General features: G+C 48.6%; 7 protein-coding genes and 20 non-coding genes across 46 annotated transcripts; 13 read left to right on the top strand and 14 right to left on the bottom strand.

The window, feature by feature from the left end:
- Positions 1-24,713: 24,713 nt before the first annotated feature.
- On the bottom strand, positions 24,714-164,211 carry CFDP1 (chromatin remodeling protein CFDP1). The gene is made up of 7 exons (XM_090063217.1): positions 163,983-164,211; positions 156,648-156,756; positions 154,501-154,729; positions 151,516-151,631; positions 95,952-96,062; positions 37,132-37,290; positions 24,714-27,738 (listed from the first exon to the last, which is right to left on the bottom strand). Exons 1-7 carry the CDS (start codon positions 164,035-164,037, stop codon positions 27,648-27,650), a joined length of 870 nt encoding a protein of 289 aa, XP_089919343.1. The 5' UTR covers positions 164,038-164,211; the 3' UTR covers positions 24,714-27,647.
- Positions 164,212-164,473: 262 nt separating this feature from the next.
- TMEM170A (transmembrane protein 170A) lies at positions 164,474-176,336 on the top strand. 3 transcript variants are annotated; one of them, XM_090063179.1, is made up of 3 exons: positions 164,474-164,600; positions 169,158-169,332; positions 171,904-176,336. In XM_090063179.1, the coding sequence occupies exons 1-3, from the start codon at positions 164,492-164,494 to the stop codon at positions 172,064-172,066; spliced, it is 447 nt and encodes a 148-aa protein (XP_089919305.1). In that variant the 5' UTR covers positions 164,474-164,491; the 3' UTR covers positions 172,067-176,336. The 3 variants fall into 3 exon arrangements, with proteins under 3 accessions (XP_089919305.1, XP_089919302.1, XP_089919304.1); XM_090063176.1 differs by having other exon boundaries at positions 169,158-169,328; positions 171,936-176,336; XM_090063178.1 differs by having other exon boundaries at positions 169,158-169,259; positions 171,936-176,336.
- Positions 176,337-185,788: 9,452 nt separating this feature from the next.
- Positions 185,789-185,861, top strand: TRNAF-GAA (transfer RNA phenylalanine (anticodon GAA)). The gene has a single exon. It is a non-coding gene; the product is annotated as a tRNA-Phe (tRNA).
- Positions 185,862-186,129: 268 nt separating this feature from the next.
- On the bottom strand, positions 186,130-186,217 carry TRNAY-GUA (transfer RNA tyrosine (anticodon GUA)). Its single transcript is given in 2 exon segments — positions 186,130-186,165; positions 186,181-186,217. It is a non-coding gene; the product is annotated as a tRNA-Tyr (tRNA).
- Positions 186,218-187,790: 1,573 nt separating this feature from the next.
- TRNAF-GAA (transfer RNA phenylalanine (anticodon GAA)) lies at positions 187,791-187,863 on the top strand. Its single transcript has one exon. It is a non-coding gene; the product is annotated as a tRNA-Phe (tRNA).
- Positions 187,864-188,131: 268 nt separating this feature from the next.
- On the bottom strand, positions 188,132-188,219 carry TRNAY-GUA (transfer RNA tyrosine (anticodon GUA)). Its single transcript is given in 2 exon segments — positions 188,132-188,167; positions 188,183-188,219. It is a non-coding gene; the product is annotated as a tRNA-Tyr (tRNA).
- Positions 188,220-189,792: 1,573 nt separating this feature from the next.
- Positions 189,793-189,865, top strand: TRNAF-GAA (transfer RNA phenylalanine (anticodon GAA)). Its single transcript has one exon. It is a non-coding gene; the product is annotated as a tRNA-Phe (tRNA).
- A 268-nt stretch (positions 189,866-190,133) lies between these two features.
- On the bottom strand, positions 190,134-190,221 carry TRNAY-GUA (transfer RNA tyrosine (anticodon GUA)). The gene is given in 2 exon segments: positions 190,134-190,169; positions 190,185-190,221. It is a non-coding gene; the product is annotated as a tRNA-Tyr (tRNA).
- Positions 190,222-191,794: 1,573 nt separating this feature from the next.
- TRNAF-GAA (transfer RNA phenylalanine (anticodon GAA)) lies at positions 191,795-191,867 on the top strand. The gene has a single exon. It is a non-coding gene; the product is annotated as a tRNA-Phe (tRNA).
- A 268-nt stretch (positions 191,868-192,135) lies between these two features.
- TRNAY-GUA (transfer RNA tyrosine (anticodon GUA)) lies at positions 192,136-192,223 on the bottom strand. Its single transcript is given in 2 exon segments — positions 192,136-192,171; positions 192,187-192,223. It is a non-coding gene; the product is annotated as a tRNA-Tyr (tRNA).
- A 1,573-nt stretch (positions 192,224-193,796) lies between these two features.
- On the top strand, positions 193,797-193,869 carry TRNAF-GAA (transfer RNA phenylalanine (anticodon GAA)). Its single transcript has one exon. It is a non-coding gene; the product is annotated as a tRNA-Phe (tRNA).
- Positions 193,870-194,137: 268 nt separating this feature from the next.
- Positions 194,138-194,225, bottom strand: TRNAY-GUA (transfer RNA tyrosine (anticodon GUA)). The gene is given in 2 exon segments: positions 194,138-194,173; positions 194,189-194,225. It is a non-coding gene; the product is annotated as a tRNA-Tyr (tRNA).
- A 1,573-nt stretch (positions 194,226-195,798) lies between these two features.
- TRNAF-GAA (transfer RNA phenylalanine (anticodon GAA)) lies at positions 195,799-195,871 on the top strand. Its single transcript has one exon. It is a non-coding gene; the product is annotated as a tRNA-Phe (tRNA).
- Positions 195,872-196,139: 268 nt separating this feature from the next.
- On the bottom strand, positions 196,140-196,227 carry TRNAY-GUA (transfer RNA tyrosine (anticodon GUA)). The gene is given in 2 exon segments: positions 196,140-196,175; positions 196,191-196,227. It is a non-coding gene; the product is annotated as a tRNA-Tyr (tRNA).
- A 1,573-nt stretch (positions 196,228-197,800) lies between these two features.
- Positions 197,801-197,873, top strand: TRNAF-GAA (transfer RNA phenylalanine (anticodon GAA)). Its single transcript has one exon. It is a non-coding gene; the product is annotated as a tRNA-Phe (tRNA).
- Positions 197,874-198,141: 268 nt separating this feature from the next.
- On the bottom strand, positions 198,142-198,229 carry TRNAY-GUA (transfer RNA tyrosine (anticodon GUA)). The gene is given in 2 exon segments: positions 198,142-198,177; positions 198,193-198,229. It is a non-coding gene; the product is annotated as a tRNA-Tyr (tRNA).
- A 1,573-nt stretch (positions 198,230-199,802) lies between these two features.
- TRNAF-GAA (transfer RNA phenylalanine (anticodon GAA)) lies at positions 199,803-199,875 on the top strand. The gene has a single exon. It is a non-coding gene; the product is annotated as a tRNA-Phe (tRNA).
- A 268-nt stretch (positions 199,876-200,143) lies between these two features.
- Positions 200,144-200,231, bottom strand: TRNAY-GUA (transfer RNA tyrosine (anticodon GUA)). The gene is given in 2 exon segments: positions 200,144-200,179; positions 200,195-200,231. It is a non-coding gene; the product is annotated as a tRNA-Tyr (tRNA).
- A 3,709-nt stretch (positions 200,232-203,940) lies between these two features.
- On the bottom strand, positions 203,941-204,011 carry TRNAG-GCC (transfer RNA glycine (anticodon GCC)). Its single transcript has one exon. It is a non-coding gene; the product is annotated as a tRNA-Gly (tRNA).
- A 583-nt stretch (positions 204,012-204,594) lies between these two features.
- On the top strand, positions 204,595-204,665 carry TRNAG-GCC (transfer RNA glycine (anticodon GCC)). The gene has a single exon. It is a non-coding gene; the product is annotated as a tRNA-Gly (tRNA).
- Positions 204,666-207,335: 2,670 nt separating this feature from the next.
- IL34 (interleukin 34) lies at positions 207,336-227,701 on the bottom strand. The gene is made up of 7 exons (XM_090062467.1): positions 227,567-227,701; positions 220,948-221,416; positions 220,089-220,192; positions 219,521-219,598; positions 218,478-218,651; positions 214,820-214,958; positions 207,336-214,463 (listed from the first exon to the last, which is right to left on the bottom strand). Exons 2-7 carry the CDS (start codon positions 221,006-221,008, stop codon positions 214,444-214,446), a joined length of 576 nt encoding a protein of 191 aa, XP_089918593.1. The 5' UTR covers positions 221,009-221,416; positions 227,567-227,701; the 3' UTR covers positions 207,336-214,443.
- A 9,141-nt stretch (positions 227,702-236,842) lies between these two features.
- On the bottom strand, positions 236,843-288,377 carry SF3B3 (splicing factor 3b subunit 3). Of its 2 annotated transcripts, none has more exons than XM_090062901.1 (26): positions 288,239-288,377; positions 286,488-286,610; positions 285,746-286,072; positions 284,606-284,778; positions 283,654-283,795; positions 282,120-282,232; positions 280,806-280,943; positions 279,830-279,933; positions 273,695-273,860; positions 273,062-273,157; positions 271,910-271,982; positions 264,759-264,910; positions 264,186-264,341; positions 262,240-262,395; positions 259,914-260,057; positions 258,873-258,995; positions 257,408-257,562; positions 251,673-251,847; positions 250,324-250,529; positions 249,251-249,407; positions 247,419-247,544; positions 246,136-246,348; positions 244,606-244,704; positions 244,044-244,187; positions 243,187-243,291; positions 236,843-241,836 (listed from the first exon to the last, which is right to left on the bottom strand). In XM_090062901.1, exons 2-26 carry the CDS (start codon positions 286,555-286,557, stop codon positions 241,696-241,698), a joined length of 3,654 nt encoding a protein of 1,217 aa, XP_089919027.1. In that variant the 5' UTR covers positions 286,558-286,610; positions 288,239-288,377; the 3' UTR covers positions 236,843-241,695. The 2 variants fall into 2 exon arrangements, with proteins under 2 accessions (XP_089919027.1, XP_089919026.1); XM_090062900.1 differs by lacking the exon at positions 288,239-288,377 and adding an exon at positions 288,072-288,223.
- Positions 285,294-285,375, bottom strand: LOC149857421 (small nucleolar RNA SNORD111). The gene has a single exon (XR_016444369.1). It is a non-coding gene; the product is annotated as a small nucleolar RNA SNORD111 (small nucleolar RNA).
- A 42-nt stretch (positions 288,378-288,419) lies between the features above and the next one.
- Positions 288,420-317,754, top strand: COG4 (component of oligomeric golgi complex 4). Of its 2 annotated transcripts, none has more exons than XM_090062916.1 (19): positions 288,420-288,574; positions 290,517-290,599; positions 291,740-291,854; positions 292,227-292,401; positions 297,080-297,273; positions 298,014-298,119; positions 299,693-299,850; positions 300,553-300,611; positions 303,957-304,090; positions 306,725-306,843; positions 307,600-307,766; positions 308,635-308,800; positions 310,860-310,922; positions 312,790-312,906; positions 314,615-314,707; positions 315,744-315,827; positions 316,306-316,407; positions 316,937-317,065; positions 317,349-317,754. In XM_090062916.1, the coding sequence occupies exons 1-19, from the start codon at positions 288,437-288,439 to the stop codon at positions 317,481-317,483; spliced, it is 2,337 nt and encodes a 778-aa protein (XP_089919042.1). In that variant the 5' UTR covers positions 288,420-288,436; the 3' UTR covers positions 317,484-317,754. The 2 variants fall into 2 exon arrangements, with proteins under 2 accessions (XP_089919042.1, XP_089919043.1); XM_090062917.1 differs by having other exon boundaries at positions 288,437-288,561.
- Positions 317,755-317,902: 148 nt separating this feature from the next.
- On the bottom strand, positions 317,903-363,978 carry FCSK (fucose kinase). 13 transcript variants are annotated; one of them, XM_090062904.1, is made up of 25 exons: positions 362,966-363,102; positions 349,173-349,341; positions 348,984-349,101; positions 346,449-346,600; positions 345,352-345,402; positions 343,705-343,830; positions 343,079-343,151; positions 341,980-342,077; positions 340,232-340,312; positions 336,759-336,878; positions 336,045-336,216; positions 335,306-335,433; positions 334,569-334,670; positions 333,655-333,825; positions 332,839-332,909; positions 332,091-332,455; positions 331,024-331,234; positions 330,136-330,302; positions 329,252-329,479; positions 328,618-328,761; positions 327,829-327,948; positions 327,059-327,246; positions 325,259-325,358; positions 322,185-322,408; positions 317,903-321,611 (listed from the first exon to the last, which is right to left on the bottom strand). In XM_090062904.1, exons 3-25 carry the CDS (start codon positions 349,060-349,062, stop codon positions 321,486-321,488), a joined length of 3,297 nt encoding a protein of 1,098 aa, XP_089919030.1. In that variant the 5' UTR covers positions 349,063-349,101; positions 349,173-349,341; positions 362,966-363,102; the 3' UTR covers positions 317,903-321,485. The 13 variants fall into 13 exon arrangements, with proteins under 13 accessions (XP_089919030.1, XP_089919031.1, XP_089919034.1 ...); XM_090062905.1 differs by lacking the exon at positions 362,966-363,102 and adding an exon at positions 360,614-360,664; XM_090062908.1 differs by lacking the exons at positions 349,173-349,341; positions 362,966-363,102 and adding an exon at positions 363,566-363,978.
- Positions 363,979-364,147: 169 nt separating this feature from the next.
- ST3GAL2 (ST3 beta-galactoside alpha-2,3-sialyltransferase 2) lies at positions 364,148-477,883 on the top strand. Of its 4 annotated transcripts, none has more exons than XM_090061979.1 (8): positions 364,148-364,342; positions 430,263-430,347; positions 445,184-446,560; positions 456,538-456,731; positions 467,309-467,488; positions 469,718-469,763; positions 470,479-470,598; positions 471,304-477,883. In XM_090061979.1, exons 3-8 carry the CDS (start codon positions 446,231-446,233, stop codon positions 471,475-471,477), a joined length of 1,044 nt encoding a protein of 347 aa, XP_089918105.1. In that variant the 5' UTR covers positions 364,148-364,342; positions 430,263-430,347; positions 445,184-446,230; the 3' UTR covers positions 471,478-477,883. The 4 variants fall into 4 exon arrangements, with proteins under 4 accessions (XP_089918105.1, XP_089918108.1, XP_089918106.1 ...); XM_090061982.1 differs by having other exon boundaries at positions 364,148-364,327; XM_090061980.1 differs by lacking the exon at positions 430,263-430,347.
- Positions 477,884-489,827: 11,944 nt separating this feature from the next.
- Positions 489,828-489,898, top strand: TRNAG-GCC (transfer RNA glycine (anticodon GCC)). Its single transcript has one exon. It is a non-coding gene; the product is annotated as a tRNA-Gly (tRNA).
- Positions 489,899-526,089: the final 36,191 nt, after the last annotated feature.

Raw genomic sequence — 526,089 nt, forward strand, 5'->3', positions numbered from 1 at the left:
AAGTGTTCAGGATAGGGAATGAAGTTAGTGGTAGAGATTACAGTGGGCGGTTTAGGATGGATGCACTTCAGATGGATGCGTTCCTGGAGGGACAGAACATTGTGCTTTCAGTTTATATTCTATGGCAGACACACCCAAGATGCAAATCAAGAGAGCCCCCTTAGCTTGGTGCTGGTAGGCACAGTTGGCAAAGAATAGTTTCCAGCAACTCCTAAATGTGTTGCTCACATGGGGTTGATGAAAGTTGCAGGAGAAACTTGTTCCCCGGGATGTGAAGGCAGGACAGAAAAGTTTCAGGTTTTCCAAGGGATCTTCCCAAGTTAAACAATATGTTGGCAAGGGCGCTAGAATAATTTTTCCAGGGCAGCCGGCAGTATAATCCAGCATACAGCCAAGCAAATTTAAAACCTCCACTTGGAGGGACAGGCTGCCAAGCACTGCTGCTCCTCACATAGAAGGAAAAGCTCCAGGAAGGCCTCCAGCTGCAGGGGGAGGAAGGAAAGCACTGCAGTTTCTCAGCAACACTTATTCCAGAGCATACCAGCAAGACTGTAGACAGTTTAAAGTCTCATGCAGAAGGATGAAACTTCTGTTCCCTATGCCTGCACCTTTCCATTTGCCTGACAAACTCTGTGCCTCAAACCCCACTATGACACCTTTGTCCCCACAAGTGCAGGCCAGAGCTTCAGGATACTGGCCAAAGACAATAATGGGCCTTTTGGGGGTAAGAGGAAAGGATAGGAGATACAGAGCTCTTAACATCCAGCAACTGGGGCAGCTGGCAAAGGGTCCCACAGCTACAGGGGCAGACAGATATTGAGAATCCAGCATGATGCATCCCACTAGCAGGACAGTTTTGGGATATAAGGACAGACATATAGATAAACATTAGGACACCAGCTGGCTCAGTCTGGCCACCTAGGCACCTCAAGCATATGATGGTCTATCCAGGTTCAGACGGTTCTCTATTAGGGGTCAGAATGATGGTCTATCTTGACTGTGAGGGGAGGGGATTTCTAGGTCCCCAGTACTAGTTTGCTGTACATTTTTGCTGGCCATTTAATGGGGGCCCCACAGTATACCCTGGCTCAAGGACCAATATGGCTACACATAATCCTTCACCCTTTGTCACTTCTGTCTATTGAACATCCCCACCTCTGGGAGGATGCATCCCTTTCCCTGGTGCAGTGATGCTACCATTTGTCACAGTCGCACCCTGGCAACATCATTAATTCCTACTGCTAGGATACTAATAAAGTGATAGTTTAATAATAACAGCACTTGTAGAATGCACTACACATACAAGCTGTGCATGCTAGAACTGCAGTGGCCACCAGCTCCTTGGAGACATAATTTTATAGGTCTGCCCTGGACCCAGAAAGGAGTTGTGTGATGCAGGAGGGGTGTGTGGGAAACACAGGGTGTGTCTATACTGGTGCATTTATTGTGCAGTAACTGAAATTACTGTGCAGTATGGGTGCATGTCTGCACATGCATGCCCATACTGTGCAGTAAATATGGGGACTTATGCCAACTTGAGCATAAATTTGATACCAGCAATATGCCTGCATTATACCTGCATTATGCCCAATTAGTTCCTGCACAGTAATACACATGTAGATGCCTTACTGCGCAGTAACACTGTGCGTGTGGACTGATTTGGAACTAACTTTAGTCCCAAGTCAGTCCACATACAGTGTTAATGCACTGTAATGCCTGCACGGGTAGATGCTGGCCTATTCCCATAAATTTAGGCTAACATAAAGGCATACATAGGCACTCCCAAAGATTATAAACATCAGTGCTATAGGATATCGGAGGCAGTGGTCTCTGATCCTCTCCATACTGGTAACCTATATTACAAGAGATAAGTTTGGAGATCTAGATCCACCTAGCAGTACAGAAAGGGCAATGGGGTTGTAATCCACTGTAATCCATTCATAATGCCTAGTTGTGAGCCCATGCTCTAAAGCAATGGTCTGAAACTCATGGCTCATGGGCAGTGCTGCCTGTAAGATCCCCTAGTGTTGCTTGTGGCTGCATGAAAGTCTCTCTTCAGGTTAACAGGCAGAGCAAAGCATAATGCTGACCAACTCTTGGAGCCCTTTCAAAACAGCATCAGGTGGAACCTTCTAATTGCTGCATGTGAACAATTCAAATATAGCAAAACTCCAACTTTAACGCTCCTTGATCTAGGGTTATAATTGGAACAGTGGGTTTCCTACATTTGAATGGTTCTCAGCTCAGTCACACATAACAATTAGAAGGTACTAGCAGCTGCTCCTTTTGAAACCTTGCCCTTTTGAAAGGGCTCCAAGACTTTGTGTATCCACACCCAATATGTGACTTGCTCAATATTGCTGCTCATGGACCAGCAGAGTTCAGAACCACTTTTCTAAAGCCAATAGTGCTGATGTGCTAATGCCTAATTTCGTCTATTCCTCAAGCCCTGATTTTAATGTTGCCAGTACCACCAGGAAGACTCTGCCTAGGGCCAGTTCTTTAGACCTAACAACTTCAGCACTCTACTTTTAATCAAGTTGTTGTTATGCATTTTCTGTGCATTGGATACTACCCAGTAGGGTCATTCACAAGACAACACACAGATTTTGGGGGATGATAGAGACACAGTTAGCTACGTTAGTCTGAAATCAAGCAAAAGGGAGGGTACAGTGGCATGTTAAGGCATTTATGCATGTGCTTCGGGGGTGGGGGGAGGAAGGCTCTGAGAGCCACTTTAATTAAGATGTCTGGAGCATCTTGTCTATCAGTGTCCCTGTGCTTAAAAATGGTGGTGGGGGCCCTTATCTAAAGCTTGTTTAACAAGCTTTAGCTAAAGCGTCCCCTGCTGCCATTTTTAAGCGCAGGGATGCTGATACATGAGACACTGGAGTCTGCTGGAGCGCGGTAATTACCATGCTCCAGAAGACTCAATTAATTGAGTCTGCTCCAAGTCTTTGTGTATAGGCACCCTTAGAGACTAACTCTCTGAACCGGTTTGTTTCTAAAGGGTCATCCTGCCCTACCTTTTACTTGAGGGCAGTGGAGAAGACAACATGGATGATGTTCAGCTCATTTGGGTTTGCTCTATGCCTTTGCTGAGGTTTCTGCCATTAATTTATTTATTGTAGGGGCTGAACATGGAACAAACTTGCTGGGGTTCGTATTGCTGTATTCCTAAAATCAAGCTACTTTCCTGCAAAGGAGCTCTTCAAACCATCTGAGTTGGGAAAAGGATGGCCATCCCAACAGAACTGACAGACCATCCCTTAAACTGGAGGCAACTTGCTCAGGCAGGATGCATCCAGGGGTACAGATTTGTCAGGCTGTTGAAGGCTGGGTCCAGATAGAGAATGTCTAATTGAGACTGACATGATTATGAAGGTAACTACCCACACCAGCCCTACAGGAAAAGGAAGAGAGGGGTCATGGGTCTAGAAAAAATCAATCTCAGGCACTGAAGACATAACAACAGCATTGCTCAGAGGAACAGTGATGCAGAGTGGGAGGGAGAGTGCAGAGACCAAGGCATGGAGCCTGAAACTCAGACTCTGTCCGTGTGTTGGAATTCAGAAGAAACAGGTTGCTTTTCCCCAGGGGGACTGGGTTCCTGGCATTAATTTTTGCATGAAGCGTCCCCTTGCTGAGCACTCCTGGGGTTCCTGCCCTGCATGACCATCACTGGCCAGATCCATGCCAGGACTTGGTGCACCCTGCAGAAGCCAGAGCCCAGCACGCTATTTGAACAAGGCACACGATGCTGCATGGATTCAAATGTTTCAGTCCTGGCATAAGCACAGACCTGCATGCTATAGCTTCCCAGACTTGAGCGTGACAGGCCAGTGAGCCTTCATGTGACACACGCCTCTTAACTCAATCAGCCCCAGCCACTTTTTATTTCAAAATAAGAGTGCAGGGACCAGGGTGGGATAGATGCAATAAGGCAGACGCTGCCTTATGTGCGTGGTCATAGGGGCAAGGGGCTGGGAGCAGGCTGGTACAATTTCTTCTATACAGGTCTGCCACATGACTAGTCTCCAGCCCAAAGGGCAAAGCCTTCTGAAACTGGCCTCTTCCAGTCAGCCCTTCACCTCTTCCCAGCAGAGCTTCAGCCCCGGGCTGGGTCAAGCCCTGTTGGGTTTGGTTCAGTTTCTTATCCTGGAGTGTGTACTCCCTAAGGAGGCAGGTGCCTTTACAGGCCCAGCCATAGAAGTTTCTTTCACATCCCCAGTGAGTGCAGACACTTCTCACTTGCATTTTCAAAGTTATAGATTTAACCCTTCCCTTGAACCCTGGGCAGGTTGTGCCTGGTCCAGCCATGCTGTTTGGGGTTACTTTGAAATCCCCCATGGATACTCCTTCTTGCCAGCACCTCAATATCCACTTCCCTTGTCTTACTATATAGCACAGTGTTTGATCGTGAATCCAGGGAGAATGGGGGCAATGTGACACCTACCCCATGGACACCATTTTTTTCCCAAGGACTTCATCATAACTAGATTGAGCTACAGGAGTTAAAAATCTAGTCCTGATGGCTACCAAGCTGAGGATCAGTGCCTGATGCGAGGCTAAGACACTAGTCTTCGATTACAGCTTTCTGGTATGATGCCAGCTGTAGCCCAAATGGAGATTAATAAGCAGTATAAAATAAAAAGAACAGCCCGGGAATCCTGGGAAAGGAAAGAATCCAATAGAAAATGTAGCCTAAGAAGCTGCTCAGATGCAATGGGGTTTTCAAGGTGTGGAGAGAGCTGTGAACATTTACAGGCCTGAAAGTTTGTATTCCACAGGGGATCAAAGCTGCTCTATGGTGTAAAATAATCTACTCTAGTGGGGGCAAGAAGGTGCACATGTGTGCATGTCTGCGCACATGTGTGCATGCCTGTACACACGCATACACAAACACACGTGCACACATACACCCACTTGAAGAAGAAGATGCTTAAGCTTCAAAAAGAATGCAGAAATTAAATCATTTTTGCTGCTAGTTTAAAGCAATGCAAAGTGGCTTTAGGCTGTGGATTAGTACAGTTGAAGAAAGTGTCCGTAGCAAGAGATGCAGAAGGATGTAGTAAGAACATAGAAATTACTGTAGTGAACTTCAGGGCAGGTCCCTGAGGCAGGGGGAAGAACAACATTGTCACCCTGCTTCGCCTCTTTATGCTGTGGAGGACAGAGGGTCTTCATCTCCTCCATCATACAGACACAGCAGCCCTGTTGCCTGTATGTACCCCAGATAAATCACAGGCCTGCTCTGCAAGGAACCTGTAATATGGTTCTGCCTTGCCCAGCCAACTGGCTCGTCCCGTGCCTCATAGTCAGAGTGAATTAGCATGCTGACAGTGATCCATTTTTCCTTATTCCCATGGACCCTGCAAGGCCAACCCAGCTGCTTCTTCCTCACACATCAGTAGCAGCAGGGTTAGGTTCTGTTTACAGCTTCCTTATCGCCTGAGAACTGCAAAGCCAATTTGCTCCTCTCATTTCCCTGATCCCAGCTGGGCCTTCAGGGTTAGCAGGAAAAGCAGGTGACTTCCTGTGTGTAAAGGAAAGCCCTTTCCATTGGAGCCTCTGGGAAACAATCTGCCCATCCATGTCCCTTCAAGGCCCTCTCCAGAGAAGAGCTGCACTGTGGAGATTTGCTCCTGCTGAGCACTCTGGCCTGGGTTCACATTGCCCTTACTGAACTGCACCTACTCATGGGCTTCAAGTTCATCAGCTGCTGAGGCACTGGCTGGGTGGGTTGGGCTCCTAGGAGCAAGTCCCCGAGTGTTAGCTGCTGTGCCGCCATCGCGAGGCTCCCCCTGCCCACCTGGCAACAGCAGGGAGCACAACTCTGTGCTGTTGCCCCTGCTGCTGCCAAGCGGGCTGGGGGCACTGCTCTCCACTGCTGCTTGGGGCAGTATTCCCGGCCATGTGCATGTGTGTCCATGCACATATGCACATGGTGCACCCCGCGTCCTGCTCCCTGTAGTCTGTGAGGAACTGTGCCAGCCTGCAAGAGGAAACCTGCTATTCATGTTTCCTGTGTTTTTCTTCAGTGAATGGAAAACCTGGATCCCTGCACGATTCTGGGAATCTGGGACAAATGCTCTCCTAGAGTCATGCAGTTGGGGACTGGGACTTGTTTTTCCTATTTTTAGACTGTCTCTTCCTGAGGGGGGGGCCAGGGCCCTTGGGCCCCCATGTACTCAATGCCTATGGTTGATGGTGACTAGAACCAATGATTAGCTAACTTCTTACTACAACAGCATGCAACTCCACATACTGCTACAGGTCGCAGTCCTGCAGAACTACTAATGAACCGCCAGCTGAAAATATGTTTGAATCGGCCCCACCCAGATATGGTAGCCATTAAATACCAGACAAGGCAAGAAATGCAATTTTCTAAGAAACAGAATATTTCACCTGTAAGAAGCCTTGACCCATATGAACCTGTGTACATTTGAAACCACACGACTGGACCACAGTGGGTGCCTGCATCTATCCTTGGAGTTACAGTGCTAATGTTGTATAAGATCCAGACTCCAGACAGAAAGTCACTTAGCAGACACACTGACCAGATATGGGCTGAATCTCAGATAACGTGACCTCTGCAACACAATGTGCTTGCACTGCTAGTGGAACCAGTTCTAATGAGTCCGTCAGCTGCTGTTTAAACATTTCAGCACTTCCAGAAGCAAAAGGAGCCTACTGCTGTTGCCAGTGAAAAGCCTGTTACCACTGTCCAGCCCAAATACTTACAGGACTACATTACCTGGGGGGGTGTCTTATGCATTGAATGTCTGTATACATAGATTCATAGATGTTAGGGTTGGAAGAAACCTCAATAGATCATCGAGTCCAACCCCCTGCATAGTCAGGAAAGAGTGCTGGGTTCAGATGACCCCCAGCCAGATGCCTATCTAACCTCCTCTTGAAGACCCCCAGGGTAGGTGAGAGCAGTACCCCCCTTGAGAGCCCATTCCAGATTTTGGCCACTCTAACTGTGAAGAAGTTCTTCCTAATGTCCGGTCTAAATCTGCTCTCTGCTAGCTTATGGCTATTATTTCTTGTGACCCCCAGGGGTGCCTTGGTGAGTAGAGCCTCACCAATTCCCTTCTGTGCTCCCACGATAAATTTATAGGCAGCCACAAGGTCACCTCTCAACTTTCTCTTGCGGAGGCTGAAGAGGTCCAGGTGCCCTAGTCTCACCTTGTAGGGCTTGGCCTGCAAGCCCTTAACCGTATGAGTGGACCTTCTCTGGACCCTCTCCAGGTTATCCACATCCCTCTTGAAGTGTGGTGCCCAAAACTGGATGCAGTACTCCAACTGTAGTCTGGCCAGCGCCCGATAGAGGGGAAGTATCACCTCCTCGGTTCTGTCTGTCATGCATCTGCTGATGCCTGATAAAGTGGTGTTAGCTTTGCTGATGACTTCATCACACTGACGACTCGTGTTCATCTTGGAGTCTACTAGGAATCCAAGATCCCTTTCTGCTTCTGTGCTGCCGAGCAGGTCATTTCCTAGGCAGTAGGGGTGCTGGACATTTTTCCTCCCTAGGTGCAGCACTTTGCATTGCTCCTTCTTGAATCGCATTCTATTGCTTTCTGCCCATTTGTCCAACCTGTGCAGGTCTACCTGTAGTTGTTCCCTGCCTTCCAGTGTGTCTACTTCTCCCCACAGTTTTGTATCATCCACAAACTTGGACAGAGTACACTTCACTCCCTTGTCCAAGTCACTGATGAAGACATTGAAGAGTACTGGTCCAAAGACCGAGCCCTGTGGGACCCCACTGCCCACGTCCTTCCAGGTTGATACCGACCCATCCACCACCACTCTCTGGGTATGACCCTCTAGCCAATTTGCCACTGTGTAATCATTCAAGTCCCAGCCTCTTAACTTGTTCACCAGTATGGGGTGGGATACCGTATCAAAGGCCTTCCTGAAGTCTAAGTAAACAATATCTACCCCTACTCCTGTGTCGAGGTGTTTTGTAACCTGGTCATAAAAAGAGACTAGATTAGTTAGGCATGATCTACCTGCTACGAACCCGTGCTGATTTCCCCTCAGCATAATTTTTCCTGCTGGGCTCTCACATATATGAGCCTTAATAATCTTTTCAAAGACTTTACCAAGGATGGCGGTGAGACTGACTGGCCTGTAGTTGCTTGGATCCTCCTTCCTCCCTTTCTTGAAAATAGGGATGACACTGGCCTGTTTCCAGTCCTCTGGGACCTGTCCCGTGTGCCACAAGTGCTCAAATATTCTTGCCAGTGGCTGTGCAATGACATCAGCCAGTGCCTTCAGTACCCTCAGATGGAGCTCGTCTGGGCCTGCTGACTTAAACCCATTCAGTCCTTCCAAGTGACTGCACCATCTCAGGGTCAATGCTTGGTAGTCTGGCGCCCAGCTGTTGCCTCTCTACAATCCCATTGTGAGACTTTTCTTGTCCCTCATTTAGGAAGACTGAGGCAAAGAACTCATTGAGGAGTTCAGCCTTGTCCCCCCTGTCTGTCACCAATTTTTTTGTTATCCTTAACTTGGGATGCCATCCTCAGCTCCATGGTAACTTTGGCCTTTCTAACTGCCTCCCTACAACTGTGAGCTTGTTCTGTACATGTACAGTACATGTTTTGTACTCCATCAGCAAAGGGTGCTGCCTGAACTGCATTATCTTATGTTGATGTTTCCTGTTCTGCTTTAGTGTTCCCTGATTCTTCCCTGTGTGATCTCTCTGAGACAAGAACCCCACAGATACACAATGGGCATGGTCTCCCCACTCTATGCTCACCACCCACGCAGCATCCAGCATAACAAGGCTGTGATCTTGACTGGGCATCTCAGTGTTAACCTAACACAAGTAAAATAGTAACAGCATCAGGGCTCTCTCTCTCTGTGGTGTCTCCTGCTGAAACTACCTACATCCGTGTTGTTAACACAGCCACGAACCCCTGGGTCAGTCTGGCCTATGGCAAAAATCATGGTATGTATAAAAACAGAAGAATAACACTGAACCATGAGGAGCTCCATCAACAGCTGCTCCAGGCAACACAGATACTTGCGCACCCTCCCTGGGCCTCTGACACACAGAGGGGCAGGAGTCTAACCTTGGTGCAGAAGAAGAGGTGGCAGATCCAGCAGAAATGGGGAGCCACTAGATCTTGAACATGACACTTGCCTTCCTGGATCCATGAGCCTCTTCACCTGACAAATCTTCTGTTTCTTGGTTTCCTACCTTGTCTTGGTCCACTGCAATGAATCCAGGGAGATGAATCCCTCTGTGCAGCACTGGTCAGGCTGCAGTTGGAGTACTCATCCAGTGTTGGGCACTGCATTTCAAAAGGGATGTGGATAACCTTGAGAGGGTCCAGAGGAGGGCCACTCATAAGGTCAGAGGCCTACAGGGAAGGCCCTACAAGGAGAGACTGAGGGACCTAGATCTCTTCAGCCTTTGCAAGAGAAGGCTGAGAGGTGATCTTGTGACTGCCTATAAATTCATCAGGGGAGGGCAGCAGGGAATAGGAAATGCTCTAGTTACTAGGGCACCCTCTGGAGTAGCTAGAATCATTGGCCACAAATTGATGGAGAGCAGATTTAAGTTGGACATTGGAAAGAACTTCTTCACAGTAAGGGGTGCCAGAATCTGGAATGGGCTTCCAAGGGAGGTGGTGCTCTCCCCTACCCTGGGGGTCTTCAAGAGGAGGCTGGACAAGCACCTAGCTGTGGTCATCTGACCCCAACTCTCTTTCCTGCCCAGGGCAGGGGGTCAGACTTGATGACTTACTGAGGTCCCTTCTGACCCTAACATCTATAAATCTATGAATGAATTCCCACTTTTGTGATCATCTTACAAGAGTTATTAGAACATCTGTCATTTGTTTCAGTGGGTGCAGGTCTGGGAGATATGACTGTCCTAAGCTCTCAGCTACTCAGACTGTCCTAAAATCTCAGCCCTGAGTCTCCCTTCCTTGGACTTGTCCAGAAGTGTTTGCACCTCTCTCTCCATCGCTGTTTCAAAGGGAACTGCAGACTCGTTCTCCCTAACAATCACCCTCTAAAAACTTCAGTTGCACTCAGCTACCTGGCTTTATGAAAGATCCTGCCCCATCTGCTCCCACGCAGAGAGCCTGATAGTCATACTACATAGAAAAGGTTGCACCAACCACTGAGAGAAACTATTGTGTGCATGATGATGTAGCTCATTACTAGGGCTGTGCAAAATTTTGCTGGCTGTTTCATTATGACACTGTTTCGACTCACTTCAAGGTCGAAACAGCAAAATCGAAATTAAACAAAGGACTTTGAAACAGGATCAAAACAAAATGAAGCTAGTCAAAACATTTTGAAAGCTGAAATGTTTTGACCATAGTACTGGAGATGGGAAGTCAGTCCAGCTGAACTGAGTTTCTATCCCCAGCGCAACCCTTGGGCTGGGGATGGGAAGTCAGCCCACCTGGGCTGAGTTCCCATCCCCAGCGCTAGATCAGGCAGGGCACAGAGAGTCAGCCCAGCTGAACTGACTTCCCATCCCTGGCACAAGATCAGGCCAGGGCCAGGGAGTCAGCCCAGCTGGGCTCACTTCCCACCCCTGGCGCTAGATCCGACCGGGAACAGGGAATGAGGCTGTTTCGACTCTGTTTCAACACTAGGTCAGCTGGGGATGGGGAGTCAGCACTGGGGGTGGAATCTTGCGCTGGTGATGGGAAGTCAGACCAACTGGGCTAGCAAGCTGACTGGGCTGACTTCCCATCCCTGGCCAATCTAGCAAAACATCGAAACAGAGTCAAAACAGCCTCACTGTTTCGAAGAAGCAAAACAGAACAGCTGTTTCAAATCGAAATGAAACTCGATACGAAATGCTGTTCCGTTGAAACTTCAAAACTCAAGGTGAAACAGAACAGTGTCGTTTCACACAGCCCTACTCATTACTACAGGCATGTAGCATCGGTGGGCACAAACCATGATGCTGACATTACTGTGCAGTAGCTCATTGCTACTGTGAAGTAGCGTTGGAAACAACCTGTGAGTTGCCAGGACTGTGCAGTAACAGGAGTTACTGCACAGTCATTTAGTACTAACTAAAGTAAGTACTAAATGACTGCACAATAACAACTGTGCAGGAAGAGCAGGAGGAGGAGGAGCCTACAAATGTGAGAGTTGCCATATTGGACAAAAACACTGAATCCAGGACCCTACCTCCCTCAGCCACCAACACCTGCAGTGGAGGAAGCGCTGCAGAGCTGTGAAGCACTCCTTGCTTAGCTTCTGAAGCAATCAAATAATACAGTAAGTCCTGGTCGTTTCTTACCAGTGTCTTGTCCACTACTCAACCAAAGCTTTTCCCTCAGCAGCCCCAGATCTCCTGCCTGCTACACCACTGCCAGGTCCAGCATGGATCTCTCCATATTGAACTGGGAGCAAGTTGTCTTTGGTCCAATGGAAGTGGGGGCAGGAGGAGAAGTGATGTTCCCCAAAGGTTCCTATGGCTCATGAGCTCTGTGGAGGGGTCCTGCTGCCATGAGCGACAGGTGCCTCCTGAATCTGGGGGGGCACCTGCAGCAGCCTCCGCCAGTGGTGGTCCTGTCGGGGGGGAACCAGCCCTGCCAACAGCATCGGTGTCAGCTGTCGGGGGGGGGGCACTGGCCCCATCGGGGGGGCACATGCACCCTCATGCACCCCGACCAGTTGCCTATGCTGCCTGTCCAGAGGGAAGTTTAGGGTTGCAAGGCACATCTGCCTTTCTAGGCAGCCCTGTGCTCAGAGGCCTGTTGCCCCACACTCAGATAAATTGGGCCCACAAACAAGGAGTCCCCAGGGCCCATGACTCACAGGACTCTAGTCACTTGCCTGGCTCAGCAGGATGGGCTACAGCAGACACCACCATTTTTGGCTCTAGTCTGTAGTGTTTGTAGGACAGAGGGAGGGGGTGGCTTAGAATCAGGGAAGCCAAGCCCTGTGAGTCTTATTAAAGGTTTTGATCCAACGACAGCAACAGTCGAGCAGCGTCTGCCTGTAAAGGCCTCCAAGTCTGGCTCCATTTATTGAACGCGCCAAGCCTGGGATGATGGGAGCTGCAGATGGTTCCTAGAGCCGTCTGTTTCCTGGGCAGTGAGCACAGTGCCAAGCACAGGCCCAAACTGCCAAGTTCAAACTTTGTTTTTCCAGCAGGTCAAGTTGCTTTCAATATTTAAAAAAATTCCACATTTGCTCACAAGCTCTTATGGAAAACAGAGCAGGAGCGGCAGCACAACAGCTGCTTCTCAGAGCAGGACCCAGCTCCTCCCACCAGGCAGGGTCTATGCTGTTTTGCTAAGGGACATGGTGGGTTCTCCAGCATGTGGAATCTGAAGCCAGGGGAAGGGACCTGCTCTGGTCCAAGCACAGGCTTTTTGGGCTCAGGGTAGGAATCCTTGTTTGAGGGTCTTCAGCTTTGTGATAAAGGTACTCAGACTAGATGGTCACAGTGGGTCAAAATGTGACTGTGCATAGCAGTAACATACAAGTCTCCTAACTGCAGCCAGATCCCAAAGGAGGAGCCCCAGGGGTCTGAAAAAGCCCTCTCCCCTCCCTTCACCCAAAGAGATGGACACCATGGTCCGTGGTGACTGAACATGCTTAGCAATGGAATAAGCATGGTTATATGAGCAAGAATCTCATATAGCCCCTTGCCCCAGCACAGAAAAGAAACAGCTCTGCAGGGGGATTCTGCAGGCTTTACCCTGATCTCACTGGCCAGTGATGTCCTCACCTCACATAGATGGGAAAGCCAATAAGGTCCTACTTGCTTTCACAGCCTGCTGAAAGACCACTAGGTTTTGCGGGGGGGGCTTTCTTGAGGTGTTTGAAAGCAGGGGGAGGTAGGACCCAAAAGACTCAGCTTCCTCTTGTGTAGAAAAGGCACTGGGCTGGAACCAGGATATCTAGCTTCCATTCCCAGTGTTGGCATTACCCCCACTGGTGACCCCAGGGGAAGTCACATAGTCTCTGTGCCTCACTTTTCCCAAGAGATGCTGACCTCGTGAAGGAACACCTTGAGAGGCTGGATACCTTCAAGTCAGCCGGCCCTGACAATCTGCACCCCAGGGTACTCAAGGAGCTGGCGAGCGTCATAGCCCAGCCCCTGGCACGGATCTTTGAAAACTCCTGGTGTAGTGCCTGAGGACTGGAAGAAGGCCAGTGTGGTGCCTGTCTTCAAGAAAGAGAGGAGAGTGGATCTGGCAAACTATAGCCCCATCAGCCTGACTTCTATCCTGGGGAAGATCTTAGAAAAGTTTATTAAGGAGGCCATCCTTGAGGGACTGGCCCAGGCTAACATCCTAAGGGACAGCCAGCACGGGTTTGTTGCGAGTGGGTCTTGTTTGACCAATCTCATTTCCTTCTATGACCAGGTGACCTATCATCTGGACAAGGGAGATGAGATTGATGTCATATATCTTGACTTCAAAAAAGCTTTTGATCTGGTATCCCATGATCACCTCTTGGCCAAACTGGCCAGTTGTGGCCTTGGCTCCACCACGATCCGCTGGCTGGGAAATTGGCTCCGTGGTCAGACCCAGAGGGTTGTGATTGATGGCAGTCACTCATCGTGGTGCCCTGTGACAAGTGGGGTCCCTCAAGGCTCTGTCCTGGGACCCATACTGTTCAACATCTTCATTAACGATGTGGACACTGGAGTCAGGAGTGGACTGGCCAAGTTCGCCGATGACACCAAACTTTGGGGCAAAGCATCCACGCCAGAAGATAGGCGGGTGATCCAGGCTGACCTGGACAAGCTCAGCAAATGGGCAGATGAGAACCTCATGGTGTTTAACACCGAAAAATGCAAGGTTCTCCACCTTGGGAGGAAAAACCTGCAGCACCCTTATAGGCTCGGCAGTGCTACGTTGGATAGCACTACAGAAGAAAGAGACTTGGGGGTCATCATTGACCACAAGATGAACATGAGCCTCCAATGCGATGCTGCAGCTAATAAAGCGACCAAAACGCTGGCTTGCATCCATAGATGCTTCTTGAGCAAATCCCGGGACGTCATTCTCCCCTTGTACTCGGCCTTGGTGAGGCCGCAGCTGGAGTACTGCGTCCAGTTTTGGGCTCCACAATTCAAAAAGGATGTGGAGAAGCTTGAGAGAGTCCAGAGGAGAGCCACGTGCATGATCAGAGGTCAGGAAAACAGATCTTACGATGACAGGCTGAGAGACATGGGACTCTTTAGCCTGGAAAAGTGTAGGCTCAGGGGTGATCTGATGGCCACCTATAAGTTTCTCAGGGGTGACCACCAGGATCTGGGGGAATGTTTGTTCACCAGAGCGCCCCAAGGGATGACGAGGTCGAACGGTCACAAACTCCTGCAAGACCGTTTTTAGGCTGGACATAAGGAAGAATTTCTTTACTGTCTGAGCCCCCAAGGGCTGGAACAGTCTGCCAGCAGAGGTGGTTCAAGCACCTACATTGAACACTTTCAAGAGTAAACTGGATGCTTACTGGGATCCTATGACCCCAGCTGACTTCCTGCCCTTTGGGCAGGGGGCTGGACTCGATGATCTCCCGAGGTCCCTTCCAGCCCTAATGTCTATGAAATCTATGAAAGAAGAACAGCATTGTCCTGCCCCACTGTCTGGTGGCTCTGATAGACGGACAATAGCTGAAACAACTGGGAATAGGCTTATATAGGAAAGAACTGTAACCCAAAATTACAGCCTAGTCCCAGCACTTCCCCCCGCCCCCATTTGCAAGACAGTCCATGACCCAAAGTACTTACAGTCCAAGGTAGGAGAGGCATACAAGGTCATACAAGGGCAGTGGCAGAGTCAGGTATCCTCATTGCAGGTCTCTTGCCTTCCTCATTAGATCACATAGCCTTCCAGTGGGCCCAGCTCCATGACCTGTACTCACATTCACTAGTAAAGAGTAACACATACGCTCCCTGGGCTCACCCATCCCAGAAAGTGGTAGTTAGAGCTGCAAGTCAGGCCACTAATTAGCATCCTTCCCAGAATGCACTGGGATAGGACAGCTGAGCAAGTAGAAAGTGCCAAGATGGAATGTGTGTGTTGGACCTAGATGTGTTTCTTGAAACGTTCATTGTTCCCCATCTGTGCTTAGCCAGATTGCTGGTGAGTGTCCTAGAGAGTGGAAAAAATTATTTATGGATAAACTATTCACTGATTGATTGAAAAAACCAAGACTAATTTATGTGATAAATATTATTCAAGCAGCCAATGACCTGGCTAAGCCAGGGGGGCTTGTATTCCAGCATAGTTATGTGATGACATTTTGCTGCTCTGCGGTTCAGCTAGCTCCCCCGCAGGGATGGATTCCTGGCTCTCTAGATGCCACAGGTTCTCCTCCAGCTTGTGGCTCCTCCAGCAGTCTCCAAACCGACTGACTTCCCTGCAACCCTGTGCCCATGTTGGAGGGGCAAGTTTCTGGGATGGTTTTCAAATGTCAGGGGACATAGGGCTGTGGTACAACAGCAGGTAAAATTCCTGGACTGACCCACCATGAGTGTAGAAGGGCAGGGAGTAGGCATTCCCATCCCAGACTGCTCCATCACGCCCTGCTTTTAGACCATTGAGATAAGAGGGAGCTGAACAAGAATCTGGGCTGCTGGCTGAAGCTTTGAGCTCTGGAGACCTACGTTCTGTTCCTGGCTGTGCCACGCATCTGCCCTGTAAGCTTGGGTGACTCACTTTTCTGCTCTGTGCCTGAAACTTCCCCATTGCGCTTTGCCTGCCTTTCCCTTTAGATGTAAACACCTCATGGTAGAGCCCCTCTCTGTACCGTGCCTGGATTCAGAAGCCCAGCCCATCACTCCTCAGTGCTCTTGTAATACAACTAACAGTGACAGTTAAGACATGACATGACTTTTCAGCAGCTCCCTCACAGTTACTGTCTCAATAACTGCTCAGATCCTCACATGATCAGCTGAGGCTCTGGGATATGATCTTAGCAAGTTCTTCTTTCATTTCTGTACCAACTTCCATCCCAAAGTGATGCCTGGCTGGCAGAGTACAACTCCAGCACCCAGCTGGCTCTGACATCCAGCTTAGCACACAGCAGCAGCACACTGGTGCAGGAGGGGAAGAAACCCTAGTGAGCTGAAACCACAGTGAAGATTTAGATGGCAGTCAGCACTTCCCAAACTGGAACTCAGCCCAGTCACTGGGGTTGGCTGTGTCAGCCCTGCAGAAAGTGCTGGGGGATGTCTGGAGACTACTGCAAGTAGTAAAGGCCTGGGTTTCCTCAGAAAAGTGGCACTCCCTTCACCACAGCCCTCTGGACACCAGGTCTATGCTGATGCCCCACCAGCACTCCCTGCATCAGCAGGGCTCAACCTGCCCATGCCAGCTTGGTTTGAGAGGCCAGTGCTGGCTGAGAGCAGGGCATGGCACAACAAGCCAAAGGCAAGGTGCAGGCTAAAGAGATGCTTTCCAGAGCAGCAACTCATCTTCCCCAAAGCATCACACAGTAAGCGCTGACCATGACTGAACACATGCCCCAGGCATAGGAAACAGGACAGAATGAATGCAAAGTCTTTTCCTTTATAGATCTCACAGAGGTTGCTAAAGGAATGGGCAGAGTCCTACCATAGTTTGCTGGGCTTCTGAGATACAAAACCAGGTTATAATATAGGTAACAAACCGTGACACGCTGGGTTATTATTGTTGGCTAAAGGTCTTGTTACTTTAACCCAATTGTTCTCAACCTTTTTAGACTTAAGGCATGCCTTTGAAAAATGCCTGCTCTTAGCTGCCTCTCAAAAATAATCCAGCAATTTTCTGTAGCAAAGAACTCAGAAAACCACAACAGGCTTGGTAAGAGTGAAGTATCTGGGTTTGCCTCATGAATCATGTGTAGGTGTTTGCTTTCAGGTGCTATTGATGTGTGGCACCCCAACACTCTTAAAAGGATCTCATGGTACTTGAGCTGTTGTGCTTCCTGGTGGAGAGTCGCTGCTTTAACCACTTGCTCGTGTGTGTGTGCATGCTGAAGAAGAGAAAGAGCAAGAATATGTGCTGGCTGGGTTACAGTGAACTGTGCTTCTGTCCAGAGGTGATTTGTTACAGCCACACTGCATGTCTGGGTTTGTCCAATTTGCAGATGACCTGGCCCACCCACACCATCGGGGTTTCTTGTCCATTTACTTCCTTACTGGGAAACCCTTCACTTGCTCCCTGAGTGCTGGCTGCTGGCCGGGCATGGCCAGAGAGCAACACAGTGCATCACAGTGAGACTCCTCATGCCCAGCCAGCAGCCCCTTTCTTACAGTAAAAGCAGAGGTAGGTCTCTAGCCCAGCCAGAGACCACATGGTGCAGGTGTGCCCAGCTTAGTGGAGCTCTGAGCTCAGCTACTTATCCCTACTGCCAGTGCTCTAGCAAAGGACTGCAGTGTTTGCTTCCTTTTAGCCTGAACTGAATGCATGGGCATGCACAAGAGGAAGAGGTTGACAGTGTGTAGGGTTTGTCTTGGCTTAATGCCCAGTTGGTCTCAGCTCCCTGACTGTATGAGTCCAGGGGAGTGAATGACCCTCCTGGCCAAGCCAGGCAGGGCTGTGTTTGAGGAACCCTCATTGCCAATGCCCGTAAGGACCTGCTTTGCAAATGGAGAGGACTCCCAGCCACTGCTGTAAGTCCAGCCTGACACTACAATCTTCTCAATGCCCATGACAGCTGCCCCCACATCTCCCCAGCCTCCCATGGGGTCCTATACCATTTGTGGAGACTGGCTTTGGAAAGCAGGAGAGATCACTGTTCACTGGCATTTCAGGGGGCTGCCATGCACAAAGCCAACATGTCACTGGCAGAGGCTGCCAGTTGCACAGTCCAAAGGTGAGCATACACAGTTGCTTTTTTCCAGAGCAGTAAGGAGCCTGGCTCAGAAGCATTTGAGGATAAAACATTTTATTCTGCTACTTTGTTTTGCTTCTGTCAAATTTCAGGCTCATTTAAGCAGGTCAATAATTGTTTATTCTGTACATAACCAGCCCACAACTGCTGCGACTCCCATTAGCACACAGCATGTTACGCTAACCCCCCTGGCAAACTATGCCTGCATGGTAGGGGCTGACTCAGCACGTTCCTTTTCATCCTTGATTCTTGTGGGACTTCAGTTTGGAGACATGGGCGAGGGGCCAGAGGTAGCTGCATGCTACTAGTGCCACACCCAGCAGAAGTGACACAGAGGGGGTGCACACAGGTGTTTGTGCACCCCCTGTGCGTGGTGGTGCACCCCCTGCAAAAATCCACCCCCCCTTCCTGCTGCCAGTGGCACAGCTGTCCCTCCCAGCTGCTGAGGGCACACACCGTTCATGACAACCACCAAAGAAAAGCAGAAAGGGTAGGGTCTTTCTAACACACCTCTCTCTGGGCACATCTGCACATGCAGGAGCGTATGTTTGCAGTGGCAAAAAAAGCAGTGGCACAAATTTATGCTGCTACTTTTTGCTACGGCGCACACCCTTGTACATGCACTTTGGTGCAGGGCAAAATGCCCCACTTCGAGCAAACTGCCCTTTCCCCACTCAGCTCTGAGTGTGCTGGAAGAGCCAGGGCAGAACTAGAGGAGAGACACTCTGGCCAGCAGCCAGTGTCTCCCTGGAGGACCAAGCCTCTGTGTCTGCCATCACACACCCCTGTGGTATGTGCTGCGCTGCCTTTTTTCACAGCAGTTTTATTTTTTGCTAGCGGAATTTCCTGGTAGCAAATTTTGTTCCTGCACTGCAAATTTGCAGTGTGGAGCACATTTTAATGTTCCGGGCATGCGGTTTGTGGTGCTACAAAAACATTTGTGGTACAACAAACTCCACATACTTGCATGTCTGGATCCAGCCTCTTTGATCACCGTCCCTCACCCTAACAACTCTATGAAAAAGCAGGGAGAGTCATCCAGGGGTAGCACTGTCCAGTCACTCTGGTTAGATGGCAACCTGGAGAAAGGGCAAGGGGCTTCTGTTGAGCATTCCATGTTGAGAACCACTTGCATGGACACGTCAAAGGCAGCTCATTACTTCTGAGCTATGGAAGCCAGAAGGGGCCATTGTGATCATATGCCCCTGCATAGTGAGGAGGAAAGAATTCCAGGAAACTACCCAGACTCAAGATTTCTGTTGGAGCTGTTGTATAATCTTCTGGAAGGACATCCAGGCTGGATTTACAGATCCTAAGTGATAGGGACATGTATGGTCTGATGGAAAACTGGCCTGCCTTTGCAAACTGTACCTTTTTAGTCTGAATTTGTGGAATTTCAACTGCCAGCCACAGGCACCTCCTGCCACGCTGTGGTCTCTCAGGGCCCAGGGGACAGCCCCCATCTCATATTTGTGCACTAGATTCATGACTTGCATGTACCTCCATCCAAAGGCATATTGTTTAGAAGAGTCCACAATTCCAGCCATCTAGTTTGCTTGATATAACTGATCTGGCTATCTCATTACTTCCTTCTCTCCCTACCATGCAGGACTGCAGTTTACTGGCAGTGATTTCCACCCCCCCCAGATAATTGAAAAAAGATTCTGATAGCGCTGGGCTGAGAGCAGATCCTTGCACAGTACCACAAGTCCCCCCGCCAGGAGGACAGTTTCCTCTTTACCTTTCCAGTCCTGTCAGTTGTCCCACCTTTAATCTGTTTAAGATGGGACCCACATCATGCTGCATTGCTTCATACAGGATGTTTCCTAAATCATCAGCAGTATAACCATGCTGGTACATGGCTTTGGATGTGCAAATTAGCACTGCTGAGCACTAGTGCCAATTAGCTCACCTGTGGTGCCATGTGGATAAGGCTGCACTGCTTCCAGTTTAGAAGGCAGCCAGAGGCAGCATATGTTTACTATGTGGACACGGCCACAATTACTTGTATTGACCAAACTGTGATCTTACAAAAACCTAATAGCATTAATTTGACAGAGACTTATTTTCCATAAAGCTGTGCTGGTTGGCATTCATTGTGTGATCATCCCTTAATTCTTACCTTTGCCAACCATGCCTACCTTTCCATAGTTTGATCTGGGACTGGTATCAGGCTAACCAAGTTACAGTTACCTAAGGTCTCAGGATTACTCTTTTTAAATATTGGTGCCTTAGCTCTGGACCGTCCAGTGTTCCAACATTTCTTAAAACAGTCGTGGGTCAGAGAGCTCTCCAGCTCATTCTTTCAATAGCCATGGCTGCAAGTTATCTAGTCGTGCTGATTTAAAAACGTTTCCTTTAATATCTGTTGTTTAACATCCTACCTAGTTACTGATGGGACAGAAAATATTTCCTCATCACAGTGATATGAATCCATCATACTGCTGCTTTTCAAATAGACAACAGAAATATTTATTGAGTACTTCTGGCTTTTCTAAATTTACCATCTTTCTCTCAGACAGGGTCTATAATATAGCTAGGTTTTTGTTTTTTCATAGAAATCAAAGAGGCATAGGAAAGTAGGGCTAGAAGGGACCTCACGAGGTCATCTAGTTCAACTTCTTGCTCAAAGCAGAATCATCCCTGACTAAACCATCCCAGCTAGTGTCTTGTTTAATCTGTTCTTGAAAACTTCTGAGGATAGAGGTTCCACAACTTTTCTAGGTAGCCTGTTCCAATGCTTGACCACCCTCAGCCCAAAATTTCCAATCTGAATTTCCCTTCCCTTAAGGCCATACTTCTAGTTCTGTCCTCTACGGTCATAGAGAAAAGACCATCTCTATTCTCTCTGTAATTGCCCTTCAGGTATTTCAAGATTGTTATCAAATCCCCCTCAGTACTTTCTTTTCTAAACTAACCTGAGCTCAGGGGGTCTGCTCAATCTCTGGCTTACATGTCAGATCCAGCCCTCAGGGCCATGTTACTGGGCCTGCAGGGATCCCCACATTGGGAAATTTGGCATCATGGAGCAATGGAAGCTCCATACAGACAGATCCAGCCTTGCCTGGGTCATTGCTGTGCAGTGGGATCAGAGCCACACCAGCCCCCTGCACGGCTGGACTGGGCCAGGCTGTCGCCCTCCCCCCCACCCGAGGACAGATCAGGGTCAGGCTGTGTAGCTCCCCACAGCTCAATTAGGCCCCTGTCGCACCTACCCCACATACCAGATTGAGCACACTGGTCAGATCTGGCATGCAGACAGATGTGGCACTATCCATCCAGCCTGAGGGGCAAAAAGGTTGGGCACAAGTGTCTTAGCTCTTTCATCCTTTCCTTATAATTATGTCTTACCCCTGAGGCCCTAATCATTTTTGTTGCTCTGCACTGGTTTCTTTCCAGACTGTCCACATCCTTCTTGAAGTGTGGAGCCCAGAACTGGACACAGCACTCCAGGTGAGGCCTCACCAGTGCTGAATAGAGAGGAAGAATCACTTCCCTCAATTTCCAAGCAACACTCTTGTTAACACAACACTGTATACTCTTGGTCTTTTTTGCAACAAGAACACAGTTGGCTCATATTCAGCTTATGGTCCCCTGTAATGCCCGGGTCATTCTCTATAGTACTGCAGCCTAGCCAGTCATTTCCAAGTCTGTAGTTGTACGTGTTATTATTACATCCCAAGTGTAGGACTCTGCACTTGTTTTTGCTGAATCTCATCTTGGTTAATTGTGGCCCACTTCTCCAGTCTACCCAAGTCATTCCAGATCCTAGCCCTACCTCATCCTTCTGGAGTATCTGCAACTCAACCCAACTTGGTGACATCCACAGATTTGCTAAGCATGCACTCAAGCCCAGCATCTAAATCATTAATGAAGATATTGAACAATACTGGACCCAGGACAGATCCCTGTGGAACCCTACTTGATACCTCCTCTCAGCTAGACATGGAGCCACTGATGACTATTCTTTCAGTACAACATTCCAACCAGTTATGTGTCCATCTTACAGGACTTTTGTCTAGTCTGTATTTCCTTAGCTTGTTAATAGGAATGTTGAGGGAGATAGTGTCAAAAGCCTTGCTAAAGTCAAGGTATATCACATCCACTGCTCTCCCCACATCCACAGAGCCTGTCACCTTATCATAGAAGGAGTCAGATTGATCAGGCATGATTTTCTCTTGGTGAATCCATGCTGACTGTTCCTGTTCTCCTCTAGGTACTTCACAGTAGATTCCTTGAGGACCTGCTCTATGATCCTTCCAGGTATCTAGGTTAGGCTGACTGGTCTGTAGTTCTACAAATCCTCCTTCTTCCCTTTCCTAAAGATGGCTACTATATTTGCCCTTTTCCAGTCATCCAGGACCTCATCCGACCTCCATCGGTTCCTAAAGAGGACAGGCAATGGCTCTGATATTACCTCAACCAATTCCTTCAGTACCTTTGGGTGCATCCCATCTGGCCCTGCTGACTTGAAAGAATTTAGCTGCTGTAAGTTATCCCTAACCTATCCTGCCATTACAGTAGGGATGATAGGTATAAGCTGTTCAATGTGTCAGTTAGAAGGGTTGTGAACTCTCCCACACATTTGTGTTTGCAGAGGTTGGTATTTCCTAAGACCTCTTCAGAAAGCAAGAGAGAGAGAGGGACAGGTTTCTCTGGAGGAATATCATTCTGGTCAGAGTGAAATATCTGGTCTGTAAGACGAGGGACAGTTAAAGGATGGGTTTTTAGAACTGCAGTTAATATCTGCAGACCCTCTATGAGTCTGAAATGTCCAGCTGCTGGCATGAAGTGACATGTTCACAAGACCCTGCACGTGTTGCACCCTGTGCAGCCCTGCCTGCCTTGATCAACGGTGCAGAAGTCACAAGTGACAAATCTCACCAGGATCAAAGCTCTGGAAGAGCTGCAAGTGAGGATCAAAATGTCCAGAGCATAAGTGACAGTGAAGATGCCAGTTGATGGCAGCCTCCCTGGGACCAACTATGGGGACAGACACAGGACACACAGCGTCCATGTTAGGATCCAACATTAGCAAGTCACAAGTGTGCTAAGTCTTCTGGAAATGAGACCCTGCAAGATGAGTGACAGTTAAAGGATGGGACTTCTCTGTCAACTTGTGACCAGACTAACACGCAGCTCTGGGCTTGGCCACTCAGAGGGGCACAGACCAGTCTAAAACTTTACCCTTTAGAAACAATTCTAGACACAGTGCAGGGAGAAGGGACTGGGATGGCAAGCACAGGCTGGAAGGAGCTGGCAGTGACATGGGGCTACTTTGGATGATTTGCTCAAGTACATTGTGCTTCAGCTTTCCTGTTGGACATTGGGCTAATACTGCTTACTGCTCTGTCTCATGGGACAGGAGATGGTTAAAGCCATAAGACTCACAAACATGTACCAGGCAGGGTGATGTGGGGAGGTCAGCCTGCCAAAGGCATGACTTGGCATACAACAGACCTGTGCATGTGTGAACTGCAGGGGTCCTGTCAGATGCTGACCAAGCCTAGGTATCTTCCTTGCTGCTTCCAGTGTCACAGATTCTTAGGCTCAGCCAAGGAGCAGGGCAGGGACAATCGTCCTTAGTGCACACAAGGCTTAGGGTTTGGGTGGGGGAATGTCTCTGTCCCAGTCCCACCAGAAACTCACTCTCTAGTTGGCAGGTGAAAATTAAAGAATCCTGCAGCTGCTACATGCTCACAGCACAGAAGCCAGCCCTGTACTATAGACACAGGAAAGACACACCTGTGATATAGACATAGCAATGTGGCTCACACATACAATACCCAGGTGGCAAACTGCAGGCATAGGATAAACTGTCAGATACCTACAATCCCCTTGACTGCCCCCACATGTGCTAGACCCTAGTCCAATATCCCAGATCACTGAACAGCAAGCAAAATAAAGACCCTTGCCACAAATGTCTCCTCCTCCTCCATCCTTCCAAATTCTCCATCTCTAATATCCCAAACTTCCAGTGGTCACAGGATGCATCTCAGTCTTGGGCTAATGCCAGCTTTCCCAGCCATCAAAATGTCACAGCTTTCAAGTCTATTGATTTTTTTTCCTCACAAGTCTAGACCTAGAGGTGCTCCCGTTTGGGAAGTGTTGATGGTAGAGAACGACTCTAGAATGTGCAGTGGGTTTCAGTAGTCACTTTTAGCGTTGCAGGGACCAGAGAACAGGCTTTAAAGCCATCTCATTTTTAGACAGAGGCAAGGAAGCAGTGAGTATTTTTAGGTTTCACAGCTCCCTTTGTACTCTTCTAATGGAGGCGTCAAGCATTACAGGTGGAGGGATACAAAAAATAGTCCTCCAACAAGCATGACAGCTTCCTATGCACATTAGTTTTTCTGTTGGGTATACGCATTAGGCTCTTCGATGACTTTCCCTGAACTCAATGACTCACCTCTTTTCACAGTCTCTATACTTGCTGGTGCAGTAGATAGGATAAGATGTCAAAAACAGGTCCTCTTCTCCTGTCTTCCCATCCAAAATGATGCTGGGTTGAAGTGTGTGGCAGGCCACAACCACCTTTGTGCTAGGAACAGTTTTATCTCGGCAATGAGCAGGTCTACAAAGGAATGTTTTACACCACTGCCAAAGGGCTACCGTTCTATTCTCTCTTTCAGTAGTACAAGGCGTCTGTCAGGACACCAGTAGACTGGGACCCTTACAGCATAGTTACCTGTGAAGAACAGTTTTTAGCTGTTTCTAAATGTATTTGATTTCTTCTTTCTCTCTTGACCATCACAGAGTTAATCTTCTGGGGTCAAGGCAATTGGGTTCCCTGGTAGAGTGAAAAAATAGTAGCCCAAAGTCTCTAGCCCAGGTCTACAATATCTGACAGGAAAACGATAAGGCACAAACAAAATACACTATGATGCAGGGAGTTACAGAGTTTTTACTGACATGAATCTGGGGCAAATATGGGAGTAAAACCAGACAGGTCATTCCAAACCAACGCCAATATAACAATTCACAATTGGCACAATTCACAGCATGGACTTACAAGTGCCTGCATCTTTTCAAACACACTCGTTCTTTTCAGCACTATTGCTACTGATCGGAGCTGTCTTTTCACACAACAGCACTTTACCAGGATGCAGGAGACCCAGGCTCAAGTTCCTCCTTGCCCATCGTACTATAGGCGACTCTGAGGATGGAGATGAGGAAGCACTCCTGCTTCCTCCTGCTGAAACGGTGCCACTTGGCAGAAAATAATTCAAGATTCAATGGGCCACAGACAGCATGAGGGAGCATGGCTCTCTAGTTTTGTTAGGAGGGCACCCACCTGGGAGAGGGAAGACCTGGCTCCTGGGCCCTGTTTCCAAGACAATTTCTGTTTCACAGTGACCATCCTTTCAAATAGTGCTGAATGCCAGAAGAGGACCTTAAGTACTAGTTTAACGCCTCATGCTCCCTGTGGCACTTTCTCTCTGGCCTGATGAAACCTGAATTCTTTTGTGTTGAAGTTTTGACAGTGCAGGACTGGTGGAGCGTGTCCCCAACCTCTCTCCTGCGCAGAGCCCAGCCCCCCTCTCCCCTCCACAGCATGACCAGAGCAGAGCCTGTGGGGAGAAAGGATGCAGGCTGCCCGCTGTGGGCTTGGGGCTCCCTGCTCTGCTGTGCTCCCTCCAGGGGCTCCGCGGCCCAGTGAGTGGGACCTGGCACAGAAGAGAGCACTGCGCAGCCATGGTTGCCAAGATGAGGTGCCCCCTGCCCACAGTACAGGACAGAACTCCATGCTGCTGCTACCATACCACACCTTGGCAGCCATGGTATGTTGGGCAGGGGGTATATGTGGGGAGGGCATGGGGGCAGGGTGTGGGGTGGGAGGGAGGGTGGGGGGAATGTAGGTACCCCTCACACACTCCTCCCCATGGTGCACAGCCCCTGCTGCCAGGAGCAGAAGCAGCAGTAGGCAGCGGGCACTCGTGGCCTACTTGACACTGCTGCTTGGAGGTGTGCAGCTTAAGCCAGCACTGCATGTGGTGGCAAGGAGCACAGTCTGGCTGGCCCAACTTGACTGTGTGGGACTCCATGCAGCGTACATGCAGCTCCTAGCACTCGCGCAGAACTGGGGGAAGCCTTGCATAATGAAGCTGGCTGCAGCTGGCTCCATTGCATGGGGCTTCCTTCGGTGGCACGTGAGTGCTGGGATCTGCATGTGCGCTGCACAGAGCTTCACACGATAGAGGCTGGCCAGCCTGGCTGTGCTCCTTGCCACCATGTAAGCACCTGTCACCTACTGCTGCTGTCACCAGCAGGGAGGGAGTCCCCACATCCTCTCACCCTCCCTCAGACCTACACCCTGCCCACCAGAGAGCTGCTGTCCTGCTGCTCCCCTAGGCATGGGCTCCATGCAGCTACCAGCCCCAGCCTTATGCTTCCTGCCCCCACCCAGCTGGAGCTCCCCCTCTGCCTGCCCCCACTGCTTCCCTACCTGGTGTCTGGAGAGAGCGGGACACCTGGGAAGCCAAGCAGGTCCCCCAGCAGCTGTAGCAGTAGCAGCAGCCACCTTGCCCATAAGCTGCATGCTGGCTGGGCTAGGCCCGTCTATGCACGAGGGCAGAAGCGAGGCACGTGGGCTTAGTTGGTGGGTGCCTGCGGGTCAAATGAAATTGCCTGGTGGGCTAGATCTAGCCCACAGGCTGTATTTTGCCCATCCCTGGATTAAAGTGATTTTATTTCTCGTGACCCCATCTGCTGTTTCTGTGACCCACAGTTTGGGAATTGCTATCTTAGTCCCACCATAGGCACCTACATCCTTCATAGGGTCTGGCCCTTAATTTGTCCTCCCCATCTGTAAAATGGTGCCTGTCTAGCCTTGCCTGGATAGGTTGTAAACAGTTTTGGGTAGAAGCTGTCTATTACTGTGTGGAAATCCAGTGCCCAGTCTGATGGGTGCTATTGCATAATGCATAATAAACCTCCCTCAAACACAAAAGCATCCATATATAATACTTTATTAGTCTGAATGGTTGGACACCAGCCCCCCATACCTGCCTGCTGCTGCTGCTGCTCTCCTCTTCATGGGAAATTGAATAGGAACAAAACAGAGGAAGGATTTATTAATTTTCTTGGTGAAGAAATAGACACTCAAACAGACACAGTTCAGACTCTTCGGGAGGAAAGTTGAGTGCTGGGAGGTCTGAGAATCAAACCCAGCTGTCTCTGCTGGAGAAGTGGAGGAGGAAAGGATGAAACCTAGAATTCCACAGGCCTGAATGACACACAATTACCAAGCAGTCTTGAAAAACAAAGACTGGAACAGGAAACCTTTCCATGGTGACCCCAGGAAGCTACTTTGTATTCAAGCATGTTGCAAGCCTTGATTCATCTTCCCTTCTGTAGGCTCTTGGGCACTGCTGTACTGTAGAGACATCCCCTCCTCCCTTGTGTGCAGTGCTACACCTTGCCTGTTTAAGCAGAAATGTGCCAACTCCTGCAGCCTGTGCCAGCGCTGCAGTGTGAAGTCTGCCTGACCCATCTCACTGCCAGAAGTGTACAGAGATGGCACAGGATACCTGCCAAGGGCTTTCAGCTTTTGGATACTGCGCACCAGAATCATACCAGTCACTCCTGCAGAGAGAACTATATGCTGCTGTCATCTGCTGAGCAATTTAACCCCTGAAGTGCCCCCACCCATTGACAAACATCTCCTAACTATGACAGGAAAAAGAAAAACCTGCTTGGACAGAGGGGTCAAGCCTTGGGTAGAAAAACTGTTCTTGCATTTTGTTCTCAGTAGATGGCTGCCAGCCACCTGCAGACCCTCCAGCATGTCCACAGGGGAGTGGACTCCCACATCCACATTATGGCTTCATCCTGCTCAGTCTTATGTCGCGCTCGATTTCAAACTGTCTGTGGTCCACCCGATCCAGAAACGCCTTCCTCTCAATGTACCTGCAGGGGAGAAAGAGCCAGAGAGTAGTGGCGGGGTCAGCACAGACACCATGCCCCGGGCCTGCAGCATGGGACACTGCTTTGAGGGAAAGCTCCTGAGAGCTTCTCAAAGCAACTCATATGTGCTCTCAGTCATGGGGTGAGTAGCAAGGGGGAGCCAGTGACTCCCAGCTCATCTCAGAACCATGTTGAGGATCGTTCCATGTTGAGGATGGAGCAGCTGCCCTTGGGGACAGCAACAAAATCCAGTGGAATTTACCCTCTAAAATCCCAATTAATGGACTCAAAACAGAGGTCTGGAGACTTGTCTGCAAGAAAACATCCCTGCTGCTATACTTACCATACATTATTTTTCCCTGACCCCCATTCATGAGCCTATGTATATCCTATTCTTTAGTACATTTATCCAAACAATTCTCTATGGGTATCAGGGTGAACTGGGGCACAGAGAGGCTAAGGGGATGATCCAAGGTCACACAGGAAGTCTGTGGCAGAGCTGGGAAGTGTACCTGCATCTTCTGTGTCCTCCTCCTTTAGTGCTCTAATCAGTGGGAAAGCCTTCCCCTGAATATTTATTTCCCCCCATGTCTCAGAGAAGTGTCTAAAATACTGCAAGGGACAAAGTGTGTGTGAAAAGCACCTTGTCATTAGTTAATGAGCTGCAGCTGCATTTTAATGTACTTTGCCGCAAACCGTACCACAGATAGCCTGGGGGCTGTGCTACTAATTAACCTACAGAGGGAGTGACATTGCAATTCAAAGTGGAGCTGTAATTGAATCATCACACTCATTTTTCTTTTGTTCCACCGTGGAAAACATTCAACTGTCATCACAAGGTCATTGCACTCAGCATTGGGAGTCCATGACATACACAAGCCACCGTTCCACAGATAACTGCCTGCCTGCCTGCTCTGCCCTGTGAAGGCTGGTCACATAGCATGGCCAGTGACTGCTAAACTGGAGAAACCGCTTCTCCAAAACAGGAGTGAAGGTTACAGACTTACCAGCCAGCTGGACAGTGAGAGGACAGATATTCCAAGGCTCTGCGTGCACAGAAGCTCTTGGCTGTCTGACCCGGCTCTGCTACCTTTGTTTCAAAGGAAGATAGGAGCATGGCAGCCAAACTGCCCTTCTGGACAGCGGTGAAGACAAAGACTGACAGGCTACAAAGGCAGAAGTATCCTCCTACCTCTACAGATTCCTCTTCTCACCCAGTGCCCCAGATTATGGTGGCTCACACTCAGGCCCTGGGTGGGAAAGCCTGCCACTGTGCTAACCCAGTCAAGGCCAATGACATTAGCCCTTTACTTCTGCCAAGAGACCCCAAATTCCTGAGGGCCCTGCCAGAGGATTCAAAATGAAAAGAAAACGGAGGAGTGGGGCACCCCCCAAGAGAGCCTTATACCTTACAGAGCTAATGCACTGCCTGCTACCCTGGGGTCAGGCTGTAGCTGGACCGTGATTTTTCACTCGCCCCTCCTTCTCTCTCCCCCACTAATGATTGAGGTTAGAGAAGCTTGGGGATAAGCTGCCTCCAAACGCCCCATTAGGCACGAAGAACGGTACTGCAGAGGCTGCAAGAAGTTCTGCTGAGTCAGGCTGACCCTGGGAAACAAGGAGCATGAAATGTTCCCGCTGAGGGGGTGAGCTGGCAAAGAATAAGCAGAGCCAAGTGATCAAAGAGCGCTTGCCAGCCACCCCCTGCCTGCCAAGGGCTGTGTTGGAGGGTATCAGACAGCAGCGGGCATGTGTGTGCAGGACAGGTTGAATTAACTAAAGCCCTTTTAAAAGAAAAAGATGTCAGTGGAAGAGGAAACTAACCAATGGGAGTGGACTGCATCAAGGTGGGGACACAGATTCTGGGATCCTGGGGGCTGGTCTGACTGTCACTTGGCACTGCCACATGCCCTGGCCTGTGGTGCTTCACCTGACAGTCGAGGTCTGAACAGCAGAGGCCTGTACAGAGTCAGCCAGGCCTGGTATGCAAGTGATCTCAGTGGAGCACAGGAGTTAGCTCGAGTCTCAACAGAGATGGAAAGGGATTTCACTAATAACTGCCATTGGCACAGGCAGGCCTCCCACAGCTGAACTCACAGCCAGCCATAGTTGTGCCCCTAGCAAGACCTTGTGCCTCTAGAGCCACTGACTCCAGTAGAGAGGTCTTCTAGGTCTTCTCTCATCCTGACTGCCTGGCCATACAACAGGGATGATATTTCCTTTCTCCATTTTGATTGCAAGGGATAAACCGCCATAGTACTTATGAGGCCTATAGTATCTGAGCTCCTCAAAATCAATGACTCTTATTCTCATTACACCCTGTGAGATAGGGCAGGCCTAGTCCAGTCTACAGATAGGCAAGAAGAAGAAAGTCTATGTGGCTTAACCCCACGTCCCAAGATGTGTTTGGAGTCGAACTTGGAAAAGAACCTGATGTCCCCAGTGCTAGTCCAGTGCTCTGCCCACTAAACTCCCCTTCCCCACCTTTACTACCTGTTTAGATAGTATCTTGTACAATGGGGCCAGCGTAAGGTGGAGACATGGCATAGAGATAACCATGGAGGCTTTTTATGTCCATCAGCAAAAGGCATGAAAAATCCTGGAGGTTATCTGCCAGCTTTACCATTACTGTCCCTGTGGACATGGAGACGCTCACTTTTACTAACTACTGACGCTGGAGGGGGGGCGGGAGGGGGCACTGCAGAAAAGACCACAGGGCCATAGCAGCATGTGTTTATATGAAAAGTATCTGGCAGCCGAGCAAGCCACAGAAATGAGGGTCAAGTGGCTGCATATGTCACTAGAAGCTCTTAAAGAGTCTGGGAGTACTTCGAAATGCTTATGATACTGGAATAGTGATAAACCTCCCACTATGGAAACATTGGGACAGGCATCCACTGAATTTAACTGAAATGCCAGATTGGTCATATCCCAGTTTCACTCTATGTGGCAACAGAGGGGACCAGAGAGGTACAGCGTCCAGCCAAGAGAACCTCTAAGGAAAGAGACTGACCCCTGCTGGGAGAGAAGGGATCCGTGTTGTTCAACCTCTCTGCCCCGCCCTACCCAGCAAGGAAACAGGGCTGTAAAGCATGTGTTCAAATTCAGGGAAGTCATGAAAAGCAATGCAAAACACATCAGATGCCCCTGGGTCAAGAAAAGGGAGCAGACACTAATGCCACCTGTACCAAGAAAGGTGGAAGCTCTTGTGTTTTATGTACTGCTTGGCACAAAGGAGTCACAAACTCAATTCCTATGGGATCTGGGCTAGCTGCTTACTCTCTCCGAGTCACTTTGGGTCGCTGTCTCTGAGTCTTAGTCCCCTCTGTAAACAGGGGGATAATAACACTGCTCTGGTGCACAGGAAAGCCATGAGATGCTTGTGAGTGGCTCAGATACTTCCGTGATCAGGGGGATGCCAAAGTGCCTGGATAGAAAGGATCTAGCATACAAATGGTAATCAGACAAGGGAACCTCAGAAAAGGGTGCAAGAGAGCTGGGATGTGGCTTAATCAGCCCACCTGCTGCTTTTCTTCAGGGTTTGTCCTGAACACTAGCAGCTTTGAATCTCACCGTATTGGGGGAGGGAGTATTATTATACTGGGGTAGCGCAAGCAGAAACCCTCATAGATTAGGGAACCATTGTGTTAGTGCTTCACAGACACAGGAAAAAAACAGACTTCCTTCCAAAGAGCGTATAGTAAAACAGAAAGGCCCTGCATTGTGGGAATTGCCCTTCTTGCTGGGGAGGGATGGCCAGGACTTGTTTTAGAGCCAGCCAGCATTGCTCCCCTCCATGGAGAGAGGTTCAGAATGGAAACAGGACCAAGGTGTACAACCTGACCCAGTTCCTGTACAGGCTCCAGTTGGAGGACTTCAATCTCACCTTGCACTGCCATCTTTTCATTAAACCCATGCATCTCTCACTAAACTATGGCTTGATGGTAGCAGAGGCAGCCATGAGGCCTAAGCACTGCTGTGAAGAAGTTCAGGGCTGGCTATCTTCTCCAAACAGTGGAGGGGAAGGGATGCATGACAGTTCCATAATCATTTGAGCCGGTAATGGATGATAATTCTAGCTGAGGCTGTAATCCGTTGCCCTATTTCCCGTTCCCAGAGTCCAGGCACAAAGGACAGAGCATGCCATCCCTCCCAAACAGCACAGCCCCAATCTTCTCACGTCCTTGCTGGATGTACCCTGAACAGCCTTGTGAACAGAAAGATTCCTCACATGCACTATGATGAAGATGCACTGTTTTGTGCCACAAAGTGAGAATTTTTCTAGGTGTCTCTATGGGATAATGTGGAATTAAGTCACAGCTCTGTCCTGGCCCAGGGAAAGCCAGAAGAGACTAAGCTAGTGCCTTTCATAGAATCACAGAATCACAGAAAATTAGAGTTAGAAGGGACCTCAGGAGGTTATCTAGTCCAACCCCCTGCTCAATGCAGGACCATCCCCAACTAGATCATCTCAGGCAAAGCTCTATCTAGCTGGGTCTTAAAAGCCTCCAAGTATGGAGCTTCCACCACCTCTCTGGGTAACCTGTTCCAGTGCTTCCCTGCCCTCCTAGTGAAAAAATTCTTCCTAATATCTAACCTAAACTTCCCTTGCTGCCACTTGAGACCATTGCTCCTTGTTCTGTCATCTGCCACCACTGAGAACAGTTTACCTCCATCTTTGAAACCCCCCTTCAGGAAGTTGAAGGCTGCTATTAAACCCTGCCTTCAGTCTTCTCTTCTCTAGACTAAACAAACCCAGGTCCCTCTGCCTCTCCTCAGAAGTCATGTGCCCCAGCCCCCTCACCATTTTTGCTGCCCTCCACTGGACTCTCTTCAACTTGTCCACATCTCTTCTGTAGTGGGGGGCCCCAAAACTGAACACAATACTCCAGATGTGGCCTCACCAGTGCTGAATAGAGGAGAATAATAGAGGGGAATAATTGCATCCCTTGACCTGCTTGCAACACACCAGCACAGCCCAGTATGCTGTTAGCCTTATTGGCAAAAAAGGCACGCTGTTGGCTCATGTTTAGTTTATGGTCCACTGTCACTCCCAGGTCATTTTCTATTGAGCTGCTGCCCAGCCAGTCAGTCCCCAGTCTGTACATGCGATTCTTCCCTCCTAAGTACAGGTCTTTGAACTTGTCTTTGTTGAACCTCATGAGATTTCTTTTGGCCCAATCCTCCAATTTGTCTAGGTCACTCTGAATCCTAGCCCTACCCTCCAGCATATCTACTATTCCCTCCAGCTTGGTGTCATCTGCAAACTTGTTGAGAATGCACTCTATGCCATTTTCCAGGTCGTTGATGAAGACATTAAAGAAAACCCGCCCCAGGACCAAGCCTTGGGGCACTCCACTTGATACCAGCTACAGACTAGACATGGAGCCATTGATTATTACCCTCTAAGCCCAACAATCCAGCCAGTTTTCTATCCACCTCACAGTCCATTCATCCAGCCCATACCTCCTTTTTGGGTGCCAATTCTTGCTATTGGTAACCCCTGTGCACACATCCTAAAAGCAACAGGGCCACACATGCATTACTGAGGGCAGTGGTTTGCCTGCAGAATAGTTTATTGCTGGGGGTGATGGGCAAAGAGTCACCCCAACCTGACTCACAGATTCTCCCTGGCTGGACTGCATGCACAGCCAGGCAGCTAGCAACAAACCCCCACATTTGAATTGTAAAGTGATCACAGTGGATTGGGAATCACTGAGACACAAACAGGTAAGCTCAGGGGGCTGAATTGTAAAGCCACCTTTCAGAACAGACAGGCAGAAAACAAAACCTAATGGGAATAAGAGCTCCCCTGTTGATGTCCAGCTCCCAAACTGCTGTGATGTGATGGGCAGAGACCTCAGAGTGGGGCCATGAAGTGAAATAGCAATGGAAGCTTCAACTGTTATTCAAATACTTATTCTAAGTAAGTTAAGCTTTTCATTAATCAATTTAACTGCTATAAACAGCCCAGGATAACAGAAATGGGAAAATTATGATCTATGTTGTGTTAAGGTAAACCTGGTGGTGTAACCAGTGGCTGTATTTGCTACTGAGGACAGAAGAGACTTAAGTATGTTGAGATTTTGTTGACACTTCACATCCCCTGCAGTGGCTTGTAATTACATAGCTTGATAGCACCAGTCCTGCCTGGGAGAGGCTCCCAGCTGGGGCTGCTCTACAAACATGGCACAGTTTAACAAGCTGCTACATGAGTTCAAGTTTATAAAGCATATTAGAATGACACATCTAGAGAAAAAGGGATTTCTGCTCCCTCCCTTTGCCCTCTCCTTGTTTCTCCGTCTCCTTCCAAAAGCAGGACAGGCCCTCAGGATTTGACATAATTTGGGCTTCACAAACCCAGATTCCACAACTGATGAAAAATAAACCCACGGCCGAGAATTCATGACACAAGGAGAGGGAAGTGAGAGCTCAGGGCAGGGTAGACATAGCTACAGGGTGACACTTATCGTCCTTAGCAAGTCATGCCATGACTGACAGAACGGACTGTGTTAGCAGAGGAAGGAGGCTGCAGTTCTGTGGTATGACTATGACCATGCACAAATGTGCTGATGAGGCACTTCCAGCAGCTGAGAAAGCAAGGTGAGGTCTAAGGAGTCATTTGTAGGAGATGCCCTGTGACTGGAACAGCGATTTTTGCAAGGACATTTAAAAAAAAAGAAAAACGCCCTCCCTTCCTTCGTAAGACATAAGAATTACTATTTCCATCGTCTCAGGTGATGATTACCAGACAATCTGAGCCTTGGCTTTCTCTGGGCGAGTTGCTGCTTGCTTTATCTGGCAGACACCATCTTTAATTACACAGCAAGACCCAGGGAACTTCAGTGTAAGAAAAATGGCTAGGTTTGTTAAGAAAAAGGCAATTCTGCTTCATTGGCACCAGGGAGGCACCAGGTAAAGGCATGCCTTTATCCTGCATTATAGCTATTCTAATACCTGCAGTTGTGATTTTTATATATGGCATTACAGATTATTACTGCCAAATAGTTAAGGGAAGAAGAGCATATTAAAGGGAAAAGAGGTTGTTGGCAATGACAGCTATGGTTGTGTGATCTTACCTCCAACAGCTAGCTAATCTGTAAATGTTCAACATGCTGTACATCACACATTCCCATTAGCAGCTTCTGATCACTAGTGTGGGTGGACTTACAGTATTTCAGTTTTCCTTTCTGCTTTTTATGTCAAAGGTGGGTATGGTTAAAGGTGATTCCCTGATGTTATATACTTGACTAGATTAGACATGTATTTTAGAGGAGTTTGATGTTTTCATGGCACCATATTTCTCTTCTGTTTAATAACATAACCACTTGCCAATGTTCCAGTGGACTTTGACCTGAGATTTGACAGGGCAGAAAAAGCTAATGCTACTGAAGCTCGCAAATGCTTTTAAAATCCTAGTGTGATTTGCTCATCTTCTCTAAGTACTGATCTCTTCTCCAGTCCTCAGGGAGTGGGTCATTAGTTCCACTGGAGAAGGCTGCCAGCAATGAGTGAAGTATGGATATTCGGAATGACTGAAGTATTTTTGAATGTGGGTCAGGGCAAGGACTCAGCCTCTTCCAAGACAGCTGGGCATTTCAGCTCATAACCCAAGTGTAAATATAACTGAATAGAACAGGGTAGTGAAAGAGGCTGCGGAATCTCTGTGACTTTCTGTAAAGTCAAGCAGCCCCATCTGGTTCAGCTTATACAGCCAGAGCAATTAGACTAATACAGCAGGGCTCCAACAGAGTGCAGGTACAGTTTGCTGAAGTCAACAGAGTTGCACCCACATCTACTATGGATGAAGTTTCAGGGAAGAAGAATCACCACCTCATGACTGGTAGAAGGTCACAGAACTTTTCATTTGATATCATGAGTTTGAATCCAGCCTAGATATGTAGTGGCCTAAAGCGACTGGCAGACCTAATGGCTGCTCACTCTGTAAGAACTCAGCTGGGTTTTTATCTGACCCCTCTCCTGGGCCCCACTACTACAGACAAATGGGGGAAACAACAAGGAGGCCAAAAGCCAGTGGACATGGACAGAAAACCTCAAGCCAAAGCTTATGCAGTTTGGTGGGTCTTGTATGGATGAAACTTGCACTGACATAGCTCATCCTCCACCCATTCTGGGGACTTTCATTGGAGAGGCAATGGTGTTTGGCACACTTTTATTTGCAGCCTCCCAATGGTACTGGTAACTGGCACAAGCTATATGGGAACCTTGCTAGGAATGGCTCTGCCCTAGAGAAGTCTAGCTCTTTTCACTAACAGAAATATTATCCTGCTGGGCTGGAGACACGAATTGTATTTGTGGTGATTTGTCAGTTCCCACAGAGGCCACTTCCTCATTCTAGGCTAAAGTGGTCAGAGTCTGATCAAAGAGCATCATAACAAAGAGAACTAGATCTGCAGTGGGAGCAACTCCTTTGACTTCAATAAGGCTATGCTGATTTACAACAACAGAAGCCCTAGCCCTGAAAACCCGGTCTCAAACTCCTCATCACACTGCACTGTTCATCAGATGTCTTCCCCTACACCTTGAGTGTCAAAAGGTGGCAATGCAGATCTAATGGGGAAGACTAATGACAAGATACAGGGTGAACAGTGAAAATACAGGGGTAATAAAATATCTATTTGAAATGAAAATCAAATTTGAGGAACATAGAGGCTGTCAGTTTCTGCAGGCAGAATGAAAGAACAGCTTAGAAGAAAGTTACATTTTATAAGCTGTCTGCTAACCTGGTTATCTTTTCTTATAGCACAGAGAAGCACCCAGTGGAGATGCCACTCCTGATCTGATTTCCCTTTCCCATGGCGCATGTTATTAACTCCCTACTTTAGATACAGCATCACTACTTATTTTAATACCTATATTAACTTCACTGGAGAGAACATTACTTGGCATGCACAATCAATACACAATGCTGTCATAAACTGCAATGCACTCTGACAGCTGTTCTCTATTTGTCTGCATCTGTACCGAGCAGCAGGAAAGACTGAGGAGGCTGTAAGACATCACCATAGGATGGAAAAATATGGATCAATTTGGGATTTGGAAACAAAAGCAGGGTCAGGACCACCATAACCCTTTATTAGATAGGACATAGTCAAATGGCATTTGCTCCTTGATCTGGAGGGCTGCTAGAGCAGTCATAGTCATTTCAGGTGGCCATGAAAATTCTGCTGACCATCTGAACAGACTGTGGAAGATTTCGGCCTGATCAGGGCTGCTGCAGACTGTACCACTCCTCATCTGTACTGTAACAGATCTCTGGCATGCACCCACACTAGACCCTCAATAGCCTCCCAGCATGTTGGGGGTTGGGATTTCCTGGGTGCCTGGCAAGGAGTGTAAAATACTGGACTGTTGTTACATAAAACCCAAACTCACCCTTCTTTCCCTCTGTTGTGGATAGCCAACTCCTCCCCGATCCCCTGCTCCTCCTTGAAATTCTCCCAGTCCAGTCTGGATTTCTCCAGGGTGTTCATCTTCTGCTTTTTGGAGCCAATCTTCCCCAGGAGACTGTTCATGCCACTTGGCCTTTTCACCCTGATGGAGACAAAGACAACAACATTGTTATCAACCAAAATCAAAGTGGAGATGAGAAATGTCATGTGTAAACCTGGAGGCCTCAGTTGAGAAGGGTTTCCTTCACACAGGCCAACTCTAACCAATATGCCACATTTCCTTAGAGCCCAATATATCAGGTAGGTCCTATTCAGTCATATCTGCAGGCTAGAACTGTCATTACCTGCAGATCTGTGGGTTATATTTTTAAGAGTCTGGACTTCCACCTTTGCCCTGAAAGTTCATAAGCAGATGCATTACTTTGAGGAGCTTAGGCTAATACTACTAACCACTGCTTCTGAAGAAACACACAACTGTGAACTCAGCCCTGGGAGATACAAAGCCCAAGATTTACCTTCACATATGAGATGAAATGAGAAATCACAATTTCTGATGAGAAGTGGGGGAGAAACAGATGGCAAATGGAAAGCCCCTTGGAGCTTCTACAGCAGCACACTTAGAGCTGGCATGAACCATGTCAGCCACAGGTACCAATCTGAGAAGGGTGCTGCCACATCAGAAGTAAAGACTATTAGAAGCATGGTGACATCACTACTACCACCGTGAAAGTGACCAATTTGCAGAGAGAAAATCCTGGTGCAGTCTCAGACACCGCCCAGACCTCTGAAACCAGAAGCAGTTCATAGCACTACTGATTCTAATTAGCGTAGCTGTTACAGTGTGGTGGTACAGACAGGCCAATTCACTAGAAGGAGCAGCACAGTTGCATTCATGCATTGCTCTGAATATGCTAATTAGCTCTGCCTCTCAGCCAAGCTAATCAGTCCAGTTGTTGCTATGTAGTAGTGAGGGGCAGAGCTAATGAGATCACCTGGGCTCAGCACTGCACAAATCTAGCTGTACAGCTTCCCCTTCAGGAGGCACCCCATGGCTTCTCAACCCAGAAGCAGCACAGCTGCATTCTCATGATGCCATGTGCAGCAGATGCAGTAGTGCCAAGGACAGGGTTTTGTCTTTGTGGCCAGTACTGGGCCCCTTCTTTCTAGACACCCATACTAACAGCAGCCACGAACTTGATGGCTAGTCAGTTTCAGGGATGTTAATGCAGCCTGCCCAACTAGCTCAGGGCCCTGTGCAGTTTGTGGATGCTGGCCCTGACTGGGATACTGCCTGCTGCTGATCCTGGACCATTTTTCCAAACTTGACACAGAAGTCCTATTCCAGGAAGTTTTCAGGGACACAGGGACACAGGCCTGGGACAGTAGTGGAACATTTCAATGATTTAGTCACCATCCAAACACAGCATGCCAGACTATCCCATTAAAGCTCCAGAGTAGTCTGGACTCAGGATTACTTTCTCACACCATAACATTTGTATCATATGGAAGCAGAAAAAAATCCCAGTCAGATGAACAATTTCTACCCTTCTACTCATACTCTGACTTATCTCCATATTTCTCTTTCTGCCTACCAGGTTTCTGGCTCATGCCTTGCCTCTGATTGGTATCTGGGATTTTAGAGGTATCAGATGAGGTTATATTTGGATACGAGCTGAGCATGCATTCCCACATGTACCAAATCAGATTATGATATGAAATGCTTAATCAGTCATAGGTGATATCCTACACCTGTAGAGAACTATCTGTTAGGGCTCCCAGGGACTAATCAAGAGGGTACGTGGGGCTGTAGCTTTCTCTTTAAAAATTCCACAAAACCTCCTGGTTGGATCAATCCTGGTGCATTCTTATGAATGCGACCCATTCATGATATTTTTGCAAGGTGACATGCACTGTCCCCCTACATCTCATTCCTTCTGGCACTCCTTTCCCCCAACATATCCCAAGAGAAGCAAGTCTTCTGAAGAGCACAGCAAAGCCCAGCACATTTGTCACAGTGTTCTTTAAGCAGGAAAGAAAAGGAAAAAATATAACTGTGGTTCTTGGGAGAAACTATTAACTTCACTGACAAGCATCATCTCTCTTGAGTAGGTAGAAAAACTGAAGCACTGAAAGGGGAAGTGAGTTGTCCAGTATCACCATGCCAGTACAAATCAGGCCATCTGACTCCCATTCTCCTGCTCTGTACCTTTAGCCCTCATTATCTCCTTTGGTAGTTTCCAAGAGTTTCAGGATGGAAGAAACCATAGGTCATCTAAGTCTGACCTTTGAAGAGCACAGGCAATTATAATTTAATCTACTCACTTTTGTAGTAAGCCCTCAAACCTGGGTTAGCTAAAACACATCTTCCAGAAAGGCATCCAATCTGGATCTGAAGATATCAAGAGATGGAAATACCAATACTTGGTGGCTGGTTCCAATGGCTATTTATTTGATAATATTTGAGCCTTATTTCTAATTTGAATTAGCTTTTTTTCCCAGTCTCCAGCCACTACTGTTTGTTTGATCTCTGCTAAAGGCCCCTTCTTACTTGGTATTTTCTTGCTAAGCAGGTATTTATACATCAGAATCAAGTGAACGTTTAATCTTCTTTTTGATCAACACTTTAGTTTCTCACTGGGCACGTCTACACATTCATTAATGTACAGTAGTTACTGTGCATTTAGTTTAGTACTTGGTTCATGAAGTACTAACTCAATGCACAGTAACTACAGTTACTGCGCAGTAGCACCGGCGCATGTTTTTTGTGACACTTACTGTGCAATAGCTTAATAACACTGCACAGTAGTGTATTAGCAGGGTTTGACTGGCACACTACTATGCAGTGTTATTAGGCCATCTGTGCAGTAAATGTCTCATGCAGATGCACCTACTGTGATGTATACTGTACAATCCATAATTCATTTTTGTGGTGCTCTACTGCTCCATCTCTAATCTACCATTATCCCCTTTAGAATGTGAACACCAGAATGGTACACACTGTTCTAGCAATGGCCTCACCAATGGCACAGATGGTGGTAAAATTAATCCCCTCTCCTACTTACTACCCTTCTGGATTAGCAGACTGCATCAGTTTTATTTGCCACGTTGGCACCCTGGAAGCTCACCTTCAGTTGTTTGCCTAACATGATCACTATACCTTTTTCAGCTACTGCTTTTCAGGATAGTCTCCCGTTCCATAGGCTTAACCTGCACTGCTTGTCCAAAATGTACAACTTTGTAGTTGGATGTCTTAAAGCACATTTTATTCAAAAGGACCAGAGTAATCCTGATCACTTCGCAGGACAGCCCACTCCTCATTGCTATTTACTATAATGAAAGATCAGGACTGCTTATCATTACATCATAACTCTGACAGCTGGGAGCTGTCAGGCATGTAGCATGTGATGATACTGTAACATGCACCAAGGAGCACTTCCACCTGTTCCCTGCCACAGGGAGCTGAAATTCTATCCACACAGAACACCCCCCAAACTCCAGTTTATGCTGGGAAAAGCATACATTGTGTAAATGAACCAGGTCATCAGGGACAGGGTCTGAGGAAATCAATTCCTAAAACAAGGAAAGGCAATGCAAACTTAAAGGAACTACCAATGGGAGGAAAGGGAAACTCCCCTCCCCCCCGCACACTGAGCTCCTTGTTTGCATCCATTCCCAGGATAACTTAATATCTGCAAAGCCTTTGCCACTGCAGTGAGCTTGAGAGGAAATGATTTTCAGTCCAGAAGGACATAGAGATTTGGGTTGGGGGTGTGAGAAAGAAGAAAGTCAAATGAATGCAACAAATTGATCTGGTTTCCACTGCATCACCCAAAACCAGGCAAGTGCTTTATGCACATTGTTGCTTCTTGGGAAAACATCCAAACGTGTCTTTGTCGGGTCATTAGCATAGTTTATGCTTCCGTAATTTGCAAGTCTCTAAAGAAAAATAGCTGCAGTTTATATGGGACTAAATCAAGGAAGATGACATCTTTATAGGCTTCAGCTCTAAGATTCTCAATGCAACTATGGCATGCCATGTAAACACACACAGCTTCTTGACTGGGTATCAGCTTGTTGACTGCCCCTCACTAGCATAATATGCTGGTAGCAGGAACTTTTCAGTTTGCCTGGGCACAGCTCAATCAAGGACCCTTACACATCTCATTTTCCTTCTTTCTTTGGTCCCAAGTCTCAGTGATAACTGAAGTCATCATGACATCACTAGGCAACCACACCTGCACCTTCATGGAAGTTTTTGGCTCTCTTCCTCTCTCTCTCCCTAGGCTTCACATTGCTGTGATTCCCTCTCACTGTGGACCACAGAAAAGATTAACACTGGCTGCTGGAGCACAGTAGAACAGATGGTTCTGTAATACATTAATCTTCAGGTGGCATATGGACCCTGCTTAGACTGGCTGATAGGTCAAGTCTAAGGCTAGCAGAAATCAAGTACCTGAACATGAAAGTTTCAGTCACTGGAAAGATTCCTGAGCAGAGCTATGCTATTTTCCTCCCATGTCTGTAAGGTTTATTTGCACCTTTATGGACTTCTCTCAAATGAAGGAAAAACCTTGCCACTGCAGAGACTTGGACAAAGAAAACAGCTATGGGCACTTTGCTTCCATCAGAGGATGCCCAACACTTAGGGGTACACTGACAAAGATTTTCTCGACTGATACCAATAGCTGATTATACACCAGGCATATTGGCCAATACCAATCTTATAACCAATTTACAGGAATACAGCTAGGCAGCATAGAGAGCAGCACCCTGCAGGTAGGTTTGTGGAGGGGAAGGGTCATGAGGTGGGGGACAAATTGAGGCCCACCTGGTAAGGGAGGGAGCTGGGCAGGGGCAGGGCAAATGGGTCAAGGATGAATGGGACCCTGGGGCTGGGCTTTAGTTCAAGCATGAGCTTTAGTTCAAGCATTGCCACCACCATTTTTAAGCCCTGAGACACTTTTACCCAGAGCCAAGCCAAGCAGGATGAGGGCAAAAGCTAGCTGGCCTGCTGTGGGCTTGGAGCTCTTTGCCCTGCTGCCTTTGCCCCAGGAGCTGCATGCTGGCTGTGCTTCATCCCCTGGTTGTCCAGTGGCAGTGACGAGCTGTGCCTCCTGCCGCTGGATGGGCAGGGAATGTGTGGCCAGAGCATGGCTCCCAGGGCAAGGGAAACAAGGCGAAGAGCCCCAAGCTCATAGTGGGCAGCCCACCTCCATCCTCGCCCTGCTTGGTTCCAGCTAAAAGCATCTCAGTGCTTAAAAATGGGGGCAATGCCACTTGAACTAGAGCTCATTTGATGAGCTTTAGTTCAAGCACCCCCACTGCCATTTTTAAGTGCTAGGACACTGATGCCCTGGACAAACCGCCCATGGCTCCATCCTGCTCCCCACCTCAGCGTCCCATTCACCGCCCTGTCCTAGTCCGAGCCCCAGCCCCAGCCCCACTCCCTCCCTCACCATGGGGGCCTCCATTCGTGCTCCCCCATGCCGCTTCCTCCCCACAGACTTACCTGCAGGGCGCTACTCTCCATGCTGCTCAGCTGCATTCCTGGCTGCATGCAGCTGCGCATATGCACACAGTATCTGGGGGCCCCAGCCAGAAAGCATATTATATTTATCAGTACATTAATGGCTGCACTGGCCAAAAATAGCCAACAGCCAATCATTTTCCTTTTATTGGTGCTGATCTGATATGGCACCGATATATCGGTGCACCTCTACCAACTCTACCCAACTGTGTGCTTGCTTTGCAGAAATGCCAATTCTAGTATCAGTTGTCTGTTTGAATTCTTAAAAGAAAGGATGACAAATAAGAACAGAAGCAAAAACAAACATATATTGGTGAGTGTCCCCCCCACAGCATTCCCTGCTGGCAACAGCTGAACCAAACATAAATGACTGGAATGAACAGCCTAGTATTCACATGCAGTGGCTTGTTTTGTTGCCCTGGGAGAATGCTCTGCATCCTCTGCTCTAGCAGAGAATATTTTGCAAACCTTGCCTCCTGGGTGAGGGGCTGAAGGGACAACAAATACATACATACACTAGTTGGAAAAATTCCAACTTAAGAATATGTAGATGCACTCCAATACCAAGGACGTATACATGATCTAAAGAACATACACAAAAAGCTATTTCCAATCTCCTTATGTTGATTATTTAATTCAGTTAATTTGTGCAATGCTGAGCACTAGGTAGAGTTAGTTAAATACCAAGATGCAAGACAGACAGGTGGCAAGTGTCAGAGACCTTTAGGTCCTATTATTTGCTGAATGCTAGGGTCCTGTGAAGGACACCAGTGAAGACCTTCATTGCCTCAGGCACTCATAAACTAAGGAGAGTTCTGGAGATGACAAAATGTACTAGCAGACCTGGATTAGTTTAAGTCTCCTTTGCTAAAGGGTCCAGAAGATGTGTGAAAATCATGTGCTAAGGAGACCTCATATATTGTGCTTAACAATACTGCACTTATCTGCCTTTGAAATGGGGCTTGCAGAGAAGTGGGTAAATGAACAAACAGGTTATCTGTAAATTCTTCCACCCTCTGCTAAACTGCTTTATACAGTATCTTCTGCAGCATGCAACAGGTATCCCCTCTGCCTCTATGAGCAATCACATATCTATATTTCCTGTTTCACTAAGTATTAAGTTGGTGGACGTTCACAACTGCTTCTTGACATGGCTACATTGTGGATGTTTAAAAAACACAGACAATCATAGAAAAGTAGAGCAGGGAAGGACCTCACAACATATCCATCTAGTCCACCAATCCACCAGTGGGTTGCTCATCTAGTTCAACCCACTGCCTGAAGCAGGATCATCCCTATCTACATCATCTCATACAAATCCCTGACTAAACGATTACTAAAACTACACCATCAAACCAGTTGCACAGCCACAAGGCATAGCATCCTAACCTGCCACAGATAAAGCAGGGGGACAACTGTGGCCAATATCCTGCTGCTGCAAGGGTTGTTAAAATAAACTTGAGAGATCCAAAGACAAGGCCGTGTCCCCTATTACAGAGGAAAGAAAAAAACCCCATAGCCCATACCAATCTAACCCCAAGGTAACACTCCTTCCTGATTCCAAATGTGGGGATTGGTCTTACCCTGAGCAGAGGGGTAAGGCCTTCTAGCCAGGAACCTCTGGGTTTTAGTCCCAGCAGGTTTATACCCCAGACAAAATCTCAGCAGTACGTTTCAGATGTGGAAGCCATTCAATACAGTCTGGGATATGGCCCTCTTGAAACACCAAATGCCATTCCCAAAAAGCCTCTAAGAAATGGAAACAGGAGATGGAAACTGCTGGTTCCAGAGCAAAGATCATCCAGCTCTGCAGGCTTAAAGGGCAGTTTTTGGGGAAAGCACCTTTCCATTGCACTACTGCCACACGGAATTTCTGGTGCGATCAATAAGTACCAACTTACGCTGCTTCCCCTACCATGGTATGCAGTCCTCTCCCTGGTGATGGTTGGGACAGGCAGGTGAGGAGCCAGGAGGACACCATGTCAACCATGGGGTTGACAGGACCTGGGAGACTGCACAAAGGATGAAGGTTTGTGCAGATTGCCCTGTTCTTATAGAAACTGGGAATAAACCATCATTTGTTCCATAGTGTTTAAGAAAAGCAACAGATACAACAGTTGGGCAGTCATCATCTTATGTACTCAGCAACTCTTCTGGATCCCAGGGATATCTACAGTAATAGAAAAGGATTAGGGATTTGGAAGAGATTATCATGGCGGATAGCTTATGGGGTTGATTGCGTCTTCCGTTACATGTCTGGTACTCGCCACTATTGCAAACAGGCCACCAAGCCTGCTGGACTGCAGCTGTGATCCAGTATGGCAATTCCTATCACCCTGTCAACAGTGTTGAGGAGGAACAGAGAGAATCAGTCTCCATTCTGAAGAATGCATTCAAGAGTGCTGCTCACTGTTCACATCGTGGACTGGATCTCTAAACCAAATAAATCCTACAGCAAACATCAAGTTGTAGACAGGAGTTACTAAGCTTACGCCAAAATGGAGTAAATGAGAGGCATTAAAGTCCAATTAGAGAGTTGTTCAGCAGTACATGCCTTGTCTGTTTGAATAGCAAGTAAAAGGGACAGATTAACTGCATTTAGTGCCAACAACAGGAATTATTACCCTTTCTGTAGTCACTAAGCATTTCTGCTGCAGCATCTTTAATCATGCATGTATTCAAAGTAGAGAAGGCAACTTGATTAGGCACAAAATGACCATCCCATGTATGCAGTAGATGCTAGAGACCAGAATCATGATAGCAGAAGGATGAGCAGCTACTGAGGAGAAAACAAAAAAACATACAAGTTTAAACTTTTCTTTTACAAAAACAGGCCTCGCTCCAGCAATCAGATCTATATAGGGAACAACCCTTGTTGACTCTGCATGGGCAATGGGATCCTCATAAATGAAACCAAAGTCTTCAGATCAGAGACTGCGTTCACCCACACGTTTTCAGTGATCAATACAACAGGACATAAGGACACAGGACCAGAGGGGACTTCCTTGAGCTGTCAAGTCCAAGCCTCTGTTACTGCAGGCACCACACATCATATAAACCTTTCACAAACTAATTAAATTCTATTTTAAACCTAGTTAGGCTTTTACTGTCAAGACAGCCCCTGACCCTGACTGGGATCTATGGACACCATTACTCTACAAAACAATCAACAATACTGTCACAGTAATCATCACTTTTGTCTAAGACTGACAGTCTTCAATATAACTGTTCACAGTTGTTCAAAAATCATGAGTCATCTCCCCTCAAATCACTGGATTTGCTTTAAAAAAAACCCTGGAAATTAAAAAAATAAGCATGGGCTCTTTGGTATGGTTCCTTGATTACAGAATCTAAGAACTGTTGTTTATGGTGTCAGATGAAAGGAAGGGATCTACTTAATTCATGATTTGGCGATTTTCGTGGAAACTGAAAAGGCAGTTTCCGTGAAAACTGATGTTCCCCACGTTTTGCATGGAATCACTAGAATATAGATATATTTTTTTTTTACTAAAAATAAAATGCTGGCTCCCCAGTGAGGGGCAGCAGCCACAGGAAGAGCACCACCTCTTCACCAATCAGTGGCAAGCGGGGAATGGGGGGGACTCACTACAAAAAGTCCATGAAAATGGCGCTAAGCATCATGAGGAGCCCATGATTTTTACTTCGCCTCCGTGTACCGTAACAATAGGTCCATCTAGTCTTGTCCCCACCTCGCACAGTGGCAGAGTATGGATGCCGAGGGGATGGGTGAATAGGGAATGTCCAGAATGTTTTACCCCTACTCCTCTCCCACTGCAGTTTCGAGCATTCAGAACTGCAGGATGTTCTGATTTAGGGCCCTATGTGCCACGTTCAGTATCTACTGATGGCACTTTCTTCCCAGAATTTGTCCGATCCCCTTTTTACTGGGTTAAATCATCAACCTCCACAACATCTTAAATACTTAAATGACTTCCCAAGGACCTTGGTTTACAGATAAGTTCCTTTCCCATCCTCAAATGCAGGACACCCCCATGGCTGTTACACAGGGAACTCACCTAGAACAGTAACCTCAGAAGAGCACTTAATGTGCTTTTTAAACTGTCTTTAAGACAATTTAGCAGCTGAAAATGAGCGGGAATCAGAAGTGTGCAGCCAGCAAACTCCCTGCTGACCCACCAGCCAGTGAGCCAAAGACTCAAGGCAAGGTTCAATAGGAAGCTAGACTGGCAAAGTCATCTGCTTATTGTCCTTGGGACAGATTCCATGGTGAAGAGGGAAAGTAAAGTGCACTTTGGCTTGAAAAGACTTCAGAGAATTTAGAGTGGAGGGAGCTTGACAGAAGACTGGATAAGCCCAGAGGAAATCAGGAAGATCCACAACCCTGGTCCTCATTCCCAAGCCCCCTTCCTGCAATTTAATTTCTTATCAGGTCTGCACTGCATGCCACGTATGGGGACTGAAAGCTGTACTACAATCTATTCCCAGTCCCTGCCCTGTTTCTAGTTGCTCTACAGAAGCAGGAAGAACTTCTGTCCTGAGCTGTCTCTGATCAGCCCTTCTAACACTCTCCACTTCGTGCAAAACATGGTGGGCTATGCTTCCACGGCCAGAAGGAAGCGTCTCTGGCTTGCAGCAATGCAATTTATGAAGGGATTACTGGCCCCTTGCTTCAGAAGCAGCAAACAATGAATGTAAAATATGATGACATCAAAGCTCAGCATGGGTTGCCAACCAACATCTCCCAAGCCCTCATATCAAACGTTGATAAGTGGGGCTTTGAAGAAACAATGTGATGAACCACCTGACATTTCACAAGCAAAGATTCAGTCCCTATTCCTTTTAAAAAAGGACTACTAAACACAGCTGCTAATAACCCATTTATAACAATATTTTTGCTAATAGAATCTGGCTTATTTTAAAGGCAACGTCTATCAAATGCTGCTGCTAAGCAATGGAGAAGTCACTGCTATGAAGCTAGATAATCACAGTGTTGCTCTGACCCAAACTGGGATGGTAAGGAGGGAGTGCATGGACAGCAAAAGTAGGGAGTCTATGATAGTTAGGAAATGCACCTGTGCCTCCAGGTTCTCAGCCCCCTCCTTTTCCCACATAAGCAACAGGAAATAAGCTGGCCTGTAGATTTATCATTAAATAAGGGAGGGGGTTGTATCAGCAGCCTAAAAATGGAAAGTGTCCAGGGAAAGCTGAGAACCCCAGGTTCAGGCCAAAGTCTTGGTTTCGTTCTTAAAATTTGGCAAGTTGGGGCAGAAATGTTGTAACATCCCAGGCAGTGGGACAGCACATGGAGTGGGAGGGTTGCATTGCCTGAACAACAGCATGAACTGGGGGCACTTTCCACTTAGCTCTCAGTTGCTGGGCTAGGCTGTATGCACTGTCCTGTAGGGCTGCAGGTAACACACTTCATGCTGCATGGAAAAAGACTGGCCTTTGCAAAATTTTAAGCTTAAAAGACACACCCAAACTCCAAGTGTCAGGTTAACCCTTTTCCTGCTGGTTCCCTGAAGGGGTGGGGGATGGGAAATGGATGTTAAATTGGGGCATTAGCCATTAAAAGCAAACAGTTAGCATTTTGTTCTGCACCTCAGATCAGACAGCGTTAGAGGGTTTGTGCTTATTACTAAACCTTGCATCTCCTGTTGCTCCTCTTCTGCCCAGCCCTCTTTCCTCCTAAAGCCTGCAGTATTAGTTACTTGTAAATTAGTCTTGGAAGCTGTGCTCTAGCCTCCATGCTGCATAGTCCTTGCCAGCGGCTCAGGAGTGCAATCACTTGCTAAAGGGCAATCACTTGTTTCCTCCCATTCCCGACCTTGACAGATCAGGCTTGCCCCACAGATTGTTACAGATTCCTCTCAGCCAGGGATAGTAGAGTTGCTCCTCTCTTCCCGGAGGACTCTTCAGGTGCAGGTGCAATGCATGGGAAGAGGCTGGGGGGCAGAATGGTTTGAACAAGAACATCTCTAAATGATGGGATAAGACGGGGGAGAGGGACAAGAGATGACATCATTTTGCAACAAGAAGAACGTGAAGGGTTTAATAAATAGAAATATTTGTTCCTAGCATAAACTGTTGTAAAGCTGAATAGCTTCTTTAACTGCAGGAAATGGTTCTCATACAAGCTAACCGCAGCTGGGCAATGCGTGCAGCCAGTAAATACTTTCTCTGTAATAAGTACAAGATTCCTACCCAATGCACTGCAGTCACCAACCTCATGCATGCCCTTCCCTTCAAATAAAAACTGTATGAGTGAGAGAGGCAAGAGGGGCACATGTGCACGCACAAAGTCAGGCTCATAAGCACCATAAAAATAATTTGTACAGAACCCATGAATTCTGGCTCACAGCCTAGATGCCAACTCTTGTTCTCATTTAGTATCCACTCTGAAATGTGTTCTTTCACAGAGGCAGGCGGCCACAGCTGCCATCCTGGAGAAAGTACCAGTGCTGAAGCGAACATGAGAGGGGCATGAATCAAAGTGGGACAGGTAGAATTTTTGTTCAGGGGATCATTCCATCCCCAGGCCAACTCTCAGCTAGGAGAGATCTGGGAAGGCCATTTCACTGTCTTCAGCACTGGTTTTCCAGTTGTGGGCCAGCAGATGGATATTTGCCGATATGAACCAGTCTGGCATTACAACAGCCTGGGCAGCAACTTTAATAATAAAACAGTGCGGCAACAGCTATGTACTGTAGGTGCTCCTAGATTTCTTCTCACTGTGGGTCACAGCTTAACAGTATCTCATTAATGCTTCTTTTTCCAGGTGTGATACCATTCATGATCATGACACACACCAGTGGTAACTGGAGAGACTGTTGATATACATCGGTGACAGGAGGCAAGCATTTGGGGATTATTTTTATTATATTTAATGCAATACACTCTCAAAGTCCATCCTCCTGACTATTCCGCACTTCTCTTTCCCCTTCCTGCCTCACCTCTGCTTGCCTGACCCCCATTTTCACTCCCTGTCTCCTATACATGCCTGTCTGCTGCCTGGTCTCCTGTTCTCTTAGACATTCTTCTGGATTATGGGGTCAGAACTACCAGCAGGTCCAGCTTCCTTCCCTTTGGTGGGGGCCAGCACCTCCAGTCCCAAAAGTGGCCTGCAGATTCAACACCGGAGGGAAGCTCCTGCCCCCTTTCCACATACGCTTAGCAGAGGGCATGGCAGGGATTCTATATTAACACTCAAGAGTTTGCCCCAGTCTATAATAAATGCGTGAGTTCCATTATTTGAAGCAACCAATGTCTCTCCCACCAGCAGGGGGTTTGTTCCCCTACCCAACTCATATAAATATGCTGGTTTTGCATGCAAGTGAGAGCACCTCATTGTGGCTTGCATTAGAGATCAAAGGAGAGGCAAAGGAGATCTCTATTAGCTTGAGTAGAACAGGTCTGTCTTTTTAGAGCTGAAGACCACATTTTGTGTATAGGTTGGGGTTGTCCACTGAGGGTAGGCATACTTCTAGGGGTACCTTCTTAGAAAGGTCATAGGGGGTATGCATGGGCAGGTGGGGACGGAGTGTGCCTCGGGGCATAGTGGCAGCGTCTCCCCTGGCACGTTTCCATAGGTCGCCTCTTACCCAGGGGTGGGGAAGAGAGGGGTGGGCCAGGTACCGCCGGCGCCATGTGGCACATGCCAGCACCTCCCTGCCCCCCCCTCACCCCAGCTTGCTCTCCTGATTGGTCACTGTGCTGCCACCCTTGGCCAACAGCCAATGGTTAGGAAGCACTGCAGCCACCCCCTGACTGCAGAGCCATGAGGTCAATGAGGTGCAAAGGGTCTGAATAGTGGGAGGGGTGGGGGGAGTGTGTTTCTGTGCCCGCCCCCAGGAGCAGGGTGGGGGGCGACTGTGGGCAGCAGCGCCCCTCTGCAGACAGACATGGGGCGGGGGGGGCTTGCACACGGCAGATGTTGCTGCCACTCACCACCCCACACTGCTGCTGTGCGCCGCTTTCCCACGGCTGGTCGCACACACAGCTCTGTGGGCTGGTGACAAGTGGTGCGTAACTGGCTGGGCATGAGGCCTGTCAGCAGCCTGTGGAGCCTCACATGTGACTGGCCATGGAAAAGCAAGGCATGGTGGCACAGGGCAGTGGGTGGGGGCAGTGGTGACCGTTTGCAAGTCTCCCCCCACCCCACCACATCTGCCTGCCACCACCAGAAGGAGTACACTTGTTAAAAAAGGTTGAAAACCCCTGGTATAGGTGATTTATACAGTGGCCATGCCTATTAATAGCAATGCATAGATTTGGTCGTACAAGCAGACTTAGATAAACATAGTGTCTCTGTCAGATGATTAGAGGAGAGAAAAATGGTCCCAACTAAGCCAGTCAACTAGTTGAATATTGCTCTGCAAATGCACAGGCTTTTAGTGGCTAATACAGAAGCATTATATTGATTTTCTAAAAGAAAGTAACCACTGTAATACAAGCCAGGAGCTGCTCCATCCAGCCAAGGAACAGAAGAAATACGAATGGATGCAATCAGTGTAAGCTAGCAGCATTCTGTGATTCTTGCAACAGCTTGTCAGGAAGTATAACGTGCCAAAGCAATTTCATCAGGTGCACAGAGCACGGACATGACAGCATTATGCAGCAGGAAGGCAGCCACAGCTACCTCTGTCTGAGGCAGGGGTGGGGATATCACACGTCAGACATTCACTATGTTTCTCTAGTCCATATCCAACCAGGCAGCTCAGTAAAGGGGAGCAAATGAACCAGTCAAGAGACTGCATCACTTCTGTAGGGTTGTTGCCTACCAACTTTTGTTCTCAGTTTGTTTTCCTGTGACTACTTTTCAGGTCTTCCTGAAACAGTGCCAAACTACCATCATCTCCGTCACACAGAGGGTACGGTTTCTGATAAGTCTCAATTCTCTGACAGACAGTACAAGCACAGAGGAATGACAGTGTACCAGATATGGCTCTCACCAGCCCTGGTTCCACTACTACCTGCAGGAAACCAGAACATCTTCCCGTTCATTCACTAGGCACACAAAGCAAAAACTACAAACTTTAGAGAGTTGTTACAGCATCCATGCCTCCTGTCTCCTGTAGCAGTGCCCTGCATCTTTAGCAGTGCCTCCCACCAGAGCCAGCCCCTGTAATTCTCCCTTCATCTCACTCTATGCAAAACTGCACTACACCCAAATGCTTTAGCACCCCTTTTCTACTGTCACACAAGCACACCACACTCAGGCCCTCCCGACCAATCCAGCACCTTCCTGTACCAACTGCCTTCCTCTAGCAATGTCACAGTACACACTTTGGATCAAATCTGTTGCTAGGTAAGACTGATGTCACTTCAGTGAAGTCAAGTGAGGTTAATGGCCCTGTGTCATTTTAAACCAATTCACACTGGCTGATCTCAATCAAATACTGCTTTACTCAATGCAAGCATGTTTGGAAAAGAAAGCTCTCCTTTGTTTTTCCAAGGTCACTCCAAGCACTGAAGTACCCCTCAGTGACAGAGGATGTAGGAAAATGGTGTCAACCTGGTGAAGAAAAATGTTGCCTTTTCACCGTCTGAGAAATGCCCTGTAGAAAGGCACCCCAATATGGTACGGAGCCCTCCTTTGCAAGGGTGGAAAATCCCTAACCAGTTTTGTTCCACACACAGCCCCGATGCCTGACTGAGCCAGGCAGGGGCAGCTCAGGGATGAGTCTGCTTTTCCATTCTGATACAATAAGCTTACAGGGATATACAAATCTTCCAGACACACTCCACTGCATTTCTTTCCTTGCTTGGCACAGTTTCCTAAACTGGCACTGAGATGGGGGCGGGAAGATGGGCTAGCATTTTCACAGACCTGCCTGTCACAGCAGGTGCTTAAAAAGCCAAACAACATGCACTTAAACTGTGGGTGGAAATGAAACAATTAAAGGGAAATTGAGATAAAAGGGAAGGGGTGGATGGAGTTAGATAGTTGGCAAATCTGCAAGGCTCTGTTTGGAATGCAGACTTCAGGATCAAGGGAACACAGGCACAGCCTGGAAGCAAAGAAAGGGCTTTCTAAGTCTTGCTGTATCTGATCAAGGCAGGGGACTGTGAGGAGAATGGTGCCAAATTTGATATCTCTGCTTGCTCACACGCCCTGCTTGCCCAGGAGGGAGGAAGTAAGGAACCTTGAGAGCAAACCTAGATAGACTCAAATACATTGCTGGAAACAATACACTTAAAATGCTAAGGGTGTTTCTGAGATGTGGTACATAACAAATTATAATCCTAATATCCCCCAACTCATCATTTCCAAAACAAACTTAAATACACTAACTGCATGATCAATTGTAATATGGCACATGGTCAAGCAAATTATCACAAGATAAAAATGGCAAATCACCCACAAAAATGGTGAACAGGCTCAAAGACATTACTCATTAAATGGGAAACATCTTAATGAGCAAAATCTTTGCAGCTAGTTTATACTGCACTTTCTAATTTGAACGTGACAGGGCTTGGTCAAGTCCCAGGCATTCCAGGGTGCACTGCTCTGCAGAGGCACAGTAGGGGGCAATACTATGCAGAGCCACCTGCCGCACTGTGCCAGGCCCAAAGCCATGCTTCAGGAGTCTCCCTCAGAGAGTCTACAGCTGGCCATCCCCCTTCCCCAAGAATACCCACAAGCCTGGGGTAAGGCTGCCACCACTCGGGCACTGGTCTCAGGTCAGGTGACCTGGCCAGATAACATTTCTAGGGACAGGGGGACTTTGTTTTCTTGACCCATCCCGGGACTCCCTCGTTCCCCTGCCCCTTGCACAGAAATTCTAAACCTTTGGGGACAAATCAGTTGAATTCAGAGGAGCAACACAAGCTAAGGATCTGGCCCTTGGACAAATCATTCCAGTGTAAAAGAAATGCCATTGCTTTAAACAAAAGCACTTTTGCACAAGCAATCACCTCTTGTCTTGACTACAGCAACCTCCCATCTGATGCCAAAACAGTCATACTGCTCCCCAAACAAAGTACAGCTGGCACAGCCATTTTCCTTGCTTGCCTGATGCCAACCCTTTTGAATGCCTTCATTGGCTTTTCCTTACTTTGCTGTATCAAATTCGAGCCTCCTGTCCTTGCACACCAGGCACCCACGATCTCAATTCTCAAGGCCTTATTCAGCATCAGGGAAGTCACTGGGTGAAACCCTACCTCGTGAAATCAATGGCAAAGCTCCGATTGAATTCAATAGTGCCAGGATTTAACCTCATGAGCGTTTTGCTACTTTCTTCAATGGGAACGAGATCTGCCCCTTAGCGAGCTGCCCTCTGTGTCCACCCCTTCTCTTAACGATACCAGCTTCAATGTGTTCTACACAATCTTCCCCCTGTACATGAAATATTCCCTCCTCCCCACATCAGATCCACCTACAACTGCCAGGATACTCCTTGAATGGGAACTGGCCAAGACATCTTCTTTATAGGACATTTATATTATAGGTCTGCTTAGTTTGTTTTTAAACAGGAGAGATTCCCAGAGGTATACAGGGCAGCCCACAGACCCCACTAAGAGACACGCCTCTCCCCCTGTGTGCCTCTGAATGCCTCCTCTTGTATCCATTATGCTTTGTACACACCTCTGAGTATTTGTATAATCTTGCTGCTGTACCCATGCCTATCAGCCATTTATTACTCCCTTCCATCAAACAATTTACTATACTGAAAACTCTGAGGCAGGGGTCTATTTTAAGCATCTGCATGGTGCCAAACATTTAATTTATATTACAGTAGCCAAAATGTTCTCAACCCCATGCAGACACATGGGAAACCAGAGCCTCTGCCTCACAGAGCAGTGACAATTAATAAAGAAGATAAAAATAGAAGAACAAGAGGAATATATGCAAAACCACTAGGGGAATAAGAGGTATGTGGCTTGGCAATGCCACAGGAGATGGAATATACATAATCTGATTTTCAAGACATGTCCTTCCTTGCACATGGGTCATAACCTGGGGAAGTCAATAGGTGCCACTAAAGAATGTTAAATCATAATAGCACCTACACATAGTGCTCCCTTCCCTCCTCCCCCATATCCCCTTCCCTACACCAAACTCTCTGGCTGAATGCTCTTTTTAACAGATTGATAATGATAACAAAAATGAATGTGTAGTGCTAACCTTACCCCTCCAGCAGGTTACCACAGTTGGAGAGAGGAATGTTTGCATAACCATCAAAATCACATAGGATTTTTTTCTCTTGAGAATTAACTCCCTAGGGACCCTGAAACAAATATAATGGTAAAGTCTAACCAGTGATTAAGGCAAGGGACTGGTCTTTCCCACCCCTCCTTTCCACAGCCTTGAACAAGCTGGTCCTGTGAAGAAGAGAGTCAGCTTTTCACCATGGCTAAAATAAATGGGCTGCCAGGAAGGGGACAGTTAGCTTGCTATGTGCCAACAGCACAGCAATTGGGCTCTGGATGAGCTGACACATGAGCTCCATCAGCACAAAGAGGCAAAGGGAGACACGATAGGCTATGCACAAGCTTGTCACTGCCTCAGTCAGGACTGCTGCAGGCAGTGGCTGAACTTGCCACCAGCACAGTTAAGGTTGCATGTATTTTTGTCTAAATACAGTCAGCGGGGAATAAAGATTTGTCATAGGGGAAAACATGTCATTCCGACCTCACAGCAGCGATGAATAATGGAATATTAGGGAGCACAGAAGTTCTAATCTTTGAATTTCTACTTCATGCTATTTTTATCATGTTTATTGTTGACCAGGTGCAATGAATTTACATGATGTTTTATAAGATACACAATTAAATTTAGCTATTATATAGGGCCTGACACCTATGCTCTCAAAATAACATGACCCCAATGAGAAGTAGAGAAATCAAGGGACCAAGAGATAAAACAATTTGCCTGAGTCACACAATATTGAGTCAAAGATGGAGATTTCAGATCTCAAGTCATAGTCTGGATGCCCATATGGGAACAGAGGAGCATCGAAGTTTTACACTACTATGTCCCATCCTTAAAGCACCTCTCTATTTCCAACTCAGTAATCAAGCCCCATCTGATTTTCCTATATAAGGCCCTAGAAAGCATGGATGGACCTGCAGATGAGGCAAAAGTGGCACCTCCTACTTCCACAGTTCGATGGGATTATCCTGCAGAATCAGGCCATCATACAGAATATTGTCACTCAGGGCATCAGCTTCCCTATTTGTAAAATGGAGAAAAGGATTTTACTCCCCATGCTATTCTTTGTGCAGGAATTGTGCTGGTACAAGGTCATCCTAGAGCAGTAAGTATTTCATGAGCTTTCCTCGAGTAGTGCAGGTTCTGCATGCACATAAAAGCTTCCCTTGCCCCTGTTATTTCTTAGTTGGGCTTGACCCAAGTGCAAGAGAAATAAGGAGATGGCTGGAGCTCCCAATATGGTTTCACAAGTGCCAAAAGCTTTGGAAGAAAGACTCATCCAGGAGCAGATTCTTGGCAAGCTCATTTGTGGAGACAGAACCCCTGACCTGCTGGCTCCTTTATCAGCAGGAACGCCTCATTAGGGAATGGACAGGCGTTTCCTGCTCAGCTCTGAATCCTTTGTGAAGAGACTGCTGCCACAGAGAACCTATTTCCTACAGGCAGAAGGAAGGAAAATATTTTCCTGGGGCCGTTTAAAGATAGTTGCTAAGGGCTTGTCTACAAAATACAGTTTTACCAGTATAATTAAAGCAGTACAACCCCCTCACATGGGCACAGTTTTGAAGGATGAATGAGTACCCAGGAACACAGCTCAATCTTAAAAGGAAAGAGGTTTAAGCTATATCAGCATAAGGCCTCTTTTCCTCCAAAAATGCAATTACTTTACAAGCCATAGTTATATTTATAGAAAAATATTATCCACTGTCTGGTACTACAGTGTGTCAACCACATCATACTCCAACATCTTTTCAGGCTAGTATAGTAGAGACTAAACCTGTTTTAATGATACAGATTTCCCCTACATTTACAGCCAGCCAATGAATTACATTATAATGTCTGCTCATGAGCCCAAGTTTAACTGGAACAACTCTCTCTGGCTTTCAAATAACTTCTGATGCTAATGATTCCAGTGCAGCACCAATCATCCATGCTGGAAGGTTCATACGCTTTACTGATAAGCGCGGTATAAGAATCTTTAAGGGTAAGATCTCTGTTCTTAGACCTCATCTCAGGCTTTCAGGCCCCCCTATCTAAACCTGCACTTCTTTAAACTAACTTTATGTAAAGTCACTCTTTTAGTTAAACCGATGTAGCTTCTGCAACTAGCCCAGTCCTTGACAAATTCATGTTATTTTTAAAACAGAAATAACACCACTCTAATTAATTGTTTTACACACAAATGAGTGATGCCAGGCATAAGGTCAAACCAAGATCTTTATATTTCTTGAGGTGTTTTAAAACATTTACAGATAAAGTGGTAAAAACTCATCTTAAATTTAAAAAACCTCATACACATTGAGCTGTGCCAAGGCACTGTTGGTGCCTGCCACTTTAAGGGCTGAGCCAAGCAGGTAGCAGGTGATTGATTGCTGGATTGATTTTAGATCTCTGGCTGCCTATATAAACAGGGCAGTTCACAGCTGGCAGGCCAGGCAGCATGTGGTACCCTGGAGGTAAGGGCAGGAGCTGTAGGGGATGGTTTGGAGGCTCCTGGGCATGACCTAAAACTGCACCCTGCTGAGAGTGGGTGGCCTGGTGAGGCTCTTAGTGGCATGGGAGCCCCCAGGAAATGCCAGACCAGTTACCACCCTGGTGAAAGGCAGGTAGGGGCACCTTAACCCCAGCCCTCACCTTTGGGTGGGTCATATACCATCAGAGCAGAGTAGGCCAGGTAAGCTTCAGGGAATGCCTGAGCCTGCTGGGGGACTGACCCCACAGAGCCAGGCATGCTTCCAGAAGCACCTGAGCCGGGAATGGGGGACCCCAATCCCTACGTGCAGGCAGGAGGCGTAAACCCAACCACGGGACTTGACTGGTTAATGCTGGGGCCAGGACCGGAAGGGTCAAAAGGGCCAGGGGCCCCACCATAAGGGATGCCTATGATGATCAAAGCAGCTCGGGGTCCTGACTGGCCTGAGACAGGGCCAGAGCTTATACAAAAGCTGAAGATCCCATGAATGGGGCCACAGCTAATGGGCAAAGGGGATGGTTGAGCCAACTGCCTGCGATGCCATCTGCAAGGCATGGGCTGCAGTGCAGGGCTGGAATGGAGCTGTGGATAGCTCCCCCCGCACTACTGGGATGTAAAATGGGCAGCCTCCTGCCTTAATTAACAACCTATTCATTACAACAAGGCATGGCAGGTGACACGGGTGGAGGACATGCCCAGAGGCAGGTGAGAAACTAGCTCTGTGGCTAGTCAGGGACCCCACTTTGCCACATTGACCAATTTATTTGCTTTATGTGGAATATCATCACTAACAAACAACCAATTGTATTTTTTTTTTTATAGTGTGCACTCTTTTGGCTAGGGACAGAAGTTACACATAAATCAGTTTAAGTGATCAGAAACTGGTTTAAACCTGTAATGGAACAGAAGCTCAGTGCACATAAACCAGTTTCAAAATGGCTGAAACTGGTTTAAGATAAACCTGGTTGAATGTAGTATCAGATAACAATTTCTTTGCCTCCATTTTTCTGAGCAGGGACCAGGTCATCCCCTACCCCCACCAGGATCCCTGATGGTCCCAGGGGAGGCACAGCCAGGCCCAGGGTCAGAGAGGACCTACTCGGGGAACTTCTGGTGGAACTGGACATGTTCAAATCAGCAGGTCCTCACGATCTCCACCCCAGAGTGCCAAGGGAATTAGCAGAGGTCACTGTGGGACCCCTGGCATAGCTTTACGAGCACTCATGGTACTCTGGTGAGGTGCCAGAAGACTGGAAAAGGGCCAATGTGGTCCTCATTTGCAAAAAAGGGAGGAAGAAGGACCCAGGAAATTATAGGTCTGTTAGTCTTACCTCGGTCCTGGGGAAGCTCTTTGAGAAAATTATCCAGGTGCACATCTGCATAGGGGCAACCAACATGGGTTCATTAGAGGCAGGTCCTGTCAGACCAACCTGGTGGCCTTCTATGACCAGGTCAAAAAATCCTTGGACGCAGGTGTTGCGATGGACATAGTCTTTCTGGACTTTAGGAACACCTTCAACACCGTCTCTCACCCCATTCTCATTAAAAAATTAGGAGATTGTGGTGTCGATGCCTACACAGTCAGATGGGTCACCAGTTGGCTGGAGGGCCACACCCAGAGTGGTGGTGGACGGGTCTTTTTCGACCTGGAGGGATGTAAGCAGTGGGGTCCCACAGGGCTTGGTCCTCAGGCACGCACTGTTCAACATAGTTTCATAGTTAGTAGGGTCAGAAGGGACCTGAGGATATCATCACGTCCAACCCCCTGCCATGGCAGGAAAGAGTACTGAGGTCAAACGACCCCAGCAAGGTGATTGTCTAGCCTTGTCTTAAAGACCCCCAGGGTAGGAGCCATCTTCATCAGTGACTTGGACAAGGGGGTGAAAAGCACCTTGTTCAAATTCACAGATGACACTAATATGTGGGGAGAAGTGGGCACGCTAGAAGTGAGGGACAGGCTGCAATTGGGTGGGCGGATGAGAATAAGATTGGATTCAATACTGACAAGTGCAGGGTACTGCACCTAGAAAGAAAGAACCAGCAGCATACCTACAGGCTGGGGAACTCCCTTCTTATCAGCACAGAGGCAGAAAAGGATCTTGGAGTCATTGTAGACTCTAAGACGAACGTGGGTCGCCAATGTGGGGATGCAGTCAGGCAGGCTAACTGGACCATGTCATGCATCCACAGATGCATCACGAACAGATCCAAGGAGGTGATCCTCCCCCTCTATGTGACACTGGTCAGGCTGCAGTCAGAATACTGTGTCCAGTTCTGGGCACCACACTTCAGGAGGGATGTGGACAACATGGAGAGGGTCCAGAGGAGGGCCACTCACATGATCACGAGGCAGCAGGGCAGGCCCTACGAAGAGAGGCTATAAGACCTGGACCTGTTCAGACTCCACAAGAGAAGGCTGAGACTGGATCTGGTGGCCATCTATAAACTTGCCAAGGGAGACCAGCAGGCAATGGGAGAGTCCCTGTTCCCCTGAGCACTACTGGGAGTAACCAGGAATAACGGCCATAAGTTGATGGAGAGTATATTCAGGCTAGATATCAGGAGGCACTACTTCACAGTCAGGGCAGCTAGGATCTGGAACCAACTTCCAAGAGAAGTGGTACTTGCTCCTACCTTGGGGTTTTTTAAAAGGAGGCTAGATAGACACCTTGCCGGGGTTGTTTGACCCCAGCATTCTTTCCTGCCCACAGCAGGGGGTCGGACTTGATGATCTGCTCAGGTCCCTTCTGACCCTACCAACTATGAAACTATTTATCTGATTTGGGTCAAACCAGTTTATGAAACTTCTGTCCCAGACCCCTTCCTGGTTCTAGTTAAATAACAGCCCCTCCAGCATGCTTTCCAGCGCTGGCCTGTGCTGTGCTATCTGGGCTGGCCCTGCCTTTCTGATCACTAGCTGGAGCAGTGAGAGCTGGCTGACAAGGGGCTGGCGGAAGGGGTGGGGAGGAGACTACCAGCACAGCTGGGGATACAGCCCAGTCGGGGGGGTTATGATGACTGCCCCCCACCAGGCAAACCCTGGCTAGGGTCTGAGGCCAGGGAGGGGGAGCTAAACACCCTTTCCCCCACTCAAATTTACTACTGGCTGCAACTGTGGACTACAAATCCCAGAGGCACCTGGAATCTGGAAGAAGTGATGAGCAAACTTGCAGAGTCCTGTTACTGTGACTGTGGACTGCAAATCCCATAGACCTTGGGGGCAGCAGAAAGTGGAAGCATACACACAGACAATGCTGGCTATGTGCCAGAGAACGATGCTCTAGCGCCCCCCAGCTTCTGGCCTGAGCCACTGTAGGTATGTGGCTGCATTTCCAGAAACAAAGGTAAAATGTCTGTTCACTTTTGTTTCAATTTAATCTCTGCAGTTAAAACTAACCTGCAAAGACTGAATCAATTCAGCCTCAGGCTTTTTGACCGTCTGTACTTAGTTTGGTCAATACAAACACTTTTGTACTGATTTAGAAAACTGATATAATCAAACCACCTTCCTATAGTACATGCCAAAAATTGGTATATACAGGCTTACACTGACGCATCATGAGAATAATCAATATAGATATACACACCTTTATGAAGGTATATCTGTGAAGTGGCATCCCATTTTAACTATTTGTAAACTAACGCAGTTCAATCAGTATAAAATCTGGGTTCAGACTAGCACCGTTGACCAGAGAACTTGTATTGAACCCAAGGGGAAACAGAAAGAAAGGACAGAGACAGTAGTGCTTTTATTATGAGGATTAAAATTGTCATACAAACCAAAAAGATGCCACCAGGCCTATGACAGTCACTTATAAACTGTACAAGTTTTGGACTAAGTTCTGGTCAATAATGGTGGGGACAATTGGGAGTAATGGCTTCCAATCTAAGCCCATATCTAGGCATGAAAGTAAACATGACTCATTTTTCAAAGAAGCCAAGCATTTACACCTCCTGTTGATTTCACTAGGTTTTACTAGGACATTTCAAATAAAGCCACCAAAAAACTCCAGGCTGAGACCAAACACAGATTTTTTTTTAAAATCTTAAAAGGAATTTATTTAAAAAACTTAAACTGCTATAATTAACAACTCTGCTGTACTACCTTCAAAAAATCTCTGTTCTTTCCTGCCAAGCTATATGCATTTTAATTGGTAATTGAGTTTTTAAAAAATTGCTGGCAAACAGAAAAGAAATTCTTCTCTTTTCATGGAGCTTACTCTCTCCTTCTTTGTTTAATAGCAGACCCTTTGTTTAGAATTCCAGTTCTAAGCAGCCTAGAAATATGCTGGGAATGTCTTGGTTATGATGATCCCTTCAGACTGATGCATGGACTCAATTTTAACCAGCAGAGAAACTGCTCCAAATCATGTATAAAAAGTAACGCTTAATGGAATTGTTCCAAGACTAAAGGGATTTCAAAGTGAATGAGTGTGGATGGTAGAGCAGCTGGTGTAATTCCCACACTGCTTTTTATAGTGCTATATGCTGTGCAGCACAAGAGCTGCTCAGGGGTTGCTACATTTTAATCCGCCTAGCCTAAGAAAGCAATGTGTGATCAGCTACCAAACACTGGGTATAGGACATTCATTACTGGTGTGCCAGTGTAAACTGAATTTCTGTCACTGGTGCATGCTCTAGTTTCCATTCTGATCAAACTTCCTTTTGGATTAATGCCATCCTTTGATCAAAACAAGGCAAGATAGCCACGGTGTGGGGGAAGGTATGAAAGAACCAAAAAAGCAATTAATTTGACAAGTTTAAGAAGGAATTGGATTAAAACAAACACACACGGACAGATGTTTGCAAAAGCTAAGGGGAAAAAAAATTAAAAAACCCTAAAACCCTAGGATGGGGAAAAGTCCCACAAAATTAAATCATAATGAAGAAGTTCCAGGGTTTCTAGCCCTCACAAGTGTATTTTGACAATGGATAATAACAATTACCTGAAACCCAATAGACCAACTGTTTATTCTGTGTAACTAAATAAATAGTGGTGGTTGCACACAATAAACTGTCAGTCAATGGAAACTTCCCACCAGAAGCATGCAGGACTTTGGGGGCAATAAATATTTGTGCATTGCTACAGATGGATATAAGCATGGAATTAAAGAGTTAAACATGTAATTGGGGAAGTAATACATCACCACTGTACACAGCAAAATGTAATTTTTTTTAAACAAAAGTTTTGTTAAAAGATGAAGACACTCCCAACCGGCCCATCCCATAACACTTGAGGGCAAGGTATTTGGAAGGGATGAGTCAAAGGGAAAAGACCAAAAGCATCAAAAGTATTGACAGTACAAAACAAATTATAGGAAGATATCAGGGTTGACTATTGACAGTGTCATGTGAGAGACAGGCCAGGGACTACAGCTGGGCAGAACTGCTGAACTTTCCTAGCCCCATACTCAGTTGTCACCTTACAACCGGGTCAGGGAAGGAACAGCACGGCTTCCCCCTTCCTCTACTTTCCAACAGTCAGGAAGCTCTGGAATGAGACTCTTGGAGGGGCACAAAGAAGGGGCTTTCTCCCTTCCAGCAACACGTGAGGCTTCACAGTTGTCAAATATGTTGATATGGGAAATGGAGCCACAAACATAATGCATGACAGCAACCTGGTAAAACCCCCACCAAGCTCTAACTCCCACACAGGGAAATGTCTAGGACCTGAATATCACATAGGTTGTTTCCTCTAGAATTTACTGGTTATGGCTTGGGAACATTTTTCAAACCCTCACCAGCAAGTGATAACTAAAAATGACCACTATCTGAACACTATCTGGTATAGTTATGTAAAAGAACTTGTATCGAAGGAAAAAAATTCTAATGGTGACAATAGTTAACCATAAAAACAGCTTCCTAAGTAAGTTATTCCGGGCAACATAATCTACTATGTTAATGCACCTGTCCTTTCACAACAAGCCTGCCATTTCCCTAACACTGGTTTTTCTGAAACGTTCTTTTATATCAAGATCTTGGGGCTTTGCAGAGTGGAGAGAAATGGACAGATGGTTTCACTTGACTAGTCTTATCCTAAGGTGCTCTACTTATGACCCTAGAGCCTCTAGCAGATGGTATCTGAATCACACCAGTACCTCAAGGGAAGCAGTCGTTTTGTACTAGATGTTATAAATTAATTAGTTATCTCCTCCTTCCTGTTCCTAGCCTTTGAATTCCAACCTTCCTCACTGTCTTCAGGATCTGAACGCATGAGCTATTCCACTGAGTGTTCAACTAATAAAGAAGAACAGCCCACCACAAAGTTCTGCTTCTGGCATTCCCTTCTCCATATTAAACTTCTATTTTTTTCTTTCCATTCTAATCCCAAAATATAAGGAAAAAAATATTATGAAGAATTGTAGGACCTTGCAACATGAGAAGGCCACCACCATTATTAGCAAAATAGAAAACAGCACAAAACTACAACTATGAATGGTAGGCAGCACCATGACCACAGAAAAGGGCTGGACTTGCACTAAATTTTAGTCTAAGGCATACCAGAGAACTGGGAGAAAAAAGGGGATGCATCAGAGCCTTCTGTTTCCTCACTACATCCCTTGGGGAGGATCTGTTCAGTCTTCCATGACAAGGGGCAAAGGTTTGTGCACAATTCCGTGCATGGGCACTCTCAGTTGACAGTGTCATGCCATGGCTGAATTAAAAGAATCCACTAATATCCTACCCCAGGATTGGGACAGGAAGGGATTATCTTTGTCCCTCTCATTCTCAGTCATCTCCAAATTCTGTCCAACTACCCACAGCCCTAGAACTACAATTACCCAGACTTGTTCCTCAGTACACTTAATTAGGGCTCCCTCGAGTCAGTCTGTGCTGTTCCTTGAAATGGCAAACAAGAGCAACACGAGGCAAACGCACCTCCTCCTTCACGAGTTGAGTATGCCAACTGCAAAAGTCTGCCAACTGCAACTGGGAACAGTATCTCTGCAAGACGGTGCAAAATGCACACTGGGGTGGCTTGAAACTCTGCTTAGGCAGTTTTAAAACACAGAAGAAAATCAGCTGCAATACAGCCTCAGATTTTCAGAACTGCATAAATACAATACTACACACATAATTTTCATGGACAGTTATTATGACTGCAAATTAAAATGGACAGTTAAGTGTCTAAACTGGTAACTTAAATGTGCAATTGTGTGTACAGTTCTGGAAATCTCGAATTAAATGGGGCATATTTTTACAACTGTGGGCTGAATTCATCCTGCTTTTAGAACTCATTTAGCAATGGTCCTTTGTTTGGAACATTACTGTTTTAGAAGCACCATAGTTTTCCTCATGCTTTGTTTTGCAATTGAAACTATAGGCCCCTTAATACCAGCAAGCCAAGCCTTCCAAATCATTAGGCAGATTATATTTAAGAGCCACGTGTACAGCTTATCACAGACAGCTATTCCTTAAAGGATTCAAATTGCAAGATAGTGCACCGCAGCAAGCAATCCCATTTAATAGTCAATTAGCAAAGATGTGCCCCTCAGAGCTAACGATCGCTACAGAGAAAAATGCGAAGACATCAGCTTTCCTTCTCTTCTGTTATTAAATCAAGACAGCTGATCCACTCTTCTAGCCCATCACTAATTGGAGAGACTGGGAGATTGGGGATAGCAAATTATCCAGCAGTTTTATCCCAATCCACTGTATAAAAAACTGAACAATATTCCCAGTAACGCACAAGACTGCTAACAATAGAAAAGAATTGGTTAAATTAAGGAATCAAAAGAAAAAAGCAACTTTTAAAATATGAAGTGCACTTGCCTTATAAGACACCTGAACATTAAATTAAGATAGGGCCAATTAATTTTTCCTAACAGCAATTCCCCAAGGAAATACCCAATACTTAAAATCTATAGGTACTGTCTGGTATACGTGACAAGGAAACAAGTAATTAATGGCAGATTAGCATAGTGTTGGTTTGTTCATCTCAGCAAAGTTACAGAATTGGGAGGAGAGGCTGTCTACATGCATCCATGTTTGTGGCAAACAACAGTACAGTGCAAAAAGGAGCAAGCTTTATAGCAGGGATGGGCAAAATGTGGCTTGCCAAGCCGTTCTATCTGGCCTGCGGGGCCCCTAAAAAATTTAGAAAACTAATATCAATCTGTCCTGGGCTGCCTGTCACATGGCCCTCGATGGCTTGCTGAAACTCAGTAAGCAGCCCTCTGCCCAAAATAATTGCCCGCCCGTGTTTTACAGGCACATAATGCTACCGTAACCAACAGAATATGGGCATTGTATTCTAGAGCAATACCAACCACAACTGTTCAAAAACGGTAAGTCAGCCGCAACCCCCCAAAATCTTAAGATCGGCTTAAAAGCCAGAAGACCTGCTTAAAAATAATACATATGAGATTCTTTAAATATGCCATCTGGCTTCTAAAATTTAGGTCAAATTTTAAAATGTTTTTGCACACAATAAGAACTAGATTTCTGCCCCCAGTAGAAGTTGAGGTTCTCCCTTGAACACCTGCTTCCAGGAACAGCGACTTTAAGAAAAAACTTCCCCAAATATTGTGAGACTTGGCAGCAACGCTGCTACTATATTTACTGACATGCCTCTCCTGAAATTAAATAGGACACTGGATGGCTCAGGGAATTCGTAATGTGGAACAGAATCTTTTAACTCTAGCTAGATCCAGCTATTAATTTCTGACTGCTGTTTGGAGTGCGAATGCTGAAAAGCTTGATGGAAACATGTTAATGTCACTGAACTCATGCTCATAATTGGTACCTTCCTAGCAGCCTCAACTAGGAGGCCATGGAGTCAAAATTACCTTCCTGTGTCAATAGGCAGATCCCTCTAAGTCAGGAGTGGAATACACTGGGGATGAGGGGTAGAAGATGCAGATACTATGGATACAGATGGAAGAGTCTAGGGATGTCACAGTGGCACCTGTAATCCAAACCAAAGACACAGGATGAAAGCCAAGTCAAGAACAGACACAGGGATGAAGAGAAAATTCCAGACAACTGTAAAATAGTCATCTGATATAACAAAGCTGATTAATATAGCAGAGAAGCAGCAAGCATAAAACCTTAGTAATGAGAATGAAACTGGACTCTTCCTGAGAGTTACCACAATTATAGCTGCAAAGGAACGCACGCTTCTCAGAGGTTCTTGAGGACAGATGAGTGCAGAAGAGAGCTCGCTGCCTGTCTGCCATGCTCTGGCCCCTCCCTCCACAATGCAGCAAGGAGGGGGCAAGATGGCTAGAGTACTGTGCCAGAGGACCCAGCAACCCCCTGTCCACCTCTGTTGGAGGAAGGGCTCTACTGAAGCACTTAAAAATGGCCCTACTTTTTCAAAGATCGTTTCTGAAGTCAAATATTGAAAGTTTGCAGCACCTGAAAGGAATTTAGAGATCTTCAAACAGCACATCTGTCCATGGCTGCAGAACCTGGTTAAAAATCCTGTTGAGGACATTGATATAAAAATATAGAAACCAGCTCTCTGCTCCAGAAGTGTACTGGGTCTGCTGTGCTAATATATAACTAGGAAACAAGAGAGTAAAACACTGATTTTAGGCACTAAAGTACGTGACTGAACAGTGAACACAGCAATGAATTGTGGAGTGAGACTGTGACCCCTAGACAGTCACTTTTCAGAGTGCAACCCCACTTTAATGAAACAACTGAAAGAATTAGTTTGACAGAAGTTAAACTGACAGCCCTTTCTATCTAAAATTATGCCCAAAGGCAGCACTTAGAAGCGAGATTCTTGCATTAATGGATGGAAAACCAGACTTCAGCTTCCTTCTTCTCCCCATAGGAATGCGGTGGGAGCATTTCCTGGGTGGTCCTAACTTGAGCTGGCAGATGTTACCACACTGAACTCCTCTGAGGTACACAACAGGTAATACAGGCTTTGCCAGTTTGATTTTAATTACCAGTTAGGTAAAACTCCTGGGGTTTTTTTTCTTTGACCAGACCTATGAAAAGAAATAGAGGCAGAGAATTTCTCTATCTGGCACCTGCTAGCTTCCTGAAGCTGCATATCTGATCAATCAAAAGGCTGTATATCTTGAAAGACTTAAAAAAAAGCAATCTAAAATTTAGGAAAGACTGGAGATGGCAAGAGGATAAAAGCACAGCTAGGGAGAGGATGATAAATAGCAGGGCTCCTCTTGCCATGGTAGCAGGTTAGCTGGTTAGCTGCTAAGCCAAATTCTAGGCATTCATTTCAGTACCATTACAGGCAGTAGTTTTATAACTGGTACTCTCAGATTTTCTGTATGTTAAATACTGAGTTGTGATAGGCCTTGCTTGGCACTGTCTCTTTCCTGTTCATTCAAAGACTGACCCTGGCCTGTTCCACTCCTGTCTGAGTCCTGTGGGATGTAGTGAAGGTTAAAGCAATTAGGGAACCAGAGTGGGCAGTGGTTGGTACATAGAGGAAAACTGACCACAAAGTTGCAATCCTCTGGGCTAAATCACTGCAATGATTCAGAGGAGGCCCACCCACATGATTAGGGACTTGCATGGCAAGCCATATGAGAGGCTGAGGGATCTTGGACTCTTCAGCCTAAAGAAAAGAAGGCTGAGAGGGGACCTGATTGCAGCTTACCGCTGTATCAGAGACGTACATCAGGGGCTCAGTGAACAACTGTTCACCAGGGCACCCTGGGGGAAAACTAGAAACAACAGCCACAAACTCCTGGAAGACAGTGTCAGGCTAAACATTGGGAAAAACTTTTTTACAACTAGGGTGTCCAGACTATGGAACAAGTTCCCCCCAGAGGTGGTGCAATCATCTACCCTAGAGGTCTTCAAGAGAAGACTGGACAGTCACCTTACTGGGGTTGTCTGACCCCTGATGTCTTTTCTGCTCATGCAGGGGGCTAGACCCAGTGATCCTTCAGGGTCCTTCCAGCCCTATGATCTTGCAAAAAGGTTTGAATAATTAACACAAGTAATGCACTCCCTTTCTGTTGCACTTTTTGTCAAAGGAACTTAAATGTTCTACCAGCCGGAAAGAACTAAGCCTCCCCACAACCTTGTGAGACAGGCAACCCCCCGGGGCAGGTGGGAAATAAAAATCAAGGTACAGAGACAAGACAGATCAGACAGCCAAGTCATTAGCAGAGTGGGAAATGGAACCTATGGGAACCGGCTCCCAGTTGAGATCATCTCCCTTTCTCTGTTGCACTGCTTCTGTTTGGGGAACTCAAGCTGCAATTAAGGGATGAGACTAGGAAATAAAAAGAAGAGGACAGGTTGTCCTGGTACGTTCAAAAAGAGGCTCCAAGAGGTCCCATTGGACTTCTCTGCTGATCCTCCTTGTCTGGTAGTTGACAATTTCCAAATCTAGGCATCATACATGTGAAAAATGAGTGAAAACCAGTGGAGAAGCCCCTCTACTCAGAGACTGAAGTAGAGGACTGAATGGAATTTGACAGGGAACTGATGTTTGGGCTACAGGGCTTCTCAATGTATGATTACTGAAAAGCAAGTTTGAACTAAAGCTTCTTGCTGTTCCTATTCAGCAGTTTGCACTCCAGATTACACAAAGGTGACATGGGCATCCAGGCCTGAAGTCAGATATGAAATACCACAAGTGACTTATTTCCACAACCTACTGGTCACGCAACCTGAATCCTTCCATCTGGTGACAGTCAAATCAGTGATCTCTTCAATAACTAGCAAACAAACCAAGCATTCTGGAAACAAGATTTAACACTGTTATGCCACATATAAAACCATCTTACAATACAATTTCCTCCCAGCAAGCTCATTAACCTGCCAACACAGAGATGAATGACTGGCATGAGGATGGTAAATATTGTTCCACACTCCCCTGTAGAAGGCCATTTGGAAACTACTCACAGCCTTCTCTTCAGCACACATGAGTATGAATGCAATCTCCATTCCATTCCTTGTCACTGCCACGACAACCACGGCAAGGAGAGCATCTTTGTGTGCCTTGATTATAGCAGCCATGCAAAGGACATTTATTTTTCTTTTTTAATGGGGGGGGTATGTCTTGTTTATGGATACAGGAACTTGAAATGAATTCCTTCCACCCTTGCCACCCCCAAATCTTCCATCCCTCTCTGGGCTGCTCATCTCTAGAGGTCTAAGGTGTTATCACCTTATACTGAAAGGTTGTTGTATTGAATCATTAACAAAGATGAATGCTTTAGAGAAAGAACATTACTCATTAAAGATAACTAGCAAAATCAAATGACAGAAGAAACCTTTCAGAATTATTTTATGTAAAAGCAGTCAGAGCAAAAGCCTCATCTACCTAATAAGTCTCCTCTAAAGTGCATAGAAGTCCCATATTTTGAGCTCACACAGGTCTAGGTTTGCTTTCTTACATGGCAACTTAACATTTCATTTATCAAAAGAAGAGCAGTAGTGGAAATTCTTGTCCTAGTCATTTTAAGACATCAAGGGGGCAGGAGCGTGGGAAAAACAAACTACAAGATAGAAGAAGCTTTTAACAAAGCGTAGATATTTGATGCTTGTTTTAGGTCTTTTGAATGTCCCTTGAATATGGTTTCCTAAGAAAAACAAAACCCTTACATTCCTGAAAAAGTTTAAGCAAGCTATGGAGCTGTGTTCCCTGCATTACTTGAGTAGGAGTGAGAACACTCCTCTAATACATACAGGCAGGAGCTGGCTGTGACCAAGAATTGTGTTATTTATTTTTTTAAATAACATGAATAGAGGTTAATTACTTTGCATAGGACTCATCTGCCTTGAAATGAAAATTAAAGCAAGTGAATAATGTGACAGAATATCTAGCTGCACTGCAGTTTCTATCATTTAAATTTATTTTCCTCTGGTTTTATAGTAAGAGTCTGAACTAGAAGAAATTTATTTAGCCAAAGATTTTTCTAAAGACTAGTGATTTTTGGCGTCTCCATTTTGGGAGGCTGAATCTGAGATACCTGAAGGACCTGATATTCATTTGTCTCTGAGAAAACTGGCTTCTGGAATTTTTCTTAGTTGAATGCCCCAAATCAATCACTTTTGAAAATCTTGAGTTAAAATGCCCTTTACAGTTGTGCCCAGAGTTCCCAGTCAAAACTGGGAATCCTATAGTATAAAAAGTGCTGTATATACAAACCCAAAAACTCAGAGAGCAGATGAGCTGGGAAGCACTGCCAGATTTTCCAGAGTTGATAAAGGTGCTCTTTATCTTTTCCATACCCAAGATTTCTTCTCTTTCAAGTAACTAAGTAGATGGTATAGGAGATTGGAGATCTTTCATGTGCTCAAACAGCTGTGGTAACTACAGTTTCTGCTCACAATGATACCAGATGGTCCCTTGAAGAGATGAAATGAAATTTTCTAATATTACAGCACTTTTTTTTTTTTAAAGGAGGTTGTTAAAAGCTGCTAAATGGTTCCCATTGAACAAGCAATTGTTAAACCAAGAGCATAAGACTGAACAAACAACCTAGGAAAATGCTTTCTTGATTTAAAAACGGCAGGGAAAATTCACCACATCCTGTGCTAAATTATTCCAATGGCAATTACCATCACTTAACATTTGCCCCTTATTTCTAGCCTGAGTTCATTTTGCTTCAGCTTCCAGTCACTGGATACTGTTACAACTTTGTCAGGTAGCTTGAGGAGAGCCCCACTACTCTCAGAAGTCTCCTCCCTATGTAGGCTATGATCTGATCACCTCCTTCATACTCCTTTATAATCAGAAAGCTCCACTCAGGCTCTCAAGCAAATTACAACTTGTAAAGTCAGGAATCTAATGACAAGACTAAATTGGCAGACTAGCTGAAGCCACGGGGCACAACTTCACTGCAGAGTCAGCATGGGCTCTAACTTGGCAGTTGCCCCTTACCCTTTTACTATCACACCCAAATTCCCACCAAAGTTTGTTGGTGTTTTCAACCCAGGCTGTGTGTAAGGTCTATAGCTATAAACCAAAAGCTAAGTGAGGTGATCATTTGGACTGGTAGGTTACTACTCACTTAACAGTGAGGACACAGGCTAACTTACTTCAGTTCTGGTGGTCCTGCATTACCATCCTACAAATCCCTCATAAGCCAGAGGAAGAATAGTTTCTGCAATTCACAGCAAGAAAGTCACCGTGGCTGGCTTAACTTCCTGCAGTGCTCAGAATCACAGATAAATCACCAGGAGTCCCAGCAACATGCAGATGTGAGTGCAGCAGCAGTAAGAAGACAGTAACCCAGGTCTAGCTTTACAGTGGGAGTGCTCACACCCAAGCTAGGATTCCCTCAGAGACTGATCACCTGGAATAGTTCTCCTCAATGCAGACATGCTCATAGTCCAGTTATGGGAACACAGTTAGGTATAATCTTTTCCACCAACCCTCAATCACCTCATGGAACAACCGAGGTTTCAGCTGATGGAGACACCTGTTTCTTAAATACCAAAGGATGCTGCAGGTTCTGACAGCTGTTTCATGCCTTTCTGCATGCATCTCAAGACGTTGGTGTGCTTGAAAAAGTGCAGGATGGGGTAGAACACTATTATTTAGACAGCTGCCTCTTCTCCTATACTCTACCTGATCCTCTGATTAAAACCAGCAGAAATGCTCCTGCTTCCAGGCACTGATAAGAAGTTCTAGGATTGGCAGCAGAAGACCCTCTCCTGGAGAGCATATTCCCACTATCTCATCAAAAGCAGAGGGAAGATTTAGGGTGCAATACAAAGCTGGATTCTTTGTAGTATTGACACGCTCTCTGCATGAAAGTAATCAGGCATTTGCCTGATAAAAGGAGTGTCTGGCCACCTTGCTTGTAGGGTATTGTTTAATTGTGCATTTTTAAAAATGGCAAGAAACACAGTAACAGCAGCAATGTGCAGAACAAACAAGTCTGGTATACATAATGGATATTGTTAGGTATCTGAATGGATCACAAATGTAAAGGAAAGTTCAACTACACAATCTAGGACTTTGGTGCTATGCCTTCTTTAAATATCATGCAGAAAACACCCATGCACATTCACACCACATGTACTTTACTGTGTCTGGATCCCTTTGCATCTCTTGTTCTCTACTTCCTCCTCTGCTTTTCTGGCTTCCTTTCATTTGTATTATGGCCCTTTAATATTTTTTGCCCTCTTCCTTCTCCTATTTTGAAGACTGCAGATGGGCAAGGGGGGTGGAGGGGGGTAAGGGGCATACGACAGAATCATAACTTAATACAAAAACAAGCTTTAGAGCTGTATTCAGATAAAGTAAATATATAATAAACAATATAATAGGTTCAGTATCAACTAGGGAAGAAATATGGCTCCTCCACCACAAGAGGTAGAACTTTGCAGAAATTTAAATACATGATATCATCAAGTCATTATCTATTACCATGAAGTTGACATATTCTAAAGTGGGGGGGGGGGACTTTTATGGCAGGTGTGACACAAATTAGCCCTGCACCCTCCCTAATGCTACTCCAATTGCCTTCCACTGCCCAATCCGCTGCTCTGCTTTCTGCCCTATCTCCCACTATGTTGCCTATGCCCTCCTCAATCTGCTGCATACCAGACACAGAAGCTATCTGTGCCACTTGTGGCATGCATGCCACAGATTGGCCACCCATGTTCTAAAGGATCTTGGTTTGAGGTCTTACAGCATGGAATACCCCGATTCTGGAGTCAACATATGGCCTTTAGATATATAAACCTGTGTTGGACCCACAACATCAGTCACTCAACCTCTATGCTCCAGGTTTACTGTAATTAAACACGTACAAGCAGAGACATTCAGTGCAATCTGCCCAAGAGTTATTCTTATCCTCTGGAAGACAGCAGTAAGTCAAGAACACTGGCAGCCTCTGAGTGTGAGTCGGATGCGGACAGACTTCCCCTTTGATCTTCAACAATTCAGTTGCCCTGCTACACTTTGATCCTCCCTCAATTTTGTGAGGTGTTGGGAAAAGAACTCAAGGTCCCTTTCTCACAGCCCCATACTTGCTACTCTACTGTGAGAAGGCATTTGCAGTAGAGAATGCCCTGCTCATTCCCAGGAATGAACAGGGAATAGGGCAGAATTTCATTTCAAATATGAAAAGTTAGAAAGAAGCAAGGAACAGGACAGGGCAAGTGAAGACACTCTACAACTGAGGTTTCTTGGGAGCACTTACTTGGGGGTTGGCCTTACTTTGTTCCCACTGAAGTGACTGGCTTCAGTGACCAACTTTGAGCAGTTCTAAAAACCATACCCTACAACCTTTTGTCCTATTGTAAAGAGGGGCGCTCATACCAAAATGAAACTTGAATTGATAAGTGGACTTCAACACGTCAACAAATTTCACATTCCTAGAGTTTTTCATGGCCTGCTTTTCAAACTGTTACAAAAAATCTGTGTTCATTACGACCTAACTTCTGGATCCCCCAAAAAGTCATAAAACTGATATCTCCTGTCACTGAAATGTCAGAGCTCAGTGTAAAACCAGGATCAGGCAGAAGGAGAAATAGGGATTACCGAAACAGAAAAAGGGGGAAAAGTGTTTATACCTACATTACAGCATCTCAAAAAACAGACAAGGAGATCCAGAAAACTAAATTCAATTGTTTTAGTAAGTACCTTTTAATGAAAAAATGTTTTTGCTGTAACACTAGAGCCCTGCTTATTGAAACTGCCCTGTGCCTTTGGCTTTAAGTACAGGAAAAAAGCGTAAGTGCATACACAAAATGGGAGGAGAAAAAGAGGATTTCAGATTACAACAAAAACAGGTTTTGTCATTTGCTCTATATGGGGTGAGAGGCAGTTTCCACAGCTTTTGGATTCCAGATGACTATTTTCTGTTCCATTCCTGATGTGCTCAGCTGCACCATGCCAAAACCTGTTTTAAATCCATTCAAGAAACTACGCTGAATCCACATAACTTGTTAATTCCCCCATGAAAAAGGTTCAGTTTTGCATATTTCCGGGAATGAACCAAACCCACAGTTCCCACCATTGTCATGTGGAACAGTGCTCTATACCAGCCTCCCCTCCTCAGCTTTCTCTTCCTCCTCTGAAGCTATACTTGCCCAGGAATACTAGTACCAGACTGAATCAAAGAATGTTATTTGGGAGAAGATTAGTGTTGGATGTAATTTCTTTCTTTTTGCTTGTGTTCAGAGCACTTTACTAAGGAAGGCTGTATACAGTGTTATTAACAGGTACACATACATACAATTTAATGTAAATGAACAACTTCGCATAGATGAGGTAGGAGCGCTCTTGTTCTCATATTTCCCAGTGTGGACAAGGTAGGTGATAAACAAGGGGAAGGTTATTTATTCCTATACTGTATGGTCAATGAGACCCATGAGCAGCACTGGGAGATGGTTGATACGCCTTTGTGGACCAAATTCAACCTGCAATTTGCTCTTATAAGAATATGATCCTACAAAAACTTAGGCATATGCTTATATTTATTTAATGCAATTATGCAACCACTCACAGGGCTTGAATTTACACCTGTGCAAGTCTTAGGATAGGGATTTGGGTTAATACTAAAACCAGCTGTGTCTGGGACAGACCTGTTTCCAGCTGCAAGGAAGATCAGACACTACTTCAAGGAAAACCACATCATGCAGCAAAAGATATTTTCACAGAACACTGTTAACGGCTTTACATAAGAGTCTCTAAAAAAATAATGTTAAAGAACAGAGGAGTGGTAGCTACTAAAACGGACACTGCTTTTTGTTAGAGGAGTAAAATTTCAAATCTAATATCATAATCCATGAACTGCAATAGTAGACTGACGGGAAAGAATGGCTGAGTAAGCTTTTGTTTTGGGTTTCACAATGTGCTCTGTGTTTTCCAGCAAGCTACAGACTACCAGGAGGAGGTAGAAAGGAGAAAGAAAACTAGCAACCCTGTATAAATCAGAAAAGAACATTGTCAAGACCAGGCTAGAGCTGGAAAAAAATTCTGGTTTAATGGAAACTTGGAAAAAGCAGTCACAATATATGTTTGAATGTGCAACCACCACAAACATTACCAGGAGCAGGAGCTATGAAGAAATACATGACTCCAGAAATATTTTACTGAAATGTACATGCAGAACATTTATTGAGTGCAACTGTCTTTGCAAATTTTACAGTGGAATTATGATCTAAGTTTTCATAACACATATGTACGGTGACTCCCATACTGATTGGATTGGATCACACTCATGTGCATGTACTACAGAAACTTCAGCTGAGAAATGCAGGTCATCCTCAGGCTATTCTGGTAATGGTATCTTTCTGCGGAATCTCATTAAAGGCCTTTATTTTTAAATAAAGGATGCAGGAGACAAAACTGCTTCCCCAAAAAGTGATCCATCAAACTTTGAAGTCCTCTGAATCCCATTTTGAAAAGCTCTAGCTGTCTTTATCATTTTATTTTTGGCAGACTATAATATCTATGTTTAAAAAAAAAAGTTCGGTTTTTCAGGTTCAACTCTGGTTTGATTTTCTTTGTTACATCAATAGATGTAAATCAGTTCAGCCTAAAGTCTGCATGCTTGGTGCTCTTTCTTTGTTAATCTTATTAATGTGCTCGATATTGCATACGGCAACACAAATAATTAGGGCAAACACATTTTGTGTTTATCTCAGAACAGCACTCTCGTATAGGTGCACATTACTACTGGTGATTTGGATGCTGTTCATGTTCACCATCAGTAAAGGAATCCACCATAAAATTTCTACCATGCAATTTTATTAGGCACAAACGCTGTATTTCTGAATTCTGGGCCTCCCATGCATCAAAATATACTGTATGTTGCATTTTGAACATGTACAATGCTAGAACTACACCATAAATTGACACTACAAAAAACAAATGCTGATTATTTTTTATAATTCTCAAACTAGAATTACCTTGGCTGGATGGCATGAACATTTCACTATTGTGACACGGGAAACAGACCGCATACCAAAGACCTGACCTACTGTCACTATATATATAGATCTGAAAATGATTCAACCCATTAAATGGGTTATATAAAGATGCAACAACATTGTTATGAAATTAAGAGAAAGCAATAAAAAGAAAAATAAAAGAAATAAATATAAATAAGAGAACTAAAGCTCTGCAGTGTTTGTCATCAGGAAAGAACAAGCTGGTTGATTAATAAGGGCATCTACAGTGAAGATACCCATTGTGCCATTATAGTTATTGAAGATAAGAGACTACTATAAGGTTTTATCAAGACAAGCATCCCTTTGTCATTTCCAAGTGACATCTCTTAACTCAGGGGTGGGCAAAATGCAGCCCGGGGTCTGGATGCAGCCCGCCAGGCCATACTATCCAGCCCACGGGGCCCCTAAAAAGTTTGGAAAATTAACATTACTCTGCCCTGGGCTTCCTGTCTGTCATGCGGCCCTCGATGGCTTGCCGAAACTCAGTAAGCGGCCCTCTGCCCAAAATAATTGCCCACCCCGTCTTAACCCATATCCTCTCTTTTTTCATGCAATGGAATCTACATTGCATCCTTAAAGGAACCGTTCCTCATCTTGAATACCTCATCTTGGAGAGTTGATTTCCTTTTGGCTGTTACAAATCACAGTAACTAAATAAATACAACCCTTGACAGGAGACTTATTTTATCAGGGGCCTTAATCCTCCTTTTCTCAGTCTCATGTCTGCATAATTACACTTATTTGATGCTTCCCATCTTACTCCCCTACCCTTAAAAATACCCCATAATTTTTGCCCTTCTAGATCCTTACCCTCTGCTACACTGCTAGGTAGATACACCTGCATATCCACAGGACTCAGCAAGACCCAGTCCATTGTTTCTATATTTCAAATATGTTACTACTTTTCTATAATTGTTTATTGCAGTCTGCTATGGAATAACTGCACCTAGTTTAACTGGCTTTATCAATATGTAATGCTTAGGGCCCTTTAATTCCTACATATCCCATACCTCCAGAACTGCACATAACATTGTGCTTGTACATGCATACACCTGTATTTATCTCATGCATACAGAGGACAGATTTACATACAACACCATGGTTGATCTCTATTATGACATTTATCTTCATATACTGGGGGAGGAAGGAATGGAAATAAATTCATCACATAAAGCTATGCACACAGGAATTTACCCCTTCTCATTCAAGTCAATAAATGTCAGAGTAGATCAGCCCCCATGCATCCTCTAATACAGGGAAGCATTTTAGAGACAGCAAGCTAGAAAAGCAAATAATGAAGTGAAAGACTATTGTGAACTGTCCACTTATAAATACAAGAGGTTTTTATAACATCTTAATAAAAACCACAATGCTCAAACTATCTGCAAAGACCTGAAAAACTACATAATATTCATATCCTCTGTTTCAAATAATGTCCTTCCTTTCTTTCCAGCTCCTTTTAGATGTAAATGATTCTAGTTTTGACAAGAGACATTGACAGGGCCAATGACTGAAAGTTAAGGACAAATCTGAGAATTAGGTTCAAATGTTACAGCTGAACAGTGAAGGGGTAGGAGTTGATCAAGCACATCCTGGAATAAAATAGACTACCAAGGAAAAACAATGGACTCCCCATGTCTTGTCCCCAAATCAGAACGAGTTGCCTTCCTAGAGGATGTGCTTTTGCCACGAACAAGTTACCAGAATGGTAACTGGGTTAAATTGTGCTATGAGCTAATGCTCCTTTTTTGCTTTAATATTTTAAGGTAGTTGTTGATTTTCATTTGAGGTGTTTAAGAAAGAAGCAATGCTGTGAACCTGCTACGTTTTGAGGCTGGTCCACTTCTTTCTCTGGGATAAAAGCCCTGTACCTCAAAGCAGCAGCATTAAACCTATCAAATACAAAAAACAGATGATTCGGTCAGTAAGGACACAGCCTAGGGCTTGGTAAACTCTGTTTTATAAACATCAGGGCTAGGGACACAAGTTACACACAAACTGGTTTAAGTGATCAGAAACTAGTTTAAACTTGTAACGGAACAGAAGTTCAGTGCACATAAACCAGTTTCAAAATGGTGCTGAAACTGGTTTAAGATGAACTTGGTTGAATGTAGTATCAGAGTTCACTGACTGAGGTCAAACCAGTTTACGGAACTTCTGTCCCAGACCCCTTCCTGGTTTAAGTTAAATCAGAGTCCCCCAGCACCCCCTGCAGCCCTGGGCTGGGCTGTGCTGTCTACTGCAGTGGAGCAGGGCTGGCTCTGCCCCTCCACTTTCTAGTCAGAACAGGAGCACGGGCATGGCCAGACGCCAGCCCAGCATGGCCCCCCAGGGTGAAGGCCCCCTAAGGTGAACAGCCTGTCAGGAATTCCCCCCCAGCACCCCACTTCCACCCCCCATGGAAGCTAACCTGAGTTGATCTGTACGCTGCCCAGTATGCATGTGGCTCAAACCACATGAATGCTATGTCTACACTTAGCTCTGTCTGTCCGTAGAATCTCAAATGACAGCCAGCAGCTGCCTGTCCAAGCTGCCGTAGTACCTGCATACTGATGTGCTTCAGATAGATGTGTATGAGTCCACTGCATCATTTATGCCACCAGAGTGCAACATATATTATTTATTTATTTACTTATGTCAGGGCTGTCCAACTTGAGTGGCCCAGGGCTGCATGCCACACTGTGCACTACCTCCCCTGCTGCACTGCACCATGCCATGTGGCCTCCCCCTGTTGTGCTGCGTCTCTGTATCTGCCCAAGCCTCCCACAGGGGACCCCAGAGACTCCAGTAACAGCATTGGGAGGAGAGAGAGGAAACCAGGAATTAACTATTTGGGGGCTAGATACAACCTTCAGATAGCATAAATAAGGGCTGTCCAACTGGCAATGGGAAGGTACCAGCTACTGAATCGATCATGGCAGCCAGATGAAGGCACTCCCTGTAGAAGCTTGACACTATTCAGCAGAGATGGAGAAACTCTGCCAGCAGAAAGAAGGCTCTGTCCTCAAGGGAGGGATGTGGGCAAGTATTGAGTATGTACTGCGTTTTCTTGGCAGAATTGAAGTTCTGGCAAAATTTTCTGGAGTGGTCTATACCTCAAACTGTGTTTGAAGCTGTCACTGCCTAGTCTATGAGGGTTTTGAATAGTGATTTAGACAGTTTTTCTCTGTATGTTCTGATTGGCTAAACTGTGTTTAAAACTTAGCCTGAAGTGGCCTTAAATGGCATGTAAAGATTCATGGAGAAATTCAGACGTATTGCAAACACAAGTCCCTTGGGTGTTAGCCCTCTTTATTATTGCTCCAAAATGCTCCTAGAGGAAAAAAAAAAAGTTGTTCCCGTCTTTAAAATAATTAGGACTTCTGGCCATTGTTTCTCCCACAAACAGCTGTCTCCTTGCAAAAAACCCGAAGGGGCACACTCCAGAACTATCATTTGTAGTTCATGTGATAGAGCTGTGGGAGATTTGTTTCAAATACTGATTTTAGGGCTGTGCGAAATTTCGCCACCAGTTCTGTTTTGACTCGTTTCAAGGTCAAAACAGCAAAATTTAACAGATATGGTCGAAACAACCTTGAAACAAAATGAGGCAGGTTGAAACGTTTTGCCGTTTTGCCCATAGGCTATAATGGGAAAGGTCAAAACAGCCTATAATGTTGTCATTTCTGGCTTGATTTGGGTGAAACTTGTAGGAGTGGTAGCCCCTTCTGAGGGCATAAAGCTTGCCAAATTTCATGGAGATAGGTGCAGGGGGTTCGGGGAAACTGCACCCCAAGTTCTTGAAAGCAAAACTCATGTCGTGTATGTGTTAAGTCACAGCGGGGTCAAAACTGTAGGCCTGCTAGCCCCTGCGGCCATGAAGCCTGCCAGCTGCCCTGGGGATTGGTGCAGGGGGGTTCTGGGGCCCTGTACTCCTAGCTGCTGACAGGCAAAACTTGTGACATGGGTGCTTGTGCAACTGCTACCTTGTCCGACTGCTGTGCACTGCCGGCTCATGTTCATACTGTGGTCAATTGTTACCCTCAGGTCTGTGGTAGCAAGTGATGGGGGATCTTCAGTCTTGCTGCCTGGTGAGAGGCAGCAGTTCCACAAGTGCCCATGTCATGAGTTTTGCCTGTCAGCAGCTAGGGGTGCAGGGGTTCTGGAGCCTATCTCCTTGAAAGCTGGCAGGCTTCATGGCCTCAGCAGGGGCTAGCAGGCCTGCAGCTTTCACCGTGCTGCGCCTTAACACATACACATGACATGAGTTTTGCTTTCATGAATTTGGGGTGCAGTTTCCCCAAACCTCCTGCACCTATCTCCATGAAGCTTGGCAAGCTTCATACCCTCAGAAGGGGCTACTATTCCTGCAAGTTTCATCCAAATCAAGCCAGAAACAACAACGTTATAGGCTGTTTTAATCTTCCCCATTATAGCCTATGGGTGAAACGGCAAAACAGTGAAACTGTTTTGATGGAATAGACTGGACCATCTGTCTTGACTCTCAACAGAATTTGAAATGAAACGATGTTCTGTCGAAAGAGAAAGCTGCCGTTTCGCACAGCCTTACTGTCTGTGACACTTAGTGCTGCTGGACCTGTGCTAATAGGCTTGCTTTTTCTGCACCAATAACAGTTTTCTGGTCCCTATCACTCTGGCATCTGAACATAACTCAGTTTTTAATGCACTTATATTCTCCACTGACCACTAGTCAGTAGGAAAGAACAGGTATCCCGACTGAACAGGTACAAGGTGACTGATTTGCCCGAGACTGAGCAATGCAAGGCTGGTATACAGGCCCCCACATATAATATGTACCTTATTTTTCAAAGGCAACATGAAGAAAGAAAATGTAACTGAGGAGTAGTAGCTGGGGAGTGGAGTCTGTTTCTGAGCCTGCTGCCAACCCTGTGCTCTGGATGAGGACCCCGTACACTAGATCTGGGACAGAGTACCAGGTCTGATCTAGCAAGGGGGGCCCCATCATGAAGCTGGGGGAGTTCCCCATGGGTCCTGAAATTTGGCAGGAAGGGAACAGTGACAGCATTAATGGTCATTACTCCCCAGTGTGGCCCTCTGCCTTGGATCTTTTGAACATACTTTGACCACCCTTGTAGCAGCAGGACACTGACTATCCTCATCCCACTTTTTTACCTGTGGCAGATTAGGGTGCTATATTTTGTAGTTGTATGATGGGATTGAGTAGTTTTAGTAATATGTTAGACAACAGTTTGTATTGGATGGCTTGGATAGGGATGATCCTGCCTCAGGCAGGGGATTGGATTAGCTAACTTATGGAGGTCCCATGCAGGCCTGCTTTTCTATAATTCTGTGAATTAATGCTGCCACCACTGTCCCACCACCAAATTTCCAGACCCATGGGGATTCATATTTCTTGCATATAATGTGCATCCCAATTTCCACCACGTTGTTTTGCTGGGAAAGGTGCCAGCTACATGTGAGAAAATAGGATAGCTGGGTTAGGCTGGGCATCAGAGACCGTGCAGTTATAAAACCCTGCTGAGAAGCTAGCTCAGGTATCTCCACAGAACTACATTGTGCAGTTTAGGTAGACTTGGGCTAAGTACAGACATTCAAGAAGCCCAAGCCTTAATCAGTTCAATATCTACAAGTTAATTTAACTTGCATAGATTGAACAGGCAAGCAAATGAAAAGACATTCGCTTCTGATTCCAGAAATGCAGCCACATGCCTGTAGTGGCCCAGGCCATATGCTGGGGGGCACTAGAGCAAGCCCTAGGCTAGAAGGAAGCTAGCTGAGGGTGTGGCCAGGCCCTGGCAGGCTGAGTATGATGGGGGATGGGTTTAAACCCCCACCCTACCCTGTATGGTCCCTAGTCCGGGTATGCCTGGAGGGGGATGGGAAAAGCAGACCCTGCATTTCCCACTCTTCCCCCTTGCGGTTCAAGTGGAAGGGAGCATGGCCAGCCCCAGCAGCAGCTGGAAGTGCATGGGGAGCGGAGGGGGTTTAATTCCCTCCTCCTGTCCCACCAGTACCCAGTACTCCAGATGTGGCCTCACCAAGTGCTGAATAGAGAAGAATCACTTCCCTCTATCTTCTGGCAATGCTCCTACCAATGCAGCCCAGTATGCTGTTATCCTTCTTTGCAACAAGGGCATACTGTTGACTCATATTCAGTTTATTGTCCACTGTAACCTGCAGGTCCTTTTCTGCAAGTCTACATGCAACAGTGTAAAAGATATCTTAGCTGGCAATTACTGTTACAATATAACAAGGAACGAGAGGCGCTCTGCAGGGGGATGAGAGCAGCAAAGTCCCATAGCACAGGGTTTTTTTTTCTTTTCTTCCCTTCTCTTTAAAGCCTGCATATGAGATGGGAGTTCCTGAGTCCTCTCTCAGACACCTTTGTTATGCAAGTTCTTAAAAAGGAAATTCAGGACACTGCATGCTTGCAAGGGCTGATATCCAACTGCTTCTTTCTCTTGGTTGTCATACATTTAATATAGCAAAGTCACTGGAGGAGCAGTAAACACAGGAATACTCACATACTTCTCTTTCAACTTTTACACCCAATAATACTACACTCTAATGGCAGTTCTGCAGTCTGATGCAATATGGATTTCAGACCATTCTCCCATTGAACAGTCCAGAGAACAATCTCAGGTCCCAGAGGAACATCCAGAATGTATTTGTTTATAGACATTTCTATGGTACTGTCCACACAAGGATATTCTCTAATGAGAAACAGGCAATAGTCTACAACCACCAACAAATTGCTATACCGCTAGAATATGATAAACAGTGGCTAGATGAAAAGCCTAGTCTCAGAGCCAAACAGAATATCCTTGTGCAGTGTCCAGGGGCCTTCTGCTCTGGATCTTCTTCAGTCAAGTCTTTGGAACAATCAAAGAAGAGAAGCCAGCCCATCCTGAACAGTGAGTTGTATATAAGTCAGCACAAACCTTCCAGGAGTTAAAGACTGAACTGGATGAATCACTGCAGGGTAGACGTGACCCAAAAGCTCATAGAGTAGTAGCACAGTACTAGAACTCAGGTAACAAACACCCAGTAATGCAGGAAACAAGTCTAACTTGGAAATCAGAAAAAACCCACTGCTTTAAAAAAGCAGAATACTGCTTAAAATAGCAGTATGGTGCAGCTCCCATCTCAAGCTTGGCTAGTGCTCAGAGATATGGCAAAAAGACTAAAGGATGATGATACATTTTTACAGGAGTGATAACAGATGTTTGTTTGCATTGAAAGAAAAGGTTGAGCAGTCAGCTCCAAAGCATCACTTGTAGGCTGAGACCAAGAACTTCCTTTTAATATTCTGCCACATATCTGCACCTCCCTGCAGTGTCAGGGACAGGCAGTTACATAAACGTTTCTTATTCTTCCAGGAGCAGCCCAAACTCTTTCTAGAAGACATTCAACTTCATGCCCTGCAATCCAGCAAAAATTAGTATAAAATTACTATATATGCCAATCTTTCTGGCATTACAACTAGCCATGTTTGACTTACCCTTTAAAGAAATCTCAAGCGTCATCTTCAACTGTGAAAACTATGACTTCAGAAAGGGGAAATAGTAAATCGGTACTGTGTGGCTGTTCTGTCTTCAGAAGATACCCAAAATTTATGACCTATTTTTGCTCAACTGTTTGTAGAGTCCACATAATTCTTTAGAAACAGCTTTGTTTCCAAAACAAGTGCTCCAGCCTTCTTGTTGACTGGAGAAAGTGGGGGGGAAAAAAAATCTACAATGCAACTGGCAAAGCTCTTACAGCAAGTCTCTCCAACTAAGCACAGCACACATGCAAGGGGGGAGAGGAAATGGGGCTCTCATCCAACTTTCCAAAGGGTTATTGTGAACAGTGTGGAAGGAGAAAGGATTTTACATATTACAGGAAAGGAAACTTTTGAGCTGTCTTTAAGCAACTGCATCTCTGACTAGTGGGCCTTGAAATGTATTATCCACTTATCACAGTGGACCTGACTCCCAGCTTAATGCATCAGGCAGTATATAAAACCAGACACAATGATGCTGATTTGGATCACCTACAGTGTCTAGCAGGAAGGGAGCCCCATCGTGTAAGGTACTAAATAGACCCTGATGAGAAATCATTACTGCTCAAAACAGCTTGTACTAAGTAGACAAGGCAGACAGTATGGGGCAATACAGTATTATTCATGTTTATTGGTGAAGAGATGAGGCCACATGCCCATGGTCATATAGGGAAGCCTGGGACAGAGCCAAGAACTGACCCATGGTTCCTGGATTATCATTCAGTGCCCAGCTACTGAAGAGTTAGAGAGATGCCTTGCACACAGGAATCGGATGACCTTTACAAGCTCTTCCAAGCTGCTGCAGTGATGATGTTGCATGTGACAGCTGAAGATAGGCATCCTGTGTACCAACCAGTGTGTGGGAAAACAACATGCTCAGTTCAGAAACCACTTTTTTCAACACTCTTCCAAAGAAGTTTAATCATCTCATTTTTCAAACACTCACACCTCTGCTCCTTCATAAAGCTTCCATGACTTACAGAACTGTGTTCTGCCAGTACAGTTAAGTGTTGGAAAGGTTAGCCAGCCTCTAGCAAAGGAGGGAAAAACTAAAGCTTTCAATGGAATTCCCAATGGCCCTGCATTATGAAAGCCAGGAGCTAAAATCTAAGGCAGCCTTTTTAACCCATTTGTTACTGCCAAATACAATTCATTGACTTACAAAATGTCACAGATCTTTGCTGGCTCCCACAGCAGAGGTTTCATGGGATGAACAGGTTATGGAGACTCATTTCCCTGCTCCCCAGGTCAGGGTTGAGGTGAGCTAACAAGGGCAGGCTTGTTGCACAGTTGCTGCCCATGCTGGGTATTACTTGCTTAGCCAGAAGAAAATCTGTCAACATGGCAACTGTCATCAGCACTCAATTCCCTATAAAAAGCAGAGTGTCAGTGGCTCTAGGAGTCCTGTAATGATGCTGACTGGACTCTGTCTTGAAGAATTAGAAACAAGTTGAAGCGGCTTGTTGGGCTGGATGGGGAACAAAGTGCTCTGATTGGCAGAACTAATTAAAGCAGTCCAGGGAGCTGGATATGGTCCATGCAGCGTATTTCTGACATCCATTCTCTCATAATTCTAGAACATGAACTTGGACAACTATGGAAGGCCAGTGTGATGGTTCTGATTTTGGGTGGGGAGTGAAAGGCCTGGAAACTATGGCAACACTAAAATTCCTGTTCACCCTAAAGCCAGACTGATGAGAACTCCAACAAAACCCTCAGCCATGCTAACTAACCTCATAACAATGGACAAGAAGAGGAAATTCCCATTATTTAAGGCAAAGATACATGCCTGGTCATTCTTAGGCATCTTCTAAAAGGAGATATGGGTTAACCATAACACATAGCAACAGAGTATTTATTTTTCCAAGATGCAAACCAGTCTCTATAATAAAGCCCTAACAAGATTTCTACCAGAATCTGGAGCCGCTTTTTAGATATACTTATCCCAGAAAGGAGGAATCTGCACTTTAGGCAGCAAGTTGTTCAGTAACATTAATAAGTGGCTTCCATTCAAAATGCCAAACAAGACAACTTGGTGGTACCCAGCAGCAGACAGTAAAACTGGTATGCAAACTAAGCTCAGAGAACAAATGGACTTCACAGCGACATCTTGCCTATTTCCTCTGAGCAAGGCCATTAATATCCTAGTTGGGAAGAGAAAGAATTCAAAGGAAGCAATCTGGTGGAGCTTGACAGTAGGCATGACTCCCTGGAAGAAAAAAAAAGAAGTCACTTTCCTCTGCTGACCTTGCCTCATCTTTTGACAAGGAAGATTCAACTGAAGTGATTTTATACTGCCACAAGAGGGAAGTACAGGAAAACAGAACATATAAAGTATAACGTGGGTGTTCAGGAGGGGAAAGTGGGTATTATGTACATGATGGAACTAAGAAAGGAGATGGTACAAAAGCAAAACGGACTGCACTGGAAACGACATTCTCGATGGAGACATCCCAGGCTGTGTCTGCAGGAAATAATGGTATTAACAGCTAATTACTAAACCTGGGCTTTAACCACTAGAAAATGCTTCCTCTTGCCCTCTATTCCAAAAATATGATGGGAGGAAGGAGAAGGGAGGGGGAGAAGTCTTCTTCCACATTTGAAAAGGTCCAGAAAAAAGTACAGCTGGCTTCAATTTCCCATGAGCAATTAATTTCTGCAGTTAGCTATTCTCAAAAGCAGAGATATGCACATGGTACAAGAGATGAAAATAAATGAAAGCAGGCTTCATGAAACCTGTGCTGCCTAGAGGGAAAACAGGCCCATAACTTTCATCAAAGAATTATGAAAGACCCCAGTTTGAAGTGATTGGTTGTAGTTTATAGGAGAAATGCTTTAGAGAGTTTAAGTCCTCAAATAGTTAAGATTCCATTCTACTCAAGTCTGGCAAGACTAGAAAAAGAAACAGCTGATCCCAGTTAGTCCAGTCAACAGATTCTGCTCAGCCACATCAAGGCAAAGAAATAAAACAAGGCAGAGAGTGGTCCAGGCACCACTTAAGCCAAGAACTCCTTTCTAGTACAATACCAACACCCAACAGCAGTTAGCCCACTTGCTAAAACAGCTGTGAGACAACAAAAAGGGAATAAGAGCCTCCTCTTGCACTGCTATAATCAAGAGTCCAGCTAGTGGAGACTCACTAACTTTGCACAGGGGCAGGTAAGAGGCAAATCAAATCTATAATTCGTATTTTTTTTTCTGAACAAAAGTGTTTGCAATTGATTGAAGTGGTGGACTAGCAGCACTTAGACTCAGATCCTCTCTTCACTCTGCATGACCACTGGTGAATGATTAATGGAAAACTCGAAGTGAGAATTAAGTAGGGACGGTGTAGTGGTACCCAAGGCCAGTTAGCAAAGTCTCAATCAAAACCCAGCCAACCTAATTATGAGCCTAACCCTGTATGCTGTTGGACAACCTAGGATATCTCACTGACTTCAAAAAAAGAGAAGTCTGTCTGAAGTGCAAGTTATTTGGGATGCCTTGTATACAGCTATAAAACATCTGCATCTTATTCCCTAAAGCTAAGGAAAACTTCTTTTTGGCTCTGAAACAGCCATTGTTTTTCTCATTGAAACTTTCACATTGCCCCCAATTCCCATACCCTCTGCACACACAAGGCCGTTAAATGCTTTCCTGGAGTGGTCATTAATCTCAATTTAACAAAACAAAGAAAAACAAGAAACAAACAAGCAAAAAGCTATACCCATGCTGGATCAAAGAGTAGTTAATGCAAAACTCAACAGTCAGCAGAAGCTAACAAGGAATAATTAAGAAGGTGCCTAAAGAAACGCAAAGAAATAAGAATAAATCAGAGACCTGTAAAGAGCTTACTCACTTGGAACAGTCAATGCCACATTTAAAATATTTAATCTTCTGAAACCAAGGCACATTCATAGCAAGTAGATCAAACTAGCTGTGGGGCACACAGATATCACCCTGGCTGGGTCAGCTCATTACACAAAGGAAAATATGTCGCATCCAGACATTTGGCAATGATGCAAGAAGCTGAGGTTTTCCATCCTGCACGAGAATGCACTGCTCTCTAGAGTGGACCAGGGTAACTGCAGGGCAGCGAGATCTGAACGGAGAAGCTGCAAAAACTGTGCTATTAAAAGAAACATCTCCAAGCAGGTGTGAACTCTATATCCTTTGCAGTGCTGTAATGTTTAAATGCAGAGCTTTGTTTTCACTCCACACAGGTGACATTTATCACTGATACAAACATTTTTGGCATCAACTACAAGCAAACAGAAATATGTATTCAAATTCTCAGGAGAAAAGAGGCAAATCAAACTGCTTTTTGTGAAATAAGCAAATTGTTCCTGGCAGTTGCTGAGTAATGATGAGGGACAGCTTCTTCTGAGTATCTCTGCCGCCAAGGTTTAGAGCAGTGGTTCTCAAATGTTTTAGACTCAAGGCACCTGTGCATAACTTTTGTGAACTTAGCAGCACCCCATTTTAAAAACCAGTGCATTTATACAATGTTTTCCTCCTGGCAAAGGGGCCAGGCAGTGGGGACGGAGGAGCAGCCAGGCAGGCAGAGCCTGCACCTGCTCTTATCTGATTATTTTCTCACAGTTCCTACCACCCTTCAAAGGATATTGTAGCAGTCCAGGGTGCCTAAGTACTCCTGGTCTAGAAACACTGGTGTATGGCATCATAAATTGTACGATGGACTGGTCTGCCTTAGCCAGTGTTCCCTCTAAAATAGATGCTCTTCAGCCCTCAGCTACCAGGTCTAAGACTCTGGAGGGTACATGGATACTCTGCTGACTCACTGCTAAGCTTAGGTGTTAAAATGCAGCATTAAGATCCACAGTAACTACTCTCGGACACAACAGCAGATAGGAGGTCGGATTATTCCTTTAGATAGAAGGTCTCAATAAGAAAATGTGAGGAGCAGCCAACTTTGGGAAAGAGAACTTTAGGTTGCAATATCTTCCTGAGTTATCAGTAAAGCTAGAGATCAGGTAGGAGTGACTTGGACAATAAAATTAGCTACTGACAGTGGCTGTTGGGAACAGGCCCGTTTGCATCCCCCCATGAAACTTGTTGTAATTCTTCTCTCCATCACTTTTAAGGCTGTTCTTCTACCCTTGTGCTAGAAAACTGGAAGACCAGTGTTAACATCAAGAAAGCAACATAGCCTAATGACTTGAGTAAGTCATTAAGTCATGCATGATCCCTTCACACCTTCCACTGTTACAACTTTGCTCCTTTGGACAGTTGAGAGACTCCTTTCCCCCCACCCCCACCGCATGCCTTCAAAAACAAAAAGCCAGAATTTTTCTCATCTGGCTTATTACCAGGTTTTCCGTTTTCCATGGAAGAATGGGAAAAGCTGTGGGTTTTCTCTTTTACTGGACAAAAATGTAGATTTTTAATTTTAACAGAGAAACACATAGATGTTGCTTTTTCATAAAGAGTTCCAACCTGGAAGGGGCTGGGGGGGCGGGAGGGGGGAAAGGCAGGGGAAGTGGGAGAAGAGCAGTTCAAGTACAGGCACATGGCCTCCTGGCAGCTTGGAAAGCAGCTCACAAGGATAAATCTGGCAGGGTGGGGGAACTGAGGCCCCCATAGGGAGGGAGTTGGGAAGAGCTGGGGCTGCTGCTCAGCTAGATAGTGCATAGGCATTGGGGCCTGGAGCTGCAATGTGCAGCTGCAGGACCCCAGTGGGGAGAGGGATGGGGCCATGGGTGGCTTATCTGGGGGACAGCTCCTTGCTACTGCACATGGTCCCGAGGGGCAGGGGGGAACCAGTATCCCCCAGATCTCTGCATGGGGCAGGTGCAGGCTGCCCACTGTGAGCTCAGGCTCCCCGTCACGCTGCCTTTCCCCCCCATGGCCTCTGCAGTCTAGCGGATGGGACCTAGCATGCCAGGGCAAAGAGAGGCTCGGTGGGGAACCTTGTTGCGGTCGCTGAGAGCCCTACACTACCCTGCCGACACATCCCCTGCCTGGCCGGCAGCAGCAAGAGGCACAACCCTGAGCCATCATTCTCACTGCTCCAAGGCAGGTAGGGGACGCAACGCCAGGGCAGTGCGGGGCTCGCAGTCCCCCACTCCCTGCCATGCTCAAGCTGCGGGGGGCGGGGGGGCGCAGCCCAACTCACCACCGCCAGCTGCGCTCAAGCCAATCCCACCGAGGCTCGCCACCACCATGACATCAGCCTAAAGACTCTGCATAGCCCGCACCCATCCCTCATGTTTGTAAAAACTTATATAGCCCACGCACTATATGCGCGAAAATACATTACTTAGAATTTATTTTAGTGTAGTGACTGAGTCACTGGTAGGCGTCCAAATTGCTTTAAAATTTTAAATATATCAATAAAACATTGTGTTCAATTGATACCGGTATATAATGGCCTTTCATTTTAATCACAGATTTTAGGGTTTTTAATCAGAGAATCTGCAATTTTTTTTTAATCAGAGAAAACCAGGATCCCTGGTTATTACTGGACTTAAATGAATAGGTACATCAAAGCCTGCAGGAGAAAAGTATCTGTACTGAAAGGTATTTACTGGTTATTATATTCCTTGCCACTGCATCTGGGCCAGAGCTCTTTCAAATTGCCTCTTGCTGCAAAATCTTGCAGTGAAATAAAAACCTTCAGGGATGAAATTCAGCCCTGGAGCTAGTGCGTACCACACCTTCTGAAGTCAATGAGAGTGGTGCCTGCTTACTTCAAAGGTGAATTTTACCCTGTATTTATACCGGCTTGTTATGCATGAAAAAAGGCCTTGGAGGTCACAAATTCAGTACTGTAATTTCAGGCAGGATCAAACAGAGGCACAGCTGGACTGAGTGCGCAGGTTCTGGTTTAATTACAAATAACTTTGCTAATATGCAAACATAAGAGTAGTGTTAGTGGAAAACCCCTTTCCGTTTTCTCCCTGCTAATGTTCAGTTTACATACAAACAACCTCCTTAGCCTTTTAAACGAAAATTGATTATACCATTTTCAGAGCAGACGCAGGAACTTCACTCCTTACACAGTACCAGTGTTTTGACAAAGCAGCATGAAAGGCACAGAAGATCAGACCCTGCCCACATGGGGGATACAAAAAAGTGTGGAGGCATAAGCATTAGGGGATGATCTTTCTCAACCTTAAACTGGACTCTCTTGGTTTGAAGTCACATACACAGTGTTACTGCAGCAGACTGCAGGGAAGTTTCCTTAAGCATTTTTTTACTGCAGGAAAGTTTCCTTAAGTATTTTTGTCCTCATTAATTACTGAATGGCCTTTTCAGAGCATGGATTACTCATGTTTTAAACCAGGATGGCTCTATTGTGTCAATGAGGACTAGCAGGCACTGGTTAATTGTACAGATAATTGCAGACAGAGTGTAATAGCTACCCCAGTATGTGCACAGATCCAGAGAGGTAGGAAAATACTGCTGGAACAATAAGGTGGCTTTTTGGTGTGCTGTTTTATCACTGAGAGTCTTCATCCAATTTTTCTGAAGGCAAACAAATGTGACCACTGGGACCTCTCATTACAAGCTGAAGCCTGTGGCAGTGACCATGCATTCTAATAATGCAGAGGGATGAAATGCAGCCAGGTGTCAGGTAAAGTGTCTTCCTGAAACCCTTCCACCCAATTCCCACTGAATAACAGCAGAGGTGTCCAGGTGAGTGTCTGTAATTATAGATCAGAGTTGAGAGCCATTGTGGGGACATCTAGGACACTTGACAAGTAAGAGACCAGGATGCCTCAGATCTGTGGGAACTAAAGAATAAACTCAGATTCTGAACTTTTCTACAAATCCTGCTGAGGAATAACAGTTGGTAGTTTTTTAGTCCTGGTTTTAATTATAGCCAAGTATTTAGTTTACTTTCCTCCAACAACCTTCACCCTCAACTTAAACCACTGCTTTTTATAGTGTGTATGAATGTTAACTATATTCAACAAATATACTTAAGTTGCAAACATCCCATCCCCATGACCAATTAGTTACCCGAGCTTGTTACCATGCAGATGAGGAACCGGATGTTTGATTTGCCTGGATTACTTCTATCTGTTTAGTTAAAGAAAAACAAATAAATATAGGGTAGGCCAGCTGCATCCAGAACCAAACAAGCTGCTTGAAGGGTGAAGGAGGAAAAGCCAGCACAGGATACACTCGGGCATCTAAATTAGTTCCTTGCATTGACCAGCGGACCACTAAGCTCATTAAGAGCAGGATGTCAAACATCTGGTACAGACAAGAAGCTATGTGCTGTTCTTCTGGATCTGAGTGGCTCACAGAATACTTTCTGAATCTGCAAAGGCCCTATAGGCAGCACAGCTAATTAACTTTGTGCAGTGCACCTTTGGTGCCTGTCACTTTAAGGGCTGGAATGGGTAGCCAGCAGGTAACTATTGAACGTGGCCATTTTCAAACAAAGGCAAGCCGGGTAGAGACAGCAGCATGTTTCTTGCAGCCAAGGCAGCAGCATCACCCGGCTGAGCTGCTGCTTGCAACATCTTGGAGGTAAGGGCAGGAGCGATGGGGAAGGTTGGAGGGTCCTGGGCATGACTTGAAACTGAACCCTGCTGGGGAAGAGAGGCCTGGTGGCACTGTCTGTGGCAGGACAGGCCCCATGAAATACCAGGACCATTCACCTCCCCAGTGAAATGCAGGTAGGGGTGCCTCAATACCCCAGCCTCAACAATACTGTGGGTTAGAAGGCCAGGCACAGCTATGGCCACCTGATCCCCAAGGGGCGTAACACCCTGGTGACCCTAGAGAAGGGGCAGTCATGTGGCCCCAGAGAGGGGGCAATGGTGTGGCCTGCACAGAGTAGGGTGTGCAGCGGTGGCCTGAAGGCCTGTGCGGTTCTGGTGCTGAGTAGGGCTGAAGGGACGGTCTGAAGGGCAGCACAGGGGGCATGATGAGTAGGGCTGAAGACAGCCTGAAGGGCAGCACATGGGCCAGCCCCCACAACAGGTTGTATGTGTTTTGTGTGAAGGGCCAGGGGAGGCGTTGGCCCCCTGTTAGAAGACTTGCCTGACCAGATGTAGATGAGGGTTGCATGAGAGGTTCAAAACGCTGCACACTGGTCAGCCATGGAGTGGAAGTAGTTAATCAGGCAAGGTTCTTTGGTTAGATGTGATATTTTTTATTAGACAAACTAAGTAGTTTGAAAAATGTTCTTAGCCAGCTTTCGGGTGCAATCCCCCTTCTTCAGGCATAGGGAGTCTCTGCTGTTCTGAAACTCCAAGGAATGAGAGAAGCTAAAAAAAAGTGTAGTAGGATCTCAGTGTAAATGTAAATAGGCAGAGATAAGCAAGACAAAAGGAAAAGCAGGGGAGAGGAAAGGGTAGAGAGCAGGGGGAAAGAGGTGGGGGGAAAAAGGTTAGAGGGAGACAACAGTGCTAAAATACAAGGTGGAAAGGAGGCTGTCTGTGAAAAAGGAAAGAGTTGGAGATCAGGAAAGCAGGAATGAGAGAAGCTAAAAAGGTGACAATGTCAGTAAAAATATAAAAGGTTAGAAATTAGAAAAATAAAAGGTAAAGCAAGGGAAGGGAGGGCGAAGAAAAACGGGGGACAAAAAAGGCCAAAGGGAAAACACTAGCTTCTCTCATTCCTGCTTTCCTGATCTTCAGCTATTCCCTTTTCCACAGATGGCCTTCTTCCACCTTGCATTTTAGCACTGTTGTCTCCCTCTGACCATTTTTTCCCTCCTTTCCCCTGCTCTCTTCCCCCTCCCCTCCCCTGTTTTACCTTTTGTCTTGTTTATCTCTACCTATTTACATTTACACTGACATCCTACCACACTTTTAGCTTCTCTCATTCCTTGGAGTTTCAGAACAGCAGAGACTCCCTATGCCTGAAGAAGGGGGATTGCACCCAAAAGTTGGCTAAAAACTTTTTTGCAACTACTTAGTTGGTCTAATAAAAGATAACACATCTAACCAAAGAACCTTGCCTGCCAAGTTTCTACATATTCATCCACAGTAGCAGATTCCTCTAAGGATCACCACAAGTCCACATTGTGTTATGTTTACCTTGCACTTTAGTTAAGGTAGAAATATTTAACCTGGTTGACAATCCAGCTGTAGACTGTGAATAATTTAAGCTCCCTCAGCCAACAGCAGCCAACAGCAGCCTTAAGTCACAAAGGAATTGTTCCTTCAAAGCTCCCTCAGGCTGATATAATTTGATTTAGAGGTTTTCAAGTTCTGCTATTTCTGAACAAACCATACTCTCTGTAGGCCTCTCTGAACACAAGTGAAGATGACTTTGATAGAGGAAAAATATGCCATTTGGAACATGAAAACATTTCAGTTTTTCCAGAACTTGGCAAGGAGGTCAGCATAGTTTCTTCAAGACAAGTGTAAAGATGAGTGTTAAAAGATAATATCAGACTTTTGACAAACATTAGGATCATCTCAGTTAGCCATGAGAGTTTAAGCAGTTTAACAGCTGGAGCCCTGCAAGCAACATCACCAGTGCAATGACCCTGAAAATAAGTCAGAAACTCTTTTCATCTGAACATTTCACATGAAGTGTTGTGTCAGTAGGTAGGAGATCCTGACAGACCTCTCAGAGGGTCTTTCACTCAACAAGGAGAGCTGGATTGCACCTCTGAAAGAGCCACCCAGATACCATGTGAAGAATTGCTGCAGTACAAAAAGAAAATCCCCACGAATTGCACACCATTAGTTATGACATGCCATCCTTCCCTGGAAAATCCGTAAAATCCTCAAACAAACAACTGCAACCCATACAAGACGACGACCCAGTTCTTAAGAGATCTTTCCAGAACCACTTACCTCTGCCAGCCTGTCCCAGCGACTCCCATGTTCTAAGTGGGCCCCCACTTCTTCTTGCCCCCACTTCTTCTTGCCAGTGCCGACTTGGCTGGACCTGCTGCATGCCAAGCAGCATGCAGGGAAGCAGCAGCTGGGCCAGCTTTGCTGTATGCCACTCAGGACGGGATGGGCCCAGCTGAGTCAGCACTGGCAAAGAGACATGTCGGCTAAGCTGTGTGTCACTTCCTTGTGTGCTGCTCGGCACAGACTCAGCCACAGCTTTACCTCTCTGGTGCCAGCCCAGCTGGGCCCAGCCCGGTCTGTTCTGAGCAGTTGTGGGGAAGCTGCGTGTGGTTCAGCTGGCTCAGCCACCACTTCTTGCTGGTGCTGGCCTGGTCAGGCCTGTCCCATCCTGAGTGGCATGCAGTAAAGCCATCCCAAATGCTGCTTCCCTGCGTGCCGCTGAGAATGCGATGGCTCTGGCCAAGTCAGCATGGGCAAGGAGAAGCGGTGGCTGAGCCATGTGCCACTTGGGACTGGATGGGCCAGCTGTTCCCAGAGCCCCAGAGGCTCCTGCCATGCCTTGGGGGACTCCACCCCACTTGCACTGTGCCCAGTGGGCACAGGGGCTGAGCTGGAAGCCCCCCCAAGCCTGGTGTCCTGCCCTCACCAGGCAGCACCCTCTCGCGGGCAGGCCAGTTGCGCCCCATCCCATGCAGCTGTGTGGGCCAGGCTCCACCTTGGGTGCCACTGAGGGCCCAGCTGCGGCCTGAGTCTGTGGAGCTCTGGGGCAGCCTCCGCTTCCCTCCCAGCCCTGCCTGTCCTCAAGCTGCCACCTTCCCCAGGGCCAACCTACCTGCAGTGCTTCTCCCTGCGCCTGCCTCTCGCCCTCTAAGTTTTATTTATTGTCACCAGGCTTAGAATTTTTAGAAAACCTGATATTTACCACAAAAAGAAATGTTTATAATTAACTATATTAATAATGCAGTGCATTCTGCCATATACCTACCCCCGCCCCCAGTTTTGCTTTTTTTTGGCACGGCAGCGCTCCAGTACAAGGTAGACATTGTGGTTTTTTCGGCACTGGCCAAAAAACGTTGCCTATCCCTGACAGACCATGTGACAGGGTGTAACTTTCAGTTCCAAGGCCACACCACCCCCTCCCAAAAGGAGTACCCTTCTAGGGGCAAGGGGAGGGACTTCTGGTGGCAAAGGGCAGGGAGGGGTTAGGAGGCAGGACTTCTGGACACAAGATGGCAACCAGGGGGCGGGGCAACTGTCAAGTGGCAGAGCTACCCATGCAGCCCTTGACAGCTCACCAAAATTCATGAAGCAGCTCTCCAGCCAAAATAATTGCCCGCCCCTGGTCTAGGCACCTCAGAGAATCAGGCCTTTACATCTCAGTTCTGTTCCCACTGAAATCAAGGCAAACCTTCCACTGCCTCAAATGGTGCAGAACTGACTTCTGCTTACCAAGTGGGACTCCCTACAAACAAAACTATAGCACCTTGTGGGGAGGGAGAGGGTGGCAATGCATGTACTCACCCAGAGACTGTAGGAAGAGAAGTTGGAGTTGCTGTCTGAATTTTCTCTTTCTCTTGCTGTTTCAGAAAGGATTTGGCTTCTTTTGAGGCAGCATCTACTTCTTTAGTCACTCTGTTGTAGGGGACAAGAGAGAGAGTGCCACCTGTTAAAGGAGATGTATGGATGGAGTGATAATCAAAGACCTAGCAGGGGAGCACAGAAAATACTTGGCACTTGCAGGCAATGTTCACTGTACTAATTCCCCTTCCATCAACTATTCTGTGCTGAATGGCTATGTGGATTCCATTCCGATTACAAACCTTCCAAATCCATTTCATAAAGAAAAAGATACAGTTAAAGGGATTTATACAACAAATAGAAATGTTTATACATTTAAGCAGACCTGTGCTACTTGAAGTCACTGAGCACCCCAGCTACTAATGAGGTTACCCTGCTTACTCAAGCTAGAAATCTCAGTCCTTAAAAAAGTAAACCCTAAAGCAGGGCTGGGCAAAAATGGCCCAAGGGCCAGATCTGGCCTGCAGTGGATCCCTTAGGTCTGCCTGGCCCTGTGGTACATGCAACAGGTCCCACCGCCCCCAGGCATGCAGTTGGGCTGGGGCAGTGAGGCAGCCAGACCTTGTTTCCTGGCAGCCCCAGCAGTGCCTACTTCTGGCTGTTGCTTTTGTATCCAGCCCCACTGCCCAGGAGCAGTGGGAAGTGCTGGACCCATGTGGACAGGGCACACAGCTGGGCAGCTGGAATGGGGCTGTGGGGGGCTGGGGAGTCGGGGCTGGGCGAACCATGATCTGCTGCCTGCACATTCCTGCGATGGCTGCTCATTCTGCAGGCAGAGACATGAGGGGAACAGATAATAACTCTGCCCTGGGCCTAGCATAGGGCCCTGGGCCTAGCATAGGGCCCTAGCCCTATACTGTCACTGGCCCAAAATCTCAGTACTGGCTTCAACCCCCAACTTGTCCCACTCCCAGAGGCAGCTCCCTACCCGCAGCCCATCCAGTCCTCCTAGGCACGAGCCCTGCCCATGCAGGTCCCAGCTCATCTCCATGGAGACCCCAAGATCTCTGGGCAGTGACAGCACAAGGATGGAGCATAGCCGCAATCTGCTTCCTGCATGCCCCTGCCTGTGGAATTGGCACCTATCGCAGGGTCGTGAGGAGAGTGGATTGTGGCTCTACCCCTAGCCCTGTACTGTCATCAACGTGATCCCAATCCCAGCCCCAGCCCTGGCCACATCCCAGATTCTGCTCCCTCCCACCCACCCACAACTCTAGCCCAGCTGCCTGGCTGCATGCAGAAGCCTCTTAGGATGTTTTGGTGAGATGCTGTGGGGGGGATGGGGCAGGAGGTGCTGACCCAGTCCTGACAGCTCACTAAAACTCCTTAAGTGGCCCTCCAGCCAAACTAATTGCCATCCCCTTGCCCTAAAGCCTAGCCACGTCCACAAACTGATATACCCAGAGAACAGCTGCCTGCTCCAAATGACATATGCAGCCAAGCTATGCTTATCTTTGCCATGTCTGGCCACAGACAAGAAAGAGGAGCATTCAATTCCTACTTACATGTCTTCACTATCACTGACTCCTTTGCCTGCATCTGCATACTTGAAAAGTTGGAAGAATCATTTTCAGGTTGATGCAAATGTTAGTACTACTCAAAAGTAAACTTTAAAAATGTTCTCTTAATCCTAGGGCCTGCTTCCCTGTAAGAATTCAGACTCACAACCACTGACTTCTTAGCCCTCATAGCTCTGCTATGCCAACACACAGCAATAGCAAAGGAGCTGGATTTCACTCTTTGTAGTCTGCAGTTGTTAGCTAAATTCCAACCACTTACATTAGATCACACTGATGGAAAGCTAAGGTACATGTGACAGGGGGAAGAATCTGGCCTGTAGAAACATTTATTACAGCTGACATACAAGAGGAAACTGAGCTGGACTCTCAGATCCTTAGTTTGCAAGGCTGACAATGAGAAAAATACTTTCTACTTGCTAATAAAACACCGAGACAAAATTAGGGGTGCACCGATAAAGATTTTTTTGACCGATGCCGTTGGCCAATTATTAACCAGCTATAAATTGGCTGATATCTATCTGATAGCCGACATGCAGGCCGGCAGCTTGGAAAGCAGCATCTAGTGGTAAGCCGGGGGGGGGCGGGCAGATCAAGGCTTCCATGGTGAGGAAGGGAATGGGGCTGGGGCAGAGGTAGACACTGCCCAGCTACGGTGGGGTGGGGTGTGGGACAAAGCCAAAAGGTGGCTTGTCTGCAGGTGGGGGGAGGGGGAGCAGGGGAACTCCCCGCCACTGTGCACATCCCCAGGAGAGGCATAGGGGGCATGTGCCCCCCAGATGTGTGTGGGAGGTGACAGCAAGCTATGAGCTTGGGGCAGGGGCTATGCCAGCCTCTTCCCAGCAAGGGGGCTGGGCTGAGCTGGGGCTGTGCTCAGGAGGGTGGGGGTAGGTTGGGCACCAGTGCTGAGAGAGGTGGCTATGGGGTGGCCATATCCCACCCCATAGCCCTCGCTACCAGCACTGTCTTTTCTGCCCCGCCCCACCTCAAGCACTGCCCCAGCCCAGCTACCCTGCTGGGAAAAGACCGACACAGCCCCTGGCACCAAGTGGGCAGCCCACCCTTGCCCCACACACAAATATGGTGTGGCAGGCTCGTAAGGGTTGCTCCTACAATGATCCACCCACCTCACTGCTCCCGACCACCTTCCAGGCTCCAAGTGCCTCACACCTGACCAACCCCCCTCCTGGAGTACACCCACTAGCCTGGGGCTAACGCAACTACCACCCAGCATCTGGACTGATCCCGGCCCTGTGCCCCCTGGGAAACACAGGCCTAGTAGTCCTTAAGGGTACTTGACCCACTGCAAGAACTTGGGATGCTTCCCTTAGTCTGAAGCACAAATAGTGGTCTCCCTTAGTCAGCTGAACGAAGGGGATCCCAAGGCATAATCTAGCCCCTCTCCCATTAAGTCTCCCACGCTAGGTACAAAGGAGAACTTTATTGGTTACAAGGAGTAGGTTTGGAATAGGGTACAGCAATATCAGAGAAAACCCACAGAGCAAACAGAATGGCTGGGTAGCCTTTGATCGCACATCTGAGTTACTGCAAGCTATACATCTAGTGAGATCTCAGGTAGCTTACTCATAAGTATCACCCAGAGGCACATGGAGATTCCCACTGGAGGCAGGCAGTTCACTGATCTTGTGTTTCCAGAGAGAAAGCAAGTTTCAGATGGTCCAGCTTCTAAGTTTTTCATCATGGCTACCACCCCTCCTCCTGGACAGTCCTTAACCTCATTTACCTGGTCCAGTGTAGGTCCATACCTGTTGGCTGCCAGCCAACCAATTTGAAATGCATCACTGGTTGCCGGGTAGACTGGCAGAGTCCTTAGCCCCCTCCCAGTCAGATTGGCATTGCTTAGAACAATAGGAAGCTTAAGCCCCCACCCAAGTATGTGATGCCAGTCATGTAGGCAGAGGGAGCAGGTTTCCCCCCTCCCACAGGAATGTATCCAATTAAGGTTACAACTCAGGGTTACATGAAGAGATGGGGCAGCGAAGTCTGCCCTTTGCAGTGACCGTGTTAACCAAATTGTCACATAGCAGAGTTTTCTAGGAGAGAAAGAGCTGGCATTCTGCCACACATGCCCCCATGCATCCTCCAGGGGTGCAAACAGGACGCAGTGCCCCCCCTTCCCGACCCTCCTGCGCCCCCTGGATGAACCACCCACGGCTCTATCCCATGCCTCATTCCACCCTGTCTGGGCAGCACCTGCCCCTGTCCCACTCTCTCCCTCACTGTGTGGGCCTCAATCTGCCCACCCTGTGCCCTGTTCCCCCCTACAGATTTACCGGCCAGATGCTGTTCTGTATACTGCCTGGCTGCACTCCTGGCTGCATGCATGCTGCAGCTGTGCTCATACATATGGCATTTATCAGTGACATAACTGACTATACCAGCCAAAAGAAACCGATTGTCAATAATGTAAATTTTCACTCCATTGGTGCCGATCCTATATCCATTAGTGCACCTCTAGACAAAATAGGTACAGGATCCCTCATTACCACTGACTGAGTCATTGTGCTGAGTACAACCACACCAAGTCCAAGAGAAAGCAAAGAGGTAGTGGAGAGGAAGGAGGGAAGCATACAGATTTTTAAGATTCTCTCTGAAAGGCAGACAGTGGAAAAAGAATGATCAAAGAAAACTAAAGTTAAATGCCTCTTCTTCAGCCGTGCGCTTTAAATTCATAACATGAGATTATCTCTATTTTCATTTCAGTTTAATCGCTTGTCTTTCAAAGCAGTGGCTGCCATGCAGAGTGAAGTCAATTTCAAGCTACTTGAAAGTGCTTGCTGATTAGATTGAAGAGGGAAAAATATTTTGGAAGGAACACCAGCTTTGACACGAGCATTACTATGCCAAACATCCAGAACATGCAGGCCAATGTGGCCCTCAGAAACAATGCTCATACCATGCAGTAATTATATACCAACAGTTATTGTACCTTCATAAATGTCATTAGAATAAACTTGTTGCCTTTCTGCAGCAATTAGCTGGAATTCCCTGAGGAGCCCCACCAGCAGCAAATGTCAGGCACAGATCAATACAGGGGCAGGCAATTATTTTGGGTGGAGGGCCACTTACCCAGTTTTGGCAAGCTGTCGAGGGCCAAATCGGTAGCCCTGCCCCTTGACAGGTGCCCCACCCCCTGGTTACCATCTTGGGACCAATGTCCCAGGGCAAGCACCAGTGGTGTCCAAAGCAGGGCACAGGATGGCAGGGGTCTGTGAAGCTGGACTGCACTGCACCAGCAGGGAGAGGGGGGAGCTGCCCAGCTCCAGAGCCCCTGCCAGCTGGGACCCCATACCCCTGCCACCCTGCTCTGAGCCCCACCAGTGCTGGTCCCAGGGCAACAGTGTGGGCCCCGTGTTCCTGCTGGCTTCCGCACCTGCTCACTCCCAGTGCCCCCAGCTCCACAGTATAGGCGGGGGGCAGCGCACAGCCCCAACCCCCTGCTCACTGGCAGAGGAAGAGCTGGTGTTGAGTGCAGGGAAAAGTGGCCCCACACCTGCCTCATGGCCAGTGCTCCCTGCTGCAGCCGGTCACAGCCCATGCGGGGCTGTCCTGAGCAGGCACAGGCAGCCCCACAGGGGCTACAAGTGGCTACAGCGTGGGGCGCCGGCCATGGGGTGGGCAAGGGGCCGGTTTTCCCTGCACTCAGAACCAGCTTGTAACCCACCCCCGCTGCCAGCCTGGGCCCCGCACAGGCTCTGGGCTGCCCAGCGTGCAAGCTCCGAGCGGGCAGCAGCAGCAAACACCACCAGGTGCGGCAAAGCGGGGGGCCGCAGCCACGACTAGCAAGCCCAGAGCCAGCGCAGGGCTGGGTTACAAGCTGGTGCTGAGCACGGGGAAAAGTGGCCCCTCTCCCGCCCCATGCCCGGCACTCCCTGCTGCAGCCACTCACAGCCCATGTGGGGCTGCCTGTGCCTGCTCTGGACAGCCCCATGCAGGCTGCAAGAGGCTGCAGCAGGGAGCACAGGCCACAAGGCACCCTCCCCCCTTACCTGAGGCTCCTGCACCGGGGCAGCCACCTGGTCCTGCTGTTGCGGGAGCCCTCTGGGCTTCCCCTGGGACCTACTGCCCTTGTCTCCTATCATTTTTGACAGGAACCAAGGACAGATAATTCTTAAATTTTCTGAATATTTTAGGGGCCCCACAGGCTACATAGAATGGCCTTGCCATATTTTGCCCACCCCTAAATTAATACCACCATCACAGGCTCCATTTTTAAACATATGGACATTAACAACAGTTGAATTTCCTGTCTCAGCTGAGAAGCAGAATAGGTCTCAGCATATTTTGTGCAAGGACCATGGCCCATGGAGATGTTCTTGCTAATATGACCTACACACACACACTTTCACCTAGTTCTGAGATTCACCCACAACATAGAAAAAAAAAAACACAAACAACAGCAGTGCAGACAGCCATGAGAAACATCAGCATCAAAGTGCAAAAAATTTGAGCGAGACAGCATGGTAATGAAGCATGGAAGTAAAGATTTGTGTGCTGTCCCTCACCTTCAAGTTCAGCCAAGTAGCCTTACACCAGGGGTTCACATGGAGGGGTGCGAGAGCCACCCTGGCTCCGCTCTTTATCACCATGTGCAGTTCCTGGAATTGGCTGGTGCTGTATGCCACAGGGAGGCAGCAACTGCATGGGTTATGAGCACCCCAAGGGCCTGCTGACATTGCTGGCAGAAGTTGAGAGCCATGGGGGGGATAGGGAGTCCCCACACCACTTCACCCTCACACCCTGCCTACCCGAGCTCCGCATTCCCACTGCCCCACTGGGCGCAGACCCTGGGCTCTGCCAGATTCCTGCTAGCCCCCGCCCTATGTTGCTGTCCACCTGCAGCTTCCCCCAACCCACTTCCCTACCTGCTGCAGGGACATGAGGAGGAGCTGCTGGAGACTGGGGAAGCTGAGCAGGTCCCTCAGCAACCGCAGCAGTAGCCCTGCCTAGAAGCTGTGGTTGCTGGCCAGGGCCCTCGCCTGTACAAGAGTGGGGATGAAGCACATGGGCTGGGTGAGGTACAGTTAATTGGAGGGCACCCACAGCTAGATGAAACTGCCTGGTGGGACAGGTCCAGCCTGCAGGCTGTAGTTTGCTCGCCCCTGATCTAGAGACAAACCCCAGGAATCCTGGCTCCCCCTTGCTTGCTCTAACCCAGATACAATGTTGCCTCAATTATTAGAAAAAAATCCTCTAAGAAAATGACAAAGTAAAGATCCCCATGAAAAATACACAAGTAAACAATAAAAAAGCAGCAATGACTATGTATTAAGACTCCTGACAGTTGTAAGTCAAAAATCCTTGAAAGCAAAAAAAGGCAAGACTTGTCCCTGGAAAGGTCAGCAAAGAGATAGATAACATCACTTTCACACCCTAACACTCCTAGGGCTCAGCAGAGCTGTAGCCAAGTCTCTTCAGCCTGATAGCAGGATTAGTGGTAAAGAGGCCTCTTCGCTCTTCAGAGGCAGGAGACAGACTGCTGGCGAGAGATTACCAGTGCTTAATGGTTGCTTCTCGTGTTGTCTCAACAGCACTGGTGGAAGGATGCTGAACTGAAGCGCTTTGTATGCAATTATTTTCTGTTCCCCTTGGCCTATCAACAGCTGCTTGGAATTCATTTTTTTTAAGGTCATTAACCATCACAAAGCAAAAATGCAGCTGCAGCATGCAACCTGTTTCACCAACACTGCACACCTGGGAACAAAGGGATCAGAAAACTAATTAAAATTGATCTTTTAAGAGGATTCCATCACAAAAAATACTGATTGTTTCATAAAATGAAATAAATACAGCTTGCTCTAGCTGGTGTTGAGCCAATGCTAGCAGTGACTTTGCATCATTCCAATGACTGACAAATGAGAGACTATTAAAACAGGTACTAGCTCAGAACATGTACATTTTCACTCTTCCTCAGATCCCAGGCCAGGAAAAAGAAACAACAGGTCAACACTATTACAGGAGACAATAACTCACTGTCCACAAACCTAAACACTACCTGTTCTGCACTGACCAGAGCTGGGAGCTGCTAATCCAGCTGGAAGAAATCACAGTTATTACTAAGGAAAATTATAAGACCTTTCACTTTTAAATACTTGATAAGTAACGATTTGCCTGGCTGTTTACTGGGATCCTATTCACAAGTTCTAATCCAGGAATAAACAAGAAAATAAATATGTTGTCAGCAATAATATAAGTACAGTTAGTGTCACGCCCACTTCCACACCCTGTAATTCACAACACAAAACTGCTGTCTCTCCTCATTTCCTTCTAAAGATTTAATAGCAGAGTGTTTTAAATGAAATCTTGTTATATAAAGAGACTTGCACAAAATATTATGCAGAACATTTTATGGTGGGTAGGGAAGGGACCTGAGTAGATCATCTAGTCCAACCCCCTGCCATGGCAGGAAAGAGTACTGGGGTCAAACAACCCTGGCAAGGTGTTCATCTAGCCTCCTCTTAAAGACCCCCAGGGTAGGAGCCAGCACCACTTCGCTTTGAAGTTGATTCCAGATCCTAGCTACCCTGATCGTGAAGTAGCACCTCCTGATGTCTAATCTGAGTCTACCCTCTGCCAGCTTGTGACCGTTATTTCTTGTCACTCCTGGCAGTGCTCGGGGGAAGAACAGGGACTCCCCCAATGCCTGGTGGTCCCCCCTGACTAGTTTGTAAACGGCCACTAGATCCCCCCTCAGCCTTCTCTTGTGGAGGCTGAACAGGTTCAGGTCCCGTAGCTTCTCCTCATAGGGCCTGTCCTGCTGCCCCCGATCATGCAGGTATCCCTCCTCTGGATCCTCTCCATGTTGTCTACATCCCTCCTGAAGTGCGGCGCCCACAACTGGACGCAGTACCCCAACTGCGGCCTGACCAGTGTTGTAGAGGTGGAGGATCACCTCCTTGGACCTGCTTGAGATGCATCTGTGGATGCATGACAAAGTGTGGTTGGCCTTCCTGACCATGTCCCCACACTGTTGGCCCATGTTCATCTTGGCATCAATAATGACTCCAAGATCCTTTTCTGCCTCTGCACTGCCCAGAAGGGAGGTCCCCAACCTGTAGGTATGGTGCTGGTTCTTCCTCCCCAGGTGCAGCCCCTTGCACTTCTCAGTGTTGAATCCCATCCTGTTCTCATCCGCCCACCCCTGTAACTTGTCTAGGTCCAATTGTAGCCTATTCCTTCCTTCTAGCATGCCCACTTCTCCCCACATCTAATATTAATTAATATTATTTGCATTTTGTTAGTTTCTGGGAGCCCTGGACTCTGGTGCTAGGCACTGCATAATCACAAAAGAGAAAGCTTGTGAACTTCTTCGAGCATGTAATATTTAAGTACTTAACTAACACCAAGTGGATCCAACTTTTGTTATTCCCTCTAGCTCAAAGGGCACTAAGTAAAAACTAAGCTACATTTGTCTAACAAATGAAATTAATTTATTTCATGATTGCCAAGAGAACAAACTGATGAAGTTCTAAATACAGGGCTTGAAACACTGTGAGGAAAACTACCAGCCATATGTGAGAATTTTCTGATACAGCTTTCCAAAAATTAGAAATTTTCATTTATAGATCTCACAGCAGTTTAGAAAACAAGCTAATGCTATTATCTCTGTTTTAGGCATAGGAAAAACAAATGCAATAAGATAGGTAGTGACTTGCCCAAAAACCATAGGACAGAAAAGTGGCAAGAGCTAGGAGTAGGACCCAGTTTTCCCAGAGTAGTACTCCATCTAGGAAACCAGACTGCCTCAAGCTACTAATCAGCGGATAGACAGAAATGATTGCTTTTTAACATATTACTTCCTACTCTTGCGACCGACAGACAGACAGACAGACAGACCTGTGTTTTGTTTTAGTTTAATGCTAGTTACACACAGGTAGGCCTGGCCTACATACAGATTTTGTGTTAGTGTAGGCAAAGCAGTTGGGGTGCAATGTTTTTCCTGCACACTACTATATTGATACTACCCCTAACACACAGGCAGTTACATGGGTATAAATGTACTGACAGCAGCAGGTCTTAATCCCCTGTGTCTATACTATGGGCCTGCTGTTAGCTTTAGATCAACATAGGTAAAGTGCTGTAAGCTGCATCTGGTGACAAAGGCCTTAAAGTTAAACATTTACACTGAGCAGAAAGCAGGGTGTTGCCTTAGAAACTAACTGATTCAGAGGCAGAGCTTTCATAGGCAACAGCCTACTTTGATAGATGCTATGAATGGAAAGTTACACTGAGTGTCTTATCAGGCAGCTATATAGCAGAGAGAGACCCATGTGGGCTATGTCCATCAATGGGCATTTCACATGGCAAGCAGACATGAACTGGGCAAATTTAAAATACTTTTAAGTGCCATAAGGGGATGTTTACACAGGTATTTACTCAGGACTGCAACTTTCTTGAAACACTAGTAGTTTAGGAGGAAAGGCCAATAGAGTTTAATTTTACTATTGTTTTTTATAGTGCCAAAGGTGCTTTGACAAATAGTTAACGTTGTATTAAACACTGATATTCTGTATAATATTTAGTGACAGAGTGGAGCTAACGCATCAGCTCCTTTCTAAAAGTGCTGATTCTAATTTAGACCTCAGCTGTAAGAGAACGGTCTTTTGTGTTCTCAGGCTGGGGCTTCAGAGAGATTCTGAGTTCAGATCACAACTACAGGCAACACAGTGTAGCATAGTGTAGGACGGTGGTTTTCAAACGGCTCCATGGAACCCTGGGTTTGCAGAAAGTCATCAGCAGGGATCTGAGTTTCCAATTAGCCATAGAAAATGTGGTAAACCCTGGATTTTCTCCTTTAAAAGAGAAAAATGTGGGAAACAGTGGGTTTCCCCTCGTAAGCTGGAAGAGTTCCAGCCTGCAAGGGGCTCAGGGGAGTGGGAGGACAGTGGTCAGGCAGAGGCATCCAGCCTGCAAGGGGCTCGGGGGAGTGGGAGGACGGTGGTCAGGCAGGGGCACCATGCGCATGTGTGCAAATACACATGCACACTGCCACTAGGCAACCTGAGGGAGCTGCACTCCAGGCAAGTCTGGGGAAGGGGGAGAGGACTGAGGCCCCCATAGTGAGAAAGGGAGGGAGTTGGGCAGGCCTGGGGCTGCTTCCCAGCTGGGACAGTGCTTCCAAATTGCTTTAAAATTGTAACTGTATCTCAGTGAAACGTTGTATTCAACTAATACCTAGATATATAGTGGTGTTTCGTTCTAATCATGGAAAAATGCAGATTTGGGGGTTTTTTAAATCAGAGAATTTGTGATTCTCTTCCCCCTGCCCAGCCCTTTAAAATCAGAGATTTTTGCCATTTTTAAACTGGGAAAACCATGATCCCTGGTCATCAGGGACTCCACAGAGACTGGGGGCAGAGATGGAGCAGGCTGGAAGGTGGCATGTTGTCATTACTGGGCCTGGTCACCTAGCCTCATGAATATGGGTAGGGCTGCCATAGCAGAAATGATCTGAGGGTTCCATGAATTTAAGAAGTTTGAAAACAATTGGTGTAGGTCGGGACAGTCACAAGCTGGCAGAGCTGTACAAAGCTCCAGAATGGAGCAAACGGCATGGTATATCCTTAGGTGCACCAGCAATGCTGCATACTGTCAGGAGGAAGAAGGACAAAGAATCATCTCTAGGGCACCAGGAAGGAGATATTATTAAGGCCAGAAGATCACGCATGGTCAAAGCTACGTCAAGGAAGTTTGGAGAGCACTGCTCCACACTCTATTACTGTTATAAACAGCCCTCATACAATGTTCCCAACACAGCTCAACACAACTATATTTGCAACATGGGTCAATTCACATTTTTCAAACCAGTTAGTGACAACGGAAGAGGGGTGGCCAAGGAATGTGCCAACATTCTGCCATACTAGCAACACAGATCCTTAACTGCAGCAGCAGAAACCCTCCTGCCTCCTCTGAATTTTTGTGCACAGAAGACAAGGCTGGCTGATCTGGAAAAGGCCAAATTTCTTGCCTATCAACATCTTGGAACAGGCAGTCCTCACTTACAGAGCCTGCTCCAGTTTCACAAACCATTATAAAACTTTCCACCTGAATTAATTTTAATTTACACTGGGGAATTGTGGATGGGGAAAAGGAGGCTAATTACCTTTTCTTTTTCTCTCAGTATTCCCAGTTTGAGCCTGCCCTCATTTCATAGCCTTTCAGCTTTCTGTAACCATTGCATGTGAAGAGCAGACACAGTTTTGGTTTTTTTAAGACTTTTTGCAATTTACTTTACGCTTCTTTTGGCTAAAAAGAAGCAAAACAGTTTCTCTTTTGTTTCCATCAGCTCGCTGTGCATCTCACTTGCTTGAACCCAGAGTCAGAGGCCCTTTCTGAAAGTTACAGGGCTCTATCCTGTCAGGTCTTGAGTACATGATACAAGCCAAATAAAGTAGTGTAGTGGGTATCATTTTATACTAGTTCTGCTAGTGTAAAGAGACCAAAGACCAATGCAATAGGCCCTAAAGGCTCCCTAAGCACAGGGAGAGCATCCGACTGTTGCAGAGTAGTCCAGGACACTTGTGCACAGTGCTCTACACAGCTCCTGCATTCCTAAGGAGAGAAAGGGCATGGCTTGGGTATTCCCGGTTGCCAAAGCAATTTATAGGGCCTACTGCAGTTGACCTTGAAGTTGCTTTTACTTGGGACAGAGCTGAACCAGTCCCAGCAGCCCAAGAATAGGAGTGGCATGTAGATCCTTTACCTCCCCTCTAACCAGTGTTTCCTCAAATTAGAGTGCTGCAGCACCCTGAGGTGCCCCGAGATCATTAAGGGTGCTACAGGGTACCACATTATATTTGTCTTTTTTAGGTGTGTAAACACTTACAAATGTGGGTGATCAAGTATGGGGACAAGTTACGAGGGCTGTGCAAAGCTTTGGGTGGTGATTCGATTCGGAAGAGATATGGCCCAATTTGGTGGCCAAATCTCTGAATCAAATCAGGGGACCAATTAAAAAGGTCCGTATCAATTTGAAGCTCTCCGAATCTTCGGCAAAGATTCGGAGAGCTCTGATGATTTGAACAGGCCCCGCTGGCTGCAGCAGGGAGCTGCAGCCATGCCAAGCTGGTAAAGTACTAGGGATGGGGAACACCTGCCAGCCCCCGCCCCATGTCCCCACATGGCTGCCCCCACCTGCCCAAGCTCCCAGTACTTTAAAAAAAGCCTCAGTGCTCACCAGATGCTGCTGGGCGGGGGGGTGGGGGTGGGGGGGGGTGTCATCCCCGCTGCCCCACACTGTATGAGGGGCTCTGCCATGAGCCCCCCACAGCTGCCCCGCCTGCCAGGACTCTGGGCCTTCAAGAAAAAAACAAATAAATGAGAAAAGTCCCAGAACTCACCACTCCTGGCACAGCCTTGGGGGTTCAGGGGGCTCATGCAAATTTTCTAGCTCCCTGGGGCAGACAGGCAGGTGCAGCCATTACCGGGCTAGGAGAGAGGCAGGGGATGGGCCTGGCCTGGCTGCCTCGGAGATTCTGCTGCTGCCAATTTGGCCGAATCAAATCAGGCCAGCGATTTGAATCGCCGAAACTGAATCACTGTCACCCAAACTGGCCGAATCCAAAGCGAATACTAGCTTCTTTGCACAGGCCTACAAGCTACCTAAAGAAGTTGTGGAATGTCTATCCCTGGACATTTTTCAGAGCAAGTTGGACAGACATTTGGCTGGATGGTTTAGTCAGGGATGCTTCTGCCTTGAACAGAGGGCTGGACTTCTTCTTTCATTTGGCATCAGATATCGACTTCCAAATCCATGAGCCACTGTCTGGTATCATCGCTCAATGTACAGATTCCATCTACCCTGCCTGGGCATTTGTAAAGACTGGAGCTTTCAATTAAAAGCTGTGCTGTTTGCTGGATACCACAGTCACACAGGAAATTACAATAGATTACCCTGTAAGGCCCCTTCTAGCCCTAGTTCCCTATGATTCACAAGATAAACCCAGAGGTTTCAAACAGGAATCCAGTATATCAAAAACAATTTTGGTTTGTTGTGGTCTTTCTTCTGAATTCTGCGCAACACAAAAATTGCAATGTTATTTTTCTGCAGTCAGAACAAACAGTGGAATTATCATCATTTTTAAATGGGGTGCTGTAATTCAGAGAAGTTATGGAAAGATGCCTTGAGTCTAAGAAGGTTGAAAATCCCTGCTCTATTTAAGGCTGATTTCTCTCTTACACATGACACCCAGGATTGCTTCAGGTTTAATATTATTCCTCTGCCCACAAAATATAATACAACCACACCAGAGAAAGAGCTCAAAGGACAGGACAGGACAACCAAACTTCTTAGCAAAGAAGCCCAGGCAGGGCCAGGGCTGAGGAATACGAGACTGACCCACAAATCACAGGCTCCAGAACAAAACCCTCCTCATTTCCAAACACTGCTTTTCTTTCTAAATGTATTCATCCTACTTGCCTTTAATTTCCTCACACCCCAGCCATCTTCCTGCTACCTCCTTTCCTCCTCAATCTTGACTGAAGCAGCTCTACAAAGGGATCTCTGCGGTCACAGATTGTAAGAGCTTTGTGTAGACTGCTGCTGTGTTGTCTTAACTAAGGGAGCAATGACACCACACTCAGAGCCTAGTTCACCCCCTTCTCAGGGCTTCAGCTTTCTCTTTCATGTAAACCTAGTACAGCACATCAGTCATCCCAGCCCTGACCCAGGTTCCTTTACAGCAGCCTGTTTGCTAGCCACTCCACCAGCCACTATCTGGGAAGCCATCTGCAAATATATACTTCCACTCACCTTGATTTAGGCATGTCCTGCCACAGCCTCCCAACTCTTGCAGCTCTATTATAGTTTCCCTGCTCAAGGATGCTCTCCAGGAGCCATCTCGCACAGCTGGGAAAAGAGCTGCAAGAAATTTACTTTATTATGCTTACCTGGTTCCTCAGCTGAGCAGTCTCAGCAACTATTAAATCACAGATGAGGCCCAACTTCCCTGAAAGGGTCAGCCACCCTGTGACATTCCCTTACCATGCAACAGACTTCCTGACCCTTCCTGGGACATTATGAATAAGGCCCCTTGCTAACAAAGCAGTATAAATATATCCTACTGAGTCACTAGGGAGCAGATTTTCAAAAGAGATTGGCACACTGGGCCTTAGCTGTTTGGAAAATCTGAATGTAAATGGGAGCTAGAAAAATCAATCCTAGTTCTTCCTGTAACTTAGATACTGTCCCCAGTCTGTGCCTGATGCACTGTAACCTTTAGAGCTAGTTTATATTTACATACAAAGGGTCTGCAATGAACCAAATAGAGTCTTTTGTACCAACCACTCTATATAAAAACAAGTAGTACTGAATGGTGTTTTGATGCAAGTAATACATGAATGGTCAAAAACAAGTACCCCCTTGTAAGCCTTTAAAAACAAAACAACCCCCACCTCAAAACCAGTCATCTTGAGGCTTGCTTTTCATCATTCCATTGTCTTCCGAACTAGGGATGTGCGAAAATGGGCCGTATTCAATTCAGATTTGGCCCAAAGTGGGGGCAGTGATTCAATTTGGTGATTCAGATCACTGTCCCCAATTTGATTTGGCCGAATCTTGATCTGAAGATTCAATGCTGATTCAGAGATTCAGTCATAGACACAGCTTTAAATGTTTTTTCTACATACCTTGAAGTACCAGGCATGACTCATGAATGCTGCGATGTTGGGATAGATGGAGCATCCCACAGGAGTGCGGGGAAACCCCCTGCCCACCCCCACATGTGTTTCACAGTGAACCTGGAAGTGGACCAGAAGTACTTCTGGGTCTGCTGGGGGGCACGCAGGGCCCCCCACTGTACTCCCCCCAGCTCAGGGATTGGCCACAGGAGAACTCTGGGTGTCCCCCTAGACCCAGGAGGCACCAGTCGCTGAGCCAGAGGGGTGCTGGGGGGCTCCCCAGTGCGCTCCCCGGCAGCCCTGGAAGTGCATCTGATCCACTTCTGTGTCTGCTGCTGAGTGCGCTGGGGAGCTCCCCATGCTCCTGTAGGACACTCCATCTGCCCCAGCATCACAGCATTCATGAGCCCTTGCTACATAGAGGTATGTAGAAAAAACATTTAAAGCTATGTTTATGTCCGAATCTCCCCAAATCAATTCGGAGGGTTCGATTTGATTCGGAGAGATTCGGATTTGGAGATCTGACTGCCAAATCGGGCTGAATCTCCACCAGATCGAATCAGGGACCAAAGCTTCATACAGGCCTATTCCGAACAAGCAAGATCAAATTGATGAGGCAAATGAAATGTGAGGGCTATATTATTTACCCATTTTACAAGATCTCTGACTGTGTTATAAGAGATGAGCCTCTGGGTAGAATTTGCTTTTTTTCTGTTTTTTGTTTGTTTCTTTGCTTTTTGAAGGTTCAACTCCTACCAAAAACTGGTCAATTCATGAGTCACCATCAGGATCACTGACGAATCTCACCAAGAATTTCTAGAGCACTTGGCTTCCCAGCCACTGCAAGATTCTTCTCTGCATGTTTTCTAGGGCTTTGTCCACCCTAGTTTTAAGTGTCCTAAGTTACAAGACTTCTTCCACTTCTCTTAGGACAATACTTCACAATGCAAGAAAAATTTACAGTGAGGAAGCCTCCAGATAGTCAGGCTACACAGGATCAGGGGAAAGTAGGGCTGGAAGGCACCTCATGAAGTCATCTGATCCAGCCCCCCACTCAAGCCAAAATCATCCTTAACTACCGTAAATCATCCCAAGTGTCTGTCTATCCTACTTATTAAAATTTCCAGGGAAAAAGGTTCCACAACTTTTCTATGTAGTATGTTCCAATGTTTGACCACCCTCATACTTATTCCTAATCTCCAAACTAAATTTTCTCTACTGCAGTTTGAACAATACAGAGGAAAATCAGAATACCATATGAGAAGAAAAAGTGGATGACCTCAAGGACTGCAGTAATATAAAAGGGATGAAATTTAACAGTGCAGGACACAAGGTCATTCACTTGGATTACAGAATTTCTGCTGTAAAATGGAAATTGGAAACAACAGAAGAGGAGAGAAACTTGAAGTCACCACTGACGTGGCTGGGAAAGAGACAAAAGCAATTGTAGGATGCATCAAGTAAAGTATTTGCAGCAGAGACAGGAAAGTATTAATCCCACACAGGGCTGGGACTGGGCCTGCTTCCTGCCTCCCCCCCACCGCTTCCTCTCTGGCCCTTCAGTCCCCATTGTCATAGTGGTGCTCTACTGTCTGTCCTTGTCTTTGTAGGGCACTCTGATTGGCTGCCAAGATAGCCAGTCAGAGCGCAAATAAAGCATTATCGACAGACAGACAGACTTAGATTTTTATAACAACAATTAGCCAATTGCCCATCAAAAATGACCGGGGTGGGGACGAAGCCGCAGCTCCTGCCCCCCCCCCCCAAAATCTGGGCCTCTTTCCCCTTCCCTCCTACTTGGGGTCCTGGTCTTCCCCCCCCACCTGGCGCAGTGGTGGGGGGAAGGAAGGAGTGGGCCTGAGCCCCGTGGGGGGAGGAGGCTTGCTCTTCTCCCCCCACAGCTGTCATGTTGGGCTGAGCCAGGCTGTGTTGGGATGGCTTTTCCCCTGGCTCACTCCCCCACCGCGTTGGCCCAGGCCCAGTCATCCCCTGGCCCCATCATCACTGCTGATGCCACGGCATGCTCTCCCCCCACTCCCCGCCAGGCCCACTCAGGGATGGCAGAAGCAGGCTTGGGGCTGACACGGGGAGGAGGGCAGGAGTAGGCTCAGGGCCAAGCGGGGAAGGAGGCCTGCTCCTTCCTCCATCAGCTGGTGCTGCAGCCACATCAGGCCAGGCCTGCTGTCCCCCCCCGCCCCCCCCCCCCAGCAGAATGACTTCCCCCCAGCTCAGGCCCACTCTCCGCCCCCCCCCCCAACATTAACTGCAGGGAGCAGGGTGGGGGCAGAGGCCAGCCCTTCTGCCCCCCCCATCCCCTTCCATCCCCTCTGTTGCTGCTGCCTCCAGGGAGCAGGGCAGGACTGGCCTCACTCCCCCCACTTCATCCCCTGTGTCCGATGACAGGCTGAGAGCCATGGGACTCTTTAGCCTGGAAAAGCGTAGGCTCAGGGGTGATCTGATGGCCACCTATAAGTTTATCAGGGGTGACCACCAGGATCTGGGGGAACGTCTGTTCACCAGAGCGCTCCAAGGGATGATGAGGTCAAACGGTCACAAACTCCTGCAAGACCATTTCAGGCTGGACATAAGGAAGAATTTCTTTACTGTCCGAGCCCCCAAGGTCTGGAACAGCCTGCCAGCGGAGGTGGTTCAAGCACCTACATTGAACACCTTCAAGAGTAAATTGGATGCTTATCTTGCTGGGATCCTATGACCCCAGCTGACTTCCTGCCCTTTGGGCAGGGGGCTGGACTCGATGATCTCCCGAGGTCCCTTCCAACCCTAATGTCTATGAAATCTATGAAGCAGCAGGGGGGAGGAGGGGGAATGGCCCAGGCCCTGGCCCCAGCCCAAAGCAGTGGGGTGGGGAGGTGGGGAGTGGGCCTGACCCCAGCCCAAAGCAGCAAGGGGAAGCAAGGAACAGCCCAGGCCCCAGCCCTGGCCTGAGGCAGGGAGGGAAGGGATGGAGGCCTCCCCCCCACCCCAAATCAAATCAAATCAAATCAAATCAAATCAAATCAAATCAAATCATTCTCGACGGGCAATTGACTAGTAATTTTATAAACACTTCCAAGTTGCAAGGGCTCCTTTGCAAGTTATGTGGGTATACACAGATACCGGCATTTTCCCTTTAAGGCAGTGCAGAACAGGGGCTTGTAAAAGAGTGCAGTAGAACCTGGTCTAATTAAGGAAGAGATGCTGCAGCTAACCACTGAAGATTTTACTTCAAAACTGCTGCATCTTTGGCAGGGTGGGTAAAAAAAGCAAATGATTTTTTTAAATTGGTTTTTTTATTTAAAATCAGATTTTTATTTATTTATTACCTAATTGTATTTTAAATTTGTTATGATTTTTTTTTAAACCTATATAAAGATGGTTTCAATGTAAGGTATGTTAAAGCTCAAAGATATCATTATGGAATAGGGATTATAACTTCTACTTGTATACTATAGGAGACAATTTTGCTAGATAAACTATGAGAAAAATTGAACAGTGTGCAAAACATCTAGAGGGGAAAATTGTTAACTTGAGTCTTGATGGGTGGTGCAATGTCCACAATGATCCAGTAATATGTGCTTGTGTGACAACTGAAGAAGGGACTGTCTACCTTATAGAAACAATTGATACAATCAGGAAATGCACACACAGCAGAACACTTACAAGTAGCAGCAGTAAAAGCTAGAAAAAATTGTGAAAATAAATTTAAATATCTAGTACACAGTTTTGTCACAGACAACGCTGCAAATGTATCAAAATAAGAAGAAATTCAGAAGAAAAAGTGAGGAAAGCCCAAAGCTAACAACATATGGCTGCAAAATTAATTTGATGCACCTCTTAGCCAAAGACTTCAGTGTTCCAGAAATAAAGGCTAATGTTGTTGAAATTTCTAAATACTTCCATAACAACCACTTTGCACCAGCTGCTCTGAAGAAAGCAGGAGGAACTAAACTAAGTCCCCCAACAAGAGGTGACAGAACTCAGTAGTGGATTGTTTTGAGCAATATTTTGAAAAATTGGCCAAATCTGACAACAATTTACGAACCAAATCGTGACAAAATAGATGGAACTGTCATAGCCAAAGTTCTCAGCATCAGGCTAAAGAGAAATGTAGAACGTATACCAATTACCCTGAAGCCCATTTCCATAGCCTTGAACAAAGTTCAGGAAAAATCAGCGTTTTATTCCCAATGGTGTTGAAATTTGGAAAAAACTGTGAGACCCTGAATAGAGAAATACAGTGACAGAGTTAAATTACATGCATTAAAAAAAATATGGGTCAAGCACCATTTCCAGCTCATTTTCTTGCCAATAGTCTCAATACTTGGTACCAGGAACAATCCTTAACTGCTGAAGAAGCAATTTAAATCAAATCCACCCTACAGCCCACAGGCCATATCAGCCTGCCAACTGATCCTATCCAGGTTGCCGGCTGCTGCCAGAAGCCCAAGGAAGGAGGGCTGTGCCCTGTGCCACTCCTGGGCCAGGCAACATTCAAAGTCCTCCACTGCTTGCTGCACCCTCCCCTCCTCCCCCTGGCTTCCTGTTGGCACTGCAGCTGTGCAGTCCTGGCACCATGGGCGCTGGCAGCCAGGCCCACACAACAGGACACAAAGCCCTCATGTCTCCCCTCAAGCATCTCTTTTCTAAACATGAAGCCCCTACATATCATGAATCATTCTTGCTGCTCTTCTCTGTTCCTTCTCTAGTTGTTGTCTTCTATATCCTTTCTGAGGTGCGAGGACCAGAACTGGGCACAGTATTCAAGGTGTGGATCCATCATGGATTTATAAAGGGGCATAGTGATATCTGCCATTTGGTTTACAAGTCCCTTAATAATCCCTAACATTGTTTGCCTTTTTGATGACAGCTGGCCACTGAGCTCTAATGCTTGACATGTTTTGAGATCTAATACTTAACAACAACATTCAGGCGAAGTACTCTAGGTGCTTTGCCAACATTAAATTTTCACAAGCCACCACAAGGCATGCAGCATGGTCTCAGTTTTGTACATGGGAAAACTGTCATGCAGAAGACCTGAAACTGCACCATGCCTACTGAAGAGTTCTTACACATCCCTTTGAACCATTTGGTTCTGGCCACTAGAGTCCCAGGGGCGGGCAATTATTTTGGGCAGAGGGCTGCTTACTGAGTTTTGGCAAGGCATCAAGGGCCACATGACAGGCAGCCCAGGGCAGATTAATATTAATTTTTTAAATTTTTTTTTAGGAGTCCTGCAGGCTGGATAGAACGGCCTGGCAGGCCGCATCTGGCCCCTGGGCCACATTTTGCCCACCCCTGCACTGGATGGTACTAGCACTGAGCTACATGGAACCTGATATGATCTAGTCTGATCACACAGGTCACACAGCAAGTCAGAAGCACAAAGGGAACAGACCTCAGATTTCCTACTGATGTGGTAGTGAACTACACATAAATACCAACAAAGTCAAAGAATCACAATCTTTCTCTTTTATGTGTTTGGGGGGGGGGGGGGGGGGGGAAGGAGGGAAAGGATGCATTTCAAAAAGTTTTACGACAAATATTTCCACACTAACTGAAGACCAGCATCAAAAAACCAGCCGAAAAAAGAACTGGGCATGGGAGAGACAAAGGCAGTGTCAACCATCAATTCATTGCACTTAATGTTTGTAATATACAGATGCTGAGGTATTGGAAGCCCTAGAAATACCCAACACAAATTTTAATGATAAGTTGCTGATTCTGAATATGAGCAGATATTCTTTTCCTGAAGTTTGCAAAGATGAGAACTTTCTTTTTTCAACCGCTTTTTAATTACAGGTGTTATGGCAAAGTATGGCATCCTATGGGGAAGCTTTCAATAGTTGTGAAGTGACTAAGGTGCAAAAGTTGATTTGCAGCTGCACTTGTGCTCCTTAGTCATTTTGGGAATTTCAAAAGCTTCACTTTGAAGCTTGACATTGAGAAAGAAACCAGGAGATTGTATGACCCAGAGGACACCACTAAGATGGAAATAAACCCAGGTTTCTTAGTCCCAGGATTCTGTCACTGACCACTCGGTGACTGACTGTGCATAAGTCTCTGCCCCGCTGTATCTCCACCTAAACAGAGACCTTCTTTATAAAGCGTTTTGCAAGCTATTGCTAAAACGAACCATATAGGAGTTGTGTCTTACTCTTAAGCTCTTTCAAATTCTAGAAATACTATATGAACTGTAATCAGCTTACAAAAGGCTTTATTTCTCCAGGTATCTTTGGCCCAGAAGTTATACTGTAAACACCTACACTATGAATCCCATCCATAATGCATAGGTATGTAATTTAAGCCTGCACTTAATGACCTCATCTTTGATCAACAGTTCTGTCAGTCATTCTTAGCTAAAAATCAGATCCCCCAGGGAAATTTCTGTGTGTTCCTGTATTTCCTGGTGCTATGAGAATGTTATTGAAGCTTGCCCAGGAGTTTAATAGATCTTAGAGGTATCATATTTTCACTTACTGGGTTCCAAAAAAATCAATAGTTGCTTTTGAACTTGGTAAAAACCAATATAAACTGTACAAAGTGAAGGTAGCCTCTGACCTTTAAGAGCAACATCATTACAAGGACAGAAACAGAGTGGTGACTGCTGCTGCTTACACTTCATTAAGCCAAGATCAACAAAAGAAGTTCACATGCAGCAAAGTTGCCTGTTGCTTTTTTTTTTTGCTTTTTGGAGCGCAACACCAGACCAAAAGCCATCCATGCCTGGGCTCTGCTGACTTTTGGATGACTTTGTTCTCTTGCAGTGGCAGGACACTATCAGTGCCCTCAGCTTCTTGCTCTACCTGTGGGGCAAGTTAGGTTGTTTTGGGCATTATGCCTGGTAGTTGTATGAGAAGTTTTTAAGAGCAGGTTAGACAAACACTTGTCTAGGATGATTTAGATAGGAATGATCCTGTCCTGAGCAGGGGACTAGACTAGACCTCCTGAGGTCCCTTCCAGCCCTTATTTTCTAGGATAAGTCTATGAAAATCAGAAATAATAGGCAAAAGTCAGTTTATTTCTGGTCTCACCTGATCTAAAGCCAAGTGCCTGGAACTGCTAAAAACAGGCAAAAAGTCCTGCCCCTTAATGAATCATATGAAGTTAAGTTAGGACCGAATCCAAAGAGAAACCTGTCTGGCTTCCCTCTGCTGAATGGTAGGACCAGCTGTATTGACAAGATTGAGCTTGGGTGTATTAAAGTAGTGGGACCCTCAGAGCTCAGGGATGAAAATAAAGAGGATCTGCAAACAACTTGCATTAAGAAAGTGACTAGAACAGGATTTTCCAGACCCTGTCACCATGTCAGAGGGTTTGGAATTAAAAAGCTGATATAAGACAGAAACTTCTGCCATCACAATAAAGCAGTCTCAAACAGCCTGGTGCCCCTCAAAGCTTACCCTACACAGAGACTGGCAAAACACATAAGTGTTGGACTTCCATTCCAACAGAAGTCTGCCAAAGGTTTGCAATTTTGCTTTTGATAACATTGTTTTGTTTATGTGCTTAGTGGCACAGTGAAGAATACAGTATAAACACTTGTATAGGTGGCTTTCCTCTCCCTTCACCCCAACAACTATTCTCAATTCAAAGTGTCTGCTCGTAGCAGTATAGCTGTGCATGTCTTTTTTGGCATCCACCTGGAGAGAATCACTGAAGACCAATGAATGCCACTCCAAATAATGCAAAGTACTCAATCTCCAGACTCAGATCTCTGGCCTAGCCATACACTGTGCTGCCACTACCCCAACTCTGAACAGCCCCTGCAGAGTCAGTTTAAACAGTTCATTCTGCAGCAAGACTTTGTAGAGTCCCGACACGTGCAATCCTTCCCTCAGGCAGCACTTGGGGTAACACTTCAGGACAGGAAGAAAAATTCTACTAACATTCAACTGCCACATGATCCACCAATGCTACAAAAGCTTTTCATTCAAAATAGTCTTCATGGAGACTGGTACACATCAACCTTGAACTGGGGTATCTGCATCTTCATTTACCTCACTAGCAACTGACAGAGACAAAAACCCCTGATCTTCTGCTCTGAATTACTTCATCCCTGAACCATGTCCTATGAATACACAACTGTACGATCCAGACAAACACCAACATCCCTAACAATAATTACAAAGGTTGTCAATTTCTTAGAAATAATAGTCTGGATTTCCTGACAAGTACCATAACATCATGACCAGCCTGGTAAGAGGGTTAAGAGAATCTTATGATCCCTTCTCAGTTTCACCTGAAAGTTTAGCATAACATCTGGCTGAGATGTGCTGAGACCAATGAGCTGGGGGAGAGGGGGAAGCAGGTAGGTAGATGGAATTACAGGAGTTTAACACTGCTCTCCCCATAAACTCTGAGGCCTAAACATCATTACTCTATAAACATTTTTTATAAACAGCTTAATTAAAAATTGTATTGAGGATTTTCCACGTCTTGACAGGATTTTCTGGTAGGAGATCAGGACTGAGGTTGCTCCTGTTTTTTGTCACAGACTTCATCAAATCAAGACCAAGGATACTTGAGACTGACTCATTCCTCACCAAGCTGTCTAGACTGGATTGCACAGGGTGAGGCCACCCTGCCTTCTAGGAGCCCCAGCTGCTATGCTGAGAACAGGGGAGAAGTTGCAACACTGGGAAGGGAGGCAGTGCTCAGCAGGGGTTTAGGGTACTGCACGGTACCAACAAGAGAACTGTAAGTCTAAGGAAGGGTACATCCTCTGAAGCAGCTCCCAGAGGTCAAATAAACCACCTTGCTTCTCTCATAATAGCAGGGGAAGGAATGAGAAAAGGAAGAATGGAGAGTATAGGACAAAACCCCAATGACAGCAGCTGTAGCCCCAAAGGAAGGAGATGCTGAGTGGACTTGGCTAGAGAGCCAACAGAAGTGGGAAGAGATGGTGATGAGCTACTTATCCAATAAGTTCAAAGTAGGTGTAGATTAAAAATCCATCTCCACAAACTGTCAAAAAGGCACGAAAGAAATGAGCCATTTGTAAGGATCACAGCATCCTAAATCAGAACTCTGGCTCCACTGTTGTAGAGATCAGTGCCTCCTCCCATCAAGGGAAATAAATCAGCTCTGAAGTAGCTGGGCCCAGCTCTCCTGAACAGGCTAGGCAGATACAGAGTTAACAGCAGCTTCAACAGCACAATCTAGTGACACAAGAAAGAAGTAACACACTCCTGGTTTTGCTGGTACCTTGTTGCCTTCTTTATTACTATTAGTCAGTTTTTAGCTCCAAGCCCTTGCGCTTAATAACATGGCTTGTTCCCGTTTCAAATAAAATAGGCATACTGCCTGCACAACTTGAAGGGATCAAAGGTCAAAGCATCATGTTCAGCGTATGATTTTATTAGAGAAGGCAAAGTCTTTGCAGCATGTTCAGAGAAGTGCCCAATGGGTCAGGTCCTCAGGCCCCACTTCTCCACTTTGCTTCTACTGCCCTTCGCGTAGGGGTGGCCAACTTCCAGCATGTGCGCCATAAGTAGCACAGGCAGCTTGTGGGGTGTGCAGATCAGGAACAGGGCAGCACTACAGGGCAGGGAGCAGAACATGGGGCAGTAGATTGCACAGGGAAAGGGGATCAGAGAGGCACTTAAGGAAGGCATGGGGCTTAATTGGGGCACACCTGTCAAAAACGTCAGCTTCTACTGTTTGAGTGGAAAACTCAACCCAAGTCTCTTGACTCCACAAAAAAATTGATCCATTTCTAACAGAATAACTGCCCCAGAGTGATCATGGCTCCGTTTCCTTAAGATGGACTGGAAATTTATTGAAGCAGTACTTTGCATTAACTAACACCTAAATTAAGCTGTAAATCACAAATGTTAAGACATTTATGAACAGTACCAGCTGGAAGTCAGTTTCTTACAGTTCACTTACTGTATACAATGTTAGGGGCTTGACAGTTCTTCTGCTAGAAGTGACAATGCCAAAACCAGTACAAATATCTACTTTAAAGATTTAAATTTAGAGATATATTTGGTACTGCCCAGAAATCTCAGATAGCTTTTTAAAAATAAATAAATAATGCTTTGCATTTCACTTTTGAGAGATATCAGCTACCAACTAACACTTCTTCCACCCATTGCCTACCTTAAATAAAAATTCCACTTAGTCCCATAGGGATCCAGTGCCCCTCTCTACTCTTTATAGCAATAAAGCAATCAAAAAAACAATCATGCCCCATCACATACAGTACAGAGGAAAGGCACCAGATAGATCAGGAGATTAGGGTGCTGACATTCATATCACATAATCACAGAAACGTAGGGCTGGAACAGACCTCAGGAGGTCATCTTGTCAAACCCTCTGCCAGAGGCAGCATCATCCCTATACAAACCATCCCATACAAAATCCCTGCCTAACCCATTATTAAAACTATAATCAACCCTGTCACAACCATAACTGATAGCACCCCTGCCATAGGTAAAGTAGAGGGACCACAGGGCCAGTGTTCTACTGCTGCAAGGGCTGTTAAAATATGCTTCAGTGTACGTGCTTTCTACAGCTGTTTATAGCATAGCTGTTTGGTTAAAGCCAAGCCCAGGGAGCACGTCCAATATTTAGCAGGCATTCTAACAAGGCTTCAGAACAGGACAATTTAGTGAACAGCCCTGAAAAATACTGAGCTCTGAATTGATCAGCAAATAGTCTTTTAAGAAGGATCTAAAAAAAATAAAAAAAGATTACCAAGCCCAACATAAAGGATGATTGAGTCAATACTGCTCCATAGCATGAGCTCACACTTCAAACAAACAACTTATTTATCTGAAATAATGGAGACTAATACCACCTCAACCAAAGGCTGCCCCAGCTGTTCACCTGGAATCCCACATGTGTTGGGAATACAGAACCCAGAATCCTGGACAAGTCTGAATAATGCCTCCAACACAGACCTCAACTATTAAGCTGAAGAAACAAAGGAAAGACAAGCTGTATGAGCTCTTTGCACAAGCATTCCCACCTGAAGTAGATAAGAACAAATCAGTAGTTTTGGAGAAAACAAAAGAAAGATTTTATATTCAAATAGAAGTGGAAACTTGGAGGAAAAGTTGAAAAAAAAAAAAAAAAGCAGAATAAGTTTTTCCAAAGTGTTTCTGCTTCTTTGATGGAGCCATCTGCCAGAGAGAACAAGACAACTTGGAGACGAGACAGGGCAGCTGTAATGGAACCATTTTGTTTCAAGCAGAATATTAGGGTGCACTGCTGCCAAAAGGAAGAAACTATATTGCACAACACTTGCCTGGCCTGTTCAGATTACTGCTGGATCAAGAAACCATCATTGCTTGTGGATACTATTTCAGGACTTATGACTGTTGCTGTTAAATACACCTGCATAGCCTTGCCCACCATGAGGCACAATGAGGGTGTTGATAGCCCCCTACTCCTGCCCAGCCAGGGGAAACTAAAGTGGAAAAGTGTTTTAATGGCTTTACTGCATATTCACTATTTTATCAAGGGTGAGAGTAGGGAAGTGGGGTGGTAGTGGAGCTATGGAGAGAAAAACAGTATAGAAAAATGAAGACTGTCTGACTGAAACTAGTACAGGGTGAGGAAGGGTCTAGGAGGCTGGTCTCCAAAGCTAGGTGGGTTTGTTCTCTGGAAGGGTGTATATCTACATACATCTCTTTGGTATTTATGCAGTTTCCACCACTACAGATTCAAAGCATCTTTCCGTTGCAAGATGCTTACTGTTAACTGGCTTATAGGTACATTGGTAGGTTGGTAACTGAAAGAAGACACAAGACAGGTCTGCAGCCTCACCTTGTGCTATTTACATGCCCAAGTTTATATAATCGCTACCAGTATGGTCTCCAAGATCTGACCATTATAGATTCATAGATTGTAGAGTAGGAAGGGACCACAAAGGATCATCACATCTGACCCCCTGCCCCTGGCAGGAAAGAGGACCAAGGTTAGACAAGCCCAGCCAGGTGACCATCAAGCCTCCTCTTGAAGACCTCCAAGTTAGGTGATAGCACCACCTCTCTTGGAAGCCCATTCCAGATTCTGGCCACCTTTACTGTAAAAAATGTCTTCCTAATGTCTAACCTGAATCTACTCTCCACTAGTTTGCACCCATTATTTCTAGTTACTCCTAGGGGCGCTCTGGTAAATAGCACATCTCCAATTCCCTGTTGTCTTCCCTTGATAAACTTATAGGAGGCTACAAGGTCGCCCCTCAGCTGTCTCTTGTGAAGGCTGAAGAGATCTAGATCCCTCAACCCCCTCTCATAGGGTCTTTCACAGAGGCCACTAATCATGAGAGCAACCCTCCTCTGAACCCTCTCCAGATTCTCCATGTCCCTCTTGAAGTGTGGCGCCCAAAACTGGACACAGTACTCCAATTGCAGCCTGACCAATGCCGCATAGAGGGGGAGCATCATCTCTCCATCTGTTGGTCATGCATCTGCTAATGCACAAGGTGCAATGGGCCTTGTTGATGGCTTCATTATACTGCCGGCTCATGTTCATCTTGGAGTCAACTATGACTCCAAGATCCCTCTCAGTCGCTGAGCTGCTGAGGAAGTCATCCCCTAACATATAGGTGTGCTGGGATGTCCAAGGTGAAGTACCTTTCATTTATCTTTGTTGAATTGCATCCTATTTCATCCTGTCCATTGATCCAACCTGTCCAGATCGGCCTGTATCTGCTCCCTGCCCTCCAGTGTGTTAATTTTGCCCCATAACTTGGTATCATCTACGAACTTGGAGAGGATGCTCTCCACACCCTCATCCAAAATTGCTGATGAAGATATTAAATAACACCAGCCCAAGGACCGAACCCTGCGGGACCCCACTGCCCACCTCCTTCCAGGCTGAGAACGACCTGGCCACCACCACTCTCTGGGTGCAGTCCCTAAGCCAGTTGGTCACCCACCTGACTGTATAAGCATCCACTCCAGAGCCTGCTAGCTTCCCTATGAGAACAGGATGTGAAACTGTGTTGAAGACCTTCTTAAAATCCAGGTAGATGACATCAGCCTCAGCTCTTGTGTCAAGGCAGTGTGTGACCTGGTCATAAAAGGCTATAAGGTTCGTCAGGCAGGATCTACCTGTGACGAACCCATGCTGGTTTCCTTTCAGCATCATCTCCCCTGCTGGGCCTTCAAAAATGCGCTCTTGGATGGTTTTTTCCAGTATTTTCCTCAACGATAGAAGTAAGACTGACTGGCCTAAAGTTACCCAGCTCATCTCTGCTCCCCTTCTTAAAAATGGGTACCACATTGGCTCTTTTCCAGTCCTCAGGGACCTGCCAGAGCACCATGAGTACTCGAACAGCCATACCAGCAGCTCAGCTATGACACTGGTGAATTCCTTCAGCACCCGTGGATGGAGGTCATTGGGGTCAGCTGACTTGTACCCATCCAGCCCTTCCAAGTGCTCCTTAACTAAGTCAGCTCTAATCTTTGGCGGTGTGGTGCCTTTTGGACATCTGTCTATGCTCAAGGTGGGGGAACTGGTCAGTACTCAGGAATACTGAAGCGAAGAACTCATTGAAGAGCTCTGCCTTTTTCCTTGCATCAACCACCAACTGTTCTGATTTGTCCTGCAGGGGCCCTATGTTACTCTGCGCCTTCCTTCTGCTCATTTTCAAGGCTTTGTAGAGTAACCATAAAACTAACTAGCTCCTGCCATTTTCAGGGCTTCCCTAGTGACCCAGCCATTATCAGGAGCAGTGAAAATGTAGGGAGCTAGTTAACTGTAAGGCTGCTAGTGCCACAGCATTCTCAGTGCCATATATGTAACGAGCATGGCTTGCATTAATTCTGGAAAAGAGCATAGTTTTTTCCAAGCCCTGACCTGGACTCTTAAAGCACACTGCAGAGCACAGCAGTACTGCTACACCAGAAAAAACACTCATCATGTAAATGATTTCTTGTATGGCCTTGGGCTAGGACTTAAGCTCAAGCCTCCAATTCTTTGGCTAATGCCTGAACCGGAGTCAGGCCACAAATTTTCAGATCAAACTTATTTAATTTTCTATTATTCTGTGATTCTATTTAAAAATAGGGTTAGAAGGGACCTCAGGATGTCATCTAGTTACAACCCCCTGCTCAAAGAAGGACCATCCCCAATTAGATCAATGCAGCCAAGGCTTTGTTGAGTCAAGTCTTAAAAACCTCCAGGGATGGAGATTCCACCGCTGCTCTGGGTAACCTGTTCCAGTGCTTTACTACTTGGACAGGGACGACTTGGTGGGTGGGGATCTTCAGCTGCAAGGCAACCTAGGGGATAGCGACCACCTATTGATAGGGTTCATTATCTAGAGAAAGGTGGGGAAGATAACTAGTAGGGTGGAAGCACTAGACTTTAGGAAGGCCAACTTCAACAAGCTCAGGAGATTAGTTAGGGAGGAACTAATTGGTAAAAGCCTCGGAGAGATGCGAGTCCAGGAAGGGTAGGCATTTTTTAAGGGACTAATCCTGCAGGCACAGAAAAGAACCATCCCAGTACACATAAAAGGGGGCAAAAAAAAGCAAAGAAACCCTTTTGGTGGAGCAGAGAAATGCAGGTGAGCCTAGAAGGGGTGGGGGGAAAGAGACCTACAGGCTGTGGAAGAAGGGGGCTGCCACCAAGGCAGAGTATACTTGCTTGGCTTAAGCTTACAGGGAAACAGCGAGGAGAGCCAAACCAGAAATGGAGTTTAGGCTGGCAGCAGAAGTTAAGGATAACAAAAAGTCATTCTTTAAGTATACAGAAAGCAAAAAGAAGGTGCAGGGTAACTTAGGGCCCCTTCATAATGAACTAGGGCAACTGGTAACAGATAGGATGGCCAAAGTGGAGCTTCTAAATGATTTCTTTGTATCTGTGTTCCTGGACATGAATATAAATACGCATCCCATTGGGACCTTAGGTAAGCCCAGTATAGATGCCAACCCATCAACTGTTCATGCTGACCAATTAAAGGGGCACCTGGAGGGGTTGAATGTATTTAAGGCAACAGGTCCTGATGATCTTCATCCTAGGGTACTTAGGGAATTAGCTGGAGTCATAGTGGAGCTGCTGGCACTGTTTGAATGCTCATGGTGCTCAGGACAGCTCCCAGAGGACTGAAAAAGGCCAGTGCAATACCTATTTTCAAGAAGGGGTGGAGGGAGGAACTGGGTAACTATAGGCCAGTTAGTCTCACCTCTATCCTTGGCAAGACCTTTGAGAAAATTGTTAAGAATCACATTTGTGGAGGACCAGTGGGTAAAATGATGCTAAGGGGCAATCAGCATGGGTTCATAGCAGGCAGATCCAGCCTGACTATTCCTTCATCCAAGCATTTTATGACCCGGTCATAAAATTAAACCAGGTTAGAGGTAGATGTTATTTACTTAAGATTTTGAAAAGGCCTTTGACAGTGTTACACCCAATTCTTATAAATAAACTAAGTAGTTGCAATGTAGATTATTACACAGGCCAGTAGGTTGAAAATTGGCTTATGGGACACAGCCAGAGAGTGGTGGTGGACAGGTCGGTTTCTACCTGGAGGAACGTGGGCAGCGGAGTCCCCCAAGGTTTGTTCTGGGACCAATACTATTCAATATCTGCATTAGTGACTTGGATGAGGGAATAGAAAGCACCCTGTCCAAGTTTGCTGGCAACACCAAACTATGTGGGGAGGTACACTAACTAGACTGCAGGGAGTGAATCCAGGCTAATTTGGACAGGCTGAGGATATGGGCCAAACAGAATAGGATGCAGTTTAACAAGGATAAGTGTCATGTGTTCCACCTGGGGAGGAAGAATCATCAATACTCCTATAGCCTAGGAAGGACCACTCTAAGTAGCACAACTGCAGAAAGGGATCTCGGAGTCATAGTCCACTCCAAAAAGAACAAGAGTCACCAGTGTGATAAGGTAACAAGTAAAGCTAACCATACCCTTTCTTGCATAAGTAGGTGCACCATGAACAAGTCTAGGGAGATGATACTTCTCTTCTGTGCAGCACTGGTCAGGCCGCAGCTAGAATACTGCATCCAGTTTTGGAAACCATACTTCAGGAGGAATGTGGATGGCCTAGATAGGGTTCAGAGGAGGGCCACTCATGAGGTTAAAGGCCTACAGAAAAAATCCTATGTGGACTAATTGGGAGACCTGAACCTCTTCAGCCTCCACCTCTCAGCCTCCGCTTATGATCTCGTGGCCACCTACAAACTCATCGGTGGTGGGGGGGAGCCAGCAAGAAGTAGGGGATACAATGTTTACCAGGGCACTTGTCAGGGTGAACTAGAAATAATGGCCACAAACTGGAAGAGAGCAAATTCAGACTGGACATCAGGATAAAATTCTTTACAGTGAGGGTTGCCAAAAGATGGAATAAACTTCCAAGGGAGGTGGTGCTCTCCCCTCCCTTAGAGATATTTAAAAGGAGATTGGACAGACACCTGGCTGGGGTCATCTGACCCGGGAACTCTTTTCTGCCCAGGGCAGGGGGGCGGACTTGATGATACAATGGGTCCCTTCTGACCCTAACACCTATGAAACTACCTTCCTCAAGAGAAAGTTTTTCCTAATATCTAACTCAGAAGTTCCCAACCACTGGGCTCCAGCCTGGTACTGGGTCACAAAGGGGTGGCTGCTGGGTCATGGCACAAGCCCCCTGCTCAGACCACTGTCTATCCACCCAGCTGAGCTGTTTCCGCTGCCAGCAATCATGTGCGGAGTTGAAGCTAGGCAGTGGGGCAGCCCCAGGAGGGAGGCAGCTGGCTCCATGAGCCATTCTGCTCCCGTGCCGGTCTACAGTATAAAAAAAGGATGGAAACCACTGATCTAAACTCAACTACCCTTTGCTGCAACTTGACACCATTGCTTCTTGTTCCATCATCTGCCACCACAGAACAGATTAGCCCCATCCTCTTAGGAACCACCCTTCAGGTAGCTGAAGGCTGCTACTGAACCAAAACAGAGCCAGACTGCTAGCACTAAAAGTTAAAAAGGCCACAGACCAAGTTTTAAACTAAACAACAACAAATGCATCTCTGACAGTGGCAGGACAGGATGCTTCAGAGGGAGAACATATTTCATAAACATTTGGGCTGTAAGGGAACCCCAGAGGATCAGAGTCCAGCCCCCTGCCCCAAGGGCAGGAAGTCAGCAGGGATCATAGGATCCCAGGAAGACAAGCATCCAAATGTGTCTTGAAGGCATTCAAAGTGGATGCTTGAACTGCCTCCGGCTATTCCAAACCTTGGGGGCTTGGACAGTAAAGAAGTTCTTCCTTATGTCCAGCCTGAATTGGTCGCGGCAGAGTTTGTGACCATTCGATCTGGTCATCCCTTGGGGTGCTCTGGTGAACAGATGTTCCCCCAGATCCTGATAAGCATCCCAATAAACTTATAGGTGGCCACCAGATCACCCCTGAGCCTGTGCTTTTCCAGGCTGAAGAGCCCCATGGCTCTCAGCCTGTCTTCATAAGGTCTGTTTTCCTGACCTCTGATCATGCGCGTGGCTCTCCTCTGCACTCAAGCTTCTCCACATCCTTTTTGAATTGTGGAGCCCAAAACTGGATGCAGTACTCCAGCTGAGTACAACAGGAGAATGACATCCTGGGATCTGCTTAAGAAGCATCTATGTAGTGCTAACCAGCATAGCACTGCCGAGCCTATAAGGATGCTGCAGGTTTTTCCTCCCACGGTGGAGGACCTTGCATTTTTCAGCGTTAAACACCATCAGGTTCTCGTCTGCACATTTCATGAGCCTGTCAAGATCTGCCTGAATCATCCTCCTGTCCTCAGGTGTGGATGCTTTACCCCAGAGTTTGGTGTCATCGGCAAACTTGGTCAATCCACTTCCGACATGAATGTGCACATCACTAATGAAGATGTTAAACAGTATAGGCCCTAGGACAGAGCTTTGAGGACCCCACTGGTGACCATGCACCAAGATGATTGGCTCCCATCAACCACCACCCTCTGGGTCCTACTGTGAAGCCAATTCCCCACCTGGCAGATCATGGTGAGGCCAAGGCTGCAGTTAGCCAGTTTTGCCAAGAGGTGATCATGGGATACCAGATCGAAGGCTTTTTTAAAAATCAAGATATATGACATCAATCTCTTTCCCCTTGTCCAGGTGATAGGTCACCTGGTCGTAAATGGAAATCAGATTAGTCAAGCAAGACCTACCTGCAACAAGCCCATGCTGGGTATCCCTCAGAAGTGTGCAGTGCTGCTGAGCTGGTGCGTGTATAGAAAACACATACACACACCAAAATATCTATAATCACTACACTACATATAGAGGTAAGGGGTCAAATGAAAAAAAGTAAAGTGACCTAATCCCTGTCATACCTGCCCTGGCATCCACCATCATTGGGGAGAATACATCCTGGCTGCTCTTTTTAAATAGTTATTATTAGTTTATCATCTATGATTTTGTCTTGTCCCTTTCTGAACCTGGTGATACTATCTGCCTCTACAACCTCCTCTAGTATCACATTATACAAGTTAACTATGTGCTGCATAAAAAGTATTTTATCTTGTTAGTTTTAAACCTGTCTTGTGCCAATTTCAATGGGTGCCCCCTCATAAGTGAATAATAGTTCTCTACTCATTTTGTCCACACCTTTCACGATTTTATAGGCTTCTATTGCATCCTGCCCACCTGGCCTTCTTATTCTCTCTTGGTGTGGCAACTGCTCCATCCCCCTGATAATTTTGGGTGCCCTTTTGCATTCCTTTTACTAATTCTACTACACCTTTTTTGAGATGTGGAGATCAGAATTGCACACAATATTCAAGATGTGGGAAAACCATGGATTTTTATCATGTCTTGATGATATTTTCCCTTTTGTTTTCAATTCCCTTCGTAATGATTCCCACCATTTTATTAGCTCTTTTGGTCACTGCTGCAAATTTAGTTGATGTTTTTAGAGAACTATCTACAACAACTTCAAGGTCTCTTTTCCAAGTCATAATAGGTAGTTCAGAACCCAGCTTTGTGCATGTATGATTGAGGTCTCTCCTCTCCCCACGCCCCCATGTGCAATACCTTGTACTTGTCAATGCTGAAGTTCATCTGACATTTTCTGACCACTCATTTAACTTTGTGAGACTTCCCTGTAGCTCCTCTCCATCAGCTTGGTATTTGACAACCTAGAATAATTTAGCATTATCTGCAAGTTTGGAGATTTCTGCACACTTCTAGAGTATTGAAAACGTTGCACAAAATGAAGTCTAGCAAAAGATCCATGCAGGACCCCACCTTTGACCTCCCTCCATCCTGAAAATTGACTGTTTAGCCTTACCCTTTGCTTCCTATCTTAACCAGCTCTCAATCTACAAAAGAACCTTTCTTCCAATCCTGTGGCAAGGACGGAAGTTAAACTCACTGGTCTATAGTTCCCTAGAATCACCTCTGAAGCCCCTTTTGAAGATGGGTGTTATGTTGGCAACCTGCCCATCTTCTAGCATAAGCAGCTGTTTGTAACAATAAGATATAAACAACTGCCATCACTTCTGCAATTTCACATTTCATTCACGTGTGATGGTTTTCACTACAACACTGTAGTTCCAGCAGCGGAGGGAGACTAGACATCAGTTCCTCAGGTTGCAAGGGGCAATCTTTTTGGGCAGCAGAGTCAGCATCAGCCTCCTGCACGAAGGAGATACTACGTCCTGCGTCCCCTTGAGATACTATGCAGACTGCAGAGAGGTCTAGGATGAGGACATGCCAGAAGGCACAAAACACCCATGGTTAGCCTACGGGTGCCTGAAGACTTGTTTGTGGGCATCAGGTGGAAGGTTTCAAAGAACTAGGCCAGGGTGAAAGGACCCTTTTGAGGCTTTTGATATCATCTCCCACAACATCCTCACTAACAAGCTAAGGAAATACAAAAACTTAAAGTAATGCAAAGCGGATATGTAACTGGTTGAAGCTTCAAGTTCAGTTCTCCAGGGTTCTGTCCTGGATCCAGTATTAACAACTTCATTAATGATTTGGACAATAGGACTGACTGCATGCTTAGGAAATTTGTATATGATAACAAGCTGGGCAGAGTTGCAGATACTCTGGAGGGTAAGGCCAAGATCCAAAATGACTTGGATTGACTGCAGAAATATTGTCTGCAAATCAATGACATGAGAATTAACAAAGACAAGTGCAAAGTCCTGCACTTGGGATGGAATAATACAAATACAGATTGGGGGGGGTGACTGGCTAGGCCGTAGTATTGCAAAGAAGAATTTGGGGGGTTACAATAGACCATAAATGGAATACAAAAAAAAACAGTATGCTCTTTTAAAAAAAAGCCAGTAGCATACTGAGTTGTATTAATAGGAGTGTCACCTGCAAAATCAAGGGAAGTGATTCTTTCCTTCTATTCAGCACTGATGAGGCCTCACTTGGTGTTGTGTGTTCATGTTTGGGACCCACACTTCAAGAGGAATGTGGGCAAATTAGAAGAACACGTTGGGGATCCAGGGGTTCAGGAGGACACTTCAACAAGCCAGGTGATGAGCAGGAACAACCCAGGTAAGTGGCAAGGGCCCAGGCAAGCTTGGGAACAAGAGGGCAGCACAAACACCCATAGGAGGGTCTCAAATGCTCGAAGCATGGGGAATAAGCAGGAGGAACTCGCCCTCCTGCTAGCTAGCAAAAATCCAGACCTGTTTGGGTTTACAGAAACCTAGTGGGATTTCTACCCATGACTGGGCTGTAGACATCAAAGGCTATAGGTTGTATAGACAGGATAAAGTAGGGGGAAAAAAAGGTGGGGTGGGGTGGGGTGTAGTGCTCTATGTTAAAGAGCAGTACATGTCCTCACTGATCAGGATGAGTTCAGAAGAGGGGCAAACTGAGGTGCTCTAGGTAAGAATGCAAGGGGGTCATGGGGAAAGGGGCTTGATAGTGGGTGTCTACTCCAGACCGCCTCACCAGGGGGATGGGATGAACCTGGAATTTTCAGGTCAACTCACGGAGGCTGCAAGGACAAGGGATGTGGTTGTCATGGGTGACCTAAACTACCCAGACATCTGCTGGAAGAATCAGTCAGGAGGGTCTGAACACTGGCATAGTATTTTAGTCTGTATACAGGACCTCCACCTAACCCAGGAGGTATACAATCCCACCAAAGGAAAAGCCTTGCTGGACTTGGTCCTTGCCACAGGCAATGACCTGGTGAAGGATCTGTGGGTGCTTGACTACTTAGGCATTAGTGACCATCGTCTGCTGGAATTTACGATCTGGCGCAGGGAGGTGAAAGCAAGCAGTAAGGCAGAAGTCCTTGACTTCACATGGGCTGACTTCAATGAGCTAAGGAGATTAGTAAGAGAGACACTGGGGACTCAGAACCTCAATGAGATGGGAGTCCAGGATGGGTGGTTGTTCCCTAAGGAGACGATCCTCCGAGCTCAGATGGAGTCAATCCAAATGTGAAACAAAGGGGGCAAGAGTGCTAAAAATTCCCCTTGGCCCAGTAAAGGAAGCAAGAGGCTAATCACCACAGAAGATTACACTTCTGCTGCTTGGGACTGCATGAAGACGGTTAGGAGGCTAAGGCAAAGACGGAGTTAGGGCTGGCAACCAGAATTAAGGATAACAAAAAGTCCTTTTTCAAATACGTAGGAAGTAAGAAGGTACCAGGTAACATACAGCCCCTACACGACAGGCCTGGCAATCTGGTGACTGCAGCAAAGGAAAAAGCTGATCTCTTCAATGAGTTCTTTGCCTCCATATTTCTAAACAGGGAAGGGGACAACTCCTCCACTAGGATTATGGACAGGCTCAGGGGACATAACACTATGCTTAGGGTCAGGGACGATTTAGTTCGGGAACTTCTGGAGGGGCTGGACATGTTTAAAAATCAGCAGGTCCAGATGCACTTCATCCAAGGGTACTGAGGGAATTGGCGGAGGTCACAGCAGGGCACCTGGCATGGCTGTGTGAGCGCTTGTGGTGCTCTGGCCAGGTCCCAGAGGACTTGAAAAGGGCCAATGTGGTCCCCATTTACAAGAAGGGGAGAAAGGAGGACCCAAGTAACTATAGGCCAATTAGTCTCACCTCGGTCTTTGGGAAGACCTTTGAGAAAATTATCAAGGAGAACATCTGTGGGGGCCCAACATGGGAGGTAATGCTCAGGGGCAACCAACATGGGTTCATTGTGGGCAGATCCTGCCTGACTAACCTTGTTTCCTTTTACGACCACGTCACAAAGTCCTTGGATGCGGGTGTTGAGGTGGATGTAGTCTACCTGGGACTTCAAGAAGGCCTTTGACATGCTCATAAAAAAAAAAACCAACTAGGTGACTGAGGCATTGATACCTACAGTCAGATGGGTGGCAAATTGGCTCAATGGTCGCACCCAGAGAGTGGTGGTGGATGCGTCGTTTTCAACCTGGAGGGATGTGGGCAGTGGAGTTCCCCAGGGCTCAGTCCTGTGCTATTCAACATCTTTATCAGTGACTTGGAGGTGGGCATGGAAAGCACACTGTCCAAATTCACTGATGACAAAGATGTGGGGAGAAGTGGGCACACTGGAGGGGAGAGACAGAATCCAACTAGATCTAGACAGGTTACAGAGGTGATCAGATGAGACTAGGATGGAATTCAATGCAGACAAGTGCAAGGTGCTGCATCTAGGGAGGAGGAACCTACAACATACCTATAGGCTGGGGAACTCCCTTCTCAACAACAGTAGCTGAAAGAGATCTTGGAGCCACTGTTGACTCCAGAATGGACGTGAACCGCAAATGTGAGGAAGTGGTCAGTAAGGCTAACTGCACCTTGTTGTGCATCTACAGATGCATCACAAGCAGGTGCAGGGAGGTGATCCTTCCCCACTACGTGGTGCTGGTCAGGCCACAGTGGAGTACTGCATTCAGTTCTGGGCACCTCACTTCAAGAGGGATGTGGCTAGTATTGAGAGGGTCCAGAGGAGGGCCACTCGCATGGTCAGGGGGCAGCATACCAGGCCCTACGAAGATAGGCTAAAGGGCCTGAATCTATTCAGCCTCCACAACAGAAGACAGAGAGGGGATCTGGAATCTATAAACTCACCGGGGGGACCAGCGGAAAATAGGTGAGGCTCTGTTCCCCCAGGCACCACCTGAGATAACAAGGAATAATGGCCACAAATTGACTGAGAGTAGGTTCAGGCTTGATATCAGGAGGCATTACTTTACAGTTAGGGCTGCCAGGCTCTGGAATGGGCTCCCAAGGGAGGTGGTACTCTCCCCTACCTTGTGGGTCTTCAAGAGGAGGTTGGATAGATTTCTGGCTGGGGTATTATAATCCCAGCATTCGTTGCTGCCCAGGGCAGGGGGTCAGACCTGATGATCTCTTCAGGTCCCTTCCAACCCTAGAAACTATGAAACTCCAGCACAGAGCAAAAAAAATATATTAGGGGCTTGGGAGGTAAGACTTATAAAGAAAGGCTGAAAGACCTAGGATTTAGTCTGGAGAAAAGAAGACAGAATGGGGATTTGATGATAACCCCTGGAAGCAGGGAGGGGTAGGCAAAGTGGGTGGCATGACCAGAGACAGGACAGTCTATGCAGAGTTCTCCCCTTAAGGTTTGTTTGACTATTGAGCAACTTTGCTTCTCTCACCTCATCAGTTAAACTGGGTGGGAGGGGCTTCAGGACTTCAGCTACGATGGTGTTCATGGGGTCTGGAGGAGACACTGTGGGCATCTCGGTGGTAGTGGTAATGCCTGCCCCAGAGCCTTGAGAAAGGTGGACTTCCTTATTGGGGCTCACCAGTGTGAGCCACAGGGCTCCTATCCCCTTAAGGTGGTCAGAGGGGGAAGATTCCACTGCCATATCCACCCCCAGGGTAGCTGGGGTCTAGTCTTTGACCTTGGCACCTACAGCAAGTAGAGGTAAATCATAGTTAGTAGAGTTGGTCTCCTCCACCCCAAAAACAGCCTCACTGTCTGTCCTCAGTCCTCCATTGGCTGCTCCTCCCCCAGGACCTGACTCATGCTCAGTCCACCCCTGCTGAGCAGGTACCGGTTCAAAAAAGGGCAGCAATCAGCCACCAATGTCAAATGAAAGGCCCAAGTACAGCTCATTCCCTCCAACATGGAGGAGGTCCCTCTCATACCACCAAAGGGTTAGCCAATTTAGAGGTGAACCCCAGCATCTCGCAAGCTGAACTAGAAAACCCAACTCTTGGGAAAGTCAAGAGGGGGTTCTTGTCCCACCACCATAATCTGGAAGAGGAGGGAGAGCATTAGGCTCTCCCTTCTGTATACGCAAGGGAGGGTGACTGGTTGTGCATGTCATTCTGGAACGCCACCTCTGGCTACACTGTGAGAGACACAGTAGGATGGGGGCAAGTGCTGTGAAAAGTGCTGATGGGGCTGGCACTTGTTAAGGGGGGGGGGCGGCATCTGTCTGACCAAACGAGAGGGGGTGGGGGGCGAGAGCTAGGGAATAAAATCACAGAAACAGACAAATGCAGACTCACACAAGGCAGTGGGGGAAGCATGCTGCTGGCTTGATCAGGCAAACCACAAATACCAGGGAGCAGAGAGGAAAGGAGCACAGGACTTAACACACAAGGGTAGACACAGAAGTGCTGCAGCAGTAGATGATGGTGGAAGGGCCCCCACTAGCAGGGCTGGGGTGCCCTCTAGCTGGAGTGGCAGAGGAAGGAGAGCTCTCGCTCCTGTTCCCTGGCCCAGCCAGCCATCAGTGCCTGCAGGGGGAAGTGATGGCACATGACTTTGGCCTAGATGGACCATTGGTACGGCACTTATGTTCTTACAGTGTTCCAGGCATCTCCCTGGGAAAGGCAATTAGACATAAACACCCTTTACATAAACTTTTATGCACAGATAGCTTCCTGATACTTTACAGAAAAATATCCTCAGTCCACTGCTCTTCATATGGATGTCAACAGCAGTAGATGAGATGCTGCACTTAAGTCTTTCCAGGTGGTCAGTCATGTGACATTTTGAAATGCAAATAAGGAGGAGGAAGAAGGCATGAATTGGATCAGAAAGGTTCAAGCTTGAGGCATGCTCTGCAATTATCAGGAAAAGATCTTTTCATACTAAAATTGAGGAGCTAAGGAACAGCAGCATGTCAGAATTATGGTGTCATCAGACTACTGCCATAAGCTACACATGGCATTGCCCTCTTGAACTCACTTTACTGTTTGGTTGCTGGCTTTGAAAACTTGTTGATACAAGAGGTTGCTTTCAGCAATATAAAGTAACATACTCTTCACAACTTGTAGAATTATACGAAAACTGCTTCCTCAGTCCCCAATTTTCGTTTCTTAAAGAATTTCATTTCTCTTGCAGCCTGCTTAGACACCCCCATGCTGAGTTGCTTTTTTTATGCTTCCCTGGCCAAAACGACTTGCTGTAGGATGTATAGTGTAGAGCTCTTGTCCTTCAGTGGCTCCTTCTCTGCAGAGAAGGGCAAATCTCCCAAGCTATCACATATTTCTCTTTATAACTGTATTTACAGGGACATGGGGAGATAAGTACTGCCATAGATGGATAACTTGTTCAGGAAGGGTCAGCAGCAGGAAAAAAAAAAAAAGAGGTGTTGACCTTTATGTAAAAGGTGATGTACACATGTATGACACTTTGTAGGCCTGTTGAAAGCCTCTGGGTAAGTCAGAAGGAGAGCAGCAGAGGGGCGGGATGTCATGATGGGCATCTGCTACAAGGGACCAAACAAGGAGGAAGTGGTGGACAAGACCTTCTTTAAACACTTGACAGAAGCTTCCAAATCACAGGATTTGGTTCTTGCAGGGGACTTTAAATTTTCAGGATATCTGCTGGGAGGAGAACACAGCAGCGCACAAGCAGTTCAGCAAATTTCTGAAGGGTGTGGGGATAACGTTTTGATACAGACGGCAGAGGCGCCAACCAGAGGGAAGTACTTCTAGACTTACTGCTTACAAACAATACAGAATTTGAGAATATGGAGAAGGTGGAAGGTAACTTGAATGAAAGTGACCACAAAATGATAGAAGTTCAAGATCTCAAAGGGGAGGAAGGAAGAAGAGCAACAGGGTAAGGACAATGGGCTTCAGAGAAGCAAACTTTAAAAACTGAGGGACATGGTAGGCAGGATCCCCTGGGAGGAAACTGAGTGGACAAGGAGTCCAGAAGAGCTGGATGTAGTTTAAGGAAGCTTCTTAAGGGCACAAGGGAAAGCTATCCCTATGTGACAGATAAATGGGAAATGCAACAGGAGACCAGCCAGGCTAAACAGAAATCCCTTCAATGAGTTGAAACTTAAAAAGGAAGCCTACACAAAAAAGGAAACTTGGTCATACTACTAAAGAAGAGCACAAGAGTACTGCACAGGCAAGTAGAGAGAAAATTAGGTAGGCTAATTATGAGATGAATCTGGCAAGGGCCATTAAAAGGCAATAAAATGGATTCTACACCAATGTCAAAAGTAAGAACAGGAGCAGAGAAACTATGGGTCCCTTACAGAATGTGGAAGGCAATCTAGTTATAGATGATGCAAAGGAGGCTTACATATTTAATATCCTCTTTACTCTGGTTTTCACAAATAGGAACAGTTACCAGACAACAAGTGCAGTTGGTAGCAAAGATAGGAAAGATGACAAACAGCCAAGAATAATGGCAGAATAGATTAGGGATTACTTAGAGAAGGAAGATGCTCTCAAGTCAGCAGGGCTGGATGGGATGCACCCTAGGGTACTGAAGGAAATCGGCTAAAGGTAATTTTGGAGCCATTATCTACCCCTCTTTCTGGGAACTCCTGGAGGTCAGGTGAGGGCCTGGATGCCTGGAAAAAGGACAAATACAGTACCCATCATTCATTATGAAAGGGAAGGAGGAGGAACTTGGGAACTACAGATCCATCAGCCTGACCTTAATACCTGGAGAGATCATGGAGTACATCCACAAAGAATCTACTGTGAAGAGCAAGAACAAGAACAAGTTGATCAAGAACAGCCAGCAAGGATTCACCAATAGCAAGTCATGCCTAACCAATTTCATTTCCTTCAGCGATACGATTTCAACTGCATCCATTCCTGTGGATGGGGGGAAAAAAAGCAGTGGATGTTGATATACTTTGATATACCAAGAATTCTGACAGGGTCTCTCATAACATTTTCATTAACAAACCAAGAAATACAGAGTAGATGAAAGTACTGCAAGATGGATAAAAACCTGGTTAGGGATCATTATGCTCAATAAGTAGCCATTAATAGCTTAGTGTCTAGTTGAGAGGAGGTAACCAAATGGGGTTCCCCAGGGGTCTGTCCTAAGTTCAATATTGTTCTTAGGCAGCAAGACTTATGAGGAAAGGCTGAAAGAGTTAGGGTTAGTCTGGAGAAGAGAATACTGAGGGAGGATTTGATAACAGTCTTCAAATACCTGAAGAGCAGTTACAGAGAGGATGGAGATGGGCTTTTCTCTGTGGCCATACAGGACAGAACTACGAGCAATGGCCTCAAGCTGTAGCAGGGAAAGTTTAGGTTGGAGATTAGGAGGAACCTTCTGACTAAAAGGGTGGTTGAGCATTAGAACAGGCTACCTAGAGAAGTTGTGTAATTTCTATCCCTGGAGTGCAAGTTTGAAGGCAACAAACTAGGGGGAGTAGTAGATACGCTGCAGGGTAGGGCTATGACTCAGAGTGACTTAGACAAACTGGAGGATTGGACCAAGAAAAAAAAAAAAAAATCTCATGAGGTTCAACAAAGAGAAGTGCAAAGTCCTGCACTTAGGACACAATAGTACAGGCTGGGGGGTCACTGGCTGGGCAACAGCTCTGCAGAAAAGGACCTGAGGAATACAGTGGACAATAAACTGAACATAAGCCAGCAATGTGCCATTGTTGCCAAGAAAGCAATGTCATACTGGCTGCAATGATAGGTGTGTTGCCTGTAGGTCAAGGGAAGTGACTGTTGAGGTTACATCTGGAGAACTGTGTTCAGTTTTGGGCAAATGGGAGACAGTCCAGCAGAGGGCAACAAAAAATGATGAGAGGGCTGAAGGTCGAGTCATGACTTATGAAGAAAGAGTGGGGGAACTGAACATATTTAGTCTACAGAAGAGGAGACTGAGAGGGGACTTAATAGCAGCCTTCAACTACCTGAAGGTGGGGTTTGAAAGAGGATGGAGCTAGACTGCTCAGTGGTGGCAGATGACAGAACAAAGAGCAAGGGTCTCAAGCTGCAGCAAGGGATGTTTAGGTTAGATATTAGGAAGAATTTTCTCACTAGGAGGGCAGTAAGATGCTGGAACAGGTTATCCAGAGAGGTAGTAAAAACTCCATCTTTGGAAGATCTCAAAACCCAGCTAGACAAAGCTTTGGCTGGGTTGATCTAGTTGGGGATGGTCCTGCTTTGAGCAGGGGTTGGACTAGATGATCTCCTAAGGTCTCTTCCAACCCTAATTTTCTGTGATTCTATGAAGCCAGGAAAGGAGAAAGTGTTCAGGCTACAGTTTTGCTAGCTTTGCTAGATGACTTTAAAAAAAATCTGTTCAAACACTCTTCCACACATGAAATATTGGTGCTCATAACTAAACTGACATGGGAAGTTTGTCTATTAATCAAAATCCTTCTTTAAACTATTCAAGTATTAAGCCTAGACCTCAGTGCATGGTATGTACATCTGCAATGTTGTTGCAGATGCACACCCCTCGGATTTCTGAGGCATGCGGCACTAGCTTCTCATCGCTCTAGTTGGGCAGTATGCTGAAAACCAGAATCATGTATAATATCAGGGAATAAAGATTCCTTCTGTAAAGAAGTAGGAATGTGATTCTGCGTTGTTGCATTTGACTCCAATATTGAAGGTGTCAGCATGTGCTTCATATTAGCATCCTGCAGCACTACTGATTAAACTATTCTTATCCAATTGGCCAGTAGGATTTCAACTGCATTGTGTGTGGGTGTGATATATGTACAAATACCAAGATTTCAAGCATGATATAAACACCTTAGCACCCTGAAAAATTAGAAACAAGTAGTATGACCAAACAGAGCACAGACTGAGTGTCTGGACCACCACATTCTATCTGTGATTCTGTTGTAAAAGTTTATATGAACCTGGGAAAGCATTCTTCTCTTCCCAGAAGGTAGACAATATCACCAAGTGAGCGAACAGGGGCAAGAAACAGGAAGAAGTTTGCAAGCAATTTGCAGGTCAGTTTGTTGCCCCTCTCTTTGAAAGGGAGCCTTTAAGCTTGGTGAGAAGAAGCAGGGGAAAAAAAAACATTTCAGCATCAAGAAACAGTAAACAGGCCAGCTTACAGGTGAATTTGCTAGGAAAGGTCTGCTTGGAAGAAGTCCAGCAAGAGAGAAGTAGTGGATTAAGAGACCAAGGGAAATGGCTGAAGGACAGCACAAGGCCACAACTACTTCCACTACCTCTTCTTGCACCTGTGAGCTATCTGTCCAGGCAGGACCACTCACCACTGAAGCTTCCATCCAGATCCTGCTTTGGCACTGTGGAGACTATGGCTTTCAGGTTCCTTCCAACAATAGCATGCCTGCGATGTGACCAGTGCCTCCTGGTGGTGTCCTTCAGGCAGCAGGCAAGAGCTACAGGAGGAAGTGGCAAGGCTCCAAAGTATCCTCCAGCACGGGGACTTCATCAATTCATGCTTCATAGACATTAGGGCTGGAAGGGACCTTGTAAGATCAGGGGCATGAAGTCAGCTGGGGTCAAAGGATCCCAGCAAGATATACATCCAAATGTTTCTTGAAAGTATCCAGAGTAGGTGCTTGCACCACTTCTGGGGGGAGTTTGTTCCAGGCCTTGGGGGCTTGAACAATAAAGAAGTTTTTCCTTATGTCCAGCCTAAAACAGTCTTGCAGGAGTTTGTGACCATTGGACCCTGTGAACAGGTGTTCCTCCAGATTCTGATGTACACCCCGTATGTATTTATTAGGCTGCCACCAAGTCATCCAAGCCTGCCCTTCTCCAGGCTGAAGAGTCCCATGGCTTGCAGCCTCTCTTCATAAGAGTGTGGAGGAAGGATGGTCAAACGCAGCGCTACAGAAGGGAGAGGACATGGACTCCCAGGAAGGTGGAAGCTTGTGACCTCTGGCAGCAAACTAAGGCATCTGCACCTGCAGCAGTCTGCCTGGAGAACAGATATGGAGCCCTAGCAACATTGTACTGGGGGAGGAGAACAAGCCAGGACTCCCTAAGGCAGGAAAGATCGAGACCGCTCCCACCAAGAAGTGACAGGTGGTGGTGGTTGGAGACTCCCTTCTGCGGCAGACAGAGGCATCCATCTGCCAACCTGACAGGTTGTCTCAGGAGGTCTGCTGCTTGCCCAGAGCCTGCATCCGTGATGTCACATTAGGATTAACGAGACTCAAACAGCTCTGACTACTACCCCAAGCTGCTGCTCACCCATGTGGGCACAATGAAACTGCCAGGGGAGACCCTGACCAGATCAAATGACTAAAGGACATGGGATGCAAGGGTGAAGGTGGTATTCTCCTCGATCCTTCTGGTCAAGGAGAAGGGCTGGACAGGAGCAGGTGTATTCTGTAGATGGCTGCATGGCTACACAGATGGTGTTGCCAGCAGGGCTTTGGCTTCTTTGACCACGGAATGACGTTCCAAGGAGTATTGCTAAAAAGAGACAGGATCCACCAGATGTGAAGATGCTATTCCCTCAGATAAACTCACTAACCTAGTGAGATGGCTTTAAGCTAGATTTGCTGGGAGACAGCAGGACCTAACAGGGAACTCTTCATTAAACTAAATCACAAAAGAGAAGCTTATACATGGAAACTTGGGCAAGCAAATAGCAAGGTGTGCAAGAGTATTGCCCGGGCATTCAGGGATGAAGTCAGGACAGCCAAAGTGCAATTGGAGTTGCAGCTAGCAAGGGATGCAAAGGGTAACAAGAAGGGTTCCTACAAGTGTGTCAGTAACAAGAGGAAGGTAAGGGGAAGTGCGGGTCCCTTACTGAATGGGGGATGCAACCTAGTCAAGGATGCAGAAAAGGCTGAAGTACTTAATGCCTTTTTCACCTCAGTCTTTACAGGCAAGGTCAGCTCTCAGTACTGCACCAGGCAGCACAATCTGGGGAGAAAGAGAGCAGCCAAAAGCGGCAAAAGAACAGATTAGGGACTATTTAGAAAAGTAGAACATATACAAGTCCATGGGGCTGGATGGGATGCACCAGAGGGTGCTGAGGGAGCTGACTGATGTGACTGCAGAGCCACTGGCCATCATCTTTGAAAACTCATGGCAATTGGGAGAGGTCCCAGATGACTGGAGAAGGGCAAACATAGTGCCCATGTTTAAGAAAGAGAAAAAGGAGGATCCAGGAAACTACAGATGGGTCAGCCTCACCTCAGTCCCTGAAGAAATTATGAAGCACATCCTCAAGGAATCCATTTCTAAGCACTTGGAGAAGAAAAAGGTGATTAGGAACAGTCAGCATGGATTTACCAGGGGCAAGTCATGCCTGACCAATCTGATTGCCTTCTATGATGAGATGACTGGCTCTGTGGATGCAGGGAGAATGGCAGATGTGATATACCTTGACTTTGGCAAAGCTTTTGATCTGGTTTCCCACAATATTCTCACAGGCAAGCTAAGAAAGTATGGACTGGATGAATGAACAGCAAGGTGGAGAGGGAAAAAAAAAAAAATGGCTAGAGCATTGGGCTCAGAGGGTAGCAATTAATGGGTTGATGTCTGGTTGGCAGCTGGTATCAAATAGAGTGCCCCTGGGTTTGGTCCTGGGGCCAGTTTTGTTCAGCATCTTCATCTACAGTCTGGAAGATGGCACAGAGAGCGCACCCTCAGCAAGTCTGCAGATGACACAAAGGTGGGGGGAGCAGTAGATACACTGGAGGGCAGGGCTAGGATTCAGAGTGACCTAGACAAACTACAGGATAGGGCCAAAAAAGAATGTCATGTGGTTCAACAAGGAAGTGCTAAGTCCTGCACTTAGAACAGAACAATAACATGCATTGGTACAGGCTGGAGGCTGATGGGCTGTCCAGCAGCTCTACAGAAAAAGGGCCAGGGGATTACAGTGGACATTAAAAGGTAAATGAGCCAACAGTGCGCTGCTGTTGCCAAGAAGGCTAATGGCATACTGGGCTGCATTGGTAGGAGTATTGCCAGCAGATTGAGGGAAGTGATCTTTCCCCCGTATTAGCATTGATGAGGCCACATCTGGAGTACTGTGCTCAGTTTTGGGCCCCCCACTACAATTTGGGTCAAATTGGAGAGTCCAGTCGAGGGCAACCAAAACTGGTGAGAGGGCTGAAAGATGCAAGTCATGACTTATGAAGAAAAACTAAGGGAACTAGCCTTATTTAGTCTAGAGAAGAGAAGACTGACGGGATTCAATAGCAGCTTTCAGCTACCCAAAGGGGGGTTCAAAAGACAAAGGAGAGAGACTGTTCTCAGTGGTGGCAGATGATGCAACAAGGAACAATGGTCTCAAGCTGCAAGGGAAGTTAGATTAGGTTTGATTTTAATAAAAAACTCTCTTACCAGTAGGGTAGTAAAACACTCGAACAGGTTACCCAGAGAGGTTGTGGAATCTCCATCCTCAGAGGTTTAAGACCTGGGTAGACAAAGTCTTGGCTGGGATGATTTAGTTGGGGATGGTCCTGCTTTGGGCACAGGGTTGGATTAGATGACTTCCTGAGGTCCCTTCCAACCCTAATTTTCTATGATGCTGTGCTATATATATAAAAAAAGCACAGAGTTATTGTAAAGCTGACGCATTACCATCTGTAAAGACAGAAGCTTTTCACAATACATACAAGATTTCTACTAGTCCAAAATTCCAGCCCTATTGAGAAAAAGGGACAAGTAACTTGACTGGTTTATTGTCCTTTCATTCTTTCCTCATACAATGACATCTCCAGTAGCTAATCTCTTTCCCTCTCCTTGGTTAGATGAGACTGTTGCTGAGTTGCTGTAGCCTGCCTGCCCCCTGCTGGGGAACTAAAAACCACATATTTTATATTTAATTTGCAACAACTAATCCATTTTTAAGGGGCAGAGACTTTTCGTTTGCGCACACACACTGGTTTTTGCATCCTGACATAATTATTTTAACAAGTTCATAATGTAGCCAGGGGTCATGCAAGCTTCACCAACATGAGAGCTGCTCCAAAGCTCCTCAGTACCAACTTAATACATTTCTAATATGTCAATTTCTGTGATATTTAAGGATTCTTATAGCTGTAAAAACACCAAAACCAACCGACCAAACCAAAAAAGTACTTCAGTCCCCATGTGCCCCTGCACTGAGCCCAGTGAATGTCCAGAAGAGTCATCTCAGTAGTTTGACCTGGCTCCCCCAACATTCGTATAAGTCAGGCACATCAGCAGCACTTTTTTAGAGCTTTTATCTAAAAGCTGATTAAATCAGCTTTTAGATAAAAGCACCAAAATCCCCAATGAAGCATGCATGCCATCTATATAGAAGCTGTGGAGCCAGGCTGAACTAATGCGCTGCCTCTTTCTGTAAAGCGTAGTTTTGGTTTTTTGGGGGGGGGGGGGGGAGGGGGGGAGGAGGGGAGTGGGGTTTCACATCTGTCAGCAGCCTAAATGCTTAAAATATGGAGGAAAAGGCCTTCTAATTGTCCTGCTAGATGCTTTGCTATATCTTTTTTGCAAAGCAACTAAATGTTACAGGATGGGGGGAAGGCAACAGTTCTTAATTGAGGAAGTCCCATACAAAGATAAGAGTTGATTCTTTGACGGCTGGTATTTGGGCAGGTATCATATAGAAATGGTCCAAAGCCAACAGACTCACTAAGGAAGTTGAAGTATTTACTACACTAAGAAGTATTTACTACATTCTAAGATGTGGTTTCCCCTCCCCATTTAACATGGTGGGGAGGAGCCCCTGGTCTTAAAATCAAGTACAACGGCAGTGGTGGGGAGGGGAGCAGACAGGGAGAAGCAGGTGGCTGCTGTGGTTTGGGCTCCAACCTCTATACCCCACCGTATCCCAGTCCCCCATGCAGCCTCTGTTCCCCCACTTGTCCCTCTCACCCCACATTTACCCTTGCTTTGTGCTGGCAGGCTCTGCTCACACTGTAACCCTAGGCACCGAGAATAGCCCCAGCTTGGTCTGGGGCACCCGTGCACAGGGGCTGGGCTGGGGCCATGCTCTGTGCCGCAGCCTAGAATGGGGAAAGAGCTTACCAGTGCAAAGCAAAGGTGGGTTGGAAGTGGGGGAGCAGAGGTGGGGGAGTGGGGAGGAGACCCAAGGTTGGGGTGGGGGTTAGGGGCAGGCACAAGTTGCTTCACCTCCTCATACCATCTGTCCTCCACTCTCTACTTCTCTGCAGCAGTAGGGACAATGAATTAAAGACAACTCCCTGGCTATTAGATTCTATACATGAAAAATTATAACAAATGTATAAGCCTTCCATGGAAAGAATCTAATTGGGGGGGGGAGGAGAAGAGTAGTTATGTTTAATTCAGGGTCAGCTTAGATTTGAGTAAGCACAATACTTACCATATTAGCTCAGTTTACAAAATCTGTGGAAAGGCTGTTTGTGTACAACTAACGTAGCATTCCAGAGGCACAGGGTGGCACAGAGTCACTCTGTTAAAGGCAATATTTTGGCAGCTTTACTCCAAGACATGGATAAGAAGTATGCATTAAAACGCACAGTCCCTGTCATCCCCACCTCCTGCAGGGGATCTGGCAGGACACAGAGCTGGCAGGGATCTGTCCACCTGATTCTCCCCAAAGACACACAGCACTCTGTCAAGTAAGATCTTAGCCCAGGGGCAGGCAATTATTTTGGCTGGAGGGCCACTTCACAAATTTTGGTGAGCCATTTGGTAACTCCACCCCTTGACAGCTGCCCCACCCTCCAGTCACTATCTTGTGGCCAGAAGTCCTGCTCCCTAAACCCTACCCCTTGGCCACCAGAAGTCCCTCCCTTTACCCCTGGAAATACTCCTTTTGTGAGGGGGTAGTATGGCTTTGGAACTGGAAGTTGCACTCTGTCACATGGTCTATGTCAGGAGTAGGCAACTTTTCTGGCTGGAGTGCCAAAATCCCCACAACGTCTACCTTGTAAGGCACTGGAGTGCTGGCATGGCAAAAAACGGGGGCAGGGGGTACATGGCAGGATGCATTGAATATTAATACAGTTCATAATCATAAACATTTGTTTTATGGTAAATATCAGGTTTTCTAAAAATTCTAAACTTGATGACCATGAATAAAACTTCAGAGAGGCAGACAGGCAGGCAGGCAGGCAGGCAGGCAGGCAGGCAGGCAGGCAGGCAGGCAGGCAGGCAGGCAGGCAGGCAGGCAGGCAGGCAGGCAGGCAGGCAGGCAGGCAGGCAGGCAGGCAGGCAGGCAGGCAGACAGACAGACAGACAGACAGACAGACAGACAGACAGACAGACAGACAGACAGACAGACAGACAGACAGACAGACAGACAGGCAGGCAGGCAGGCAGGCAGGCAGGCAGGCAGGCAGGCAGGCAGGCAGGCAGGCAGGCAGGCAGACAGACAGACATGGGGAGAAACAAGCATAGGGGGAAGCACCGCAGGTAGACTGGCCTGCCCAGGCCCTTGGGAAGGTGGCAGCTGAAGGAGTGGTGGGGGCAGGAGGGGAGTGGGGGCTGTCTCAGAGCTTTGCAGATTGGGCCACAGCTGGGCCCCCAGTGGCACCCAAAGCTGAGCCTGGCTTGGCCCACACAGCTGTGGGGGATGGGGCACAACTGCCCTGCCTATGAGAGGATGCTGCCTGACAAGGGAAAGATACTGGGCCTGGGGGGCTCCCGGCTCAGCCTCTGTGCACACTGGGCACAGCGCAAGTGGGGCGGGAGTCCCCCAGGCTACAGCCCCCCAGGCTACAGCAGGAGCCCACAGGGCTCTGGGAACAGCTGTGGAAAGCTGCACACTTACCTCTGCCAGCCCAGCCCATTCGGTCCCAAGCAGTACACAGCTCAGCCACTGCCTCTCCTCACTGGTGCCGACTCGGCAGGGCCTGCTGCATTCCAAGCAGCACACAGGGAAGCAGCAACTGGGCCGGCTTTGCTGCATGCCGCTCAGGACAGGACGGGATGAGACAGGCCCAGCCAGCTCAGCACCAGCGAGGAGCAGCAGCTGAGCCATGTGCCACTTCCTAACATGCTGCATGGCACAGGCTCAGCTACAGCTTTGCCTCTCTGGTGCCAGCCTGTTCCAAATGGTACAGGGAAGCGGAACACGGCTGCTTTTCCTCGCTAGTGCTGACCTGGCTGGGCCCATTCTGACCTGAGCGGCAGGCAGCAAAGCCTCTGCTTCCCTGCGTGATGCTCAGAATGCGACAGGCCCGGCTGAGTTGGCACTGGAGAGCAGAAGCAGCGGCTGAGCCGCATGCCACTTGGGACCGGCCAGCAGAGGTAAAATAGAAGCTGCAGCTTTGCTGCATGCCTCTCAGGCCCGGCCAGGCAGGCACTGGGGAAGGGAAGCCACAGCCAAGCTGGTCCCGAGCAGCATGTGACTCAGCTGCTGCTTCTTGCCGGTGCCAACCCAGCTGGGCCTGTCTCCTCCTGAGCAGCACGCAGCAAAGCCAGCCCAGCCACTGCTTTGCCGCACGCCATTCAGGACACCATGGGCCAGGTTGGCATTGGCCAGAAGCAGCAGCCGAGTGGCACATGTCCCCCCTCCACCCCCCAGGCCACAGACCCCCTCCCCACTACTCCAGGGGCAGTAAAAGCTGCTACAGGTTTTCCAAGGAACCTGGCATTCCATCAGGGACCAACAATCCTCCTCTATTTGTTCAAGGGAGAAGGGGGCAGGGGAGTTGTGGGGGAAAGTAGACTAGGTATCTCTGACCAGCAAGATTGCTAATACTGTAGCAAAACCCCCAGTTTCTTTTTTTCTCCTCTCCTTTTAAAATGCATTCCCTCCCCTTCCCCAACCATTTCTGACTTTTTCTCTCCCTCTCTGTTCCCTATTAGATAAGTATGAGTGAGCTAAGACATAGGAGAAGCTTCAGCATTTTATTTTGGTAGCGAGTTGTTTTGGGTTTTTTCCTCCTCCTTTATATTGTATAATGATGTTTATCTTGATTTTTACTGTTCTATGTTACTGTCTTACTGATACTACATGATTTAGGCCTACATATGTAAGTCAGCATAAGTCATGTCAAGTTTCCATTTTATTCATCAAGTCTCCATCTTTTCCCCAAGCCCTGTTGTGTAACCCATGACTCACCCCTACCCCTCCTATGTAACTTGGTTCCCGGATGAATGGGGATGAATGAGGGTGCTTGAGAGTCAATGACAGTAGGTCTAAAAATGGCTCCCTCTGAATGACCATCAACACCAATACCTGGACCAACAACCCCACCCTTGGACCCACCCTCAGCATTCAAGAAACAAAAGATGAAGTAACCTACCATTGTGCTAAGGCTGCACATGCTCAGTAAGAACACCTGGAGCCCTCTGGAACAGGACTGATATTGCCTGGACAGGCCCTCCCTATAGGAGATCATAGGTAGTCTGCCCCATAAAAAGGGGTAGTGAAAATTAACTCCTGAAGATGCCCTCTCCATCTGGACCAGTACCATGCCACACCACCTATCCACCCAGAGGCCCTGCCAGCAACCCCCCTCTGGACAACACCTGCTGACAAGAACCGCTTTGCATCTTGGATAGGTAGCTATCACCCCCGACCCCCTCTTCAACCAAGGACTTGGACTTTGTTTCTCTTCCCTACCTGGACTCCAACACTTCCACTGAGTCTCTTTCTCCTGCTGCCATCACGCGTGCGTACCAATAACTCGGAATGGGGCTGTGTAATGTGTTGTCTGTTCAATAAAACTGTTATTTGGACCCCTGAGTTGTGTTTTGCTTTACTACGGTTCCAGCCCTGCGCCAATCTCTGCTCCTCACCCCCCAGCTTCTCTTATGTCTCCCTCTCCTGCTTCTGGCTCACCGCCACCTCTGACACTTGTCCTGAGCTCCTCTCTACCTGCAAACCCCGTTTCTTCACCACTGTCTTATCCCCACTGCCTTTTCGCCAGATCTCTGCCACTGTTATTGCCTTGTCCCCACTGCCTTTTCCCCTGAGCTTCCAGGTTTCTGCCTCAGTTTCTTTCCTGGCTGTCTCCTCCTTGTCATGGGGCTTTTCCCCTTGCACTAGTGACCTCTAGTAACCCTGGGACCACTTGACCTTAAGTAACCCCAAGCCTCAGCCCAGCTTCTCTAGTCCTCCAGTTCTAATCCTGGTTCTGGCAACTTTCACTCCCTACACTTTATCTCTCTCACCTTAACCTGTCCCCAAGTATCCCAGGTACCCCAAGCGCACACATACATATCATACCATCCAAGTTAGGAATGTGTGCGTGTCCATGCACATGCATGCATACACACATAAACAATGAGATAGAGAGAGAGATCTATATCATTGTGTGCATGATGTACAAATTAGCGATCTGTGTATGTATACTAACTGTACAGGTATGGACAACTGATTTTTGTCCAACTTTTGGGATGTACAGTGTGTGTGACTGAATTGGTTATGGGTATGCATGTGCCTAGGCTGGTTTGGGTGTGTGTGCGCATGCAATTGTGTCACACCCTCCTAACAGCACAATATTAAGATCCTGAGAGTTGGCCTGGCCCCCACAAGGCAACAATGCCACAGATAAAAGAAGTCGAAGAGGTTGCACAGTAGAGTGGGAGCCTATGTGCCCATCACCCCATTCTCACATCCCCATGACTGCAATAGCAGTATTTCCCCCTACATAAAATACCTTTTCCTGCTTTGTCCCCCACAACAGCACAGGATTCAGGGCTGGGTACAGCCAAAAAAAAAAAAAAAAAAAAAAATCTGCGTGGATTCCAAGGAGACACTGGCAAGAGCCCAGGATGGGGCATCTACCTTTCCCTGGTTCAAAAACCAGCACACCCCCATAGGAGCCTGCCTTTCCCTGCCTGCAGCACTATGTTCCCCTTGCCTGACTCCTACCAAGCCAGCTTGCCCAGGACTCTCTCAGGCACTTTCTTGTGACATTTCCAAAGTACAGCCCACCTTGCTTCCCCCAGCAGCTTAGGCCCAGCCCAGCAGCGGGGCACACTTAAAAGGATCTTGCAGCTCTGATTTACTTATAAACCTAATATCAACTTTCCTCTCTCAAAAGATAATTCTAATCCATCACATTTCATTTAAAAAAAAAAAAAATCATGCCTCTCACTCACTCAGTTTGTGTCTGGTATGTATTCCAAGACTTGCTGACAAGACGACTATATATCTGCTCCTTTCCCAGACCTAAAAAAGGGCACTTCGTGCCTAAAGAATTTTCTAACATCTCCAAATTATTCAATTTGTCCAATAAAAGGTATCCCCCACACTCAAAATACCATTTGCTTCTGGGATGTGAAGGAGTCCAAGCAATAGGCCACTCCTTGCTAACTAAAGGCTTTTAAGACATGAGTGCTCAGTGCCTCAGATCACACAGTCAATTCAACACTGACTTGCAAATACCCCAGCCCAAGGTCTCATGTCAGTTTTCATAGAATCATAGAAGTTGGGTCGGAAGGGACCTTGTAGATCTTCAAGTCCGACCCCCTGCCTGGGCGGGAGAAAAGACTGGACTCAGATGAGTCCAGCCAGGTAGTCATCAAGCCTCTTCTTAAAGATCCCCAGGGTAGGAGCCAGCACTACTTCCCTAGGAAGTTGGTTCCAACTCCTAGCCACCCTAACTGTGAAGTAGTTCTTGCGGATGTCTAATCTAAACCTACTCTCTAATAATCTGTGTCTATTGTTCCTTGTCATTTCAGGGGGCGCTAGGGGAAACAGTGTCTCCCCCACACCCTTCTGGTCCCCCCTAGTGAGTTTATAGACAGTCACTATGTCCCCCCTCAGCCTTCTCTTGTGAAGGCTGAACAGGTTTAGGTCCCACAGTCTTTTATTGTAGGGGTCTGCCCTGTTGTCCCCAGATCATGCGGGTGGCCCTCCTCTGGACCCTTTCAATGATGTCCACAACCCTCCTGAAATGGGGCGCACAGAACTGGACACAGTACTCCAGCTGTGGCCTGACCAGTGACACAGAGGGGGAGGATCACCTCCCTAGCTTTACTTGAGATGCATCTGTGGATGCACGACAAGGTCCGGTTAGCCCTGCCAACTGTGACCTCGCATTGTCGGCCCAATTTCATCCTGGAGTCAATAAAGACAGCTTTGAGCTGAAATAGGATGCTATTAACCCACTGTTTCCCCTCTGAAGGACTCACAAGGTCCCATACCCCATATGAATTACAAGAGAACTGCAGTAGAATTTGCATTCAAAGAGTTGATTATGTTGAATACCAGAACTGTAATGATATGCTGAAACATGCACATCTGGCTTGGCTTTGCTCTGTGCTAAAGATCCGGCCTTTCAGCACAAAATGTTAGGGGTTCTATCAACTCCAGGTATGACTATCTGGAGCTCAGGGCAAGCACTCACCTGACCTCTTCACCTGCAAAATCAAACACTTCGGTGATTGTCACTTTTTCAATATCTTTCTGCTCCTCTGGCTCTCCTACTTCTTTTAGGGACTTGTTCAAATTCTTCTCTACAGTCTGAGAAACAAAGAAATCAAAGATGGTTAATCAGGACGAGAGACCAAATACTTATCTCAAGTGGCTAATGGACAGTTACATACATCAAGTACATCTGAAATGTATGGCTCAGATCCTGGCTTGTCATGATCCAAAACAAGTCACACTCAACAACAAAACACCGTGCCTCAACTATTAGATTCAAACTCTCCATATAGCTTCCAACCCCTCTTTGCAAAACAAAGATCAGAACGTTAGACCTGTCTGCTCATATGAAACAAGTGGAATTCAAGTGCTTTTATTGAAAGACTGAGTGTAAAAACTAGCACTAACACTGCACTCAGGTTCAGAATTTAAGCAAGCAGGAGTCTGGAAATTCCAAGTCTTTTACCCCCAAATTAGGCTCAGCTGCCCTATAAATCTGACTGTACAGATTAAGCAGGACTATAACGTTACTAGTTTTTAACCAGTAAAATAAGATGGTTAGCCTAATTTTTTTTTAATACAACCATTAAGAAGTTAAATACTCATCAGGAAAGTCCCAGTCTTATGTTAATCCTAGTTTTAACATTTGATTTCCTTAGTTTTCATACTATTGCTTTTCTTTTAAGAAAAAACAAAATCTCCAATTTGCTAGTGAATAGGCACATGAAGTCAGTTTTTGGTCAAGCTGCTGTTCTTCTAAGTTGTTGTTGCTCTTGATGGATTGTGGTAAGCATGAATGAAGACTGCAAAATTAATTATGCATATATGTTTCAAAGCAGAAACTTAAACTTGCTTGCAATTTATTCTACATGTTCCACACACTTTCAAACAAACATATCTACAAAATCCAAAGCTAATGCTTTCCAAAGACACTACAACTCATTAAAGATAAACTCCATGTAAAGTCTGAACTGTTGAAGTCAGGTTTTTGTTTTTTTTGTTTTTTGTTTTTTTTATAGTAACATGCCTGTATTTCTTTAACCGCTTAAAAAAATTCTAGATATAAATAGATTTATTCCATAGTAAAAATGAATGGACCAATAGAAGTCACTCTACTCTGGGGAAAGCTACTCCTCAAAGCAAGTAACTACACAAGAAAAGGTATTGGTGGTACATTTGCTCTCCTAATCTATTTTAATTTTAACCCAGGTATTTATTTAATTCAGTGATACTCAACCATGGTTCCATGACACCTTAGGGTGCTATATGATCTTATAAAGCAGTGGAGGCCAACCTTGTTGACAACCATGCCACAAATAAGCCCCATACCCTCCTCAAGTGCCACTACAACCCCCTTTCCCTACCTGATCTGCTGCTCTGCTTCCTGCTCAGTGCAGAAAGCAGAGCAGCAAATTGGGTAGGGAGCACAATCTGCCAGCGTGCTGCCTGTCCCCTCCCCAAATTGCTGTGCGCACCACAGAGGCTGCCCATGCCACTTGCAGCACCTGTATCCCAGGTTGACCACTCCTGCTTTAAAGGGTGCCATGGGGTGCTGCTCAATACTAGCACTGTTAGATGTGCAAACATCTACACAATTCACAAAAATAAACCCAGAGCTTTCAAACTGTGAAATCCATAGTGTCAAAAACATTATGACCTGCAGTGCTCTGAGTTCTTTGAACACACAACTCGCTTGCTCTATTATTTTTCCCTGGTCAAAATAAATAAATGAAAGCTAAGAGCTGGCATTTTCTGAGGGGTTCCTCGTGTTTAAAAATGCTGAGAACCGCTAATTTAAGCCAAACCAGCTCCCTCCCATCTAGTGGCCAGATGTTATAATAGCATGCACTTTGTGCAGGCAGCTTGAGAAAAGCTGGCCTTCTGTTTGCTTCTTACCACTTAGAAAGTTTATTATGGAGTAAAACCTGAAGTATAATAGTCCACAGTAATTGCACCACATTCACATCTGACTGACCAAGTACAAAAGACACAAGACCAATGACCTAAATATATTCCATCACGTATGCAGATAAAGTTGGTTGGGTCTAAGACTACCAAACAGATCTGCAGCTACAAAGTAGAATACATTAAAAAGACAATACAGTGAAGACAGTCAGCAGAGAAAGGAGAGAAATTAAATTCCATCATTATGTGACAGTCTAAACATAGGGTCTCTTTAGGACACCTGGAAGTAAAGCACGAGGTGAGCAAGTTACAAAGGACAAACAAACAATATTCCTTTTTATAAAATGTTTGTGACAAAGTGGAACAAATACTGTAAAAGAGGGACTTAGGTAAGTTACATCTGCCACCAACAAGTGGAGAGAAAGTCATCGTCCATAGCATTTACCCAGAAGCAGACTAGCCACTGTAGCTTGCAATTCCACCATATCCCTCCTTTCCAAATTGGAAAAGATCTTCCCATCCTGCCACCATAATTGGCCAGGACCTTGCCACCCTTTGCCAGTACAAGATGATAAAAGCATCAGTTATGCCAAAGCCAGCGAGGAGAGGAGGCATGATGTCACCAGAGCTCAAGAAACAGGTCTTGTACCTTCTATACCCTTTAGGGGTAAGTGTCTAATTGCATAACTTAGAAATGTCAAATAGAGCTGCTTCTTATATAGTACAAATGCCAAATAAAAAAGGGGCTAATAAGGCATCACAAGACATTGCTTCTAGTTCCTGCTGAACAGGTTAGAAAAACACAATGATAGACCATGGTCACCTTTACACACAAGTGTCACGACTTTCCAGATAGAAGGGTCTGGCTTTACATTGGGGCTGGCACCAGGGCTCTTTCCCATATCTGGGATATGAAGGGTAGAAGGAATCCATTGTTTACTGTTTGAGTCACCACTCAATAGTAGCTGAACTAGTCATTCTTGTATCTGTATTTTTACTCTCTGGATTCTTTGCCACACTCCATCAATAAAGAGCTGCCCAGACCAGGTGTCTTCATTACCTTGCAAGTCTGTGGACTGGTCACCTGAGAAGCAGCCAGGGTTTTAGGTTTCTGTCCCACATCACTGAGGAAACTGGCCCAAAGAGCATCCTCTTTCTTCTTCTCTTCCTCTTCTGATCTGTCTCCTTCCACCTGCCTTAGACTATCCACCTCTTCCTTCTCACCTTGTTGAGCCTTTGCCTCCTCAGAGTCCCCTGGCTCTAACAAGAGGCCTCCTTTCTTCCTTTTCCTGGGAACAGATGCCAACAGAAATGCTGAGATGCAGTAAAGCCCCAGCCATTAAATCACGAATGTGGGTGAAGTTATAAAATATTTTATATTTATCAACTGTAAGATTTGAACTGGAAGGCTTCAACTAACCTTAAAACTGAACCATTTGGCTGGAATCAACTACGCCACTAGAAAGTGTAGGGGTAATATTCTGACAATCTATTTAAATGACCACTGCAAGAGGTAGTGCAGATGGACAATTTTGGTGAAGTAGCTGGTAAAGTTCTACAGCAAGGGTGTCAAACATCCAGAATGCACGTGGCTTGCACAGCCAGGTTTCCTGGGCTGTGGGGCTTGTACAAGGGCCAAGATGAGCGCGGGCAGGGCTCACTGACAAAAATCAGGGACAGAGCCCCACTGGGATGCACACTGGCAACAGTTGCAGTAACTCCCATCACTGCAACCACATCCAGCCCACAAGGTGACCCATAGTCTAGATCTGGCCCATGGGGTAGGATGAGTTTGACACCTTTAAATCAAGAGACTGAAGCTGCAAGGATAGATTAGTTTAACTACAAATTATTTAAATTGCCAAGTGTAACGATAGTTCAAAGAGGCAAGCAGTAAAGTGATTAAAACTAATTTCATGACCTTGTTTTGACCTTGTCTTTTTTACATGTCTTTAAAAGATAAATTTTCATTAGTTGCTAACCATTCAAAATGCTAATTTGCAACTACATATATGGCCATCATACTAACCTGGGTGTTTCTCTCTGCTAAACAGGATACATATTATATAAATACATGCATCTCAGCAAATATGTAGCTTGAAGGTTTTTTCCTCTCAGATTCTTAATTTTTGCATTTATGTTCCAAATGCATCAATAACATGTTTCCTATTTAAAAGTTTGGGTTTTTTTACTTATAAGTTGCATCATGCTGCATTTGGCTAGAAACAGGAATGCAATTAAAAAAAAAGAGACATTAAAAACACCATTTTAAAAAATTATTTTATTAGTTAAATGAAGCTACCTCAAAACAAGCTAGATACACATGGAAAAAGAGTTTATCTGCATAATGATTTGAGCTTAAAACTAACTGATTTATTAAACAAAGGAAGTATGCTCTCCATTTAGCTAAGTAAACTAATTGTTTTTGGCCACTGCGTCCGTCAGGATGTTAGCATTAATAGACTCCTCCTCGCACCAGGTTCTCACTCCTACGTTGGAAGAGAAAGGGAAAAAAAAAAAATAAAGCGCTTCCCTGACTTTTCAGCTTTAATCACTGACCTCAACTAGCTGAATAAACTGAAGTGAAGAAAAGGTTCTCTGCACTTGCACAAAAGGGTGCGCTGTCAAAAGCTGGTTAGGCACTTCACTAGACTATGGGTCCAGCTGATTAGACAGTGACCGACAGCCACCTGTTCAGTTAGTTGGATTTACTTGAAAAACCTTGGCAGCATACATACACCTTGATTTTCTCTCATTTAATGTAATGATCCCAACAGATTATTATTTTTTTAGCATTAAACACAGGTGGCCCTACCTTTAATTTTAACATACCAAGATTATTTTTTTTAAAAGAAAACCTATTTTAAAACTTTTGTTTTCTTGTGCCCCACTTGAAAGTCAGCAACTTATTGGTTTTTATACCTGGCTACAACACCAATACTCAGCAGGCCCCTGGGAAGGCTAGTTGGACAGTCTCAAAGCTCTGTTAGCAGAATGAAACTAGTTTTCTCTTTCACGCTATTCTTGTAAGTTTTTCACTTTTCATAATACCATTATAATACAGAAATAAAAGTTAACTTCTGTTGTTTTTGTATAACTGGGCCAAGAAGGCAGGCTTATTGCAGCTGGACACACTGGTTTCTCAGACAAGCCACCTATATTCCCTGTAGGATACCCCAAACAAAGGAGGGCTGATTCAGCATTTACCTGCATGCAATACTTTTGGAACCTTTTTTCCTTTTCCTTTTGTTCAAATTTTCTTCATCTTCATCTTCCTTTACCAATTCACTCACATCATCTTCACTGTACTCGTCACCTGAAACCAAACACCATAGGACACTATGACGGCACCCAGGAAACAAGGGGGAAAAAGTTAAATTCTACACTTTCCAAGGAAAAAAAAATGGTTTCAAAAGATTCAGGAGAACCACTAGCACCTGGAACATCCAACTCTTCCACTGGAACATTTCCTCAAACCTACCCGCAAAAAGCCTGCTGTTAAAATAAGCTGTTGGTATTGTATTCAAAAGCTACAAGCAAGTTTTATTAGCAGTCGAACTTCAAATGGAAGAACTGGTTTCCATCATCCCACCTGGCTGAGATGCACATCAACTACATCTTGGAAACCGTGGGTTTTCCCTTGCAACCTGTCAGAATTCCAGCCTGCAAGGGGCTGCTTGCCCCTCACCCCCCACCACACCCTTCCCCACACACTGCGGGACCTGAGGCAGGGGTCAGGAGGGAGGAGCACTGGTTCAGGACTGGCCATTGATGTTTACAAATGGGTCCTGGTATAAAAAAGGTTGAGAACCAGTGGCTAAGAAGGTGCTGCCATAATAGACACCAATTTGCTGATGCACAGGGACTCTGGCACACCTTGCAGTTTCCCCACATGCCTTCATTTTCTGCAGAATCCAAGCTTGCAATTTTCAGAAGAGCACAGCTTCTAGCCTCTTAAGGTTTCCACAGATCTTTCCAGACATGAACCAAATGTAACAAATGCCTGAGACTTCTGAGCCTCAGCTGAGGCCATCTCTCTGCACTTTGTCAAAAGCAGTGGGAAGTGCAAGACTTAAGGCTGACAGTCCAAGTTCACAATATTAAAGCCATTCAAGTTACTGTAAACAAGCTGCTGCTGTAGAACAGAACTGAAGAGACTATTACCAGTTTTCACTACTGTGGGCATGGGCAACAATGACAACTGACTAGAAACAAGGCAATTTCATTCTTCCACTACTTTCCAAAGCCAAGAACAGCAACAACAGCAAACTAGGGATGCACTGATAAAGATTTTGTTGGCTGATACCGATAGCCGATTATTAACCAACCATAGACTAATGCTGATCCGATAACTAATTTCCTGACATACACAAAAAAAGGTTTATTTGTGTGTGCTCCAGCAGTCTCCTGTGTCATTTATCAGCGTCCTGGTGCTTAAACTAAAGCTCATAAAATGTGCATTAGTTCAAGTGCTGCCACAACCATTTAAGCGCAGGGATACTTTTAAGTGGAACAGAGCTGAGCAGGCCAAGGGCAGATGTAGGCTGCCAGCTGTTGCCTTGGGGCTCTCTGCTCTGCTGCTTTTGCCCCTAGAGCCCCATGCTAGCCATGCTCCCCCTTCCCACCCAGCAGCGGGAGGTACAACTCACCACCCCCCCCACTGCTGCCAGATGGGCAGGGAGCACGCAGCTGGCACGGGGCTCCTGAGGGTAAGGTAGTAGACCAGAAAGCCCCAAGCCTGCAGTGAGCATCCCATATCTACCCTGTGCACAAGTCTGGAGGGGCACATCCCCCCAACATGCCTCTCCTGGGGGGGGGGGAGGTGCAGTACTGGGGAGCCAGCCCCTCCCCACTCCCCCTGGACAAGCTGCCCGTGGCTCCGTCCCACTCCCCGCCCTGGTCCCACGAGCCATACACCACCCTGGCTAGGCAGAGCCCCCAGCCCCTGCTCCTCTCCCACCCTCACCATGGGGGCCTCAATCTGCCACCCCCATGCCCCCAACACAGCCCCTTTCCCTCCATAGATTTACCTGTAGGGAGCTGCTCTCCACACAGCCTAGTTGTACTCCTGGCCATGCGCATACGTGCAGCTGCACACATGTATGCAAGCGCCCCCTGCATCTTGCTCCCAGCAGCCCCAAGCAGGACCTATTGAAGGCTAGAAAGCTGCCCACCTACCAGGGGAAAATTGCCACTTCCCAAAGGAACCCAGGCATCCGGGGGCCCTGGCTCCACAGGGGACAGGGAACCCAGGCATCCAAGGCCCTGGCTAGAAGGCATAATTATCAGTAAGCATTATTGGCTACAATGGCCAAAAAAAGTCAATAGCTGATAATGTCATTTCCCCTTTTATCTGTGCAGATCCAATAGGCAATCAATATACCAGTGCATCTCCACAGCAAAAAGCGCTAGAGTCAGTTTCTCTAGAGAAGAAATCATATGAGGGAGGCTGGCAGGCAGAGAATCTCAGTCATAGTCTCACCATAACCAGAAAGATGGAAGAACAGAGTAGCTCACATATACCAACAGCAGCTGGGTAAAAGGAACTATAGTCATGAGCCATATCTGAGGTCCACCTAGTTTAATATACTATCCCCAACAGTGGCCAATACCAGATACTTCAATGCAGCAGGCCTATTTGATGTGTAGGATTAACGTAAGCTTGACTGCCATCGAACAATCGTTATCCCCCCATTATTGGGGGGAGGGGTATTAGATATTCGCTAATTGATTTCAGGGGACAGCTAAAGGGAAAACAGGGATGGGAGTAGTCATAAGCTCAAAATGAGTCCACCAAGGAGGGACAGAGCAGAAAATACTGGACCAGAGCTGGGATCCAAGATGTCACAAAAGGATTACCGAGACACATCTAGCCCTGGCTACTAGCTCATGCTGCACATCCATGTAAGTGCTAGTGATACTACAGGGGATGACCCGCAGCAGCTCAAAAGTGACTACAAGGCTCTGGGTGCAAGGGTGAAGCGAACAGGAGCTCAGGTGGTGTTCTCAATGATCCTTCCAGTCAAGAGGAAGGGCCTGGGCAGGAACAGACATCCTACAGATCAATGCATGGCTGCGCAGATGGTGTTGTCAGCAGAACTTTGGCTTCTTTAACCACAGGAAATTGTTCCGAGAAGAAATGTTGCTAGGAAGAAATGGGTTTCACCTGACAAAGAGAGGGAAAAGCATGTTTGCAGACAGGCTCGCTAATGTAGTGAAGAGGGTTTAAACTAGGTTCACTGGGGGATGAGGACACAAGCCCTGAGGTAAGTGGATAACCTGGAAGAAGAACAAGCAAGGGGCAATGGGGAGGTCTTCTCAATCTTCCTGAGAAGATACAGCAATGAGCTAATTACCTGAGGTGTCTGTACACAAATGCACAGAGCCTGGGAAACAAGCAAGAAGAACTGAAAGTCTTCATACAGTCACAGAACTATGATGTGATTCAAATAACAGACATGGTGGGATAGCTTGCATGACTGATATACTATCATAGATGAGTATAAACTGTTTAGGGAGGACAGTCAGGGGAGAAGAGTTGTGCCTTATGAAAGAGCAGTATTATTGCTCAGAGCTCCAGTATGAAACTGGAAATAGGCCTGTAGAAAGTCTCTGGGTTAGGGTTAGAGGGGAGAGCAAAAAGGGTGATGTTGTGGGGTGGGGGTCTGCTATAGACCACCAGGCCAGGGGAATGAGGTAGATAAAACTTTCTTCAGACACCTCCTGGAACTTTCCTGATCACAGGACCTGGTTTTCATGGGGGACTTCAATCACATACAGCAGTGCACAGGCAATCCAGGAAGATTTTGGAAAGTGCTGGGGACAAAACTTCCTAGTGCAAGTGTTGAAGAGACCAACTAGGGGCTGCACTCTTCTTGACCTGTTGCTCACAAACAGAGAAGAATTGGTGGGAGAAATAGTAGCGGATGCCAACTTGGGCAGCAATGACCATGAGATGATAGAGTTCAGGTTCCTGAAGAAAGGAAGGATGAAAAGCAGCACAGTAAGGACCCTAGATTTCAGGAAAGGAGGTTTTGACTCTATCAGAGAACACATGAGCAGGATCCCCTAGGAAACCAGTCTGAGGGAGAGAGGAGTCCCAGAGAGCTGGCTGCACCTGAAAGAAAACTTACTGAGAGTGCAGGAACGAACCATCCTGGCGTGCAAAAAGACTAGCAAGTACGGCAGAAGACCAGCTTGGCTTAGCATGGAGCTCTTCAATGAACTAACACAGAAAGGAAGCTTACAAGAAGTGGAAACACAAACAAATGAGGGAGAACTATAAATGTATTGCTCAGGCATACAGGGCTGAAGTGAAGAAGGGCAGAGCACAGTTGGAGTTGCAAATAACAAGGGATTTTAAAGGTAACTATAAGGGTTTCTACAAGTATGTTCAGCACCAAGAGGAAGGTCAGGGAAACCATGGGTCCCTTACTGAATGGGGGAGGCAACCTAGTGAAAAGAGGATGCGGAAAAGGCTGAAGTGCTCAATGCCTTATTACTTCAGTCTTCAAGGCAAGTTCAGCTGCCAGATTACTGTACCTGGTTGCAGTTTGAGGAGGAGGTGAGCAGCCAACATTGGTAAAAGAATAGCTTAGGGACTATTCAGAAAAGCTGAATGAGTATAAGTCCACGGGGCTGGATGTGATGTACCCGAGAGCACTAAGGAAGTTAACCACTATACTTGCAGAGCTTCTGGCCATCATCTTTGAAAACCTGTAGCAACTGGGAGAGGTCCCAGACAACTGGAAAAGGGCAAATATAGCACCCATCTTTAAGAAAAGGAAGAAGGAGGATCCAGGGAACTACAGACTAGTCAGCCTCAACTCAGTACCTGGAAAAGCCATGGAGCAGGTCCTCAATGAATCCATTTCTATGCACTTGGAGAAGAAGGTGATTAGGAACAGTCAGCAGGGATTCACCACAGGCAAGTCATGCCTGACCAACCTGATTGCCTTCTATGATGAGATGACTGGCCCTGTGGATGCAAGGAGACCAGTGGATGTCTACCTTGACTTTAGCAAGGCTCTTGATATGGTCTCCCACAACATTCTCCCAGACAAGCTAAGGAAGTATGGGCTGAACGAATGGACTTTCAAGTAGACAGAAAACAGGATGTATTGCTAGACTCAAAGGGTATTCATCATTGGCTCACTGTCTAGTTGGCAGTTGGTATCAAGTAAAGAGTGCCCAGCAGTCAGTCCTGGGGCCAGTTTTGTTCAATCCTATGCACTGTGGCAGGCCAACAGGGGGCACTCCTGCACTGAGCCACCCACTTTACTGCACCAGCCAAAAACAAAGTCAAGCTTTGGATGCCTCCCCAAGGGTGCCCACTGAGGGCCAACCCCCTATTTGGAGCACACCCACAAGCCTGGGGTATCGCAGCCACCACCCGGACTCATGTCTTTGTCTGGGCTCTGCGCCACCCGGGATACACAGACCCTGTAAACCTAGGGGTTCCTTAACCTCAGCAGGATATTCATAGATTCATAGATGCTAGGGTCGGAAGGGACCTCAATAGATCATCGAGTCCGACCCCCTGCATAAGCAGGAAAGAGTGCTGGGCCTACATTACCCCAGCTAGATACACATCCAACCTTCTCTTGAATACCCCCAGGGTAGGGGAGAGCACCACCTCCCTTGGGAGCCCGTTCCAGACCTTGGCCACTCGAACTGATATATCTGAGCGTTTCTTATAGCATGAAGCATAGAAAGTAGTCTCCCTTAGTCAGCCACGTAAAGGGAGCAAGAAGGCCTGCCCAATCCATCTCAAGCATGTACTACAAGGCTGGCTATATCAGATAGCTTTATAAGGTAGAGAGGGTAGGCAAAGGGAGGGATACAAATCAGACAAGTAGCAAAAGAATAACCCTGAGCAAACAGAAACAGCTTGGTAGCCTCTTGATACGTGATTAGAGTACTGTACATTAAAATAAATTCCTAGTTAAGTTTCGGGTAGGTTACTCACTTCCACATCCAGCAAATGAAGGAGAAATGCAGAGGTCCCTGTTTCTGTATGTGTGTTTTAAAATGTCTGCCTGTATTCTTCCTGCAGCGACCCTCTTAAAAAGCCCTCCTGACCTCACCACCTGGACCCAGTCAAGGACAGATGTTAACTGATGCCAGTCAATGAATTTGAAAAACAGCAGAGTTACCTAGAGGAGTGACATGGGCTTAACCCCATGCCCCCATGTTGTGAGGTCAGAGCTCATAACAAGAGAGAGGTTAAATTCACACCCTCTTACCTGAGGCCAGTCATGTAGGGAGTAACCCAGGACAACCAGGTTGACAGACATGCGTGGGGGAGAGGGAAACAGACAACACAAAAAAGTGAGGAAGCTGGGATGAGGCTCTTTCACATGTACCGCTACAGACTGGGGGCTGACTGGCTGGGAAGCAGCTCTGCAGAAAAGGACCCAGGGGTTACAGTGGACAATAAGCTGAATATGAATTGGCTGGGTGCACTTGTTGCCAAAAAGGATAAGGACATACTGGGCTGCACTGGTAGGTGTGTTGCCAGCAGGTCAAAGGAAGTGATTATTCCCTCTGTTCAGCACTGGTGAAGCACATCTGGAGTACTGTGTTCAGTTTTGGGCCCCTCACTACAGAAAAGCTGTGGACAAATTGGAGAGTCTAGCGGAGGGCAAGAAAATGGTTCAGGGGCTGGGGGACACGACTTGTGAGGAGAGGCTGAGAGAACTGGGCTCGTTTAGTCTGGAGAAGAGAAAACTGAGGGGGGGATTTAACTGTAATCTTCAACTACCTGAAGGGGGTTCGAAAGAAGATGGAGCTAAACTGTTTGCAGAGATGACAGAACAAGGAGCAATAGACTCAAGTTGCAGCAAGGAAAGTTTAGGTTAGGTATGAGGAAGAATTTTCTCTCTAGGAGGGTAGTAAAACACTGGAACAGGTTACCCAGAGGTAGTGGAAGCTCCATCCTTGGAGGCTTTTTAAGGCCCAGCTTGACAAAGCCCTGTCTGGAATGATCTCATTGGGGATGGTCCTGCTTTGACCTCCTGAGGTCCCTTCCAACCATAACTCTCTACAATTGTATAACAGTGATCGTTGGCCCTTGAGCAAGTCCAAGGAGCCAATGGACAGTGTTGTGACACTGCCTGGAGATATGAATGGGCTGGAGACAGGAAGACAGCCCCACAGCACCCAGGGTCCTCCTGGCAAGGACCTCCTTCATGGTCCAAAAGGCATCCAAGGCAGCAGGAAGCTGCAGAATCACCGGTCTCTGCGGCACCGAACAGGCAGAGACTGTCTCAAGTTGTAAAGCAAGATCACAGGCAGGACGATCTCATTCATTGTCCCGCCGAGACACCCGCCTCCTCCCCGAGCCCCGGTGGGTCCCGACTGCAGTGTCTCAAAGCAGCGACGCAGGCAGGGCCGACCCCTACAAGCGCCGCCGCCCTGCCCGGCCCGGGCTCCCGCCCGCGGCCGCTGTTGCCGCGCTGCTCCGGGGCAGCGGAGGTCTCGGCTGCGGCCCTGCAGCGGCAGCTCGGGCCCCGCCATCGCCCGGCCCCGCGCCGCGCTCACCCGAGGGCACGTAGTCCTCATCCTCCGCTGAGCTGTAGTCCTCCGAGCCCGACATGCCGCTCCGCTCCGCGCCGGGACCACAGAGACTCGGAAGGCCAGGCTAGCGCAGCCTCCGCCCCAGAGGAGAACACTGCGGACGCAAGCAACCGCTCTGGTACCGCTGAACCATAGAGAAAAGGATGGAGTCCACGAAATCTGGAAGAAAGAGGCGGGACATCCGGAGGTAAGAAGAGGACTTACCGCAGCTGAAAGGCTCGGGTGGGGGCTTCCAGCATACCGCGCGGCGCCCACGTGACTTTTACCAGCACCGCCCCCCGGCGACGCACCACCCCCGCCCTCCGGCAGCGCCGGCTCCGAGGGGGCGTGGCCCGCGTGGCCGGCGGAGACAGCTGATTGGAGGCGCGTCATGCCTGTCGGGGCGGGGGGGGCGGGCTCGAGGAGACGCCGCGCGATGCGATTGGCACAAGCGCGCGGCGGCTTCTGGGGGCGGTGGCAGGGTTGGAGCTGAGATGGAGGGTGGCGAACCGGGCTGGCTCCTGCAGGAGATCCTGAGTCTGCGTCTCGTGCTCCGCGTAGGCAACGGCACCCTGTACTCCGGGCCGCTCGCCAGCTTCCCAGGTGCGCCCGTCCCCCTTTGGCCGTGCCGGGCGGAGCCGCCGGGAGCCTCGTGTGGCGGCCGTGGCTCCGCGCGCCGATGTCGAGACCTGCGCTCCCCGGACTCCTGTGGGGCCGCCTGGCGGGCTCTGCTCCTGCTCGCCCTCAGCCCCCGCCAGCAGCATCTGGGAGCGCAGCCCCCGATGGGCATCGGGCGGCGGCTCGCGGGGTGGGAGCCAGCAGGGGCAGGCTTGGGCTGCCCTCAGTCTGTGATAGGGACCTGCAAGCTGGAGCAGGCGCGGGCCAGCGAGCGTGGGGGTAGGGCTGGGGTTAGGAGGGGTGCGGCTGGGAGTTGAGCTCTGTCCTGGCTCTGGTAGGCCTAGGAGAGGCGCAGCCTGGGAGCTGGAGGACTGCAAATTGTCTGTTTTCATCTCAGTGGGGTGGACTGAACACAAGCAAGGTACTGTGGCCCTCGCCTAAAGCGGCTTAACTTTGAGATGTGCGGAGGGCAGTTAGTATGAGGTAATGAACTTGATTGTGTGGACGCCGGTATTTCACATGCCTTTAGTGTGGTTTAGGTGTCACGTGTGACTTCGCCCTTCCTGGAGGAGCTGTGTTGCATGCTCAAGATAAGCCTGTGTGAGCGTACCCTGGCGTTTTCTCTTGTCACTTCACAACCCAGAATTGTTGAAAGCACTTCTGGACTTTAGTCTCCGCTTCAGAGTGGCCTGTAGCCTCAGGAGCCGGGGGCTGTGTCCCTGCACACTTTAGATTCTGGGTTCCAGTTACAGCTTGTTGGTTAGCATAGCTGTTCTCAGCCTTTTTTGACTCAAGGAGCCCAAATGGCAACTCTTAGCTTTCACTTGCCTCGTGACTATGGAAAAATAATAGAGCAGTTCCTTTGTTGCAGGGAACTCGTGGCAGGTCAGAGTGTTATTGACACTGGATTACTGTTTGAACTCTCTAGGCTTATCTTGTGAATTGCATGTAGGTGTTTGCACATCTAGTAGTGCTAATATTGCACTGCAACATTAAAAAGGACCTTGTGGCACCCTGGCTGAGGTTCACTGGCTTATTGTTTCCTTTTTTTTTTTTTTCAATGCTTTGTCTTGTGCTGCTGCCTGTGGAGCCTTAGTGTATCCAGCTGTTGTCTTTGCATTCAAGAGTTGCACATGCAACCCAAAATCTGGTAATCCTTAACATTTTGATTGCTTGACTTCACAACTTAATTTTTTTATTTTAACATGGCTTTTTTACACGTAACAGTCATAATAGAATAGCAAAGTAGGACTGGAAGAGACCTCCAGTGGTCATCTATTCCAGCCACCTGCCAGAGGCAGGATCATCCCTATACAAATCATCATATACAAATCTATTGTCTAACTAGTAACACTACAAAGTCACCCTGATGCAACCACAAGGCATAACACCATAACCTGCCACAGGTAGGACAGGGGGACCACAGCAGTCGAGGGTTTTTATAATATGCTCTAGAGAGCCAAGGAAGAAACGCCACCCCCCTCACAGAGAAAGGCAAAACCTCCTACAGTCTCAAGAGGTAAATTTCTTTCCTGATACCAAATATGGCAATTGATCTGATCCTGATCCTGAACAGGGGGCAAGATGCTATCCAGGAACCTCTGGGTTAAAGTGTCAGCATATGCACACCCCAGGCAAAATCCCTAGCCTTGGCTGCAGCAGCAACCAGTACTTCTGGGAAAGGCAAAATCCCTGCCTCCTGACATGCGTAGCGAGTGCAGGGGAAAAATTCCTTTCCAGCCCCATCTGGTAACCAGCAAACCCAGAAGTATGGGAAATACCCATATAGATACTAGACATGTCTACTACTAGTTCAGGAGTGGGCAAGTATTTTGGCTGGAGGGCGGTGTAACAAGTTTTGGTGAGCTGTCAAGAGCTGCAAAGGTAGCTCCACCCCTTGACAGGTGCCATGTCCCTGGTTGCCATTTTGGAAGCAGAAATCCTGTCCCTAAGCCCTGACTTTTGCCATCTAAAGTCCCTCCCCTTGTCCCAGAAGTACGCCTTTTTGGAGGGGGAGGAGTTGCCATCTTGGAACAAGAAAAAAAAAATATATACTGAAAGAACAAATCTCTACTATAAGATTTTTATTTTATTCCAAAAAAAAATGTCCTGATCTTTGTGTGTTTGGATAGTGCAGGAGTTGTGCTAGGGGTAGTGCATAGTGGTAGGGGTACTTGGATCAGTCCTAGGGGGTACACATGGGCAGGGACTGAGTGCCGCTGCCTCTCAGAAGCTGGGGCGGGGCAAGGGCAGTGGCACTCCTGTGAGAGGCAGGGAAGCTTGCACACAGCGGCCACCATCGCCGCACACCAGCCTGGTGAGCTTCCCTGCCCTGCCCTGGCCCTGCTGCTATGTGGTGGCAGTGCTCCATCCCAGCCTCCCCATTCAGCATTTGGCCACGCGCTACCCCCTCCACTTGTCGTCCGGCCATGTGTTGCTGCTTACCACCCTCAGCGTTCAGCCATGCACTCCTCCTTCCTCCCCTCAACCTCCCCCCTGCTCGGCATCCAGCCACCAGGGGCACTTAAGCTAAAAAAGACTGAAAAACCCTGGCATAGTGTATCTAGAGGCAATTGCGTAATAGCTCAAAATGGGTGCTTGTGTGTGGGAGATGTTTTTGTTGCAGGGGGAGGAGGGATGGTCCTCGGAGTCCCCAGAGCATGAGAGTCCCTGGAGCTGCGTGCGGTGGCAAAGAGTAGGGCCAACTCCACCAGGCTTCATATCGTGCAGCTCTTGCACTCCCAACTGAGTCCCTGGCCTCACGTGGCTGCAGCATGTGGGGTAGCCTTACCCAGCCCCATAATGTACAGCTCCTGCCCAAGTCCTTGGCTGCACTTGGTAGCAGTGTGCGGGGCCAGCCTTGCCCAGCCCCATGACACAACTCCTGGCCAAGACCCCAGCCACACACGATGGCAGCTTTTGGGGCCAGCCCCATAGCGTGCAGCTTGTGCACTCCCACCTGAGACCCCTGCCTCATGTGGTAGCAGTGTGCAGGGCCAGTGCCCCCACAGCCTCATAGCACGCAGCTCAGGTGCTCCTGTAGTGTGTGGGGCCAGCCCAGCCTGGCCTGGCCCAGCCCCATAACATGCGACTCCCCATGCTCCTGGCCCTGGGCCAATGGGGCCCTTACCTGAATTTCCCCTCTGACAAAGAAGGAGGGGTAGGCAAGCAAAAGCAAAAGCTCTGCCAGGCAGAAGCTTCTCACCTCTAGCACTCCGTGGCTTGGGGCTGCGGTAAGGGTGTTTCCCTAGCTACCACAGCTGTTCCTCCTGCATAGAGGGGCAGCAAGAGCCAGGCCCTGTACCAAGTCTTTCCACTTATGTAGGGACTCTGCAGGCTGGATGGAATTGCCTGGTGGACTGGATCTGGCCATAGCTCATATTTTGCCCATCCCTGTTCTCCCGCAGGGAGCGGGGAGTGGGGTGGGCTCAGCTGTGTCGGGCAGGTGGTAGAAGCACTGGGAGGGCAGCTATAAGGGGGCTACAAGGAATTTCAGGGTGGCTATAGGCCCCCTTTCCCCCCTTGCTCTGGGCACTCCGTTCTGCTGCCTTTCCCTCTGGAGCCCTGCGCTGGCCGGGCATCCCCTACCTGCCCCGTGACATGGGGCTACTGAGGGAAAGGCCTTGATCTGTTTTGTCTTTCCGTCCTCACAGACTTACCAGCAGGATGCTGTTCTCCAAGCTGCCCAGCTGCATTTCTGTAAATTGGCTATCAGCTTGGTATTGGCTGGTATGCCTGGTTAATAACTGGCTATTGGTATCAGCCAAGAAAGTCTTTATCAGTGCACCCCTAATGCTTTTTCAAGTACTAGGCCTGTACTTCTGTGTCATCACTTTTCCTCCCCTTTGACTGAATTGAGGCTTGTCTTTACACTCTTAATGATGAGAACCTTGTCTCCATATGTAGTTTTGCAGTACAGGCAGTCCTCGGACTTGCAACACAATTGGTCCCTGAAAACTGTATCTTAATTTAAAGCGTTGCAACTCAGAACCAATTTTCTCATAAGAAACAATGTTATAAATGGGGGATTGGTTCCTGAAGGAAGGCCTGATACCTATTTTCACCAAAAATACCCCAGAATTTTGTACTTGAATAATAATAGATGAGTAATATAGCTACATTATTGTATTTATATTGTAAATAGCAATTATACTGATTTAGAAGGACTTCTTTGAGGTGACTTGGTTGGACTTTTTGAAGGGTTTTTGGCTGCAGGTTTTTCTGAAGTCTTGTCTGCTTTCTTAAAGAAAGTGTCCAAGGAAGTTTGGACAAATGTTCTCCAAGGAGATGAGCAATGCAGCGAACTTGTTCGCTGGTGTGGCACCGCATTGGATCAAGCACTGTAAAGTCGAAACTCATGTCATAAGGTTGAAACGGTGTCAATTTACAATGTTTCGCACTTACAACATTTATAAGTCGAGGACTGCCTGTATTTAGGACAATCAGAACAGTGTTTCTGATGGTAGCCTATAAGCTGTTATATTAAGAGTGGGAATGAAAAGCCTTATCTAAGTCTCAACGCACTGTCTTCTTCCCTTGCAGAAATGTGGTATGGTGTATTCCTGTGGGCACTGGTGTCCTCTCTCTCTTTCCATGTACCTGCAGGATTACTTGCACTCTTCACCCTCAGACATCACAAATATGGTAGGTTTATGTCTGTAAGCATCCTGTTGATGGGCATCGTGGGACCAATTACTGCTGGCATCTTAACAAGTATGTTAGACCTTCAAAAATACTAGTTTGACTAGTCAGGGTGTCTTCATTATTTCAGAAGTTTGCTAAATTGAAACATTCTTCATGATGGAAATATGGGCTAAGGTCTCAGAATAATGTCTCAGTCCCAGGAGCCTGAAAATATTAATCCTTTTCGTACAGTTCTTAAATACTTTGTCTTTAGTGCCACCTATTGCAGATTTCAAAACTAAGTGTATTTACTTTGGAACCAAACTATACCACTTAGCCATTTTCAAAGTTGAAACACAGTTAAAATATTTGTCCAGTTCTGGGTGCGTCCCTCCTTGGGTGGAGGGCCGCACCCAGAAAGTGGTGGTGGATGGGTCGTTTTCGACCTGGAGGGATGAGGGCAGTGGGTTCCCCAGGGCTCAGTTCTAGGGCCTGCACTGTTCAATATCTTCATCGGCGATTTGGACAAGGGGGTGAAAAGCACCCTGTTCAAATTTGCAGACGACACTAAGATGTGGGGAGAAGTGAGCACGTTAGAAGAGAGGGACAGGCTACAACTAGATCTGGAGAGGTTACAGGGGTGGGCAACTGAGAGTAGGATGGGTTTCAATACAGACAAGTGCAAGGTGTACACCTGAGGAGGAAGAACTAGCACCATACCTACAGGCTGGGGAACTCCCTTCTTGTCAGTGCAGAGGGAGAAAAGGTTCTTAGTGTCACTATTGATTCCAAGATGAACATGGGCCGACATTGTGGGGACACAGGCAGGAGGGCCAACCTTACCTCGTCATGCATCCACAGATGCATCGCGAGCAGGTCCAAGGCGGTGATCCTCCCCCTCTGTGCGATACTGGTCAGGCCGCAGCTGGAGTACTGTATCCAGTCGTGGGTGCCGCATTTCAGGAGGGATGTGGATAGCATTGAGAGGGTCCAAAGAAGGGGCCCCTCACATGATCAGGAGGCAGCAGGGCAGGCCCTATGTGGAGAGGCTATGGGACATGAACCTGTTCAGCCTTCACAAGAGAAGGCTGAGAGGGGATCTGGTGGCTGCCTATAAACTTGCCAAGGGGGACCAGCAGGCAATGAGAGGGTCCATGTTCCCCCAAGTACTACCAAGGGTAACAAGGAACAATGGCCATAAGTTGACTGAGAGTAGATTCAGGCTAGATATCAGGAGGAACTACTTCACTCTCAGGACAGCTAGGAGCTGGAACCAACTTCCAAGGGAAGTGGTGCTCGCCTCTGCTCTGGGGGTCTTCAAAAAGAGGCTAGACAGTCACCTAGCTGGGGTCATTTGACTCCAGCATCCTTTCCTGCCAGGGGGTCAGACTCGATGATCTGCTTGGGTCCCTTCTGACCCTACCAACTATGAAACTATGAAAGTAGACCTAATACAGGAAAAGGGGTCTTGGTTAGGTATGTAAGTTCCTGATATGCAGGTGTCTCTGATGTATTGAATAAGTAGAGTTTATCTGAACAAGTTGCAAACAGCCAGTTCAACAAGACCTTAGCAAAGTTCTGTAGTGAGGAATTTTATCTTAATTATTTTTTGTACCGTGGACATTTTCACCCTGGCACACATGAAATGGGCTGTAGTGCTTCCCTCCTGAAGATCCTATATGCTGGTCTGGCAAGTTAAAGCCTCGCCTAAGCCTAACAGCCCATTGGGCTAGCGTGAGTAAGGCTTTGTAGTTTCTAGTCAGTGGCATGACTAGCATTGTATCCAGCCACCTTTGACTCCCTAGCCTGAATGTCCAAATGCCTTTTTACAGTTGAATCAACTGCGGGGTGGCCTCCAAAAAACAAGGGAGAGCAGCTGGCTCCCTGCCACCACTGCTGTGAGAGGCCAAGGGAAGAGCTACCACTGTTGCAGGAACACCAGAAAAGACCCATTTCTGTGAGGCAGGCAGCAATAGGAAGGCCCAAACTCACAGGAACCTCAGAAAGAGCTTCTCTTCCCACTGTCAGAGCTCCTGCAAGAGCCTCTGTTCTTGCAGCAGCAAAGCTGGCACTGCCATCCTGGAAACATGGGGAAGAGCTGTGGATCATAGAGCCTGCCAGAGAGGTTCCTCCCTGGCTGGTGAGAGCACCTTTCAAGCAACTTGGTGGCTCTCCAGCCATGGAGCTGGAGCATTTGTACGCTCCCATAGTGCTATATTTTTCTACAAATGAACTGCTCTTCACAACTCTAGTCTTAACCAGCAGTACAAATCCATCTTTGAAAAAACACTGGCATGTCTCACTAAGTAGAGTCTGCTGTTCTACGCATTGATGAAGTGAACAGTTGGAGGGCAAAAAGATATCAGGAAGAGGGCAAAAAGATATCAGGAAGATTCGGGTCTAGCCAACTGATTTTTAAGATGTACTTGAAATGTTTGATTTAAATATTAATAACTGAAAGAATGACATAGCCAGGGCATTGTTTTTGATGCTACTTTTTATACGCACGATTATATGCAGTTTACTTAGAGGTTGGTGGGGGGCGGGTGTGAATCACTGTATGGGCAGTGGCATAGATCTCAAATCATAAATAATCAGATTGCAAGCTTGGCCCTTTAGGCCCATGCCCATAGTACAGTTATGTTTCTATCCCAAATTTGTCTAGCATGTTAATACCTTTTCTTTCTTCCAAACCAGGTGCTGCTATTGCTGGAGTTTACAGAGCTGCAGGAAAAAAAATGATCCCCTTTGAGGCCCTCATTTTAGGTGTGGGGCAGACATTCTGTGTGGTGGTGGTTTCATTTTTACGGATTTTAGCAACTCTGTAGCATTCCACGAGAGATCAAAGGACGAATAGGAAGAAGAGAATCTTGGTTACATGGCAGAGATAGTTGATGATTATTGCAACTTCTTGGTGTCTCAGGAGATAGCAGGGAGGTGTGATTCTAGATGTATCCAGGACACGTTTGCTTTTTCTCCAGCTAGTTCAGTCACTAGGAAGGTTTGTTCCTGCTTCCAGTTTGGAAAGAGAAGCTAGACCTTGCTGACTCCAATCTGAAAAGCTGAAAAACAAATTGTTGCATTGAGGAACTTGTTTAAACTTTGTTGCTTTTGTACCTCATGCAAACCAGCACAGCAAAAACTCAATTTGATTGTCTGGTGGCACTGCTACATACATACTTCCTAAGGAAACAAGGAAGGCACTTCCGCCGATACTACTGCAAAGTCTGGATATCTTCAAACCGGAATATGCTGTTTTGTCAGTCTTCAGTCTGTTTGACTGGATTGAAATAGAAATCAACATGTTAACTGTTTATTTTGTTACATTTTGGTAATGCCAAGTGCCATGTTCTGTTTTTTGGAGAGGGGGGGAGAGAGGGTGCACTTGTTAGATTTCATTACAACTCTTGAAAGCAGCAAACTACAGTAACGGAGAGTAGCCAAAATGTAACAGAGTGGTTCTGCAGTTAAAATATTTGCAGCTGAATAATGTGACATTTTCGAAGTCCAGCAAGCACTTTCTACGTATTGTAACAAACCTTAAAAACACTCCATCTTTTTTTTTTTTTTAAATGTGAAAAAGCTTTTTATGATAAGGCTACTAACTTTTCTCTGTCCCCCTTTTTTCAACTATTAGATGTTATTTTTAGCAGCAAAGCAACAACATGAGAAATCATTGTGGATGCCTATGACTGAATAGCTGTGAATGTGAACAATGATGCAAGGGGCTCATTTGGATAAAGGGGCACTACTTAAATTTCTCTGTATAACCGCCTTTATGTATCTGCTGTTAAAGGTACAAGTGGTGGCTGAATAGAAGTTGCCCCAGCAATCAGTAGTTGGAAATTCCTGGTGTCTGTATATATTGTTCTAGATCTGCAGCCCTTTGGGCAGGGAGAGGAAGCCTGTTTTTACTGAGCTGTTCTCTGTCCAAGTACTTGGGTTCTTAAATGTTTACATTCATATAACAATTTGTAAAAGTGTATTTTGTAAAGCTCCAAGGCCTGTACATTTAGAACTTTGCACACAGCTTCCCTGGCTGTCTGCAGAATTGCCATTAAATCATATGCAAGCATCAGTCGTGTCCCAGCTGGCTACTTGCCTGTGATTATTGCAGAATGTACAAATCCTGCCTGTACACTATTCTAAAGATCTGGCCTTGAAGTCTCTGAAATGTCATGGTAGTTTGGATGCCTGCTTGGTGAGCCAGAAAATTCCCAGGTGATTTGCCTTTCCTCATAGAAATATATTCAAAGCATTGCCTGAGCTACTGCTAGGAAATGTGACCTCTCTTCTGTATTTCTCTTTTCTAGATTATTTTAGAGTATCTCTTTGGTCTCTCCTCTGATGACAGAATGTGCTGTGTGCATTAAGGATGTCTGTCCCTTCTGGCAGGCTTGTTTATCCCCAATCCCGTAGAAACTAAGGATTAATGCCAAGGATTACTTTAAGACGTAGTCAGCTCTGACTTTGCCACAGTTTTTCATGGTGCTGTGATCCTTATTTACATTATTGATCCCCCTGATGGCATCTGTCAGAGGTATCCTTGAGCAGAACATCCAGTCCCCAGGAAACGTTTTTAAATGTTTGTGTTTTTCTGTACTTGTTTTGTTACCAAACCAGATTGCCTTTTGCACTGAATTCCTACTTCATTTTATAATAACCTTTTGAACCCAGTGTCATCTAGGATTAAAGCACCACAAAGGGGGACAGGGATACGTTTGTCACATGAAAGTAAATATTCTGGTGGGATTTAACTGTTAATGATTGACTTGAGACAAGTAAAGCAAACTGTTTCTCAGGAGTTAGTGAGAGCTAGAGTCTGTCTGAACTACAATAGTTAGTTTTAATCAAATAAAAACTTGTGCAATTTGATAAAGCCTTTATGTGTATATATATATTTTTAGCTACCCAGTATTAAAACTGTATATAGCTGCTGTTCTAGCACTGCACACCAAGTAACTTGTACACTGGAGCATCTAACTAGATCTTATGCGAACTAATCTATATAGGTCTACCACCGTTACTCTTGTGTTCACTCCTGTGGGGAGGTAGAGTGGGAGAAGGATACTTAAGTGTGGACTAACTTGACCACAACAGACTCCTTATAATAGATAAGAGCAGGAGTTAGAGACAGCTGTTTACTCTTTGCATGGACATCTTTTCCTTTCCCCACTCCTCATCTCAGATTGTTGCAGGGCACAGCCCATGTCCAAAATGCCTGGCTGTTTGCTTGGCTTACCATGGATTTTACTAAGTGCCCAATTCATTTATCTATAAAAGGCCTTGTGTTTCTTGCCATGACAGGTTGGGTAGATGTCATATCTTACTACCTTTTCTTATGGCTGTTACTAGAAACTGGTGGTCTGGGGCATTTGTTGTGCTCCACAGGTTTGTGTTTCACTTCTTGCTGTGTGAAATCCCTCAGTTGCATGGATCATGTACCAACCGGAAAGCCCAGACAGCAAAGGCGTAATTGTTGTGATGTTGAAGAGCAGAAGGTCTTGAGTGAGGGCAGACCAGGGCTTTAGGTGGAGCTAACTGTCTTCATCTCTTGTTGAATTAACAGTCTGAAATTGAGCGGGTTTGGTGGGGAACCTGTGATTGGCACCAAAAAGGAGCTTGCTGTCATAAGCCTCAGAGAACTTTTTGGCATCTTTTTTCCCTGCTGTGTGTTTTTTCACTTTCCTAAGGGACAGATTTCATTATGGTTTTGACTGTTAATGCATGCTATGGTTTAGACCTAAATAAAACCATTTTTTAAAGAGCTAGAAAAAACAGCATGACTCAGTAAGTGGAAGACCTAAAATGTGTCTGGTTTCCTGCTTATTTAAGCTAAGTACCTTCTTTGGTCTATTTAGCTTGAAGACTTTGAATATGCATTTTGAAATGGCTTGTGTTAAATCATATGTAGAGTACAATGGTCATTCATCTGAATTTGCCCAGGTCCCGTGAAGTTTTTGGGGACCTTGTAAAGGTGAATAATCAGACACTCACCAGTCATATCAACTGTGCAGACATTTGGGTATGACTCCTCACTTTGTAGGTAATAGCCAAACATTTGTGTGGCTTTCTATAGTCTTTAGTGTTGGACATTCTTTACCTAATATTGAACTGTAGAGATCCACCGTGAGAAATCCTTCTTAGCCCTTCTTTTTGATTAAATCAGTCCAAGCTTACTGGGAGAGTAATTCTAATTTTGTAGTTTTATGTTCTCCCATTAGATCTGTTCATTCAATTTTTTAATGTCCCTTAAAATTTAATTTTCAGCAAGTATTAGAATCCTGGGGTTGGTTCTATAGCTGATATAGCTCCCTTGCAAGGAACGGGACTGCTGACTTTCACTAACTGATAATCTGGCCCTCAGCCTATACAAAAAGACAGTTGTTGGTGGGAGAGGTAGAGGACTGTAGAAGTTAATAGATAATATCAACATGTGATGAATCTGGCCAGCCTCAACTGTCAGCTTCTTGCTGAATCAGACTTTGTTTGCAAAGGCTCCTAAAGTCCCACTGCCTTCCCCTATGTAGCTGCTGTTTATTTTTTTAAAAACAAGACACTGGTGATGGATAGAACAATTCATGCCTAGGAGAGAGTAGCCCTTCATCAGCCTGTTAAATGCCTGAAACTGTTGTGTTGGGCTCTTAAAATAAAATAAGGTTGTCTTGGTGCATTGCAGTTCTATCATGTCATGATCCAAAAATTAACACCTCCCCCCTCGGCTCCCCTCCCCAAAAAAAATGTTATTAAAGGGCTGGTAGAAAAATGTGAAAGTGTAAGTGCCACTGACTCACCACTGCAGGTGAGATGCATCATATCAGGAGGGTCTGATTAAGGTCTTAATTGGAACAAAAAGCCTTGTAAGAGGCTACCTTCACTGAAGTTGTTTCCTAGAGTTGGAATCCGTGGCCCTGCTTTTCCTGAATGTGCACAAACTGTGTGCTGGCTTGATTTAACTTTGTATCTCACTACTACAGCTAATGTGAACAAATCTTTGTATAATAGAATACAATGTAAAGCTAAATTTTATTTTTGTACTGACACTTCTAATTCTGGTGTTGACATTTACCAATAAATTATTTAACTATCTATATGAAATGATGCCGTATATATTCTGCTTGGTTGTGGGGGTGGGAGAATAGTAGAGCAGAAGTCAGCAACCCCCAGCACGCATGCCAAGCATGGCATATGAGGCCATTTTGCTCAGCATACCACGGCTAACCCTGGCTCTGGATAGCTGCTGCCAGTGACGGAGCCCAGGCTGCTCCCAGCAGGCAGCAGGGAAGCTGCAAGCCCTGCTGGGAGCAGCTTGGGCTCCATGACTGGCAGCAGCTAAAGAGAGCCAGGGTTGGCTGCAGCTGGGAGGCTACAAACAGCTGCACCGGGCTCTGGAGCCCAGGCATCAGCTCTGTACTGGCACGCGTATGCACGTCTCGGAGCGGGCAGTGGAGGAGGGACCTGAGGCAGCACAGCCCGTCTCTCCCCCACTGCTGGCACAGAGCTGGTGACTGGACTCCGGAGCCCAGCGCAGCTGTTCATAGGCAGCCTGGGCTCTGGGCAGCTGCAGCAAGCAGTGGGCAGGCTGCAAACAGCTGTGCTGGGCTCCACAGCTCTGGCATCAGCAGACAGCAAGGCAGCATAGCCCGCTCCGAGGTGCACGTGCAGTCGCTGCCAGCATAAAGCTGATGCTGGAGCTGTGGAGGAAGTGTGGCAGGGCACAGATAGTTGAAGGCTGCTAGCAAATCCCCACTCAGTCTTCTCTTCTCCAAACTAAACAAGACCAGTTCCCTCAGACTCTCTCAGAAGTCATGCACTCCAGCCTCCTAACCATTTTTGTTGCCTTCTGCTGGACTCTCTTCAACTTGTCCACATCCTTTCTATAGCGGGGGGCCCAAAACTGGACACAGTACTCCAGATGTGGCTTCACTAATTTCAATAGAGGGGAAGAATTACTTCCCTCAATCTGCTGGCAACACTCCTACCAATGCAGCCCAGTATGCTGTTAGCCTTCTTGGTAACAAGAGCATACTGTTGGCTCATGTTCAGCTTCTTGTCCACTTTAACCCTCAGGTCCTTCTCTGCAGAGCTGCTGCCCAGCCAGTCAGCCCCCAGTCTATACCAATGCATGGGATTCTTCTGTCCTAAGTGCAGGGCTTTGTACTTCTTATTGAACCTCATGAGATTTCTTTTGGTCCAATCCTCCAATTTGTAGAGGTCTGTCTGAATCCTAACCCAACCCTCCAGCATATCTACTACTCCCCCCCAGCTTTGTCATCTGCAAACTTGCTGAGGGTGCTGCACTCTATGCCATCTCCCAGGTTGTTGATGAAGACATTGAACAAAACTGACTCCAGAACAGACCCCTGGGCACTCTACTTCATACCAGGTGTCAACTAGACAATGAGCCAGTGATGACTGCCCTTTGAGTCTGGTGATCCAGCCTGTTTTCTATCCACCTTACAGTCCATTTTTCCATCCCATACTTTCTTAGCTTGCCTGCAAGAATGTTGTGGGAGACCGTAGCAAAAGCCTGCTAAACTCAAGGTATACCACATCCACTAGTCTTCCCATATCCCCAGAACCAGTCATTTCATCATAGAAGGCAATCAGGTTGGTCAGGCATGACTTGCCCTTGGTGAATCCATGCTGACTGTTCCTAATCACCTTCTTCTCCAAGTGCTTAGGAATGGATTCCTTGAGGACCTGCTCCATGATTCTTCCAGGGACTGAGACTGACTGGTCTACAGTTCCCTGGATCCTCCTTTTTCCCTTTCTTAAATATGGGCACTATACTTGCCCTTTTCCAATCCTGTGTGACCTCTCCCGATTGCCACAAGCTTTCAAAGATGATGGCCAGCGGCTCTGTGGTCACATCAGCCAAATCCCTCAGCACCCTTAGGTGTATCCCATATGGCCCCATGGACTTGTATGTCCAGCTTTTCTAAATGGTCCCTGTAGCAGGACAGTAGGGTGCACTCCTGTGCTGATCCACCTGCTTCATTGTGCCTGGCCACCTACCAAGCTCTGAGTGTCTCCTCTGGGGTGCCTATAACTGGCCAACCCCCTTCCTGGAGCACACCCACAAGCCTGGGTTAACCAATGCCACCACCTGAGATCTGGTCATTTCTCAGGCCCTGTGCCTCACAGGCCTTCCTTTAACCTGAAGCACAGAAAGCAGCCTCCCTTAGTCAGCTGAGTCAAAGGTATGCCCAATCCTTCTCAAGCATGTACCACAATGCTTGTTATAGTGGATATCTTTATTGGGTAGAGAGGGTAGGTTTGGGGAGGGGTAGGAGAGAAGTATCAAACAAATACCCTGAGCAAAAAGAACTGGCCTGATAGCCATTTAATACACTTCTAAATTACTGTAAGCTACCTTTCTAGTTACACTTCTTGTAATTTACTCACTTCAGCATCCTGGAAGAGAGTAAGAGTTGTAGAGGTTCGGGTTGCTGTGTAAAACCCCCAACATGGGACCTGGAGAGCCTCTCCCTTAAATAGCCCTCCTGACCTTGCCTTCTAGACGCAATCAGGGGCAGGTGTTGTTCGATGCTGACCAACCAATCTGAAAAGCAACACACCTTGATGGGGATTCAAGCCCCTGCCCCCCAGGTCATGAGGCCAGAGCTCAAAACAATAGAGGCTAGGTCTCCATCCTCCTACCTGAGATCACATATGCCATAACCCAGGGCAACCAGATTGACGGACAGGTGAGAAGACTGAGACAAAGAGGCAAAAACAAACCCTAAGACAGGATGCTGGGATGGAATTCCTTTAGAGTCTCTAACCTGTTCTTCTGCCACTGTTGGCTGTTCACCTCCTCCTCAAGCTGTGCTGCCTGATGCAATAGTCTGGGAGTTCACCTTGCCTTTGAAGACTGAGGTGAAAAAGGCATTGAGTACTTCAGTCTTTTATGCATCCTCTCTCACTAGTTTGCCTCCCAAATTTAGTAATGGACCCACACTTCCCCTGATCCTCCTCTTGCTACTGACATATGTGTAGAAACCCTTGTTACCCTTCATGTACCTTGCTAGCTGCAACTCCAGTTGTGCTTTGGCCTTCCTGACCTCATTTCTGCATGCCTGAGCAATACTTCTATACTCCTCCCTAGTAGCTTGTACAAGTTTCCACTTCTTATAAGATCCTTTTTGTGCCATATTTGCTAGTCTACCTGTGCATTGGGATGGTTTGCTCCTGCACTCCTGATAATGTTTCCTTAAAGTACAGCCAGCTCTCCTGGACTCCTCTTCCCTTCAGGCTGACCTCCCAGGTAGGGTTACCACATTTCCAGTTTCAAAAATTAGGATGCCTATCGGGGGGGGGGAGGGGGGGATGACACACCTCACTCCCCACCTACAACCCCCTGGCCCTGCTAGTGTCCCTCACTCTCAACCTGCAGGCCCCCCCGTCCCTACTGCTGCTCCTCACTCCTGACCCACAGACCCCTGGCCTTTCTGGTGCCCTAGTGCCCAGTGCAGCCATGGAGCTCCCTGCTGCCCTCAAGGGTCCCCCATCCCCTTTCCCACACTGGAGAAGGAAGGGGCCTGCCCTGCCGCATCCCTAGCACCCAGGCAGTTTCTCCAAGTGCTAGCAGGTACCTGCCCCCCTTGCATACCCATCCACTCCACACACCCCTGCCACACACCCATCCACCACAGCCTCCTAGGCAGTCCCCAGACCCTAGCCCTCCGACTCCTGGCCTCCCTCAGACTTATCTGCATCAAGCTGCTGAAGCTGTTTCCACCACAAGAGCACTAGGTACCTGGTAACCTTGGGGTGAGGGAAATGGTTCTGATCTCCAGGTGGTCCCAACCCTGTTCCCACCACCCTGCCTGGATGCATGATGGCAATGTGCATGTGCGTGCACAGATACACGTGCTCCTGCTGCCTCCAATTGCCCTCCTCCTGCTCCGGCCAGCATAGCAGAGCAAAATCCTGGCCATTGGTTCAGATTATAAAAAACTGCCTGGATAGAGATTGAAGGGTCCAAAAAGACATGTCTGGGAACACCCAGATGTATGGTAACCCTACTCCAGGGGATCCTGCCAATGAGTTCCCTGAGGCAGTCAAAATCTGCTTTTCTGAAGACCAGGGTCCTTACTCTGCTGCTCTCCTTCCTTCCTTTCCTCAGGATCCTGAACTCAATCGTCGTGTGGTCACTGCTGCCCAAGTTGCCATCTACTAACTAGTACCTTCTTCACCAATTCTTCCCAGCTTGTGAGCAGCAGGTCAAGATGAGCACAGCCCCTAGTTTGTTTGGACTGAGCACAATAGTTTGTCTTCATTCAGTACATCAGTGGGGGGCAGCCATTTTTGGATGTATGTTACAAAGTAAGGCCTGCACCCTCCCCACATGCCACTCCCTTCTGTCCAATTTGCAGAACTCCTTTCTGCTCCCTATCTCCCTGCTGTGTTCCCTGCCCACTTTTTGATCTGCTGCGTGCTCCACACTGGCTGTCCATGCCACTTGTGGCACATGTGCTGCAGATTGGCTATAGTTGAAGTAAAACGTTGCTCTGGGGTAAGCTATGGGCACACAGGCTGCTGACAGATGTGAACCTCCCCACATCACCACCACACCCCAAAAAAATGCTTTACTGCCAGAATAAGTCCATTTGTTTCACCTGGCTCCCCAGCATGTGTATAGATCAGGGTTTCTCAACCTGTGTGATGCAAAGGTCCTCTAGGTGGGACTCGGGTCACAGCAGCAAAACCAGAAGCACCAAGGTGGGACTTCCAGTTTCGCTTTTGCATACTTCGATCGGCTGCTGGCCTCCGCCCCCTCACCAACCAGTGGAACCAGGATTTTTTAATCTTACATAGTTGGGGCGTAAGGTGCAAAAGGTTGACAACCGCTGGTACAGATCAGGTGCTTCTGTGGGACTTTTCAGTGCTTTTATCTAAAGCTGATTCTATTTGCTATTGAAAGCACTGTTGAAGCATGCCATCTATACAGACATTGGGCAAGCTGGGTCTAATGTGACACCTCTTCTGGGTGTGTGGTGTACTCAGTGCAGGGGCCCATCAAGCTGAAAGTAAAGCACTGTTTTGTTTGATTTTGTTTTCACGTCTGTAAGCAGTCACAGTGCCTAGATTAGTTCTAGTTAAAGAAAGTCCTGTATCAAAACATTCAGAAGAGGCCATTACAGAACTGAGTGGATGGGAGAATCTTTGTTGAAGCTGTTAGACAGTGATACAAGTTAATGATACAGGTGCAGGTAGACCTGTAGGTCTTTCTAGGATTGCTTCTTGTTCTTGCCTGCTGGGCTCTGACTAATGTATAGTTTTTTTGTTTTGATTTTTCCCCCTTTCCAGTCCAGTAAATAACCTTGGCACTTCCTTGTTTTTGGTGGCATGTTTGTTTTCAGGAGGGTGGCAAACACCTCCAAAACCCCTGTCATGCTCATGTGTATGTTGTAGGCTGAGCTCCCCCAGAGGGAAAACTCCACTTCCCTCCCCTGAATACTCTCAAGAGCTGGACTCCTCACTTTATGGCAGCTAGTCCACACTGGGTGTGGCTACACATTCATTAACACACCGTAATTATGGCACATAAAGTTTAGTACCTTTAATGAAATGTACTAACTTAATTGCCATAATAGGCACTACTGTGCATTAGTGGAGATGAATGGTTTTTCATAGATGTTTGGGTCAGAAGGGACCTCAGCAGATCAGAGTCCAGCCCCCTGTCCTGGGCAGAAAAGAGGGGCCAGACAACCCCAGCCAGGTGCATGTCTAGCCTCCTGTTAAAGACCCCCAAGGTAGAGGAGAGCACCACTTCCCTTGGAAGCCCAGTCCAGATTCTGGCAACCCTCACTGTAAAGAAGTTCTTCCAGATGTCTAATCTAAATCTGCTCTCTGTCAGTTTGTGGCCACTGTTCCTAGTTACTTCAAGGGGTGCCCTGGTAAACAGCACATCTCTTATTCCTTGCTGCCCCCTCCACTAATCTGTAGGCAGCCACAAGATCACCTCTCAGCCTTCTCTTCTGGAAGCTGAAGAGATCCAGGGGCCTCAATCTCTCCTCATAGGGCTTTGCCTGCAGGCCCCTAACCATACAAGTGGCCCTCCTCTGGACCCCTCTCAAGGTTGTCCACATCCCTCTTGAAGTGCGGCACCCAAACCTGGATTCAGTACTCCAACGGCAGCCTGACCAATGCTGCATAGAGTGGAAGTATTACCTTTCTGGACCTGTTTGTCATGCACTTGCTAATGCACGATAAAGTGTGGTTAGCTTTACTGATCACTTCATCACATTGATGACTCCTGTTCATCTTGGTGTTCATCTTTGTAATACTACTGTGTATTAATGCATTAGCACAGGCTTTACCCACCATGCTAATGCACGGTTGAATTAGACTTGTGTGCATTAAGGATCTTGTGTAGGCATGCCAACTTTGTGCTTGCTGCTTCTGTCCTATTTCTACTTCTACAGGAGCAATGACTGTTTTTCTGTCAGGATGCAAATAGTGTCAAACTGTGTGTGAGAAGCAGCAGTTGATCCTCAGTTTGGAAGCAGAATAGGTTCACAGGCCCAGGTGGAGGCACAAATAAAAGAGTAAGACATGCCTATATAGCTCTAGGGGAAGGCCACAAAGCAGGCATGCAGCTTCATAGATTTCATAGACATTAGGGCTGGAAGGGACCTTGGAAGATCATCAAGTCCAACTCCCTGCCCCCCAGGGTTTGAAGTCATCTAGGGTCAAAGGATCCCAGCAAGATAGATGTCCAAATGTTTCTTAAAAGAGTTCAGAGTAGGTGCTTGCTGTCTGTCTCTCAGGATGTTGCCATCGGCCAGTTTGTCAAGAATGGTCTCTTTGATAATTTTTTCCAAGATTTTCCCCAGGATAGAGGTCAGGCTGATAGGCCTGTAGTTTCCCAGATCTACTTTCCTCTCTTTCTTGAAGATAGGCACCACATTGGCCTTCTTCCAATCTTTGGAAACTTCACCTGGGTGCCAGGAGTTCTCGAAGATCCATGCCAGCGGCTGAGCTTTGATGCCTGCCAGTACCCTGGGATGTAAACTGTCCAAGCCAGCTAACTTGAAGGTATCCAGCCTTTCAAGGTGTTCCTCTACATGGTCTACAGTGATGTAGGGTAACAATTCTCCCTCTCTCTGGCCGTCCCGTACCATATTCAGTAGGGCGGTCCCTTGGGGATGGTGAAAAAACAACACAAAATACCCATTAAGCAGGTTGGCTTTTTTCTGGGTGTTGCTTGTCAGCTGTCCCATTTGGTTTAGCAGGCATTCAATGTTACTCTTGCTTTTCTTCCAGCTCCCAGCAAATTGAAAAAAGGACTTTTTATTGTCTTTGATACATGTAGTCAGTTGGAGTTTGGTCACAGCCTTGGCTTTTCTGGTTTGTTCCCTACAGGTCCAGACCAGTGCAGAGTACTGCTCCATTGAGGTGATTCCAGTCTTCCATCCTTTATAGGTCTTTCTTTTTAGATGCAGGAGGCTCACAAATTCCCTGCATAGCCAAGGGGGCTGCTGTGCCCTTTTCCTACCTTTTCTCTGAGATGGGATAGAAATTGCTTGTCCTTTCAGGATTGCTCCCTTGAGGAGCAACCACCCATTCTGAACTCCCTTCCCCTTCAAGTTGTGGTCCCTTAGGGCCTCGCCAACAAGCCTCCTGAGCTGTCAGTCAGCTTTCCTGAAGTCAAGGACTTCTGCATTGCTGAATGACGTGTCAGCTTTGCGGTGGATAGTAAAAGTGATCAGCTTGTGGTCACTGTCGCCCAGCTTCCCTTTGACCATTATGTCACTGACTAGATCATCCCCCTTTTGCCAGTACCAGGTCAAGCAGCATCTTGCCTCTTGTCAGTCCGTAGACTTGTTGAGTCAGATAGAGCTCGTCCACGCATGTAAAGAAGCTTTGCAACCATTCAGATTTGGCTGAGTGCTCTTCCCATGAGACGTCTGGGTAGTTGAAGTCTCCCATGACAACCATGCATTGGGAGCTTGCAACCTCAGCCAGTTCCTTAGCAAATTCCTGGTTGAGCTCTTGTTCCTGATTAGGAGGTCCAAAAGCGCCTGGCCCACCCACCCGGGACCCAGCACTCCACCCACCATCACCGCCCCCTCCCGCTCGGCCCCCCGCTCCGCGCCCTGCCTCCCGGCGAGCCCCCGCCTCGCTTTGCCACTCACACCTCCCACCCCTCACCTGCTCTCGCCCAACCCGGGATTTGCTTGACAAGCACCTGTGCGTGCAAGCCAGCCTTTTGCTGCGGCTACTAACGCCACCAAAACGCTGGCTTGCAGCCATACATGCTTCTCGAGCAAATCCCGGGACGTCCTTCTCCCCTTCTGCTCGGCCTTGCTGCGGCCGCAACTGGAGTCCTGCCTCCGCTTTTGGGCTCCGCAATTCAAAGAGCACGTGGAGAAGCTTGAGAGGCTCCAGAGAAGAGCCACGCGCATCAGCACAGGTCAGGAAAACAGACCTGACGACGACAGGCTGAGAGCCACGGGGCTCTCTAGCCTGCAAAGGCGCAGGCTCGGGCCTGAGCTCATGCCCACCTATAAGTTTCTCACGGCTGGCCACCAGGAACTGGGAGAACCTTTCTTCACCACAGCGCCCCAAGGGACGACGAGGTCGAACGGTCAGAAACTACCGCGAGACCGTTTCAGGCTGGACATAAGGAGGAACTTCTTTACTGTCCGAGCCCCCAAGGGCTGGAACAGCCTGCCATCGGAGGTGGTTCAAGCACCTACACCGAACACCTTCAGCAGCAAACTGCATGCTTCTCTTGCTGGGATCCCATCGCCCCAGCTGACTTCCTGCCCCACGGGCGGCGGGCTCGACTCGAGGATCTTCCCAGGTCCCTTCCAGCCCAAATGTCCAGGAAAACTATGAAAAACCACCAGCCCCACCAAGGTCAGGCGCAGGGCCCACCACGTCGCACACCTCCACCAGCCGGCCGCCCCACCCTCCCGCCTCTGCCCTTCCACGCCCCGCTCGCCTTTCCCCGCAGGCCCCACTCACCGCCAGGCCCACACGCCTGTCCCGCTGGGCCAGGCCTCCTCACTTGCCACATGCCTTGCCTTCCACAGCCTACCAGACGCTGGCCCCGCTCCAGAAACGCCCGTCTCAAAAAGCAGACGCGCCGGCTGCAGCGTCCCACGCGCTCCGCGCGCAGGGAGCACGCTCGCTGCCCACCCCAAACGGCCCTCGCCCGCAGCCCACCCGGCCAGCCTTTGGCTCGCCTTAGCCCTCCAGGCTGGCTTTTGCTTGCCTGGCACGGCTCCAGGGCCTCCAGCCCTGGCCACACAAGGCCAGTGACCTCACAAAGGAGGCCACAGGTAGGTCCTGGCCCTCAAGCCCAGCCCCTGCCAAGTAGGCCGGCCTGGAGCCTGGCAGCTGCAGGCTCCCCAGCCCACGCCACTTCTTGGGCCTCCTTTGTCGAGCACGGGCGCTGGCCGAGCAACCGCAGGTCCGGGAGCCAGGCAGGAGGCCCACACGCCTCCAGCCCACAGCCCCACGCCCAGCCTTCCACCTCGGGCTGCGCCCCTCCGGACAAAGGCCCCAGCCAGAGGCGCCCGCTCGCCCCGCCCGCCGAAGTAGCTCAGTTGGGAGAGCGTTAGACTGAAGATCTAAAGGTCCCTGGATCAATCCCGGGCTTCGGCAGCCCTCTGGCCTTCCTTTGGCTCCCGCCTGCTATGCCTGCCTGCCTGCCTGGCCACCCGTGGGCCAGCCACACCCCTGCCGCCTAGCCCACCTCCGCTCCCACACAGACACGCAGACGGAGACACCTTTTGGCAGGGGCAGCGCCAGCCTGCCACCAGGCCCTTTTGCTGTCCCCTTGCACAACTGACCTGTGCTCACCTTCCACGCAGGCTGTCCCTGCCACCCCCAGGCGCACAGCTTTCCTATGCAAGCCCCAAAAGGGGGGCGCTCCTTCGAGCCGGACTCGAACCAGCCACCTAAGGATGTCTTGCCCAACGCCCTACAGTCCTCCGCTCTACCAGCTGAGCTACCGAAGGAAACCCACCTCCCCGCCCCCTCGGCCAGCTTCACGTGACCCCCGCCCAAAAGCGCCTGGCCCACCCACCCGGGACCCAGCACTCCACCCACCATCACCGCCCCCTCCCGCTCGGCCCCCCGCTCCGCGCCCTGCCTCCCGGCGAGCCCCCGCCTCGCTTTGCCACTCACACCTCCCACCCCTCACCTGCTCTCGCCCAACCCGGGATTTGCTTGACAAGCACCTGTGCGTGCAAGCCAGCCTTTTGCTGCGGCTACTAACGCCACCAAAACGCTGGCTTGCAGCCATACATGCTTCTCGAGCAAATCCCGGGACGTCCTTCTCCCCTTCTGCTCGGCCTTGCTGCGGCCGCAACTGGAGTCCTGCCTCCGCTTTTGGGCTCCGCAATTCAAAGAGCACGTGGAGAAGCTTGAGAGGCTCCAGAGAAGAGCCACGCGCATCAGCACAGGTCAGGAAAACAGACCTGACGACGACAGGCTGAGAGCCACGGGGCTCTCTAGCCTGCAAAGGCGCAGGCTCGGGCCTGAGCTCATGCCCACCTATAAGTTTCTCACGGCTGGCCACCAGGAACTGGGAGAACCTTTCTTCACCACAGCGCCCCAAGGGACGACGAGGTCGAACGGTCAGAAACTACCGCGAGACCGTTTCAGGCTGGACATAAGGAGGAACTTCTTTACTGTCCGAGCCCCCAAGGGCTGGAACAGCCTGCCATCGGAGGTGGTTCAAGCACCTACACCGAACACCTTCAGCAGCAAACTGCATGCTTCTCTTGCTGGGATCCCATCGCCCCAGCTGACTTCCTGCCCCACGGGCGGCGGGCTCGACTCGAGGATCTTCCCAGGTCCCTTCCAGCCCAACTGTCCAGGAAAACTATGAAAAACCACCAGCCCCACCAAGGTCAGGCGCAGGGCCCACCACGTCGCACACCTCCACCAGCCGGCCGCCCCACCCTCCCGCCTCTGCCCTTCCACGCCCCGCTCGCCTTTCCCCGCAGGCCCCACTCACCGCCAGGCCCACACGCCTGTCCCGCTGGGCCAGGCCTCCTCACTTGCCACATGCCTTGCCTTCCACAGCCTACCAGACGCTGGCCCCGCTCCAGAAACGCCCGTCTCAAAAAGCAGACGCGCCGGCTGCAGCGTCCCACGCGCTCCGCGCGCAGGGAGCACGCTCGCTGCCCACCCCAAACGGCCCTCGCCCGCAGCCCACCCGGCCAGCCTTTGGCTCGCCTTAGCCCTCCAGGCTGGCTTTTGCTTGCCTGGCACGGCTCCAGGGCCTCCAGCCCTGGCCACACAAGGCCAGTGACCTCACAAAGGAGGCCACAGGTAGGTCCTGGCCCTCAAGCCCAGCCCCTGCCAAGTAGGCCGGCCTGGAGCCTGGCAGCTGCAGGCTCCCCAGCCCACGCCACTTCTTGGGCCTCCTTTGTCGAGCACGGGCGCTGGCCGAGCAACCGCAGGTCCGGGAGCCAGGCAGGAGGCCCACACGCCTCCAGCCCACAGCCCCACGCCCAGCCTTCCACCTCGGGCTGCGCCCCTCCGGACAAAGGCCCCAGCCAGAGGCGCCCGCTCGCCCCGCCCGCCGAAGTAGCTCAGTTGGGAGAGCGTTAGACTGAAGATCTAAAGGTCCCTGGATCAATCCCGGGCTTCGGCAGCCCTCTGGCCTTCCTTTGGCTCCCGCCTGCTATGCCTGCCTGCCTGCCTGGCCACCCGTGGGCCAGCCACACCCCTGCCGCCTAGCCCACCTCCGCTCCCACACAGACACGCAGACGGAGACACCTTTTGGCAGGGGCAGCGCCAGCCTGCCACCAGGCCCTTTTGCTGTCCCCTTGCACAACTGACCTGTGCTCACCTTCCACGCAGGCTGTCCCTGCCACCCCCAGGCGCACAGCTTTCCTATGCAAGCCCCAAAAGGGGGGCGCTCCTTCGAGCCGGACTCGAACCAGCCACCTAAGGATGTCTTGCCCAACGCCCTACAGTCCTCCGCTCTACCAGCTGAGCTACCGAAGGAAACCCACCTCCCCGCCCCCTCGGCCAGCTTCACGTGACCCCCGCCCAAAAGCGCCTGGCCCACCCACCCGGGACCCAGCACTCCACCCACCATCACCGCCCCCTCCCGCTCGGCCCCCCGCTCCGCGCCCTGCCTCCCGGCGAGCCCCCGCCTCGCTTTGCCACTCACACCTCCCACCCCTCACCTGCTCTCGCCCAACCCGGGATTTGCTTGACAAGCACCTGTGCGTGCAAGCCAGCCTTTTGCTGCGGCTACTAACGCCACCAAAACGCTGGCTTGCAGCCATACATGCTTCTCGAGCAAATCCCGGGACGTCCTTCTCCCCTTCTGCTCGGCCTTGCTGCGGCCGCAACTGGAGTCCTGCCTCCGCTTTTGGGCTCCGCAATTCAAAGAGCACGTGGAGAAGCTTGAGAGGCTCCAGAGAAGAGCCACGCGCATCAGCACAGGTCAGGAAAACAGACCTGACGACGACAGGCTGAGAGCCACGGGGCTCTCTAGCCTGCAAAGGCGCAGGCTCGGGCCTGAGCTCATGCCCACCTATAAGTTTCTCACGGCTGGCCACCAGGAACTGGGAGAACCTTTCTTCACCACAGCGCCCCAAGGGACGACGAGGTCGAACGGTCAGAAACTACCGCGAGACCGTTTCAGGCTGGACATAAGGAGGAACTTCTTTACTGTCCGAGCCCCCAAGGGCTGGAACAGCCTGCCATCGGAGGTGGTTCAAGCACCTACACCGAACACCTTCAGCAGCAAACTGCATGCTTCTCTTGCTGGGATCCCATCGCCCCAGCTGACTTCCTGCCCCACGGGCGGCGGGCTCGACTCGAGGATCTTCCCAGGTCCCTTCCAGCCCAAATGTCCAGGAAAACTATGAAAAACCACCAGCCCCACCAAGGTCAGGCGCAGGGCCCACCACGTCGCACACCTCCACCAGCCGGCCGCCCCACCCTCCCGCCTCTGCCCTTCCACGCCCCGCTCGCCTTTCCCCGCAGGCCCCACTCACCGCCAGGCCCACACGCCTGTCCCGCTGGGCCAGGCCTCCTCACTTGCCACATGCCTTGCCTTCCACAGCCTACCAGACGCTGGCCCCGCTCCAGAAACGCCCGTCTCAAAAAGCAGACGCGCCGGCTGCAGCGTCCCACGCGCTCCGCGCGCAGGGAGCACGCTCGCTGCCCACCCCAAACGGCCCTCGCCCGCAGCCCACCCGGCCAGCCTTTGGCTCGCCTTAGCCCTCCAGGCTGGCTTTTGCTTGCCTGGCACGGCTCCAGGGCCTCCAGCCCTGGCCACACAAGGCCAGTGACCTCACAAAGGAGGCCACAGGTAGGTCCTGGCCCTCAAGCCCAGCCCCTGCCAAGTAGGCCGGCCTGGAGCCTGGCAGCTGCAGGCTCCCCAGCCCACGCCACTTCTTGGGCCTCCTTTGTCGAGCACGGGCGCTGGCCGAGCAACCGCAGGTCCGGGAGCCAGGCAGGAGGCCCACACGCCTCCAGCCCACAGCCCCACGCCCAGCCTTCCACCTCGGGCTGCGCCCCTCCGGACAAAGGCCCCAGCCAGAGGCGCCCGCTCGCCCCGCCCGCCGAAGTAGCTCAGTTGGGAGAGCGTTAGACTGAAGATCTAAAGGTCCCTGGATCAATCCCGGGCTTCGGCAGCCCTCTGGCCTTCCTTTGGCTCCCGCCTGCTATGCCTGCCTGCCTGCCTGGCCACCCGTGGGCCAGCCACACCCCTGCCGCCTAGCCCACCTCCGCTCCCACACAGACACGCAGACGGAGACACCTTTTGGCAGGGGCAGCGCCAGCCTGCCACCAGGCCCTTTTGCTGTCCCCTTGCACAACTGACCTGTGCTCACCTTCCACGCAGGCTGTCCCTGCCACCCCCAGGCGCACAGCTTTCCTATGCAAGCCCCAAAAGGGGGGCGCTCCTTCGAGCCGGACTCGAACCAGCCACCTAAGGATGTCTTGCCCAACGCCCTACAGTCCTCCGCTCTACCAGCTGAGCTACCGAAGGAAACCCACCTCCCCGCCCCCTCGGCCAGCTTCACGTGACCCCCGCCCAAAAGCGCCTGGCCCACCCACCCGGGACCCAGCACTCCACCCACCATCACCGCCCCCTCCCGCTCGGCCCCCCGCTCCGCGCCCTGCCTCCCGGCGAGCCCCCGCCTCGCTTTGCCACTCACACCTCCCACCCCTCACCTGCTCTCGCCCAACCCGGGATTTGCTTGACAAGCACCTGTGCGTGCAAGCCAGCCTTTTGCTGCGGCTACTAACGCCACCAAAACGCTGGCTTGCAGCCATACATGCTTCTCGAGCAAATCCCGGGACGTCCTTCTCCCCTTCTGCTCGGCCTTGCTGCGGCCGCAACTGGAGTCCTGCCTCCGCTTTTGGGCTCCGCAATTCAAAGAGCACGTGGAGAAGCTTGAGAGGCTCCAGAGAAGAGCCACGCGCATCAGCACAGGTCAGGAAAACAGACCTGACGACGACAGGCTGAGAGCCACGGGGCTCTCTAGCCTGCAAAGGCGCAGGCTCGGGCCTGAGCTCATGCCCACCTATAAGTTTCTCACGGCTGGCCACCAGGAACTGGGAGAACCTTTCTTCACCACAGCGCCCCAAGGGACGACGAGGTCGAACGGTCAGAAACTACCGCGAGACCGTTTCAGGCTGGACATAAGGAGGAACTTCTTTACTGTCCGAGCCCCCAAGGGCTGGAACAGCCTGCCATCGGAGGTGGTTCAAGCACCTACACCGAACACCTTCAGCAGCAAACTGCATGCTTCTCTTGCTGGGATCCCATCGCCCCAGCTGACTTCCTGCCCCACGGGCGGCGGGCTCGACTCGAGGATCTTCCCAGGTCCCTTCCAGCCCAACTGTCCAGGAAAACTATGAAAAACCACCAGCCCCACCAAGGTCAGGCGCAGGGCCCACCACGTCGCACACCTCCACCAGCCGGCCGCCCCACCCTCCCGCCTCTGCCCTTCCACGCCCCGCTCGCCTTTCCCCGCAGGCCCCACTCACCGCCAGGCCCACACGCCTGTCCCGCTGGGCCAGGCCTCCTCACTTGCCACATGCCTTGCCTTCCACAGCCTACCAGACGCTGGCCCCGCTCCAGAAACGCCCGTCTCAAAAAGCAGACGCGCCGGCTGCAGCGTCCCACGCGCTCCGCGCGCAGGGAGCACGCTCGCTGCCCACCCCAAACGGCCCTCGCCCGCAGCCCACCCGGCCAGCCTTTGGCTCGCCTTAGCCCTCCAGGCTGGCTTTTGCTTGCCTGGCACGGCTCCAGGGCCTCCAGCCCTGGCCACACAAGGCCAGTGACCTCACAAAGGAGGCCACAGGTAGGTCCTGGCCCTCAAGCCCAGCCCCTGCCAAGTAGGCCGGCCTGGAGCCTGGCAGCTGCAGGCTCCCCAGCCCACGCCACTTCTTGGGCCTCCTTTGTCGAGCACGGGCGCTGGCCGAGCAACCGCAGGTCCGGGAGCCAGGCAGGAGGCCCACACGCCTCCAGCCCACAGCCCCACGCCCAGCCTTCCACCTCGGGCTGCGCCCCTCCGGACAAAGGCCCCAGCCAGAGGCGCCCGCTCGCCCCGCCCGCCGAAGTAGCTCAGTTGGGAGAGCGTTAGACTGAAGATCTAAAGGTCCCTGGATCAATCCCGGGCTTCGGCAGCCCTCTGGCCTTCCTTTGGCTCCCGCCTGCTATGCCTGCCTGCCTGCCTGGCCACCCGTGGGCCAGCCACACCCCTGCCGCCTAGCCCACCTCCGCTCCCACACAGACACGCAGACGGAGACACCTTTTGGCAGGGGCAGCGCCAGCCTGCCACCAGGCCCTTTTGCTGTCCCCTTGCACAACTGACCTGTGCTCACCTTCCACGCAGGCTGTCCCTGCCACCCCCAGGCGCACAGCTTTCCTATGCAAGCCCCAAAAGGGGGGCGCTCCTTCGAGCCGGACTCGAACCAGCCACCTAAGGATGTCTTGCCCAACGCCCTACAGTCCTCCGCTCTACCAGCTGAGCTACCGAAGGAAACCCACCTCCCCGCCCCCTCGGCCAGCTTCACGTGACCCCCGCCCAAAAGCGCCTGGCCCACCCACCCGGGACCCAGCACTCCACCCACCATCACCGCCCCCTCCCGCTCGGCCCCCCGCTCCGCGCCCTGCCTCCCGGCGAGCCCCCGCCTCGCTTTGCCACTCACACCTCCCACCCCTCACCTGCTCTCGCCCAACCCGGGATTTGCTTGACAAGCACCTGTGCGTGCAAGCCAGCCTTTTGCTGCGGCTACTAACGCCACCAAAACGCTGGCTTGCAGCCATACATGCTTCTCGAGCAAATCCCGGGACGTCCTTCTCCCCTTCTGCTCGGCCTTGCTGCGGCCGCAACTGGAGTCCTGCCTCCGCTTTTGGGCTCCGCAATTCAAAGAGCACGTGGAGAAGCTTGAGAGGCTCCAGAGAAGAGCCACGCGCATCAGCACAGGTCAGGAAAACAGACCTGACGACGACAGGCTGAGAGCCACGGGGCTCTCTAGCCTGCAAAGGCGCAGGCTCGGGCCTGAGCTCATGCCCACCTATAAGTTTCTCACGGCTGGCCACCAGGAACTGGGAGAACCTTTCTTCACCACAGCGCCCCAAGGGACGACGAGGTCGAACGGTCAGAAACTACCGCGAGACCGTTTCAGGCTGGACATAAGGAGGAACTTCTTTACTGTCCGAGCCCCCAAGGGCTGGAACAGCCTGCCATCGGAGGTGGTTCAAGCACCTACACCGAACACCTTCAGCAGCAAACTGCATGCTTCTCTTGCTGGGATCCCATCGCCCCAGCTGACTTCCTGCCCCACGGGCGGCGGGCTCGACTCGAGGATCTTCCCAGGTCCCTTCCAGCCCAAATGTCCAGGAAAACTATGAAAAACCACCAGCCCCACCAAGGTCAGGCGCAGGGCCCACCACGTCGCACACCTCCACCAGCCGGCCGCCCCACCCTCCCGCCTCTGCCCTTCCACGCCCCGCTCGCCTTTCCCCGCAGGCCCCACTCACCGCCAGGCCCACACGCCTGTCCCGCTGGGCCAGGCCTCCTCACTTGCCACATGCCTTGCCTTCCACAGCCTACCAGACGCTGGCCCCGCTCCAGAAACGCCCGTCTCAAAAAGCAGACGCGCCGGCTGCAGCGTCCCACGCGCTCCGCGCGCAGGGAGCACGCTCGCTGCCCACCCCAAACGGCCCTCGCCCGCAGCCCACCCGGCCAGCCTTTGGCTCGCCTTAGCCCTCCAGGCTGGCTTTTGCTTGCCTGGCACGGCTCCAGGGCCTCCAGCCCTGGCCACACAAGGCCAGTGACCTCACAAAGGAGGCCACAGGTAGGTCCTGGCCCTCAAGCCCAGCCCCTGCCAAGTAGGCCGGCCTGGAGCCTGGCAGCTGCAGGCTCCCCAGCCCACGCCACTTCTTGGGCCTCCTTTGTCGAGCACGGGCGCTGGCCGAGCAACCGCAGGTCCGGGAGCCAGGCAGGAGGCCCACACGCCTCCAGCCCACAGCCCCACGCCCAGCCTTCCACCTCGGGCTGCGCCCCTCCGGACAAAGGCCCCAGCCAGAGGCGCCCGCTCGCCCCGCCCGCCGAAGTAGCTCAGTTGGGAGAGCGTTAGACTGAAGATCTAAAGGTCCCTGGATCAATCCCGGGCTTCGGCAGCCCTCTGGCCTTCCTTTGGCTCCCGCCTGCTATGCCTGCCTGCCTGCCTGGCCACCCGTGGGCCAGCCACACCCCTGCCGCCTAGCCCACCTCCGCTCCCACACAGACACGCAGACGGAGACACCTTTTGGCAGGGGCAGCGCCAGCCTGCCACCAGGCCCTTTTGCTGTCCCCTTGCACAACTGACCTGTGCTCACCTTCCACGCAGGCTGTCCCTGCCACCCCCAGGCGCACAGCTTTCCTATGCAAGCCCCAAAAGGGGGGCGCTCCTTCGAGCCGGACTCGAACCAGCCACCTAAGGATGTCTTGCCCAACGCCCTACAGTCCTCCGCTCTACCAGCTGAGCTACCGAAGGAAACCCACCTCCCCGCCCCCTCGGCCAGCTTCACGTGACCCCCGCCCAAAAGCGCCTGGCCCACCCACCCGGGACCCAGCACTCCACCCACCATCACCGCCCCCTCCCGCTCGGCCCCCCGCTCCGCGCCCTGCCTCCCGGCGAGCCCCCGCCTCGCTTTGCCACTCACACCTCCCACCCCTCACCTGCTCTCGCCCAACCCGGGATTTGCTTGACAAGCACCTGTGCGTGCAAGCCAGCCTTTTGCTGCGGCTACTAACGCCACCAAAACGCTGGCTTGCAGCCATACATGCTTCTCGAGCAAATCCCGGGACGTCCTTCTCCCCTTCTGCTCGGCCTTGCTGCGGCCGCAACTGGAGTCCTGCCTCCGCTTTTGGGCTCCGCAATTCAAAGAGCACGTGGAGAAGCTTGAGAGGCTCCAGAGAAGAGCCACGCGCATCAGCACAGGTCAGGAAAACAGACCTGACGACGACAGGCTGAGAGCCACGGGGCTCTCTAGCCTGCAAAGGCGCAGGCTCGGGCCTGAGCTCATGCCCACCTATAAGTTTCTCACGGCTGGCCACCAGGAACTGGGAGAACCTTTCTTCACCACAGCGCCCCAAGGGACGACGAGGTCGAACGGTCAGAAACTACCGCGAGACCGTTTCAGGCTGGACATAAGGAGGAACTTCTTTACTGTCCGAGCCCCCAAGGGCTGGAACAGCCTGCCATCGGAGGTGGTTCAAGCACCTACACCGAACACCTTCAGCAGCAAACTGCATGCTTCTCTTGCTGGGATCCCATCGCCCCAGCTGACTTCCTGCCCCACGGGCGGCGGGCTCGACTCGAGGATCTTCCCAGGTCCCTTCCAGCCCAAATGTCCAGGAAAACTATGAAAAACCACCAGCCCCACCAAGGTCAGGCGCAGGGCCCACCACGTCGCACACCTCCACCAGCCGGCCGCCCCACCCTCCCGCCTCTGCCCTTCCACGCCCCGCTCGCCTTTCCCCGCAGGCCCCACTCACCGCCAGGCCCACACGCCTGTCCCGCTGGGCCAGGCCTCCTCACTTGCCACATGCCTTGCCTTCCACAGCCTACCAGACGCTGGCCCCGCTCCAGAAACGCCCGTCTCAAAAAGCAGACGCGCCGGCTGCAGCGTCCCACGCGCTCCGCGCGCAGGGAGCACGCTCGCTGCCCACCCCAAACGGCCCTCGCCCGCAGCCCACCCGGCCAGCCTTTGGCTCGCCTTAGCCCTCCAGGCTGGCTTTTGCTTGCCTGGCACGGCTCCAGGGCCTCCAGCCCTGGCCACACAAGGCCAGTGACCTCACAAAGGAGGCCACAGGTAGGTCCTGGCCCTCAAGCCCAGCCCCTGCCAAGTAGGCCGGCCTGGAGCCTGGCAGCTGCAGGCTCCCCAGCCCACGCCACTTCTTGGGCCTCCTTTGTCGAGCACGGGCGCTGGCCGAGCAACCGCAGGTCCGGGAGCCAGGCAGGAGGCCCACACGCCTCCAGCCCACAGCCCCACGCCCAGCCTTCCACCTCGGGCTGCGCCCCTCCGGACAAAGGCCCCAGCCAGAGGCGCCCGCTCGCCCCGCCCGCCGAAGTAGCTCAGTTGGGAGAGCGTTAGACTGAAGATCTAAAGGTCCCTGGATCAATCCCGGGCTTCGGCAGCCCTCTGGCCTTCCTTTGGCTCCCGCCTGCTATGCCTGCCTGCCTGCCTGGCCACCCGTGGGCCAGCCACACCCCTGCCGCCTAGCCCACCTCCGCTCCCACACAGACACGCAGACGGAGACACCTTTTGGCAGGGGCAGCGCCAGCCTGCCACCAGGCCCTTTTGCTGTCCCCTTGCACAACTGACCTGTGCTCACCTTCCACGCAGGCTGTCCCTGCCACCCCCAGGCGCACAGCTTTCCTATGCAAGCCCCAAAAGGGGGGCGCTCCTTCGAGCCGGACTCGAACCAGCCACCTAAGGATGTCTTGCCCAACGCCCTACAGTCCTCCGCTCTACCAGCTGAGCTACCGAAGGAAACCCACCTCCCCGCCCCCTCGGCCAGCTTCACGTGACCCCCGCCCAAAAGCGCCTGGCCCACCCACCCGGGACCCAGCACTCCACCCACCATCACCGCCCCCTCCCGCTCGGCCCCCCGCTCCGCGCCCTGCCTCCCGGCGAGCCCCCGCCTCGCTTTGCCACTCACACCTCCCACCCCTCACCTGCTCTCGCCCAACCCGGGATTTGCTTGACAAGCACCTGTGCGTGCAAGCCAGCCTTTTGCTGCGGCTACTAACGCCACCAAAACGCTGGCTTGCAGCCATACATGCTTCTCGAGCAAATCCCGGGACGTCCTTCTCCCCTTCTGCTCGGCCTTGCTGCGGCCGCAACTGGAGTCCTGCCTCCGCTTTTGGGCTCCGCAATTCAAAGAGCACGTGGAGAAGCTTGAGAGGCTCCAGAGAAGAGCCACGCGCATCAGCACAGGTCAGGAAAACAGACCTGACGACGACAGGCTGAGAGCCACGGGGCTCTCTAGCCTGCAAAGGCGCAGGCTCGGGCCTGAGCTCATGCCCACCTATAAGTTTCTCACGGCTGGCCACCAGGAACTGGGAGAACCTTTCTTCACCACAGCGCCCCAAGGGACGACGAGGTCGAACGGTCAGAAACTACCGCGAGACCGTTTCAGGCTGGACATAAGGAGGAACTTCTTTACTGTCCGAGCCCCCAAGGGCTGGAACAGCCTGCCATCGGAGGTGGTTCAAGCACCTACACCGAACACCTTCAGCAGCAAACTGCATGCTTCTCTTGCTGGGATCCCATCGCCCCAGCTGACTTCCTGCCCCACGGGCGGCGGGCTCGACTCGAGGATCTTCCCAGGTCCCTTCCAGCCCAAATGTCCAGGAAAACTATGAAAAACCACCAGCCCCACCAAGGTCAGGCGCAGGGCCCACCACGTCGCACACCTCCACCAGCCGGCCGCCCCACCCTCCCGCCTCTGCCCTTCCACGCCCCGCTCGCCTTTCCCCGCAGGCCCCACTCACCGCCAGGCCCACACGCCTGTCCCGCTGGGCCAGGCCTCCTCACTTGCCACATGCCTTGCCTTCCACAGCCTACCAGACGCTGGCCCCGCTCCAGAAACGCCCGTCTCAAAAAGCAGACGCGCCGGCTGCAGCGTCCCACGCGCTCCGCGCGCAGGGAGCACGCTCGCTGCCCACCCCAAACGGCCCTCGCCCGCAGCCCACCCGGCCAGCCTTTGGCTCGCCTTAGCCCTCCAGGCTGGCTTTTGCTTGCCTGGCACGGCTCCAGGGCCTCCAGCCCTGGCCACACAAGGCCAGTGACCTCACAAAGGAGGCCACAGGTAGGTCCTGGCCCTCAAGCCCAGCCCCTGCCAAGTAGGCCGGCCTGGAGCCTGGCAGCTGCAGGCTCCCCAGCCCACGCCACTTCTTGGGCCTCCTTTGTCGAGCACGGGCGCTGGCCGAGCAACCGCAGGTCCGGGAGCCAGGCAGGAGGCCCACACGCCTCCAGCCCACAGCCCCACGCCCAGCCTTCCACCTCGGGCTGCGCCCCTCCGGACAAAGGCCCCAGCCAGAGGCGCCCGCTCGCCCCGCCCGCCGAAGTAGCTCAGTTGGGAGAGCGTTAGACTGAAGATCTAAAGGTCCCTGGATCAATCCCGGGCTTCGGCAGCCCTCTGGCCTTCCTTTGGCTCCCGCCTGCTATGCCTGCCTGCCTGCCTGGCCACCCGTGGGCCAGCCACACCCCTGCCGCCTAGCCCACCTCCGCTCCCACACAGACACGCAGACGGAGACACCTTTTGGCAGGGGCAGCGCCAGCCTGCCACCAGGCCCTTTTGCTGTCCCCTTGCACAACTGACCTGTGCTCACCTTCCACGCAGGCTGTCCCTGCCACCCCCAGGCGCACAGCTTTCCTATGCAAGCCCCAAAAGGGGGGCGCTCCTTCGAGCCGGACTCGAACCAGCCACCTAAGGATGTCTTGCCCAACGCCCTACAGTCCTCCGCTCTACCAGCTGAGCTACCGAAGGAAACCCACCTCCCCGCCCCCTCGGCCAGCTTCACGTGACCCCCGCCCAAAAGCGCCTGGCCCACCCACCCGGGACCCAGCACTCCACCCACCATCACCGCCCCCTCCCGCTCGGCCCCCCGCTCCGCGCCCTGCCTCCCGGCGAGCCCCCGCCTCGCTTTGCCACTCACACCTCCCACCCCTCACCTGCTCTCGCCCAACCCGGGATTTGCTTGACAAGCACCTGTGCGTGCAAGCCAGCCTTTTGCTGCGGCTACTAACGCCACCAAAACGCTGGCTTGCAGCCATACATGCTTCTCGAGCAAATCCCGGGACGTCCTTCTCCCCTTCTGCTCGGCCTTGCTGCGGCCGCAACTGGAGTCCTGCCTCCGCTTTTGGGCTCCGCAATTCAAAGAGCACGTGGAGAAGCTTGAGAGGCTCCAGAGAAGAGCCACGCGCATCAGCACAGGTCAGGAAAACAGACCTGACGACGACAGGCTGAGAGCCACGGGGCTCTCTAGCCTGCAAAGGCGCAGGCTCGGGCCTGAGCTCATGCCCACCTATAAGTTTCTCACGGCTGGCCACCAGGAACTGGGAGAACCTTTCTTCACCACAGCGCCCCAAGGGACGACGAGGTCGAACGGTCAGAAACTACCGCGAGACCGTTTCAGGCTGGACATAAGGAGGAACTTCTTTACTGTCCGAGCCCCCAAGGGCTGGAACAGCCTGCCATCGGAGGTGGTTCAAGCACCTACACCGAACACCTTCAGCAGCAAACTGCATGCTTCTCTTGCTGGGATCCCATCGCCCCAGCCGACTTCCTGCCCCACGGGCGGCGGGCTCGACTCGAGGATCTTCCCAGGTCCCTTCCAGCCCAAATGTCCAGGAAAACTATGAAAAACCACCAGCCCCACCAAGGTCAGGCGCAGGGCCCACCACGTCGCACACCTCCACCAGCCGGCCGCCCCACCCTCCCGCCTCTGCCCTTCCACGCCCCGCTCGCCTTTCCCCGCAGGCCCCACTCACCGCCAGGCCCACACGCCTGTCCCGCTGGGCCAGGCCTCCTCACTTGCCACATGCCTTGCCTTCCACAGCCTACCAGACGCTGGCCCCGCTCCAGAAACGCCCGTCTCAAAAAGCAGACGCGCCGGCTGCAGCGTCCCACGCGCTCCGCGCGCAGGGAGCACGCTCGCTGCCCACCCCAAACGGCCCTCGCCCGCAGCCCACCCGGCCAGCCTTTGGCTCGCCTTAGCCCTCCAGGCTGGCTTTTGCTTGCCTGGCACGGCTCCAGGGCCTCCAGCCCTGGCCACACAAGGCCAGTGACCTCACAAAGGAGGCCACAGGTAGGTCCTGGCCCTCAAGCCCAGCCCCTGCCAAGTAGGCCGGCCTGGAGCCTGGCAGCTGCAGGCTCCCCAGCCCACGCCACTTCTTGGGCCTCCTTTGTCGAGCACGGGCGCTGGCCGAGCAACCGCAGGTCCGGGAGCCAGGCAGGAGGCCCACACGCCTCCAGCCCACAGCCCCACGCCCAGCCTTCCACCTCGGGCTGCGCCCCTCCGGACAAAGGCCCCAGCCAGAGGCGCCCGCTCGCCCCGCCCGCCGAAGTAGCTCAGTTGGGAGAGCGTTAGACTGAAGATCTAAAGGTCCCTGGATCAATCCCGGGCTTCGGCAGCCCTCTGGCCTTCCTTTGGCTCCCGCCTGCTATGCCTGCCTGCCTGCCTGGCCACCCGTGGGCCAGCCACACCCCTGCCGCCTAGCCCACCTCCGCTCCCACACAGACACGCAGACGGAGACACCTTTTGGCAGGGGCAGCGCCAGCCTGCCACCAGGCCCTTTTGCTGTCCCCTTGCACAACTGACCTGTGCTCACCTTCCACGCAGGCTGTCCCTGCCACCCCCAGGCGCACAGCTTTCCTATGCAAGCCCCAAAAGGGGGGCGCTCCTTCGAGCCGGACTCGAACCAGCCACCTAAGGATGTCTTGCCCAACGCCCTACAGTCCTCCGCTCTACCAGCTGAGCTACCGAAGGAAACCCACCTCCCCGCCCCCTCGGCCAGCTTCACGTGACCCCCGCCCAAAAGCGCCTGGCCCACCCACCCGGGACCCAGCACTCCACCCACCATCACCGCCCCCTCCCGCTCGGCCCCCCGCTCCGCGCCCTGCCTCCCGGCGAGCCCCCGCCTCGCTTTGCCACTCACACCTCCCACCCCTCACCTGCTCTCGCCCAACCCCATTGGCTTAAGTTCCCATGCCTCTGGAGTTTCAATACTTGCTCCTTTATACACCTCAGGCCTTACTGTGAACCTAGGTACTGCTTCAGGTCCCTGTACCTGTCCTGGGCCCTGTGTCAGGCCTCACTCTGAGCCTGGGCTCTTCTGTGTGGGCTCCTTTAGTCTTTTCCTTTCCATGGGGTCAGACACAAAGCAGAGGCTTTCCAGCACCCCATACTCACCCTTCACTAGGGAGGTGTAAGTGTTGGGTTTCCTGGAGACTGCCGCACCACTGGCAGTCACACTAGAGCCTCCAGCCCCAGCAGCATGTAGTTTTACGTTATGCCTCAGGACCAGAAACCTCCAGCCATCCGCACAGTTCCTGCCCTGTGCCTCCAAGATGTTATGAGCAACACCTCTAGCCAGGTGATGGTCTCTCCTTGGCTGCTTGCAGCGAACTGCTGGCTTCAGTGCTCAGAGTCCTGTTCTTATAATAAACAGCTGGGCCCAGCATGAGAGACGGGAGGCTTTTGTTACTGACATGCAAAACAGGCAACTCAAAGCTCTCAGGCTGGGTCACCAGCTCTTCTCAAGTTCTGAGTAACCCCAGTTTCTATATGTTTCTTCTGCACAGCTCACAGAGCAATGAACACAATGTCACAGGCAGCCTTTAATGTACAAAAGCCCCTTCAGACCTCTCAGATATGCTCCCCTGGGTGACCTTCACTGTGCAAGTAATGCTTGCTCTCCAAAGCTCCCAGCCAGAATTACCCATCTCTACCTCACCCCCTTACCCTGTTACCCAGCAGACTAGGAGCCATCTCTGCTCCTTCCAAGTTTTTGTTCTTGGTCACTACTTACATGGAGTGCTGTATAGCATCCTCATGACCTTGATGCAGTTATCCAGCAGCGCTTTGGGTCTCACAGGCTTCCTGTTGCTCCCTGCCTCAGCATCATGAATCCTCTTCACCAGGTCAGCAACAACTACATCCATATCCCCCTGCAGAAACAATAGTCTAGGGGGTTAACCAGCAGCCACCAGCACCTGACAGACCCTCACTCCATGCTCTGCTCTGACTTGCTTTCTACTCACCCATAACCTGAATAATGCGGCTCTCCACCCCAGTCCCAGACGTCTTGTCTAGAGCAGGCTGTAAAGATGTAGTTGTGAACTGAGCAGTCAGGCTGGGCAGTTGAAAGAGAACCCCCACAATTAAAGCAGAAATAACACCTGCCGTAAAAAGCATCAAGAATAAAAATGCTCCAGGTCTGGCTGATGTAGCCAGAGAGCATCTCAAGCTGGGTGGAGAAGTACAAGTAGACATGATGCAGTCTGTTCAGAACCTGGGGAGTGGCCTGATTAATTAACAAGATTATATTCCAGTGTTGAAGAAAGGTGCCTGCCAGGGATGTATAAACTCCAAGATAATGTCTTTGGTATCACATGTGAGCATGGTCTTGTTAAAGACCATTCTGGAAAGGATTCCAAGAAAAACAGACCAAAAACTATCACTGAGCAAGCAGGGTTTGGACCCAGAAAGGACACAAGGGATCATCATGATGAGAAAAGACTGAGAATGGGAACCACTGTTATAGCTCTGCTTTGTCGACTTCACTAAGGCTTCTGATTTGCTGAGGCATGATAAGTCATGGCTAACGATGCTTGAGAAAGATGTCCCGCTACTCTTAGTTGACCTGCTGTGGGAGCTCTGTCTGAATCAGAAATCAGCTATAAAAGTGGCAGGAGTAAGATCAGAGTGGCTTGTATCCACGGGAGGTGGAGGGCAAGGATGCCTAGTATTGTCTTACCTATGCAACAATCAAGCTGAGGTGGCAATAAGGAAAGTACAGAAAGGTCTTAGAGGAGGCCTTAAGATAGCTGGAAGATTAATAAATAATTTGAGGTATACAGGTAATGAAGTCTAGGATTGCCTTATTATCTGAGGAACTACAGGATTTGGTTAGCAGATTGCATACATTCGGACAAATGTATGGACTGTCTATTAATATCTTGAAGACAATGGCCATAAGAAAAGAAGAACAAAACCTAAGGATTCTGGTGAATAGGAAAGAGCTAGAGCAAGTTAACTTGTTTGTGTATCTGGGCTCAGTCATTAGTCAAAATGGTGCATGTTAACAGGATATACAAAGAATATTAGGCTTAGCAAGAACAGCCCTGGAAAACTTACCAGGATCAGGGAGAAAAGATGGATTGGCTTGATTTTGCAGGCTATTGTATGGACAACAGCTATATATGGCTGTTGGGCCTTTAAAGATGGAGAAATTAAAAGTTTCACTGAAAAGTACTGAGAATAGCATAGGCACCAAATAATGTAATGACAATGAGAAGTTTGGTATGGCAAGATATCTCACCAACACCACGGAGAGAGAGAAGTTGAAATTCTTTGGGCAAGTGATTAGAATGGGACTGCTCAGAGAAGACAATCATATACATAGGTGTGGAAGGCAAGGGAAGAAAACCAAGAACCTGGAAAAAGGAAGTAGAGAGGATGGAATAGGGGATCAATCAGACAGCAAGGTTAGAAAGGACTACACAAGTGTAGTCCTTTATTGTGTCACCAACTCTCAAATCAAGGAAGATTCAATAACAATAATAATTCAGACAAACCCAGGGGAAGTGGAATTTGTTCAGGCTTCTTGTCCAGGCTCTGAACTTTAGGTAGGATGTGGAGAATCCTGAGAGAGTCCAGAGGAAAGCTATGCACATGATCAGAGGATGAGACAACAGGCCTTATGAGGAGAGGCTGAGAGGCATGGGAGTCTTCAGCCTGGAAAAGCTTAGGCTCAGGGGAGACTTGATGGTGGCCTATGTTAGGGGTGTGCACCAGGAACTGTGAAAATATGTGTTCACCGGGGCACCCCAAAGGAAGACTATGTCTGATGGTCACAAATTCCGGGAAGACCGTTTTAAGTTGGACATTTAAAGCTTCTTTACTGTACGACTCACCAGAGTCTGGAATAGACTATCTGCAGAAGTGGTGCAAGCACCTACTCTGGACACCTTTAAAACACACTTGGATGCTTATTTTGCTGGGATCAAATGATTCCAGCAGACCTCCTGCCCCTTGGTCAGGGCCTGGACCTGACGATTTTGCAAGTTCCATTCCAGCCCTAATGTCTATGAAATCTATGAAAAATTCACTAACTCTCATGGAAAGTCTCCAGAATTTTACATGATAGGGAGTGATCAAGACTCATTTAGCTGAAAGAGCAAGTTGATTCATTGGGAGAAAGATTGGCACCTACCCAGTCATTAGTCCTACAGGCTGCCACATCCCCAACTTCCCTTTAGCCCCAACCCCAGTGTGGTGAACTCAGCCCAAGTTGGGACAAAGGCAAGCTGCTGAGGTCCTGACAGCTGGTAAAGCTCCTGTAAGGTTTGTACACGGAAAAGGAGTCAAGTTTGCAGTCTGCCAGTTCCTAGTGCTCTTTGCTCCTCCCACACAGTTTATAGGTAGCCCAAGAATGCGTGGGGGGGGGAGGGGCGGGAAAAAAAATATTTCAACCTGCATTGGCCGGGAATCGAACCCGGGCCTCCCGCGTGGCAGGCGAGAATTCTACCACTGAACCACCAATGCTCCAGCTGTTTAAAAGGTCTCACAACATCTGGCTAAGTGCTGCACAAAGCTCTTCTTGCTTTTTCTGCATGCATCTGCAGCACATACTGGGGGCTGCCAGCAGGCTTCAGAGAGGTCGAGTGGCTGGAGGCGCTGCCCTGGGGCAGGTGATGTGGTTTTGGCATCAGAGGCCGGCTGCTTGGCCCCTCTGCCTGGGTGCTTGGCCTGTGCCAGGGGAGACAAAGCGCAGGCAGTGACTCCTGGCAGGGCAAGATGGGTTCCCATCAGGTCCTGGTCAGGGCAGGAGGGAAGCAGGCTCCCAGGGGGTGGCAGGGCCCGGGGCCACCGGGCAGGAGGCAGCGGCAGGTGGGGGCAGAGCTGCCAGTGCGTGGCGTGGGTGCTGCTGCCCTCTGCTGCCCTGCCAGCAGCTGGATCCCCTCCCGTGGGTGCCTCACCCCAGAGCTGGCCCGGCCCCTTGTGCTGTTTCCCTTCCAAGAAGTTGGGAAAGGGAGAAGGATCCAAGCTGGCAGATGCATGCAGAAAAAGCAAGAAGAGCTTTGTGAAGCACTTAGCCAGATGTTATGAGACCATCTAAACAGCTGGAGCATTGGTGGTTCAGTGGTAGAATTCTCGCCTGCCACGCGGGAGGCCCGGGTTCGATTCCCGGCCAATGCAGTTTGAAATGTTTTTCCCGCCCCCAGCCCCCGCATTTTTGGGCTACCTATAAACTGTGTGGGAGGAGTAAAGAGCACTAAGAACTGGCAGACTGCAAACTTGACACTTCTTCCATGTATAAACCTCACAGGAGCTTTACCAGCTGTCAGGACCTCAGCAGCTTGCCTTTGTCCCACCTTGGGCTGAGGCCTTTTAGCACCAAATGAGAGTTCAGGATGTGGCAGCTTCTAGCACTAATGACTGGGTAAATACCAATCTTCTTCCTAATGCCCCAACTTGCTTTTCAAAGGCACCTCTCATCCCCATGCTCAGCTTTGGCAGCTGGCTCCCGGTGTGAAATAAGGACAGCCAGCCCCCAGATTACAGAACTCCAGAGATCAGGGCTAGTAAACAGTTGTTCATTCCCCACCCAGATGCAGTGAGAACCCACAGAAGAGCTGGTTTAAAAAATACCCAATGCAGAGCCCAAGCGCACAGCCCCCCTACCCCCGTGGAAGAATTCCATCCCAGTCTCTCCTATTAGTTTTTTTTCTTTTGTCATTGTCTCCTCACCTGGCTGTCAAGCTGGTTGCCCCAAGTTAAGGGTGTGTGACCTGAAGCAGGTACAGTGGGAGTGAACCTAGTCTCTATTGTTTTAAGCATTAGCATGGGGGCATGAACTTGAGCCATGTCACACCCTTGGAGATGATCACCCTGCTTTTTAAATTTATTGGTCAGCATCAATCAACACCTGCCTTTGATTGGGCCTGGAAGGTGAGGTCATAAAGGTTATTTAAGGGTCCCTCCAGCTTGGGAAAGGCATTTGGAAACTCATGATACAACAAACTGTCTATTTCCAGAGGAAGCTCAATCAGCCTCTGAATAATACTTGTGAGTAACTTACCTGAAATTTATCTAGAAATATAGCTTACATAACAAAAGGCTACCAAGCTGTACTGTTTGCTCTGGGTTATTTGACATTTCTCTAACCTGTACCTTTCCCCAAGCCTACCCTCTTTAACCAATAAAGCTCTCCACTATAACAAGTTCAGTGGTACTTACTGGAAGAGGCATGCCTTTATGCTCCCTATACTTGGCTGACTGAGGGAGGCTACCTTCCATGCTTCACACTTAAGGAACCATACCAAGTTCTCACAGTGGGTCAAGCACCTTCAAGGTCTAGAAGGCCTGTGTACCCCAGGAGGCACAGGACCCAAATACCGACCAGACCCCTGGGTGGTGGCATCAGTTACCCCAGGCTTGTGGATGTGCTCCAGGAAGGGGGTGGGCCAGATGTGAGGTGCCCTAGGGGAGACACTCAGAGCTTGGTTTTTGGTCAGGCACAGTGAGGCAGGTGGCTCAGGGCAGAAGCGCCCCTTACTGGGCTGCCACAACCCCTACCCACAGACTTTCTTGACATTTGTGGGAGCTCTACCTGCCCAGGTCTGGCATGGGCAGATCTACCAACCATGACCATGTGGTGCAGGCCTGGAATACACAGCCTCTGGGACTGACAAAATGGGTCTTCCCCAGGCAAGAGTCGTTAAAAAGAGCCCAAAGCTGGCATTAGTGCTGCACCCAGGGAGGTGTTGGTACTTAATGACAAACAACACCAAGACAGGAAAGGCATCTTGAAAGCAGCAGCCAACTTCTCACCAGCCCAGTCGCAATGCATAGAGGGTGCATGGGGACCCCCTGAGAGCACTGGTGCACCTCCTGACAGCAGCGTTTCCCACTTAGGTGACAGGCAAGGAGGCAAGCAAGCGTGCTTTTCCACGTGCACACACATGCCCTCACTCTTGCCCTGTCTGTAGTATTACTAGGGGTGGTAAAGGGGGCACCAGCTGATTTAGAGAGGACACAGCTCCTGGGGAGTGCATGACCCAACTGCCTCAGCCAGGCACAGCTGGTCCCAGACCCAAGCAAGCAAGGTACAGAGAGTCAGCCCTGACAGCAGCAGCCACATACCTGTGCACATACACACACACATACCTTCCACCCCACCCCATCTCTGCCCAGGGCACAAGAATTGCTAGTCATGCCTCTGCCTCCCACCCCCAAACTCCCTGTCCCACCAAACTGATGCCTCTCAAAAGTTTATATTGTTTGAGGCCTGCAATACACTTCAAATTTAGTTACCATCTCAGAAGTGACTTGCCTCTTGCACTTAGTGTAAAACTATTGAATAAAGTTACTGCTGCCTTTAAAGCAGCAGTAAAGTTCCCTGTCATATTAAAAAAGGCCTACTTCATGTTCCTCAATTTTTGTAGCTCCACTTGCTCTCAAGAATAATTCAAATATTGCCTGACTCCCTTTTAGTCTTCTGCTGCATTTCTGGAGTGGTTTGGCTGTATAAGGACTGTTAGCTGGTCCATTATTTTCCAAACCACCAGAGCTTGCTCTCAAGCCAAGTCTGATATAACGTGTTTATTTGTGGGTTCAGCAGAAGAACCTTAGTCTTCTGACAGAAACTTTATTAAGACAATAAACTAAAGAAGAGAGAGGTAACAACATACACCTGCTCAGAGCTCCTTCTCCTAAGCAACTGCCCACAACCAGGTCTCCCCAACCAGCATGGTTACTTTGTACAAGCCTCTTAAAGGGAAGCCAAACCCCTTTGGGACAGGTGCCAGGCAGGTTTCCTCTGTAGTGATGATCACCAGGTTCAATAAACACACATATATGCAAATGAGAAGAAGAATACATTTTAATCTGTGAAGTAGTAAACAACATCTGCAGACCCTGGGTCTATCTCTTACCAACTGACTAACTAGCTGGTCTGTCCCAGTTCTAACTTCCTCTGTCTCCAGTCTCCAAAAAACCCCAGGGAAAGCAAGCCCAGCTAGACTCAAACTCAAGGGGAGGAAGGCAGGCAGAAGGCTGTGACAAAAAAATTGTAGGGCCAGTGGCTCTGCTCACTCACTTAGGGTTTGGGGTTTTTTTTCCCTTTCTCTTTCTTTGTCTTTTCCCATGTCTGCCGACCTGGTTACCTAGGCAACCAACTTGCTGCATAGACCTGGCTCAGGTGTGGGGTGATCTAGCCTCTCCATTGTTCTGAGTTCTGACCACATGACATGGGGGCTAGGTTTAAGCCAATGTCACTCCAATAGGTAATGCTGATGTTTTTCAAATTGATTGGTCAGCATCTCTAATCATAGCAAGCCTGGCAGTAACTGTTTGAGAGGGATTGGGCAAGCCTTTTTGCTCCCTTTGCTCGACTAGCTAAGGGAGGCTACTTTCTATGCTTCAGGCTATAGGAAGCACATAGATATATCCTGCTGGGGCTAAGCAACCCCTAGGACTACAAGGCCTGTGTACCCCAAGTGGCACAGAGCCCTAACAAAGACTGGAGCTCAGGTGGTGGCAGCCGGTGTGCTCCAGAAAGGGAGTTGGCCAAAAGTTGGAGTCCCTGAGAAGGCATCCAAAGCTTGGTTTTGGTCAGGCACAGTGAGGTGGTCAGCTCAGTGCCAAAGCACCCCCTATTGGCCCACCACAAAGGCCATCTCACTCTGGGAACTTGACTAAAAGCTCTCCCTTCTGGGCAATGCCTGAGGAAACAAGCTCACAAAGCCTGGCCCAGCAAAATCAGCAGCTGTCTTTGCAGCTTGCCAAAATAGCTCAATTGGGAGGATGAGACCAAAAGGGTTGAAGTGCCTCATTCAGTTTCAGGCTCTGGGGGGACCTCTCAACTTACTTTATTCAAGAGAATGTTGCAGTCCCCTGCTTTACTAGCTGAGCTATCAAAGGCACTGCTCTCATGGGGTTCTGCTGATTTTAATATTTTTCCAAGATGCAGGCTTTTCTCCAATGGATAAACCACATCACTTTAGCCTCACTACAGCTCATCCCTACTCAGTAGAGCCCCTTCCTCAGGACTCAGAACCCCGCTCTTATCCCAGAACCACTCCATCCTTCCAGAGAGTTTGAGTTCTCTCTACGCCTTCCTCTGTCCCTGCCCATTCTCTATCAAACTGGCTTGGAGGCCAAAGAACCAGTACAAACAAGAGGAGATCCCCAACCTGTCTTGACACACAATTGTAGTTATCTGAACACCACTCCACTGCTGCAGTACTTGGATGTGTCTAGAGCTGGACCTTGGCATCCCTACTTTGCCATTATTGTCCACCTTTCCCCAGCAGCCAGGGCAAAACCACTGGACAGGGCTTCCTCTGGACTCCTTAAGAAGAATTGGAGGATTCTTAAGGACAGAGAAGAAACCTCAGGAACAGTGAATCATAGAAAATTAGGGTTGAAAGGGACTTCAGGAGGTCATCTAGTCCAAACCCCTGCTCAAAGCAGGACCATCTCCAATTATACCATCCCAACTGAGACTTTGTCTAGCTGGATCTTAAAAACTTCTAAGGATGGAGATTCCTCTTTGGAACCACCATTCAGGTAGTTGAAGGCTGTTATTAAATTGCCCTCAGTCTTTTCTTCTTCAGATTAAATAAGCCCACTTTCCTCAGCCTCTCCTCAGAAGTCATGTGCTCCAACCCTCTAACGATTTTCACTACCCTCTCCTGGACTCTCCAATTTGCCCACATCCTTTCTGTAGTAGGGACCCAAAACAGGACACAGTACTCCAGATGTGGCTTCACCAATGCCAAATAGAAGGAAAGAGTCACTTCCCTCGATCTGCTGGCAATACACCTCAGTATGTCATTAGCCTTCTTCATGACAAAAGGTACATTGTTGGCACATATTCAGCTAATTGTCTACTATAATTCATGAGTCCTTTTCTGTAGAGCTGCTACCCAGCCACTCAGTCCCCAGGATTCTTCCCTCCTAAGTGCAGGACTTCATATTTGTCCTTATTGAAATTCATGAGATTTCTTTTGGTCCAATCCTCCAATTTGTCTAAGTCACTCTGAATCCCAGTCCTTCCCTCCAGCATATCTACTACTCCTGCCAGCTTGGTGTCATCTGCAAACTTACTGAGGGTGCACTCTATGCTATCTTTCAGGTCGTTGATGAAGATATTGAACAAAACCGGCCCCAGGACTGACCCCTGGGCACTCCACTTGACACTGGCTGCCAACTAGAGAGCCAACCATTGATTACTACCCTCTGAGCCTGATGCTCCAGCCATTTTTCTATCCACCTTACAGTCCATTCATTCAGCCTGTACTTCCTTAGCTTGCTTGCAAGAATGTTGCAGGAGACCATATCAAAAGCCTTTCTGAAGTCAGGGTATAGGTACATCCACTGCTTTCCCTGAATCCAGAGACAGTCATCTCATCATATAGAAGGCAATCAGGTTGGTCAGGCATGACTTGCCCTTGGTGAATCCATGCTGACTGGTCCTAATCACCTTCTTCTCCTTCAGGTGCTTAGAAATGGATTCCTTGTGGACTTGCTCCATTTTTCCAGGGACTGAGGTGAGACTGACCAGTCTGCAGTTCCCCAGATCCTCCTTCCTTTTCTTAAAGATAGGCACTACTTTTGCCCTTTTCCAATCACTGGGGACTTCTCATGAGCACCGCACGTTTTCAGAGATGGTCAATGGCTCTTCAATCACATCAGCCAACTCTCTCATTGCCCTCAGGTGCATTGCATCCAGCCCCATGGACTTGTGTATGTCCAGCTTTTTAAATAGTTCCTAACCCATTTCTTTGGTACTATTGGATCCTCACTTCCTTCCCAAACTGCTGCCAGATGCAGTAGTCTGGGAGCTGACCTGGCCTGTGAAGACTGAGGTAAAAAAGGCATTGAGTACTCCAGCCTTTTCCACATCATCTATCACTAGGTTGCCTCCCCCATTCAGTAAGAGGCCACAATTTCCCTGATCCTCCTCTTGTTACTGACATACTTGTAGAAACCCTTCTTGTTACCTTTCACGTCCTTCGCTAGCTGCAACTCCAGTTGCGCTTTGGCCTTCCTCAATTAATCACTGTATGCCTGAGCAATATTCTTATAGTCCTCCTTAGTCATTTATCCAAGTTTCCATTTCTTGTAGGCTTCCTTTATGTGTCTTAGCTTACTGAAAAGTTCCCTGATAAGCCAAGCTGGTCTTCTGCCATACTTGCTGGTCTTCCTGCACATTGGGATGGTTCATTCCTGTGCCATCAGTAAGGTTTCTTTAAAATACAACCAGCTCTCCTGGACTCCTTTCCCCCTCAGTTTGGCTTCCCAGGGGATCCTGACCATCAGTTCCCTGAGCGAGTCGGAGTCTGCTTTTCTGAAGCCCAGGGTCTTAACTCTACTGCTCTTCTTCCTTCCTTTCCTCAGGATCCTGAACTCAATCATCTTGTGGTTGCCATGCACTTGGGCATTGATAGTCCCCATCAATTCCTAGCTGTTTGTGAGTACCAGGTCAAAAGAACACAGCCTCTAGTTGATGTCTCCAACACTTGCACCAGGAAAGTGTCCTCAGTACTCTCCCTGTCCAAAAACTTCTTGGATTGCCTGTGCACTGCTGTATTGCCCTTCCAGCAGATGTCAGGATGATTGACGTCCCCTAGGAGAACCAGGGCCCATGATCTGAAAATTCTGCAAGCTGTCTGAAGAAAGCTTCATCCACCTTACCCTCCTGGTCTTGTGGTCTCTAGAAGATACCCACCGCAACATCACCCTTGTTGCTCTCTTCCTTGACCCAAACCCAGAGACTTTCTACTGGCCTGTCTCATTTCATACTGGAGCTGTACAGCTTTTACATTAAATTTTACATTAAATTCCTCCCCCTCTTCTCCCCTGCCTGTCTTTCCTGAACAGTTTATGCATGCCAGTTTATCCATGACTGCTCCAGTCGTGCGAGCTATCCCACCTATGCTGTTGTTCCAGTCATGCTCCATGCATTCATGCACAAAGACCTGAGCTATTGCCCTACTTTCTTAGGAAGAATGAGAAGGCCTCCCCTGTTTCCCCCTCCTGCTTGGGCATCCTCCAGGCCACCCACTTCCCTTCTTTGCTCAAGGGTTTGGTTTCTGCCAGGGGAATTTCCAGCCTCCTGTCCTCCCTTTACTATCCTCACCTGCGGCTTCTTTGCTTACTGGGCCTTCTGCTGCCCTTACATCTTTCTTTCCTCAGCCTCCTGCCTCATCTGAGCATCATCTTCTCCCTGCCCCCCATTTTCCTTCCTAAATGTTCCCACTCATGTTCCCCTGCAATTCCTACATCCACCTCTTTCCCCCTAATGCCTGTCTCATTCCCCTTGTGAGATATGGCAGCCATCTTTCTGGCTTCAATCCAATTGACAATAACTGGGGAGTCATTTTGATCCAGGGCAAACTCAGGCTTGAGGAATCACATGTTCCTGAGGAAGGTAAAAGACATCCAGAGTCATGACAATGGTTACACCACTGCTTTTGTCCTCTCTCACTGCCAAACTGTTTCTGCACCTACTTTTGTACAGCACCCTTGCTCAGCACCCATGGCCCTGATGCCCACCAGTTTTGCAAGTTTGCAGTAAGCCAGGGACCAGAGACAAACCCCTGCACCCGCGTGTGTCTTAACTGGAAACCAGTACCAGAGCAGTGTCCAACCTTGGCCTAAAAGAAGAAACCCCACCATCTGGGACCCCAAAGGGGGTACGGCCTGTAGGATAGTGGCTTCATTCTTACTCCACTGGCTGATTGGGGTTGACTGAGAATTAATGGGCAGCAGTGCATGTGCCCATAAAGGTTCCCTCAGGGGAATAATATCAATTGCAGCTCTGCCTCTGTGTGCTGTCTGTGGTAAGAGGATCTGGACATGCAGAGAGCAATGCCCTGCACATGGGTCCTCATTCTGGCTTGAACTCCTCTATGAAGCAGGAAAAGGTGAGGTTCAGAGCCTGGACAGCTGTGAGGACACAGAGCTCCCCGGCTGTAAACAGCCAGCCTGGAGAAGAGCTCAACACTGAATGGATGTTATTGAAAATCTGAAGCCTGGTGATCCCAGCAGCGTGGAGGAGTTTGGTGGAAGACCTGGAGAATGCAGCATGTCAGACAGGTAAAAGAGGCACAGCCCTCACTGGCTTTATTATTGCTGCGGCTGACTAAAAACTGGAATTTCTGCCCCAACCCATGGAAACTTCTGATCATTTTCCAGTGGGGTTTTTGTGCAGATGTGTGGTGAGAGGGCTCCCTCATCTAAATGATTTCTCTTAGGAAAGTACTTCACTGTCTATGAAGATACAGCAACTGGTCACAGGGGAGGACTGGGGATGTCTCTTGCTATTCAGTCTGTACAGTCTTCTACTGGACATTTTGTCCCAGCTCAAAAACTGTCCACCCTGTGACAGAGAACAGAAAAACAGCCCCTGGGTTGCCAATCCAGGGGAAGAGAGGAGGAGATAGAGCATCAGAGCGTTTTCCAGGCCCCCCAGGTTATGAGATACTCCAGCTGCATCAATCTGGCAATCTCAGTGCTCTGTATTGGCTTTTTATTGATTTTTAGTATTTTTTGAGCCTTTAGCAGGCAGCTTTTCAACTGTATCTGCAACCACAAGTGTAGGAAACGTACATTTTAATGAAAGCTGAGACCCCTGGTGTTGGAGCTTTAGGGAAAAGGCAAAATATCACAAGACTCGCGATATATCAGAGCAGTTGGCAACACTGAAAAAAGAACAACAGAGTGATATCACTGAGGATGGAAACGAGACAATTCGCCCAGGGAGACATACATCCTGCTGTCTAAGCTCAACCTGAAACCAAGTCAGAGAACAGACAGGACAGCCCCAGACCTTGGCCTCAGCTTAAGGTGCTTAGTTACAACAGTGACAGGCACTTCAGAAATCAGGTTAGACAGAGGAACGGGCAACACGCATGATGCTTGCTGGAGGTTTATGGTTCCTGCACCAACTGGCTCACTCCAAAGTGGAGTGCAACAGAACAAGCTGTAGGAAAAGTCACTGTTGGTCACTGCTGCCACTGCCAGTTGCACTTACCATCACAGGCCTTTGCCCAGCCACACGCCCCAGCACTAGGGAGGAATGGGAGGCATTGCTGTGCATGGTCCCTCACATAAGATGTCCAAGACAACATGTTTTATTCCTGCCTTGGATTGATAACACCTTTTTCAAGGACAGTGCCAAGTCATTTTCTCCTTCCTTGGTGGGATAAGGCTGACCAGTGACATTTGAAATACAGTGGCTCTATGTGAAGTGTGTGGATCTTGGCATATTCCTGATACAACCCAGTCACCAGCATTCTCCAGGGTGCATCCAGTAGGGGTTCAGCATCCCTTAGCAGCTCTCTCTGCTGTTGCAGCCCTAACCAAATACGTGTTCTGGAGGTGTGATGCAGCTGGCCTTCCTTATTCAAGATGGGGAAGAGAGTGTGCACACACATCACTGCCAGGCCATGTCAGACCCTCTTCTCAGAACCATGGAGCCTCACATGGATGACTAACTCACTTCTGGGACAAGCCTTAAAAATGAAACAAGTTGCCATTGCTATTGTAGAGCTGTTCCTCAGGGACCTATTGTGGCAAATATAAAGAGGGGTTGCCATTAGCTGCTCACAAGAGAAAGAAGAGATGGATTTGCTTTAGTCATGTCAGGAGAAGCTGCTCCCTTCCCAGACTTCTCAGGACCAGTGAAATGTCCCACGCCCTTCATGTGGCACTAGTGGATAAAGTTCTTCACACCTCTCCTTCACTCTCAATTTTTGTTGAGATGGCAAATCAATGCTCTGACTGTAACACATCTTGGATTGAGCTTTGGAACATGCTGGCTTCATCAGGGTCCTGGGGACATACAAGAGTCACAGCACTACATAGAAGCTGGGACCGTGGAGCATGAAAGAGAGGGCCAGAGATGCTATGGAAACCAAAGAAGGCACAGAGAGGTAAAGGAGATGGTAATGCTCCCACTGCGATGTTAGGCAGAATCCCATTTACCTGCAGCATGAGAGACAGGAGGTATTTGTTACCGATATACAAAACAGGCAACTCAAAGCTCTCAGGCTGGGTCACCAGCTCTTCTCAAGTTCTGAGTAACCCCAGTTTCTATATGTTTCTTCTGCACAGCTCACAGAGCAATGAACACAATGTCACAGGCAGCCTTTAATGTACAAAAGCCCCTTCAGACCTCTCAGATATGCTCCCCTGGGTGACCTTCACTGTGCAAGTAATGCTTGCTCTCCAAAGCTCCCAGCCAGAATTACCCATCTCTACCTCACCCCCTTACCCTGTTACCCAGCAGACTAGGAGCCATCTCTGCTCCTTCCAAGTTTTTGTTCTTGGTCACTACTTACATGGAGTGCTGTATAGCATCCTCATGACCTTGATGCAGTTATCCAGCAGCGCTTTGGGTCTCACAGGCTTCCTGTTGCTCCCTGCCTCAGCATCATGAATCCTCTTCACCAGGTCAGCAACAACTACATCCATATCCCCCTGCAGAAACAATAGTCTAGGGGGTTAACCAGCAGCCACCAGCACCTGACAGACCCTCACTCCATGCTCTGCTCTGACTTGCTTTCTACTCACCCATAACCTGAATAATGCGGCTCTCCACCCCAGTCCCAGACGTCTTGTCTAGAGCAGGCTGTAAAGATGTAGTTGTGAACTGAGCAGTCAGGCTGGGCAGTTGAAAGAGAACCCCCACAATTAAAGCAGAAATAACACCTGCCGTAAAAAGCATCAAGAATAAAAATGCTCCAGGTCTGGCTGATGTAGCCAGAGAGCATCTCAAGCTGGGTGGAGAAGTACAAGTAGACATGATGCAGTCTGTTCAGAACCTGGGGAGTGGCCTGATTAATTAACAAGATTATATTCCAGTGTTGAAGAAAGGTGCCTGCCAGGGATGTATAAACTCCAAGATAATGTCTGGATGTCTTTTACCTTCCTCAGGAACATGTGATTCCTCAAGCCTGAGTTTGCCCTGGATCAAAATGACTCCCCAGTTATTGTCAATTGGATTGAAGCCAGAAAGATGGCTGCCATATCTCACAAGGGGAATGAGACAGGCATTAGGGGGAAAGAGGTGGATGTAGGAATTGCAGGGGAACATGAGTGGGAACATTTAGGAAGGAAAATGGGGGGCAGGGAGAAGATGATGCTCAGATGAGGCAGGAGGCTGAGGAAAGAAAGATGTAAGGGCAGCAGAAGGCCCAGTAAGCAAAGAAGCCGCAGGTGAGGATAGTAAAGGGAGGACAGGAGGCTGGAAATTCCCCTGGCAGAAACCAGGTATCACATGTGAGCATGGTCTTGTTAAAGACCATTCTGGAAAGGATTCCAAGAAAAACAGACCAAAAACTATCACTGAGCAAGCAGGGTTTGGACCCAGAAAGGACACAAGGGATCATCATGATGAGAAAAGACTGAGAATGGGAACCACTGTTATAGCTCTGCTTTGTCGACTTCACTAAGGCTTCTGATTTGCTGAGGCATGATAAGTCATGGCTAATGATGCTTGAGAAAGATGTCCCGCTACTCTTAGTTGACCTGCTGTGGGAGCTCTGTCTGAATCAGAAATCAGCTATAAAAGTGGCAGGAGTAAGATCAGAGTGGCTTGTATCCACGGGAGGTGGAGGGCAAGGATGCCTAGTATTGTCTTACCTATGCAACAATCAAGCTGAGGTGGCAATAAGGAAAGTACAGAAAGGTCTTAGAGGAGGCCTTAAGATAGCTGGAAGATTAATAAATAATTTGAGGTATACAGGTAATGAAGTCTAGGATTGCCTTATTATCTGAGGAACTACAGGATTTGGTTAGCAGATTGCATACATTCGGACAAATGTATGGACTGTCTATTAATATCTTGAAGACAATGGCCATAAGAAAAGAAGAACAAAACCTAAGGATTCTGGTGAATAGGAAAGAGCTAGAGCAAGTTAACTTGTTTGTGTATCTGGGCTCAGTCATTAGTCAAAATGGTGCATGTTAACAGGATATACAAAGAATATTAGGCTTAGCAAGAACAGCCCTGGAAAACTTACCAAGGATCAGGAAGAAAAGAGGGGCTGTCTTCAAAACAAAAGGCAGATTTTGTATGGTCAGCAGTCATAAGTGGCTGTGAATGTTGGATCCTTAAAAATGGAGAAATTAAGAGTTCAACTGAAAACTATTGAGAATTGCACGGATACCAAATAATGTAATGACAATGAGAAGTTTGGTATGACAGGGTATCACATCAACACCATGAAGAGAGAGAAGTTAAAATTCTTTGGACAAGCGATCAGAGAAGAATGAGACTGCCCAGAAAAAACAATTGTGTGTGTGGGTGTGGAAGAAAGGAAAGGAAAACAAAGAACATGAATAAAGGAAGTAGAGTAGATGGAATAGGGGATCAATCAGACAGCACGGTTAGAAAGGACTACACAAGTACGGGGAGAGCTGATTTACTGTGTCACCAACTCTCAAATCAAGGAAAGTTCAACAACAATAATAATTTGAACAAAATCCAGAAGCATAAAAGTGGAATTTGTCCAGGCCCCTGAGAGAAATTCCCTAACTCTCATGGAAAGTCTCAAGAATTGTATATGATAGTAAGTGATCAAAACTTTCATTTAGCTGAAAGAGCAAGTTGTTTCACTGGGAGGAAGATTGGCACCTACCCAGTCATTAGGCTGCCACAACCCCGACTTCTCTTTGGCCCCAACCCCAGTGCGGTTAATTCAGTCGAAGGTGGGGGAAAGGCAAGCTGTTGAGGTCCTGACAGCTGGTAAAGCTCCTGTAAGGCTTGCACATGAAAGAGTCAAGTTTTCAGTCTCCCAGCCCCTACTGCCCTCCCTACACTGTTTGTAAGACAGCCTAGAAAAGAAAAAAAACCTAGCAAGCTGCACTGGCCAGGAATCAAACACAGGCCTCCCATATGGCAGGAAAGAATTCTATCATTGACCCACCAATGCTCCAGCTCTTCACTGTACTCTTCTCCATTCATCTCCCTGTTCAGATCCCTCTCCCTTTCCCATCCAGCTAGAAAGAGAACATCTGTGCAACCACATCAGCACAAGGGGCCAGGCCAGCTCTGGGGTGAGGCACCCACAGGAGGGAAAGTAGCTGCTGGCAGGGCAGCAGCAGCACCTATGCACTGGCAGCTCTGCCCACATCTGCAGCTGCCTGCTGCCCTGTGGCCCCAAGCCCCATCACCCCTGGGAGCCTACTGCACTCCCGCCCTAAGCAGAACCTGATGAAAACCCACCCTGCAATGTCGCAGGTGACACAGGCCGAGCACCCTGGCAGAGGGGGCCAAGCAGCCAGCATCTTCTGCCAGGGTCATATCACTGGCACTGGGCAGTGTCTCCAGGCACTCAGCCTCTTGGGAGGGCGCTGGCAGCTGCCTGCCTACCTCTCTTGCCTCCAATTCAGTAGCTGGCTGCCTGGGTAGGGCTGCACTGTACTGCATCTGCCAGGCAGCACAGGGACAGGCCTCCTCAACACCATATGGCCATTGAAAGGCACCCTGGCTTGGTGCATCGCAGAGGAGCCCCATGTTGCTAGGTAAGGTTGGACCTTGGGCCTCGGCTCCCGATGAAACCAGAGCCCTTGCTCTGAGCCTGCTAGGCTGCGCACTACATCCTTATGTCTGTTGCTCTTTGTCACTGATTTCCCAGCTGCCGCTCCCCACCCCTAACTCTCCCATCACTCCACCAATGCTGTCTTCCCGGCCAGGTACACAGCACCCAACATCCCATCCCCTGGGCCCGCTGCACAGACCCACTCAGTAGAGCCAAGGGGGGCATCACTCACCCGCTGCATGGCTGCCTGGCATCAGGACCCCCCTGGCAGCTCATCCACAGCACAGTGCCTGCCAGAGTCAGCTCTGCTCTCACTTTGCTTCCCTGGCACCGAGGCCTCTCATGATGGGCATTTGGAAAGTAGCAGTGACACAGAGCTGTGTGAGATAAGGGACCACTCCTAGGGGCTGTGTGTGTGTGTGTATGAGTGCCTGCTAGCGGTCAGCATCCCCACCTGCTTGTACTTCTCGTACTCCGCACCCAGGCCCTCAAGAAGGTCACAGAGCTCCTGTGTGTAGCTCCAGGACGGGTGTTGCTCTGGCAGCACGTCACGGATCTTCAGCACCACTTGGGAGCTCACATGGAACCACAGGTACCGCAGTGATGGCTCTGTGATGGCCTCATCTCGCTGGGGAGCAAAGAGTCAGCCTGGCAAGGGAGTGTGAGCATGGCCGCCTGGGAGAAGCTGCTTGGACTCCACCAGCCCCTGGAGAGCCCAGCACCCAATGTGCCTCCCAGCCACAGACAAGGCCATGCCTCTTCCATTGCACCTGCTACCAGCTGTTCTCCCAGCCAACACCCCAGGGCCACCAGTCCAGACCACAGCACTCCCTGGGATCAGTGCCCTGCTTTCCAGCTTGTCTACCTGACTCATGCTTAGCCCCCTCAACTCCAGGAGAACCCAGTTCCAGCTTTTGCACCTGCCCCCTGCTCACTGCCTGCAAGCACATTGGGAAAATCAGAACTGGATCATACAATCCCTGCAATTTACTTAATGCATGATCAAATTTTTCCTAACCCAGATCTGGTATTTCCAAGGTACCTCTCATCCCTATGTACAGCTTTGGCAGCTGGCTCTGCTGTGTGAAATAAGGACAACCAGCCCCCTGATTACACAACTCTAGAGATTGGGGCTAGTAAACAGTTGTTCATTCCCCACCCAGATGCAGTGAGAATCAGGTAGAACAGCTAGTTTCAGAAATACCCAATGCAGAGCCTAGGAGTGCACAGCATGCCTACACCAGGGTGGCCTGGCATCTCACAGACTTTCTTGACACTTGTGCGAGCTCTGCTTGCCCAGGTCTGGCATGGGTAGATCTACCAGCCATGATCATGTAATGCAGCCCGGACTATGCCTGGAATGGGCTTCCCCCAGGTCAGAGGCTTTAAAAAAGCCCAAAGGTGGCAGCAGTGCTGCACCCAGGGAGGTGTTGATACTCAATGACAAACAGCACAAAGACAGAAAAGGCATCTGGGAAGCAGTAGCTGACTTCTCACCAGCCTGCTGACATTGGATGTCCTGAGCACCTCTTCATATTGCACAGTCACGGTGTAGTTGAGGGGGAAATAGTACTTCTGGAAAGGCAAACAAAGACATGACTGTAGTGGCAGAGAGTACTGCTCTCCCCTCCCTGCCTCCCTGGGTTGGGGCAGTTGACCTAGTGATGATCCTCCCTGAATCCAAATCTGCAGCCATGAAATCATGTGCCAGGTGTCCCTGTGCTGCATGTGGTGCTCAGGAGGGTAAGCACTGACTGGTGGGTGGGCATCAGGGGAACTACTGGGTGCTGAGCACCTCGGAAAGCAAGGCACATACTCAAGAGCCAGGCCATGGATTTCTGAGGCGAGTGCCGGGCTGCAGGTTCTAATACTCGTGGCTGCTGCATTTACTAGAATGCAAGACACCCAGTAACAGCTCTAGCGACAGGCCAGGCTCCCTGGCAGCCAGCAAGGGTTCAGGCACAAGCAGGACCAGGGGCCGTCCCCAGCAGGAGAGGCAGGAGCAAGGTGACAAAAGCACACACCAAGTACCCCACTGCAGCGTGACCCTGAGGGAAAGACTGACCATGTAGTAGAGCCGTTCCTTGTACTTCAGCTTGTCCTGCAGAATCCCTACGATCTCACACTCCTTCTGCATTACAGCCTCCAGCCCCAAGACAGCCAGGACATCTGCCAAGCAGCCCCCAAGGGGAAACAAGAGGCGTCACTCTCTGTGCTGGCCCAGCCCAGGGCATTCCCTCGCACAGTCTAGTGCAGGAAAGGCTGAACAGAGCTGGCAATGCAGTGAGGGGGTTTGCAGCAGGGGGCATGTGAGGAAGATGAGGACAAGGAAGAGGCTGTTTTTTGGTGCTGAGAGGCAGCTCTTCCTTTGCATGCAGGTGTGGGTGTTGGGGAGCAAGATATAGGGAATGTTAGGTTTAGAACAGGGAATCAGCAGCCTCCTAGTGGTAGTAAACGGGCGCTTTCTGTAGGAATTGCTGTGATTGGAAGTGTCCGGCAGAGAGCGCTCATGTACCCCAACCCACATGAAGGCCTCATCAAGTCCCTGTGTAGAACACAGCTGCTGGCCCTGGTGCCTGTGGCTGTTATTTCTTCCGCGCTTCAGACCTGACCTCCATCCCACCCCTAACGCTCCACAAGTGGGGTCGGCAGTGGCTCCACAGTCTCCCTATCTGTTTGTGAGCCCTTGAGCCCAGCACAGCCTCTGCTCCCTGGATGGAGGCTAGACCTGGGTCAGGGAGCTCCCACTGACCCGGAGGCCACAGGGATCAGCTGAAGCATGAGGGTCTACCTGTACAAGGGACTCCAACCACGTTGTAGGGAGGTCATTGGACCTAGTTCAAGCTGCACCAAACCTTGGCAGAAACCATGAATGAGCCCCTCCTTGTTCAGAGAGGAGCACACAGGTGACCCCTTTTACTTACAGATTAAGGATGCGCACAGCGGTCTCATGGCGAAGCTTGTATCCAGTAGTGAGCAGAGCATGTCCAGGCCTACATGGCTACAACTGCACTTTGTTGTGGGGGGGAAGGGGCAGCCCCCAAAACACAAGGAACTCTCCTGTCTCCTCTGCAGGTGACTAAGTTGGGGGAGGCCAGTGCGGGTTCTGGGGATGCCAAGGACTCCCCTGCTTCCTCACTGGAAGCCTGGAAAGCCAATTTCAGAAGCTATTTCTCCTTGCGGCTTAGATTTTTGTGCACACTCACTGCAGCAGAAAACACAAAGGTGGCAGCAGCTTGTTTCATCTCAACTGGCCAAGAGGACAGGCCCAGGCCACAGCACTATGTCTGGGGCTGCACTGGAAGGAAGGAGGCTCTGAAGGTTGAAGGATGTGCCTGGAGTTTGTTGCTATTGTTACCGTCCCTCCGCACTGCGTTTGATTTAACCTGGGATCTGTAACAAGAGATGCAGAGAAAAGCTGCATAGACCCAATGTTACCTAAGAGACAGGAGCAAGGGGACATGAGGGAAAGCAGCTCAGATCAGCGCAAGGTCAGAGGCATGAGGATAAGATCTAAATTCTTAACACCAGTAGATAAGTCTCCCCCACCATGCTCACTCAACACCCCAGCACTGGCTGGATTTCAAAGCCATTGTCAGTTTCCAGGACAGCTTCTTCGACCTGAATTTAAAGACTTTAAAGACTTTAATTTACTGATTAAACTTTTTGCAAATCTCCCAGGTGACTTAAACCAGGTTTCAGTGGGAGCATTTACACATCATTTTAATGCACAGTAGACTATTATACTGCACATTAAAACATCATGTACAAAACTGCAATTATGCTAATGTTCAGTAAAATAGGTTACTGAGCATTAAGGATCACTTAAAAATCATGCACATTCGTTACTCTGCATTAAGGCAGTCTAGTGCACATTTTTTTTGTACATCACATTGAAGGTACTAAATTTAAAGCACCTTAATGCATGTGTAGTTGCACCCAGTGCGTATCAAAGAAGACCCAAAGGGAAGCTCACATTACACGTACACACATAGACACAGTATCACAGAATGACAGCTTGAAACCACTGCTGTGGTCTGCAGTTGCCTGATCATTTCTGGAACATGCAATCTATATTTCACAGGTCTCCTAACATCTACATTAGGGATGAAATTCCTTTCTTCAATGAGCCTGTGGCTTTCCAGAGTGAATTCTTCATTAACACCTGCAGTAAGAGCAGTTCACAATGAGATTAACCACCCTGGCTCCACTGACAATCCCAGCTGGAAATCCCAAAGCAAGTGAACCTCTCCTGTCGGACTGTGCCCATCCCAGTTGGGAGGGCAGAGCATCCCAGGGTCCATCTTCACATCAGTAAGTTAAAATCACTTGCACAAAAGCTAGCACCGCCTGAGTGAGCCTGGCTGGAGGGAGAACAGTACAAAGTACTGACAGACCCACAGTATTATGAGCTCCAGCACATCAGTGCTCTGGTTTTGACCCTCAAGAGACCAGTGAGCACAGAGGGATGTCACCAGGAGCCACTCCAGCACATGGTGACCAGGCTTAGGCCACAGGCCAGATTAGAAAAAGGCTTCAAAAGGTGGGAGCAACAACAGGGATAGAAACCACTTCACTGGCTGCTGCAGAGCCGGTGCGCACACAGCTCTTCTCATTACCCAGGCCCAATTCTGAAGCTTTCAGCAGGAAGGGGGACAACACTTGCTGACCCTGCAGTCAGAAAGGAAGGCACATCGTTGGGGAACTTGCTCTTGGTGGGAAGTGTAAAAATGAAGGGCCAGTTCCCCTAGGGGTATAAATCAACAGGTCACTGATCTTGACCTGGGCACTTCCAGTTTACACCAGCTAAAGATCTGGCCCCAATAGCAAACTCCCTTGTGGGCACCACCTCCAACAGACACGGCCCACAGCTTTAGCTCCAGCCTACTAGCATCAGGCATGTAAGGGGAAAATGGCTCAAACAACAGTGATGCGATCAGGGTGTAAGGGACCAGGCAGAGGTACTACCTCCCTACCCCCCTCCTGGCATTCTGTGAATGTGCAAAAGGGGCGTGACTTACACGCATGGCCAGAAATGCAGCTCACTGGAGGGCGTGACTTGACTCAGAGGAGACGAAGTACATTCTGCAGCCTCCTCCAAGTCACTTCCCTGCTGCCTCACCTGGGCTCTCAGCCCAGCTCTGACATCAGGTAAGCGCTTCCCCCTGAGAGCAGTTCCCCCTTACTGCAGAAGCACCACTAGCCCTAGGGTGCCCACCCCAGGAGAAGGGCTCCAGTCACACCCCAAATGAGTAGTCTACACAGCAACCGGAACGCCCCAAAATAAGGCCTCTCTCACTCAATAGCTGTAACTGAATCCCACATGCATAGGCGCCAACTTTTATTTTTTCTGGGGGTAGGGAGGAGCCTAAGATGATGCCCCCCCCCACAACCTCTCCCATGGCACAGCTGGAGCAGAGCCATGCAGAGTCTGTGGCAAGGACGGGGGCGGATGCAGGCTGCCTGCTGCAGGCTCGGGGCTCTCTCCACCTTGCCACCCTCCCCCTAGGGAGCTGCGCACTAGTGACATCGCCTTGGCAAGGCAGCAGCGGGGGGCACAACGCCACACCCCCACTCCTGCTGCTGCTGAGCAAGCAGGGGGCACTGTAACATGGTGGTGGGGCTGGCGCAAGGCTCCCAGGGGAAGGGTAGCAGGGCAGGGAGCCCCGAGCCCACAGCAGGCACACTGCATCCACCCCTGCACTGTGCACAAATCTGGGGGATATACACTCCTCACATTCCTCCTTCCCAGAAGTCCATACAGCAGCAGGGAGCCACCCCCCTCCCCCTTCCCCCACCTCCTGGACAAGTTGTCTGTAGCTCTGTCCTGCTCCCTGCCCCAGCCCATGGCCCCAGGTAGTGCCCTAGCTGGGCAGCACCCCCAGGCCCAGCCTCTGCCCCACTTCTTCTCTCACCATGGGGGCCTCAATCTGCCCTGCTCCGCATAGACCTCGCCAATGCCTGGGGCTGTATTCTTGGACACATGCATGTGTGCGCTCCCTGTCTCACTCTCTGCAGTCCCTTTCAGGCTGAAACTCTGCCAGCCTACAAGGGGAAACCTGCCGTTTCCTGTGTTTTCCCACAGACTTCTCAATTGTCTAGTCAGTCCCTAGCCAAGGTGGAGTCTTTGTCCAAACCATCCCAAACAAACACCAGTGTAGCTTGTGCTTGAAAATTTCCACTGCTGGAGATACTACAGGCCCTCTCAGGGATTGTGGCTCTCTGCCACTTTAAAGGAGAAGCAGCCCAAGGAGAGCCCTGGGGGACAGGCAGGGTGCAGCTGGGACTGGGCTGCCAGAGAGATGAACCAAGGCAATTAATTAGCAGGTACCTGCAAGCAACCCAAGGGAGTCACCTGACTGGAAGGGGGCAGTGCGCTGGGAGAGAGATATAAGGCAGGACCAGAGATAGGGCAGGCAGCCTGACCATGGAGGCTGGGCAGGGACAGAGGATTTTGGAGGTGCCTGTAACTGGGAAGCAAACTATGAGTGTGCCAGGCCCTGAGAGCTGGGGAAGCTGAGGTCTAGCAGCTGATTAGGACCCAGGTTGGGTAGTAGTTTTGTTACAGCCAGAACAGCTTGTGTTTGGCTTCAGCTTTGTCTGGCCCCAGGGGAGGACCAGCAGGGTCTAGTGCCTGTGGTTTGGGAGGACTGTTAGGGGTGGCTTGGAGGTCCCAGAGTGCATAGTGGGGTGCAGCAATCACACAGTGCCTGTGTGGGGACAGCTAGCATGCCCAGAGGGGCAATCTTATACAGCCTGTGAGAGGTGATCCCATAGCACCCAGGAGGGATGAAGCAGGCCTCAGAATAGATTGGCCTGGGGACTGGGGCCAGGAAGCCCAGAGCCCAAAGAGGGGCAAGACCTGGATTTAGGGGCCAGAGCGCCAAAGGCCCAGAGCAGGGCAGATCGGTCCTGGGGCCCAGACAGAGAGCTACAGACAGCCCACGGACGCTCAGCAGCCTGAGAGAGGGCATAGACAAGGGCCATGGAAGGCAGACAAAAAACTGGGCAGGCTGAAGCTCGTTTGGTCAGTGTACTAGGACAAGAGGGCTCAGCGAGAGCAAAATGACCAGAGGCCAAGAAGGCCGAAGCCCGACACGGGAACAGTGGCAGGATCTCTCTAGGTCTCTCGGGCAGCCTCCCTCCTTTCCTAATAACAAGATCAAAGGCGGGGTGGGGGAGCAAAGGAGGGAACGGCCCCTCGAGTTAAGAGACCAGGCAGGAGCTGTGCGTGCTGTAGCCGCCCCTGGGGCCCGAATCTGTCACTGCTCAGCAACATTATTTACGCTCAAAGACTGTTCTCAAATCCCCCTCTCAGTCTCCCCTGTTTGGGATTAAGCCGGGGTGGGCAATTCTTTCAGCTGGAGGGCAACAGTACCTCTGCCCCTTGACAGGTGCCCTGCCCCCTGGCTACCATCTTGAGACTGGGAGTCCTGCCCCCTAACCCCCGACCTTTGCCACCAGAAGTTCCTCCCCTTGCCCACTTTTAAGGGAGGGGGGTGCCATCTTGGAACTGGAATAAAACTAATTATATACTAAAAATAATGCATCTGTTATACATACAGGAAACCCTCGCTATTCGCGGGTTTGGCATTCGTGATTTCAAATATTCACAAATGCCGACCCCACATCTTAAACACACTTAAAGGAGATCTGTGGGAGCTCGGCGCTTGCTGCCGCTGGGCTCCCACCACCACTGTGCTCCCACCATCGCAGCCGTGCCCCCCACAGCCACCAGGGGCACCATGTTCATGAATGCAGATGGCAGTCATCAATGCAGTGCCCTATTTGTGGATTTCACCATTTGCATGGGGCACAAGCACGCATCCCCCCATGAACAGCGAGGGTCTCCTGTATTTTAATTTTATTTAAAAAAAATAATTTTGTCCTGATTTACAGCGTTTGCATAGTGTATATAGAGGTGATTGCATAATAGCTCAAAACAAACTCTTACTCTTGTATATCGTGTGTGGGTGGGCGGGTGTGGCTGTGTATTAGGGAGTGTGTAGGGGGTGCGTGTGTGGGGTTTGAGGGAAGGGGGTAGGATGGGGGGGTGAGTATGGTGGGGTGTGTGGGGGCCCCTCCCACATGCCCCCCATGGTGCACAGCCCCTGCCGCTCACAACAAACAGCAGCAGCAGGGGCTGGCCCTTGGGGTGCTCACGGGCTGCGCAGTACGGGGCTCTGGCCAGTTCCAGGATTTGCACGTGGCAGCAGAAAGTGGGGCCAGGCCGCTGGCTCTGTTGCGCAGGGCTCTCTGCATATTGTGTGCAGCTCTCAGGACTTGGCCAGAGTTGTGCATCGCAGGTGGGGGGAGAGGAGTCCCACCTGATGGAGTTGGCAGCCTGGCCCCATTCCCTGTTGACTTGTGCAGATCCCAAGACTCCATCAAGAAACGGGGTGCTGGGATGAACCAGCCTGGCTCTATTGCACCGGGCTCTGTCAGGCCCAGGAGCTGCACGTGGCAGCACTGAGTGGGAAAGGCTGCCGGCTCCATCGCATGGGGCTTGTGGTGCTACGAGTCCTGGGAGCTGCACAGGAGCTGCACCACGCAGTGAAACCAGGCTGACCTGGGCTCCTGCCCAGCTTCCCCCCACCAGCAGCTGCTTCCCTGCCCACTGCCCAGAGCACTGCAGCAGGGACATGAGGAGCCTGTGGAGGGGAGGGGGCAGCCAAGCAGTTGCCTGGGTGGTGGGAGCAGTGGCCCCACCCCGGAGCTGTGAGCCGGCTGGGCTGGGCACCTCCTGCGCGCAAGGAGGGAATGGTAGTGCGCTGCCCTGGGGGAACAAGCAGGACTCCCACCAGGAGCAAAGCAGAGGCAGCCAGCGGCTGGGCTGAATGTAATTAATCGGTGGCCAATGAAATCGCCTGGCAGACCAAGTGTTGCCCACAAACCATATTCCCCTCCTCCCCCCAGATTAAGCAATCCCAATTCTTCCAGCCTTTCCAGACCCCTCCGTAAGGCTGGTGCTGTCTGGATCGTCGTCCACCAAAACCTGCATGTTGCACAGGTAGAGCTTGGATCAGCAGGAGATGCCTTTGCTCCAGGGAAGCCCTGGCTGGAAGCGCTGCCCAGCCGGCGGGTGCTGGGGCCTCCCTCCTACCCTGCTCGCAACCCCTGGCACTGCCCTGGGCCCGGGGTTGCAGTATCGGAGCCCCTAACTCTCGCTAGCACACTTGTGTGAGCCCCCAGGAGCCGGGGGAGGGAAGGGCTATCGGACAGGGAGGACACGGCCCCGGAGCCGGGGGAGCTGCCCCGAGTGCCGGGCCCGCTCCCCCACAAGCCGGCGGGCGCCGACCTGGGCCGGAGTCGGGGGGCCGGCGGCGGGTCCCCGGGCTCTGCCTCCGCTGCACGCCCCGGCCCCGGCCCCGCCCGCGCCGCGAAGCGGCGGAACCCGGCCCGCCTCCAGCCCGGACTTTGCCTCCGCTCCGCCCGCTCGGGACGGCGCCTCCAGCCCGGCGGCGTCCGGCCCAGCCGCTGCCGCGGGCCCCGCGCCCCCCCCCCGGCCCGGCCCGGCCGCCCCCGCGCGCCGCGATCGCAAACCTCCGGGCGGCGGCGGCGGCGGCGGCGGCGGCTCCGCGGGCGTCTTGGCCGGGGAGCGCGGACGGGCCCCAGCGCCCTCGTGGCCCCGGGCGGCGGCGCTGCGAGCCGGGAGCCGCTGCCTCCTGCCGGCGCCCGCCGCTGTGTCCCGCCCGCCGCCCGGCCCCGGCCCCGGCTCGGGCGGAGGCAGCGACACGTGCTCCTCGCCCCGCCCGGATCCGCCCCGCCCCCTCCCGAGGGACTAGCGGAGCCGCCCCGACTGCTCCCGGGCTGCGGGACGGGCCCTCGCCGGGCCTCGCCCGCGGGCTCAGCGCCTGCCTCCGGCCAGGCCGTCCCCGAGCCCGCCTGCCCTGCCTTCCGCAGTGGTGCCGGGGAGGGCAGCCCTTGTCACAGCTCTGCCACGGCCAGGGGGCCAGAGGTGACTCAGGGGTCCAGTCCTTGGGCCACACACCTCTCCGCAGGCATTGCAAGTCTTCCAGTAGGCTGCAGGCCAGGATGCCTCTCCTCTTCCTTCCTCCCTTGTCTCTTCTCTGCTCTGAGGGAGACGGCCATCCCTCCAAACAGGCGGCCGCCTGGTTGAGGTTCCTGTGCCGCTGGGGTCAGGCATCCACACACAGCACCTGGTGCGGTGAACTGGGTGCGCGAGGATCACTGACTCCATCATTAGTCACTGGCATCGAGTGGGTGAGGGCAGTGGTGGTGCTTTCCAGTGAGGTCCATCACTTGCCTTCTCTCAGTGAGCAGCTGCAAGCCTGTGGCCTTCGTGTGGCCTGGGGTCTCTCTCCAGCCACAGCTGCAGGAGACCCAGTGAGTGGAGAATCCCCAGGAGATGGGAAGGGCGGCTGCCTGGAGCGGCCAGCACAAGGAATAGCCCTTCTGGAGAGGGATGCCAGGCCCAGGGCTGTGCAGAGCCACTCTCGAGACCTGGACCTGCTGAGGGGCATTCTTCCCCCGAGGGCCACCATCAGCCCAGATCCCAGCTAGGCTCATCCCTCTCCTTGGAGGGGTCTCTCACTTCCTTTCCCCCTCGCCACCCTGTTTTCTCAGTAAGGCCAGGGTAGTTGAAAATGCTCCCAGCTGGAACACCCTGCAGACATGAAGCAGGGGTTAAACAAAAAGACAGCCTGGAAGCTGGACAAAGCAAATAAATGCAACTGAACCAGGGAGCAAAGTCTGTTCCTGGCTTGGCTGGTGCCAAGCCCTGGTGTGGCAAGGGGGCGGGGGAGGGTTGTTTCTGTCAGAGAGGCAGTGCCAGGGATGAGAGACTTCTAACCAGCACCTGACTTCTAACCAGCTTGACCTAGGTGTAGTCTCAGGATGAAGAGCAATGGCAGTGTCTGACAGCTCTTGTCCTTGTGGGTAGGTGAAGAGAGGAGAGGGAGCCCCTCAGGCAGCAAGGTCTGAAAAGATTAGGAGCTCTGTTGGATCCCAAACGTCTGTTCCCAAGCCACCTAGGATCAATTGTTACCAATTTCCTGAGAGAGCTGCCTGAGACCAGTGAGTGTGGAACGAAAGACCTTCTGCACTGGAGATGGAAAGGAAGTAGCCAGCACCAGGAACTGCTCTTCTGGGCAGTGACTCCCCAGCCCTGGACCTGCTGAGAGGCATTTTTTCCAGGGCCACCATCAGGATATCCCCTGAAACATGAGCCTTCTGGCAGCCTTCTAGGAGGGATATCCAGTCAGAACAGGTCTTAAATAGGAGGGACAGAGGTTGAAGAAACAGGAGGAAGGGTCTGGTTATTACCTCGGAGACCAGCGTATCACTCAGAAACTTTCCTGGCTCCAGGCTGATGACTAGGGCCCATTTGGAAGTTTATGTGAACACAGCACATTAAAATCATTTCAGCCAGTTTCGGGAGACTCATTCACTCTCCGCAGCAGCAGGAAGTCAGGGAAAACATTTGAACCAAGATAACAGACTGCTTGTGAGTTTCCATCCTGACAACAGCCCCACATATCCATCAGTGGCTCCCCAGCAGCTAGGCATGGCCCCAGCTCCTGCCTAAAAAAGTTTCTCTGCCTGTGTCATTTTGGAAAGCCCCTTGCTGCCTTCAGCTTGTGAGTGGGAGCCTCCTGGCACTCCCACAGCAGGCGCCAGCATGAGGGCAAGGATGTGCTGGGCATTTTCCTGGGGAATTCTCAGGGCAGGGCTGTGCTATAGTGATGGGCTGTGGGGCAACAGAGGCAGAGACCCTGCTGTCCCCTCAGCTGCTTGTTGTGTCATACGTCAAATGAATGCCAGGGACAGCCGTTCATCTTCATCCCTCTTGGCTCTCTTTTTCTGCCTAACTCTCCTGGGTCCTTTATTGCAGGCCAGAGGGACATGCACCCACATAGCATTCTCCAGCTGCCTTGGGCTGGATTGACAATGGAAAGGAATGCCAGGCCACCAGCCCTCTGGGTTAATGCTTTCTGCCCCTTCCAGTGCTGCCACATCTGGGAAGGGAAGTAAAATTGTGAGTGGAGGGTGGATGGGACCATTCACCTGGGGATCTTGTTATGTTTTGAACGATTGCAAAATTCCCCTATCTGAAGAGCCTGGTCTTCCACAGGTAAGTGATGGATCATTAGCTGCTTTGATATCAGCTATGGCAATAAGGTACAGGGGTAGAAGTGGGCACTCAGCTGGCACTGCTTAAACTGCAGTTCTGCAGGGTAGTTTCATCTGTGTGATGACAATCCAGACAGGGATTCCCCTTTGCAATTGGTATCTGTTATTGAACAAGGCGCAACTCATCCTGCTTGGGGCTTAGGGATCCTGGGGGAGCTGCCAATGTGAAAGCTTCACTTGGAAAGAAATGGGTTTCTGTGCCATTGCTGATCCAGAGGGCAGTTGTGTCTGGTGGCTGCCATGCTTGTACTTCTCACTGCTTCATACCACCTGTCCCTCTGCAGGCTGGGCTCCCCTTGAGGTGGCCTCTGCCTCCACCCCCATACAGGGGGATTGGCTCCAGCCAGCACCACTTCTCTTGGTCATGTCATCCCAACACCTCCCAGGAAGATCCCTCAATGAAAGCAAATGCCCACAGCAAGCTGGTCTGCCACTCTCAAGTCAAACATCACAGAGCATTTGCAAGTACCTAACACAAACCTGTGTATGTGGCATAGTGAAGCCTGATGACTCTGTACTGAATCGGAAATAGGGGAATTGCTGTTGGGGACCTTAGATTTAATTTTTACATAAATTTTGTGGAAATTCAGGCATGGTCCCGCAAAGCATTGAAGCATATGTCAAATTCTGCACACAACTAGCTCCTGCGATAGCCGCTGGGCTTGGTTCGTGCACAGTTATGTTGTCTAATAGTTCCATGTCTCACATTCATGGAGCCATGAAGACCTCCATATATTCGCTGGATGCAGTCTGGGTCAGAGGGAGTTGAATGTCCTCAGTCCCAAGACTGCAGATGAATTTTTCTGTATCCTCCAAGGCAGCAACGATCACTGCAGATCATTCATTAGGGGGACACTGTGCTCCCATTATACAGATGAATTTAACAATGGGAGCCCTTGGAATGGCAGAGGGTAGCAGGAATAGACTCATCACAGAACAACGTGATTTACTATCACCATCAGCAGGGCCCTGGGTCTTGCCAGGGTTAGGGGGAAAAGAAAGAGAGAGAATTGGAGGCAAATGTGAGGAAAAAATGTGTGGGAAGGAACATGTTTCTGCCTATAAAAAAGGAGCGCTGGAAATCCCCTGGCAGAGTCGGCAATAGTTGTTCCACCAGCTCTCCCCAGACTCCATCCAACTCCAGCGCAGTGCCCTGCCTTCTTGGCACTGCCTTTTTTTCCTCAAATGACAGCCAAGTTGGGAGGCACATGAGCCAATCATGGAAATAATACTCTGCCACTGAGGTGGCAGCAGCACCTGGCTGACCAAGAGACACTACCATACTGCACAGACTCATTCTGCACCCAGGCATCACTCACCCATCACGGGAATGTGGCCACCACTGCCTCAGCCGGAGCTTAGAAGACAGCAGACTCCCTACACTGAAGTGGGAGGGAAAGGGCAGGAGAGACAAGAGCTGGTTTCAAGGAATCATGGGACAGCTCACTGAACAAGCACCAATCCTAGAGCTGCTGGATCCCACACTGGAATTGGGGGTTCCCTCAGCCCACTCCCCACCCCCCAGAAATCAGGGCTAATGTCAGCTCCAGTCTACCCGGGGCTTTAACTCTGAGATAAGAGCTGGAGGGAGGGGCGGGGGGCTATTATTGCTCAGCAGCAAAAATCAAGAATACTGAAAGCCAGGACATGGGTTGTGATCATCAGGCTGAGAGACCAACACTGGATTCTTCCCGAGGAACTGAGATCATCAGGGACTGCAAGTGCTGACAAATCTTTGGTGCCACAACTGACCTAAAAGCCAGCAGAGGATTTTGTCCCTCAGTCCCATGCTGAAGCATTACCTTCATCACAGACCAGAGGATGCCACTAGGGCTGCATCCCATAGCACTAGGACAAAGTAGCACCTCAACTTAGCATAGGAGGCTGATAGCCTTTGAAGCTGCTGGTCACTGATGGTCTGTTCTAGTGAGAGCCAGAACTAAGGTTCCTACGCTCCTTCTGTTTGATGTCAGCCACTTTTGAAAGCAACAACCATGTGATGTTGCTGACTTGCCCAGAGAGGCTGTAAGGTGGACAGAGAGGCTTGGCTGTGAGTTTGCTCCTTGGTCCCAGCAGATAGTAATGAGTAACTGGTCTCCATAAATATTGCACCCCAGTCTCTTTCAGTGTTTACACAGAACCAAAAAGGGGAATAGAGGTGCTACACGCTGCAGTGCCTTCTGTATGCCAAGGACACCCAATCACACATTGTTCACATTCAGATTTGGTTGCTCTGCCACCCTCCCACAGAGGTTTGGGGGTTTTTTTTGTTTCATTTTCCAAGCCAAATCAGCCAAAACAAATTCCAAATCCAAGAGTCAGTTGAGAACCGTAAGTGGCCCTACTTCCAGCAAACATCCTCCACCCCCATCCGGGGCTTCAGATGTTCCCAAATCCTTTGGCGGGCATCCTACTTGCAGGCCCAAGCCCGAAGGCTTGGGGTTCAGCTGCTCCCAAGTTTTGCTTGCCCTTAGCCATAAGACCCCAGGAGCAAGCTAGGGAGGAGTCTCCCATTTCCATAAGGTGGGGATAAAGCCAAGGTTAACTATGCATTACTTATGCAGGTACTATCCCATGCCAGAAGAGCGGTCTTCCCCAGGTGCAGCTAGGAAGCTACTGTGGTGATCATGGTGTTTCCCCCAACTATACTTGATCTGAGCCCACAAGAGGCCCTGCAGAGATCAGGATGAGCATGGAGGGGTGATGGTGGATGTCAGCTAAGCCACATTCCCGGAAGCCATGCCTGTGGGCACAGGGACTCACAAGGAGGAAATGATTGTGGTAGCTGTGGAGGGTACATGAGATAGTTCATAAACTCAAGGTCACACTGAGACTCACCACTTCTCAGTGTGATGACTGAATTCATTCACATCCATCTCCAGTAAGGCAGAAGGCTGCAGCCACCACTTTCTAACATGGAGTTTGTGGCTCTCATCCAAGCCTTTGTCACTTCTGGGAAAACAAGTGCAACATGTCCTTCAGAGGCTGCCCTCACTATCTAAGAGGGAGCTCCAGCCCCTGAAGGTGATAGCTGGAGGCTGTGAAGAACTCTCCTACTGTCTGTCCCTGGATTGAGACATGCCAGCCCGGGGGGAGAATGTAACACCCACACACTTGTAATTGTGTGTGGTCAAGTGTTTCAGGATTTATTTTGCTATGTATCTTGTTTGTACTGTATAGGACCACCTCCCATCCCCCTTTTTGGGTACAGACCCTTTGTCTTAAGCTTCCTGCCAAGTAACCTGTGGAACTAGTTTGGTGACTCTGGTCACTCCACTGAGGGCTGCTGACCACTTTTTAAAAGGATGGGTCTGCAACAGCAGGGTTCAAATAATACCTGTTTCTGGTTGGAGCCAGGTGATGAAGTTGGAAAAGTTATTTAAGGATCAGGTCACCTGGTTGGGGGTGGGGTGGGGAGGAGAGGGCTTCCTCCACCAAGCATTTAGAAACACACAGAAGCATGGGCCTCCAGAATCCTCTGGATGTATTTGTAAGTAGCCCACCTGAAATTTAGCCAGTAAATTAGGGTTATGCATCTTTAACCGCATGTTAAAAGGGCCAACGAGCCCATTCTGTTTTGCTCGTGTGTTTTTTTTAAATACTCTTCTGTCTTGTATTCCTTCCCTGTTCTCCCCCTCTCTGATTAATAAAAGCTATGTTACAGCATGCCTAGCTGTGAATGCTTGAGAGGAGGTACAGGCCTTCTTGCTCCTAGCAGAGCTCGGCTGATTATTAAGTGATTCTGTCCTACCAAAAAACATCCTGGGTGGCTCCAGGCTATAAGGAGCACCTAGAAATACTACCAGTGGGCAAAGCACCCTCAAGGTCTGCACAGTCTGTGTACACTGGGCTGCACAGAGCCCTAACAGAGATCAGAGCTAGGGTGGTGGCAGCAAGTACCCCAAGCTTGTGGGCTTGCTCCAGAAAGGGGGTCAGCTGGACATTGGCACCCCAGGGGAGACACCTGAAGTGTAACTTAGGTTGGGCACAGTGAGGCAGGTGGCTCAGAGTAGTAGCACCCCCTACTGTCCTGCCACAGAGGCCTCATGAAAGGCATGGGTCAGTGCAGGCATTTCACCTGTATTTACCATTTTACACTGACTTACTCCCTAAAACCCAACCAGTCTGGGGCCATCAGTGACAGTGAGGAGCTACACCCTTCATGACAGCAGGCTCCTTTGGCTCTGGAGAACTTATCCTAAGCAGCTCATCAGGCCTGGGACAAAAGACTGGTCAGAGCATCATGTCAGGCCACTGAGTTGGCTAATCTCTACTGCACCCTTGCCACTTAGAGCTCTTTGCTGGCATGAGAAAGCTATTTGATAATATTCTCTGCCCACATAATTGCTTGGCTGGTTGCCTAGAGTGCCAGCAAGTTGGGCGCTACAGGCTAGCACCTGGCTCTGGCACTGACCCGACCATGCTCCTTTGCCCTCAGGGCCTTTTTGATACTTTCGGATTGGTTGAAGTGCAAAGAAGAAAACCACAGTTTGCTTCTTAAAAACACAACCACTGAATTGAGCACAGCTGTGTTTCTCTGCAGAAGGAGCTGCTGTGATTTCCTACCCAATGAAAAGAGATGCAAAGTGCCAAATGGCAGCAGCATGTTGGCAGGAGAGCAGGACCCTCAGGAGCTTTGGCACAGGCAGACAGACGCCTGCTTACAGAAATCTTGTGACTGCAACACCCTGCATAGGAAGGAAAGATGCAGCAAGCAGCAGCAGCCCCAGTTGGGCTGGGCCCCACTTTGCTTGAGTATGAACCACATGAAGGCCAAACCAGATGGAGGTCTGCAAGACTTCCCCAGCAGAAGCCTTTGTCACACTGGTGTAGCAGTTGCCTGCTGCATTCCCTTGCTGCAGCTCTCACCTAGAAGCAGCCCCCCTTGACACAGCAGCCTGGGCCACATAACAAGGCCAGGCTGATTTCCCTCAGTGGCTGGGAATTCCCAGAGAACGGAAAAGGCATACGTCATGGGATGGATCCACATCCTGTTGTCTGAAAAATCCACACTGGAGCCTGAAATCCTTTCCCTGATGCTGGTCACGAAAGCAGTGCCAACTCCTTCCTCGTGGCAGTGAAGGGAGTGAACAGGGAGCAGGAGCAGGGAACTCAGTCTGTACAGCCCAGGCAGTCCTCATCTCTCTGCTGACAGGGACAAGCAACGGGAAAGCAGCAGCAGTGGTTCTGCTCAGAGATGTGTCCACTTGGAATTGAACACAGATGTTGGGTTCAAGTTTGAGAGGGGGCCATAAGGTTACACATTCTCCCGTTGTATCCTGCACTGCAAATGCATTCGACACAGGCCAGTGAGTATCACACAGCAGCTGGCTTCCTTGTTTTAAACCCTGTTACCCAGATACTTATTTCAGTGTTGCCATTGCCAAAGCACAGGGGTTTTCAACCTTTTTTAAGAAGTGTCCCTCTTCTGGGATACTTCTGGTGGAGTGGAGGGAGGGAGGGGTGGCAGTAGCCAGACATGGAGCTGGGGCAGGGCTTGCACACGGCAGTGGTGGCAGTGCAGGGTGGTGGATGATGGTTGCGGCCATATGCAAGCTCCCCCCTCTGCGTCCAGCCACTTGGGCAGCGCCTGTGCCACTGCCCTTGCCCCTTCCCTGCCAGGCCCTTCTCCTGGGAGGCAGTGACGCAGGGTGGTGAGTGGCGGTGATCCGTCCCCGTTGGCCTGTGTGTACCCTCTACGCCCTTTCCAAGTAACCCCTGCCATAGCAGCACCAACCCATGCTGGGCTCTTCATTGTGGTTCCCCCCCCACAACCCTCCATCTAGCCTCCTTGCCTTCTGCCCAAAGACACCCTAGTTAACTGAATTTAATCACCAACAAGCAGCTCTGTTACCCCCATGCTGTGGGGCACCTCAGAGGCACGTGGACAGTGGGGGGGCCTCCTAGCTTGGGACTGGGCTCTGAGCCATCACAGGCAGCCATGTTATATCACAACCCTCATCACTCCACCAAGTTTCATCTTAACACTAATTAGGTTCTCTTTGCTCCCCCTGAGCACTCTGATGCCTCCTAACTTGATTTGTGGCCCGTTTATACCATTTGTTCTGGTGCCAGCTTTGTCCTTAAGCTTAAATAGCTCTTTTCCTCCCCTGCTGTTTACCCCATTGATACAGCACAATCTCAATCTTAGATCAAGACCGGAATCCTGTTAGCAATAGGTAGGTAATTGCAAAGTCCCTGGACTCCTTTTGACTTCTGACGCAGCAGGATACCAGGACTCAAGATAAAATCAGATGCCTTAATCCATTCCCCTTATCCAAAGCCTCAAATAGGTAGCATAAGACGTGCAACGCTGCTGCCAGCACACATGCCCCTTGTAGCGGGCTCCTGTGCTGAGCCACCCACCTCACTGTGCCTGGCCAAAAACCAAGCTCCAAGAGTCTCCTCTGGGGGTGCCTCTGTTTGGCCCACGCCCTCCCTAGAGCACTCCCGCAAGCCTGGGGTACTGCTGCCACCACCCAGACTCAGGTCTTTGTTTGGGCCCTGTGCTGCCTTGGATACACAGGCCCTGTAGAGCCAACCTTGCAATCTTCGGGTGCCTCTATTAGATTGAGCAGCCTCCTGTGTGGGAGGAAAGTAATATAGCCCAGCCCACCTTAGTGGGTCCCTTCCCTCTTACATACCAAGGCATGATAAAACAGATAAGATTTATTGATCCAAGTGGGATAGGATGGGGAAGGAATATCAATAGCAAAATATAGGGAAAAAAAAAACCAACCTTGAGGAAATCTTGTCAGCCATTTGATACTTGACTAGATCACAGCCAACTAAGTTCCAGGCTAAGTTTCTGATAAGTTTCTCACTTTCACCACCAGAGAGAGCGAGCTGTGAAGGTCTAAGTTTCTGTGTGTTTTTTTTAAATGTCCACCTCCCTTCTTCCTGCAGTGACCCTTATTTACAGCCCTTCTGATCTCACCACCTGGAGCCAGCCAGGGACAGGTATTAATTGATGCTGGCCAATCAATCTGAAAAACATCACGGTTTCCTACTGGAGTGACATGGGCTTATGCTCCTGCCCCCTTGTTGTGAGGTCAGAACTCCAAACAATAGGGAGGTTAAATCTACACCCTCATACCTGAGCCCAGTCACCTATGCGGTACCCCGGGGCAACCAGGCTGACAGACATGAGACAGAGGGGAACAGGCATCCCAAAAAAAGTAGAGGCTGGGAGGGAATTCTTTCACACCCCGCTGGATGTGAGAGGCAGTGTCAGCAGGCAGTGATGGGGAACAGCCACTGCCTGGCAGGGCAGGCAGTTCACAGGTATCAATGCTGGGATAGCTACATCCTTGACACTACCTGCAACGCTTCCCACTTGGGTCTCCAACTGCCCCTTATTAGTTGGGACCAAAGTCCCTCCCCCTTAAGATTAGTAGTCCCATCACAACTCACTGATTAACCATGCAGGTCTGAGGCAGTTTGTAGCCTTGTCTAGGGACAGAGCAAGTCAGTGACCAGCTGCCTGCAGAAAGCACAGGGCATATTGATTATAGGACAAAATGTTAGAGAAAACATGATGGAGCAACAGACAATATATCTGCAAGCTAAGGTCACTGGGTGTAGCTGTCAACCCTTAGGGATCCTGTAGGCAGACTTGTGCTCGTGGATTTTTCCCATTCCATTGTTGCCAGCCTGTCTCCCCCTTCACAGGCTCCAGCAAGGACAAACAGATGTTTGCATTCTCCCCTGGGGCAAGAGGTTTTCCAGACTTGTTTACTCTTGTCAGGAGCCTTGCACCAAATTTTCACCCTACTCAGTGACCTCAGGAACTCAGATGCCCACAATACTTCTTAGCACTGATACCATCCCTAACCACCCCTTGTGACTACAGCATGCAACCTCAGCCCCTAGGTTTTCAAGGTCTCACTCCTTTTGCAGGCAATCAAAGATGTTCTCCCCCGTTTGTGTTGTGGATGTAATTCACAGGGTAAACGCCATCAAACCAACAGAGCCTAATACCATTAGTGGAGTGTGATACCCATATGGGACCTGTCCCTATCCCTTCCCTCACCTTTTCTCCAACATACTGACAAAAATAGACAGCAACTGTTCAGACTGGTTGGTTTTGCTGGTCCCCTAAGAGTTGGGATGTGAAGTATACTGCACACCCACCCCACACTCTTCTAAGTTACCTTTTGCCAACCCTACGATCGTGGCTGCCAAGAAACCATTCCACTGAAGATAACTGCAGTGGTTGAACAGATGTTGGCTTCACATTTGTGAGGGGGCCATAAGGTTACACATTCTCCCATTATATCCTGCACTGCAAATGCATTTACTCCTCATCAGTCTTTCCCTCAGCTCTCCCCACTTTTATCCCAGTGTATTGCTAATGTAATAATGGTCAGTGTTGAGACTTCCATGTACGTTAAGGGTGGAAGAGTCCAGCCTCAGAGACCTTTGCAGCTTGATTAGATGAGGCAACAAAATAATGAATGGCTAGGGAAGGGTCTTTGTGCAGATGGGGATCATGTTAGAGACCCAGGTAGAAATGGGAGATGGGAAGAGATAGACGACTTATTAAGATGATGTTAGTGTTACAGCTTTGCAGGGATGAACTGCAGACACACTCCCCTGGACTCAAAATTAAAGATGTCTCTGATGTTTATATATTCCCCCTCATCAGCTAAGCATTTTGCAGTCTCTCAGCAACATGACTAGCATCTTAGGTATGTACAATTCCTTCAGTCTCCCACCCTCTCCTCAGGGGGAAACTACAATGTTTATGCCACATGCCCAGTGCTATGGAGTCCAATTAATTTAGGCAAGGTCAGAGGTTTGTGCTTGAGGCATGTAGTCTGTGAAAGGTACCTCTCCACCCTTCCCAGCCTGATGCCAACCATATCACTGTTGTTACTGCCTACACCTTGATTTATCTTGGGGCAGGTATTTAGGCAGATGAAGGCATCAGCGCAGAGACTTGTCCATGACTCTGTTCCCCCCTGCTGGGGAAGTGCTGTCCTTCACCCAGCTGAGCCTGAGCTATGGCAGTGCTGAATGCCATGTTGGTACCCTGGGGGTGAGGGTGCCTAGGAAACATACCTAGACACAGCTAGATCTGTGCTTTCACTTCACTCACAAGGCTGCAATGCCCCTACCCATCAGGGAGGTGGGTTACGAGTGCCAGAAAAGCACAGCTCAGGCTCAGTGCCAAGGAGTACTCAGTTTCAGAATCAACACCTGCTTATCCCCAAGATGGTGAATAAACAATGAATGAGCTCCAACAGGAGGCCATGTTAGTCCTTGGGGGAGAAGACTTGTGGGACAGGAGGTTATAGGAAGTGACCAAAAGCATTCAGTGTTGTAGCCTGTGGTCTGAGCACACTCCAGGTCTGACTGTGACCAATGTGCAAGCCCACAGCTCCAGAGGTTGGTGTAGCAGATTCAGGAGGGATGGAAGTACTGGAATCCCTAGACTCTGTGGCTCAACTCCAAAGCAGAAACCATGACCTCCTTCTTCAGTCTAGGGACTCTTTCCTTCACCATGTCAACAAGAGTGTGGGAGGGGATTTTTCTAACTTTAAAAAAGCACATATATCACACAGCAAAGCCCTTGGGGCCTGCCCAAGAGAACACTGTAACAATTTCAGGGTCAAATGTAAGTATGTTGGGAGAGAAGCGGGCTTGGTTCCAAAGCACAGTGCAGGCTTCATCTCTCAAGACTCATCTCCTATCTGGATAGATTCCCCTCCACCTCCAGTCACTGGGTGAAATCTTGGGGGAGGAAGGAAACTTAAGGGGCAGTAAGGGATTCCCGATATAGGTACTTATCACCAAGACAACTAGATGCCTCCTCAGCACAAGCAGACTTTACCCTCCCAGAGAACTGAACCACAAGACCAACGAGACTTGCCAAGGGGCCACTGGTGCCTTGCCCAAAGTTCTAGTCCAGTGTTTGATGCTCCAGACCAACCTTCCAACCCTAGCTTCGTCCTGGAGGTGGCCTGGGGATCCTGAAAGACCTCTGCTGAAGTGGAGCAGCCAACACACCCTAGGTCACAGATGGAATTGATACCAAAGATGTAGAGCTGATGCTGCTGAACAGGACTGCTGCAGTGCAGAGAACTGGCTTGTATTTTCCTACTATAAAGCCAGGGAACAATGGCCCTGTTTGGCTTAAAGAATGTTAACTTTATTTCAGAAATCCTGGGCCATCTCTCTTTCTACAAGCAGCCTGGTATTGTGCATTACAGCAGGGTGCAAAGCAAAGCTGGGAATAGAGGAAGGAGGCATGGCCATGTTGTTGAGCGCTGGAGACACCCTGGACAGCTAGGTCACTGGCAGACAAGAGGAAGAAAAACCCTTTCCCAGGAACTCATTCAGCAGATTCCCTTAATCCATGATACAATCAACTGCAGACTCACTGTAGGCTTGTTCACATGGCTTCAGGAACAGTCTACAGCTAGAGCTGTGCTTTCAAGACTTAATCACCTCACTCACAAGGCTGCAATGCCCCTACCCATCAGGGAGGTGGGTTATGAATGCCAGCAAGAAGCACAGCTCAGGCTGGCAACCCAGTGGATGACTTCCATGATGCTGCACACACTCCCAGTGCACATGTGGGGTGCATGCAGCTTTCCCTGTTCTCACTGAACCTCTCCTCCAGCCCAGACTTGTCCCACCAAACTAGAAAAAAGAAAGTACTTTAGAGAATGGACAAGTCAGCAGTCCAACCAATTAAAAACTAGGCTTTTATTCTTCACATGCTCCTCATGGTAAATGTGGAGCTGGGGCACTGCTCTTGCCAAAGTTATTATGAAACAAATAAAGTCCCAGGGTCCCTCCTTATCCCCCTCTCCTCATCCCACCCCCCAAGAGTCAAAACATTGTACAAAACTTTATTTACAGGGAAAACAATTAAAAAGGAAAAGTGTGATGCTGCCTTTCAAACAGAAGCCCAGAGAGCAGCATGGTGTGAACCCTCCCTGCGGGGCTCTGGGACTTCCCACACACTGACCATGAGCTTGGTGAAATCTACTTGCGTAACAAAAGTTTTGTTAGGTCTCCAAGATTTCCCCAAGATGGGGTGAGGAGCTCCTGCACCCATCTAGACTCACTTGATCCTGTGAGGGACAGGACACCCAGCTCACCTTACAAGGCCATTCCAGGACTAGCTCGTCTAGCCTCAGAAAACGTAGCCAAACTCTCTAGCCCTAGGCAGAGGTGGGTGCAGCAGGGCAGAGAACTGAAATCCCCATGTTCTTCACAGCATGCACAAAGCTAGGGGCCTGCTCTTCTCTCAGGCAGTCACCATCTGAGAGAGGGGTTCAACATCACTGGAACCCAGCAAGCCAGAGGCTCCACGCAAGCAGCAAGGCATGTAGAGAGACCTAACTTCTGCTACTGAGTTAATAGGAAACACTCATTACTTTGGATTTCAAGAGCACAAATCCAGATGACCAAATCAATAGTAAAAAGGGAAAAGCACACAGCCTTCCTTCCAACCCTTCTTGGAAGAGGGTCCTTGACAAGCCCAACAAGAGGCTACAGGGTACTGCTCAGAACGCATAGCGCGTACGGATATCCTCCAGCTTCTTGGACACCTCTGGTGGGGTCCTGTCCAGTTCTTCAGCCACGTTCTTCTGTTTGTTGGGCTCCATGGAGTTGAACTGTTCACAGAGGTCCCCATCAATCACATTCTGGCAAGAAAAGGGAGGAATGCTTTAGAATGTGCAGGATAAACAAGGGCTCAGCACCAACCCTGCTTAATTGGAACATCTGAAAAGGGAAATTGACAGCAAACAATCCTTTCACAGGAGTTCCTTAATCCCATTTTGGAAACTAGGCCATGCTTAGTGACCTCATCTGCTGAACAGCAGCAGTTCACGTTAAACTAATTACTGCCCAACTTGATTAACACAAAAGTCCCAGAAAGCCCAGACCCAGCTAAAGAACCACTTGAGAGCAGGAAAGGACTGATTTCTCAGACCAGCAAGTCTTGGCTAGCATGTTTCTTTAGGCAGAGTTTGCTGAAGGAGGGTTGAAGGTGGTTCTGGTGGATAAATGCACGGGAAACTCTTCAGTCAGGTCTCAAAGGTCTTTGAGGTCTCGTATGCTGGAAATCTGCCCCAAAGCCTTAAGTTACAAGAGTGACTTCATCTCTGGACAGTGCCTTTTAAGATGGAAGATATGCCTTCTGAATAGCACTACTTACATGGACAACAGTGATAAGCTGCAAAAGTAGGTCTTGAACCTTGAAGGTATGTAGACATGCTGCTTTATTACACAAGTCCCCCATTCAACCCCCTTCCCCCCACAATGCTAAGTGGAGTGTCAATAAGACCAAGCAGGAGGCTATAATGGGAGACAACTCTAGTGAAGGATGCAGGAGGAATGGAAGATGGTGGAAGAGGCAGGAGAACAAGTGCCTGTGCAGGATGCAGTATGCATGATAGACCTAGACCAGTGGTCTCCAAAGTGCAGTGTGCGCACGCAAGGGGGTGTGCAAGACGATCCATTGGGGTGTGGGAAGAAAATATTAGAACATCTACTGCAGTTTATGTGTATCCGGTTAATACATATATTGGGGGCGCGTGCTCAAAAATTGTTTACTGATAGGGGTGTGTGATCAAAAAAGTTTGGAGACCACTGACCTAGAAAATATCATTAAAAAAGTAAGGATATATCCACTAGGTTTGCAGCCTCAGTTTAATCCACCAGACTGTGGCTTTGGAGAACTGGATTGATTTCCATTTCCAACTACTGATTTCCTGGCAAGTGATGGACGTCACTGCCTCCCTATGCCTCAGTTTCCCTGTTTGTGAAAGTGTGGCTAAGTACCAACTTCCGTAAAGCTCTCTGAGATCAGTGGATGAAATGTATTACTGAAAAGCTAGATCCTATTTCAACAACAAGCACCTTTGGTGATATCAGGTCCACTGGATGGAGGTCAACCCCCACATGCTCGGGCAGTGTGCGTTTCTATATCCTGTAGTGGACCTTTGAACCTCAACTATTGATGTTCCGGTGTTTCTAAAGCTCAGACTTACCTTCACTGGAAAGTAGTAGGACCGGAAACTGAGATGGTCTCGTCCACAGAGAGGAGGGTGCTCTGACCTCAGATGCATTTCTACGTGTTGGAAGAAATCATGATCCTAAAGGGACAGAGGAGAGCAATAATCTGTTTCTCATGTCCTGACACTGAGCTCTGAGGCAGGATACCTCATTGTAGCACAGGAACACTGCTATCAGCAGCTTCCCTCAACCATGGCCCTGCCCAGTGCTGTCAAGACTGAGTCTTGAAGCAGCTCCCTCATTGCTTCCAGGTGTGGGTTTCTCCTTTGCTATTCCATGGGTATCTATCACAAGGACTGTGTTATCAGCTTGCCAGGGCTTATAAAATGTACATGAACTGGAGCAGATGACAGCTGCTGTATCTGTGGTATGAGTTCAAAGAGGCCAGGTAATGCTACAGCAGCTTGTGCATGCAGTTGGAGGAAGCATCCAGCACTGGCTCTATAGTTTTTGCAGGCTGCACATGTCTCTGCAGAAAAAAGAACTTAAACTGCTTTATCCACAAATTCATTCAACCTCACTGTGGCTACTCCTTTAAAAAATGCACTACGCCAAAAAGCTCACAAATCCGCTTATGGAAACAGGCATGGGGAAGAGATCAGTGACAACAGGCTCTCTCTACCCCCACATCTTTGCACATGTTCTAATCCATGCCAATCCCAACCCATCCCATCCCCTCCTACAGGCAGGACATTTGTTGTACCCCGGCCTGATTTTTGCATGCTCCACTCCCCTGCAGCTAACAGCCCCAAATCAATATAGCATATTAACACACAGGTTGAGGATGAGTAGGCAGCCCAGCAATGCTTCAGTAGAACAGGCATTCTCTTACCTCATGGGATGTGAAGGGGACCAGGATCCCAATGCCCCCTGACAAGGTGGTATACACAAGAGATTCAGAACCTCCTGGGATCAGCGTGGTCTTCTGTAAAGAAAGCACGGTCTCCCCCACATGGTAATTCATTATCACTTCAGCCTGCAAGCCAAACAGAGAAGCAAATCAGGGGTCAGCATGATCCTCTTCAGTTCATCTGTACTCTTCTTCTGAGGCTCACAAGAACAGGGAAAAGGAAATGGAATAAAACCAAAGAACTTCTGATTTTGAGTCTGTTGTCAGAAGTTACCTTCCACCCGAGAACAGATGGCAAAATGAAATATTGTGGGTGTCCTGACACAGATGGGCAGGGATGACAGAGAGGAGACACGTAAGGAGGAACCAAGTTAAAGTGGAGGGCCTTGATCTGCCCCCAGCCACAACAGAGTTTTGACTGCAATCTAGGAATAAAGAGCTACCCGACAGCCCTTTTTGGTCAAGGGACATAAGCTGCAGGACTCCCCCAGAGGTACTGCCACTCAATTCCCTCCCTGCCCCCAACTTTCCCATGGAATATTACCTTCTGTGATGCTCCATTAAGAAGGCCTCGGTCCCACAGTGCCTTGTTCCCAGTTGGATCTTCGTCTACCTCGTCATTAGTGTTGGGAGGAAGCCTCACCTGCAGCGAGATAAAGGCGGGCACTCAGTTTGCTGATCACATAGGCTTTCTTACCACTATAAGAGAACACAGCCTTTGGAGTCAAAGTGTTTAGATCTTTATGCTTTAAGTGCTCCAATCTGGTGGAATGCCAATTAGCCTGTCTGGAAGGGACATGGGACATTATGGTGGCTGCACGGTTGTGTCTTTATGGTTATTTGAATGAGCATCTCCTGCCCCTCCAAGCCATGTTATGTGGCTCTAAAGGAAGAGGCCAGAAGATTCATTTATAACATAGGTCCCTTTATACAGGGTTCACCCTGGAAGTTCACTCTACCCTACACTAAGTTCACCCCCACAGGAGCATGGTAACTGGGGCCTGAGTAGTTTTTACTCTGCAAATTTTATACAGTCCAAGTGAGAAAACATTTGAAGTTCCAGGTGTTAAAAGAACCATGTGTGTCATACTGCAGCTGAAGACAAAAGTTTCATCAGTGGGAAGAACAAGAGCCACTGCATACAGCCAAACACTGTAACAATCAAAACTGTTGAGAGGGAAGGGCTCTGGAGTAGAACCTGATTACAAGGTAGGAGTCTCTGCCTGTATGAGTGTTCCTGATGGGATGCACGGAGGCAGGGCTATCCTTTTGGGGGGTGGGGGAGGGGAAGAGGAAATCGGGGCGACTGCCCTGGGCCCTACACTTTGGGGGGCCCCACGGAGCTGGGCAGAGTGGCTGCAGCCCTACCCCTCACAGTGTTTAAGGGGCCTTGCACAGGCTGATTTACCCTGGGCCCTGTACACCTCTATGGTCATCTCTGCATAAAGACAAAGCAAAGACTGTTACAATGGGGGAGTGACCTCTTTTAACAGAGCAGCCTAAAGGATGCAGGGTCACAACAGAAGATGAGCACTGGTTTGTGCGCCTCAGCCAAACTCTTTATGAACAACATCTGACACTTATAGAACTGCTGCTTAAAACCAAGAAACTCAGCCTGCTTTAGCACCCAGAGTGCTGCCAGGAGCAGTTCTACCTCCCACTGACCTCCAACCATCACAACCAACCTCAGCATGCAATAATGTAACACAACCAGCCATGAGTGGAATTGGCTGAAGTAGAGCCAAGGGCCAGAAGCAGAGTTTGCCTGAGACATCAGGATTAGCACCTCTATTCTTGATGAAAGCACTGTGGTCTTGTTAATGGCTACAAGCAGTCAGGAGCTCATTTTCATGGCTTATCTTATGTGTACAGCAGTTCTGATTTCCTGAGGTTTTAATGAATGGCAGTCAGCCAGCCATCATACTGACAAAGTCATCTCGGGAGCATTCAGTAAACACCCTGAGTGCAATTGGGCGTTGTTTCAAACTAAACAGATTCTCAATTCTTAGGATAAACATGGGTGTTGCGGGAAAAGCATCTGCTGCCGCTGGCAAACTCCAATACGCAGACTCACCACACAGATGTTGCCAAACTTGTCCGCTCCGGCCACAGTGTCGTAGTCAAGGAGGGTGGCTGTAGTCACCCAGCGGGGGTAGGTGTCATCTGCAAAAATGATGAGCTGGTTCTCATTCCTTTTGTAGCGCACCCAGATGAAGCTCTCCTGGACATCTGAAACAATCACTCGGTGTCCAATGGTTTGGATGCCACAGATGTAGTTGGCAATGTGCTTTTAGAAAGGCAATTAAAAACCTTTAATTGGAAGCAGCCAACTAACATTAGAAAAATGCCTTGCAATTTTTTATATTTTTTAAAACTATTTACATATTGCTCAATATATCAGATCTGCTGAGAGTATTATCTCCAGGCACCCAGAGGTTAACAGGGGGCAGCCTTAAAAACCCCTTGTACCTTGTAGGTCTAGGCAGTTATAATGAAACCCATAGAAGTCCCTGATGTATGCTCCACATCACTCCTCTCTCTTAGAAAAATGCAACACAAAGTTTATCAGCTTTAGCCCTCCAATTTGTTTAGAGTAAGGCTGTCTAATTTTTGATGGACTGGGGGTGCATACTGTGCAAACCACAGACCCCTTGGTTACACATTCAATGTAGGCTGCTTGCTGCAGGGGCCCTCTGGGTCCCCTTCCTGGCACGGTGGCAAAGCACTTACAGGGCTCCCTCCAGCCACTTTGCCCTGCCTTAGAGACCGCAGTCCCTGCAGCAGCAGGACTAATGGGAGCCTGTAGGCTGCGTGTTAACCCCTTACAAGCCAGATGTGGCCTGCAGCTGCTAGGTAGACAGCCCTAGTTTAGCTCCACTGTTCCTGCTGACCCAACACGAGGGGCAAAAAGATTTCCCATGCAGTAAATGTTACCAATCCTTTCTGCTCTGTATCCTGATGAAAGGTGTCCATATGTGGCACAATGGACATAGACTGTGCGCCTCAACAGAACAGATGTCACTAGGCTGCACAAACCTATAAAACCTATGTCAAGCAGGAAGGTAGGGGTGGGCCTGGGGGTGGAGGTTTGTTGCTCAACAGGGCTGAGGAACAAACAATGGTTATGGATTGGAAAAAAGCAGAGGTACTGTGAATTTTACTGTATACTGCTCAGGGAACTTTGGTTTTCTGCATGTTTAGGGCTGTCTGCTGTGCCATTTGTGAGAGACCAAAATCCAGACGCACACAAAAGCATGCACACTTAGAACCTAGTTTCAACTGGAATCTCTAGGTGGTACTCATGGCTCATCTACCCTTGCTCAAAGAACCAGCACCAGCTGGAACCCAAGCCAGTACCTTATTTTCACACTTCCGAAGCAGCTTCTTCTTGCCCAAGTCGTACACACGTAAAAGTTTTCCAACTCCAATTAGGACTCGGCCTTGGAATGGGGCAATGGCTGCAGGTACCTCCTCCACAGGGGTCTATGGAAGGAAGTGAGGGGATGTGTTAGAAAGCCCGATGTGACAAAGCCCCATGCCCAGAAAGACAGCCGACAGTGCTGTTACTAGAAAATAAGGCTGAATGGGGTGCATCCCCCCATTTTGCTGAACCCTGAAAGCATCAGTGAAGATAATGAGCTTCTCAATACAAAGGTTGATCAGTTTTGCTGAAGGGATAAACATCTAATATCTTGAAGGATTCCAGACATCAGAGCCAACAATGATGCCCTATGTGCTAGAACACCATGTCCTACTGGTGCTTGCACAATCCTGGCTATTACAAGCCACCAAATATATTTGCTGCATCATTTAAACAAGAGAGGTGGGTGGAGAGATTAAGTTACTCTGGGATCAAACAGAGTGTGTACGTAGTGAAGTAGAAATATTCTTGTTGCCTACCAGTGACTATTATTTCCCTGGCATCCATTAAATTTTCCTATTTAGCCTAAATCCAGATGACACTGCCCTGTTTTTAGGAACAAGTAATGATCCTTTGGTGCAAGGAGCTGAGACCCAAGTCATTTGTGGAAAGACTTCTGGAACTGCCAGCAAAGAAGGGGTTAATCTGGAAGTTCTCCACATACTGTTCGCAACACTACTGCTGGCAAAAAGAGCTCAACTTTCCTTAGCACAATGGAATATTCTTGATTAATCCAAAAAGGATCAGCAATCACATTGGAGAGAATGAATTCAGCTGGACTTTCTACTATTATAATCAATCAACAAATTTTTCTTAGTTTGGTCACACTGGCTAACAAGAACCCAGCAGGCCACCCAACCAGCTCTGCCAAGTACATGGTGGGCGTTAAATGGCATCTCAGAAGCCTTCATACAGCACAGAGCCCTCTTATCACATGAGGCAATGTGGGAAGGGAGAAAAAAAAACACAACATTCCTTAGCACCAGCTCATTATCTGCCCACTTCTCAAATACACCGGAAGGACATGGAATGGGGAAAAGGTTTGTTAAACACAATGGCTGCTTGCAGACATTAAAAAACAACAACAAACAAACAACACAAAACTGTGCTATACCAGAAGCAGCAATGCATTACTTCAACCTGGCTTTGCAGCATTTGTATAGATTGGGCGTTTCAGTGGGCCTTTTTGGCAATTTAGCTAAAGCTGACTCAATCCTCACTAAAGCATCCAATCTATACATATGTTGGGTGAGCTGGGTCCAACTAATGTGCTGCCTTTTCTACACATATGCTGAGTTTGGTGCAGGAGCATGTAGAATTTAAAGTAAAGCACCTTTTTTCTTTTTAAAACCATCTGCAAGCAGCCTATGATGCCAACAAACTTTGTTCAAGTGTTGAAAGTCTCTTTATTATTTGTGTAGTCACCAAAATGAAGCAATGAAGTAGGGTAATTAGGGAAGTGTTCACCTGTGGGCTGTGAGAAAGAACTGAAGGACCAATTCTCATATCTGTATTGGCTTTGATGCTAGACAGACACAAGAGCTTTCCCAGGGAACCCAGGACTGACACCTGATTTGCAAAGGCTCACTTACAGACCCTGATACTGCAAAGAGACTTACCTTACAGTTTGGCCTGGTCGGTTTCCAAAACCCATCCTGTAATTCTAAAGGCCTCTCCCTTGGATTAGCTAATCTCTATCACTCCTCTCCTTGACAGTAAAATGGCCCTGGGTTCCAAAGAGGGACAGACCACTTTACCCAACACTCACCTTGTGCAGGAATTCAAGCTTCTCACCACTATTCACCAGCTTGTATGTGTAGACAAACCCACCAGCAACAGAGCGGGGGTTCAGAATCAGGTCCTTGGCCACTCCTACGAGCACATACCAGTCATCACCCGTGTTGGTGAATCGGCACACAGCCACACTAGAGACAACACACACAAGCACCAAGAGGTTAGTGGGACCAGAGTAACGAACCCCTGCACTGAGTTCTGCAGAAACTGCATTAACCTGGGTGGTAAACCCAGTGGGGAATTTTGAAAGCTTCGCTCCACAGTGCTGAAATGTCACTCTCAGAGCTCACCTCTCCCCTGTAGTCATTTCTAAAGCAGTTTCTCCAAAATCACTATGTGCCAAGTCACAATTTTAGAGCCATCAGACAACAACAGTGCTGACCAATCACTGCAGCTAGTCATTACACTGGACCGTGGGCTGCTGCTGTTGCTTTTTTTGAAGAACGTTACCATTTTGGACTGTTAAAAACAAATCATCTCTTCTTACAGCTTTATTTCCTGACTGATGCTTAGCTCAGCATGCACAGGTCAGAAGATCCAGGAGGCTAAGCAAACCACACCACAGATTATATCAATCATCTACACTCACCTTGTCACAGGAAGGTACAATACTGACTGTCTTATTTAATTTCTTATGCACAGTCTATGACCCTAATATTTCCTGTCAGTTTAATCTATGCACAGTGGACACTTGAAAGGGAAGTGGAAGTGAAGGACAGAAGCATATTATCTCATGTTCACAGTGTGTATTTCTCCTCCATCACCTTTCCCATTTGGAATTTCTGTATTTTCCTTCCTTTTCATTAAAGGTACAGTAAACATGCTGGCACAGAAAGCAGGTAAAACCCTTTGACTGTCCAATGTCCCTCCTATGATGGTGTTGCAATAAGGGAAGGTGGGCATTTCCAAGCCCATGAAGGTTCCTATGGGGATTTAAAACCCAGTTTCCCAGCAGCATGTGACTGGCTTCCGACTTAAATGGCAAGTGGGCAATATAATCTGCAATTCAGAAACCAGTTTCTGCCTGCATTTGGCCATGTTTCTTACCTGAAGGCAGCTTCATTCTGCTCCAGCTGGACTAGGTCCAAAGTATTTCCCTGGATGGGGTTCATAACTCGGATAACAGAAGCCCACTGCCCATTGCCTGCCTTGGGAGCACCAAAGATGGATTCTGGAAGGTTTTCGTTCAGAAAGGAGGCTGCCATCTCCGCAGCCAGTTCCCTCTCATCTTCACCAGCTGCCTCCACCATTTCCTGTGGAGCATGACAGAGGGCAAAGAATGAAATACAAGGGATTAGTTTCAAAACACACTAATACTCAAACATTCTGCAATGATGGAGATCCAGAAGACTGAGATGTCGCAAGGATCCAAGACACAAAAGCCATTAAATATTAAAGCCTCCATTTCACATAGCTGCAGGGCCTGGACAACCATACACTTGTAACAGCTTCAAAAAAGAGAGATGGGGCTGGCTACTGCCTGCATGTGCATAGGCCTGTAGCATTATGAGTGCAGCAGAACAGTATCAGAATCCTGCTTCATCCAGACTCCAAGTTGGGATGACTTGGCTCAGATGGATTGCTGAGAGTCCTGGTCAAACACACCTAAACATTACAGCATTCCAACTGCTGTGCTCTCTTGAACAGCATCGCCCCTCACCTTCTGAGCCTGCTACGAATGCGCATTTGCCCATACCCAGAGATTCCATTTACCACAAGCTTAAGGCCAGGATGCATGCCCACCATGGGCCCCCTTCCCTTTTTCTTTTTTTCTTTTTTTTAAAACAATGCAATCAGAAAGTATGATGCTGCTGCTGCTGCTATCTCACTATCTGTGAGGATACTGCTCTGGGGAAGTTGTTCCCAAAACAACAACTGACATTGCAGGGTAATCTAAAGAAAACAATCTACTTCAAACATAAGTATGCTCAACAGTAAGCAAAACTCAGTGAATGTGCTGCACTCAAACAGCACTACTTCTTCCTTTTTAGCCTCACGTGACACCACAGTACTGTTGGCTGTGACAGGCTACACTGGGCAGTAATTATTTGTTTAAATTTGAATAGGCAGTTTCTTAACTAAACCAGAAGGCTGTCACTGGAAGGGAACCAGTGACATGAAGAAACAACTTACTGTAAAGACCAGTTTGTCCTGATCATGGATCTTTACATGTCCCCATTTTACAGATGAGGAAATGGAGGAAGAGGTCAAGCAGTCACCAAAGGTCCCAAAGTGCAATGCAACTGATATACCCACTGGCCTGCACTGCCCAGTTCGAGGTATTCTAATCACTGGCAACCTGTGGTTAACAGGTGTGCAGCTGGGAATCATCAGCACTGGTGTAAGCAGGCTTTTGTGGAATGAGGACACACGTCCATATCAACTGTCCTGATTACCTCAGCCATTTGCTGCTTCCTTTGGGCCTTAGTAGCTTCTGTGTAAGCATTGTGGTCTGTCTCAATGATGATCAGGTTGTTGCTCTCAGGGTGAATAACAAATTTTCTGGGTGTATACTGCAATGGGAAGGCAACCTGGTTGAAAACTGCACCCAGCTTCTCCAGTGCCAAAATCCTACAGGACAGAGAAAAGCAACATACAGTTAATGAATGCCATTGAAAAAATCCTTTCCAGAGACAGCAAAAGTGGACCTGCCGCAGCCTTCACCTACCTGGCACATGCAGGCCCTTGGAAACGCTACCTACATTTTCCTGGCAGACCAGACCAGTGTCCTTTCTTCACCACATAAAACCCAGAGCTCTCTCACCCCCTGCAGAACTTTAGCAGTGTCAGGTGCTACATGAGGTTAGAGCACTAAATCATTTTTAGCTCCACTTTCTGTTAGAAGCCACTAACTAATGGCTCACAGGAAGAATGCCTACACTCCAATACACCAGGGAAACTACAACTTTCTACACAGAGCCAAGGGAAGAAGACTGCTTGTAAGTGTTTACAAAGATATCGTATTACTGTGAAAAACTGTGTTTGATGACCCCCTATAGATCGGAAAGATGATATACCAAGATAGGTAGCAACTTGCACGTGGTCAATATAAGTCAATAACTGAATCCAGTTTTCTGACTCCTACCTCCTTGCTCTAAATACAGGATAAGAGAGTATCCCTACATCACATAAATGATGGCATGAGTGGCGACTGACAGCTTTTTTGAAACAATCATACCATATGACAGAGAGGACCCAAACAGATGGAAAAGGGGACTCTGGAGAATATGGTAACTGAATATGAATGTGATTCAGAGGCTGCAGCTGACACAAAGTTCCTCTGATGGGAACTGTGTTAGTTACTAAGCATGAAAATGTCTGTGCCTGAATGGCCAGCTTTTCTTTCTGCAGCTCACCAGCTGAACTGCCAGCTCATCTGGCACTTTGGAGCCTGACAAACCACATGTCCTTTCAGAAAGAAAGATTCCTTTAAATGCTTAACACTTTAATATGCCAAAAAGACAGACAATAAAGAATGCTTGTTCAGTTACATAAAATAGAACTCCTGAATTTATGCTCTCATTATTTTCACTTCATAACATGCCCCAGGCTCAGATGTGAATAAATGTGTTACACATATAAATGCACCACTGTCAGGTTGTTGATTTCTGAACAATCTGTTTCACTTTCTACAAAGCAGTCCTTTTACACTACAAAGCCCATTCCCATTTCTTTCTCTCCTTCAGAAATGAGTTCAGTATTCCCCCAATTACTGTACAATATACAGCAGAGTTCTATGTCAACAGCAGAAATTCTCATATAGAACCAACTTTGTTTCTCTTCTTCTATGAAGGAAAGAAAAAATTAAGCATCTGCAGATGGGTGTTTCTCTAAAGCTATACAGTAAAAATTAAACAAAAACAGCCTATTCTAGTTCTTTCCAACAAATACAAAAAAGGAAGAAAAAGTGTTTTCATGCTAAGACATATTTCATGTGAGAATTTTTATAATCTTGCAGTATAATCAGACACCAGGCATGGCATTCTAAATAATCTGAAGTGTTAAAAAAAAAAAAAAAACACCAGAAAAAGAATCAGGAAAACAAATTCCTTTTAGGTTTTTCATCATGAAGCATCAAAACCATTCTCTCTTCTGTTCTGCAGGTCTCTTTAGCCCAGGATCCTCCAGCTGTGGTTCAAAGGCTACCACTAGTACACAGAGCCCTTTCTAGTGGATCTCAAATGCATTTTAAACAGCAAGCTGTAGAGCAGTGAAAAAGACCTTTCAGGAGAGCACCGTGTGTTTGCTAGTGCTAACAGCACTTAGAATGAACATAGACAGCAGTAACTTATAGGCATTCTATACAAGTGCTGATAAAAATAAGAAAGCTGCTTCCCTATACTATACTATCACCTGTAGCAATGGCTGCATTTCTAATCACTGGAGAGTTTTTTTAAGTTATACTAGGAACAGCTGTATGTCATCTCAGCTTCATGGGGATTCAATACTGACAGTTCTAGACAGCCTAAAATATTCCTAGTTACTTGAGCCCCACTGAGAGAGCAGTTAGCCTGAATACTGTGATGATAGGTGCCATGGAAAACTTTTAGGCCAGTCATTCACAGCTCTCTCCCCCACACACACATTAGCCACACCAATAGCAAAACCTAGGCTTAACAGTCAACATTAAAGTCAACATTTTGGAGCAGCCAAAGGCCGGTACACTCAAATTCTGACAGACTTACTAATCTTCCACCAAAACAGAAGAACAGCTATTCTCAATAATGTGCACAATTGTGCTTAGCTTGGCCCTTTTCACAATCTCCCTGTCCCACATGGTACTTTCCAACATTAAATGTCAAGAAAGCAATTCAACATGCCTTTTCATCACTTCTCACGCAGATGCATTTAAACACACATGCTCCCAGTTTATTGGGGACTTTCCTATTTAGATTTACTCTGTGCCTTAATTTCTCAATATTGTTATAATTCTGCCCTCTCATGTCAGGTACACTGATCGGAACTACTGAAAATCCCACCTCACAGCTGCATTAAATGTGCTGGAACACAAATACAGGACTGACCATGTTCAGAATTGTGATACACTTTTAATATACAAGGTTCCATGGAGCATTCTTGTGCAGCTGAAAATAAACTACTTGCCTCTTATTACTGGCCCAGCTAGGCTGTGCCGCTTGAGGATCTTATGCAAGCACAGATCATCTCAAGTGAATGGGTTGGACTTAAAGAAAAACTGTTTTGAAATAAAAAAGCTTTGGCTTGCTTGGAAGCTACTGCTTTAGTAAAATGTGCTGTCCAAATGCAATTCCTTTCAATCTATGCATTTTAAATAAGGTACTACCACCACAAAGAAAGCGCTTTCATATTTGAGAGAATTTGTAAATGTCTTCTTCTGATTATCTGATTTACACGAACAGATAAACACTGACTGAATATGATGGATCTGTAGAAAAGAAGAAGGATATATAGACAATATGATTTGGTTGTTCCATTTTATTCTTCTGGAAAAAAAAAAAGGGAAGCCGCTGCTGCTTTTTTATTTCTTCCAAACTGACCTAAAAAGTTCCTCTTTAGGAATATCGTTAATAAATTGAATACTGTTTTAACTGGGTAAATTATGGCCATTTTTCTCAATAGCTTAAAAGTTCAAGATAAGACATAATCCTCAATATAAACAGTACATTTTTTTCTTTTACAAATTAATATTACCTGGAATTTTATGAACTCAGTGCTGGATATTGCATATTGCTAACAGGTAGATACTGATGCAATAGATTTAAAACAGTAAGAATATGGTAAGTGTTCAACAACCTAGAAATCTCTTACTATTGCAAATATATACCAATCTTGCCCTAACAGGAAAATCTACTGATTAGATCTGGATAACTAACTGGGGCTGGAGAAAAAAAACCCCATAGGCAGTTTAAAAGAAAAGAACATCTGGAGCCAAAATTATTTTTGGTCATATCTTAACAATCCAAAAGGCAGAAATGCTTCTGCTGAGTATACCATATGATGCTGTTTATAGCCTAAGTTGCAGACCCACCTGACAGGAAGCTTTCAAAGTGGTTGCATGATCAAATACTGACTAGCCAGTGCATCCAACTGGCTTCTGCTTAAAGGTAGCTTGAATATCTTGCCTAATGGTGACAAAACTCAAGATCTTCAGTTCCCAGCAACGAGAGATTTCTACAGAAAATTATTTTGCATGCTATAAATCACCTCTGCAGTTATCTGGATGTAAATATGAACACTGAAAGTTTTGGTGAAAGGCAAATGATAAAGCAAGAAGAAAAAGGTCATGGAAGGTGTGGGTCCCTTACTGAATGGGGGGAGGCAAACTAGTTGCAGATGATGTGGAAATGGCTGACGTACTCAATCCCTTTTTTACGTCAGGTTTTCACAGGCATGGTCAACTCCCAGACTACTGCACAGGGCAGCACAGCTTCAGGAGGTGAGCAGCCTTCAGTAGTGAAAAAACAGGTTAGGGACTATTTCGAAAAGCTGGACGTGTACAAGTCCATGGGGCTGGATGCAATGCACCCAAGGGTGCTGAGGGAATTGATCTGATTCCCAAGGGAGTTGATGACTCATGTGATTGCAGAGCCACTGGCTGTTACCTTTGAAAACTTGTGACGATTGGGGGAGGTCCCTGATGATTGGAAAAGGGCATATATAGTGCCCACCTTTAAAAAAGGGAAGGAGGAGGGCAAGGAACTACAGGCCAGTAAGCCTCACCTCATTCCCTGGAAAAATCATGGAGCAGGTCCTCAAGGAATTGATTTCTAAGTACTTAGAAGAGAAGGTGGTGATCAAGAACAGTTAGCATGGATTCACCAAGGGCAAGTCTTGCCTAACCAACCTAATTGCCTTTTATGATGAGATTTACTGGCTTTATGGACGCAGGGAAAGCAGCAGACGTGATGTACCTTGACTTTAGAAAGGCCTTTGATATGGCCTTCCCATGGCATTCTTGAAAGCAAGCTGAGGAAGCATGGGTTGGATGAAGGGACTGAAAGGTGGATAGAAAGCTGGCTAGATCATTGGGCTCAGTGAGTAGTGATCAATGGCTTGAGGTCTAGTTCGCAGCTGGTATCAAGTGGAGTATCCCAGGTCCTGGGGCTGGTTTTAATATCTTTATTAACAATCTGGAAAATGAGATGGATTGCACCCTAAGCAAGTTCATACATGACACTAAGCTGGGGGGGGGTGTAGCAGATATGCTGGAGGGTAGGGCTAAGATTCAGAGTGACCTAGACAAATAGGAAGGATTGGGCCAAAAGAAATCTCATGAGGTTCAACAAGGAAAAGTGCAAAGTCCTTCACTTAAGATGGAACAATCCCAAACACTACTAACAGGCCTGGGATCAGAGATCTGCAAAAAAAGGACCTGGGGGTTACAGTGGACAACAAATTGGATACCAGCCAAAAATGCTCCTGTTGCCAAGAAGGCTAACTGTATACTGGGCTGCATTGGTAGAAGTGTTGCCAGCAGATCGAGGGAAGTGATTCTTCCTCTATTCAGCACTGGTAAGGCCACATCTGGAGTAGTGTCCAGTTTCTACCCCCCACAGAAAGGATGTGTGTAAGTTGGAGAGAATCCAGCGGAGGGCAACACAAATGGTTAGAGGGCTGGGACACATGACTTATAAAAGAGGCTGAGGGAACTGAGCTTATTTAGCCTGCGGAAGAGAAGACTGAAGAGGGATCTGACAGCAGCCTTTAACTATCTGAAGTGTGGCTCCAAAGATGATGGAGTAAAATTGTTCTCAGTAGTGACAGATGGCAGAGCAAGGAGCAATGGTTTCAGGTTGCAGTAAGGGAGATTTAGGTTGGATATTAGGAAAAACTCTCACTAGGAGGGTAGTAAAGCACTGGAACAGATTACATAAAAAGGGTGGCAAAATTTCCATCCTTGGAGGTCTGTAAATCCTGGATCAAAAAACCCTGGCTAGAATGATCTAGCTGGGGATTATCCTGCTTTAAGCAGGGTGCTGGACTAGATGATCTCCTCAGGTCCCTTCCACGCCTAATTTTCTACAATTCTATGTCTCTCCATAATGGCACTGCATCTCAAATCTAGTGAGTTCTTATGGCCCTGTCTGCCTAACTGAACAGCCTACCAGAACCCCTAATCCAGAAAGATTAGTATTTCACATCAAATACTTACCTCAGTGTATTTGTGGAGATGGCAACAATGCCTTCTGGACACTGCTCGGAAGCAAAGCCAGATGCAAATTCTAGTGTCTCATAAGATAGCGGGGTCAGATGAAAACGGGACTGATAGGAATAACTCAGCCATGAGCGACTTGACATGGCCAACACCTGGAGGAGGACATACAGCAAATTCACAAATCAGGAGAGGCAAACTCAGTCACTGCTGTATCACAGTATGCATATTTACCCCTGGAAAATGTGATTATTGTTACAGTAATTTTGCTGGGATTTAAATCTAATTTCAGAACTACTCAGTCTTGCGAACAGCTCAGGGGAGTAATCTCATAGCACAGAGGCAGAAGATTGACAAGCATGAAGTAAACGCACTGGAATCCCAAAATTAGGTTTTTGTTAACCCCCACACCCGGCTAACAACAAGAACCAAGATTGAAATAAATACTTCTGTTCCTTTAGGAGTTCTTCCGCCCTCAAAGGAAACTGATGTATTTAAATAAAATATTCCCTGTCATCTTGCAACTCAAGTATTTCAGCACTGTGCTTAGTATATAAAATCTTTAAACTGAAACTTCACTTTTAGTTCTAGCCAGTTAACTGGCCTATTATCAGCCAAATTAAGAGGAGTGCAGAAAAGAAATGTGAATAATGCTCAAAAGTTTTACTTGAACCTGGCCATGTTCTTGGCAGAACAGCCAGTTGGAATGATATTAACAATGGACTGACTCCCAGGTTATTGAGGGTCCATCATTTGATGTAAACAGTAAAATGTTTCCTGTTTCATGGAGAAGGTGGCATCACACTGTGGAAGAGCAGAGCACCATTGCTACTCACCCAAGGATCTCAAAGAACTTTACAAGATTACTGAATTCAGCCTTGCAAGTCATCATGGTGGTGTTACTGCCCCAATTTACAGATGAGCAAACCAAGACATGGCAAGCTGAAGTGACCTGTCCAAGGTACTACAACTGAAAGTAGAACCTAGATCCCCAGACTGAGTTCCCCATGTTGAGCATCTGAAGGATATTTTTCAACCCATGAGGGCGGGTTCAGCCAAAAATGCGTTTCTAGGTTGAACTGGTTTCTGCAGTGTCACTTGTAAAGAGCAGAAATGCAACTTTAATGGTTCTTGACTAAAAATCCTCCAAGCATGTTTGCTTGGCCACATATGGCAGCTGTGGAGCCAGAGCTGCTGCTCCACACTCACAGATATGCAGCATGTCATATCTTAAGAAATGAAGAGATACTGACAAGGTTATAAACAAAGCTGTTTATAAAAGTACAAGCAATGGGCCAAGAACCTCCACCATGAAGTCACTCTGCTTCCCTCCCTCACATTTCATTATTCCTGCTGGGTGTGCAATAGGGATTAAGTTTCCACACCCTGCCCACCAATGAGGGGAGCTGGCATACTCTGCACAATGACAGATTCCTATCACATCTTGTATTCTAGTTTTACTTACCGCCTCTTGGCCTTGCATCCGGACTCTAAAGAGTTTCACAGGGCGTGAGCCAAGGTACCTAGTTCTGGTATCAGAAAGATCCCCAGTGACTGGATCCAGGACAGTTCGCAATAGTACACCGTTCTTTTAGTCAGGAGAAAAATCACTTTGGTTAATGATCTCAAAGGAACACTGGCCAAAGCAGTTACACTAATATAAAAATATGCAATTCTAAAGAGTCTTATATTACTGTTAATATTTAGATAGCTCTCCCCAATGTCTGCACCCAAAGAAGCTCACAGATATAGTTAGCCTCTCAGCACTTACACTGAGATATAAAACTACTGTACTCCTTTGAAAGAGACAGAGGAATGAGATACAGTCACTCAAGGTCCATGGAAGAGCTGGGCACTAAGCCCCAACCCAAGAACCTTATGTACTAAACCCCTCCTCTCCTCACACAGATCCTTCTCCATTCATTACAGCGTATTTATTCTGACAGCAAGCATGAAGCAGAAGAAAGGATCTGGGCAAACTCTTTATAGGAAACCAGTTATTTCCATCACATGTAGGACAATCAAAGACAATTTTATTTGGCCACAGAACACTTTGCTGCAAGTGAAAAAACATGGGACTCTTGGTACCGACTCCCCTGGTTTTGCAATGCATGCTGCCTTGGAGACTTTGCTTTCTCCATGTTCTCTCCAGAGCAGCCTGTGAACATCTTCTATATGGCCCAGTTTTTACAACTGAACCTCTTTTCAAAAAGAGTTGTCCTGCACTGTGTCAGCAGATTTCTTTTCCTTTCATTACCATGGATATTGGCCTGAAGCTGGAAATGTGTGGGGACTCACTCAACCACTAACTGGGGAATTCCACACAGACACATGTATTGAGAGGAATTCATTGCAAAGCTCTGCACAAGCATATGTCCTGATCAACAAGGGCTGTGCACACGGAAGGTCACCCACTGGAGACTACATAATATGATGAACATTTAATAAAGTCTTTCATGCTAAACCCTCACAGAAGAGCTGTAAGAGACTAGCTATCGCTGCTCACCTGTAATCCGATATTCAAGTACAGGAAGCCAATAGAGCCTCTCTCACCCAGCTCATCCTGTTTTTCTGTACCTCCCATCTCCACAATACACAGTGATTCTGGCTGTGCAGGGAGGGCCTGCATGCTCAGTGGCTGTAAGCAATCCTGTGGGAGGCAGAGAAAAAGGACACTACAATGATACATAGTACATGCAATTGACAAATCTGTTAAAGAACATTTGATTTAGACAGAAAATTTTGAGACGCATCCTGTTGGTTTCCTAGTATACAGGCATTTTGGATTTGTCTCCCCTCCTGGCAGCCTTACAGCTGTCACTATAGAGCAACAGTCCAAGCTCAAGTTCATTACTACACCATTTGCTTCATACCTTTTTATTCTTTCCTTATCTTTAACCCACAGACCAACATACATATCTACACAGAACCAGCAATCACCCTAAACGCACCAAAAAAGCTGTGATATACAGCCAAGCCCCTACATACCACTGAATTTGCACTGAGAACACTGCAACCTCACCAATCTTAAAAAGGCTACCTAAAGAGAGCTAGATCACACATTTGAAAGAGCCACCTGGATACCACATGAAGAACTGCTGCACTACAAAAGAAACCCCCCGCCATGAATCACACACCGCTGGTTGAGACATATCACCCCTCCCTTGAACCCATACGGCAAGTCCTCAAACAACTGCAAACCATACTAGAAAGAGACCCTATTCTTAAAGAGATCTTCCCAGAACCACCTATCTTAGCCTTCAAACAAGCACCGAACCTCGCTAACTTCATCACCAAAACCAAACTTCTTCAGGCCCAGAACACACCAAATGGATCCAGACCATGCCATGACAAGAAATGCAAAACCTGCCAACACATCTCCACCATCCCCACAATTACTATACCCCACAACAGAGCCATCAGCATTTCTGGATCTTACAGTTGCACCTTCAGAAATGTAATATATCTTATCCAATGCACCAAATACCCCAATGGAAAATACGTATGAGACCAAACAACAACTGCGCACAGGAATGAACGCACACTGGAAATCTATCAAAGACAAGAATATCCAATTACTAATGGGGGCACATTTCTCACAAGAAACCCACTCTCTTTCCAATCTCTCAGTTCTAATCCTCAAAGGAAACTTACAAAACGTTTCTCAGAGACAAGTTTATGAACTTCACTTCAGCAATGCCCTGGATACTCAAAATCATGGACTAAATATAGACATTGGATTTATGACACATTACAACCTGCCTCACATCTGACTCCCCAGGTACCTCTCCATTATTTAACTGCTACATTCATCCCCCTTCTCCCCCAAACCCAGCCTGTCTCTCACCCAGAGTCTTCAATTTACATCTTCACTGCCTGTCTTGTATGCATACCAGCCCAGCCTCTGCCTTCTTTATTTCTCATTCCATGCAGGAAGAGCGCACACACCAACTGCAGAAACGTCCTCAGCCTGATGAAGGGTTTTTAAACATGAAAGCTTGCTTAAAATTCTTTTTCAACTATTTAAGTTGGTCTAATAAAATATATCAGATTCACCCAAAGAACCTTGTCTGCCTTATCTTTAGGTACTTTCTTACATTAGACAAAATATTTCCTGCAACACATCTCAAAAGCAGAAAAGGAAACAGTGGCCATGAATATTCAAACCTAATCTTAAAAGTCTGTGTATCTGATTTTTTTGGGCTGCCTCAAGATGGAAGCACAGCTTTCCCAAAAAATCCCAAGAAAAGAAACAAAATTGTACACCCCAAAAACAGCTAGCCAGGGTCCCAATTCTGTGGTTACTTTCTTTAGAGTTCTTGGGGCAGAACAGCTAAACAAACATGCCCAAAAGCAGAGTTAGGAGTTCTCCTGGAAAGATGCCTCAAGTTTATCCTCAGCTAGAATGGATGCAAAGTGGAACCACGTGGAATAGCACAGTTATAAGCAAAACACATTTCAATCAAACACACTTCTACATATTGTTAGTTAGCAGTTTTCTTAAAATCCAACAATTGCAATCTCTTAAACTTAGTTTCAAGGAAGGCTTAAAGGTGGCCAAGGTCAGAGCAGCAAGAATCTCTTATTTATGTATATGTTGGTCTAGCAACTGCTGAATCTGTGGTATGACAAGATGAAACTGCTATTTGCAATGGATGCCTAAATATTGGAACAGCGGATGCCATTAATTCAGTAACACTACACATCACATCTGATTCAGTAGCACTTGTATAACAAGTGCACACAATATGTGATGCTACCTGAGCTCTAGAACCCATGTGTCTGAACACTTCAGACCAGCTCTAAAGAGCAACCACATATCAGATACTCACCGAAGGGTCAAGGGAAATGATTCTGACAGTGTTGTCCACCAGCCCAACAGCAAGGAAGCGGGAGCGCTGCTCCCCAGGAGGAACATTGGCCAAACTCATGCACACCACATCTGCTGACATCTCCTTCCTCTCTGTGTACTCATTCAGCTGTCCTGACTGAGCCAGAAGACACAAGATGTTTCATTTACTAAAGGAGATAGGCAAACTGGTTCAGACACCCCCGCAGATCGGGGTGGGCATGGGCAAGATACAGACCACCAGATGACTGGATCTGGCCCATGGGCAGGCACCTACCAATTAACTATATCCGGCCGACAGCTGCCCCTGCTATGCTCCATATAGGGCTGAACCTTGCCTCCTCCCACCTGGGGCAGTGCACACCACGCTTCTGTTCTCACCTGCCAGAATGCCCTGGCCCCAGCCTCAGCCCACATCTTCCCAGTGGGGGTGCTGCTGGAATTGCTTGGCTATTCCCACTTGCAGCGGCTCCTCCTTCTCTCCCTGCCTCGGGGTGGAAGCGAGTGGGGCTCAGCCCCATGCGGAGCACCAGGGAGCAGCTACAAGCTGGAGGGGAAGGGGTTGGGGACGGGCGGGCTGCACCTGCACCACTGTGAGCTCTGCTGCACACACTCCCTGCCCCACCCTCCCCCCACCAAACCCTGGCCAGCTCCCAGAACCTAGCACTTGGGCAGCCCCCCACACGTACACACCCAACCCCCCTACCATACCCACAGACACCCACCCCGCAACCACATACACCTCCCTACCCACCATGCACTATGTATAAAAGAGTAAGACTTTATTTTGAGCTATTATGCATTTGCCTCAATATACACCACTCAAACACACAAAATCAGGACAAAAATATTTTCTGAAATAAAAGTAAAATATGTTATAGTACACATTTGATTTTTAGTATATGATTTGATTTTTATCTATACTTTGTTAAAATGGATTTCTTCTGAAAGCATTTTATGTGCAGGCCTCAATATGATTGGTTTGGCACCATTCTTTGGGAGGTCCAATGCCCCTGAAAACCCCACTGGCTGGTTGTAGGTGATGGGGCTTGTTGTTAGAGGGGTCACACCTCCTTGCTACCCGATAGGTCATACCTGTGTCTTGTAGCCTGGAGGGCAGAAGTTCTGGGGCCCCAGGGGCAGGTCACACACCACAAGGGCAGGCCCTGTGGAAGGGCAGTGTTTCCCAGCCAAGGGATGGACCTTCTGATGTCAGGGACCATATGATGGTGGCAAGGGATTCTGGGACCAACAGGTGGCAAGCAAGGCAAGGTTTGGTGTCCAGTGGGCAGGTCTTCTTACATCAGGGACCATACAACAAGGGGGTGGGGGACAAAGACTTCTAGCAACCCTCCCCTCCCTGTCCCAGTACTTGCAGGGCAAGGTCTCCTTGTGGCAAAGGTCAGATGAGGCTTCCAGTCGCAAGATGGCAACCAGGGGGTGGGGAACCTGTCAAGGGGCAGGGCTTAGCAGTTTGACAAGGGATGTACCCTTGCAGCCCTCAACAGCTCACCAAAACTCGTTAAGCAGCCCTCTAGCCAATGTAACTGCCTATTCCTCCCCCGGATGAACCTTCACCTATTGTCCAGGACTTTAGATTACAAATAAAAATCTGTATTTTTCATTTTCGCTATTCCTTCACAGCCTAGTTTCAGCCAGGATTAGAAGCCTTCCTTAGTGCACAACATACTTTCCAGCCTCAGGTCTACAGCTGAGAGATCTAGCTGCTGATCTAAACTTTGCAGGTTTGCCCACATCTATTAACCCATCCAGTGACATTCTACAGACTGCATGTGACTCTCACACCAAGGCCACATTCTAGAAGACTTCTTTCCCACTGAATCCTCTGCAGGAATATCAGTCCTCAGTGTGGCAGTCACAAAACCTTTGGTCCCTTCATCAAACCTGTCTTATTTTAAATCCACGTACCGGATCCATCTCAAAATAGACCAGTTCTCCTCCAGTCAATGCTATTACCACTTGTCTCTGGTTCACAGCACATTTTACAATGGTTTTCTTTCCTGGTGTCTTCCATTCATTCACTCTTTTATCTGCTCGGATGTGCCGGATGCCATCTGGGTAAACCTAAAGGAGAAAAAAAGATAAAGAAATAAAGCATGCTTTCCAGCTCCCTTGACCAAAGGTCGGTACCTCTGGATACTCCACACAGTACTGGCCTATTGACGATACAATACTCTTAATCTGCACAACAAAACAAAAGCTTGGGAAGACAGCATCCTATTTGGGAAAAAAACCCCTAAAAGTCCCTACTGGCATAGGCCTGGGGGCCAGGTGCCTCTGAGACCCAGCCTGCGGGATCGGTGACATTAGCTTTCAGTACGTCCAAGCTAAATGATACAGCGTACAAGGAGAGGTGCCTAGGTAAGCAGTATACACACCAACCCACACGGGGCAATCTTTACAGTACAATGGACACAGGAGGAACAAAGGCAGGTATAAACGGGCAGGGTACAGCTTGGGAATGGGATAAAAGGTGCTTACCTGTACCAATGCATCATCCCCGAGTAAGGAGCAGGATAAAGTGGGGGTGGTACCAAGGAATCCAGAGTCAGTCACTTCCTCTACAGTCTCTCCGATAGACAACACCAGGGTGGCGTTTACGAAGGACACAATAATGTAGGCGTCAAACTCATCTGGTCAGGGAAAACAGAGAGGAAAAGGGCTGGTTATATACATGCAAGATCTCTACACAAAGAGCTAAGAGATGGACAAAAACATGAGTGTTACCTCTTAAGCAATATTCCAATAGCAATAATTTTATCAACTAGCAGCACCACACAGAAATTCATTTTAGGAAACATCACACAAGGGAACAAGCATTGTATCCCAAGTCCCCTACTGTGTGAGATCAAGTCAACTCAGGCAACAGTTCAGGTTCATAATAATCTGGGTTCTAGCAAGGCAGCCTTAGCGACAGCTGCTATTTAATAGACAAGGTGAGACCCAAAAAGCTGAAGTTTGCACTTCCCCCATATTAATGCTAAAAATATAAACCTAGCTCAATTCCCATTAAAGTCAACGTAAAGGTATAGCTTCAGTACCTTGAACCTAACAAACCCTTATTCACACAAGCAGTTCTGTTGACTCCAAAGTCTGTGGATACATATTTGCATGAGCAAGCCTCTACTTAGTATTAATGCAAAAGAAACCTGCAATGAATCGTCTAGAATGGGAGTGTGCAAAATATGGCCCAAGGGCTGGATCTGGCCTATGGAGGAACTTTGTCTGGCCTGTGGTCCGTCCTTCAGCCCCACCTGGCCCAGGCACATCCTGCCACCTCTGCAAGGGCAGCAGGGCTGGGGTAGCTTTGCAGCTGGACTCCATTTCCTGGCAGCCCTGGCTCCATGGAGACCAGCCAGAACATGCACAGGTGGGGCCTGAGCCCCAGGCAAAGTGTATGGCCCAAGCACCAGCCCATGCAAGGGTTTGGGGTCCCTGCAGACAAGGATGCCTGTGACTCCTCCCCAGTTACCACCAGCACCACTGCTGGGTTGCCTTGGGCCCCTGTAACTGGCGGGATGGTGGTGAGAAGCTGCAGGGCAGCCCTGGCATCACCTCCACATAGCGGCAGCAAGAAAGGCCCAGCAATGGTGATGGAAGAGATGATCACACCTGCCACCAGGTCCTGCTTTTTCCCCTGCACCTAACAGCAGCTTCTGCCCAGCTGCTTCCATCTCCATGCCCAGGCTGCTGATACAGAAGCTAGGCAGCAGCTCCAGTCCCTCTTCAGGGTAGAAGAGCAGCCCAGAGGTGGCACTAGTGGCCTGGGGTAGAAGGACCTCACAGCTTACTCAGCCCTTTTGGTAAAAGATAGAGTAAACCCACCTAACATTTATAGTTATCTTTACCAGCTGTAGGGGTGAACAAATGCCTCTGCTCTCATTAGAGGGAATGAGGGAGGGGTGTTGGTTAGTTATCCAGTGCTAGCCTCTCCTACTGGGCACAGCAGCAGGCACAGTGGAGGAGGTGGAGGAGCTACAGCAGTTTTGCTAGCAGAAGTCACTAGAATAAATGGTGTGAAAGTGTGAACAACAGGGCAGGCTACAGAGAGGCAAAGAAGCTCATACATGCCCCAGACCCTTCTTTCCTTTGCAGCTATCAGAACAGAAAACTAACAGGAATTTCTCAAAAGTAAATATAACTTCTTAAAAGAAAAAACAGTTGAAGAACGTGAAGAACGATCAAATCTGCTGGGAATTAAGTCAGGAGCCTTGGTGTAGAAATTTGTACTAGATAAACAAATCAATGCCTCTGACACATTTGGCTGAAAATGGCATATTTTTACATATGAAAAATTCCCATTTGACCCCACTCAGACAGACCTATGTGTCATAGCACAAACCAACTCCTGACAAGGATGCACGCAGAAGATACAGAAAATGGTTTTTGTCAGTAGATCATAGTTTCCCATGATTAGCACATCAATCACAGACGGAAAAGTAGCAAGTGAATTCGTATAAAAGCAAAGAGTGGAGAACGTTCCTTAAAGACTAAGACATGAAACCAGCTTGATGGGGTCAGTCCAGGATATGCTGTACATCTAAAGTAAGGCCACATCTTGTTTTTTTAGAGACCAGATTGGGTTAGCAGAAGTGAACATTTCAGGAATTGATTGTTCTTCTCCCCACCCTGTTCAGATGGGGAGGTGTTGCCAAGCCCATTGTGTCACACTTATGAAAGAATATTCTTTTACGTACAACTTAGAGTATGCAAACAGTAAAAGCAACACTTCACTGATCAACATCTGGCATGCAGACCACAGCTGTGCAACTGCTCTAGTGAGCATAATGAAATCAAAGCCATCACAACTGGTCTACAAGTTTAGTAACCTCAATTACTGGCATAGTAAGTGACTAAAGTCCAGATCTTTCAATATAATCCATGTAGGAAGAATCACTGATTTCAATGAAGTCAATTTGTATTTAAGTCCCCACTGGAATACATCAGATTTTAAGATTAGGACCCAAGACTGCAATTTTTTCCCACTAAGTTAATCAGGAAGACTAATATTCTTTCCGACTTTGTAATGATCTAATAGGAGAGTTATTTGAATTCTGCATCTTTACAAGCAGGTGGTACTTGCTTAAATGCTTTTGGCATTTCGTGGTCACGTGTGTAGTAAGTGAACAGCATATCCTGATAAACTTGTACCTTTTCTCGAACACAACAAACCTATGTGAATTTCTTGAAAGCTTTCAAGGAAATTCCAGTAACAAGTTACCACTTAAAACGTATGGTAAATACAGTATTTTCTCACATGTAACAAACACCTTTCCCCCCCCAAAAATCAGCCCCCCAAATTAGGGCCATGTCTTAAGCTGGGAAGCTATTTTCTTTACTGGAAAAAACCATGCCTGGAGATTTGTGTGCATCACAAAACTGCCAAAATGGCTGCCACATCTGGATCAGCAAGCTGAAGGGATGGAGTCCTTTTTTAACCAGTGAGCTGCTGGTAGTAGTATTTTGATGAGATTTGTGATATGGAACAATACTTTATTTACTAGAACCAAAACAAAGAACTACTTACAGTAAAGTAGTTTCCCTACTTCCCTTGCAAGGGTCTCCTAACTTGTGAGACAGAGTAAGTCTTCCTGGAAACGGTGTCCAGGAAGCGTGGCATCTACTGGTACACAGTCTGGGTGAGGCAGGTGGCAGCAGGAATTCCTCTTGTGGCAGGAAATTACAGTTGCCAGCTGCCTTATCCAGACCGTCTCTTGGGATGCCAGACTTCATGGATACTCTTTGTTCCCACGAAAACTTACTTGATGTCACAAAGCCAGCCGTGACTCCAGGAAAAATCTTTTCCTACGTTCTGCTTTCCAAAATAATGAGATACCTGTTTCTTTTGGTGGGCTGTATGTGAGAAAATGAATAATTAGATGAGTATAAACTGAAACGCGTATTTTTGGAATATTTTTAAGGACCTATCACTCTATCCTCTCCAGTGCTGCTGACTCTCTTGTGAGGAGTTTCATCTTATGATGAATCCCTGCTTCCCAGCAGAAAGCTTAGCCATGTGATCTCAACCTGGACAGAAAAACTTTAACTCCTATTTGAAAGCAGTCTTTTTATTCTGACAGAAGTCTAAAACAATTAAATACAAATGGCAGTTAGATGATACCTTTGGAGCCTTTTTATGGATGTACTTGTTATACTTAGATAGAACAATTAAAATCTCACATTACTTTGAACTGTTCCTTTAATTCTGAGCCAAATATGTGCCAAAAGACTTTTCTTTGTGGCTTGGATTTTTTTTTTTTATGAGTGTTTATTTCTCCTTTATGGGAACTCTTGAAATAAAGGGTTTGAATTAGCAGAATAAAATATTACGAATAAGATCCATTCATCAGGATTCCACGTGACAATCTTGTTGTAGAAAAGTAAGAATTAATGGAATTAAATTCCTGAAGCAGATTGAAAAGTATACTCGGTTAGAACAGAGTTTCTTGCATAAACCCCACTATTTAAGCCAGTACAAGCCCAGTGTATATAAAAATCTTACTGCCTGGAGAGCTGAATATAGTTTCTCCAGTCCCCTTGGCCTCCCCTCCCAGCAAATTTTCTGTAGCTTCACAGATCTCTCACAGTTAGTTACAAAACATATCATACTTCTCACTTCTGTCTTATGTGTTATTAACAAAAAGTTTGTGTCTATTTAGATGCCTTTCCAGAAAACCAATCTACGCCTCGTCTCTTACTGCTAGAGTTCAGTTTACCTAAGTGCAGTCAATACTAAAAGGAAGGATCAGTAAGTGAATAAATGAGAGAGATGACATCTCAGGATTATGCACACTTCTAAGAGGTTCAGGGGTAGCAACGGAACCCTAAGAGAACTTAATTTCATGCGAGACCCCAGTATCAAGCCCAGAGATGCCACATTTCCCTGTCACATTGGAATTCAGGTAAACAACACCCACTTGCCAGACAGAAACTATGTACATCCCAGAAGCCACATTAGCCACCTTGTTCTTTGAATCTGTAGACCTCCTACTGATTAAACTAAAAAAGAAATGTTTGGTTTGCATCCCATCTACCTCTCCATTCGACCCACAGATACATTCCACATAAATAGGCAATCCCTATGACAAGGCAGTCCCTAAACACATTCATTCAGTCTTTTTTTTTTAGTTTTTTTTATCACACACTTGCACTTGGAGTACTGCAAGGTCTGCTTTGGAGCAAACCCTGGTCACGTAAATGGTGAACTAAAGTTCCCTTGGGATGTACCTACACAACCAAGATGTTGTGAAAGCTGAAAAAAGTTCCAACACAGCTATTTACTGTTCCCCAGAGGACCACAGGAAGGAAAGAGGACCCAAAAAGCTGCTTTCTGTGCCCCAGCCACTAAAACTATGGGGCAGATACACAGCACAAAGGCAATGATTTCCAACTGCCCAATGACTTCTGGAATTCATTTACAGTAAATTCAGCATAAAAGTTGCCTCAAGACTTTGCATTGCTCTCTGGGTAACCTGCAAGACAGCACAGTAGCCCCTAGCAGTTGGTACACACCTGTGATCAGCACCTCCACCACCAGCCACCTGTGGAAGAGAAAAAAAGGCTTGGTATTGGTAGTGTGTATCACCACATACCAGCCAGGATTAGTATTTGCCTTGAAGGCTGCAAAAAAGTATGTTCTCAGAGACCTTGCAACATGTGTGTGCTGTGACAGAAATGCCTTGGAATCTGGCCTGAACCAGATCACTGGCATTACAGACAAACCAAATCTACTCAAGACAGCAACATGTGACAGTTAAAAGATCAGATAAAGTGTGCTGGGTTTTCTTTTGTTAAAGCCCATTAAAATCAACTTTAAAAGATAAACAATTGCCATTCTGACTCAGTCTTAAAACTCTTAGACAAAGTATTCTGGCCAAATGTGGTTAACTTCACCTTTACAAGAAGTTTTGCTCATGGAAGCTAGATTCCAGCCTTGGTAGACACCTGAGGGGCGAGGATCGCATGATGGGACTTACAGCCTCCATCAGGCTCCACTTGTCTATGAACAGGCACTGCAATAGTGTCCTGGCTCATATTCTGTAAATCAGCTATGACCCTTCATCCCCCAACAAATTGTCGGTGTGTTCCTCTGGATATTAAGTGTGGGAAGATAACTCTCAAGCCATCCATGGAACACCTGTGCATTCAAGAGGTCCTATTTTCTAAAGGAGGGGTACCAACTTGCAGCATGCATGCCACAAGGGAATGGGCAGCCTCTATGAGTGGCACACAACACCATCAGGGAAGGTACAGGCAGAAAGTGACAGATAGGGCAGGAAAAAGAAAAGGGAATAGAGTATCAGGCAGGGCGCGCAGAGCAGGAAACAGAAAGGGGAAGGGGATCAGAGTGGTACTTGGGGAAGGTGCAGGGCTAATTTGTGGCAAGCCTGCCAAAAAAGGTTGGCCCCCACTGTTCTACAGTACCTCTGTGGGAAGCAGCTAAGGTTTATAATGGCTAAACCAGATGTCTCTTGACTTGAATTTAAGAAGCATGAGATAACCCAACAGAAACATTTCTGTGGAACTCCTTGACTCTAATGCTGCTGAGAATCTTTGTAGGCATTTCCTGTTCAGAATTCCTTTTGCACTAGTCACTTGGGCTGTATCCTAACGTCCTGAGCAGATGGAAAAGAAACCAAAACTAATTCAAGTAAATTCTGCTTTAAGGCAGCCTCAGTGAGATGCCATGTCACTGTAAAAGCCTAAAGTCTCCTTTACAGTATACTGATGCCTGTGCAGTGCACGGCAGTGCCAGAAGCAGCCTCTAAGGCAAGCCTTAGAAATGGTCTGGACGGGAGTATCTGGCACACCTTTTTTTAGGGCCTCCCAGGTGAAACAATAGTAACCAGATCCTTCTGAAGAGTTGTATAATTATCCCAAGGGGACGATGCAAAAATATAATCCACTATATTTTAAAAAAAGGGCCTTATTCTAGATAAGGGAACAGACATGCTACATATGATGTGTTGCTGCCTCATCCCCTTGTGCTTGGTAGTTTGTATACTTTTTGGGGCAGCTGATTAGGAAATGCTGCCTACCCCAAAACAGTAACCTTGTTAAATAGGATCTTTCTTTTGCAAACTAGCTGGGGCAGAAGCATTAAAAACCAGACTTGTGCAGGTGTGTACTTATCTGCCACGCTCTGGATTTATATTCTTCTTCCTTGCAGAGACCTATTTCGGTTATGAAGCAGCATTTCTAAAATAGTGATTGTACAACGGAACAGCACCTCCCCCCTGCACAGGGCAGGAATACTGCATCTTAACTCTGAAGCTTGAGCTTTGGAACCAAGGTGGGCTTGACTGACACGCTTAGCAATGAATTCAGCAGCTTCTGTTGGGAAAGCACTGCAGATACAGCAAACAGGTAATGGATGCTGCTGCCCACAGCACAAATCAGATGCTTCTTTTCAGATTAAAAAACAGGAACTCTCTTTCAAGTGTAGGGAAGCAGAGGATGAGATCTTTAGACACAGAAAATCTTGGGTTGCACTGTGTAAGGGATACAGAAATAGATAGGAGCTCCTGGATCAGGACAACTAATTTGGGGGGGGGAAACCCCCACATGTACTCATTTCTATGCCTGTGGACAACAGGGTGCTATTTTTGGTGCTTTTGGAAAAGAAGAAGTACCTTCAACGTGTCTCCTCACAGTCCAGACAGCATTGGGGTTACCAGGCAGCTCTGAAACGGCCATTTCAGATACCTAACAGGAATCAAAAAATTTATTTCTCTTAAAAGAAAAGTTATGATTCACAGGCATTTACAGTGAATGATCAAGTCACAGTGGGTAGTGCTCTGAGCAACTAAACTGGAAGGCTGGTTCAGTTTTCAGTCCCGAGTCTCTCCGCATAGGAAATGGTATGGCAGTTGTGCAGTCAGCACACAAGGTACAGAGCTGCTTATATTTCAAGTAACCCCTTTGATCAGAGGTGGGCAAAATATGGCCTGTGGGCTGGATCTGGACCACCAGGCCATTCTATCAGGCTCACAGGACCATTCTGGCAGGAGATGTGGGCTTACAGAGGTTGCGTGCCATTGTACCAGATGGGCTCTGTGCCACCACCTCTTGTGGGGAACCCAGTACTCCAGTTGGGAGTCTCATGTGCAAGGCACATGAGCACAATGGCGCACAACTGGACAGCTGGTGAGTGGAGCTCTTGCCTGTAGAGGAGGGGTTATGGGGTTTGTGGGATCCCCAAACCCTGTAGCAAAGGGGTGGGACTTCAAGTCCCAAGACTGCGAACAGGGGGCAGGGTACCTGTCAAGGGGTAGGGCCACCCCTTGTGGTCCTTGACAGCTCACCAAAAGTTGTTAAGCAGCCCTCCAGCTGAAGTAATTGCCCACCCCTGCGTTTGGACTGATCAGCTTTGAACTACACCCACCCTCCACCAAAAGGATGGTGCAATGATTTGGATACTATCAAAGTGGGCAACTGGGAAATGAACAGGGGTACAGAGAACTTCTGAAAAGGAACTGATTTCCACATTCAAACTTCTAAAAGGATTAAATGTGGGTGATTACAGTGGAGAATGTGAACAGCAAAACTATGGCTATTACTTCTATACAACTAAAGAACTTAACCCTTATGACAGAACAGGGACTGATTATAAGCACAACCTCTTCTTCAAGCTATCCATTTACTGTAAAAGGGCACAAAAGCAAATTCCTTTTGAAAAAATGTGCCAGAGCCGTTTCATTTCAATGTGCTAATTTTAAATATGGTCTTATCAGTCACCCTACATTCTTGTTGCAGATTTTGTGGGTGGTCAATAGGAATCTTACCTCGAGTCCATGCCTTAGAACCCTCAGAGATGACCGAGGTCCCCGACCACAGGCCACATACAACTGGGGTGTGTCTTCATTGGCCAGATCAGCTATCTGCATAAAGGAAAAACCACAGAGTTAGTCACCAACTGCAGGGAGAAGAAACTTTGGTTAAATTCATTGCACAGAACACAGGGCCTAGCCTGAGAGGCCATAAAGGATGAGCTCTGGACTGCTGAATCTCATTTCTCTGTGTGCATGCATGTATGTGCACACTCTCCCTAACCCTATGTAACTTGAAGGATGGAGTTTCTAGTATTAATCCTTTCAGCACCCATTACTATGCCAAGATTTAACTTTATCCTGTAAATCTTTAACCAAAATTTAGGATTTATTGAACTTACTTTTCTATCAGCGCTTACAATATAGCTTCTCTGACAATAGCAGAGCAAACTAACACAATGACACTAAAGCTAGATTGTCACTTGCTCTGCCCCCTCCCAAATATTTAGCCGATGTCTCACAAATGCTTTCCAGGCCTGGAAGGCTTCCTGAGGCCTAGCTAAGCAACAACACTATGGTGGATATACTCTGATCCAAGCTGCTAGGGCTGTAACTGGCATTATGGTTCAGTTTGGTGGGGGAACATACCTGACAGCACAAGATAGGAGACAAACTGTCCAGCTCATCCACCAGCACCAGGTTCTTGAGAGGCCGTGGCTGGAAAAAGAAAGTGTCTCCTTCCTCAAGGGGCATGGCAGAGGAGAACTCTGGCTCCTCATCATCATCACCCAGATGGGCTATTTGGTACAGGTAACTGCAGACAGAAAGCAACATTAACAGCGTGGTCAGAGCAGACTCCGAGAGAGCTAAAGAAAAATGAGACTTACCATAAAGTCAATGCAGGGAAAGGGTGAGAGACTCAATACACTTTGCTATTTCAACTTTGATCTGGAGAGATTGTTTTCTTGGGGACAGGAAGAAGGCAGGAAGGAGAAAGGGCTATTTTCAAAGTTCCTACCCAACTGTGACTTCCTGCTTTATTGCTATTGTTGGCAGAGAACCCAGAAACCCTGCATTACTCCTAGTTGCCCTGGCTCCTACATTTTGCTTTCTCACTGCAGGAAAACCCTGATAAATCTTTGAAGAGCAAGGACCTTTACAGACTGTCAGACAAGACCTTGTGTGATGTGTGTCAAATTTGACCTGAATTTTCTAGTAGTTCAGCACAACACACTGGGGACATTTGAAGGCAGCTCCAGTTAACACTAAAATTCCTGAAAAACCCAGCAAATTGTGGGACTCTGAGGTGCTTCAGCAGGTTGCTGTGGCTTGTATTTGAAGGGGGCCACTTCTTTTGATTCTCTGTACAGGACTGCTGGTTGAACTCCAGCTGAAGGAAGCAGGAGCTACCTTTGAAACTGAAGAGAGAGCAAACAGCTGAGCAGTTCACCCTTCCTTTGGCAATCCACTGCAAATTATGCAGATTCACAGACTTCACAGACATTAGGGCTGGAAGGGACCTTGTGTAAGATTATCAGGTCCTGCCTGCTGCCCAAGGGGCAGGAAGTCAGCTGGGGTCAAAGGATCCCAGCAAGATATACATCCAAATGTTTCTTGAAAGTATTCAGAGTAAGTGCTTGCACCACCTCTGGAGGACATTTGTTCCAGGCCCTGGGGGGCTTGGACAATAAAGAAGTTTTTCCTTATGTCCAGCCTAAAACGGTCTTGCAGGAGTTTGTGACCGTTTGACCTCGTCATCCCCGGGACTGCTCTGGCGAACAGGTGTTCCCCCCAGATCCTGATGCACACCCTTTATATACTTATTCAACTGCCACCAAGTCACCCCTGAGCCTGCACTCCTCCAGGCTGAAGAGTCCCATGGCTTGCAGCCTCTCTTCATAAGGCCTGTTCTCTTGCCCTCCAATCATGCATGTGACTCTCCTCTGGACTCTTTTCAAGCTTCTCTATGTCCTTCCTAAATTGTAGAGCCCAGAATTGGATGCAGTACTCCAGCTGCGATCTCACCAAGGCCTAGTACAGCAGGAGGATGATACCCTGGGTCTTGCTTGAGACACATTGGTAGATGCAAGCCACTGTTTTGTTAGCTTTGCCAGCTGCGGTATCACATTGGTAGCTCATATTTATCTTGGGGTCAATCATGGCCCTCAATTCTCTTAGTTGTGGTGCTAGCAAGTGTAGCACTGCCGAGTCTATAAGTGCGATGCAGGTTTTTATTCCCAAGATGAAGCACCTTCCATTTCTCTGCATTGAATGCCATCAGGTTGTCATTCACCCACCTTGCAAGCCTATCGAGGTTGGCCTGGATCATCAACCTATCCTCAAGTGTGGAGACTTCCCCAAAGTTTGGTGTCATCAGTGAACTTGGCCAGTCCGCTTTTGACACAAGTCTCCACATCATTTATGAAGCCATTAAAGAGTACACCTCAGTGCTCTCCTCCTATAAAGAGGTACAGGTGCTGGTTGCTGGGGCAACCGCAGCTGGTCAGCTGACCGGAAGGGGGCAGGGCCTGACCTATATACATAATCCAGGCTGAGGCCAGGGAGGCAGGTCTCCGCTAGCAGCCAAAGGAGAAGGAGCTCTGGAGCAAGCAGAGTAGAGAAGCCTGATGGCCTGAGCAGCTTCTGTACGAGGATACTGGGTGGAGAATTCCCTCGTACGGATTTGAATGATGGTTAGCCAGATGGCTTAGATTTTATGGTATAGCCCAGGGGCTTGAGTTTCTGTTTACTGGTTAAGACCGGAGGACCAGGTGAAGCTATCAGCGGTTGGAGGAGGCCTCATAGAGGCCCCATGGTAGTGTGGGGACCCCAGTGCCAGAGAGGGCACAACATTCAGGGGTGCACTGACCCCAGCCCTGAGAAGGGGCGCAGAGGATTGGGAGCCAGGTAAGGCCGAGGCTGCCTAAGCTCCACAAGAAATTTAAGACCCGAGGAGGGGATTTGGGGGCCAGGCACAGCTACGGCTACCTGAGCCCCAACTGCAAGAAGCCCCAGAGCGGGCAATGTGAGACAAGCCAGAGAGCGCCAGCGAGGGCACAGGCGGCGAGACAAGCCAGAGAAAGTGGAAAAAGAAATTGACCAAACAATGTCCGGTACACCTGTGAGGTTTGGGGTGTGGTACAGCAGTGGTTGGAGCCACACATAGCCCATAAGGCTGGGGTGCACCAAGTCAAACAATACAGAACATGGGCCAGGATAAACCAGAGCACCGTGTCCAAGGGGACAAAAGGCAGCCTCCCTTATAAAATACATAACAAAGACGTGGTGGGCAAGAACGAGGGTGCTTTATCTCGAACTTGGCACGGTAGGGGGCATTAGGAGAGATCGCGGCTGCTCCTAGGACCCTGCGCCGTGACATACAGGTCTGAGAACAGAGCCTTGGGGGATACCACTAGTCACCAAGTGCCATGTTGATTCAGTTCTGTCAAATACCACTCTCTGGGTCCGACCTCAGAGCCAGTTCCCCAGCCACTGGACTGTGGAGTAGTTGAGGCTGCAGTTGCCCAATTTTTCCATGAGAACATCATAGGACACCAGATCAAAGCTTTTTTTAAAGTCCACATATATGACATCAACCTCTTCCCTTTTGTCCAGGTGGTACATCACCTGGTCATAGAGGGAAATGAGATTGGTCAAGCACAGCCTACCTGCAACAAACCCATGCTGGCTATCCCCTACAAAGCTGCCTTGTTAGCCTGTCAAGAATGGTTTCTTTGATAATTTTTTCCAAAATCTTCCCGGGGATTGAGGTCAAACTGATTGGCCTGTAGTTTCCTAGGTCTTCTTTCCTCCCTTTCTTAAACACGGGCACCACACTGGCCGCCTTCCAATCTTCAGGTACTTCACCTGAGCGCCATGAGTTCTCAAATATCCTTGCCAGTGGTTGCGCTATGATGTCTGCTAGTTCCTTTAGCACTCCTGGGTGCAAACTACCTGGACCAGCTGATTTATGGGGGTCCAGCCTCTCAAGATGCTCCCTCACAAGATTCACACCAATGGTGGGCACAGATTCACCCTCACCCCAGTCATCCTGCATGATGTTAAGCAGGGTTGTCCCTTTGGGCTAGTGAAAAACCAACGCAAAGTAATCATTAAGCAGATTGATTACCGATACCCAGGAAAAAGCCAGTTGCCCCAGCTGGTTTAGCAGGGATCTAATGTTGTCCTCGTTTTTCTTTCGACTCCCCACATATCTGAAGATGGATATTTTTTGTCCTTGATTTGTGTAGCCAGATGGAGTTCAGTTGCAGCCTTGGCTTTCCCAGTTTGCTCCCTGCAGGTGCAGATCTGTGCAGTATACTCCTCCTTAGTAGTGTTTGCTGTCCTCCATCTGTTATACGCCTCTCTTTTTAGACACAGGAGGTCCAAGAGTTCCCTGTTGAGCCAAAGGGGTTGTTGAGCCCTTTTACCACCTTTCCTATGGGTGGGGATGAACTCCCCTTGTGCTTCTAGGATCACTTCCTTAAGGAGCAACCACTCATAGTGAACTCCCTTCCCTGTGAAATCATGGCCTCTTAGGGCCTCAAGAACAAACCTCCCGAGCTTATGAAAGTCAGCTTTCCTAAAGTCAAGGGCTACTGCATTGCTGGCTGACTTGTCAGCTTTGTGCTGGATAGTGAAAGTGATCAGCTCGTGGTCACTGTCACCCAATCTTCCCTTTGATTCTTAGGCCACTGATGAGATAATCCCTTTTGGCCAGTACCAGGTCCAGCAGTGTCTTGTCTCTTGTCAGCCCATAAACTTCTTGGGACAGGTAGAACTCACCCACGCATGTAAGGAAGCATTGTGACTGACTGGATTTTGTCTAGTGTTCATCCCATGAGATGTCCGGGTAGTTGAAGTCTCCCATGATGACCATGCACTGAGAGCATGCAGCCTCAGACAGTTCTCTGGTGAATTTTTGGTCAAGCACCTCTTTGTGGTTTGGAGGTCTGTAGTAGACTCCTACCATTGTATCCCCTTCACTACGTTCCCCTTGTATTCTAACACAAAGGATCTCCAGCTGTCCTCCTTGGGTGCCATTCTCAGCTTGTAGGGATGTGTAGCTCTCCATAGAGCTACACCCCCACCTCTTTTTTCAGCACACTCTCTCCTGTACAGGGTATAGCCATTTATACTGGTAGTGCAGTCATAGGAGAAGTCCTACCAGGTCTCAGTGATCCCTACAAGATCGTAGTCATTTCTGTTTAGCAGAAGGACCAGTTCCCTCCTGTTTATTCCCTAAACTCCTAGCATTAGCATACAGGCACTTAAGTGTGTCACTGGCGGCCCTAGGCTTCCTTGTACTCATGGAGAAGCTCTGTTCCTGGGCTGAGGTAAGAGTGGCGGGTCCCTTCAGCACCCTATCCTGCTGGTTTTGTGGTTGATGCTTGGTGAGCTTGCTCTGGTGGTTGTATGCCCATCCCCCAGCAAGCCTAGTTGTGAAACACCAAGATATGATCTGGGTTCTATATTTCCCCCCCCCCTTTTTTTTTTTAATTACTTGCTATTTCTTCTTACAGTGTTGAATATCAACATGCAAAAAAAGGAAATTGATCCGCAGGGAAAGGCTTAATTGATACTTGGGCTTTCGCTGAGATGAAAATGAACATTGCTGCTCTTGCAATGGTTTGATTTGGGCATCAGAACCGATCAGGCTTATCAGATGATGAGATCTCCCCCTGCTGGCTGGCTCTTATGAAGTGAGCTTGAATTCACTAAAGCTTGTACTCTATGCAAGCATCTTATTTAGTTAATTGATAAAGATGCCTGACTTCAAACTATTATGGCTACTCACTGCTTTCTTGGCTCTGTAAAAACAGCATAATGCAGTGGTTCTCAACCATGACACTGCAGTATCCTAGTATGCAATGAGACCCTCTCAGAGGTGCTGCCACACACCAGTTAAGATCCAGTGAGGTAAGCTGAGGCACTGCAAAAGTGATTCTCAACCCTGATATCACAAATTTGGTAAAGTCTGGAAAGGTACCTAGAATCTGAAAAGGTTGAAAACCAATGGCATACATGTTACACACCAAGTTTTGAATCTCAGATACTAAGTTAGGTGTATAGAAATTCTGAATTTGCACATTCCACTTAAAGTTGTGTGGAAACACTTGTTTCTACACATTTTAACAGTCTTGAAAACTGATTAGATCATGAACCAAAAAATGTTCAATAACTTTTCCATTAAGCATGAGTAATTAGTGTAGCTACTGAAGAAAAAGAAAACCATGTTGGCATAGAAACATCCCTATATTCTTCTGAGGTTGTGCCATACATTTACAAGAGGCATTTCCAAGTGTGTTAAGCTTTAGTTTTTTGACATACATACAAAAATAAATCACTGCAAATATCACAGAATTAAGGTGAAAATTAACTAGCTAAACAAAATAATGACTGGAGTGTCAGGATCAGCACACAGATAATATCTAATTGTTTCAAGCAACCGCCTGTTATAAGAAGCTTGCAATGACTTTATTCTCTGCTCAGGCCTACTCTGTTTGATCCAGAGCAGCCTTCCACTCTCTATGCAAACATGATCTCTCAAAACCCCTCTAAGAACATTTGCACAAAGCCCATCAATAACAAACTTCCTTCCCAATACAGTCACAGAATTGAACTGTTGTCTCTTCAAGCTATTCAAAGAGGTTCTTCTACCCACTTACAGCGGACTCAGTCTTTTTATATGTTCTGTAACTTCCCATGTCAGTTGCAACATTAAACATCAAGTAATAATTGAATTCAACAAAGCATATGAAGCAAATGGAATGATTTACTCACTGGTTTCCAAATTCAGATGCCACAAAGAGAAATCCTGTTTTCAACACACACATGGCAGCAGCCACAGGAACAGTATCAAAATACTTCAGTCGGATCTCTGTTACCTGAAAGAATCAAGAAGTTAGAGTGACGATCTACACTAGCTGGAGGAATTCAGTCCAGCTCTGGAGACCAGAGTCTACATTTCCTCAATTAGGGAAGCAGGTTGTTGCATTTGTGATGGATGCAAACGAGAGCAGAATCAAGCAGTCTCATCAAGTTTGGTTTCAAGCTTACCATTCAAACCCAACTGGCATTTTGAATGCCAGCACAAACCTTTTTACTTTACCTTGAAAATTATTTTGCTATTAAAAAAACTGGATTCTGAATTGAATTTAAAGAAAAGAGACATGTTGATGTGCAGCATGCTTAACTAACAGCATTCCCTCATCTCTGCAAATCATTTAATTGCCCAGAGGAAGGCATAAATAACCCTTAAAAATAGCACCTTGCAGTTCTGACAGACATGATATTGCCATGATGGCTCCCATGAAAGATGTGAGGCCAATCTGAAACCTGAAGGGTGATATCCCCTTTGCTCAAAGCAAACCAGCTCCCCTGCTACTTAATGGCCAAGTACTGTAATGGTGGACAATGTAGGCAACCAGGTTGGGACAACTGCCTGCGCTCGCCCCTTGCTACAGGATAAAAACCCAGGGCAGATCATCCAACCGTATTCATGTTGTGTTCAGAATTGGGCTCTGTCCCTGATTTCTGTAAGAATGACTATGAATGAATGTTATGAATGCTGTCATAATAGAAATAATAGCAAGGAAGATCCAGTCACTCACCTACACATACAAACTTAAAACTGATAATTAAAGGACAGAAAGCTATAAAACAAATATAATCCTAGTGGTGAAATACAGAAGAATGGGGAATTGTCAAAGACATTTTCATGAAATAGAAACAATGCTCTCCTCCTCAATCTGCTTACCATGTCTTCATCGGTCTCAAGGGTGATTTTGAAGATGTCGCCTTGCTCTGTCTGGGCCAGGAAGAAGAACATGGACTTGGTTTTGTGTGTAGCAGAGCAGACAAAAATCATGCCTCTCTCTGGGTCATCCAAGTCATTCTGTCATAGGAAAAATAAATCAGAGATTTAGAGGAGAAACAGCCTTATCTTCAATCAGGTTATTTTCCTGCAAGCACAAGTTAGAGTTCCAGTGAGCAACAGTTCTATGAAATGGGTAAACTTGAAAGACTAAAGACCTTTATCCATAGCGTATCCCTGCCAGAGATTCCCCATCTTGTCTCCCTGACAGTCCTCAAAAGAGGACCAAATTTCTAAAACATCATTCCCTGATCAGGCAGATGGTGCCATGTGCATGTGTGCACTCACACATGACAGCCAGGCAGCCTGGAGAGCAGCTCTTGACATGTGAGGGTGGGGGAGGGGGGAAAGAGGGATTAAGGCTCCACAGTGAGAGGGAGATAGTCGGGCAGTCCTGGGGCTGGGACTGCTGCCCAGTCCAGGTGGCGTGTGGGTCTTGTGGCCCAGGACCATGTGCAGCTGCAGAGCCCAGGCAGAGAGTGGGATGGGGCTGTGGGCAGCTTGTTGGGGGGGGGGGGGGGGGGGCTGGCTCCCCACCACTGCATGCACTCCGGGGGGAGGGGGGGGATGTGCACAGTGTGGGAGTGGGTTTCCCACTGTGCACTTGGGTTCCCTGCCTGCTGCCCTCCCCTAACAGCAAGGTAGATCAGGGCTGGGTGGAGAAGCTCCTCGCTGCTGAGAGCCCCGCACCACCCCAGTAAGGCATCCCCTGCCCGCCTGGCAGCAATAGGGGTGGTAGCGTGGGGTTATGCCCCTCGCTGCTGCTGGGCAGGCAGAGGGCATCTCGTCATAGCGGCATGGAGCTCCAGCAGTGGCAACAAGCTTCCCTGCCAGGCACGGAACCCCTTTAATTAAAAAAAAATCAAAAAAAAAAAATCAGAGAATTTGCTATTTTTAAACAGAGAAAACCAAGATCCCTGCTGATCAGAGTGTAAGGATCTATCTCCAGGGTAAACTTCAGAGAAGAGACATGAATCCAACTCATCACTTCAGACTTTAAACCTCCAAAAAACATCCCCATACAGATTATGTGATTAGCTAGGAAGGCAGGTACCAGCTGGACAGCCTTTCAGTCATTATGCATTTCTTCCGCAAAAGAAAGCTACCTGGACACCCTTAATGTTAATTAAACTGACAAGAACCTTTTTGTCAAAATAATGCTCATCTAAAGTAGTGTCCAAGCCCCCAGATTCTCACCCTTCTCCTGGGAATGGGACATCTGATATCAGGTTGGTCACCGAAGTTTTTGTAGGTGATGTAGTTTTCAGAACAGATCAGCACACCACTGGGGCCATCAGAACCACCAGGAACTGTGGGAAGACATTGAAACATTAAAAGAAACGGAGAAAATTTCTCAAATAAAAAGAGGGCCATTGGCTGGGATCCATCTACCCAAAGTTTTGTTGAAAGGACACACAGCTAGACAATTTCCTTTTTCTGCCTTTTTTTAGTGCATAGTCTGCTTCAGTTGATAGGACAAAGGACATAAGCTTGCCAGAAGATGCTCAGTATTCGTACAAGGCAGAGGCAAATGGAATGACAGGGATCATAACCACCTTATCTAATAGTTTCATTTCCCCCCCCCACCTCTACAAGACTAAGGATGTCATCCTCTCACTTTACTTGGCCTTGGTGAGGCCACAACTGGAGTACTGCATCCAGTTCTGGGCACTACACTTCAGGAAGGACGTGGAGAAGCTTGAGAGTCCAAAGGAGAGCCACACGTATGGTTAGAGGCATGGAAAGCAGGCCATACAGCAAGAGGCTGAGAGCCATGGGTCTGTTCAGCCTGGAGAAGAGGAGACTCAGAGAGGACTTGGTGGTAGCCTATCAATATATAAAGGGCACATATCAGGGACAGGGAGAACGTCTGTTCACCAGGGCTCTCCAGGTGAAGACTAGGACTAACAGCCATAAATTGCCAGAAGACCATTTTAAATTAGATGCAAGGAAAAACTTCTTTATAACTCGAGTGTACAGGGTCTGAAATAGACTACCCCCAAATTGGTACAATCACCTACTCTGGATATTTTCAAAAAACACCTGGACACTTGCTTTGTTGGGGACCCCAGCAGTCTTTCCTGCCCAAGCGCAGGCTAGACCTGATGATCTTGACAGGTCCCTTCCAGCCCCTAACATTAATGAATCCATTTCCATTAATCAACACAAAACTAAAATGCTAAAGGACTAGCAAGTCGCTAATAATCTATGGGCTGCATTTTACCACAACCGTCAGCCATTATTATAAATCAATAGAAATGCACAAAACGTGAACTATTCCTTGGTAGTACACTTTTCTGCAAACAAAAAGATATAGCTGAGAAGTTAAATTTGCTGGCAATTAAACCAAGGAAAATGAAATCAATTTAGTTTTATTTTCAGGTCCCTCCCCCAACAGTAAATTGGTTTTCCAGGTTTTAATTCATGTTCCTTTTTCTATTATAAAAACTTGTAAGTATTTCTAACCCAGTCAAAATGAACACATTCCTGGGAGAGAGGTCTTAAAGAAACATAAAGGACTCATTTCAGTTTGCAAGCCCACCTCCTAAACACAATTATATTCCAAGTAACACATGAAGACTCCTAGTCCTAAATCTAAACCCAACTAAGAGCATGAAAACTTTTCATATTGCCCCCCTTCCCCAACAGATTCTCTTAAAATCCCAAATGTATTTCTTGTCATTCTTTGTTAGGAGAACAGAAACCACTTCAAGTCTGAGAAAGACAATACCTGTTATGAGGAAATTGCCATGCTCCTCCAAAGGCTCACTGTATTTCCTCACTACATGGTTTAAACCCAGATCTAACTCATAAAATGTCAGTGTCTGCTGAGTGTTAGCTGCTGCTTCTCCAGTTGGGTCATTGTCTGCTTCCTGAAAAAAAACCCAGCATACAAATAAAGTCAATTACTTTGTCTGTGTATCTGAAAGGAAAATTAATCTGAAGCTTTTGTGAAGCCTGTATAATGGGGACCTGCATCTAAACAAACAGAGCAGCAGCTAAAAAAGCCTCAAAGGACCCAAATCAAGAGAGACTGAAAACATGCCCCTTCTACTGAAAGAAATGGAAGCTGCAGGAGATCAGCACCTCAACAAAAGCAGCGTTATTAACAGACTGGAGCTAACTGGATAAGTTTATGGTTAAAGGTAGGCACATTAGGAATGCTGGTTACTTGCAAAGAACAGCAGTACATACATGGCTTACAAAACAACTCTCTTAGGTATGCTGAAAAAAAAAAAATGCTCCCACCTCATCTGCTGAAGTAAGGTCAAGGATGACCTCATCCTTCTGGATGAGAAGGATCATAGTCTGGGACACATTTTACACCTCCACAAAGTCAGTGACAATCACTACAAACAAAGCTTTCTTTGCTTAAGATTGTTTGTTCACATTCTTCCTCTGAAAATTTAAGACGACATGGCTTCACCTCGGCTAGTTCACAAACAATGCATTTGTATCAGAAGTGTTTTTAGTTGATCAATAAGTGAAGAAACTGCAGGGAAATGTGATCTGAGAACCGTGAATCAAGAGTAGGGGAAGCAAGTGGGAGAGGAAGGCAAAAGAAGCAGTACTAGAATGAAGTGCAAAGCCAAGAGTGGAAAGATACTATGAAAAATGCACTGAAAAGGGAGGCTAGAAAGGAGGGTGAACAAGCTCAGAGGAAGCAGAAAGAGGAAAGTTACCTCATAGTCCATTTCCAGACAAGCAAACATTGGGTTTTCAAATCCTACATCGACTCCCACCACATGGTAAACCAATGTGTTGGCTTTGTGAGCCTCCAGTGGGGAAGAAATGGTGAGACGGGCAGCAGCATCTCTGTTCAAAATATACACCAGTTTCTGTTTCTCAATGGCACCTGCAGGGAGAGGCACCAGTACATAGAATGCATCAGAGCCTATGCAAGGTGAAAGACAATAGCACCAGCACTGATGCAGCAAACTTTTCTGAACTACATCACTTCTAGTCCTGTCCAGACGTGCTTTTGTTTAATGTTGAACTCCCTACTTTTCATAATTTAAATTTTTCATACATGAGTTGGTAGCTGAGGAATATTCTCGACAAAAGATGCAGCCAGAGAAGGCCAACCATGGTGTGCGAGGAAAGGTACCATATAAAACAAAGGGAGCCATTTCATACATACCCCATAAACCCACAGACATTTCTTGACCGATATGCAGTATATGCATGGAAATACTGAGCAAGTTCTCCCTGGACCATCAACTTGGGTTGCAGTTGAACTATTTAATTAAATGAGCACAAGCAGTTTCCTTTCAATCTGATATGCAATTCTTTCAATTAAAAGAAAGCAGCAAAGTTCTCTCTCAACGTAATATCTTACCATTTCAATTAATCTAAACGCTTATACTTTGGGGGCCTGATCAGAAAGGCACAGTATTTTCTCCATGGTTAGTCTCAGAGAAGAGACATGAATTCTTATCATCACCTCAGGCCACTGAAATTGGTTGCACTATGGCAAGGCTGCCTGCATCTCAACTTCCTTTTTCCAAATGTCACCCTCAAAATAGTTTTACTATTTGCCACTAAACAAGATTCTTCTCAAGATCTTGTTGGCCTAATTTTAGAATTCATTTGTGCAATCATGGTTACAGGCAGGAACAATTCTCAAGATCTGGATCTTTGATGGCAAAATTTGGAAATAAAAAAAACTGCCTGCAAGGCATACTTGCTGCTGCAGCTGACAAAGTATGCTGCAAAAGCTATTTTCCTTGAGGTAAGGACAACACAAGTTAATAATTTCAAGGATGTTGTTTCTACCATTCAATCCTTTAAAATGCTGCAACCAGATCCCCAGATTGACTTACTAATCATAACAGCACGACCCTTGGGATCCACAGCCAAATATTGACCAGGAACGATTCTGCGACAGCCACTCTTGCCAAAGGTTTCCTGATGAATCTTTTCAAACACATTCTTGGAGGGTTGGTACTCTAGGATAACAATGCGCCCTGAATCACTGCCAACCACAATGTAGTCTTTGGTTCCACCTGTCAGCCTGAAGGCCATGAGGGAACGAATGACTCCAAATACTTCCACAGTCAGCAAGGTATGAACCTTCCCTGTGTTAGGATCAGGGCGGAGCAATTCCAGGATCTTCCCCCGTGAAACAACAATTTCCTGTTGTTTTGTTCCTAAGAGGCCAAAGCCATGAGAAAAATCAATATCAACATAAGCAAGTGGAAGAATCAAGCAAGGACAAAACGCAACGTTACAATGCTAATACTGTTGCAAACCTGATACTTTATACAGGAGAAAGTCAAAACCACTTAGAATCATTAATGACCAGATATTTCAGTGTTTGGCTGTCTATTTTCAGACAGGAACACGGAGGCACAAAGAGCAAAGTGACTTAACTAAAGCCAACCAAGTCAGTGAAGACAAGGCCTTGAATTACTAAAGTTCCTGGAAGTTCTCAAGACCAGATCTCTCCTCCATTTGCACCTGTTGCTCAACCCAGCTAACAGCACAGCAAAACCTCAGTGAAAAAATAATGCTATATTTAAGTAACTTGTAACAAAAAGACAAAGTCAGAACAACAGACATTACCTGAAAAATTACCATGGATGGCATAGCTGATGCCAGTGGCTCGCTGCAAGGTTAAGTTGTAAAGAAACATGGTGGCGATAAATCTACTTCACTGTGTATGTTTCAGCTTTATTACAGAGTCCACTGCAAATAAACAAAATAGCTATAAATCAGGAATACATCCAATTGCAAAATAGGTTGCATCTATTTAATACTTACTTGCACATTATTTTAATATAACAGAAAAGTGCCAGCAGCTTAATTTTGTCTGCTAAGTCTGCATGAATAATGTCTTACAATGCTTCTGAAAATTGGTATAGCTCATTTGTAAATGAACAATGCATGTCAGCTTTACATATTTCCATATAAAAGGGTTCATGCAAAATGTCCTAATTTAACATAGAAATACATGCTTAAAGTCATTTTTTGCGTAGATGCAATTTTCATTTCACTTTTATGAGAGTCAATGTATCAGGTTTTGCAGGCAAATAAATGTGTGCAATAAGCCCATACTGCATAGGTTATGGTCTGCTGCTATGGTCTTCCAAACAGTGTTACAACGCTTTCTCAGTCCTGGATCCCTGTTCACTTTAATTCCATTTAGCCTTACTTGTGAGGGTTTAACCCATGAGGTTAGTGGTAAAGTGAGCTCCTGCTTTGCAGTAATTTATCTGACAGACCTGACAGGAAGATATAATAAAGCAAGGTTTCACTTTTAGTCTCATCAATTTTTATGCCCTTGCCTGTACAAGAGGGATGAATTATGGATTACAACCCAGGACACAGAGCCAGCAGTACAGCACAACCTCCTCCTCCATGAACAGGCAAACTGCTATGCTCACTAGTGAAGTTTGCTCTTAATTAAAACAGGAGGAAGTTACACCACTTCATCCTGCCTCCCCTTCAGAGCCTGAAGCAGTGCAATGAAAGGTGTGGCTGGCAATTAAACAATGAAATCAGGGAAACCCTGCATGAAAGACATGCTCTGAAGCTGAGGAATGAAAATGACAACACTGAACAAATAAAGCAGGTCCACTTCTGTCTGCAGGTCCGTTCTCTATGACTGTCACACGCACTGCCCTTAACAGAATTATATGGAAAAAGTGGAGAAACATTTCTAGGCTGCCCTGGGCATGTTCCACCTCCACGAGCCCTGAGCCCCACTTCCCCACAAGCAGTGAAACTTCCTGCCCAAGCAGATGCTTCCCCCAGAGACTGGTACGACAGTGACAGCCGCCCCCAGAAACTGCCCAGGCAACTGCGCCCCTGACATCCTACGTCGAAACAGGCGAGCCGGCCTTGGAACAAGTCTCTAAGCCGTGCACCTCCTCCCTGGGAACGCGGCGCCGGGGCACGTGGAGGCCGCGACCCGCACGCGGGGGAGAGTCCCGGAGCCGCACGAAGGGTTGGGGCAGTCCCAGCGGGGCGCAGTTAGGGTGCCCGGGGGCCACCAGGCCGGAGAAGGCAACCCCACCACCTCTTCCCGCCCAGGCCGCGGCGCAGCCTTCGCTGCCGCCGGCGGGGGAAGAAATAGTGCTGAGGCTGAGCCCGGCCCGGCGCGCGCTGCCTGCCCCGGCGCGAGATGGCGGCAACGGCGGCTCCTACCGGGCGGATGGCGACAGATGGCGGCCGCGCGTCTCCCCTAGGCCGCGAGCCCACGGAGCCGCTTCGCCATGAGTCCTGCGCGCGCGCTCTGCTGCCCCGCCCCCCGCCGGGGCCTTACTCAGCCGACGCGAGCGACGCGCAGCTGCCCTCGCATCGCCTGACCTCACCGATTAAAGGACCCCGTGAGTATCGTGCGCCCGGCTCTGACTCCGCCGCATGCGCTCCTGCCTGGGGACGCTCGCTCGGCCAAGCCAAACATGAGAGGGCCACGCATCCCTGCTCAAGCACCTTGGGGGCAGCCCCAACGGCCGCTCAGACCTCCGCTGGGGCTTTTGATTTCCCGGAAGTGACGTCCCTGGTCAAAGATGGCTGCGGCTGCTGGTGTGGCTCTGAGGACGCCAAGCGCGGATGGTAGCAGTTCGTGCTTGTCTATGGAGCGGATCCGGGCGCTCACCGACTTGCGGGAGCTGGAGGATGCCTACGGCCGCTTGTGCGCAGAGGAGGTGGGGCCGGGCCGGCTCGCGCCGTCCCGCTGCTCTGGGCCGGGGGGGGACGCATCCAAATTAACACCTTGCCTTGGGCTGGAATTAGAAGCGGGAGAGTGGAGTGATTCAGCTGTGCCGCACAGCTTAGTCACCGTTCACTTAAGTGAGCAAAATAAGTGTTGTGTTGCTCAGCGTGAGTCTGTGGAGTAGCAGCAGTGCCGGGTCTTCCCCTGTCTAGATGGCTCTGGAGCAGCAGGGAAAGCTGGGATTTCCGCTGCTCAGTTAGCCGCAGGGTCTGGTTATGCAAGGAAGCACTTTTGCCTGCTGCCCCAAACCCACAGTGCAGGTCTGGGGCAGTGGGGAAAGAAGTTTTCCCTTGCCAGTCAGCCCCAAGCAAGGTAAGTGCTACAAGGTAAGAGGTGCCCACTGCAATGAAGCATCAGAGTCTGTTACTACCTTTTGTTGTGCTACTGATTCTCTTATCAGGTGGTGCAAGAAGGGCAAGGATGTCTATTCTGCATTTATACTGCCTTAAAAAAAAATTGAAGGTGATACAAATGAGAAATCCGATGGCATCTGTTTCCACTCTTGGATCAGCCAGGGTTAACTTAAATTAATTGCTGTTACTTGCCATTAAGCCTTGTGTGCAAACAACTCTTGGAATGAATGTTTTGGAGGAAAGAAAAACCCAACATACAGGGGAAAGAAGACACTTCAGAAAGAGTCCCACACCACATTTATGGTTTTTCAGTGCAAACTAGCAAGCTGATGCCTCACTCAGTGCAAATCCAGTTTTGTCTTCCTTCAGAAACAAGACCTTCTGTTTTGCTTGTGAAAACAAACTGGAGTAAAACAACTTACCAGGACTGTTCTTGTGTGTTAGAATATAGGAAGAACCACAATTCCATCCATTTTCTGGCCTAAAAAAGCATTTGGATATAACTTGGTGACATAACATAAAGCAAGAGTGTTCAACCTCCAGCCTGTGGGGCAGTTCTGGCCCGTGGCACTATGTCATTTGGTCTCTGGGCCTCCCCACAGGTCTGGAAACTTGGTGATAGGGGAATGCTGGTACCACTCCCCTGCAGCCACATTTCTGCAGCCACAAAGAGCCCTGGGCCCTGCGTGCTGGATCCAGTGCTTGATCCGAGCAGACAGAGTAGGCCAGAGGGTGTGCCAGTCTTGGGGTCTAATCCTAGTGTGGGGGGCTTGGACAGGGTGGTGGTGGGCCAACAGGACTCAATCCTGGCTCATGGGGGTGAGAGGGGACAGTGTTGGGCTCCCAGGACCCAATCCTGGCATGCAGGGGGTTGTGCCAGCCCCCTGGGACTCGATCCCAGTGTGCAGGAGGTGAAAGGGGGCAGCACTGGTCCCCCAGGACCCAGTCCCAGCATGTAGAGCATGGTGGTGGGGTCACTTATCTGGCCTGGGGGGCCAAAAGGTGGAGCACCTCTCTCCTCTGCTTACCCGTGTCATAATGGCAAAGCGTCTAACAAGAAAAGTTAGATGTCTCTGCTAGAGCTTCATTAGCTGGCTGTAAAACTCTGTAGCAATCTTTTACAGGCTTCTTGCCCTCAGCCTTGACAGACTGAGTATCCTGTCTGTGCAACATTTGCATTTTTCTTAACTTTGGAGCATACTATTGTACTCTGATCTTTTCTTATAAACAGTTAAGTCAAGAACATCTTTGGCATGGAGAGGCAATATAGGAATGGATTTTTTTCAATATTGCATGATAGAGGTTTCAAAACTGACCCTTGAAATTAGACTGGAGTGAAAATGTAACCAGATTAAGATGGAACACTGGGGCTTTTGACAGACTGTGTTATTAGTTGAGTTTTCAGAAGCCCTCTTTGGTGTGTACTCCTACATTGATGCTGAGGGTTTGCTTCTAAGGTAGTGACATTAATGGTTGGCCAGGAAGTGTCATAAAGTGACATAGGACTACTTTGTTTTTCAGAAAGTGGTGGAGGAAGAGCTGGAGGCCCTCTTGGAACAACAGGGTACCATAGAGAACAAGATGGTTGCTCTTCATCGCATGGGGTTAGTAAACATTTCAGTCCTTCTTCAGTGACAATACCCTGCTTTTTATTCAGTTTTTTTGTATTTTGGGGGGGGGAAAAGGCCTAGATTCAAATGCGTATGTAGTTTTTCCTTCTTGTTTTAAATTCTTATATGCTGTTACCGTATATTGTTCAGCAGCTGCTTCATTCTGCCATAAATGCAGGTGTATTTTTTTTTCACGACTGAGTAAATCAGTTTTCCTTTAAAGAGTGCTTTGACATGAAAGATGCCATAGACTATTCTTTTCTTTGAGTCACTGTGATACATGAAGGTAATGGTACTTGCAGCTCTCCTAGGATGTCAAAAATGAGCTGTCATTCCCAGTAAGTATTGTTAGTATTAGGCTTTAGCACTAACATCTCATTTATCTGAATGTGAACAATGTGCCCCTTCAAATATGTTGTTTCGGTTGTCTGTAGATTTGGACATATACAAATCTAGTTGCAGAGTTCAATGCATAGGTTATTTCTACAATCATAAGGCTTGGAGCCTTGTATTTAATAAAAGTTTGGTTTCTAGAGCACAAAATGACACTTCCTGCCCTAAAAAAGGACAATCTTATACATCTACAGCAAAAGCTGTGTTAACCGGCACTTGATTAGCTGGAAAACTCTATTAACCGGCATCCAAGGGACGCGGCAAAAGCGAAACCGGAAGTACCACTTCTGGGGGACTTCCTGTTTTACCGCCACAAGCTGAGCTTTTCTTTGCCACTTTTTCAACCCATGGCCCAGGGCAAAGCAGCCTGCACAGGGGCCCTCCCTGTCCCCCGGCACACTGCTAGGGAGTGCACCAGATGGTGCACATGTGATTAACTGGAATATTTGATTAACCTGCATCTCCCGTTCCTGGGGGATGCCGGATAACAAAGCTTTTACTGCAGTTCCTTTCACCTCTTCATTGCTAGTAAGAGGGAAGTTAGGTAGATAGGACCTTTGGTGCTGCTATCTTCCAGATAAGACTCTTGGATCTGGCTTTTAACTCCTGTCAAAGAACATGACAGTGGCATGAGTTGAAAGACTGGTGCTGGCAGGCACAAGATGGGGGATTATGTATAATGCCTTGCTGCTTCAGATTTGCTTTTCTTGTGTATCACCTGTTACCTGTATGTGTTTCCAGCCCCAACCTGCAACTGATTGAGGGGGATACCAGGCAGTTGGCTGGGATGATCACTTTCACCTGGAATCTGGCTGAGAATGTCAGCAGCAAAGTCCGGCAGCTTGATCTTGCCAAGGTAACTAGACAGATTGGGAGCTCTGTAATACTAGAGACTGGAGATTTCGGTGTGCAGAGTAGCCCCTGTGATTTCTGTAAGCTGTTCTTTCCTAATAAAGGCGAGAACTATAATCTGGTTCTATATGCTGTACCCCTGAGTTCCAACCTAATTTTGGGATTCTCATGATTTCTCAAGTCATCAGCTACCTAGGGAGGCCAAGTTGCTCACCCAGTACCCTGCTGACCTTGGAGTCCTGTCTGGGACAAGGTGTTTATAACCCCTCACTCCTTGGCTCACATCTTTCTTTCCCTTTGGCTATATTGTCTTTTCTGTATAGCTCTCTTTTCTAGTCCAGCTAGGTGAAGGAAATCTCAACTGTTATTCTTGCAGAACCGCCTCTATCAGGCTATCCAGAGAGCAGATGACATCTTGGACCTGAAGTTCTGCATGGATGGGGTTCAAACAGCTCTGCGAAATGAAGATTATGAGCAAGCAGCAGCTCACATCCACCGCTACTTGTCTCTGGACAAGTCGGTCATTGAGCTCAGTCGACAGGGCAAGGAGGGTAGGTAATACCCTTGCATTGGTATTGGGGGTGTGGCTGTTTAGTCAGGTAAATTGAGGGCTCGTGCTTTTAGAGGTTATGACACATAACAGGGCTGGATAACTTGGATCCAAAGAGTGTGTTAAGAAAAGATATTATTACTAAATGAGTTTGGCAGCTATGTCAGGTTATGGTTTTATGTGGAAATGTCTGGGTGAATACTTTTGTGAGGAGCTAACCATCCTAGCTTCAACTCTGAAATGAAGCAAATTTAAAATTGGAGTGTTTTTGATGCACTTACGTGCATGAGCCTGTAGTGATACAGTTAAAGCATAACCTTTCCTGCCACTCCCCCCCACCCCCCCATTTTTGAAGTCATGACTAGTATGTGTTTTTCCATACTCTAAAGTAGTGTGATTTTTATGGTTTGTTTGGAACCAAATAAAGGCTGAGTTATAAATGGAACAATATTGTGAATCACTGCTTTTATAGCACTGATATCTGGCTCCTGGATTGGAGGCATGATTTTACTACTCTGTTTCATCCTAACTTCCCTTTGTTGTGAATAGCCTTAGTATCTGCCAGTTCTTTCCCCAGGAACTATCAGAATAAGATTAATTTCGTCAGATTTTCTGCTTCTCCCATGGTTCTGAATATCAGCAGCAAAATATATCAAAGTAGGGTCAGTTTTGTAACATGGATGGTTGGAGAAAGGTCTGAGCAGCAGAAATGCTGAAGCTCTCCTGTGCAGTTCTTGGTAATAAAAACCTTTCGGATGTGACGCTGCAAATCAGAAGGGCTCAAGACTCCACAGTGTTTATGTTTTTATTTTGTTTATAAATTGAATCTAGTACAGGACAGAAATGAATAAGTTAGTGTTCTACTCATCTGGGAAAATGTCTTATTGAGCATTAAATCAAGCCTTATTGATTTAATAAGGCCTGATAGAGGCGGTTCTGCAAGAATAACAGTTGAGATTTCCAAACCTGTGGGCCAGTACCAGGCTGTGAAGGGTTGGCTGCCAGTCCAGCACACTGTGGACCAGCAGCCAACCATTGGCATACTGGCATATTTGTAGACCAGCAGCCAAACATTTCCAGTCTGCAGTATGCTGGTCTGTGGTCCCTTCTGGTGCATGGTCTAAAAAGGTTGGAAACCACTGCTGTATAGTATCATGCTTGAGCACTCGTTGGCAAAGAGTGTTATTTAACAGTACAACTACCTCAACTTCTGTTTGCTAAATAGTGGTATTGGTGTATTGGAGGACAGGCATCTTTTTTTTTGTTTTTGTTTTTTTTCATACTTTTAGACACAGAGTGGTCACTGGATTGGAGCAAGTGACTTCCTGAAGAGTCTGGATGAATTTAACCAGCAGTGAAACATAATGGGTCTTTCAGTTGACAGCAGCCTTATTGTCCCAGAGATTAGGCACACCATTGAGTTCCATTGGAGTATCAGTGGAGTGTGCAGAATGCCCCTTCAGGGTGGATACTGGAGCATGGGCCAGTAACTAAGAGCTGAAGGAACTAATTACATGTATTCGCAAGAGCTTGGCAACTCTTTTAAGATTTAAGACTTTTGGGTAGGGGGTTCTAATAATCTTAGTGTGATACCTTCTGAGTTTGTATACATAATGTATATGCCTACTCCTTTATAGCCTTTAGGTTTCAGGTTCTGGGAGGCATTTGGGGATCAAAAAAATGAGTTGAGTGCCTTTCCCTTCTTTGGCTTTGACCTCCGAACTGCTGTTTTGGAACTGTACATACTCTGCCATGAGACCAGGGCAGTTGGTGTTCTCAGTCCCGGCACCTACAGGAGGAGGCCTCAAATGCCTCTACACAAATGCTCGAAGCCTGGGGAAAAAGCAGGAGAATCTCGCCCTCCTGCTAGCTAGCAAAAACCCAGACCTAGTGGGGCTCATGGAAACCTGGTGGGATTCTACTCATGACTGGGCAGTGGACATGGAGGGATACAGGCTGCACAGCTAAGATAGAGCAGGAAAAAGAGGTGAGGGTGTAGCGCTATATGTCAAAGAGCAATACACATCCTCACTGATCGGGATGGAGTCAGAGGAGGGGCAAAACGAGGTGCTCTGGGTAAGAATGCAAGGGGAGCTTGGGGAAAGGGACTTGATAGTGGGCATCTACTACAGACCACCTCAGCAGGGGGATGAGCTGGCCCTGGAATTCTCAGGTCAGCTCATGGAGGCTGTAAAGGGATGTGGTTGTCATGGGGGACCTAAACTACCCAGACATCTGGGAGGAGCAGTCAGCCAGGTCTGACTGCTCACGTAGGTTCCTTGCTGGGATACAGGACCTCTACCTAACCCAGGAGGTGCATAGTCCCACCAGGGGAAATGCCTTGCTAGACTTGGTCCTGGCCACAGGCAGCGACCTGATGAGGGGTCTGCAGGTACTCGACCACCTGGGCAACAGTGATTATTGCCTGCTGGAATTTACTATCCAGTGCAGGGTGGGGAAAGCAAGCAGCAAGGTAGAGGTCCTCAACTTCAGGAGGGCCAACTTCCGTAAGTTAAGAAAGTTAGTAGGAGAGGCATTGGGGTCTCGGAGCTTCAATGAGATGGGAGTCCAAGCCGGGTGGTTATTCCTCAAGGAGACAATCCTCTGAGCTCAAGGGGGGTCAGTCCCAATGCGCACCAAGGGGGGCAGAAGTTCTAAGAACCCCCCCATGGCTCGGCGAAGGCATCCAGAGGTGCTTGAGGGCAAAAGAGGAGGCGTACAAAGAGTGGAAGCAAGGGGCTATCACCAAGGAGAATTACACCTTTGTTGCTCAGGACTGCAGGGAGGCTGTTGGAAGGCCAAGGCAGAGATGGAGCTAGAGCTAGTGACCAGAATTAAGGATAATAAAAAGTCCTTTTTCAAATGCATAGGAAGTAAGAAGAAGGTACCAGGTAATGTGGAGGCTCTACAGGATAGGCTTGGCAAGCTGGTGATTGTGGCAAATGAAAAAGTTGACCTTTTTAACAAATTCTTTGACTCCATATTTCTGAACAGGGACCGGGACATCTCCTCCCTCCCCACCCCCCAAAAAAAAAATTTAAAAAAATTGCGGATGGACCTAGGGGAGGCACCGCCATGCCTAGGGTCAAGGATGACCTAGTTAGGTAATTTTTGGAGGGGCTGGACATGTTTAAATCAATAGGTCCAGATGATCTTCACCTGAGGGTGCTGAGGGAATTGGTGGGGGTCATAGTGGGGCCCCTGGCATGGCTCTATGAGCACTTGTGGAGAGTGGCCAGGTACTGGAGGATTGGAAAAGGGCTGCTGTGGTCCCCATTTACAAGAAGGAGAAAAAGGAGGATCACGGCAATTATAGGCCAGTCAGTCTTACCTCTGTCCTAGGGAAGACCTTTGAGAAAATTATCAAGGAGCACATCTGCAGGGGAGGTAATACTCAGGGCCAACCAACATGAGTTCATTGAGGGCACGTCCTGCCTGACTAACCTAGTTTCTTTTTATGATCAGGTCACAAAGTCTCTGGATGAGGATGTTGGGGTGGATGTTGTCTTCCTGGACTTTAAGAAGGCCTTTGACACGGTTTCCCACCACATTCTCTTAAAAAAAAGCTAGATGACTGGCACTGATGCCTACATAGTCAGATGGGTGGCAACTTGGCTAGACGGTTGCACCCAGAGAGAAGTGGTGGACGGGTCGTTTTTGACCTGGAGGGATGTGAGCAGTGGAGTCCCTCAGGGCTTGTACTGTTCAATATCTTTATCAGGGATCTTGATATGGGTGTGGAATGCATGTTGTCCAAATTCGCTGATGACACCAAGTTGTCGGGTGAGGTGGGCAAGCTGGAGGGGAGGGACAGAATCCAGCTAGATCTAGATAAATTACAGAGGTGGGTAGATGAGAATAGGATGGAATTCAGTGCAGACAAGTGCAAGGTGCTGCATCTAGGGAGAAGGAACCAGCAACACGCGTATAGGCTGGGGAACACCCTTCTTGTCAACACGGTGGCAAAAAGGGATCTTGGAGTCACTGTTGACTCTGGGATGAACATGAGCCGCCAATGCGAGGAAGTGGTCAGTAAGGCTAACTGCACCTTGTTGTGCATCTACAGATGCATCACAAGCAGGTCCAGGGAGGTGATCCTTCCCCTCTATGCAGCATTGGTCAGGCCACAGTTGGAGTACTGCGTCCAGTTCTGGGCACCACACTTCAAGAGGGATGTGGCTAGCATTGAGAGGGTCCAGAGGAGGGCCATTTGCATGGTCAAGGGGCAGTGAGGCAGGCCCTACGAAGGGAAGCTAAAGGGCCTGAACCTATTCAGCCTCCAAAAGAGAAGGCTGAGAGGGGATCTGGTGGCCATTTACAAACTCACCATGAGGGACCAGGGGGAATTGGGGGAGGCTCTGTTCCCCGTGGCACCACCTGTGGTTACTAGGAATAATGGCCACAAATTGTTAGACAGAAGGTTCAGGCTGGACTTCAGGAGACATTACTTTACAGTTAGGGCTGCCAGGCTCTGGAATGGGCTCTCAAGGGAGGTGGTACTCTCTCCTACCTTGGAGGTCTTCAAGAGAAGGCTGGACAGATAGTTGGCTGGGGTGAAATGACCCTGGTACTTGTTCCTGCCCGGGGCAGGGGGTCGGACCTGATGATCTGTTTACATCCCTTCTGACCCTAAGCACTATGCTACTATGATTTCTGTATCTTGTCTCACTTGGGAACAGGCAGCATAATTGATGCCAACCTGAAGCTCCTGCAGGAGGCAGAGCAGCGTTTGAAGACTATTGTAACTGAGAAATTTGACATAGCTATGAAGCAGGGAGATCTGCCACAGGTGGAGCGTTTCTTCAAGATCTTCCCTCTGCTGGGCTTACATGAGGAGGGGCTGAGCAAGTTCTCTGAGTACCTTTGCAAACAGGTAACGTGCCTTGCAGGACCAGCGTGATTGGGGTGGCCTGAGTACTTCAGGAGAGCAAGCCCTGACCTCCTCCACTGACTGACACAGGGTGTTGAGAAAGGAGATCTTGGCCCCAGGGTGTTTAATCTCTGAAACAAACCCAGTTCTTTTCAATTTTTTTCTGTCTGTGCTACAAGGTATAGGCTTTTGGCATTTGATTACATTCTCTGCTATCCAATCTCTGACTTGTCCATCCTTCAGTTGGACACTGATCCCTTTCACAAGCACCCTGCAGCTTGTCCTCAAGCCCTGGGCAATGTGGTCTGTCTACATTTGCCTGAAATTCTGGGTTCCCAGCAGCTGAACAGAGACGTACTGTGAAACAATTCCTTTTTCTACAGTGTTGCTTGGGCTATAAGAGACTTCACATATGGTGGGGGTGTATTTGCTAGGTTTCCTGTCGCTTTCATCACTAATGAGATGTGCAGCTGCTGGAGCTGGTCCTATAGAAGCACATCACATTTGTGTAGCCCAGCGCATTCTGCTGTGCTTTGTTTAAGATTTAAACTGTTCTCTCTGCTGTCTGACATCTGCTTTGGAAACTCGGTGTTGCTTTCCTCAGGAGGGATATAGCAGTAGTTGTGCACAGAGGGAAATGGGTAAAAGGGAGGGGTTGCATGGGGCAGTTAGATAGCTGTACCCTTGGTAAGGGTAGAGCTGTGATAGAACAATACCAATTGACTGCTTTCACCATGGTTTAGGTTGCCAACAAAGCAGAGGAGAACCTGTTGTTGGTGATGGGAACAGACATGAGTGACCGTCGGGCCGCGGTTATCTTTGCAGACACACTGACACTCCTCTTTGAAGGTAATTCCTTCCCTGCTTGGCAAATATCTCAACTGGTTGGTAGGCTGAAAATAATTTTTGCTGAAGATGAAGAGGGACCTAGAGAGGTTTAGAAAGGGACCTAGAGAGGTTGTGCAATTTCCATCTTTGGAAGTTTTAAAGTGCATGTTAAACAAACACTTGGTTTAGACAGCGATGAGAATGGGATTCGACTAGGGAACTACGTGAGGTCACATCCATCCCTTTTTTTTCTGTGATTCAAAGTTGGCCAGATGACTTGCATGCTTTTATTTGTGGTGGCAAGAGAAGAGAACAGCTTTGTTTCCCTTTTTTACTGCTAGAATTGAATCTGAAGCAGTGATCTGATTGCTTTGTTTCTGGCCAGGAGAGCATTAGGACTTACCTTTGGCTGGCTGGAGATGGACTGAAAAGGACCAGTAGGCTTCCTTTCCTTATGGGCATGGCTTCTCATGCAACCTATCTTGCCCAGCTTAAAGGACTGAACCAGAGCATAACTGTGAGAGACATAAGTTCTGCCTTAGATGATTCTCTGCGGTTGATGGATCTTAGGAGAAGGGACTTGAAACTTCCCCTTTCCCTTCCTGCTCTTTATTCTCTTCAGATAAATTGGTTAGTCCCTGAAGCCTCCAGGCATATAGCTCCCCAGCTTCGTCTGGCCATGTGAACAAATCCCTGCCCATAAGGCCAAACAGCTGCTCTCTCTCCCCTTTATGACTCTTTGGAGAGATGGAGAGGAGCAGAGCAGCTTGTGCTCTCTGAAAATGAGGAAGGGAGGGTGCATGTTGGGAATTCCACACCAGGGGAAGGAATAAAGCTTCCCACAGTGGTCAGTCATTGCCTCTGTTGTCATTCTAGACTGTGCTGCTACCAGATCACTCTCCCGTGCTCAGACCTCCCCTGTGCTTTCACCCTGTTGAAAGCCCACAGGATGCATCTTCAAGGCAATAGTACCAGGCACAGGGAGAAATGTGTTACAGGGTGTTGGAGCTGATGGCTGTTGTGAAGGAAATGAACATGAAGATGTATCTTCTTGTGGCTGAGTCTTTGCCTCAAAGAGGTCTTCCTTTGGCTGGTGGCTCTCTGGAAACAGAATAGGAGTGGAATTTGCCTTGGGATGAGATTCCCAGGGTGTAAATTTATAGTGTGATAGGTGAGGGGGTATTGAAGCTGGACTTGGAAGAGGTTTAATCTCTGGTTGGACTTAAGTGATGATTTAGGAGCTGCAAGTTCATTGTGTGAAAAGCTTTCCACCTGCAGATTATGGCATGGGTCACCTATATCCTGTGTTGCTTGGATTGCATTGTAGCTTCCACAGGGTGGCTGAAAGTTCTATGAAGGGGGAGAGGATGGAGGCATAATACTAGGGCAGGAGAGAGCATTGCAAAATGAAGGGGTGGGTAATACCTTGAGGATCCCATTTGAGATTCTGAGCTGCTGCTTTGGGGAAGTGATGACTACTCTTGCTCAGGCCTTTTGTTGGGATCCTACAATCCAGGGCTTAGTCAAGATGTGACGAGGCTTTTTCCGGTCTTTCTGCTATGAGTAAACAGTCTTACTGTGTGTCTTTCTGCAGGAATAGCTCGCATTGTGGAGACCCACCAGCCCATCGTGGAGACCTATTATGGGTTGGGGAGACTGTACACCCTGATTAAACACCTACAAGTGGAATGTGACCGGCAAGTGGAGAATGTGGTGGACAAGTTCATCAAGCAGAGGGACTATCACCGGCAGGTAAGCATGACTTGCAATGCAGGCAACACAGCCTGCAGCCAAAAGCCAGCTCTGTGCATCTTTCCTAGCTGTGATCCTCTAACATCTCATAATCGTGTACAAGGACAGTGAGTGATAAGGACTCAGTCACTACATCTTAGGAAGCCTGGTCCCATGATCTTGATGCCTCACTTTGCAGACCAGTAAGCCTTGCATGCTGGAGAGGCAGCAATGCTCAGCTTTGAGAGTCATTGGAGACAACCTTGTATTAATCTATAACCATAATGATGGGTTACATTGGGGGGATGGGGTGGAGGGGTGCTTTTGCATGGAAGGAAAGTGGCTGTCTGAAGTGATAGTAGAGGAAACAGAGATGATCCTTTGGAGAGTGAAGAGCACTAGCAGCAGCTTTTAACTCTTGTTTACAAAGCAGAGCAGGATTTGGTATGAACATAACCAATATCATAGGGTGTATTCAGTTATAATGTGCCATTGGCTCCCTCCTGGCACCATTCTCCAACAGCCATGTTGTAGTTTGCTCTCCCTGTTGGACACCATGGATGCTGTCATGACTAGAACCCTGCACTAAGTTCTGTTGCTGGAGGACTAGTGCAGAAGCTTGAGCTTTCCTAAGCAGCTCTTCAGCAATGTAGGACCTGGCAAGGTGGCTAACACAAAGTTAAAGGAGAATGTTATGATGGCTTTTTGTTTTCATAATTGCAGTTCCAGCAGGTTCAGAACAGCATGATGAGAAGTTCTGCTACAGAAAAAATTGAACCAAGGTACGTCAAATAAGCTACCTGTTCTTTTCCTTTCCATTGTTAATCCAGTGTTAATGCTGTTTAGCATTTAGATGGCTCTTTCCATCATCCAGTTGTCTTACTGTCACCAAAGCATAAAATATTATTAGGGTCCCTCTTTATTGCCCCTTTATAATCTATCAAAGCAATCTCTGCGCTGCTTTATTACATGGTATCAGAGTTCGGACTTCCCTGATAAACTGAGTATGACCATACAGAAGGCTGAACCCTGACCTGCAGCTCTCTCAGCCTCTCTTGATGAGGAAAGGTGGTGACTCTTAGCGATATTTAGACCTCTTCACAGAAAATGTTACCAAGATTTGTTTAACAAAATATATTGGGTTTTTCCTGCAATCATGACTTGCGCGCGCCACATGCACTGTACATTATTAGCAGTTAACTAATGCGCTCTAGTTTTTGTCTTTTGAATTGGGGCACATTAGCTATTTTGGGGTGCTTGTTATGACTCTGGTTAAGACTGACTGTGGCTCCCACGCCAGTCAGGCCTGAGTTTCACTGCTTCTGTTATATCATCCCTGTTTTACAGGTGGAGAAACTGAAACATCATAAGATAAGGTGACTCCTGCATGACCACTCAACAGCTGAGTTGGGACTCGGCTCTATGTTTAGTCTGTGAACTATCTGCATTGTCAGACAAGGTTCTTTGGGTAAATGTGGTATCTTCTATTAGACCAATTAAATAGTTGGAAAAATTGTTCTTTGCAGTCTTTCAGGCACAAATGCCCTTCAGGCATAGGAAGAGTCTGCTCATGTTTTGTGTGGTCTCCTGGGTAGAATAGAAGCCAAAATGCAGGTCTGTAAAAATGCAAATGTGTGGCAATGAGGATAAGAGGTGATGGGAGACAACAGGTGTGAGACAGGTAGGTGGGAAGGTGGGGAATGTTGAACTCGTGATTGCATTTTACCAGCTACAATCTTGCAGGTTACTTGGGGTTTTTCTGATCGCAGGCAGGTTTATAATGTGCCATAAATCCCAACATCTATGTTTAATCCTTGGTTTGTTTGTTTTGTTTTTTTTTAATCCAATAGATTTATGAAGTTCAGTTCATAGGCTTGTCTACGAAAGGTGTTTTGTAAGTTCCCTTTGAGGATTAGAACTGAGAGATCAGAGAGGGAGTGATTGTCTTGTGAGAAGTGTGCCCTCACAGGTAATTGGATACTTTTGTCTTTGCTAGATTTTTGGTGTGTGTTCATTCTGGTATGCAGTTGTTGTTTGGTTTCTCCTACGTATTTTCCATCAGGGCATCTTATCAGGGCATTTAGTGCACTGGATAAGATGTATTACATTTCTGGTGGTGCAGGTATATGATACAGGAATGGTGATGATTCTGTTGTAGGGTGTGGTTATTGTGGGACTGATGGAGATGTGTTGGCAGGTTTTACGTTTATTGTCCCAGCATAGTCTGGATCCATTCGGTGTGCTTTGGGCCATACGAAGTTTGCTTCTGGTGATGAGGTTGGCAAGGTTCGGTGCTTCTTTAAAGGGTAGGATGGGTGGTTCTGGAAAGATCTCTTTAAGAATTGGTTCTTCTAGTATGGGTTGCAATGGTTGATGATTTTTCATATAGGTTCCAGGTAACAGTGATATGACATAATTTTTCCAGGTCCATCCATGGACTAAATATAGATATTGGATTTATGGCACATTATAATCCACCTGCCGTCTGATAACCCCAGGTAACTTGTCTGCTTCACCAGTTCAATGTTCCCTGCCCCCGCCTACCTGGCTCTCGCCTATTGTTTCCCATTCCCTCTGATTCTCACTGCCATGCATCTGTGTTGTCACACACCTGCATTTTAACTTCTGTTACACCCAGGAGACACCGCACACAACACCAACAGGCTCTGTATGCCTGAAGATGGGTGTTTGTGCCCAAAAGCATGCCAAAAACAATTTTTCCAACTATTTAATTGGTCTAATAAAAGATCTGCCTATGTCCTTAGACCAACACAGCTACAACCATCAACCGTATCTGTATTGTGCAATTCTGTTGCATCATTTTCTCTCTAATAGAGTGCAGTTCTTTGTTTCATTGTTCTTTTTTGTTTAAAGTGCTTGAAAGACTCTTTAAAGGGTGCCAAGAATTCACAGCAGCGTGTGCTCTGGAAATGCATTAGAAGAAAAATGCCAGCATATAGGTTGACTTAAGAGTTTTTTGTGGTTATACTTGATCATTTAGTGCATTGACTTGTGGGTAACCTTTTTTTTTTTTTCGGAAGTCACCCTCTTAGGGCTTTTGCTGTTAAGTAAAATGAAAACAGTAGTGCCTCCCAATAGTGTTCCAGGATGACTCAAGGCTTTTATTTATATCTTGTTTTTTAAACCCTTTTGCCTACACTGGCAAAAAGTCTCTAGAAGTAACAAGACCCATTTTTCATTTAAATGAAAAGTTGCCTTTATTTGCCCTGTCAGTGTTCTGCTTTTTTACGTGCAGGTCCAGTTGTGCATTTCCTGAATTTAAATGAACCAGATCTGTTATTCACAGATACAGACTAGCTAAACTCGCCCAAGGAGTTAAGTGACCAGGAGTTTTGAAACGTGACCAAGCTGGGATCGCATTTATTGCTACTATAGTTTCTCTCATCCAACCTATTGGTGTTTATCATGACCATCAGCAAAATGGGGGTTGTTCTGTAATTATCTTTGGAGAACTTTTTGATGAATGTAGCCTTCCTCATGGCATGTGTTCTGTACGTCTGTGGTGCTTGTCTTTGCAAATTGCTTGAGCAAGGATGTGTCTTGTGATTCTGAATATAGTAACTGGTAACAATCCCTAGGAGAGTTGAGTTTCCCTTATACTTCAGCATATAAGCTAGGTACTTAAAGACTTGGTTAAGAAGAAGCTTCTGCTCTGGTTAGGTAATTCTGTAATTGTCCACTACTGTCATCTTGCACACCCCTCTAAAACTTCTTGTGCTGGCCAGTGTTGGAGATGAGATACTGGACTCAGATTGACCTCTGGGCTGATTCTCTGGGGCGATTCCTCTGTTCAACTGCTACTTATCATAATGGAGATGTGTTTCCATTTAACTTGGTATGTCAGTCAGGGGAGCTTTTAAGGGTAGAGGCAAATCTGGGAAGGAACAAATTTTGAAATGCCTATAAAAGTGGAAGTAATGACTGGCCCTCTGGACCCTCCTACAGATGGCTGTCATCGTGCTGACCTTTGGCATTCACAGCTCTGGTGGAAGTGGATATTAATGTTCCCATAGCAAAACAAAAGTGTGTGCATTGCTTGCTTAAGGAAAATCCATGCACTTTGTTTTGTGGGCTTGATACATAGATTCTCACTGTGCCCCTTGCAGGGAACTTGACCCCATTTTAACTGAAGTCACCTTGATGAATGCCCGCAGTGAGCTGTACCTCAGATTCATCAAGAGACGAATCATCTCTGACTTTGAGGTGGGAGACTCCATGGCCTCAGAGGAGGTAAAGCAAGGTAATGCTTCAAATGCCAGTGCTTGCCTAGCTCTTTATTCCCCTATAGCTTCCCACTGATTAGATTTTGTCTTTTTTTTGGTAGGAGTAGAGTATGCTGTAGCACGTTGCAGACTGCGTGCTATGCAGCCAAGTGCCTGCCTGCATAGTGTGATCCCTCAGTGACCTATCTCTTGGGGCAGGCCTTGTTTTTCATTGGCTGGAGGGCTAAATGACACTGAAAATAGAAAATCTGACTAGTAGATATAGTCAGGCTCTTCTCATAGGTAGTTTAGAGCTCAGTTTTTACCTTCAGTTACTTGTTGTCAGCTTCAGCAGCTGAAGGGATTGCATTTCACACTTGAATGCAAGAGATGGACTCTTGTCTCCAGTGTCAAAAGCAATGTTCAGGGATGGTGCCCAGGCCCTGGCATCATGCTGTTGCCCTGAACCATGTAGATGGGGAGATCCCCAGGTCTTCTCTGTTTTACCTCTGGCAAGCATCTGGTAACATGTTCTGCTTTAACCCTTGAAAGCAAGAATTCACCAGCTTTTTGGACAACATCTTAATGGTGAGGGAGGGGAGTGCCATCTGGGCACTTGGGGTGCACCGATAAAGATTTTCTTGGCCAATACAGATAGCTGATAATTAACCAGCCATATTGACTGATCTGATAACGGTTATTTAGTAATAAAGCTTGTTGAACGAGCTGTAGTTCAGGTGCTCCCACCACCATTTCTAAGTTTAGGGACGCTGATACAGGAGACATGGCAGCACTTTAAAGCAGCTCTTGGAGCCATTGTAATTAAAGCACCCCCACACACACTTCCAGAGGACATGTAAAAGTGCCTCATGCCAGTTGCAGCCCCTGCCCTTCAACCTGAGCTGGGGGCAGCTGCCTCAGCCTGAGGTTGCCCACGGCTGGGTGGTCTCTGGGCACTTTAGAGCAGCTTTTGGAGGGCCACCCCCTCCGCTTTCCAGAGGCTTCCTTCCAGGCATGGAAAGGACCCTGCTGCACACAGCAGGGGGAGCAGTTGCCCTGGTCCCCTGCCAGGCTGTGCCCCAGCCCCTGGGGCACAGACTCCTGGGCATTGTAGGTTAAGTCACGCTGGGCTGGGCTCTACCTGCCCCAGTCACTGAAAGCCAGAGATGTGCCTTTTATAGTGCCCGCCTCAGTCCCAGCCTTCAGTTTACACTGCACTGCATCAGTGCCCAGGACACAGTGGCAGCTGCTCCGCTCTAGCCCAGCCCACCAGTGAGGGGGTGGGGGTGTGTCCGGAGGCCACAGCATAATTAATTATCAGAGAACATTATCTGTTAAAATGGCCAAAAAAATTCAGTAGCCGATTAATGTTAATTTTCCTCTTATTGGTGTCGATCTAATACTCAACTGATATATCAGTGCACCTCTACTGGGCACTATTACTTTCGGTTAGGACCACCTGGGTCACCTCTCTTCCTATTTCTGCCTGTGTAGTGTCCCTCGTGGGCACTCCAGCAGTTGTTTGTGTGGAAGGTAGATACATTGGTCCATATCATATCGGATCCAATAAAAGGAAAATTGACATTATTGGCAATTGGATTTTGTTTTTGGGCTTATGTGGCTAATAATGTCGCTGATTTTTAAATGCTGCGTGCATATGCAACTGCAGTGTGTGCACAGCCAGCCCAGCAGCAGAATCTGGCTGGTAAATCTGTTGGGCGGGGGGGATTTGAGGTCCAAGTAGTGAGAGTGGGACTGGGGCTGGGTGCAGTTACTGCCCGGCCCTAGCCCACGGTGGCAGTCTGCCCTCACCCCATGTGCAGAGTGGCACATGCCCCTCATGGCTCCCACAGAGGTGCATACAGCAGCAGGAGTTGCACCCCATGCTCCCTGGACAAGCTGCTTGTGGCTTTGTCTCGGGCCCAGCCTCACCCCCTCCCTCACTGCAGGGGCCTCGATCTGCCTCCCACCCCTTTCCTTCTCCCACCTCTTCCCCCACAACAGACTTAACAGCCGGATGCTGTTCTCAGTGCTGCCTGGCTGCATATCAACAATTGGATTGGTATGAGCCAATATGGTTAGTTAATAATCGGCCATTGGTATCAACCCAAAAAATCTTTATCGGTGCACCCCTAGTGGAAAGGTAATAACTGGGGTTATATAATGTTGGACTGGAGTTAATGCTATCAGAGAGGGTTTCTAAAAGCTTTATAGAATGAATGACCCTTGCAGAAAGGACTGTAACACCATGATTTACATCAGTGTTCCAAAAAATATTGCTTTGAACAAATTTAGCTAAGCGGGGAAAAAAGAACTTCCACAGACACTTATGGAGCATTGTAGAGAAGGCCCTAAAAGAGATGTCGTCTTAACTGGAGACAAAAATGCTTATGCAAGGAGCAGAGAAATAATGCGAGAGCGCAAATGCTCCAAAGAGTTCTTCTAGCAGAATGAACAGGTTACATCCAGAGCAGGATGGTTCTTTTTGCCTGTCTTTTAATCATGGCTCTTAGCTGTGTAGAGTACAAAGACAGTAGGGTTTCTACAGGGGGACACCTGCTGGGTTTTGTTCAGGTGGGTGGCAGTTGCCTCTTTACAGGCACAGAGGTGGGAATGTGGAAGCACTTTCTAGCTCTTACCCAGTGGTGGTAACTCTGACTTGCATTCTTCAGAACATCAGAAGTACTTGGACAAGCTCCTCAATAACTGCCTGCTGAGTCGCACTATGCAAGAGCTGATTGGCTATTATATCACCATGGAGGAGTACTTCATGAGAGAGACGGTCAATAAGGTAAGGCCTGTAGCACTGCCTCTTAGGGCAGCCCAGCATAAAAAAGGCATTTTCCAGTCTAAAGGGGAGCTTTTTGCATTTGTTCACCTGCTTTCCAATCTTGTCCTAACATTCAGGGAAAGACCCACAGTCATCTGTTGTGTATGGCAAGTGCTTGCAGTTCCCCTTCAGCCTGTGGCCCCCAGAAGTGAGCAATCCACCCTGGGTGTCATTAGGAATAATATCACATGGGAAATATACAGAAGTAATTGGAAAAACTTCTTTCCGTATTTCACTTCCAAATGTTCCCCACAGCAGTAACTTGAAATAATGGATGCTTAGCTGGTTATGGCCTGTATGCAGGCCCTACTTCATGAGTGGTATGGCCAGATCCTGTAGCTTAGCAATGCTCTGCTTTGTTGGTGCTTAGTCTTCACAGGAAAAGCCAAGGTGCTTCAGCAGTTGCTGACGTGAACACACTGTTTTTCATAGATTTCATAGACATTAGGGCTGGAAGGGACCTCAGAAGATTGAGTCCAGCCCCCCGCCCAAAGGGCAGGAAGTCAGCTGGGGTCATACGATCCCAGCAAGATAAGCATCCAATCTACTCCTGAAGGTGTTCAATGTAGGTGCTTGAACCACCTCCAGTGGCAGGTGCATTGGATGCATCAAGAGGGAACCTGTGCTTGGAACTGAGCTGTGAGCTCCCAGGTGACTTCTGAACCTGCTGGTTCTTTATCTACTGAGCTCCCTGCCACATGTTTACTTTTCTATCAGGCTGTTGCCATGGACACGTATGAGAAAGGTCAGCTGATCTCCAGCATGGTGGATGATGTCTTTTACATAGTGAAGAAGTGCATTGGGCGTGCCCTATCCAGCTCCAGCATAGATTGCCTTTGTGCCATGATCAACCATTCCACCACAGAGTTGGAGTCCAATTTCAGGTAATGAGGTAGGCTGCTGGCACGCAGCCCTGGCAGCCAACTACTGCTCCAAGTCCCTGCAGGAAATGTAAGAAGATGAATAGCTAAGATGAGCTACACAGGACTTGTCACAAATGACCATAACTCACTTCACCCTAACGCTGAGCTGTTCTTGGATCCTTGGCAAACATAGATAGCACTTACCACTGTTTTCTGTTTGCTGAAGAGAGGACTTTGGGTGCTTTCTAACAGGAATCTTGCTTCTTTCATGGAACATGCTGGTGGAAAACAGGCATGAAGCTAGGTGGTGCCTAATTTGATCAGCAGGCACAGAGTGGTTTCATGTAGTAGTAATGGGCTAGAAGGGGCAAATGGGGACAAGGGCTGAAAATAAATCATGTAGCTTGTCTTCATGCAGCCCCTGCTTGGTTACTTTCAGATAGCCTCCATGTTACCCATGAAATTTCTTGGGACTACTGTTCCACAGGACTCCTAGTGGCTGTCTAAGGCTCTTGAATTGGGACAGAGTGGGAGGCATGCAGAAGCTGGTCTGCTCCTGTTCTTCATCCTAACAGGAGAATAGACAGCAAATGCAAACATTTGATAACTCCCACCAGGTTGTTGGGAGGAGGGATGAGATATCTGGATGAGAGCCCAGGATGCTTCTGGATGTTTTTTTCAAGTCTCTTCCGTTTGACATACGGTTCCTCTTGATGTGCGTAGATCCTGATTCCTGACTTGAGCAGAAGGGAGCTGGGTCATGCTACTTTGATAGTGTTGGGCAGAGGAGAGTGCTTGTACAATTGCTGGCTTGGCCACTTCCCAGTGGTACACCATCCACGTGAGTAGTTAGTTGAACTAAAACACACAATACTCTCTCTACCCTCAGGGAGGTTCTATACAACAAGCTGAAGCTGGGTTTCCCAGCCACCACCTTCCAGGACTTCCAGCGAGGTGTGACCAGTGCAGTGAACATCATGCACAGCAGCTTGCAACAGGGCAAATTTGACACCAAAGGCATTGAAAGCACCGATGAGGCCAAGCAATCCTTTCTGGTGAGTTTTACCCCCTTTGTCGGTGTAACATTGAGGAGGGTAGAGGGAAGGCCAGAGTCTTAGATGATACGAGATAAGGGCTTTGAATATCAAGAGTTCCTGCAATCTGAGGGTCTGCCTCATGGGCTTGAGTGATGGTGGGGGATGGAGAGCTGGAGTTGGGGTATGCTGATCTTTAATTCCTAGTAGGAGCTACAGCCTCACCTCTTGTTAGAAAGTCTCCCAGATCATATCAGTCCAGGGAAAAAGCCACCAAACAAGCTGTTGGTCCAGAGCTTTTCCCTGGACTGGGAAAGTGACTTTGCTCCAGGATTGCTACTGATGCCTTTCTTCAAATTGCTCTGCAGAGAGGTATTTTGAGAGCTTACAGTTTGGGATGGGAAACTTTTCTGGAGGGTTTTCTTTGATTTAATTGAACAGAAAAACTAGCTCCAATACCTGCCTTGATAAGACCCTTCTTTAAAGGTGGCAACTGCACCTCACTTGGCCTGTGAAGTCTCTCAGTTGTACTGTTCACAGTAGCCCTGCAGCCACCTGTGTGTATGTGTGTGTGAGCCTGGTAATAACCTCTGCAGGCAACAATTGTGTGAGCCCTGAGAGATTGCTCAGTAGTGGTCTTCTCCTTTTCATTTACTCTTGAATCTCTTTCCCTTTGGATAAGTACTGCTGAGCTTCTGGGACAAACCTCGCATGGTCATGGGAGACCTCACTGACAGAATGACTGTCCTTGCAGCTGATCCAGTCCTCACCAGCTCTGAAAGGGGTTTCCACTGACCGGCAACACTGCTCTGAATTGAAGCTGAGCAGAATTACATGGGAAGGCCTCTGTCAACTTCTAAATAATGGGGCTAGTTAGGAACTGTTGTGTGGCAGGCACACCCCTCAATACATTGCAGCACTGTGAATAAAGAGACTCTGGAAAGAGAATGCTGCTGCTTTCAGTGATTCCCTTTTAGGGTGGAAACAGCTGTTGCTGCTCATCACCTTTGCCACCATAAAAATTGCTATGGGTGCAAAGGCCCAGCAACCATCCCAACCCCTTATTGTGCCACAAATAGTGGCCATGCCAGAGTTGATATCAACTTGTGCCACTGCTTAGTGGTGGGCATGTTTTATTTTATGGTGGACTAGCATCTGCAGCTCAGAGCTGTCTGCTCTCCAGCTGACTGGGCAGATGCTTCTTGGGGCTTGATTGTCCCAGATCCTGGGTGCATATCTTGGGGAGTGGGGAAAACTGGATAGGTGCTCCCATGGCCTGAGGGGCCTCATCCTGCATAGGAATTGCCTGGTCCTGCACACTGTGTGCCTTCAGCCCCCGAGATAAAATGTCATCCATTGTCCCACGGTATCAACAGGCAGGAAGATATGTGTTTTGCCCAATTAAGTGGGTTGGTTGTGTTGGGACACAACCTGGCACAGTTGATCTGCTTCATTTGGCAACATCTAGCTTCCATGAATTCAGTGCAAGATAAAAAAAATCAAAAGCACCTGTGAAGAGAAGGTGCTTTATTTCATTAAACTCTGTGACAGGTCTCTGACTTTCTTCTAGCAAAGTGTTTAAAATGTTAGTACTCTCACTGGAGCTCCTCATACACCTATCTCATTTTACTGTCTACATGAAATCCTGGCATTACACTGACATTTAGGTGAAGAGCAGAATGTCACTTGAGCTGATGCTGTAATTGGGATTTTCTAAGTGCAGGAGAATTGCTGACCCCTCCTACCTAGATACGAAGGAATTGCTTTTCATCTTTGCTTTTATGGACCCTTGTTTGTTATCCAGTATTTCATGTGTTGAACCACAAGCTCTGGATGTTCACAGCTCTGTTTGCTGTGATCCAGTGACCATATATGTCAATGTAGCTTCTTCCCTCAAACATACAGCTGAATTGTCCTGCAGTGTGACAAACAGCAACGAGGGAATCTGCTAATACTCAAACTGCGGTGTGGGGAGGGTATATTGGACATCATGGGAAATCTATCATGCCTTCCACATGTATGTGTATATAGTTTTATGTACTGAATTTCTAGTGGATTTTGCTTCTTTTTTTACTCCTAGGTGACCCTGAACAATGTAGAAGTCTGCAGTGAAAACATTATGACCCTAAAGAAGACTTTGGAGGTATTTTCTGGATTCTTTATTGGCTTCCCATAAACAGGCTTCAAATCTCCTTGCCTATGCAGCTGAGTAAGCATTCAGGGTTTCTACTGAGTGAGTTTAGCCTTTTACCCATGATCTTGGCTTGGGGTGACCTGTTCTGCTGGTCTAACTCTATCATCAGGTGAATCATTTCATAGAATAATGGGATCTGGATGGAACTGCTACCTCCCAGCATGCCAACAAATTAAATGCAATTTTTCCCTAAAGCGTGTCAGTAGTTAGCTGTCATTATCTACAACGATTGTAATTTTTGCTTCATCAGTTTCTAATGTCCCGTCCTGTTCCATCGTCATTGTCATCGTTGTTCCCTTCCCCCCCGTGGTTAACTTGAATCCCTGCTCTGGGCTGTTAGTGCTTGTTCTGCTCTCAAGTTAAAAAGAATTATTGTTGTTTAGCTCCAGGTCTGTTTTTCTCTCCTCTAGGCTGAATGCATTGTCATATCAATCAATCATTCTTTACTTTTCACTTTCCAACCCTCCAGTTTCACTTTTGTTGATTGCCTTTGTGCTTTGTTTAGATCGTCTGTTTCTTAACAAAATGATTTGTATATACAAACTTGGTTCCTCCTAAAGGATTCCCCCCACCTGTAGTAGCCCGGTGGGCCAATCACAAAATAAAATCTGACTGTAAAACCCGCAGTGAGCCAGTTTTTTTTTTTTTTTTTTTTTTTTTTTTTTTAAAGTCATTCCATCCTCTGAAGGGTGAGGAATTAATATTTAGCATGTAAAATATAGTACATGGTGTACGGAGCTTACAAAAGGCTTAGTTCGGTGCCAGAGGGGAGGATAGTTATCCTTTGAAGAGATTATGCAGTTAGCAAATGCAAGAAAGACAATGTGTGCGGTCATAGAAAGGCAGAAGAATATTTCATAAAGTCCATGTGGTTGATTAATGTTAAATATGGACCTAAGCTACCTGTGAAGGGTGTGTTCTCCATAGATGTGTTCATGCTAGTCAGCATTTGTTTGTTTAGGGCTAGGTCATTGGGTTGAATATAGAGAGAGAAATAGTGATGGAAGTCAGAGACTGAAGGCAGAAATGGGATAGGGGAACCTTGGATGATGAGGCAACTCATCCGCAGATTCAGTCGAGTACTTAGATGGCATAAAAGCACACACAAAATTGTGCCTACCCCAAACATGAGGCTGATATCAATAGTCGACTTGTAAGACTACATGCTGGGGAAAGCTCCAGTGACATTTCCAAGGCAGAATGGCCTTTTGTTTGTACAGCATCTAGTACAGCTAGATCCTAGTCTATGACTGTAGCTCTGAGGTGCTACTAAAGTACAGTTGATTAGTGGCAATAGTAATTATCCAGTTTAAGAGAGCTTTGTGCTGTTGATGCATTAGGCCCAGAAGAGGAGATGGGCTTGCAGCTTTCTGGAAAAAAAAGATTGATTGGCTGAAGCCTACATCCAGGCCAGAAATGATCTTGTTGAAGTCCTAAGTTTTTTAAAATTATAAAAGAATTCTAAACACCAAATAAGCCAAGAAGAGGGGGAAAGTTTGATTTATAGCCCTTGCCACTGGTCTGCTCCATGGTTTTGGGCAAATTGCTTCACCTCTGCTGTGGTTATCCCTCTCTTAGAGACTGCTATCCAAATCCTTAGTGGGGAGGGCATGAGGTGCTACTGCAGGATCTATCATGGGAGTAGCTCCAGTCATAGAACAGGGTCCCATGGCACTGGGCACCAGGCAAGCAGAAAACAAACAAACAAAAAGTCTCCATCCCAAAGAGTCTGCATTCTCAAAGCAGAATGCAGTGAGCTCCAAGTGTCCTTTATCTATAACCTGCAGTCTGCTTATGGCTGTGTTTTGTCCTGCAGAGTGATTGCTCCAAGCTGCTTAGTCAAGGCTTTGGGGGTGAGCAAGCCCAGGCCAAGATTGACAGCTGCCTCTCTGACATGGCTGCAGTATCCAACAAGTTCAGAGACCTCCTGCAGGTGAGCTTCTTGCATTGTTAGAGCCAGGCTGTAATTGTCTGTGTGGTGCCCTCAAGTAGAAGAAACCAGGCTTGCTTTTGATATCATCAAAAGAGGATGAATTTGGTTCAGCACCAGACCTGTGCTAGCTCAGCTCAGTTGAGTTCAGTCATTCTGGTGGAAGGTGATGCTGAGAGGAGCTACCATGTCTTCTTGACATAGGAGCATACACCCTGGTCTGAATATGAGGGATGTCTTCTGGTTGCTGAGGAATAATATATGCTAGGTGCAGAGCCAGGAAGAACATGGCTCCCTCTACTACTGCTGTTAGTTGAAGAAAGGCTGTCTTGGCAGCTAAAGGAGCAGTATTTTTAATAGTAGCATTTGTAGCTGCTTCTTCATAAGGCACCACGGTGATGTTTTAAGGGCTTGAGTAATGATGTTGGCATAAGGTTTATAATCAGAGCAGCAGCTATTCTTGTTCCTCAGTATCCCCCAGATGTCACTTGAGAACCAGCATCTCTGCTCCCTTATTCAGCATCCCCTTCCCTCACTTGGGGGCAGGGAGAGTTGTAGCTAAGATTACAGTCTCATATGGTATCTCTGATCAGGTCCTCCAGAGATCTCTGAGATCCCTAACAAGGAAAGGGAAATGGAGGCCTGATAGTTCCACAGTAAGGTAACCAAACAAAAGAGGACTTTATACGAATAGCCCTTGAGGCGAATTCTGTTCTTCACAGAGAAGTAGTAAAGGGCAAAACCATGTTTTTATCTTGCTTTGCAGTTATTGTAATCAGTTGCCTTCAGCAGCCAGGCTCTCTTGAGGCCCAAGGCTAATAATAAAACAAAATGGTCCCTGTTTAAATAGTAAAACTTCTTTGTCTGATGCTAAAGTAGTCTAGTTAAAGCTGGATGGAAAGCAGCCGAGTCCCTTGTCAGTGGCCTCCCACATTGCCTGAATCACAAATATCCCTCTTCAGTAGTAAAAGGTGGCTGCCAGCAGAGCCACTAAAATTTTAATTAAAAGCTTTTGTTAAATGCCAGCCACAGTCTGTACCTGACAAGAAGCACTTCTCACTTGGTGAATATGCCTGAAGTCTCTTGGAGTCAAGCTGGGGGCTTCTTGGCAGGGGAGATTTTTTAGTGAGTTGTGTAGCACTGCAGTGACGTGAGGTTCATTTAATTTCCAGAACGTTGCTCTTGGGGGAGCCTTTGTGAGAATGAGCGGTAACTATTCTTTCATCCATTGCTCTAAATGTTTCTTGTTGAAGAAAGCTTTGCTGGAGGTGGAGCATCCACTGGCATTTGGTCTTGGCCGCCTTCTCCCTGGCCCCAACAGTATTCTGCAGTCATGCTGTGGTGGAGAGCATGCTGGCAGAAAGCCACCATCCTGGGAACAGAAAATGGTAGATGGGTGAGCCTCTAAAGTTTATCTGTGAGTCAGGAAACTGGCAAGTTCAGTTAGTGAACCTCCCCCACCCATCTTGAGGCCGTTCTGCCTCTGGGCCACAAGGTCATGGGACCTGGCATCAGAACTCCTCATTTCCATTCTACTCTGCCCCAAACTTGTCACTTGACTCTGCAGGTCACTGCCCTTCTCCATTTGCTTTTTCATGTCAGTGTAACATCAGTGCAGCAGGCTCACAGCTGTGAGTAAAGGCTGCTGTCTGCTAGCTGCCATGCAGTTGTGCTCATTTGTTTGACATGTGCTTCTCCTCTCCTTCCTCAGGAAGGTCTGAATGAGTTGAACAGTTCAGCCATCAAACCGCAGGTGAAGCCCTGGATCAACCTGTTCCTTTCAGTCTCCCATAACATCGAGGAGGTAAGTGAATGCTCCTGGAATGTTTAGTTCTGTAAGGCTTTGATATAGTGGTGGGAAGGGTCAGAAGAATCTGATGCATTTCACGTCCTGGCATTCTTGCCTGCTCTTAGTTTCATGCAGGCAGGCAGAGAAATTGCATGGAAGTTGCTCCCCCCTGGACTGAAGGATGTAGGAAAAACACAGGGAGTGAAATGCTGCCCTAGCAGGGACACTTCTTCTCTGAGGTGTCACAGTCCAAGAGTTCTGATGCCAGCAATGTCCAGTAATGAAATACGTAACAATACCAGGTCTGCATGGGGTGGGCCAGTATATGCATTAAAGGAATATCTACTCCATACCCCTTGCCTGTCCCAGATGATTCTCTGTGCCAATGTCTCAGGGGTTTACCATGTGGTTAATTGCTTAAGTAGCTGTACTGGATTAGACTGAACTAAGTAGGCCTGCCTTGTATATGATGCATTGTTCTCATCACCCTAGATTTTACTTGTGGAATGTTACAGGGCACTTGTGGCATTTGGATATTGTCCCTTATGGTTGTGGGTGGGGGTTTGAAATAGTGGCTTTGTGATTCCTTTGGTTGGTGACTGTCTTTAAATTCAGGGGATTGCATTTAAATGGTCCAGAAAGACTCTTCCTGTATTTTCCTAAATTCCTTGCTGGAACATGCCTGCTCAGTTTTGTCTTACTGTACATAGCAAAGGAAGGTTGGGAGTCCTGCACCCTGCAAGCAATTATCTTATACTCTGAAGCACAACCATAAATAATCTTTGGCTTGTATAGCTACATATGTTGTTAATAGGGGTGCTAGCTACATAAATTCATGCCAAGGTTGGACCCAGCTTGTATTCTCATGGCTTGTGGAGGAAATCACACATCACAATGCAGTGTGGATACTGGGGACAGTTGGTGAGCCAGCTGGGTACCAATAGTACATCTCTAGCATCCAAGGAAGCTACAAATGAGAGTATTTTTGGGCAGTGGTGGGTGATAGCTGTGGGGTGAGTTAACAACCTTCTGTTGTGTTCTTCAATATTAGGAGGAGTTCAATGACTACGAAGCTAATGACCCTTGGGTCCAGCAGTTCATCGTCAACCTTGAACAGCAAATGGCAGAGTTCAAGGTGAGCTCTGGCAGTGTCAGGTTTTGGTTCGGTCGTACTCAGAAAATTGCAAACCAAGACGTCATGGCCCTGGTTGTGGTGAAAAGAGAGAGATATGTCCCCCAGTTCCTCACCTTGCTGTATCAGACACCGCAAAGTCAACTCTTTGGCTTGCCTTCCAAGTACTGAAAGCCCAAGAGATCAGTATTATCCTACAACTTTTCTGAAGTCCAAACTCTGGCTGTGCTGTGCAGTTTTGGTGTCATTTGACTCCATTATTTTAAGCCTGCTTGTCAATACCATGAATGTGTAGCTGTTCTCAGTCAGTATAGAAATGATAGAGCTAGCAATTCCCTTGGCCCATGAATGGGCAGGGTCTCCCCACCCTCCTTTCCCCCCCCCCCCCACCAAAAAAACCCCCAAAAAACTCTTTCATTGGTGTTTGCGCCCATCAATCTCTGGTTGTTATTCTGATAGTGACCTAGTTTTCTGTTTCTAGGCTGGTCTATCACCTGTGATCTATGACAGCCTCACTAGCCTGATGACCAGTCTTGTGGCCGTTGAACTGGAGAAAGTGGTTCTCAAATCCACCTTTAGTAGGGTAAGCAAAGAATGGTGTTTTCCTTTTCTTAAATGGCAGCATCTTGTCTTCACTGCTATCCCAGGAGAGTCTGGTCTCAAACTCTGCTTCCTGTGACAGGCATGAGGATGGGGTTGGAAGAGATGCACATCTGGAACTCAGTCACACATCTGCTTACTCACTGTTAATGGCACTGGGTCCTGACATCAAGGATCCTGCTGCCATATGGCCTTTCGAGCCAGTGTCAGATTTCCTCCCCATCTCCATGACCACAGTATTTTTGACCAGGCTAAGGTAGCTGAAAAGTGCCTTCATTGAAGCATAAGCTTCAGAAGGAAGCATTTGGGAGTGTCTGTCTTCCAGATAAAGAGGGTTCAGCTCCAGCTAAGGAGTTCCTGACTACAAGTGCATGCCTACTTTTCAGCCCCTGAGACAGGGGTGTAGTTGAAATCCTCCCCCTCTGAAGGGTGACATCTGTGCATGTGCATCTGGCATCACAAAACCATGCGCCTGTTGAAGAGGAGTAATGCAGTGTGCTTGGTTTCCTCAGCTTGGTGGCCTGCAGTTTGACAAGGAGCTGAGATCTCTTGTAGCATATCTCACCACAGTGACCACCTGGACTATCCGAGACAAGTTTGCTCGTCTTTCCCAAATGGCAACTATCCTCAATCTGGAAAGGGTGAGCTGCCTTCTCTGTCTGCTTTAGTGGGGTTAGGATGGCCAGCTGGCTCCCAAGACAACTTATTCAGCACAGCCAGGTTTTGTAGCACATAGCCTGGGAGAGGCTGGGAGCTTCCCACACCTGCCCACTAGCTGAGGTCGCTCACAGGAGCTGGTGATGGTCACTATCCCACATAATTCCCTGGATTGTCTGTGATCATAGACATACCCATAGCCTTGGGTACAGGGGATGCTTTTGCTGTGTTGCTTACAGTACCTCCACAATTGTCCTCTTTCTCTAGGTAACAGAAATTCTGGATTACTGGGGTCCAAACTCAGGCCCCCTGACATGGCGCCTCACTCCAGCAGAGGTCCGACAAGTGCTAGCCCTCCGAATCGACTTCCGTAGCGAGGACATTAAAAGGCTGCGCTTGTAGTGATCCTCTTGGACATGCAGTGTGGCCTGCACACTAGCAGCCTTCTGGTCATGCTACCCTGCCTGTTCACAAGCCAAAGGAAATGCTAGCTCTGTCGCATGCTGGCCTTGGGTGTCTGTTTTCATGCTCCATTTCGCAGGTACAAAAGGGCTTTCCTGGGGATGGGAAGAACTGGATGCTGAAGAGCCATGTGGTTACCTTTGTTCACTGTAACTAGTGAAATCTCAAGAACAGACGAATACAAGTGGAGCTCCTTATTGAAGCACCATGACATTACTACCACAGAATTAGTCTGTTCTTATGGACTGCTTAGCACCTGTCTCACTCCTTCCCTCCTCTCCTTCCTTCATGTTGGACAGGGATTGGCAAACCCCAGCACACATGCCAGTAGTGGCATGCAGACACATTTTCCCCAGCACGCCAGGAGGTGTACAAGGAAATTGTTAATTTATTTTTTTTAAATTGCTGCTCTGGGCTATCCAGAGCAGCCACAAGTCTCAGCACTGCAGCAGGCACCAGGGACAGTCAAGGAGAACACAGGCAGGGATTCAGTAAGTTTTTTCTGACCCTGCCCTCTGTCCCTGGCCTGCGCCCTTCAGCCTAGTCCCTGATAGCTCCCAGTGGGTGGGGAAGCCCAGGGCTCAGGCAGATGGATGCCCTATTCCACCAGGGTGCTGAGCACTGGGGCTGGATGCTCAGGGAGAAGCAGGTATAGGAGGAGGCACTGTGGGGGGCCTTTGGGAAGGTGCTGGGTGGGAAGTGAGGCTGCCCTGGAGCTCTGTGGGCTTGGGTTGCAGTGGGCAGGGGCACCCAGCAGTGCCCAAGGTGGGGCCCAGCCTGCACAGCTCCACAGGGATGGGTCACAGCTGTCCTGCCTGTGAGGTGCTGTCTGGCTGTGGCAGGATGCTGGGTTTAGGGGGGCTTTGGGTGCAGCGTGAGCAGGGTGGAGCTGCCCCCAGTGCAAGGGCCTGGCTGTGGGAGCTCCTGAGAACAGCTGTCCCAACCTGCTCGGCCCCTGGCCTTGTCCACCCACAGTTCCCCTCAGTGGGCCAGGTCCTGTACAGGGCTGTTGGTTGTAGGCTCCCAGCTGGCTTGGCACCAAGCACTGCCTCCAACAACTGTTTCCAGAGCCTGGGGTGCTCCTGCAGCTTCAGAGGCTCTGTCCCGCTCATGCTGTACCCAGCATGCACAGAAGCTGAACCAGGAGACTGCCAAACTCGGTATCCTGCCTCAGCCAGGCGGAGTCCCCTTACGGACAGGTTGCCTGCTTCCCATTCCTGCAGCGCTGTGTGGGTTGGGCTGAGCCCTCACCTCAGGAGCCCCAGGGTGCTCCCACTGTGGCCTGAGTCTGCAGAGCCCCACAGCAGCCCCTGCTCTCCTCTGGCTGGCACCTTCCCAAGGGCCCTGCTGGGCCAGCCTTCCTGCGATGCCTCCCCATGCTGTCCAGACTCTGCGCTGACTGTCCAGCCCCCGAGCTCTGGCTAGGCTTTCCCTTTCAGCACCCTTTCTTTATTTTCTCTCTCCTTTTTTTGTTCTCTCTTTTCTTCTGTCTGTTTCTTCTTTCTCCTCTCTTTTTTGTCTCCTTTTTCTCACTCTCATAACAACATGCTTAACAAATACACAAAAGCAAAGGTAGCACATGAAGTGTTATTTATTGTTGCCAGGTTTAGAATTTTTAGAAGATCTGATATTTACTGTAAAGAAAAAAAGCAACATTTATGATTATTGACTATACTAAGATGCAGTGCATCCTGCTGTGTACCTTCCCCCCCCCCTTTGTTTTTCTGGCATGCTGGCACTCCGGCACTGTCCAAGGTAGGCATCGTGGTTTGTCAGCACTCTGGCCAAAAAATGCTGCCTGCCCCAATGTAGCAGATTCCACAGACCACAGTGCTGTAATGCTACATGCTGCTGCTGCTGCTGTTGCTGTGAGGAGTCTCACGCCGTACTTGATGTCTTCTAACTTTGTGGGACCACTGGAAGAGCGGCTTGAAGGCCATATGCCCATATCTGGTGCTGCCCTGCTCCTTCAAGGGGGTGTAATTGATGTCCCCTTCCCCTTTCTGTGCTGCTAGTTGACACCTCGGTTACTATAGTTGTGAGAGCTCATTCCTAGCCCAGGGGGCTGATGGATGGAGGCTTCACTCCTAATAATGGTCCCAGTGGGTGAAGCTTCCTTGGGGCTTGTTTGAAAATCACATTTATGCTGATGGTAAAGTTTACAAAAGGAGCAGGGTTGTTGCTCCTGTTTGTGCCCTGTGAAATAAGTTAGTAAATAAAGGCAGAGATGGGCAGCATTCCTTTGGATGTAATTTGTAACAGAAGGTTGGAGGAATTGGGAGAGTTGGTCTACAGGGCAGTTGGATGGTAAAGAGGGGAAAAGCCTGTTCCTTCTGTGCTTTGGTTATGTACTTTATCCTATGTCTTGCATCTCTACTGTGCTCCAGTGAGGAAAGTGCCTCCTACCCCCACTGCCCCTGCAGATGGCACTGCACTCATTTAAGGGAGCCTGAATTAAGTTTTTATTAAGCTAGAAGTCTGGTAGCCACACAGCTTGCAAATGGTTAAGGCTGGGGAAGGAGAGGACTAGCTGCATCTTTACTGTCTCTGTCTTCCTGCGACGCCTAGTACTCCAGCATGGAAGGCTAGGCCTGACTCAAGTTTACGGAGCACTCAGAAGAATGTAGGCTGTCTCCTGCAGGGATAGGGAGGAGCAGAGTGATACTGTGCTGTATGGGAACCCACACAGGGGGACACAGAATATCTTTTTAGTCAAAGAAATGGAGACAGTGACATCTCATTACAGAAAGAAAGGGAGCATGCAAACCATTTTATAAGATACTTGGGCAGTTTCACTCTTTCCTTCCAGGAAAAATCAGGAAGTGAGGTTGAACCCATCAAAGCAGGAAAAAGCTCCGTGCCTTCAGTGTGGGCATAGATTTGGGCTGTTACAGCTGATGGAATGGGAGTGTCCAGCAGAAAACAGCCACACAGCTGGGCTTGGCTGCTGTTTTCTCACCTTGAGGGTCATGAGAACCTGTGTCAGAACATACTGTACCGTTCATGATACCAATCTAACACATTCATTAGTCCCATTAAGCTGCCTTCTTTCCTACTGGTTTAATCCCACTGCCAGCAGGAAAAGCTGCTCTTCTGCCCTGTTCTAAATGGGAAGGCTTGGTGAAAAGTAACCCTCATGGCAAAGGCTAGTCCTGTTCTCTGTGGCTCAAGTTCCAGTGGGTAGGTCCATTCCCAAGCAGGATACAGGGGCCACAGCTTTGTCAGGCTGCTGGTTCAGCATGGAGTGTGATGTGGTTGGGGCACATCCATGCAGCAAAGTAAAGCATGATAGCAGTAAAGAGGTCCCAGCATGAGCTACCAACCAGTATGCATGCCTTTTGAGACCCAATAGTAAATGCTCTGGTTTCTAGCTTGTGACTCTTGTTCCTTGCTATTGTTACCCAAGCATTATTCATGCCTTCATTTTGCTACATTGACCAGGGGTGTCTAACATAGCACAGGTGCCACAAGTGACATGCCAGTCTGTGTGTGGTGTGTGGCAAGGGAACATAGTGGCAGATACAGCATGAAGCAGAAAGCAGAGCAGCTGATTGGGCAGGCAAAGGGAACAGGAGTTTGGGGAGGTACAGAGCTAATTTGCGCACCCCTGCCAAAAAACTTGGCCCCTACTGCAGTAGATGCAGCCTAGTGTTGCAGGGGGAAGTGAAGAGTTTCTTGAGCATGACTGTGCCCCTCTTGTAGTGTTAATCTAGCATGTCTTAACAGAAGGGGGCTTCCTGGCTCAGCCAGTGGCAGCAATGCATACACTTCAACAGCCATAAGATGCATTTGGCTGCTGGTATCAAAACTGTAAGTCGACGTATTGAAAGGCAGCAGCTACTGTGGGTGGCAAATCCCACTGCAGGTTTTCCATATCATGGAAGGGTTGCATTCTGAATATTCACTGGGAACATATAAAGATCAGGGAAGGGCTGCAGCCAGTCACAGGGCTCTGTGAGCCATTTCACCCCCTCCATGGACACTTGATTTCAGGTCACTCCCCACAAGCTGCATGGAGAAACCGGCTGTGTCAACTTCAACTGTATGGATGCTGAAATTCCCCAGGCCCTAGAACAAATGGTTAGTTTAATAAAGTCTCAACAGGAAATGTGCTGTAATGAAGTAATGGCTTCGGGCAGGGGTGCTCAACCTCTGGCTTGTGAGGCCATGTCATCCAGCCAGTAGGTCTCCCTGCATGCAGCATCAAATCTGCTATGCAGGTAGGACCACCCTGGCAGGCAGTCAGATCCAACACACAGGGCTGGGCCTGCACACCAGATTGTATCCACAGACCAAACCCGTGAGCCAGATCCAGCCTCTGGCCTGGCCTTGTATTATGCACCTGGCTTGTAGGGCCAGGAGGCTAAACACCGCTGGCTTGAGCATTTCCTTCATCCCTTATCTAGCCCCTCTGAACAGCTAATGACTGAGGGGTGCTACAGCAGCACATGTGTGCTGAGGATGAGTTGCAAACTCAGTTCCACCCATCTTCATTTCCTGTCAGGCTGCACAGGGAAGGGTTCTGTAATCTGTACTCTGTTGCTGTGCTTGGGACCTATGCCAATATAAAGACCATGCAGAGCCATCCACAGCTTAAGTTCCTCAACGGTGGACAGGCACACCTCTTTGCTCATATCTCACCTCTGTTTTGGCTAAAATGTGTTGCAAGGCTTCTTTCTGCCTGGGCTCTTTGGTTAAGACACAGAGGAACCCACCACCTCCTGCTCCAGCCAAGCTCTGCCCATAGACATAAGGCTGAAGAGCCTCCATCATGTGTCTGACTGCTAGAGGCTCACAACCAGGGGCCATGCACTTCTTCTGATGCCAGTAGCGGTTCAGACAGTCACCAAGGTAAGGCAGGTTACCTAGAGAAAAGAACAAGAACTCCAAGAGTCAGTCAAGACAAAGACAGCAACAATTTTTTGTCCCCCGTCCTGCCTGTTATACCTTTCTGAACTTACACAGAACAGAGTCTGGGTCTACTGTGCTGCTTCTATCAGTTATGAATTATTCTACTCTGTTATCCTGATTCTTCACTGTTCTACAGTGCAGAAATGCATCACTGCTCCTGTGCCAGAGCTTCTCTTAATCATGCCTGTATATTTATAACCTTCCATGGGGAAGGGGAAATATTGCATCTCCTTTAATGTTTCAGTACATCTGTAGTTAAAAAAAAATGCATTGAAAAAATCTCTGTGGTTCCCTTGTGCTCTCTCTCATTCCAGAGCCATGCTTCTGAGAAGAGGCAGCTGCATTGCTCTGTAATTTGAAAAGCCAGAGTCTGGCCTCTGCAATTATGGCCATCAGCAATACAGCTTCTGCAGTCAGTAACCTGGCACTCCCAGTGATATCCAGAAGGGCCCAAGATGATTATCTACTCTGACCTCCATAATAGGAGCACAGAAACTTCCCCGGGGCTTCCTGCCTCATGTCTAGAGCTCGTGACCAAGCTACAGCACATTTAAACATTTTATGTTAAAATTAAAATCTTTACAATGTACAAGACAAACAGGACCCCCTGCATGATAGCCACATAGTTGTGGGGTTTCAAAGCAATGTTATTTAGTTAGTTACATTATTATACTGTTACATTATTATACTGTTATACTGTTATTTAGCAGTCTACATTAAACCTGGGGTAAAGTGATCTGCACATAACATTATAGTTATAACAGACAGGAACCTGTGCATGGTAGCTGCTTTAGTAATTGTAGGGCTGTGAAGCACTGATCTTATCACACAATCTACATTTGAATAGCTGAAAAACTTCCAATAACCTTAGCAGTCATTACTAGAGTCTATGGTATGTGTGTGTGCATGGGGTGACAGGGGTGTCTTTACAGAATAATCCTGACCTTGAGTGCAGAGGTTGTTAGCCATGTTAGTCTGAAGGCAGGGTAGGGTTGCAGCTTAGAAACCAACTGGTTCACAGAGGCATAAGCTTCTGTAGGCAACAACCTGTGTCAGCAGATGCTAGGAAAGGACTGGCAGAAAGAGTCCTTATAGCACCCCTCTGCAATCTGCTTTGGTTAAACAGGGAAATCCCTGCACAAGAACGAATGGATGCTGGTTCAGCATTAACCTGAGAAACACACAAAGCCCTGTGATGAAACACTTTAACCTCCTTGAACCTTCCATCACTCATCTCAGCATAGCTATATGCAGGGACTGCCCTGAAACATGACACTGCAAAACAGGAAATCATTCACAGATTGCACCACATCAGCCATGGTCTCAACAGGAAATCTAGATTCATATCCCAGTCTCTGAACTAGCCATTTACTCCATGTGTTAACCACCTTGTTCATCTTAACTAATCTAGTCAATCCACTCAGTATCTCTCTTACGAGTGTCCCCATCCTGTGTCTCTTTCCTTTTTATATACAATCTTGTTACCTGTGAAAGCTCATACTCTCTGAACCAATTAGTCCAAGTGCCACCCTGGCCTACCTTCCAAGCAGCCTTGACAGATGGATCCCAAGTGATACAGTCTCTTAGGAAGCTGATCAGTGGTTAATCACCTCCACTTAAATAGCCATATCTCAGTTTGGGTTTGAGAAAGTGTGCACGCACATGTATGCATATATGCACAGGCACAAGCAGCACAGGCATCAATTCACCTCTCTATAGAACTTTGTCAGCCTTTTAGTGTCTCTAGGAGGGGAGGAGACAGGCTGGTTTCAGAGTTCTTTGGTACAGGCATGGTTTGAATTTTAGCACAGATGCTATGAGGTGCTGCCATGCTTGACCAAAGGCAGATAGCTTGCTCAAGTTTCATGTGCAGCTTCCAAGCATTTTGCTTGTGTGAATTCCCTCCGACTCATTCACTCTTCAGAAGCTGCAGCCTCTTAATGCAGTAGTAAAACTCAGCCACACGTGGTCAGCTCCTCCGTCAGGTGTCACTGCTCTGGGAATGCTTACTGCCCCCACAGCCGGAGCTGGAATCACTGTTCTGTGGTCTGTGTGGGACTTGCCCAAGCAACCAATTTAAAGGTGTTGGGGAATGGACTGGGGCAGCTAACTGGTCAGCTGATGAGCTGTACAGATCTGCCTGGGTTTGAAATGCCAGGCCAAGCAAATAGTTTATCCATTCCATAAGCAGAATGCCACAGCAGGAGCTGCCCACAGGCTCCAACAACTCTGGAGGTCTGGACCTGACACACTGCTCCACACTCCATGTTGTCCTGCTGCTTTCGCCCTACCCTGCTCTGCCAGTTTCATTTCCCATTGCCACCTGGAACTGCACAAAAGGCTTCAGAGCAGGGCTGGCATGTCAGAGAGCTAAGGCTTCCCTGGAAAGGGCTCGAAATGGAGCAGATGGCAGCTGCCCTTATTGTGAAGGTTTGCTCCCTGCCAAATTCAACTCCCAGCATGCAATGCAGCCTTCCCACAAACTAATATGTGGAGGCAAGGTCTGTAGGGACTGGAGTCTCACATGCCTGCACCTCTCTGATAGATGGGTAACTGCCCTTCACTGCAAGTCCCATTGAGCCTGTGTCATATCCAAATGAGAAATTTATACAGACCATGATTTCTGGCAGCATTTCTGCCTGCCAGCTGCAGCCTCTCTGTCAGGATGCTCTAGCCAAGTGCTTGCCAATGAGAACAGCATTTCTCAAGGCCAGGCCCCAGCCAGTGAACTACTACCTCGGCTTGTCCAGGTTCTGCTTCACCACAGAGAAGGGCTATGCAATACTCATCTGCAGCTGTGTTACCTTGTTGGAAGGCCTGGGCACACTCCTCTGCGTTGCTCACTAGAGCATCAGTGTTCTGCACAATGGTTGGCAGCCTGGCATACCAGTTCCTGAGGACGTCCTGCAAGGAAAAGCCAGTCATGGGAGGTATCGCCTTCACACACACAAAAATGGAATACACCCTTGGACTCTGGCTGCAGTTTCTTTAGCATCTAATGCCGACTCCTACAATGGAGAACGAGGGCTATTTAACTTGTTTCTAATACTGGGTCCCTCTGGCTTGCAGGCAGGCAGACCTTGCAGACAGGCAGAGAAGAGAACAAGCACAGGCATTAGCTGTAGCCAAGGGAGCTTTGACACCTACCAGAGAAGACAGAGCCCCACTTTCAGGCCTTGCCTGAACTGAAGCAGCTCAGTTATTTCAGCTGCCCTATAGGCTATAGCTCTCTCCCCCAGGCAAGTTTTGAGCTCTCTAGTGAGCCCCAGGGCAAAGCTCTGTCTGCAGATGTTAATAGTTACTATCCATCCTCCCTGCTCTGTGTGGCTGAACTTCTCTGGGCTCATGCAGAGCAATAGGATCCCTGGAGGGTCCCCCATCCAGGTTAAGATATAGGGGCCCAGGCTGTGCTCAGATCTTTTGAATCCTCTGTGCTCTCATCACTGGCCACTAGTCCTATACCTGACTAGCAGCTGGCAGCCTGAAACAGTTTTTAAAATGAAAGGGAGGGAAGACAGTGGAGAGCTGTGGGAGGAAAGCAAGGTTGTAGGCTGGGTGGGGCAGCATTTGTGCCCAGTGGCCAGCTCCCATCCTGACAAGGGCCTTGAAGTCTCACTGGAAGAACAATTTCCAGCATGGCCTGTAGTCAGGGGCAGTGAAGTCATTTTGAAGCAAGCCCAGCTGTCATAGCAGAAGGAGGAGTTAACAGAGACTGGCTCTTGGGGGCAAGGTTAAGCAATGTTATGCAGCACAATGATTAAAATGGCAAGGAGTGACTGTACCTTGCCTCCCCATCTAAGCCAGGTGCACGTGCCATCTCTTTTGACAGGGTACGGCTTGGTGGTTGGGCCTCTAGATAACAGCCAAAAGCTGATAGGGAGAGCTGTGTGGGATTTGCTGCTAAGGGGAATCTTTCTGCGGTAGGGGCAGAGCCAAGCAAGGGAGGCACCTGACTTTTCACCATGTCACCTTGGTGTTGTGATGTGCGACAGTGGCAACAGCTGTGGCCTGGTGAAAAGAGCAGGGGCAGGAAGTTGGCTTCTAGGCTGCAACACTGGGCAGGATGTTTCCCTTCACTGACTCTCACTGCCCCTTCCTAGCAAAGTGCAATGAGGTTTATAGCAGGAAATGACCAAAAGGCCACAGGGGGCCTGTTCTCTTCACCATGTCTGTCACAGCCCTACTTGGGGGGAGCTGGCCAGAGTCCATGAGGAGCAGTAGAAGGGTCATATAGTTTCATAGTTAGTAGGGTCAGAAGGGACCTGAGCAGATCATTGAGTCCAACCCCCTGCCATGGCAGGAAAGAGTATTGGGGTCAAATGACCCCAGCAAGGTGATTGTCAAGTCAGCAAGGTGATTGTCTAGCTTTACCTCCAGGTGTTGGGACTCCTGGGTTTTCTTGGCAGCGCGGTCCCCACAGGAGGAGTCGTGGCCATGAGATACTGCTGAACAAGGCCTTGTCTCCTCCTGTTCTAAGTGTGATGCAGGCTGTGTGGGAGCACAGCTGGAGCCCAGCCTCAGGCATGGTGACGGGCAGGCACCTCCAGGCCCCAGCAGCTCCCAGCCGCAGGGTGAGGAAGGTGGCGTGACTGTCTATACTTTACCTGGAGCAGGTTGCGGGCCAGCCGAGTTTTTCCTGTGTACACTAGAAGCAGGTGCTGGTTCAGTGTCTGGATGAATCTGTCCGGCATGGGGATCTGCTCCACCTCCACCTTCAGGGGCAGCCGGGCCTTCGACCGCCCAATCTTGATGCCTGGCACAAGCCCGCCCACCTGGTCCTGCCAGCCCCCTCCTGCAGGCAACAAGGACCTTCAAACACCACTGGGCCTTGACCACAGGAAAAGGCCCCTTCCCAGTTGCAGTCCCACTCACAGCCCAGGATGGCAGTGGTTTGGTTGGGGGGCGGGGTAGCTGAGCTCCATGATTGCTCTCTCTCACTCTCTGTCAGAGCTCCTAATGTGAGGGGCAATGAACCCATCTGCTTGTGCCTGTGCATATATGCATACATGTGTGCACACACTTTCTTAAACCCGAACTGAGATATGGTTATTTAAATGGAGGTGATTAACCACTGATCAGCTTCCTAAGAGACTCCATCACTTGGGATCTATCCGTCAAGGCTGCTTGGAAGGTAGGGCAGGGTGGCACTTGGACAAATTGGTTCAGAGAGTATGAGCTTTCACAGGTAACAAGATTGTATATAAAAAGGATAGAGACAGGGGATGGGGACACTGGCAAGAGAGATGGCCCTGCTTTGAGTAGGAGGCTAGACTACATCACCTCCTGAGGTCCCTTCCAACCCTAATCTTCAATTATTCTAACTAAGACCGGGGCCTCCTCTGCCCCTCTCCCCAACTCTCCTTCCAGCCTTTACCTGTGGTGAGCACCTGCTCCAGATGCAGCACGGCATGGATGAGGGACTCTGTGCTGGTGGACTTCCCAGCTGCTTGGTACAGAGATGCCATCACTGCACCAGCCAGAATGCTGCTTGTGCCTGGGGGAGCCAAAGGCAGGAGCAGAGGAGTAAGGAAGAGAGTACATAGGGATGGATACCCAGCTTTGCTCCCAACAACTGCTCCAGCACTGTTCCACAAATAAGCAGAAGCCAGGCAGTGCAGGCACCCTCTCTGGGCCTTATGGGGAGGAGAACTGGAGAAGAGGACAGAACCAGCTCTATTCCAGGCATCTCTTTCTCTCCTTAGTGCTCTGCTCTGCAGTTGTGTCCCTCAGCTGGCTGGGGACTACTGGCTAGGCTGTCCCACAGAGCTTACCAGTGAGCCCTCTAGCTTGGCCATGAGGGCTGTTGTTGAGATTAGGGTGTCCCCTGAAGCTCAGAGGGAGACTGAGTTTCTTTATCCCTGAAACAATGACTTCAGTGAGCACTACCAAGAAGCCCCATCCTAGGGACCCTCTGTTTGGTGAACATGAGCTCAAGGAGTACCACAGCCCTGAGCTCCTCACTCTGTGCTCAGAGTGAATAGCCAGGCCCCTGGCAAACTGGCCCCAGGCTGGGCTCAAAGCAAGGCTGTAACGGGCTGAGGCTCTTGCCCTTAGCCAGCACAGGATACTGAAGCAAAGTCCCCACAGAGCCATGGTTGGGGTTAACCCCACCTCCCTGCTCAGACCATGTTGCACAGTCCAGAGAGACAGAACACGGACATACCCAGGCCTGACCCATGTGGCAGAAGGGACCAGGTGCGGAGTTCAAACCCTCCTCCAAAGTTCTCCAGCAGCTGCACCCGCAAGGGCTTCTGGGAAGGGAAGGTCACAATCTGGGTGCATATGAAAGCTGCCTTTAGCAAGGCCCCTAGAAACAAAAGGAAAAAATCCCCCAGAGGACACCAATGCAGACAAAAATTCTTTCACTCCCAGCAAACAATCCATATGGACAGCAGAAGCCAGTGAGTAAAGAGGATGTAGTCATGTCTGTGGCCAGACCGAGGTGCCATGTCACAGACAGCACAGTCTGTTGGACCAGGCTATATCCCCCAACAAAAAGGCAGGTGTTTGAAGAGACTCCACAGTTGTGCAAAGCTAGGCAGAGCATGCTCTGGATCAGGGGAGCCAGACACTTGAAGCTACTGCCCATGAAACACCAGATCCCAACCCAAGGAGTAACATTTGGCTCCCTGCTCAGCACCCCTGGGAGCCAACCCATAAGCATCCTTGAAGAATGCAAGTCTTCAGCTCCATGTACTCTGCCATCCCTGGGGTACTGCATGAAAACCCCAAGAGACCAGAGATGGGATGTGGCTCTGCAGCCACTGCTGCTTCAGACCAGATAGTTGGGGTCCTACCTGGTGCATGAGGTTGGCAGTAATCCTGCAGGTCCTCCAGATCCTGGCACACAAGCTCTAGCAGCACCTCACCCTCCAGTGTCCCGCTGGTGCTGACCAGCCGCAGTTCTGGCTCTGCGATACGCCGGGCCTGGGCACCGATGGGCCTGCACCCATCCACCAGGATGGCGACGTCCACCACGGCTCCCCCATGCTCATATGTGATTGGAGGAGTGTCGCTCCAGCCTCCTGCAAAAGAAGCAGCAGGTAAATGTGTACTCAAGCCAGAGCCCTCTACCTGCTTGCAGGCCTCCCCTCCTACCATGCCTCTCCTAGTCTCCATGGTGCCCTCCCCTTTCTTTGGTGCTGCTCTACATAGTCATGGGCCTATGGATCCCAACATGCCAGGCCCCACTCTCTCTTCATTCAAGTTCTTCCAGAAGGCAGTGCCACAAGCTCCCCCCCACAAACTCCTTCTCCATCAGCATCCCCCTGAACCCAGGACAGCTGCCCCACTCCTCCACCTGCTCCCAAACTACCATAGCTCCTGCAGAGGGGACAAGTACACTGCTTAAATGAATAATTAGTGTGGTGGCTGCTGCTTGCTATTGAAGAGGAACAGGCCTCTTCAGTCAGTGGTGTTTCTTGCACTGGGGCCTGGTGCACTTTCTCCTGCACCTTTTATAAGCTGTATCTATGGTCTTGGACAACTCCAGCATTCAGGCTTTCCTGAGCTGGGGTAAAAGGAGGGCCATTATATTGTCCCTTGGAGAAAAGATGGCTTGTGCCCCACCCAGGCTGGGTAGGGAGAAGAGACCAGCCCAGTGCTAAGGACAGGAAAAAAAACCCTTTGAAACCAGGACTGTAGGAAGCCTCTTGAAGCTGCCGTGCACAGAGTTGCTCACCAGAGAGATCTATCCGAGCAGGACACTCCACCAGCACCCAGTGGCCGATTGGAAGGAGCTCTGCCCAGCCAACACTGACAAATCGGCAGGATGACATGACAGCCTGACGGATCAGGATTTGCTCAGCACCCTCATAGTGCCGGGCGGCTCTCACCAGCAGAGCTGGCCTACAATGACAAGTGGAGATGGATATTGGTGGCCAGTAGGCAGGGAGCAAATGCACAATTACCTTCTCAGGGCATGGGCTCTGGGGCACGAAGGTGCCTGGCTCTGTTAGCATCAGTGGACATGGGAGCTAATTCCTCTCCTGTCCACAGGGTTGTTCCCAGCCCCATGGATTTTAAAGGGTCAGGGGCCAATGCACTGTGTGGGGGCACAGGTGAAAGCTTGGGGAAGGAAGGTCCAGCCAAGCCAGTGGAAGAGTCAGTGAGGGGGCCAGCCATGGTCTGAAAGCACATTGAGCCGACTGCAGGAAGGCAACCAGGTGCCAATACAGGCCTCTGGCACATGTTGCCATGGTTACTTTCCACACTTAGCCAGCCCCCAGCCACTGGGCTAGGGCCACAATCTAGGTATTGTACAGATGGGGGAGGGGAGGCTGGAGCTTCACTCACTGCAGTGGAGGGGCCCCTCAGAGAGGGGAAGCTGGGCTAAGCCAATCAAACAGTTGTGCCTTAGGAGTCACTGGTTCCCAGTGGGGTGTGAGTGGGGTCCATCAGCTGCAAGGAGTTGTTGTTTGTGCTGCCAGTGCCTACAGTCAGCCCTGAGGACCTCAGCAACTCCATCCTCCCTCAGGCAGACACTGAGGAGAACAAAGGCCATCTCCAGTCTCCCTCTCACTAGCTTCTAGAAGCCATGGGTTTGTCAGTCCAGCCTACCTAGCCATACCTGCCCAGCCACTTCTTCCTCTCCTTGGCAAGTGCCTTCGCTCCCCCAGCAATGTCCCCAGTCTCCAAGCGATGGAAGGCTGGCAGCCACTCCCTGTTGGCAGCTGGACCACTCCGTAAGCCCCCTTCTCCTTTAGCCATGCAGCCCAGAACATCAGCAATGCAGGCAAGGGCCCGGGCTGCCACTCCAGCGTCACTGGCAGTGGATGCAACTGTAAAGTAGAGAAGCCATGGGTAAACAGCAAGAACCAGCCAGTCATGGACCAGCAGGTTGAAAGCCTGAAGGGTCATTGGCCCAGGAGGAATTAATCTCTCCTTCTCCCAGGTGGAGGCCACCTCATATTCTGCTTGCAAAACTCCTCCAGCCTGAACAAGAACAAGCCCAAGTGTTCCCAAGAGGAGTTTGTGCTATGGGGTGCCCTGAATGAAACGAGCTTGCTGAGTCTCAGTGCCCAGATGTCCACTTCCTATAGCTCATCATAATGAACCCAACTTGGAAGAGCTGAGGGCAGAATGAGCCATAAAGCATCTTTGCCATATCGTTCTGAACAGACCTCATACAGTGGGGAACAGCATAAAAAAAATGGTGCTGCCAATGCCAGTGCTGTGCCCATCTCCACAGACAGAGGTAATGACTCTGAGGTGCTCCTGGCAGCACTGGCCCAGCAGTTCTAAGAGCAGGAGGAAGCTGCTTGGTGCTGCTTCTTTGCACTACCAGCTCATGGCTACTCTCTTAGTGTGCTACAAGTCTGACATCTACTGCAACAGGAGTTGAGGTTGGGCTGTTGCTGTGTCCTTTGAAAGTGAGACACAGCCCTCCTTATCTGACAGGCCATGTGCCTTATTCTCTCTATCCCCATTCTGCAGTCTTCCCCATCTATCACTGCCTCTGGGCTCATGGGTCTACCCTGCCCCCACCTATGCCGGTAAATCACAACAGGGCCTCACAAAGCCAAGAACTGGCATCATGATATGATGCCATGGAGAAGCACATGTGGGGAAAGCATGACACCAATGGAGCCGGTCCTGCTGCAGGACACAGAGACAGCTGCCCCAGCTGGCTCTCACCCTGGTCCAGTGTACTCAGCATGGCCTCCTGGTAGCCCTCATGGACAGCACTACGGATAAGTGGCAGGAGGCTGTGGTCCTGGTGCTCCAACAGCACACTCCGGAGCTTGCATTCGGCCTGCAGGAAGAAGAGTGCGCGGCGGGACTCCAGTTCTGCTGACTGGTCAAGGCAGGTCAGCAACTCCTTCCAGGACATCCGCCATGAGGCTCGCCACCGCTGGAGCTGTCCTCCTGTCTGGGAGCCCAGGAACCACAGCACATCCCAGACCCTCAGGGGCTCACAGGCATGCAGCACAGGGAACAGGCGGGCATTCAGCAGGCAGCGGCTTCCCTGTGGGGTGTCTGGGCCCCAAATATCCCCCTCCCTGCCAAAGCAAGAGCCCGGTAAAAAAGGGAGCCACATGGTTGTAAAAAGAAATGCCAGAAGGGCTGGGTGCCAGAGTCATGCTCCCCTAACCTCTGCACACACCTGCCTCCTCTCATCTGCCCTGGGAGCTGGTGGGTTCACAAGGCTGAGAGGGGGCTTCATCTCCCCATAACCAGGTGAACAGACTGGAGCTGAATTCAAGGACCTCCTGACTTCTGCTCCCCAATCTCCTTGGCAGCTGCCAGAGCTCTCTTGTCCTCCCCAATGGCTATGTGGCCTGAAGCCCAGGACCATGGCAGCAAGGGAAGAGATAGTTCACTGTGGGCCCAGGCCTCCATAGGCTGTGATCCCTGCTGTGGCTGGACACCCTCTAGCACTTACCGTATCCCTGTCCTGTGGAAGAATTCAGCCCAGGGTACATTCAGGTAGGTGCCTCCATCCCCAGCAGGGCTCTGAGGGGAAAAGACAGCAGCAAGATCAGTGTGGGGGTCTGTAGCCACTTCCCATTAGACATCAGGACCTTGCAGGCTGATACTTGTCCATTCCTCAGGGCAGGTGCAGCTTATGAACCTCACACTGCCTGTAAGTGGGAGAGGACAGCAGCCGGGTGATGGGAAGTCCCAGTCCTGAGGCAAGCACCAGCTGCGGCTGGCATCCAGGGTGCTTTGAGTTATCTTGTGAGGAGAGCCCATTCCAATGAATCAAGGCACTCACTCCTGCTGTTCATTCTCAGGCTTCTTTACCCTCTTCTCCCTTGTGTCAGGCCAGAAGGATGCAGCCTTAGCTGAGTACTGCCCTGTTTTCTCAAACTTTCCCCATGGAGGCTGTTGTCTTATGCCTCCAAACAGCAGTCTACCACTGCTTTCACACAGGTCACAACTGTTTTGGTCTCAGGCCCTGGTCTGCAGAGGTGACCAAAATGCCATGAAGCCTTGAGGTGCTACTCCACATACCTGAGCCCTGATAGAGTACCCTCAAGATCCCAATGCCAGCCTAGGGGAATGGTCCTCAATGGGGCACCATTACCATCCCACTGGTGCTCCCCAGTCTAGAGTACAGCTCAGAGCCACATGTCTAAGAAAATCAGTATGACAACAAGGAACCTACAGGTCTGATTATAGTCAAGGAGGTCACCTAACTTAGTGCCTATCCTTATGCTTCTCTAACAGAATGGCTCATTTTTGGTACCCAAAGTACCTGCCAGTCATCGTGGTGCCCAGTCAGTGTGAACATTTTGCAGGGCATGTCCTGAAGCCTGATGCAGTGCCCCTGGATGACAGTGTTTTGTAACTGACAGCTCTGGAGAGCAAGCGAGGAGGTCATGTCCAACCCGGTGAGGAGGCAGCCTGATCCAATCTTCAAGGGTCCCTGGGAAGGTGGGGAAAAAAAAAAAAATCAGGCTTCTAGCTTCCTCCTCCTGGAGCGCTCCAGAAATAAGAGGCAGCACTAGGGCCCACCTAGCCACCACCAGACTCACAGGGTCTTTTCTTCATCATAGTTGTTTATAACCAGGCTCCAGGGGCCTTTGGGCACCATTCTCATCCAAAACTGAGAATGGCTCTCTAAATACCAGCGGGGGGGAGCGGAGCTGATATGATGAAGGGACACTTCTGTTGACTTAGAGGGGCAGAACTACAAAAAAGGGTGTGTGGCAGTGTAAATGCCAGGCAGGGGGAATGACTCACCAGGTGTTTGCACCAAAGATAGGAGGACCAGTGTGAAATCTAGGAAGAAAATGGCCCACCACTGCAATGCACAAGGCTGTGGAAGAGCCTCTCAAGAAAAGTGGCTGAAGGGCCAAACGTCCTGGGGAGAACAGGGAACGGTCCTGACCCCTGAGCCTATAAAGTGGCAAAGGAGAAGCATGAAGGATCCAGCAGGGACAAAGGGCTTCTTTTGGGGCCCAGCAGCCAGCCAGGGGCTTCAGGTTCCAAGTTTTGTAATCTTGCCGCTCTAAGTCAGCTTCAGCCTCACATTCTGTCAAACTGGGGCTGCTCTGGCAGCAGAGAGATCTTACATCTCTATGTTGCTCCTAAAATCTGCAGGGAGAGGACACACTCACTCATGCAGGAAAGTTCCTGTGAGACCTAGGGAAGGGGGAAGCAGTATACCTGCAGGTGACAGTGTTGGATCACGCTCCGAGGCCCCAGCTGCACAGCTCCTTCCAGCAGGCTGTTGGTGATGGAAGAACCGTCCTCCAGGAGCTGGGGCTGCTGCAGGGAACAAGTAGAAACAAACCTGTCAAGGAAGGGGGAGGGAGGGGGAAGAGAGAGAGAGAGTGGAGAGACAAGGAGGGAGGAGGAGAGTGAATGTGAAGGAGCGTGTCTGTGCTGAGTACCCAAGCAGTTCTCCCAAGGGGACGGCACTGTATTACCCCACTGGGAGACCAGGATCCCACTGTGCTAGATGCTAAGCATACGTATAAAACATAGTCCCTGCCCCAAACAGCTTACACTAAATGAGACTGGTGCCTGACAGGAGGGGAAGCTAAGGGCCCATGAGAAGTGATTTAGCCAAGGCCACACAGCAGGTCAATGGGAGATTTGGGAACGAGACTCAGGGCTCTCAACTCCCAGTTTTATGCCCTGCCTAATAGACTACACTGCACTGCCTGCAAGGAGTGGGGCAGTATCATAGGCAAGGGGCTGGCATCATCCCTGCTGTGCTGTCTAGGCCTGCTCTGAACAGTGTCACGTGATGTGGCACAAATACCAGTGTGGGCCAGAGCAGCCACCAGGCACCTGAACCAGTGGGAGTTCTCGGAGACTCCTCTTTGTGGGCAAGACCAGGGTTGGAGAGCAGGAAAGGAAGAGAGAGTGATAGCAGAGGGGCTGGAAAGGGTACCTACTGCCACATGAGAGTGCGCCACTTTGCAGAAGGGAAGGTGGCTGATGGAGCCAGTGCATAGTGTCAGGTTGTGGATGTGGTCACTGGCAGCCATGGTCATGTAGCCATAAGAGCCATCTGGGATGCAGGCTGCAGGAAAACAGGAGGGAGCAGCATCATGAGTGCATGAACCACAAACCTCCCTGGGGGGAGAAGGAGGTCTTGCTACCTCCTGTGGGAGAAGGAGGTAGCAAGCCAAGCTGTGGGAGAAGGAATTCTTGCTCTCTCTCCCAGCAGCATCCCCAGACTTCAGGGGTAAACAGTGCCAACAGTCCTTTATAGATTAGAAAGAAACCCTAATAACAGCCATCACCCCACAGTCAGAAGAGCATTTTGGACCTCTGGTGGAACTGTTACAGATGTAAAGAGCAATAATAGTGGCCATCTGCGCCTCACTCTGCAGCACTACAGTGTTGCCTTTGGAGGTATCCCACCCAGGCATGGGTCAGAGTTGGCCAGCTGAGATTGTAAGCTTTGACAAGCTCACAGCCCAAGTGAGCAACTGAGGAGGAAGTGACAGCTGGGAAGTCATAGGTGACTGGAAGTGGCTGTCACCTGCAGCTCAGAGACACTAGCCAAGGGGCAACTGTGAAAGCATCTTTGCTGGTCAGAGGCCAAGAGACCACAGCAAATCGTCTTGGAGCGGGCTGGAGTGGTATGAGGAAGGACTAGGAGGCCCCGGGGCAGGGGTTCGTACTTACCCATGCTGAGAGGGAGAGCATGGAGTGCCTTCCACAGCACAGATCGGGCACTCTTCATGCCCACTGCCCCCTTTGTATGGCTGCTGCCTGCTCCCTGGGTCCTGCCATTCACAAAGTCCTCCTCGGTCATGCCCTCAGCCATGCACAGCATGATGTCAAAGAACAGGGACAGCTGAGGAGGGGCAGACAATGAGAATGTCTCGGCACCTGCCAGTAGTCCACCATGCTGCAATGGGGGGTGCTCTCCAACAGCTCAGGGTGAGGCAATACAAGGGACACTGGCCCTACCCCAGGGCTGAGGACACTCTCTTTCCAGAACTCCTGATCGCTGCAGTGAGACCTGGGTCTCTTTGGTAGCAGCTTGAATCCGGGACGGGGCATTCACCCGCCCTGCTAGAAGTGCAGAGAAGTCTGTCCCATGGGACCTGAAGAGGGTGAGCTCAGCAAGGGTTCATCCTGTTTTTGGCCACCTTATGCCCAAGTAAGCAAATTAACCCTTTATGGTCAGGTTTCTATGCTCTCCCATCATTCCCATACCAAGGAATCCCACTCCTGCTCTGAAACTGGCTCAATGCCCAGGCACAGCCCTCAGGCAGTTTTGCCCTCTCCTCAGCAGCAGAGAAGTGACACAACCCCTCTCTGGCTGTGGCCCCATGCAGCACAGCGAGGGGATCCCTACCCCCACCATGGCCAACCCATGGCTGAAAGCATCACCTGGATGGGCTGGGTCCCTGAATCTAGGCCCATGTAGGTGCAGGCATCGAGCGGGGGAATGACGTGGGTGGCCAGCAGCTGCTCTGCAGTCTCCGAAGAGAAGAAGACAACTCCGCTTACCTGCAAGCAAAGAGGAGGTGAGTGGGGGCATCAGCCCTGTAGAAACCTCCCCAGCCAAAAGGAAGGCACTGTGATGCTGCCTGCTCAATGTGGGGGGGTCTCTCTGCAGCTGTCTCATCAGTCAGGAGCTTGTTACCACAGGTCAAGATTAGAGGGGGGTCAACCCTTTGTCCATCTCGATTCCCTCTTGCAGCACCTCATAGATGTTTCCTTCTGAACAACCACAGCCCTCTTTGAGGGGAGGGCCACCACCATCTCCATTGTACAGAAAGGGGGAATCACATACTGGGAGAAACTCACTGAAGACCCCAGCGTGAGGCAGCGGTGAAGCAGGGAATGGAAGTCTCAACCTCCCAATCTCAGTGGCTTTCATCCAAAGAGGGGTTAGAACAGAAGCATTCTCCTGGCCTCTCCCTCCTGCCATCTGTTAGTTCCCAAAGTAACAGGACCTGCCCAGGCTTTCTCTGCCTGCCACAGTGGGCTTGCTCTTGGTAAGACAGTGTTACCCAGGGGCTAGAGCAGCACAGTGGGTCCAGGAAACCCGTTTTATTCCTGATTTTGCCATGTGACCCTGGACAAATCACTGGAAGTGCCTTCGTTTCCCCGTATATAAATGGGAAATAGTGACCTCCACCATGAAGTACCGTGTGAGGTATGGACAGAGAACATTAGAGCAGAGCTTTAAACTATTATTATTATTACCAGGGATTATTATTACCAAGGATCCAGATTTCCCCTTTGAAGGAGCAAATCATGGATTTTCCCTCTTAAAGGAGAAAAATGTGGGACGGCAGGTTCCCCTTGCAGGCTGACAGGAGCAAGAGTGTGATTAGGCAGGGGGTGCCACATGCAAGTGTGTGCGCACATGCACATCGCAACCAGGCAGCTGTGGAGAGCACAAGCTATGCATTAGGCAGGGGGCTGGGAAGAGGCAAAGGCCACATGTTGAAGGGAGACAGGGAGGGTGCACAGGCGACATGGTGGGGAGGCATGTGCCACCCCAAGATTTCTGTACCCACAGCAGAGTGTGGGGCTGCAGCCAGGCTGGGCCAGCTCTGGGCAGAAGCTGCAAGGGGGCAGGGCCAAACACTGGGCTCCGTCTCTGCCCCCTCTACCCAGTCATTCTTGACAGGCAATTTGCTACTTTTATTATAATGATTGAGGCACTGGTAATCTTCCAAACTGCTTTAAAATTGTAAATACATCAATAAAAAACTGTTCAACTGATAACTATATATATAGTGACATTTCATTTTAACCATGGAGAAATGAGGATTTGGAGGGTTTAAAATCAGAGAATTCGTGATTTTTAAACAGAGAAAACCAGGATCCCCAATTATCCTATTCTTTCTCACTGACTCTTGTTGCAGGAAACCTCCTCATCCATCAAGCCCTGGACCGGGCTCTAGTGCTGACTTGGCCACAGACCTGCTTTGTGAGGTCAGGCCTGTCTCTTCCCCTCTCTGTGGCTGGGGACTGGCATCCCTGCCAGAAACACTGCAATGAAGCATACCCTGCCCAACTACCCCCACCCAGAGCAGGAGATGTGGCAATGCAGCCACCTCAGAGCATCCCCGTGCACCTGCTGATGAGCCCAGCCAAGACAGAGTACCTGAGAGCAGTGCTGGGGTGTGCACTCACAGTCTCTCTACAGCAAAAGCATGGCCTAGCTTCTGCGATTTGCTGCACATGGATTAGGGGAGTGTGGCTGTGGCAAGATCCTGGGCTCAACATTGATGCTGCGCAGACCAGACCTCTGGAGGTCCCTTCCAGTCCTACTTCTTTGTGATTCTATGAAGAAAAGCTGAGCTGGATCTGTCAAAACGATGAGCTTGACACTAGCTCCATGCCAGGTACCAAGAGACAAGCCTTGCCCCAAAGAGCTCACCTCAGGTAGACAAGGGGTTAAGAAGGGACCCAGGGGTTGAGAGGGGACCCTGTCAAGAATGATAGGGGGGCGAGGGGAGGGGGCTGGGATGGAGCAGCACCACGTAATGCCCCATGCTGCCGCTGTTCCACCTCTTGCAGGGAGTGGGGTGGCAGAGCTGAGGCTAGCACTGCTGGCCTTGGCTCAGTGTCATCGGGGCACTCCCCACACTTGGAGCACTCTGATTGGCTGTTTCCATCAGCCAATCAGAGCACGAATAAAGCATTACAGACAGACAGACACAGGCTTTTATAATATTAGAATGCTCAAGAGATCCCAGGAAGAGGACCACCCCCTGCTACAGAGGAAGGCAAAAAGCCCACGGTTCAAACCAATCTGGGGGAGGCAACCAACAAAGCCCAGAAGCCCAAAGTGTGAAATGGAAGTTTCCTTTGCTACATCCAGCCTAGGATTTCTTCCCCACTGTCCAAACATACCAGGTCACCTGACCTCCTTAGCCAGGCCTTGCTCCGAACAGCCCCATTTCCAACTGAGATCCCCTCACCACCACCGCACCGAAGAAACCTAATGCACTAGGGCAGGCTTGTCCAACATACGGCCTACGACCTGCCATGCAGCCCACGAAGCCATTTTCTGTGGCCCATGGTGCTGCGACGGGAACCCCTTGTTCCTCCCCCAGCCCCTCAGCAGCTTCTTAATGGCTGCTGAAGGGCTGAGGAAGGGACAAGGTTCCCACATGCACCGCGTCAGCTTGACATTGCCAATGTGGTGCGGCACCTCCCCTCTCCCCTCATTTCATGCGTCCTTTCCTCACCCCGCCCCTCCCTTCCTCATTTGCATGCTGGCCCCGCCCTGCGCCGGTCCCCACTGTCCACGTGGGGAGCAGGTCGCAGTGCAGCAGGCGGGTGCAAGGGGTGCATATGGCATGGAGGGATGCTGTGGTCAGGTCCACGGGAGATGCTGCTGCCACTGCTGCTGTGGGTGTCAGGGCAGGAAGCTGGTGCTGCTCCCACCTTCCCACATCCCCCCGTGCCCACCGCTTCTGCCTCTCTGCATCCCCCTGCGCCCGCAGACATCGCGCCGGGGGTGGCGAGTCACGGGCCCTGGGGAGGGAGGGACCCCTGTTGCTTGGGCTCAGGCTTCAGGCTGCCCTGGTGGAGAGGGAGCAGGGGGTGTCCCTGCACATCCCGAACCCCCCTGTAGAGTCCCCACATGTCCCCCTGGCTGCTGAGCCCAGGTGCACAGGTGTGGGAGCATCCACAAGGCCACCCAGGCGGCAGGGAGGACACGGTGGGGTCAGGCATCACCCCTTGATCCCTGCGCCCCCAGGCTGCGGCCGGACTGGACAGGCTGTGCGAATGCCCGCTCCTGCCGGTCCACTGGGTAATAAAAAGTTCATGATCCAGCCCCACATTCAAAAAGGTCGGACACCCCTGCACTAGGGGATGAAAGATCATGAACGTACCAGTGGGACCTTCCCATCAGGCCTGGCACACTGCTGTATCTGGGCCTCTGAGCCTCTGTAGATGATATCACACACGAGCCCCTGTATGAAGAAAGGCACTGGTTAGCTCCAGCAGTGGACCCCCAGCCCTTGGAGAGTTTATGCAGTTTCAAATTAAGTCAAGCATGATGCAGGGGTACACTAGGGCAGGGCTAATGGGTCCTTCCACCTCAGAGCGTTGCTGGACTATAGCTCTAGATGGCCACCTCTCCAGCCAACCTGTCAGAGATTGGCCTGCCCCACACTCTCAAAGGCCTGAGGGCCAAGTGTGCACAGCTGGATCAGGAGTAGGTCCTGCCCAGAACAGAATCCTTATGCTGGTGGAGGGGAGCTGGCCACTAGGTAATTGCCTGCAGGGGAGAACAGATCCACTTGCCTCAGTCACTAGTGGGGTTGCTGGCTCAATTTCAGGCTGTGGCTTGACCTTCTTGCAGTGCTGCTCATATCCTGCTACCATATGAATACCTTAAAGAGGCACCACCAAAAATGGAATTAGGGTATCAGAAAGAAGATCTTGCTAGCCCAGTGTGGTTGCCTGGGCCTGGTATAAGAGCCATATCACACAGTTCTCCAGACACCTGAAGATCTGCTCTGTGCCTCCACTCCAGCTGGCTGGCTGCTAGCAGAGGTGCATTTATCCAGGTTGTTGGGGGCTGGCTATGTAGTGACCTAACAGCAGACCATAGGCCGGTGAGTAACTGCCTTTGATTTGAAAGGCTCAGATAGATGGGGACAAGACAAGACTATACAGGCAGAAAACTGCCCAGGAAAGCCTTGAACCACCTCCACCTGGTGCGTGTCTCCCAACAGTGGGCACAGAGGGGGTGCAATATGCTGGAGTCTCATGGGCAGGATAAGGGATGCTGCTCTGTAGAGCTTCCTGTTACCAAAGGGATGCATACAGCATGGGGGGCATACACAGAGACCCTTGGACAAGATGCAGTAGACAAAGTGCAACAGGTTTCACATCCCCTTTGGTACAAACTGAACTTGCAAGTAGGCTCAGCAGAGAGCAGAGGCTCCAACAGGCCTCAGAGATCAGGGTAATTCCATAGCTGAGGGAACTCCTCCCCACTACAGTTTGTGCTGATCCTCTGTGAAACCAGAATTGCTGGCCAGGCAAAGCTCCCCTGTGACAGCAAGGCCAGAGGGGCAGCAGCACACCCTCCTGGACAGACTGCAGCCACGAGAGAATCAAGTTAGCCCTACTGAGCCCTGAACTCTGTCCTAGGCTTCTCTTGCTCCTGACACTCCTGGTACCTCAGGGCTCCTGTAGATGTACAGGTAGCCTGCTCCGACGCACTGGAAATCCAGCATGCTGGAGTAGACTCGACTGATGGAGTCTGCTGAAGCACAGAAATTTACACATGACATGGAAGGCTCCCTGAGTTTATTAGCATCCCTGCATGTACCCATGCTGAAAAAATGGCAGCAGGGCTCTTTGAAATAAACCACATTTGTTGAACTTTAGTTCAAAGCACCCATCATTTTTTCAGCATGGGAACTCTGATACACGTGATGTGCAGGTGCTTTTAACTAGTGTGGCTTGCTAATTAAAGTGCCTAGTGCCGCATCCCAGAGCACGTGTAGAAATGCTCTCAATTTCCCAATCTTAGCAAGAGATCTTCAAGTGAACTTCAATGACTAGATTGTGGCCTGAGCCATGCCCTAGGTTTGGCACTCCTATGAAGCTTCAGCCAATCACAAACCTGCTGTGTGGTGAGGTAGACTCCATGATTCCTGGCATACAAGACAGTCCCGGGAACAGAGATCACTTTGGCCCCCTGGAATCCATCCCAGTTGATCTCTGAGAGGGGGAAACAGTGCATGGCCTCAGAACTGTCACGGATTGGTCCTGACCCTTTAGGAAGGGGGTGGGATCCCTTGTCCGGGGAGGATCCACTGAGAAGGACCTACTGTCCCTTGCACCAGGCTAACAGGGAGGTGCTGATAGGGCTTCTACAGATGCAGCTCCCTACCCTCAGTGCAACTACCAGTAATGGGAGCCAATCCCCAACTAGACCACCTAGCCGAGGCACACAGCACACCCTGAGCTAATTCAATCCCTCCCCCTTCAAGTGCCAGTCCCCATTGTCCCCAGCCAGCCCCAGTCCATTTCCTGCTGCCCTGGTTCAAAGCCCTCCAAGCATCCCCTGCTTGGGAAGCCTGGGTAGGGGGACAAAGCTCTGAGCCTCCACACACCCATCACCAGCTCTGACTTTGTGTCTCTGCCTGGCAAATATCAAACAGAGCACGAAGTGCTGAGCCAAGGCATGTGGCCCATTGGGATCAGTGGCAGGCATGTGCTCATCCAAGTTTTTCTGCCTGCTGAAGAGCCTGGTGCAAGGGGATCCTCATATTTCTCTGAGCATCACATGGGTTTCAGATGCTCAAGTCAGGGAGATGCCATTGCACTGACTGTTCTGCAGGTCTACAACTGCTGAGGGAGAGATGGAACAATAGTGGTCCCACTGGCTGCCACAGTGGCCTGGTGTCCCACAGGCAGGGCCGCATCTGCATGGGCAGTACTCATCAGGCTGCAGGACTGCAGGTTCCAAAGGAAGGGGAATGGCAAACAGCAGGAAGGGCACTGAAGTTGGGTCTTGGTGGGGTCACCAGGAGAAGCAGACACATCCCACCCAAGCCCCAGGGCTGCCAGATTTTCCCTGCACAGGAGCAAGTCCATATGCTGCATGGCCAACACAGAACCAGAAGACATCCTAGGCTTCCCACTCCCTGCTCCAGTAGGGCCTCCCCACCTCCTGCATGCCAGCTAATTCTACCCCCCAGGACAGGGCAACTGCTTACCTGGTGCCGAGGGAACAGTAAGAAGCATGTCTGTACTGCAGACCCACACTCCAGGTGGGGAGCCCTTGCACAGCTGCACAGGGAAGAGACACCCAACAAGGGGCAGGTGAGGACAGGACCACTGATATTTGGGTCCAAGCTGGACAGCTCAGGGTTGAAGTCAGCCAGTGCCATAACACCCTGCAATCCATGCCCATCCTACCTCAGCAGGGCTCCAGTCGACCTCTCTGTGTATCCTGAGGGAGAGGGTGCTCCTGGCCCTCTTGCAGTGGGGTAGCACAGGCAGAAGGGAACTGGGTCCCGATATCAGAGCCTGTACATTAGTTACAGCTTGGCTTTCCTAACATCAGCACTGGGGTTGCCAAAGCTTTTCCTGCCTGACTGTGGTTCAGTTTTCAGGACACCCATCATCACTCCTCAGGGTGGCATGCATGACACAGAACCAACTGCAGCGTGCCTACTGCCCTATAGTTGTGGGACAGTGAGCCCCAATGTGCAACATAGCCTGGTCAGGGGTGGAGCAGGAACAGAGTCTGCTGGGACTTCCTCCCATGGCCTCAGGAGGGTGCACTCCAGGCCTCCTGACCTTGGGGAAGTTGAAACTCCTACCCCCAGCCCATGCTGACCTGGTGGGTCATGGTCCAGAGCAGGCTGTCCAGGTTGCAGACCAGTGCTTCAGCTGGTGCACTGGGATCCTCCACAGGGAGGCAGGTGAAGGCCCGGCCACAGTCGTCAAAGGGGAAATCACGGCCCTGATGGAAGAGGGAGCCAAGTATGGGTATGTGGGAGAAGGGCAACAGAAGTGCAAGGCCCTGAGACAGCACTAGCCCCCAGATACTCTGGTCTGTGGGGGCCCAAGGAAGGACCTAGCTTCAGTCAGCCAGGAGGTAACTCTGCTTTTACCAGTACTACCACAGCCAGCTCATCAGCTCCCAAGCTTTCCCCCGTGACCAAGAATCAGGTCTTTCAAACTGAGGCTGTCACTGGTGGCTACATGCCTAGACCGACCCTGGACTTGCCCTGTAACCATCTCCCCAATGTCCTGCAAGGATCCTTGCAGAGCTGTTAAACAGCATCAACACCCCTCTTGGCTCAGGGCAGTGTCCCTTGGAATGGATGCTCCCCCTTCTGCCCTGCATCTCCTCAGGGGACCTAGGGATCCCCATCTGTCTGTCCATCTCTTTATCTACACTCATGACTCAAAATCTTTCCTCTCTCAGGCTCCACAACCAGCCATCAGCCCCATTATCTCCATCCTCACTACCTGACGGCAGGCAAGCAGCATGTGGCAAGTGCCATTGATCAAATCCCAAATCCCTGTCTGCCAGTCAGTAACCCCTCTGCCCACTGACAGCTACAGCAGCCTGGGGCACATTCCCCGCTCCCTGCCATTGGAATCCTGCTGACTCCAGCCAGAGAGCTGTCAGCTTTAGTTAAATGTGCTGACACTCAAACTGCCAGACCCATCAATCCTCCGAGCAGCTGGCCTGGCCCCCAGTCCCATTTGCTAGCCACAGGGATCCAGTCCTGGCCTGCATGCTCAGGAGTTAGCACTGCATAGCTGGGCCGCAGCCAGTCAAACCCAGCCCCTGTAGGAAAGCCAAGGCTTGGGGCAGGCAAGTGGCTGGGAGCAGATGGGATTGGCACCAGGCCATCCCTGAACAGCTCTTCAGCTTTAGGAGGCACAGGGTAAAGGGCACTTGATTTTAGCCCCAGAGCAAGATAGCTCCCCTGCCCGGCTGGCACAGGGCCTTCCATGAATTGGCTGTAATTTTGATGGAAGAGAGCTGGTGAGGGGTGAGGAGATGCTGAACTGAGTCTCCCTGGGGTTCACTCCCCACTGTAGGACCTGCCTGCAATGAGACACTTGTGTAGTAGCCCTTAACCATGGTGTCCATGGCCCCCAGTGCAGACATATTCAGAGCAAGGGACTTACCCTCTAGCTCTTCTCTTTAGAACTGGGCATCCCTTACTCTCAGTGCCAAGAGGGCTGAGCTTCTTGCCAGGAGGCTGATGGTGTAAGATCATCTGGTTTGCCCCATGGGAGAGAGAGGAATGAGACACCAGGTGGGGGCAAGAGTGGGACCTGTGTATGGTGAGGTCTCAGATGGATGGCACTGCTCCTATACCCCTATAGACTTGGTGTTTGTGCCCACGTTCAGAAGCCTGTAACCTCGTGCAGGCTTCAGTGACAAGACAACGGGCACTGCACCTACTACCATGACAGGCCTGACCCCTGCCTCTCTACCCCACCAACCCTAGGCAGCACTCACCATGTGCATGATGAGAATCCAGGCCTCCTGAAGGACATCAGAGGTGACAACCTGGAAGTGCACAAAGGGAGTCAGTCAGCAGAGGTGGATGATCTTGGAAGCTGGCCTTGATGCTGGCCTGAGCACGGGCTGCAGCAAACTTGACCCATGGGACAGCAAGTGCTATTTGCCCAGGACGGGTTGCACCAGCTTCAAGCAGTTTGGTCACCAGTCACTAGTCAGCAACTCCTGCCCGTCACATATATGCCCCAGCTTTGGGCTGAGGGCACCCTGCCTTCCAGGCCTTGGAACTTGCTGTCTTTGCCACGAGGCCACCCAACTGCAGGATCCAGGGGTTAGGGGCCAGCACCAGGCAGGGAAGGCATATGGCAGAGGCACTGCCTCCTCTGCAGAGGCACTAAGCAGTCACTGCTGGGTGTTGCCAAATCTTGAGCACAGGGATAGCAGAGAGAACTATGATGGACTGCCAGGCTCACCCAGCACCTCATTTCTTCCCAAGAACCAGTACAGCCTTCCCCATTCCCCATCATAGCACAGTGAAAGCAGACAGGAGTCATGAAGGGGGAGAATCAGAGGAAAAGGGCAACACTGCACTGAAGATATTCTCAGACTGAGATCACCTAGCCTAGGGCCACATCCCACAAGTCTTTATATCCCCCCAACTCCCTCCTTGGACCCTCCACCACAGCTCAGACTGCCAGGAGAAATTTCAAGTAGGCTTTGGGAGCGGACTGTGCTCATGAATGATAGTACTTTGTGCCAGATACCTGACGGGGCGGAGAGGGGGTGGCAATCTCTAGGGGTGTCACAATAGCACTGAACTCATCCTCACCTCTCCCTCAGAAAGGTAGATGCCAAGTCCATGGGTGGCCACCTTGCCACCAGTCCCAAGGCACCAACTAGCTGAGCCAGGCATGAGAGAGGGTTGATGGGGTGATGACCCTTAACCTCAGACCCAGAACCACATAAGCAAGGGCAGATGGCCAGCCCATCCATGGGCCCACAGCAGATGCCTTGTATGAATGCTGCTACGATGCTGCCACAAGGCCTTGGGGCAGCTGGCAGGCCCCAGAGCCTGTCCTACAGTGCCTACTCACTGTGTAGCCTGCTCGGGCGCTCAAGTGCTCAGCTGCCACCAGCAGGGCATTGAGGGTGGCTCCGCCGCTGCCCACATGTGCTGTGGGGTCCTCAACAGTGAGAAGGATGGTGCGGGGGTCCAGGACACCCCTCCTCTGGCGGATCTCCAGCTCTAGCAAACAAGAGTCAGGATTGATTGGTTAGTGTGGAGTGCCCAGGCCAGGCAAGACAGCAATGTGAGGCAACAGTAACATGGACCCCTTTGGGGCTCAGGATGAGACTAAACCTCAATATCAGCTGAAGGAACCTCTTGCTGCAAGGGGATGTCACATACAGCTTGCAATGTCTCCACAGATAGAGGAAGGGAAAAACCTCTGTGTGTGCGAGGTCTGGGCAGGGGGATGCCCTGAGCACTGTCCTCTCCCCGTCCTGCACAGGTCAGTCACAATTAGGGCCAGGGCTGCTGGATATTCTGGCATCCACAGCGACTCATCCCTATGTGCCTGGGTGCCCCTCTAATGTCAAGACCCATTTACCCCTGCCAGTACCTGAGCACAGCCAGGCACAAGCCTGTGTCCAATTAAGGTTGGCTCTGGGGGCTGACCTTTCAGCAAAAGAGCCAATGGTTGTTTACAGGCCACCAGAAGCTAGATTCAGCTCCCTGGTGAAGGTGACACTGAGCAGGACCCAAATTGGCATGGCCGATTTCTGCATCACAGGGAACAAGCATCTTGCTCCCACAAGGCAGCTTGGCTCCCATTCATAGAGAACAGCTCCCAGGCAAGCAGGTCTTGCTCATGGAATGAACCCAAGCCCTGCCTGTCACACCTGGATCTTCCACATGGGGTAAGGCACCAGTGCTCCCTGCCAGAGTTCAAACATGGTCCCATCTTGCCTAGCAACTGGGCCCCAGACAGGCTGGATGCCCCAAATCATGTACAATCCAAAGCTTTATTCCAAGTTTTAATCAAAAACTGGTCCCACTCAGACAGCTGGGCCTAACTCCACCGGTGCCAGGCATAGCCCTGATTGCTCATGGGGATTCTCAGCATCCCGTCCCTGACAGCACCATAAAACTCCCTCCTTTGGGGCTCTGCAGCATGCCAGGGACTGAGGGAACCCTGAAGTTTAATCTCAGGAGGTATCTGAAATTCCTTGGCCTGCTGGTAGGAATCAGACTCCTGCTCACATGTCCAGGGCTCAAGCCCTGGCAAGGATAGCCTGGAAGTTTGAAGAGGGCAGGGGAGTAGATCAGAGAGGATGGGAGAAGCTGGAGGAAAATTGCCACTTCAGCCTTTTTCCCCTGCAGCCATTTGCTACTTCTCCTTGGCTGGAAGCCACCTGTGCACTCAGCACCCTCTCTGCCAGGCTTTGACCTCTCCTGGCCTCTCATCAATTCCCCATCAGGCTGCAGCACAAGTTCTCCAGCCTGTTTCTGCTGCTTCAGGCACTTTGACTCTGCAGCCTCAGGTAAACATGAGGAAAAGGGCCCAGGGGCAATCACCGTGCTCTCCTGGGCAGAATGCCAGCTAAGCCTGCATCCCTGACCAAAGTGCTGGGTCCCCTCCTCTAGTTCAGATTGCAACATGATGCCACAGGGCATCAGTGTAGAGGGCATAAACACTGTGCTCTGGAAAGTGGAGGAGATAATGGAAAGTGAAAAGAGCAGGAAGAGCCAGCCTGATGCTGTGACATGCTCCTAGAGTTCAACCCAAGCCCTTAGCAGCAGCCTCTGTGGCAGGCAATGCCTCCTGCCACTCTCTAGCCACTTCTTCTGACCAGCTGAAGGCATACAGACATCTCCTGAGAAAGCCAGACTCAGCCCTCCTAACAGGAGGGAGGTGAAAGGGAAGATATGGGGAAGCTTCCTGGGTGAGAAAGGCATGATGTGGCCATGAATGCACCAGACAACGGGTTGGGAGTCCTGAGACAGTCTCTGCACTGGTTCTGCAAAGTAAAAGGTCCCTCAGAACTTCATTCCTCCCAGTCACAGCTGGGCCTGGCTCCCTCAGCTCTACTGCCATACAAAGCTTCAGAGACAACAGAGCTCCCTTGTGGACCAGCCCCAGGCCTACATGCCTGCTATTACTGCCCGGAGAGGTGGAGCTGTAGGTCACAGAAGCTGGAGGGCTGCAGTGCTCCTGGCTGTTCTCAGCTGCAAATGACAGTCCTAAGAAGTTGGGGAGGGTATTAGAGCATGAGCTCTAACACCAACACCAGTCCCACCTAGACCCACATCCAACCTGCAGCCCTGGGAACATTAGAGAGAAAAGGGGCAGAGGTGCAGTGAAGCAATGTAGGGAACAGGGCATGATTACAAGGGCTGCAGGTCAAGACTAGGGGCATTGTCAGAGCTGGTGTTGGCAGCTCAGACTTGAGAAGCTGTGTAGGGCTGTAGAAAACCTGCAGAGAAATGCGCCTCTGGCCAGTTTGTTCCTCACGAGCCTCAAATGCATCTGCAGATTTGCAAACAGCAGTCACAGTTAGGAACTAGCCCCCATCCTTAATACCTCCCCATTAACAGGGGGCCCCATGGCATAAGGCATAGTACTTGCCTTTCTGGAATGCACAGACACTGTCCTTGTGCTGGCAGGTCAGGACAATCACAGTCCACTCCACTGTTTTTGGTGCCATCCATGCACACTGGATCTTGCTGACTGGACACTGCTGGGTCTGTAAGGAAGAAGCAGCCTCTTCATGCCTGCCAGACTTCCCCACCATACCCTAAGGAAGGGTCAGATTACCTGGCTCTCAGTGGATTGGTACCACCACTTCACAGGGCCACAATTGCTGAGTTATTGCTATGCAACATCACAGTATCCTGGTGCTACAGCTCAGCAGAGAGCATCTCCCCCTGGATATCTCAGGACACTTTGGGCAGGCAATGTTAACTCCACTGAAATCAGGACTGCCCTGTGAAATCAGAATGAGGGAAGCTCAGATTCTGCCCAGGTTGTTACTCTGTAAACCACAGGAGGGTTTTTGTTGTGTTAGTCTGAAACTATTGAAGGAATTGTCTCTTCACCCAGAAGGAGCAAGTCTTAGTAGTGCTGATGCTAAACTCCTGCGGAATTCAAAGGGACTGGGAGTCAGTCTTTTGTACGCACAGGACAGGACCGTAAACCTGGCAACACACCCATTCCCTGGTGGGTGTCTTCCACAAACATAGCCCCAGCCCTTATGTGCAGGACCTCACTATGAGACCCATCCCCCTTGGGAAGTACTTTTCACTGGCAAATCTCACAGCTCAGCACTGCACCCTTGCTGGCAGTGGGTAGCAGCACCCCTTCCTGAGGACAGTTTTCAGGGCAATGCCCGTTTCTGTAGAGACGGACAGAAAAGGGTGCGACAGGCAGCCAAGGCTGCGTGGGCTCCTGCTGAATTAGCTGTGCAGTAGGCGTGGGAGCAGAGGTTGTGAACAGACTTTCACCAAATGCAGGAGGACATGATCAATAGACTGTTATCCTCGGCCTCGCTCAGAGGGTGTCACACAGAATTAGGGAACAAAAGAGAAAGAAGGATTTAAGAGCTGTGATAAAAATAAGAGCTGACAGGACCTCTACCAAGCCTGAAGGTCAGTGTTGTACATCAACAGAGAAGGCCAAGGCTCATTCCCTTAATTGGGATTCCTTCCAGGAGAGTGTTGAAGGGAAGGAGCCCCCATTTCGATTAGCTGGAACCAGGCACAAAAGGAGACCTCCTTCTGGTGTCACCTCACAGGACCCCTGCAGATTAGCAGCTGGCCAGAGCCTACCTTCCATCCACTAATACTGCACGGACTAATCCTGCTGCACCATCTCTGCCAGTCACCCTGACCCATTCCACAGGTATATCATGAGTTTGAATTGAGGGTCTCTGGGCTCCCACAGACAATTGCTGCTGTGCACCTCCACTGGCACTATGGGTCTGAAGGGGCACTGGCAAAGCACAGCTGCGGGGGTCCATATACCTGAGAAACCAAGCTGAGATCCACTCAGCCTCTGTGGAAACCAGAGCGTATTAGAACAGCTCTTTATTCCAGGCAGCTGAACGGACCTTGGGAGCATTCTGCCCATCTGACCGTTCTGCCCCAGCACTGGACTAGCTTCTCCCAAGCTGCTGGGTTCCCAGGGACAGGATCCCACCTCACCAACTGCTATCCCAGGTAGCAGCTCTGTTGACCAACTTTACAGGGAGAATAAGGACTGAATAGCAAGCTGTATTCTCTACTCCCATGCCTAGAAGGGGGTCCAGGGTCCAGGCTTCGATACAGTGATAGTAGATCATGAAGTTATCCATGTCTTCCCAGACCAAGTAGAGCCCAGGCAGCTCCCCTACTCACCCTTGTGCCCTGCACTACCAAGGAGGAAAGCATATTGTTCCATCCCCTTTGCCACTTCCATACCAACCAACCCACAGGTGCAGGCCAGCCAGCATCAGCCGTACTGGTGGTTTATGTGGCATGGAACCTCACCGGGGATCCAGTCTGGGATTCACTAGCCAAGCGTCTTTAGGAAGCAACACATACAGCAAGGTAAAGTGTCTCTGACACTTACCTGGCAGGCCCAGGGCCAGGTCAGAACCCTTCATAGGGGGCTTTCTGACTCAATTCACAGAGAAACCCCATGGAGACAGCACATGCATCCACTGAAATCCTATCAAAAGCCACATGGTATGTGTGTCTCTCCCCGTCCCTCCCCTCAACACCTGAACAACCAGTCTCTTCATTGACAGTGCATGAGTTCAGTCAGGAACACGGGGCAATCCTCCAGCACATCCCCAGCCTATTTGGGCAGCAGTGGGAGCTGAAAACCTCTCACGAGGTGTCACCACCACTCAGGTCTGGGACCAAGAAAACCTCTGTGCTCTGCTGCTGGTGAAAAGGGCTGGAGGGGGCCAGGTGAGCTGCCACTAGACAGGGCTATTTTTGGTTCCTGACAGCCATTAGCCAGATAAACCATATGGAAGAGGGAGAGCTGCCAAGGGACACAGATCCCCAAATGCCTTTCCACAAGGTCAGCTCTGCAAGCAGTGGTCTGGAGATGCAGCACAAAAGAAGCTATTCTGGGGGCAACAGGCTCTCAGGGAACCAGTGAATAGTGCTGCCAGCTGGACACTGCATTACTAGCTCAGTTGGAGTAAGGGAGGGGATCTATTACATGTGAACAGAAATCGGGTTGGGAGCCCCAATAAATAAGACTATAATGAATAACATAGGAGCCTGGAACAGCTCAAGATGATGATAGCCCAGCCCTTCACCTCAAGGACATAGGTTTGTTGGCTTGGGTCAGAGACCAGAAGCCACTACCATCTGATGGCAGCTTGTGAGATAAGTTGGCCTCTGCATATCCAAATCATCATCCATCAGGCATGTCCTCTCTGCAGAAAGGACAAGAAAGGACACAGGGGGCCTGGAGAAAGGGTGCTCTTTTCAACGCTGCAAAATGACCATTGCTGATGATAGATGCAGCTAATCCAGTGTAGAACACAGCTGAGCTGCAAGTTCATCCAAAGACAGACCACATTTGCCACTGGTTAAAACCTGCTCTGAGATTTTAAGTACCTCTTTGGGACAAAACAGCAGAATCCCACTCCCTGCTTTGAAGGGAAGGAGAAAAATTGCAAATGGGGGGATGCAGGGGGCAGGAACCCGCCATGGATTGTGCAATGTTCTTCAAAGGCCAAACTTTGGTTATTTTATATCACTGGATTAACTAGTAAATTCTCAGACAATCCATCTGTAGTTGGAGCAAGTGCTCTAATTTCAAGGAGGGCATGTTCTTTATACAGAGCAAGGTGGTTCAGTCCCTGCTTTAAGTGCAAAATTCAGCTAATCTTAACTACTCAGCTTCAGCCTCTTTAACAAGAAGGTTTGCTCCTGCTTTCATTACTGGTGAGAGGAAAATTCCCAGCAATCTCAAAACCATCTAAAGCTGCACCTCAGAAAAGCTGTATGACACCCTCACTGCAGACGGTGATACTTCTTTGATGGGCCCTCTTGTAAGCAGCAGTACACAAGAGTCTTTGTCTACATGCAGAAATGGTGCCACTTTCCACCCCTTCCCAGGGCAGATGCAGTTATATTCGTATACAGGAGCTCTTACTGGCCTAGCTATTTCCATATGGGAAAAGGAATAAACTATACTGGTCTAAGAGAGACAGGTTTAAGAGTATAAAGTCATTTAACTGTGTATAAAAAATATACTGATGCAAAATCTGTATGTAAACTAGCTGCAAGTATAATTCCCCTCCTCCCCTCCCCACTCTCCCAATGGTGTAGAAAATGTAATGTTTTTTTCTTCCACTCTCCTACTTTGTCTCACCTATTCAGCCCATGAACTGTTCCAGACATGGAGCATATCTCAGGTGTGGTCTGTATTACGAGTTTTGCTATCATGGCTACATCAGCTCACAGTGCAAAAAGCTCATGCTCTTTATCCAGTGTAGCTCTAACAGTAAAACCTCTAGTCTGGACACAGTTACAGCAGCAGGACAAGGCTTCTGCTGGCTTTGCATCTGAAAAAGTGAACTTGATCTCATGAAAGCTTGTAGTCTCTTATTTATATCCTGTTTAGTTAGTCTATAAAGGTGCATATCTACCCTGACTTCAGAGTAATGCAGCTAACTACTTCTCTTAGCTAAGTTTCAGTCAAAAGTCTTTCACCTGGCATATGGTTTATCTTCACTAAGAAGCACTTGTCAGCACAGCCAGGCATTAAGATTTTAACCAAATCACTTTACTCCAGAAATTGGGGCTTGAAGACCACCCTCCCCCAAAACCTGCAAACTAAGTTTAAGCCACAAACAAATTACTGGTCTTAACAGAGGTATACGGTTTCATAGTTTCATAGTAGTTAGGGGTCAGAAGGGACCTAAATAGATCATCTAGTCTGACCCCGCCCCCCCAGTGGCCGGAGCACATGCTGGGATCACACGACCCCAGACAGGTGTTCATCTAACCTCTTTTTTAATTTACCCAAGGTAGGAGCAAGGACCACTTCCCTAGGAAGTTGGTTCCAGACCCTAGCCACCCTAACAGTGAAACAGTGCCTCCTAATCTCTAACCTGAACCTATTCTCCAGCAGCTTCTGGCCATTGCTCCTCGTCACCCAGGTGCTGTTGGGGGGAATAGGACCCTTCCTATTTGCTGCTGATCTCCCCTAACAAGTTTGTAGGCAGCCACCAAATCCCCTTTCAGCCTCCGTTTGCTGAGGCTGAACAGGTTCAGGTCCCTCAGCCTCTCCTCATAGGGCCTGCCCTCTTGCCCTCCAACCAAGCGGGTGCCCCTCCACTGAACTCTCTCAAGGCGGGCCACATCCTTCTTAAAGTGTGGTGCCCAGAACTGGATGCCATACTCCAACTGAGGCCAGACCAATGGCGCGTAGAGAAGGAGTATCACCTTTCTGGACCGGCTTGAGATGCATCTTTGGATGCATGACAAGGTGCGGTTGGCTTTGCTGGCTGCAGTCTGGAATTGGCAGCTCATGTTCATCTTGGAGTCGATAACGACTCCAAGATCCCTTTCTGCCTCTGTGCTCTCAAGGGGGCAGCTCCCCAGCCTGTAGGTATGCTGTGGATTCCTTCTCCCCAGGCACAGCACCCTGCATTTATCTACATTGAAGCACATCCTGTTACCATCTGCCCACTTCTGTAGTCTAAATCTACTTACAGCCTCTCTCTCCCTTCGAGCGTGCCTACCTCTTCCCACATCTTGGTGTCATTGGCAAACTTGGACAATGCGTTTTCCACCCCCTTGTCCAAGTTGCTTATGAAGATGTTGAACAGTATAGGCCTCAGGACCAAGCCCTGGGGGACCCGCCAGGTCGAGTACAGCCCATCCACCACCACTCTCTGGGTACGCTCCATCAGCCAATTTCTAACCCATCCAACTGTGTAGGTATCAATGCCACAGTCGCTCAATTTATTAATGAGAAGGGGGTGAGAGACAGTGTCAAAGGCCTTCTTAAAGTCCAGAAAGACTACGTCCACGGTGACACCATCATCCAGGGATTTAGTTACCTAGTCATAAAAGGCCATCAGGTTGGTTTGGTAGGACCTACCTTTGATGAACCCGTGTTGATTTCCCCTGGGCATGATCTACCCTGCTGGCCCCTCACAGATGTGCTCCTTGATAATTTTTTCAAGGATTTTCCCCAAAACTGATGTGAGGCTTATCAGCCTATAGTTTCCTGGGTCCTCCTTTCTCCCTTTCTTATAAATGGGGACCACATTAGCTAGTTTCCAATCTCCAGGCACCTGGCCTGTAGACCTCAATTGCTTGTACAGCCAGGCCAAGGGCACAGCAATGACCCCTGCCAGCTCTCTCAACACCCATGGGTGGAGGGCATCAGGGCCCGCAGATTTAAAAATATCCAGCCCTTCCAGAAGATCCCTAACTACTTCTGCGCAGACCCAAGGCCTGGCAGTGCTATCCCCAAGATTGCCCCTACCTGTGGTGGGAGAGGTGTCCTGGTCCCTGTCCAAGAAAACAGAGGCAAAGAACTTGTTAAAAATTTTGGCTCTCTCATCTGGTATAGCCACAAGATTACCATTTGAGTCTAACAGAGGCCCTACATTACCCGGTGCCCTCTTCTTACTCACAATGTATTTGAAGAAGGACTTTTTGTTGTCCTTAATCCTGGTCGCTAGCCTAAGCTCCACCCCTGCCTTGGCCTTCCTAATGGCCCTCCTATACTCACAGGCCAAGGAGGAGTATTTCTCCTTGGTGATGGCCCCTCTCTTCCAACAGGTATACACCTTGCTTTTGGCCCTCAGGCATTCTTGAATGCCTTTGCTGAGCCATGGGGGCTTCAGAGCACTCTTACCTCCCTTCTTTCTCTCGGGGACTGTCACACTGAGCTTGGATCATACCCTTAAGGTACGAACATTCCTCATGGATTCCCATATCCTCTACCTTTTGGGCCCTCAGTGCCTCCCCCACTAATCTCCTAAGTTTGTTGAAGTTTCATAGTTTGTAGGGTCGGAAGGGACCTGAGCATATCATCTAGTCCGACCCCCTGCCATGGCAGGAAAGAATACTGGGGTCAAATGACCCCAGCAAGATGTTCATCCAACCTCCTCTTAAAAACCCCTAGGGTAGGAGCCTGCACCACTTCTCTTGGAAGCTGGTTCCAGACCCTAGCCACCCTGACTGTGAAGCAGCGCCTCCTGATATCTAACCTAAATCTACCCTCTGCCAGCTTGTGACCGTTATTCCTGGTCACTCCTGGCGGTGCTCGGGGAAACAGTGACTTCCCCAATGCCTGCTGATCCCCCCTGACTAGTTTATAACAGGCCACAAGATCCCCCCTCAGCCTTCTCTTGTGCAGGCTGAACAGATTCAGGTCCCGCAGCCTCTCCTCGTAGGGCCTGCCCTGTTGTCCCCTGATCATACGAGTGGCCCTCCTCTGGACCCTCTCCATGCTGTCCACATCCCTCTTGAAGTGCAGCGCCCAGAATTGGACACAGTACTCCAGCTGCGGCCTGGCCAGTGCCGCATAGAGGGGGAGGATCACCTCCTTGGACTTGCTCGAGATGCATCTGTGGATGCATGACAAGGTGCGGTTGGCCTTCCTGACTGCCTCTCCACACTGCCGGCCCATGTTCATCTTGGAGTCAATGATGACCCCCAGATCCCTTTCCGCCTCCGTGCTGATAAGAGGGGAGTTCCCCAACCTGTAGGTATGGTGCCGGTTGTTCCTCCCAAGGTGCATCACCTTGCACTTGTCTGTGTTGAAACCCATCCTATTCTCGTCCGCCCACCCTTGTAACCTGTCGAGGTCTGATTGTAGCCTGTTGCATCCTTCCAATGTACCCACGTCCCCTCACATCTTAGTGTCATCAGCAAATTTGAACAGGGTGCTTTTTACCCCCTCATCCAAATCACTGATGAAGATGTTGAACAGTGCGGGCCCGAGGACCGAGCCCTGCGGAACCCCACTGCCCATGTCCTTCCAGGCTGAGAAGGACCCATCCACCACCACCCTCTGGGTGCGGCCCTCCAGCCAGTTGGCGACCCATTTGACTGTGTGGGTGTCTACACCACAGCCCCCCAGTTTCTTAATGAGAACGGGGTAAGAGACAGTGTCAAAAGCTTTCCGGAAGTCCAGGAAGATTATATCCACTGCAACCCCTGCGTCTAACAATCTGGTGATCTGATCGTAAAAGGCCACCAGGTTGGTCTGACAGGACCTTCCACTGATGAACCCATGTTGGTTGCCCCTATGCATGCAGTCTCCTGCTGGCCCCTCCTGGATGTGTGTCAGCATAATTTTGTCGAACAGCTTGCCTAGGATCGAGGTGAGACTAGCCGGCCTATAGTTTCCCGGGTCCTCCTTCCTGCCTTTTTTGAAGACGGGGACCACGTTGGCCTTCTTCCAGTCTTCCGGTACCTCACCAGAGCACCACGAGTGCTCATAAAGTTGTGCCAGGGGACTTGCAATGACCTCAGCCAGTTCCTTTAGAACTCTAGGGTGGAGATCATCCGGGCCGGCTGACTTGAATACGTCCAACCCCTCCAAAAGCTCCCTAACTAAATCCTTTCTAACCCGTGGCCCATGTGTGTCTCCCCTGGGGCCCGAGGGAGGCCCAGCAGGGAAGTGGCTGTTCTCGTCCCTACTTAGGAAGACGGAGGCAAAGAAATCGTTAAACATGTTAGCTTTGCCGTCTGGTGTGACGACCAAGTTACCCATGTTGTCCTGCAAGGGCCCCACATTACCCGGGACCTTCTTTTTACCCCCTACATATTTAAAAAAAGACTTCTTATTGTCCTTAATCTGGGAAGCTAGTCCCAGTTCCATCTCTGCCTTGGCCTTCCTAACTGCCCCCCTACATCCCCGAGCAACTACAGAATAGTCCTCCCTGGCGATGACCCCTTCTTTCCATTGAGTATAAGCCTCCTTTTTAGCAAGGAGACATTCCCGGATGCTTTTGGTGAGCTACAGAGGCTTGTGTGCTCTCCTGCTCCCTTTGCTCCTCGTTGGGATTACCTTCCTTTGGGCTTGGAGGATCGTCTCCTTAAGGAGCAACCACTCTCCTTGGACACCTGGCTCCCCTCCCCCCCAGGACCTCAGCGCTTCTCCAACTATCCTCCTTAGTTGGCCCTTCTGAAGTCAGGGGCTTTAGTCTTGGTATAAGCCCTCAACACCCTGTGCTGGATGGTGAATTCCAGCAGACGATGATCACTGTCACCTGGGTGGTCAAGGACCTGCAGTCCCCTCACCAGGTCATCCCCAGTGGCCAAGACCAGATCCAGCAAGGCATCTCCCCTAGTGGGGCTGTGCACCTCCTGGAGGTCCTGTATTTCAGCTAGGAACCTACATGAACGGTCAGACCTAGCTGACTGCTCCTCCCAGCAGATATCTGGGTAGTTTAGGTCCCCCATGACAATGACATCCCTAGACCCAACTGCCTCCATAAGCTGTATTGAGAAATCCTGGTCCAGCTCAACCCCTTGGTAGGGTGGTCTATAGTATACACACACCGTAAGATCCCTTTTGCCTTGTCCCCCTTGAAGTTTGACCCATAGTGCCTCTGCCCCAAAGCTAATTCTTGATGATGTTAGTTGCTCTTTGACATAGAGGGCAAACCCCCTGCCTTTCCTCCCAGTCCTGTCCCTTCTATGTAGTGTGTATCCCTGAATGCCCACTGCTCAGTCATGGGTAGGATCCCACCAGGTTGATACGCTCTAGCTTGTCTTATACACGGGACCAGATGATCTAATGGTTTATTTTGGCTTTAAATTCTACAAATTTATGAACAATCAGGAGGAAGTTGGCATCTCTGTAGTCAGGTTCTCCTTGAAGGACTGAGCCTCATAGGCATCCTTCTGCTGGAGATGGAAGGATAAAATAGCTGCCCTGCTTCCAGTGCCTTCTCCTTGACATGCTGTTGCTGCAAGAAGCAAAGCACTCATTTGCATCATCAAATGCTGATAAATGGAACTAGCAGGCCAAGCCTTATAACATAGGCACCCAAATTTCACACAGCTAAGGAGCACTCTTGCAGCATTCCAGGAGCCTGGTAAGGAAGCAGGCAGTCCCAAGCTTCCTCTGTAACAGTGGTTTTCAAACTTCCTAAAGTCATGGAACCCTTTCATAGTACTTCTGCTGCTGCAGAACCCCTACCCTAGCCGTAAGACTGATATGAAGCCAGGAGACCCAATTCAGAAATGACTCTGCATCCCCTCCCAACCTACTCTGCAATAATCCCCAATCTCTTTGCAGAACCCCTGATGACCTACAGCTTGAAAACCAAACTATGTACTATGCTTTGTAACATGGGTGGAAGTGCAACTAACATGAAGTGGTGGCTTGGATCAAGATGGGAAATTGCATAAAAGGCTAGCTAGTCTCTAGCTGTTTGAATCAAGCCTGGGACACGTGGTCTTCATGGGCTGGCTACAAATGGAGACCTATACACTGTGACACGTAGTCCATCTAGGCTGGAGACTTAGCAGAAAAGGAAGCATGGTGTAAGACTATGCATGACCTCAGCTCCTGCTTCTCTACTGAAGATGAGGGTAACTGCAAACTATGTGAGCATTCACAGCGCACATTTCAGGGATCCCAAGACACTGATGCTATGAGAAGCTAGAGAGACTCACCGAATCTATCCTTGTAACAGTACAAGTGCATACACTTGCTATTTGAAGGCAGGTGAGATAATGTCTTTTCCATCTGGTTTCCAGGAAAAGAGTTTTTTCCTGTTGATTCAGTAGGAATGCCAGACATCAGCTGAAAGTTCACAATTCCATTCATCAACAGTGACTTTGTTTTTTCCCCTGCTGATATCCTGGTGACCAACTGGCACAACTCTCTTGTAGATTTCCCAGTAGGGAAGCATATCTCTTGCAACTTATGTGAATGCAAGTGTCACTATTACAGGTGGACGAAAGTAAATAGCCACTTGACTGATCTCTCTCTCTCTTTTTTTTTTTTAAATAAAAGATGGGAGTCTGATTTTCTTGCAATACCTGAGCTACGCACAGTAATTCCACCTACCTACTTATTTTTAATGCTGCTAATGTCATACTATCTAGGTGTCAAGGACTAGAGTTAAAAAGCCACAGCATGATTGGATCTTTTCAGTTACAGCTAAAGAGGTAGAAAAGTACAACAGAGACACTAGACACCAAAACGCAGACATATGGCTTAACACACAGATCAACTACAGCCGGCACATGGCTTACCAAATAGCAAGCAGGAGCAGGACTGCCAACCCTAGTGCTCATATATCCTCAACACAGTTCCTAAGAGCCATGAGCATGCTTTAAAAACACGAGATTTAAAAGGTAAACAAAATTAGCCCTTCTTGAATCTCTGGATATGTTCAGATGATAGTTTTCAAGCTTTTCTTCACAACCACAGAACAACTAAAAAGATGTCTTCTATTCATGTGACCGCAGAAGCTAGTGCTGCCATAGGTCCTTGGCTAGTATGAAAAGTTTAGTAGAGCCAGATAATTATTGGAGTACATGCAAAGTCTAACAAGGTTTTATGAGCTTTGGTCTGCTTCTCCTCTTTGGATACTTTCTAAGGATTTTCCTCCAAGGCTAAGAATTCTCTCAGTAAACTCTACAAAGTTTGAAGACTTTACACAGGTCAAAAGATCAGATTTAATCTGTAACAACCTTGGAAGTATTTACTTGCACATTTCATGCCTGTGGGAAACTGTTCATAAAATGCATTACATTTTTTGTCCATCAAACCCCGAGGTTTCCATCTTAACAATCCACTGTCCTTTACTTTCTTTCCTCTGGGTTTCCCAGATATAACCACATCCACTTTCCTATGAAGGATTCTGGATGATGCAATCTAATAAGAAACTTCCCACATTAAGTAGTATTAGCATTAGAAATAAGGGGACAATCAAAACACTCTCTGCACATATTAATACACTGAAATAGACACCTCAGAATTAAAAAAAGAAAATATGTAAGCAAGAGAAAAAGGCACAACACTGAATTATGAGGCCAGAGACCAGAATAACTCAGCTCCCCCACTCCCTTGCCCTCCCCCACAAACATTCAAAGCCCAGGAAGGTCTAGATCTGGAAACAAAAGCATAATCCAAAACTCTGGCAACTGCTGCTTTATAAATATGTTGCAGACAGACAGGTTGTTGGCACTCAAAATGCTGGCCCAGTCTCAAAATCACCGCATCCCAAAATGCCACGGACAAAATTTATGCATGGGCACCAAAATTACCTGTAATCACTTTTCTCACTGTCTCTCTAGATGGCTTTGGCCATGACAGTGTTGCTGTACATCAATAAACAAAGCACAGCCCATGAACAAACGTGCCTATCAGAAGTCTGAACCACGGCTGTAACACAAAAGGAGCAGCACCAAATATATCATGTTTCATGACCAAGAAGATTGAGACGCCTCCTCCAATCACCTCAGCAACTTGCGCTTAGGTCTTTACACTCTGATCTGTTTCTTATTACCTTCATGAGAAGTAAAACAGATGTCTGGGGCAGTTTTCTCACATTCTAGAGTTGGAGCAGGATTTAAGAAGTACTTTTAAAATATAAAAGCCCAAAGGCAGCAATAAAACTCCAGCTGCAACTACCTCTTCGGGCTGGGTGAGGGCAACGGCTTCCTTTTGTGAGGCATGCTCCATTCTTCTGTCCATTCCCCGGCTGCACAGCAGCAGCCCAGCCTGCTTCCATGATTGACTCCTCCCCAGAGTCCTATTCACACCCTCTGCTCCATCAACTCTGACCTCTTTCAGGAAGCAACTTCTTCAGAACAGGTATTAAACACTCCCAGCTGGAGTTTCCACAGTACCTTCCTAAGGGCCTCCAATGCACATTCCCCTAAGCCTCACAATATCCCTGCTGCATTAAGGTCAAACAGATGTTAAACTCCAAAGCACAAGGGAGCATCTGCCTCCTGGGCACCCCTCTGTAGATCACGCTCCCAGCCAGCCACAGTTTGTTTGCTTTCTTGGTGCTTAACAAGCACCTACTTTAAATCCTGCCTCTTCTAGCTCATTCCTTTCACATCCCCTTGTGTCTTCCCCCTCATAACTGAACAGGTCTTGTGAGATACCACTGACTGATGTCTTTCAAGATTGTACTGGACCCTGGAGCAAACTCCACACAGCAGAGATGAACATCACCAATATGACTAATATTTCCCCAACACCAGACCACTGTCCCTCCTACAAAAGGCAGAAATCACAGCTGTATTGACCTCAATGAAAGTAGGATCTTACCTAGTATAACTGTCTACACAGAGTGAAATGTACCACCCAGACCAAGACTCAGTCTGAACAGCTGGAAAGCACATGTGGATGGATAGACAGATGTATCTTGCAGTTTTTTTGCTGTGGTTCCAATAGGAGCCAGAATGAGTCACCCAATAAGACTTCCGCTTCTCTGATGCTCTTGTTGGATATTGGGGAGATGTTGGTCTTTATTTCCTGTGATATAAAAGCACCCTCCGATTTACTAAAATCCTAGAAGTGCTTCAACCAAGCAGTGGGTAAAGCATCACCAGCTGACTGAACTCACTTGGCTTTTCAAATAGCCTTCATAAATGCCATACACAGCACTTCTGACCTTAGGGGGACAACCCTGCACCAAAGTAAAACATTTCATATGGCATTTTACTGAAGATATCCAAAGCCAAGATGGTGAATATACCCAGTGGAAGATGAGGGCTAGCACATCTTTGACAGCTACCCACCATCACTTAAGATTCATCTTCAGCATACAGCAGTTCAGAAGAGGCCTCTTCTGACTATAATTCAAGGGAAAGCCCATGCGAACACTCCTCAAAGTGGATTTTAACTCCTGATTTGTGGTAAATACAACTGTCTAGGTACAAATGAAGGGAGAAACTCCCTGAGAAAGAGAATCTTTCACTAAGCTCTAAGCAAAATGAGTAACTTTAAGGTCAAGAAAGAGGAAGGAGGCCATATCTGTGCTTAAAACAGGTACCTGTCCTGTGGTGGTAAGTGCCTGCACGTCCACATGAACATGCTAAAGCAGGCTGCTCCACCCCTGGCCCACGGGCCCAATGCTGCCCGAGGAAGCACGGTGTCCAGCCAACAGGGCTTCCCACGGGCTGGGAAGGCTGGCAGTGGCAATGAGCACTGCCACCTCCGGTGCCAAGTCCCCAAGCCCTGCGGGGCCAGGCCTCGCCCGCTTCCCCGCACGGCGGGACCAGGCCACACGCCACTCCCCTCCACACCCGTTGGGCCGGGCCTGGCGCGGGGTCCGAGCCGCGGCCACGCCGGGCCCTGCCCATCCAGCCTGCGGGGCCCAAAGGTAGAGCACGGCCGCCGCCAAGGGCCGTCCCCGCACGTGCGCGAGCAGGGAGCGGCCTGGGCTCTGGGACAACGATCAGTGCCGGGCGACGAGTGCCCGCTGTCGCTCAGCTCAGCACCGTCCCGCGGCCCTGGCTCCTCGCGGGCCCGAGCTCCCTCCTCGGGCCGCTCCACAGCTGCGCACGGACGGGGACCAGCACGCTTGGCTCGGCTTGCCCGGGCCCCGGCCCGCGCCCGGCTCCGCCAGCAGCACCCGCGCCGGGACCCGACCCCGCACTCACCGCCCGCCGCAGCCGCCGACGCCCCGGTGCATTCTGGGAGTTGTAGTGCAGCCCCCGCCGCCTTCCCCCGGGGCTAACAGGCCGCGCTTGTCATTGCCGCGGCCGCGCCCCTGACCTTTGGGCTTCGTGGAGCAACGACCGGGGCAGGTGTTTTGGGGGGGGGGGTTGAACTACAACTCCCAGGATGCCCCGCACGTCGCTGATCACGTGCGCAGAACCCTTGCAGCGGCGCTCACTCCCTGCCGGTCTCGCGGCTTCCAGAGGCGGCTGGAGGGTCGGTGGCCTCGAGGGCAGTGCAGTGTCGCGGCCGGAGCAGGGGGCTGTAGAGGCGCCCCCGGGCCGCGCCCGTCTCGCCCACACCAGAAGCCCCTGGGCCCGTCTCAGGGCAGGTCCCCGCGAGGCTGAAACCGCTCTCTTGCTGCCGGCGGCGGAGGCGAGAGGGTCGGGGACCCGAAGGGGCTCTGTCCCACAGACCCAAGCTGCGGCACCCGGTCTCGGGTCAGCTCTGGCTGCGGCCGTGTTAATTGCTGCTACTCCCCCCCCGCTCGTCCCGAGCGCCTCCGCCGGCGGGTGCCCCTGGGGCTTTGCCATTGCCCTCGCCTCGTGCCCGCGCTGGCCGTGGTGCCGGGGCAACTAACGGGACGCCGAGGGAAAGTCTCGCCCGGGAGCGGGGCCAACTCGTGACTCGGCCTCTACTCCTGGGGAGATCCGCTCTGAACACAGGGCCGGGAATAGGGACCAGCTCGGTCTCTTGCAGCTACCGCGGCTGAGGCCGGGGAAGTCCCCAGCCGCAGCGCGGCCAGCCCCGGTCGCGAGGGGCGCGGGCTGGGGCCGGGGCTGGAGCCAGACGCGCTGCAGCCCTGGGAGGGTCGCGCCGGGGGCAGCGCTGAGGCGCGGAGCGGTTCCTACGCAGACAGCGCCGCTGGGTCCCCGCAGCCCGGGACAGCCGTCCGGCTCCGCAATGCGCTATGGGACACGAGTCCCCAGTCGCTCACACCTCCGCCGAGCTTAAAGCAGCACAAAGGCCCGCGGACAGCAAGGCCCGGCAGTCCCTGCGCGCCCCCGGGGGCCGACGGGAGCTGTAGTCCCCGGGCAGGGGGCGCTGCGGCTGGCGGGGTGGGTCTCAGCCCCGAGTGCACCACAACTCCCAGCCGCCCCTGCGTCCCCCCCCAGTGCAATCTCGGCAGGCTGCTGGCGCTGGGGCGGCTCCGGCTGGAGCGGGGATGCAATTGTCGGGGGCGGGTGAAAAGGCAGCGGCTTTGTGGCGGAGCAGAGAGGAGCTGGGATCGGGATCGGGGCGGCGGTTCCCCACCGCGCCGCGCCCTGCAGGATGCCCAGCTCGGGCTTCCCGAGCGCACCCAGGTAGCAAGCGAGCAGGTACATCCTTTCAGGGCGCGATGAGTGCGGGGGCTGCTGGGTGGGAGCCGCGCCGAGCCGCCGGGCGATCCCCTCGGAGCCCCGCAGCCGCCCTCGCCGCGCCCGGGCTGTGGAGCGGGAGCGCCCCACGCGGGACCCGCGAGTCTCGGCGGCAGACGGTGCTTTCGCGGCTGCCTGTGGGGCCCATTACAAGCCCCTGCCCTGCGGCGCGGGGCCTCCTCCGACCGCCTGCCGGCCTTGTCAGGGGGCCTTCTCCGCCCTCCTGCCCTTGCTGCCAGGCTGCCTGTGGGCACGGCGGGGCTGCCCTTGCCGAGGCTCTGGACGTGCCTCCAGGAGAGGTTAGGCGCGGGAGCGTGGCCCGGCAGCCGCAGGGAGAAGGGGCTGTCAGCAAGGGCCCTGGAGGAGGAGGGGGCTGTTCCAGGTCTTGCATGGGACGGCTGCAGGCTGAGCCCTGGGGAGCAGAGTTGCTGGCTCCTTCGTCTTCCTCGCTGCAGTGTGTCCAGCCACTTTGGTACTCAGGTTGCTCAACTGCCCAGTCATTTGGCCGTGGCTCCCCGCTTGGCCTGGGCTGCGGGGTCTTCCTAGCCAATGCCTCCCTGAGGCTGGGGAAGGCTGCGCCATGGGCATTATTTGGCTTTGGTAGTTCATTTTGCAGAAGCAGGACAGGACACTTTGTAGAAGCAGGTTTCCCTGGTTTACCTGCAGCAGGTGAGGTGAGGGTGTCATGTCTCTGCTGTGTCAAGGTTGACACACAAGTGATGTAGAGTTCAGATTTTGGCTTGCATGGGACGGCTGGAAAAGGGATGATCCTGCCTCAGGCAGGGGGCTGAACTAGATGAGCTCTAGAGCTCCCCTCCAGCCCTGCTCCCTGGGATTCCATTACAAGCCAGAAGGGAATCCTGTTCTAAAAGCGGAGTTGGCCAAGCTGTAGAGAAAGCTATCCCCCACCAAAAAAAATAAAAATAAAGGTGAGAAGTTTGCCAGCAAGAGTCAGTTGTTCTTGGAACCTGGCAAGCAGCTTTGCAGAGCAAAGAGTGCTCTTCTCTGTGCTGTGGAAGGTGCTCTTCTCAAAGTTGTCTCTCAAAGCTTTAGCGGTGTCTCTCTTGTTCTGAATTTGGTAGCAGGGCTCTAGAGAGAGCCCAGGCCCATGTGTGTGCATAAAGCCTAAAAGACAAGCTCAAAAATGTGCTTCAGTGCAGGTGATGGGACTTGAGTTCACCAGCAAGACAAATAACTGAGCTGACCAGGCAGAGACATGAACTGTACAAAGTTGGGTTTTTGGGGCACTTAACCTCAGGCTCAAAACTACAAGTTCTGCCTTCTGACCGTGTTTTAGCCCGCTCTCCAGGATTGATGTCTGGCTCCTCTCTTCTGCTTGAGCTTCATGAAAGTCATGTATGTGAAAGTGTGCAGGATGTGGTAGCACTCTGAGGTTGTGTACACCTCACGTACTGCCCAGCTCCCTGCAATAGATTGTACTAAGGCTTTATTTTGAAGCATTCTTGGATAGTAGTATTCTGAATCGCAACCAAGGATTTCAGGGCCTGCTGAGTCTGCAGTACCCTAACTAGATGCTAGTGTGATGAGTGAGTGGGTGCTGAGCTGCTTGAGAAATCATGACCTTATTGTCAGCCCTGCTGTATGTAAATGGAGCTGAGTTGCCTGCAGAGGAAGAGTTAAACTGAGCAGACAGGAGGCTGGGCAAAGGTTTTTGCACTGGAAAGCATGGTGCGGTGCAAAGGAAGGTATAATCTGAGATGGTGACAAAGGATAGTGCAGCTAGTTTGAGGGGGCGATGGGGTCTCATTTTACAGACTCTGCTCCTACTTCCCTATCTCTGTTTCCTAAATCAAACAAGAAGGAGAAAAAAGACTTGCAGAAGTCATAGCCAATTAGCAGAGTCGGCTGCAGTGGTCAGAGGCACTGATGGGGAAGCACAACTTAAAAGCTATGTAGCGTGCAGGAGTGAGCTGTCTTTATCAGAGCCAGATGTTCTGACTGCAAGCAGTGACTGTTTTCATAGATTCACAGAGTCGAAAGGGACCTCAGTGGGTCATCCAGTCCGATTCCCCTGCCCCTGGCAGGCAAGAAAAGGGTCACCAACCCTGGAGTCATGTGATCCCAGCCAGGTACCTGTCTAGTCTCCTCTTGAAGACCCCCAAGGATGGGGCAAGCACCACCTCGCTTGGGAGCCCATTCTGGATTCTGGCAACCCTTACTGTGAAAAACTTTCTCCTAATGTCCAGCCTAAACCTTCTGTCCAGTAGCTTATGGCCATTGTCCCTTGTCATTCCAGGGGGTGCCCTGATGAACAGATAGTCTCCTACTTCACATTGCTTTCCCCTTATGAATTTGTATGCTGCTGCAAGGTCCCCTCAGCTTTCTCTTGGAGAGGCTGAAGAGGTTAAGGTCCTTTAGCCTTTCCTTGTAGGGGCTTCTCTGAAGGCCTCTAATTGGGCAAGTGGTCCTTCTTTGGACCCTCTCCAGGTTGTCTGCATCCCACCTGAATGGTGGCGTCCAGAACTGGACACAGTACTCCAGCTGCTGTTTGACCAGTGCCGCACAGAGGGGGAGAATCACTTCCCTGGACCTGTTTGAAGCACCTACGGATGCACAACAAGGTCTGCCAACTACTTCATTGCATTGATGACTTGTGTTCATCTGGAGTCAACAGTGACTCCAACAGTGACTGTTGGGGGTAGGGGAGACGGAAACTGTTAAGCTTGTAATCTGAGACTGGAGAGACTTCTGTCAGTTAGGTTAGTTGCAATCCTCTGTCTGTCTCTGTCCTTTTACTACTTCTCTTTGTTGCTGACAGTATTTGCTGTTCCTGATGTTGCACTGCATCTGCCTGTCACAAATGCCTTCATCTTGATCAAATTTACAAGGATCAAATGGAAAAGAGAGCCCTCACAATGCGATTCAATTGCCAGAGCCTCAGATAAGGGGGAGGCGGTGCTGTTGCAAGCAATAATGTTGAGATCTACGCTCCAATGTTGTCAGTGTAATAGGTTCAAAATTGGCAGTTTCCCAGCTTTATTAAAGTTTCCTGACTAGCCAAGGTGATGGAAATGGTTGGCCTATGCCCACTGCTGTTAATTAGAAAGACATTAATTAGAAAGACAGGCGTGTGGGGTATGGTTTCAGGGTGAAACGCTCTGTGTTGTGCTAGTTTCTATCCTTTGCACAAATGTATCCTGCTGTTTCCTCTGTGTAGAGACCTCCATCTCAGCTACAGGAGCCCTGCATATGGGAGAATCCTGTCTGGAAAGGCATTTCCTGTAGCCATAGCTCTGCCTGGGGCTCCTATATTTTCAGAATACAGTAAATGCACTGAGCCTCATGCCCCCAAGGAACAGGAACAGTAATAGCTTTGTCTTGCATTGGGATCAACTGCATAGCACAGTGACTTGCTGAAGATCAGATGGTAAGTCAGTGGCCATCAGCAGTAAGACTTGGAGTTTGAATCTGACCTATCCAGCTGTTGAAGGGATGGTTTCTGTGCTGGTCAGCTAAAGTGATGTGTATTTCAGCCCACTGCTGCTCGGGGCCACTTTCTTTTGTGGTGTCACTTCTTGGATGAACCATAGCTGCCTGCCTTACTGAATTGATTGGTACCCCACTGTCTGCAGATTTTTGCTGGCAATGGCATTGGGCAGGGTGCAGTTGAGTGAGTTGCAGGTGCCTCAGATCCTCCATGACTGGCAGTCTGAGGTGAAGCGGGAGCCATCTTGTAAGCTCGCACATTTGCTCTTGAACTCTTGGTGATCAAGTGAAAGAGAGCCTGCAATGTTGGTCTTGCGGGACTTTCTTAGACTGATAAGCTCTGGACCTTTTGGGCTTCTAAACAGCTGCATATGGTCTCAGGGCTGAAACCAGCATCCATATCAATTTTGCTTCTCTAACAGACTGCTAAAAGCTCTCAAAGGGTGGCAGCTTTGTGGGGGGGAAGGGGAGGGGAGGGGGTTAGGAGCTAGGAGTGTTAATAACAGCTGGGCAACTTTAGATATATGTTGCCTGGGTCCTAGTAGGTCAACAGTTATGATGGTGGCACATGATGCAGTCCTATCTCTCTAGATGTACACAAGAAACTGTGGCTAGAAATGTCATTTCTAGACCGTGTAACTGGCATAGCATTAAACACTATTTGACCTGATAGTCTTCTAGTGAAGACCAGCCTGCAAAACATTTTCAAGTTGGGACTTCTTTCCCCATAAGGATCTGGGAGAGAAATAAGGAATGTGTAAGTGAAGTGTGATGCTTTGGTAAGTTGGAAGTAATGCAGAGAACAGAACTCTGCTAGCTTGGCTGCTGGTTTAATGTCATGTTGCCTTCCAGCAGTCTCTTGCTGCAGTATCAGACAGCATATGTAAGCTGAGTGAGCTGGGTTGGTCATAGCTTTTAGGACCAAAATGGGCCACTGCAGCAGTCTTCCCTGTTCCTGTGCATGTGACACCAGAAAGGGTTCCTGCATGGGTGAACTTTGGTTATTATTATCAAGCAGTGAATTATGCTGTTTTAGGGTGCTATGCAAATCTGATGCATTGGACTTTGCCATACTCCTTGAGCACATACTACTTTCCCCATGTCCCCCCGAAACAAAACAACTCAATGTGACCCATGACACACAGCATGCCATTTTACAGCCTTGTGTGCTACTGCAGTAGGATTGTTTTAATGGCGTGTATAGTGCCATTCCTCCACATAACTATTTGCTTTCTGGTTATGTACCATTCCCATTATGAGTCTTTCAGTGGAAGTGATGGAAGGTCCATTACTCAGTCAAAGCATAAAACCCCCCCCCAAACAAACAAAAGTACAGCAGGGAATAATCCTGTGGTTCAGGGGGCTAAAATACAGGCCCTCAAGTCTCTCTGTCTCTAAAGTGTGTTAGCAAGGTCCTGTACAGCTTTCAGGACATAGGAACAAGCACACAGTCTCTCCTGTAGTCATCAGTGGAGGGCTATTAAATCATAGGGATAAGGATGATCCTGCCTAAAGCAGGCGGTTGGACTAGATAACCTCTGGAGGTACTTTCCAGCCATGCTTCTCTCCAATTCTGTGAGAAGTCTCATATAAGGGAATCCCTGTGCAAGGGATCAGGGTTTCTGGATGCCTCGTATCATTCTTATGGCAAAAGCAGGCAGTGCATTTACAGTGAAGCAACAAGTCAAACATGAATACTGAATGTAGATTAGCCAAAGGATTGGACTCAAACTTGCAGTCTATTGCACAGCAAATTTGCTCTAGCATAGAGAAGGTGCTGGCCACCATTCATGTCTCAGTTAGCAAGGTGCTGAAGTAAGTTCTGGGGACTTCTGTACTTTTGTGGCCCAAGTGGGTTCTCTTACCACTTCTCTTGCTAACAGATTAAGGCAGTGGAGAATCTTTTGGGAAGTCAAATGTAAGTTCTGCTTATGTCCTTGATCCTGAAGCCACATTGTAGCTTGAACTTGTGTCCATGAGTATTCCCCTCTTAGCTAAGTGGAGGAGTAAAGGTATGGCCATTCTTAAGTGCCTGCAAGGTTATAGGTCATAGGACCAGGTCCCAATGGTCAGCATATCCCAATGCACCAACACATGCCCAGCCATGGTGGTGACCTAGGCAGCAAATCCATGCTGAAGCGGGCTATGTTATCTGAGCTTTCTTTCCATTCTTGGATGTTTAGTGTCAGCGCACAAGTAAGATCTATTGATAAGCAGAGGTAGGACTGTGGGTGGGCGAGCAATCTAGCATTGCTGCTTGCTTCCTGCTCTCTGGTTAATTGGGATTCTGTTCCCTGAAGCTGCCTGGCTTGAAATTGGATCCCTACTGCCTGACTCTCTGTGTGAAATAATCTGCTCTGTGACAATGATGAGACCTTCAGCCGAGTTGTCAAATAGCCATCACATGGTGGTCTCTAAATGCAGTGTTTCTGATCTCCTGGCTTTGTAGGCCTTGGTAGCTCTCCTGTGATGCAGGAGCTATGTAACTTGGCCTGCAGGAAGGAGATGCAGTTTAATTGCTTCCCACTCCTCCTGTTGCATTTTTTTTCAATTCACACAAGAGTGCAAACTGCTAATTGGTCTCTAGTGGCTGGCTGGCTTCACTGCTTCGCAACAAGCCAGAGCAACAAGCTGTTATTTATAGGACTCTTAGTGCAGTTGTTTCTTCCTTCAAGATCTAAATAGACTTGGTGAGGGGAACTTGGGTTGTATTGAGGGTAGAATGTGTGATCACATGTGGATGGGTTGGAAGTCTGCTGCTGCTGAGGTCGGTGACCTTTTAAAAACAGGACTGCACTGGCAAAGATATAGATAGAAGGAGCCAGGAAGTCTGGACTCCTAGATGTGTAGATTGAGTGCTGTGGCAGCATTTTCCCAAACCTTCTGAAAACTGAGTAAATAAAACTTGGTTGTGGTGAAAGGGCTCCTCTCCTATGCTCTGCTCTCCCAACTTTGGGAAATGATTGGCTTGTCTTCAGAACATGACTCTTCCCTTTTCATTGCTCCAGACCCAGAAGAAGTGTTCTACATGCTAATGTTTGCTGGCATCATTGCCTTCTGAGCTAATGCCCACTTAACTGCCCTGTTCACCTCCTGATTTGGGGTCATTTCAGGCTCTGTGTAAACTGTAGCATCTCTGTGCTGTTTGCACTTCATGTCCTGAAAGGTCTCAATGCCACAGCCAGAGACTAACTCTCAACAAATATAAATGAGAGCTCAGACTCTGAGGAGCCTGTGTATCCTCCACAGATTCGTATCTGCAGGGCATTAATTCATAACCAGCAAAGAGAACCCCGCTCTCCACCTCCCCCTTCTCCCCCCAAGTATTTTACTGTAATGGGAGCAAATGCTGCAGTGCTGCTGAAACATTATTCGGTCATCTAATATGGCTTGTTCAAATTGACCAACAGCTCAGGAAAGTGGGTTTTTTGGTTGTTTGTTTTTGTTTTGTTTTTTGTTTTGCTTTAAGGATCTGGCAAGAGACAGTCAGGAGAAAATTGACAGTGCTGTAAAGGCTGGGTCAGCTTCTCTGCTGCTGGTTTGTACAGCACCTACTATGTAGACATCTTGCTGGGCCCCTTACAAGTGCTGCTGTAATGCAGGTTATTCAAGAAGAGCAGACAGTTGCTTCCCTCTGTCTCGCTGCCATCCGGAGCAGAGGCTAGTGTTGAGTGGGTAAGCAGTCATTTCATCCTTTACAAAAGCCTTCATTTGGAGAAGCTGCCTTGAGCCTCACAGAGAAGAGAGGAGGTATCTGAACATCCACCTCCATGAAACACATTCTGGAATGGGGCAGGGAGGAAAGCCTATGCTTTGCTTGTTGTTTGTTTAAAGGTCCTTTTTTTCCCATAGGAGATGGTTGTTGGTGTCTATGAGATAAGTGCCAGTAAGCTTGGACTGTTCATCTGCATAAGGAACAGCATCTCTGCTGCTGCTGTGTAAATCTGGCTTCTGCAGTGGGCTGTGAAATCTGTAGGAATATCTGGTTCTTTGCCTGGTTTAAAATCAGTTTCCTTACTGGTTGTATCTAATGCTGACAAATGTGTTGCTTCTCTCATTTAATGAGGCTCCTTTACTTCCCAGCCTGGCTTCCTTGGATAAGTGCATTATATCTATTGGTGCTCTCCTTCCTGATGATCTTTTTTTGGCTTAAAAGCAGCTTTAATGGAGAATGCAGGTAGCAGGTCATATTCCATTGCCTCTGGGGAAATCCAGAGTTTCCAAGCTGCAGTGAGATTTTTCTCTCTCAGGCCACCAGGAGAAGGCAGGCAGGATGCGTGTGCCTTCTGATTTGCCAGTCCCATAGGCTTCCCTTGAACTGCACCTGCAATTCTGCTGTTAGATAGGCTTGGATATATCCTTTGTGGAGACCTGATTAACTTCCCCTTGAGTTTGACTCTTCCCCTCCCCTTGCCAAAACTGTAGACTGCTGGCAGTTAGCAGTTCCTTGGCGCCTAGGCCTGTCAGATTCCCGGAGGAGCAGTAATAGCCTGAGAGACTGGGAAAGCCTGTATCCAGCGACATGCGTGGGACAGGATGGCAGAGTGGAGGAGAGATGCAGCCCCTGGCAGACGGTGCATCTGTGACAGTCACACTTGGTGTTCTGTGTCTCTGTCTTGTGCTGCTTTGGTGTTTCCTTCCTTGCTGGTACAAATGGAAAAGCTTCCTGTTGCTGTTCCTGCCTGCCTGATTCCTTTGCTAAGTCATTCAGGGGCTAAGGAGGCCCTCTGGAGTGGGCAGGCAGGGGAGGGCTGTGAGGTGGGAAGGTTTTACAGACATCTCTGTTTATCCCTTTTCAGGGGCTGGGAGGAGGGGTGGGGATGGGTCTGCCTGGAGAATGATGTAACAGAGGGGAAAATCCTTGACTAGCAGGTACCCGGTTGCTCACACTTATCAGAACGAGGAAGGGAGGTAGGGCCTGATTCTGCCCTGGCTGCATTCTCCTTTCTTATTCCTTGCATGGGGGGAAAGGGAGGGAGAGGGCACCTTAAAGACTGGCCCCTACCATATTGGCCTCACATGGCTGGGCATCTTGCTGATGCTACCCTAACAAGTACTGTTCCCTGCTATTGCTCATTTGGCAGGCTCCCCACTGCACAGGTCTCCTGGGTACTTCTCAGGTGCCTGTTGCTTCAGAATGGTAGTGTGTTTTTAATGGAGATCGGGGCAGTCTTCTCACTTCCTTACCACATGGTAGCTGTCCAGACCAAAAGGCCTCTCTACTTTCTGAGTCATTAACCTCATGTCTGGTAAGTGTCAAGTCTGCAGCTTCCTCTCCAACTTCTGGACTAGTTTGTTTATTTTTAAAGAAAATTGGACTGAGAACCAGTCATCTTTTGTGGATGGCCCTGACAGAGGCTTGGGGCTGTTGTGTTGTGTTGGCTTAAATCTGATAATGGAACCTGGGATTTGTATGTTGGCCAGGAAGCGCCTAACTCAGTTCCTTGCCTTGCTCAGAGACAGCTTCTCAGATTATCAGTTGCTTGCTAGTCAGTGAGTACTACAAAATGCTGCAGGTACCTAATGAATTTGGGGCACTTCTCCTAGACCCCTCTCTCTTGCATACTGCCTCCATGTCTGCTTTCTCTCTTATGCTTATTATCCTGAATGCTGCTGTGATGAGGATGACTCCTTTAATTTTGCTCTTCTTCCAGCCTCTCCTCCATGTCCAATGCCAGAAGTATTCCTTATCTTGCCAGCAGCAGAGTGAAAATGGACACAATGCTTGTCAGTATTTCTGCCACCCACAGGTTCTGAATAAGGGAGATGGAAACTGACAAGACTTGGCTTGAATTTTGTTAAGGAGCTGCTGGATAAACCACTCTGAGCAGGTGTTGTCAATCTGCAGATGCAGGCAGCCCATCTCCAGGTACTTTGGCTGGTACAAGATGCTTGAAATCTACAAAAGGTAACTTTGCTCTCCCAGAAAAGCCTCGGTAGCTTGGCTCTTCTAAGGCTGATTTAACTGTTCTCTGCCTAATGGAAAAGAGAAGTCACAGGGACCTGCCTGCAGTGCAGTAATCATGAAGGGTGTAGATGCACCTAACAATTTAGCTGTTCCCAAATGACATTGATTGGGAACAGCTGTCACAGGTGTTCCCATGTAGACTGTCCTGGGATTCCAGAGAAGGGCCACCTTTAGGTGCTAAAGTGCTGTGGCTCCAACACCGTGTGGGGGGAGAGTGAGAGTGAGCACCAGTCCAGAATGCATCTCGTTGGGCAAATGCTTGCACCCACGCTCGGGGGGTGGGTGACTTGTAGATGGGAACATATTTTTCACCTATCTGTTTTCCCTTCTCTTCCAGACTGCATGATATAGCCTAACACTTGCTGCTACTCCTATAACCTGCCTGCTTTTTCACCACAGGCCACTCAGGCCCCAGGCAGCTGGAAGTACTGGGAAAATGTGAATAACTGTGTCAGTGCAGGAGAGTTGAAGAACAAGAGGTTCCCATGTGTGCCCTTGAAGCAAGGTGGAGGAGGAGGCAGAGAGCGAGTGCCTGAGCATGTTAAGTAATGAGCCAGCCATCTGATCTCCATGCTGTCACTGCCTTGCCACAAAGTCCAGTTGTGTCTTCTGCTTCCAAGGCATTATGGGACTTCTGATGTATTTGCAACTTCCCCTGGAACAGCAGTTGAGAGGGAGAGGAGGAAACAATAATATATTTCTATGCTCTTAATATTCCCATGGAAAAACTTAGTCTGGAGATGTTGGCACCATTCAAATGGCAGTTGCCTTAGCATCTCAGATGTGTTTTCTCAGCTGGTGTGAGAGCCAGTCTCCCCCACCCTTCTCTTGCTGCGGGGGGTGAGAACATGTGTTGGGCCCCTCCTTGCACAGAATGCTTCTTGGGGACGAGGCCACCAGAACACTACAGAACTTACCCTGTGGCCTGAGAAGAGACAGTGCCCTGGACAAGAAGTGCCCTCTGTTCCTGAAAAGGAAAGTAAGCAGCTGCTGTCCTGTCCAGCAGCCTGCTCAGAGCTACAGATTGAATTCTCCAGGGGGACAGAAAGTCAATTGGACCCCTCTGTAGAGTGCTGTTGCTTTGCTGATCAGCATGCTCGAGCTGGTGGGAGGGAATGTCCAGCTAGGAGTCTTTCTCCCCATCCCTTTCCTGCCCCACATTGAAGCCCTGTGCCAAATTAAAAATAAACTTGGCTGTGGCAGCCTCCTTGGGGGTGGGGGGGGGGGAGTATCAGCATTTCAGCTGCTCTCGGAGGCTTGCCAGATGCCCAGACCTTTTTTCCAGATCTCGTGAAGTTGGGGATTGTGTTACTCGCATGCATACAGACAGTGGCTCCTTCCCAAAGTGAGCCTCGTTAGAACACTTCTCTGAGAGCAGATCTCCCACCTCCACAGTATAAAAAGATCCAGATGTTGATGTGCTGTGAGTGCTCTGGTGCACAGCTTGCAAAAGCAAATGGTTTTAGGCCTGGGGCAGCTACTTGCAGAGCTCTTCAGAGGTTTGAGCAGCCCAGTTTTCTGCTTCCAGATTAGCCATTATGTCTCTTCTGCACAAATGGTTCAGGGCCAGATCCTGGTAATGGCCTGGCTTACGAGCAGCCTCGTACAGCAGCTTCTGGATGGAACAGTATGTGGATGAAATGGCAGACTAGGAACTGGGAGATCTGAGGCCTGATTTTGATGTGGGTGTGCTTCCCCATCACTGTGCCTCATACTTCTTCACAGCCTTCTCTCTGCTAGATTGACTACAAATTTGTTGGGTTCTCCTTGTTACAGGGGTGTAGCAGTGTTGTAGGTTGTAGCCATGTTGGTCTAAGGACATAGGCAGACAAGGTTCTTTGGGTAAATCTTTTATTAGACTAACTCAAATAGTTGGAACAATTTGTCTTAGGAAGCTTTCAACTATTTGAGTTGGTCTAATACAAGATAACAGATTTACCCAAAGAACCTTGTCTGCCTTTGGTTCTCTTTCGCTCTCATGTACTCAGCACATGGGATTTCCAGTGTCTGTGGAGACCTCAGCAGTATTGTAATAGTAGTAGTAATGAACTTCAGTGAAGTACTTGTAAGAGTAAGGTAACTGGAATTTGGTTCTGTACTGCTTTTAGTTGTACACCCGTCTGAGAGTCTCCTGCTAATTGGAACCTTCGGCAGCTGAGCCATGGTTAGAAAACCAAAAAACGAACCCTTGCTCTGTCACTTTCTAGCTATGATTTCTAGTATGTTTTCATGTGCAAGTGTGTGAGAAGTAGCAATATGATCAGCATTGGCTGCAGGTAGCAAGGGACAGCTTGTTCTCAAAGGTATAGTTCAACACCCAGAAAGTAAGCTTCTGGGTATCCAAGCAGGTGATCCTGTCTTCACTTGAGGCCTTCAAACACTCAAGTGTTAATTTCTCTTCTAACCAAGCGTGAGGAATCTCCTGAGCTGGCATAAGAATTTGAACCCAGGGCCTTCAAAACCACAGGAGCAGGTATACAGGGGGTAGCTCAGCCACAGCAAGCCCTCTAGCAAGACAGCCATGCTACTTCCCCTGACAATCTGTTACTTATGGGACTAGGCTATGACACAGGAGATGAGAATGGTGGATAGAGAGTTTCCAGCTTTGCATCATAAATGTTCATTTGCAAACAGCTGTGCTAGGGGCTTTTAGTATCTAAAATAAACTCTCTGCTAGCCACATGTATGTAGAAATGGAGAATAAAGATATGTTCACCCTTAACTCTTGCCTTCGGGATAACAACCAAATCTCTGGTTATATGATCCTCCTACAAACTCACAGATACAGCACCCCCCACTTCTTTCTGAAGTCTTAGATAAACATACACCACCACCTCACACTGCACTTTCGGGAAAAGCCTGATTAACAGTAAGTGCACACTGAGACTTATTTCACCCACTTATACTCACTAGAATGCATTCCCAGTTTAGTAATGGCAAAGAAAATTATAGGCTGGCAAACGGGCTCACTTAAATAATGAGACAAAGTGTTATGAAAACCAGAGCACAATCAGTTGTGGCTCATTAACTTTTCTTATTCTAGATGTAGCATTATGGTGTAATATAACTAGATCCTCACCACTTGGAAAATAAGCTGACAATGGCCAGAGTTGGTTGTACATGTAATTGGGTGGGGTGTTGAGCTGGCAGTTTATTGAACCACTGGTCATTAACTTACAGCTAGCAATTCTCAACCGGGTACAGCTCTTGCTATGAGAAACAACTTATCTCCTGTCAAGGGGAGAGCTTCCAGTCCTGGGGTGAAGGAGACATTTGGCATATATTAATACAGTCTTATAAAAACACAGTTCCTAATTAACTTTTGTTCTATTAAAGACTTTTTCCAAAATAACACTCACAGTTTTACAGTGTGTTTTTAACATGTGGAGCTGGGCTCTTGGCAGAATCTCTCAGCAATGGCTAGTGATATGGTGAAAATGACTTCTTGGGTTCTTGCTGCTACAGTGGTGTCTGAGTGCCTTTCAGTTTTCACTTTGTCTAGCCATCCACTGCCATTGTGTGATAGGGGAGTGTGTTATCCCCATTGTGCCATAATTTGAGTGACTTGCCCAATGTTATGAAGATAGACAGAGTAGGGAATTGAACTTAGGTCTTTCACACCATGAACAAGCAACTGAACTCTTGTTTCTTCAGGAAAGAGTCTTGGCTCATACAAATGGATGTAGCACTGACTGAAGGGAGCTGCCTTGGCTAGGATCATCTGAGAGTCTGGCCCTAAATGCCAAATTTATCCCTGATTTGATTTAATAGAAATTCCTGATGTCCTTTCAGGTATGAGTTCAGTCTTGGGTGGCTGCCGCATTAAACCTATGGGGCAGAAGCCAAACCTGTGCTACAGGATTCAGTTGCCAATGCGTGGAGCTGCCGTTTGAATGAACTGTGTATCCCTGGGCAGGCTGAACCTTGGCTGGCCTTTTATTGCTGGTTTATAGGAGCTCAGCATGAGCAGCAGGCACTAGGTCTTTTTTACTTCTGGAGATGAGCTTGAGCACAGCCCATCCATAAGGGAAAATGGTTTGGACTGGTGGGAAAAGTGGAGGAGACAGTGAGGAGCTGATCAGGATGTATCGGCAAGCCTTGGCTTGACGCAAGACAGCTCATCCATGGCTCTGACTAACTATTGTATAACACTGGGACTACCAATAACTCAGACCAGCTCTCAGCCTCTTACGAACACCAAGGAAAGTTGACATTGCCTGGATACTCTAAGCATTTGGTTCCATGGCCAGCATAAGCAAGGAGGGGCAAAGGTGAGATGCATCAGGTGGCTGGGAGAAGACTTGGATTCTTGGCCGCTTGGGTTAGCAGAAGGCCAAATGATGGTACCTCAACAGTGGTTTTTAACATGTGGAGCTGGGCTCTTGGCAGAATCTCTCAGCAATGGCTAGTGATACGGTGAAAATGACTTCTTGGGTTCTTGCTGCTACAGTGGTGTCTGAGTGCCTTCAGGGAAAGCTTCTGAAAAGTGCTTTAATCTCATGACTTGGCAAATGCTTCATCTCTGTGATCTATTTGTGTGAAGAAAAATATTGAGAAGGATGATAATTAGGGCCAGCACGAGACACTCTCAGAGTCTGCAAATTCATGTGCCCTTGGTGGGAGCAGGTATTCCCCACCTAGTTGTAAGTAGACTAATATAATATGTGGTGTGAAAGCAAAGGGAAGGGAGCATTTGACTGGGAGTAGCTCAGGGGTAAGGCCAGCGTTTGGCATGTGCTGAAATCATAACTTCTGCATGGAAGCTTTGGATGTCCAGTAAAGATGGGGCAGGAACATCTGACTGACCTAGCAAAAAAAACCCTGCCTGTCCTTAAGGGCCATGACTTGGGCTGCAATAACATGACTAGCAGGCATTCCACAGTCTGTGAGTGCTGACTCGGTAAAGCCAGGCAGAAATGGTGTTTTGGCTTCTTTGGTTTAAGGGCCTCATTCTTTTGACTTGCTCCAGACTGGTCTCAGTCTGTGAGAACTGTGAGCTTCCATAAAGTATTATGGGGAGAAGGAAAGTAGAAGCCTTGACGTGAGGGTTTCAGCTCTCCAAGATGGAGAGGAAGACTCAAATTTCCTGCTCCAGTTTTGCAGAGTCCAGCCTGGCATGTTGTTAAAATGAGCACAGTGCTGAGCATGTGGATGCTCTGAAGGAGGGCACTGTCATGGGGCAAGCCTGAGTGCCCTTGGCCTATGTGGTGGGTTACTACCATGTTCCTTCTAGCTGTGGAAATCTAACGGGTCTCACTTCCTCAGGTGACAGCTTCATGCTAGTGTGCAATTGTGCTTTGCCATCAGGCATAGTGGTAGTGCCTGATTTTTTTTTTTTTTTTTTTTTTGGGGGGGGGGGGGGGAGTCTACAGTGTTAACCTGATGGCCATTGTTATATGAATCCAAAGGTCCTCTACCTTGTGTCCTACAGCTCCACCTCAGACTCCCTGTTGTGAAACTCTGCCTGTGACTCCTCACTGGGGGTATAGAGTAAGCTAGTATAGGTACCCGCGACTACAGGGATAACATCTGAAAATGGCTGTAGGTAGAGCTGGCATGGTTCCTTCTCTTCCCTCGTAATCCTTCCTGTCCAGCTTGGAGTGTGCATCACTGAAATAGGGTTGGTGCTGGCCTCCCAGTCACCTCCAGTGTTGTTTTTATGGGGGAGGCAGCAACTATTCTCCTACATGCTCACATATCATGGTAAGGGGCCCAGATTAAGAGCCAAAATAGAAGTGTCTTGATCAATAGCAATCCTGCAGAAGGCAGCTTGAGACATCTTCTAAAGGAGCTAGCTAAGACGAAGGGGAGCAAGAGCAGGAGTTCATGCACTTCTCTTGTTTTCACAGTGGTTTCTTGGGAGTCGTGGATGAGAAGGTATAGATTTGTCACGCTGTATAGATGTCCCTGTTTGAATCTCCAGAGCCAGTCCAGATTCACTTCACTGGAGATCTGAATCCCAAAGACCAGTAGTAGCCACAGTGTGTGCATCTGCTTCAGTGTGAGGTGTATCTGTTGTTTCTTTCCTAGCCTGGAAACCACCTTGCTGCTGCTGATCTGTCATGTGAAGGGATTTTACCACTATATATATAGGGCCTAATTAGGGAAGCCATCTCCTGGCCCTGGCAATGTCTCAGCTTTGGGTTATGTCAGAAGTACTGGTGGAGCCAAAAGAGTATATGAAATGGAACATCTGAGGGGAGAATGAGATCTTTCATAGATTTCATAGACATCAGGACTGGAAGGGACCTTGGGAGATCATCGAGTCCAGCCCCCTGCCCAAAGGGCAGGAAGTCAGCTGGGGTCATAGGATCCCAGCAAGATAAGCATCCAGTTTACTCTTGAAGGTGTTCAATGTAGGTGCTTGAACCACCTCCACTGGCAGACTGTTCCAGACCTTGGGGGCTCGGACAGTAAAGAAATTCTTCCTTATGTCCAGCCTGAAACGGTCTTGCAGGAGTTTGTGACCGTTCGACCTTGTTGTCCCCTTGGGATGCTCTGGTGAAGAAAGGTTCCCCCAGATCCTGGTGGTCACCCCTGAGAAACTTATAGGTGGCCACCAGATCACCCCTGAGCCTACGCTTTTCCAGGCTAAAGAGTCCCATGGCTCTCAGCGTATCATCGTAAGATCTGTTTTCCTGACCTCTGATCATGCGCGTGGCTCTTCTCTGGGCTCTCTCAAGCTTCTCCACACCCTTTTTGAATTGTGGAGCCCAAAACTGGACGCAGTACTCCAGCTGTGGCCTCACCAAGGCCAAGTACAAGGGGAGAATGATGTCCCGGGATTTGCTCGAGAAGCATCTATGGATGCAAGCCAACGTTTTGGTCGCTTTATTAGCTGCAGCATCGCACTGGAGGCTCATGTTCATCTTGTGGTCAATGATGACCCCCAAGTCGCTTTCTTCTGTAGTGCTATCCAACGTAGCACTGCCGAGCCTATAAGGATGCTGCAGGTTTTTCCTCCCAAGGTGGAGAACCTTGCATTTTTCGGTGTTAAACACCATCAGGTTCTCGTCTGCCCACTTGCTGAGCTTGTCCAGGTCAGCCTGGATCACCCGCCTATCTTCTGGCGTGGATGCTTTGCCCCAAAGTTTGGTGTCATCGGCGAACTTGGCCAGTCCACTCCTGACTCCAATGTCCACATCATTAATGAAGATGTTGAACAGGATGGGTCCAAGGACAGAGCCTTGAGGGACCCCACTGGTCACAAGGCACCACGATGAGTGACTGCCATCAATTACAACCCTCTGGGTCCGACCATGGAGCCAATTTCCCAGCCAACGGATCGTGGTGGAGCCAAGGCCGCAACTGGCCAGTTTGGCCAAGAGGTGATTATGGGATACCAGATCAAAAGCTTTTTTGAAGTCAAGATATATGACATCAATCTCTTCTCCCTCGTCCAGGTGATAGGTCACCTGGTCATAGAAGGAAATGAGATTGGTCAAACAAGACCTACCCACAACAAACCCGTGCTGGCTGTCCCTTAGAATGTTAGCCTGGGCCAGTCCCTCAAGGATGGCCTCCTTAATAAACTTTTCTAAGATCTTCCCTAGGATAGAAGTCAGGCTAATGGGCCTCTTTGCCTCACACCAAGCAAAAGTATCCACTTCCAGTCTTAGAGTTTGTTTTTTGTTGCCAGGTTAATTTGAGTGTTTCCTTTACCTTGAGTCTTAGCTGTATACAAGTACTTTAACTTGAGTGAAGTGGTGCTTTAAAGTCTAATCGGCTAACCCATCAATGGGCACAGGCTACAGCTCAAGTTAACACAACATGTCAGCTTCTATCACAGTCGCTGTGGAGTGGGATGCTGCTAATCCTTGAGTGTAGTTAGTCCTCCATAGACTTCCTGCAAGTTCCTTTGTGGTTCTAGAAATGGCAGAATCTCTTGCATAACCCTGCTGAGACAATCTGTAGAATGGGCTTGGCTTAGTGCTACTCAAAAAATGGCAGGATATTGGCATCAGGGCTGAATATGTGCAAGGCCGGGGGATGCAGCAATTCAAATGCTCTTTCTCTTAGAGTGAGAGACATTATCAGAAATAATTTGGATTAACTCTGTAGTAAAGACGGATCTTTCAAGCACCACTGGGCGTGCCTACCTGAGACGCTTGCTGTGCATTAGCCTAATAACACAGTGCAGTAGGCCGGTGGTTAAAACCATGCTAACAGCCTACTGTGCAGTGTTGTTAAGCTAATGCGCAGTAGGCGTTGCAAAATAACTATGTGCCAGCTCTACTCTGTAGCAACTCTAGTTACTGCGCACTTACTTAGTACTTTATTAAGCAAGTACTAAACTAAATGTGCAGTATCTAAGGTGCATTAATGAACATGTAGATGCGGCCCCCAACTAGGGAACTGCTCGTGTCTGTCCCTGTCAACTTCACAAAATGTTAATAGCTCTGGGGAGAGATTTAAAGGAGTCCAGCATTTTTCCTATTCACACTTGGGATCTGGTATCCAGGCTCTATTCTCTCCTCATGATAGTGCAAATCAACTAGTTGCTATGAGAATGGTGCCAGCTCTGTTGTGAAGCGAGTGGGGGCCCTTTGCCTGGCATGTCTAATTCTTGGGATGAGTGGGGATGCCTGTTCTGTACTTTGTTTCCCCAAGTCACAGGAATGACTCTTACAGATGGTGATTCCTAATTTGTTTCAACCTGAGAGAGCACTTGCTGGTGGGCTCTTGGGGCAGTGGCAGCCTGTCCTTCAAGAACCATGACTTCCTCAAACCCCGATGCAAATGGAGGCCTCAACCAATTAGTTGCTGACACTTGTGTCAATCTGCCTTCCCTGAGCTGCATTGATTTGTATGGAGTTTAACTTTTCACTTAACTTAAAATATCCCTACGTTTCTGGCTTTCTTGACTAAATGCTGTCTGTTGGTAGAATCGGGAAGACGGGCTAAGTAATAGCTGCAGAGAGATGACCTTCCTCCCTTTGTTTCAAAAGATGCCTACCTCTGACCAATGACCTTAGCAAAGGGAGTCCTTCACAGGTGATTGCTTGGGCAGAAAAGCCCAGGTGTCCTTGGTGGAGCATGGAGTGGTCACAGAACCTGACACTAGGTCTGTTTCTTTTTCCCTGGTACAATGTTAATAATGGTGATTGACTGTCTCTACCACTTAGACAAACTAGACTGGGGTGGGCAAAAATGTGGCCCAGGGACTGGATGTGGCCCACCAGGCCATTCTATCCAGCCCACAGGACCCCTAAAACGTTTAGAAAATTAATATTTATCTGCCCCTGGCTGTCTGTCATGTGGCCCTCCATGGCTTGCCAAAACTCAGTAAGTGGCCCTCCGCCCAAAATAATTCCCCACCCCTGAACTAGACCATCTTAGCCTGACCTGCATCTCCTGGTGCTCACTCCCAGTATAGCTAGGGATCAAACATCTCGTGTCAAAACTGATGGAGAAGATAAGCCAAGAGAAGAGTAGAATCCTAAACATCTCAGCTGATGCAGGGCTGGGCCCCAGCAGCTTAGCTCTTGAACATGGTCTCTAGCTTTTGCCTGTGGTGAGCTGCTGTTGTGACATGCCTGTCTGTGTAGTTCCTGCTGTCACAACAGTTGACTTGTTACCTCATAGTAGTGGGTTAATCACTATATAATTTAGATGCTATATAAAATATAATGCTAACCTTCTATTTATAGTAGCAAATTGTCGTGTGGCTCCAAGAGGGAGAGGTGACCAAACACCCACTGGCTCCTCGGAAGCCATAGTAGCATGTAGGCTGCTGAGCAGGTACGCCAGTTGCGAAGGTAAAAAATACAGCACCAGTTCTAGTCCTGTACAGGTCTTTTCTGCAGAGCCAGGTTTAATCATCTGAAGTAAACTTTCAGATTGCTTTGTTTTTTTTCAACAGTCCACACAGCTTTCAGTAGCTGTGAAGTTTTCTATTTCTGCGTTTATGTAAATAGTGCTCAAGAATATATGATATAGTTCCCCAGTATTGTGTTGGGAGTGATTAAATCTTGCTGCGTTGCCAATTATTTCTTTGGTTTAAAAAAAGCCTGTATCCTTTCCTGGACATCTTCTGCTCCCTCCTCCATGAAGAGACTTCCTAAGTGTTCCTCCTCAACACCTGTGTTTCCAAGGGGGAAGGAACGAGCCTTCCTCTGCAGTCTCCTGCAGATAGTCCCATGAAGTTTAGGCAGCAGCCCCTTGTGTTTGCACTCTCGTTATCAGCTCCTGGCAACCCTAGTGCTAAAGGCATGTGTAGTAATGTGTGAACTATACCACAACATGCAAGCCATTGCTTTATGAGGTTCTAAAATTATGGCCCAGTGACCTTTGTAGTCCATGGATCAGTTAGTCATTCTACACAAAAGTCTAGGTGGGCTTAAAGAATTATTCTGCAAATTACAGTAGAGAATGTAACTGCGGAGAGTGCTATACTAAAGCTTTGACCTATTGCCAGTACCTGTCTGGCTCTTCTCAGTGTTCCCTTCATCCCAGTAACTTGTTCCCAAGGTGACTGTAAAGTCTCTCTTCCTTTGTGTGTCTCAGCAGTCAAGCAGCCTCTTGCATTACAACTCTCACCAGCTGCTCCAACAGGGGCCTATTAAGTATAAAATCTCATTATACCAAACTTATTTTTCCAACAACTGGTTGCTTTAACTGGTCACACAGTCTCAGAAATATCCCTTGACAATTGGCATTTGCCTTTCACGCATGGAATGCTCTTGCCCTCTTAAAAAAAAATCCATTCCCAGGTAAGCTGCTTCAGTACCACTTAACTGTACCATCCTTCAAGGCAGCTCTAGAGATGGACTGACTAGGGCTGCTTCTGGGTTTAGTTACGCAGATTCTCTCTGCTTAGTTCTTCAGGTACGAAAGGAGGCTGTCCCTGTGGTCTGACTATCATGACGAGCCACTTTCCGTTTTCTTTTTTTTTATGAAAAAATTCCATCAGAAAATGTGGCTTTGTCAAATTACTATTTTTTTTCTGCAAGGGGCGGGGATTGAAATGGCACATTTTTTGTATTAGGTTGACATGAAAATGTAATAAAATCACATCCTTCTGGGGTTTTAGAAATCAGAAACCATTGGTGTGCCTTTCTTTTTTTGAGGGGGCAGAGAGTGGTATGGCATTTCCCTTGGCTTTTATCTATTGAATCTGGGCCTTCCTGCTTTTCCCTCTTATTCTTTCTGCTTTCCCTTCCTTAAAGGCAGAGCAGGCAAAGTAGAATGAGAACCAGAAAACTGAATAAATGTTTCTCTGATCTGGGCTTTTGAAAACAAACATTTGAAGGCTTGTTCTAGAAACTTTGCTTCAGAGATTTCCAACAAGTGTGTATAGTGGCCTCAGTGAGTCCTTGGATCAGTGCTTCCCAAACTTTTCTTTTTTTTCCATCAGCATGATCCCATTTATGGCCCCATGTCCTCAACGTGGCCCCTCACTCCCAGTCCGCAGCCTCCCACTGCTTCCCAGGGCCAGGGCCCACAACCTTCTGCTCCCCCTGCCCCAGCAGCTCCCAAGCCCCAGATGCCACCTAGCTGCCTCCCTGCCCCCTCCCATTCCAATTAATTGAAAATAGGTCACCAACATAGCTTGCCATCTACTAGAGTGGTAGGACATGTCTAAGTGGGGACAAGAAGCAACATTTACCACCCCAAGAACAGTGGGTCTGTCTAAAGAGCATTCTCGTTTAGGGATCTTTTAATTATGATGAGGAAGGGAGTTATTGCTACTATTCCTGTTTAATCTGCAAAACTTCATGCATTTTCTTACCTCTGCCCACAGTAGCCAACCAGCTACAGAATGTGAGTTACAAGGAGAGTTTCTGCAAGATACCAGGTTCTCAAACTGAGTTGCTTCCAAGCCCATCCTACCCAGAGCAAATCAAACGCTCCTTAAATCTGGTTAAGTAAAAGTTGCTTTTTTTTTAATCACTGCAGTGATGATTTAACTGCTTAACCACTCAAAGCTTGAGATGGGATTCTTAGAAACATGGCATTGTTGGTGTCTCACCTAATGGAATGAGGTGCTTTTGTTAGCAGGCTGCCTGGACATGTGCAGATAACCAAACCCACTTCTCTCAGAAATATAAAATCTTGTTACTTCTCTGTTATCTCTCTTGCTAGCTAGGATAAGAGTATTCCCTATTGCATAATATCTGTTGGTGCTTCATCTCACTGTGTCGTATAGCCTGATGTACTTTATAGAGAAAAAAGAGGAGAATATGGAAAACATTTGGAACATGTTTGGTGGTTTGTTAGATTTATATCCCACCCTGGTTTATACATCTCACTTCATAACTTTAGATGCTGAAGCATCTACATAGAAACCTTTTTGTACCGTGTATGAGGCTGCTTCTTAGAAGCTTCGTGGAAGCGGCTATTAGAATCATAGACAATTAGGTTGGAAGGAACCTCAGGAGGTCATCTAGTTCAACTCCTGCTCAAAGCAGGACTGTCCTAGCCAAGGCTTTTTCTTGTCTGGTCTTAAAGGATGGAGATTCCACAACTTTTCTGGGTAGCCTGTTCTAGTGCTTTACTATCTTCCCAGTGAGAGAGAGCTCTTTCTGATATCTAACCTAAACTTCCCTGGCACCAACTTGCAACCATTGCTTTTTGTTCTGTCATCTGCCACCACTGAGCACAGTCTAGCTTCATCCTCTTTGGAATCGCACTTCGGGTAGTTGAGAGTTGCTATTAAATCCCCTCTCAGGCTTCTCTTCTCTAGATTAAATAATTCCAGTTTCCTTGGCCTCTCCTCGTAAGTCATGTGCTCCAGCCCCCTAAACATCTTTGTTGCCCTCTGCTGGACTCTCTCCAATTTGTCCACATCCTTTCTGTAGTGGGAGGCCCAAAACTGGTTATAGTGTTCCAGCTGTGGCTTCACCAGTCCTGAATAGAGGGGAAGAATAATTTTCTTCCATCTGCTGGTAATGATTCTACTAATGCAGCCTAGTATGCTGTTAACCTTCTTGGAAACAAGGGCATACTGTTGGTTCCTGTTTAGCTTATTGTCCACTGTAAACCACCAGGTCCTTTTCTGCAGAGCTGTTGCTTAGCCAGTTGGTCCCAAGCCTGTAGCAGTGCATGGCATTTTTCTGTCTGAAGTCTAGAACTTTGCACTTGTCTTTTATTAAATCTCTTGATTTCTTTTGCTCCAATCCTCCAATCTGTTGAGAACTTTCTAAATCCTAGCCCTACCCTCCAGTGTATTTACTACTCCGACCCCGCTTAGTGTCATCTGGAAACTTGCTCAGGGTGCACTCCATCCCATCTTCCAGGTCATTGATGGAGACATTGAATAAAGCTGGCCCCAAGACTGACCCCTGGGACACTCCACTTGATACTGGCTGCCAATTAGACATTGAGCCATTGGCTACTACACTTTGAGCCAGATTCACTCAGTTTTCTATCTACCTTGCAATCCATTCATCCAACCCATACTTCCTTAGCTTGCTTGCGAGAATGTTGTGGGAGACTGTTGTACCCGTAATTGGGTCAAGTGGATGAGTTACTTAAAGTAGACATGCAGATCTCTGAGGCAAGCTTTGTTTTATTTAAGAGAGAGAGAATAACTTAGAGTGTACTCTCAAAATCCAATATAGCATGTTCAAGCCTTGTTACCTCTTATGCGCATTGTTAAAGACACCCTTACAGATGATGCCTGGAGCAGATCAGCTAAGCCGTTGGTTCTGCAGCACCCGCAAAGCTTCTTAAGTCATGTGTTCCCACAGCAGTATGCTTCTATGGGAACCTGAAGATCTGCACCCTTTGCTCAAATTTCGTCCCAAATTTATTCGTATTCAAGCGGAATTTAGAACCAAATTTGGATTAACCCTTACTGTGATTGGCTAAGTGGCTACCCACCTGCGGTTAGCAGATCTTTGGATGCACTGTGCAGCCAGGTTCATGTTGTAGCTGCCGTATCCTGTTGCGATTTAAAATTTTGTCAAGCTGCCTTGAGCAGCTTCTTTGTTGGGTGAGCTGCCCTGAGCTGCTGCCTCATTGGGAGAGCTGCTTACCTTTGACACGGTTTTGTGGTTTGCAGAACACTGTAACACAGGTGTTTTACTATCTTGACAATGTCATAAAACTACATTTCCCTGTTTCAGCAGCTCAGTAACAACCGTGCAGTCGGAACACTTAGGTTTCTCTTTTGTCAACTTCATGTCTGTTTTCTGTGCTGACAGCATAACTGAATATATGGGTACCACAGAGACCACATCAGAAGCTTTACTGAAGTCAAGGTGCCCCACATCTGCTGCTCTTCCCTCAACCCAGAGCCAGTCATTCCATCACAAAGTAATCAGGTTGGTCAGGCATGACTTGCCCCGATGAATCCATGCTGACTGTTCCTAATCACCTTCTTCTCCTCCAAGTGCTTAAAAATGGATTCCTTGAATACCTGCTCCATGATTTTTCCAAGTACTGAGGTTGACTGGCCTGTAGTTCCCTGGATCCTTCTTCTCTTTCTTAAAGATGGGTACCATATTTGCTTTTTTCCAGTCATGGTGATCAGGAGAAGTCCAGGTTGAGTTTGCAGAGCTGCTAGCCATCATCTTTCAAAACTCATTGGCCAACTCCTTCAGCATCATCAGGAGCATCCTGTCTGGCCCCATGGACTTGTATATGTCTAGCTTTTTTCTAAACAGCCACTGTTTGGCTGTTCATCTGTTTCCCCAATCTGCTTCCAGGTGCAGTAGTCTAGGAGCTGACTTTGCCAGTGAAGACTGAGGTGAAAAAGCTATTGAGCACTTCATCCTTTTTCACATATCTCACTAGGTTGCCTTCCTCTTTTAGTAAAGGAGCCACGCTTTCTCTTATCTTCCTTAGCCACACAGCCAGTTGGCTTTTCCATGTCTGAATATCTTCTCTGCTGAAAACATGCTCGAAGTATGGGGAAGAAGCAGGAGGAACTCGCCCTCCTCCTAGCTGTCACCAGCCCTGACATAGTAGGGATCACAGAAACGTGGTGGGACTCATCGCATGACTGGGCGGTGAGTGTCAAGGGCTATAGGCTATACAGGAGGGACAGGATAGGAAGGAAAGGTGGAGGAGTAGCACTCTACATCAAGGAGGAATATACTTCCTCGTTAATTAGCATGGGGGTAGAAGGGGGGCACTCTGAGGTGCTCTGGGTTAGAGTAAAAGGCAGTCCAGGGGAGAGAGACTTAACGGTGGGAGTCTACTACAGACCTCCCAACCAGGGAGAAGAGCTCGACCTGGAATTCTTAGGTCAGCTTACAGAGGCAGTGAGGGCTAAGGATGTGGTCATCATGGGGGACCTAAACTTCCCAGACATCTGCTGGGAGGAGCAGTCAGCCAAGTCTGATCGCTCACGTCGGTTCTTAGCCAGACTGCAGGACCTCCATCTAACCCAGGAGGTGCACAGTCCCACCAGGGGAGACGCCTTGTTGGACCTAGTGCTGGCCACGGGTGAGGACCTGGTGAGGGGGCTGCGGGTGATGGGCCACCTGGGAGACAGTGATCATCGCTTGCTGGAATTCACCATCCAGCGTAAGGTGGCAAAGGGCTGCAGCAAGGCAACAGCCCTAGACTTTAGGAGGGCTGACTTCAACAAGCTAAGGAGGATAGTTGGGGAAGCGCTGAGGACCCAGAGGGGAAGGGAATCAGATGTTGAAGGTGAGTGGTTGCTCCTTAAGGAGACGATCCTCCATGCCCAAAGGGAGGTAATCCCAACAAGGGTCAAAGGGAGCAGGAGGGCACATAAACCCCCATGGCTCACTAAGAGCATCCGGGAATGTCTCCTTGCTAAAAGGGAGGCATATACCCAATGGAGAGATGGGGTCATCGCCAAGAAGGACTATGTTATAGTCGCCCGAGGATGTAGGGGGGCAGTCAGGAGGGCCAAGGCAGAGTTGGAGATAGGACTAGCTTCCCGGATTAAGGACAATAAGAAGTCCTTCTTCAAATACATAGGGGGTAAAAAGAGGGTCCCGGGTAATGTGGGGCCCCTGCAGGACACGATGGGCAACTTAGTCATCACGCCAGATGACAAAGCTAACATATTTAACGATTTCTTTGCCTCTGTCTTCCTAAGTAGGGACCAGTTCAGCCACCTCCCTGCTGGGCCCCCCTCGGGCCCCGAGAGAGACACGCCTGGGCCAAGGGTTAGCGAGGAGTTAGTTAGGGTACTTCTGGAGAAGCTGGACGTGTTCAAGTCCGCTGGTCCGGACGATCTTCACCCTAGGGTTCTACAGGAACTGGCTGAGGTCATTGCGGGACCCCTGGCACGGCTCTATGAGCACTCGTGGTGCTCTGGCGAGGTGCCGGAGGACTGGAAGAGGGCCAATGTGGTCCCTATCTTCAAAAAGGGAAAAAAAGAGGACCCGGGAAATTACAGGCCAGTTAGTCTGACCTCAATCCCGGGGAAGCTCTTTGAAAAAATTATCCTGGCACACGTCCAGGAGGGCCTTGCGGGGGAATGCATGCTCAGGGGCAACCAACATGGGTTTATCAGTGGCAGGTCTTGTCAGACCAACCTGGTGGCCTTTTACGATCAGGTCACCAAATCATTAGACGCAGGGGTTGCTGTGGATGTAGTCTTTTTGGACTTCCGGAAGGCTTTCGACACTGTCTCTCACCCTGTTCTCATCAAAAAGCTGAGAGACTGTGGTGTCGATGCCCACACGGTCAAATGGGTCGCCAGCTGGTTGGAGGGCCGCACCCAGAGGGTGGTAGTGGATGGGTTCTTCTCGACCTGGAAGGATGTGGGCAGTGGGGTTCCGCAGGGCTCGGTCCTCGGGCCTGCACTGTTCAACATCTTCATCAGTGACTTGGATGAGGGGGTAGAAAGCACCCTGTTCAAGTTTGCTGATGACACTAAGATGTGGGGGGATGTGGGTGCACTAGAAGGGTGCAATAGGCTACAAGCTGACCTTGACAGGTTGCAACGGTGGGCGGATGAGAATAGGATGGGGTTTAACACTGATAAGTGCAAGGTGTTGCACATGGGGAGGAAGAACCGGCACCACACTTACAGGTTGGGGAACTCTCCTCTTGCCAGCACGGAGACGGAAAAGGATCTTGGAGTCGTCATTGACTCCACGATGAACATGGGCCGGCAGTGTGGGGAGGCAGTCAAGAAGGCCAATCGTACCCTATCATGCATCCACAGATGCATCTCGAGCAGGTCCAGGGAGGTGATCCTCCCCCTCTATGCGGCACTGGTCAGGCCGCAGCTGGAGTACTGCGTCCAGTTCTGGGCGCCACACTTCAAGAGGGACGTGGACAATATGGAAAGAGTTCAGAGGAGGGCCACTCGTATGATCAGGGGTCAGCAGGGCAGGCCTTATGAGGATAGGCTACGGGACCTGAACCTGTTTAGCCTCCACAAGAGAAGGCTAAGGGGGGACCTTGTGGCCTGCTACAAACTGGTCAGGGGGGATCAGCAGGTATTGGGGGAGTCCCTGTTCCCCCGTGCGCTGCCAGGAGTGACCAGGAATAACGGTCACAAACTGGCGGAGGGTAAGTTTAGATTAGATATTAGGAGGCGCTACTTCACAGTCAGGGTGGCTAGGGCCTGGAACCAGCTTCCAGGGGAAGTGGTGCAGGCTCCTAGCCTGGGGATTTTTAAAAGGAAGTTAGATGAGCACCTTGCCGGGGTCATCTGACCCCGGTGCTCTTTCCTGCTAAGGCAGGGGGTCGGACTAGATGATCTACCTAGGTCCCTTCCGACTCTAGCTACTATGAAACTATGAAACTATGAACAAAGTCCAGGTCTCTTCCACTCCTCAGTCTAGTCTGTAATACTTCTGCATGGAGTCATGGGTCCATGTGTCCCTTCTAGCACTCCTGCAAATAAACACAGCACAAGACCAATGCTGTAGGATTAAATTGGTTTCAGTTTGAATAGCTCAGCTTAATGCTACAAAACCATATCTTGCCTCATGGTTTAACTGATGTATGGTGCTGTCTGGAGCAGGAAATTAGCAGACTTGACAGCTGTTGAACTTGAATGCTCGTGGTGTTGCATACATTTGAACAGATCTGTTTGTCCAAGTCAATTAATGCAGAAGGAGTTCAGAAACACTTCTGCTGAGGCCCATCAAAAATCATGCTAGCACCTGCATTTAGCAGTGCCTATGAGATCTAATGCTGCAAGCAGTGTTGGCAAGTGGGAGAAAATCCAGATTCCTGAAGGCTCCAGTTCCCTCTATTTCCCTCTACTGCAGACACAACAATTTTCAGTCCTTTCCATTCAAGCTTCCTGCCACTGCAGGGACCCAAGACCTTAGTAGTGCCTCCATTTCTCTTTCTGTGGCACATTGCAAGGGTTCACATTTATTGGATTTTGTGTGGCCATACATTGCAAGAGGGGAAAGAACAAATGTCCTGGGTGGACCCTTTTGGACAAAAGTTTATGATGTAGTGTGCTGTAACTGCAGGCATCTGGAGTTGACTAGGAAGACCCTGTCAATCCTATATCCATGTGCCACTAAGTCATTATGAAGGAAGACTCGAGAGCTAAATTCCTGCTGCAGATTCAAGTGCAGGAGGGGAAAAGATCTTAACAGAGAAATGCTAATAATAAGATACTGCTCCTCATTAGTCATTTGGGAGCTATATAATTGCAAGTAACACAGGCAAACTAAGAAGAGAACAATACTCAGTAAACAATATTTAAGCGATCCTTGAGGGGGAGGAACTGTTGAGACTGTAGAATAGTCTTCTAAGGGACTAAGAACAGCCTCCTGGCTGGGGATACTTAAAACTGCACCTTACAGGCTCCTTCATACTTTGTCTATTCTGTACTAATCAACAAGGCACACACTGGACTTTCCCTTTCTAAAGTTCATGTTTGTATATTCCATATAATCATATCTGGCTTCCTCCCAATGTCAGCAGGAAGGGAGGGATTTAAATTATCACCCAGCCTAGTGAGAGATGAGGAAATGGTCTCTCCTTGCTGCTGCCTTTATAAACTGGCTGTAAATTTGGAGATGACACTCTGGATTCCTTGCTGAAACGTATTTGTAAAAACAAGCTAGAAACATGCTGGGTAATCTACAGGAGGACTTTTGCAGCATGGTGATTTTCTTCCAGCTCCAGGTTACCTAGAGCAGCAGTCTCCAACATTTTTTTTTTTTTTTTTTAAAGTAGGAGATAACTTTTGGCATTTAAAAGCAACCCAAACTCTGTGCTGCCACTGCCCTCCCCCACCCAGCAGGTAAGTCTGTTGGGAGGGGAGAGGGACAGATCAAAGTAGAGGAAGAAAAAATATTTGGGGGCACACCTCCCCAGCAGGCAAGTCCCACCTAGCTGAGGTCCCACTCAACTGACCCCTGCTCCTGCCTCTGCAGCACTGTCCCTCCCCATGAGGGTCTCAGTCTAGCCCTCCCCACTTCCCTCTGCCCATGGACTGACCTGCTGAGTTGGGGTGCATGCGGGCACTCAGCCCCCACCCCCAGGCTCGGATCTACTGCAAGAGGCTCTGAGATCTACCGATGGATTGAGATCTACTAGTTGGTGTCCACTGACCTAGAGGCAACAGCACCTCCCTGTGAAATGGCTTCAGTTTCCAGGCTAGTGAAGAGATAGTCTGAGTCTCCTGTAAGCAACTGGGCTGCTTCCCTGGCATGACTTTTGAGAGAGTACCAGGTGTTAAAGTATTTAATAGATTGTAGAGTCAGAAGGGACCACAGTGGATCATCGTGTCCGATCCCCTGCCCCTGGCAGGAAAGAGGACTGAGGTCAGATGACCCCAGCCAGATGTCTATCGAGCCTCCTCTTTGAAGACCTCCAAGTTAGGCGATGGCACCACGTCTCTTGGAAGCACATTCCAGATTCTAGCCACCCTTACTGTAAAAATTTTTTTTTTTTTCCTAATTTCTAACCTAAATCTACTCTCAACTAGTTTACACACATTATTCCTAGTTACTCCCTGGGGTGTTCTGGTAAAAAGCACATCGCCAATTTCCTGTTGTTTTCCGCTGATAAACTGATAGGCGGCCACGAGGTCTCCTCTCCGGCATCTCTTGTGAAGGCTGAAGAGATCCTGATCTCTCAACCTCCGCTGGTAGGGTCTTTCACTGAGGTCACTAATCATGCGAGTGGCCCTCCTCTGAACCCTCCCCAGACTCTCCGTGTCCCTCTTGAAGTGCGGCGCCCAAAACCGGCCACAGCACTCCAACTGCAACCTGACCAATGCCACATGGAGGGGGAGCATCATCTCTCTTGATCTGTTGGTCATGCATCTGCTAATACATGACAAAGTGTGATTGGCTTTGTTGATGGCCTCATTACACTGCCAGCTCATGTTCATCTTGGAGCCAACCATGACATACTGCTGGGGAATATGAAAAGCAGGAGGCATGGTAGTGAAGATCCAAGCTGTGCAGTTAGGTGTGCTTGTGCCATTTGCTAGGTAAATGGCTTAGACTAAACTTTCTGCCAAACCTGTTGTTCACACTCTTGGTGGATATTTGAAGAAGGCTCTTAATTCACAGCAGAGGCGGACTTACTTTTGCCTTCAGTGGAATGACTGAGTGCTAACCCTCATATGCCCTTGTGCCCAAGTCAAGAGGAGTGAGTGGTAACAGGGTGTTGAGCGACATGCTTCACAGCCTTTTGTGCTTCCTCACAGCTGCCTCAGCCCAGGTAGAGCTGCAGGGCTGGGAATTAAAATGGACAAAAGCATACAATGCATTGTCTGGAAGTGTGAATGGTGATTTTTGCCTCTGCTCCTGCTGAATTCTTTCCCCTTCAGCCCAGCTCAAGAAAGTTTCAGCCCAGTCTTCCAAAGCAGCACTTGTGTGGGTAGACCTAGTTCTGTGGCTGATGCAGGATCCTGCATATTTGTAGCTCCTCTGTCCTGGGCAGGTGGGTACTGTGAGTTTTATGGCTCCTCTTCTGGGATCTGGGTGGAAGTGTATGCCACTTACTGCAGATCATTGCTTCAGCAAAGTTCTGACTGAAGCTAATGCTTTTGTCCTTCATTTCCATGGCCCATCTCTTCCATGTCCAAAGCCACTGTAAATACAAGCAGACTCGGCTAATCCAAATCCCTCGTGCAAAAATCCTTTTGTGCTAGGATTAAAAGTCACTTCCCTCTTGTCTTTTGCAAACCACTGCCATGTGATTCTCCTGCCTGGCATGGCAGCTTGGTGAGACATGCTGACATCTCTTAGCTCACAGTCTGTTCAATTCTTGCTCCAAGATTATTCGCTACATTTTTTTTTTTTGCCTCACTTCTAGGTGGATGGATAATGGCAGAAATCAGATGGTTTCAGCATACTACCTATCTGGAGTACTTAAGGAAGAGATGGTGGAAGGATCCCCCCCGGAGTATAGTTTTAACTCTTCAGGAATCCTTTTTCTAATGGCTGGAGCCCTCTGAGCTGAGGTGACTTGGGAAAGAGAGGCAGTTTATAAATTATAGGATGCACAAAATAGCCCTTCCAGGAGCTCTCTGAGAATGGGTTTTTTTTTTCTTTCCCCAGGTCCCTTCCTACCAGTTGCTGTTTCTTCTGTAGAAACACTTGTTGCAGGTTTGTGGTGGTAGGGGCAGGGTGTTAAGGTTTATGGGTTGTGTAAGGTGGTTCAAAAGATCTTTGCTTACTGAGGATGTGGCTGGAAGTGTAGTTTTCATGAATGTACTACTAGTGCTGCTTTTCTCACATACCTTGGAGATAACAGATCATAAATTTCATAGACGTTAGGGCTGGAAGGGACCTCGAAGATCATCAAGTACAGCCCCCTGCCCCAGGGGCAGGAAGTCAGCTGGGGTCAAAGGATCCCAGCAAGATAAGTATCTAAGTGTTTCTTGAATAACACAGGCCTAGTTTTGTATAACACTTAAAGCACCCTTTTTGAGCAAGCCCTTTGGAAGTTGGAGCATAACTCAACTGCACAAGAGGTGCCAGTTTAACAGGAACCTAGACATGCAGCCTAGAAAGATGTGGATGGTGGGAAGGTTTAGCTGGAACCTTAAATGATCAGTGTAGCAGTGCGTGCTGTAGATTTGGTTCTAGTTAAACCACTTGGGATTTTCTCCTTTTCAGTTAAACCAGAAGAAACCAGCTTGTGCTTTGGTGCTGGGTTTGTGCCAGTGAGTTCAATTTCTTGCTTGATAGGACAGGTTCTGATCCACTGTTGAATGCAGCTGTAAGAGTTCAGGTTTAAAGAAGCAAGTCTCCCCCAAGATGGAGGTGAAAGCAGGAGATGAGCATGCCGATGCAGACAAGCAAGCATTCTGAAAACTTCAAACGGGCCAAGAAACATAATCTCCGGTATCTGAAACAGTTTGTCCTGCTTACTCCTGTTCCTCTATTCACGTCTTCTTCCTAGAATTCTAAACCCTCTGGCCTCTTGTGAAGCACTCTGTCTTGCTGAACTACCCACTACTCTTATTCTACAAAGACGGTCCCCACTTTGGATGGTTCAGTGTAAAAACCAAGGGTTGAGACTGTGTCAAAGATGTCATGACAAGTCCTCCAAAAAGCAGCTTGTTTTGCTTCCCCTGTTGGGAGCCTAGCATGCAAGTTCCCATTTCATAGAGAAGTTGTGCATGTGTGTGTGATTAAAGGGCAAAGCGCTCAACACTCTAGCTTATACCAGGGGTGGGCAGTTATTTCAGGCGTAGGGCCACTTTACTGAGTTTTGGCAAGCCATTGAGGGCCGTGTGACAGGCAGCCGGGGTAGACAAATATTAATTTTCTAAATTTTTTACGGGCCCTGCAGGCTAGATAGAATGGCCTGGCAGGCTGCATCTGGCCCTCGGGCTGCATTTTGCCCACCCTTAGCAACCTACGGTCTGCAGGCTGGCTGCAGCCTGCAAAACCACTTGGTCCAGCCTATGGAGCTGGGGAGCTTCAGGGCATTTCAGTAGCAGGGAGAAGTGACACCAGCCCACTGGACCTGAACTGGGATTTTTGGCCCCACTGCTTATTAGTCATTGCTGGCCACTGCTTTAAAGTAGGGCTGTCAAATTGGCAGCCCACAGTTTGCAATGTGGCTCATGAGGAGTTAATTTGTGGCTCCCAAGCTCCTGCTCAGCTACTGCCTCTCCTATTGCTGCCTACAAGTAGCTGGAGTCTCCAGGATCCCCCTCCCTCCTCTGGCTGCCACATTTTGCCCTTGCCCTAGGGGCAGGGCAGTGTGGCACATGGCATAGGGAGTGAAGGGTGAGTCCAGGACTGTGCAGTAGCATGGTGCATAGGCAGGTTGGGGGGGGGGCAAATGGACACATAGTGCAGCAGTGGGGAGGAGGTTCTGTACAGGTGCATAGTGTAGTTGTGGGAGCATCCTTGTAGCATGTGGCTTGAGGGCCCATGGTTTGCTACTTGTGGCCCACAGGGTGTACAGCCTCTCAGCCACTTGGAAATCAGACAGCCCTGCTTTAAAATGTCCTATACAGTCTTGCGTGATCCCTCCCAGTGAATCTCACTGTGTTTCTGTCCAAGTGCTATTGCTGAAAGCTCACCCTGGGCATAAGAAATCGAGCTGAGGTATCTATAGGTTGGGGGGAGGGGAGGGAGACAAGGAGGAAAGTCTGATGCATATTCTACTCTGTGTCTGAAATCTGATTTGATAAGTTTTTTGAGGAGGGTGTTTGTTTGGCAGTGGAGGGAATGGAGAATATCATTTTTGCCTCCACCTTGAGGCTTTCTCCACCTTTTTTGGGTTATTTCTAATGTATTTCTATCTCTGTGACTTGTGATGTCTTCTGTGAAGTACTCTGCACAGAATGAGAGTAACCTTGGGCCAACCTGCGCTCTTTGCTGCCACCACCATGTAGCACTGGCCAGAGTCATGGGGCACTGGTGCCTGCATGGGCCCTGAGGGCAGCCACGGCTGGTAGCAGGGGCTGTGGCACCATGGGGGTAGTGTGTGAGGGGGTCTTCACACCCTCCATCCTCCCTCACACTCTCCACACCTACATCCTGCCCCCACAGATGCCCTCCCACATATACCCCAACATACCCTGCTGCCTCCTATCCCAACTGCCCTCTCTTTGAAATGTGTTGGGCTTGTTTTTAAAGGCAATACTACTTTTTCTGGCCAGACTCGGTAACACTGATCTGAGCCCTGCTCCATGTGTGCAGCATCGCTGGGGTTGGCAGGGGAGGTCTCAACCAGCCCAGTGTTGCACAAGGGGCTGTTCGAGCTCCTGGAGGCTAAGTTCCAATTTGGTCCCCAGAAGTGAGTCGCATCACGAGCCACAGAGACAAAGCCTTTATTGCTTGCAAGCAGGTTTGCCTGAAGTCATGAGACTCAGATCAAAGCCGACCCCAAGTGCTGGTCCTTCATTACTTATATATCCTGTTACAGAGTACTGGAATCTTCCTTTAGCGCGTGTGTACTTTAGGCCAACATAGTTACGAGACTTGGGACTTTCTAACTATGAGTCAGCAGGGTGGGAGAGAAACAAATAGCGGATGCCTCTTAAGATATGGCAGGATAAGAAAGACAAGTTAGCGGATGCCTCTTAAGGTATGGCAGGGTAAGAAAAACAAGTTGCCAGTGCTTCTCCAGATATGCTCTTGTGGAATGACTAAGCGTAAAAGCAAACAGTTTTTGCCCCTGCTTATTCTACACCAGGGCCTACAAGTCTGTTTGCCTAGGACCCACTGAAGGGTAAATCTGGCCCTGGGTTTGTGAGCCCTCCAGTTTGCGCAAGGGGAGCCATGCTGCATCTGTTCTGACAGGAGCCTCCAGTCCCTGCTTCACGTTTGCTGAAATCTCTTGAGCATTACGGGTGCAGACAGAAGCACAGCTCCCAGTTGTTACTCAGAACAATTTGTGCAGTGTTTGGAGTTGCACCCTTACCCCAGACCAAACAGAAGTGCACTGCGGTTCCAGCAGGGAGGTGAATCTAGCTGTGCTGGGAGCCTGCAGCCAGGTTCCCATAGCAACGTCCAGGCTTTCTGCTAGTGCTCACTGTTTTCAAGGGGGGAAAGACAGCGTAGGTAGCTCCTTCTTGGGATTCCCCAGTGGGTGCTGAAGGATGGGGTGAGTGAATTGGAGCCCCCCACCTCAGAGTGGGAGGGGGAAACTGCAGTACACTTGCCCCCCTTACCAGTGGGGGGCTGAAAACCCCACAAAATGAACTCCCTCTGCTTCCTTCCCCTCCCCCCCCCTCCCATTCTGAAAACAGTGACAGGCTGGGAGCTGGGTGGACACAAGTTGCAAAAGATGCTACATTTTGTAACATTTTCACCACCAAATCAGCCCTTTTTGAAGTGGTTTGCAGCCACGCACTTGTTTGGTCACTGCTTTTTGTGGTCAGATCAAATTAAAATTGTCACTTCTGTCTCCATCCCAATTGCAAAGGAGGCAGCCCAGAAAAGTGCACTTGGCCCATCCCACTGCTTGTCACAGATGCTGCCTCTGCCATGCTGTGGAGAGACCTGACCCCTGACAGGCTGTTGGGGCAGGAGTTGGTATGAAATGGACACAGTTCAGAATGGGGCAGCAACAAATTGCTGAACTTAGAATAATGTACTTTAGATCCCCTGCCTTTAGGTCTCTGGGCTTCCTGAATGGTATGCTGGTTGGGTTGGTGTCTTGTGCCATGCTGGGGTTCCCAGCTTCATGGGATGTGGCTAGGTGCCAGTACCAACAGTGTGCCTTGTGGTCTGTAAGCTCAGTGCGGTCTTGTGAGGGTTTTAGTTGCCCCTAAGAGTAAGCATAGTGAAGCAAGCAGTGCTAGCACATAGGGATGGATGGATGCGGTAGGATTATAGGCCTTGTTAGTTTTCAGGCGTCGCAGAAGGAGAGATTTGAAAAGGAAGTGAATGGCACAGGAAGGTAGGGTAGATGTCTGGCTTATGTGATTGCTGAAAAAAGGTATGGAGGGAGCAGTACAATGGTGAAAAATAGAGATGGGGATGTGCCTCCAACCCTATCTTTTTCCCCTTTCCATGTGGCTGGTAGATGACTTGGCTAAAATTTAGCTAAAAGTCTGGGTTAACCATGCAGTGAGGACAACTTGGGTGGTTGCCTTTTGGTCTTCAGAACCCTAGAGTGGTCCCAGACATCTGTTTGTGAGACAGACGTATCACTGGCCATCTGATACGGCTTCCCCTGGGCCTCCACCAAACACTCTCTCCTATAGGTCTGATCTGATCTTTGAGCATTTGCAGTGCAGCATATGCTAACAGTCTGCCCCATTTTCTTTTCTATGTAGGGAAAGGGAGGAAGAGTGAAGTTTATACTCAGACATCACTTCCCTTTCTCCCTCTCTTTCCCTCTCAGAAGCAGTGATGTACACTCTTTTTCCTATTGCAATGTTGTAGACTTTTATACTCACATGAGTACTACATCTTATTGCCAGGCCAACACAATCACAATGGGAACAGACTTGTAAGTGAGATGCAAAACTGAGTGGAGTGGGCTCCTCTTCGAAGGCAGTGCTAGGAGACCTCTGCAGAAGGGATGTGTGGTCTTGCAGGGGTGAGGAGTGAGGGGATGACATGAGTTAAATTCAGAGAAGGAAGGAAGGGGAGATAATGGCAGATAATGGGAGGACAAGAAGGCAGAATCAAACACATTTGATTCTAGGTTGTGTGCAGAAACCTGGTGGCTCAGCTAAGTGGGAGGCCTTCAGTAAAGTGGTTTCTAAGGGTGTTGGGTGAACCTTGGAGGTCTAAGGCTGACTTCACTGTGAGCCAAGTTAGACCAATGTTGAGCACTTCAGAAAATTCCATCCTTAACCTGGCTGATGTTTAGGGCCACTCTGCAAATTTTCCAATAGCTTGACTTTGCCTGCGTCAATGGAACCAGTTTGGTTTTGCCATGATGTGGGGGTCCTCTTAACATTCCTCATAGCATATGGCCAGCATATCTTACCTGCTTTCCCTCTCATCCTGTTACCCACTGCATGTTCCCACTCTTGCTTTCTGACTGAGCCAGGTAAGAGGATGAAGTTAAGTGAGCAACACCAGCAACAGTTGCTGTTTCCTGGAGTTGCCAGTGTCCAGTGCAACTGGAGACTCTTTCTAAATCTTCACATGAAAAGACCTGTGAGATCATGGGAAAGGCAGATGGGGAAGGAGTGGAGAGTTACAGATGGAGCCTGTTACTGCTGAAAGTGCATCTTTTGCATCGGTGGAAGTGGTGTGGTCATGCGTTGAGCTAGTCTCCTAGTGGCCAAGATCCAGAGCTCCTGAGCCTTGGGTACGTTCTATCTCCTTGCATTAAACAAACCCTATTCTTATTGTATCCCTTATGCAAGCACTTCATGGAGCATCTGATCCTGGCCTTGAGGCAAAATGGTGGGCATGACCCAAACAGTAAGAGTGATGAAGAAAGCATAAGCATCCTAGCAGCAAGATGGGAAGGGTGGCTGGGCAGAGAAGGAGGTCTTTGTTGCTGTAATGCAGTGATGATTTGAACACCTGTGGGCACAGTGGAGGAAGTGATCTGGTTTTCAGGTGGGGCTTCCAGCTCCCCTCTTTGCTTCAGCTTTGAATAGACACCTGGCACCACAGTGAGGGGCAGAGTCCCTGGGAGCTGTGCCTGGGTAGTACAGTGACCTACTTCTGTAGGGATTCCCCTTACTGATGTCCAATCTCCTCAGGAACGCTGTGGCCAGTAGCAAGCTCTGCCTCTTATCTCAGGATCAGGGCAGGAGTGGAATGGAAGGAAAAGTCTTGGCTGCCTACTGTAGTGAGCCTGCCACTAAGGCTGTGCTCTTCTAATCTGTCTGGGGCTGGGAGATACGAAGCTGCTCCCACCCCACCACTCTGGAAGGGACGTCTCTGAGTTGAGGTGGGGGGATGTAGTCCAAGCTTTCTGCTAGGCAGGAGGCCCAGGCTCCTTCTCCATTTTGATTTACAAGCATGTCCTTGGCAGCAAGCCTGGACCATGGAGCAGCGTGCAGGGAGGGACTCTTTCCTTTGCAGTCCAGGATCAGGGAAGCCTCGAAGAGGAGGTGGGATGAGGTTTGTGCATATAAAGTGCCCCCCCTTTCACACCAGGACTGCAAGTGCTTTTGATGGCATAGTTGGGGCCCAGCACTGTGACTGCAGCACAGGGCAGCTTTCCTTAGCTGGCTTGTTCAGCCTACTGAGCTTGTGGTCTCTTGGTGGATCTGTGGGGACTAGCCGGGAGTGGTCCCAGGGAGGTGTGGCTACCTGCTGGCAATAGCTGAGACCAACACCTGTGCTCAAGGTGTGGTAGACACTAGAATGGTGCCTTCTAGGGGGCCAAGACATGCCTGTCCATGTACCCCTGCAGCTTTGTCAGGACCCACTTATGTGCTGGCTTGATGCAGTGATGTTACTTTCCTGAATAAACTTGCTCTTAGCAGTAGGTGCTGCTGGACAGATGCACAGAAAGCTCTAAGAACTGTTGGATCCCATCTGAGCTTCTGAGCTCTGCTGGTTTGGCTTTGATCACTGGGTGAGAAAATGCTTTGAACAGGTCCCCCTGCATCTTGGTGAACTGCTTGGGGTAGCTGAGCCCTAAGGTTCCCTCTGGGCTCCTGGTAGAGGGATGCTAAACGTGTGCTTGTTCCTGCTCATCTTCCCCAGCTGTGGCAGCTGTATCCAGCACTTCCAAAGCAACCAGTCTCCCAGCACAGTCACATGTTGCCTACATCCAGCTATTTCTTAGCTAGCAGATGCTGGGACAGGAAGATAAGCTTCCTGTTATGTTGTGGCACTACTTGCACTCCCACTGCAGTCGCTGCTAATCATCACATAGTTATTCAGCACTTGGAGATCATTTGCTGAAAAGGTTCACTGAAAAGGTACACCCCCCACTCCTGGCTTGCCCAAAGCAAGCCTTGTGTTAAGAGCCCAACCTGTTGCCTGTCCTCTAGGAGGGCATATGGAGTTGAAGGGTACATTGGGGCATGCATGAAAGGGAATAGGTATCAGGTGGTAATGACCTGTAATTTAGGGCTCCCCTGGTAACCTTCAGGTCCATATTTAGCCTAGCTGTAAAGGGACTGGCTTGGGCAGGACTGGTGATGTGAAGGAGAAAGTGGTTGCAACTGCATGTGACCAAGTTTGCCAGGTGACTAATCAGTTGCTCAGTATAAGATGAGCAAAGGTTTTGGTGGGTTGCTTTGAAAGCCAGACACCTGGATGATCTTGGACTAAAAGCAACAACCCCCCCCCAATGTTACCTCCAGAAAACTTTGGCTGCTTGGCACATGCGCAGAGTGCCAGACTGGTACGACTCGGGTTGAGTTGCCTCTGGCAGCTGGAAACACTGGCCTGCTGAACTCACATGGTTGTTGGACTTGCAGCTTCCCCAGTGAATACCACAGCCCTTGCGTCTACTTATTCTCAGGCTGTGTTGGACTTGATGGATGTACACAGCTTGCAGCAAGAGGTGCTCCTTCTTCCTTCCCCCACTACTCACATGGGAGGAAAGCTTGGGGCTTCCCTCTTCCTATTCCCAAACTTCTTGCCTTGCTTGGCCATTGGCAACCTAGCCCAAGGACTCTGAGATAGACAGCAGCTGGTGGTTCAGCTTGTGCTCTTGCAGGCCCATGGGGACCAGCAGTGCAAGCTGTGGACACACTGGTGTTAAGTCTGCCTAATGACAAACTGTCTGAGGACAGCAGTTATCTTACAGCAACTGCTGCCATGGTCCTCCCAGATGTGCAGGATGGCTTTCAAACCACATTGGCCACCCTGCTTGACCTGTCAGCATGAGGCAGCGCTAAAAATATTCAAGACCTGAGAGCCTGGCTGCTGCACCAGTGTACTTAGCAGAGTGTGCTAAGGAAAAATAAAGGCAGGACCAGATCTCTGGCTGGTGTAAAATCAGTGCAACTCTGACATGAGTGGAATTAGGATGATCTACATGGACAGTGTAGTCTGTGGCCTCTGAATCCCATGAGAGTTTTTGCTCAGGTGACCTGGCAATGAGAATTGGTTGGAGAGGTAGAGGTCTTCCTTGACTCCTCCCCTACCTCCACTTCCCAAAGCTGTCCCAGTGCTACACCAGTTAGCTGTCATTGCAACGCAAGGTCCATAGGTGATGCAGAAACCTGTCCTTCACCCTTGTTTAGACCTTGACTGTTATGCTCTGAGGGCCTGTGAGAGCCATACACTGTGTAAACAGATAAAGTCCTTGATCTGCTTCATGCTTGAAGGTGGGGTGGATCCGAGGGTTGGGGGGTGCAGTGATGCAGTTGCACTCCCCTTTGATTCCTGCTCTACCCAAAATTTAAAGCCAACTGCCTGGCAGTGGCAGCAATATTTCTAGTTAGCTAGTGCTGAGGGAGTCACTTGACTTCATGGCTAACCTGATTCCTTCCACAGGTATTAATGACCCTCTCCCCCTTTTTTTTAATGGTTTTGATGTCTGTGGTGCTCAACCTTTTTGGCCCCATGGGTCAGACAAGTGACATGGGGCAGGTCTGTAGTCCAGATCTGGCCCTGCTGGACAGGATCAGTCCCGTTCTCCTCTTCCCCCCTCCCCCAGGGCCTGTACCACTCCTGCCTGACCCCATGTGCCAGGATTGGGGGAGCAGAGCCTCTGCTGCCCCTGTGTGCCAGGAGTGGGGCCTCATGTCCCTCCCTGCATGCTGGGATTGGACCCCTGGGCCCTGCACTGCTGCTACACATAGAGCCATGCTTTCCTACCACCAAATTTTCAGACCCATGGGGAGGCCAAGAACCCCTAGTCTTGATGTTCCCCCAGTCAAGCTAGCCTTTCTTCTGCAATCCTGTTGTCTGTTAGCTGCTCCTGGTAATGTAGCTCCTGTTTTACAGCCCTGCAGAGTTTTTAATTCTAGCTAAAAATGTTAACTCGGGTGTGGAAACATTTACTCTGAGCATCAATATAGATGTGGAAAAAACTTTCAGTGAAGCATTGGATGTATTGTCAAGATGCTCAAGAAGGCTAGAATTTGTTTTAGGCAGGCAAGTTCTTTGAGTAGATGTGATATCTTTTATTAGACCATTTATGATATATGATTTCCGTATATTTCCTCTGTCATTGATGCCTCTTTTGCCTTTGTATTATTTCCTCTGTGTGTTTCCCTTTAGCCTTTTTTTTCTCCTCTGTTTTCTTCCCCTTCCCTTCCCCACTTTACCTCCTTTTTGTTTTTTTAAATTTCTCCCTATTTATATTTTTACTGACATCCTGTCACACTTGTAACTTCTGTCATTCCTTGGAGTCTCAGAACAGCAGAGATGCCCTATGCCTGAAGAAGGGTGACTGCACCCAAAAGCTTGCTAAGAACTTTTTCCAACTACACAGTTAGTCAAATAAGATAGCACACCTACTTGAGGAACCTTGCTTGCCTATATCCTTAAAGACCAACACAGCTACAACCAAAAACCCAACAGACTTTGTTTCATGAATTTTGAAAGGGTATGTATACTTTTTTTAATGACAACAGAAGTAAAGAAATAACTTTTTGATTTTTTGTGTGTGCCTATTTTGTTGTATTTTTATATATTATTTATGATATAGCAAATTCACATTCTAATAAAGTCATTCCGTTTTAAGATCAAAGCAAAGACAAATGTAATGTAGGCCTAGGCCCCCAACATATTAATAAAGCTTTTAGTTTCATATTGCATGGAGAAAAACGTGTTTTATATGGCACCCCTTCTCAAAATACTAGGTCTCTCAACTAACTTGTCCTTATTCTCACTACAGTCCCTATTTCCCCTGGCATGGCTTGATATCCATGCTTTGGGCATCCCGTTTCCATTTGGATTTATCTCGCAACCTGATGAGGTCAATCTTGATGCAAGTGTTAGACCCTGACACCATGCGGCGCCCAACAACTAGGGAGACGACGATCCACTTTCTCATGGGTCCTGTTACTTGTTAGCCAGAGCGAGCAGGGAGCAAACGCTTCTTGCACACATTGCTTGCAACAGCTTTATTTAGAATGGAGAATGGCTTCGGACAAAGGTCCCAAAAAAACAACAAACTGGGGACATGCCTTGAACAATAGTTTTTTCCTACATTTTATACACTTTGGTTTATACTCATTAACATTCATTCCACCTCTGTCCCTCCTTTTGTTCCACCCATTTCTCCTCCAATCTCAAGCTCCGCCTGTTTACTGTTTGCTTCATTAGCATGGACTTGCCTATGCATTTCATTAATTTACATGTCTTTTTGCTATGAGCGCATGTCTAAGACCTTGACTCTTCCGTCAATGGGCGGACTTTGACCAAAACCTGGAAGCTTCTGGAGGCTTCTTCACCAATTGCCATTCACCTTTTTGCATATGTTCATCTCAGATTCTGCTACCAATTACGTGTCTGTTTTTTCACATTCTGGTCTTTTTTTTGTATCCCAGGTTGCACCATCTTCCACATTGCTAAAACTTCACCTCCTTTACAGCACTCAGACTTGCACAGACTTACTTGCTGCTTTTTTCTCAGAAAATGGTTGACACAGTTAAGATGGTTACTTAGCATGAGCAAATGGCTGCCTTGTGGTTGGCAGCTCTGCTAGGCCACAGCTTACAGCCTTGTATTCAGCTGCAAATCCAGTGCTCCCCAAGATCCAAATATAGTCACCCTAACAGGAAGTAGCTTCTCAGACCTAAAGTGTTGTCTGATGCACACCACTGCATCAGTGACAGGTTCCTTTGTCAGGCTTTCTCTCAGCTGTGATGTTGGCTGACATTAGCTTACTACAGAAATGGTTTTGGTTTCCCATGCTTGCCAGGGAAGGTCACCCACTTGCTACTGAGGGTGGGGAAAGACCTGTTCCCAATCCCTGCACCCACTTTAGACCTTAGTTTCTTACTTAGAAGCCTCCTTTGCATGCAGATTGTCTGAGGTCTGCTGGACAAGCAGATCAAACACTGAGCCAGGAAAGGAGAACATGTTATGCCTGCAGACCTTGCTTCTGAATGCTGAATCTATAAATCTCTCTCTAACTTGTAAACTGGACAAGCGAGTCACATCTGTCAATCTGGCTCTTTTTCTTGCTGTGTAGGTCTGACAGTACTGTACCCAACTTTGCTTTAATCATTGCTTTAGAAGCAAAAAATCTGAAAACTATTGTAGTTATTGTCAAGTTGTTAGTCCATAGGACTTCTTTTCATTTTAAGGAGTCATGGAAGCCATTCAGTACCATTCACTTTAATGCACCAGGACCAAATAATCCAAGCTCTGAATCAACGGTACAGCACAGTTGCATCTTACACATATTTAACTTACGCTATTTCAACTATATGCACTCAGCTGCTGGGGCTGGCCGCCAGGTGCTGGCCGGGGCACGGCGCATAGTTTGGCGCTGCCGCATGGTACTGCCTGCACAAGCCTGCGTGTGCTGGCATAGCTGGGGGGCTCACACTCAGCTGGCTGCCCTGGTGGGACAAGGTGGGCGAGGAGTGGTGTGCAGAAGGTGCAGCTGTTGCCCTGCACGCACAGGCTGTACAGTGCAGCACCGCGCCCACGTTGTCTGGGTCCTGCAGCGGTGGCGGCTGGTCAGAGCTGAAGCCCGGCGATTTCAGCTGTATATGATTTCAACTATACGCACTGTCGTCCGAACGTAACCCCCACGTAAGATGCGACTACTGTATATATTTCTCAATCATCTGATATCTGTTATGGGGAGAAGTTCTGGATTAATGCAATGAAGTCCAGAACAGTTTGTAGAACCACATCATGGCTGCCGTTGGTCAGGGGTTCCTGTTCTTGGAGTTGCCCTTCTGCAAGCCCTCTGCACCATCTTCCACAAGTGTTCTGCACTTGCTGGGGGTCCAGGATCAGGATCTAAATTTGGCTGTGAAGGGTGCAATGGAGGCAGGCTTCTGAAGCCATGAGCAGAGGAGGGTAGTTTAAGGCTGATCTGTGCTGTGTTTCTTAATGGTAAATGGCTAACATTATGGTGAGTTGTCTTTGGAAGGTCTTGCAAGTAATGTGTAAGCAAAGACAGACATATATCTGTTCTGCAGCCATTGTTAGATGTGGCTGCTTTTTGATAGGACTTTGCCCAAAGAAATGGGATAAACATGCAGTCTATGGAGTGGTATCAGCTGGCACGGCATGGCCATTTTGGGCTTCAAGGCTTCCGTTGGCAAGAAGCAGCTGCTGGTGGCTTGTACCCTTGCTGGCTGCAAATTAAGCACCCGTAGGCCTACTGTGGAGAAAAGTGCCAAAGGGGGAAGGAGTGAAAATCAGTGTGGCTTCTTCATGTCTGTTTGTCTGAATTGAAGTAGGAGGTCACAGAGACCAGTGGTGCTTAGCTGTTCCATTAGTGTTTTACTGGGTTTGTTTGAGGCTTGGTTTCAAGCTGCTCTCTTTTGTCTTGGGCTCTTAATTTGCAGAAGCCAAAGCTGTTTGACAAGATCTGCTCTCAACAAGCTGTTGTTTGGCTCTTGCTTTCCCATGTTCCTCACCCTTGACCTCTGGCACCCCCCCACCCCCCAGTGGACTCCTCTGTCTTTCCACTGGCAGTTCTCAGTCCTGACTTGGAAATGATTCCTGATTGTCCAGGAGTTTCCTTTGTTCTCCAAGTGTGTTTGTGCATGTTGGGGGGGGATGGGGAGGGGGCACACCTGGATAATCCCGTTTTTGACTAGAACGTACAAGCTATGTAGTCTGCATGTTAGTGGACCCCTTAGCTGGCTTTTCTCTTCTATCTGTAATATTTTGAGAGAGACACAGGAGGGGTCTGTCCAATCAGGACTGTGTAAGGGAGCCCAGTGCACTCAATCTGTGCTTCAACTAATCTCTCTAGAACAGTTTTTTGAGAGGGAAGCTTCCCTTCTTGAACCCATCGTGTTGCTAAAGGAAGCTCTCAACGCTTCTTCAAACAGCTGTGCTATGTGAGGCAAATAGTAGTCCTGTTTGGATAAAGCAAACTGGCTGAGTGGTGAATTCAAACACTGCCTGTATGTGTACACTACATCTGCTTCAGGCAGTGAGGAGAAAGGGGTGTTGCTCAAAGTCTTGGTAGGTGATGCAAGAGAAGTCTTGGATAGCCCCAGAAACCACAGAGGGGATCCCCCTTCTACAGGGAGCTGGGCTCACCCCCTGTGGGCTGCCACTTCTTTTTATGGTGACTTCTTGGAATGAGGCAAAAAGAGGTGAGAGGTTCTTTGGGGCTGGAGTAGGGAGAATGATTTTGGTTCCCAAATTCTTTCCCATTAAGATCACTTGCTGGAAGAACCTTAGCCCTCTTTTCCCTGTTGTACTCCTAGTCATTTTTTTTACCTAAAACTTATATGTTCTTAGTTGTTTCTATAATGTTTTCTTATACTGTGCTCATCACCCATTTGGAGCAAGCTAAAATGGTCATCTTGGAGAGAAGGTCTTATACTACCAGGCCTTCCCCTGACCTGCTGGGTGTTTTTGGGCTACTGCTTGTCCTCTGTGCTTCTTTTTACCCTCTGGTTCTGTCTTTTCCGCTCTGATTTTAATTTCTTTTCTTTAGTAAGAGCCTGTTCCTTCCCAAATGTGCCTGGTACAATGGGTCCCTAAAGTAAGAACTTTAGTCTTCCTCAGTGATTTAAGTAGAGACCTTAACTTTCACTATCCTATTAGAGACCAAGGCTAGCAGCCCTTTGAAAACCACAACAGCCATAGTAAAAAATGGCTGCACCTAGGAAGTGCCTTGGAGATTCCTCCACTTAACACCATCCTTTCTATTATCCCAAGCTCTATTTTAAGACTTGGCAGAGGTCCTTACAGTTATTCCATGAAGGATGTTTGTCCTTCTAAGCGTCTCCACTCTAGCTCAGTAAAAGCTACCATGGGCCTTAAAGACAGTAATTAAAGCTCTGGATACAAGGGCTTGTGCAAGCACCTTGTGGACTGCTATTCAGATGTCCTGTATCTGTTCACTGCCATCCCTGGCTTCTTGCTGATTTACCAGTGTGAGAGAATAATAAAGTTACGCTGAAGCTGTGCAAACTGAGATTGGCAGACCCCAGGCACTACTCAAGCACCTTGCCCCATGCTCTTTCTTCACCATAACTCCATGAAAGATGCTGTGACCCGTATTCAAGCAGGAGAACCCCCCTTTTGCCAGTTGGCTGAGCCTGGTTTAATTGGCATAGTAACAACTAGTTAGTAGCAGGGGTTGGAGCCCTGCCTCAAGTGAACTTCCCAACTGCTGCTGCTTCTAATACAAGGTGTTTCTGAGTCTGGATGACACTTGACTTGGAAGAGTTGCTTATTACAGCTTTTGTAAGCAAGAATGTCGGGGTGATGAAACATGTTGCACAAATGAAAGGGAGCTTTTTCTATCAATTTTAAATGACAACTCTCCAGAGATGGATTAGTGTCATTCCCCAAACTGTTGTCATAATTACTAGCCATGGTTCCCTCTGCTCCTTATGCAATAGACATTTTTTACTCATTGCTATTAACACTTAAACAGCCAAAGTCACCCTAACTGTGGAACTATAATGTGCCTCTTCTATGATGTAACTATTGTAACTCTGGCTTTCCTAGGAGGAGAGGATTTCAACCAGTAACCTGCTTGCTAGTGAATATGCCTTGTCTGGTATTTGAAATATTGTCACATCCTCTTGTTTGAGCTCTACAGAGGTCCTTGCTCTTCTTTTTAAACATGTCTTATACAGTACTCTTTCTGCAGCCTATAAATAATAAATGCAGGTGTTGACTCTAATGTAAAAAGGAGCAGCAAAACCATAAGATACTTTTGATATACAGTAAATATGCAGTGAACATACAGTAATTCATTCTAATTTGGTATCAGACTTGATCAGTACTGTCATCTTATTTTGAGTACTACGACCCTCTAAGTGTCAACACGAACATTTGACGTAGATGTTGACACAGCCAAGATGTGGGGAAGATCACTCTGTAATCCAGTCATGTTTGGTTTTAGGAATGAAATGTGCTGGGGGGGGTTGGTATCTCTTGGCTTTTAACTAATTTTTTTGCACAGGAGATAGTAGATGGCAGGAGTGGGATGTGTGTGGAGGAGTATTTTTGCCTTCTGGCAGGTGACTGGGGAGAGGGTGGTGAATAGAGTGCTGCAGAAGGTTGAGATCAGTAAGTATGCATCTCTGGAGGGGAGAAAAGGTTGTAAGTTAAGATTTCTCTGCATCGCTGCAGGTTTTCAAGCCCCAGAGGGTTGGAGATGGGAAAAGGATTTTATGTTTTGCAGACTTGAAACAAACTGCCAGGTACAAACTGGAAGGGTTGGAATATGAATTCTTCACATCCAGGCTGGCTTGATTGGGCCTCTGCATGTAGGGCCTGATCCTCCTGTGAACTCCTGGGTCCAGGCCTCTCAGTTTAGGAGCCTATTGGGAAACTCCCTGCCTGGACCGTCCTGGTCTGATTATGGTGGAAAATATTCAGCATCTCCACAGTATCAGTTAGCCCTGCAGCACCCTTTTTTCCTGGCCCAAGACACTTAAGCAGTGCTGCCTGTAACCTGAAATGGAAAAAGGCACAAAGACCTCTGGTAAGCTAGCTGTCACTGATGTATGTTTATGCGCATGGAGCCTGGACAGAATAGTAATGGGCAGCAGGATTTAAGCGTGAGGCTGGAGGCCTCTAGTTTTCTCAGTCCGGGATCATTTTGCCAATGCTAAATTTGCATGTGCTTAAAATTGAGTATCCATCTACTACTGCATTTCTGAGGACCATGCCATTGACTCAGCAACTCCTCTTCCCCGTTATACACTTCCCTACACCCTTTCTTGGATGAAATTGCCTGGTTAACTTTGCATCCTTTTTGATCCAGCTCCTTGTTGGAGAGTTGGGAACCCAAGGACTAGTTGCATAAGAGATCCAGTAACTGCTTTCCTTTGTGGAGCAGTGCTTCAGTTGGGTTAACTGGTATGATAACAGGGGAAGACCAGGCAATCCTTTCCAGTTCTGTATTGTGATCTGCCCTTTTAGTCTTGGGCTCCTGATCCTCACTTGAGTCTCAGGTTGTTTCTGACTCTGTCACCTTTATGGATTTCACCTAGGTGTTCCTGCACCTGAAAGCACAAGCTTCATTTGCCTAGGCTGAAGAACAAGCTCTTAGGTCACTGACAGTGGCAGACTCCACCTCTACTTAGCTTGTCCCAAGAAAAGAAGAGCCTACCACCATAGATTTAGGCTGGTCACAGAACTCACCTTTCCATGGTACAAATCATTTTAAAAATAAAAATCAAAATCTGCTGTTTCCTGCAGAGACTTGGTCCGTGCTGGTCTAGTCTTCAGCAATTGTAAATCAGTCCAGGTCTATTTAAATCGGGAGCCCTTCTCCCTTTCATTAGCATTTGTTAAAGTGTCCTGCTTTCTCAGCTCTAAATGGAGTTTCAGTTCAAAGTTCACATAAAGGAAGGGAAGAGATGGTTAAAATGACCCATCTTGCTCCCCACCGCCGACATCCAGGGTTGTCATTCCCACTGTATACCAGCAGAATTTCCTCGCTCTGCTTCTCTGACACTTGCAAACTCTCTTTTAATGACTTCAAATCATGAAACTGGCAGTTCAGTTTAAATTGTCTGTCGCTCTCTGGATCCAGCGGGAGGAAAATTGTTCAACTTCAAGAAGACCATGCAGCTTTTAAAGTTTCTCAGACAGAGGGTACTCTCCCACACATTTCTCTCTCCTGTCACTTGCCCTGCACAATAGAGCCAGGCAGGACCAACCCAATGCAGCCAGGCATTGAAGCACATATGGAACTTCAGGCATGAGAGTCAGTAAGACTAATATGAAATTGCACTTGTTTCAGCACTTTGCACTTGGATCCTCAGGGCAGGTGCTCCCATGGCTGAGCCCTCATGTCTTATTCCTGTGTTTCGAGCAAGAAAACAAATGACAAATGCCCAGAAAAGCTTGTGTTTCTGCATTTTGCTATTTCTGTATATGGTTTTGATTCCCACTCCCCCCACCTCTGGAGAATTTTTATAGCAGTCTTCCAATGATGTTTTACTAATGCCACATTCTGCCAGTCGTCTATAGACCATACCAAACACATACATTAAGTTTACTACCCTTTTGCTGCTACTTCAGTGCTGTTCATGGAGTCACTGCCATGCAACCTTAGAGACTTGGAAAAAAATCAATAAGGCCATTGTTTTCAGTTGATGGGATATTAGACTTGCCTTTCAAGTTAAAGGGAGTAGTACTGCTTCTGATGTACATTACAATCTCATTTTACTCTCTTCTTTTTCCATTAGACTGTCAACACCTTTCTGTACTTTTTCCTTTTGTAGTTTATTTTGTTAACTCTGGTCAAACCATTCTCTTATGTATTCTACCTTTAATCCCTTTCCATTCAGGAATGAAATTATTTGGTTATAAAAATTAGTCACTTGGGGAAATATTTATAATTTTTTCTTCTGTGCCCAAGTGTTATAAAAGAAGATTTAACTCTTGTTCAGTTATGTTTTTAACAGGGTGTAATTCTCCTTAGTAAAAGGGTTACGGCTATATTTTAAGCTACTTTCTACTAAACATCTGTCTCTGCCTATTTAGATCTGTGAAGCAAAAAGCTACCTAGAAAACTGCCTCTTCCATGAAAGGAAACTCAGGGTATTCTAATAACAAATTTGTTTCATGTGCCAGATCCTCAGCTGATGTGAAGTGACGTACTTTTCCCACAGTCAGTGGAAATATGACAATGTGGCACAATTTTTTTTTACATGAAATGAGGCTTCAGCTGGGATAAGCTCAGAGTCTTGTGTTAAACATGTGCACATTCTGTATAGTGTTCTTCCATGATCATGGGAAGGTTTTAAATTAAGCACTGTCTCCATTGTTCCAAACCACAATCCTTAATAAGTCAGTTACATAATATTATCATTTGAGAGACTAATGCATCTTTGTACTGAGGCTAACTGCACAGTCATTTTTGGCATTGTTGGGAATTTAAAAGCCTGTCATACCCCCAGGCTTGGTTGGCTAACGTTATATTTTCTGCAACCTAGTTTTCCCCTCCCCACCCTCATCCCTCTGATGTAGTCCCTTGCTTGGGCGATTTGTACTTCTCTACTGGCTTTATCTTTTTGGATTCACAATCCTAAACATCTACTAATAAAATTCAATCTGTCTGTAGTATTTCCACCCAAACTGTTATTGGGGAGCATCTAGAAAATAAGACATTATTTTCTTAGGTTTATGAACAAACAATATAAGGCCATCTCGCCTCTGGTACCTCTTCGAATTTCTCCAGTAGAGAACAAGCTGGTTTATAAAGACAGTCTGTTGTAACTGGGTAATTACAGAATTGTATCAGCCTGTGAAAAATTTCATGAGGCTCTGAACTTCTCTGTGGTCTTACTGAAAGAAGTTGTAATGTACGTGTTCCTGTCTTAACCTGACCTGATTGCTGTTGGAGGTAGACTGATATGGGAGACTCTAATGGATCTCTGGGAAGGGGGAGAAAAGCCATTCACCTTCATGGTTTTTTTTTTTTTCTTATCCCTGCTTTGTATTAAGCATGGCCTTGCCAGAACGGAGAACTTGGTCTGAAGTTAGTGCTCTGATCACCACTGAGTTACCAGGGCCTTAGGGGAAAGTTAATGTGTCAGGAGACCCTCAACTCTGTTTTGCACCTGTGACCTGGGATAGAGTAAGAGGCATAAGGTCATTATTTATCAGCAATGCAGTAGCTCCGTGGGCCCCACGGTGCCAGATATACATACAAGCATACTCCTCTTCCTCTCCCTCTCTTCTTCTTCCTCTGCAGAGATGGTCTCTGCCCAGTAAACTTATGATTGTAGTAGGAGGCAGAAGCCAGGTGCGGATGTGAGGATGGGGCACAAGGTGATAGTGAGACCACTCCAAGTGAAGCAGTGAGCAGTGCTTGCAGTTCACAGCCATGTAGTGTTTGTGTGGTGGCAGATGTGACTTTGCAGGAGAGGTATCAAGTGCCCTGGGAGATGCCCTCATATGCCTCGGGGGAGCAGTGTGGGCAGAACAGTGGAGGTGTTTTGGTGGAAAACTTGGCTAGAAGGGACCTGAAGAGTCCAGTCCTCTTTCTTCTGAGGCATACTCGTGCCTATGCAAGGGCACTCCTCAATGGGATAAGGAAGAAATGCTTCCTTGGGAATTCTGGTCCATTTCTGTTAAGCTCTTATCATCTCTCAGGGAAGGTAGCGGTTTACAGAGGTAGCTGTAGGGAATGACAGCTGTCACTCAGGCTAACATCCAGGCTGTGTGCAAGTTACTCTGAAGCAGCTGGGTTTTTGCTGGTTAATTGCCCCCTAAGCTGGGAGGAATGGGTTATGTATGGAGAAGTGCCAGAAATGGTTGATTTGTGCAAAAAGGAAGGGAAGGTGCATAAAGAAATGAGACTTTCCCTGAGGTTGGCTGGCTGCCAGAGACCCCACCACCCTGGGAGACTACCGACACTGCAGATCTTCCTCTGCATGTATTAATCCAGTACTCTTCAAAAAAGCTTCTGATGGTTAGAGCTGCTTCTTTGTGGGAAGCTGTTTATAAAGGCAGAACCTTGCCTGCAGCAGATAGGATCCTCTGAATGGGCTCTTAGTGAATATATGCCTTTAGAAACATAGGACAGACTAGGACCTTTTTGAAACATCAAGTCCAGCCTCTCCCCCTCTCCACCTTGCTATTGCAGGCCGGCACAGCTGACACCCCAGGCGTGAACCAAACACAACACTTCAGGGTATGGGACATGCAACATCTCTGCTTGGCATAACTTCCAGTCAGCATAGCAGTACCTGGCTCCTGATAGAGCTGGGCTGTCCTGTGGTGATGGCTCTTAAGATGCAAGGTCCGAAGCATCTAGGGAACATCAGCAGTTCAGTACCTCTGTGAAAGAGCTGAGGCTGAATGCAGCATGGGATAGTAACTAGCAAGTTAAATTATGAATTTGCATGGGATGGTTTGCAGGGGGTTGGACTCGATGACCTCTGAATGTGCCTTCCAGCCCTGCTTCTCCAGGATTCCAAGTCCTACCACAATTTTGGGGGGAGGAACAAGGTGAGAGAGAGAGGCTTGTCTGTCCCCATTTTACAGGGGAGGAAGCTGAGTCTTAAGGTGAAGTGACACCCCACGGGCGACTTGTGGATTGTGGTGGCTTAGCTAAGTAGGTAACTTCCAAGCACTAGCTTCAAATAGACATGATATGGAATAGTCCAGTCTGTTTCCTGCCTGTGTGTTTGAAGGTGCCCCCCCTCGGCCCTGAGGGCAGTGCAGGAATCTATCACTGAGGGACCTGGAGTTGACGCTTCCGTCATCCAAGGCCATGCACAGACAGCTGGCTGTGGTGGCTCGGCTTCCTTTGTCTTCCCTGACAAATCCTGGATCTCCGACTTGAAACAAAGAATGTCTTGCACATGGTAAATGAAGAAGCCTCCTGTGTGCCGTATGCTGGCTGCCAAGTACCACAGAAGTCAGGAGAATTGCTTGGCTCCCTTAGGTCTCTTGCTTTTGCATCAGGCCCTATGTGGAGCAGCAAGGACTGTGAGCTGCCAGTTCCAGCTCATGCTAGGAGCTGCAGAGGCAGGAGCTCCCTGGGAGAGGGAGGCAGTGTGGGCACACCCTGCTTCTATGTGCCTGTCTGTTTATCTCCAGTGTGTAAACCTGTAGCATATGGGTGGTGGGGCAATCTCTGTAATCTGGTGGCACTGCAAAGGCAGGAGGGTTTGCTGGCATATGCTCACCCCACCCATCTTGTAAATATTATAACGAAGTGTTCTTCTGGAAGCACCCATTGCATGCTAGTGAAAGGTGGGAGGAGGAGTTGGGGGCGGGGGGGCAGGGACAGGAGTTGGCATTGCCTGTTTTGTCCAATACTCCCTTCTTCAGCAGAGGTCCTGCCTAAACATGTAGCTGGAGGACAGGGATATACGATTCAAAGGGGAAATGTCCCTTTGAATAGCCATAGGGCAAAACTGGCCTTTGAGGAGTAAGGGACTGAAAAGCATGGTAGGAGGCTCTGGGTTGTGCCTGCTCTCCCAGCCAGGTAGCACACTGAGCAAGCCAGAGCATGGTCTGGAAGAGAGACCCAACCCAAGTAGATTCCTCCTCATTACTCCCTTCACCTCTGAGAGAGGAGTTCCCTGATTCACTAGTACTGTTTTCAGGCCCATTTCTCTTCCCCAGTAATGAACAAAAATTGATTGGGTAATGTATCCTTTAAGCCAAGGGACCATCCAGTTCTTTCATGACAATGCAGCTAAAAGTGGGCCTGACTTTCCCTCTATATTTTTTACCCCAAGGATGGCTCTTCTCACTGACCGTGCAGAAATAGCATCCACTGCTCTGTAAGAGCCTGTTCTAGCTGTGCCTGTAAATCACATGCAGAGAAGTTGATTGAAATGCCTCCGAATGACACTTCCAAAATTGGGGAATCTTTTCTTGGCCATCACATTTTATTGTTGGACTTCCAAAAGTCCCAAGAGGGGTATTCATCTTTAAGGTTTCCCTTTCAGATGAACCCAAGTGGCATTTGGTGTTTGTTCTGTTTTGAAACAGCTGGACAGTTTGCCACAGTCCCACATCTAATAAAACCAAGCTCTGTGAGCCCCAGAAGGGCAAAGACAACATTCAAACAATTCTTGCTATTCTCTTTCTTATTTCTCAGGTGAGAAAGTAGCTTCATGTCTCCCTACAAGGTTTGGGGGTCTTTGTTTTTTCAGCCTCTCAGTTTGGTTGCTGGGAAAAGATTCCAGATTAAGAAACCCTACATATAACTAGGGCCTTGGTCCAGTTTTTTTTAACGTTTCTAGCAAAAAACATGAGGCACCAGCCCAGCTCCTTGCATATTATAGCTTGCGGTTTATTATTTACCCAGAAATAAAAAACAAGGCTAAAAGACTTTCTAGTGTCAGACTGCAAGAGACTGGAGGTGGACTTCGGGATGCTAGAATCTAGAGTATGAAAGGCCTTTCTTGCTATAGAGGCCCACTGGTAGGAAAGTTCGAAAAGGAAATGATCTAAAATCATGCTGCCGGAGAAAATGCCTGCCCTTCACAAGAACATGATCAGGCAGCCTTCCAAAGTAAATCTTGTTGGTTTATAGCCTGCCATTCAGGTGAAGTTGAAGGCCTAATTCTGGACCACTTTTGCTCAGGACCTTGAGTTAATCATAAGGCTAGTTCATAATTATATTTCTGGGGAAGTAGTCTAATTTATGAAGCTTGAGGCATTGTTTACCAAGATGATCTTTCAATCAAGGTGCTGGAGGAGGAGGTGGGCTGACTAGATGCATGTGATTAAGACTACAGCTAATTCCATCAAGATTTTTCTCTTGGAATATTGCTGGCTTTAAAAGCAAATCTCAGATTTTCAAATGCAGGAGGAGTTATTGATCCCAACTTGAGTCTCATTCTTAACCAGCCAAGTTCCTTGAAGGAAAACTAAATCATCTCCCAGGCTTTGAGTCATTTCTAAGAAGTGGGTGTCTTCACTGCGTATTTTCCTTGGCAAAAGAAAGCCTGAATCTGTTCATAAGGCAGTAGCACATATTAGAAGGGAAGTGGTTTCTTGCCCATGAAGCTTTAAATTGGCTGGACCTCCATGTGTACTGCTGATATGGCTTTGCCCCAAATTCTTTTGAGTCTGGAGCATTTGTGAAACATTTCTTGTCAGCCACAGCATATAACAATAATCTACTGGAAAACAGGAAATAATTGCCTCTTGCTGTAGGCCAGAATTAGAGATTTTCTGATAAGACTATGACCTTTCTCGTGTGATTATCAATCCATTAAGCATATTTGAGAAGCTAGGCAGGGGAGCACTGGGGTCAATGCAGATAGTTCTTCATTTCTTTAAAGTGCTCCGAGGTAACTTGACTGCATGACTTGGAGCATTAGATCAGAAGCAGTTTTTGGAGGAGAAGGCTCCATCTCTCACTACACCCCAGCAACTTTTCCATAGGTCAAAGGTGTGGGAGTGCTTCTTCTGAGAGAGAATACAGTACCTCCATTTACTTCTTGGTTACAAATACAAAATACATACTGACAACAGCTACCATTGCTGAGTCTGGAGGAATAGCTTAGGACTATAAAGCTTAGTTTTAGGATCTTAGCTCCTGTAGATTTCAGTATTATTAATGAGGGACTGTGGGAATAGGTTTGGCAAGTTCAAGAGTGTGAAGACTTAGAAGTTGGTACTGGAGGTACTGGTAAACTATCAGAGCTGGCAGGTGTTGCTGAAACAAGTGTCCCTCCATATGCTTGTGAAATGTTTCAGAATGACTGTAAGCAATATCTTTCTGCATGTCCTGCCCACCCCATTCTCCTGAAATCCAAAGGAGCATAGAGTTCTGGGTCTAGCCTCCGGCCTGTCAACCTATACTGATGAATAAAAATATCATTAGGGGTACAGACAGCATCTGCTCTTCTTTTTAAAGCAGTTAAAGTGTGTGTTTGTCTGGAGCCTTAGTTTGTGGCTTGGGCAGTTGCATGGAGTCTCTTTGCCCCTCTGTGCTGGAGGTGGGGTGGGCCAGGAGCAGATGGCTCTGTGTATTAGGCCACACAGAATTCCAGCTGTTCTAAACATAGTTTCTTATCAGTCATGTGGCAAGCAACTAAGTCCAGTCTGTGCTGCACAGTTCCAGTAGGTCATAGCAAAGACTCAGCCAGGCAGTCAGTGGGAGCATTTGTTCTGTGGTTTGCACGATACGACAGTAGCTGAAGTGCAATCCTAGCATGGCCCCCACACGCAGTTTCTGTGGCATTCTCTTTTATCCATAAATCATTTCTAATGTGATTAAAATAAATGCAGATTAAGGCTGTGTGAGCATATCCCAGGAATTTACCAGCTGGCTGGGGGGTAGGGGTGAGGAAGGCAGATTTCAGCTGTTCAGCAGAAATGAAAGCTGATGGGATCAGTGGTATTAGCATAAGCCTCTATACTGGGAGGCTGAGAGTGGAGGAGAGCGTGAGAATTAGGGAGGAGTCCAGAGGTAGGGTTGAGGGGCAAGGCATAGGGGATTGTGGGTAATGGGACATTGCCACATTTGATTTCTGTGGGACACTTGAAGTGGCTGAGGAATAGGTGATCCAGAGCATCTGAGCAGCCTGTACCCAAACCTGCATTCTACTAAGTTCAGTTGCTACATCCAGTGGGCTTGTGTGAGTAATTTACAGCTATTCAACTACCTCTATCCTGTGCTCTCTGAAGGAGTTGGTGTAAATCCAGATTGCTGGGGCCAGCGTGGGGCTATTGTTGGAATCTAGTGTTTAGGTGACCCCAGGAATCCTGATGCTAAGACAAAGGACCCCTTACTTTTTAGAAGGTTGGAAGGGATCTCAAGAGCCTTAGAGTCCAAACCCATAGCTTTTGAGCTGTGGGCAAGCATTTATCATGTTGCGGGTATAGTAGTGAAGTCAGATGGTGCCCATGTATGGCCAGAACTGGCCAACTCAGACTCCTAGGGGAAGTAGTTGGTGTTTACCTGAGAGTGTCATGCATCACGCCCAAGACCTAAATGGACTCTGTACCTTGTAGTTACTGGAACTGCCGACAAACATCTAACATCCAGGAGGCCTCTGCCTTGTAGGGTACCTTCTTGAAGCCATCTTATGATTTAAAAAAAAATTGTACTTCCTAGATCAAGGCCTACCCCAGAGCCTGTTAGTAAAATCGAGTTAGTTGCCCATACACCGAAGGACAACTTGGTCTTGCGTCGTGGGCACTAGCCGTGATAATATAAGTCAAGAGACATAAGAGTGCCAGTAGTAAATTTATTGCTTCTGCAGAAGGGTAGTCTCCCGTCTTAAGGACCGAGAGCTACCCTGAGGGATTTTTAACTTCCATATTTATATGTTCCTCAATATACGGTTAGTTGTGCGCCCAATAAGGTTAGTCATTGTTCTATAACATGTTTTCTGTTAGTTATATTTATCTCTCGCAACGGAAGTCATCATGAGGGCGCCTTCCTGTTTCCAGTTGAATCAGTCTAGGCCCGGAATAGATTTCTTCCATATCAGCGCTTATGTATCCTTACTTAAAAAAAATTATGTTCCGTATTACACATATATTTAAACTTATGAACTTATAAACTTATGAACTACTTGTACTTAAACTTATGACCTACTCAATTGAGCAAGCTAACTCATCCTTTATATCAAGCCCTGTCCCCATTTTAAAGGGGACTCTGTTGGATAGGTCATGGCTTCAGTTCAAGTCCTACAGTTGAAGGACTGAACTGGACTGGAGATGAGGAGGGTCAGGATCTGACCAACAGCATCTGTTTCCCCAGCACCAACAGGCTGCATCCAAGGTGTGATGGCCCTATTGTGACTTGCCTGTATGGCCCTGGACAGAGTCCTTAAAGCTAGTGCCCATGACGCAAGACCAAGTTGTCCTTCGGTGTATAGGCAACTAACTCGATTTTACTAACAGGCTCGTGGTTGGAAGGGGTTAACTCCTCGCTCCCTGGGAGGAGGCGGCTGCATGGAGCCGGGCAGGGTCAAGCCCCTGCCCAGGCCCCTACTTGGCCCAGCCCCCCAGGGAGAGAGAAGAGAAGGAGCGGGTGCTCACCAGTCCCCCTCCTGTAGGGCAGGGCCCCCCAAATCCCGGGCAGGCCCCCCCTGGCCTGAGAAACCAGCTTTCCCCAATGGCAGGCCCACTGCGCATGCGCGCAGTTTAAAAGGGCCCGCCAAACAGGGAAAAAAAGCTCAGTTAGGCTCCGGAGCGGTGAGAGACGCGCAGGTGAAAGCCCGCTGCGCCCCCGCTCCCCCGAAGCCCCCCAGGCACCCCCTCAGCAGCCGCAGAGCCCCCTGCCGACCCCCAGCAGAGCCGGAGGTAAGCGGGCTCATGGTGGGAAGGGGTTAACTCCTCGCTCCCTGGGAGGAGGCAGCTGAGTGGAGCCGGGCCGGGTCAAGCCCCTGCACAGGCCCCTACTTGGCCCAGCCCCCCAGGGAGCCACGGGAACAGGCTGCGTAAACAGGTGCTCGAGTTCGCGCAGGAGAGGGCGTGGGAGGGCACGAGACCCTGCCTGCGAACCCCCCAGAGTAGTCAGTCCCAGTTGTAGCCAGCCTATCAGAGGCAAGACACGGATGGGCACGTGCTGCACCCCGAGGGTCCCCTCGGGCTCGGCGGCCCCCCCATTGGGCACCTCAAAGATGGCCACCCAGACGGAGCCCACGGTCCCGGGCTCCACAGAGACGGACCCCTGGCTATTGGCTGCGGGGGCTGCCTGTCCCTTTTTCAGGCTCTGGGGCCCGGGAGCATGGTCACCTCCCCTTGCGGGGTCTGCTCCCTACTGGGGTCTCTGGCACGCCAGCTGGAGGAGCTCCAGGCCACAGTCCAGAGACTGCATGCCATCGGGGACTGCGAGCAGGAGATAGATTCCTACTGCCAGGCCCTTCTCCCCCGGGAGCCGCAGGGGAGAGCACCGTCTCCCTCCAGGACTAAGGAGGACTCTGGGACCTCCCGCTCTGCCCAGTCAGGGGCATGGATCAAGGTGGTCAAGGGCCCCAAGGCCCGCCGCACCAAGGCCCCTCCCTCGCCGGAGCTTAGCAACAGGTTCGCACCTCTTGCAGCCCCAGCAGAGCCTGCTCAGTTGCCGGCTCCCACAGGCAACCCAGGCTCAACCACAGCTACTGGCCCCGCTCTCCCCAAGACAAAACAAAAGGTGTTTGTTGTGGGAGACTCCATCCTGCGGGGGACTGAGGGGGCAATCCGCCGCCCCGACCCCTTAGCTCGGGAAGTGTGCTGCTTCCCGGGGGCCCGCATCCGAGACATTGCGGAGAGGATCCCAGAGCTCCTCCAGCCCACAGACCACTACCGCATGCTCCTTATTCACGTGGGCACCAATGACACGGCTCGAAGCACCCCCAGCCAGGTCATGAGGCGCTACAGGGATTTGGGAGCGGGGCTTAGGGACCTGGGAGCTCACGTGGTGTTTTCGTCGATCCTCCCAGTCTTGGGCTATGGGCTGAGGAGGGAGAGGAGGATCCACGTAGTGAACCAAAGACTGCGGAGCTGGTGCCATCGGGAAGGCTTTGGCTTCCATGACCACAGCCCGCTCTTTGGCAAGAGAGGCAGCGAGCTGCTGGGAAGAGATGGCCTCCACCTCTCTCCCCTGGGGAGGAGGCTCTTCTCAGCCAGGCTGGCTGACCTGCTCTACCAGGCTTTAAACTAAGCCCGCTGGGGGATGGGGGGACTACTGCCACTGCTGGCCCGCTGAGCAACCCTTGCAAAGCCAGCAGACCAAGGCACTTAAGGGAGCCCACCCCTGCCCCAACCCTGGCACAATCTGTGAGCAAGGCAAGAGCCCTCAAGGGGACACTTGCCTGCCTGTACACTAATGCCAGGAGCCTGGGCAACAAGCAGGAGGAGCTCGTCCTCCTGCTCAGTGCAAAGAATTATGACGTCATTGGGATAACGGAGACCTGGTGGGACTCCACCCATGACTGGACCACGAGTATAGAGGGCTATACCCTGTACAGGAGGGATCGTGTTGACAAAAGGGGCAGGGGTGTAGCTCTCTATGTGAAGGAAAGCTACATGTCCCTGCAAGCTGATGTTGGTGACCAGCATGGACAGCTAGAGACCCTCTGGGTAAAAATTTGTGGGAAATACAGCACAGGGGACACAACGGTGGGAGTCTACTACAGACCTCCCACTCAAAGTCCTGAGTTTGACCAGGAGTTTGCCGGGGAACTGACTGAGGCCGCTTGCTCCAGGATCTTGGTTGTCATGGGTGACTTCAATTACCTGGACATCTTGTGGGAAGATCACTCAGCAAAACCTGAGCGGTCGCAAAGCTTTCTCTCATGCGTGGATGACCTCTACCTGACTCAAGAAGTCTATGGGCCAGCGAGAGGCAAAGCACTGCTCAACCTGGTACTGGTTATGGGGGACGACCTAATTGGTGACCTAGTGATCGATGGGAAGCTGGGTGACAGCGACCACGAGCTGATCGCCTTCACCATCTGCCGTAAAGCCGGCAAGTCAGTCAGCAACACAGAAGTCCTTGACTTCAGAAAAGCCAACTTTGACAAGCTCAAGAGGCTTGTCGGTCAGGCCCTTAGGGACCATGACCCCAGAGAGATGGGAGTTCAAGAAGAGTGGTTGCTTCTCAAGGAAGCAATCCTCAATGCACAAGCTAAATCTGTTCCAACACGGAGGAAAGACAGCAAGAAGGCACAGCAGCCCTCCTGGCTCTCCAGGGACCTAGCAGACCTCCTACGGCTAAAAAAGAAAGCCTACAAAGGATGGAGGACGGGATTCACCTCCAAGGAGGATTATTCTGCGCTGGTCCGGTCCTGCAGGGACCAAACCAGGAAAGCCAAGGCTGCAACTGAACTCCAACTAGCTCCAAGCATCAAGGACAACAAAAAGTCCTTTTTCAGATATGTGGGGAGCCGGAGGAAAAGCAAGGGCAACGTTGGACCCCTGCTAAACCAGATGGGTCAACTGGCAACTGACGCCCAGCAAAAAGCCAACCTATTAAATAGGTACTTTGGGTCGGTCTTTCATCAGTCCCATGGGACGCCCATGCCTGCTATGGGACAGGGAGATCCGGGTGATGGGGATCCCCTACCCTCCATAAATGCTGACCTCGTGAAGGAACATCTTGAGAAGCTGGATACCTTCAAGTCAGCCGGCCCTGACAATCTGCACCCCAGGGTACTCAAGGAGCTGGTAAGCGTCATAGCCCAGCCCCTGGCACGGATCTTTGAAAACTCCTGGCGCTCTGGTATAGTGCCCGAAGACTGGAAGAAGGCCAATGTGGTGCCGATCTTCAAGAAAGGGAGGAGAGTGGATCCGGCTAACTACAGGCCCATTAGCCTGACTTCTATCCTGGGGAAGATCTTAGAAAAGTTTATTAAGGAGGCCATCCTTGATGGACTGGCCCAGGCTAACATCCTAAGGGATAGCCAGCACAGGTTTGTTGCGGGTAGGTCTTGTTTGACCAATCTCATTTCCTTCTACAACCAGGTGACCTATCACCTGGATGAGGAAGAAGAGATTGATGTCGTATATCTTGACTTCAAAAAAGCTTTTGATCTGGTATCCCATGATCACCTCTTGGCCAAACTGGCCAGTTGTGGCCTTGGCTCCACCACGATCCGCTGGCTGGGAAATTGGCTCTGTGGTCGGACCCAGAGGGTTGTAATTGATGGCAGTCACTCATCGTGGTGCCCTATGACCAATGGGGTCCCTCAAGGCTCTGTCCTTGGACCCATCCTGTTCAACATCTTCATTAATGATGTGGACATTGGAGTCAGGAGTGGACTGGCCAAGTTCGCTGATGACACCAAACTTTGGGGCAAAGCATCCACGCCAGAAGATAGGCAGGTGATCCAGGCTGACCTGGACAAGCTCAGCAAATGGGCAGACGAGAACCTGATGGTGTTTAACACCGAAAAATGCAAGGTTCTCCACCTTGGGAGGAAAAACCTGCAGCATCCTTATAGGCTCGGCAGTGCTAGGTTGGATGGCACTACAGAAGAAAGAGACTTGGGGGTCATCATTGACCACAAGATGAACATGAGCCTGCAATGCGATGCTGCGGCTAATAAAGCGACCAAAACGTTGGCTTGCATCCATAGATGCTTCTCGAGCAAATCCTGGGACGTCATTCTCCCCTTGTACTCGGCCTTGGTGAGGCTGCAGCTGGAGTACTGCATCCAGTTTTGGGCTCCACAATTCAAAACGGATGTGGAGAAGCTTGAGAGTCCAGAGGAGAGCCACGCGCATGAACAGAGGTCAGGAAAACAGATCTTACGATGACAGGCTGAGAGCCATGGGACTCTTTAGCCTGGAAAAGCTTAGGCTCAGGGGTGATCTGATGGCCACCTATAAGTTTCTCAGGGGTGACCACCAGGATCTGGGGGAGCCTTTCTTCACCAGAGCGTCCCAAGGGGACAACAAGGTCGAACGGTCACAAACTCCTGCAAGACCGTTTCAGGCTGGACATAAGGAAGAATTTCTTTACTGTCCGAGCCCCCAAGGTCTGGAACAGTCTGCCAGTGGAGGTGGTTCAAGCACCTACATTGAACACCTTCAAGAGTAAACTGGATGCTTATCTTGCTGGGATCCTATGACCCCAGCTGACTTCCTGCCCTTTGGGCAGGGGGCTGGACTCGATGATCTCCCAAGGTCCCTTCCAGTCCTGATGTCTATGAAATCTATGAAAGATCTCATTCTCCCCTCAGATGTTCCATTTCATATACTCTTTTGGCTCCACCAGTACTTCTGACATAACCCAAAGCTGAGACATTGCCAGGGCCAGGAGATGGCTTCCCTAATTAGGCCCTATATATAGTGGTAAAATCCCTTCACATGACAGATCAGCAGCAGCAAGGTGGTTTCCAGGCTAGGAAAGAAACAACAGATACACCTCACACTGAAGCAGACGCACACACTGTGGCTACTACTGGTCCCGAGGTCCCTTCCAGCCCTGATGCCTATGAAATCTATGAAATAGTCCTTTAAGCTGATCCTCTCTGCCTGTGATTGGCCAAAACCCTCTTTCAATCACATGGTGAAAAGGTGCCACTTGTCCTGAGATTCATCCATGGGGTGACCCAGCACTCTGCCTCCCTTGGTGAGCAGACTCTCCCAGATGGTAGTGGCTACAGATCCCTAGTTACAGTTTGGGTGAAGCTTCGAAATCTAATGGTGGGAGTCGAACAGAGTCGGATGTCTAGTTCTGTGACAGAAATGGAGTGCCAGAGCCCTGACCTAGTTTGTCTTGTTATAAACAAATGTGTGAGGGTAAATGGTCCTTAACCTCTGTTAGGTAGAGGCTGAGGAATCCTAGTCCCACAGCACTTATGGATATGACAGTCTTTTTCCCTGGCCCTTAAAGGCAGCCATCTCTGGAAAGGAGTGCTACAATTGGTGCTTGGGGACACAGCATGATAGTACAGGTAGTGACTGCTATTGTCACTGCAGTAAAATGGTTTTAGCAAGGCAATATTCAGCCTTAGCACCCATGCTGGGGGAAGAAATGTTGAGGACTTGTCCATGAAAACAGGGTGGTTGGGATCTTGCTTTGTATTGTGTCCTTGGGTAGAAAAATATTTTTCATCTAAATAATTATCCAAGCAGAAAGCATAGCCACGCGATGTAGGATCTACACCAAATCATCCAAGTGTTCAGTGTGGGAGCCAAAGGAGTGTGAGCTTCAACTGACCTTTCACTTCAGTTGCAGCACAGTCACCCCTTGTGGCGGGGAGAAGGTCAGGACCTTTGCAGACTTACTGCTTCATCAGACAAACTAAGAGCAGGCTGGCTGAAAGGCAGTGTGGGTGGCTCTAGGCTGGCAGGAAGCTGCACTACGACTTGCTGACACTTGAGTCTGGGAACAACCTTGTCCCTGCTTTTAAAACTCAAACCATCAGAGCCTTGAGATTTTTGCTGACTTTTTTTTCCCTACCTTATTTTATCTAACTGAGTTTTGGTGGCATGCACCCAAGCATCTGAATTTTGAACAATGCTTGGCTCTTGAAACAGCCTTTTTGCCTTTCCTGTGCATGCACTGACCTAAGCAGGTATATCTGTGTGCTGCATATAATTTCTGGACACTATCAGTTTGGCATAGATTATTGCAAGGTGCTCACTGCCACATTTGGGTGAAAGCAACTCTTCCACCTTGTAAATGGCTCTTATGAATCTTGCAAGGTCAGTGGCCCGATATGAATCATGAGGTCTGAACTCCCTAGAGGATTCTCTCGGGCAGGGATTTACAGGCTTCCTGGAGGTAATGAGCATACACAATGCAATTTCACCTGTTATGGCACAGCTGTCTGCATCGGGGGACTGCTCAAAGAATCCCTAAGAAAAGGGCTTCAAGCGAGCAGCCAGGCTGTGTTTCTCCATAGAGTACTAATTTCTTTCTCATCTGACAAATAAAATAATGCCTTGGGAAAGCACAGACCTAAGGGATTGTTTGCTATTTGCACTATCTTCACTTCCTTTTTTAGCTTTGCTTGAACAGTGAGACTGTACTAGTCCTTTCTCCTTGAAGTTCCCCTGCACTAGTATTATATTGCAATGCTTGGGTCCCACATTGCAAACTAGTGCTCCATGGCACTGTTTTCTGTACTGTCTCATTGCACTAACTCAAGCATTTGTGTTGATCTGAAGATGTATGCGCAGGGTTGGAGTTTCCCAGGCTGTGACCTGCGGATGTTCTTCGAAGCTTCATGTGTTATGGTGCCTCATGGGCTAGCCCTTGGGTGAGAAGAAGAAATGGAAATTGGAAGGGCGATTCTATGTTGTGAGCTTTTGCTCATGGTTTTTTGAGGCCTTCTGCTCTCCTATCAGGTATCACTCATGTGTAAGGCTGTTGTGCTGCCACTTACTTGTTATTTGCAAAGGGAGGACTCAGCAGGTACCTAGCTTTGTGATGATCTGCCCTAAGAGCAGGGGCTAAGGGACCAGATTGTTGGGGGTGGGGGGGAGGGAAGCCTCTTGTGGCCAAGTCAAGAGATGATAGTGAAGCTGTAATGTGTGGTGGGACTACTGGGTGACTGCACTTTTCTCTCCCTATACGCCTTGTTCATGCTAAACTCATCTGTTCCCCTGCATGCTAAAAATCTGGAGGGTAGTTTTTGGGAACACCCACCTGAGACTCCCAGGGAAGACCAGCCAGTCTGAGCTAGCGCAGGGGTTGGCAACCCCTGGCACACGAGGTGATTTTGCTTGGCATGCTGTGGCCAGCCCCGGCTCCGGGTAGCTGCTGCCAGCAATGGAGCCTGGGCTGCTCCCAGCAGGGCTTGCAGTGTCCTAGCTGCCTGCTGAGAGTAGCTCGGGATCCTGGCTGGCAGCAGCTCCCCAGAGCCAGGGCTGGCTGCCGCTGGGAGACTCCAAACAGCTGTGCCAGGCTCTAGCATCAGCTCTGCACCAGCGCGTGCACGCACACCTTGGGGCGGACAGCAGGGCAGCACAGCCTGCCCTGAGGTGCATGTGCAGTCACTGCCAGCACGGAGCTGATGCCGGAGCTATGGAGCCCAGTGCAGCTGTTTGCAGCCTGCCAGCTTCTTGCTGCAACTGCCCAGAGCCCAGGCAGGTTACAAACAGCTGTGCCAGGCTCTGGAACCCTGCCATCACCTCCCTGCCAGAGACCGGGGCTGCACTGCCTCAGGCCCCTCCCTCACCATCTGCTCCGAGGCATGCAGAGCTGATGCTGGAGCCCCAATCCCAGCACAGCTGTTTGGAGTCTCCCGGCTCTGGGAGCTGCTGCCAGCCAGGAGCCCAGGCTGCTTCCAGCAGGCAGTTGGGACACTGCAAACCCTGCTGGGAGCATCCTGGGCTCCAGCAGCTACCCAGAGCTGGGGTAGCTGCTGGCAGCCACAGAACCCGGGCTGGGGGGCAGGGGCTTTGGGTGGGGGGCAAGGGGCACAAGCAGAGCATCCTGCCATGTACCCTTTGCCCTCATTTTGTTTTTCTGCGGTGCCGGCACTCCGGCACCTTCCAAAGTAGATATTGTAGTGTTTTTTGGCACTCCAGCCAAAAAACATTGCCTACCCCTGTTAGTGGGCAGTCAGGGTTGGTAAAGACTGATGGGATCAGGAATGTCAGGCTTTTGGGGCCTGCTGCTCACCCCTTCCCTGTTTCAGCCATACCTACAAGGGATCTGGACAGAGCAGCAGGTAGAGAGGGAAGGAGAAGCCCCCACTGATACAGGGGGTTCTTTCATGCTATCCCTGCAGTGGTTGGTGGGAAGAGAATTTCTGTGGGGTGGATTAAAGGATCTGTGCTTGTGGGGGGCCCTCTAGTCTGGACTTCCATGCCCAGGGCTTGTAGCTGCTGTTTCTTCTCTCAGAGGAGCAGGGGGATTGTGGAAGAGTGATTTTTATAGGAAGTGGCTCTCAATATTTTTAGATTCCAGGTGCCCACATCATTAGACTCGAGGCACCTCTGGGAAAATGCCAGATCTTACCTTTTTTTGTCTCCTTTTTTGACTGTGGAAAAATAAGAGCCATTCTTCTCTTGCAGAGGACTCAGAAGAACACAACAGGTTCCAGAATGTCTTTGATGCTATGGATTCCTGTTTGAAGTCTTTGGGTTTCTCTTGTGAATCACATGTTGGTGTTGGCACACCTAGCAGTGCTAATATTGAATAGCATCCCATGGCAAGCTTAAAAGGATCTCACGGCGCCCCATGATGTTGTGACATCTTGGCTGAGAATCACTGTTATACAAAAAAAAAAAAAAAAAAAAGAGGAGAAATGGGGGCTCCTCCCCTTATAGCTTGAGAACAGATTAAATACTGGACATAAGCCATGGCTAAGCCAACTGGACTTTGCCTTTTCCATGGAAAAGACAGAGAGGTTTTGGCTTGGAATGTGCAAAAGGTAGCAAGGCCTTGGCTCTGGTAGGGGCTTGTTTCCTTACCAGGGACCAGCCACAGATTGCCTCATCCCACCCCAAGAGCGTAGCCCTAGGGACTGGTGACTGTGGCCTCTTTCCAAGGACAGGACTTGGAACAGTGCATCTGGAAATCATCCAGACCTTGGTCAACCACAGTCTAGATGGATTAGAGCCCAGGGGATGGGGAAGAGGAGAGGAAATAGTACAGTGGACACAGTCTTAAGGGATTTAGGGCAAGGATTTCTGTAGGTGATGCATTTTACTGGGCCACCTGCATACTTGGGAGGGATATAGACATTGTTTTCGGCCTCCTGAAATAAATCTTTACTTTCAACTGCACTGGTCACCCATGCTGATGACTATTTCTCCATTGCAGCTAGCAGAAGAGCTTGTTGCCTAAAGGAATTGGCATGGGAGTGAGCAGAAAGCTGCCTGAGTGGATATGGGGGACCCCTGAGGAGGTGAGTGAGGCAGCTGGAGCTGCTGGCCTGGCTGGGCCTGTTTAAGCTTAGTGGTGGTGGCAGGATTCAGCCTGGACTTTTGCTTTTCTCTTCAGTACTTGACCCTGATTCACCAGCTCCTTGTTTAGGCCCATGCCACAACATGGGATCCCCCTGCCAAGGAAACTGCATTCAGCTGCATTGATGGAAGGCAGAGGCTTTGTTACAGTAACAGGGTATTCCTTCATTCCCCTGGAAAGTACTAGATTTTGGAAGACCCACTTGTTTGGAGGCCCGGCTTGGGTGACACATGGCTACTGCCTCTTTCTGTTTCTGCCTGCCAAGTGCTGACTTGCTGTAGATATCTGGCAGAGCAGAGCCTGGCACCAGCCCATATGAAACTCTGATATTCCTCTAGTTCAGGCACCTCCATACCTACAGCACAGCTTCTTTTCCCTTTTTCCTCCAAAAAGGACCCTTGCCTGTTGCTTCATCCCAGTCTATCACTGGTGCATAGGCTGGCTACCTGCTGTCTTGCAAATTGGGCAGGGCATCTTGCAGACAAATGGCATTCTTGTCATGCTGTTTGCAAACTGGTACCATTCAACTCAAACAGTTTATTGGAGTTGTACAGCAATTAATCTCTATGAGAAGCCTGCAGGATGCATCTTAACGGGTGTGCACAGTTGGTCGCTACTGCACCACCACACAGTATCAGGGGTGCTCTGCTAGGCTAAACACCTGGTCCCCCTCCCTCTCTGCTGCAGGAAGGAATTTAATACTTGTCATGTAGGTGAGGCAGGCATGCAGTTAACTTTCTCTGAAACAGCTGCAGAATTAACCAGACTTGGACTGCAAAGTGCAGTCAGGTCTGTGGGGGAGAGAACAACTGAAGCAACTGGCCATGATAGCCTTACACTGGATGGATTTTTCAGTGCTGGGAAATGCAGTTGAGGCCAAGGCAACTAGATCAGCCCTCTCCTATTTAATTTGCTGGTATATGTAATGCCACACCAGTGATGGACTTGATGCTGGAAACCTTTGCTTGGGCTGACAGTGTTACTGGCTTCAATTGGTATCTTGGCAGGAGTCATGTTGTAGAGTTAACTTGGAGCTATGTTGAGCCCTAAATAGACTTTAGATTGCAGCACTCAGTGCTCCCTAAATTATGGTATTTGTGCCTCTTTGCAATTGTGGAAAGGAGTTGGGTATCTGAAAGGTTAAGAGAAAACTCGTAAAAATTGAGTATTTTTCCAGGTGCCTTCTCTTTTTGGGAGCCTGGGCAGCTGGCATTCAGGTTCAGCTGAGTTAATCCAGTTCCTGGCTTTCTGAAGAATATTAGAGAGAGAGGTTTTTTCCTCTGGCTTGAGCTTGCAGAATTAATGTATCTTCCTTTTGTGGGTGCATGAGCCCAGTTCAGTCTTTCTCTGTTTCTTTATTGTATTTTTTTAAAGATCCTCAGGTAGCATGTCCAGTGTTACAAAGCAAGCAATTAGTCTCTTGTTTTCCAGGAGAGCTATTTCCCTCATCTCCCTTCTCCCATCCAAAGGAAATGTTTAAAGGCCAGAGGTTCTAGCCACTTCTGCCCTCTGCATATTATTGACTTTCCAGGTTTAAGGCTGGAACAGTTGCTTATTCACAGACAACAATGGCATGTGAACTGCATTACCTCTCACCATTCTCCAGCCTAGGAGCTGCTGCTTGTTATTGAACAGGAGACTGAAATGACCTGAAATTCCAGGTGTAACCATGTGGAGGTGACCCTCAGCTGATGTATTTTTAGGCCAGCAAAGGGTTCTTCATGCTCTGTTCTTGGTGCGAGTAGCTTGGCTGACTACTTCATGTTGCTGGTCTCTGCCTGGATATTTTCAGTGTCATATTATAGCCTATCTTTGGGTGGGTGGAGGGGGGGAGAGCTGGTTGTGGGTGCGAAGCCTCCTTGGGCATGTCTAGCTGCCTCTGCACTGAGTCTAGGAGTGTTGCTGCAAAGCAGGCTTTGCCCACTTGCTTCTGCTCCTTGCATGCCAAATCCCAGAAACCAGGCACTGTAGCTATTCAGAGAATCCCTGAGCATTCTTGATAAAGTATGTCCAAGACAGCCTGAGAGCAGCTCTGGGTGCACACTTGGTGTCTCTCTCAAGTGGCTGTGGTGCTCTCTTTCTGGACTCTAGCGCACACAACAGCAATGATTGCATGGGACAAGTCTCTGCTGGTAGGGCAGACGTGCCCTCGGGCCTGAATACAGACTGTCAGAAGTTTAATGATGACTGAAAACTTGTGCCATCTGGTGGTTTACAGGAGCTGAGCTGGCTGCATGTCAGCTTGGCATCCTTTTGGCACCTGCTGGTTGGCTTAGAGGTCAAAAGATTGATTAAGCCCCAGAGACTAGTGTGGGTGCTTCAGGCCAAGACTAGCAGCCTGTTTGTGGAAAGAATAAAGGGAGGCAATGGGGGAGAAAGCTATGCTGAGTGTAGGCTCCAGAGAGAAGCCAGTCATCTGCAGTTTCTTAGTCTAGTTATTCAGAACTTTCTTCTCTGGAACATCTTGGACCTCTCAGATCTGGGTCATTTTTGACCCTTCAGGTTCTCTACAGCTCCAGTCCTATGCCATTTCTGCCTGGGCTGTACTCAAGACATGCTCTCAGCTGAGCTGTTTTTACAAGACTGTCTTGAGTTCTGTGAAGGAGTCTCACTACAGGATCTGATAAACTGGTGTCTCTGGGAGCTGGCAGTGCATGAGACCAGGCAGGGAGGGTTGTCTAAGGGTGGAGGGCTGCCTACAGAAGTACATGTTTATGATGGACCTGAGAGTGGGGGTTGGGATGAGACAGAGGACCCCCCCCCCTTTGCCTTTCTAGTCTTGCCAAAGCTTCCCTGCTGCACTAGAACTTACAAAAATGCCCAAGAACAGGGATGTAGAGAGCCAGTAGAGGAAGAAGACTCTTCAGACCTTGGCTAAGCACCTCTTTCTGGCTTGGAGCCTTGGTTTTTCTAGGGTTCAACTGGGGTGTGATCCCTGCTGTCTGTCACCAGACATACTCCTTGATCCTGTCTATTGGCAGGGATGGATTTTGCCCCTTCGTTCTGTTCTTTCAGAGCTACATCACCTGCTCCCCAAACCAAAGGGCATCAGTAGCTATTGAGCTTGGGAGGAAGGGATACGGCCTCTGAATTAGAACTTCTTAGACCTTATCAAATTCTAGAAGCTGCAAGTAGAAAAGGAACAGTGGAAAAAAACTCTGGTCAAACCTAGTTCACTTTTTCTCTCAGCATCCACTCTGTGCCACTGTGTGATGCAAGATACTGGGCAAAGATGGACCTATGGTCTGACCCAGTAAATGACAGTTCTTATGTTCTTATTTCCTATATTCTTCCCCAGATTCCTGGTTGGATGAGCACACCTGATGTGCCACCACGTTGTTGCTTTGCCAAACAAACAAACTGATGGGGGGGAGAATGGGCTAGGAGTGAGGCCCAGAGTTAGGATTGGGTTGCTCATCTCTCAGCTTAAAATCCAAGGCCCAGATTAAAGCCTGGTTAAATTGGTTAACTACACCTGCCCACCACCCCACTACACTTTCCTGTTCCCCAGGGGATTTTTATTTCCCTTCCTACTTCCTATTTTAAAAATCCTTCTGCCCAGTCTGTCCATGCTCCAACTGGGGGGACAGTGGTCTTACCTGTATGTGGTGTCCAGCCAAAAAATGTAACTGCTGGCTGGGAAAGTAGTTTCTTCTATTCACTCACTGAAACGACTGTAGGTGCTGCTTGGTGTCCAAGGCTGGGTTTTTCTTCTGAGTAAATTTGCATCCCCCTGCAAAGTGAGGTCTCTGTCCCATTAGTCTGGTCAGGGACTAGGCCTGGAAACTAGGAACATTTGGGCTCTCTAGTGCTTGCCCCTGGTAGTGAGACAGGCTCCACATTTCTGGCAGATGTTCTTGTGCTTTGGGTGGTCATGTGTGGCCCTGTAGTCTCTTCAGCCCACTCCTTGTGCCAGGGCCCTTCCATGCGAGTATTTGTGTGCAGTGGGAGGCAGAGGCTAGCGCCTGTGATCTTCCCACCTGGATGCGCAGCATCCTGGAGAGCAGAAGGGCCTGCACAGTCCTGCTCAGCCTGGGATTTGGGCGGCATGTTGGGAACTTTCCCATCTTACTGTAATAAATGAACTGGTACTCGGATCCAAGCTATCTGCCTGTTCCGCTTGCCAGTAAACTGCCCGGACTGCCAGTGCATTAGCTTTAAAGGCTCATGTTAGAGGAGAGACCCAGAGAGGCACTGCTGCCAAGCACAGAGGGGCAATGGAAAAAGCTTCTCCTTGCTGCTGGGGCTGTAGGTGAGGTCAGTTGACTGCAAGCTTGTGACTCCAAGCAGTGCCTCGGGCCTGTGCTCCCCTCACCCATCCCTGACACAACACAAACCTGCACATTATATGGGAAGGAGATCAAGAGACACCTGCGTGCTAAGTGGACTGTCGAGGCTGCATGTCAGGTTTGTTCTTATCAGGCACGTTCTTCATAGCCTGCAGGTGGGAACCGTGAAAGTGGCTCTTTTTACCTATCAAGTTACAAGAGAGCTGTCGGGGATAAATACTGCCTGCCTGTAGATGGAAATGCACTGCTTCACTTGATAAATTTAAAACATTTTCTTTAGAGTCTCTTCCAACTCTGTAATGGTTACAAACAATTGTCAGGTATGCAGGCCCACTAGGGGAAATGCCGTACTTGACTTGGTGCTGGCCACAGGGGAGGACTTGGTGGGACACCTACAGGTACAAGGTCACGTAGGGGATAGTGACCACCAGTTGATAGGATTCGCTATCTGACAAAAAGTGGGAAAGACAGCTTGTAGGGCAAAAGTGCTATTCTTCTGGAAAGCCAACTTCAACGAGCTCAGGAGATTAGTTGGAGTGGGACTGAGGGGTAACCACATCTGTGATCTGGGAGTCCAAGAAGGATGGGAGTTCAAGAAGAATGGGAGTTCCTCAAGGGACTGATTCTGCAGGCACAGATGGGCACCATCCCAGTGCACACAAAAGGAAGGCAAAAAAGCCAAAAAACCTTCTTGGCTGAACACGGAAATCCAGGGGAGCCTTCAGAGAAAGAGAGAGGCTTACAGGCTGTGGAAGCAGGGGACGGCCACCAAGGAAGAGTATACCAGCTTGGCTTGTGCTTGCAGGGAAGCAGTGAGGAAGGCCAAAGCAGTTGCAAAGCTCAAGTTGGTAACAAAGATTAAGAGTAATAAAAAGTCCTTCTTTAAGTACATAGGGAGCAAGAAGAATGTGCAGGGTAACACAGGGCCTCTACAGAATGGTCTAGGGCAGGCTTGTCCAACATGCGGCCCTCCAAGGCACTTTCTATGGCCTGCGGTGCTGCAACCCTTGTCCCTCCCCCAACCCCTCAGCAGCTTTGTAATAGCTGCTGAAGGGCTGGGAAAGGGACAAGGTTCCCACATGTACTGCGTCAGCCTGACGTTGCTGATGTGGTGTATGTGGGAAGAGGAGTAGCCATGTGCCACTTGAGACAGGATGAGCCCAGCCGGAGCAGCAGGGGGCTCAGCTGCACTTTGCCCTACCTGCACCGGCTTCCCACGCGGTGCAGGGGATGGGAGGAGCCCAGCCAGGTCTGCACCAGCCAGAGGTGGCAGCGGTGCCATGTGCCACTTGGGACTGACCGGTGCAGGCAGGGGGAAAATGCAGCTGAGCCCCTGCCGCTCCGGCTGGGCTTGTGCCATCACGAGCGGCACACGACTCCACCGCCACTTCTGGCCAGCGCAGACCCGGCCGGGCTCCCCCTGTCCCCAGCACCATGTGGGAAGCCGGCTGCAGCCGCATGCTGCTCCGGATGGGATGGAGCCAGCCGGGTCAGCACTGGCTAGGAAAAGTGGCATGCAGCTGAAACTGGCTTCTCACCTGCTGCTGGGGACAGGAGGAACCCGGCCAGGTCTGCACCAACCGTAGCGGCAGGGCTCAGCTGCTCAGCTCAGGCTCTGAGAGCAGCAAGAGACGCGTGGGTGAAAGCCCACTCCGCCCCCGCTCCCTCGAAGCCCCCCAGAGACCTCCAGCAGCCACGGAGCCCCCCCGCTGATCCCCAGCACAGCCAGAGGTAAGCGGGGCCTGTAGTGGGAGGGGGTTAACCATACATGCTTCTCAAGCAAATCCCGGGACGTCCTTCTCCCCTTCTGCTCGGCCTTGCTGCGGCCGCAACTGGAGTCCTGCCTCCGCTTTTGGGTTCCGCAATTCAAAGAGCACGTGGAGAAGCTTGAGAGGGTCCAGAGAAGAGCCACGCGCATCAGCACAGGTCAGGAAAACGGACCTGACGACGGCAGGCTGAGAGCCACGGGGCTCTTTAGCCTGCAAAGGCGCAGGCTCGGGCCTGAGCTCATGCCCACCTATAAGTTTCTCACGGGTGACCACCAGGATTTGGGGGAACCTTTCTTCACCACAGTGACCCAAGGGACGACGAGGTCGAGCGGTCATAAACTACCGCGAGACCGTTTCAGGCTGGACATAAGGAGGAACTTCTTTACTGTCCGAGCCCCCAAGGGCTGGAACAGCCTGCCATCAGAGGTGGTTCAAGCACCTACATTGAACACCTTCAAGAGTAAATTGGATGCTTCGCTTGTTGAGATCCTATGACCCCTGCTGACTTCCTGCCCTTTGGGCGGGGGGCTGGACTCGATGATCTTCTGAGGTCCCTTCCAGCCCAAATGTCTATGAAATCTGTGGTGCCGACCTGATTGGCCTCCTCCCAGCAGTGAAGCTTCCTGCCTTTTAGGACCAGCTGGCACAGGTAGGGAGAAAGTGCATCAGTACGTGGGGAAGCCATCTTTGATAGGGGACGGGATGGGCTGGCCAGGCTGCACCAGGGAGGGAAAGCTGTGGCTGAGCCCCCTTCAGCTGTGCTGTAAGCGTCTTTAAGACTGAACAATATGCTCAAGAATGGAGCATGAACGATCTGGGCTTCAACGTAAATTTGAAGCAGGTAAAAATCTTTTTAAAAACACTGTCCAATGTTTGGATTGTGTTTGCTTCTGTTTCTCTTTGTGTAGGATTGGGGGTTCAACTTGTTACTACTTGTTAAAGATGTGTTACTAACAAGTTAATCTTCAAGATTTACTTTTATTGAATTAATATTCCCAAAAATGCCCATATTTTGTTGCTTTGATTAGCTTCCACTCTGGCTGATATCTTTTCCACACTGATCTGTCAACTTGCATTATGCTTCTTTCATTCAGTGAGAAATGAGTAGAAGCGAAAGTGTTTTGGTATTATTTCTTTGTTGCTTTTTATATTGTTTTTATTTTGTATTTTAAACCACATTTCCAGACCCATTTCATTGTCATTTCCTGTAACTTCATTGGTGTCAAGGGTCACGTGACATCACTTCCTGATGTGATACCACTTCCTGTGAGGTCTTTGAATATGGCTTGCTGGCCCACTGGGCGATAAAAAAGTTTGTGATCCGGCCCCACATTCAAAAAGTTTGGACACCCCTGGTCTAGGGCACTTGTAACAGACAGGATGGATAAAGCGGAGCTTTTAAATGACTTCTTTGCATCTGTGTTCTTTGACACTGATACAAACATGCTTCCCCATGAGACTTTAGTCAGGCATGAAAGAAATACCAATCTACCTACGGTTAGTGGTGACCTAGTGAAGGGGCACTTGGAGGGGTTGGACATGTTTTAAGCTGGTGGGCCCCGATCATCCTTCACCCAGGGGTACTAAAGGAATTGGGCAGTGTCCTAGTGAAACCACTGGTGCAACTGTTTGAGCACTCATGGCAGGTCCCAGAAGACTGAAAAAGTGCCAGTGTGGTCCCTATTTTCAAGAAGGGGAGGAAGGAGGACCTGGATAATTATAGGCCAGTTAGCCTCACCTCTATTCTTGGCAAGACCTTAGAAAAGATCATAAAGGATCACATTTGTGGGGGGCCAGCAGGTAATACAATGTTAAGGGGAAACCACCATGAGTTTATAGCAGGCAGATCCTACCTGACTAGCCTGGTCTCTCTTTATGATCAGGTCACAAAGTGCTTAGATTCAGGGGTGGAGATGGGTATTATCTATGCGGACTTTAAAAAGGCTTTTGACACCAGTGTCACACCCAGTTCTCAGAAACAAACCGAGTAGCTGTGATGTGGATTTTTCTTACAGGAAGGTGGGTGAAAAACTGGCTTATGGGACGCACCCAGAGAGTGGTGGTGGATGGGGAGGTTTCTCCCTAGAGAGATGTGGGCAGTGGCATTCCCCAAGGCTCTGTCCGTGGACCACTGGTGTTCAATATTTTCATCAGTGATTTGGATGAGGGGATTGAAAGCACTCTGTCCAAATTCTCAGACAACACTAAACTATAGGACTCGGTAAACACACTGGAGGGCAGGGAGTGAATCCGGGTGGATTTGGATAGACTGGAGAAGCGGGTGGATCAGAATAGGATGCAATTTAACAAGGATAAGTGCAAGGTGCTACATCTGGGGAGAGAGAATCTCCAATACACCTATAGACTGGGGGATACCATTCTGAGTACCATGGCAATGGAAAGGCATCTTGGAGTCTTGGCTGAGACACAAATGAACACGAGTCGCCAGTGTGATGAGGTAATAAGTAAGGCTAACCACACTTTCTTGCATTAGCAGGTGCATCACGAGCAGGTCTAGGGAGGTGATGCTTCCTCTCTATGTGGCATTGGTCAGGTCGCAGCTGAAGTACTGCATCCAGTTTTGGGTGCTGCACTTCAGGAGGGATGTGGATAACCTTGAGAAGGTTCAGAGAAGGGCAGGTTGAGGGCCTGTGGGTAAGATCCTATGAAGACAGGCTGAGGGACCTGAATCAGCCTTCAAAAGAGAAGGCTGAGAGGTGATCTTGTGACTGTCTACAGACTCATCATGGGGGGTCAGCAGGGAATAGGGGATACTTTGTTTACCAGGGTACCCCTTGGGGTTATTACGAATAATGGCCACAAACTAAAGGAGAGTAGATTTGGATTGGATATCAGGAAGAAATTCTTTATGGTGAAGGTTACCAAAATATGGAATGAGCTTCCAGGGAAGGTAGTGCTTTCCCCTACCTTGGAGGTGTTCAAGAAAAGATTGGACCACCACCTAGCTGGAGTTATTTGACCCCAGCACTCTTTCCTGCCTAGAGCAGGGGGTTAGATTCAATCTACAAGGTCTGTTCTGACCCTAGAAATCTATGAAAACCCACTTTCCTTCATGAAAATGTGCTGAAGCAGGACATTCCTTGCCTGTGCTCTACATGGTGCATACAACCTGCCCAGCACGACCCCTCTCCAGTTCTGGTATTTTCTGTAAGTGAGGCCTTCAATTTGCTCATGCTGTGTTCATACATCACCTTGGACAGGGAGGGCCTGGTCTGCTACTGGAGCTTAAATGTTACCCCAAGACAGTCTAGTGTTGACTTTAAGATATATGTCAAGAAGGGATGGTTGAATGGGAGAGCAGAGAGGCCCAATCCTGCAACATTCTTGGTAACCTCTCCTATGTAGTCACAGGGGAGGCAGGTGCCTGCCAGCTAGCTGGATTAGGCCCACAGAATCCATCTACTACATGTGCAATGCACTATAGAGTTTCCTAGTTTAGCAGGAACTTTCTCCCAGTTATGAACCCTATACTAGGAGGCACTTAAGTGGGATGGGGTGGAGGGAAGGCTTGTTTGTGCTGGGGGAGGGAAGGCATCTTTACATGTTTTCTGTATGGCAGGAAACCATCTGTGCCCCAGAGAGCTTGCAGTCTCCACTTGTGGGTTTTTCTTTAGATCCAGTGACGTTCAAGATAGAGACAACCAGAGCACTTGTTGGAGCAAGTGCCTACTTTTGGGTGAAGATTTGTCTCCATGAAGTAGGAAGAAATACTGAAAATTTAATAGCTAAATAGCTTAGTAGGACTATTCTTTCTTCAACGCCCTTTTTTCCAAAACATCATTATGCCTTGCTTACCCTTTGCTAAAACAGTATTATTATTATTTTTTATATCAGCCAGACAAATATTTTAATAATTGGTTATAAATTTACGTTTTGAGTACCTTACTATGGCTGATCGATATTGTAGAGGCCTGACTCTTGCAATACCAAATGTATTGCTGATCACCTTCAGGGGGTACATGCTACATGTACTAATGCCATCCAGTTTCTAGTGAAAAGCATTTTAGGAGTGCACATTAATTTCTAATAGTAAAAGTAGACTGAATTTCTGGTGACTGGAGCATTGTATAGTAAAATTTGTTTGTTTGACTGCTTTAGACCATTAAGTTAATGGCCTAAAGTTCTTGTATGTTGGATATAATGAATATATCAGCAATGGTCTGTGAAACTTTTGGGTCATACCAATACATGATTTTTTTTTTTTTAATTTAAACCAAGTATCTGGAAAGCTGTATTTCCTGTCATGGCTGTGGATGGGCCCCTGAACCTGTACAAGACACTGGTCATCATCTATTCTAGGCAGCAGAAGTCTACTACATTCAATACCTTAATTGCTAGCCCAGATGAAGAAAGTTTGTGATTTGAGCTTCTGCTAAACTGTTCAGCTGAACAGGCAGCTGAATCCTCAGTGTGACCAATTTAGCATGAGCTAAAAAAAGTGTCCTTTTTCCAGACCTGTGTTTGTAAGATGGAGGAGAGGTACATTGAGTACACCATGGTTGTACTACTTGCCTTTCAATCCTAAGCTAGGCAATGCCCCCTTCCATCCCACTCTGGTGCTAAAGCCTTGAAGTAGGGGTGAAAATGGCAAGAGAAGGAGCAGCTGCCAAATGCAAACAAACTGGGGTTCATTTTAAACTATGGTGGTCTTGCTTCTCTGCATAGCCTGCCAGTAAGGGGGCCATTTGAGCTAACACCTTTAAGCTGAGTCTTTCTGCTGTAGGAACTGGACCGAGATCTCACAGATAGCTCTGAAGTGATAATGAATGGGGACACTTGACCTGAACTAGATATGAACCTCCAGCCTGGCAGGGAAAGGTGCACTAGTTCATTGCTAATCCTGGTTTTGGAGATGCTGAGCATTTCGCCCCCTCCTACAGCAATTCCTGAACTGCTCTGCACATGTAGCACCTATCATCAAATGATCTTGAAAGAGCTTTGTGGGTATTGGAGCTCTTGGGGAGAGAATGCCCCATTTTATTAGTAGCCTCCAAATGACAGGACTTGGTCTTTAGGACCAGCAGAGGGGATGGTCTTTAGTGGGGATTGTTCACATGAAATGCTTCAGCTGCAAGTCTGTGCAGACCCAGAGGCTGGGGGACAAAGTTGGGTCTCACTGGGTTTTCTGTTTCTGAGTCAGATGGGGTAGTCATACAAAAGATTTGTGAATTGTCTTAATGTATCTTGCTTCTAAGAATGTCTTGTCCCTGGCAGTGGAAGGGCTGAAGACTGAATCACAGAATCATAGAAAATTAAGGTTGGAAGGAACCTCAGGAGGTCATGTAGTCCAACCCTGTGGTCAAAGCAAGACTGTTGCCAACTAGATGATTCTAGCCATGGATTTGTCAAGCTGGGCCTTAAAAACCTCCAAGGATGGAGATTTCCCCCACTTCTCTAGTTAACCCATTCCAGTGCTTCACCAATCTCCAAGTATCCTAATATCCAACCTAAACTTCCCTTGCTGCAACTTGAGACCATTGCTCCTTGTTCTGTCATCTGCCACCACTGAGAACCGTCTAGCTCCATCCTCTTTGTAAATACTCTTCAGGGAGTTGAAGGCTGCTATGTAATCTCCTCTTAGTCTTCTCTTCTGCAGACTAAATGAGCCCAGTTCCCACATCCTCTTCTCTGAAGTCATGTGCCTCAGCCCCCTAACCATTTTGTTGCTCTCCACTGGACTCTCTCTCCAGTTTGTCCACATCCTTTCTGTGGTGGGGGGCCCAAAACTGGACACAGTGCTGCAGGTATGGCCTCACTAGTGCAGAATAATCACCAGAGCAGAAGAATCTCTTCCTTCAATCTGCGGCAACACTTCTACTAATGCAGCCCAGTACACCATTAACCTTCCTTGCAGCAAAGGCACACTGTCGGCTCTTATTCAGCTTCTTGTCCACTGTAACCCCCAGGTCCTTTTCCACAGAGCTGATGCTTAGCCAGTCAGTCCAACACCCGTAATAGTGCATGGGATTCTTCTGTCTGAAGTGCAGGACTTTGCACTTGTCCTTATTAAATCTCATGATATTTTATTTTATTTTATTTTTGGGCCCAATCCTCCAATTTGTCTAGATCTGTCTGAATCCTAACCCTATCCTTCAGAATATCTATGACTTCCCCCAGCTTTGTGTCATCCATGAACTTGCTGAGGGTGCACTCCATCCCATCTTCCAAGTCATTAATGAAGACATTGAATAAAACCAGCCCTAGGATAAATCCCTGGGGCACTCCGCTTCATAGAAACATAGAAATTAAAGGTTGGAAGGGACCTTGGAAGATCACTGAGCCCAACCCGTTTGCTCTGGGCAGGAATACTGTTGAGATCAAATGATCTCACCAAGGTGTCTGTCCAGTCTCCTTTTGAAGATTTCCATGGTGGGGGACTGCATCACTTTGGGAAGTCTGTTTTTTAGATGCTGGTCGCTCCTACATGGTAAGGGTGGGCAGGGATGGAGGAGGTTTTCTGGGACATATTCTTCCATGTTTGATGTGGGTGGCAAAGAGAGCCCACAAACATGGAACTGTGTGGCTTTAGTGTGTCCCCTTGTCCCACCTCCTCAGACTGCCAGCACTTGTGCCTTCAGGGGTAGGAAGCAGCAAAAGCCACATGAGTCCACAAGCAGCCTCTGTCTTAGACTGCTTCAGTTATTTTTCCAGTCTTTGCATGGGTCCCAGGCCAAAAAATAGCTTTGTCTGTACATAGAATCAATGAGTGGGAAGGGACCTAGACAGATCATCTAGTCCGACCCCCCGCCATGGGCAGGAAGGAGCACTGGGGGTGGGAGGGGTCATAAGACCCCAGCCAGGTGCCTATCCAGTCTCCTCTTGAAGATTTCCAGGGAAGGTGAGAGCACCACCTCTCTGGGAAGCCTATTTCAGGCTCTGGCCACCCTTACAGTGAAGTAGTTCTTCCTAATATCTAACCTAAACCTATCCTTCCTCAGCTTGTGGCCATTGTTCCTGGTGACTCCAAAGGGGGCCCTGGTGAACAGACTTTCTCCAAGTCCCTGCTGGTGGCCCCTGATAAGGTTGTAGGCAGCCACAAGATCCCCCCTCAGTCTTCTCTTGCGGAGACTGAAGAGTTCAGGTCCCTCAGCCTCTCCTCATAGGGCTGGCCACGGAAGCCCCCAACCATAGGAGTGGCCTCCTCTGGACCCTCTCCAGGTTCTCTGTGTCCTTGAAGTGTGGCGCCCAGAACTGGACACAGGACTCCAGCTGTGGCCTGACCAGCACCGCATAGAGGGGGAGCAAGACCTCTCTGGACCGGTTAGTGATGCCCCTGTTGATGCATGACAGGGTGCGGTTGGCTCTGTCTATTGCTTCATCGCATTGGCGACTCATATTCATCCTGGAGTCAATCCCGACTCCAAGATCCCTCTCTGCCTCTGTGTTGCTGAGAGGGTCAGCCCCTCACCTATAACCAGAATTCTGGTTCCCTCTCCCCAGGTGCAGCACCCTGCACTTGTCCTTGTTGAACTGCATCCTGTTCAGATCTGCCTGCTTCTCTAACCTATCCAGGTCTGCCTGGATACAGTCCCTACCTGCCAGTGTATTCCCTTTACCCCACAGCTTGGTGTCATCAGCGAACTTGAACAGGGTGCTCTCCACACCCTCGTCCAGGTCGCTAATGAAGATGTTGAACAGCACCAGCCCAAGGACCGAGCCCTGGTGGACTCCGCTGCCCACACCCTCCCAGGTCGACATCGACCCATCCACCACCACCCTCTGGGTGCGCCCCTGGAGCCAGTTTGCCACCCACGTGACTGTGCATTTGTCAATGCCACAGTCCCTCAGCTTGCCCACCAGAATTGGGTGGGACACTGTGTCGAAGGCCTTCTGGAAGTCCAAGAAGATGACATCGACTTCCTCCTTCACATCTAAGCTCTTTGTTACCTGGTGACAGTGAGGTCCTGTACGTGTACAGGGCTACACTGCTTGCCTAACCTAAGCTTTCTGGCGTGTGTGCTGTCTCAGCTTGGGGAAGGGAAACTTGAGCAGCAATGTTGGCCCTTGGCAAGGAGGTTCATGGTGTGCACAAGCTTCCTTTATAGCCTTCTGCCCAAGTGCACAGTACAACTGCTTGCAAAAAGGAGATATGCATGTCATTCACTGGCACTGGGGACGACATGGGGTTCTTTCCTAAGTATTTTGGTTGCAAATCTTGGCCCTGACTTTCAGCACCCCATTGTTTTATTTGCAGGTTCCTTAAGGAACTTGGGCCTGACTTGCTTAGCCCTCTCCTGTTTGCACCTTTGGCCTTTCGTAGCTGAAATTAAGCCGTGTTTTCTATGTCAGAAAGCATCTCCTGGGAGGGGCTGCGAACTGAGGCCCTCAGACTCATTACACTGATGGTCCATGCTGTGTTGACCAGAAATCTCCTGAACAGAAAGGCTCTTTTCTAGCCTCCCCACTGGACAGGCCTTCTGCTAACATGCCTGCTCAGACAGTTCACAGGAAAGACTCTGCCTCAGGGTCACCCTAACCCCTTATAGTGGTATTTATGCCTTGATCCAGTCTCTACTTAGCTTCACCTGGTGCTAGGGAGCTGCAGGCAGGAGCCTGCACTGGCTGGGTTTAAAATTGTCTTTGGGAGTGGCTGTCTGTGTAGGTTTGAGCTTTTAGCTCTTTTTTTTTTTTTAAATATGATGCTAGTAATTCTTGATGCTGAAATCTGTTTCTTCCCCCTCCCTCCTTTCCATTTTAGGATGTTATTACAGCAACAGCTTCTCCAGGTGAGCAACAGAGAGAAGATTGCCATGGGATTATTTAAATGCCTAAGCGGCAGAGCAGGATGGCTCCCAAAGAGGATGAATGAGGCTGCAGCTGAAGGTCAGCCAGGGCCTGCCCCCAGCAGCAGGTGGCAGGAGTGATTGGCACCGTGTTGTGGTTGGAGCAGGTGAGCAAGTGTATGCACCAGGGCTACAGCTGTTCCTAGGCCTGGTTACAGATGTGGCGCTCAAGAGCTCGACTGTCTCCTTGGCAACAGGAAGTAGGGGGCCTTCTCCAAGGAGAGCAGATGCGGATGGGAAGCAGTAGCAAGCCAGGTGTGGGTGATGTGCTGCGGGAACACAGATCTCCAGTTCCCTGCATGGAGTTACCCTAAGATGCAGTGAACTTTTCTTCCCCCTCGTGGATGGAGTTTCAGAGCAAGGGTTTGGCTTAGCAGGTCACTTCTCCAGAACATCAGGCCAGATCTTGGGCCTAGGGGCACAAAGACATCCCTTATTTTTTCTGGCAAGCAAAGATTGTGATGGCCCTTCAGGGAAAGAGGAGATGATGAGCCCAATCAAGGTCCAAGCCCAGGACAATCCATTTTCTCACAAGAGATGAGCACTTCAGTTGCTTAGCAGTGAAAGATCTGGGGTCTCCGAAGGCAGCTTCTGCAGAAGGACTGGCCTCTGGATTCCTGCAGTTGTGTAGCCCCAGCAGCATATGCTCTCCCCTTGGACAGTAGAAGAGTCCCTGTAGCCCAGCAAGTCCTCTGTGGCATCCAGGGAGCTGTGAGGACATATGCAGTGATTGAAGAGTCCCCAGGGCACTAGATTTGTTGCTGAGCCAGTCTTCATTGCAGTTCCCTCCTACTTTATACATTCCCCACCCCCCATGTGTTCTATGCCCTTCATCTGCTGCAACAGAGAAGGTGGGCAGTGAACCATTGGCACAGGCTGGCCAAGAGGCCAGCAGGCAACAGCCTGCAGTGACCTCTCCTCTGGCCCAGCAGGGTGGCCTCTTCCCCTCAACCCTACCCACCATGAAGTGCTCCCTGCGGTTCTGGTTCCTGTCTACTGCCTCCCTGCTTGTCTTCGTCATGTCTCTTCTCTTCACCTACTCGCACCACAGCATCACCTACCTGGACCCCAGCAGCCTCAGTGGCATCCACCGGGTCAAGCTGGTGCCTGGCTATGCTGGTATGCAGCGTGTCAGCAAGGGTGGGGTCTTCATGAAGAGCTGTGCTTGCCAGCAGTGCATGGAGGATGCCAGGGCCTCAGACTGGTTCAACAGCCACTATGACGGTAACATCTCCCCAGTGTGGACAAAGGAGAACATGGACCTCCCATTGGATGTCCAGAGATGGTGGATGGTGAGTGAGTTCTGCTAGCAGGCTTGGGATTAGTGTCCCCTTTACCACCTTTGTACCTTACTAGGAAGAGGCATCCAAACTTGTGGCCCATGGAGAGAGACCAGAAGTGGTACCCTAATACTTCACCCCTACTCCCTGCTAATGCTCCTGGGACACAGGGGATGGCCCTGGGTGAGCAGTGGATGTGGCTCCCAGATCCTCTCTGCAGCTTGTCTAACCCATAGGTCAGGAGTGTGCTGTTTCAGAGGCTCCCCAGTGCTAGGGGAGCCTGTGTGGTCTAGTCTGAACCCCATCTACTGTAGGAGACTCACTCTGCCACCTGTCTCTGTACAGAGGGGCTCTGGAAGTTCCTGGCTATTGTGTCTGTGACCCCAGATCAAAATGAGATCTCTTTCTCATCATCACCCCCTCTCAGCCCACCCAGGCACTGAGAGCCAACCAAAGCTACTCCTCACCCGTAGGGCACTAATGAGCCAGCTTCTCCACTGTGGGTGTAATCCACTGCCTTCATGAGGGCCCTGTATTAATGCTGGGAGTGATGTGGGGATACTGAGAGGTAGGGGCAGCCCTGCAGTTGGAACAAGGAGTCCCCTAAAATGGGTCTGTGGAGGTGGCAATAATAAATTCTAGTGTGGCAATGCTGCTGTCTGATCAGAGACCACCTACATGTGTGGCAGGGCTGTGAGGAGCAGCTGTGTGCAAACATCCCCTTCTAGAAGAGGAGCTGAGTTGGCTGAACATGTAGAAAAGCTAATCTTGTAGAGCTTATGTCACTGCTATAGAACAGAGAATACCTCTCCCCTCTTCCCCCCATAATCTCCCCCAAATACTGCAGCCTGTGGAACAAGTGGGTAGGTTTCAGCTTCTAGCCCGAGTGGAGAAGCAACACAGGTCAGCAGTGAGAACACAGAGCAGGGCTGGGGGGCAAGTCTTTGAGCCAGATGCCATTGCCTCATCCTTTGTTGGGTGGCCCCTGTGCTCAAGGTGCTGCCACTTGATCCACTGGCAACCTGCACAGTGTTCTGCCTCTGGAGCGTCTCCCTTTACGCAGCAGGAGGGTTTCCCAGGGAAACAGCGATGCACTGAAAACAAAGAATTTAATTTAAATTCCATGCTGCTGCAAGCAGCCAGCCTAGCACTGAAGCGGCACATGCCACAGGAGTTTGGAGGACAGTTACACTTGGTGCCAAGGAGGGTGTATGTGTGCATATGGGTGGAGAGGAGTGTGCCATTCCAGACAATCTGCCTGGGACCAGTGTGCGTGGGGGAGGGGAGCTGCTAATGGCCTTGTTAGGCTTGGTTTTATTGTCTAGAGGTCCTGGGTGGCTTGGAGTTGAGGAGGTGGGGCACATAGAGCCTAGGCAAAGCTATCTATCCCAGAGCTGCATGGCCTGTCCTGCTTGCAGCAAATGATGGAAGCACATGCTGATGACACGTGCACCTCCCAGTCCAGAAAGGAATGGCAATTAAACCAGCATGTCCTTGTGCTAGGAGCTGTATGAATGCAGTAAAGGGACTGGAAGCATCTGGAGGCAGGAAGCAATTGTAAATATGATGCAGCCTCCTGCCTCCATCCCTGAGTGTCTGCCGGAATCCAGCTGGTGATCTTTATTAGAGCAATAGGCTCTCTAAGCAGTAACGCCTTCTCCTCCTCTTCTCATCCCTGGCTCCCATGATGTACAAGGCCCTGGGGGCCTGTTTTCCTGCTCTCTCCTTTAATTAGATGGATCTCTTAGCTCCTTCTGCAATATTGGCCCGCAAATCTGTCCGAGTCCAACTTGCTGCTCCTGAGAGTCCATTAAGTGATGCTCTGTGATTAGCGATGGAGATGCAGGCTGGAGACTATAGCTCTTTGCCAGCTCGCTGCTGCAGCTGGCCAGCTGGAGCTGCTGTAGCAGCTTTCTAATGCATCCTTGGTGGGACACCCAGCTTGCGTTCTCAGCCCTAGCCATATGTTTTTAAGCCTGTATTGCGTCTTGTTGGATGTGTCTGGGAGATGAATGGGCTTGCTGGATGAAGAGGCTACTATCACCCTGGCATAGCCTCGTATCTGACACTGCTTCCAAAAGCGGGCTTGTATAGACCCAGTAGAAAGAGTTGTTCTTTGCTCCCAACCTTGAGCTCTCCTGCAGCTTCTTGTGGAGTCACACAGTCCCTCTATTAGGTGTCAGGAGACCACTGCAATGGTTCATGTGCTTTTGTGCCACAGTTCATTCACACTGGGTCTCTGCAGCCCTAGGTTCCTGCCAGATCCCTCGAGCCCTGTTTCTGACCCAAGCCCTGGAGCTGCTTCAGGGCAATGAGCTGTTTGCCCAGCTCCTCCTTGGTAACCTGAGGAGAGAGGCCTGAGGGATGATTGCTTTTCTGAGCAACAGAAATCTTGCTTCTGCTACCCAATTTGAAAACAGCTTTAATGTCATGGGTATATCTGCCTGGTACAGTGCTTGCTGTGGCACTGTTGGCATGAGCTTGGGCATCTTTGCACAGTGCTGCATTGTGCCATGTAAGACCCCAGCCCCTTTTCACTCCATCAGTCTGTTCCTTGAGTGTCCTGGGGTTCAAACCTTCTGCTCCCCTGACAAACCAGGTGTTTACTCCAGACTTGAGCTCTGCAGAGCTAAGTCAATTAAGGAAGAAACTGGGCTGGACTCCATCCTTGCTCACAGAGCAGGTAAGGTCCAAGTGCACTTGAGTGACTGGAGGATAGTGAGAAGAGCCACACTTAGGACTCTGATCCAGGCTGTGAGGGTGGGCTGGAAACAGCTTCTCTGTGCCCTTTTAGCAAGCATGTCCTGTCTGGGGGCTGGTTCTTTACTGTCCTCATAGGCTCATTCTTCTGGAAGAGTGCTTGAGCCTCTCAAAGTTTAAAATAACCTTCCAAAAAAGCCTGGCTGTGACCCCTCCTGAAAGCAAGCGCAAGCATTGTGCTGTCAGACACTGAGGGACACTTGCTGGAGGTTCTAATCCCTGAAGGGAAAGACAGGTAAGAAGCTTAGAAGTGTTCATATACAAGCAAGGATGCCCACCAGCCTTGCTATCGGATGGCAAAGTATTCCTTTACAACAGGAGGGACCCCTCTCCCTCTCCCATAAAATGCCAGCTCTTAATTTTCACTCTTTTTTGACTACAGAAAAATACTAGAAGCAATTCTGCTGCAAAGAATTCAAAGCCCAAAGCAAGTCAAAATATTTTTAACACTGTGCAGTCCATTTGTAATCTCTGATTTATCTTGTGAATCACGTTTGCACATCTAACAGTGTTAACACTTGTGTGACACCCTGAAGCACCCTTGAAAAGATCTCAAGGCATCCCAGGGTGCCACAGCACTCTTGTTGAGAATCGTAGCCCTATGCCAGTGCTTCCCAAACTTTTTTTCCCCTTGGTATGACCCCATTTATGGCCCTATTTCCTCAGCATAGCCTCTCACTCCCACCGCACAATTTCCTCCCCCCAACCCATCTGCTGATGTTGCAGCCCCATTTGGGGTTACGACCCACAGTTTGGGAACTGCTGCCCTACACCATTGGGTGTGATAACCCCACATACCTGAGGGATGCTTCCAGGTGGATCATTCTGTCTTGCAATGCTGATAATAGTTAAGAGTTCTGTCTTGGTCAGTGTGGAATGGAGGAACGTGGGTCAGGAGGCTGCTGCAAGCCTTTTGCCCTGCAGGAAGATCAGCCTGTTTGGAGAATGGGAGGAGGCAAGGGTCTCAACTGCATGCTTTGTAAGGTCTCATCACTTAAACATTTTAGGGAAGGGACTCTCACATTTTGGATTGGGCCTGACAGCAGACTCATATCTTGGCTGAGGCCTATGACCATTTAACATTTGCTTTACAAAAACACTTTATTAAGGAAATGTTAAATTTATAACTCTATCCTACTATGTAATGGTTTTAAGGGAAACAGGACCCTGGTACATAATGTTCACATTGGTACATAGTTGTGGGATGTTCAAGCAATCCAATCATTTAGTTAATCGTTTGAGTGTGAGTGTGAGTGTGTGATTCTCAGCCAGAGAGAATGCTGGGATGGATAACTTCCATTTTGACTGTGGCCAGGGCCCCATTCTGGCAGGTGCTGTTTATGCCAAAAAGACATCCCTTTGCCCCAAAAGATCACAGTCAAAGGGTGTGCCTAATCTCCCAGACAGCCATGCCCAGTGCCCACTCACTTGTCCACTCATACATTCCAAAGACATGACATGCTTTTGAGCAATTGCATGGGGCACCCCAGAGCTGCTTTACTGCTGCCTCTTTGGGTTCAGTGCCAGCATGTGGGAGCCGGTGACTGGAGTGTGCTTGGGAGCAATGGGGACAAAGTGCACACATGCTTTAAAAGACCAAGCATAAAGCAGTTCAGGGGAGCTGAGATGACAACAGGATGACTACAATTCTTAGCCACTCAGGATCAACAGATACACCAGGCAACCTCCATCCTTATGGGAGGCCACTGTTACAGGAGAGGAGGACTCTTGAAGAATGTTTGTGGCATGTTCTTGGAGCATGAAAATGGTTTCATAGCCAGGCTACTGGCCTGCTATGGAAACTGGTGTTCAGTCCACTGCTCTGCCACAGCCTTCCTATGGGATCTCAGCTAAGTTACTAGTGCCTCAGCTCCCCCCTAGTGATTGTAGGAACACAGTCAAGCCCTGCCTCATAGCTGGGGCATCAGTAAATGCAGTACTCAGGCCAGCAGGGGCCATTGAACGAATGATATAGAGAAGTAATGGGAGATGCCTGTGTGCATTCTCTTTGTGGCTGTCCTTCCCATCTCACCGCTCAGCATGCAGACTTGGAATCACTTGGTTTGTGTTGTTAAGGAGGTGAACAGTTTGGACTACCTGCTCTCCTGTTTAAGTTATGTCTCCTTTAATGACTGCTGGCTGTCATTCCAGCCACTGGGCATCTCCTGCCCATGCCAGGAGGAATCCATGCCATCCCGAACATTTACAGTTCTTGGCACCACAAACTCTTTGAGTATGTTGGACTGGGGATGTTGGGGATGGGCTGTTGCTAGGGGCTTATGCAACTGTGGCATTGTGGATGACCTGAACTGAGGTGAGGGGTTCTGTCTGGCAAGCAGTGGGCAGGGGATATGGTTTGGGGCTTCTTGGAGAGTTTGGCAAGAAATCGGGAGCCCACTGCACAGCCCGGGAGTTCATTGTTAACCAGGGTTAGAACTGTCCCTTCTCACTCCAGCCTGCCTGACCATGCTGAGAAGACTTGGGTTTTATAAGCTATGGCCCAACCATCTCTGTCATGCTTTAGGCTTAAGCAATGCCAGGCAGGGCAGGAGAGCTCCACTTATCGGGCAAAAGCAGTGCAAGATAATTCCTGTACAGAACTTGCCTCTGGACCTGTCAGTGTCCCCAGTGCTGCAGCCGTCTTCCTGAAGCACTTGAGCAGCACTGAAGCACAAGCTGGAGGGGGAGTTGCAGACCATGCAGCAGCTGACTTAATAGAATGGCCTAGTTTCCTTTAGAAGGTTGAATCTTGCCAAGAAACTGGAGCATCCAGGCTGCTCAGAAATTAATGAATGCCCTGGTACCAAATTACTCCTTGGGAGGAGCCATGCTGGGACTTTGTGCCCATGAGAGTGGCTTTTGAAGTGCAAATTTTAAGGGGTGGGGAATTGATCACAAGGGTTCTTCAGTAACTGGTATAAAACACATCGGTACGCTCCAGCTAGCCCAATTGGAAGAGGTCAGCTTGCAGATGGACAGGAGAGAGTTGATCTGGAACCTTTGGCCAGTGCTGAGTCTTACTCTGGGAGAGAGAGGTGGCATCCAGGGGCACCTGGACTTCTAACCTGGGCAAACTGCAGGCAACAGCTCAGTGAAACTACCACAGAACTGCCTTCCCCATGGGGCCTGCCTCCCATTCATCTTCCAATCTGTAAAGCTGCAGGAATAACAGATTTTGAGGGCTGAATTTAAAAAAAAAAAAAAAAAAAAGGAAAGGCTGGGGACAGGATCTCCATTTTCTTTTGGAGCTCCTGAAATATTTTGTTTGTTTCAAAATGTCTTGTGTTAGTTTTGGAAGTTGTTAATGCTTTTAAGACATTTCTTTAAAGTTTAGGTCCATTTCAACATCAGTTATGAAAATGAGTCATTTGGAAAATGTCAAAACAAAATATTGACTCTTCTTAAACTTTTGGCTTTTACTTGGATGGGAGCTACCCACTGACTTCAGCGGCATCATTTTAGTCATCCTGAAAATATAGTTTCAGGAAATTTTATTATTTGATTATAAAAGCCCCCAAACCAAACTAGCAGCCTCCCACTGCCTGCCTACCCCTCTGCCCAGCTCTTTCTGCATTTGAATGTCTCTGACTGCAGAGCTGGGCAGCAGAGTCCTTCAAGATGTGGTCAGGCTGTTATGCTCTGGCAGACAACAATGTCCGTGTTGACTGAAGGGTTGAGAGACTCGCATCCTCACATTACCAGAGCCCAACCCACACAACATGCATCTCTCAACACCCTGTATAAAGGACTGTTGTCTGCACTGAGTGACATGTCTGTAGTCACAGGAAGTTGAAGCCAGAAAGCTTGGAACTGAGCCTAAATGTCAAAGTCCTAGTTTGGTACCTTTTCTAGTAGGCTGTTCTTCATCATGATCTTTCTTAAGAAGCTTGGGCCCAGGTCTCCCTTCATACTGGTTTAACTCGACTAATGAAACCCAGAAGATTTAAACCAGTGTGAGTAGAGAACAGGGGATCCTTCATTTTCCTGCTAATGCTCAAAAGAACAGGCAGTAGACACCCTTCTATGCGGTTGCCAGAGGATCCCTTAAAACCTCCTTCTGTCATGTCTGGCAGACTAGTCTGTTGCTGTATCGTAAGCAGACTAAGGAAATATGATCTAGATAGAATCACCCTAAGGTGCATACGCAGCTGGTTGAAAGCTGCAGACAGGTATCAGTGGTTTGCTGACTGACTGAGAGACATTTAAAGCGGTGTCCCACAAGCCTCTGGCTCTGGATCCAGTTTGTTTTCAATGGTGCTGTGAATCAGTTGGCTGGTGAAACAGAAAACATACTTTTATATGTTTTTCCAGGAGACCACATGTAAGGTGGGATTGCAAGTGCTTTAGAGGACAAGATCACAATTCAAAATGAGCTTGACAAATTGGAGAGATGGCATGAAATCAGTAAGACGAAAGGCAGTATAGATAAGTGCAAAGTACTACCTTAAGGAAGGAGAAATTGAAAAGCTTGGGTGTGAAATTAGGAATATCTGGCTAAGCTAAGGACTGGCAAACTTTAGATTAGCAGGCTGCCCACTTGTGACTTACCTGTCTCCATGGGCCACCACAAACCACTGCTCTCCTCTAGCACCCAATTCAGTGCTGCCTCTGGCATGTGCTGCTGATTCCCATCCTCAGCAGCAGTGAGGAGGGCTGAATTTGGCAAGGGTGATGACAGGAAGCAGCACCTGCTGTTAGGAGTGTGGAAAGGGAAGAGGCAGCCAGGGAGGGCTGCAGAGGGGATTGGTGGTGTGATGCAGGACAGATACAATCACTTTGTCTCAAATTCAGCCCATGGGCTGTAGGCTGCCAACCACTGAGCTAGGCTATAGTGCATGAACAAGTTTCCAGGAGGCAGAAGAGGCAGGTTGTTTGTCATGCATGAGCTACTTTGCAGTTAATGCCCTTGTGTGCACTCTAGGGGCTGTGCAAAGCTTCGGTAGACAATTTCAATTGGGAGGAGATTTGGCCCAATTCGGAGGCTGTCTCTCCAAATCCGAATTGAATTGGGAGACCCATTAAAAGGTCCAAATCGAATTGAAAGCCTTTGAATTGATTTGGCACTAATTTGAAGATTCAGCAATAGACAGTCAGTATACCTCGACCATGCTGCACACAGCTGCCTCAAGCTGGTAAGTCTGTTGTGGTGGGTGGAGGCAGGAGGGAAGGAGGGAGCAGATCAACGCTGTGCCCTCCTGCCAGTCGCCAGGCGTGGGATGGTGCTGCTGCACTGACTTGGACAAGTGGCGCACAGCGGTGGAAGCCACTCCAGCCTCCCTGCACCTCCCGAACAAGCTGCAGCTTTGCTGAGCTGGGACACGGCAGGGCAAGCAGCAGCAGGGCATGGGGGTGGGCACATGAACCCAGATTGGAGTGGGGCCAATGGCAGGGTATTTTAGAGTGGTTGGTTGCAGGCCCTCCATGGCCTCCACTTGACTGCACTCTGCAGGGCAGGTAGAGCCAGGGCTTTGCTGGATCTGGGCTGGGGTAGTCACGTGGAGCACAGCCCTGGCTTCTCCTGCACCGCGGAGTGCAGCCCAGTGGTGGGTGGCTGGGGCTAGCCTCCTGGAGCACAGCCTGGTCCATCCTGCCCTGTGCAGATCCAGGGGTATGCCTGCCCCCATGCCCACCCGGACCAGCAGCACACAATGGCAGGAGCCCCCCTCCCCAAGTCCCGCACCCCTCTGCCCCAGCTGGGCAGCTTGTCCCAGCCCCTTCCCTCCCCCCTCCACCCACCACAACAGATTTACTAGCTGGAGGCAGCTGTGTCCAATGTGCTTAAGGACTACTGCCTGTTTAGTGTATGGCCAAATCTCCAAATCAGTGCCAAATCTTCAAATCCAATTCAGCCACATCAAACTGGGACAGTGACTCAAATCACCAAATTGAATCAGTGTCCTCCGAATCAGCCGAATCTGAATCCAGATTGAATATTTGCCGCTTCACACAGGCCTAGTGCACTCTTATCCACTCATTGCTATGAGAAAAGGCTGATGAAATTGGGCTAGTTTTAGGAAGGAGATGACTAAGGAGAGAACTCAAGTCTTCCAGTACAGAAAAGGTTGTATTAAAGAGTCATGGAGAACAGCCATCAAGCAGGCAAGGAAAATCAGCTCAACATGCAGCGAAGATGTCATGGGTTAAATGTAGGACTTCGTTAGGCAGGTGAGGCACTAAAAGAGGCTGACGGTCTATGGAGCCATGAAACCTCCTTTGTTGGAGGTTTGCAAGAACAGGTTAGATGGCTATTTCTCAGGGGATGGTCTGGGTAAGTTCTGATTATGCCTCTGGGAAGACACATAGATTAGGTGACCCCCTGAGCTCTCATCCAGCCTATGCATGTATGGTTAGTGTGATAGAGCCTGGACGGGAAGTGACCTAGAAATGACAGCAGGTTTGTTAGTCTCATTCTGTTGCCCAGGCTGGTTTATGTGCTAGAACTAAATTGCATTAGGATGGCACACAATGTGTATGCTCTTAAAGGTATCTAGTCACAGCCAGAAACTTCATCTCCCTAGCCCACCTTGTATATACTAGACTCTGAATGTGTGAGGCAACTGATAATGTGTCTTAGCCACATGCTGACACCCTTTGCTTGTTAAGCTAGCAAAAGCTTGAACACAGACCTTTGGATGTGAGCTGTGTCCTCCTGGATATTTTTAGTCTGTGCTCTCTGGGATGCTGCAGTAAATCCCACTTAATGCTCAAGTGTATTTCAAAACATGCCATCTGTTTGGCTGGGAGCTGCTGAGCCTCTGATGGGATAAATGGGGTCAAAGTTGCCCCAAGGTCTTTGAACCTACATCAAAAAGCACGGACTCATATGTGTGCAGGGGCAGTCTTACTCCCAGACTGAAAGTGCATGTTGCTGTTGGTTTTCACACCTTACTTTTTCCTTCTCTGACTTCACTGCCCCTTCCTCAGCCTCTTCTGGTTCTCCCATCTTATTCTGGGTTCCTGCTCACTCTGTTTCCCTTCCCACAGAGCCACATCTCGGAGGCCTGACAAGGCATAGTCTCCTGTTCTACCCAGGAGATCTTGGCCAGTCAGGCCCATAGCAGCAATCTGGGCACTGCTCTCCCTATTTCATGACAGCTGGAGGGATTGTGAGACTGTCTGGTAAATGCGGGAAGTCTGGATGTGGGGTTCGTTGGTCACAGGTGCCAGAGGTAGGTACACCTGCTACTATCCTCGTCTAAGGTTTTGCTTCCCCTCATTTCTTTCCACAGATGCTGCAGCCACAGTTCAAGTCCCATAACACTAATGAGGTCCTGAGCAAGCTCTTCCAGATTGTGCCTGGTGAAAACCCATACAGCTACCGGGACCCCCAGAAGTGTCGGCGCTGTGCTGTTGTGGGCAATTCAGGCAACCTGCGCGGCTCTGGTTACGGGCGAGAGATTGATGGGCATGACTTCATCATGAGGCGAGTAGCTGATGCTCTAAAGCTGTCTGTAGCAGAGTGGGGAAGGGAGCCACTGGCACAGTTCATCCAGGTCAGCGAGCTGAGTCAGGAGGTGCCACACCCCAGCCTCCGCACTGGGCTGGCTGTCACTTCAGATAATGCCTGAGTAGAGGAGGCAGACTCGACCCCCTTCCTCTCAAGCTGCTGGTTCAACTAGCTAGCACTCACTCCCCTCCTCCATGCATTTTAAAGCAAGTTTCTATCCTCCAGGCAGAGGGCTAGTTTTTCCCCTCCCCCACCCATCTTTCCAGTTTATGTCTGGCCTGGCTCTGGCTGGTTGAGCTCTCTTTCCACCTCTGCTGGTTTCCTTGTCAATCAGCTCTTTGTCTTCTCATTAATTTAAGCTTCCCTGAGGCTCGGGGGGAGAGGGGACACAACCGTGTGCACTGGGCTGTAGCCTGTCACTTGGGGGAGCAGCTTTTAATCCAGTTACAGAGGAAATGGCAGGATATGGAGTACAGAGAGCCTGACTTGGACTTAACCTAGAAAAGCTGAGAGCAGCTGCAGAGGGAACACTGGACCTGACCTAAGACAGGAGTCTTGTAACTCATGATGTTAAAATCCTCCCATCTCTGAGGCCAGGTGGGAACAGGGGTGCATCTGTAACACCCATGGCCCAGCCTTGCAAATCTGCTCACAGAGCAGTTCCTTTAATAAAGGAACCCCTCCCCCAATGTGCCATTCTGAAGGGAGGAGGAGGAGGGAAAGAGAACAATAGACATCGTCTATGCCAATTCTGTTTTTTGGCCTGGGAGGGCTGCCTTGCACCACCATTACAATCATTGCTCTTAGTGAAACACATTTGAACCAGATGTCAGCAACCTACTTTGGCTGAGAGCCACCCCTCCAGTCCGAGTACTGGACTGCTCTCTCCTCCTTTTGAGAGTGCTGTAGCCCACTCATTCTGCAGTGAAGAGATAGATGCTTGAGCAGAGACAGCACTGATGCTAATGGCAAGAGATGCAGACATGCACACAACTGTGCATGCTGCTTAAAGGGAGCTTCTCCCATGGAACAGTGATGTCTTAATGTTCCTCAGTCATCACTGCTGGCTCCTTAAGACAGCATTAGCATAAACTGCTGAGTGCGGGCTCACTTGCCTTAAGGGGCCAAGTAGCATTAACTGGGTGAGATTCTCTCCTGTTGAAGCAAGAAGTTGCCAGATAAAAGCAATGGATAGAATGTGAGTATTTCCTTTCAGTTGGCCTGATGAGCTACTCTTCTCCCACATAGCCCTCCCAGAGCATCTCTGTTAGGAGATTTCTACTGGAATCTGGAGCATCTGCCAGTCACTTATATAGCCTGATTATAGGACTCTGCTGTGGAGCTGAACTCCCACCATGAACAAGGGAAGGCACATTGCACTGACGTTGCAGTATGCTTGGATGGTTTTAATGCAACTCTTTTGCTCCAGAGCAGAATGGGGCACCAGTAGTGCTGCAGGGATCACTCTTTCATGCCAGGGATGGGGGAATTGTGGTCTCTGGTCACACTCACCCAGCTCTTTCCAACCAGGGGAGCAGCACTGGCTTTCTCCTGAGCTGCAAGGCTTTGGAGCAATAGGGAGTCGAGAAGAATAGTCTCTTCCCAGTGCCACAGAGATTAGGGGATTTATTCGGAAGTGCATTCTGTTGTCCTCCAATGAGAGCTGCTCTATGAATGTGAAGTGGTCTTAGTCTTACACTGGGAAACCAAGGCACAGAGAGGCAGTGACTGCTTGTAGTGGGCCAGTAAGGGGCGCTTCTGCACTGAGCCACCCACCTTACTGCACCCATACACCTACCAAGCCCGAGTGTCTGCCCTGGGGCGCCTGTGACTAGCCGACCCCCTTCCTGAAGCACTTGCAAGCCTGGGGTAACCACTGCCACTACCCGGGGCTTGGTTATTGCCTAGGCCCTGTGCTCCCTAAGGTGCACAGGGCTTGTAGACCTTAAAGGCATTTGACCCCCTGCAAGATCTTGGAGTGCTTCCTTTAACCTGAAGCACAGAAAGTAGCCTCCCTTAGTCATTCGAGCCAAGGGAATGCAAAGGCTTGTCCATTCCCTCTCAAGCATGTACCACAAAGCTTGTTAATGGATAGCTTTATTGGGTAGAGAGGGTAGGCTTGGGGAGGGGTACAAGTCGGAGAAGCATCAAAAGAATACCCTGAGCAAACAGAACTGGCCTGATAGACATTTAATACACTTCTAAATTACTATAAGCTACCTTTCTAGTTAAGTTTCTGGTAATTTACTCACTTCAGCGTTCCAGAAGTGGGTGAGGATTGCAGAGGTTCAGTCTGCTGTGTAAAAGTCCCAACATGGCTCTTCTTGTCCCTGGAGAGCCTCTCACTTTAAATAGCCCTATCTGACCTCACCTGCTAGCTCTAATCAAGGCCAGGTGTTTTATGTTAACCAACCAATTTGAAAAGCATCACACCTTGACCTAGACTTGAGCCCCTGCCCCCAAGTCATGAGGTCAGAGCTCAAGCCATAGGGAGGTCAGATTCCCTCCCTCAGTGCCTGTGGTCAGTCATGAATGCAGTAACTCAGGGCATCGAGACTGACAGACAAGTGAGAAGACAAAGAGAAATGAAAAAGGAATAAAACAGAAAAGAGTAGGCTGGAATGGAGTTCTTTCACACGCCCATGCCCTGGAGGGAGTGGGCTGGAGCTGGGATTAGAGCACGGGTGTGCTGATACCCGGTCCGATGCTGAATCCCATTTAGATCACACCTATAACAACTGATGACTCAATGCATGAGGCAAATGTGGAGCTCCAGCTACCTGGACAATGTGACTGATCAGGCTTTAAGTTGCTCTAGTCCAGAATTAGAAGGTTCTTCATGTCTGTATTGCAGCAGTACCCTTTGGAGTTTCAAATGTGCAGCCTCATGACAGTCTTGCTCCTCTGTACTTTCTATGGCATTTTGGCATGGCTGCTTCTGTGGGATTACAGCCACCTCCTACCTCTTGGTGCCAAGGCCAAGTTTGGAGGACAGGCCTGCAGTTGGGTAAGAGTTGCACCTGGCAAGAATCCCGAGAGTAGAGGGTGGGTTGGCTGGGCTAGCGTACCTGTATTTACACCAGGCATGCTTGGCCAGCATGAGTGGCCACTACTGCTGTACTGCTAAATCCTCTAGCATAGACCTGCCATAACTCTGTTGGGGCTCTCTGCTAGCCACTTGGCTTGTGTCAACTGAGTCAAATGGCAGGCTTCAAGAACCTGTTGAGCGCAAAAGCTGCTTGTTTCATTTCATGCTTGATATTGAAGGGGGAAAGACTTGGCAGTGGTGATTTCTTAGCCCTGTGGTGACTAATGTTGGCAGTGGGATTTTCTACTAATGCAAGCCCCTGTCTGTTGTAACTTCTGGGGTAGCCACCTCATGGGAGTATGCACTATGGCTGTGGATCACTCTCTGGGTGTCATGGTCCCCAGCTGTGCTCTCTCAAAGGCAATGGCCTCTCTATGGAGAGCCCTCACTCGTGCTATTCCTCTAGTGTTCGTATCTCAGACAAGTGTGACCCTGCCTGCCTTCCTCCCTGAGCCTTTGCTTGATAGGAGGTTAAAAATTCTCCTGCCCCTAAGTTGCAAGGTAGGGATAAGGTTCTAGGATTGTGCTCCGTCGAAGGCAGCACAGTTTGTGTGGCTTATCCATTTGTCAGGCAACTGGGATGATGGGATCCAACAGGCTTAGTGAGGGAGAAAAAACTTTCTGCCTGTGGGATCTCTACCTAGTCAACCCATCTCTTACCAGCAGTTGCTTCTGGATACCGCTGGCTCCTCAGTTTTACATGTTGTGTTGGGAAGACCTGTCCCAGAAGTGACAAACCTGTTGTGGAATGCCACACCATCTGGAGGCTTCCCTTTCTCTGCATGGGCATTTTGGATATTCCATAGTCACCAGGCAGCCTAAAGCTCACTGGTGACAGGAGAGGCTTGTGTTCCAGAATCTCTCAGTTCTGTTTGAAAATCCGTCTCTTGGGAACGCCCCCTGCTCATTTCTCCCTATGGAATCTCTTACTGATATCACACCAGTACCTCTATCTGCTTATTGCAACTGGATCAGCTGGTCACCATTCATTCAGGTCTGTTCTCTTTATGGGTCTCTCAGGCACAGATCATCAAGTGGAGTGCCTGGCTACCTTTCTGCCCTTCTCAGGCTCCTTCTTAGTTGCCTTCCTGGGCAGTTCCTTCTTAGGTTGCCAGCTTGTGCCACTGTTTGGGTTGCATTGGCATTTCTGTTACACCGCTTCTGGGAGAGCAGAGAAGTTTGCTCTGAAAATATATAACTAAATGATGCTGGGGTTGGAACTCAGCCCATGAGGCTGAGGCTCTGGAGTGAGCTGTGTGTGTTCTCTATCTTAGCAGCTAAAAGAAATAAGACCCTCCTTTTTGTGTTAAGCCAGTGAGAGGTTGGTTTGCAATTTGGCTAAGCTGTATTTGCTGTCTCACTGCTTTGGTCTCTCTCCTGCTTCAGAATTCTGCTGCAACTTGTGCCAAGACCCTGAGGTCCAGCAAAATTGGGTCCTGTGGTCTCCAGCACCCAGGATGTTTGCATTTTCACAGTTGTCCATAGAGGGCAGAAGGGCGAGAGTTTCCCCTCTATTTAATTTGATTTTCAAAGGAAAGAGGTGATTATCTCCCTGGTTCTAGGATACCCTTACTAGCAGCATGAAGGTTCAGGCAAGTGGAGAAGTGGGTCCAGTGCTGACCCAGCCTTGGTCTCTGTGGTGGACTTGCACCTCCAGAGACTCTTTGAGAATGGACAGAAAGGCTCTGCCTATCTAAGCTGCCTGAATTCCTGGGAAGGCAGCCCTGTGAGAACATGTGCTTATGCTGAGATCTCTTGAGTCAGGTGCTAGGAGCTGCAATTAGTGCAGCAGACCTTGCCAAAGGCAGCTGAGAGAATGACAGGAGAAAATTCTAGTCTTTCTAATGTGTGACTGATCAGAAATACGTCCTTCTCGCCACAATGTCTGCCCTGCCTTGCCTGTTAGATCTCAAACAGAGGTTCTGCCTGGATCATGGGGACCGTGGACCTCAGTAATAGCAGAGGTTTTCTCTAGGTGCGCCCCCACAGTATGTTGTCCTTCATCCTCACTTCCTACTGTCTTCATTGCCCGCTGACCACTCTCCCTCCAGCTCTCGGCAACCCTTCCATGGTGCTGTACACACAACTTTGAGGCACTTGGGGAGCCTTTGGGATGGAAGGCACGATAGACGTGTCAGGCTGTTATTTTCCTCTCTCTGCGACTTCCAGAAGCTGTGCTGTCATCTACGCCAGAACGAAACTTGTTCCAACTGCCAGCTCAGCTTGGTGTCTGAGAATCCAGCTGTCCTCCTAGCTTCACGTGTAAATCGCATTCCTGCAGCAGGCAGAAAGTTTCCTTTGCAGTATCAGCAGGATCAATAAAATTCCACCAGGAGCAAAAGCATAGTGAAGGCCAAGAGAAAGCTATCTCCTAGGGCTGACAAGCTTTTTTGGCTGTTATCCTGGCCTTAACTGCTCCTCTTCAAGGGAGGTTATAGAGACTGCTGTTCCCTGGGATGGCCTGGTGTTCCACTGATGGGTCCATACATACATTAGCTTATTGGGAGGGACAGTTAAGGGGTATGGTACCACCTTCTACCCCTATAGCAGTAGAGACTTCTTACCATCAAGTAGCTAAAAATGGCCAGAGATTTTGTTTTTGGTGACCCTGGTCAGATTATGTCACCATTCTCATGGAGACATTTCTCTGAAAGGTATTCTTTCAGAGAGTGCCTACTGCCCCAGGCAAATGAACCCAACATTGGCACTGACGCCAAGGAGCCTTTCTGTCCTGTGCTCTCGATGCCCAGGCACCAGCAAGGGCCAGTGTGGAGGAGCAAGCCACTTAATTCATATGCAGAGGGAATGAGAGCTGGCCTGGTGTGGGAGGAAAGTAGTGGAATGAACAAGGAAGACTGAGACCTGGGGGTCAGGAGAATAGGGACCTCAAAAAGGAAAAGGAGTGGGGCAAGTTGTAAAAATCAAATGAGGAGGGGCCAACCCAACGGGTCTGGGATTGACTGGGACAAGGATGAGCCAGAAGTGGAAAAGAGATGGGCTTAGGACAGGTTGGAGGAGACAGAACACTAGGGTCATTCTCTTTGTTAGAGTCCATTCCCCTTCAGCTCCTGAAGTAAAACTTGCCATTCCAGAGAGTCACAGTTCCTCTGCCAGCTATGGAAGAAGCTGGCAAAATGTCCCACCTCCTATTGCTGACTCAGAGAGAATGACAACCTACTACTACTCTCAGTTCCTCTATTAGTTCAAGTGGTAGCCATCTGTGTGGTGAACCTAAGGGTTCCAACACTGCTGCACACCTATGGGGATGCCAATATGATGGCATTCCTCTGAATTTTTTTAAGCAAAAAAAATATATATATATTTATATTGCATAACATTTGTTTGAGATGTGTATAATTTTTTAAAGCTTCATATCTATCTGTTTATCAAATGAATGTTTTTTTTCCTCTCACTCGATATATAGATATATATGAGAGAGAACATTCGCTTGAGAGAGAGAATTTTTTAAAGCTTCATATATATATCTTAAGCGAATGTTGTCCAGATTGTAAAGTGAAGTGTTCAAAACTTAGGAAATGGTGAAATTAAGAGTGCCTAGGTAAGCTATGTTTTATCCATGTGTGTGCACGCACATGTGCATTATGTAATTAAGGGCTATGTAATAATCATACTCTGTTTTCTCTTTGGACCCCTGCTTCATTCATTGTTCAGGATGGACTTCCTCTGGGAATGAATCAGGTCTGTGTAGTAAAGGACATAGTAGCCAGAGAGTCTTCTGCCACATTTAGTTGCAGAAGTTGGAAGGTGTTGAGTGAACGAGGGAGAGAGGATAGTCAGGAGAACTAGATTCTGCCCCTGCCTGTGCCAGAGGGATCCTTCAAGATGCTACTCAAGTAGCTTAACCTAGACTCTTCACATTTAATCACTCATTGCATTTTCCTCATCTTGAGTGTTCAACTTGATACCTGAGGGGCTGGTCTGCAGAAAGCCTGACCACTCAGTTGCAAGTGAAATAGCAGGAGCTGTGCTTTAAAAATAATGAGATCTGTAAATGCGAAGTATTATGAAATATCAGGTGGTAGTAGGCATCTCTTACTAGACACCCAAAAATAGCAGAAATGGTCAATGTTAGTGCTCCTGGGGGTACTGTGAGAAGAGAGAGAGGTTGGTGTTTTGTTTGTGAAGCCCTTGCTTGCTATAGCTGTACATGCCATAAAGCCCAGGTCGAAACTAGTAATTCTGTCTTCAGCACAAGGTCAAGAACAGACTGCAGTAAACGAGGTCTAGGGTCACACAGGGACTAACGAGGGGGAGACTGTTATTAAACAGCTTCAGACTGTGTAAACACAACCTATCCTGTGTAGTGAATGTGGCAGGGGTTCTATAGGAAGAATATCATGGGAATCATGAAGTGCTGGCCTGAGTCACGATACGGATTTCAAATTGGATTTCCTGACAATTCAGTGCTTAGAGAGGTAGTTAGGTATGATGGGGTAAAATTGGGCAGGGCAGAGATGCATCTTTATAGACTAAATACATCAGAGATGCATAAGCTTTCATGAAAACAAGTTCACTTCATCAGATGTTAATATGCATTGACAACACTTAATGATTTTCTGATCTAGGTGTAGTGAGAGCAGCATCATTCACTGAGTTAGTTGCCCTCTCTTTGTTCGTGTGCAATGTAGGTAGACTGCTTAGTCTTGAGGTCACTAACGCATTCAGCAATGTATGCAGCCAAGCTTCCCTTAAAAGCGGCCTCTTCGTCCAGTTCCTTTCACTTTGCTGCCACATAGTGGCACCCATAGGAAAATGCAATTTGGACTTTGGACAGCTTAGTACAGGGCTGAGATGATGAAAAAGATCGAGATCCCAAGGTGCTTCATGGAGAGAGCCATTTAATTCTTAAATTAATACAGTTTAAGGCCAGAAAAGACCATCTAGAGACCTCTGGCCTTTCCACTTTACAGTGTCTATAGGTTGAACTTGAGTGCTTTTCTTGGAGAAGCCCTTTAATTTGAACACTTGGAGATAACGAATCTACCACTCCCTAAGTAGCCTGTTCCAGTAGTTAAAAACCTTGCTGTTAGACATGCGTATCTTCATTTTTTTATTTGAATTTGTCTGGCTTCAGAACAAGCACTGATGATTGGAAGCTGCTTTTCTCTGCTTGTTGAGAGTCCTTTTGGCACATACTTCTTCATAAAAGTACTTGTGCTGTAATGGAGTCTCCAAGTTAAGCAGAACTGAGTTCTTCAAGTCTCGCTCTGTAGGAGCATTCTAGTTATCTGTCTGCATGCTACATTCTAGTATCTTTCTCCCTAGACACAGCAGTAAAAGCAGCTCCAATTTGTTACATCTAACAACAACCTCCCATTTGTACATCCAAGGATCGATCACTGCAACCCCTTTTTGCCACATCATCATACTGAAAACTCTGGTTGAATTAGCTTCAGAGTTCCTGTTTTCCTAGATTCTGTATTCTGTAGGCATGATCTGCTTTCATGTTGTATTAAAATGCATCCAGATTGCTCCTGCCCTTCTTATTTACCACACTGCTGATGATTTTTTTTTGTTATCCACAGATTTTATCTGTAGTGACTTTCATTTTTACTTCCAAATCTTTGATGAAAATGTTGAATAGCATCAGGCCTAGTAACTCTCCCTGTGGATCTGCACTAGAAATGCTTCCGTTCCATGAGGATTCCCTATTGACTCTGTTCTTTAAGAATTGTGAGCCAGTTCTCAATCTGTTTAATGTGTGCTACCAGTTATACTTGATTTATTTTCAATTAAAATATTGCATGGTACTTAGTCAAATGTCTTACAGATAGCTTTCTACTTCTGTGACTCCCTCTTGTTGCCCAGGATTGACATCATACTAACTGACTTATAGTATTTTCAGGTCATCCCAGCTGCCTGTTTTGAAAATAGGGACAATATTAGCTCATGTGTGACCTTCTGGAAGCTCCTCATTGTTTCAAGATTTATTACAAATTCACATGAGCAGGCCTGAGATCTCTTGGGGAAAAGTTATCCAGGCCTGCTGATTCTTCTTTAAAATATTTCTCTTTAGTAGATTTTATTTTTTAAAATTTCCTCCTTCATTTCAAATGGACTGAAAAGTACTCCCTCATCCTTGCTTCATGCTATGAGTACGTCATCGTACTGCTTTCCAAACGAGTAACACAAATATTTATTGAACTCTTTTTAAAATCTTTTTCTTTTCCTGCTTTATTAACAATTTTACCATTTCTGTCTAGTAATGGACCTATACCACTTCTAGGGTTTCTTTTGAATTATATTTCTAAGTCATTGCAGGACTGGAGAAGTTCTGTTTAATTGAGGTGCATCTCAAAATACAAGTCAAGATGTGTGCTCTGTCCTCCACTGAAAAGTCAAGAATGACCCAAGGCAGTAGGGATTTCTAAATATCACTGCATGAATGTTTAGTGATTGGCAAGTAGGGTGGTTTTTCCCTCATTCTCACGGTAGTTCAAGTGGCAATGTGACTTGTCCTCACTGAGGAATATTGGGAGCTAGGAACTCTGTTCCCCTGGGTGGAAAAAATGGTTTTTTCCCCCCATAATTGCTGCTTTATTATTGCTTGTGCTACTTCTGAAGCATCTAGTGCTGGATACTGTAAAACAGGATACTGATTTGGATAGCTCCCTGGCTTAGCAGTTCCCATGTGCCCATAACATGTCACACTTTAGCAGCTAGAATCGCTACCTAAAATTGCAGCCACATTTTGCCAATCAAACTCTTTCTAAACACCTAATGCAAAACAGTTCTTGCCCCCAGGACCTTATAGCTGAAATAGTTGAGAAGAAGGCTGGGATGGGAATGAGGTGAAGAACTGGAGTGATTTGTCCCAGATCACCCAGCAGTTCAATGGCATAGATAATAGAAGTCGGCTCTCCAGAGTCTGTCTAGCACTGTCTGCTTCTTCTGTGTGATTAACTGCTGCATGGTTGGAAAGATGTGTTTTGAATAACTGAGCTATAATATGTTTGTGCATCTCTGGATGTTAGTCAAGTTTCTTGCTTGGAACACGGCTATGGTAACACTGTGAAGTATCACAGCTGAAATTCAGAAGTGTTGGGCACCCAGAACTTCATCTGAAACTTAAGGGCTGCAGCAGTCATTTAGAACCCCTTACTCTGAATCAGTGGATACAACTTTGTTCCTTTTTAGGAAGTACATCAATCTTCATCTCCCTGGGTGCAAAGTTTAGGTTTTTCCTTTTAAAGTTTTTCCCCACGTTTTTTAAAGAGGTATGGTCACAATGTTAATGTAATGCCAGGTCTGGAAATTGAGCGCGCAGTGAGAGACTACAAGATTCCTGGCGTTAATAATTACTCATCTCATCTCTAGTTGTGCAGATGTTCCTTATTGATGAGCAGGTTTTCAGTTTCTGTCTCTTTCACTAATTAGCTTGTTCTGTGCAAGTGACAAGGAAATTATGAAATGCTGCCTTTCTAAGTCCCAACTCTCTCTGCAGAATGAACCAGGCCCCAACAGTAGGTTTTGAAGCAGATGTCGGGAGCAGGACCACCCACCACTTCATGTACCCAGAGAGTGCCAAGAATTTGCCTGCTAATGTGAGCTTTGTGCTAGTGCCCTTCAAAACCTTGGACTTGCTGTGGATTGCTAGTGCCCTATCAACTGGACAGATCAGATTGTAAGTACCCAATTGGACAGTCATGCTGGTGGGTGAAAGAAGCCTTCCTTCTGAAAGGCAGTTGACTAGCACATCATGGCAATGTGTACCCAGCTCTGCATCACGTGGGTCAGAAGGCAAAAGTGGCATTGTCTGTGGGATTTGCGGCTTTTTACCCCAATGCCACTGGCAAGGAAGCAGTGAACAAATGTTCTCTTTGGTGGCTGTTCATTTGCTTCTGTTAAGGACATGATCCTGTTCCACTGAAATGCAATGGGGAACATTGCCAGTGGCTTCCTTAGATAAAAGATTGAGACTCAAATGAGTGTGTTTCATTCCAGTACTCCCTAGTGTTCTGAGACCTCTAATGAGCTCCCCTAGAAGCTGCTGCTCAGGGTCAGAAAGGGGACTTTTGGTAAGAGAACAGAATTACAAAGCAAGCTTCCCTCTGCTGCCCTCATTGTCCTCTCCCCCTTTCATAGCTCCATGTGTGAAACAGGGTATTTATTTCTTAGGGTTGTTGGGCTGGTTGCACTCTGCAGCATTGTACTGCCTTGGAAGGCATAGGAGCAGACTGCATGAAGACTGCAGGGAGCCACAGCCTGATGGGGCCTAATTAAAGCATCTACATTTTGTTCCTGCGGTTGACATGCAGCTATGCCCCAGGCACAGTTTGGCTTTTTAAAGAAATGTTTCATGTTCCAACCCAAATCAGCTAAATCAAGTCCAAATCCATGAGTCAGTTCAGAACCATAAGTGGCCCTACTACCGGCAAACATCCTCCACCCTCACCAGGGGCTTCAGATATTTCCAAAGTCTTCTGGCAGGCATCCTACGGGCAGGCCCAAGCCCAGAGGCTTGGGGTTCAGATGCCCTCAAGTTTCACCTGCCCTCAGCCATATGGCTGCAGGAACAAGCTAAGGAGGAGCCTCCCATTTCCATAAAATGGGCATTAAGCCCCAACATCTCAGCAGGTACTAAACCAGTCCAGAAGAACAGTTACCCCTGAGAGAGCTTAAGATCAACTGCCTTCTTGGACCCAGATGCATGGTGTTTCCCCTGCCAGGCAGAGTGTGGCTGGCTGGCCAAAGCCAGTACACCCAACAGGTGCTTGGATACTTTTCCAGAAGCAACCATGAAATTGGAAATGGAAGTATGCAGTCCGCTGTGGGTGAGGAGAGGAGGGGATGGAAGGGAATGACCCATGTGTCTTGCTGCTGGGAGCCTTGCTATGACACTCTGTGGAATCTTGTTCCATTGATGGGTCTCTTGTCTCCACCTCAAGCTTGTTTGTAAAGTCCTTGTTAAGGCCAGAGCTTGCAGCTGAAGGCACTGTGTGTAATTGGAGTCTCTTGTCTACCTGCAAATGTGCTCTCAGGCTGGTGATTGGCTCACTCTTAAACCTCAGTGACTGGGGACCAGCCCTATCGGTTAGAGGGCAGGGATTGTTTACAGCAAAGATGTCCTTGGGCTGCCCATCAGGGTGTAGGTAGGATGCTGTGAGGTGTTCAAGTGTTCTGATGGGCACAGTTAAACTACACCAGCCTCCTTTTGAACATTTCCCACAAAGCAAGACTAAAAGGCAAAGTGAATGGAAAGTAACTTTAGGAAGGAGCAACAGGAAATGCTTGATGTCTCTGTCACCAGCTCCCAAAGAGGGTAAGGATACCTGCCCTCTGTCCAGCACCCAGAGATCTCTGCTCGGAGTCTGAAGTAGCTTCTCATTGTCCGGTGAGGTTCAGTTGCCTACTGTGCAGTGTCTGTGAAACCTGGAGTTTGCAATACAGTGTGATCGCTCTGTGTTGGGAGATAAGGGCTGGCCGCTCTCATGCTTCATGGCAGAGGCTGGTCAGCACAAAGGGTCAGGAAGAGGTTTGTTTTTCTGTCTCCGGGATCTCCCTGTTTTACAGCAGGAATTGGTACCGTCTGCATCAGCATGATCCATCTGCCATGTAGTGTATAGGCTGCACATCGGCCAGACCTCTCCCTTGCCACAGTATGAAAGGGGGTTATGAAAGGGCTGGTACCTGCCTCCTAAAGCCTGACTCGGGGGATACATTAGCAGGCGCTGGGTCTTTTGAAGTTCATAGGAATATTCATTGCTTGGGCAACTTCCTGAATCTGGACCCAAGTGAGTGACTTCCCCATTTAATACTGCTCTACTTCGAATGCACCTTCTCATCATAACCCCTGTGCGAGCTCAGGGAGCACTGAGGACACAGGAAATAATTTGCCTTTTTGCTGTTTCAGCACATACGCACCTGTGAAGCCTTTCCTTCGGGTGGACAAAGAAAAGGTAAGGCTGGTGCTGGGCCCCCTTGGCATATACTGTCCTGACTTGTGGGCGGGGAGAGGATGATCCAGAACACCTGTTCACTTTCTTCTTTGCCCAAGAAATCCATCCTCCTTGTCTTCTCAAGAACATTTCCTTAAAGTCTGCTTGTGGCCCTTCTCCATGGAGAACTTGGCTAGCCCATCTAGTCAGGCTTGGAACACAACTCAGCCACCTTTATGACTTTGCCTCTAATGTGAAAAAGGCCAAGCAGGATCCTGAGGTAGTTAGATTTCAGCAGAAGTTGCTGTACTTCACAACAAGGGTACTACACATTTTCCTGACTCATAGTTCATTTGAGTTTCATAGATCACTTTTTCCCAAAGACTGCATCATTTTATGTCATCTCAGAGCTGATCTTGCATTCAGCACTGTCTCTTAGAGAAGGATTGAATGGAATTTGGCTGGTTTTAGTAGAGTGTGCCAACAAACTGCAGGAGCCAAGAAAATGTTAGACTGACTTGGTACCTGTCAGGCATGTGAAAGTAGGGGGTTTCTTGGTACCTGGAAAGTGTGGTGAAGCAGCTAATGTGCTTGTTGTGTAGCTGAGTTATGGCAGTCCTTTTCAGCTTGTATACACTTGTTCATTCATGAACAATTTGGGCCCGTGCTTCTCGTCCTTTTTCCGTTTTTAGGAGAATTTCTGTAATCTGAACTCTAAAGTTTGACTTCCTTGTAGGTGCAGATCTACAATCCGGCTTTCTTCAAATACATCCATGACCGATGGACAGAGCACCATGGTCGCTACCCATCCACGGGGATGCTAGTGCTATTTTTTGCACTTCATGTTTGCGATGAGGTAAGGGTTTGAAGGGGTTGATGATGCCATTGGCATGGAGCATGGGAGTTGGTTTCCTATGTGAAATCCAACCTCCTGCTGCCTTCATCTTCAAAAGGAAAAGTATCTAGTCCTGGCCATCAAGTTCTTAGCACAGTATAGCTGAAATCTGCCACAGTTCCCAGTGGTGACCTGTTTCCCAGCTGCAGGTTGTTGTCTTTCTTTGTATCCACTTTTTGCTGAAGCAGCCTTCTAAAACTAATCCCAAGTCATTCACTGGATTAGCAGGATTCCCTCCAGTTGAAGGGCATGTATTTCCTGTGAGAGTCCTGGTATCCCCCATTCCCTCAAGCTTTGTGTAGCATCATAATGGCTTCTGCTTTTCAGTTTGGACTTGGGCAGCAAAATCTGTGCTGATGGGATGTCCTGGAAATGTCTTGAATGAACGTGCCTTGTAATGCTCAGGAAACCTATCTTTGTATCTGTTGTGCATTATGTTAGTGGGGGGTGGAATGTAGGCTTTCCCAGTCTACCATCAGCCATCGATCCAGTATCCCATGTTCTGCAGGAGCTCATGCCTGCTACTTTAGAGGAAGACAGAAAATGCTATAATGCACCTTCTTGTGCTTTTCCACAATGGGCTTCATGCCCAGGATCATGGTTTCCCAGGCCACCTTGCAGTAAGTACCACTAACGTTACTGGTATCCCTCTTTCTCTTGCTACAGGTGAATGTCTTTGGATTTGGTGCAGACAGCCGAGGCGACTGGCACCACTACTGGGAGAACAATCGTTATGCTGGAGAGTTCCGGAAAACCAGGGTGCATGATGCTGACTTTGAAGCTCACATCATTGACATGCTGGCAAAGACCAGCAAGATTGAGGTTTATCGTGGCAACTGATGTGCCAGAAGACTCAGCTGTTATTTCAGAATCAGGTTTCAAGAAATGGGATGACTGTCATGGCCTCCTGCCCTAAGGATGGGTGGGCAAATCTTGCTGTGACAGATCCCGGATCAATCAAGATGAGCTATTGGGTTCAGTCCATGGTCCCTCATGACCACTTGTGATGGTTTGGCTAAACAGGATACTTGGTTCCTTCAACCAATCAGGTTTGGAGAGAAAAGGAGACTCTCTCTTTTTTTTCTTTAAAAACAAAACATCCTGTTTGGGATAAAAAGGATTCACAAGCAAAAATCTGTTGCGGATTTAAGTCGTATGCTTCTGACCCAATCTCCTCGTGGTCAAACCAAATGCTGCTCTTTTTAAAAATAATCATGTCAGAAGAAAGCCCTAACAATCACATTCCCAGGCCCAGGGAGAAGCTGCATGTTTGGACCATTCTCCTGTGCAACGGCAGTCTTCTGGGAGCTTCAGCACTGACTCGCCCTATAGAACAGGGTGGGATTTTTGCCCAATCTCCCACATTCTAAGCTCTAACTAGAACAGTTTGGAACAAGCTTGGGGCATCTGGGCAATTTTCTTCCTTTCTTTCCCTTTGATAATGGCAATCGTTCTCCTGGAGGAGGTTTCCTGCATTGTTATTATAATTATCATTATTAGTATTATTTTTTGTACAATCAGGTTCAAAATGCTGAACAGACTGTTGGTTACTGTGTGTGGTCACAATCATTTTGACTCAAAAGGTCTAACTTGGCAAAGGATGGGGTGTGGGAAGGGCTCAGTTTTTGGGTGGGTACTGTACCCAAACTGTTAGGTATGAGCCTGCTGAGGAGACTTCTCACCAAGTTGAAGATTTTAGAGCTTGTGGAAGTATTCAAAGGAAAGCCCCTGTCACAGCAGTGAGGCAGGATCAGGCTGCTCGGGGAACTGGGTTGGGTGTAGACTGGAAGTCTGAAATTGGCCAGTGTTTAGAGCTACCTGGAAGCTATTTCTAGGGCATAGGAGGAAAGGAGGGGAAATCTCAGGTGAAGCCTGGTGTCCTTCTTTCCTTTCATCCTTGTTCTAGGATTAACTAGTTGTGTGGTGGACTGAGGAGGAAACCATGCCAAAGGCAGAACCTGTGGCCTAGACACCTTGTCCCCCATTCTACTAATTTCCAGCTGAGCTTTAGAGCGGGTAGGGAGAATTCCCTTCATACACCAGTTACCTCTTCCTAATCTTAATCCACAAGGCCTCTTTTTTTAAAACTCTTTTCCTCCACCAGCATCCCCTGGCACTTCCTCCACTTGAAAGCCCATTGTGTCTCCCAGAAGAGAATGTCCTCACAACAAGGGGTCCAGTTGAAAATATACTGGTTTCTTGCAAGGTTGTAATGAAAGTGGAGATGGTGGCAGCCTGTTGCTTGTGGTTGACTAAGGTGCCACTTTGCTGTGTTCACTGTAAATAGCAAGGCTTACCATCACAAAAACACTAATATCTAAGCTGTATTGCAGTCGGGCAAGCTCCATCTATAGGAAAGGGACTGTCCCAATGAGCTAATCTAGTTACAGCTGGTTATAGACAGAGGCTCTTTTCTCTTTAGATGGCTGCTTCTCAATAGTGTTGCTTATTGGCCCCTGCAGGGACAGTCGTAACAGCTAGCAAGCGTTGTCTGGTGGGCTTGCAAAGAAAGGTGCTGGGGAGAGGCGGTTTGGGGGAGAATGTTCTAGGGAAATCCCCATCAGATGCCATACAAACTGGTTGAGGCAGTGTGCACTGTCAGCCAGAACAGTCTCGGCTGCAGTGGTGGTATGTGGAGAAAAATGTTGGATTTCATTTTAAATTTGGGATGAAGGAACAATTCAAAATAACCTTGAAGTGAAATATGGCTGTTGGTTTTCAAGTACATCTTCCAGTCAAAAGCCTGAAGTCCTCCCTCCATTTATATTCATGAGAGAACTGCAGGGTTTGGCTCATGAATATATATGTTTTTGGTCAGGGCATGGAGTTAAAGGGTAGTGGGAAAGGCTTCTATGTAATAACCACTGAAAGGAGTACCTGATGCGTACTGGTTTTACTGGCTGCCTTTGACAAAGCAGAAGCTCTTTGTAGACCTTTGACTCTTTGCAAACCCTGAAGGATGTCATGCCTTTCCCCTGTATCTTTTTTTGCTCAAATTGGGTCCTACTGCTGGAATAGAGCCCAGGCTGAGTCATCCAAGCCAAGTCCGTGCATGGCTCTGGGAACCATTGTATCTTTTCCCTGTGTTTGGCCTTAAGTGTGCAGGTATTCAGGTGAGAGCAGCTTCCCTGAAGGCAGGATGCAAGTAAAGAAATTGGAGGTGGCTTCCCTGTGAGCTGGGCTGTGTTCCATTAGGGAATAAATCCCAGAGCTAGACATGGTGTGTGTAAAGGGATGTATGAGTTTGGGAGATCAAAGGAGAATGCCTGCCTCTTTCTTAGCCAGTTGGTGCTGGAAGGACTGAAAGCATACAGTCATGCCAAACAGTACTGAATGGAATAACTTATTATTCCTGCTTGTATCTTAGGACATGTCTATGCTAGTGGCTGTAAAGAAGAAGGATCCCAGTCTGACATACCCATGGTGACCAAAGCCCCTAGCGTAGAAGCAGTTATAGTGGCAAAACTGAACTTTCACCAAGGCAGCTCATTTCACATGTGGTTGATCATTTATTTAACTTAGTACAAAGGTCAGTTTTGCCAGGTTAGCTGTATCCACTCTTGGGAGTGCAGCATGGCATTGTATACCAGTATTGCTGCAGTAGTGAAGGGCTCATGGAGTAGACAGCCATAGCTGAAATGTGTGATATTGGGAGAAAAGGGGCCCAGTAGTGCCTCAGATCTCCTTGTTGCAATAGCTATTTAAACGTTGATAGTGGTTTTTTTTCCCTCTTGTATCTGTGACTCCTGTACAGCAGTCACTCCTAGGTTTGTTTTTGTTTTGACTTTTTTCTTTCTGCAGTGGTGAAACTCAAGTCTTAGGACCTGCTACAGCAGCCAAGTGATGGCTCTTGTTGTTGGGTCTACAGGGCTCTAAATAAGCAGGCTGGATGAAGGTCTGAGACCTTAAATCTAAAAGTTCAGCTTGTGATATCATGCAGCCACTTGGGAAAGTCCAGGCAAAACAGCAACTCCTCCATTGTAGTGCCCCACCGGGGCTTGTAACGATAACTTGGAAACCAAAAATCAGCAGGTCATTCTATGAATTGCATGCTGGAGTTTTGACAGGACAGTGAAACCTGAATTCTTTCCTCACCCCTTTCTTCCTGGGAGACAGAGGAAGGAGGAGGGATTTATTTCAAGCCCTGGTTTCAACTCTGTTTTTAGAAGAAATAAAAAATTAAAAACTTAGCAACAAAGAGTGCCTTGAATCATCTACCATCTGTTAAACTGGATGCCAGTTGCTCCCCGCGCTGTCTGCGAACACAGTTTGTTAATGTTGCCTGCTTTCACCAGTGGTCTTAGCTGCTTCCTTCATTACTTCCATGCTTCTGTGTTTATGACAAATCGGAGCTTGATGCTGGGGTTAGCTGAAAAATAGTTATTATAATGGGGAAGGCAGAGAGGTTGCCAGCTGCTTCCTTTCATGGAGATGCCGCTGACATTCCAACCTCTTCCTGCTCTCAGTGGTGGGCAAAGTAAGGAGAGAGAGCTGCACTTGGTTAAAATCTCCAGTTGCTGGTTTTGGTAAAAGTGATCTGGCTCCTGTCAAGTGGAAGGAGGTACTAGCTTGACAACTGAGTCCCAGGAGCTGTCCCACCAAACATAGGATCTCTCCAGGCTTCTGGTGCTCTGACTTCCTGCAGAGCATGCTCCGGGCAAAATTTTGCTTTGCTGCTAAGATGTCTCAGGGGTATGGAGGCAGCCTTTTTAAAGTGACTGATTCATAAAATGGCATCTTTGCCCTGTGTGATAGCCTGGATCCCACTAAGACGTCAGTTTTGTGTCCAGGAGAAACCAACAAACATGGTTTGTGACCTAAAAAACATGACTTACAAGGAAAAGATGGAAGTACTGAGATGATTTAGTCTGGAGAAGAGAAGACCAAGGAGGGATCTGAAGACTCTGCAAATATATGAAGGGTGGTTATAAAGAGGATGGCGCTAGATGATTTTCTGTCCACAGCAGGCAGGGCAAGATTAAATGTTCTTAAATAGCAACAGGGCACGTTTTAGGTTAGATATAAGGAAGAATTTTTGAGCTCTGAAGGTGATCAGACAGTGTGACAAATTACCTGGAGAGGCTTTGGAAACTCTATCGTTGGAACTTTTTAAACTGCAGGTTAGGCAAACCTTTATCTGGGACAGTTTAAATGGAAGTTATCTTGCCTTGAGCAGGGGGTTGGATTAGCTGACCTCCATCCTTCCAGGCCTGTTTGCCTACAATTCTGCATTTTGCCCTGCACAACTAAACCTGTTCTATGGTAGGTGCCTGGAAGCAATTGAGCATGACCAGGGAGTTTGTAAAGCCAGCGGTGCTCCTTTCCAAGTCAGTTTCACCAAGATGCACATAAATACAGCGCAGAATCCCGAGGCTGTAGATGACCAAACATTCTGACTGGGGACTGGTTTTGGAGTTCATGGTGATGATGGTGCCTGCCACAACTGCCCTATACCTTTAGTGTTTAGAGCACTCTGATATATGAGAGATGGGCACAAACCGGAGATGAGGAAGTTTTGGATTTTAAGTCTCCCATGTCCTGGGCAAACATCCTAACCACTAGGGTATATGAGAAGAGTCTTTATACTGAGGTCAGTGCAGTTGTCTGCAGACAGGTTTCCCTGCTCAGGTCATGAGTGCTGCTAAGATGGCTATGTCTTATGCCAGGGGTTTTTAATCGGGGTGGGTGGGGGGGTGGTACTTGAGATCGCCTCAAGGGGTAATTGGCAACAGGCAGCACTTCTTCTGCTGTACTTTTGCCGCTACGCAGTTGTCGATCAGCTGCAGGGAACTTCATTCCCCCTCAATCGACTGGCTGCTGGAGGAGCCTCACCCCCGCAGCTCATCTGGCTGCGGGGGGACTCCTGCCTTCTCAACTGGCCACCAGGAGGTACACCGACCCAAAAAAGGTTGAAAACCCCGGTCTTATGTAGTCAACATAAAGGAGAATCCCACCACATATTAATGAGATAAATGGAGAGCTGAGCATCTCCTGGGCAATGGAAGGTCCAGCTCTGGAAGTGTTTGAGTGCTTCCTAGTGAAGGGCATGGCAGAGCTATGCAGTTCTGCAGGGCAAAGTAGAATGCTCCTCTGGAAGCCCCGAGCTCCCCCATGAGACTTCAGGAGAACTGCACGTATACACTGGGGAAGCAGAAGACCCCTGTTCAGGACTTGGCTGGCAGCTATCTCAGACATCTAGTGGGCCAAGTAGAATTGTGCCCTCCCTCCCCACTGCTTGGTGTGTGCTCCCCAGCCACAGCAGGTTATTAAAACTTTCCTTTTTCAGCTAGTTCCTCTCTCTTTTTGCAAACAGTCTCTAGCACATTGTGTCACAAGGATTTGCTAATACTTGTGTCTCCTTGGCAGACTGGCCAATGGATGCCTGCATTGGTATGCTGTGAGCAAGCCCCATGGAAACAGGACTGTGGGGTGCAGTGTCTACAAGTACCACTGTACTGACCATGGAGGAAACAGGAGGCAGAAACAGAGGCAGTGGGCAAGGTGTGCTATCTCCTTCCATCTGACAACACAGACAAATTTGGCTTGGAGTTGATGGGGACTGCCCCAGTTCATTATTGGCATTCTCCACCCCCAAACAACCTTTCATAAGTACAGTCCATGTTGCACAGCTGTTGCTGCAGTCTGGTTGGTCTCTAGTGGTTCTGTCCCAATGAACTTTGGAAGAAAAGGATGGTTCCAGTTCTGCAAAGATGACTCTGGTCTCTCCTTAACTGCACGGAGGTGAGCAGGCTCACGCAGTGCAGTAGGATCCTTCATGAGCATCTCTGCTGAATTGGAACCCAGCTTGTCATGAGCTGCTGAAGTGGAGAGTTTCTTCGTGGTGCTTCCATAAGTCCTTAGGATCCTACTGAACTTATGGTTATTTACCAAATGCCTTGGAAGGGACTCCTGGCCCAGCTTTTGTCTGCTGATCTAACATCTGTGTGCCAGCCTTTCCCATTGTCTCTGTGCTTTGCTACCTCTGTACACGATGGCTGTCTTAATCCAATTTTACATTGGCTAATTTAAACATGCATCAGAGATGTTGTATTACTTCCTTTTGTTGTCAGGTCCCTGCTGGTGCTATGCCTTCTTCCCCACTCCTCCTCCCTGCTCTTCAATTATTACGTGCACTTTTATTGTATTTGGGTTTCTGGGTTTTAGTTTGTCTTGGTTTTTTTCCTTTCATGTGTTACAATGGGGTTTATTTTATGCTTTACTGTACACAATAAAATCTGTAACTGTTCCTTCTCCTCCTCCTCCTGGCACGTGCCCCTCCAGCCTCTCATACTGAATAGAATCTTCGTTAATGATCAGCTGCTGGTGCCCATCACTGCTGTGGAAGAAAGAAAAGATGATTTTATTGGCCAAAAAGCTATTGTTCCTCCAACCAACTTTCTCACTATGGGTCAAGGATCCCTGACTTGCCTTATTTTGTGCTAAGTGTTAAACAAATTGCTACGTGTTCCACTTACCAGTAATACTTGCAAGGTTTTCTGAGAGGCTCCTAAACTGTCCTGTAACATATGTCATAATCCCAGCTTGATCAGTTACTTGGATCCCCGTAATGGAAACAATCTGTTTTCAAAACATCTTGACTCTATGGGGTGATCAAGTAGATCCCCATATTTATGCACATGAGCATTACATTCCTATTGAAATGTTGGTTGTGCACTTGTTTGTTGAGTGTGTTTAGTAGCACAGTTCCTTCGTAGAATGGAGGGGATGATGGAACATGAAAAAGATTGTTTCTGCTCATGATACAGATCAGAAGCGACTCCAGTCTAAAAGCGCCTTAGTTGTATTGGGAAGTAGCCTCTAGCCAAACCCAGGGCACCTGTGCTGGGGGGTGCACTAATAGCCAGTCAGTCATGACCACTGGGTCAAGTCCAGCATTAAGGAAATGTGTTCTGAGATTCGATGACAGAGAGGAGGTGAGATGGGGAGAATTTTCTGTACTCTGCCCTGCAGGTGCTGTGCATGAGGCTTGTGCTTTCCACTGCTCCACATCCCGGCCTCTGTTCTCTAGCCAGGAGGGTTTGGGGGGGAGGTGGAGGCTGTGGCTTCCCTCCCCAGCTTCCTGCTTTCCTGGGTGGAGGATGCGAAAAGGGAGGCCTAGGACTAAGCATGGCAAGAGCACAAAGTATAGGGAGGCATAACCTGTTACAGCACCCATAGTACCAGACCCCAGGTCCTATGTGCACGTGCGCATAAGTTAGAAGTTACCTCCTTATCTATTGAAAGTCCTTTATGCTGCTCTTCTTGGCTGCAGGATTCCCTGAATGCATGTTGAGGGGCAGGCAGGGACTACTGCTAGTTTGGTCTGGGTAGGGTGACCACCTTCCCTAATTGGGCCAGACAGTTCCAGAATGGGGACATCAAGTCCCAATCCCAAACTGCATGACTGGGACAGCATCTGTCCTGGATTCATCGTATCCTGCAGGGATCTGTGTTTGGGAAGTGGTGGGTTTCCTCTTGCGGGCTGTATGAGGCTACTGGGAGTGGGATGCAGGGGGTGCCATGTGCATGTGTGCTCCTGCTCACATGCATGTAGCTGGGAATACACCCAGGTAGCATGGAGAGAAGCTTCCTGCAGGTAAGTCTGTGGCGGGGGAAAGGGAACATAGGGAACAGATTGAGGCCCTCATGGTGAGGGAGGGAGTGTGGCAAGGGTGGGGGGCACTGCCCAGACAAGACTATGCATGGGACCAGGGCCACGGATGGCTTATCTTTGTGGGGGCGGGCGTGACTACCCAGAACTTCACACACTTCCAGGGGGACATGGAGAAGCACATTTCCCCCAGATTTGTGTGTGGAGTGGGGTCAGATGCGGGCTGCCAACTGCAGCTTTGGGGCTCCCTGCTCTGCTGCCCTCCCCCTGGGGGCCCCCACACTGGCTGCACTGCCATTGTGAGATGCCTCCTGCCCACCCACTAGCAGGCGGGGGGAAGGGGGGGTAGCACAGAGGTCCCAGGGGAAAGGCAGCAGGGCAGGATGCTCCAAGTCCACAGCGGGCAGCCTGTATCCACCCTGCTTGGCTCAGCTCTGCTTTGGCTGTACCCCTGGCGGGAGTGGGGAGGCTGTCATGTGTGCTGCCTTTCCATTTTGAAAAGGTGGTCACCCTAGGTCTGGACCTCACCTGGAGGGATAGAAGAGGCAAGCTTATTTAGAGAGCTTCTTCAGTGTAAAACTAGCAGCAGATCCCTTGACTTCCCTGGCTGGTTGCAGAGCAGCAGGGGCCAAACTCAGGGCAGGATTTGCAGTGCAAGAGCCCAGCTCTAGCATGAGCTGAGTGGCTGTAGGTGTTAGTGACTCAGAGCCCTGGCAAAGCCCTTCTGAGGGAAAGCAGCACCAGCCATTGGTAGTGGTGGTCTTCTGTTCTGCCTGGAGTCTGATGCAGCAGTATGTCCCTGTCTGGATACATCAGGAACACTTAAAAAGCAGTGGCAGGAAAGGAGATGCCTTTGATAAAGGAGCTCCCTTGCATTTCCAGGGGGTGGGGAGAAGGGGAGCCAGTCAGAGTCTGTACAGGGACGAAAAGTTCACACCTAAACTTACATCCCAGTGACTAATAGTTTTGGGTCCAGACCCTCAGCAGCCATGGCTTCCAGCAATTCCCTGTCTGGAAGTGCTGGCAGGGGGCAGGTGTGAGCACATATTTCCCAGGCTTGGGTCTCCCCAGACTTACCTTTCTGTCTTGTATCTGGTTCATTGGTGTGGGGACTCGTCTTGGGGAGGTGGGAGGAAGTGAAAACACACCCTTGGGCTGGTGGTGCTGCTGCAGTCAGGGGGAACTGCTCAGAGTTGGGCTGAGGGTCCAGGTGAGGTAGCAGGAAAGTGACTTGGAGGAGGCTGCAGAATGCACTTGGTCTCCCCTGAGTCATGTCAGGTGCTCCAGCAAGTGACATTTCTGGCTCTATGTGTAAGTCACGCCCCTTTTGCACACTTACAGAATGCTGGGGGGGGGCAGTGCCTCTGCCTGGTCCCTTACAGGCAGTCAATGGAGCTGGGGTGGTTAATCTCATTGTCACCTGCTCTTTCCCCAGCTGTTAATAGGGAGGGACACACACCAAGTGTGTCCAGAGGCACTTGCAGGCGGGGAAGTGACAAGTGCAAACCCACCCCTCAGCCACATGCTGTCCAGATGCTCTCTCACTTCTCCTGCAGCTCCCCTGTGGTCCGTGGCACAGGTGCCCTATTCACAGGTCGTCTCCTTCCGGCTGACCGTACTCGTGTGTTTTACTGAGTCACAAGACACTTAGGCACATGCAGGCTTTGCTCTTGGGAACAGCTTCAGGAAAGGTAATGGGATGACGCCTGTTTGAAAGTGAAGCCTGAGACAGGGAGTTTGCAGGACCTGTGTCTAGCCCTCAAGGCTCTGACTCAAAGCTCATTGAAGTCAAAGATCAGGACTAGTTCATTTTAGGTCCTGATTCAGCAGACTACTTTATCTTGGGCCAGACTTGAAGTATGTGATCAGTATCATTGGCTCCCCTGGAACTATTCACTGCTGCTCAAGTCCAGCACTTGCCTTAGGACCGTGCTGAATTGGGACTGAACGCAAGTCACTGCTTGTCTTTCCTCTGGCCTCATGACAGAGACATCACACCTTTGAAACACTTAACCCTTTGAGTCTTTTCTGCCTCGCTGGTGTTCCCAGATCATCCACTTGGCACAAAGGCAACAGTTTCCTGTTTACCCAGTAATGAGCTGCAAAAAGATACTGAGTTGCTCCCACTGTCATCTAATGGTATCATAGGAAAGTTGGGCTGGAAGGGCCCCCATGAGGTCATCTAGTTCAGCCCCTTGCTCAGGGTAGGATCATTCCTGACTTACCCACCCCAGCCAAACGTTGATCTAACTTGCTCTTGAAAATGTCCAGAGATGGCAATTCTACAACATCTGTAGGCAGCATGTTCCAGTGCTTGGCAATGAGTTTCAGTATCTCAGGATCACTGCTCAGGGACTGCTCCCATGCACCTGGGAACAGTTCTTGAAACCTGTTGGCCTTGATATTAAATCTGTTGTTCAAACACAAGAAAACCTCAGGCTGCTCAGGGAAGCCTTCTGATTAGCTTACAATGACCTCAGATGTCCACTTGCTTTGTACTGGGACCAAGGTGCACAGAATTGTGATATTCTTGTCATCTCTCTTATGCCGTCTTTTCTGTGAATTTTGTGATACTGATGCCTGAATCCTGCCTGCCTAGAAAACATGCCTAGCCAGACAGGGCATTAAGGCACTAAATCGGGGCTTGTGCTGGCACCTCCCAGGTCAAGATTCTTCTCTGCAGTCAGTGTTACTCTTCAGTACAGAGCCCCACAGTTTAAGCATTGACTATCCCACCCACGGTGCCAGGGCTGATACAGGACCAGGAGGAAGCAGTGCAGAATTTGGAGCTAGTGTATTGGAAAAGGGCATTTCCACCCTTGGTGCAGACATTAGGAGAGTGGTAAAACACACAGTGCATGTTTTGGGAATGATCAGGAAGCTACAGACCACAGCAGTGGTCCCAAGCTGTCATTCTACAATGCTGTGTTGGGGGGGGAGGGAGGGTGCACTCAAGCACACATGTCTGTCTGCATACTCATGCATGTATTTTGAGCTCACCACAGTCTTCACTTGACACAAAATGAAATTTGGTGTAACCCACTCAATGGAACTGCAAGAACAGTTTGATCAGTAAATGAATGTATTTAAATACAAGTGAAAGAAACTGACTTGGAAATGAACAGTGGCTTTGTAATCCAACTGCTGGGGTTTTGAGTGGGTAGGGGGGAGATAGCTAGCCTGGGGCCTGGTTCCCAGGGCTTTTATCTACTAGGGAACAGTTGACTCTTAGCTGTAATCCTCTTGCCTCTTACCTTGTTACTTTGAGCTGCTTTCCCCCATACCCTCTTCCTCCTGTCTCTTGGGTAACACTGGGTCCATGCGTGTCTTATTACAGATCCCAAGTTAAACTGAATGTGGTCTGGAGGGACAGCAATGGTGGCAATAGACTCCACATGCAGCCTTCAACCTCTAGAGCCTCCCTCCTTCCAGCAGGTCCCCAGATGTAGTGCTGTGGCTTGGGCCTGTCCTCTGGGCCCCTTGGGGTGGACCAAGCTGCTGCCACCTCTCTGTTCCCTGCTGTGGTGAACACACACAAAACCCTAAGCAGCAAGGAGAAACATACTTTGGAACTGGCTTTGCAAGCCTCCAGTGAGGCAGCAGGGGAGTCCTTGGTATCTCTGGGACTCACACTGGCCTCCCCCAACTTAGTTGCCTGCAGAGGAGATGGGAGAGGCTCCTGTGCTTCAGGGGAGCTGCTGTCTACCCCCAGACAAGGTGCAGTCATTGCCTCACTCTGCTCACTGCTGGGTACAAGCTTCACCATGCACCTGCCATGTACATCCTTGCTGTATAAGGAAAAGGGGGCATTGCAAGCTGGGTGGAGTCCCTCATACAGGCAAACCCTTGTGCTCCAGCTGATCGCTGTGGCCTCTGGTTTGGTGTGAGCTTCCTGACCTACAAATGGGCAGGAGTGGGGGTGTGGAGCTAGTGCCAAGAGGTGGAGATCGTCTTCAGGGTTGTGGGGGGAGGAGGGCAGGTCTGAAATGCAGCTGCAGTAACAGCCATGGGAGGCTGGGGCAGCGGCTGTGCTCATCTATACAGGGACATGACAAGGCCCTCAGCGCTGGGTGAGGGTACATGAGTGCACTCTGCTGGACCCTTCAGTGGATGCTCCTGGTCACAGCAAATCCTATAGAAAAGGACAATTTTACCACTGCTAGAGGTGGCTGCTGATTCCACATCCTCGGGCTAATGTATGCTACATCCCCCTCTCCCTACCAGGCACGGGGAAACCATCACATTCCTTCAGAGGATCTCAAGGACTTCACAGCAGCTGACCTCCCAACCCCTCATGGAGCCCTTGGGACGACCTCTCTGGATAGCTGTGCTATGTTAGAAATGGGGACACTGAGGCAGAGATAAGGCCCAGGGTGACATTTTGGGAAGTGGCCTCTGACAGCAGGTGCCTCTGTTTTCACATGCTTGCCTCTCCTGGGTGCAGAAGCCCCCTCAGACAGTCCTTCGGATGGCAGCCGGAGCTGCAGGGACCTGCCAGGGGCACCAGGCTGGGCCCCAGATGAGGAAGCACCCAAATCAGTGAGTGTCTTGGAAAGTGAGTGGCCCAGGGGCAAATCAGCATCAGAGCAGGGCTTGGGCCCGGCTGTCCCAGCTCCCAGCATGATGTTGTGACCAGTGCACAGCAGTTTCACGGGGGGGTGCTGGCAGCCTATTGCACAGCCAGGGTGTGCAAGCGTCCTGAAGTCAGGGGCTGGCAGGTAGCAGAGCCCCACTGAGTTACCCCTGAATGCTTTCATTCCTCCCAGCCACTCCCCTGGATTCTGGGTAAAGTTCAGAGGCAGCAGGAATTGCTGCTGCTTTGCGGCACCTACAAATTGCAGCTTCTTCCTCCTCCTCGTTTCCCTCACACGGCCCCTGCTGCAGTGTAACAACTAACCGATCAGCTTCTCCTGCCCCAGGCTGTGCCAAGGAGCACTGTGGACTGGGCCAATGCAGGGACTGACACCTCTCGTTTTCCCTTGGGGCTGCTGGGCAGGTGTCCTGGCTGTCTCGGGGATGGAGGCCGCAACGCAGCAGTGAGATCATAGGGATTCTCCAGGACAAGCTGAAGCACAAGGAATGGCTCCAGTCAGTCTTTCCCTGAGAGTCACACTGCAGTGGGTATTGGGTATGCACCTTTGTCACCCCATTTCTGCCTCTCCTGGTCGGGGCCCTGTTTGTGGCTTGTGCCTGAACCCTTGCCAGCTGCTGGGGACCCTGGCCTGTCGCCAGAGCTGTTACTGGGTGTTTTGCACTCTAGTAAACACAGGGGCCATGAGTGTTGGAACCTGGTGCTCACCTCTGAAATCATAGTTTGGTCTACGTACATGTCCTGCTTTCTGAAGTGCTCCGCACCCAGCAGTTCCCCTGACACCCACCCGGCAGGTGGGTTTAGTCCCAGGGTGAGTGGCAGAGCTCTTCAATGAGTTTTTTGCTTCTGTCTTCTTAAATAGGAATCTAGATGAACCCTCAATATGCATCATGGACATCAACAAGAGGAACATCAGCCGACCAATGGTCAGTGCAATACAGTAAAAGGACGCTTGGAGGGACTGGATGTGTTCAAATCACCGGGACCGGAGGAACTTCACCCATGGGTAATGAAGGAATTAGCGAGTGTCATAGCTGAACCACTAGCAAGGATACATGGTGCTCGGGTCAGGTCCCAGAGGATTGGAAGAGCACCACTGTCATCCCAATCTTTAAGAAAGGGAGGAAGGAGGATCTGGGGAACTATAGACCAATCAGACTTACCTCTATCTTGGGGAAAATCCTAGAAAAAATTATTAAGGAACGCATCTGTGGGAGCCTGCTGGCTAATGTGATGCAGAGGGTAACCAACATGGGTTTATAGCGGGTAGGTCCTGCTTGACTAACCTAGTTTCTTTTTATGACAAGGCCACCAAAAGTTTAGATGCAGGAGTCGAGGTGGATGTTATCTATCTGGACTTCAAGAAGGCCTTTGACATGGTATCCCATACCATCCTTATTAATAAACTGAGATTTGCCATGGATAATTATACAGTAGAATGGGTAGCAAACTGGCTTAGGGGTTGCACTCAGAGGGTGGTGGTGGATGGGTCAGTGTCAACCTGGAAAGATGTGGGCAGTGGAGTCCCTCACGGCTCAGTTCTGGGGCTGGTGCTGTTCAACATCTTCATCAGTGATCTGGACAAGGGGGTGGGAAGCAACCTGTCCAAATTCACGGATGACACTAAAATATAAGGTGAAGCTAACACCCTGGAGAGGAGGAACCAGATCCAGGCTGACCTTGATAGGTTGGGGAAGTGGGCAGAGAACAACAGGAAGCAATTCAATAAGGACGAGTGCAAGGTGCTGCATCTAGGGAGGAAAAACTGCCATCATACCTATAGGCTGTGGGGCTGCCTTCTCAGCACCACTGAGGCAGAAAGAGATCTTGGAGTCACTATTGACTCCAGGATGAACATGAGTCGTCAATGTGATGAAGTAGTCGGCAGAGCCAATCGCACCTTGTCGTGCATCCGTAGGTGCTTCACAAACAGGTGCAGGGAGGTGATTCTCCCTCTGTATGTGGCACTGGTCAGGCCGCAGCTGGAGTACTGTGTCCAGTTCTGGACAGCACAGTTCAAGTGAGATGCAGACAACCTGGAGAGGGTCCAAAGAAGAGCCACTTGTCTGATTGGAGTCCTTCAGGGAAAGCCCTATGAGGAAAGGCTAAGGGACCTTAACTTCTTCAGCCTCTCCAAGAGAAGGTTGAGAGGGGACCTTGTGGTGGCGTACAAATTCATGGGTGGGGAGCAACATGAAGTAGGCGATGATCTGTTTACCAGGGCACCCCCTGGAATAACAAGCAACAATGGTCATAAGCTATTGGAGAGTAGGTTTAGACTGGACATTAGAAAAAGGTTCTTCACAGTAAGGGTTGTAGGGATCTGGAATGGGCTCCCAAGGGAGGTGGTGCTTGCCACATCCTTGGGGATCTTCAGGAGGAGACTGGACAGGCACCTGGCTGGGATAACATGATCCCAGGTTTGGTGACCCTTTTCTTGCCTGCCAGGGGCAGGGGGTCAGGCTAGATGGCCCACTGAAGTCCCTTCCGACCCTGGAATCTATGAATCTATGGTGGCTTGTTCATTTTTCAAGGCCGGTTCGGGGTACCTGCATGTGCATCCCAAAGCTGGTGTTGTGGCGTTCACTCTCCAGCAGTGAGCACAGCCATCTCCTGGCTGGAGCCAGAACTGCCCTACTGGGTGTCACAGGCCTTTGGCTGTTGGCACCTGCTGCTCCTTTCCCCTTGGTTTATCCCCTGCCACCCCCATGTGGGGGCAGGCACTGGCTGAGCTGAGTTCTCTCCTGGCCATCACCATGAAGCTCCCCCTGAGCTCCAGGTGCAGCACAGGGATACCTGGCATGTGACTTGGCAGCTGGAAGTTTGCATTTTATTTTTAAACAGAAGTAGGTAAAAGCCATGGCTTGGCAGCAAGCATACTCTCCAGCACCTTGCAGGGAAGACCATCACCAGGTTGACTGGCCCAGCCCATGTGGGTCAGGGAGGGGAGAGCTGCAATCTCTGCTGCTAGGTCTGGGTCTTTGTTTTCCCAGATGCTTGGTTCCCCCCTCCAATACACCATGACCTTGCAGTATGAAGAGGTGCTCGGAGGCTTTTTCTGTCTTTGCACTGTTTGCAAAGGGGTGGTTGTCCTCATTTCATACTGGGGAGCCAACTTCCAAAGCTGACACAGGGCAAGAAGCACCTTGGAAGTACCAGAGCTGGGTTAGCAAAGGTTTGATCCTGCATTAACTGAACCGTAGGGATTGTCTGATCCAGTTATGATTTTTCTGAAGCACCTGAGGACTGTGGGCAGCTCCAAAAGCTGAAACTGGGTTCTTCTGGAGTAGAGGGCCTGAACATGAGTCAGGTGGACAAGCTGGAAAGCAGGACACTGAACCCAGGTAGTGCCGGGGTCTGGACCTATGGCCCTGAGGCACTGGCTGGAAGAATAGATGTTAGCAGATGCAACAGAGGAGGCATGGCACTGGCTGTGGCTGGGAGGCACCTCGGGCATCAAACACTCTCCAGGGGCCAGGGAAGTAAAGGGAGAACAGAGCTGACCCTGGCAGACCCTATGCTGTGGATGAGTTACCTGGGGAGCCCTGCTGTAGCACAGCCGTGCAGGGGGTGAGTACTGCCTCCCTCAGCTCTACTCAGTGGGTCTGTGCAGTAGACCCAGGGGACAGGACGGCAGGTGCTGCGTACCTGGCCGGGAAGACAGCATTTGTGGAGTGATGGCAGAGTTAGGGGTGGGGAGCGGCAGCTGGGAAATCAGTGACAAAGAGAGACGGACACAAGGCTGTAGTGTCCGGTCTGGCAGGCTCAGAGCAAGGGCTCTGGCTTCATCAGGAGCTGAGGCTGAAGGTCCAGCCTTACCAAGCAACGTGGGGTTCCTCTGCTGTGCACCACACTGGGGTGCCCTCTGATGGCTGTGCAGTGTCAAGGAGGCCTGACCCTGCACTGCCTGGTAGATGCTGTATAGTGCAGCCCTTCCCAGGCAGCCAGCTCTTGGGTTGGAGGCAGGAGGGGCAGGCAGGCTGCAGCCAGCACCCTCCAGAGAAGCCAAGTACCTGGAGGTGCTGCCTGGAACAGGTGATGTGGTTTTGGCATCAGACGCTGGCTGCTCAGCCCCCTCTGCCTGGGTGCTTGGCCTGTGTCAGGAGGGACAAAGCACAATCAGTCACTCATGACACAGCAGGGTGGGTTCCCATCAGGTCCTGCTCAGGGCAAGAAAGCAGCAGGTTCCCGGGGGGTGAAAGGGCCCACAAGGCAGCAGGCAGCCACAGGTGGGAGCAGAGCTGCCAGTGCCTGGGTTGAATAACAAATGGATGGTCAGTTTAGCTCAGTTCAAGTGTAGACCATACTTACCTGGCAGGGGAAATAACATGACCACCAAGGGCATTTTCCTACCGGCTGGGGAAAACCATGAACATGGCAGGGGGTAGTACCCCGACTGAGATAATGCATAGTTCATCTCCCACTTTTACTTCCAGTGGGAAGATTTTGACTATACACTGACTTTATGGAAATGGGAGACTCCTCCCTAGCTTGCTCCTGTGGCCATACAGCTACAGGCAAGCAAAACCTGGGGGCATCCAAACCTGGGCCTGCATGTAGGATGCCTGCCAAAGGAGTGCATCTGAAGCCCCAGGCAGGGGTAGAGGATGCTTGCTGGTAGCAGGGCCACATATGGTTCTTGGATGAATGACTCATGGATTTGGAATTGATTTGGCTAATTTGACTTGGGACACAGAAATTTTTCCTTAAAAAAAGGCTTTTCAACCTGCAGCACCTTCACCGCAAAATGAAAGTTACCAAGACTGGCATCACTGGCCTTCAGTACAATAATGACTGCATTATCCTCACCCACACTGAGACCAATCTGCAGTCTGTCCTTGGCCTTTTCTCATGTGTCTACCACAGCCTGGGACTCTCCCTTAACATTGGGAAGACCAAGGCGCTGCATCAGCCTGCTCCAGCACAAGCTGTTCCCCTACCCCCACAAATTACCATTGGTGGAGAACCTCTGGAAAATGCTGAGCATTTCCCTTACGTTGGCAGTCACCTCTCCCAGTCAGTCAGTCTTGATGTAAAAGTCAAATATAGGATCCACTGTGCCAGTGCATCCTTCAGAAAACTGCTTCACCATGTCTTTGCTGACTGTAATCTGTACATGGAAACTAAGATCCTGGTCTACAATGCAGTGGCTATCCCCCTGCTCCTCTACAGGTGTGAGATGTAGGTGATGTATCAAAGCCAACTTAAGCGCCTGGAATGGTTTCATCGGTATTGCCTTAGAAAGATCCTTTGCATTAGATGGGAAGACCACTACACCAGTGCCAGCATCCTCTCTGCAGCTAACATAACCAGCACTGAGGCAAAGAACATGAAACATCAACTCCACTGAGCTGGCCACTGTGTGCGCATGGCTGGCACTTGTCTCCTTAAGCAAATCCTCTTTTCTCAACTCAGTCATGGCAAGAGGACCTGCAGAGGACAGAGGAAGCGCTGCAAGGACACCCTGAAAGCATACTTTAAAAAGGATGGCACCAACCCTACCCATTGGGAAGTGCTGGCTGGTATCAGGTCTCAATGGCACTGCACCACACATCAAGCCACAGCCCACTTCGAAGAGAACCGTTTTGCTCAGGAAGCCAAGAAACGGCAGAGGAGGAAGGAAAGTGCCCAGCACCCTGGCCAACAGCTGTGCTCCTCCACTAGGCACCACTTGTCATGTCTGTGGAAAAACTTGCAGAGCAAGATTGGACTCCTCTGACACCTTAAAACTCACTAGTAATCCCCGTCCCCCCGACATCCTCCTCCTATCAAGCGGTAGCAGATGACGGTGCTGCTGCCCTCTGTTGCCCTGCCAGCAGCTGGATCCCCTCCCGTGGGTGCCTCACCCCAGAGCTGATGTGGCTGCACAGCTGTTCCTCTTCCAGCTGCTTGGGAGAGGGAGGGCGTGAACAAGCAGGTCCTGCGCGGAGCGCGAAGACGAATGTTATTCACCACTTAGCCAGGCGCGGCGAAGCTTGGCCGCCGGGAGCATTGGTGGTTCAGTGGTAGAATTCTCGCCTGCCACGCGGGAGGCCCGGGTTCGATTCCCGGCCAATGCAGGCTCGTCTTTTTTCCCCCTTTCCCGGTCTGTGTGGGAAGAGCAGGGGGAGGTAGAAGCTGGGACAGGGCAAAGTTAAAACCAGAGGGTTCAGGGATCCTTACTCCCTCAGCTACCAGCGGACTCCTCCTCTGTGTGCAGACCTTACAAGAGTTTTACCAGCTGTCCGGGCCCTGGTATCCAATAAGTTGTCTCTGTCCCACCTTGGCCCGAGCTCAGGCTGGGCACCAGCTGGGGTGTGGTAGCCTCTGGCACTGATTGAGCAGGTGCCAAGCTTCCTCCTAATGCACTAGCTTGCCCCAGGGCTGTCTTGGCTAACTGACAGCCTTGAGCACCTGTCAGCATTCAAAATGTGGGCTTATGTGAGTCAGGATTTTTCCCAACAACCGGGCCAGATTCCACTTTGCTGCTCTTCCACATTCATTCAACACATCCAGGCTTGTACTACTAGGAACACTTGCAGAAACTTCCCATGCTTGCTACCTTTGGTCTAGCTCCAAATATAATGGTCCAGTGTCAGGATCAGCCCTTGCTCCCTGCCCCTTTGTGGTGGACATGAACATAAAATGAGACCATGCCCCAAACTGCATATAGCCCATATAAACACCAAAATATTGGTCTGGGCGGGGGGAGGGGGGGGTTGGTGTTGAGGTTGACCTCTCTTCAGCATGGAGGTCTATAAAAAAGGACTGAATATACAGGTAATTCATGTGAGCCTGTTGTCACATGAGGTATGGAAAAGCATCAAGACCATCCAGAGCATTTATGTGCCAATGGATTTGCTTCCTAGCAGATACCAGAGTTAACAGGTTCGTTTTTTTCTCTGGATGAGCCCACTGGAGGAGTCCCAAGAAAAATGACAGAGACAGATACAGACATCCTCTTTGTTGTCAGGAAATGCTCATCTTCCAGAGACCTGCTTTTGAATTTGCTGACCCTCCACAGAGATGACTTTTGCAAGGAAAGAGGACTGCTAGTACCACTTCCTATAGGAGCCTACCCTGGCCTTATAGCCCCTGAGCTGTCACCCTCAGGGAGGAGAGTGGGCATTGTCTCTGCCAAAGACAAGCAGCAGAGGCCTACCCCAAGTGGCAGCCTTTTCATAAGCAGTCTTCTCATAAGCCAGCTACTTGTAAACCAGACCTGACTGCATTAAGTTGCAGTCAGGTCAGGGACAACTGAAAGGTTATTTAACACTGGACACTCTTCCCAAATGAGACAGATGCCCAAGGTTCAGTGCTGCTAAGACATCTGCTACTAAGCTCATGGCCTCTTGTTCTCCCACTGAGACACGCTAAGCAAGTTTGTGGCAGCACTTGAAAGGTGACCCCCGAGCCTGTGTGACAGCTGATTTCTCTGGAATGTTTCTTTAGACTGGCCTGGGGGGACGTTGACCTGTTGATGTGTTTTCTTGTCCTGAATGAATCAGGAATGTCACATGCAGAGTCCTTTGGCTCAGTGGGGAAACTTCAGATCGGAACTTGCCTAGGAACTCTGGCCCCAGGCCTAAGGGTTATGACTGTAGTTTGAGTGCCTCATGGTCTCATTCCTCCCTGGAGGCTGAGTGCCTTGGCTTGACAGCATCTCCCATGAAGCACCACAGTCTCGCCTGTGGTTCAACAGCCCCTGTGTATGCTGCAACTCCCAAAGAGCTACAGATGAGAGATGTTTTCCAGTTGGGGAACCTAGGGAGTGGGGTCAGGAGACCTCCAGTAGAGAGGTGCTAAGGTCCAGGTCTAGCCATCTCCGACTCCAGCAGCAGTGGAGTGGTTTGTAGATTCCTACAGCTGTGCAACAGAGCAGGTTGAGAGCCTCTTCTTGGTTTGGTGTTTTGGTCTCCAAACTACTGGTATAGGCATGTGGGGGAGCGTCGGAAGCACAGAGCTCCAGTTCTCTGGGAGAGAAGAGCAGGGCTGGTAAAAGAAGGAAAGATGCTGAGTTCCAAACTGGATGAGGCCATCTAGATGCTGGTTGGAATGAGGCAAAGACCAGTGGGCCGCCCTTGATCCACAGGAGTGGAGTTTGCTGGGTTTGTCTACCAGAAAAGTAATAATAGCTGCAGCAGAACCTTCTCCACCCTGAGGAAAGCCCAGAGCAACACCTGCCAGTAGAGGACTGCAGCTTTCTCCAGCATGAAGTGATCTGAGAGGCTGGGAGAAGCCCGGGATTCTAGCAGGCTCTTCTGAGCTGCAGTCTAATGTTTTCCCGATGGAGATCTAAAAAAAAAAAATGTTTCTGTATACCAAGCCAAATCAGCCAAAACAAATTCCAAATCTGTGAGTCAGTCCAGAACCATAAGTGGTCCTACTACTGACAAACATCTTCCACCCCTATCTGGGGCTTCAAATGTTTCCAAAACCTTTGGCGGGCATCCTACTTGGAGGCCAAAGCCCAGAGGCTTGGGGTTCAGATGCCCCTGAGTTTTGCTTGCCCTTAGCCATAAGGCCCCAGGAGCAAGCTAGAGAAGTCTTCCATTTCCATAAAGTGGGCATAAAGTCAAGGTTAACTACCAGGACCTATGTGTGTACTATCCCATGCCAGCAGAGTGGTCTAGGAAGCCACCATGGCGATCATGGTATTTCCCCTGACAGGCAAGCATAGAACTACACTTGAGCTGAGCTGATAAGAGGCCGAGATTATCTTTTTTTTTAAATATATATCTATATATATATCTATATATAAGAGATTATATATATCTACACTCTGACTACTACTCCTAAGAAGAGGCTGAGATGATTTTTTGTAATATAAATTTGTATCTGAGGCCAAACTAGCCAAAACGAATTCCAAATCCAAGAGTCTAGAACCATACCTGGTGCTTCAGATGTTTCCAAAACCTTTGGCAGGCATCCTACATGCAGGCCCAACCCCAGAGGCTTGGGGTTTGGATGTCCCCGAGTTTTGCTTGCCCTTAGCCATAAGGACCTCAGAGCAAACAAAGGAGAAGACTCCCACTACCTTAAACTGGGCTTAAAGCAACTACACCTCCAAGGGTACTGAACCATGCCAGAAGAGCAGGTCTCCTGTAGTGCAGTTCAGGAAAACTGCCTTCATGGACACAGATACATGGTATTTCTCCTGCCAGGTTAAGAAGCCACTACACTAGATCTGAGCCTTCAAGAGGCCGAGATTATTTTTTTTTGTAAAAATATATGTCTGTATATATAAGGTTATATATATCTACACTTCAAGTATCACTCCACAAAGAAAACCTTAACCCATTACAAAACTCACACCTGTGCAGCTGTACAAAGGCCCGCTGGCCACTCAAACCTGTTACAATATCTGCTTTGTGTGCTACACACAAAAGCAACTTCTAGTCACTCTGACCAGGCAACTCTTTCCTTTCATTCCCACCCTGCTTGCAGGTTAACATACTCAGTTCACCTGTCGTCTATGTTGTTGTCACTCCAGCTCCTGCTGGAAGACCTGCTGCTGCTGTTGCTGTCCTCGGTTCCGCTTGTCTCTTCCTCTTCCTCTCTGTCACCGCCCAATTCTCCACTCAGGGGACGTTGGATGATCCTGTGCCACATGTCTCTGTGCCAGGTGGCTTTGGCTGCGTCCTCTCCGTCCTCCATTACCGATTTCTGGTAGTAGGTCTGGAGTTCGCCCAGAGCCATTTTCACACAGCCTACTACCCCTACGTCCGTGTGCCTGCACAGCAGGAGGTTCATGGCCTTCCACAGTGCGCTCCTGACCCAGGATGCAAACTGGTCGAAACAGGGCAACGGGTTCACCTGGTGTTTGGCGAGGTGTCCGTACAGCGCCGCTTCTCTGGTTAACCAGCTCATGCCAGTCACCACTTCGCAGAGCTGCTTCAGCCTTGTCCATACCTCTTTGGCTCACGTGCAGAGCCAGAGGACGTGGTTGATTGTCTCAGTGGCTCTGTGGCAGTTGGGCCACGGGCAGCTGGGTCTCCCCAACTGCCCCTCTCTATGTCTCTGGGCCCTCGCTGGCAGGGCTCGGTGGGCTATGAGCCAGTTCAGGTCCTTGTGATCTTTGTGCAGGTCCTTGTGATCAAGGCACTCCCACACAGCCTGGCATGCATTGCCCAGGAGCAGGTCCACGGGTGACATGGTGTCCCTCAGCCTCACTGTCTCACTGGATTTTCTTGTGGTTGCTCATGGTCGCGGGGCCTGCGCTCTGCAGGCCGTACAAACTGGGGCACTGGTTCAGGCTCTCATAAAGTCATGGTGAGCCCGTGAGCCACGGTCTGTGGTTGGTTGGGGTGAACACCCACCAGTGTCTCAGGATGTGCCCTGCAAAGTATCTCACCAGACAAGTGGCTTCTGCGTCTGTCACCAGCTTGCAGATCAGGCCTGTATACTTGGCCCACAGGAACAGGAGGATGTCTGGCATGCCCATGCCCCCAGATACCTTGTCCTTTACAAGGTCTTCTGGGCGGCCTTTTTCCATCTGGAGCCCCAGAAGAAGACGCACATGGCCCTCTGGATCCTGTGGGTGACATGCTCAGAAGTGGGGAAGACCAGTGCGATGTACAGAAGCACTGGTAACAACACCGCCTTCACAAACACGGCGTGCCCCCCCCCAGTGCAAAGGGCACGCATGTGCCACAGCCCCTGTCTCTGCTTACCTTTGCCTCTGTCTTCTTCCACACTGTCCGGCCACTCAGCTCAGGGTCGAAATCTATCCTGAGGATCCTGACGCCCTCGCAGGGAACAGAGACCCCCAGGGACTCCAGGTCCCCGAGCTCGCCCACGGCAAGGCAGGTGCTCACGTTGAGCTTGGCCCCTGCCACTGCCTCATATACCTGAGTGTGCACCAGGCCTCTCTCTGCCAACCACTTGTTCCAGGACAGGCTGTTCAAATCATCCATGTAAGCCAGGACCTTGGCCTCTCAGTTGCTGCGGCCCAGGATGTGGACTCCACGGACCCCTGAGCCCTGCAGCGGGTGCTGGGCCAGGGGCTTGATGGCACAGATGAACAAGATTAGGGAGAGTGGGCAGCCCTGGTCGACCACCAACTCCACCACAATCTGGGCGCTCAGGAAACCCTTGATCTGCACTTCGTTGCTCACTTCCATGTTGAGGGTCCTGATCCAGCTGACGAAGGTCAGGGAGACTCCCATCCACTCCAGTGTCTGGAATAGGAACCGATGGGACACTGTCATAAGCCTTCTCCAGGTCCAGGTTTAGGACAGTGACGCTCTGCCCTCTCTCCCTCTCCAGCTGGAGCATGTCTCTCAGTTGCACAAGAGCTCCATGGATCTGGCGCCCTAGCGCCCTGCATGACTGGTCCTTGTGGATGACTGCACTTAGAATGGATTTAAATTGCTCGACCAGGACTTTGGCCAGCAGCTTATGGTCAAAGTTCAGGAGGGTAAGCGGCCTCCAGTTTGGCATCACCCGGATGATGGGAGAGCTTCTATTCAACCCCCCAAGGTGAGCTGGCCTTTGCCTGCCCCCCTGCCCTTGAGCTGCTTGCACACAGGCCTTCCTCCTTCATTCTTCCTTTGGGAAGCGACCCAACCTTGGCATGCCAGGCTGCAGGGCAAGGCTGAGGAGACCATGGCACAAGCCTGTGGGATGTGGATGCTCTCAGGCCCTTGAGCCTTGTGCCTTGGCAACTGTCTGGATCACACTGGTCACGGGGAGAAAAGAAAGTAGCTTGGCAAGCAGCAAGGCAAGGCCCAGCACTGTGGGGATGGTGTGGGTGTCTGTGCTTGGGGCCTCTATTCCCATCCAAGGCCGGGGCACAAAAACACAGACAGGCTGGGGAAAGGATGGGAAATAACTGGCTTCCAGCCCACCAAAGCCTCTCTCAGGGTCTGGTCCCAGGGACTGGCACTGGGCTGACAGGGAGGCTCTGGCATCCGGGGCCCTTCCTGCTTTGTGTTCTGCTTAGCAGATGTAGCTCCCAGGTGGGCCATCAAGTTGGGGCCTCATGCACATCCTGGAGCTGGTTGGGGAGGCACTGGGGACTGGTGCCAGGGCCCAGAGTGGGCACATTAGAGCCTGGACTTGATACTTTTGTCTCTCACCGGCAGACCCACAGGAACCCCCCACAAAGAGCAGAAGAGTGACCCCCACGCCCCAGCCCTGCTGCTCCCACCTGCTGCTCTCAAGGGCCCTCTGTCCATCTCTGCCCACCCACTCGCTGCCCCTGTGCTCTCTGTGGCCCCTGTGCTCTCTGCGGCAGGGATACCTTCTTGCCTGCGGTGTGCTCCCTGGCCCCACCCTGCTCTGGTGGCTGCATCCCACGGGGAGGGCCATGAGCCCTCTCTGACCAACCCATGAGCAACATGGTTCTGGAATAATTGATTAAGAACCCTAACCCTTGCTCACTTAGATTGTGTTTGTGCAGATGTCTCTAGCAAGATGTTAAGCTTCTTGCTTTGTCTGTGATGGTCCAGTCTCATTTTGATGGAAATTTCGTAGGAGCTGGAAGTGATGATTTTGACTGGTAGTATAATGTTGGCGCCTTTTCCTAAGTGTTCTGGTGGGAATCATCAGCTCTACTAGACCTCAGACTTGAAGCAAATAGTTGGTTGGTTGGCTCTTCACAGAAATGCACTGATGTTATTTCAGTGATACTATTTCTTTGGGGAAGCTGTGGTATGGAGCTAGGCAGTTTGCTGGAGTCTACCCTAAGGCACACCCGCTTCCTGAGTTGGTGCTTGAAAGTTTTTTGGGGCTTTTTTGCAAGTGGCCTTCCCATGAGCTGTTCGTGACTGCTACTTACTGACTGGTGTCTGGAGAGGAACCAAATGGCGGAGCAGGGAAGATGATCTGCTTCTTCCTAATAGGGGGGAATTGATGAAGCATCTGGATGGTGAGGACAGTGTGGGTCGCAGTGATGATTAAGTGGTATATAGATGATCCCAAGGAAAGGAAGATGACACAGCAGTGTAAAAAACATTGAATTTGAGAAAAGTAGACCTTAAGATTAAGAGAGGTGATTGGTTGGATCTCCTGGGAGGCAAGTTTATGGAAAAGAGTCCAGGAGAGTTGGTTGTTCCTTAGAAAGACAACAATAAGGACAGAAGTTGATGCTAGTCTGATATGAGGGAAGGATAGGGAAATTAGAGTCTTGGCTAAAAAGGACTTTTCTTAAAAAGGAAGCTTACAAAAAGTAGCCATCTTGGCTGTGTTTACTATAGATGAGTGTAAGGGAATAGTGCACCACATATAGACAAAATCAGAAATGCCAAGTCACGAACTGAGATGCAACTAGCAAGGGTTATAAAAGGCAGGAAGCAGCATTCTGTAAGTACACTAGAAGTATGAAGACCAAGAACAGAATAATGGATGATGAAGAGAAAGCTGAAATGCATAATGTCTCTTGCTCTTCAAATTTGCCCAAAAAAGGTCTTGCATCCAATGACAAGCTCACTTAGCATAAAGAAAGGGGAGAACTACTGAGAACTTAGAGAAGGAAAAGAACAATTTGGGGATTCTTTTGGTAAATTTAGTATTTTCAAACCAGCAGCTCTGATGAGATTCATCCTAGACTACTCAAGGAATTAGCTGAATTTATTGCAGACACATTGACTGTATGTTTGAGAGGTCAGGGGAGGTCTCAGAAAGCTGGGAAAGGACAAATACTGTACTACAGAGAAGAGGGAAAAGGAAGACCCAGAGCACTGCAGGCCAGTTTAATTATAGTATCTTGAAGAAACTGAGTACAGATTAAAAAAAATGGATTTGTAATCACTTAACAGATAAACTGATAAGTGATAGCCAGCATGGTTTTATGGGGAAAAATACTTCTTGGGCCACCCCAGACTGCATGTCTCTGCCATCAGGGGACTCTCCCGAAGAACCTGGGCGCAGTCCTACCTGGCCCAAAGTGTGGCTTGGCTGTGCCAAGCTACTAACTGACAGTCCCCTAGCCACTGTACTAAGTATATGGGCTTGAACTGGCTTTTGGGTTTGGATTATGGTTGGAAATCCTTTCTGGCCACCCCACACTGTGCCTCTATTGCACTGGGGGTTTCTTGGAGATCCCTGAGTGCAGTCCTGCCTGGCTCAAAAGTGTGGTCTGTCCATGCCAGGCTGCCAACTGACAGCCCCCCATGTCCACTGTCTTAAGCATAATGGCTCAAGGAACTGCCTTTTGGGTTGTGATTAGATCTGGAATTCCTTTTGGGCCACCCCACGCCGTGCCTCTGTGCCCCTGGGGGGACTTCCCTCCTGAGCACAGTCCTGCCAGGCCCACAGTGAGGTTTGTGCGTGCCCGGCTGCCAGCTGACTCAGCAGCCCTGTCTGCTATTTACATTGCTACCCGTAAGGAGCTTTCTTTAGGCTGGGATCACAAGGCAAAACGATCTTGGAATCATCCCAAAACATCCTCTCCACCAAGGGAGCCTCCTGAAGAAACTTGGGCAGGCCCCTGTGTAACACTCCTGTTGAGCACCTGTCAGCAGCAAGACAGCCAGCCTCAACTTTGGCGTACTCAACATATCTCATCTTGTCTCGAGCCCCTACCCAGACTACCTGGGAAATGCTAAATGAACTACTAAGGGTGTCCAATAAAACCAACAACCCTTCGCTCACAAGCCTTGCAAACACAAAATCCAAATTTATTACAAAGAATAAAGAAAAAACAAAAGTAAACACTAACTATAATTTTAAAAGATTATTAACTACAAAACAAGGTCTAGAGGTGGCACCTTCTTGGGGAAGCTTTATCCATACCCAGGCAATCTGGGACCTGGGGCTCCCCGTTGGGTAATTCTGGGGGCCTGCACCCCTATACCTGCTGTTGCAATTAAAAATGCAGTGCTTAGTGCTTAGGAAGACTGACACAACACTTCCATCAATAATCAGCAGAAAGGCTTTATTAACTAAACAATGAGCTATATAGGAAAATGACAGGTTGGCTATTGCAATTTATAAACAAAACCAGTTATAATCAAATCCAGTATATTTCTAGCCGTAATAGGGGTTTTCTCACTAGCACGGGCAATAAAGCGGTCCTGATCTTTGCAGCTGCTCACCAGGTGTGGGAACGTCACTGAGGGTGGTCAGCTTCGGCACAGGTTATGATGGGTCACCGTGATGTTTCCCTTCTGAGATGAGCGCACCTTGCTTCATCCTTCTCCTATACTCATTCTTCAGAGCTTACTTTTCTTGATGGGTTGAAGATAAGGGTCCAGACAAAGCTGACAATGTGGAGGTCATTGTCCCTTGGTTGTTGAGTAGATGTTAGCCTTTTGGATCCATCTCTGGTTGTTGTGGGTAAAACTGACATGCACGAAACCCCTTGATGGCTCTGGAGGTTTGTCATTTGCTTAACTGAAGTGTGGCTTGATTGCTCAAGCCCAACATCCCAAACCAGAGGTATACTACTTGATTTAATTGCAGTAAGACTTGATTACTTGACTTGAGCACCGTAGACCTTGAATTGTATGACACTGTATAGGTTGTTGTGATAAGTAGGCAGAACCCAAAATATTTTCCGACTGGTACAGACACCTAGATTGGTGAGGGATCTGATAACAAGGAATAGGCAATCACATTGAAAGGGGAATGTATTCATAATCAGTTTAGAGTAGTTGGGCATGGGATGTACTTGATACCAAAGTCAGAGATGAGATTAACTGTATTGTTATATTTCAGGTGATCCCAGTCATGAGTTTACATTCTTGTGCAAAAAGACACTGATGTTATAATTTAGTCACTGGAATTCTGCACGTAAGCCCAAACAAGCTCCGTGTCCAGCACCTGCCTTTTAGCAATGGGCTGGAGAGAGGGGCCTACACCAGAGAGTCCTATGAGCTGCTCCATGAGTCCACTGCACCTCAGGGAGTAGGTGCTTCTGTGTTGGAAGTGTTAGAAATGGAGTATTGTTAGAAATGCACAGCTTGCATCTTGCACCTGATAAGAAAGAAACACTGCCAAGGACTTTTTTCCTTGGCCAGCCTTGCCACAGCTTCTCTTATACTAAATCGCAGACTCTCCCCCAGCTTCTCCCTAGCCTTTCTCATACAGATTACAGAAGCTGGAATTCAACTGACTGTGTCCTTGAAAGGGGGGGATTTAAACTCTTGGTGACCTATAGTACTCTCTGAGCATGCTTAATTAGCTGATGCATATTTACCTCTCTGCCCTGCATACTTAAGTAGTTAATTATAATATACATGCGATGGATGTAGTGATGTAACCACATGTATGCTTGTATGAAACGGAAGTGAGCTGTAAGAGTTCCTGTTTCTGCACACGTGCCCAGGAGGAAAAAGATAAATACAGCCTGCAAAATTCCTTGGTGGGTTCAGAGTAATCTGAGTTTTTGACTCTGCTCTGACCCTATTTGCAAATACACCTTTTGTGCCATCTAATGTATGTGTGTCTGTGATACTTTGCGAGCCTCCAAGAAACGGACCGCAATTTTTTTGCATCAGAAGGGTCCCTTGTTGCTCCCTGCGAAGCTGTTCCTCTGATCTCCACTTCCAAGTGGTGGCTTTGAGGCGTTAAATGCAGTTTTCATGAGCACATTGCACCCCAAAGTTTCTAGTCCTAATCCCAGCTCTGGTGGGGCAGAAAACTGCAAGAGAACTCCAAGAAAAGCCAGCCAAACAGCGAAAAAGCCTGAGCTGCGACCAGTGCCAGCCACGGTGCTTGGTCGGGATGCAGAAGCAACATGTACCAGGCCAAAAATATGTTAGGCCCCAAGCCAGGCCCAGACATGCAGCAAACGTACAGTGGTGCTCAGCAATACAGCTCTGCTGAAACACAACACCTGTAATACAATAAAAGGGGACTTGGGCCTGTCCTGCACCAGGGCCTTGAACATACAACAACAGAGTGCCAGGACTATTTGGCTGCAGTCTGGACATTTATTCTCAGTTACACTGCTATGCCAAGACCTAACAGCTATGAGACAACAAGGGGAATTCAAGGCCTATCTTGGCTTGAGCCTGAACTACAACTAGTACCTAACCACACCACCTGGTTGGGGCATAAACTGCAAAAGTGAGAAAAGAAGGCCCAGGCCTTTACGTTGGGCCTGGACTGGGTGGCAAAAAGCCAGCTAGGCCTATACAGCACTGATGTTTGGTGCACAGAGGCCCCCCCCAGTCAAGGCCCTAAGGGGAGGGGCCACTGGTGCTTCCTGGACACCCCCCAAGGGACCCTATTGGAAGGAGGGCTATCTCTTGCCATGGGTTGGGGACTATATTAAGGAAATAGATGTTATTAAGATTGTTCCTGTTTGTGCCTTATATTTTACAATTGAAATGTTGTATTGTGATGTTGTAAATAGTGTGATTTATGGTATGACTGTGGTTATTGGTTAATGTTCACTGTAAATATATGTATATGATATTTAGCTTTCTGTTTATGTATATTATAACTCAATACATTGTATATAGTTAAGAACTTTGGGCTTGGGCTAACTCTGTAGAGGAAAGAGGAATCTGCTTGAAATTCTGGCATCCCTCTCATAGCACCCCTCCTGCCTACCCGTCCCATCCTATTGAGAATAGAGCACACCCTTGGCTGTACCTGGGTTACATTTTGGGGGCTCATCCGGGATTTTGGGGCAGGCATTTTGCTGCTATAGGTGCTGTGCTTCTCTAGAGAGGTCCCACCCTAGAGATACGTCAGACCCTAGTGGTTCCCAGGCTTCAGGGGGTGCTAGTGCCCCAGGAGCCTCAGGGTTGGGGGCTCACTGCCTCCTCCAGATTGGGTCTCTGTTCCACGGCAGGTCCTCAGAGGGATGGGGGAATCCTCAGATGATAGGGCCGCTTATAAAAGACTGCATACTTTTTTGGGGAATATCCCTGTTCCCCCTGGGGAAGAGGTCTTTGATGGTTGGCAAGCCCATATCCAGGAGACCTTGTTAATGTGGAAAATCCCTGAGGAGGAAAAGCGGCATCGACTATTGGACGTTCTGTGGGAGCCCACTTTTGGAGTTGTCCCGACAGCAAAACTACAGGACCCAGGGATCACCACCCAACAGTATCTGCTGGTGCTGCAGGCTGTGTTTGGGCGTCCTTCTTCACGTAGCAGTGCCTATTATGAACTACTGGGCACCTTTCAACACAAGGGTGAAACTGCCTCCTCCTACCTATTGCGGTTGGAACAGATCTTGCAGCGGGTAGTCAGACAAGGGGCACTAACTAACCCCAGCAGAGGCTGATCATGCCTGGCTCTGCCAGGTGCAAATTGGGGCTCACTACAGCCTGGCCATGTTATTCAGGATCTTAATTTTTCTGGGCAAAAGAGTCCTGGGTTGAGCCAACTAGTGCAGGTGAGGGAGGAGGAAAAAGTCCTCCAATTATATGACTCCATGTGGACCCCTGAAGATCCCCTGGCCAGGAGGGGACCTGTGAGCCGAGTGATGACTGTGACTCCTCAGGAGGGGACCCTCCTCGAAACAGAGGAAGAGCTTTCCTTGTCTGTCCTAGTGGTGGCTGCCAGCGGTGCTCCCTCCAGGGCTTCCCAGAGGACTTTGGGACCACCTAGAGCCCAGGCCCGCCCGTGGGTTTCGGGATTCTGCTGTAAGTGTGGGGAGCCCGGCCATATGGCTAAAGAATGCTCTGGGGCAGAAAACCCCGAACTGGTATTCCAGCAATTGAAGGCCCTGTGAGGGTCAGGAAACTTGATGGGGGCGGGACAAGGGAGTTGGTTCTGCCCCAGGCTGGGTCAGGCTCCTGGGCAGCAGTCCTGAATATTATACCCAAAGAGTTGATTGGCCCCAGGGCCGAGGTCCCTATGGTGGTGAATGGGCAGCAATATATTGCTGTCTTGGGCAGTGGTTCCCAGGTTACTATTCTATTTGAATCTTTTTGGATGTTTACCACACTACCCACTGTCTGGAGTAGGTTTGTGCAGACTAAGGAAGGACCAATATCTGTACCATGGGTATGTACACATTCAGATTAGATTCCCCTCATCCGTGGCTGGGACTAGTAAGGAGGTGGCCACAGTTACCCTTGTATGCCCGGACCCTGGGTGGGGAAAACGAGCATCCCTTCTTATTGGGACTAATTCCAGCATTTTCCAAGTGTTGGCTCAATACTGCAGACAGAAGGCTGGTCCTGATTATAGGGAACAATTAAAAATGCATATGTTGTGTGCTGAGGCCTATAGTTGGTGGGAGGAAAGAGGCCTGAAGGAAGATACTACCATTATAAGACCCTTGTGGTTCAGTGGTGAGGCCCCTTTGACCCTCCTTGTGAAAAGCCAAAGGGCACTGCTTGTCCAATGCGGCTGGGAGACAGATCCCTCTCTTAAGGGTCCCGTGAGGGTAGACACTTTCCTGGGGAAAGGGGGACCCCGGACCTTGAGGATCCCTGATGGATTGTTTGACCCACAGGGATTGAATCATGAGCAGGTCACCCTTCTGGTGGTAAACCCCACCTTGAACAGCGTGGTAGTGCTCCCTGGGCAGAAACTGGCAGCTGTAAGAAAGTGGAGGTGGTGACTCTGGCCACCAAGCCTCACTCCCCACCTATTGATCCTGATTGTTTCTTCTTCAGGGATTCCCCAGTTCTGGAGGAAGATAAGGCTCAGTTGCGGGAAAAACTCTGCTCTCCGCCCAGTGTTTTTTCACTGCATGAGTGGGACAGGGGTGAAGCTAACGGGGTAGAACACCAAATCTGCATCCACAATCCTCATCCTTTCTGGGAGAGATCCCACTGAATTCTGCAAGCTGAGATGGGAGGGGTATGGCATCACCTTCAGGGGCTGCTGGATCACCAGATAATTACAGAATCCAAGAGTCCCTACACCTCGCCCATTGTTACCATGTGCAAGAAAAATGGGAAACTAAGAATGTGCATAGACTATCGCGTCTTGAATGCCAGAACCATAGCAGACCAATATACATTGCCCTGGGTACAGGAAGCACTGGACTGTTTTGGGGGGTAGCTGGTGGTTTTCTGTTTTGGACCTACGAAGTGGTTATTACCAAATACCCCTTCGGGAGGTGGATAAGGAAAAGACTGCATTTATATGCCCGCTGGGGTTCTGTCGATTTGAACGCATGCCCCAGGGCATTACTGGTGCCCTGGACACCTTTCAATGACTTATGGAAAAGGTGGTAGGAGAGATGCACCTAACCTCGGTGCTTGTATACCTAGATGATATCATTGTGTTCAGACAGACCCTAGAGGAGCACAATCAGCATCTACTCTGAGTGTTAGATCGGCTGGAGAGCGCAGGGCTCAAACTAGCTCCCGATAAACCTCGGTAGAATATGTGGGGCACATCGTATCTAGTGAAGGGATTAGTATCGATCCAGAAAAGGTCAGTGCTGTAACTACTTGGCCTAGGCCCACTAATTACCATGAGTTGAAGAGATTCCTGGGGTTTACAGGTTCTACAGAAGGCTCATCAGGGACTACACTGCTGTCACCAAGCCTTTGATCAGCTCACCTGGGGGTACCAAGTGAGAAGATCTTTGCCCTGGCAGGGAACAGAAAGGCAGAGCCCAACTGAGCCTTTTGGAGTCGGTGGGATACCCAGTGTGGGGGGGCCTTCCGTGAGCTTATTCAGTGCCTTACCAGCGCCCCACTACTGGCATACCCAGACCCCCACCGTCCATTTGAGCTGCACACGGATGCTAGCCTGCCAGGGTTATGAACTGTTCTCTACCAGTTGCACATTTGTTTTGCATTTATAACACTCACACGCACACATACAGGTGGATAGATTTTTTGTGGTCCGGCTTCTAGAAACATTTTGCAGCAAAATAAAAACAAACATTAACTTTAAAAAGTTTACTTTTCAGTGAGTAGTTTGCAGTATAAGCTTTATACACTTATATAATGATTCATTTGACAGCAAAGTCATTATAAAACTCAATATTCAATTTGTTTTACAAAAATCACAGCAGTTTGGGAAAATGGTATAAAAACAATTTTGGCTTGAAAATAAACCCGCAAGAAATGCAGATCAAGATGCAAAAATTACAAAATGAAAAATGCTGAGGTATAGTTTGTAGTAGTAGAAGCTGTTGTGTAATAATAAATTACAGTATTGGTAGAGTAAAAAAAAGAAAAGAGACTTATTCATAGCTTCCTTGTTGCTTACTCACAGCTTTGGTGTAGCGAGTGGAAGGTTTTCTTGACAAAAAGCAACTTTCTGTTTTTTAGCACATCAGTTGGCTCCTCTTCTTATGCTCAGCATGTGAAGCTGCACTGAACAGTTGTTTGTTCTCAACACTGCTGCAGGGGGCAGAGAGAAACGTCTGTGCAGCTTCAGCCAAAATGGGAAATCGGCCTTTGTTGCTCTCCTGGTATTTCAGTTTTTTGTACTTGGAAGTGTGGGCTCACTCAAGTAGCTTTGTTTCTGAAGCATTACACTACTGTTTACCCCATCACTTTCTATCTCACAGGTACTTTCCTCTAATATCTCATCATACAATGAACACGGTGCTTGGTTTTGTAGTGCTGTTATCTGCTTCCAAAAATATTTGCAGCACATACTATGTAATCAGCTGTTCTGCGTTCTTTTCAGACATTTAAAAAAAATTCCATATCGTGCTCCTTTGAGATATATTGACAGCTGCTAGAGATTGCATGGTGCACACCATAGCATATATATTTTTGTCTCACAGTGTATGCATCACAGCACTTCATACTGCAGAAGACATAATTATTAGTAAACCTTATCAGCTACAACAACCAAAAAGAGCCAATAAAGTCATTTCTTCTTTTATTGCTGCCAGTCTGATAGCCAACTGATATATTGTTGTCACCTTTCTCCTGGGCTTCTACCACTTATGGGAGCTGAAGTAACATGAGTTGTCTAGTGAGGGCCACACAGGAGTTTCTATGACTTGATGCTGGAGCGTGTTGCTAGGGTCTGATGCTAGTGAACGCTGCTGTGGATGCCACTTCTAAGGGTCTCTGTTTCTTTGCTGGAGGTTTCTGCCATTCCTCTACACTACTGGGAGTTTCCAATGCTTCAGTGGTGCTGGGGGTCCCTGCCACTCCTCCATGCTGCTCTGCCACTCCACCGAGCCACTGTGAGTATCCAGAGGCTTCTACTTGTTCTCTTCAGGCTGCCATGGAAACCCATATCTGTTAGATACCTGCCCCAGATCCGTGGGAGGCCCTGGGATTGTTTTCAGCTGTTTTTACTATAGTACAGTATAACTTTAAAAATCCGGCATCCTTGGGACCCTGGCACCTGCTGGAAATTTGGAATTTATGCATTTTTGAAATGTAAGGAAAGTGCGTAGCCTTAGGACAGGGGTTTTCAACCTTTTTTGACCAGTGTACCCCCAGCGGTTGGTTGTGGAGTAGGGAGCAGGAAGCGGCAGCCAGTCATAGAGCTGTGGGGATGTAGTGGCAGAGCAGCGACGTGGGGTGGTGGATGGCGGTGGCCACCGCATGCAAGCTTCCCCCTCCATGTCCCGTGTGGCCCACAGAGGGGCGCTGGCCCTTGCCCGCCCCAGCCCTGCTCCTGTGAGGCAGCAATGTGGGGTGGCAGTGCTTTGTCCCTGCCCACATGCACATCCCCCCAGTTTACACGTACCCCTAGTTTACAACTCCTGGCTTAGGACAATTTCCTCTGCTATTACCCTATATGCATTACGTTTTGGACCTTAAACTCTGCACAGTGGCAGTTTGGTTAGTATGGGCCATGCAGGGGGTACACATCCTACCCTATCTCTTTATGTAACCTGAGTTGGATACATTCCTGAGGAAGGAGGTTGGCCAGACATGAGGCACTCCCAGGAAGGCACTCGGATCTTGGAAGGTGGTTGGGCGCAGCGAGGTGGGTGGCTCAGCGCAGGAGCACCCCCTACTGGCCCACCACACGCAGTGGGAGCTGCGTGATCCAACAACCTGCTGTATTGAGGGCATAATTTGGGGAAGGGAATAGAGTCACTGAAAACCCTTGAGCAAACAATCTCTGATTTGGCATCGGGTCAGCTGGACAGTGGAGATGGCTAGGATGGCTGACGAGTATGACCACATGATGGTGGCTGACTTGAGAGAACTGATGAAAGAGAGGGGCCTTTCAGTGAGGTAGGAGCAAAAGAGAGAAGACCTGATTAAGATCCTGTGTGATAATAACCAGGCTGCAAGATCACCTCCACGCATCCATCCAGAACCCACCGGGGGCCCCGAGGGGCCATCCCCTGAGTGGGACTTCCGGAAATTCCCACTGCAGCTAGAAGCTGAGGGGCGAGAGCGTAAGCCAAGCATGAGCTAGAGTTTAAAAGGATGGAGCTGGAGGCCCAGTGCCAACTGGAGGAGGAACAGCGCCAGCACGAGAATGAACAGTGTGAGCATGAAGCTAGAGAGGCCCAGTGGAAGCACGAGCTCGCTCGCAGTACTGCAGATGCAGACAAATGTTGAAACTGCAGGTGTCCAGCCGGCACCAGCTGCACCCCCCAGACTGAACACCCCAGTTTTCTCTCATTGCAAAGACAGGAATGATCCGGAAGTGTTCCTAAGCAACTTTGAAGACCAAGCATGCTGATGGAAGTTGCCAGAAGAAAAGTTCATGAAACACATGGCTGCTCCGGTTGAGGGCGACATGTCCGTTGTCCTGAACAGCCTGCCTTCAGAATCAGCGGATAACTATGATGCCTTCAAAAATGCTGTGAGTTCAAGGTTGGGGTTAGGACCACCTTGTTTCTGGAAAAAGTCTGGAACGCCATCCCACAACCTGGGAAGTCAGTGGTCAAGTTTGCGGCCCAGGTGTGGGACTCACTCGTTAAATGGGCAGACGGAGCCAAGGCTGACAATAGAGACAAGGTGCCAAACCTCATAGCACTAGAGCAATTTTTTCATTGCTGTCTGAAGGAGATTAAAACCTTAGTCAAAGACAGGGTCCCCAAAACCATCCAAGAGGCTGCTGAAATTGCAGACCAGCTGTTGCTAAATCGTGAGGGGCTGGACAAGAAGCCTCCCCACTTTGGGAAGGAACAGAAAGGGCTCCAAAAAGGGGGGAAGGGAGGGCCAGGCCCAAAAGGGGAAAGAGGGCCATCTCCTGCTGAGCACAAGGCGGCCCCAGATTCAGACAAATCACCCAATTCCGAAAAGAGGGGGTGCTATAACTGCAGGGACCTGGGCTGCATCAGGCCCAACTGCTCAAAGCTAAGCAACAAACCCAAGCCAATGGGTTTCAACACGGACAAGTGCAAGGTGCTGCACCTGGGGCGGAAGAACCAGCAGCAGACCTATAGGCTGGGGAACTTCTGCTTGCAAACTCAGTGGTTCATCATTGTTTGCATCGTTGGCGGAGGTGGAGAGGTTGAGGAAGAAGCTATGGGTGAGGCAGAGGCAGCGTCTTGTGTGGCGGAAGTGAATGGCTCCTGATTTTTGTTGGTGGAAGTTTTTTGTGCATTTTTCTTAGAAATTTTGCCAAACATATCCTGAAAACTAGCGTGCTTCATATATCTAGGCTTTTCCTTTATAAGTTTATCTAGCACTCTATAGAAACACACAATTTCTTGCAAATCAACACACTATGGTTGTTCTAAAGCAAAAATCGTATCTGTAACATTGTATACAGCGGTCTATGAAAGCTTTCTCTTTTACTATCTCATGATCATCATCACTTTCATTATCTTTATCTTTCTCGTGCTCGGGTGTCAAAACCATTTCAGCTATTTTGTCATCAGTTAGCTGATGTACAACAGGTGCATCATGGTCGATTTCCATCCACTTTTCAATGTCATCTTCTTCCAGTTTTTCTGCAGCAGCATTGTGTCATTCCCTTAGCAAACTCCATAAGTTCCGAAACCCCTTTCTTTTGACCACTAATATGAAAACCTTGAAAGTCTAGAGGTGTTTCATCATCATTATCCTCAAATATACTTGCAGGCCACAAGTTATGCCAAGCATTTTTCAATGTTGCAGCTGTTATGTCAGTCTCTGCATGCGCTAGAACCCAAATGGCATCCTTAATGTTGAATTGCTTTTTAAATGCATCAACACCTTCACTTCTATTGCTAGCAACAAGCAATTTCTGCATAAATTGTTTTCTATTATTACACTGTAGCGATTGAAAAATACCTTGGTCCATCAGCTGTATTATAGAAGTACAGTTTGGGGGTAAAAAAAACAACACACACATTGTCCGACACCAAGAGTGAAGCATCAGGGTGCGCACTGCAGTAATCAAAATTATTTTGCAGTTATCAACTAGCCCCTTAGACTTGCAATGCACATGCGCCTCTGCTGCAAAGTGATTCTCAAGCTAGCCTAATGTTATCTACAAAGTTATCCATGCATGTTTAGTTGCACTGTATTCGATGGGAAATTGGTTTACTCCCTTAAAAGCACAAGGGTGTGCACTTTTACCAATCGTTATTAATTTAAGGTTGTGCATGTCTGCTGCATTTGCACATGCAAGCACTGTCAGCCTCTTCTTTGACTCCCTCAGTCCACTTGCCATGTCCTCTGCTCCAGCTGCAATTGTGCTAAGAGTAAGACACCACCAAAATAGCCCTGTTTCATCGGCATTATGGATTTGCTCAGTGGTAAGATTTTCATCCACAACAAACCTGGCAAACTTCTCAACAAATTTCTCAGCTGCCTCTGAATTGGCAGAAAGATTTTTCACCAGACACTGCTAATTTTCATATACCATGATGAAGCTTGAATTGATGGAGCCAGCCTTGAGAATAATCACAGGCTTCAGTAATTTTCTAGTCAGCATGAAATGCTTTTGTTTGGTGTATCAGCATTCGTCTTCACTTCTTTGTTGCCAAAACCATGCAAACAATACCTTATTGACAGCATTTGCCCATGCTGTATGTAGTCTTTTGCAGCTACTCATAGCTTTAGGTTTGTCACTGTCTGCATAAAACTTCAGTAATTCATTTTTCTGCTGCTTCAGGTCATACACAGTGGAACTACCTATGTCATATTCTTCACATAGCCGCTTCACTGAAGTGCCTTTTTCAAACTTTCCTAGTTAAGTCTACTTTTTTTTTCAGTTGTGAGAGTTTTATGTTTATGCTTCATAGCACTACATAAGGTGCTGTTCTCTTTGAAGCCATTTCACAGTAAAATTTAACAGAAATACCAAAAAGCACATGCAATCATTACAAAATGGAACATGTGACTGAGTATTGTTCAGAACAATAACTGTAGGCTGACTGTAACAGGTCGTCCTCCCCAGTGCCATCTTCCCTGTTAATCTGGGCCTTATGTGGGGTGCCCTTGGAGTCTTCTTTGGAGTTCTTATGTCCCGCCCTCTACTCTCCTGCCACGTCTTGATGGAAATTATTGTTGCGAGTGGGAGACTGCCAGTTGTTTTTTGTATGTTGGTGTCTTTCACCCACATGGGCCTGACCCTCTGTCTTTCTCTAGCTAGGCCTCCCCATCCAAAACCCACCAAACAGGGTTTGACTCTGAGGCTCTAGCCTTTTCCAGAGTCGGGCCTTGTTACAATTTGGCCCCCTGGTCCTCCTTGGGCTCTCCGCAGCCCTGTCTCACACTGCACCCTCACTGGTGCTTGGGCTCTATGCGGCCCTGTCTTGCACTGTGCCTTCACTGGCACCTGGGCTTTCCACTGCCCTGCAAAGTGCTGTGCCCTCCCTGGCGCCAGGGTTTGTGCACCCCCAATGCTGCACCCTCTCTGGCGCCAGGGTCTGTGCACCCCCGATGCTGCGCCCTCTCTGGCGCTGGGGTCCCCACGCTGCCGTGGGTCCCCTATGAGGCCTCCTCCATCCCCTAATAACCTCACCCAAGCCACTGGTCTTAGTCAATAATCAAAAAAAAAGGAAAAAATAAGAACTGCCACCAATCAATATGATTGAGCAAAGCAGCAGGTCAGCTTACGTTCGCAGGGTTCGTGCTTCAGCTCCCTACTATTGGCTGCAGTCCTTTGTTTGCATTGACTTATTAACTGCCATGGGCCACCAATTAAGCTGGGTGTAGCTGCAATTAGCAAGAAAAAAAAGGACGTCCCGTTTGCCAGCAGAGGCAGAGAATCAATGCTGGCAAGATGACAAGCAAAGGCAAAGGGTCGTCCAGGTCTTGGGCCCCCGGAAAGAAAATTCAATGTGCCCTATAATAAAGAAAAAAGGGGAAAAAGAAAAAAACCTTTCTGTGTGGTCTTTCTCTTGGTCCCTCCATTTATTTTGTTGACACGGAGCTCGGAGAATCAACGGTCAGTCATGGTGGAGGCGGAGTAGTCACCACCCCTCCCTTTCATTAACAACTAAAAAAAGAACATCAAAGTTGTGGCAGGCGGGAAGGAGAGAGAGTAAGAGCCTCACCCAGACTGACTGAAGGTCACGGTGCCCCTGGAGAAGACCGGTGAATGTCAACTGGATGTAAGGGCACGCTCTCATACCCAGTGACTACCCGACAAACTGGTGCATTGGCTGGGAACATGAATGACGGCCTGGAGGAAACGGAAAGAATGGAAGTTCCAATGGCGGCGGTGGTGGCTGGTGTGGACCCTGTCCTGCAGATGCTACATTTGATGGGACAAATCCTCCAGCAGCAGCAGCAGCAGCAGCAGCAGCAGCAGCAGCAGCAGCAGCAATCTGCACGGCAACTGGCTTTGGAGGAAAGGTGGATCCAGCAACAGGCTTGGCACCAATGGAACGCTGTTAAATTGCGAATACTGAAGATGTCAATACATGATGAGAGGTATTCCTGGAAAGCTTTGAGTGAGGTTGGAGGCAATTATCGAAACTGGTTGCTCCTACACCTTCATACAAAGCCATCTGGCTCCTCCCACCTATATCCAGAAAGCCACCCCTGTGAAGATGACCTGTATGCATGGACATGGCACTTTCTATCCCCGGAGGATCTATCAGGTCACGGTGTTGAATACCACAGAGGAAATGCCAGTCAGGGTGGCCTGGGACTTACCATACCCCATGATTCTAGGATGGGACTCGCACGAGATCTATGAGGTCCTCAACGTGACAAGAAGTGAGAGTCTGGGGGGGATCGGCCTGTCAGGGAACCAGGCAGAAGACCTTGACATCGAACGACTAGTGTGTAGTCAAGCATTTCAAAGGGCCCAGGAGGAGGACAAGGAGTTCCAGGCCACACGAGAAACCGAGCTAGCAAAAGAGGAAGAGGAAGTAGTGGACCCAGGTCGCTATGGCAGCCTACCCTGGTTTGAGGTCAGAAAACGGTTGTTGTATCAGGTGAAGTAGGGTCTGCCAAGGGGAAGGAAGTAGCTCAGTTGTTGATCCCGGCCCAGTTTAGCTCCCCTTCCTGAGGCTAGCTCATGAAAATCCATTGGGGACCAAAAGATGGAAGCTTGATTGACAAAATGGTGCTTCTGGGCCGGGTTGTACGAGCAAGTGGAGAAGTTTTGCTGGGCTTGCCCGGCATACCAAAGAGTGAGCAGGAATAAGCCAGCGCGGGCCCTTTTGCAGCTTATGCCTATAGTCAAAGTTCCTTTTTCACGTATAGTGATGGACGTGGTAGGGCCCCTCGCCAAAAGTTCGTCAGGTCATCAGTACTTCCTAGTTATCGTAGATTATGCAACCAGGTTCCCGGAAGCAGTCCCTATGCGATCGGTCACAGGACCCCAGGTGGCGGAAGAACTTTTGAAATGGATCACCAGGGTAGGCATCCTGAAGGAGATTGTCACAGACCAGGGGTCCAACTTTATGTCAGGGGTCCTTCATAGCCTGTGTGGGATGTTGCGGATCAGGCACCTGTGTACAACAGTATATCACCCACAAACCAACAGGGTGGTGGAGAGATTTAACCAAACCTTAAAGAATATGTTGTGGTGGTGAGTACAAATGGACCCCTGGAGGTGGGACTTGGTGGTCCCACTGTTGTTGTTTGCAGCACACAAAGCCCCACAGTCATCACTGGGGTGCACTCTGTTTGACTTAGGGTATGGGCACTGACCAAGAGGTTTGTTAGACCTAGTAAAAGAGGGGTGGGAGGAAGGACAGAAAGGGGGCACAGACACCTTGGATTACGTGCAGAATATGAGACTACCTGAGGGTAGCCCAACAGATGCAGAAAATGACATATGATAGAAAAGCCTGAGAGGACCCTCCAAGCTGGCCAGAAGGTCCTGATGCTGCTCCCTGACACCGAGAATAAGCTCATGAAGTGTTGGCAGGGGCCTTTCGAGGTGACTCAGCAAGTAGGCCCTGTAGACTACGATGTTTTAAGGCCTGGGTCCTGAAAGTAGAGGCATATTTATCATGTCAACTTACTTAAATAGTGGAGGGAACAGGAGGGCCTGTTAGTCAATCCTTCTTCACTGGGGGAAGAGTTTGGTTGAGAGGTGGGCCCGGGGCTGGAACTAGGGACTGGCGATGCTGCAGTCCTGGTTGGGGCCCAATTTAGCTCTCAGCAACAATGTCAGATGAAAATTTTGGTGAGGAATTCCATGATGTCTTCAGTGAAATCCCTGGGTGTGCGAGAGGAATAACCCACTGTATAATCAGTGCCTCAGGGCAGATCATCAGGGAAAAGTGGAAGAGGGTCCTTCACTATAGGTATGACGCCATCTGCACCAAGCTCACTAAGGTGCTGAAGCAAGGCATTATTCAGGAATCATGTAGCCTGTGGCGGAGTCCCATCGTTGCAGTTACTAAACCTGATGGGTCGATGTGGCTATGTGTGGACTTTAGGAAGGTGAACACCATTTCATGGTTTGACGCTTTTCCCATGCCCCAGATCAGTGAGCTCCTAGAGAGGACAAGGCACGCCTGATACATCTCCACGCTAGATCTATCAAAAGGGTATTGGCAAGTGCTGTTGAGGAGGGAAGATAGGGCCAAAACGGACTTTGGCACCCCGTGGGGCTTATATGAATTCAAGAGAATGCCCTTCAGGTTGCATGGGGCAGCTGTGACCTTTCAGAGGTTGATCAATTGGGTGTTGGCCCCATACCAGTGGTATGCGGCTGCCTACATAGATGACTGTGCCTGTCTGGCCTCGAACAACTGGTCACGTGCCACTCTGTCCCGGATGTTCAGTGGTGTTCGCCTGTCTGTCCCAGATGTTCCATTGAGTAGGTTTTTCTCTGGTGTAGTCTCCCCCAATCTTGCCTGCCAGGACTTCGGGTCTTATTTCGTTGGGAGGTCTGACCACTGGGAGTCTCTCGATGACAGGACGTCTGTCTGGTGGTTTTCTGCAAGGCTCCACCTCCCCTCTGCCTCACCCTTACACCCTGGTTTGACGGGTCACAGATGTCCTACTGCCCAGGTCCCCGACTGTTGAGTTCCCAAGTGCGCTCGCTGAGAAGGTCCTATTGGCCTATGAGGCCCAACCCACAATATACTATCCGCGCCTCGCAGCCATGTATTTTTTTATGCAGCTGACAACCCCCTTTAGGTTTAAACAACAATCAGGCTCCACAAGCCCTGTACCTCAACACCTCCACCAGTAGGAAACATAAAAAACAACTAAAAAAAAATACTGAGACACTTTGAGAGGCCCACTGCCCCTTAACCCCAGCTCCTCTGGCCTAATCGCCAATACTGGCCCTCAGGCACCATGGTCCCTATTCTGCCCTACATGGGTCAAGGGTAGCCTGCAAGCTACTCTGTACTCCTAGTCCCCCGTCGCCCAGACTGTGGGTTCGCTGGACCCACTGTAGTCCTTCGACGGATGCCTGTCCCCACGTCACCCATTGGGTCAGCTCTATACCACTGGGGCCCATATTTCACAGCCCCTCACACTGCTTGTGCCACCCGTCTCCTGCCTGGTGTGCCCCTCGGGTCTTACGGAGCCCTCAACGGTCACACCTGGGCTGGCATCTTGAGGTATGCTGGTCTCTCTGGCTCCTCAGCTGTAGCCCCTGGTGTAGAGATCTTCCTGCTCCCCTCTGCCTTTTAGTCTGGGCCCTCGGTTGTGGGAAGCTGTCTCTGGCTCCTTTTGCTGCTGCCAGCAGCGTCTGTCCTGCAGCGTGCTCTACTGAGTTCTCCCGCACTGGGAGAAGCAGCTTCCAGCCCCTTTTCCCCCTGTAGGGGCTTGGGGAGAACCTTCTCTGCTGGAGTTCTCGCTGGTCTCCATCTGCCACCCTCTTCCTTGCCAGTGGTCTGTTTTCCTTCTGCTGGCTGGCTCTTGTGGCTGATGTCATTGGCTGGCTGCAACTGTAACAAGGCGCGGCTAATGAGCCGCGCAGGTCCCGCCTCCGGCTCCAGCTTCACCGCGGATCCTGTTGCAGGTAAGAAGTTCCCATTTTCTTTTCTTTTACTTTCATTTTCTTTCAAGGGTTCCTGACCCCGGGGGTCCCCCCTGGCCTTCTGGGTTCTTCCCTTCTGTTCCTCCCTGTGACAATGACATTATAATATACACCCAGGGATTGGAGGAACATCTAGAGGCTGTGAGAGCAGTGCTATGGGAATTACGCCAAGTCCAACTTATGGCCAACCCAAAAAAATGTGTCCTGGGTAAGTCGGTGACAAAGTATCTGGGTTTCTTGGTAGGGTGAGGCCAAGTTCACCCATTAGTGGATAAGGTAGAAGCCTTGAATCAGTTTAAGCCACCACAGAGCCATAAATGGTTGAGGGACTTCTTAGGGTTAGAGGGGTATTACAGGCAGTTTATACCTCAGTTTGCTGAGATCACGGCGCCCCTTACCAATTTGCTATAAGGAAAGAAGGGAGGTCCTCTTCAATGGCATGCCGAGAGTATGCATGGTTTTGAACAAGCCAAAAGGGCCCTCTGCCACATGGCCATGTTAGGGACTCCAAATTTTTAGGTACCTTTTACCCTACAGACCAACGCTTTGGAGCAAGCTTTAGATGCCATGTTATCCCAAGAAATCAACTGAGTCTCCTGGCCTGTAGCCTACACCAGCCAGAAGCTGAACCCACAGGAAAGAAGATATGCAACCATCAAACGTGAGTGTCTGGCCATAAAGTGGGGCATCGATTATTTTTGGTATTGCTTGCTTGGGCGTGAATTCACCCTCATCACCAACCATGGTGGCTTAAAATCAAGCAAACAGATAACGCTCGTATTACTTGGTGGGCTCTAGCTTTACAACCGTTCCATTTTAAAATTGTATATAAACCAGGAAAGATTAAGACAGTTGCTGACTTTCTCTTGAGATGCCATAAGAATGGAGAAAGGATGGAGCAGGGGGCGACAGGCGGGGAACCTGTCGTGTCGGATTCACGAGAAAATGCGCCTAATGGCGAGTTAAGGGAGAAGGTTTATGAAGGACCAGAAGACACTCACCTGGGGTGTTCCCTCAGCCATGGGCATGGGACCGGCTGGAATAGAACCTCCATGCTACTGCGGGAGCTCCCAGTTCACCTCAGATAAAGCTTATTACCTCATCAGGTGAGGCGGATTGGCGGGAATCCACAGCTGGTGCAATATCTGTGGCTGAGCGCAGAACCAAGACAGACTGGGGAGGTGAAGTTGGAAGACGACAGGCAGGATGGATGCTGGGGATGTGCAACCGTCAACTGACACCCCAGGAGCAGGGTCAGAGCCCGATTGGGTCTTGGAGGCTTGGAGGAGCCTGCACTAAGAGGGAGAAAGAAGAAAGAAAGGAGAAGAAGAGGAAAAGGAAAAAAGTGAGAAAAGATAGTGGGGAAAAGGTGCAAATGCCCCTTGCTGCTCGTCTGTTTGTTTTTCTTTGGAGGTGCTGATTACCCACTGTGGGCTGCCAATTAAGCCAGGTGCACCTGTGATAAAGAAAAAAAAGAGAGGGGAGAGAGAGTGAAGGTGGAAAGGAAAACCCCGCTCGCCAGTGGCATCATGAGTCAGGCGTCAGGGCAGGGGTGGAGAAGGAAGCTAAAGCCCAGTGGAGAGAGAGAGGGAAGAAGCCCATGCTCTCCTGCACCTTACCTTCTTGTTTTTGTTTGTTTGCATTGACTTATTAACTGCTGCGGGCCACCAGTTAAACAGCTGCAATCAGCAAGAAAAAAAAAGGACTTCCTGTTTGCCGGCAGAGGCAGAGAGTCAATGCCAGCAAGATGACAAGCAAAGGAAAGGGGTCATCCAGAGCTCGGCCCCCGAGGAGAGAAAATTCAACATGCCCTATAATAAAAAAAAAAGGGGAAAAAAACTCCTTTCTGTGTGGTCCTCCTGTCATTCCTTCCGTTTATTTTGTTGACACAGAGCTTGGGGTGCAAACCAATGGTCAGTTGTGGTGGAGGTGGGGTAGTCACCACTCCTCCCTTTCGTTAACAATTAAAAAAAGAACATCAAAGTTGTGGCAGGTGGGAAGGAGAGATAGTAAGAGCCTCACCCAGACTGACTGAGGTTTACGATACCCCTGGAGAAGACCGGTGAATGTCAACTAGACACAAGGGCACGCTCCCATACCCAGTGACTACAGTTTACCTCATGGCATTTAATCCTAATTAACGTAAAGAGGTTCATAAAATTTAAACTTGTTTTTTTTTTTGGAGCATTGCATCAGTGTTTGCACACACTGGGCTTTTGACCGAATTAAACCCAGTGTGCAATTCCCTGTAAGCTCCAGCAGGGGGAGCTGAATACCAATCGACCCTGGGACTGTCTTCCCTACTAAATTACAACAGGGGGCACATGTTCACCAGTAAATACACCAGTAATCCCCTCCCTCTTCAGTCCATGCCCCTCCCTCTGGGAGCCTCACACTAACCCCTTCCACCTGCCAAGCCACTGTCACCCCAAAACCCTGCCACTTGCACCTCCTTAGGCTCTTTCCTTTACTTCTGTGGAGTGTTCACACTAATCTTGTGGAGTATACAAACCTCAACTAACTAACTTAGACGACAAGTAAGCTGGTTATTCTTTGTTTTCTTTTTTTCAATGGTGACCCTGAGTCCCGCCTGCCACATCTTGATGGAAATAAAAGTTTTATTTGGGAGGATGTAATGTAAACACTACCAAGTAACAAAATATTGATATTACTGAGGTTTTACCCTTTCTCATAACATGGATGTATTTATTTACTTTCTTGTTTGCTTGTTTTTAAATTTAAAAAAATAGCTCACAGGGTAACTCTTTATTCTTTCTTTATTACTTGTCTATCTAATGTTTTTATATATATATATATATTTGTATTTAGGTCTAAGTACCTCTTTTATTGGCTGTGTCAACAAAAGTCCATTTGTTTATTCATTTATTTTTTAGGCGATTGCTTGATGTCTTCTCCAGTAGGGGTAAGTATGATGTCTCTTATAAACTTTAAATCTTGAACATAAACTCAAACAGTATACAGTAAGAATAAGTTCTTATCTTTTCCTTTTAAAAATAAGAATCTTTCAAAGAAAATAGGTTGATTTCAGCTTTGAATGTTTTAAAAGGAGATGAGCATGTTGCTTCTCTCAGTTTTCTTTTATTCATTTATTTTTAAAATCAAAGATTCAGGAAAATTTTACTTGTTGCCCACGGTCTGCGTCTGTCTGTTTTGCTGCTTCTCCAAAGCTGACGCTGGCTCCAGGACTCCACTCTGGTGGAACCTCTCTCTCGCTTCCTTGTTCCTTATTTTTTTTCCTTCAGGCAGATCCCATCCTCCTCAATGCATCCGCAGACATGCTCTCCTCGCCACCGACAGCCAATTCCCCGTGCTGATCTGCCCCTGCCGTCCCGTCTCTGCCGTCTCTAGCATCCGGGCCTCTTCTCACCTTGTTCTACTTTTTTAAACTTTCTAGCTGCATCAAGCAGCTACTCCGGAAGTACGGTTTCCTTCCATTTTCTTCCCGTCTCTGCTGGCTCTCCCATGGCTCCCCTGCTGGATTTCTCTCTACATGACAACTTCAAAAAGCATTCTTTGCATAGTTGGATATAAAAGGTGGCTAAGAAACAGCTGGATATTAGGGCTGCGCGAAATGCCTGTGTTTTGTTTATGTTTCGGATTCGGTGTTTTGGAGGGACAGTGTTTTGTTTTGGCATTTTGTAGGGCTGTCCAAAATGGCTGTGTTTTGTTTTGATTCAGATTGGCATTTCGGTGTTTCGAATCACTGTCCCGTTTCATTTTGGCAAAATCTGTTTTGGAATTTTGACTATGTTCAGCCATAGGCTATAATGGGGAATCACAAAATTGCCTATAACGTCATAATTTCTTGCCTGATTCAGATGAACCTTCCAGGGATGCTAGCCCCTTCTGAGGCCATGAAGCCTGCCAGGTTCCAAGGAGATAGGTGCAGGGGTTTCTGGGAAACTGCACCTCAGGCTGCTGACAAGTAAAACTCATGGGTGTGTGTGTGTGTGTGTGTGTGTGTGTGTGTTAAGGCTCGCCCTTACTGGCACTAGGGCCTCTACACAACACGGTCGTGTGCCCCATCGAGGTCTCCTCCTCCCCTACAGCCTCAGTCCAGTCCACCACTTTAAATAAGCAAGCAAGCAGCACAGCAGCACTAGCAGCTCAGGCAGCCAAGCTGTGAAAGAGCCTTTCCTTTCCTGCAGGAGCTTCTTCTCCAGCAGCTGCCAGGAACCCTCCCTGCCAGCCCCAGCCCTGGGGCCCTGCCTCTTTTCAGTCAGCTGACTGGGGACAGGTGCTAGGGGTGTAGGTTGTAGCTGTGTTGGACTAAGGACATGGCAGACAAGGTTCTTTGGGTCAGTCTGGTATCTTTTAGTAGACTGTGATGACTGTAGATGTTGTAAGGCTTGCTGCCACTGCCCTGAGTTTGTTTTCCTACAGGCAGTGACAGGGTGAACCTCAGCTTCAGAATACCTGGTCTGCCAGGAACTTGGTCTTATGTTTTTCACCTATCACGACTTTGATGATATTATATTGCTAGGAGGCAATACTTAGGGTTATCCTACCTGTTTTTTCTGTGGGACTCCAAACCTCCCTTTTACCTCCCCTGCCTCTCCAGGTGGCACTCATAGTTTTCTGCAGCCAGGTCTTAATACTGCCTGTTGGTCTATTATTCTGCCCTCAGCCACCAGGTTAATCATCAGGTTTATTTAGGTGCACACCCTTCCAAGGCTGGCCTTGGCCTGTGCTCAAATATCCACAAAAAAAGAGAGAAAGCAAAACCCAACTGCTCTCACTCTCTTTGCCAGACTCAGTCCATTTCTCCTTCACCTGGGGTCAGGCTCTCATGTCCCAATCACAACAAAAAAAAAAAATCAATTAGTCTAGTCTCTGCTCTGCACAGGCCTGCCCCAGCTTACTCGTGAGCATTCACATCCCAATGGGATCTCTCCCATGTGCAATGAGGCTCTAACCTGGAACTGTAATTCTTCTGGCCTCTTCCCTGGATCCTCAGCTGTCACTCCACTCGAGCAATTATCAGAAGCCTTGTGTGTGCAGGCCTCTGCCTGCCTCCTTCTCAGGGTCACAGCAGCAGTGCTCCTCCCCCAAGTTTTGCAACACTTGCCTGCTGGTGGCTCCCTGCTCATTTCTCTGCAGCTTGCAGGGAATTGATCCCAGTCTGCCCCTCTCCGGGGCGGAAATACCTTGGAGCAGCCTCCCTCCTCCAATCTGGAGTGAGATGCTGTTCCGGAAGTGTGGTGATTGCTTCTCTTCCCTTCTGGTCTTCAGCTGCAGCCGCGCTGGCCCTCCATGCTGTAAGGGTTGCCTGCTTTCGCTTCCCCTGTCTGTTGCTGCCAGCTGCTTTTCTTCTGACCTTCCCTGCCCAGTATGTAAGGCACCTCAGGGCTTTTGTTTGCTCTCTCTCACACCTTCACATAGACCAACTGAATAGTTGGGGAAATTCTTTGCAAGCTTTCAGGTTTAAAAACGCTTAGGCTGAGGAAGCATCTAGTTGGTGTGTGTGTGTGCTCTTCGTGGATGAAAGGAATAGTAAAGAAGGCAGAGGTTGTAATGCAATGCAGGCAAGGAAGCCAGTCCATGAAAATGTAAATTGAGGCATTAGGGAGTGAGAGGTAGGCTGGGGTAGGGGGGAAGGGGGATGTAGCAGGTAAAAGTGGAAAGGTATCTGCTGCTACCTGGGGAGTCAGATCTCCGGCAGATTGTAGTGTGTCATAAATACAATGTCTATATTGACTCCATGCATTTCTGTATCTAGGAAGTTGATGAAGTGAAGTTCATAGGCCCGTCTGTGAAAAGTGGTCTGTAAATTCCCTTTGAGGATCAGGACTGAGAGACTGGAGACAGAGTGGCTTTCTTGTGAAATTTGTGCCCCCACAGATAGTTGGGTATTCTTGTCGTTGATAGATTCTTGTGCACAAATCTGGAGAGATGTTAGCAGGTTTTGCATGTCTTGTCATGGCATGGTCTGGATCCATTCAGTGTGTTTTGGGCTGTGGGAAGTTGGCTTCTGGTGATGAGGTTAGTGAGGTTCAGTACTTGTTTGAATTTACAAACCACTTTTCACAGACTGGGCTATGAACTTCACTGTTTTGGACTTGGCTTCTGGTGTCTGCGGGTGGTCCGCGATTGCCACTGGCTGCCACCACCGCTCCCCCCTTCCTCCCATGTCAGTGACAGTGCTGTCGCTGCCTGCGGGAGCTCCCTGCTTACTGCCACCAGGCTGCCACCACCTGTGGGAGCTCGCCGTGCCCCGCTAGCCTCCAGGGGCATGTGGCGTTTGTGGCTCCAGCCCTGCTGTGGGCACTGAGCCTGCTTGTTTAGTTTTACTTGCAGTTTAGGTTTTACCAGATCCACAGAACACCTGTTTCTTTGATCCTCCTATAATCTGTTCATCAAGATGAATATGCTGCCAGCATAGGCAAGGTATGGTGAGTATGAATGAAACAGTTTTTAAAAGATGTTTCAAATTCTGCACAGCAGCAGGGCCTGCCTTGTCAAAGGTATTCTTCCATTTTTGGACAGTGGCCCTAGTGGTTTCTGTTTCACAGCTAAGTATTGGAGCAGTACTTGACATTTCTTCATAAAGTTCATCCAAATCAATCTTTAAGGAATCTGCCAAATTCAGGGTCTCTGCAATTTTGTATAAGCCTTCCCAGGTCAACAGGCAGTCTTTTTCTAATGAACCATAGAAAAGGAGGGTTGGAGGGGGTCACCTAGTCCAGTGTTTCTCAACCTATGATTTGCGACCCAAAAGTGGATCACAAAATTTTGCAAAAGTTTTGTGAACAAACTTTAAAAAATGGATCAAGAAATTTAAAAAAATGGATTCCCCTTTAAAGAAGAAAAACATGGGAAACCATGGCTTTTGCCTTGTAGGCTGTCAGAGTTCCAGCCTGCAAAAGGCTGCCTGGGGCTCTGCACCCCACACACCCACCCCTTACCCCACACACCCGGTGCTGGGGTTTGGGGGGGGCAGCGGGTCAGGAGTGAGGGGCACTGGGTCAGGATTGGCCATCGATGCTTACAAATAGGTCCTGATACAAATAAGGTTGAGAGGCACTGATCTAATCCAACCCCCTTCTCAAAGCAGGACCAGCCCCAACTGTATCATCCCAACCATGGCTTTGTCTAGCCAGGTCTTAACAACCTTCAGGGATGGAGACTTCACAATCTCTGTGGGTAACTTGTTCCAGTGTTTTACTACCTTACTAGTAACGAAGTTTTTCCTAATATCTAACCTTAACTTCCCTTGCTGCAACTTGAGACCATTGCTCCTTGTTCTGTCATCTGCCACCACTGAGAACAGTCCAGCTCCATTCTCTTTAGAACCCCCCTTCAGGTACTTCAAGGCTGCTATTACATTCCCTTTCAGTCTTCTCTTTTCTAGATTAAATGAGCCCAGTTCCCTCAGGCTCTCCTCACAAGTCATGTACCCCAGCTCCCAAACCATTTCCATTACCCTCTGCTGGACTCTTTCCAATTTGTCCAAATCCTTTTTTGTAGCGGGGGCCCAAAACTGGACACAGGACTCCAGATGTGGCCTCACCAGTGCTGAATAGAGGAGACTAATTACTTCCCTTGGTCTGCTGGTAACACTCCTACCAATGCAGTTCAGTATGTCATTAGCTTTCTTGGCAACAAAAGCACACTGTTGGCTCATATTCAGCTTATTTTCCACTGTCACCCCCAGTCCTTCTCTACAGAGCTGCTGCCTAATCAGTCAGCCCCCATTCTGTACTGGTGCATGGGATTGCATGATATCCACAGAGTCATCACAGAAGGCGATCAGGTTGGTCAGGCATGACTTGCCCTTGGTGAATCCCTGCTGACTCTTCCTAATCACCTTCTCTTCCAAGTGCTGAGAAATGGATTTCTTGAGGACCTGCTCCATGATTTTTCCAGGGACTGAGGTGAGGCTGACTGGTCTGTAGTTCCAGTGACAGTACTTTAAAGTTTTTAAACAGACTGGCATCTGAGAAATCAAACCACTTTAAAAGGTATCTGTTATCAGGTTTGCCCGTCACTTTGGGGTGAATTCACTTACTAGAGGTATGTTTCTGGGGTCTCTGTAATCCTATTAATGTGCTGCTTGTGTCACTTGTGTTTCTATATGGAGCTCTATCTCTCCCTTCTGCAAGTCCCCATCCCCAGTGTAGCTACCCTGCAGGGCTTAGTTTCAACAGGGCTGGGTTTGTCCAGACACAGAATTGGTTGAACACACAAAGGTTAACAGAGTATGTCTGAGTAGGCAGGGTCAATAGCACTTCCAGGCTGACACCCGCATATGCCACGGACTCAGCACCCCCCAATCTCTTGTCACAATTGTTCTGGTAGTAACTCCCTTGATGAGCAGAACCTATGAGATTTTGGGTTATTACAGGGATCTTTGGCTTAGGTTAAGAGGAGCATTGCTGCAGAGCAAACGGGGAAGTTGAGGAAAAGAAAGCATAAAAGAGATTCGGAGAGAAAGTATGGCAACCAGCTTGACCATAAAAGTTATTTTATTGCCAGGTATATGAATTTATAATGATAGTAATAGCCATACAAGGAGAGACAAACAAATGAAACCGTTACAATATTACACGGTTTCAATTGGGATTGTGGGGAAACCTAGCTCAAGTTTGATCAACAAAAGTCAGGTTTAGAAAGCTGTGCCTGAAGTAAGAGGGAGAGATTAAATCAAGTCTGAGGCTTAGAAAGTGGGCTTAAACAAAAAGAGGGAGCGAGAGAGTTGGGGTCTCACCACTCAGTGAAGCTTGAACTGGTCTATGTTCCAGGCAGAAAAAGGAGAAGGTGAAGGCCCAGTGCAACTGGTGCAGCTTGTTGGATCCAAGCACCAAACAGAAACTTGAGCTTGGGTAGGGGTTCTTGGAGGGAAACAACAGTGGTTCAAGGGAGAACAGTGGATTTTTTTATAGGTAAATGATGGCTCAAGGGAGTATACCAGAGCTGTTTCGTTTATGCTGGGCAATAGGAACTGATCATTCCTGGCATGGGCAGTGCTACTCTGAAGGAGCTTACAATCCAATTAGGCAGATTCAGTATTTTGGGGACCAATAAAAGATTCATCACCAGAATTGGTCTGATAACTGCTAGGCTAGGTGCAGGCAGGGCTTGATAAACATCTGGAGCAGAGATCCTGCATCATGCAGTGCTCCCCTGCTTCTCTGGTCCCACAGTTAAGTGCGGTCCTTGCCTTGGAATCTCTGTTTTCCGCTCTGAATGCTAACGGAGGTGCCTTCCTGTCCCATCTTTGATGTAAATGAGACTAGGGGAGTTGCCTTAATCCTGTCACCCTTGTCCAGAGAGGTTTAAGTGTGTCTCCCACTGCATCTTCATTACTTTTTGTAAGTCCTTCTGATCAGTTCTGGTTTAGGCAGAGGTGTGGCGGAGAGAGGGAGGGAAGTCCTTCATGAGTCAGACTGGGTGGGTACTGTGACAGGGTTCCCTGGGAACACAGAGCTGACAGGTAATGTCTTAATGCTGTTGTAAAAACTTAGTAGATCATGTTCCATTTTTTTTGCATCATCTGTCAGATTTTTCAGACCTGTATACACCAAATAGCTGAAGAATTGCCTGCCTTCCTTATCTATAGTTTGTTTCTTGACAGCATTGTACCATAAAAACTGGGGATGGACATACCCTGTTTTTCAAGTTTAAGAATAGTTTCTTGGAAACTTTGTAACACCTTCTGCAGAAACAGCATGCAGAGCTCTGGAATGGATGTAGCAATTTTCTGCTGGTTTCATCTGCTGTGAACTTCCAAATAGTGTTGGGGCACTCTTCCTTTCCCAGTGACTGGAAAGAAGGTTTAATCACTGGCCAGGACTTCAAAATCTTGTCTCCTGCTGGTACAAGGGAAAGCCACTGAGTGGCTAACTTCTCTTACAAACTCTACCCACACTATCTCAAGAAATTCAGAATTCTCCCTTAAGTTCTCTGCTCTCTTTGTTGAAAGTGAAAAGTGGTTGAAAATGATAATGATCACAGTCTCCACATCATGGGTGACTGGTGCTTCCTGAGCCAGGGGAGGCACCTGATCCCCCTGAGGCCAGTCTGCAACTGGGGCAGGGGGTGGATCCCCCTGTAGCTGAACTTGCTGACCTGAAAGTGCCAGTAGCACTTCTCCTGGCGCCACCACTCCCAGGCCGGCACTCGCAGGCTGGGCACCGGCGCTCCTGCCTGCCTCACCTGCCTGTCGCCTAAGAGGGGAGTGCTGGCTGTCAGGGGGTGCACCAATGCTCTCAGGCAGTGCACATGCACCCCCTACACATTGCCACTGCTCCACATCATATTCCAGTTGATCAGTTCAAATTCGCAGACGACACTAAGATGTGGGGAGAAGTGGGCACGCCAGAAGGGAGGGACAGGCTGCAATTGGACCTGGACAGGTTACAGGGGTGGGTGGATGAGAATAGGGTGGGATTCAACACTGTCAAGTGCAAGGTGATGCACCTGGGGAGGAAGAACCAGCAGCATACCTACAGGCTGGGGAACTCCTTCTCGTCAGTGCAGAGGCAGAAAAGGATCTTGGAGTCATCACTGACGCCAAGATGAACATGGGCCGGCAGTGTGGGGATGCAGTCAGGAAGGCCAACCGCACCTTGTCATGCATCCACAGATGCATCTCGAGCAGGTCCAAGGAGGTGATCCTCCCCCTCTATGCGGCACTGGTTAGGCTGCAACTGGAGTACTGCGTCCAGTTCTGGGTGCCGCACATCAGGAGGGATGTGGACAACATGGAGAGGGTCCAGAGGAGGCCACTCGCATGATCAGGGGCAGCAGGACAGGCCCTGTGAGGAAAGGCTACGGGACCTGAACCTGTTCAGCCTCCACAAGAGAAGGCTTCGGGGGGATCTAGTGGCCATTTACAAACTAGTCAGGGGGGACCAGCAGGCATTGGGGGAGTCCCTGTTCCTCTGAGCACTGTCAGGAGTGACTAGAAATAATGGTCACAAGCTGGCAGAGGGTAGATTCAGGCTAGACATCAGGAGGCGCGACTTCATTGTCAGGGCGGCTAGGATCTGGAATCAACTTCCAAGCGAAGTCGTGCTGGCTTCTACCCTGGGGGTCTTTAAGAGGAGGCTAGATGAACAGCTTGCTGGGGTCGTTTGACCCCAGTACTCTTTCCTGCCATGGCAGGGGG

Source organism: Crocodylus siamensis, chromosome 9, assembly GCF_052110815.1.
Source record: "Crocodylus siamensis isolate JL-2025a chromosome 9, ASM5211081v1, whole genome shotgun sequence".
NCBI classification, from domain to species: domain Eukaryota; kingdom Metazoa; phylum Chordata; order Crocodylia; family Crocodylidae; genus Crocodylus; species Crocodylus siamensis.

Bases quoted from the DNA above. Each gene is read 5' to 3' on its own strand.
- CFDP1 (XM_090063217.1), bottom strand. From the start codon at position 164,037: ATGTCGGGCTCGGAGGACTACAGCTCAGCGGAGGATGAGGACTACGTG. The intron at 156,757-163,982 runs GTGAGCGCGGCG...GTTTGGTTTCAG, and splicing joins TGAGGACTACGTGCCCTCGG to GTGACGAGTACAGTGAAGAT. The intron at 96,063-151,515 runs GTGAGTGCTTGC...CCCCTACAACAG, and splicing joins TTTGCAGGTGAAGAGGTCAG to AGTGACTAAAGAAGTAGATG.
- TMEM170A (XM_090063179.1), top strand. From the start codon at position 164,492: ATGGAGGGTGGCGAACCGGGCTGGCTCCTGCAGGAGATCCTGAGTCTG. The intron at 164,601-169,157 runs GTGCGCCCGTCC...CTTCCCTTGCAG, and splicing joins GCCGCTCGCCAGCTTCCCAG to AAATGTGGTATGGTGTATTC. The intron at 169,333-171,903 runs GTTAGACCTTCA...AAATTTGTCTAG, and splicing joins GCTGGCATCTTAACAAGTAT to CATGTTAATACCTTTTCTTT.
- IL34 (XM_090062467.1), bottom strand. From the start codon at position 221,008: ATGCTCTGCTCACTACTGGATACAAGCTTCGCCATGAGACCGCTGTGC. The intron at 218,652-219,520 runs GTGAGAAGTCAG...TTTGCTCCCCAG, and splicing joins CATCCAATGTCAGCAGGCTG to CGAGATGAGGCCATCACAGA. The intron at 214,959-218,477 runs GTGGGGATGCTG...TTGTTTCTGCAG, and splicing joins AGTACGAGAAGTACAAGCAG to GGGGATATGGATGTAGTTGT.
- SF3B3 (XM_090062901.1), bottom strand. From the start codon at position 286,557: ATGTTTCTTTACAACTTAACCTTGCAGCGAGCCACTGGCATCAGCTAT. The intron at 264,911-271,909 runs GTACTTCTTCTT...TTCCCTGACCAG, and splicing joins TGTGAGGAGACACGTTGAAG to ATGAGTTTGACGCCTACATT. The intron at 243,292-244,043 runs GTAAGAGAATGC...CTGTCCCTTTAG, and splicing joins TCCCCTTCACATCCCATGAG to GATCATGATTTCTTCCAACA.
- COG4 (XM_090062916.1), top strand. From the start codon at position 288,437: ATGGCTGCGGCTGCTGGTGTGGCTCTGAGGACGCCAAGCGCGGATGGT. The intron at 292,402-297,079 runs GTAGGTAATACC...ACTTGGGAACAG, and splicing joins CAGTCGACAGGGCAAGGAGG to GCAGCATAATTGATGCCAAC. The intron at 304,091-306,724 runs GTAATGCTTCAA...TGCATTCTTCAG, and splicing joins CTCAGAGGAGGTAAAGCAAG to AACATCAGAAGTACTTGGAC.
- FCSK (XM_090062902.1), bottom strand. From the start codon at position 361,043: ATGGACAGAAGAATGGAGCATGCCTCACAAAAGGAAGCCGTTGCCCTC. The intron at 349,102-360,980 runs GTAGTTGCAGCT...TCTTCCTTACAG, and splicing joins CCCTCACCCAGCCCGAAGAG to ACCCAGCAGTGTCCAGTCAG. The intron at 327,949-328,617 runs GTATGTCCGTGT...TGGCTCCCCCAG, and splicing joins GCCACATGGGTCAGGCCTGG to GCACAAGCAGCATTCTGGCT.
- ST3GAL2 (XM_090061979.1), top strand. From the start codon at position 446,231: ATGAAGTGCTCCCTGCGGTTCTGGTTCCTGTCTACTGCCTCCCTGCTT. The intron at 456,732-467,308 runs GCGAGTAGCTGA...CTCTCTCTGCAG, and splicing joins GGGCATGACTTCATCATGAG to AATGAACCAGGCCCCAACAG. The intron at 467,489-469,717 runs GTAAGTACCCAA...TTGCTGTTTCAG, and splicing joins TCAACTGGACAGATCAGATT to CACATACGCACCTGTGAAGC.